General features: G+C 35.7%; 1 protein-coding gene across 4 annotated transcripts; it reads left to right on the forward strand.

The window, feature by feature from the left end:
* Positions 1-61184: 61184 nt before the first annotated feature.
* On the forward strand, positions 61185-434563 carry LOC150098931 (cytoplasmic aconitate hydratase-like). Of its 4 annotated transcripts, none has more exons than XM_090405009.1 (23): positions 61185-61299; positions 93021-93119; positions 96526-96700; positions 102243-102380; positions 155709-156134; positions 216035-216104; positions 239172-239355; positions 239470-239609; positions 271611-271782; positions 292266-292366; positions 303991-304107; positions 304210-304369; positions 320825-320960; positions 330947-331031; positions 348807-348963; positions 349081-349145; positions 358304-358363; positions 366511-366615; positions 386174-386316; positions 392189-392336; positions 408895-409017; positions 416754-416939; positions 433746-434563. In XM_090405009.1, the coding sequence occupies exons 1-23, from the start codon at positions 61287-61289 to the stop codon at positions 433857-433859; spliced, it is 3117 nt and encodes a 1038-aa protein (XP_090261135.1). In that variant the 5' UTR covers positions 61185-61286; the 3' UTR covers positions 433860-434563. The 4 variants fall into 4 exon arrangements, with proteins under 4 accessions (XP_090261135.1, XP_090261132.1, XP_090261136.1 ...); XM_090405006.1 differs by lacking the exon at positions 61185-61299 and adding an exon at positions 61418-61475; XM_090405007.1 differs by lacking the exon at positions 61185-61299 and adding an exon at positions 61681-61737.
* Positions 434564-509781: the final 75218 nt, after the last annotated feature.

Raw genomic sequence — 509781 nt, forward strand, 5'->3', positions numbered from 1 at the left:
ACCATATATTTTTTTTTATACCTATCATAATTGTTACAAAAAAGGTAATAAAAAGTAAGTGAATTTAATTTGAATGCGTGACATTGCATTGATTTGACAATTGTTTTGATACTTGGTTCGAGTTTTGTAGTAGCCAATCGCAAAATTGATTCTAAATTTTCATCAGTCAAGCGGTAACTTGTTCACAAATATATGTTGAGCCAAAGAGGCTTGCACATTTTAATGCGTTATCTAGCAACCATTTATAATTGTTTTTATCGACACAATGATAGAAGTTTAATAAATTGCCTTCCTTAAATTTATTTCGCAGGCTCTCATCGTTTTGAATGTCGAAATAAAAGATTAATAACTTGATATCAGCCTTCAAGCTGTGCTGATTCGGGTGCATTTTCGGGCAAAATGGCAAAAGGATTGCTAAATAAATCTAGCAACGGTTTCACTTTTTTAAAATCAGAAAACCGATCCTTGAAGTCTGATATCAAGTTATTAATCTTTTCAACATACACAGTTTTGAAGTTGACATTGAACTTTTCAGAAACTTTCTTATAATTAGGAAAATGGATGTAATTCCCTGACTTCAGTTGGTTTTGAAATAGATTTAACTTACAATGAAAAGACAAAATGTGGCCGTAAAGTTGATCAATCTAACCAATTGATCTTTTCCCTGAAGTCGCCTATTTAATATATTTAAATAATTAGTAATGTCAACCAGAAAGGCTAAGTCACATAACCAATCCGGATTTTTTTATGTCAGGGACGTTCTTGTTTTTTTCAGTCGTGATGATTTCAATTTCATCAATTAAATTTAGGAACCGCTCCAATGTTTGTCCACGACTTAGCCACCTCACTTCTGTGTAAAAAATTAAGTCACCATATTCACTTTCAATGTCTTCAAGAAACTTTTTAAATTGTCGGTGATTAAGGCCACGGGATTTTATAAAATTAATCGTTGAAACCACAACTTTCATGACATGTTCAAATCCAAGTTTCTTAGGGTACAAGCTCTCCTGGTGGATTATACAGTGGAATTGTATCAACTCATCATCGTGCCATCCCAAATGCTGTTTCAATAATGTAACCAATCCAGAATTAGCTCCTATCATGGAAGGAGCTCCGTCAGTCGTGATACCTGATAATTTTGTCAGATCTAAATCAATTTTGGAACACTGTTACAAAAGCCCAGTGAACATGTCATTACCTTTCGTTTGATCTGACAATGAACTCATTCCAATCAGCTCCTCACTTACCTCAAACTCTTGCGTTATTCCACGTGCAAATATTAACAACTGGGCTGTGGAAGTAATGTCAGTTGATTCATCAATAGCTAATGAAAAATAGGCAAATTTCTTTGAATAGGATGTTAATTGGTCCTTTACATTTTCCGACATTGCAGTAATTCTTCTTTGCACAGTCATCCTGTTTAACTGATTTTTTTCAACATTTTTGGCTGATTCAGGACAAATTTTTTTAGCAGCTATCTCAAGGCAATCTTTGACGAAATCTCCGTCTGTAAATGGTCGGCACCTTTTTTGCTATAAGGAGAGATATTTCAAAACTTATTTCTGTTGCGATTTCGGAATCTTAAATAGGTTTTATAAACATCACTTGCTGACCTGTCAATTCTCGTTTCAAAAATGAATCTTTTGTTTACGTAGTTCTTCGGGTGGATTTGAAAATGTAGAATGCAGACTTTCATAGTGTCTCCTTATATTGTATTCTTTTGGTATGGCTACAGCACTTTTGCAAACTAAGCACACGATATTATTAAACGACTGCACAAAAACATATTTTTCGGTCCAGCTATCCTGAAACTGCCGTTTTTCATCTTGTAGTTTGCGTTTCCTAGTTGGTCCTGCTTTATTCATCGTAGAATTTATTTTTTACCGTTTCATAGGAGTGATAATTAATTGTAGCAACCGCACCTACGAAAACAAAATACTCATATGACAAATAGACGAATTATAAAATTTGTTAACATTATTAGTAACCGATCATCGTAAGTAGACAGGCAATCGTGACGTCACAGCTACTTTTCTTTGCGCATGTACCATTTTTAAAAATTACCTTTCGTGTAACTTGTTAAAGTTAAAATAATACACGGTGAGGCGGGCCGCCAGCAGATCAACGGAGGGCCGCATGCGGCCCGTGAGCAGCGGTCTGTGCATCCCTACCCTATATCAACAGTAAGTACACGTGATATCGTTCTCTGCGAAACGTTCAGCTCTCGCAATATCACTTTCTGCGTTCTCACCGACGAAACGGTCCTCACAACCTGTAGCGTCCTAACGCATCGGGGTCGACCTGTTCTTTGACTCTCAGACACGTCTTCTCTTTTGTTATAAAGGTTAACAGTTCGATACACAAACATCCTTTGTCAGCTAATACACGTTAAAAAGAAAACTTTTTTTTTAAATAACAGGTTTCTGCATTCCAGCATTGTGAAGTGCTATTACAGCTACACGGTTCTCATAATCTCTTCACTTCATTCTAGTTAGACACCTCTCTCTCTCTCTCTCTCTCTCTCTCTCTCTCTCTCTCTCCCTCTACTGATAAACACGCAAATGTCGGCTGCACACAGCTACTAACGGAACTGGACTCACGTAATTCTGTGGGAAGCGCGGAGGTATGCATGAGTTGTAACAGTATTTATGGCAAGACTGTGTACACACGCATTATCCACAATCAAATACTATAAAATACTATAAAAATATTATTTTATAGTATTTTTGTCTGTAATTTATGTGTGCATTCTCTGCTGATTTGCCTATACACGGGATGACAACATACAACGGGCGTCTGGAAAGTTCTGATAACCACCTAGAAGAAAAATGATATTTTTGAAAATATCATTTTTGTTCAAGAAAAAAAAAAGGAACAAATTATTACAATTTCATGAAACATGGAGGTTAAAGGGTGTTGAGATATATTCTTTCTTGTGTTGTATCAGTTGCTTTAATATCATTTTTGTTCTAGGTGTTTATCAAACAACTTTCCCGATCTTCCCCCCCACTCGTAAGTAAAAACCCTACTATCTCCGTATGAGATTGATTAACTCATTTTCAAATGCAATGATTTCACTTGAAAAAAAAAGTAGAACAACCATAACACGTGCTAAAAAATAACTCCTATACCTTCTTTTCTACCTCAAAGGAAACAGAACACTCAAAACTATACATTTAACAAACGTTTGGTGGGAAATTAGTAGGTCTCCAAACTGCAACATTTGTCGAGTGTATTGCTACTGAACGATTTTAAGACTCACAAGTGATGGAAGTATTGGAGACAGTTAATGCTATCTCATATTCTAACCATAACTGGTATTGTTATCTCAAAGAGGAGGCTCTCTGGTCATTTATGCTGAGTTGCGTCGTCTAAAACACGAGAGAAAACTTCTACTTATCTTCTGCCAAACCTTGAAGACTGGCTATGAAGTATTGCCTACAAACGTTCATGTGTGTGCAGGCGAGAGCGCCCGTGCATGTACAGAGAGAAAGAGAGAGAGAGGGGGGATAAATAAATATATATATTAAATTTAAGGACTAGAAGCTGAGGGATAACAAAATAAAAAGAAAAAAAACATTTATAATTTGAACACACAACTATTTATTATTTGAAGACTTCATGGGGTGCATAACATGAAAAGAGAAATACGTATAAGACATATACGTGATATATACGTGACAAGAGAGGAATAACTACAAGTCAGGCATGTGAAACTCGTTTACCTCCAAGGGCCAAATTAAGAAATACACATCAAGCTGCGGTCAGCAACCGAAATCTTCAAAATTTGGTTGAATTTGTTGAGCTGTAGTTATTTTCAATATTGACTGCATCTTCTGGTCTGTTAATCTTGATCTTTCTGTAGTTGTATTATTCTTTAAAGTTGAAAATAGTTGTTCGCATAAATATGTGCTACCGAACATAGATAAAATACGCCTAACTGCACATAAAACATTGGGGTATCGATCGATTGATAAATAATTATAGGACTTTGGAATTCCAACATCCATATATTTTTGTTTCAATACGGAATCACACTGAATTTCGATTAATTCCAAATGTAAATTGTCATCAACAGTTTCAGCATCAATCGATAGAGGAGAAGCAAATAGGTGAAACTGAGTTTCATATTTCTTAAAATCTAAATATCTTCTGTCGAATTCATTTTCTAATAACTTCATCTGATTAGTGGATGTGGCGTTAGCATACCACAGCGCTTGACCGCACGAAGGAAGACTTTGTTTCCAATATAGTTGGCGACTAGAAGAAATTTTTCTAAGCCTTTTTCGACCGGTTCCCGAGTTAGTCGATCTCTGGCACGGGCAAGGGTTTTTTCCCTCCCGGAAACTTGGGTTTTTCGTCCCGTAAACTCAAGAAAATCGACCGTACAACCCACATTATTTCAGACATTAAATATATTGTGTTAGGGTTCAGGACAACGAGATGACGGTACTTGCGAAGCCGTCTCTCTCCAATGCGTGCCGTTTAATTAGCGATAGCCTTGGGCAAGCTATCTCTTATTGGCTACCAGCAGAGATTGAACTGCTTACTCAGTTTCCAGAAGTTAGATAGGGCTGAATTGGCCTCGCCTACTCCCTATACGGGAATAAAAAAACGTTCGCTGATTTTTTTTCTTTTTCATTTGATTGGCATATTCTGAAATTTTCAATTTTGGTGATTTTTGTAATAATGATTGACAGCATTCAAAATGGGTTAAATTTTCTTTTTGAATTTGTTTTTGCCAAAGTAATAATTTCTGTTTGAAAATGTTAATATTGTCAAATAAAACATGGTAACTACTTGATGTTTGCTTTGTAGCTTAAGATTAAGTTGACTAAGGTGTCTTGTAACGTCAACTGAAAAAGCCAGGTCCTTTATCCATCGATCATCTTTTAATATTTCACATTTATTATTTTTCAATTCTAAAAAAATGGTAATTTCGTCCAGCAGTTCGTAGAATCGCATTAAAACTTTATGACTAGAAAGCCATCTAATATCTGCATAACAAGGTAGATCGCTATATTCACTTTCTTCTGGAAAGTTACTAAATTGGCGATGATTAAGCCCACGTTCACGAATATAATTTACAATTTTACTGACATTGTTTAGGACATGTCCAATATTTAAAACTTTGGAGCATAGTGTTTGCTGATGAATAATGCAATGAAAATGTTGAAAATTATTATTACCTTTAATAAATTTAGTTTAATTCTTTATCCAAGTGTAAGCAAACGAAGTTTGCGCCTGAAGTATCTTCAGGACTGAGACAACGTGGACCAAGCTCTCATCACTCCTTGTCTCAGTATCTCCCATAATGCAAAGCACATCTCTTTGCGGACATGTATAATGTTATGCATTAAGGGAAGGAACCATTACCCAGACCGGTTTCGTACTTTATTGAGGTCTCATCAGTGGGAGCCAGACCCAGAAGTGGTGATACTAAGGTGGAAGAAGTCATATTTACCTATACGAGTTGCCAAAAGGTGTATCACCTTATTATTAAATTAACTCTGGATTTAGACAAAGATGTTGGAAGTTTTATTCCACTTTCTTTCTTTGACGAAAATTTCAAAATTTCTTTTCTTTCTCTAAATCCAGAGTAATTTAATAATAAGGTGATACACCTTTTGGCAACTCGTATAGGGTAAATATGACTACGACTTCTCATTGCTTCTGCCTTAGTATCACCACTTTTGGGTCTGGCTCCCACTGAAAACCTCGATAAAGGTCGAAACCGGTCTGGGTAGTGGCCCCCTTCCCTTAATGCATAGCATTATACATATCCACAAGGAGATGTGCTTTGCATTATGGGAGATACTGAGACAAGGAGTGATGAGAGCTTGGTCCACCACGAGTTGCCTCAGGTGCAAACTTTGTTTACTTACACTTGGATAAAGGATTCAACTAAATTTTTTATACTCTAACCAAGCGAAAAAAACTTCCAATATTATTATTAACTTGTTCTTTGCATTTTTCTTTTAAATTTGTAACAACTCCTTTAACAATACCAGTCATGGCAGGAGCACCATCAGTTGCAAGACAAAGTAGCTTTTTTAAAGGTAAATTGTATTCATTCAAAACTTCCATAAGGGTGTCAGAAATATCAATTCCAGTGGTTTCTAGAAGTTCTTCACTTACTTTTAAGTTCATATCACATCCACGAATAAAAACAGCCAGCTGAGCGATATCCCGTACATCTGTATTTTCGTCAATTGCAAGGGAATAGGTCTCAAATGTTGGAATTATTGATTTTAGTTGATTCCTTAAGTTCCCTACTATATCATCAATTCTGTTAGCAATGGTATTTCGAGATAAGCTTATATTTTTAAATATCTTTAATTGATCAGGACACAACACTTCAACTGCTGTAATAATAAATTCGCGAATAAATTCTCTTTCAGTGAATGGTTTCGACTTGCTTACAATTAAATGTGATAACAAATAACAGGCTTTTACCGTAGCTCTATTATCTTTAATAGGTTTGGTAAATACACTTTCTTGCTTTTTGAAGTGTCAACTTTAATTCTGACAATTTATCTTCACGAAGTTTCGCAACATATTTGTCATCGTTTTCTTTATGATTTGTATCGTAATGCCTTTTAATATTATATTCTTTGCAAACTGCAATAGAGTTTCTACATATCAGGAATAATTTTTTCCTATTGAATACAAAAATATTGTAACTGCCATTTTTCTCGAAAACTACGATGTTCTTCTTCAATTAATCGTTTTTGACTCATACTGGTTGAAGGTTTCGACAGTGTTTTTATAAATTCTTTATTAATTGTAAAGAAAACACTACACTTTCTTACGACTTGTAAATTGCTAACGGCTAGCCTCGGATTGCTGCGGTCAGCGAAAGTAGCCGCGTACGTAGACTTGCTCGTTAAAATTCGATATTTATGCAGTGATGTAACAAGATTTTTTGAAATGCCAAATAGAACATTATTTCCTTTAGAAATTGCAGAGTAGTTTGGAGTATAAAATAATCTTAAGTGGAAATGTTAGTTTTTTAAATATGTTTAATTAAATCGGTGTTGTCAAAAGTTAAATAACCATATTGGTTACAAAGTTTGGTGGGCCTCATGTTACTTGTCGGTGGGCCGCCTGTTTGACATGCCTACTATAAGTTAACTTACAATCAAATTGTTGAATTAGAAGGCGTTTTGGGTGCGATACTGTTGTTGAGCACGTTCATGCAAGCATGATCTTGTGTACACCAAAGTTGGATAACTGAGGAGTGACAATCAGAGAGGTTATAGTATGAGGAGAATATTAAGATGGAACAGACTGAGGACAGCCTCTGTTGATTCAATAATTCTTTACTGAAGGTCGTCATATCATATAACAATGTTTTCTGATTTATTCCAGATCACTTGATGAGTAACAGTATCCCCATTGTTAGAGAGAGAGAGAGGGGGGGGGCAAACTTAAGAACGTGATAGATAGTACTTTGGCACTAGTCTGCTATATGTGATGTCTCTCATATGTTCTTGCATGTACAACCCAATGGATTTCTCCGTCTGACTAAAATAGAGTACATTGCAGTTACACCAAAGTCGGTAAACTCGGGGATAGTTTAGGCTGTCATGCTTCGGTTTAGGTGTACCGAGTAAGGAATGGAGTTTGGGCAGATTAAAAGAAGTGCAAATTTTAAATTTCCTCAGCATTTTAGCTAACTTTGGTGAAACGAAGCTGATATGTAGTGAAGATATAAAAATTATTACATCATTACTGTTCAATACGATGAGCAGGTGAATAAAATAACATCTTATTAATAGCCTGTTTATCATAACCATTCTTCTGAAAGATTGTAAGAAAAAACTGTAGTTCTTTGGTGTAGCTCTTCTTCTTCATTAAGGAGGGGGAGAGTCGGTTTTCTTATGTAGAAATGATGCCAGTCTTTTAGGGCGGATAATGATGAGATCGAACATGAAAGTATGTGTAGGGTAAGTTTTCAGTGAATAGAGATCTTCAGTTTTTCCTGAAACACGAGTAAGTTTGACATCCAAGAACGGGAGAGAATCATAATCTTCCAACTCCGAGGTAAATAGTCGTTATAAGTTTTAATGGGAAGAAATTATTTTTTCCTGGAAAGCTTCTAAATATAAATTTGACAATACAGGAGATAATGGGTTGTCCATGACAAGCCGAAGTTCTGTTTGTAAATAGTATTTTTAAAAAAGAAAGTAACCAGAATTTACGCAATGGCTCAGGAAAGATATGACCTTTTTTTTGATAAATAATTTTTTACGTGAATTAAGGCATCTTCTGTAGGGATATTAGCAAAGTGGGAAATATATCGGAACTGGCCATAATTTCATCTTTTAGAAGTTGCATGGCTTTAACAAATCAATCGAAGTGTTCAGAATTGAGGAAGGAAGTGATCGAGCCTGTTAAACCTCAAAGTTCATTTATTTTCTGCCACTGAACAGACTTCAGATATTAATGCATATTAAAGATATGGTGAATTCACAAGCATCTAATGTCCAGAACACCAGAACAGCTAAACTAATCAGAAAATATATAATTAATAAATCCGCTAACCTATAAGTTATCTTATGGAGTAGGCAAGGCCGTTTAACCCTATGTAACTTTTGTACACTGAGAGGGCAATTCAAACCCTACCTGTAGCCAATTAGCGATAGCTAGGCCCGAGATTATCACTAATCATAAACAGAATCCAGTGAAGACACAACAGACAAGTGCAGTCATCTCTTAGTCCCTAATCCTAACTGTATATTCATTGCTTGAAATAGTGTGTGCTCTACAGTCGATTTTCTTGAGATTGCTGGAAAAAAAATACGCTTCCCCGTGCCAGGGAACAGGTCAAAGAAAGGCATGGAAAATGTTCCTCTAGTCAGCGACTAGAATCGAACCTGCATCTTTCTTCAGCGGAACGCCAATTCCACTGAAGTACACAGACTTCGTAATTCGAAAATTTGAAGCTTTAAATTTAAAGCTTCCACAGTTAAACATAAAAAACGTCCAAATCTAAATTTCAGTTTTCTCCTGATAAGATTATTAATAAAAGATTTAGTTGTCATCTTTCTAATGTTGAAAAGGATATCATTAATGTGATAAGTACTCTTTTTTCCCCTTGGGATTTCATCAGAATATATATTGGGACATGTCCTCTTTGAACAAGTGTGTAAGGATGCTCTTCACAGAGCATTTGCATCTATTTCGCGTAATATGCTGTAAATTATTTGGCATAGGACATAGCGGAGCACTGCACTCTGTCCTGATTATCAAAACATTGGTATATTGTGCTGGTATATAAAGCATCTGAGATACACAAACTTTATACAGCATGCCACAGGAGGAATGTGACAACATCAGGGACCGAGGAATTGGAATGATTTAATAGGAATATTAATATCAGCATGGATTCGGTTCTCGAAGAGGTAGATGGAGGGATACACTCATCATGCAGTGTGACTTCAAGTGTCTCAGAATTGTATATTTAAAGATCCAGTTGCAAGTCTAGTTATCGTTATTATTATCCGATGGTATTCAATGGCAACTAAGCACTCATCGTAGGAGGGCTTTCTATACAATCCATCCTCTACACTTTGTAATCTACCACTACGCCGTCTACCGCCCACTGATAGTATTTTTATCTGTTAACTGCGTGTGTTCTCTAAGCTTATACGAGATGAAAATCGTGTGTTTCCGGTGAATAAAAACTTAGTACGTCTGTATGAGATCGGCTAACTTATATTTAATTTAAAAAAAGTATATATATATATATATATATATATATATATATATATATATATATATATATATATATATATATATATATATATATATATATATATATATATATATATAAATATATTAATATATTTATATATATATATATAAGTATATATATATATATATAAATATTTATATATATATATATATAAAGTGAGGTTCTTTATGAACCTCACTTTAGTTATTCAAAATCACGAAATGAAAATAAAATACAATATAATCAGTCATGACATGCGCGTTATGCTAATTTCAGTAATGAATACTAACACCTACTGTTCTAATGGTCGACAATGAGTTTGATTGTTGTAATCCTGAAATGATAAAATATGTCCCACGAAGGCAAACACATTGTTGGACGTTTCAAAACAGTGAAGACGTGACATAAAAACGTGACAAATTTCGTTTTCAAATTTCGGCTTATCTTTAAGCCTTCGGCTTATCGGCTTAACAAATTGTTAATTATTAATAACAAATAAAAAATAATAACAAAAACTAATAACAATAAATAAAAAGGCACTAGCTTGCCGCCTTCTTCACTGCTTACCGATGAATCAGTGATAGCCCTGGGTTAGCTATCTCTCTCTGATTGGCTACCAGTGGAGATTGAACTGCCCACTCATTCTTGAGAAGTTAGATATGGTAAACGGCCCCGCCTACTCCCTATACGGGAACAACATAGGCGTTAGCTGATTTTTTTTAAAATTTACTCTGGAACCAGAAGAAAATAAAAAAAAACTTCCTTTCCTAGACATCCTTATAGAAATAAATGAAATAAAAAAAGATTATCGTTTTTTATTTATAGAAAGCCGACAAACACAGGAAGATTCCTTCATGCTACCTCACACCACCACCCCAAGCAAAAAATACGCTTCATAAAAACCTTAAGGGATAAAGCATACAGCATCCCCAGTACAGAAGAAAAGCGGAAAGAAAAAATACAATACTTAACACATCCTACAACTGAATGGTTTCAAAACTAAATTAATTAAGAAAATTCTCAATACAGCACTTACAAGAAACTTAAATAAACAAGACTTCAAGAATGCAGTCACCCTTTCCTACCACTTGAAAAGATATCAAAATCTCTTCATCCTCCGAAACCTCCACATCACTCAATGAAAAAACCAGGAGTTTACAATATTCACTGTTCCTGTGGCATCTGCTACGTAGGTCAGATGGGGAGATCGGGAGAAATCCGCATGAGCGAACATCAAAAGGACGTACAATAGAAGAGAGAACATAAGTCTGGTTTGGCATTTCACACAACTTCTACTGGTCATGATTTACTCTGGAATAGAACAAACATGTCCTAAATTGATAAAAACTGTTTCACAAGAAAATTCAAAGAAGCAGCAAACATGATCAAAATTCCTACGCAATGCAACAAAAATCAAGGTTTCATTTTAAATCAAGTTTGGTCAGCGTTTACCCAAAAATTTACCCAGTTCAGACCTCGGACAGAGTGAAAGTGAACCACAGAACGCGATATCAAATAGCATTGTTTCCAGCTAACACGTATTAACGTTGTATAGATCTGTTATTCGGTTTTTTAACGAACTTTTTTGATGTTCATAATACCAACAAATGAACTTGGTTTTTTTTTTTTCGTAATTTCTTATAGTTTGTGCTTTAAACTGTTAGTTATCTTTACCCCTGAAGATGTTAGTCTGATGACTAACGAAACTTGTCGGGTTTGTTTTTTAGTACTGGTTTAGTTTTAAAAAAAGTCTTTTTTAATAAAAATGTGGTCACAAAACCGAAATAATTCGATTTAACAAACTGTTGTCTCATGAAGGCAAACACATAGTTGGATGTTTCAAAACAACGAAAACAAAAAAACGTGACATAAAAACGTTTCAAATTTCGGCTATATATCTGTGTGGTTCCTATCGTTTGTGTGTGTGTGTGTGTGTGTGTGTGTGTGTGTGTGTGTGTGTGTGTGTGTGTGTGTGTGTGTGTGTGTGTGTGTGTGTGTGTGTGTGTGTGTGTGTGTGTGTGTGTGTGTGTGTGTGTGTGTGTGTGTGCGTGCGCGCGCGCGTGCGTGCGTGCGTACGTGCGCGCTGACGGTATTGTTTCTAATGAACAGGATTTTATTGGCGTACACCGATTTCTTCAGGCAAATGGATCATTACGAGAAATAGATGCAAGTACTCTGTTGAGAGCATCTTTACGCATTTGGTTGGTGTTCAAAGAAGATTTGTCACGATATATACTTTGATGAAATCCCAAGATGAAAATAAGAGTGCTTATCACATGCGCTAACTTCCACATTTCACCTCAGAAATCCGTAATTCAAGAAAAGATTAGCCATAACTATACACCATCTGATATACTCAGTTTTAAAATTAGCCACTAAACAGTTTGGTTACCAGATTTGTTTACTGCCAGCATAGAAGAAACATCATACCAGATGGCTTTTTTACTTCAGCACATATTATCATATTTCGTTGTTGTCAACATGGTGTGATTTTTATGAACTAAAGAGCAGTCCGTGGTCCGTGAAAATAACTGAAAAGCACTTTACACTGGGATGGTTTAAATTTGTTAAATATTTCCTGAACACATTGCCACCATTTTGTTTTATGACCATCTTCAAAACGGTGGACATCTCGTGGAATCCAGATTAGCAAATCTTTCTCTGGTAAATATCCCAGGTGATGGAAATATTTTTCTTTAATATCAAAGCAAATCAGTGTTATCTTCTGCGAAAACATGGCGCATAATGATAAAGCAACTGATGGAAAAACGTCCTTCCTATATTAACATTATAACTTTTATTCGTGATAAAACTGTTGAAATAATTAGGGTTTACTACAATTTCGCAAACAATAGGGAAATTCGTCTAGGAAGCTAAAGAACCTTTAAAAGCTCAGTTATCTATTTTCATACACAGTCTCGTGTTTTTTTTTTACAGGAAACTTAGATTTTTTCATTTGCAAAACAGACAATAACTACTCAGTTGAGGCGAATTGACCTCACAGTCGCTTTTGTCGTAAATCAAAACCAGCAATAAGGTTATGTTGTTCTGCTTTATTCCACATTGTCATTTGATGATCGCTTTTCGTGGCCAAGGATGAAATTGCTATTTTGCTTACTTGAGAAAAGTATTTCTTCAGTTTGTGGATGACTTACCAACCATTAACCCGCTCAGAATACCAATGTAAAACAAGACAACGGGAGTATAACAGATCCTATCAGAGAAGTTGCTGATATTAATCCACCTGTGAATCAGTGATATCAAGTGTCGCATCAATCCTGAAGACATTAAGGATGAATAAATGCTTGTGACTTGCGGGTTGTTCGAAGAATTAATCCCTCCCTGAAGAAAATAGTTGGATGAAATGATAATTTGATCAGGAATATCAGGAATGACAATAACAATATTATCTTTCAACAAACAATTACAATCTTGTTTTAACACTATTAAGTCCCACATAAACTATATACATATAATATAAAATTTAAGCAATAATAATACTACATTTTCTTTCATGTGACTACAGAAAAAAATTCTAATCAATATTATTATAATATGCGTGTGCAACTGATATAAGGTGATAATTCATATATTATTCGTAGTAATAATAATGATAATAATACCACAATAATCATTTACTATTGTAGTTAACACTTACACAAGGAAATATGAAAAAAAGTCAGCTAACACCTTTTATTCCCATATATGGAGTAGGCGAGGCCGTTTTAGCCCTATCTAACTTTTGGAGACTGAGGACACAGTTTAATCTCCACCAGTAGTCAATCAGAGATAGCTTGTCCTGCCTGATTGGTGGAGTGGATACCGTATCCGCTCTCCAGCCAAAAGACTGTGGATTCGAATCCCGCCATAGGCATGGATGTTTGTGATTGTCTGTGAAAACATTAGTGGTGGTGGTGGTCAGCGGTAGATGGCGTTGGTGTAGATGATGAAGGTTGTTGTGGTTGGTGGAGTGGTGGAGACGGAGAGTTGTAGAGTAGGTACCCTCCCTCGATGAGTCTTTAGGCTCCCTGGAGGTGTTATGTAATAATAATAATTATTATAACTAATTATACATGGCACCCGGTGAAGGGCGGTGACTAACAAGTGTCGCCATCTCGCAGTCCCTAATCCTAACACTATGTTTACTGTATGAAAAGAGTAGGGTTTTCTTTAGTGTATGGGACAAAACAACTCGAGTTTCCGAGAGAAAAAACTGGTTGCCCATGACAGAGATCGACTAAATCGGGAACAATCGAAAAAAGCTTAGTAAAAGTTCCTCTGTCGGCAACTAGAATTAAACTTACGATGGTCTCTTTTCGGGCGATCTAGCGCTGTGGAAGACACATGCCACTTCCACTAAGTGTCAAGGAAATATTATTACATGTTAAAGTTTACATTTTCCCCCCACAAAGTTAGACAAAATATGATCATACAGAGTATGTACAATAAGTACAATCAATACATCATATTCTCTGTTTAGTACAAACATATAGTAAATAATAATAATAACAAATTTTTACTTTTTGTCCCGTAAACTCAAGAAAATGCAGTAGAACCCCCACTGTTTTCAGACGGCAAACATAGTGTTAGAATTAGGGAGACCACAAGATAGCGGCACTTCTTGGCCGCCTATATCTCCTATACTTTTACTCCCTATACGGGAGTAAAAGGCCTTAGATGATTTTTTCATATATATTTTAAAATAAATTCTTGCACCAGTTTTGCTGAGTGGAAATGGCATTTGCACATCATGACCTTTGGTGGCCCAAAGAAAGACCTAGGATCAATCTTGTCGCCAACTACAGAAACATTTTCTAAGCCTTTCCTCGACTGATTCCCGAATAAGTTCTACTGCATTCCCGAAAAATGCAGTAGAACCCCCACTGTTTTCAGACGGCAAACATAGTGTTAGAATTAGGGAGACCACAAGATAGCGGCACTTCTTGGCCGCCTATATCTCCTATACTTTTATTCCCTATACGGGAGTAAAAGGCCTTAGATGATTTTTTCATATATATTTTAAAATAAATTCTTGCACCAGTTTTGCTGAGTGGAAATGGCATTTGCACATCATGGCCTTTGGTGGCCCAAAGAAAGACCTAGGATCAATCTTGTCGCCAACTACAGAAACATTTTCTAAGCCTTTCCTCGACTGATTCCCGAATAAGTCGATCGTCTGGCACGTGTAAGCGGTTTTTCCCCTCCGGGAAAGTCGAATTTTTCGACCCGTAAATTTAAAAAATTCGACCATAGAACTTAGACAATATACATAGTAAATAAATATAGAGTGTTAGGATTAGAGACCACGAGATGGCGGTACTAGTAAGACGTCGCTCAACGCTACTGACTGGATGGGCGAAGCAAATATGCTTTTATATTCCCCTTTGTCTGGGTTGGTGTACAGGTGAATGGGGTAGTTTTGAGCTTTATGCTCTCCCTTTGTGGGCAGTGTAGTTAGTTGATATCAGCTGGGAGTAGAATTGTTTTCGGTCTTTTGTGCTTATTGTAGACTGTCTCATCGTATTCTGAAGCTTGACTGATCAGTGGGTTAGGATGAGTGATTGCTCTGGTGAAATACTTCTCTGCTAGGTCGTGTAGTAGGGGGGCTATGTATGGTATTTTGGTCTCCCGATGGATCTGTGCGTTTCTGACGTACCACGGTGCGTCCAAGATCACAGATCACAGGTACTAGTAAGACGTCTCTACACTCGATGCTGTTTATAGTACCAGAGATTGAACCGCCCTCTCAGTATACAAAAGTTAGGTCTAAATGAATTCGCCTACTCCCGTATACGGGAATAAAAAGGCGTTAGCTGATTTTTTTTTTTTTTTTGAATAAATTTTAATAAATTCTACTAAATACATAGACTCGTTTCGCTTTCAGAATTCCGGGATTATTAAATTCCATAAATAGCTTTGTTTAATAACTCGATTGTTGTTAACTAAATATTGTTTTAATTAAGCTGGAATTATTGTGGCATAAATGATAACATCCAGTAAACCTAAGTGTTCATTTTAGAATATATTTACTTCAGGAACTGTTAACGACATTTAGTGCGTTCTGATTTGATTTCCATTTACCATTGTGTGGTAATTGTGCTTGTTTGTACCAGTACAATAAGCAGAAGAAAAGTCTATACAGTTATTTTAATTTATCGACAGAATAACCTTTAGGCATGCTATTTTTTTTTTTTCAATTCCTAGGTTTTTTTGTGTGGATGCATGCGTGCGTGCGTGCGTGTGTGTGTGTAACCCATGAAAGTTTCTTCTGCAATCCTTTATTATAGCAGTAACAGGGGTGAGTTAAGGATTTTTTATAATTAATTTTACATGTTTTTGTACTTTTATATAATACAAAAACATGCTATACACACCAAACATAGAACTTTTTTGAAGCCACTTTATCCATTCCAGAGACGGGATTCGTTGGTTCCAGTGGCGGCCGGTGAAAATTTTAAGTGTGGGTGCTGCATATACCAAAAAAAAAAAAAATCTTTTTTTTCCTGATCAGTAACGAATTTATTAATAAATAAATTTACATATTAAAAATTGCTTTATTTAAAATATTTCATCCTCACTGCGAACAAACACCAATAATAAAACTTTTGTATCAATAGCAATGTCAAAACATAAGCTGTAACCTTTAGCATGTTGTATTGCATTTATATAATGTTGTAAGCATTGTTATTATTTATAAACACAAACAAATTTTAATTTTTTTCATTTTTTCCTTGGGAGTGCTGAAGTGTCGCAGTGCTTATGTACGGGCCACCACTAGTTGGTTCTAACTAACAGGTCGCCAGAGCTGATACGATAACCACTAGGGCAACCACACCGGCTATCTTACTAACAGCTTTTGCCCGAATCTGGAATAATTCATGATCAGACCAATCCTTTAATTAAATGGCGGTGATGAACTTTTCTATTAAAAAAAAAAAAAAATTAGCTAACGCCTTTTTGTTCCCGTACAGGGAGCAGGCGTGGCCGCTTTAGCCCTGTCTAACTTTTGGAAACAAAATCACTGAAACAAAAAAGAAATTAAAAGGGACTATGAGAACCGAAAATTTTAATGTGATATATAGTGGAGTCGAGAGAGACCAAAGAGCACAAGCAGGAGTCATGATTTGGATTCATAACTCGCTTTCAAAACAGTTAAAACATTATAAATTATGGAATGAAAGAAGCTAGAATAAAAAATAGATAGAGGCTATTTAATAATAATTGGTTTATATGCCCCAGAAGAAGGAAGAAAACAGGATAATATTGATTTTTATGATCAGCTACAAAACATATATAATAAAATAAATAAAAATGATTACGTAATTTTAGCAGGAGACTTAAATGCAGGAATTGGAGTCTAGCTGCAATTCGCCTAATGTGATAATTCTGACACTGCGTTAGATCGCAGTGCATTTGTTTCATAATCTAAAGCGTTAATCGAACAATTCCAATTATTAACTATTCAATCAATGTCAAAACATAACCTGTAACCTTTAACATGTTGTACTGCATTTATATAATGTTTTAAGCATTGTTATTATTTATAAACACAAACAAAATTTAATTTTTTCATTTTTTCCTTGGGGATGCTATAGTGTCGCAGTGCTTAAGTACGAGCCACCAATGAGTAAGACAAATAATCAGCTCTCTCACGGGTCCAAGAGATAATACCATAATAATAATAATAATAATAATAATAATAATAATAATAATAATAATAACGTCGAAAAAGAGGCAGGCCTAAAATAAACTGAATAACAGACAAAAATTTGGACAGATACTTAACTTACAGAGCTGAAAGCTGAGTGTTAGCCAGTGAGCCAAAGATTTTTGTGAGGAATGTTTCCTCATATACTCAACGGTCCCATTGTTGAGTATGGGAAGTAGAAGAATGTTATCTGGCAACAACTCATACTGTCTGCTGTAAGCACCCCTTTCAACCAGTCTGAGGACTTTGTAGCTCCCTTACTTCATAAGCTAAGAAATAGACAATTACCGGATTTTAATGAAAAATTCACCAGATTACGGTGCTTTCGGTAGATTTCCACAGGCGTCCCTCCCGAATTCTCCCTCTCTGCAATACAGTGGCCAGAAAAATTTTATGGTGGCATAATAAACGATCTCAAATCAAGTTTGTTTGTGTCTAGCGCGATGGAATAGCAAGAACCAATTCTTCCCTAAGCAGCTCATACACTTCTTTGCCTCTGTTTATCACATGAGGTCCTTCACCCATCCCACAAAAGAAATGTACCAGTTTCAAATCCGTTTTCCTTCCTAACTTTCCTTCATGGATAGCATGGCATTACTTTTCCAGTTCGTTTTGGTGGGAAATTCTCATTCATGATGGTTTCTCAGAGACAGTACACATATTGACCACTGAATTATAATCTTTTATTTAATACCGTGTTGAACCTTTTTTGACCAGTCGGAGAACTTTGTGGCTCCCTTATTTCATAAATTAAGAAACAGACAATTACCGGCTTTAAATTCGGTCTAAAAATCCTCCTTTAGCCCGAATATCACCACAAGTTTTTGGATTGAAGCTACAACATACCAGGCGTTCACCAGACAGTTCATTAACTCACTCAGATTTCATGAAAGAGGAATATGCTCCTAAATCTGTTTTTTATAACATGTCCCATGCATTCTTAAATTGGTTTAGATCGCAGGTATGCTTGCTGGACCACTACTGAACAATTCTTGCGAAGATGGTTAGTAGCATTGTCGTCCACGAAACAACCGTCACTTGCTGGATAAAGCCATATCAAGGAACTTGTTCTGTACCAATAAACATGTTCCACATCATGACACCATCTCCAGAACCTTGAGTCGTGTAAACAAGGCAAGCTGTGTTCATTGCATCATGGGGCTCCCGTCAAACTCTCTGCCTACCGCTAGTGCAGAACAAGGTGTGCCGTGACTCGTCGGACTACATGACTTTTTTTTTTAGTCTTCCAGTGCCAGTCACGGAGTATCTGATAACAGTGTAGATGAACTTTCTGGTTCTTGGAAGAAATAGCAGTCTCTGTATAGGCATGAGATTGCCAATACCTATTCTCTTCAATTCCCTGCACATGTTGCATTGAGTTATGGGTCGGGAACTATCTTCATTAAGTGCTTCGGTCAACTGCTGCACAGAGGAAGTTTCATTTGTCCGTACTCTCTTTCTCAGACGACGGGGATCTCGTTCCTGACAAATGACTGGAACAGACAGTCTGTCAGGAACCTCTTAGATAAGCAAGTGTGTTACTTTCGCACTGATTAAACAACCGGATATTCTTACCTTTTGAGAATCCAGTCAGATTTGCTGTTTTCAAAACCGTGGCTCCAACCAAATGAGCATCCACAATAAGACCGTTCGTACTCAGGAGGAATCTTTGTTTTTCCATTGTGACCAACACTGTTGACGATTGCTGACCAGAAGCATTCTTAAATAGTTTCTTAGTCACGTGCATCACTACGTGACGCACTGACCAAGTATTTTGCATATACGCTGCGTGACGTTTATGTACATCTGCATAAAGATTTCTAATTCAGTGGCCGGTATGTGTATAATGTCCTAAGGTCCTAAGTACTGTCAGACTGGAAGAGGTATAATATCAGGATTGAATAATTTACAGGATGTTATGTAAGATAATCCTCTTACTATGAATTTAGCTAAGAAGAATGGTCTAGTCGTGGCTTGTGGAATTTTGATTATGAGCAAAGATTGAAAATTTGTGGACTGCAGAAACTTGAAAACAGGAGAAAGAGGTGTGATATGATAGCCCTTCAAACTCCTAAAAAGGTTATGTAGGTTACCTGTAGACACAATTTTTCATTTTATGGAGAGAGAAAAGGGAAGAGAGAGAGACAGAAAGTGAACATTCGTGGAAGATGAGAATGAATGCAGTCAGGAAAGGGAGGAGCTAGATTTTTTTCTCATAGAGCTGTGTGTGTGTGTGTGTGTGTGTGTGTGTGTGTGTGTGTGTGTGTGTGTGTGTGTGTGTGTGTGTGTGTGTGTGTGTGTGTGTGTGTGTGTGTGTGTGTGTGTGTGTGTGTGTGTGTGTGTGTGTGTGTGTGTGTGTGTGTGTGCAGTGCATACCAACTTATATCATTAACAATCAAAAATAAAAGAAGGCAGTCTGATCTGCCGAAATATCTAAAATCTGGGAGGATCGCTTCCTGCAAAATTTTGCCAATGCGATACTGAAAATTATGGGAAAAAATGACACAAATATGGAGATCCAAACAATATTAAGGATGTAAATAAATACTTCGGTTAGACAAATCAAAACATGAAATGTGAAAAAAAAAATAATGTAAATCATTATTGCTGCGCTGATTTATGAAGCATTTGACTCAATAAGTAGAAATAATTTGTTGGCATTTTAAAAAATAATAATAATAGAGGAAAAACTAGAGAGCGTGATATTCCAAAACTATGAAAATGTCAGTTTTTCAATCATTGAAGCAATCGAAACTCATAAAATGCTGTTGAGAGTGGAGTCATTCGGGGATATTTTCTCTTATTACATTTGTTTAACACATGAATGAAGGAAACAGGAACAGAGTTCATCTCAGAAAAATTGACAATATTTGTCAAGGCACAAAAATTACTCCATATAAAAATAAGCAGCTGATTCATACACAATAAGAAAAAAACATACATAAAACCAGCAAGGTACTGTGCAGTGCATTTTAACTCTTTTGGCCATAAAATAAAAATTGACGGAACTCCGACATAAATTTAAATACTGTACAATATTTTTCATAGACAATAAGGAAAATGTATATGAGGTGATAGAAAACATACAAAACAACAGCTATTGTTCGTTGGAATTTCTGTATAGAGACGACGTATTTAGTAACAAGAACTAGTTTTTATTAAAATAACAATAAACCAACTAGTTTCGTAAGTCGTCTGATTTATATCATCAGGAGGAAAGTAGTTTCGTAAGTCATCTGATTTAAATCATCAGGAGGAAAGGTCGTGTATTACATTGATAGAAAAACCATAAAAAATAGCTACGCGGAAAAATCAAGAACGTGGCGTTCAAAATCGCAGAGCGACTATGTAACTATAACTTCAATATGCCTTCTATACCTATGTACAATATTTCTAAGTTCTTGCATCCACCAAAACTTCCACCTCCATCCATAACAGACACCTGGAGTATACAAAATTCAATGCTTTTGCGGTGTTTACGGTAAATCGGAAGATGTAAAAGAACTCGAAATGAAAAAGACACAACAAACACAAGCCGCCAAATCCTATGACAAAAAGCATAAATCTTGTATATTCATCATTATTGTTATATACGAAAATCTAAGGAAGCTTCAAAAATGCTCCATAATCTCACATACGGCGTATCCAAAACCAGTGCATAATTCAACACCAAGTTTTATCTCCATTTATTAAATATCTAACATGAGCAGACCAAGGATATCTCATGCATTATGCCACAGAACGAGACAGAAATAACTAGTTGAACAATGTTTTTTTTAACGATACATTGCTTGAAAAGGAGTCAACGAATACCCCATGAACAAGGTGTATCGTGCCATGTAACAAGTCACGTGTTTGTAGCTAGTATATTGGAGGAATATGATGCACCCTACTCCCAAGATATGATGCACCCTCTGGCGGTCAACAGTCATTAACCACCCCCAGGTCAACAATCAGTGATACCATACTGAGATGGAGGCGCAGAGAGTCAACTGCAAATGATATCCGCAGTGGACGACCCACTACACTCACTGAACGTGATCTTAGGGTGCTACGAAGAATAATATGTAAAAATTGCCATTCCTCGGATGATATATTGAGCGCAGAGAGTTCCGGGCATCGACTGGAGCATGTATCTCCACAAAACATTTAGAACCGAGCATCGCAACATGGGTTTCCATTGTAGAACCATCATACCCAACCCCCACATTACCCGCACCAACATGCAGCATCATCTAAAGCAGTGCAAAGAGCGTGTATAGTGGGACGTGGAAATTCAGAAAGCTGTGCTATGAAGCGACCAATCACACTACATCCTGTACCGAGCAGATCGATAGACGTGGTGTGACGGAGTACGTAACCTCAAGTATGAAATTTGAAGGTGGCGGTGCGGTGTCCTGTTTTTCCTGGTTTGGCTTCGAACCTCTGTTTGTGGTGCTACAATCATTGAGCTCCGAGAGGTATCTGAACAATGGACAATGCAATAGTTCCTACTTTGTGATGTTTTTACGGAACTAACCATTGTCTCTTTCAGCAAGACAATGCACTGTCTTGCTGAATCATCATCACACTTGACTGGCCTCAACAGATCCCTGATCTCAACTCTATCGAACATCTGTGGGTTGAACTAGAGCTTCGGGCGCGGTCAAGTGACGTTCGCCCCACAGCAGTCCATAACCTCATCAAATACCTACAGTAAGAATGGTCCAAAATTCTCATTGATCGCTATCGTACTCTTGTGGATATTATTCCCCTCAAGATTGCTGCCGTCATCACAGCAAAAGGAGGTTCTACATCTTATTGAGGTGGACTGTAGCTGTTTGTTCCACACTATGGAGTCCGTTGACTGCTTTCCAAGAAGTGCAGATAGTAGACCTTTAAAGACTGTTGAATATATTTTTTATGAGTAATTATTATTATTATTATTGTAATTTTTTTCTCCATATCATACAAGACCTTTCCCTTGATGATGAAGTCGGACGAACGGTGAAAGTAGTAGAGTTTATCCATATTTTAACAAAACAGGGGGTTTTGTTGCTAAATGTGTAGTTTCTATATACCACAATTCCAATGAACAGTTGCTGAACCACAGAAATATCAGATTTCCATAAAAATAACAAGTACTATGCAATGCAAATTAATTCGCAGTAAGTAGAGAGAGAGAGAGAGGGAGAGAGGGAAAAAAAACTTAATTTGGAAGTGGCAAGAAAGAAATTAGAACATGTTAAAAATATAATTGCTATAAATCATGAAGAAATTATTAATTGTATAGTAAAACCTAAGTGGTCTGCTATAACGAAACTTACAAATATTTGGAAAAATACATATCTGTCGACAGAACTTAAAATTCAACATCTAATAGAATACAAACAGTTGTTTAGTGCAAATTTGGTTGGTCAAACAAAAGAGGAAAAAATGAGTAATAGTTTTCATAAACGTGTTTGAGAAGAGCAAATAGAACAAAATAGAATGAAATGAAAAACATTTAAGATAGCAGAATAGATATCAAGTATCATATTATAGTGATGACAATAATTAAATAAAATTAGCTACGACATACACTATGTTGACCAAATTATTGGGTCAACATACGGACCATGCATATTTCGGGATATGACCACACAGAAACATTCAGAGATTGGCTGCCTAAGTCTGGTGATAAAAGATGGGATGTGCTGCATGTTTTGCATTGTATTCGATGTAAGATACCACTTTCAGCTGAACTGACAGACTTCCAACGTGGGATGGTAGTTGGTTGTCACATCAGTGGTCTTTCTTGCTGTGACACTTCCTACAGGTCTCAATATAGCGAAATCCACTGTTGCTTACGTAATTCATATATAAAGTTGAGGGTGTTACCACAGCAGGAAAACTCCCTGAGAGGCCATCGACACTTAGTGACCAAGGTCGACGAGCTCTGTCTCGGAATTTTCGAGCACCCCGCAGGTTATCAGCAGTGAACCTCGCAGTTACCCTGAGATATGCAACTCCCTGTGGACAGTTCTAGTGTTGACTGATGTCTCTGCAGCATTTGCCAGACTACACATCACCCCAAGTCAACACCAAACGATGTTTGAACTGATTTCTTTTACACTGTTCCTGGACTAGATGATTCAAAAAGGCTTCTGGTGAACGACGAATTACGCCTCCAAATGTTCCACTCTGATGACCGTGTTTGGATCTGGAGATTAAGCGAGAAATGGTTCCAGCACGAATGCATCATCCCATCATTCCAACTGTCAAGCATGGTGGATGCTTGGTAATGGTATGGGGATGTGTCAATTGGATGGGACTTGGTCCATTACAGAATGTGCCCAAAATCCCATAACGTTTAGGGTTATCTGGATATCCTGGACAACGTCATGCTTTCGACGCTTGTCGAAGGACTTCAGCAGTGGCCATTGTATTTCTCAGCACAACGGTGCAATGCGCCATATTGCACTGCATGTGCGAGACTGATTTCCACAAAATAATGTTGAAGTGTTGGATTTGCTGGCTCAGATTCCAGACCTCAACTCCATTAAATGTTGTGGACGAATTAAACTCCGATTTCGCTCCTCATCACAGCGGCTCTCATCAGCATCCGCAGGGTATCTTTGCACGAAGAAGGAAAGAATATTCCTTTCGCGACGTAAAATAAATTGATTGAAAGCATGCCCCCGAATGGTACTTGCTGTCATTCAGGCCAAAGATGAATCCCATTCAGTACAGAAATGTAACTAAACCGCAGCTTTGACCACTACTAGGTGTCTAAATGCTTTTGTCAACGTAATGTGTATGTGTGCAGAATGCTGACAGTGATTTCCACAAATTCTCAAAGTGGAGAGCAGAAGAAACAAAACCTCCCGGAATAGGAAGGAAACTAAAAGGAGCATTGTGAACTTAACTAGACTGAATTCTTACAGAAATTTAAATAACTTTAATTTTACTGCAGATTGACAGGACTATAAAGCTATTGTTCATTGGAGCTTCGGCCAAACATGTTGTTGAATATCACATCGGTCTTAATCTGCAGAAACGAAAGTATTTTATTATATCTCTAGAAAAGTTCAGAGCCTGTGCAGCTCAGTGGATGTGGCGTTTGCACACCACGGCGCTTGACAGCACGAAGGAAAACTTTGTTTTGATTCTAGTCGGAGACCAGAGGAAATTTTTCCTAAGCATTTTATCGACCAGTTCCGGAGTTAGTTGATTTCTAGTATGGGCAAAGGGTTTTTTCTCCCGGAAACTCGGATTTTTCGTCCCGTAAACTCAAGAAAATCGACTGTAGAATCCACACTATTTCAAACATTTAATATATTGTGTTAGGGTTAGGGACCACTAGAAGGTGACACTTGTTGATCCATCTGTTCATTCACTGCTTGGCGTTTAATTAGTGATAGCCTTGGGCCAGATATCTCTGATTGGCTACAAGTGGAGATTATTATTATTATTATTATTATTATTATTATTATTATTATTATTATTATTATTATTTTGTGACACCTCCAGGGAGTCCCAAGACTCATCGAGGAAGAGTGTGCCAACAGCATGGAACGATTGATCCTTACCAACTACTAACCGCTCTCAAACTTGCTTAACTTTTCTTCCTCCTGCAGTCACTTCAATATCATAATTTTCCAGAGCTTCATTTAGAACATAATGGAGGAAGCAGCTAAATAACAATGATGATAATTTATAACCCAGTCTCAATCCACGCTCCACTGGATTGGAGCGTTAAAATTTTACTGAAATTCCATTCGCTTCATATTTGCTTCAAACGTTAAAATAACACGCACGGAATTGAAGTATGGTATACAAGCAATAAAAAATTGAGAAATGATTGTGAAATTGTATAATATTAAGCTAAATAAAATTTAAATCTAGAAATGCATCGATAAGAAAGGAAAAGTCATGTATATCATCGTCTTTTTCTAAATTCATTCTGTACTTCTAAAATAAAGTTTTCGGAATATTTCATTAGTTTGCTATTTAAGATTCTGCTATATATTTTGTAACAGGAATTATGCAAATTCCTGTTACAAATTAACGAAAATGAACAAATTTCATTTGTTCATTTTCGTTAATTGTTTGCCAATTGTCTTTTTTAAAATATTTGTCTGTCCACAATTCTGTGTAGTAATTTAGGAATTCTTCTAATTTCAATTCGGTGTTTAATTTTATGTTTTCTTTGGTATCTGCATTTAGGTGTTTCAAAATCTTATATACATTGGGTCTTATTTTATATAAATCATGTTCTAAATTAGAAACAAATTTGTTCCATGATTCTCTATGTCTTTTTCTGACTTTTCTTTTAGCTGTGGCTCTTATTCTTTTATATTCTATTTCATCTTCTAATCTTTTACTGGTTAACCATTTGTGATAGGCTTCTTTTTTTTTCTTTTTGATTATTTCTTTGATTGTATCATCCCAGATCTTCAGTTTTTTCCTTTTATTGAATTTTTTTGTCTTTCCTAAGCTTTCATTTGCTGCTGCATTTAGTAACGTTTTTATATTAAGCCATTCTATTTCTATTTCTTCATTTTGTTTTATTTTATCTAAATATTGGTTAATTCTTTGTTCATATAGCCATTGTACATTTGTGTCATGCAGTAGTCTAGTTTTATAAACAAACGTTTCAATTTTTCTTTCTGTTCTTGTTACTTGTAGCCATTTAGGTGGTAATCTTAATTTTATTTTAACAAGGAAGTGGTCACTGCTTATTTCATATCCTCTGTGAACTCTAACATCTAGTGAAAATTTTGATGTCTTTTCATTTAATATAAAGTGATCTAATATTGATTTCCATCCTCTTGCTGCCCCAGTATATTTATGTATATCTTTATGTTTCTAGAAGGAATTCATTATTTTTAGGTTATTATAAACTACAAAGTCAATCAATTTTTTACCATTCCTGTTTAGAGTATGTTCTCCATGTATTCCTATATTATTATTAATTTTTGTGTTTCCAATTCTTGCATTTAAGTCTCCTGCTAAAATTATGTAATTATTTTTATTTATTTTATTATATATGTTTTGTAGCTGATCATAAAAATCAATATTATCCTGTTCTCTTCCTTCTTCTGGGGCATATAAACCAATTATTGTTAAATAGCCCTCTATCTATTTTTTAATTCTAGCTTCTATTATTCTTTCATTCCATAATTTATAATGTTTTAGCTGTTTTGAAAGGGAGTTATGAATCTAAATCATGACTCCTGCTTGTGCTCTTTGGTCTCTGTCGACTCCACTGTATATTACATTAAAATTTTCGGTTCTCATAGGTCCTTTTAATTTCTTTTTTGTTTCAGTGATTACTGCTATTTTAAAATTTCTTTCATTTAATAATCGGTCCAATTCTATTTGTTTATATGCTATTCCTCTTACATTCCAGTTTGCTATGTGTATTATATTTTGTCGTTTCCATTTTTGTTTTACCTTTTCCATTCCAGGGTCGTTTCCCATAGATTCAATCCGATTATCTTTTTCTGTCAGCTTACAAATAGAATTATGTTCTCCATGTCTGGGGACTATCCTGACAATGGAATAGTTCAGTGGTCGTGCTGCTACCTTAAGGCTTTCTGAACTAGCCTTCTTCCGAATTTAATCCCATAGGAGGAATAGGGTATATTGTAGGGGGAAAGAGTAGATTATAGAAGAATTATAGTAAGGTTTATAGAGAGCATAGTTGTAAGGCCAGAAATGAAGAGACCCCATGGCCCTCGATTACTGTAAAAGCATAAGGGTCATAAAATAAGAAGAGTTAACTGATAAGGCATTATGGGAAAGATTAAAGTAAGTGGATCTTCCTCAAAGTAGAAGAAGGAGAGGATAGATCCAGCTAGGGGTCCATGGGAGTGCCGCTTCCCCTTACAATCAAGATGATTGCCCCTTATGGCCCTGTTGGTTCACGAGTCCTTATTCAGTATATTCGGAACACCCCACCAAGATAAACTTCATAAAATCGATTTGAAAATAATCGAAGTTTTCTGGCTTTGTACTTCAATGTACTTTATACTCGTGTGCGCATGCATAGCTGTATTTCTTAATATTACTGTATATAGTAGATCATTAATGTTTGAGAAAAAAAAAACATCAAAAGGTAAATTAGAAATAGAATTAACATTAGGACCAAAAGGAAAATCCCTTATTCTCATTAATGTTTCAGTGTCGCTTCATTACCGGTACTGTAACCATTATACTCCCCATAAACGTCCTCGACGGGAATGAAGAAAACGCTCAACGTAACCAAATGAGTGTTTTCTTCGTATGCTCTGAGGACGTTCATTAGACCTATCTCAATAAGTTCATTTCCCTTTTAGAAAAAACATATATGGAACTTGGTATAGTTGTATAGGGAGGTCGCTTGTTGTCGCACGGATTAGATCGTCGGCTTGTCGAGAGCTCCTGGAAAGATCAGTATTATTTTGTGTTAACATTAGATATTTTACCAGAATTTTAAGTAGTATTGTTTGCTTTTTGATTCTTGGTGTGTCTGTGCAATTTTTGCGTGTTTTCTGTTATTTTAATTATTATTTTTAAGAAAAGAGAGCGTACACATGGCACCGATAAAGAAAAAAATGGCGGCCAGGTCGCCATGCTTGCTTAAGAGTTTTGATGTAAAAGAATTTATGCAATGTGCTGTCTGTGAGATGTATGCCTTGCGAAGAGCGGTAGGAGTCTGGTTAGAAAGTGATAGTGGAGTTAATATGTGTAGAAAGTGTAAAGAGAATGAAGACTTCAAGCGTGTTTCGTGTATCGAGACTGATATCGTTAACGGTAGTCAGAATGTAGAAAATGGCGGTGTACTAGAGAATTGCGTGGTAGTGCCAGATATGTGTGAGAGCGTCGCTGAAAGTGTAAATGAAGGTAGAAACACCGAAGGAATGGATGATTTGATCGATAATGAAAATGGTGAGATAAATGCGAGTAGCGAAATTGCCCGTTTACATGGCGCGATACACAGAGCCAAACGACAACTGGAGCGTATGCAAAAATGTGTGTTGAACGTACCGACAAATAACCGGCGGAAGTCTGTGACGGCAAAAAATAGAATGTACGTAAACGTCAATAAAATGAAGGAGCGAGTGCTGTATGGGGATTCGCTATTAAGAGGCGTAATAATTGAGAGTTTAACGAAGTCGTACCAGCCGGGTGCGAACATAAAGGACGTCAGCGAATCTATTCGACTGCAAAAACAGAGGGTGAAAGAGATGATAATAGTGGCAGGAACGAATGATTTGAAAGAGGACAAAATGGAAATGATAGAGGATGTGAGGGAGTTGTTTGAGGTAGCAAAAGAGAAGAGTGAGAGAGTTAGGATGGTGAGTATCTTACCGCGGGATGACAGCGAAGTGTTTAGAAGGAGGGCCATAATTGCCAATGACTTTATGCGTGGGTTATGCATGGAGAGTGGTGTGGAATTTGTGGATGTGTGGAATGAGTTCGATGGGCGAAAGGACTTATATAAGATGGATGGGTTACATTTGAATGGAGTTGGTGTACGGAGACTTGAAAGAGTGTTGATGAATGATGTGGAAGTGGATGTACAGACTCAGGGAAACTAGATTTATTAAGAGGGGGGGGAGTAGATATGCAGACTTTAGGGGGGGCAGTTAAGTGTATGAATGAGTATATTACGCCCGGGCGAGTACGACGGACAACAAATCAGAATGGGATAATTAGTATAAGGAATCAAAGTAGGGATGGGACAAATGGGCTTCTGCGATTCATGTACACTAATGCCAGGAGTATTAGGAACAAGAAGGAAGAGTTTTTGGCCATGGTTGGCACTTCCAGGCCACAGGTTGTCGGTATTAGTGAAACATGGCTGACAGAAGATGATAAAGCTAGTGGGATTGAATGCGATGGGTATAGCGTGTTCAGGAGTGACAGGGTGAATAAAAAGGGGGGAGGAGTGTTATTGATGATAGCTGATGAGCTTCAGCCAAGGAGTATAGAAGTTGAACTGCAGGATGGGGAAAAAAGCACATTTGAGGCTGTTTGGTGTGAGATACAATCTATCAGAACAAAATATACAATTGGGTGCTGCTATAGACCGGGTGATGGAGTGGATGGTGGGAATAGTATGCATAAGCAAATAGAAGAAATGAATGGAAGGAGGGTAATTATTATGGGTGATTTCAATTATGGTAACATTGACTGGAAAGAGGAGAGGGCACATGGGAGGAAGGAATTGGATTTTATGCAGTTATTAAGGGACAACTATCTACGGCAACATGTATTGGAAAATACCAGGGGACAGAGAGTGCTGGACCTAGTAATTGCAACTGAGAATGTAGCTGTAACGAACATGACCATGTTGCCACCAATTGGTGAGAGTGACCATAAGGTCATGACTTGGGAGGTGGCTAAAGGAGTCGAATTTACAATTAAGACAGGGTATATGTGGAATTACCGGGCTGGTAAGTATGACAAGCTTAGGTGTGTGCTTGGCTCAATGCCATGGCATGTAAAACTGCAAGGGCTGGATGTTGATGGTGCATGGGAGGTGGTTAAGAACTGTTTGCAGGAGGCAATGGTTGACTGTATACCAAGAGTCCGAATAATAAATCAGGTAGGGGTTAAATGGATGAATAACACTATTAAGCTTGAGCTGCAAAAAAAGAAACAATTGTGGAGGGAATTTAAGGAGAAGGGTGACCATCAGGTGCATGAACAGTATAAAGCTCAGGCCAGGATGGTAACAAGGGTGGTAAGAAAAGCAAAAGCAGATTACGAAAGGAAATTGGCCATGCAGGCTAAAGAGAATCCCAAACAGTTTTTTCAATATGTTGCAAGTAAAAGGAAAAATGCTCATGGTAGAATGATCTTAAAAAATGCTGAGGGTAGGGAGGTAACTGAATCAGTCGATGTTGTGGAATTACTGAGCGAGCACTTTGCAAGAGTATATCATCCAGGTGGTGGCTTTGCGGAAATGGAGGAACCAACAGCTTATACTGGAATTGTGATGAATGAAGTAGAGGTAACTAGTCTATTACAGAACCTCAATGTCAATACATCTGTGGGATTGGATGGTATACCAGCTCGTGTCGTACGTGAAGCGGCCAAAGAATTGTCAGTGCCCTTGACCATTATGTTTAATTTGAGCCTCAGGACTGGGTCAGTCCCAAGGGGGTGGAAAGAGGGGAAAATAGTTCCACTGCACAAAGGTGGTTCCAAGGCTGCTGTTGAAAATTACCGGCCAATCAGCATAACAGGAATCATTATCAAGGTCTTAGAGAAAATAGTCAAGAGGAAAATACAAGATTGGATAGAAGAAAATGGGATACTGTATCGGGGACAGCATGGTTTTGTGAAGGGTAGGTCATGCCTCAGTAACTTGCTCACGTATTATAACACAGTGACGGCTGAACTGGATAAGGGTAATGGGTTTACAGTGATTCTGCTGGACCTTGCTAAGGCCTTTGACAGGATACCACATGGAATTCTAATCAGTAAATTGCAGCATATGGGAATGGACATAGGGTTGGTGAGATGGATAGGAGGGTGGTTGACGGAGAGATATCAGAGAGTGGTTTACTCAGGAGTAGAGTCCACTAGACGGCCTGTGACTAGTGGTGTACCACAAGGATCTGTTCTTGGACCACTGCTGTTTAATTTGTTCATAAATGATATAGGAAAGGATCTGAGAGGAACAGTTCATTTGTTTGCGGATGATGCGAAGTTGGGTAGGGCAATAGTGAATGCAGATGACGTCAAAATTTTGCAGGATGATTTGGATAGATTGGAGGTCTGGGCTAGGGAGAATGGATGTCAATTTAATGTGGCAAAATGTAAGGTTATGCATTTTGGGGTGAAAAGATGGGAGGCAGTTTACTGCATTGGTGGAACCGTGCTCCAGGAAATTGATGAGGCACGAGATTTAGGAGTGTTGGTGGATAAGGAATTGAAATTTAGGGGACACATTGCAAAAGTGGCCAAATCAGCTCATCAAATCACTTGGTTGCTGAAGAATAAGTTGACAAGCAGAGACAAGCAGGTTATTGTTCCTCTGTATCGAGCCTTGATAAGACCTCATCTCGACTACTGTGCTCAGATTTGGTCACCTAGGTTTCTTCTTGATGGGGAGGAGGTGGAGAGGATCCAGAGGCGAGTGACCAAGATGATAGCAGGTCTGTGGAATGAACCGTATGAGAACAGGTTGAGGATTTGTGGGTTGCAAAAATTGGTTGATAGGCGGAGGAGGGGAGATATGATTGAGACATTCAAATTACTGAAGGGTTTCTATAAAATTAATTCAGAAGATATTTTTGAGAACAGGGCTGGTTGTGGGAGGACTAGGGGACATCCATGGAAACTGGGCAAAAGTGTGGTTAGTAAAGGTGTTAGAGCTGGGTTCTTTACTTTTAGAGTAGTGAATGAGTGGAATGCGCTCCCTGAGTCTGTGGTGGATGCTGTGACAGTGAATGAGTTTAAGGCGAGGTATGATAGATACTGTATGAATGTCGAATAGTTGTGATGAAAATGATTTGGGGCCTCCCTCGATGAGTCTAATGACTCCCTGGAGTTGCCCGTAATAATAATAATAATAATAATAATAATAATAATAATAATAATAATAACTTATTCACTGTTTCATTTTTCGAAATTTTGATTACATAAAGTCTGCATTTTAAAAGAACGATCAGACATGCTCCTTTCGAACGGAAAAATAATTGAGTTCAGTTTTCGCCATGATGAGAGGAATCTTTATATGGACTTTGAAATTGAAAGTGGAGGTAGCCGATTTCATACGGCTGTAGCAAGATTTTTTCTCTCAGAAACTTGAGGTTTTCATCCCCAAAACCTGCAATTAATGGACAAAAATCCATTAGCGGGCGGTAGATGGCGTCGTGTGTACATGAAGGATTAAATAATGTTGACGGTGAATTGTGTAGTGCGTTACTGCGATTGGTTCTCGGATTCTATGGAAGTATCGCGTAATAATAACAGTAACAATGTCTACTACTTTGGTATTGCTTTTGAGCACACTATAGTTTCATAAATCTTATTTATAACTTCCAATTAATGTCACCGTGAAGAGTGAAGAAATAATGGAATCAATTAACTTTGTGTGTAATTTAATTCCTCTTCTCTTTGCTTTATTTCCATGAAATCTATAAACATATGATAGCTGACTTTTTTTCACGAAAAAAGCCGGCTATGATATATGTTTCTAGGGTTTTTCATGCTGCATTCAAACTGGCCACAGACCACTGCAGTACACACAAACACAGTTATCTTTTTTTAATAATGATCCCCAAATGAAATCTATAACATAACAGTGCCGCGTGTATGTAAGAATCTAATCATATGTTTCCTAAAGAGTTGAAGGTTGTACTAGGTGGGAAAAATAGTATTTAATCTTGGGGGGGGGGGATATTTTTATCCCGTCAACTAAAATTCGTTAAATTTCATTCATTCAATAAAATTCATTAGATAAACATTAGGTGATTATAAAAATTTATTGAAAGAATAAAATCCAGTTTTCTTTTCTTTTTACAAAGCTCTTGAATTATTTCAGTCGTGGTTACATTAATCTCTCTCTGTGTGTATACATAGCAAAGCAAGTCCGTTCAATCGTGATTGTGTCATGGTAGATCTTAAATAGGTTTTTAAAAGGCATAAGTTAGAAAATGACCTTTCACTGACGCGTGTTGTTACCGAAGCGTTGCAAATATTTTTAATAAGTTATAGATGTTAGGATATATCATTCTGTCACACTTTGAAACTGCATGGAGCTATTGCAAACGGTTTTTCAAATTTTGAATTTGGCGTTCAAAATTGCTGGCATAAATCACCGGCATAAAATTCACCCAACTGACGAAAATCTTCCATTGCACTTGCTGTCTTTTCCATTTGGTAGAAGAGAAAAACATTTTTTCAAAATGTTGCTGTGCCGAGAAACGTTCATGAAGTTGAGTCAATATTTGGTCAATAAATGGAATGAAATAATTCTCCTGAAATACTCTTCTACAGAAGCGGCTGGAAATTGGATCTTAATGTTTGTTTTGATGAGGTCTTTGGCTTTTTAATGTCAATATTAAAATTATTGGCTGTTATACATGCTTCATCGTAAATATCTTTAAATGAAGACTGTTGTTTCACGAACGGTATTTAATTGAGCCACAACATCATTAACAAAATTTAATGAAATTAAGAGGTGTCACTGTCAGATATTTGCATTATATTAGACAATGGTAAGGTGCACGCAAATATTTTTTGCAATCTAAATAAAGATATTATAAATCTTACAAGATATTAATATTATAATCCTGTCTTTTAGGGGTGTTGAAGAAATTGTGTACCTTTTCAATTATGCCAATACAATTTCTTATTTGTCACAGATATAGCATTTCCAAGTGCCAAATTCAAGCTATGTGATGCACAATGAACATATAAATCTTGTCGATATTATTATTACATAACACCTCCAGGTAGTCCAAAGACATGTTGAGGAAGGGCATCTACTCTACAACTCTCCTTCTTCACCAACCACAACTACACTCATCATCATCATCATCATCTACACCAACGTTGTCTACCGCCGACCACTACCACTAGTATTTTCACAGACAATCACAAACATCCATGCCCACGGCGGGATTCGAACTCGCACTCTTTTGGCTGGAGAGTCGGCCAACCAGGCCGGATATATAGATAAAAAATTAAATTTTGTGGATAAAAATTAAAAAGTTTTAATTTTTATTAAACAAATAAATAAAATGATATAATTATGTTACTATTTACTTTTAATGAGATGGATGAGCTTCTTGACCTTTTAGAGTTGCTGGATATCTGGCTCAATATTGGTCAACTTCAGTCGAAGATCGGCACACACACACACACACACACACACACACACACACACACACACACACACACACACACACACACACACACACACACACACACACACACACACACACACACACACACACACACACACACGAAGACGATATCTGTATTTTGTTTTTATTTGAAGGAGCGATGAAAATCCTTTCTCGGAAAGATAGATTGTAGAAAACTGCAAGACGATTTTCGACTTTTTCAAATAATTCGGGAAATTCACTTCTCACTGAAGGCGAGATCCACAATCGAGCCAAACCACAATCCCGGAATTGCATTTTAAACCCACTGTCACTTGAAAGCTCAATTAGCTGCTCTTTTTTTCGATAACGAAAGGTCGTTCTCGTGACTGCAAGCCTGAAATGGATCGTGAAATCACAGAAATTTCATATAAAAAGTTATTCGGAAAATATTTCCAAATTCTGTTTCAGAGTTTTAAGGTGGATACAAACCCTTTCCCAGTGGTTAAATTCTAAACTAATAAGTTTCGGGGCTCTATACAAAACAACCAATTGTATTTACTTTTTGAATACTATCCTGGAAAGCTCCAAACCTCCCCGTACCTTTCATCACGCGCTCGTAATCAGGCTACTGTTCATATTGATTTATATACACATTCAAAACTGTAAACAATTGTTGAATAATAACACAATAATGTAGGCATAATTACCGTCAAGGGAGAAAAGTCACAAAAATGTTCCTACAAATAACCAGTTGTATTTACCTTTGAATGCGATCAACTGGTCGAGTGTCCAGCAAGTCAGCAAATCTTTCCTTTCGTTAAGCGTATTAATATTATCGCATTGCAACTGATGGGAATTCTGTGTTTCTGTTGGATTCGTTACAGACCACTTTCTCTTCAGAAACTACACACGAACTGTCATTACAAACTCGTTTTGTATTATCACTGTCATCCGAGATATTTTTCCGTTTAAAAAAGATACCAATGTACTTATCCATAATTGAAATACCGTACTTACTCGCATATAACTCTCACCCCTGATTTTACTTTTCACAAAAAGAAATTAAAAGGTTTCGCATATACCTCGCAAATGAAAAAAAGTTCAAACAGGTTCAGATATATATACTGTATATGTTTGGATAATTAAAATATATAGATTTATTCGGTTAATTTAAGCCTGTGGACCACCTGTCCCATCGTCGTGGACTATAGGTTATATATATCACAGATGTAGGATAGATCTTATGTAATTGTAATTATGTAGCTTTAGTATGCTTAAGTAACATGATTACACTAAATTACTGAAGATGATTTGGTGAAAATTAATTATTTATTAGTAAAATTTTCGCCAATGTATCACAGATATTGTAGTACATAAAAAAAAAAAAAAAAAAAAAAAAAAATACGCCACGATAGGTTAAGTAAAGTAACAAATGATCAATAACTTTTTTTTTTAAATATAGAAAGATAATTGGAACAATAGACGTAAGCTAAGGATCCGTTTAAATTAAGACGATTTAATATTTAATAATTCTTCACATCTCTCGTTATAAAGTTCGATAAGAAATCTTCTCTTTTGTAATATTTCAGTGTGCTACTGGCCCTGTGTTTAGTGGGGGGTTTCATGCTCTGCAAAGCCTGACTGTTCGGGTTCTTGTAACTTGACATATGTTTTGTATTCTTCCAGATTCTCCAAAATATGATTGCCTACAAGAGCAAGGAATCTAGTTAACGTCTGGAAAGTTTTTCTGTGAGTGAAGAGAGAAAAGTAGAAATTTTTCAGAAACGGACGAATTGTTACATGAATATTGAAAGGACCAACAATTTTCACAATATATTCTGATTCTTCCTTGACGTATGGAATTGGAATGCGAGTAATTTCTTCTTGAGCAGAGAGTTCTGTAATACAGAACTAAACTACTGAACACAGAATCATTTGGAAGATCAGTGAAATATTGCACAAAAGTATATTTGGTGTGGAATGGCTTTATAAAGAAAGCTGTGAAGCATTATTAATTCACGTTATCTTGAACAGGTCTGATAGCCTACTTTTATCTTCTATATGGAAAATAGTGCTTTTCCAATCTGCTAATTATCCTTTTTTTTTTAATTTTCTTTTTTCGTGGCGTATAGCTGATTTATTATTATTATTATTATTATTATTATTATTATTATTATTATTTAACCAAATTATTATTATTATAAAACTAAAGGCCACTCGAGGAATAGATAAAATAAGACTCACAGACCTTATAACACACTTTGAACAAATTAATCCAATACTTTTGAAACTCGTGAACATAATATTCGACAAGGGCATTATTCCACAACAACTAAAAACTGCAGTAATTATGCCAATATACAAATACGGCAAAAGAAACGATACTCAGAACTACAGACCAATAGCTACACTACCAGTCATCTCAAAAATTCTAGAAAAAATAACACACACACACCAGACTACAGAACTATTTACAAAAGTACCACATCATCTCACAAAATCAATACGGCTTTCAGAAAACGAAAAGAACCATTACTTTATTAGAAGACATCGCCGACACAATATACAAAGCTCTCGACAAAAACAAGTATACCGTCCTTATACTGCTGGACCTAAACAAAGCATTTGACACACTTGAACATGACATACTACTTACCAAACTATACTCAATAGGTATAAGAGGAACACTGCATACATGGTTCAAGAACTACCTCTCAAACAGAACACAAGTAACAAAAATAGATACATGTCACAGTCGGGGTATACAAATAAAACACGGTGTACTCAAGGTGCCATATTATCACCCACCCTATTCAACATATACATTAACGATGTTCATAACATATTCATAAGAAGTCAAATATTTCAACACGTAGATGACACTGCACTACTAGCAATCCACACAGACATTAACACAGCTCTCTGCAAAGCACAACAAGACCTAAATGAAATCACAACATACTTCCACCAAAACGCAATTTTAATCAACGGCAGCAAAACACAGATGTTGATAATACACAACCCAAGAATCATACTCCCCGCATCACTATCGATACATTGTCACACATACTGCTGCATTAACAACAAAAATACCTGCCAATGTTCCGAAATCAAACCTGTAATACACGCAAAATACCTCGGTCTCGATATAGATTCCCACCTTAAATGGACAGAACATATAGAATACCTACACACCAGACTTCGGATCATCGCAGCAAAACTCTTCCAATTCAAAGACATTATTCCACCCAACATAAAAAAACTCCTATATCACGATATCTGCGAATCCCTACTCAGATACGGAATAAAAGTCTGTGCAAATACATCAAACAGCCACCTAACAAAATTAGAAACACTATATAGGAAAATCGTGTCAACAGTGATCTGGACACCTTACACGCAACAACCAATATCCGACAAGCACATGGCGATACACAGAATTCTGAGCATTAAAAACCTGAAACACTACATGACATTAACAAGGAAGTACTTCAACATCACCTATCGAAACAACAGAGACACATATCGTATAACACGACCTACAACAACTCTCTACATCCCCACACCCTTCAACAACTCATACGGTGCTTTTGTGAGATCACATCAGATACCCACGCGACTCAACAAGCTACCAAGAAAGTTAAAACACGTAGATAATTACAGAACATTAAAAAACGAACTCTGGAAAATATACCAACAAAGTTAAGAAACCATTAACACTAATATACACATCACAAATCACTAACATCCAATGCCTACATCCCATACATAAACAGTAGCAACAACACAAATAGTGAAGGTTAAATCCCACTCTCTTCATAAAAGCTAACCCAAGCTTCGAAGTAGGTGAGATTAACTTGCCTCATTCATCTACAAGTAATCCTTATAAAGAAATGCAGAAATTTGTTTGTATAATCACTCTTTCTCAAACTTTAAAAAAAAAAAAAAAATATATATATATATATATATATATATACAAAAAAATTCTGTATAATCTTCATTGTTAATATGTGTTGTAAATACATAATATAAAGGCAAAAAAGTATTATTAAAAATTTTAATTGAAATCCAATGTAGAAAATGCAGCAATTGGTGCTGAATTCTGTAAAATTATAAGGTGCAATATCACACAAAATGTTTATTGTATGTATAAATATTTTAGTAATCAATAAATAATAACTTATATTCTAAAAAAATATTATTATTATTATTATTATTATTATTATTATTATTATTATTATTATTATTATTATTATTATTATTATTATCATCATCATCATCATCATCATCATCCTCAGATAAGCTTCGAGGATGAAAGCAGAGAAATTAGTTCTCATCCAATATGTATCATATGTAACCAAGTGCATGTAATGTACGTATCACATGTAAACCAAAGTATGTATTATATCTAAACAAATGTATGTAATGTAAGTATCATATGTAAACAAATGTAAGTAATGTATCATATGTAATCAAATGTATGTAATAACTGTAACAAAAGTATGCAATATAGAGTGATTATATCCATTGAGATTGTATATATAGAGTGTAAAATTGCAAAGAAACATCTGTAATAATCATCATTATGAATATTTTAATAATATATGTTGTAAACAGTTATTGTTATTATTACTATTTTTAAAAAAAAACTTTATGTACGAGAAAGTATTTGTTATGCATAATTGTCTTCATGTAATGTATGTAATTTATCTGAGAAATAATTAAAAATAGAAAAAAATAAAAATAATAATAAAATCATCATCATCAGCAGCAGCAGCAAATCCCTGATAGCTAATTCAAGGGACATACGAGATTCTATAAGAGTACTTACATGAAAATTTTTGTGTTATTATTATTTCTACCAAACAAGTGACGGTACAACATTATGGAATATTTTTGTTATGTTTTATGTTATTTATTTATTTATTTTTATTTTATTTTATTTTTGTACCGACGATGCCCGTGATCCACGGAGAAAAATTTTACTTATAAATAATTCATTTCTTACGTGAGTTAGCTATCCTTATTTAGTGTAAATATATATGGCGTCTTCTTCAATGTTCCTTATTTATAAATTGACACTAAATTTTTCAGTAATTTCCTGAAAGTCCTTGCGAGCATTGCACTCACCTCTTTCGTTATAATCAATGTTGGTTATATCAATATCTCCTGACCTGGTTATAAATAAGCTTTTCTTGGCATTTTTACCTGAAATAAGTAGACCTAAATTTATAAATGAGCAAATAGGACACTTGCCCAGGGCGCATAGTTTTAAAAGCCGCACGTAAACGGTTTTGATTTTTGTACACTAGGAAGTATCTTCTCAAACTTTAGGATTTATCTAACGCTGTTAGTTAGAAAATGTACAGCTGAGAGAAGTTTTTCAGTTAGATCTCAAAGATCATTTCTTGTAGAGGATAACGCAAACTCTATCTAGTGCTAAACAGATAGATTAAAACGATGCTTACTGTCCAATCGATATAATTTCGTTGGAAAAATAGCCAATAGATTAACTGACCTGTAACTATTATTGTTGAGATATAAATTACATATAACTGCTCTTTTAGATGCCACTAATGAACAGCAAAGTTTAGTGAGAATAGAGGTGATTTCTGTGTTATCAGTCTACCGTTTTTACTTCAGATTTCATTTTTACTTTGTGTGCATATTTTTATTTGTATAAAAATAAATAAATCAGCTAACACCTTTTATTCCCTTATAGGGAGTAGGCGAGGCCTTTATACCCTATCTAGCTTTTGGAGACTGAGTGGGCAGTTCAATCTCCACCGGTAGCCAGAGATAGCTGGCCCATGTCTAATCACTAATTATAGCAGCCACAGGTGAAGAGGTTGGCAAACAAATGCTGCCATTTCTTGGTACCTAACCCTAACAAGATATGTTACTGTCTGAAATAAGGTGGATACTACGGTCGATTTTCTTGAGTTTACGGGAAAAAAACTCCAGTTTCCGGGAGGAAAAACCCGCTTGCCCGTGCCAGAGATCGACTAACTCGGGAATCGGTCGAAGAAAGGAGACTTGAAGTTAAGTCTGACTTCGAGCGACCAAGCGCAGAGGACGCAAGCGCCACTTCCACTGAGCTACACAGGCCTCTTATTTATTTGTATTTATTTCATAATTTAATACTCTATTGGATTATATATGCATTCTTGCTGTTCCATGTTTCTAATTTATAAATTTATTCCTCCATAAATTTTTCTGTTAATTGGAAGATTCTAAAAATTATTGTATTCCTGTCTTTCGAGTATATTCAAAAGTATACTTTTATGTCAAAATATTAGCTCTATCGAAGTATATTTTCTTGTCAATATTTTCCAAAAAAGATATATATTAATAAACTTTAATTTTCCATTTTATAATAATTAGAATTATTAGTCTTGCAGGTTGATAACATAGGGTATATCTCATTCCCACTAAACTTTCTAAACTTTGTTGTATAATGAAACCTGTGGAGCATTAATGACTAAACATACACACGTAATCACAATAATCGGATTTTTAATAAGTAAATATTTTGGAAGTTTATTTTCCACTTGGTTAGACTATAATAAATTTAGTTCAATTCTTTATCCAAGTGAGCAAACTAAGTTTGCACCTGAAGTGTCTTCAGGACTGGGGTAACTCGTGGTAAAGGTGGCCTAAGCTCTCATCCCTTGTCTTAGTATCTCCCATAATGCAAAGAACATCTCCTTGTGGACATTTATAATGCTATGCATTAAGAGAAGGGCCACTACCCACATCGGTTTCGACCTTTATTGAGGTGCTGTTTAAGTAAAGACCTCTCTAAAAATTAAGCGGTCCCCTAGACCAGTCCCCACGAGTGACTGAAGGACCGTCCAACTCAGCGTTATTCCAGTCAGCAACAGACTCACCCCGTCACCGAGAAGAACTTCTCAGCGTTGGCTCTACCCAGTGGCAGGATCACCTTCACCAGGCAGAACCATAATCTCAGCGGTGGCCCCACTCAGAGACAGGCAAAAACCTACCCCAAGCAGAGCCTGTCATACCTCAAGGAAAGGGACCATTCTGTGCAAAAGCACATCAGTGGGAGCCAGACCCAGAGGTGGTGATTCTAAGGTGGAAGTAATGGAGAAGTCATATTTACCTATACGAGTTGCCAAAAGGTGTCTCACGTTATTATTAAATTACTCTGGATTAGAGAAAGATGTTGGAAGTTTATTTTCCACTTGGTTAGACTATAATAAATTTAGTTTAACACTTTCATTGCCAAGATGAAAATTGGAATTTCGTGTGGTGGCCAAATTTTTTTTATTTTTTTATTTAGTTAGCGACGTCCACGCGATAACGCGTGATTGGCAATGAACGTGTTAATCTTTTATCCACGTATAAGCAAACAAAGTTTGCACCTGAAGTATCTTCAGGACTGAAGCAACTCGTGGTACAGTCGGACTAAGCTCTCATCACTTGTCTTAGTATTTCCCATAATGCAAAGTGTAGTGGCCCTTCCCTTAATGCATAGCATTATACATGTCCGCAAGGAGATGTGCTTTGCATTATGGGAGATACTAAGACAAGTGATGAGAGCTTAGTCCACTTTTACCACGAGTTGTCTCAGTCCTGAAGATACTTCAGGCGCAAACTTTGTTTGCTTACACTTAGATAAAGAATTAAACTAAATTTATTAAAGTAAATATTTCGTCCCAAGTATCACAGGACATCGTTATTGCAGTTGCTTGAATTAACTGTACTGACGATGTCCTATGATACCTAGGACGAAATATTTACTTATTAAAAAATCTTATTACTGTGTGTATTTAGTTTCTAAACTTTGCTGTTCAATAATATCCAGGGATGGCAGACTCAGATTATTCCCCATTTCCCCTCTATGTTGTGTTCTATACAGAACACATTACAGTTAACCTGTCAGGAGGTGCAGCATCTTCCTAGTGATGGCTTAAAAATTAATTTGGCCCAGTTTTATATTCAATTTTAGTAAACCAGCATGTTTATTGTAAATAGGTAGGCTTAGCTCTTAAAAAATGGGATTCTGATAACGATAAAACATTTAATCCCATCTTCACAGCCTGCTGTCTATTAATGTATGAGTGTTTTCCGTCCAGTTCTTCTGTTTGCTAAAGAATAAATCTGAGTGTCCAAGAGGGGCAATTTTCAGTAGGTTTCGTACAAGATCGATTAATTCAACTTCACTTGAAAATGCTTATAAATGTTACTCGTGTTCTAGATGGAATTCAATGAGCATCGAACCAAAGAGCGTCATCGCTACCAATTGCTGTAAGAGGGGACATCATTAGATATATACATAATGAATCATACTGTCACCTGGCATAGAAAACGAGTCATAATAACTTCTGCGGACTGAAATCAATGGGCCCTAGTTGTTATTATGGCAGTGCAGATTTACGCAAGTGAAGTATAGGCTGTTGGACAATATGCAGCGTCAGCAGATGGTGGTGAGTGCTCCTCTGTAAATCAGGAAGATGAACGACATGCAATAGCGCACCCAGAGAGGGGGAATGAGCCCCCCCCGAAGAAAAAGGAAAAAACATTAGACAATTTTCCAAAAATCCTTTCCTAATTAAAATTCGTTTTTTTTTATTTATGTTGTGTCGTGTCTTCTATTTCTATACTACTTATGAATTAGCGATCATTGCAGATGCTCATAGGTTTCATACTCATATCCTTCCCTGGTTTCCTCTCCTCCCATTGTCATCCTCTCAAAACAGACAAATATGCAAAAATTTTTAAATGCATTTTACAGAAATGATAAAATGCCTGCAAACTGCATGTTTTAAAACTGTTGTGATAAACCATGAAAGGTACGTGTTTTGTTTAGTGAGACTTTTTACAATAACAAAGCAACGTGCTTGTAGTAGGTTTTGTTTAGAATTGGAAAAACGACTAATGAAAGACATGCTTTATTAAAAATATCATACAGAGATGTGCTGCTATGGAACTTGGAAAGGTTCAGGCGACTTAAAGATGAAAGTAATCCCCGTTCTAGCCGATCAACATTGAAGAGTAAAAAATAAAATAAAAAAAAAAGTGCTAAGTTTAGTTTAGTTCGAAACTGACTGATTCAGTTTTAAATGAACACCTAAAAAATGAAACAATTCAACCTTGTCCGCTTTATGCGACATCGTTTTGTTCACCAGCATAAAATTAATTAATTCATTAATTAATTAAAACCACCGAGTTTAAGACATTAGTCATTAAGCGAAATTCGACGAACATATTTTAGACATTCTTAAAAAAAAAAGAAACGGATTTCGAAAAATGTTTCCAATGGTGATAGGAAAAAATGTACGGTGTGGTGCAGGAAAAAAAAAAGGAGGAGGGGCTGCTTTGAAGACTAAATTCCCAATCCTTTAAGTCTTTTATTATTTGTGTAATCACATAGATTTGGAATTCATTGAAATCATAGTTCAAACTCGATTGTGGTTTAGTCAGGCATATTCCTCTCATTGGAAATGGGTTCCATCAAAGATGAGGAGAATTTTCTAAACTTTTCACGCCAGGCCAAGTAAGCCAGTCTGTTATTTTCAGTGTGAAATAATACAGGCAAAAAAGATAAATCAGTCTGTAACGCGAATCCTACGGAAGCAGTTTACCTGCCAAGAGAGTGATAATGAGAAAAATCAACATCAGTGACTTTCGTCGGTTATTTGAGCCGTACACGGGAACCCAACTGTGAGAGAGAAGGAAGTAACTGACATCCCAGAATTTGGTGAATTCAGTATTGATCAAATTACAAAGTTTCGAAATCCTGAAAACCAGAATAACATCACATGTGTAATAGTATGCCTCATTAAATGCATCCTTTTTAAAATGCGCAGTTTTTTTTTTTTTCAACAATTCATTTTTGCGATCTTAGCAAACGGCCAAGGTCAACTAAAAATATGCTTAAACAATATCACTTTAGGGAGCAGGAACTGGAAATGGAGGCATTTTCCAGGTTCCGCCCAGCCCACGTGTGATATTGGAGGACAGGTATATAGAATATTACGTCACTGAGAGGTTAAAGCATTTTTAGGCAGACTTAGACAATTGCAAATGAGAAACGTAGAACCTTAAATGGAGGTCATTCTTAGAGGGGCCACACTGTATCTTAGGAACAAGGTTTAAGGAAAGTAGAATAATATAGCTGGTGGGGGTGGGGGTACGCTAAAGGAGTTTGAAAAGCGTTCCCCACAAAGGTGTTTTGACAATGGGAAAATTAAGGGATCTGCACTATGAATTGTTGGAACATCCACCCTATTCTCCAGATATGGCTCCCTCTGACTTCTATCTTTTCCCAAAACTAAAACTCTTCCTCGCTGGTCAGGTTTTTCTTCGAATCAAGAGGTGATCGCAGCTGTAGACGGATATTTTGCAGATCTTAGTGAGAATCACTAAAGGGACGGGATAATGGCGCTGGAGCATCGCTGGAATAAATGTATTAGTCTTAAGGGAGATTATGTTGAAAATTAAAAATAATTTTAAATTTATAAATTTGTTTTTTCATTGTTAGGCCGAGAATTTTCAGACCACCGACGTATATTGACAATAAGTAAATATTTCTACATGAGTGAAGAAAGAGTTTGTTTTATATGAATAACACTAAAAAGTGGATAATTTTCCTATACTTAAAAAAAAAAAAAAAAAAAAAAAACATTAAAAAGTAATTTTAATCATTCATCAAAAGTGAAAAAAAAATTAAATGGAGAAATTTACGAAGAAAGAAATGATGGTTAAAAACGCACTGTAAAATCAATAAACCGAACGTCCTCGCAAATTTCTAATATGCCCAATTCGAATACGCTGATATAGAGCAATGCTATATCGTGAAGTCAAAACATTTTCTCTGAAAATCTTATTTAGATTAAAAATACAGTGATTTACGGTATTTTAAAAATCTTAAAAAATCAGTTAAAATCATTATAATTGCTGAACACAAAATAAGATTACAGTTACATTAACTTCAGTAGTGAACAAAAATAAATTTGTCTGAAATATTTAAAACAGAACTTTGTTTCTGCATGAATTTTTATTTTTCACTTGTTTTATTTTTTACATTATTACGCATATGGTATATATAATAATGATCAAAATAAACATAATTCACTGATTTATTTTAGCAATTTCAAAATATGGTTGTATGAATATTATTATTTATAATTTATAACGGAAAAACAAATCAATTAATGTAGAATTCATGTTTTTTTTTTTATTTTATGTTTAAAAGTTTCTTTTCTTTTTTTTTTTATCCGGATTTGGATATTATCAAGTATTGGAAGTTCTCTTCGTATTAAACGTTCCATCTTCCTTCGTATTAAGCACCTTTTGCGTACAATCATAAAACAAAACGTAGCAATGTAAATCAAAATCATACAATAATTAAAACTCGGTAGTGCGCAAAATCTAAAAGCGCTAATCTTTTTAAAACTATAAGGGGATAAAATGTGTTAGTTAATTTTTCTTTTTCTTTTCTTCCCCCACCTCCCATTTTTATTTTAAAAAAAAATTTTATTTTTATTATGTTCCGCATTCTATTGTTTGTATTACATAAATACAAAGGCGTACGTAGAAAAGTTTTGGTATTTATATGTTGATCCATTCTGTAATTCGTTCTGTTATATTTTATTTATGTAGCGTATTGTACGGTTAATAATAAGTATCCTTCACTCCAATATCTGCTACAGTAGCGATAATAATGCACTACACACACACCGTGCATGGGAGCTTGACCTCTTTCATACCAGGTAGAGGTTTTAACGCGGTTATCTGCAGTTCATTTATACTCAGGCTCTAACTGGAGCCCACAATATTTGAGAAACGATGCAATCCACCACGAAAATCTTAATATTTACTGATATAATGAAGACTAAGGAAGAAGCTTTTCTAAAAGCATAAGACTCAATTACTATGAGGGTAACTGTTTATGCAAGTACATGTTTTTATTAAAAGTCCTTGAACGTATTTTGCAACAACAAAAAATACGGACTTAAACTACTTCTAGTGTCTAGTTGTTTACATTGCTATCGTGTAATTCATAGCCTCTCCACTGCAATCAAAGCTGATATGCCTTTGCTCTTGTGGCATGCTCTTTTCCTTGATAAAACTTTTTATGCGCTAATGTCATTTTTCTTTCTGAATTCCTTTTTAAGTATAGCTAACAAGTGACTGATGACAGCTGACATAGCGAGTGTTATCTACATAAACTCGCTCTTCAAAAGACTTTTACTCTGCATATATTTCGCAAATAACGTGATCATCGTCTGCCCGGTAATCGTCTAATGATCTAAAGTTTAGATTCTAAACTTTTGCTTTTGTTATCAAATCTAAAGCAGTGTCAGTTTTTGATTTCCTTTAACTAATCGCCTAGAACACTGCTGAAATATTTGATCACCAGCAAAATTAAGTTTTATTAGATCTGAAATTAAGTTTAATGCTTTTTTTTTTTTTTAATACGTAGTGCTGAAAAGAAACTGTCGATAACAAAATCTCTACTGGTGACTTCTATTGCCATTGTCATTTCGTACTACAATAAATATTCGAAATAGCCATTCTTTCTTTCTTTGAATAATCATTTCCCGATTGACTTTTCTATTCACACAGGGAGCCACAGAACTTCGTTTAATGCACTTGTAATATAAAAGCCGTGCAATTATTTTCAAGTTTCCACAGATATTCCAAAAACATTTATCGTATTGGAGGTGTTTTTCAAGAAGATGCCTAAATTGTTACTTTTCCTTCATACAAATGGAATGTTCTGTTGAAATCAAAGAATATTTATTTCCATTATAAAGCAACACAACTTTAGGTAAACTTCAAATAAGAGATCAATAAAAATCATTCGTTTGTATTTGCTATTGGTTCCGTAGCCACCGTGAATGAATCAACATTTCTGTAGCACTAAATTATTTCTTTCTTGAGATTAGGATGCGAACTTATGAGTGCTTTTCGGCTAAAGATGAGTCGGTCGGTCTCATAAGGAAAGGAAGAGTATTTCTCCCTCGCGGAAACTCGAGTATTATTTCATCCCACAAAACCGGAAAACTGGCCGAGAGCACGCACAATTGACATATAATAAACTAGCCTTAGTTGCTTTGGTACTAATTCCAAACAACAACAGCTTTCTTGAGAGGAGAAGAATGATTAAATAAATTTAAAAAAAATTGAAAAATTCATTAAACGTTTAAAAATAATGATTTTTAAACGTGATTTTAATTCATGATTTTTAAACGTTTAAGAATTGCTGGATTTTTTTTTTTTTTTTTTTTTTTCCAGCCTTATGATTATTGGCGTCTCTTTGGTCATAAGTAATTATTGTGTCTGATTTCTGTCTTGGTGTCCGTAAAATTTCTTCTTCTTGTCGAGAGGCGGGATCCTAAGTCGGTAATCTTACTTAATACTAAAAGAGAAAAATTAGTTTTGGAAACTTCGTTTTCTTTTTTCATGCTTTAAGAAACAAAACGAGAAATGAAGTGAAATTTAACTGATCCCTACTCCCACCCCCCAAAAAAATAAATTATGGATCCATTCCTACTGCAAAACTAAGCAGAAGACGGGCCATGAAGAAGACCTGATACAAAAACATCGTACATAAATTGCTATGATAAGTTTATTACATTACTATACTGTATTTTGATGTTTCATTTTCCATTTGTAACTAATAGTTACAAATAATGGTAAGCGAGGTAATCAGCGTGTTGCCCAGGTATGATAATAATGAGTTGAGAAGGCGAGTGGGATGATATTTTGAATGGTATGCTAGCAGAGTTGTGTGCGGAGAAAGGAGTAGATTTTGTGAATGTGTGGGATAAGTTTGAGGGGCGGATAGCGCTGAATAAAAGAGATGAGCTATATTTGAATCGATTTGGTGTGAATCAGTCGGAGAAACTGTTGCTGCAAGAGAGAGAATGATTGAAGTGAATGTGAGACCTAGGGAAGCAAGAGCTGTTGTGGAAGTGCAGGAGAGTAAGGTAGGCAAGTTTGTGAACGGAGAGGTGAGAGGCGCGAGTGGAGAGAATTAGAGAAAAGGAACACTGAGTGGATAAGGAAACGGGAGGGTCAGAGTTGACAGAGGGACAGAGGTATGCTAGCAGACAGAGGTATGCTGGATCAAGGATGTGGAGGTGATATTTAGACCTGATAGAACAGGAATAGATAGGGAAGAGTGTAAAGGAGTCATGTCCGTAAAAAACAGAAATCAGCTAGTGTGTATATTTATAAATGCTAGAGATATACGAAACAAGGGGAATGAAATCGTAGCGTTGATGGAGTTCATTTGTCCAAAAATTGTTGATATAAGTGACACATGGTTGAACGAGGATGATATTCTGATAGGAATAAAGATGAAGGCATGTGTAGTCTTTTGCAAAGACAGACAAAGCAGAAAGGGAGAAGTGTTATCGAAGATGGCAGAGGAATTGTGCTCATCTGGGGTGGAGATGCCAGGAGCAAATACTGACAGTAAATTCGAAGTAGAATGGTGTGAAGTGGAGGTTGACAGGATGAAACGTTTAGTATGGTGTTGCTATAGACCTGGTAATGTGGAAGGCAGTTAGAAGGAAATGTGTAGACAAAATTGGTCTGCTAATAAGAAAAGGGCGATCATTATGGGTGATTTCAATTATTGTGTTGGCCTGGTTGGCCGAGTGGTTAGGTATCTGCTCTCTCCAGCCAAGAGGCTACGGTTCGAATCCCACTTGGTCATGGACGTTTGTGATTGTCTTCCACCTTCATACATTCATTCATCCAAGTATATATACATTCTCTCAAGATGGACTGAGTCATCAGGGGAAAAGTAGACCCAACCCTCCAGCATAGGAGAGGCCTTCACCCTGTAGTGGGTTGAAAAGACTGACTGATCATCATCGTAATCATCATCAATTATGGTAATATAGACTGGACTAAAGAGACATTAGGCTGGAATGAAGAGAGAATCAGGAACCAAGGAGAATTAATTTCTTGAGTTTTTAAGGGATCACTACCATAAGCAGTATAACAGATGCCACACTTGGATCAAGATTGGTGGTTTGATTATCTCATCAGAAGATATTGTTGGTAATGAAACATCACAGAGGTAACCATTAAGTGATCACTTGGGTGTTGGCCAGCCATATCAGGCAGATGATTATGGTAAAAACTCAGGAGGCAGCTTGCAGCCATATCATGAAATGGGGAATTGCATGGGAAGAAAATCAGTACTGCTTGGTCTCTACTCAGGAATTATATGGCAGAGGCAATGGCAAAGTGTATTCCAAAGGTCAGGAGATTAAATAAGGTAGGTGTAAGAGGTGAAGCATGCAATCTGGAAGAAAAAGGCATTGTGGAGGCAGCACAAGATGAGTGGAGATAATCAGTTACATGAGGAGTACAAAGATCAAGGAAGGTGACTCACTTAGTAAGGGTAGCAAAAGTCCAGTATGAGCAGCAATTAGTAAATGATGCTAAAAGAAATCCTAGGGAGTTTTTTTCTGATATGTGACCAGTAGAAGGAAGAATGATTATGGGAGGATGATGTTGGTCAGCGATAATGCGAAAATGATAAACACCGAAGAAGATATAGTAAAGGTGTTAAATGAGAAATTCATTAAAGTATTCCATCCTTGTGGTTGTAACATAATGCAGAACTTGAGAGCAGTGTGAATGAGAGAGGAACCACTGATGATGAGTGAGCAGGACGTAAACTGGGACCAGATGGAGTTTGATACTAGATTAATGATTAATGCTTTGGATTGGAGATTGGCTATTTGATAGGTAGTGTATGGAGGAGTAGTATCCTAGAAGAGAAACGTCATTAGCATCATATCCCAGAAGTCTGTGTTGAGGCCATTGTTTAATTTGTATGTAAATGACATTGAAAAGTGCTTAAATGGTGTTATACAGTTGTTTGCAGATGATGCAAAGTTGGGGAGAATTATGAAAAGTCGAGCAGATGTAGCTTTGCAAGAAGATGTAAATAGACTCTCAGAATCTGTGAGCTTCGGGAATTAATGTTACAAACTGTAAGGTTTTAAAATTTGGAAAGCAAAGATGGGATACAGAGTACAGGATTGGTGGGAATATTTTGGAGGAGGTGAAGGATATAAATGATCTGGAGGTTGTGGTGGATAGAGACTTGAAATTTCGTGGACATTTTACTAAAACTGTGAGTAAACGACAGGCAGATTATGGAAATGATGCGAAGAACACTGACGTGTAGTGGTAAGAATGCTTTGATTCCATTGTACAAGACTGATCAGGCCACATAAGAATCACTGTGAACAGATTTGGTTGCGAAGCTTTCAAAATGATGAGGAGATGTTGGAGAGGGTCCAGACACAATTGACCAAGTTGGTTTCTGGTCTCTAGAATGGAATGTGGAATATGAAGACGGATTAGGAGAATGCAAAGTACAGAGCCTATTGGATAGAAGCAAGAGGGGGAGACAACATAGAGACGTACAAGTTAATAAGGATAATTACAGATTAACGTGAATGAGATTTTTCATAGAATTGGAGACTGGGGGAGAACGAGAGGCCATCCCTTGAAGTGGATGTGAGCAAGGGCGACGAGAAATATATTTTTTTAATGGAGAGTGGTGAGTGATTGGAATGCATTGCCTGAGAGTGTGGTGAATGCAGGGACAGTGAATGCATTTAAGTCGAGATACGATGAGTTGTGTATGTGAGAGTGGGACCATCCACGATGAGTCTCTTGGCTCCATGGAGGTCTGTTACTACTATTAATAATAATAATGAAATAACAAGAAGTATATAAGCGCCCTAAATACTTTAGGTATGAAAATGCTGTCATATTCTTTTAAGTTTAAAATTTATTTTTCATTTATTTTGAAATTTTCAGACTATTGAGCTCAGTGGAATTTTAATAAACGAATCCATTTTGAAATATATATTAAAGATTTGGGATTAAAGATTTTTTTTTCCATTACCCGCAACTCCACCAGTATATAGCGTAATTGTAGAATCTCGCCCAATATTATTTGTTCATGTGGAAATATAAGTATAATATATTCCAAATATACATTAAAAGTTCTCTGCTGAATTAGTTAATACGATAAAAAATCTTCCTCATAATGAGCCCACTAGGAAAGTTGATAGCCTCGAAAAAGTGCGCATGATGTTTTTGATAGGTCCAATGAACTCGAGAACGCCAGGAAAAACCCACTGATCGTAATCCTCCCCCCCCAGTATCTTAAAGAATTTTCTATAGGGGTGGAGAAGCCTTGGAATGAATTGAAATCTGGAATAAAAACTTATGTACCTTTTGAATATTTATTAATTTTCGAAGGCAAGTGGGATTACTGTGTTTTCATTATCGCAAGGAACAGTTGCTGTGGCGTATCATATACAACTGCCTGCCAATAAGTAAACGGGCCAACCTGAAGGTTAAAACAGATGGAGAGCTGCTACAAAAAAAAAAAAAAATAGAAAAAAAGAAAAAAAGTGTCAAGTCGTATTTTAATTATTAAAATTAAATTACGACTATATCATTAAATTAAATTAAATATATATATATATATATATATATATATATATATATATATATATATATATATATATATATATATATTTAATTAAAATTATATATATTTACATATATATATGTTAAGAACACCAAGCAATTTTAAAACCTGGTTTTACTCCATTTCCCAAGAGGTCTGTTGGCCTGGGTTGCTTGGTATTCTTAACATTTATTATACCCAAGGTAAAATACTTTCTATATATATATATATATATATATATATATATATATATATATATATATATATATATATATATATATATATATATATATATAAGGGAGGCTTCTCCCTGGCGCCTACGGCGCCCAACCTCCCGAGTTCCAGGCTGGTAAGACAAAAAACATGACATAAACGTTTCAATGTCACGTATTTTTTTTTGTCTCTTCATTGTTTTGAGCCGGGTTAAGCCGATAAAGCCGTTAAGCTGATAAGTCGATAAACCGTTAAGCTGATAAGCCAAAATTTGAAACGTTTTTATGTCACGTTTTTTGTCTCTTCATTGTTTTGAGTCGGGTTAAGCCGTTAAGCTGATAAGCCGAAATTTGAAACGTTTCATCCAACAGTGTGTTTGCCTTCATGAGACAACAATTTGTTGGAGGTTTCAAAACAATGGAGAACCGGCTAACCAGCCCGGAACTCGGGGGGGGGGGGATTGAGCACTGTAGGCGCCAGGGGGAAAGAGCCACCTAATATATATATATACGAAAGGTTATGAATTTATAGTGCATTAATACTGTGGGTGGGCTAACGATTCTTTCCACTATTTTGTTATTAACTTTATATTTTTTGGTATTTTTATTTATTTGTTACAGAATTCAGAAACCCTGCTCTAAAGACTACATGTGGAACTTATTTCCAAGCCATCAACAAGCTGGGAAGTTTTCTCACACCAGATGATGAAATTCATCTTCATTGCCTAAGGACATTCACAAACATTCTTGCCAATGGTGGGATTCGAACCGGCAGCCTATAGCTTAGAGAGCGATACGTAAACACTTGCGAGCTAGGCTATCATTTGATATAGGATCATTTTTAAATTATTTCTCACTTTATTCAAGATATTGCACGTTTTTAGGACAATATCTCTTCAGATACTCATATATGTCCCATTCAAATATTTTTTTTTAAAAAAAAAACAGTCCATGGGTAGCCAGTACAAGTCATACGACACGTTAGGTTTCAGGTCTCCGACATATAGCGAATCACTAGCACTTTTTCTCCTTAAATAATATGGATGCATGTAATGGTTTAAATAATATTTTCAGTAGTAATATATGTGCACAACTGACGTAAATAAAACATTAAATTTATATCAGTTAATTAAATATTTTCTATTATTTCAATAACGCTATAACTTACAGCGTTATTGAAATAATAGGAAAAAATTTAATTGACTGAATAAGTGGCGGCCCGTGAAGCTTTAAATGGGGGGTGCTGCCTATACAAAATAATTAAAAAAAATTCTTACTGCTTACAGACCAATTTATTAATAAATAAATCTGTAGATTTATTTATTAATAAATTGGTTACTAATTAGGAAAAAAAGAATTTTTTTAAAAATTATTTTTATAGGCAGCACCCCCATTTAAAGCTTCACGCGCCGCAACGTTTATGGATAACAGTAGTATTAACTGGAGTAGTACTTTTTATTTCACTAAGAACTCTTGGGAGATAAGTTTAGCATGCGCCCATCTCAGTGTTCGATACACCACCGATCAGTGAATTTAATATTTTTAATATTAATATAATGTTAATTAATATAATTAATTAATAATTTTAATATAATTTAAATCTGATGTAATAGCTTTACGAGTCTTCTTTTTACTGAAAGCGACAGTATATTTTATGTGACATTATTAACAACAATAAACTCTTTAGAATTTATAATTCACAACAAGACACCGAAACAGTCAGATGAAGCTAGCAAAGATTTCGTAAAAGTTCGCGAAAACTGCGTATAGGTTGATTCACCGCTTGTCACGTGGCTAAAACCGTCGTATGAGAATCAGGCGTGGTATAAATGGGCATTGGTCAGATTTGAAAAGCTTTGTGCTTCAAGAAAACCTAAAGCTGGAGGGTTGGTTCTCCAAATGGAGATTGGAAGTCAACCTCCAAAAAAAGCTCAGCCATTCTTTTCTCGAAAAGGCCAATATCTCCTGCAGGAGATGTGTTATTATTCAATACTAAAATTCCCTGGCAGACAGAAACAAAATACCTGGGTGTAATTCTCGACAAAAAGCTATCTTTCAGCCAACACATCAAGTCTATGTCCGTACAGGCATCTAAAGCAATTGCTCAGATCTATCCGCTAATTAATAGAAATAGCAAGCTCAGCAACAGAATCAAATTGCAACTATACCAGATGACGATTCGTCCTATAATCACCTATGCCTCTCCAGCCTGGAGCCACACCTCTAATACTAACGTTATCAAAATACAGCGAGTGCAGAACTAGTGCTTGAGAATGATTCTAAACGCCCCGTGGTATGTTAGAAACAATCAACATAGAGATACAAATATTCCCTATATTTTCTCTTTCCTACAATCCTTAGCATCTAAGTTTTTCCTAAAGACGTCCATACATCCCAACGATTTGGTTCAGCAAGCTGCAGCATACGAGGCAACGGACATATTCCAACATAGAAGACCAAAGGCTATATTAACCTCCTGTAGCGATGCATAATCTCCATACCCAATCAAAGCGAGCAAACTGCTCATAAATTTTACCCACACTGTAACCGCAACAGATAGCGGGGAATATGAAAAGTATCTTGTTTCACCCCTAAATTCATAAATGTCAATTGAAAAGCTTTGTATGAGAGGATCGTCATAAGGCCGAACCTTACTGTATAAAATTATACTGTTCGTTGAAAAAAAAAAACAAAAGCATTTCAATAAATGAATGAAAAATATGAGAGGAAAAATCCATATAGAGATAACGTTGGTAAAATGAAAGAGAAGAGATGTAAAGAGGTTTAGGAAATATAGAGATGAATACGATTCTACAAAAGAGTGTTATGACAATACTGGAAATTTTAATAAGTTCGTTTCACTTTTAGCTATACAGACTGGCCAAATTAAATCAGCCTATTAGAAATAAAGAAATATACGCGAGGATTTACTGCTACTCGCATCACCATAGCCAAGGTTATTAACTTTCGAATGTATCCTTTGGCTTGGCATTTTCTATAAGGAAAGCGCTAGCCTAAACGTATATGATATTAGAAGTCTTGATGTCACAATGAAACGCTACGGCCTTAATCTCACCCAGCACCATTAGGTTTTTAATGATACAGGAATGTAATAGATATTTTATTGAATAAACTAAATATTTACAACTTGACGTTTCGCAGCTCAAGCTAGCATTATCAAAGACATATTGAATATACTCAATCAACGAAGACTGAAAATTAAAATGAGCTATAGAGCAAAAACAGTCACTGTCCTTGCTCTGGAGTCACGTGTATGGTGGGTGAGATTGCCGCTTTCTGCAGCGATTTCCAGTGCTTAATGTTGGCAGGCAGTGCTCCAACATATGTATAGAATTAAACCAGTTCTGTTGCAGTTCACTGGGTTCTGTTGTAGCCAGTGGCGGCTTGTGGGGTGCTGCAACTTTCGAAATATACATACACACTGTAAGTACAGTGTATACGTGTTTGGATAAAATATCAAAATTATGGTAAAAATTAAACATCAAAAAATATTGTTTATTATCGATAAAATTATACAGTTTGGTATAATTCAAAATCACTTAAAAGTAAAATCCATTCCTTTAATTCTAATTAAAGGAATGGATTTACAATTTTTGGACATTACAATTAAATCCTTTAATTGTAATGTCCAAATATTTAAAGAGACGGAGTAAACACGATAAGCACTACGAACACTCTGCTACTGGCGCAAACTGCATATAAACAACAGTGGGACTGCGCGCCGGACAGTGCCGCGTTATGCTAATAGCTCGCATCTCACAATGACGCTCATATGCTTTCGCGCGCGTAGCAATATGACACTGTGGTAAACACAGTGCTGCTAGCGTCCTTCGCCCACCTAGTGCTACCAGATGGATTTTTATTATTTTTTATACAAAATAAGAGAATTGTATAGGATTGCTGATGATAAAATTAAATATTACAAGCAAATATCAATAAATTAATAAATATATTTATATATCGAGAAAAATTTGGGGTGCTGCAGTGCCTATGCACGTGTCGCCTCTGATTGTAGCACATGAGCCACTTCCAGGAACAGTGATCTAGAGCAGTGCTTCTCAAAGTGTGGTACCACACTTTGAGAGTACATGACAGGTCTTCGGAGGGTATGTGGCAATATTCGGCTATGCATCATTAACGCATGGAATCATTACTAAGAAAAAAAAATTAATTTAAATATATATATTTCTTAATAAATTATATATATATTGAGGAAAATATATATATATTAAATTATCGCTCTACAGTAACTCACAATATGAATTCTTTTACTCAAATTGCGAGTTACTATAGAGCGATAGTAGCACACTGCAGTAAACAACACGTCCTCCACAACAGCCACTATACTGCAGATGCACAAAAAACGATTAGTTTTATTATGTCCCTGAATAAGGTACAGAGACATTTGCAGGCTGTGTAATATATTTCTCAACAAAGTGCAATTAGAGACAACTGAGATAAAAACGGCACTAACTAATGAATCACATGTCCTGTCCCACAGAAACTACTGTATAGACTCAGTAAAACCATATATGTTGCCAGTGCAACATATGGTTTTGTTTGACACTACCCAGTTGTGAACGTGTTAAAACTAAGAAATATATAGTGAATGTGTTTTAGGTATTAGGCAATTCGGTTAAAGACAATTAGCATTTCAACGCAATCGTTGAAATGAGAATCAACTCAATTGTCGTCTTGCTTTTGTCTTTGGGTTGCACGATCTTTTGTTAATTCCACACCAATCAGTGGTGGACCCAGAGGGGAGGGTCAAAGGGCCCTAGTCCCCCAAAGAAAAAGAAAAAACAGTGGAAAATTTTCCAAAAATCTTTTTTTAATTAAAATTCATTTTTTATGATTTATGTTGTGTCGTGTCTTCTATTTCTATACTACTTATGAATTAGCGATCATTGCAGATGCTCAGTCATAGGTCATATGCGATGCATAGTGTGTATTCTCAAATCGTCTACTCAACATTCCCCCCTCCCAGATTAAATCCCGAGTGCTCGAATGGCACCAATCATATGCACGTCTTCATAGCTGCTCTGTCTCTACTGGCCTACCACTGCTGTCCGTTTCGCGCTCTGCTTTCAGTTCTCATTAATCATTTGCGAAGGATTATTCATTACGCATCTTAAGTCTTGTGAATTACTGGTAATTTTTGCTTGAAATAATGGGAAAGAAGATGACGTTATTTGAGTAGATGACTTTGACGATGCACACAAGGAAACCGCCCTCGAGGCCGGAAGTAGTGATGGCGAATAGGCGCTTCTTGGTAGGTCATACCCATTTTTAGTTTTTTTTCTGAAAACTTTAGTTTCCGAAAATGTCCGCATATATCTTCACCATGATTTTTTTGCTTTAAATTTGGGAAAAAATGCGAGTAATATTTGAGTAAATATGGTTTTTTTTAGCTTTCAAATCCTTAAGTATGGATCATTGGTTAAAAACTGAATTTATAAAATGCACAAAAGAGAGCAATATAGCAGATACAAGTAGCTGTAAGCAACAAGAAAATTCATTGATGATAAATTATTTAAAATAAGTAAAAATTTATAGTATCTTTATAAATTTTGTTCTATTAAAAATAAATCATATTTTTTGTTTACATGTACATCTAAATTCAAATAAAATAGACATTAAAAATGAAATATACTTATTTATTTATTAATAATAATAATAATAATAATAATAATAATTATTATTATTATTATTATTATTATTATTATTATTATTATTATTATTATTATTTTGATAAGGGGGTACTTGGAAATAATGAAAATGAATAGAGCCCCCTGTTCAGTGTTTTGAAACTAGAGGGCGGAGCCCCCCCCTAGTATATATAGCCTCAGTTAAAACTTCACAGGCTATGGCATTGCCATTCATCACCCAAGCTTCCAACCGGTTTCGAGCTTTATTGAGGTCTCGTCAGTGGGAGCCAGACCCTGTGGTGGAAGTAATGGAGAAGTCATGTTTACCTATATGAGTTATATATATATATATATATATATATATTATACACTACCCAGATATATATACTCTGGGTAGTGTATATATATATACACTACCCAGACCGGTCTCGTCAGTGTATATATACAGGTGTATATATACAGGTAACCCTCGTATAACGCGGATGTTAGGTTCCAGAGAAATGCCGCGTTATACGAGACTCAGATCATATAGAAAAAGTAGGGTTATTTTCCAAAATCGTTTTTTTTTTTGACTTATGTAAACAATAATGACATATCCAACAAAAAAATGTTTTAATTCAAGTAATTCATGTAAGTTAAGAAAACATATAACCAATGAAACAAATACATGGTATGAACTTGTAAAAATACAAAGTGTACGTAAACGTCATTGCACATAATGCATAAATGTTTTAGGCAAAATAAAATAAAGCGCATATTTTAATCGTCATCACTATCTTCAAAACGAACATTTTGTAGATGTTCTTTATTTACGAGTGGCCGGACTTCATCATCACTTCAAATCTCTTGGACATCATTTGTATAATTCTCTTTGCATACTTCGGCTGGTTTAGTTATCAAGAAGTCAGTAATAAGACTTTGCTTTTCACTATGATGGAATTTTTTTATTAAGTTCGTAATATGGAGATAAACAAATATCCTATTGTCTCGTGAATTTTCCGGAGCGCTCCATTGAGGGATCATTATCCGTAAAATAATTCCCTAAATTTCTTGCCAAGTTCAATCCGTCTGGTAATTTCTTTAAACTGAATTCTTTAACGGATTCATAATAATCAGAATCTTCGGCAAAACTTTCCCCATAATTTGGTTCGACGTCATCTATTAACTGTACAAGTTCCTCCTCATTTAAATCTATTTTCCCATCAATTAATTCACAATTTCATTTTCAACCATATCACTAAAGCCCTCTAAGTGGCCATTACTATAAACATAAAATTTTTACATAAAAAAAAAAGCATTACATATTGTATGTAATTCATCAGAAAATAAAGTGCTCAGCTTGAGATTAACACACTTATAGTTTTTAATGCGTTTTCCTGGCAGAAAACGAAGATAATTTTCAACAATAAACACTTTATACGGTAAACAATTGACATACATGCGTGCTAAAGGGTATTTCCCCTAATATAAATTCGCTATTTATAACTACATGAGCGATAGGAGCAGACGCAAATTTAACGAAGATAAAATTTGATTTTAAAGTCGCGCGGTGAAAAATATATGAAAAGATAAAGGGTTACCACAATTTGTAGACCGCGTTATATCGAAATCGATTTGTATAAGTACCGCGTTGAACAAGGGTAACTACAATTTGTAAACTGCGTTATATCAAAACCGCGTTATAGGAGGGTTACCTATATATATATATATATATATATATATATATATATATATATATATATATATATATATATATATATATATATATATATATATATATATATATATATATATATATATATATATATATATATATATATATATATGTGTGTGTGTGTGTGTGTGTGTGTGTGTGTGTAGAAGATAATATATATAGGAGAGTGAACACTTCTACTTTACCAATGATCTTGTGCTATAATTCATATCTATTTATTATTTATGTAATTTATTTAAGAATTATTTAAACATGGCATTCTTTTTGAAGACTATTTTAGCGGAATATTTAGTTGTAGTGATTACTCCTACCAGCTTAATTAAGATTCATTAGCTTCTGAAAGTTAGAAACTTTTAATGGTTGCAACTTATATCTAAAATAATTATGTATATTTATTATTATTAGTTTATTATTTCGATGCAGGGTCTTCATACTTAGTAATTTTTGGTACTTGCGAAAGTACCTGGTAACGTCATCGTTTTATGCACACTTGTCTAGTCACAAACGAAATTACAAATAAATGAAAAATACGGAATTGTTATTATTACTATCTAAATTTGAAACTTGAGCTCAATATCAGAGAAGGATAGAGACTAGCTGCTAATTGTTCGTTCATCAAAAAATTAGGACTAAAGGAGCTGCTCAACTTCCTTTGGAGGATAAAATAGGAGTTGGAGGATTTATTTGTATTTGATTATTTTGTTATCTAAATTGTTGCAATTTGATAATGACTGTTGCTGTCAAGAAAAGTGTATAGAGAATTAATACACACTACTAAACCTGTACACATGCTTAAGTTCTATCATTGCAAGCTGTTAATATTTATATATCGACATGAATCAATAAATATTCACAAATAAATTATAGCAATTTTCCTCTCAGTTTCTTTTGATCAGTGTCACTTATGGCTTATCAGCCGATCATCTTTCCATTACAAGCTGTAACTATATCATTTTTACAGTATTGAGAACTGTATAATGAATTATCTTATCCCATTTCTGGTAATAGGGTTTTCCCTCCTGGAAAACTCTCGTTTTTCATCCCATAAAAATAGGAGAATTTGCTAGATGAACGCATGTGGTTAAACAGACTAGCACAGAGCATTTGTTGTTTCAGCCATAGTTCCAAAGAATAACAACATTTTCATCTTTAATGGTAATCCCAATTGTCTCTTAGAGCCAAGTAACTTGGCTTCGTAGAAACCTAATTCAAATTGCGATAGGCGGTTAATTCTATTATACATTCTCCTTGTCTGTCAATTCATGTATTCTGTGGCCAAATTAACATTTCAAAGACACCAATAAATATATCATTATTTATTGGTGTCTTTCATTGAACTGAACTAGAATTCACGCTGAATTGTAGTTCAGTTCATTTAGGTATTCATTTTTACTTAATTATATACTCAAAACTTACCGTGGGCTCGGAAAATTTAGGACATTTCTTATGCAAAACATAATAAAAGCACAAGATTTACACACTTTATTTTAACAGGTGTGAGTGTAAAAGTGTTGACATTCAGGAATGAAATGCAGTTTTTTTTTTTTTCCTGTACAAGGCAAAGATGAACCATGAAATCTTTGCATACCATGCTAGCTAGAGAGAGAATACATGATAATAAGTTTATTCTTTCTCTGCCAATCCATAATCTGTCGTGTGTGGAATTACCATAGAAAAAAATATGAAGTGATTGCTCTGGCTATCCTTTTGCATAGTACTTAACTTTTTGTTAGTACGTGATCACTAGACAGCAGGTCGTACATTTAAGTATAAAGATAAATAATTATTCATCGGATGAATCACTGATGCGAGTTTTTCTTTTGGAGGCACAGTGAATCTTGATATTCTAGAAAATCGTTGTTTTGATCAAGATACTCACATGAGACCACGTAACCAATAGAAATCTATGTGCTCAATAAGAGGCGTCTAAGCGACCGAGAACGTGAGTGTTTGCTGACGCAGAATGGCGGCTGCAGGTGAGTTGCATTTTTGCATCGAAGTATGTAAATATTTGAAAAGTATCATTCTTGGACATTTTTAATATTATAAGGATTCTAGGCATGTAACTGTAGTTTATAACATCACATAGCAACTGGCTGACAATAGCTAATGTTTTCTTTTCCGCTTCTTACCAAGAATTATCGGAAGAAAAGTAAAAAATTATTTTACTTAAAATATTGCTTAAAATTTTAACTGTTTATGAAATGTGTTTTAAGTTCCCCGTGTAATTAGTGTACTGCCTGATTTTAGTTTATGCTTACTTATTGCTTTGGAATTACCTTCCCGCACACGTCACTTTTCCCCTCTCCTCTTCTAAAGTGTTTCTCTTCATATGTCTTGAACAGGACTCTGAACTTTAAAACTAGTTTTACATTCTATGGAATCTGATGCACTTTTGTTTCTGAAACCTGAAAGTAGGCCTTACTTTTTTTTATCCCTCTCGAGTTTTAGTTTTTTTGCGCGCTAATTAAACAGCATAGCTTAATGAAAAATTTTAATTACTTAATGTATTTGGTAAGAAGAAAAAAAACAATTTCAATTATTAATCCCTCCCCACCCACACACTTCTGCCTCTCGCATCCTCGTTTATTAAAAAAAATCGACACAAATGATCCATCAGTTTTGAATGTAATAATATACCTGTAGATGATAACAAATAACACTTCAAATATTCAAAAAAGGGAAAATATATTTCTCCCCCCATTACTATTTATTTTTTTATATACTATACAGATTTTTCTGCATAATATCCAAAGGAAATAATATATGTAAATAAAGAAGATTAATTAATATAAAATAGTTGCTTTGAGTTTGCATTTTATTTTTTGTAATTTAATTTTATTATTTAATTTAATTTAATTTAATTTAATTTTATTTTATTTTTTTGGAAAATTTTCTGTATATGTATTTTATATTTTCTTTGACATATATAATTTGTAGTTAATATGAAATTGCTCAGGATATATACACACACACACACCTAATTTAATCATTCTGATTGGCATGATATAGGTTTCATTATAGTTTGGGTTGCAGTGTGGTTCTAGACTAAAGAAGTTTTTTTTCTAGTTTGCTTGAGGTTTTTTTTTTTTTTCCCACCAGTTGCTGAGTTAGCTAGGCTCTGGTGCAAAGATTTTTTTTTCTCTCTCTCTCTTCCTTCCTGGGAACTTTAACACTTACTACATCCCCAAATAATTGACCATAGAACTTGCACTATTGTAGCTAACACTCTTATTGTTGTCTACAGTTGTTAGCTGTAGAATCAGAAGATGGTGAGAGTTGTCTGTCATATTCTCACTCCTAATGTACTGAAAATTATTGCTAGCACTGTGATTAGGTATAGGAGGTACTCTCAAATGAAAAGTTATTAATTGAAGTGCTGCTTCACTCCTTTGTAATTGATGATATTCTTTTTGCCTTTATTATTATTTTTCAGGAAATAAAATTTATACTCAATATTAATTATAATAACTTTTAATTAATACTTCCTATATTTTGGCAATGATATATTGCCATCATTAAGGATCACAAAACGTGTATGCAGGCGCTAACACTAGGTAAATGAAGCTGAAAAAGAAACTTTTTGCCTTTGTTTAACCTCCCCCCCCCCCCACTCTTCTCTTCTAATTCATTTCACTTACTTGCCACCTTCCAAGTTAACAAAAAAAAAAAAAAAATTCTCAGTCCTTTGCTCACTAAAAGTATCATGTAATAATAATAAAAATAAAAAAATAATAACAATAAAAATAGGGATGTTTGTTCTCCTTCTTCCTCTCTCATCATGCACTGTAATAAAAAAATCTTATTTCATGATATATATTTGAAACAAATTTACATTTCCACATATAGAGGAGACAAAACTGGTGAAATGATTGCAATCCAAATCAAGTGCACTATGTAGGGAACACTGTAAACCTGTACACAGTTTGCATATTTTTGTTCTTTCACAAAATTTATTCATTATTATTTTTTTAACTCTTGCTACTCACATTCTCTTATCTTGACCCTTCTCATTAACTTCTCTCTCTCTCTCAGCATTTTCCCCAGTGCTATTTTCATTAATAATCCATTTTATTAGTGATGTCTTTGAATTCTCTTTTCTGCATTTTTTATATAATACTTGCAATGTTGCTGCCTTTTTTTTTCCCCCTCCCCAAAAGTGATTCTTTGAATTATCTAAAGATAATTCAAAGCTAGATAACTATTTAATTCAGAAAACTAGGTCTTCTTGCCAAATGCTGAACTTCACCTGCCTCAAGGATGTTCAGTTAGGATGTATCTTCATTTTATCCATTAACTTAATGATTACCCAACTGCTTAGTTATTGGATAAAATTAAGATATCCATATCCTATAGCGATTTGTAATCCAGTGGTAAATGAATTGCACTATGTTGCTAATTGGAGACCTGAAGTGGCTTAAAGATGCATGTTTAGTTTCCATGGTTTGATGATATAAATCTTAGTCAAAGTAGCGCAATTGGAAGAACAACGGTACATTGTGCCCTTCGATTCCTATCGTAATGGGAGGAATCTTTATATGGACTTTTTCAATTGAAGGCGAGTTAGCCGATCTCATACGGAGGTAGCAGGGTTTTTCATCTTGCATACAGACAAATCGGCCCTTCAGAACACACGCAATTTACAGACAAAAAATACTTGTTGTGGTGGGAGGTAGATGGCGCTGATGTAGTTGATTTGTAGTTGAAGTTCGGTAGTAGTGGAGAAGGAGAGTTGTACAATAGGTGTCCTCCTGCGATGCGTCTTCGGACTCCTTGGAGGTGTCACGAATAATAATAATAATAATAAAAAATAATAATAATAACTATAGTCTTCATGTTCAATAGGTTTATGACATTTCCTGGGATGGAATTCACATTAAATAAATATATATATATATATATAACGTTCTGAGTTTTCAATATAATCAGAAAGCATACCATTTAAGCACTTTGTCCAAGTAAACATGATTTTCCCTTCCTGTTTTCTAAAGTATTTTGGTTCTTTGAGGAACCAAAATACCATAGTGAACATCCTCCACATACAAAGCAATAACAAGAAAGATGTAAAACTAGCAAAGGAAGTGCACAAATATTGTCTCAGTAACACTAATTATATGAAAAAGGAAGATCAAACTGGTGATTTTTAAATAATAATTGCATATATAAGCAGTATGAATGAAAAGAGTAACTGCAGTATTTAATGCTAAAATATATGAAGCTAAAGCATTGTTAAATGGAATGTAATTTTAATTTAGTGATTGGACAAATTTCAGAATAGATCTTAGATGAACTTACTATTCTGAAACTTTGTCAAAGACAATAAATCTTAATAAATAAACAGACAAGACGAGAAAGAAAAAAGTAGAGGAATTTTTTTGAATCATCAGAAATTGGCAGCTGGTAATAATGAGGAAGGGAAAACTGATTCTTTTTGAGATCTGAATAATCAAGTAGGAAGTGAATTTCAAATTTATGAAGTGTTTTTGTTAGATTTAGAGGAAAGGGAAGGAATGATTTGTAAAAATGTGTTAAATTTTTTCTCAGGACATAATATTTTTCATAACTAAGATGTTTCAGCAAAGATGGGCATAAATTCTTGTGGAGGATGAGATTAATGACTAATAATGCAAATTTATTCCCTTGCACCATTGAACATGAAGTTGAACTGGTCCAACATCATTGGCTCCTAAATATTGGATATCTTGATATTTGCTTTCAAATAATCTATCATTATAAATAATATATCATAATTAAAATTCTCGCATCATTTTTTTTCTCCTTTTTTTTAAATTTAATTTAATAATAATGAACAAATTTATGATGTTCTTATGAGTGTGGTAGACATTGAGATGTTAAAATTATTAACAGTATCTTTTCCAATTTTAATAAATAACTTCTAATTTTTAAAATTCATTGTTGTGCAGTAAAAATACTGGTAACTACTGCACATATAATAATAATCAGATTAAGCTTAGAATTCAACACAGTTCAACAAGAATAGAAATTGTCTGTTTCGGACTTTTAATTCTCATTGGGAGTAAGGACATCCTGAATTTCTTAATGGCTCCAGTTTCCTTTCTAAAGAAATGGGCCTCCATAGCTTAAATGTATATAAGAAACAGTGACATAATTGAGTATTGTTTCTGTGACAAAATACTTCTTAATTATATGCTTCCTCCACAGAGATGACCACAGAGTGTGTTCTACTATTGTGAATTGCTTTGTGGATTCAAATCTTCCTGAAGGGAAGATTTGAATAGACTTTTTACTTGAACAAAAGAGTGGGGTTGTAGTTTTAATATCAATAAGTGCATGGTGTTACATTTTGGAGTGCAGGGCTGTGTACTATATCGATGGTGCTGTACTGCAGGAAGTGGATGAGATTAGAGATTTGGGAGGGATGGTTGACAGTAGACTGAAGTTTAGAGGGCATATAGCTAGTGTTGCAAAGGTTGCACATCGTAGTGCTATGATAAGAAGTACTCTAACATGTAAGGATAAGGAAGTGGTTGTGCCACTGGTCAGATCACACTTGGACTATTGTGCTCAGATCTGGTCATCTGGTTTTCAATGTGATGTGGAGTCATTGGAGAGGTTCCAGAGGCAAGTGACTAAAGACAATATTAGGACTTTGGAATGCTGGCTTTGGAGAGAGGTTGAAGAAATGCAGATTGTAGCGTTTGGTGGTAGGAGGAAAAGAGGTGATATGATAGAGACGTTTAAGTTATTGAGAGGATTTTATCAGATTAATCCAGAAGGTATTATAAAAAGAGTAGAAGGTGAGAGGGAAAGAAACAGAGGTCATTCTTGGAAGTTATGTAAAAGTGTGGTGAAGAAGGGTGTGAGGAATAGATTTTTTACATGGAGAATTGTCAGTGTATGGAATGCATTGCCAGAATATGTTGTTAATGCTAGGAGTATTAAGGAGTATTCCTTAATATTAGGAATATTAAGGACAGTGCCTTATACAGTGGCACAACCACTTCCATATCCTTGCATGCTTGAGTACTTCTTATCATAGCAAAACTATGATGTGCAACACTAGCTATATGCCCTCAGTCTACTGTCAACCATATTTATCATATAGAATCTTAAAATATGTTGTCAGTTAAATGAACCTCTCACGATAAGTCTGTCAACTCTATGGAGAGTGTAATAATAATAATAATTATATTGGTTCAGTCTTTGGTGGGTGAGACAAAATAGGTGAATTACTTTATGGATTATGTATTCAGTCTTTGGTGGGTGAGACAGCCAATGACATCACATATTTACTCTAATAGACTCAATACAGACCTATATGGAAGAATTGCTATCAGCAAAGATTTGTGAAATCACACAAGTGAGTAAACTGAATAAATATCAGCCATATAAGTGCACTAGTATTTACATAGTTGTGTGTGTGTGTGTGTGTGTGTGTGTGTGTGTATATATATATATATATATATACACACACACACACACACACACACACACACACACACATCTGTTTACTTGAAAAACTCTTCTAGTATACCATGTTGTTGTTGCCTTGTCCTTTGAAGAGTCTTAGATGTTTCCATGTGCTCCCTGAACTGTTTTGTCTATGTTGATGAGTTTGTTTGTATAGAGCTGTTGTTTAGGATTAGGGTCTATTGTTTGCAAGGCTGCTGTAAAAAAGATAGGTAAAAATGTGAGTGGGTGTCAGCTCAGTATTAGGGCAGTTGTTGCAGTTTCTATATGTTCTCGTATCATCTGTATTGGCCTTCATTTCTCTATAATGTCCCGTTCATAGTCTTGCTATCGTGCTGGAGGTCTTTCTGTAGCATTGATTTTGGGAATTTGATGTTGCATCGCTGCTTTCAGTGGAATTAGTCTAGCTTTTGCTAGTGCGTTAGCATCAGCAAGAGTTATCATGTCATTTTCTTGGTTGAGTTCTCTCAACCAAGAAATAGAGGCCGTCAGGATCAGATTTTCATTTTACAACAGATAGTTGAGAAATCATGGGAATATAACAAAAATCTGTATTTAAATTTTGTAGATCTGAAAAAAGGCATATGACAAGGTGCCAAGAGAAAAGCTATTCAAAACGCTACAGTTGCATGGTGTCAGTTCGGCATTATATCAAGCAATACTTAGTCTTTATTTGAGTTGTAAGTCAGCAGTTAGAATTGAAGGACGTACAGGAAGATGGTTTTTCATCAGGTGATAAAATTCATCTTCCACCTTTAAATATTCACAAAACCATCCATGCTGGAATTCAGATCTATAACCTTTTGTTTGGGAAATATTTTATTTCCCTTCATTTATAGTAGATATGCTTCAGGACCTTTTTCTGTTCTGTCATGATCTCATTTTAGATTTTAAGTAGTATTATGTCCACCAAAGATATTAGAGGACACTATTAACAGTATAGTCAAATCTTAATAATTAAGAATCAGCTCTCTCTCTCTCTCTAGTTTGTAACTTTCCCATGTCTGTGTGTATTTATTTCTGACCCACAAATGAAGGATCACAAGACAGCATGTTGGTGACGAGTGGCCTTGGTAAGAAGAAACGTGTTGACACATTTTTAGAATAGGTGAAAGTTATATTTTTTGAGGAAGACAGAATGAGGGAATATTATTATTCAGACCTCCATGGAGTCAAAAGACTCATCGTGGGAGATCCTTCCTAAGAAACACAAAGTCTATCATACCACTCCTTAAACTCATTGACCGTTCTCGCTCTCACCACTCCATCAGGCAATGCATTCCACCCTCCATGCAAAGAAACCACTCTCACCCTCTTGCTCACAGTTTCCTTTCGTAACTTACAGGGATGGCCTCTTGTCATCACTCCTTCCCACTGTTCAACCAAGCGAAAGAACACCCCAGTGGCAACCCTGTAAGATGTTCCAGAGAATCGAGGTAAATGGGATGAATGAGGAGAAGAAGTTGACTGACAGTTGCTGTTCTTACAGTTTTGAAAGAAAGTGGAGGAATGATAGTGACTAATTCACTATCATTCCTCCACTTGGAAAGTACATGTAGAAGAGGCAAAAGGCAGAAACTCATCTCTGAGAGGAGATTAATGTGATTATGTTAGAGGTTTCTGATTGTCCTCTTTTGAAGAGCATTGAGTAATGCTAGAAGCATTGGATATATACCTTAAATGTGTGAATAGCATTCCATGTTTAGGCAGATTTAATATTTACAATGTTGTTAGTTGTATAGGTGAAAAGTGTTGCACTGTGTGGAAAGTATACAGTTTTCTGAGGCTGCAGAAGTTAAAGCTGAGTTGTGCTGGGGGCTGGAGGGTGCAGGTTAATCCAAGAAGTTTATGCTGGGAAAGGCTGGAGGGTGCAGGTTAATCCAAGAAGAGAAATCTGATCCAGTTTTGATATATGAGTGTTCTGAAAAACGAGAGGAAATTATACTGGATTTCATTTTAGTAACATTTTAAGTTCACAAGGTTATCCTTACCCATTGAATAGTAAGTAGAACAGAATTTAAGGCATTTATTATGGATCTATATCATGTCATATATTTGAGTGACTAAAGAGGAAGTTAGCATCCCACTTACAAAAGGTTGAAAGTACTTCTAGACCAATCAAATGCCTTTAGAACTGTCAAGAACAACCATGCAAGTTTTTCCAAACCTTTCCATGGTTGACTCCAAAGATAAGTGATGAATGCTAGAATATGCATCGTAACACACACAATCAATTGGGAAAGCCTCCCCTTATCTTGTGCAACAGATCCAATAGAAGGGTTTCCAGGGCAAATTATTATTATTTAGGCCTCCAAGGAGTCAAAAGACTCATCACGGTAGGTCTCTCCTAGGAAACACAAAGTATGTCATACCACTTCTTAAACTCATTGACCGTTTTTGCTCTCATCACTATCAGGCAATGCATTCCACGGTTCATCCACCCTCCATGCAAAGAAACCACTCCACTTCTTCCTGCTGTTTCACCAAGCGAAAGAACTCCCCAGTGTCAACCCTATAACTACCTCTCAACAGTTTAAAAGTCTCAATCATATCACCTATCCTTCTTCTATCTACCAAACTCTGCAGTCCACATTCTCTCAGCTGATCTTCATAACTAACATTGTACAGTCCTGAAACCATCTTTGTTATCCGCTTTTGTACCCTTTCCAGAGTTAATTTATCCCCTTCAAATCCTGGGGACCAAATCTGAGAACAATAGTCGAAGTGTGGTCTGATCAGAGACTTATACAACGGAATGATATCTCTTTTATCTCTGCAGGTCAGCATCCTTCTCATTATTGCAGCAATTCTCTGTGTTACCTTCACCACCTTTACAATATGTCCCCTGAATTTCAGGTTTCTATCAATCATCAACCCAGATTTCTTGTCTCCCCTACTTCCTCCAGTACAGCTCCTCCAATAGAGCATGCGGCGGCATCCCATTGATGTGTCCTAAACCTCAAAACCTTACATTTTGTTGCATTAAACCGACATCCCCATTCATCTGCCCATCTCTCTAGTTTATTCTGATCCTCTTGCAGGGCTACAACATCTGCAATATTACTAATAACCCTTCCCAGCTTCGCATCATCTGCAAACAACTGAATATTCACCTGCAATCCACTGACGATGTCATTGATATAAAGGTTAAACAATCTAGGTCCCAGTAGTACTGATCCTTGTGGGATCCCACTTGTAACCTTCTGCCTCCTTGAAACTGCCCCACCATACACAACTCTCTGATACCTATTGGACCACCAATCCTGAATTCATTTGACCAATCTGACATTTAAATCCATGTGCTACTTAAATATCAGCTTATCATGCGAACCCTGTCAAATGTCTTCGCTAAATCCAAGAAAATGGCAGTATATGCCTTTCCCCCTCATTAACTGCTCTTGTAACTTTATTATAAAGGCTAGCATATTACTAAAACAAGAGCACCCCTTCACAGATCCATGTTGACTCTCACAGATAACATTACCCTCATCTGCCCAATGCTGTATATAGTTCCTAACTAATTTCTCTAAGATCTTAACAACTAGATGACACCTGATGACACACAAACTAGCCTATAATCAGGCACTTCCAGTCTGCTACCACCCTTATGCAATGGCACTATCCTACCTTCCTTCCATTCCCTTGGGCACCTTTCGTGTAGCCAGACTTTCATTGAAAAGGCAGGTCAAAGGAGCTGTCAGTTCTTTAGCACATTCTCTCAAAACTTGTGATGAAATACCATCCAGTCCCACAGCTTTACTGCCATCCAGAGTACTCAGTATTTGGAACGCATTCTCCTTCTGCACCTCTAAACCTCAAACTTGCCCTATCCCTCTAATATTAAAATTTACTCCTCCAGGATGAAATACACCATTAAAGTGTTCATTGAACAGTTCCACCATATCCTCTGCATCACTCACTCTATTCCCATTTTTATCTCGCAATGGAGGTAGTCCGATAAAGGGCTACACGGTCTGTAGTGTTTTCAGAGAGCTCCCAAAAGCTAAGTATAATTTTGAGTGAAAATTAGAGTATAGGTTTAAATCATAATGTAATATTGTCTAATTTTGGTAGCATGTTGTGTCTGTGTGATTTTGGTGTGAATTCCGTTTTATTTGATTTAGTATTTTAACGATGCATTTCATAGATTAGCACATGGCACCAATGCGACATAAGATAATGGCTTCCAAAAATACGACGCCTTTGTTCAAAAACTGTAATGTGAGAGAGTTTGCCCAATGTGATGTGTGTGGGATGTATGCATTCCCGAATGAGGCTGGAGTTTGGATTGAAAGTGATAGTGGTGGGAGAATGTGCAGAAAGTGTAAGCAAAGTGAGGAGTTGAAGTATGTGTCAGGTTGTGAGACAGTTATGGTTGAAGAAAGCCAGAATGTGAGTGAAAATAGTGGCTTTGATAGGGAATTGCGATGTACAAGATGGCCATGAGAGCAGTGATCAAAGAAAGAGTGAAAGCAACCGTACAGAGAGAGAAAATGGTTTAAATGATAAAAAAAAATGGGGAATTATTTGTAGGAAATGAGATTGCTAGGTTGTGCACAGTTATACAAAATGCGCAGCAGCAATTAGAGCACCTGCAAAACTCTTTCCAGAGTGATTCGGCTAACATAAATACACAAGTGTTTGAAAGGAAAAATAAGCGTAAGAGTGGGAGAGTTTCTGAAATGAAGGAAAGAGTGTTGTATGGTGACTCTTATTAAGAGGAGAGATAGATGGGAGTTTAACTAAATCGTACTTACTGGGTGCGAAATTTAAGGATGTAAGTGAGAGTATTAGAGCGCAAAAACAGAGGGTGAAAGAATTGATAGTTGTGGCAGGTACGAATGAATTGAAAGGAGATAAATTTTTTATGAGAGAGGACTTGAAGGTATTGTTAAAAGTAGCAAAAAAAAAGAGTGACAGTTAGAATGGTGAGTCTGTTGATACGGTATGACAGAGAGGAGTTTAGATGGAGGGCCATAATCGCAAATGACATTATGCGCAGGTTATGCAGACAGCGTGGTGCGGAATTCGTGGATGTGTGGAATGAGTTTGATGGGCGTAAGGATTTATACAAGATGGATGGCCTGCATTTGAATGGACTTGGTGTGCGGAGACTGGAAAAATTGTTGCTGAATGAAGTGAAAATGGATGTGCAGAACCAGGGAAACTAGAACTACCAAGGAGGTGGGGGATAGTGGATATGCGGACATCAGTGAGACAGTTGAGTGTAAGAATGTATATAATATACCCGAGCCAGTACTAAGTACAAAAAATCGGAATGGGATAGTTAGAATATCGCATCAAGATAGGGGTTGGACAAAGGGATCACTGCATTTCATGTATACTAATGCCAGGAGTATTAGGAACAAGAAGGAAGAATTTTTGGCCTTGATTGGCTCTTCCTGGCCACAGGTTATTGGCATTAAGAAATTCCGTCAGCCAATAACCTGTGGTTATTGGCTGATATAGTTATTGGATAGAATGTGTAGCTTATAGTGTGATTAGGAGGGACAGAGAGAATAAAATGGGCGGGATTTGTTATTCATGATAGCTGATGAACTGCAGCCAAGGAGAATTGAAGCTGTATCGCAAGATAGTGAAAATTGCTCATTTGAGGCTATTTGAGGAGTGAGATTGAGACTGGCAGAATAAAATATACAGTTGGGTGCTGCTATAGACCAGGTGATGGAATAGATGGTGGAGATAGTATGCATTAACAAATTGATGAAATGAATGGAAGGAGGGTAATTATTATCGGGGATTTCAACTATGGTAACATTGATTGGAAGGAGAAAAGGACACATGTGAGGAAGGAAATGGATTTTATTCAGTTATTAAGGGATAACTATCTGAGACAGCATGTAATTGAAAATACTAGGGGTGTGAGAGTGCTTGACCTGGTAATAGCATCTCAGAATTTGACTGTAATGAATATGACCATGTTGCCACCTATTGGTGAGAGTGATCATAAGGTCTTGACCTAGGAGGTGGCTAAAGGTGTGAAATTTTCGATTAAGACAGGGTATATGTGGAATTACCATGCTGGCAAGTATGACAAGCTTAGGAGATTGCTTGGATCAGTGACATGGCATGTTCAATTGCAAGGGCTGGATGTCGATAGAGCATGGGAAGTGGTCAAGGAGCATTTACAGGAGGTTATGGCTGATTGTATACTTAGGGTCTGAATAGTAAAACAAGTAGGGGTTAAATGGATGAATAACACCATTAAGCTTGAGCTGCAAAAAAAGAAACAACTGTGGAGGAAATATAAAGAAAGAGGTGATCTGCAGGCACATGAACGGTATAAAGTGCAGGCCAGAAGGGTAACGAGTGTGGTAAAAAAAAAAGCAAAAGCAGATTATGAAAGGAAACTAGCTATGCAAGCTAAAGAGAATCCCAAACACTTCTTTCAGTATGCTGCAAGCAAGAAAAAAACTGTACACGGCAAAATGATTTTAAGGAATAACAGTGGTAAGGAGGTAACTGAATCAGTCGATATAGTGCAGTTACTGAGCGAGCACTTTGCAAAAGTATATCATCCAGGTGGTGACATTGAAAAAATGAAGGAACCATTAGTTTATAAGGCAATTATGTTGAATGAAATGGAGGTGAATAGTCTATTACAGAACCTTAATGTGAATACATCTGTGGTATTGGATGGTATATCGGCACGGGTCTTGCGTGAAGCGGCTAAAGAATTATCAGTGCCCTTGACCATGTTGTTTAATCTGAGTCTTGGGTCTGGTTTAGTCCCAAAGGTGTGGAAAGAGGGGAAAATAGTTCCACTGCATAAAGGAGAATTCAAGGCCACGGTTGCAAATTACCGACTGATCAGCATATCAAGAGTCGTTGTCAAGGTCTTGGAGAAAGTAGTCAAGGGAATAATACAGGAATGGATTTCATAAAATAAGATACTGTACGGGGGCAGCATGGCTTTGTGAAAGGTAGATCATGCCTCAGTAACTTGCTCCAGTTTTATAACACAGTGACGGCTGAACTGGATAAGCTTAATGGGTTTACAGTGATACTGCTGGACCTGGCAAAGCATTTGACAGGATACCACATGGAATTCTAATCCGTAAACTACAACATATGGGAATGGATATAGGGTTGGTGAGATGGATAGGTGGGTGGTTATTGGAGAGATATCAAAGAGTAGTTTATTCAGGAGTAGTCCAAAAGACAGCCTGTGACTAGTGGTGTCTGCAGGGTTCTGTTCTTGGACCACTGCTGTTTAATTTGTTCATTAATGATATAGGGAAGGATCTAAGAGGAACAGTTTATTTGTTCGCTGATGATGCAAAGTTGGATAGTGCAATAGTGAATGCAGAAGATATCAAAATCTTGCAGGACGACTTGGATAGATTGGAGTTCTGGACTAAGGAGAATGGATGTCAATTTAATGTGACAAAATATAAGGTTATGCATTTTGTGGTGAAAGGATTAGCAGCAGTATACCACATTGGTGGAACTGTACTCCAAGAGATCGATGAGGCCAGGGACTTTGGAGTGTTGGTGGATAGGGAGATGAAGTTTAGGGGGCACATTGCAAAAGTATTGAAATCATCTCATCAACTCACTTGGTTGTTGAAAAATACCTTGACGAGCAGAGACAAGTAAGTTATTGTACCTCTGTACCGAGCCTTGATAAGACCTCATCTCGACTACTCTGCCCAGATTTGGTCACCTAGGTTCCTTCTTGATGGGGAGTAAGTAGGTGGAGAGGATCCAGAGGCGTGTGACTAAGATGATAGCAGGTCTATGGAATGAACCATATGAGAACAGGTTGAAGATTTGTGGGTTGCAGAAATTAATTGATAGGCAGAAAAGGGGAGATATGATTGAGACATTCAAATAGCTAAAGGGTTTCTATAGGATTAATTCAGAGGATAATTTTGAGATCAGGACTGGTGGTGGGAGAACTAGGGAATACCTATGGAAGGTGGGCAAGAGTGTGGTTAGCAGGGGTGTTAGAGCTGGGTTCTTTACTTTTAGAGTGGTAAATGAGTGGAATAAGCTACCAGATTCTGTTGTGGGTGCTATGACAGTGAGTGAGTTCAAGGCAAGGTAGATACCATGAGAATGTCGTATAGTTGTGTGGACATGATGTTTAGGGCCTTCCTCGATGAGTCTAAGGACTCCCTGGAGTTGCCTGTAATAATAATAATGTCATTCTTTCGCAATCATTTCTCCTTCTACTGACCACATAGCTAAAAAATTCCCTAGGATTTTCTTTGGATCTTAGGGCCAATCTCTTCTTATATTCCAGTTTTGCCTTTCTTACCATACTAGGCACTCTCCTGGCCTGTGTCTTATATTCTTCATTCATCTGTTCTTCACCTGCCTCCTTAATATCTCTTCCATAGCTTCTTTTTCACCTGCATTTCTTGCAATTCCTCTCTCCATGGAACTTCCCCAAGTTGATATCTAAGACTATTATATTCACCTGCCTTATAATTCCACATATGTTCCTGTCTCTTTGATACTCCTGCATGTCTATTCATCTTCCAAGTCAAAACCACATGGTCACTCTCTCCAACTGGTGGGAGAGATGTCATCTCAGTTATTATCAACTCTTCTGATGCTATGACCAAATCCCAAACTCTTGAACCTCTTGTTCCTTCTGTTACATGTTGCATAAGACATTTTTCCCTCGAGAATTCTAGAAATACCATTCTCTTGTTGCTACATGCATCTTCCTCCTCCCAATTTATACTGTTGTAGTTAAAATATCCCATAACAATCATTCTTCTTGCACTTGCCAAGCTCAACTGCCTAAACATCTTTTGGTCCCCACCCTTTGTGCTCTTTGGTTTGTAGCAACACCCCACTAAATATCCTGTCTTGCCCACCTCTACCTCACACCATGTGCTTTTAAAATCATTATTGTCACTGCCTTCCAAAAAATCCACTCTTACAGAACATAAGTCGTCACTTATCATAAGATGTACTCCACCACCACGCTTTCCCTTCCTATCCTGCCAAAAATGCTGTACCCTGCTACTTCTATTCCTGTTATTATATCTTCTTCTGTCAACCACGTCTGAGTGATCCCAATAATCTTTGGTCAGGCTGATGCTATCAGTGCCACCAATTCCTCTCCCTTATTCTGGATTCTCCTGGCATTAGTATAAAGCATAAAAATGCCACTGTTTCTGTACCCAGCATTATCCACTCTAGACTCCACTGGGCTCAGTATTACCTGATGTCCCCCCCCCTCCCTTTCTCCCAAGTACCCATTCCCACAAGAGGCCACCCCTGCTACCATCCACCTTGGGCATTCTAGTTTCCCTGCATTGGCATACCGACTTGTTCAGAATAGCAATCTCTCTAGATGCCTATGTCCTTCCTCATTCAAATGCAAGCGATCTCTCGCATACAATTCATCTCTGTCCTCAAATACCCTCCAAGCATCCACATATTCCAATCCTCTCTTCTGACATATTCTAGCTATTATGTTATTCAATATTACTGCTCTTCTGCTCAACTCGTCACTATCATATCTAGATGACACTCACACTATCTTTTCTCTCTGCATCCTCTTTCGTACAACCTCAAGCAAGAATCTCATATCTCTCGCTGCCCAATTTACATTACCTCTCAAGTCATTTGTTCCTACCATCACAATCGTCTCATCCACCCTTTCGCCTCTCTTAATTGCCATAGCCACACTTTCTATCGTTCCTCCAGGCAAACACTCCTCACGCATCCTGTCTCGCACACCACGGATCATTGAGTCCCCATGCATCACACCTCTTTCCACCCTTCCTCGATTGCTCCCATGCATCTGCATCCCTCACTCTCTCTCTCTCCCCTCTAACACTTCCTCTCTGTGTTTCCCTACTTAATTGCCTTCCTGACATCACTCTATCCCTGGTTCCAGTGCTCCCTCACATTCTTCTCATTCCCTCTCTCCTACTGTTTCCATTCCCATAACTCTCTCTCATTCCCATAACTCTCTCTCATTCCCATAACTCTCTCTCATTCCCATAACTCTCTCTCATTCCCTCTCTCCCACTGTTCTTATTCTCACCTCTTCTATCATTTCCATCTCTCTCTCTCTCATTCCCTCTTCCATTGTTCCCATTCTCTCCTCTTCTATCATTCCCAAACATCTCTCTCTCCTACTGCTTCTATTCTCTCCTCTTCTATCATTCCCAAAACTTTCTCTCACTGCTTCTCTGATTCACCTTGCATTCATCTCTTCCATTCTCCTAATCTCATCCTTCAGAAAAGTTAGGCATTAAAAGCGCAGTTTTATTACTTAGAGAACCATGACTGTATATATAAACTTTGTTGAAGGAGCTCGTGCTACTGAGAGAGGGAGAAAGATAAATCTACTGGACGTGTTACTTAGTCTTCTGCCGATAATAAATAATACTGATGGCGCAGTCTTACAAATAAATTTTCAGTTCTTAGGCATACGACTAATAAAATACGAAAGGTGGATAAACATAACATGCAGTAGAGTAAGTGAGAAAGACTACGAGAGAGAAAGCACGCACCTAATTAGAATAACGGTATATAAAGTATAGAGAAAAGACATTTTAAATAATAGCAACAAACAGCATAATATTACAGTTTCTCAGAAAATTTCTTTTGGCTCTGACTACCAGCTTATTCCTTGAAAGAGATTGACTTGTTTCAGAAGTCAAAATTATTAATGAAGAAACCAGACATATGCTGCTCCAAAAATGCTGAAAGATTCATTTCGTATATCATAATTCTATAATTCTGTATCAGATATATCATATATATAGCTATGTCAGATATATTCTAATCCTATATCAGAGAGTCAGGGAAACTAAATTATAAAGGAAGGAATGGTGTGAATGTAAGCGCAGCAATGTTATATAACAATGCTAATGATGGGAATGGGGTTTGTCATGGAAATGTTCAAGAGGAGAGAAAACGATTTCGGCTTTGTGTTCATTTGGTTTGGACCCATCAAATGTGTGCAAAGATGTCTACATATATAAGGCATTAGAGAAGAATAGAGATTTCAAAGTTGTCCAACTGTGTCAGCCAGGCTGCAGACAAGACTGTACAAAAGAACAAACAGGTAGATTATTATGTCTGTACACAAATGCTAAGAGTATCAGAAACAAAGGGGTAGAGTTTGTTGCCTTAGTCAGTATATTGCAACCTCAGATTGTAGGTATTAGTGAATTATGACCTATCAGAATCAGACATACTAACTGATATTGAGTGTCAAGGGTACAGTATTTTAAGGAAGAATAGGAGAGCATTGGGCATGCTGCTAATGATATCGGATGACTTGAATCCAATTAGAGTTGAGACCTATGATTGAGACATTACTACTACGAAGAATATTTCATGTGGAAGTGAGTTTGAAGCCATCTGGTGTGAGATGGAATCTGACAAGATCAATCACATAGTGGGGTGTTGTTACAGACCTGATTAAGAAATGCATCAGCAAAAAAAAAGATAAGCGTGAAATAAATAATCACAATGGGAGACTTTAATTATCCAAATATTGATTGATAGCAGTAGAATCTCATGAGAAGAATGAAAATGCATTTATTGAGCTGTTGCGGGACAACTTCCTCAAGCAGCATGTGACAGAAGGAACTTGAGGTCAAAGAGGGTTAGATTTGATTATAGTGTCAGAGGGCGTTTCAGTTAGATTTTGCCTCCAGTTGGTGACAGTGATCATGTGGTACTCACTTGGGAAGTGACTAAGTTTATGGATGTTCCATTCAGAAAAAGTTACATGCTGAACTACAAAGCAGGAAATTATGACCAATTGAGGAGTATATTGAGTTCACTGGAATGGGATCAGTTGCTGGATGGAAAGAATATCGACAATGCATGGGAAGCATTTAAACAATACTAAAATAATGCAATATCAGAATGTGCCCCAAGATTTGAAAGAATAAATTGGGTGGGAGTAAAATGGATGTGTAATCTTATTAAGTAAGAGATTCATAGGAAAATGACGATGTGGAAGGAATATCGTGTACATAAGGATGACGTCCGTTATGAACATTATTAGCAGTAGGCTAGAATAGTTGCAACTGTTGTATGGAAAGCAAAGTCCGAGTATGAAAAGAAACTGGCTCTGTGTGTTAAAGACAATCCACAAGAATTCTATCGATATGTTGCAAGTAAAAGAAAGAATGAATATGAAAGAATAACTCTTCTAAATCTAGATGGTGTGAGGGTTGCAGATGCAGAAGAGGTTCTTCAGAGTTTGTTAAAAGCTATCAACCTAGTGTATGCAACATTGAGCTCACTGCTCTCTCTTCATTGGATGAAGAAACACAGTTTTATGAGGATGTGGTATTAGAGCTGTTGCACAATTGAATAAGAATTCAGCAATAAGGACTGATGTGATATCAGCACGTGTGCTAAAAGAGTGTTCAGCTGAACTGGCTATTCTTTTGACCAGGATGTTTAATATGAGTCTCAGAACAGGGAAGATTCCACAGGAATGGGAGAAATGTATGGTAATTCCATTGCACAAGGATGGTGCAAAGAGTGATGTATCCATCTATGCACCAATTACTATCTCAGGAGTGGTAGTGAAGATTTTGGAAAAATTGGTTAGGGGCTCGCATTCAGGAATGGGTTGACAGTGATTCTCTACTTTGCAATGAATGACATGGGTTTACTAAGGGAAGGTCATGTTTTAGCAACTTGCTCGCATTCTATAACAATGTTACCATTGAACTAGACAAGGGGAATGGATACACCATGATACTTTTGGATTTTGCTAAGGCTTTTGACAGAATACAGCATGCCAGACTGTTGCATAAATTGGAGAAAATGGGTGTATATTATAGAATATTAGCATGGATAAGAGGATGGCTGACTGACAGATATCAAAAAGTGGTATACAGGGGATGTGAGTCCGCAAGATTTAAGGTAACAATTGGTGTACCACAAGGATCAGTGCTTGGTCCACTGTTATTCAGTCTGTACATTACTGAAATTGGGAAGGATTTGACAAGCAACATACAGCTATTTGCTAGTGATGCAAAGATAGGTAGGGTAATCAGAAATGCTGCTGATAAACAGTACTTGCAGAATGATTTGAATAGGCTGGAATTATGGGCATTGGAAAGTGATGTCAGTAAATATACAGTCGTTCATTTCGGCGTGATTAGATATCCAGTGGTGTATTATATTGGCGGGATTATGATAGAAGAAACTGATGAGGGCAGGGATCTTGGAGTGTTAGTAGATAGGAAGTTGAAGTTCAGAGGCCATGTGGCAAAGATTGCAAATACAACTCAAAAGATAATTGCAATGTCGAAATGAACATTCACATGTAAAGATAAGGATATCAATTTACCTCTTTACAAGGCCTTGATAAGACCTCACTTGGACTATTGTGCACAGGTCTGGTCTCCTGGTTTCCATTGTAATTCTGATATATTGGAGAGAGTGCAAAGGAGAGTGTTAAAAATGATATCAGGATTGTGGAATACTGATTATGAAGAGAGGTTGAGAATTTGTAGACTGCAGACACTAGCAAACAGGAGAAAGAGGGATGATATGATTGAGACTTACAAACTTCTGAAAGGGTCATACAGGATTTCAATTGATGGAATTTTTCCATTTATGGAGAGTGGAGACAGGACAAGAGGGCATATTTGGAAGCCGAGATTTGAATGCTGCTAAGGAGGGAGCGAGGCTAGATTTTTCTCTCATAGGGTGGTGCGTGATTGGAATGGATTGCCATTGGATGTTGTGAGTGCAAGCAGTGTGAATGAATTTAAAAATAAGTATGATAGCTGGTGTGTGTAATATGTGCCCTCCCTCGATGAGTCTCTAACTCCCTGGAGGTCTTTCTTAATAATAATTTATCACAAATTCATTTTGATTATTAAATCTATAATTATTCTTTATTCACAGTTTAAAATAAGTTCTGTTAATATTTTTGTTATTTGGAGAAATAAGTGCAATATTTTGTTCTGTTTTTTTTTTTTTGCATTCTTTTTTAAATATGGTATTCTCTATGAAATGATAGTTTTATTAGTTTTATTATATTGTAAAGGAGGATATTACAGATCCATCTGTACTTTATAGTCAAATACAAAATATAGTGAAGTTTTGAAAATTTACTAGTGAACTTATGAGAATAAGTCTGGAATCGGAGGTTCCATGGTTGCTCTATTTAAACATGAATTCTATCCCACACCTGTATATTCGCCTTTTATTAATGCATTGAGTAAGTATCACCAATCTGAAACACCGGGTTTCGAATTCATCAAGTTTAAAAAAAAAAAAAAATAAATAAATACAAGCTCTGGAGAAGACAAAAGCTTATTCAACATTGTAGAAAGTTGAATTCATTATAAGTGATCTCTAGGTAGTGTGTAATCATTATTATTATTATTCAGGCCTCCATGGAGTCAAAAGACTCATCGTGGGAGGTCCTTCCTAAGAACATAAAGTTGTCAAGATTCATCAAGGGGAGGTCCCCCCCCTAAGAAACAAAGTCTATCATACCACTCCTTAAACTCATTGACTGTTCTCGCCCTCACCACTCTATCAGGCAATGCATTCCACGGCTCAACCACCCTCCATGCAAAGAAACTACTCCTCACCCTCTTGCTCACAGTTTCCTTTCGTAACTTCCAGGGAAGGCCTCTTGTCATCACTCCTTCCCGCTGTTCAACCAAGTGAAAGAACTCCCCAGTGTCAACCCTGTAACCACCTCTCAACAGTTTAAAAGTCTCAATCATATCACCTCTCCTTCTTCTATCTGCCAAACTCTGCAGTCCACATTCCCTCAGCCGATTCTCATAACTATCCTTGTACAGTCCTGAAACCATCTTTGTCATCCATCTTTGTATCCTTTCCACAGTTAATTTATCCCCTTCAAATCCTGGGGACCAAATCTGAGAACAATAATCCAAATGTGGTCTGATCAGAGCTTATACAACGGAATGATAACCCTCTTATCTCTGCAGGTCAGTGTCCTTCTCATAATTGCAGCAATCCTCTGTGTTACCTTCACCACCTTTGCAATATGTCCCCTAAACTTCGGGTTTCTATCAATCATCAACCCCAGATCTCTTGTCTCCCCAACTTCCTCCAGTATAACTCCTCCCATAGAGTATGCAGCATCCCATCGATGTTTCCCAAACCTCAAGACCTTGCATTTTGCTGCATTAAACTGATACCCCCATTCATTTGCCCATCTATCTAGCTTATTCAAATCCTCTTGCAGGGCTACCACATCAGCACTATTACTAATAATCCTCCCCTGCTTCGCATCATCCGCAAACAACTGAATATCCCCTTGCAATCCACTGGCAGTGTCATTGATATAAAGGTTAAACAATATAGGTCCTAGTACTGAGCCCTGTGGGACCCCACTTGTAACCCTCTCTCTCCTTGAGACTGCTCCACCATACACAACTCTCTGATACCTATCAGACAGCAAATCCTGATTTCAGTTGACCAATCTCACATCCAGACTTATGTGCTGCAACTTAAATATCAGCTTATCATAAATCATATCCACTGTTTAATATTTTATTAAACAGTGGAGCTCAGAAGCTAATATATGTCACTATAATAGAAACGTAGACACTAATAGAAAATATTCAGAATTATCTATAATTTATAGCAAAATATGGAAAAAGGGGAAAGTAAGAAATGTAGAAACATTTTTTCCTTTTGATAAATTACTATAAAGCATATGAGATGGTCATGTTCTTACAAACTCTGGTAAATTTTCAAAAGTTTTAAGTATCTTTTTTCTACATTTGGCTATAAAATAATAATGAATCTATAATATCCTCCATTATAATTCTTGTTGATGAGCTTATACATTGGTAACACATGACTATTAAATTATTTCAGGAAATTACAACGTATACTAAATATTAATTAAAAGAAAACTTTAATCAATACTTTCTATAAGTTTTAAAAGAGCTATACCTTCAGTAGCCTTATCGATACAAAATTAATAACGGAAAAAACTCGTGCACAAAGATTATTTAATAGCATAATTTTCGCCTGTGTGTCACAGGGATCTTCAGTACATTAAGCTCAAATTAAACAATAACTGGCAATTCCAAAAAGCACCACCTAAGTAGCTGGTGTGAAGATAACTAAAAAGGTCAATAAATTTCCTAAAATAAAAAAATAAAAAAATAAATACAATAAAAAGTTAGGAAAGATTAGCTGATTTGTAAAGTGCTATCTTCCATAAAGGGGATAGACGTAAGCCATCGGATCTGTTTAAGTTAGGAGAATGAAGTAGAGTTTCACATGTTTCTTTATAAAGGCGTTCCATGAGAAACTGACTTTTGTGAAGAACTCTTGTCTTTCTCCAATGAACTCTGTGTCTAATGAAGATGCATGTTCTGCAAGTCCAGACTTTTCGGGTTTAAAGTATTCAATATAAGATTGGTGTTCTTCTAGCCGAATAGAGGCAGATCTTCCCGTTTGTCCGAAATAAGATAATCCACAAGAGCACGGAATCTGGTAGACACCTGGATGATTAAGATGTGGAAGCTTGTCCTTAGGAGAAGTGAGAAAGGTGGAGATTTTTTTAAAGAGTCGAAAGGCAACAAAAATATTCAGTGGTTTTACAACTTTTGCTATACGGTTACTGGGATAGTAATGCGCATTATTTCTTCTGTGTTTGAAGAGAAAGACATATTAAAACTACTCAAAGTTCTTTTAATGAAGCAATTCTTATAACCATTAGATAGAAAGGACGAAGTTATGTATTGTAGTTCTTTCTGTAAAAGATCGTCTGAAGAACAAAAGGAGTGGGCCTGATGAACCAGTGTTTTAATAGTTACTGCCTTTTGACTGGGATGGTGATGAGATTCCACATGGATATCATGTATGAGTCTTCTTTCTATAAACTGAGAAATGTAGGTTACCATCTGGTTGACAAAGAATTAGAAGATCTAAAAAGGCTAACTGCTTATTTGATTCTACTTCTAGGGTAAACTTGATCCTAGGATGAAATGTGTTTAACTTAGTGAGAAATTGTTGAAGTTCATCCGAAGAACCATTTCATACAGCGAAAATGTCATCGACATATCTGAACCAATGAGTAGGTCTGGGAGAAATGTTGTCAAAGATACATTGTTCAAAATGTTCCATAAAGAAATTGGAGATAGCAGGAGAAAGAGGATTACCCATTGCTGTTCCTTCAATTTGTTGATACAACTTATTTTTAAAAGAAAAATAAGAATTTATTACAAAATCAAATACGTTTACAATGTCTGAAGGAAATTCCTGTTGTAATAATTCAATGCTTTCTGAAAGAGGCACATATGTAAATAAAGAAACAACATCTAAACTGATCATGATATCAGAAACATCCAAATGAAGATCTGAAATTTTATTTTTGAAATCCAAAGTAATTTTTATATAAGTATCAGTTCTTCTAGTTGAAGAAGAGAGTAAATTTGGTAAAAATTTTGAGATTTTGTAAGTGGGGCAACCTATACAATCTATGACTGGTCTTAACGGAATGCCTGGTTTATGAACTTTTGGAAGACCATACAATTTAGGTGGATTGTATTTTTGTTGCCTTTCGATTTAGAAAAATCTCCACCTTTTTTCACTTCTCCTAAGGACAAGCTTCCACATCTTAATCATCCAGGTGTCTACCAGATTCCGTGCTCTTGTGGATTATCTTATTATTATTATTATTATTATTTTGGGCGACTCCAGGAGTCCTTAGACTCATCGAGGGAGGCCCTAAACATCATGTCCACACAACTATGCAATTACATTCTCACAGTATCTATCATACCTTGTCTTGAACTCGTTCACCGTCATAGCACCCACAACAGACTCTGGCAGCTTATTCCACTCATTTACCACTCTAAAAGTAAAGAACCCAGCTCCAACACCCCTGCTAACCACACTCTTGCCCAGCTTCCATAGGTGTCCCCTAGTTCTCCCACCATCAGTCCTGATCTCAAAAATATCCTCTGAATTAATCCTATAGAATCCCTTTAGCAATTTGAATGTCTCAATCATATCTCCCCTCCTCTGCCTATCAACTAGTTTCTGCAACCCACAAATCTTCAACCTGTTCTCATATGGTTCATTCCATAGACCTGTTATCATCTTAGTCACTCGCCTCTGGATCCTCTCCACCTCCTCCCCATCAAGAAGGAACCGAGGTGACCAAATCTGGGCACAGTAATCGAGATGAGGTCTTATCAAGGCTCGGTACAGAGGTACAATAACTTGCTTGCCTCTGCTCGTCAAGGTATTTTTCAACAACCAAGTGAGTTGATGAGCTGATTTAGCTACTTTTGTAGCGTGTCCCCTAAACTTCATCTCCTTATCCAACAACACTCCCAAGTCCCTGGCCTCATCGATCTCTTGGAGTACAGTTCCACCAATGTGGTATACTGCTGCTAATCTTTTCACCCCAAAATGCATAACCTTACATTTTGTCACATTAAATTGACATCCATTCTCCTTAGCCCAGAACTCCAATCTATCTAAGTCATCCTGCAAGACTTTGACATCTTCTGCATTCACTATTGCCCTACCCAACTTTGCATCATCAGCGAACAAATGAATTGTTCCACTTAGATCCTTCCCTATATCATTAATGAACAGATTAAACAGCAGTGGTCCAAGAACAGAACGGTTTCATTTCGGACAAACGGGAAGACCTGCCTCTATTCGGCTAGAAGAACACCAATCTTATATTGAATACTTTAAACCCGAAAAGTCTGGACTTGCAGAACATGCCATCTTCACTAGACACAGAGTTCATTGGAGAAAGACAAGAGTTCTTCACAAAAGTCAGTTTCTCATGGAACGCCTTTATAAAGAAACATGTGAAACTCTACTTCATTCTTCTAACTTAAACAGATCCAATGGCTTATGTCTATCCCCTTTATGGGAGATAGCACTTTACAAACCAGCTAATCTTTCCTAACTTTTTATTGTATTGATTTTTTTATTTATTTATTTTAGGAAATTTATTGAACTTTTTAGTTATCTTTACACCAGCTTCTTAGGTGGCGCTTTTTGGAATTGTCAGTTATTGTTTAATTTGAGCTTAATGTACTGAAGATCCCTGTGACACACAGGCGAAAATTATGCTATTAAATAATCTTTGCGCGTGAGTTTTTTCCGTTATTAATTTTTATCAATACTTTCTATATTTTGGCAATGTTACATTGACATCTACATGGAAACATAAAACTATGATAAGTGCATGCAGGCACTAACAACTAGCAAAAATGTTTATATTTAAAAATGTTAATATTTATTATACTTGTTATTTCCTGAAATAATTTAATAGTCGTCCTCCATTATAATATCTTACTAATTTAAATTGAAGCATCTTCATTCGTGAAAGCAAAATTTTATTCCCTCTTTTTATCAATGAGGATTCTAATAATCTTCATTTTGGCAGTGGAAAATAAACAGAAATAGGAGACATTAAAGATAAATGCTTATTACATAGCTGAATATCTGTGATTATGATGATGCACAGTTGATGATAGGGAAGAAAGACTGAGTGTAAGTGAGCAAGAGGTGTATGGGAAGTTGAGCAAACTAGATGTAAATAAGTGGAATGCGTGGAATGCCTGAGTGGAATGCGCTCCCTGAGTCTGTGGTGGATGCTGTGACAGTGAATGAGTTTAAGGCAAGGTATGATAGATACTGTATGAATGTCAAATAGTTGTGATGAATATGATTTGGGGCCTCCCTCGATGAGTCTAATGACTCCCTGGAGTTGCCCGTAATAATAGTAATAGTAATAATAAGGCTGTGTAACTTGATAATATATCACCACATATTCTGAAGGAATGTGCAGGGAGTTGATGCCGGCCTTGACATATTTTTTTAATACAAGTCTTGCACTCGGTCAAGTTCCTAAGGAGTGGAAGGAGGGCAAGATTGTGCTGCTTCATAAAGGAGGTGATAGAACTCAAGTATCAAACTATAGTCCTATCTGTGTGTCAGGTGTTGTAGTTGGAGAAGCTTGTGAGAACTAGGTTCCAGAATTGGGTTGACAACAATGGTATTATCTTTGATGGACAGCATGGATTTGCTAGATGGAGTTCATGTTTTAGTAATCTACTTACTTATTACAATAAGGTGACTGCTTCCATGGACAGAGGAGAAGGATACACAGTAATATACTTCGATTTTGCAAAGGCTTTTGATAGATTACTGCATGATAAGTTGATAGTCAAACTAGAGTGGATGGGGTTGGATATTAAATTGGTGCATTGGATTGGAGACTGGCTATCTGACAGGTATCAACAAGTTGTGTATGGGGGAGCGATATCCAGGAAAAGGAAAGTTACTAGTGGTGTGCCTCGGGGGTCTGTTTTAGGGCCATTGCTGTTTAACTCATATATTAATGATATTTGTGAAGATTTGAATGGAGATATTCAGTTGTTTGCAGATGATGCAAAGTTGGGATGAACCATGAAGAGTAGAGAAGATGTTGTGGCCTTACAAGAAGACATGAATAAATTGAGTGATTGGGGATGTGATTTCAGTGTTGCAAAATTTGGAAAACAAAAATGGGATGCAAAATTTATGCATGGTGATGATATATTGTTGAAGGTGGAGGAAATAAGAGATCTGGGGGTGACAGTGGATAATGATATGAAATTTAGGGGATACATACAACACAAAGGCTTCTGGGAATGATATGGAGGACTCTGACGTGTAGAAGTAGGGATATTCTTGTTCCATTGTATAAGGCTTTGATTAGGCCACACATGGACTATTTTGCCCAGATTTGGTCACCGGGTTTTCAGAAGGATGAAGAGATGTTGGAAAGGGTCCAGAGGCAACTGACTAAGGTAGTTTCTAACCTCTGGAATGTCGAGTATGAGGAAGGATTGAGAAGATGCAACCTGCAGAGTCTTGTGGACAGGAGGAGGAGGGAGAGGTATGATACAGACCTAAAAGTTAGTAAGGGTTGTTATAGGATCAATGCTGGAGAGGTTCTACAGAAAATAGTGGGAGATCAGGGGAGAACCAGAGGTCATCCCTGGAAGCTGTATAAGGGTGGGATGTGAGAAGCAGGTTTTTTTCATGCAGAGTTGTGAATGATTGGAATGCCTTGCTTGAGAGTGTGGTGTCTGCAGAGAATTTGAGTGTGTTTAAAGCACAGTATGATGAGCTGTGTGTTTGATAAAAGGGCCTCCTAGATGAGTCTTTGACTACATGGGGGTCTTGGGTAATAATAATAATAATATAGAAACTTGAAGAGTTTGAATAGAGTTTGAGAATGCATTCCTCTTTATGGGAGTTGCCTTGACTTGCCCTACTTAAAAAAACTTTTCTTGAGTTAAGAAAAGGCTCTTTTGATAATTACTCTTAAGTACCGACTGCAGTTCATTTATGAAAAATGCAGTTTTCTGAAACAGAATTGCTTTGGTATGGAATGTGGACACTTGTTATTTTAGGATTTCTGCTTGATCTTTGATGACAACAGTTCAAAACAGCTGTCAGGCCAGTGAAACCTTAATCAAAAGGCGAATATACAGACATCTCAACAGCTTGCTTGTCTTTTTAGTAGTGCAAGCTAAGGCAATTCTGGTGATGAAGATTGTATTCTCATAAGCTCTCTGGCCAGCTTTCAAAACTTTCACAGTTTCTCTCTCTACACGCACTAATTTATTTTTGTGTAGACACATGATTAGGTGAATTATTATTACCCATCTTTTTTTTAATCTTTCTTCATTCTGCAATTTGGCTCAAGTGCTGAATATTCGGCTGAAACATAATTAAATTTTAAACATTGCAAATTAGATTTGTAAACAAATGCTTTTAGCAAAAAAATACACCCATTAAAATTTTTTATCAGTTTTAATGATGATTATTATTATTTTTTAGAAACATTTGTAAAATTTAATTCAGTATACCTTTGCCGAATGTTTAGTGCTTTGGATTTTAAATTGAATATTCAGTATTCAGTGCTTTGGCCAAATCATGCTTTGGCACATCCCTAATTATTATTCTTACCATTGTGTACCCAGAGGGGGGTGCCCAATGGGCCCGACCCCCCCAAAAAAGAAAAGGAAAAACCACTAGAATATTTTCCAAAAATCTTTTCCTAATTAAAATTCATTTTTTTATTTATGTTGTGTTGTGTCTTCTATTTCTATTACTACTTATGAATTAGCGATCACTGCAGATGCTCAGTCATAGGCCGTATGCGATGCGCAGTGTGTATTCGCAAATCGTCTACTCAACTCTCCCCCAAAGGTTAAATCCTGAGTGCGCCATTGACTCTTACTATTACATGACACTTACAAGGAGTTCAAGGACTCATTTTAAGAGGGTGCTCTACTCTGCTACATATCTCTCTGGCTCCCTTACTACTTAATTCTCCAACTACCATCTACTCTTGGTTACATTAAGCTGGCAGTCATTTACCTTTGCTGATACTGCTAGTCTGTTTAAGTCTTCCTGGAGGATCACTGCATTACCTTCATTTACCATTGCTCTTTCCAGTTCAGCATTATCAGTAAACAACTGAATATTTCCTATATCATTGATATACAAATTAAACAATAGAGGACCAAGTACCAAGCCTGTGGTACACCACTGGTCATTTGCCTTCTCTTGGATTCAACTATTCCATAAACCACTCTTTGATAGCTTCCCGCCATCTGTTCTCTAATCCAAATGCCAGGGTCATATCCATCCCAATTTGTTCCAATTTATGCAATAGAGTTCTATGTGGACACAGGAAGTTAAAGAGGCAGTGAAGGAAAAGAAGAAAGCATATCAAAAGTTCCTGGCAAATAAGTCAGCTTGTGCTCTTAGAGAATATAGAGACAAATGTAAGAAAGCTAAACACTGTGTAAAACTAGCTAAACAAAAGTCATGGGAAGACTTTGGTAAGAACATAGAAAATAAATATCAAGAAGGTGGCAAGATATTCTGGAAGTTGTTGAAGAAGCTCAGAAATGGAGGAAAGAGTGCTGTAAAAGGAATTGAGATGATAAAGGTGACACAAAAACAGGAGAAAAAGATATCCTTGAAGTATGGAGTAATTACTTCGAAAAATTGCTAAATGAAACTAGCAGTGATGACAGCACGGTGATAAAAAACACTGACCAGGCATGCAATCAGGAATACATATCCATACATGAAGTAGAAAAAGCCATCAAAAGTCTGAAATGTGAAAAGGCAGATGGAGTAGATGATATTAGACCAGAAATGCCCAAGTATGGAGGTATAAAAATTTTACAGAGTTTTTACAGAGATTTTAGAGAAATTTTACGAATTCCAGATGATTGGAGTAGAGCTCTCATAGTACCCATATATAAAAGGAGAAATAAAACTGATTGTGAGAATTACAGAGGTATTTCTCTAATGAGTGTTCCTGGTAAGATTTATGCCAGTATACTTGAGAAACGGTCGAGAAGGATTGTGGAAGAGAAGTTTGGTGAGGAACAAGCTAGATCCAAATAGAGGCTGTCAGGATCAGATATTCACTTTACAACAAATAGTTGAAAAGTCATGGGAATATAACAAAGATCTGTATTTAAGTTTTGTAGATCTGGAAAAAGCATATGACAAGATGCCAAGAGAGAAGCTATTCAAAACGCTACAGTTGCATGGTGTCAGTGGATCATTATATATATCAAGCAATAATTAGTCTTTATTTGAATTGTAAGTCAGCAGTTAGAATTGAAGGAAGTACAGGGAGATGGTTTAATGCAGGGGTTGTCAAACTTTTTTGACTGTCGACCCCTTGAAGAGTTTCTTGACTTTTTATCGACCCCCTTTATTTTACTATTACGTAATTTTAATATTATGTAATATGTATGTTGATGAATTTTAGAACATTAATGCTCACTTGTATGTCGATGCGATGCGCAAAAATGAGACTGGGATCAAATACGTGAGATTGCAACCACGTGCGTGTTGCAATCTCACTCCTGCCACGCCGGCCGGGCGGGAACTACTGACATCCGTTTATTGGTAAATATGTCATTTTGGCCTCTGTAATTATTTTCATGACCTTGCTCCATCTTATAGGTCCTATTCATGTCACTGTTCCCACGATTCACTCTTAATTACGTTGTCATTCAGGATGGAGATAATCCAATGCAAGTTAATCGAACTAAATATTACCCATACAATGATGTCTTATATTTTTTTGTCGACCCTGAGCCCAAATCGATCCCCTAACAATGTTATATCGACCCCTGGTGGTCGATATTGACCACTTTGGCGACCACTGGTTTAATGTAAAATCTGGTGTCAGACAAGGATGTATATTATCACCTCTGTTATTCATTATCTATATGGATTACACTATGAAGGAAAGAGGTATTAAACCTAATATCAAAATTGGAGATGTTAATGTCAGCTCCTTGCTTTATGCAGATGATGTTATACTTCTAAATAAATCCGCTAAAAGTCTGCAAGATTCCCTGACTAAATTGAATAACTGTTGTGATAGATATGGTATGAAGGTCAGTAATAACAAGACAAAGATAATGAAAATTAGCAGAAGCATTGAAAATATCAGCTGCATTGTGAATGGAGAACCTATAGAACATGTAAAACATTTCAGCTACTTAGTCACGATTTTTAGTGAAGATGGTAAATTGAATATGGAAATAGACAACAGAATCAACAAAGCTTGTATGGTAGGAAGTCAACTGAATAAATTTATATGGAAAAAGTGAGAAATTAGTCAAAACACTAAATTAGCTGTATGCATTCAAGCCAATTTTAACTTATGGATCTGAGAGCTGGATCAGAAGTAAAACACTTGACCAAACACCAAACCAAAGACTAGAGACTGCAGATATAAGAGTCCTGAGAAAGATTAGGCGTGAACAGATGGCATCAATGGCAATATCATATTAAAAACGAGGATATTAGGAAAGAACTTGATATTGTCAGCATTTAGGAATGCCTTAGCAGAGCTAATCTCAGGTGGTATGGTCACTTAAACAGAATGGGCAAGGAAAGATTAGCCAAACAAGTGTTCTCTGCCAGGTTGGCAGGAAAAAGATCCAGATTAAGACCAAGATATAGGTGGATTGATACAGTAAAAAGTGCCTTAGAAGATAGATATATAAATATAAGATCTGACAATGTTGTAGCTTTTACCACATGTTTAGCACCTCCATTTCTTCAGCCTCTATTCTTATATCAGTTAATGTCACATCTGTCTGGCATTGCAAATGTTATCACCTAGATGGTATACTCCTGCAAAATGCTGACCTCAGTAATTCAACTATTTGGTTTGGGTCTGTTATCTCCCCACCATCAGCATGTTTTAAAGTTATCCTTCCACAGTCATTCCTCCTTTTACTTTAAAGCAAAAAAGAAACTTTTTAGACTTTCTTTTGGCCTCATTAGTTAGCTTTCCCTCATAATTATCTTTATCCTTCTTACCATACTAGTCACCCTTCTTGCCTGTGCCTTATACTGCATCCTGATCACCTTTGCAGAGTGTATGAATGGTGCTTAGAAGAAGCTGCTAAAAATATATGTTCATAGATTCACAAGATTCATCCCCTGATGATGAGGCTAGACCTGCCACAAGTTATGGATCTCTATAACATGAATTAGAGAGTTAGAACAAAAGATACAGAAGAAGAAGAGAGAGAAAAAAAGCAGAATGAGAACAGGAAGCAGAGTCTCCGAAAAACGTTTGCAGTGAAAAAATTGACAGATGCATTTGCTTTTGTTAATAAGGCAGTTTGGTTGTTTAAGGAAATTGGATCTCGACATGGAGAGTTTAAGAATGATGCAAGCTGCAGTTGTTTGCTACAGAGAAATTTATGCAGAATGGAAAAGGGAGCCTGTGCAAACGTAAGCCTGTAATGTATAAATTTTTCAGTCATTCCCTGACGATGAGACCTGCTACAAGTTATGGATCTGTTGAACCATCAACAGCACACTTGATGGCAATTCCTGAATTTGTTGATTATCTATCCTCCCCTGCTTCTTTTGATGAATTCTCCAATTAATAAGCAACAGCTTTGAAGAATTGCTCTTGCTCCATGTTTTCCAGTTTAGTATTTTACTGTAAGCACAGAGTATTCTCATGTTTCATTACAGTACCATACAGTATACTGCATAGAAAAATAATTTTATATCATTTGCACATTGTAATCCCATTTTTTTTTTTTTTTTTTTTTGTGTGTGTGTGTGTATACACACTCTTACTTTTTGACTCAGAATACTTAAAGATTTTTTTTTTTTCCTTTTCATTTTACATGTTCATGTGTATTATAACTACTTATGGTTTTTTTTTTTTTACTTTCAGTGTCATCAAATCCATTCCATAAATTATTGAAGACCATTAATGTGAATGGAAATGACTACAAGTACTATGATTTATTATTGTTGAGAGACCCACGATATGGTAGTGATTTTTAATTTCATTCTCTATATAATAATTTATTTATATAAACTAAATACCAAGTTAGATGTTGGATATTTTTTGAAAATTTATAATGTAATAGAGGCTGTATGTATGTATGCCTTTGTCAAAGTTTTCTATGTATATACACATATACAAGTCTATGCGGTGTTGTAAAAAGTTGTGTGTGCGCGTGCGTGCGCATGCACACACACAACTGTTTCTCATGCTGGCAGCCAGGTAGGATATAGTGCTGAACCTGATGGTAACTCTTCAGGAAGCTACCTGCTCAACTGATGAGCAATCATACTGCTACTTACTTTGCCAAATTGTGTCTGGATAGAGCCTGAGAAAATAGCTCGTAATTGCATTACCTGAGGCCACACATGGATTGAAATCTGGTTACTCCCTGTGAGGGAAAAATAACATCTGAGTCCTTCATCACTGATGTATGTTTCCTATTTCTTAATTTTTCATTCAGTTTTTACTCATGACTATGATCAACAATACAAAAAAATCTCGGAGTCAGTATGGCTAAAAAAAAACTTCCTCAAAAAAATTCAGAACATCAAAATCACTTCAAAAAAACCTTAGAATTCCTCACAGTAACAAAATCTTTTATATTTGACTTCACTAACATCAGGGGCCTTAATTCCAGTATCAGTAATGTACATGCCACCTACTGTCATCCAAACCCAGTATACTATTTATCATTGAACCACAACAGCTTCTCACCTCAGCTTTCCTCATTACATCTTCCGTGATACCTTTTGCAAGAATAGTGGATCCTGTCTTTTGTCAGGCCTGATATCCCATGCCAAAGGTTATCGGACCTGGGATCCCCTTTACATTATCTGTTTTGACTCAAGATCTCCCTATTTCACTTTATTGCCTTCATTTGCTGTCTCTACTATTCTCCAATGATTTCATTGATTCCTTTGACTACCTTTCTCTGAAAGTCAGTTACATGCAATCGAACTACCCAACAGCAAGATAATCTTCCTCACTGATTTCAATGTTAACAATTCTGACTGGCTTCCCTTCTCCACAGACTAAGCAGGTAACGAAACCTACTATTAGTTGTGATTTGATACAAATTGTCCATGAACTCACCAGAATTCCAGATAATCCTTTTCATTTGTCTAACACCTGACCTTTTCTTAACGAGCTCCTCCTCCAAATACAGGTTGATATTCGATCTCCTCTTGGCAAGTCTGAGCATAATCTTGTACATGTTTCCTTTGTTACAGATTGGCCTTCTCCTAATCATTCACAGCCTTGTATCCTGTGGCACTACAACAGTGCCAACTGGGATGACCTTTGGATCTTTTATGCATTGTTTCCACGGTCTGATTATTACTTCCACTCCTAGCATTTGCTTCAGCCTAATAACAGAAATGATTCTCACCGGGATGAGTGATTTTATTTCTCACTCCACTCAAAATCCTCATCCTTCATCCAAACCCTAGTTCTCCAATAACTGTACCAAAGCAGTTCGAACTAAAAATTCAACATATATATACCCAATGGCTTCAGACAGCAACTCCAGCCTCTCACTCAGCCTATATTACAGCTTTTTTGGCTGCAATTCATCTGCTATCATCAATAGTACCCCTCCCCCATCCTATTTCTCTATCCTCCCTGAAAATACTAAACCCTTCACATCCTGTCCGTGTAACTACATCTGCTGTATCCAAGTCTCACTAATTCCTATAACTTTTGGCAAGGTTGCAGTAACCAATGCCAATAAATCCTCCCTCTTGTTCCTAATACTTCTGGCATTATTATACATAAATTACAGCATCCCTTTAGGCCCCCTATCTACTTTTACTTCCTCATTTGTCTACCCTATTCAATACTTATGCTAGAGAGAGACTAGATTCTGCACTAGGTCATTTGCATACTCACTCACCTCATGGGTGCCTTCACACCAACTTACCTGCTTCCATACTAATTGCTTAAGTTTTCCTGATTAAGAAGGAAGAATGTAATGTACTGTCATCGGTGAAGCTGTTTATTAGATTGCCAGTCAACTGGAGCAGATCATTGATGTATAGAAGAAACAGGGTAGGTGAGAAGACAGAACCTTGTGGGACCTAAGCATTTGTTGCATACTTAGAAAATGAGGAACCATCAACCATTGCACCTAATGTGCATCCAGTGAGAAAACTTGCAACCCAGTTGCAGACGTCACGGGACAGACCAAATGATGGAAGCTTAATTAATAGGCCCTTGTGGCAGACCACAAGGGCCTATTAATTAAGCCTTGGAGATTTTCTGACTGAAAGGAGATGTTTATCGATAATTTTCTAGATGTATTTATCCATTAGCAGTCCTGATTTTTATTTATTTTTTTCAACAGAAAGAAGTTGGGCCACTTGTAGTTAGCTGGATTCATTAGAATTTTGATAATATTTGTCTTTTATTATTATTATTATTATTACATGTGCATTTCCATAGAGTTCTTAGACTCATTGAGTGAAGTCCTAAACATCATGCTAAGTACTATCCAATATTCACGCAATGTCTCATGCTTTGCTTTGAGTTCCACATTCATGGCACTCAACCAACTCTGGCAGCCTGTTCCACTCATTCACAACTCTCCAAGCAAAAAATCTAGTCAGGACTAGATTTTTTGCTTGGAGAGTGGTGTTAGTTAGCACTCCATGCTAACTAACCTTTGCTCAGTTTCCAAGGATGGCCCCTTAGTTCTCCCACCACCACCATCAGACCTGTTCTGAAAAATTTCCTCTATATGAAATCCTGTAAAAACTTTAGTAATTTGTATGTCTCAATCATATTATCCTTTTACTGCCTGGCAGCCAATTTCTATAACCCACAAATCTTCAACCTGTCCTCATGAGGTTCATTCCATATTTTTAGTGAAACATTTACCACCTTTTAGTGATGAATACTACCTATTTGTCATAATAGGCAGTATCAAATTTCATTTGTTTCATTTGCAGAAAAAAAAATTGTTTTTCTCAGTAAATCGCTATCAACCAAATTTAAATGTCTTTTTTTTATTTAATACATTCCAAAAGAAGAATCATGCTGATTCAGAAATTATATTAAGAGGACACCTGCTGCACTGTTAAAGTAAAATTGCCATGTGTTGTGTTGGGTTGAAACCTAATCCATGCTTTAATTTAGCTATAAATCATATTTGTTGATTCTGGCTGCTAGGTAAAATCCACAAAAGTTTGAGACTTTCTCCAAATTGTGTAAAGGTCAGACTGAACCTTTACATTGCCTTAAATTATGAGAGGAAACTGTATACAGATTATTTTTGTTTGATTAATCATTTCATATTAATTATGAAATTTTATAAAATTATATTATTTCAGTTGCGATGCAAAGTGATATTTACTGATTTCATCATATAAGATGACTATTCTTATGTTTTCAGATCGACTTCCATTTTCTATTCGTGTTCTTCTGGAAGCTGCAGTACGATGTTGCGATAATTTTCAAGTAAAGGAGAAAGATGTTGCAAATATCCTGGACTGGGAAAACCAGCAGAAAAATCAAACAGGAGTTGAAGTATCTTTCAAACCTGCACGGGTTATTCTTCAAGATTTCACGTAAGGAACCGTGAAATTTGTTTCATTTCCAGAAAAAATTTAAAGCTAAATAAATAGATATACTCAGACTATGAAGCATGTTGTAATTATAGCTAAACTATTACATTATTTTCAGTGGAACTGAAAATTTAAATTTCAAATTTAACTCCACAACAATTCTCATTGAATTCTTGTGGAGTGACTATCTGCTGATGCAGTACACTGAGCAAAAATTTGCTGTTTTATTTATATTAGTAGTTAATATTTTTTATTTGCCGTCTGAATGCAATTAAGACATTAATTAGAACACTAAATGCAAGATGATGTTGCAGAAAATGCTCAAAGTCAGGTAACTGAAGGACGTGGATGAAATCTTCACATAGCATGCATATAGAGAATGTAGAGAACCCCTTGAAGCTTCTGACTCTGTCCTGTTGTAATCTTCTCGTGATGCACCATGTTGCAAGATAACCTCTTCGAAAGTTTCATCCTGCAAAACAGAAAAACTGGCAACAATAACAGACAATTTTTCAACATAATACACCCTCTGTCCAAAAAGAAACTGAACTTTTGATAGAAAATAAAACACACGACAATTATAATTATTCAAATTATTCATTTCAATTAATATACTCTCCCTCAGCTTCACTACAGCGTTTGGCATGGTCAATTATTTCGTTAAATGAGTTTTTTATATCTGTTTTTGGGATACTGTCGAGGATCATGGTTACTGCTGCTTGAACGTTTTCAATGGTGTCGTATCGCATTCCTTTCATCGGCAAATGAAATTGGGGGAAGAGAAAGAAGTCACAGGGTGCTAAATCAAGTGAATACAGTGAGTGATCCAACACACAAATTTAGTTTTTGCTCAAAAACTGTCTCACAATGTTCAAATGATGAGATTGTGCATTATCGTGCAAAACTGACCAGTTGTCTGCATCAAAATATTCATGCAGTATGCGACGAATTCTTGCTATCAATCACTTCAAAACTTTAAGATAAAACTCACCATTGAACGTTTGGCGAGGTGGAATGAATTCTTTGTGGATAATGCCCTTGGAATTGTAGAAACAAATCAGCATTGTCTTTACTTTTAGCTTCTCCAAGCGACTTTTTTTTCGGATGCCCATCTTCTGGTAGTCTCCACTCAGCACTCTGGCGCTTTATTTCGGGCTCATACTCACAATGTTTCGTCACCGGTAACGATCGTTTCAAGGAAGTTTGAGTCCTTATGAGCGGTTTTAATGAGGTCCTTACAGTGTTCAATTCGATACATTTTTTGGTCGTCGGTCAGCTTGTGGGGAACAAATCGCAAATTCAATTTATGAAACCCCAAACTCTCGGTCAGAATGTTGTGCACAGTTGATTTTGGAATCCCCAATTCATCGTCAATCACTCTCACAGATGATTTCATGTTTTCTTTGATGAAATCGTGCACTTTTTGGATATTAACTTCGCTCAGTCCAGTTTTTGGACTGCCTAGCTTTTTGGCGTCCTCAAGTGTCTCACGACCACTTTGAAATCGTTTAAACCACTTGTAAACTTGAGTGCGGGATAAGCATTCATCACCAAATGCTTTTTGAAGCATTTGATGCATTTTGGTAAAACTTTGCCCAAGTTTAATATAAAAGTCAATCGCAGCTCTCTGTTTGAAACTGAATTTCTGACCGTTCATCAAAACACACTGTCACTCTTGGCACTATAACTCGGCTTCTAATGAAACAAATGTCATAAACAGTTGATACAACACTACTGAAAGTTGCCGCTTTCGACAACAAAAAAAAACAAGTATACATGAGTGTACAGGAAATTTGAAATAGTGAATGATCGCACCTGATGTTGAGCAGAATGAGTAGCCCACTGAAAAAGAATTGTATATTAAAATCTACCTCTATGTGGTTTTATTCAACAAAGGGAGCAGGTGTAAGTCTTTTAGTCCTAACTAACTTTTTATTCACTAATTTGTGATCACAAGCTATTAATGAACTGAGGCTTTTTTTTTTTTTTTTTGGAAGGGGGGAGAGAGAGAGAGAGAGACAGACACTGAGATGCAAGGTAAAAAAAGCCAGTGCTTCTCGTGGGGAGGGAACTCTACTTGCTCATGTCAGAGATCATCTAACTTGGCAAAAGAAAGGCTTGGAAAAAGTTCCTCTTGTCAAGAGTCAAACTTATAATTGTCTTTTTTTTTCAGGTGAACTAGTGCTGTGCATGAGCTAGTTCATGAACAGTAGAATCATACATAGCAGAATAAATGCTATCACTGTGGCTGTGAATGCGAGAGGTAAGCGTGATAGCATTTATTACACTTACCTCTCGAGAGGTAAGTGTAATAAATGATATCACGCTTACCTCTCGCATTCACAGCCACACGGAGCGTGCACCGTACTGACACTGGTATGAGGCGTCTCACTTCTCACTGTCTCGAACGTAAACAACCCAGTCGGGTTCGTGGATCTCCCCTATGTGATGTGGTCAGCTCATTTCTTTGTCGCATTTTTTTCCACTGTAACCTGGATTCATCAGCATTGAACACTTGGTCTGCATTATAAATGTTTATAAACTTTGAAAGTTTTTTGTTTAATAAGATTTCCATCCAAAGGAATTTTCTTTTGCGTGCATCTTCTTTCCAAATTATTAGAGATTTCTTCATTTTTCTCTTAGAAAATTGCATACACGAGCAATGAGCTTTGCACTTTGACCCAGCAATAAACACTTTCTCAGATTTTATGTTCATTGTGTTTGATTGTTTGAATTGTTGATTCATTTAAATTCAAAGTCCTTACAACAACTGGTTTTTCTCCATTTTTCAACTGATCCATGATTTTAATTTTTTTCTTGGAGAGAATTTTCTTCAAGATGAATTTTCTTTTCAATATTCATTTTTTTCCCTTTCAATGCAATTTGTGGCCATTACTATAAAAATAATTTTTTTACATAAAAGAGCATTACATATTAATTATGTATGTAACTCACCAGAAAATAAAGTGCTCAGCTTGAAACACACTTATGATTTTGAATGCGCTTTCCTGGCAGAAAACGAAGACCATTTTCAACAATAAACACGGTAGTATACAATTGATGTACATGCTTGCTAAAGGGTGTTTCTTCTAATATAAATTCACTACTTATAACTACCTGCATGATACGGGCAGACACAAATTTAATGAAGATAAAATTCGATTTTTAAGTCGTGCGGTAAAAAATATATGAAAAGATAAAGGGTTACTACAGTTTCTAGACTGTGTTTTTGTCAAAACCGCATTGTATAAGTACCACGTTGAACAAGGGTTACTACAATTTGTAGACCACATGCAGTACCGTGTTATACGAGGGTTACCTGTACTGACCATTTAAAACTATATATTTAGAAATTTATGTACATTTAATCATACAAATACAACATTTATTTTACAAATGATATTCTGTATTTTTCAATTTAGATACTTGAATACAAATTCTACCCTACGGTTCTTCTTTATGAACTGGTCAATAACATTGTCATAAAAGGTTGGTTGTGACTTAATTTTTCCAAGCAACATGCACACTTGTAAAGACTGCTGTAGCTCACTGGTTAGAGCTATGTTGACTGCGTATGGCCTGTGGTTTAAGCAACAGAGTGAGATGACGTGAAGTGGCTATGCGGGCACATGAAATCACAGTGCTGCTGCGAGGACCTGTAAGCTCCTACAACTGAGCAAGCCAAGGTAGCTTTGACTAGATGAGCAAGCATCGGCTTCGATACACAATGCAAAGCTCGATTATTGCTGCGCAAGCTTAAGACGTCTTCTATCTACAAAAATAAAAGCCTAAATGGAATGCTTATAAATGCATGCATTTATTAACAAATAAATAGTACTTCTTTTCAATTAATGAGCTTGCGTAGCAAGCATGGAGAATTTGCCACTGCTTGTAACTGTTTTCAAAAGTCATTCTCTTCCTTTCTTTTCCTTTTTCAGGAGGCATACATTCCACCAGTTAAATTTGCTTTATTTTATTTCGATCACACACTTCATATTTTCCATCCCTGTATATATAATAGGTTATTTCGACTTTAACTGATTATCCGAATGATGTAATACTATGCTAGCTTTTGCACATACTTGTTTATGCACTCCACTATATATGATATAATAGTTTGTTTCTTTTTTTTGTTTCTGTAAGAACTGATTTTTGTGTTTTCTTAATTTTAAATTTTATCTGATTGCTCTTCTTTATGTGCTATGTTTTTAATGTTCTATATGGCATATTTCACCACATTTTTCCTTTTCCAAAGTTTCTTTTCCAACTTGAGGTATTTTCTCATGTTTTCCATCAGGTTTAGATTTCTTTGAGACTTAAAAGTAATCTTTATTTCCCTATGTCAGGTTACTTGCATGGCAGTAGTTATCCTAGTGTTGGGGCTGCCACTTTAGGGCTGCTTTTTAGTAGGTAGTGGAAACTACAGTTTGAAAGGAAAGAGTCCCCCCCCCCCCTTCCTCAAATTGCTCTAATAGCACTGGGGATGGAGAGGAGTAAGAGTAGAGGAAAGAAGAGTGGAAGAACAATCTGCAGATATAATATACCAAGTGTATATTGTAGGAAGTAAGATCTGGTATAGCTTGGACATCTTGGGTTTGCTATGCCTATACTCACCAATGTGAGTCCCCAAGAAATATTTGCATTTTGATTATTATAAACATTAGTAGTGTCATTTAATTATAATTCCCTAAAGGAATCTAAGTATGTATCATTCTGACATAATAAAAAAAGAAAAGAAAAAGGTAAGCATTTTAAAGGTGATTATGCAGTAGGGTCATCCCTTCCCCCTAAGTTAAACCAGCTTAGCTAGCTAAAAAGCATAATAAAAGTAATAGCAGTTCTCTCTTCTGCGGTTAAGGCCAAACAAACTTTGACTCAGTCAGGACATATTCATATAATATAAACTGCAGAATAGATATAACTAGTTTCAGAACTACATGAAAAATGGTTTATAGTAGTTTGCTCTTGTAGGTTATTGTTATAGAAACTTAGGGTGATTAGTGCATTATTTCTTTAATTTTAAAAAAATTAAATTAATGATTTAATTTATTGTATCATTCTTTTAGCAAGCTTGTTTCCTGATGAAATTATGTGGAACAAAGGAAAAATCTATTTTTTTTTTTTCCTATTTCCTGTTCTTTGTAGAATATTTTCATTTTAAAAGCATTTTCTGAGACCAGTGAGAATGGAAGTCAAGCTAAAATGGTGTATTGATTTTTGAAAGTGGGAGATTAAAGGACATGAACTATTTACTGTAATTCAGATTCTGATAGCTAACAATTATATTCATGTTTCAAATACTCTTCTGAATGATGTAATACTGTGCACATGAAAACGTATGCTTTGTATCTAAATTACAAGTTATTGCATTAATTTTGTATTATTGTATTAATTTTATTTTGAAATGAGAAATACATAAGGTCATCAGCATGAAGGAATTGTTTGATCGAAAATGTTTATTTATAACAAGATTTATGTTGATTATAAATTTAAAACTAGCCATTTTGGTATTTTAACTTCGAAATAACCTTATAATAACTTACAGTGGTGTACCAGCAGTCGTGGACTTTGCTGCTATGAGAGATGCCGTGAAGTCGTTAGGTGGTAATCCTGAAAAAATAAATCCATTGTGTCCAGCAGCTTTAGTTATTGATCATTCGGTCCAGGTGGATTTTTCTCGCACGTAAGTTTTGATAAGTGTTTTCGCTGTGGTTTTTTCCTGCATGTAAATAATTCAGTTAAAAAGTTTAAAAAGAGGTCATGAACTATTTCAGACATTCTGAAATAGTCATTGTATTTCTCCTTTACTAGTTCTAAGCCATTCTCATAAACCTAGGTTATTCATCCTACAGAGCAGACCAACCAGCCAGAAGAACACATGCAATTAACATACATAATGCACTAGCCTCTTAATTACTTTGGCTATAATTTCAGACAGCAGCAACAATAATAGACATTATAATAAACTATTCCTGCAGAACTTACAAGTTTGTTATAATGAGAGTTGACTCATAACTTATTTTAACAGTATTATAACACCAAACCAACTAAATTATAAAAAGATGTTCATTAACTATCTTATGTTTTGCTGGATTTCAAACCAGCATCTTCAGAGCATGTTATAATTATCATGTAACAATGAGTAAGTGAAACAGTTCAAATTGTGATGAACAAAAGAACTAAAGTTCTAATTTGGCTCCCTGTAATGTAAAAAAAGAAGCATTACTGCTATATAGGCGTTGATCTTAAGATAACAGTCTCCCAAATTTTTGGCAAATTAATGCAATCATACTTGTCCAGGTTAGGAGAATGCTTAATAGGCATAGCTGACACTAAAAATAATGTAAAATTCTTAAGATCAACTCCTATATAGCTGTAATACTTCTTTTTTTACAACATAGAGGGTTCCAAATTAGGACTTGCAATCTTTTGTCTGTCACAATTTGAATTGTTTATTGTTTCACTTACACGTTGTTTGTTTATGTGTTAACTGTAATGTGCTCTGAAGATGCTGGTGTGAAATCCAGTGAAATATAAGCCAGTTAATAAACATATTTTTTTTTATAATTTAGTTGGTTTGGTGTTGTAATACCATTAAAATAAGTTATGAATAATGTTCAACACCTAAGCTTGTCTATTAGAGTGAGAGTTGACTGTACCAGTTTGCTATTCTAGCAGATTCTTAACTCGCTCCATTAACCCACTAAGCTCAACAGCTGACTGTCAGCTAATGTAGAATAGAGCAACTATCTGCACTTTTTTTGGGGTTGGGGGGGTGGCCTGATGGTCATGCACATGTCATCTCATACTTGAAAATGCTGTCAACAGAGAAAGTGAGAATTAAAGGACAGGTTACATAGTTACTTACCTTGTTATTTTTGTTTTCACTTAAAGTCATAGAAGCATGATATACCATTATCAGACTTCCATGATAATCCTCATAAAGCATAGAAAGCCTAATTTGTTCATTATAGAATTATTATTATTCTTTCCCTTGGTGAGACATAGATTACACCTGTTGCTTGCCGTCCACTTACAAGATTATCGTGAAGTTCAGTGTAACCTCATATTTAATTTATGTGTTAATTAATGTGAAACAGTGGTGGCTTGTCCATAAGGACTGCAGAGCTGCACTGAATGCAGCTCCAGCATTGAGTATACTAGCAAGTAGTACTGGCTAGTATACTCACCGCTGGAGCTGCATTCAATGCAGCCCTGATGGAAATTTCAGGGTTATATGACTGATGGAAAAAAAGGAAGACAATGTATCTAAGACCTAGATTGCTTTCGTGTTTAAAGAAAAAAAAAAGTAGTTTATAAAAATCATGGAATTATGAAAAAAAGATCCATATTGAAGTTTTGTTGATCTGTAAAATGCATGACAAGGTTCAGAGAGCAGAGCTTTTCAAACCCCTAGAATTTTATTGTCACTTCTCTACTAGAGGGCAAAAGGTGCTACATGTGTTGAACCAAAAGATTAGTTCTTTTTGAAAGTATTTAGCGAATTAACCCATTCTTTTTTCATTATTATATTTATGAGTGTTTACATGTAAGGGTAGTGTGCTTAATTTTGTGGTTTTTGAAAGCTTTTATTTTTGTTTTATTATATTATATGCTGTATTGTACGTCATGCACCAATGCAGGACATTTCAACGTGCGTGAATTTTGTTTACTACACTGTGCATGAAATGTATGCACATTGTAGAAAAAGAGACTTATGGAAGGGAGAATGAAACTGGAGAGCAGTGTTTATTTTAAATATTTTGAGAGTGAATCCTAAGAAGTGTAAAGAGAGTAGGAATAATGATGAATTAAAAGGCAAAATGTGTGAAAATGCAATTGATGAGGTTGATGTTACAATTAGTATGAGTGACTGTAAGAATGTAATAGTGGAAAATGAGGAGAATGATAAGATGGTAATGGAAAATCTAATGTGCTTACGTGGAGTTCTCCACAGAACAAAATATGAGATTGATTGATTGGAGAAGTGCCTTGCAGATGGTATGACACAGAAGTGAAAGAAGGGGAGATGCAAGATGAGAGAAAGCAGAGTATGAAAGAGTGAACACATGCAAATAAGGATCAAACTTTGTGTGGTGATTCATTGATAAGTGGAGTGCTTGAAGAAAGCATGACGAAATCGTGTTTTCTTGGAGCCAGGATTGAGGATGTTGGTGATTCTGTAAGCATGCAGAAAGTGATGGTGAAAGAGATGTTTATTTTGGCTGGTATATAAATGATTTAGCAGGTGACAAGTGTGATATGCAAGAAGATATGAAGCAGTTGCTAGTACATGCAAAAAATGAGAGTAAGAAAGTAAAAGTTGTCTGTTGCCATGCTGTGATAGAAGTGAGCAGAGATGAAGAGCTGTGATCATGAATGAGTCAGTGCACAGATTGTACAGGAAGAATGGTGTGTAGTTTGTAGATGTGTGGGTGAGTTTAATGGAAGGAAGGATTTATATAAAGTGGATGGCTTGCATTTGGAGTCAGAAGTCTTGAGAAGGTGTTGTTCAGTGAGAGTTCAGAAGTGCAGAGTCAGGGAAACAGATGTTTAGGGGGATAACAGGCCAACACAGATCCAGGTAACCTAGAGGTTAACGAGTGGGAGAGTGATCACATGATGTAGTGCCAAATATAGTATCCCAGGTTGTTAACTTTAGTAGGCTACACAACACAAAGTGTAAAAGAGGTTGTGTAGCCTACTGTACTTTATCTGTATTGCATTTTATCTGTACTAATGCTAGAAATTTTTGAAATAAATGCAAGGAGTTTTTGGCATTGGTTAGCTCAACTTAGCCAAAAGTTATCATGAAAGAGTACAAAAGATAGAGGATAATAGCTCAACTTAGCCAAAAGTTATCATGAAAGAGTACAAAAGATAGAGGATAATAGTAGTAGTGTTACTTCCAAGCCTCCATGGTGCTTGAAGACTCATCGTGGAAGGTCAAACACTCAGACCACAATAACTATCTTGCCTTGCTTTGAACACATTCAGTGTTGGAGCACTCACTCTGGCAATGCATTCCACTTTTTCACCACCTTCCAAGCAAAAAATCTCTTTTTCACCTCTTTATTCACATGACCTTTGCACAGTTTCCAGGGATGACTGCGTGTTCATGTGTCACCCATTATCTCATGCAATAATTCCTCTGTATCTATTTGGTAGGCTCCTCTCACCAGCTTATATGTCTCACTCATATTGCCCCTCCTCCTGTCTACCAAGCTCTGAAGATTACATTCTCTCAGTCTGTCTTCTTACTCAATGTTTCCCTATCACCGACATAGCCAGGTGACCACATCTGTGCACAGAAATTCAAATGAAGCCTAATTAGCACCTTATAGAGCGGAACCATCATCTCCTTATCCAGCATTCTTCACATTTTAGCAGTTGTAACCCTTGTAGCTTTCATGATGTGTTCCTTATCCACCAAGATGCTCAGATCTCTTTCTTTCTCCACATCCTGTCAAGTTCTGATATCTTGTTTTTACAAGGATTTAAATTGGTTGATGTTTCAGGGTGAAGAATGGGGATGCCATTTCAATGTTGCTAAGTATCAAGTTATGCACTTTGGCTAGAGAAGATGGAATGAGGTTTGCTAGATTGGAGGAACTTCATGTGTTACCCCACTTGTCACCTTCCTTTTTTTTGGGATTCTGGACCTCCATATACAACTTGCTGGCTCCTGTTAGTCAATGAGCCTTGTAACTGAGCTACCAAATGATTATCCATCTACTTCAACAGTAGTTTATCACATGGTACTCAATCAAATGCATTAGCAAGATCCAAATAAATTACTGTATAAGCATCTCCTTCATCCATTGTGCTATTCACCCTATTATAAAATGTAACCAAGTTATTAAAGCATGACCTCCCATTCTTAATAAATCCATTCTGCTCTCTCAAAAGCTTTCCATTCTCATCCATCCAGGTTTGTATTTTGTCTCTAACTAGCCTCTCTAATAGCTTCACTTGATATACATACTGGCTAGTTCAACACTATTGAATCAGATTCTCCCTTATGCAGTGGCACTATTTTTCCTTCTTTCCACTTCTGGGACTATTTCTCTTGTCAAACTCCTGTTAAACAATCAAATCAAGGGCACTGCTGGCTTTTTTTTGCACATTCCCATAATATAGATGGCAATATCTCATCCAGTCTCACAGTATTATTAACATCAAGGTTACTTAATATGAAGTACTATCATATCCTGTACACCCCTTGAGGGTACATGTCAGGAATTTGATGATGATGATGAGGTTACTTAATATTCTAAACACTTCTTATTCTTGAATGCTCAGTTTTCTGCCCGCCTTCCTATTGCATTTCAACATTACTATTAGCCTCACTATATGAAATACACTAACGAAATGCTCATTGAACATTTCCTCTATTTCATTAGCACATGTGATGTGTCCCATCTCTAGCAATTAAAGTCAGTCTTCCATATTAACTCTTTCTCCTACTAGCAACATAACTATAGAATTCTCCAGAGTTTTGTTTTAGTGCTTCAGCCAATCTCTTTTCATGTGCCAATATTTCTTTCCTTACTACACTTGTCACCGTTCCTAGCTTACACTGTATACCCATTATGCTGTTGATGGGCATTCTCTTTTTATCTCTTCCATAATATTCTTTCTCAGATGTTCCTGCATAATTCCATGATTCATTCATTTCTCTTCTACTCTGAACTTTAGGAATGCAATCTAACATTGCCATAATTAGTTGATTCTGGACCAAATTCCAGGCACCACTGATTTCTCTCCTTTTCAACTGATCCAGTCACTACACATAACCAATCTGTTTCCTTAATTTATTATAGTCCTTTGCTTTGTAATTCCACATTATATCTCTTGCTGAATGAAGCTCGTACCTGGCTAGCCGCTCCCCATGTCAAAACCACATGATCACACTTCTCACTTGATGGTACTTTGGTGACGTCCTTTGTTATCACTGTATGAGATGATATTATTAAATCTAACGCTCGAGTTGCACCTTTAACTACAATGCTGTATAAGATGATTGTTCCTGAGTAGTTGAAAAAGTACGATATCCTTACTCACACATATTTCTTGCTTCCAGTCAATTCTTCCATAGTTAAAATCATCACATTCATCACCATTATTATCACCTTCCTGTCACTCACCAGTTTCATCTGTCTAAACATTTCAGAATTATCTTCCTCTGCATTTCCTGGCATGTAGCAACATCCACTAAATATCTATAATTTGCACTAACCTCAAACCAAATTGGTTTCTTCAGATTCCACATTGAGAGGACATAACTGTTTTGAAATAATCAATAATACTCCACCTCTTATCTTTTCTGTCTTTTCAAAAAATGCTATAATCATCACATTCTATTCCTGTGAGCACATCATCTTCTGTTAACGTCTTGCTGACATCAATGATTTGTGGGTAGACAAATCATTGATGACTGTATGAAGGCTGCAAACTCTGTACCCTTATTCCTAATACTCTTTGCATTAGTGTATAAGTACTGTAGCTTTCCACTGGGTCCCCTTTCTTTCCCACAATTTCCTGTCATTCAAGTAATTTGACTATTGGTTCTACTGAGGCCATCCATGCATTTCTATCATGTCCTCCTTTGTTCCTTTATCTCACAGTAGTTTTGGTATTTACACTTACAGTCCCACTATCTAGTTTCCTGATTGGCTACTTGCTCGCTTTTTCTCATCAACAATCTGCCCAGTTTCACACTACTGCGCTCACTTAGATGCAGGCCATCTGTTGCAAACAGCTCTCTTCTACCTTCAAATTTATCCACATCAGCAAACTCAGGTCCTCTCTTCCTACACATTTTAGTTATCATGCCAGTTGCAATTATTTTTCTCTTCTTTTTCTTGGCTCTACTATCATACCTTCACACTTCCTCTCATGTTCTGATTTGCTCAAAATTGAAAGCAGATAACAGAATTTCTTTTTAATACTGTTTCTGTAAACAGAGACCTTAGCCAAACTGATTCCTTTCTGAAGTTGAAGTAGCAACCAGCAATATTTAAAAGTCCTAAATTCAAATATATAAGGAGAAAAACAACAAAAATGATTCTGAAAAATTTTGATTAAAATATACAAAGGTAGCTTAAAAAAAGCATTTAGATTTACAGTTTAAGGAATGCCAAATGCATTGTAGACTAAATAGAGAAACAGAGTGCTAAATTTATATCTGATATGCATAAGCATGCATATCAAAACAGAACAATACAGAGAAGCAGTATATTGAACCAATTTTTAATGATGACACATGCGTGCATGCACGCATAAAGAGAGAGACAGAAATGTATCCAGAAATATTTAGATATAAAAGAAGTAATATATATGATTAAAATACATTCTGAAAGAATAAATTTTGTATGAGGAACATTTAGAAAATAGTGAGATTATCATTTCCTGTTAAATACCATTAAGGATACTATGGTAGTACTACGTAATTAAGTTTACAGTTATTATGTTATTACTATCAGCACTTTTTCTTCATGAAATAATTCTTTTATTTTTCAGGTCTCCAATATTGTTAAAATCTCATATCATTATTCTAAGGTGCTACTATTACTGACTTCTAAAGGGTTTCTCAAAATTCACGCAAGATTTAAATTTAGCGCCATTTGTGCGGTAAAGTGTTGCCAACGAGAAAAAAAAAGACAGCTTGACAGCTGACAGTTCATGGTTATTAAAAATGGAGCGCTACACGAAAGAACAACGCATTTTCATTATTGAGCAATATTTTAAAAATAATGAAGGTTTGGCAGCTACAGTTTGCAATTTTCGTACAAAATATGGTCGGAATAGTGATTTAACTTCATCAACTGTGAAAAGATTAATTAAAAAAATTCAAGGAAACTGGATCAATTAGTGATCTTATACACTCTGGCCGTCCTTCAACAAGTCGTTCAGCAGAAAACATCGAAGCAGTTTGTGAGAGTGTTGCTGAGAGTCCAGGAACATCAATTCGGCACTGTGGTCTTGAATTGGGCATTTTGAGACGCTCTCTACAGCGTATTCTCACGAAAGATTTGCATCTTTATGCTTACAAAGTTCAATTGACTCAAGAACTGAAGCCTACTGACCACGCATAGCGAGTGAAGAGAGTTCGTTGAATGGATTATGGAACAACAACAAGTGGATGCTTATTTTTTGAACAAAATCATCTTCAGCGATGAGGCTCATTTTCATCTTGATGGCTTCGTTAATCGACAAAATTGTCGCATTTGGGGTTCAGAAAATCCACGAGTGATTGTTGAGAAACAAATGCATCCACAACGTGTCACTGTTTGGTGCGGATTTTGGACTGGAGGCATCATTGGTCCATTCTTCTTTGAAAATGCGGCTGGTAAGGCAATAACAGTTAATGGTGTGCTTGCTATTGCAACATGATAATCCAGTTTTTTGTGCCTAAATTGCAAGATATGGATGTGGACGACATGTGGTTTCAACAAGACGGTGCCACATGCCACACAGCCCAAGAAACAATTCAATTACTGCATGAGTCGTTTCCTGGTCGTGTAATTTCCCGTTTTAGTGATCAGAATTGGCCTCCCAGATCATGTGACTTAACGCCGTTGGACTTTTTTCTTTGGGATTTTTTGAAGGCTAAGTTTTATGCCAACAAGCCCACGACCACCCACGCCTTGAAGGAGGAAATTGAGCGCTGTATCAACGAAATTCAGCCACATTTATGCAAAACAGTCATGGAAAATTTCGACAAAAGAGTGCATATGTGCCAGCAAAGCCGTGGAGGCCATTTACCCAATATGCTATTCCATGCATAACCCTATACTGTATACTTTATGAATCAATAAGAAATTACAATTTTTAATTAAAAACCTGTGTTTTCTATCAAAATTACTTCTTGCGTGAATTTTAGGACACCCTGTACAAGCTACACCAATCATACAGATCTAGGTATCCCTTTGGATCTTTTATTTTCCATTCTGACATCCTTTGAATAACTTTCTCCTCTCTCTTCTTTTGTTAAAGTGATCAATACTACCTTAGATTAGCTCTGTTTATATGTTATTGTAGGCTAATGACATCAAATTTTATAGTGGTGTTGGCCCCTATAGAGCTAATGGCCCTTTCCATAATGCATAGCATTATACATGCCCAAAAGGATGTATGCTTTGCATTATGGGATACTAAGGCAATTGATGTGAAGTCATCAGCCTTTAAATACAAGTAGCTTAGTCATTAAGATACTTCGTGTGCAAACCTTTTGCTTAAGTAAGTTTGGATAAAAGATTAAACAAGAATGTGATTTCTTGGCAAGTTTAATTTGATGCCAAATTCCTTTCTAATAACTTCCTTTTTAATGCATTGATGTCATCTCTTCACTCCCCTGATTTTACCTCAGAACTCTCAAATCTGTTATCTGTCTCTTGTTTTCAATCGGCTGTTTTATTTCTGATGGAAACACCTAAATTCTAACTGTCTAGGATGCAAAAAAGCTTTCTTTTTAATTTTTTTTTTTTTTCATATGGAGGCAGCACAGTTTACCCCTCCCGGAAACCAATTTTTTATTCACACCAGAATGAAAAGGCATACAGACCAGAAGAGCAAATGAAATTTATGATTGCATAGTATGTACAGTTGTGTTTACAGCGTGGCATTGTATTTACAAACGTAATACACTGGCTATAAGACCAGTGTGTTATGTCTGTAAATTGCATTTGTTGTTCTGGTCAGTTTGTATCTTTTTGCAGGATGAAAAACTAGTTTCTGAAAGGGAAAACTCTGCTACTTCCATATGAGGTTGACTAACTCACTCTCTGAAAAAATCCTTAAAAAGATGTTCTTATAGTCTTAGTTTCCCCAGCTGTAATTTCAAACAACAACCAGATTTCATTTCTGACCTATTCAGATCCAGAAATTATAATCGATTTAAACCTGTCTTGTATAATTCTTAGTTTTTTCTAATTCTAGATAATGTTTCCTGCCCTATCAGTTTTGCTTATTCTGTTATCTGTTTCCATATTTAACTTATAAACTTCAATAAAAATTGTGCTCAAATAGCTGAAATGTTTTCTTGTTTTATAAGCTAACTATTGACAAAGCTGTTGATGTTTTTTTTTTTTGTATCTCTACACTATATTCATGGTATTTTTTATTGTTGATTTTCATACCAAATTTGTTACAGCAGTTAAAGTAAAAGTTTAGTAGTTTAGTATGAAGACTTGTATTTGGTTTATTTAGAAGTGTGACATCTGCATGAATTAAAGAGCTGAGTTTAACATCTCCAGTTTTTATACAGGGTTTAATGCCACTTATCATAATGTGATCCGTATATACATAGATAGTATGTACCTTTGCCTTGCATTTCATTTGACGTTGCATTCTTCCTTCACATCTTTCAGTTTTAAATGCTGAATTATGACTTAAGTTCAAGCTATTTGCTCTGCATGATATTCCATTTTGTTATTTTATTACATGGGCTGCTCCATAACTGTGACTTATTTAGAAGACCCACACTAATCACAATGCCTATTATACCTCTCCTTTAGTTTGTCTACATTGCATACACAATACCCTCCAGCATTTCATTCTGCTCATTCATTTTACTTCACACCTCCAGGAGTGACTCCTTTTTTCCCCTCCTGTTCAGTTATGTATTGAAAAATTTCTTTAGCATCTATTCTATAAAATCCTTTTAGTAACTTATGTTTCTCTCTCTCTCTCTCTCTGGTTGCTCACCTCAAACTTTTCACCACTTACCAAATCTGTACAGAAATTCCAAATGTGGTCATATCAAATCCATATAAAGATGAATAGTAGCTTTCTAATACCTGTTAATGCATTTCTTAACATCTTAGTGATCTTTTGAATATTTTGATATCTACTTCAGTTACTTGTTCACCATCATTCCCATATCTCCAGCTCATCATTTCCTACAATGCAGTCTTATCTCACAGTACCCAGCTTGTGATATCGTTAGTCCAAAGTTCTTTACACTTTGCTACTCTAAACTGATAGCCATTATCATTTGTTGACACTGTCATTCTATTCAGATCATCCTGCAGGACCTCTATATCATATTTATTAACTTTACTGTTGCTCCCCTCAGTTTACCATCATCAGCAAACAAATTGGATATTCCCCTTCAAGTCATTCTCAGTATCATTATTGTACATACTAATTGAACAGCACCTGCCATCTGTTTGATTCATCTCCACCATATACTACTCTCTAATGTCTGTCAGCCACTCTCATTCATGTCACTACCTTCATGTTCATTCCATTTGCTCCATCTTATGTAATACGGTTCCATATGGTATCCTGTCAAATGTCCTTTCAAAGTCTAATGCAGCCATTTTTGCTTGTCCAGCTCAGTTGTCACTTTATTGAAAAAAAGAGTCAATTACTAAGACAAGATCTCACTTCATTAAGCTATGCTGTTTCCCTGTAGAGTATCATTGCTATCTATCCATTACTGATTTTGCACCTAACCAATTTTATCAATATCTTAACTGCCATTACTAAGATTCTAACTGGTGATAATTTTCTGTATCTGTCTTGATGCCTGTTTCTTTTTGTGACAAGATTATCTTGCCCTCATTCCATTTGCATGAATTCTGTCAGTACTGAGACTCAAACAGCCTGGTTAGTGTTACCATTTCTCCTTCATATTTTTCCTGTTACACACACGAGCTGCTATCCTATCCAGTCCCAGAGCCATATTCACATTGGATTAATTAATATTCTAAACATTTCCAGTTCATTTCACTGTATTCTCATATTTATCCCTGTCTCAGTCATATTGCTTTATCTCCACCTGTATGACACAACTTGCAAGGTGATCACTCAATAATGCAGCTATTTCTTTTGTTTCTGTCACTTCCACATTAATTTCACATGCACAGGTAACATTCTTCTCTTGCATTTTCTCATGTCATGGTATTGCTTCAAGCTGCCTATGAAGCTAAGCTGTCATAATCACCAGCTATGGAGTTTTATATTAATTGAAACATCTTTTTGTCCCCTTACCCTTTCCTGAACTTATTAACAACAACCTATAGCCTATTTTGTGTTGGCTTATTTCACACAAGTGAACCGCTTTCCTAAACTCTGCTTTCCTGATGAACCCTCATTTTGACTGGTCAGTTCTGATATGATTAGCATTACTCCTCCTTCCATCCTGTTCTCTGTATCCTTTCTGGAAATCATTCTCTGCTACATTTTCTCCTTGTTAAGTATCTTCCTCCATCAACCAAGTCTCATTAATATCCTACACACCTCCCATTTATCCTCTAATTTTTGGCCAATTCAGGTTAACCAGAATCCCCAACCTCCTAATTTTTATTCCTGATACTTCTGGCATTAGCATGCAGTGCAATATCCTTCTGGGCCCATAGCTGTCATTAAATCTTTTAATGAGTGTCTGAGTTTCTCATTCAGATATGAGATCTGAGAAACTGTATTCAGCTTTCTATGATCTAATCCCATTCTCACAGTCGCTTGCTTGAAAGGAGCTCGCACACGAGCACAACTGTCTTCTCCATTCCATAGATTTAATTTATCTGATTTTGCATTATTTTACTGAAAAATAATGCAAAATTATTTTTCAGTAAAATAATGGTTAGAATAATCCTTTCCTCATATATCTCCCTCAAGCTCCATTTAATCAATCCATCAGGCATATACAAGTCTTTTCACCCATCCATCAAATTTCACTCCAAACATCTAAAAAATTTCTCCTACACAGCCTGTGTATCGGCTCATTTGCGATCATGAGTCTCAAGTTTGCTCCTATTGTAACTTAGCGAAAGACTTTACACAATTTACTCTCTCCCTTTCTTTTTTTGCTTCTAGTGACACTCTCCTATTCTCTTTCATTCCATTCCATACTTTCTCCTTTAAAATAATTTGTTCTGGCCAAAATGATTAACTCTTTCACTTTTTCTCTTTGCATTCCAACTTCATTAATAATATCTTTGAACTTTGCACACTAGGAAAGCACAATCTCATTATGTACTCATCAAGCACCTCTCTAATCATGGAATTGCCATATAAAATTAGCTCTTTATTTCCTCTTTCTCATTGCATGAATACTCCATATTCTTGCCCCCCCCCCAGTCATTCTAATCCACACTTTGTCCCATGAAAGACTCCATGCATGTTTCATGCTGTTTTTTGTTAAAGCTGCTTTGCTATTCTCCTAATGTTTCACTACTTCCTCTGTGTTATATTTCTACTGACTGTCATCATTCATTTCATTAACCTTCACACATTTCTGTATTCCTCTCTTCATTCTCTATATACTCTCATTTTCATGCTGCTTTTTTTTTTCAAAAACATTTGTCACTGTTGTCTTGTTTTTTGTATGTACATGTCTCACTTTTTTAACATGCAGATGCTCTCTCTCTCTCTCTCTCCCTCCCCTATTCTTTTCACTTATCTGTAAACCACTGACTTTCAATAATATCATGAATACATCACACACACACACACACACACACACACACACACACACACACACACACACACACACACACACACAGCACTTTCCAAATTTTCTCATCCTGGCCTCCTTGTCCTGTAATACTTTGGCAGTGTTAGCTGCTTTAATAATATATAAAAATTAAGCTTGCAAAAAACATATGCAACTCATACAAACATTGAATACTGAATTAAAGCTGTATAAACTAAATCTAATATAAATTGCTTATTATTTCTAATTAAAAACCAAATTATATCTTATAGAGACATGTCACACTAATCTTCTTCCACATGCCACCTAGTAACAATTTCCATTATATCATGTAATTGCATTTTGAATAACTTTTCCCTTGACACCTTGCTATGTCTTTTCCATACATAACAAATTTTATATATACAAATACTGTTACATTCCTATGATTTCTCAACTGTTTTCCCTTAAAGTAAAAATCTGGTCCTGACAACCTCTATTTGACCTGAACGGAGCTTGTTCTTTCCCAAATTTTGCAATTTTTCTTAGCCTAATTTCAAGTATATGCTGTGCAAATTTTTCCTGAACTCTCTAGTAGGAAAATTGCTCTGTAAGTCTCACATTCAGTTGTATTTCTCTTTTTCAGGTGTGTTTGTGATTTTCATTGGAAATTTTTATTGATTTTCTACTTCAATCATCTAGAATTCAACACTCTGGCCTGACTTTCTGAATTTTGCAATGTAGCTATTGTAAAGTTTTTATACTTCCCATATTTAAGCATTACCTCTTCACTTCACTCAATAACAATGATGCCTTTTGGTTGTAAAGACATGGTTTGAATCCCAAATCATGTCTTTAACTAATTATTAATTAAAGTTATGTTCACCTAACTGACTTAAGTTGGCTAGGTGAAGATGAGTTATCTCTAATTTCACGTGGAAGTGGCACAGCCCCCCCCCCCCCAGTTGTTTGAGTTTTCATTCTACAAGACAGACATACAAACAGGATTCACTCCATCCAAAAACTTGTAGTATGAATTATACTTTTGTAAAAATTGTTTATTGGTCGAGAGAGGCAGTTGAGACTAATATATTCAAGGATGATGAGATATTTGAGAATTTCTGATTGATTGTTATTGACTCCAGCTGCCTTTCCACATTTCTGATAGTTTTTTTAGTAGTGAAATATATTTATGACTGCACTGCTTCTGGATATTTTCTGCTGTCATTTTGTCACTGCTTATGTCATCTGAAATTGAAGTTCATTTAAAATTCTGCAAATTGTGTATGCGTGTAACCAGTGGAATAATGTTATACCACCTTCATGCCATGCTCTTAGTAAAAATGTGTTGTGGTTGTTTTATTTTTCTGGTTTTCTTGTTCTGTGAAATAAGACTTCAAAATGGAAGATTAAACTGACCCATTCATGTATTGCAGCCAGTGCCCTCATTTTGCATGACAATATGTGAGGCAATATGTTTCACGTGTATCTGATCTTATGAAAAAGTATGGATGGTAGGTGCTTCCTCACTCCATATACGAGGTGTGGCTATTAAATAATGAGACTGGTTGCAAAAATGTGGTTTATTAATGCAATTGTACAACTTAATTGTTATCCCCTTCAACTTACTACCCTCCTCTATCTATACACCGTTGCATACAAATTTTTCATTATTGGAAGCAGTGCTGCAAGTCATCGGGTGTTATCTGCTTCAGTAGCACTGCTGTTTTATCCTTTACCTCATCCACAGACTATGGGTGCCCTTCAATACGGATTTCAACTTTGAAAAAAGATAAAAGTCGCATGGAGCTAAGGTGGATGGTCCAACACCGGGATCTTCTTAGCAGACAGATACTGCTTTACAAACAGTGCACTATGGGCTGGGACGTTGTCCTGATGGAGAATCCAAGTCTGGGACGTTGTCCTACCACAGATTAGGTCTCTTCTTCCTCACTCGTTCTCTCAGCTTGGCCAGAACCTCAAGGTAATATGAGTGAGGAAGAAGATACCTAATCTGTGGAAGAGCAACTCTTGGATTTTCCATCAGGACAACACTCCAGCCCACAGTGCACTGGCTGATAAGAAGATCCCAGTTTTGGACTATCCACTTTACTCTCCAGACTTAGCTCCATGTGACTTTTACCTTTTTTTCAAAGTTGAAATCTGCGTTGAAGGGCATCCATTTTCAGTCAGTGGATGAGTTAAAGGAGAAAACAGCAGCGCTGCTTCCAACAATGGAAAATTCATATGCACCGGTGTATAGATAGAGGAGGAGGGTATGCTGAAATTACAATTGTACAACAATTAAGTTGTACAATTGTAATAATAAACAACATTTTGCAACCAGTCTCGTTATTTAATAGCCACACCTCATACAGCCTTGTTGCAGGAGTACCCCAGGGTTCTGTTCTTTCATCAACTCTCTTCTTCTTGTATATAAATGATCTGCTCTCACAGACTTCCAATCCTATCCATAGCTTTACTGATGACAGTACATTCCATTCCTCCTTTTCATTCGACAAACCTTGTAGTGCTCAAATATTAAAATCCTCAAGATCTATCATGACTAGGTACCTAAATTCAAATCTCCTAGCTATATCTCAGTAGGGCAAAGATTTTTCCTCCCTTACCTACAGTCATACTAAGATATACAAACGCAGTCACATTTCTTTTCTTGAACTGACCTGCATCTCCGATCTTTCCTGGTGTCACATTTCAACTATGGCTTTTGCAGCTGCCAAAAAAAACTTGGTGTACTTTTCCACACAAGACACTACTTCACATCTGCTAACTCTATTCAAATCTGCCCAGCCATGGAATATTGCTGCCATATTTGGGGTGGTGCACCAAAATCCTAAGATTGCTTGATTCTATCCAGAAGAAGGCAATCTGGCTAATTAATGATCCCTCTCTCACACAGACCTACTTCAGTTCCTATCTCATTCAGTTTCTGCCTTGTTCTTCTTCTACCGATACTTTCATGGACAATGCTTTGCTGAAATGGCCACTATTATTCCTCCAAAATCATTAAAACAAGAGCCACTGCTAACCAACACCCTTTTACAGTCCATCTTGAAACTCACTGAACTAACTTCACTGCCTCCTCTTCCATTCCATCTACTTCTGTCCTTTGGAACAGTCTCCTGCACTCTGCTTTCCCCAAAGATTACAACCCTCAGCTGTTCAAGCAGAATGTGAACAGACTCCTCCTTTCTTTTATTCCTCTTGCCCACACACAATGCACTAATGTGCTGTAGGTCTTGTGGCCTTTCGTGTGTGGATCATATATATATATATGTGTGTGTGTGTGTGTGTGTGTGTGTGTGTGTGTGTATAAAGTGTCTTGACATGAGCTCTTCAAACTTCCACCTGTTCTTTAAATTGAAAGAACTACTTCCTGGTTAATGCTTCACTGCTGTTGATAAAATTTCTACTGAAGTGATGGCCTTATCAAACAAATCAACTACAGAAGTCTGCTGACAGGAATACAAGACCTAAACAACCTTCTGCCGTAAATGTATTTTTAAAAAAATATTATGATTAACACTAGGAGTACCATTTACAGAATTTTGAAATGACCCTAATACTTTTTCAAACTAATTTTTATAGTGACCCCACAGATGGAAGGTTGTTCAACCTTGCAGAATATTAGTACCTTGAATGGGCAGAAATTTGAGAAGAAGAAACTGGTTAACATTGGAGACAAAGATCTGTGGAAATTTATTATTTAGAAAATATGTAAAAATGTATGAAAAGGGGAGAATTTTTCCCTGAGAGTTGGCATTGAGCTTTAAAGGATGCAGTGAATAGTTGCCACAGGCACTTTAACAGATTAAGAAGTGGAGTCCATGCCAGTGCTGATGAACAAACTATAGAAATATTTGTTGAAAATGGCATCAGCAGAAACTGAATGTCTATATGAAAGAGAGCAGAGAAAGTTGATGAAAAGTGGATCATTAATCATTGAACTCTTCTGCAATGAGGCAAGTATTTTTAGGGATTCTTTAGGGGTATCATCCCAAGTATAAGAATAGTATTCAATGGATGATCATATTTGTAATTTGCATAGAGTTAATAGATGGTCAGAGATAATATATAATGTCTTGGATGGAAGAACTTAATTTCTTGGATAATGGTGTTGTGATATTTATTTATTTACATTTATGTCAGGAAAGACTGGAGAATATTCCAAGAAGAGCTCATCTTGTCCCAGAAATTTGCATTGTTAAACTGAAGGACCTTGTTAATGGTATCTCCACCTTGATGTGGTAAGGCGGCTTACACACACCAGTGATCTTAAATGCTATGTCGGCGATAGCTAAGCAACTGGTAGGTATTCACTAAATGGACAGGTCGAGAGGTAGGGGCCAGACTAAGAGAGATGCCCTGGTCCCTACAGGTTGGGGTTTTGCATAAGGCTGGTTACCTTGCCAAGTAAAAAAAAATTATATAACTCAGATGCTAGAACTGGAAAATTCATTGGCCCAAAACAACAGAAATGACCAAGAAAGAACAAAGGGAAACGATTAGGAATCTTGGACATTTTAATAGTAGTCATGTGGAATGTGCGAAGCATAACAACAAAGGAATTAGAATTGGTGATAACAGAAACAAAAAAAGAAATTAAAGGGAACAAAAGATATAGATAGTTTTCTATGCTATATAGTTGAGAGGATCAACATATCAGAGAGCTTTTAGTGGTGTGACCATTTTAATCGGTAATAAATGGAAAAATAGAATATGAAAGTACTATTTTGTAAATGATCGAATTATAACAGTTAAATTAAAAACAAATAGAAGCGACTTAAATATCATAGGAGTATATTTCCCTGATTATACTCCTGTGATAGGATAGAGGATTCCTAACAATTTTATGATTAACTACAAAAGTAGTTAATCTGAAAGCACATCCCCAACATAACATCACCAGAGTTAAAGATCGGAACTATCAACATAAGAAGCCTGAATGGCAAAAAAATGGAGCTAGCTGAGGAATTAGATAAGTACCAAATCGACATAATAGGGGTGACTGAAACAAAAAAGACAAAAACTGGTGAGATCTTTCTGAGCAATAAATACAAAATGTTATATTCAGGCAATGAAAATCAAGGAAAAGAAGGGGTAGCCATACTACTCAACACTAAATACGAGGCTAATCTTCTTGAATGGCAGGCAGTCTCAAGTAGAGTGATGTGGGCAAATATCAGAATGGGGAACTGGACAATAAGACCTATTGGCCCCACAGAAGGATCTACTAAGGAAGAAGTGGAGGAATTTTTTGAGCCTCTAGAGAAAGCTACTGACAAAATGAAAAGTTGGTCCTGGTTGGAGATCTAAATAGCAGAGTAGGAAGTGATTGTCAGACATACAAAAATATTTTGTGAAAATTTGAAGAAAACAGCAAAGCTAATAATAATGGCAAATATCTGTTGGATTTCTGTTCAGGACATGGACTGGTTATTACTAACACCATGTTCCAACATAAAAATGTGCACAAATTCACATGGAGAGAAGAGGCTAGGAATAAGAAAAGTCTCATTGACTATGTTATTGTGGATAGTGATGTTTTCTCCCTGGTGCAGGACACCAGAGTGTGCAGAGGATTTGAAATTGGAAGCTATCACTATTTAGTCTTGAGCAGGATAAAATTGAATTTCATATTGAAAAGAATGTTTAGTGATGTTTTCTCCCTGGTGCAGGACACCAGAGTGTGCAGAGGATTTGAAATTGGAAGCTATCACTATTTAGTCTTGAGCAGGATAAAATTGAATTTCATATTGAAAAGAATAACATGTAAGAAAGTTTTAAAGCGAATAAAAGTTGAGCAGCTCTCAGATGTGAACTGTAGACTAAAATACACAAAGATTATTGAAGAAAAAATGAAAGAGTTTGAGAAAAGGAACCAAACCTTGGAGATTCAATGGCAAACCTTGAAGACAACCCTGATTGATTCAGACAGAGAGGCATGTGGTGAGGTTGTCTGCAATAATAGAAAAATCAGAACTCCATGGTGGACACAGGAAGTTAAAGAGGCAGTGATGAAAAAGAAGAAAGCATATCAAAAGTTCCTGGCAAATAAGTCAGCTTGTGCTCTCTTAGAGAATACAGAGACAAATCTAAGAAAGCTAAACACTGTGTAAAACTAGCTAAACAAAAGTCATGGGAGGACTTTGGTAACAACATAGAAAATAAATATCAAGAAGGTGGCAAGATATTTTGGATGTTGTTGAAGAAGCTTAGAAATGAAGGAAAGTGTGCTGTAAAAGGAATTAGAGATGATAAAGGTGACATGAAAACTGGAGAAAAAGATATCCTTGAAGTTTGGAGTAATTTCTTTGAAAAATTGCTAAATGAAACAAGCAGTGATAGCACAGTGGGAAAAAACACTCAACAGGCATACAGTCAGGAATACATATCCATACTTGAAGTAGAAAAAGCCATCAAAGGCTTGAAAGGTGGAAAGGCAGCAGGAGTAGATGATATTCGACTAGAAATGCTTAAGTATGGTGGTATAAAAGTCTTACAATGGCAGCACTGCATAGTTCAGAAGGCCTGGACAGAGGGACGAATTCCTGATGATTGGAGTAGAGCTCTCATAGTACCCATATATAAAAAGGGAAATAAAACAGAATGTGAGAATTACAGAGGTATTTCCCTACTGAGTGTTCCGGGTAAGATTTATGCCAGTATACTTGAGAAACGGTTGAGAAGAATTGTGGAAGAAAAGCTTGGTGAAGAACAAGCTGGATTCAGGCCAAATAGAGGCTGTCAGTATCAGATCCTCACTTAACAACAAATAGTTGAGAAAGCATGGGAATATAACAAAGATCTGTATTTAAGTTTTCGATCTGGAAAAGGCATATGACAAGGTGCCAAGAGAGAAGCTATTCAATACGCTACAGTTATATGGTGTCAATAGGGCATTTATATCAAGCAATACTTAGTCTTTTTTTGAGAGTGCAAGTCAGCAGTTAGAATTCAAGGAACTACAGGAAGATGGTTTAATGTTAAACCTGGTGTGAGACAAAGATGTACATTATCCCCTCTCTTATTCATTATCTATATGTATCACATTATGAAGGAAAGTGGTATTAAACATGATATCAGAATTGGAGATGTTAATATCTGCTCTTTGCTTTATGTGGACGATGTCATACTTCTAAATAAATCTGCTACAAGTTTGTAAAATTCTCTGACTAAAGTGAATAACTGTTGTAATAGATATGGTATGAAAGTAAGCATTAAAAAGACAATGAAAATAGGTAGAATCGTTGAAAATGTCAACTGTGTTTTGAACGGAAAACGTGTGGAACAAGTAAAATATTTGGCTACTTAGGCACGGTTTTTAGTGAATATAATAAATTAAATATGGAAATAGACAACAGAATCAACAGAGCTGGTATGGTATGAAGTCAGTTGAAGAAATTCATATGGAATAAGAGAGAAATTAGTTGTATACAAGAGACTGTTCAAACCAGTTTTAACTTATGGATCTGAGAGCTGGGTCAGAAGTGAAACACTTGACCAAAGACTAGAGAACGCAGATATGAGAGTCCTGAGAAGGATTAGAGACGTGAACAGATGGCATCAATGGCAATATCATATTAAAAACGATGATATTATTAAACAACTTGACATTGTCAGCATCCAGGAATGTGTTAACAGAGCTAATCTCAGTGGTATGGCTTAAACAGAAAGGTTTAAACAGGAAAGGTTGGCAGGAAAACGACCCAGAGGAAGACCAAGATATAGGTGGATTGATACGGTACAAAGTGCCTTAGACAACAGAAATATAAGATCTGATAGTGTTGGAGTCTTGACAAGTAATAGACTGATCTGGAGGAAAATTGTAGATAGGAAGTTAGTAATGATGTAAATTTTTCATGTAGTACTATCATATCATGTACACCCCTTGAGGGTACATGTCATGAATTTGATGATGAATGATAAATGTAATAAAAATGACTGTATATTAATAGCAGGAGATCTCAGTGCTAGAGTTGGAAATAATCCAATCCCAAATGTCTTAGGAAAATATGGAAAAATTTGCATGAATAACAATGGTCAAGAACTATTAGACCTCTGTACTTTCAATAATTTTAAAATAACTGATACTTTTTTTTTTCAAAAAAATAATATAAATAAATATACTTAGAATGGCAGAGGAATGAGATCTGTAATTGATTATATCATCACTAATCAGAAACTGGCTCCACATGTGAGAGATGTACAAGTTTACAGAGGAAGTGCAATTTTATCAGATCATTATTTAATAGTCTCTAAAATAGAAATACTAGCAAAATGAAGAAAGGAAGCAAATAAGAAAAAACAAGAAATAGAACAAGTATACAAAGTATCTCTATTACATGAAGAAAGCATTGGAATGCTATATCAATCACGATTAACAGATTACCAAAAGACCCAAATCAGTGAAGATTATTATTATTATAATACAGGCACCTCCATTGAATTTGAAGATCAAGGGAGACCCAATCTATCCACACAATCTATCATATTTTTTCTTGAACCCATTTGCAGACAAAGCACTCACAACTCTACAAGCAAAAAATCTACTGCTCACATTTCTACTAACAACTCCTTTATTCAACTATCAGGGATGACCCCTTGTTCTGGTCCCTCTGGTCAAGTGCTGAAACATATCTCCAGCATGTTTTCTATGAAACCCTTTAAGTAATTTAAATGTTTCTATCATATTATTTCCCTCTTTTTCCCCTATCAGCCAACTTCTGCAATCCACACACCTTCAATCTGTCCTCATAGGAAACATTCCACAGGCCACTCACCATCTTGGTCACTCGCCTCTGAATCCTCTCCACCACTTCCTCATTCTCAAGAAACCCAACAGATCAGGGTTGAGTACAGTAATCCAGATGTGGGTGTATCAAGTCCTTTAAAGAGGAATAACAACTTCTTTATCTCTACATGTTAATGTGATCTTCAGTAGCCAAGTAATCTTATGGGCCATCTTAGCAATATTTCCTCTAAACTTTAACTCTCTGTCTACCACCACCCCTAAATCTCTAGCTTCATCTATTTCCTGGAGGTGTCATCAATGTGATACATGGCCTGTAATCTGTTTATTCCAAAATGCATAACTTTACATTTCTCCACATTAAACCGGCACCCGTTAATTTTTGCGGATACTGACAACTTATTTAAATTGACCTGCAAGCTCACCACATCACCTACATTAACTATTATCATCATCATCAAATTACTGCCATGTACCTACAAGGGGTGTACAGGATATTATAGTACTACATGAAAAAATTATATCATTACTAACTTCCTATCTACAATTTTCCTCCAAATCAGTCTGTTACTTGTCAAGACTCCAACATTATCAGATCTTATATTTCTATCGTCTAAGGCACTTTGTACCGTATCAATCAACCTATATCTTGGTCTTCCTCTAGGTCGTTTTGCTGCCAACCTGGCAGAGAACACATGTTTTGCTAATCTTTCCTCGGCCATTCTGTTTAGGTGACCATACCACCTGATATTAGCTCTGCTAACGCATTCCTGGATGCTAACAATATCAAGTTCTTTCCTAATATCCTTGTTTTTAATATGATATTGCCATTGATGCCATCTGTTCATGCCTTTAATCTTTCTCAGGACTCTCATATCGCCAGTCTTCTCTAGTCTTTGGTCAAGTGTTTTACTTCTGACCCAGCTCTCAGATCTATAAGTTAAAACTGGTTTGAACAGTCTCTTGTACACAGCTAATTTAGTGTTCCAACTAATTTCTCTCTTATTCCTTATGAATTTATTCATTTGAATTCCCACCATACCAGCTTTGCTAATTCTGTTGTCTATTTCTACATTTAATTTACCATCTTCAGTAAAAATCGTGCCTAAGTAGCTGAAATGTTTTACTTATTCCACAGGTTCTCCATTCACAACACAGTTGACATTTTCAATGATTCTGCCTATTTTCATTGTCTTTGTCTTTTTATTGCTGACTTTCATACCATATCTATTACAACAGCAATTCAATTTAGTCAGAGAATCTTGCAGACTTGTAGCGGATTGATTTAGAAGTATAACATCATCTGCATAAAGCAAAGAGCTGACATTAACATCTCCAATTTTGATATCATGTTTAATACCACTTTCCTTCATAATGTGATCCATATAGATAATGAATAACAGAGGAGGATAATGTACATCCTTGTCTCACACCAGATTTAACATTAAACCATCTTCCTGTACTTCCTTCACTTCTAACTGCTGACTTACAACTCAAATAAAGACTAAGTATTGCTCGATATAATGCCCCATTGACACCATATAACTGTAGCGTATTGAATAGCTTCTCTCTTGGCACCTTATCATATGCCTTTTCCAAATCGACAAAACTTAAATACATATCTTTGTTATATTCCCATGCATTTTCGACTATTTGTCGTAAAGTGAAGATCTGATCCTGACAGCCTCTATTTGTCCTGAATTCAGCTTGTTCTTCACCAAGCTTTTCTTCCACAATTCTTCTCAACCGTTTCTCAAGTATACTTGCATAGATTTTGCCAGGAACACTCAGTAGGGAAATACTTCTGTAATTCTCACGTTCAGTTTTATTTCCCTTTTTATGTATGGGTACTATGAGAGCTCTACTTCAATCATCGGGAATTCGTCCCTCTGTCCAGGCTTTCTGAACTATGCAGTGCAGCCACTGTAAGACTCTTACTTCACCATACTTCAGCATTTCTGGTCGAATATCATCTACTCCAGCTGCCTTTCCACATTTCAAGCCTTTGATGGCTTTTTCTACTTCAAGTATGGATATGTATTCCTGCCTGCATGCCTGGTCAGTGTTTTTTACCACTGTGCTGTCATCACTGCTTGTTTCATTTAACAGTTTTTCAAAGTAATTACTCCATACTTCAAGGATATCTCTTTCTCCTGTTTTCATGTCACCTTTATCATCTCTAACTCCTTTTACAGCACTCTTTCCTCCATTCCTAAGCTTCTTCAACAACCTCCAGAATATTTTGCCACCTTCTTGATATTTATTTTCTGTGTTCTTGCCAAAGTCCTCCCATGACTTTTGTTTAGCTAGTTTTACACAGTGTTTAGCATTCTTGCATTTGTCTCTATATTCTCTAAAGCACAAGCTGTCTTATTTGACAGGAACTTTTGATTTGCTTTCTTTTCCTTCACTGCCTCTTTAAATTCCTGTGTCCACCATGGAGTTCTGATTTTTCTATCATTGCAGACAACCTCACCGCATGCCTCTGGCTGAATCAATCGGGGTTTTCTTCAAGGTTTGCCATTGAATCTCCAAGGTTTGGTTCCTTTTCTCAAACTCTTTCATTTTTTCTTCAATAATCTTTGTGTATTTTAGTCTACAGTTCACATCTGAGAGCTGCTCACCTTTTATTCGCTTTAAAACTTTCTTACATTTTATTCTTTTCAATATGAAATTCAATTTTATTCTGCTCAAGACTAAATAGTGATCACTTCCAATTTCAAATCCTCTGTACACTCTGGTGTCCTGCACCAGGGAGAAAATATCACTATCAACAATAACATAATAAGACTTTTCTTATTCCTTGTCTCTTCTCTCCATGTGAATTTGTGCACATTTTTATGTTGGAACATGGTGTTAGTAATAGCCTGTCCATGTCCTGAGCAGAAATCCAACAGATATTTGCCATTATTATTAGCTTTGCTCTTTTCTCCAAATTTTCCCAAAATATTTTTGTACGTCCGACAATCATTTCCTACTCTGCTATTTAGATCCCCAATAAGGACCAACTTTTCCTTTTTCATTGTGTCAGTTGCTTTTTCTAAAGCCTCAAAAAAAAAAATTCCTCCACTTCTACCTTAGTAGAACCTTCTGTGGGACCATAGGCACAAATAAGTCTCATTGTCTAGTTCCCCATTCTCATATTTGCCCACATCACTCTACTTGAGACTGCCTTCCATTCAAGATGATTAGCCTTATATTTTGTGTTGAATACTATGGCTACTCTTTCTTTTCCTTGATTGTCATTGCCTGAATATAACATTTTGTATTTATTGTTCAGATAGATCTCACCAGTTTTTGTCTTTTTTGTCTTTGTTTCAGTCACCCCTATTATGTCAATCTGGTACTTATCTAATTCCTCAGCTAGCTCCATTTCTTTGCCATTGAGACTTCTTACGTTGATAGTTCCGATGTTTAACTCTGGTGATGTTGAGTTGGGATTTGTTTTCAGATTTGTTCCAGTAGCTGACTTTTCGTTGTTTGCCCTGGTTCCCTGGCGAAAACAACGGGGGCCTTGTTTAACCGGGCGACGCCCCTGCCGGCATGAAATTTTGTCATGTTGTGCCATCATTTTTTATTTTGGTTTAACCAATAAGAATACAATTTGGTCGGCTAAATCCCAAATTGCCAGCCCATCCTCGTTCGTTCAGTATCCAAGTAGATACCCAACAGGGTGCACCACGAGAAGGTGAGGATTGGACATTAGGTCAGAAGCTCTGGTCGGTTCTCCGCATTCCTTTAAAGGCTATGTGGAAGTCTCCTCTCAGTTATATAGCTTTGACCCTTAAGCACCCCACATTAACTATTACTGTACTTAATTTCGCATCATCGGCAAGCAACTAAATATTTCGTTTCAGGTTATTTCCTATATCATTTATGTATAAATTAAAAGCAATGGTTTCAGCACTGAACCTTGCGTCACACCACTAGTCACCTGTTTTTGCCTTGAATTTGCCTCTCCATACCATTTTTTGAATCCTCTCCACCACTTCCTCATTCTCAAGAAACCCAGCTTATCAGACTTGAGCATAATAATCCAGATGTGGGTGTATCAATCTGTCCAGCAGCCACTCTCTTATCCACCACTTAACTAGTGTTATATCTATCCCCATTTGTTCTAATTTTCATAAGAGAGTTTCATGTGGTATTCTGTCAAACACCTTTGCAAAATTATTGTGTAGCCATTTCCCTTATCCAACTCAGCTGTTACTCTGAGTTGGTTAAAAAGTTAGTAAATTTCTAAGGCATGACTGACCCTTCACAAAACCATGTTCACTCTCATATAGTATCAGATTTTTGTCTACCCATTCTTGAATTCTCTTTTTTAACAATTTTTCTAGTACTTTTGCCACCACGGCTGAGAATACTGATTGGTCTATAATTTGCCACTGCAGTCTTAGAACCTTTCGTATGCAAAGGAATTATTTTACCCAGTTTCCCCACTCCCTTGGAACTCTAACACAGCTGAGACTTAAATTAAAGAGCCTAGTCAAAGGCATTGCCAGTTCCATTGCACATGCTTGCACCAACTGATATTCAATCTAATCCCACAGTTGTATTTACACCGAGATTCTGCAATATCCTAAGAACCTCCAATTCATCCACCTCTGTTCCCACATTAGTGGCTTCACATAATTTAAAGCAGTGACCTCACTAGGATGATATACTGTTACAAAGTAATCACTCAGTAACTCAACTATTTTATCTGCTTCTGTCTCCTCATGTCATCACTCATTTAGGTTAATCTTCTATAGTCATTCTTCCTCTTACCTACCACATAACAAATGAACTCTTTGGGATTTCTTTTGGCCTGGTTAGCTCGAATCTTCTCATAATCTGATTTTGCTATTCCTTGCCATGCTTTTCATCTTTCTTGTCTGAGCCTTGTACTGTTCATGAGTTTGCTTGTTACCTTTCTCTTTATATACTGCAGCTAGTGCTTAATGATATTACTCATCAATCTAACTCCTGCCTGATTAACTCTCCTTACTTACCTTAGGGGTGCAGTTTAATATTGCTTCCTCTAGATGACCCTTAACAATCTCCCATGCACTACTAACATCCTTACCGTGTATTGTTTTATGCCATGACATAGATTTAAGCTTTTTTCCTATGCATGTCATAATTACCTGCCTTGTAGTTTCGCAAATACCCCTTTTTGATAGAATATTCCTCATGTTTTACAATCTCCCAAGTCAAGACTGCGTGGTCACTTTCACGAATTGGAGGCAATGTTGTCACCTTGGTTATAGATAGATCTTGTGATATAGAAGAAGAAGAATGGAAAATCTTAATAAAGATAAACCATAAAGCAGCCTCTGAAATACTTGGAAAGAAAAATAAAATATTAAAAAAAAAGATAAACATTAAAAATCTGGAACACAGATTTTGAAATGCAATAAAAGAAAAACGGCATACAAATCACTCCTTCAAAAACATACAAAGGAAACAAGAAATATACGAAAACAAAAGAAATATAGTACTGAAATATAGCTAAAACCATAGTACAGAAAGCTCACCAAGATTCTTGGGACAGATTTGTTAATAAAATGAATGACATAGTGCAATAAAAATGGGAATAGAGTGACTGATGCAGAGGACATAGTGCAGCTGTTTAATATGTTTAATAGCACTTTATGGAGTATTTCATCATGGAGAAGTAAGTTTTAATACTAGAGGGATAGGGCAGGTTTGAGGTTTAGAGGTGTAAGAGGGGAGCATGTTCTAAATACTGAATACCCTGGATGTCAGTAAAGTTGTGGAACTGGATGGTATTTCACCACGGGTTTTGAGAGAATGTGCTAAAGAACTAACAGCTCCATTGACCTGGCTTTTCAATGAAAGTGTGGCTATGGGAAAGGTACCCAAGGAATGGAAGGAAGGTAATGCTACCGCCCTCATGCCAATCAGACTGGAAGTGTCTAATTATAAGCCAGTTTGTGTGCCATCAGTAGTTGTTAAGATCTTGGAGAAATTAGTGAGGGACCGTATACAGCAGTGGGCAGATGAGGGTAATGTTATCTGTGAGAGTCAACATGGATTTGTTAAGCTCTCTTGTTTTAGTAATATGCTAGCCTTTTATAATAAAGTTACAAGAGCAGTTGATGAGAGCAAGGCATATACTGCCATTTTCTTGGATTTAGCGAAGGCATTTGACAGGGTACCACATGATAAGCTGATTTTTAAGTTGCAGCACATGGATTTAAATGTCAGGTTGGTCAAATGGATTCAGGATTGGCTGTCCGATAGGCATCAGAGTTGTGTATGGTGGGGTCCCACAGGGCTCAGTACTGGGACCTATATTGTTTAACCTTTATATCAATGGCATTGTCAGTGGATTGCAGGGGGATATTCAGTTGTTTGCAGATGGTATGAAGCTGGCGAAGGTTATTACTGAGAGCGCAGATGTGGTAGCCCTGCAAGAGGATTTGAATAAACTAGACACGGCAAATGAATGGGGTGTAAGTTTAATACAGCAAAATATAAAGTCTTGAAGTTTGGGATACGTTGATGGAGGCTGCATGCTCGATTGGAGGAGCTTTACTGGAGGAAGTAGGGGAGACGAGATCTGGGGATGATGACTGATAGAAAACTGAAATTCAGGGAACATATTGGTGAAGATAGCCTAGAGGATTGTTGCAATACTGAGAAGGATGCTAACCTGCAGAGAGATGAAAGAGTTATCGTTCCATTGTATAAGACCGTGGTCAGACCACACTTAGACTATTGTTCTCAAATTTGGTCCCCAGGATTTGAAAGGGATAAATTAACTGTGGAAAGGGTACAGAGACGGATAACAAAGATGGTTTCAGGACTGTACCATGTTAGTTATAAGGATCAGCTGAGGGAATGTAGACTGCAGAGTTTGGTAGATAGGAGAATGAGAGGTGATATGATTGAGACTTTTAAACTGTTGAGAGGTAGTTATAGGATTGACACTGGGGAGTTCTTTTGCTTGGTGGAACAGCAGGAAGGAGGGATGACGAGGGGCAATCAATTGCAAAAGGAAGCTGTGAGGAAGAGGGTGAGGAGTGGTATGGAGGGTGGTTGAACTGTGGAATGCATTGCTTGATAGAGTGGCGAGAGCAAGAACGGTCAGTGAGTTCAAGGAATGTTTTAATATACTTTGTGTTTCCTTGGAAGGGCCTCCCACGATGAGGCTTTTGATTTCATGGAGGCTTGAATAATAATAATAAATACACGACATAGCTTACAAAATATTAAGGAAATTAAACAATGAAGAAAGAGATACAGCACAAATCAATACAAGAGAAACAATGGATAGAACATTATAAGAATTGGTATGACCCAAATTTAATAACAGAAATTAATAATTAAGAAATCAGCACTTGTATAGAACCAATAAAATTGGAAGAACTAAAAGAAGCAATAAAAGTATCAAAAAACAGAAAATCAACCAGATTAGATGGCATAAATGCAGATTCTTAAAATTAATAAATAATTTTAGGAAGTGTGAGGTTCCATCAGATTGGTTATAAGTAAGCTAAGGTTATATCTGTATTTATGAATGGAGACAGAAATGATTGTGGAAATTACAGAGGAATAAGTTTATTAAATACTGATTACAAAATTTACAGTAAAATCCTGAATAAAAGACAGAAAATTGCAAACAATCTACTCTCAATGAACAGAATGGTTTCAGACATGTAAAATCATGTATAGACAATATTTCTGTGCTAAAACAAATTATTGAAAAAAAGACGAGAATTTATTATAGAGACTCATATGGCCTGTATAGATTACAAGAAAGATTTTGATAAAATACAGAGAAAAACTATGGAATATAATGAAAAAAACAATCATATCTATTATATTTGGTACAAGCTATAAAAATTTATATAAAGATACAAAAACGCACAGTTACAATTAGGCAATAAATTAACAGAAGAGATTGAAATAAATCAGGATGTCAGACAGCAATGTAACTTATCTTCAACTATACTTAATATATATATATATATATATATATATATATATTGATCAGATTATTAAAATATGGAAAACAACAATAAAACAATATATCCAGCTAACCAGAAGAACTGTTATCAATACAGCACTGTATTCAGATGATCAGATTATATTGCAAGACATTGAAGATCATTTTCAAAAATCACTTTATGGATTAAACAAAATAAGCCAACAGTACAATTTAAAAATTTCACAAAAGAAAACAAAAGTCTTTGGCATTTAAAGGTTGGGATCATGTTAGATCAAAAATAGTTATAGAAAATAGAACAGATGATACAGTTTAATTATTTAGGCTGCATAATGCCGTCCTAGTTGACAGAGTGGTTAGCATATCTGCTCTCCAGCCAAAAGGCTGCGGGTTCGAATCCTGCCATGGGCACGGATGTTTGTGATTGTCTGTGAAAATGCTAGTGGTGGTGGTTGGCAGTAGATGGCATTGTTATATTTGCGGTTTGTTGGCGAATTGAGTGGTGGAGACAGAATTGTAGAGTAGGTGCCCGCTCTCAATGAGTCTTTGGATTTCGTGGAGGTGTCATTTAATAATCTCATCTCATCTCGTCTTCCTTTTACCCTCTTTTACCTTGTGGTGTCAAGGGTTTATTAATCATCGGACCTCAGACCATTCACAGGATAAGGTGGTCAGCTCTACTTCCCGGTGTATCCTATGTCCTGTAGCGTTGAATTCTCAAGGCTGGTTTGGCAGCTTTGCAGGATGAAAAACACCAGGATAAACTGGGGAGAAAACCCTATTGTCCACTCCCAAGACCAGCTAACTAACTTGGCTATGGCTGAGGAAGATCCTTCACGTCACCGACGGGAATCGAACCTAGGACACTTCTTCCCCAGGCATATGGTTGCGAAACACACAGCCACTAGGTTAACTGCGTGGACATCACATAATAATATAATATAATAACGTATCTAAAAGATAAAGATGAAAAGATATAAATAAAAAAATAAAGAAATGTCAGAAAATCTGTGGAACAGTTAAAAGGACTGAATAATAATAAAAAAAAAAAAGATGAGAAACTCTGCTAATTCATAAGGTAATGACCACTCCCACTCTGTTATATGGTTCAGAAACATGAACAGTTAAAAAGATGAAAGTAAAATATAAGTGCAGAGATGAGAGTTTTAAGAATAATTAAAGGATGCACAAAATTGGAACATATAAAAAATGACACCAGAAAAGAACTAGATATTTATAACATAAATGAAAAGATCAAGGAATATAGACAGAAATGGAAAGATATCGGCTACCAAAAGAGGTGGATAGATATAGACCAAAGGGGAAAAAAAGAGAGAGGAAGACCAGCGACAAGATGGAAAGACCAGTAAAGCCTGAACAGGTAAATGTCTAATCTTTGAAGAGAAGAAAAAATTGAAGAAACAGTCTTTTTTGTGAGAAATAAGACCAAATTTAGTTTTATTAGCAACAAATTAACATAAGAAATTAACAACGTATAATTTGAAAAATTGTTTGGGGATCAGAATTTAGATGTGTCTAAGTTGATATTCTAAAAGCTTTGATTAGTGGTGCAGAGTTAGTTCAAATGAGAAAAAGGAATAGACTGTCATCAACAAAACTGTGGATTGGATTTGTAGTCTATTGGAAGAGGTTTTTGATATATAAAAGGATGATAATAAGTGAAATTAAAGAATTTTTAGCATTAGTTGCAAAAGTTTGAGGATAAAATCTCTAGTACTTCATAATATGTAATGTGTTACCAGAGAGAAAGTTAGTTACCCAGTTTCAGAAGTAAGAAGACAGATATATGATATGAGATTATTAGACCTTGATGCCAAACATGAACAGATGCCTCTGAGAAATCAAGTGCAACCAGTTGAGATTCCCCATAGTGTGGTTTTGTAAAGTAGAAATGAACAACGTTAAGTTTGGAACTAAGATATTTATATTTGTGAAATGAATCTGGAAGACGTTGAGTGGTGTCCCTTTATCTACTTGTAATCTATTTCTCTTTGCCTGCCTTTTCGGGATTGTTGTTTGAGTTGAAATTGGGAGAGACTTGGAATATACAATAATGGATTCTTTACTAAGCCATGTAATGTGGAAAATTCTACCCAGCTTTTCTGCAAATTGTGGCCTTGCCATTATGTATTGCCTTCCCACATACTACCACTAAGATAACTTCCAGACAAATCTGATAGAATAGTGGCAACATGATTATTTGCTAGCCGATCTGGAAACCAGCCTCCTAGATTGTTAAGTGTACTGTCTAGTGACTGTCTTCAGAATTCTTATTTTTAAGCTGTACCGTTGAAAAGAAGAAATGTTGGGTCTCTCCATGTTTTATGTATGTGATTCTGAAAATATTATTCATATAGCATGTTGGAAGAAATCAGGAGAATGTAAACCATCTTTATTCTTGAATCCAAACTTGGTTTTTTTAGTTACTGTAAGCTTCCAGTAAGTAAAATTATAATATTATTCTGGATGATGGGACTACCAGAGGTTTGGCCTTTTCTTTGAGGAATGTGGACATCACACTTCTGTTCTTGCCCATGTTGGTTCACTTTTAGATATATTTCTCTGCTGATGGTTTAAGCAGAGGAAACTTGGTTATTACAGACTGACCAGACCGCAGTGAAGCATAATACTCCACTGGTGGAACTGATGTTTCACCAACCACTCAGACATCCAAAATATCATTATCTTCAATTTTGACGATACATTTATTATCTCTGATTGTTTTTGTTGTTGTTTTTATGAACTTTTAGACAAAAGCTTCCTGAGCATTTTCGCACCTTCTTGATATTTACTTACACACTCTTCAAAATTTAGGGAAGAATATACAACTGACTTTTGTTTAGCTACTTTTACACATATCTTAGCTTTTTTATGCTTTACTTTCTATTTTCTAAGAGTACATGCTGACTTACCAGGAGTTTTTTTTGTATGATTTCTTCATTTTTAGGACTGCTTTTTAACTTTTTCACTCTACCATGAAGTTCTGATTTCAAATTTTGTCACTGATTTCTATATGGTTCCTGTTTTCAAACTCACTTTTTCTTGAATAGTATTTCTATGTTTGCATATTCTGCTCACCTCTGTAGACTCTTAAGTTACTCCATTTTTTTTTTAAAATACCTTTAGAAAATATTTTCTTTTTAATATGATATTCAGATTGACCTTCCTCAAAACTGGATGATCACTTCCTGTTTCAACCCCTGCATTGAAGATATAGTCTGACCACAGAAGCGAGAGCTGTCATTGGCAGAATGCCAAGAAGAGTCAGTTCATGTTGAAGGGGAGAAAGAAATAAGGTGATGTACGAATTGGTCACCAACACTTGAAATTGTGTGCTTTATACGTAAAATTTTCAAATTGTTCTATAAGCAAAATAGTTACCACTTTAAAAACGATCATGATTATAAAAGAGAAGTTAATTTTTCGATGTGTAATAATAAACACTCATTGCACAATACGGATTGATTACTCTATTATCACAATGGATTCTCCTTCTTTTGACATGTGCAGAAGTGTTGAAGGGTCTTGTATCTATGGGCGTATTATATCACTATCAACAACAACAGACTACTTATTTCTTGTGTGTTCTCTTCATTTGTATTTATGCATATCTTTTGTTAGAACATTGTATTAATAGTAATTGGTCTATGTCCTGAACAGAAATGCTGTGGGTGCTTACTGTTATTATTACTTTTGCTTTTTCCTTGAAATTTTTCCAAAACATATGTCTAGGATTCATTCTCTGCTCTGCTGTTCAAGTGCCTAACATGAACCAACTTTTCCTTGTCAGCTGTTTTCTTGCTGTCTGGACTACACAAATAAGTCTTACTGTCCAGTTTTCCCATTTTAAAATTTTCCCACATTACTCAATTTGAAATTTCCTGCCATTCAGAAAGTTTAGTGCTGAATGCTATATCTTTTCCTCTTGATTTCCCTGATCATTGTTACCGTGTTTATAACATCTTAGTATTTAGAAATATCTCACCTGTTTTAGTCTTCTTTGTCTTGGCAACACCAATCTTGTTGACATAGTATTTTTGTAATTCCTCTGCTAGCTTCATCTCTTTTCCATTGATGCTTCTTAGATTGATAGTTTTTGACAGAAATGAAAATAGTGATATCAGGAGGTGATATTTGTGACATGTTTTATATCAAAACATAGTGGAGGTTAGAGTTATCCTAAAAAGAGTATATCATGTTCTAAAGATATGGTGTTGTAAAGTAAGAATGAAGAAAGCAGGTTGTTCTCTGAGAAATAAGACAGGATTGAAGTCTACTAGCATCGAAATTAGCAAGGTTATCAGAATAATCAGATTCCCCCCCCCCCCATTGAAGAATGGGTTGGAGATCAGAATGTAGGGTTGGAGAAGTTATTTTAAAAGCTTTTAAATTGTAGGAAAAGTAAGAAGCAAGGAGATTAGCTTTTTCTATGAGTATAATGAATTAGATCTTCCCAAGTCCATAGGAGGTGGTAGCAGGGTTGGACAAAAGTTAAGGTCAGTAATTTTGGCAAGAGAGTATGGCTTTCATTTGATGTGGTCATAGTTTCTCCTTTGAACAACATGGAAGTTGCCTGCTTTTAGCTCTTTTAAAATTACTTGTTGATGATTTGCAGCCATTTCAAGATTTAGTAACATACCTAATTCTTCTTTTCTGGCGCTAACACTTGAAATTTATGGATGGAATTATTTAAATTCGATTGGGAAGTTAAGCATCTCAATACCAATAAGAATTGTTTCAGTAATGCATTCAAACTGAAAATCATAATTTGGGTGAAGAAATTTGAACATTGAAATCATGATCATCTTTCTCACCATTCTATAATGTGTAGAAACCTGCATTTGAGAGTGGCCTTGTGAGTGTTGCTGTATGGGAGAAGAAAGAACATAAACCAGCAGATAATTGGAATGGTTCTTAGTGAGGAGGAGATGACAGAAGCATTTGAGTGATTAAGGCTATCTGTTATTTTGGTAGGTGTGTAAACAGATTAATGTGATCACTGATGATATACCTTTGGTATCTCTACTACTTGCTGGATCATTGTAGTCAGAAAAGGATTGATTGGTTAGTTGGTTGTTTTGAATTTACAGACAAAGCAGCTGAAGGTATGAGGCCAATGTATTATGTCCTAAATTCCATGTGTTCTTCTGACCAGTTTCATTGTGTTATGAGGGGGAAAAAACCTTGTGACTGCTGTGTGAGACTGGCTAACTCACCTTCATTTGAAAAGCCTTTATAAAGGTTCATTGCATCCTAGATGGGATCCAAACCCAGGTCATTCCAGCCAGAATGCATTGTTAATATTAAATGAGCTACAGAGACCTTGTGGAAAAGGAAAGCCAGTTGGAATTGGGAACATTAAAATCTCCAAGGAAGATCACCTCACTGTTAGGAGGGTTAAACTGTAGAAAATCAGCATTTAAAGAAACAAAATCAAAGAGTCCAGAATGGTTGTCAGTTTTAGGTGAGCAATGGATAGTAGATAAATTTGATGCAACGAGACCAGTAATTTTAGCCAAAGTAGATCAGAAACATTGGATCCCAATTCAGAAGCTTTCTAACAAGGTATATCAATGAACGTATGCACAAATATTATCTTTTAAGACCAAAAAAAAAAAGCAGAGAGGAGTTTGTAATTTGGAAAACTGATATGAGTAACGCTTAAAGCAGCTGACAGTTGATTTTCTTTTAGCAACGTAGTAGTGATTTTGCGAATTGGAAATGAACGTTATTGAGCTTTGCAGAGTTTTTAGGAGGTTTGCTTTGGTGTGTAATCTGTTTCTCCTTGCTTGACTTATCATATACCATATGATACCTTCTATTTACCACTTCTTCCAACAACACTTGCCCAGAATAATGTCAGGATTATTCACTACATAACCTGAAAGTCTTCCAAGATGTTACCATATGGCTTAGTGCAATATACCATCTAGCAGCTGGTCTTCAGAATAACCATTTTAAAGCTGTACTCTCAAAAAAGAAATGTCATTTCATGATGTCTGTATATATCTTGAAAAAACTCATAATACTTATAATGAATGCTGGAAGAGATGGGGGAAAAAGAAAACTTGATCTTTGCTCTAGGAGTTTGGACTCTTTCAGCTTCCCTCAAGCAAAATAATGTATTCTACTGGCTAATGACAATTATTCATCACCTAGGGGTGTCTAGTACCATAGAGGCTTGCCATTTGTTCTTTAGTGTGTAGATACCTCACTTCTAGATAGTTGCCTGCAGTCTAATCATTTAACATTTGTTGGGGGATTGCTTACACACCCATCAATGTGATGGTATAGTCAGAGAATTTGGGTACTGCAGACCAGCCAAACATCACTGAAGTTCAGAGTACACCACATTGTGGTGGCTTGCTCTATCAGCATTTTAGATATCTAAGTATTAGCTTTTGACACTGCAATCATGCATTCTGCCCTAGCTGTCTTGAGGAGAATATCTTCAAACACCTGAAGGTCTTTCTATTAGTATAGTGTGGTTGTGATTTACATGTGGGTTCATTCCTGCCCATACAAAAATTTGCTCAAAAGTGATAAAGTTCAGAAGCATCATCCCTTGAATTTTAATGCACTTCTACGAAATAACTGGTCTTAATTTGAGCAAATTTTTGTACAGGCATGCAGTCTAAGAATACAGAATGACTGGGCATTGGGGATAACCATTTACTGTTTAAGGGATACTGTCATATATTGGGCAAAACATCTTTCACCGATTCACATCTACACTGTTTACATGTGTACAGAAGGGTCACTTATTAATAGACTTGGAGAAATTGCAGAGATCATCACATGTAGAGAATGACTGAAGAGGAAAGTGGCAATCCAACCACAAAGATCTTTGTAAGCAAACCTCTTTGCCAGTCCTGATTGAATGCTCTGTAAATGCTAAGAACAGCAACAGTGAGTTTCTTCAAACCTTTTCATAGCTTATATGAAAGGTGGGTAAGGTTAACTAAAAGATCTATTGTGGGCAGTAGAATCTATAGTGTTCATGAATTAATTGGTTGGCCCTCTATTTGGTGAAGAAGTTGGCTGTTGATAACCTTCCCCATTGTTTTTGAGTGGATTGAGGTAAGAGAAATGATAGCTTGATGGCAAACAGTTTTTTCCCCCTTTTTTTTGGAACAGGTATATAGGCTTACTTATTCACACAGATGCTATTAGGGATTTTGTACAGTCAGTATAGGGTGGGTGTTAATTCTGAGAAACAAAATTTGAGAACATTTTTGGGGGAGAGGGGGTGACAATACTACCACATCCACCATGAAACTTGATGATATGCAATCCTTTCTTTTAGAGTTACACAGTGATCAGCATTCATTTAAAAAATTTATGGAATTTACAACCGTGTTAAAAAAACTTTTTTATTATTCTGATGTTTCGATCTTCACATCAAGATCATCATCTGGAGCATACATCAATATACAAGACAATCTGAGTTACATTATTAACTGTAAGCTAAAGAAACAATGATTTGATCACGTGTTATTCTACTGATATGACCTCTAGCAAAAAAAAAATTTACTTGAAGCTAAATTCTATTATTTACGATGACCGGAATAAACATTCTTTCAGAAACAATGATGTCCTATTTTTAGTGTTACAATTCTTATTTTTGCTTTTAAGATACTGAATTTTCTACAGTCCTGTTTATAGTTGTTCTTAGTGAGGAACATTCAATGGGTCGAATATATACCTTCCATATGTTTGGGATTTTTAGACCATCATTATTGTTCAGATTGTGGTGGTTCACCAGATATCTATAGGACATCATTGTTTCTGAAAGAAAACCATCTGAAAGAACGTTTATTCCTGTCATCGTAAATAATAGAATTTAGCTTGATGTAATTTTTTTTTTTCACTAGAGGTCATGCAAGTAGAATAACATGTGATCAAATCATTGTTTCTTTAGCTTACTATAATAATGTAACTCAGCTTGTCTTGTATATTGATGTATGCTCCAGGTGACGATCTTGATGTGAAGATCGAAACGTTGGGATAATAAAAAAGTTTTTTAAACACGGTTGTAAATTCCATAAATTTTTAAAATGAATGATGATATGCAAGCTTTTAATGAGTTTTTGGATGTCTTTATGGAAGAGATAGTCATTAAGCTATTTTTTTGGTGCAGTGAGAGTCGATATGTCTTGATCATTTATATGGGAGGGCAGAGGCTGATGCCAGGAAGTCAGCCATATCTTTATGGTGGTGTTACCATGGATGTTAGAGGGGGGTGAAAGTGTAGAAGGGCATAAGCTGTGACAAGTGAATAAACAATAACTGTCATTTGAGTAGGACATTAGTTATCTGCCTGTGATTGTTTCAAAGTCTGATTTGGATTTGTTGATGGTTATATGCTGGCCTGGTTGGCCGAGTGGTTAGCGTGTCTGCTCTCCGGCCAAAAGGCTGCGGGTTCAAATCTCGTTGTGGACATGGGTGTTTGTGATTGTCTGTGGAAATACTAGTGGTGGTGGTTAGCAGCAGATGGCGTTGGTGTAGCCATGGTTAGTGGAAGTTGGTGGATTTGAGTGGTGAAGACAGAGAGTTGTGGAGTGGTTACCCTCCCTCAATAAGTCTTTGGACTCCCTGGAGGTGTCACATAATAATTATTTATGTATAGATGTTGTGAGCTGTGCTATAAGTCGATTGCAGAGTTGGGGTTTTTGACTTGAAGTGTGCTGAATTTTTGTCTTGCACATATATTAGAGATCACAGGTTCTCATTCCTGCAAGGATTATTTCAATTTTTCATTTTGAGCAGGTGCTTAGATCAGAAGAGTGGAATCCATAATTAAATCATGAAAAGAACTAGTAGAAATCATGGAAGTCATCTCATTTGACACCATTGTAGTGCCAGAGGATATGGGACTTAGAATGGCTGATTGAAGGGTGTGTGTGCTGCTGTAGAGGAAATGCAGACATGGTTATGATTTACATTACCATAGGAAGAGGTAACATCTACAGTATCTTTGAAAGAAGAGCTGGCTAAAAATGGCATAGGATGTTTAGTGAGCATTAGCCAGTATTCTGGTACATGCACAATTTGTATTAATTATGACTAAAGCAAAAACTCCATCTTTTTTTTTGGCTTAATCAGGAGTTAGAGAAGGAATGCCACTCTGAGTTGTGAAGTCCAATGAAAGATGACTTCACTGTTTGGATAATTAAATGAAGAGAATAAAGCTTCAGAAATAAATAATCAGAGATCAAAAATGGATTTTAGAATTTGGAGGATGATACAGCAAATAAAGCAACAAAGTGTGAAAGAAGAAAATTTTCCAGAGCAGGTGTCATATAGAGGGGATTCTAGGTTTATTGTTTTCTGACTTGGAATGTTATATCTTCCAAGTCAGAATCTTTCTGATATCTTTTTCTTTTTGATATCTGATTCTTTTATCTTTCTGATAAAAGTTCATGTGCTGTCTTCTGTAATGTAGTTGAGGTGCAGTAATAGTTGACTCTGCCAGTTGTGGTTCTGCATGAGAAGTAACAGGTCCAGTTTTAGGAAGTGGGTGTGCACATGATTTATGTTTTCAGTAAGTCCACAAATGTTAGTAAAGTGTATCTAAAAGTGCTTTTTTTTGTCTGATTTGTGTTTTTTAATTTTGTTTTTGAATTTTGGATGTAGTTTTAACAATTTTTTCATTACAAATATTCAAAATATATTTGTGTACAATTATTTGATCTCCAGTGTTGCCGCATTGGTTTATGGAGTTTTACATATCTTTCACTGGTTGGTTATATCAAATGTTAATTATAGAGTGAGTTAATTGTAGTGTGGGTGTGACACTCATTGTCATCTCTCACATAAGGAATATCCATTCTTCTACATAATGCTATATTTAAGCCCTCTCTCCAGGCATGATCTGTCAGAGAAAGTGGAAGTTATAAGCTAGCTAATAAGGAATCCTTATGAGGTTTAGTGTCTTGTACTGTCTAGCAACTAGCCTGTGAAACACTTTACTGCTAGTCTTTAATGGAGGAAATACTGGCTCCCTAGTTAATTATAGCATGACAGACATGTACAAGAAGGGTGTCATCTACTCTACATGTAAGAAGGCAGGGAACAGAAACTGGAGATCAATCATTGCAGCAGCTACTTCAGGCTTCCAGTATGTGAAGGTGATGGTATTTTGCTGAGTGCTGAAGATGATTTTTTACCTAGGTATCTGTGTAAAAAATGGTGATAGTAACTGATTCACAGGATTTTTTATTTTTATATTTTATTTATAATTATTTTTTATAGCAAATTTGTTCTGTTGGACTGGAAAACATGCCATAACTAGCAAGAAATTATCTTGTTAGTTATGACTGTTAGTTTCACTTATGCTTAGTATAAGCAAACAGAAACTTATGCATGAAGCAGCTTCACAGCTGAATATGAAGTCAGAAGTAGTCAGCTTCACTACATATAATACTTAGTTGTGAAGATATTTCACAAACCAACAAATAAACACACTTTTGTTTGCTCATTTTACAGTAAAATATAATACAGGTATCTCTCGTTTAACGCAGTTTATTAATCCCTCAATGTTACCTCAAATATATCAATGATAAAAAGTACAATTCGTCCATGATCGATTACTGTATTAATAGTTCGTTTTATACGGTATTCTTTTAGGAAAGATAAAAAATGAATGCAAAGTAAATGTTTAATAAATGTTTGCACCTACATTAGTTACTGCAATTTTTTTTATCAAAAGAAGTTATTAAGAGTTGTTTGAACAGTTTTAGTTTTTTTCTTATCGGCATAAATTCTACGATAACAAGCAAAATGACTCTCTAGACTTCAGCAAACAAGCATTCTTCGATTAACATCTAGATCCATATTCATTACTTGCTGCTTAAGCGATTCTAAACTACGAAATATTCCATCAGTTCTTTGACTGTTATCTCCTTTGGAACCTCATCTTCACATTCCATTTGTTCGTTGTCTTCATATGTACGTTATTGTTCAATTTCAAGAAGATTGTTGTCACTGAAATCTTTTGAATTTGAATCTAATAATTCTTTAACATCTGCATCAACACCATCAAAACCAAGGTCTTCACCAATTGCAACGATTTCTTCGACCACGTTGTTCACAGGATTTTGAAAACAACAATCTAAGTCATTAGCTCATTCTGGCAAAAGGTTTTTCCAAACAGCTTTCATGCAGCTAGAAGACACTTGCTCCCATGAGTCATGAATGTTTTCAATTGTGTGTTTAATGTTAAATTTTTTCCAAAATTCTTGGAGCGTAAGCGTATTTTCCCCCATTGTTGTTTCTAATGCCTTTGAGAAAGTCTTTTTAAGAAAATAGACCTTGAAAGTTGCAGTGATGCCCATGTCCATAAGTTGTGACAGTGATGTCGTATTTGGATTTAGATCATTAAGAGAATATGAATGACCAGGGATACTTCTATATATAATTTCCTCTCAAGTAGAATGATTTTTTAAAATTGTTTTTCTCTTGCTCCATTTCATACCAGTTGCAGACAATGATGATAAACTTCCAAATCTGTAATGTTATGAAAAAAATTTAACTTAATTTTCAATGAATAAAAAAAAAAAAAACTGCTAAGAATAGTATAATTATTTAAGCAACTTAAAGTTTGCTACTTTAAGATTTAGTAATTATGTTTAAAAGATATATCTCTTACTTGTGTCTTTTTGTAGAACTGCATTTCATTATATGACTTATTTCTTCTCAACTTCAAAGGATAGTTCTATCTGCACATGACAAATGATTTGTGAAACTGATTTTTGAATGATATTTATGTAGGTGTGTGTGTGTGTGTGTGTGTGTGTTTTCTGCAGTGCTCATTAATTAGATGATATTTTGATATATTCTTTAAAACAAAATTCAGACAGTTTGCTTAGCTAAGTAGCATGATTTCATATTTAATTACCATAAATAAAGTTAAGAACTTTGCCAATTTATTACAATGAAAGTATACTGATTCTCCATATCCTGGGCATCTTAAAATGAAAAATTGTTAGTCAACCCATGTTATGCATCTGTTTCATATTCTGTCTTCAACTGACACCACATTCACTTAATGCTCCACCTGTTGAAATAGTTGAGAAACTTCCTTTAGGAGAAAAACCTTCCCAGGTGGAAATTCTATTTCCTGTCCTATCCTTCGCATCTGTCCCTTAGGATGGGTTGAGTTCTCCCCCATACTGAGGGGCTTACAAATTAATGCAGCTGGTTCACCACTCCTCTACTGCATCTCCTAAGGGTGATTTTCATGACTGTAATCTGTGTGTGTGTTCATGGGACCTGTTTGCCTGTCTGAGGGAAAGAAAAACCCTAGTTGCCGGCTGAAAAAAAAACCTACCTCTGTATGAGACCGGCTAACTCGCCTTTCGTCGAAAGAGAGACCAGATAAAGGTTCCTCACATCGCTGATGGGAATCGAACCCAGGTCTTTCTGACCATAGGGCTTCATCTATGTCGACTGAGCTACAGAGGCTCTAATTATATTTATATAGTATAAAAACACAGACCAGTATGTATACTAAGGCAAGAATACCATTTGATATAGTATTGGTGATGACATTTAAGGAGACATCTACAAAAGCCACTATAGCTTTGCTTGAGAAGTAGTATAGAAAATTATAAGAAGCATTACAGAAAATTTTTCTTGTGAGCATGGAGGCCAAATTTAAATTAATGCAAGCCATCTCCATAAAGAACTATGATCCATTTTGCAAATGGCAAAAATAGTTAAATAAGTCATATTGCCAACTTGTCTTTAGTGTCAAAGTTGTTCTTCATATTTATAGCTTGTATAGTGCACAATACAGTGATAATTTATTTTATTTTTTATGACAATCCCACCCATCAAGTGTTAGGAACATATTAGTAGAGACCAAACATGGTCTTTTCATGTTCAGGTCTCTGATAAGCAGAACTGTAATATCACTACAGCTCTGAAATGAAAATCATCTACTTAGAAATTAATTGTTAAATTAAATTTTGACTTATTTAGATGTAAATCAGTTTGGCATTTCATTAAAGGAAGGGAAAAAAATTACCAAGAATCATGAGTCAGCCATCTCAATGAGAATATAATGTAAAATTTGTCTAATATCTCTATGAAATAATTTCCCACTTAAGTTAAATGTAATTTAGCAACCTATTATTTTATTGTATACTCTGACTGAGCTCCCAGTTACATAGCACCTCAGTTCATGGGACGCCAGGCATGCTACTGTGCCTAGTGTCCCATGAAATAGACACTGTTATCACCACAGGATATGAGGTCAACCCTCATATCCTGTGGTGATAACAATTTTTCTATCTTTTGTTTATTTTGAGAAGTATGGACATCCAGTGTCCATCTCTTCAGAAAAAATACTTTTTAAGGTTATCTGTTATATTTTTATTTCTGTAGATTCAGTGGTTCATTATTCTTACAGAGGAAGCTAGCAGCATTTCTTAATGTGATACCATTATTGTTATTTATTTACTTATTTGATTAGAGAGTTCAGGTTTAGTGTAATCGTTTTAGGAATTGTGATGCTGTAATGGGTTGATGATATAAATGAGCTTCAAAAAAGCAACAGATGTAATTATAACATTAATTCAGAACTGTTAATTTTAAGGAAAGAGCAACGTATATTATTATATTAACTAAATAACTTTAATTAATACTTCCAATATATCGGTAATGTTACATTACCATCTTCAGGGAACATAAAAATTAATGAAATGTGCACTAACACTGAGCAAAAAATGGCTGAAATCAGTCATAGAGTCCTAAAGGGTGCCACCTAGTGGGCCAAATTGGGTATTAATCTTGGCTGTTTGGGCTGATGTTCTAAGAATGCAAGCCTCTCATATTTGGGGTAGTCTCATGCATCCAAATTTATTGAGGTTTGGGGAGTTTTTTTAAGGCTGAGACTGATTCTAAGAATAATCTCTCATATTTAAATTTGCTGCGGTGTAGTAAGGAAGCTTTCTTCCAACGTATTTTATGGCAGTGTCCAAGGCATGGTCAGCAAGTCCCGAGTGGCTATAACGATTCTTATGTTCAGATATCCTGATATTAGCAGTCCTGCCTGTTTGGCCATAGTAAGACAGTTTGCAACTACAAGGGACCTGGTAAACTCCAGGTAGGTCTAGAGGAAGTGACTGGTCCTTGGGAGAGTGGATAAGAGATGCCAATTTTTGATATGGTTTGTAACAAGTTATCAAGTCATATTTTTTTAAGATTTTTGTTAATTTTTCAAAACTGCCACGAATATAAGGAATAGTGACAGATTTAGAGTAGTCCTTGTTGTGGAGGGGGTTAACTGGTTTTAATATTTTTTGGATTTTATGGGGGGGGTTGTATCCATTGGCAACAAAGGTGTTAAGAATATGAATAAGTTCAGTAGTAAGGCATTGTTATCTGAACTGATTAATTTTGCCCTGTTATATAGGGTTTTTATAATTCCATATTGTTGGGAGGGGGGAAGGTGTGAATGCTGGAGAATGTATATGTATGTGCAGGTTTTCTGTAAACTGAGAAAGCCAGGGATCCATTACGCTGGCGTGTAATCAGAGTATCTAGGAAAGGGAGTGTGTTATTGTTTTCTTTTTCTAAGGTAAACTGGATCCTGGGGTGTTGATTGTTTAGGTGTGAAAGGAAGTTTTCTAGTATGTCTAGGCCATGCGGCCAAATGGCGAACACATCATCTACATAGCGTAGCCAGTCCCATTGTGGACGGCATCAATTCCCCCACATACAAACTAGCCAAACATTTAGTCAAAGTGCTCACACAATATACTGGCTTCACACATTAAAAATTCAGCCCACTTTATAAAGCCAGTATAGAAAACCTCTCACTCCAACACACTGACATAATGGTCAGTTTTGATGTCTCCTCCTTATTCACCAATGTTCCACTCAAAGATACTTTTACCTCATCCAAGGCAAATTTCCTCCCGATATCTCAGCCCTATTTCAGTTCACCATGAACTCAGGCTATTTCATTTGGCAAGGAAAATTCTACAAATAAATAGAGGGGACTGCTCTCCACTCTCCCCATTTCTGGTCAGCTTCTTTATGGAGACCTTCGAAGAAAAAACCTTAAACTCGGCCCCACTTAAACCTATTGTTTGGCTACGCTATGTAGATGATGTGTTTGCTATTTGGCTGCATGGCCTAGACACACTAGAAAACTTTCTTTCACATCTAAACAATCAACACCCCAGGATCCAGTTTTCTCAGTTTACAGAAAACTTACACATACAGGTAGATACATTCACCAGCATTCACACCATCCCCCCCCCCAACAATATAGGATTATAAAAACCCTATATAACAGGGCAAAATTAATCAGTTCAGATAACAATGCCCTTACTGCTGAACTTATTCATATTCTTAACACCTTTGTTGCCAATGGATACAACCCCCCCATAAAATCCAAAAAATATTAAAACCAGTTAACCCCCTCCACAACAAGGACTACTCTAAATCTGTCACTATTCCTTATATTCGTGGCAGTTTTGAAAAATTAACAAAAATCTTAAAAAAATATGACTTGATAACTTGTTACAAACCATATCAAAAATTGGCATCTCTTATCCACTCTCCCAAGGACCAGCCACTTCCTCTAGCCCTACCTGGAGTTTACCAGGTCCCTTGTAGTTGTAAACTGTCTTACTATGGCCAAACAGGCAGGACTGCTAATATCAGAATATCTGAACATAAGAATTATATCTGTTTCCACTGTTATAGCCACTCAGGACTTGCTGACCATGCCTTGGACACCCGCCATAAAATAAGTTGGAAGAAAGCTTCCTTACTACACCGCAGCAAGTTTAAATATGAGAGATTATTCTTAGAATCAGTCTCAGCCTTAAAAAACTCCCCAAACCTCAATAAATTTGGGTGCATGAGACTACCCCAAATATGAGAGGCTTGCATTCTTAGAACATCAGCCCAAACAGCCAAGATTAATACCCAATTTGGCCCACTAGGTGGTAACTGAAATCAGTCCTTTAGGACTGATTTCAGTTGTTTTCTTCAGCCATTTTTGCTCAATGTTAGTGCCTGCATGCACATTTCATTAATTTTTATGTTCCCTGAAGATGGTAATGTAACATTACCGAAATATTGGAAGTATTATTGTTATTTGGTTAATATAATAATATACATTGCTCTTTCCTTAAAATTAACAGTTATGTATCACCAACGTATAAGCTTATCTACAAGAACATTAAATCAGGTATGTTGTGTATATGGTATTTTATAGATATTTTGGGATGGCAGGATAGCCATATGTGTTTATTTCTTTTGACATATTTTTATTGTCGTTTTTTCATTATATTTCCTCTTTGATTCATGATATGGGATGTTCTAATCTGTCTTCAGCTTTTGTATCTCTTTCATCCTTCCACCTTTCATATGCACTTGAGTAGGTACAGATAGTAAGTTAGTTTGAACATGATGTAATGTTTAAAGCATCTTCACTGACCTAGTTAAGTCAGTGGATCTCTATTCATTATAGCAGCTTTCAAGGGACACTATCTGAGGCCACACTTTAATTGGAGTCTGGGTACTCCCTTTGTGGGAGTGGTGATTTAGTCCTTCATTCCTGTTGTGCTGTACTTTATTAATTTTCTTGTTATTTTACCCACTATCATAATAAACAGCATAAAAAGTTCTAGATGTAATACTGCTATAAAAAAATGTAAAAAATCCCCAAACACCAAAAAATCTGCAATTCCAAAAATTTTCCAAAAAAAAAAAAACAACAAAAATCCACCAGAATTTCACTAATTCATGTAATCGAATAACTTCCCGATTGCCTCACCAATATCCAAGATCTCAAAGCTAATGTCAATGATGTGCACCACCAACATACAGACATGTATGTCTCTTCTGAAATTTCACCAGAAGGACATCAGAAAAATACTCAGTAGCCTTGATACTAATAAGTTTCCTGGTTATGATGGTATTCCTTCAGTTTTATTAAAAGTGGTCCTGATGGTATTCCTTCAGTTGTATTTAAAGTGGCCCTGATGGTATTCCTCTAGTTGTATTAAAAGTTTGCTCTCTGGAACTTGTGCCCATATTGTACAGTCTCTTCAATTGTCATATTCAGTCGGCATCTATCTACAAGCTTTTTTCGAGATTGTTTTTAGAAAAGGAGATGAAAGTCAACCATCAAACTGTCAGTGGTCACTCTTGATATTTCCAATGCATTTGATTGAGTCTGGCATTGAAGCCTTATTACTAAGCTTCCATTTTATGGTATTTCTCCTTCCTTTGTGAATGGATTGTCAGCTTCCTCACTGGCCATTCATTGTGGGTCATGGCAGATGATGTCCTTTTATCAGATTTTTTTTGCAGTCAGTGCTGGTGTACCCCAGTGCTCTGTGCTTTCAACTGTACTTCCTCTCTTTCTCCTATACTTTGATCTCTCTGACATTCAATCCTATTCATAGCTTTGCTGATGGCAGTATTCTCCAGTCCTCTTTTCAAAACCTTGTAGTGTTTCTAGAGACTTTTTCTTAATGCTTAGCATTAGACGCTTCCAAAAGGAGATGCACTTTGCATTATGAATTTTTAAGCAATTGATGTGAAATTAACAACCTTCATGTACAAGTATTCTAGTCATGAAGATACTTCACATGCAAACTTTGCTTGCACTTGGGAAAAGGATTAAACAAGATTATAATTTCTTGGCAAGTATAATATAAAGATATTATAATCATCACTGTCATTTTAGTAAATTTATTAATTTTTTGTTTTGGACCTGTTTCTTTGATGCAGCTTATATTGCAGCTACGTGAAAGATTAATAAAATTATTAATTTGGTCAGTTGATTTGTTATTCAGAACTGTTTTGCTTTTTATTGGCTCCCTTTCTTTATATGCCACAATTTTTTATCAGAAGACATTCTCATCCCATAATTGATAACAATCTTGTCAAGATTGTATAGAACTAACTATAGTGTGTCTTCTGTATTAGCAATTAAGATTTGATCATCTACATATAATGTATTTAGTGATTAATTTGGTTGTAATTGTATCCTGTATTATTTATGTACTGTGATTCCTTTTAATATTTCATTAATGTCTATTAAAAAGGACTCAAAACAAGCTATATCTCTGCATTATCCCTCTATTTATTTTTAGCCATTCACTAGATGTCACTGATTTTTACTGTTATGACGTGATTTTCGTATAAATTTGTCAACGATTATTCCATTCCATTTTTTCTTATGATATCTATATGAATTTGAATATCTATTTGAATGCCTCCGTAGTGCAATTGGAAGAACGACGGTACATTGCGCCCTTCGATTGGAATAGGCCTAAGTTCGATTCTCGTCGCGACAGGAGGAATCTTTATCTGGTCGATTTCAATCCATGGTGAGTTAGCCGATCTCATACGGAGGTAGCAGGGTTTTTTCTCCCGGAAACTCGGGTTTTTCATCCCGCATACATACAAATCGGCCCTTCAGAACACACGCAATTTACAGACAAAAATTACTAGTTGTGGTGGTGTTGGAGGTGGGCGGTAGATGGCGTTGATTCGTAGTAGAGGTAGGGTGTAGAGATAGTTGAAGATGTCCTCCCGCGATGAGTCTTCGGACTCCTTGGAGGTATCAGGAATAATAATAATAATAATAATAATAATCTACAGTATATTACTTTGTTCTTTAATTTGTTTGTTCAGATATTTCAAAATATTAATAATAATAATAATAATATTATATTATTATTATCCTAAGACCACATAGAGTTAAAGATTGATCAAGGAGGTCCCTTTGGCCTACACACAGCTCATGATACCTTGCCTTAAACACATTCAAATTCTCTGCAACACCACACTCTCAGGCAATGCATTCCAGTCACACATAACTCTCCATGCAAAAGATCTGCTTCTTACTCTCTTGTTCACATCCCCTTTATACAGCTTCCAGGGATGACCTCTTGTTCTTTCATGACCTCCTACCATTTTATGAAAAGCCTTTCAATGTTAATCATATAGCAACCTCCTATCCACTAGACTCTGCAAATTGCATCTTCTCAACCTTTCTTCATATTCAACATTCCAGAACAGAAACTACTTTAGTCAGTTGCCTCTGGGCCCTTTCCAGTATCTCCTCATCATTTTGAAAATCAGGTGATTATATGTGTGCACAGTATTCCATATGTGGCCTAATCAAGGCCCTTATACAATGGAACTAAAATTTCCTTACTTCTACAAGTAAGTGTCCTCTGCATCATTCCCAGAATTTGTTGTGTTGTCCTCACAATTTTGGCAGTGTATCCTATCAATTTTAGATCCTTACCCACCATCACCCCAGGATCTTATTTCCTCCACCTCCGGTAATATATCCCTACCAAGTCATAATTCTACATCTCGTCTTTATTTCACAAATTTTAAAACCTTATATTTTGCAACATTGAACTGGTATCCCCACTCCCATGCCCATTCACTCAATCTATTCAAGTCTTGTAAGGTCAGAACATCTGCTTTACTCCTTATAGTTTGTCCCAACTTTGCATCATCTGCAAACAACTGAATATCTCCCATCCAAATCATCCCCAATATTACATACAAGTTAAACAGCAATGTCCCTAAAACAGACCCCTAAGTCATACCAACAGTAACTTTCCTGTTTCAGGATATTGTTCTCCCATACACAACTTACTGATTGGAGATTGGCTATCTGGTAGCCAATCTCGAACCCTGCACTAATCTGATATCCAACCCCATCCTCTCTAGCTTGACTATCAACTTATTGTGCAGTAATCTATCAAAAGCCTTTGCAAAATCTAAGTATACTATGTATCCCTCTCCTCTGTCTAATGAAGCCGTCACCTTATTGTAATAAGTAAGTAGATTACCAAAGCATGATCTCCCTTTAGCAAATCTATGCTGTCGATCAAAGATAATACCATTTGTCAACCCAATTCTGGATCCTGGTTCTCACCAGCCTTTCCAACACTTTAACCACAACATCTGACACATAGATAAGCCTATAATTTGATGCTTGAGTTCTGTCACCTCCCTTATGAAGCAGCAAAATCTTGCCCTTCTTCTTCCACTCTTTTGCAACTCGACCCAGTGCACGATTCATATTAAACAAATATGTCAAGGCAGATGCCATCTTCCTGGCACATTCCTTCAAAATACTTGGTGATATACTATCAAGTTCCACAGCCTTATTAGCATCAAGTTTGCTCAATTCCCCATATACCTCTTACTCACTTACAGTTAGTCTCTCCTCCTCATCATCAACTGCTCTCAAATTCTCCGTGATGTCACATTCACAAGAATGAAAGACCTTTATGAATTGCTCATTAAGTATCTCAACTATATCCTCTGCAACAGTTGTTCTTATACCATTTTTTCCAGTCATAATCATTCCTTTATTTTGCTGGCTACATATTGAAAGAACTCTGTATTGCATGCTTAATCTCTTCATTCATCCATTTCATACCTACGTTATTTAACCTTCTTACCCACCCTGGAATACATTTAGACATTGCTTCTACTAGATAGTTCTTGAATATCACTCCAAGCAGCATTGATCCCCCTTTTGCTACAGCTGCAAGCTGTCCCCTGAGCTTTTCATAATCACCAGCCTTTTAGTTCCACATATACCCTTTCATCAGAGAAGTCCTCACATGGATGGCAACCAGCCAGGTAATCACATCATTGTCACTCTCACCAACTGGAGGGTGATTTGACACCTCTTTTATGATAACATCCTCTGATGAGATGATCAAATCTAAGACTCCAATCTTTGTGTGCCCTCTGTTACATACTCCCTTGAAAACTCAAGAAACTCATTTTCTTTACTTTCAGTTGCTATCTTATCATCCTAGTCTATATTGCCATGATTAAAATCACCCATAATGATCACTCTTTTCTTATTTGCTTGGCTAATTTGATTATGCATTTCAATGTCACTACTATCCACATTACCAGGTCTATGGCAACATCCGACTAAGTATTTCATTCTATTCATCCTTATCTCACACTGTACTGCCGTGAACACACTGCCACTATGTATCTCTACCTTGTGTGGACATAACTCTTTTTCTATCGTCAATAGCACTCCAACCTCCCTTTTTATCCTTTCTATCTTCATGAAATACATCATACTCTTCCATCTCTATTCCTGTCAGGATGTCATTCTCATCCAACCATGTCTCACTTATTCCAACAATTTTTGGGTGAACAAACTCAATCAGTGCAACCATTTCATTTGCTTTGTTTCTTCTAGCATTTGTATGCAAGCATAACAGCTTATTCCTGGATCTATAAAAAGTTTGACTGATACCACTTATTAGATGTGGTTTCTTCATACCTTCCTCGAGCCATTTCTTTTTCTTCTTACTTATCCCAGAACCTTCTTCAAATTGAACTGTTTTCCCCTACATCCCAGGTCATCCCCTTCCCTTTTTGTCTGCACATGCATTCACATCCTCTTAAAGCATCAACCTTTCTCACACTGTGTTTTCCCTGTCCGCCCTGAGTTTTCCTGTTTGCCTTGCACATGTGTTCTCTCATTCTCTACACTCATACTACTCACTTTTTCATTTATAAGCACCACTACATTCTCTCCTTATTTATCCTCCTACTCTTTCACATTGCTTTACATTCATTCTTTCACATTCATTTTACTCTCCCTTCCAGCAGCAGTCTCTCCAAATGACTCACACCAAAATCATTCAAATGCAGTCCATTATTCTTATACAGTTCAGTTCATCCTTCAAACTTATGTTACACATGAACAAACTGCACTCCTTTCTCTTCACACATTTCTACTAATATATCATTCATAATTCTTGCTCTCTGCCTCATCTCATCACTGTCATACCTGGGCAACATACTGACTACCTTTCCTATCACACTGTTATCTTTTATCCTTCTCAACAACCTCCTGATATCTGGTCGTACATTCACCTTGTTCCCAGTCAAGTCATTTGCCCTATTATCACTACCAACTCCTTTGCTTGCTTGCTCCTTATATCCAACGCCTCAATCACTGCATTCATTTTACCTCTCGGAAAAGAAACCTCGTGTCTCTTATCATTTACCACACCTCTAATAATCCATACAATGCCACTCATGGGTCTTTCATACCGACATTATTTGTTTTTGTTGTCTTCACTCTTCCATACATATCTACAGTTCTCTTCATTTCACTCCAAATCCATCTCATCTCTTGCCTTATCTTCATCAACTCATCTTTCAAATCTTGCATCATTATTTCACTATCATTCACTCTTTCTATTTTATCACCAGTCACACATAAGCTTATTTGTGCTTTTGTGAATACTGCTTGCCACCTTACTGTTAATTACACTCCGTTTTTCAACTTCCACTACATTCATATCACTTTTGTCATTCTTACTGCCATCAATTGTTTTGTTCAGTAGATAGCTCTTTCACTTTTTCAAAACTTTTTTACTACTATTTTGCCTCTTTTACAGTGTTTCTCTTTGTTATAAGATGAGCACTCATCCTTCTCATGGCATTCTCGTTACTATCACCTTTAGTTACCGATGTATTACTGCCCATTCAGATCCTGCTTCTTATACACCCTACTTCCATCCACCTTAAATATCCATAATTTATTGACATGATTGCCATGGCGTTGATAGAGATGATTCGTAGTAGAGGTTCGGTGTAGTGGATGAGACAGTTGTTGGTGTCCTCTCGCGATGAGTCTTCGGACTCCTTGGAGGTGTCACGAATAATAATAATTTTTTCATTATCCATTTGATCAGTGTACTTATTCCTCCTCTAGCTTATGTAATACCTAATTTTATGCAGCTCCTCACTGAAAAGCTTCTCACTTGGAAGTATTTAATTAATTTTTCAATTCATTGCTAAACTTCTCATTATCTTCATTCGATGCTAAAAAACTATAAAACTGATAGTCGATGAAAAAAAATGCTCAGAGTTCTTTTAGTGTAATGTGTGATCTATATGTGTGTGTATGCATTCATTGTAATAAATTTTCAAGGTTCTTAACATTATTTACTTATATAATATTATTTCACCGATTTTATCACAAAGTTCACAACAGTCTTTTCATAGACTCTTGAAAGTGAGTGGTGTGTGTATCTTGGCTGAAACTTCCATTTATTTTGAGGATTATATTTCATGTATTGTGTGTTTTTTATTCCACATAATGCATGTGATTTTTAAATTTTTACAAATATGCATATGGGAGTTGGACAGTTTGTTAGTATTTCTCACATACTGCTTATATTTATGCTATTTATTGAGTCATTATGCAGTATTGCACTTCATGAAGGTTCTGCACAGTCAAGAAATGCATGTTGCTTAAGCTTTGAGGCTGATCATGTATTTGAAGGATCTTTTGTTGCTTTTCTTACAGCTTATTTAAAGTGCAGCATTGTTGTTACAAAAAGTGTGTTTGCTTAGCATATGACATTCTGCATATGCTAAGCAAACACACTTTTTGCAACAACCAACGATGCTGCAATTTAAATAAGCTGTAAGAAAAGCAACAAAAGATCCTTCAAATACATGATCAGCCTCAAAGCTTAAGCAACATACGTGCATTCTTATACACTAAGATCACAATAAATATTACATAAGATAGTAATATTTGTGATCTACTGGATTTTTGAAATTCTTTCCAAGTCTTCTGTATATAAAGTGATTCATAAGAAACTTGAAGTATCTCAAAAAGAATGTCAAGTATTGTTTAATCATATCAGCTATATATTTGTTACTGTAGAACATAAAAAGACATTACTGCATAAAAGTTCTAATAGACTGTCCAACACCTTCATATGTAGTTAGTGGTTTCAACCAATCAGGCATCTTATAGAACCTCTTTCCAAATTTTCAGCCCCACAAGAGAAACCCCCAACCCAGGTGGAGGCCAGCTAGTTGGTAGGGGACAGAATCAGAATATATGCAATGATTGTTTGAGGAATGGTGGGAAATGTCGTATGGCAACAACTCTACAGAGGCATGAAAAAGTACTCCCATTACGCCATGTTAATCCCTCACCACAACCTTCATCTATAACATTATTTTCAGGATCTTCTAGAACCACTTTTAATACAATGAGAGTATGTGTTAGAAGTCAAGAAAGAAGGCATTCTAATAGTAATGTTCTTAGGCCAATAAGAAGTACTCTTAATGTCAGTTCAAATGTCTCTAGTCCTTATTTAAACTCTGAAAGCAGTCACCAAAATGTAGTTACAAATCCACATTCTCACTTGCCAATTCAGCATGAAAACTGCCCATTTCATCTTCTCAGGTCTGCAGGGTTAGTTCACTGTTTTTGGTGTTTCAGTGTTAAAATATAAGATTGTTATTTATAAACTCTTATTGTTGTCTTAATTTAAAAAAAAAAGCTGAATAAATGCAGATAGTAATATTTAAGTTTCTAAAATGCATTTCTTTTTGACTTGCAATTGTCAATTATTTTAGTAGTCATGATACCTAAGCAAAAAAAAAAAAAAAAAAAAAAAAAGATAAATATATATAAATAATTGCATTTTATATATAACTGGCTGCTGTTGTTTTCAAATACATTTTGCAATGGTATAGTACGATTTCTGCATAATGTAACCGATTATCTTCGTAATTGCATTCATTCATTCAACTATATTGTTGATGGCAATATATTTGTGTGTAACTGGGGTTTTATGTATATTAAACATTGTCCAATTCAAAATTTGAATACATCATTTAAATTTTACTAAGTATAATACAAAATATGCAGCTCTGTTATCATATGTTAGTTTGTGCATAGATGGACAAAGTAACACTAATAGAAAACCTTACCATGTTGCAAGATGTACATGAAATCTTTAAAATTTTCTGAACAGTGTACAGTTGATGGTTACTATAGCAAACATCCCTGTAACTACTGCAATTTCTCTTTCAAAGGATTGATAGATATACTATTCTAAAGAAAATTCACTGTAGCAAACGATTCATTTAGAACAAACTGTTTTCTGTGATCCATATAGGTTTGCTTTAGTGAGAGCATCAACTGTATTTATGTTGCTAGTTTTCTAATCTACAAATAAAAAGAGCTGTGCCTATACATTATAAAAATTATGGAAATGACTACTGTGTTAGAGTAAAACTTCAGTTTAATATAAACCAAAATAATCATTTGATATTTTGACCTTCACATTAAGATCTTCATCTGGAGTGTATACACACACACAGAAACAAGCTGCACTACAATCTACATGGTATGCTAAAGTTACATTGATTTGGTCAGCCGTTAAAACTACTGACCTGACCTCTGGTGAGACAACTTTACTACATCACATGCTGGAGGCCTGTTATTATTATCTATTTGGTTACAAAAATAATTAAGCTAGAGAGCAACATGTTCACACAAAATTACTCATACAAGTATACATATAAATGAAAACAGTATGGATGGTGACCAATAAAAGCTGAAATAATTGTTTAGAGTCCTAAAGTCAGAGTTTGCTGGAATACTTGAACTAAGTGGGCTGAATATGTGCCATCCAAATTCTTGAGATTTTTATGCACCGTTATTGTTAAGATTAGGATGGTTAATCAAAATTTCATAGGCTTCTTTAAATTTGCATTCATACCAGGTTTTTGTATGATGTAAAGAACAGGTACTTTTCCAATTAATTTAGTGTAGGGTGTTAAGAGTGATCTGAGAGGCCTGCTTCACAAAAATTGTTAAATTTAATGTGTCATTTGTATTCTTTTATTACGAACAGGGATTTTTTTTTCCCCACCGGAGTTCAGGCCAGTAGTATTAATGGTTGACCAAATTAATGTAACTTTAGCATACCATGTAGATTATAGTGCAGCTTGTTTCTTTATATATATGTGTATACTCCAGATGTGAAGGTCGAAATGTAGAGTGGTTGTTTTGGTTTTTATTAAACTGAAGTTTCACTCTAACATGGTAGTCTTTCCATAATTTATATAATGAATTTTTGTATGAATTCTGATCACCGTGTAACCATGAAGGAAAGGATTCTCTAATCCATGGAGATGTTACTCACAAGCGCTGCAATTATTACGGTAAGCTAAAGATACGTTTTTCACTTTTGATCAATTGGTTGGCTTTTTTGAAGAGGTGCAGAGACAGCAATCTTATTCTTAACTGCATCAAGCTGAAAAAGAAATTTACTTCATTCAAAACACTTTGTTTCTATGTACTTACAGAGAAAGTAATACTTAGGGAACAAATTCAAACAGCCTGCAAAAACCTAGCAGTGACTCAAAATCAAGTTTTAAATTCACAATCTGAACACTCTCTCTCTCTCTAGTTATATGAATGTAGATATTTTGAATGTATTTGAAAGAATCACTGATAATTCAACTAAACGTATTCTGGGAAGTAATAAAGAAAAACTTAAGGCTAAATTTCATATTTTAAAACAATGGCGAAATTTGAATGCCAATCATGCAAATCTAACTAATCAGGATATCTCTTCCTTGGCAAATAACTCTAACAGTGAACAACAAACAAGTGAGATGAGGAGTGACCAACCAAATGCAGGCAGTGTTCATGTAATCAACCTCTCTAGCCTACACCCTAAATAACGATGAACTTTCATTACTTAACAAAGGCTTAAACTGCAGTAGCACCTAGAACTGTTAATAAACTGGATGTTATATTCCACACAAAGAGCCATTAAGTCTCTTCCAAATAATATACCTTATAAAATTCATTTAGAAACCATCAGTGTTTTGAATAAAAAGAAAGCCATATGTAACAATCTTACAAAAACAGAACTCGCAGTAGTCAAGTCATTGAATGCTAATCAGATATAATTCTAACAAAATTAGACAAAGGTAATGCGACAGTTGTCTCCTTAACAGACATTAATCTCCTCCTCAACTTACATTAATCAGATGAATCAACTAGTCTCCAATAACAGCACTTATCAACTTGTGAATTATATTCTGACTAACAGGATTAAAAAAAAACTGAAATTACTTAAGTGTTACTTGTTGGCCATCGAACACTGATAAAAAACTATTATCCCATTATGTCCATTCTCCCAGAATATATGGCGTTCCCAAGGTACACAAACATAACATTCCACTTTGGCCAATAGTTGAGGGTATAGATAGCTCAAATTATCACCTAGCCAAGAAACTGGCATCAACACTCAAGGAGTTGGTAGGTCATTCCTCCTACTATGAACGTGCTTGAAAGGATCACTGATAATTCAGCTAAACATATTCTGGAAAGTAATAAAGAAAAACTTAAGGCTAAATTTCATATTTTAAAACAGTAGGAAATTTGAATGCCAATCAGAATATATAACCAATCAGGAACACACGCAGTACTTCATAAACAAAATTAAAAACATAGCACTCAGCAAAGGTGATTTATTAGTTAGTATTGATGTTTTTGCCCTTTTCACAAATGTCCCAATCAGTGACACAATTCTTCTCTTACAGAACAAATTTTGGCCTGACTTTATGTTTATGGCTCTCTTTGCCCATGTACTATGTTCCAGTTACTTCATGTGGCAAAATTTACATTTGTTTTTACCTACAAAAAGAAGGTACAGCTATGGGCTCATCCCCCCCCCCCCCCCAAATAGCCAACTTTTGTATGAAAGCTTTTGAGTGATGTGGTCTAGATTCCTTTATTTTAAAACCTGTGGTTTGGCTTAGATATGTCAACAATGTCTTCATGATCTGGCCACATGGCCACCAAACATTAAAACACCTTCCTCAGCCACCTGAACAAACAACATGAGCGCATACAATTTACTGTTGAAATTCAGAACTCGCTTCCTTTCTCGGATACGCTGTCTACTGCAAGCCTACACATACCGACCAATATATACATGCTGACTCATATCACCTCCCTTTGCATAAACTTGGAGTCATTAACACCCTCAAAAACAGATCTATAACAGTTTACTCTAATGAACAAACTCCTAAACAAGAATTACAAATTATTAGCAATACATTTATAAATAATGGCTATAGCAAAAAATACTATCAATAAAATTCTTCATAAAACTTCATCAAAAAATACCATATCTGTAATATAGGTTACTGTAAAACCATAGCTATCCCATACATCAAAGGGTTATCAGAAAAAAATCGAATTCTACACTATTATAATCTTAATGCCAATTTCAAACCACCTATAAAATTAAAAAAACATATTCAACCTCTCTAAGGATCCCCTCTCTCCCATTGGCTCACCCTGGAGTTCATATTTATTGCACTGGTAAGATACCTTATATTGGTGAAACTGGACATACAATCCCTGTCTATTTGAAAGAAAAAAAAAAAAAGAACACAAATGGCACATTAAATTTAACAATTTTAGTGGTTCAGGCCTCTCAGATCATGCTCTTAATACTCTACACCAAATTGATTGGAAAAGTACCTGTTCTTTACATCATACAAAAATCTGGTATATGAACAGAAATTTAAAGAAGCTTCTGAAATTTTGGCTAACCATCCTAATCTTAAATTAATGGTGGCATGAAAAATCCCAAAAATTTGGATGGCACACATTTATCCCACTTAGTTCTTCAGGTTTTCCAGCAAACCCCAGACTTTAGGACTCTAAACAATTATTTCAGCTTTTATTGCCCACCATCCATGCTGTTTTGTTTTAATTTATATGTATACTTATATGAGTAAATTTATGTGAACATGTTGCTCTCTTAATTTATTTTTGTAACCAAATAGATAATAATAACAGGACTCTAGCATTCGATGTAGTTTTTTTCCCCACCAGAGGTCAGGCCAGTAGTTTAACGGTTGATCAGATCAATGTAAATTTAGTATACCATGAAGATTGTAGTACAGCTTGTTTCTTTGTGTGTGTGCGTGTGTGTGTGTGTTCTCCAGATGATGACCTTAATGTGAATGTCAAAACGCTGAGTGATTGTTTTTGTTTATATTAAACTGAAGTTTTACTCTAACACAGTAGTTGTTTCCATAATTTTTTATAATGAATTCTGATCACCATGTAGCGATGAAGAAAAAGCTGTACCTATAATTTATTATTTTATTTTATTTATTTATTTTTTGAGCAGCCTTTGCTAAGCAAATCATTTAATTTTATTATTATTATTCAGGCCTCCATGGAGTGAAGAGAATTATTGTGGGAGGTCCTTCTTAGGAAAAAACACAAAGTCTATCATACCACTCCTTGAACTCATTGACCGTTCTTACTTTCACCACTCCCTCAAGCAATCATTCCACAGTTCAACCATCCTCCATGCAAAGAAACCACTCCTCACCCTCTTGCTCACAGCTTCCTTTTGCAACTGGATGACCCCTTGTCATCGCTCCTTCCTGCTGTTCCACCAAGCAAAAGAACTCCCCAGTGTCAACTCTGTAACTACCTCTCAACAGTTTAAAAGTCTCAATCATATCACCGCTCCTTCTATCTACCAAACTCTGCAGTCTACATTCCTCTAAGTGTGGTCCGACCAGAGTCTTATACAATGGAATGATAACTCTTTCATCTCTGTAGGTTAGCATCCTTCTCAGTATTGCAACAATCATCTAGGTTATCTTCACCAATATGTTCCCTGAATTTCAGTTTTCTATCAATCATCATCCCCAGATCTCTTGTCTCCCCTACTTCCTCCAATCGAGCATGCAGCCTCCATCAATGTATCCCAAACTTCAAGACTTTATATTTTGCTGTATTAAACTTACACCCCATTCATTTGCCGTCTGTCTAGTTTATTCAAATCCTCTTGCAGGACTACCACATCTGCACTATCACTAATAACCATTCCCAGCTTCACATCATCCACAAACAACTGAATATCCCCCTGCAATCCACTGACAATGTCATTGATATAAAGGTTAAACAATATAGGTCCCAGTACTGAGCACTGTGGGACCCCACTTGTAACCTTCTGCCTCCTTGAAACTGCCCCACCATACACAACTCTCTGATACCTATCAGACAGCCAATCCTGAATCCATTTGACCAACCTGACATTTAAATCCATGTGCTGCAACTTAAATATCAGCTTATCATGTGGTACCCTGTCAAATGCCTTCGCTAAATCCAAGAAAATGGCAGTATATGCCTTTCCCTCATTAACTGCTCTTGTAACTTTATTATAAAAAGGCAATAATATTACTAAAGCAAGAGCACCCATTAACAAATCCATGTTGATTCTCACAGATAACATTACCCTCATCTGCCCAACACTGTATATAGTCCTTCACTAATTTCTCCAAGACCTTAATGACCACCGATGACACGCAAACTGGCCTATGATTAGACACTTCCAGTCTGCTACCGCCCTTATGCAACGGTACTATCTTACCTTCCTTCCATTCCTTGGGTACCTTACCTGCGGCTGGACTTTTATTGAAGAGCCAGGTTTAAGTTTGAGTTTTGCTATCAGCCAGTTTTTAATAAGCAGTGGTAAATATATATATATATATATATATATATATATACACAGGGTGTTCGGGATAAATTTGACAGTTTCGTAAGGAAAAAGAAAATCTTCTTTGTATCTATTAAATTTAATGAATTGACAAAAAAACATTACAGGCAGAGTTAATTACAATACTATCAACAAGATTTACTCAAAATAACCACCATTAGCATCGATCACAGCTTCAATTCTGCTTCGGAACCTCGAACAAGCTGATGCTACAGTCTCCCTGGGAAGGGCCGCAAAAACTGTTTTAATTTTATCCATTAACTGGGCTTTTGTATTACTGGAAGTGCGATTGGTGTCTTTTTCAACTGCGCCCCATACAAAATAATCCATGGGGTTAAGGTCTGGGGAGTTTGGAGGCCAAACATTTGGACTGGTGAAGTCGTAGAAATTTTCAGACAACCATTTTTGACTTTTCCCAGAGGTGTGGCAAGGGGCCGAATCCTGCTGCCATACATACGGCCTACCATTGGCTACCCTTGTTATCCAGGGCTTGACTACAGTTAGCAACTCCACGAACAAAGCCCGAATTCCAATGCCAGGGTTCTTCAACACCTGTTCCTGCAGATTTGCGAGGAATTCTGCTGTACGAACGCAATCAGATCGTCTGCTAGGGATCTTTCTTCTTGCTACATCCTCGTAGTCACCATTGCAAGTCTCTAGTTCATGCCTGATTGTTTTTACTGTATTCAGGGAGCATTGGGCAGCAGTCGTAATATCCTTATTTTGATGGCGGGCACGAATCATCATGATACAAGTTATTCTCTTCCATGATTCAGGTGGGTTCCAGCTATCCATCCTTTCTGACATCTTGTATATGAATGAAGAAGGGTCCAAACTTTTAAATGAAGAGAAGTGTGTGTTAATACATGTAACTTACGGAAAAATATAATTAATTATAAATATGTCAAATTTATCCCGAACACCCTGTATATATATATATATATATATTTAAGTATGCAAACTTTGCCAGTTCATGAATATTTGATTAAAGTTTATAAGACAGAACACTGTAATAAGTTGATGACATTTATTTACTTAGTAAGACAATGTTTCTTCCCATTGCACAGGATTTCTTTAGACCAGGGGTGTGTAACCCCTCGCACGCGGGCGAAATTTCGCACGCAAATGTATTTCAATTCGCCCCTTTGCTGATGTACTCGTATGTACATCAACACACTCCATACACTATATATAAGAGTTAAAATTTCCCATTCGCCCCCTGAAGTTTTTAAATTAGCAATTTTCACCCTTGATACTAAAAAGGTTCCCCACCCCTGCATTAGACAAAACAGTAAGGACTAACAAAGGTTATAACTGTTATGCAGTTATACATAAAAGGCTGATGTTAATTTTAAAAATTATTTCTAATTGTTCTGAACGTTCTGTGTGTTTATGCATTCATGTGAACATCCTTGATTAATGAAGGCTAGGATATATTCAGACAACTTAATGCTTCGGTTAATATTTAAATGTCTAGGATCGGATGCTATTTTCAAAGATTCCAATTTTTTTCTTTTTGCTGTATCATAGCAATGGTGTAATAGTTTTGATTTATCCCATAAAACTTGATGTCTCATTTGCAAAGCATCTTGTAGGTCAGTGCTGAAGAGAGCACGTCTGATGACAAAACTGAGGCTTCATTTCTAAGGTATTCAATATCTTGAACATGTTCTTCAATGTGTTGTTCAGTTGATTTTTCTGTCTATCCATAGTAAGATGACTGGCAATCGCACCATAGCCAATAAATACCTGGATATTGAAGTGGGATATGTCAAGGTGTTGTGGATCTTAGTAGTGATCTCATCTTGATAAAGGGTGGGGGGGGTAAATACTACTTTGATTTTATATTCCTGAAGTATTTTTGCTAGTTTTATGGGCACATCTATCTTCATATAATTTTCTCTGGTGTAATTTTTCTCTCATAAATTTCTCTGGTGTCATGTCTGTTGATTAGTCTGAAGATGGTGTGCTCACTATAGCTATTTTGAAGGAAAGTGTTTCATAAATGTTGAAGTTCTTTAGCTAGTTCATCCTTGTCAGTGATGAGTCAGCAGGTTTTTGTTCCTAATGTGGAAATGATACCTAATTTTTGAGGTCTATAATGATGGGATGAGGCATATAGATATATGTCAGTGTGTGTGTAGACTTTCAAAATATAGAGACTTTTAATTTACCCGATTTCTTAGTTAATAGAGGTCTAGAAATGGGAGTGAACCATTAGATTCTAATTCATAGGTGCTAGGGTGTGATGATTCAGGTACTCATGAAAAAGCAGAAGTGAAGGTAGTCCATGGTTCCAGACTAAGAATATATCATCGATGTACCTTTTCCATAATTTTGATTTATGTTGGTATTCTCCTAGGGCCATGTTTTCAAATGCTTCCATATAAAGATTTGCTAAAACTGGCAAGAGGCCATGGCTAGACCAGAGTTCTGTTTGTATGTCATATTTTTATATTAAGTATCCAAATGAAATACAGTATTTGAGGAGTGCCATAATCTTCTTAGAAAATGTATCTTGAAGCAGTGCAAATAGGTCATCAGTAGGAACATTTATAAACAAATTGACTACATCAAAGCTGGCTAAAATGTTATGTTCATCAAGGATAATATTGTTGATGCCTGAAACAAAATGCCTGGAGTTTTTAACAAAGGATGGTGATTGTCCTTGTAGGCCCTTTAGTAGTTTGGCAAGAAGACATGTTGGAGAATCTATCCCTTCTACTATTAGATGTAGACGTGCGTCTACTTTATGAATTTTGGGTGTCCCATATAGATGTGAAGTAAGAGGATGAAGAGAATAGAGAGCTAGACTGGTTTCTCTGTAAAATTGATAAATTGTTTTTAAAAGGTTATTTATGTGATTTTGAAACCCTATATTAGGGTCATGATCCATAATGGAGAAAGTGTTAAGAAGCTGTCTAACTTTATAGTCAATCATCCGAGTCAAGGATAACTGTAGCATTTCTTTGTTTGCAGGTAAGATCACTATGTCAGAATTGTTTGTAAGCTTATTGAAAGCAGCTCGTTCTAAAGGTTAAAGATTATCAATGGGCAATTACATTGCATTTATGGCAAGTGCTGATTGGAATTTAGCCAGTGATGCCTATTATGAAGATAAGATAGATGTAGCTCGTTCAACCCTTTGCAAACAAAATTCCTTTAGGTACTTTCTGGGGGAAGACCGCAAATTTAAGGCCCTTTGCTGAGAACGACTTGTTAATAAATCCATGATTGGATTTATTAACAACTGTTTTTTAGTGAAATTGATTATGAGGTTTTATCTTCCATATTTTGTCTGACATTAAGATATCAAATTTTTTAATCAGTTTTATTATATTCATAAATTCTATCTGCTTGTCTGTTGAGAATGGACATTACATTTTTCCAGAGATTATGTCAAATTTATTTTGAAGTATATTATTTTCTATTCTCAAGAATGCCAAGAAAATATTTGGTGTCGGCAATGCTTTCATTAAGTATTGCTACTTTTGTTTTATTATAGATTCTCGATGCTGTAGGTGTGTGAAACTTTTTTTTCAAGTCAATAAATATGGGCATAATTCCAGGCATTTTACACTGGCGTAGAAATACTAATCTGTTGACACTTTTGGCAATCTTCTGTAACAATCTGTCCAGTTCTCTAATGTATCTGTAACAGTGTCACCATGTAGGCATACTATAGAAGTATGTAAACTTTGCTGGTTCATTTGAATCTTGAAGAACACAAGTTTGAACTGCACAGAACTATGTATATCCATTTTTTAAAAAAATAAACATACTAGAATTAGAGATTTCGACAATTTGAAAAAATTTACAGACCAACCGATAGCTTAGAAATATGAAAAAGTTAAGAAAACATTAATATGTCATGAATGCATGAAATATATGTAGATACTAGTCTATTTTATAATTTGCTGCCATAAAATATACACAAATCTATTATAAAAAAAGTTAAAATTTATCAAAACATATGCGCACAAACACTTGCAGACCATACATGGCCATTTGCACTCGAGAGAAATGTAAACAAACTTAAAGATGCAGTATTAAATCATAACTGCATAAAACAACTGTTAATTAGTTAAATTGATTATTTAGCAAAAAAAATTTTTTAAAAATTATAACAATTCATTCATTAGTGTATAGGCTAGGCTACCGCAAAGCAATCGTATTGATTGCACTAGGCTACCATAAAGCAATCATATTGCTGCTTCTTCATTATCAATGCATGAATCATTATACCTGTAAATAAATATTAATTTCTTGTTCACATTAGCATTTCATTTTTGATGTCTGGTATTAGTAATATGTATAGCATCTACAGTGTTTTGTATCATATATGACAACATTGATGTAGGTACTGAAAGACATACAATTCATCTTGTAAATAGACCACGTAAACTTACGGTATCGATGAATACAGTTTTTTCATTTCCTTATGATTTTCTTTAAATAACATTTTCTTTTCTCTAGCTTACTTTATTGTAAGAATATTGTATATAATACATACCATACCATACAAAATATGTGTTAATTGACTGTTCAGGTTATCAGTAGGGCTTCCAGTCAGCGGTAAGCTATTAGTAGTTAACTTTTTTTGGGGAGTCAAAAGTTATTGCAGATTTTCGAACAATGCAGGGATGGTTGGCACCCCTAACCCCCCCCACGTTGTTCAAGGGTCAACTGTATGTATATATATTTATGTATATAAAATACAGGAATAGTGATAAAAACACACTGATACCAAGATATGTAACTGGCTGATGGCATTCAGGAATTTATTGTATAATCTAGTCTTGAATTAGTTCTGGTCTTTTGTATGATTAAATAATACAGTGCACGGATAAAGTGAAGAGAAATGGAAGTAAGATTAGGAGCACAGTAAAAGCATGATATATTAGGAAAAGTTATGGAAAAAAAAAAAAAAAACATTAAGCATCAGCCACTGTTGGAAACACAGCCATTGTAACAACTTTTGAGCTCTAGCTAGGTCTCTTTCAACATATTTTGGCAGTTTTGTTATTTTAAGTGCATATGATATTTTGATATATTATGATATTGACTCAGTTCTTATATATCTAGAGCTTCAGAGCACATCTATCACTGTTTTTTTTTAAAATTGCATTTGGTATATTTTGGGAACTTCACTAAACTTATTGCATGGATTTGTTTTGATTATTATCTGATCTTGTTTTCCAGTTTTTCTCATTTTCTTAAGCTCCTCTGCTCTAAGCCATGAAAGAATTAGACAAGTTAAAAAAATGACCCCCCCCCCTTCACCCCACTGAAAGGGAATGTGAAGGATGATGCAGATAGTATGCATTGGAAAATAAGCTCAGTGAGTGGAGAGTGGGTAATTATTGAGGAACTTTGACCATGGGAACATAGATTGGAAGGAGAAAAGAGCACATGGGAGGAAGAAAGGAAATGAAATTTATACAGTTACAAAGGAATAGTTAGATGAGACAGCATGTGATGGAATTTACTAGGGATTTGAGAGTGCTAGATGTAGTAATTTCATGTGAGAGTTTGTCATATAGTCTTGACCTGGGAGGTGGCTAAATGTGTGGAATTTTCAGTTAAGAGGTGTTATATGTGGAATTGCAAGGTTGGTAAGTATGACAAACTTAGGTGATTGCTTGGAGCAATGCCATGGCATGAGAAACTGCAAGGGCTGGATGTTGAGATTGCATGGGAGATAGAAAAAGAGTGTTAGAAGGAAGTAATAGCAGACTGCATACCTAGCATCAGGAGGATATATCAAGTGGAAGTTAAATGGGTGAATAGCATCATTTAGCAGGAGTCACAAAAAAATGAAACATTCGTGGAGGAAATTCAAAATGAATGGCAACCAGCAGGTGCATGGCAGTGTAAAATACAGGCCAGAAGGGTGACCAGTATGGTAAGGTAGGCGAAATTAGAGTATGAAAAGAAGTTAGCAGCAGGCCAGAGTTAATCCCAAAGAATTTTTTCTGTATGTTGCAAGTCAAAGGAAGAATGATTTTAATGAATGCTGATGGTAGGGAGGTAACTGAATCAGACAAAATAGTAGAATTACCACATGAACATTTTGTAAGAATATATTATCCAGATGGAGATATTGTGGTAACAAGAGTAGTAGCAAGGGCTTATATGGAAGTAGATGAACTGGAGGTGCATAGGATATTATAGAACCTTGATGTGAACACAGCTATGGGATTAGATGGTATATCAGCTAGAGTAGTGCAAGGAAATTGACAGTGACTTTAACCATATTGTTTAATTTAAGTCTCAATTCTAGGTAGCTCCCAAGGGGATGGAAAGAGGGGATAATAGTTCCATTGCACAAAGGAGACTCCAAGATAGAGATAACCAATTACTGACTGATCAGCATCTCAGGAATCATGGGCAAGCTGTGGGAGAGGTTGGTTAAAAGAAAAATACAGGAATAGATAGATAGGAATGGGATACTGTATGGATAGGTCTTGCCTCAGTAACTTACTCACTTTTTATAATACAATGATATTGCTGGACTTTGCAAAGACATTTGCATGGAATTCTAATCAATTAATTGCAGCACATGAGGATGGATATAAAGTTGGAGAAGTAGATAAGGGGGTGGTGGTTAGAGATATTGAGACAGTACTTTATTCAGTAAAGTTCAGTAGAATCCCTATGACTAGTGATGTGCTGAAGGGCTTTGTTCTTGGGCCACTACTATTTAATTTGTACCTTACTGATTTAGGAAATGATCTAAGAGGAATCATTCAGTTTTTCGCTAGTGATGCAAAATTGGGTAGAATAATGATCGCTAAAACATGATGTTAAAATTTTGCAGGATGATGTAAATAGATTGGCCGTAAGGGCAAAGGAAAATGGATGTCAGTTTAATGTGGCAGAGTGTAAGGTTATGCATATTGGAGTGAAAAGTTTATCTACTGTGTATCATATTGATGGAACTGTGCTCTAGGAAATTGATGATGCTAGGGATTTGGGAATGTTAATGGATAGGGAGTTGAAGTTTAGAAGACATATTGTAGAAGTGTTAAAACAGCTCATTGGATTACTTCTGAGAACACCATTACGAGCAGAAATAAGCAGGTCATTATACCTCTGTATAGGCTTAATAAGCCCCATCTTGACTACTGTGCACAAGCCTGGACATCTATGTTTCTCAGAAAAGAGGAGGTGGAGAGGAATCCAGAAGTGAGTGATCAAGATGGGGGTATATCTATGAAATGCACCTTAGGTGAGGATATTTGAAGATACTGGGTTACAGAAATTGGTTAGCAGGTGGAAAAAGGGGTGATGTGATTGACACTTGCAAATTACTGAAGGGTTTTTACAGGACTAGTACAGAGGACATTTTTCAGAACAGGTCTGGTGGTAGGACAACTAGGGACAACCACCATCCTTAGATCGTGGTTAGCAAGGGTGTGAGGACTTTTTTGTAGAGTGGTGAATGAACAGAATAGGTTGCCAGAGTCTGTTGTGAGTGCCAGGACTTTTGAATGGGTTCAAAGCAAAGTACAATAGATATTGCACAAATATTGGACAGTGCTTGGCATAATGTTTAGGGCCTCTCCTCAATAAGTCTGTGGAGTGGAGTTCACAGAGCCTATAATAATGATAATATGCCTTTTATCCTTCATATTAATTTCTGTGAACTTGAATTTAGTACACTTTTATTTTATTTCTTATTTTGCTTATTTCATTCTCTCTCTCTCACACACGCAGATTGTTCTTTGTTTATTATTTTTTTAAAAAAATGTAAGCCTTTATATAAATTGTGCAAATCCAAGATAAGTAGTTACATACTTTCATCATTGTGATTTGATTTCTGTAATTTTTTTTTTTTTTTTTGCTTTCTTATTAAAAAATACAGTACTAGCACAGATGTAAACATTTGAAAAAGTGATTTGCCATTGGGTGATCATAAAACTATAAATATATGCATAAATACTTGAAAATTTCTTGGAGAAGAACTTTTGCTTTAAAATTGTATTTGCAGAATATTTGCACTTTAATAAGGAAGACCTTAACTGCTATTTATGCATACATATTTATAGCATATATATATATATATATATATATATATAATATTCATCAAAGCTTGATTTACTTCCTCAGTCTTACGAAAAGGCTGGTTATATTCCATTAATTCGAGCCCTACCCAAGGGCCTATGAGTTGTGGAAATACTTTCTGAAAATGAAAGCTGTGCTGAACAAAGCGGCCTTTTGCTGCTGCTCAATTTTTAATCCATCTAACTCGAGTGATTCTGGATGTTTTTTCAATGTTTTGGGGATGGCGCCTAAAGCACCTATTATTATGGGAACAACTTTCGTTTTCTTTTGCCAGATTCGTTCAACTTCGATTTGCAAATCGCGATATTCTGTAATTTTTTCATTTTCTTTGTTGTCAATCAGACTGTCTCCTGGTACTGATATTTCGATAAACGTAACACCCTTGTTTTCACTTTTTTCAACCATTGTGATATCGGGTGTATTACATTCCAAGCTTTTGTCAGTCTGGATTTTGAAATCCCAGAGTATTTTAGCTTTTTCATTCTCAGCCACTTTCTGGTGAACGTTATGCTTCCAATAGTCTTTAGATACTTCAAACCCATACTTTTTACATAAATGCCAGTGGATTATCTTAGCTACGTTATCATGCCTTTTACGGTACTCAATTTGTGCGATTTTGCTGCATCCACTTATAATGTGGTCTACCGTTTCTTCCTTTTCTTTGCACAATCTACATTTACTGTCCTCTTGAATTTTTTGTATTTTTGCCTTCATAACGTTGGTTTTAATGGCCTGTTCTTGTGCTGCAAAAATTACCGATTCTGTTTCTTTCTTTAGTGCTCCATTTCTCAACCATTGCCAGGTCAAGTTGCTGTCAGCACTTTCCTCTATGCTGTGAAGGTATTTTCCATGCAATGCCTTATTTTTCCATCTTTCGGTTCTCACTTTTACTTGGTTGGTTTTGTATTCCAATTTTGTCTCCATGGGTTTAAATAAACCCTCTTTCCTTACCTCAATTAGAAAATTTTCTGTTGTTTGCTGCAGATAATCATTTAAATTTCGTTTTTCTTCTTCAATAACTTGCTTCACTTGTAATAATCCTCTACCTCCTGTTTTGCATGATAGATATAGCCTATCAATGGCACTGCGAGGATTGAGGGCATGGTGCATTGTAATTAATTTTTGAGTTTTTCGATCTAAATCTTCCATCTCTAGCTGGGTCCATTCAACAATACCTGCTGAATATATCAGAACAGGTATGGCCCAGGTATTAATTGCTTTTATCAAATTTTCATCATTAAGCATTGACTTAAGGAGTTTTCTTAATCGTCTTATGTATTCTGCTCTAGTTCTTTCTTTGATCTTATTCTGCAGCATTTGTGATGCTTCTAAAATTCCCAAATATTTGTAGCTGTCTTCGAATTTATTGCTTTGATTATTTCACCATTGAGCAACTCGATTTCGTTCATATCTTCAAACTTTCCTCTTGTTATTCCAGCAATTGCACATTTGTCCAAGCCAAAATCCATTGATATATCTTGACTGAATATGTGCACAGTGTTAAGCAATGATTTGAATTCATTCTCTGATTTTGCATACAACTTCAGATCGTCCATGTATAAAAGGTGAGATATCTTTGCACTCTTTTGCGCAGTTTTATTTAAAATTCTAGTTAAGGGGATCAATGACAATATAAACAATAGAGGAGATAATGAGTCTTCTTGAAAGATGCCCCTTTTTATGTTTACCTCTCCAATTTCTTCTCTATTTATAACCAACGTTTTCCAGTTTTTCATGCTGGATTGCAAAAATTTTTGCACGTTTTCGCTAATACCAAATAGTTCTGTGCATTTTAAAATCCAGCTATGAGGCACCGAATCAAACGCTTTTTTATAATCTATCCAAGCCATATGAAGGTTGGTTTTTCTACGTTTGCAATTTTTAAGAATCATTTTATCAATCAGCAATTGGTCTTTTGTGCCTCTTGAATTTTTGCTGTTACCTTTTTGTTCAATTGGGAGAAGAGAATTTGCTTTAAGATAGCTGTATATTTTATCAGCTAGTATGCCTGTGAGTAGCTTAAAAGTTGTTGGCAGGCAAGTTATTGGTCGAAAGTTTTCTGGGTTTGGACCTTTTTCTTTATCCTTTATGATCAAAAACGTTTTCCCTGCTGTGAGCCACTCTTCTTTGCATTTTCCTTCTAAAACATTATAAAATTGGTTAGCAAGTCTTTCATGTAAGCCTGTTAGATATTTCAACCAGTAGCCATGTAATTCATCCTTCCCAGGTGTTGACCAATTTTTTATTTTTTTAGCATGCTTTTGAACCATTTCAGTTGTTATTTTCAGTTGGTCCATTTTTCGTTCTTGAGATTTGTTCGTAATTTGTTCAATCCATTTTGCCTTGTTATTGTGCCTCTTAGGGTTGTCCCATAGGTTTTTCCAAAACTTTGGTGTATTTTCTTTGTCTCTGGTATTTATATTTATATTTTCTTTAACGTTATCATTCCTGCAGCAATCAATTTTCTTGTAAAACTGGTGCTGATTTGCACGAAAAACATCGAATTTTGCTTGTACTGTTCATTACGTGCACTGTATCTTCTTATTTTAGCTGCAACTGCAACTATTTTTTGCTTCACTTCCTCTAACACTTCATCAATAGGTCGTGTTCCAGTATTATATCTCTTTATGAAGTTATTTCGGATTTTTGTGTTTTTCAGTTTCTTTTCCTTAAGGTTTTTCAAATTGCTCACGTCTGCTTTGAGTTTAAGAATTTTATTCTCCAGTCGATGCTTCCATTTTGATTCCTGAGCCTTACTGCTTTTGGGTTCACTAATCTTATATCCTAATTCAGATGTTACAACATAGGTTATTGAGTACATAAGTTGATTCGTTTGCCCAATAGTTCCAGTAGGAATATCCCTTCCAGCTTTATTGTCCTCTTGTAGGAGTTCCTTCAGTTTTTGTTGAGGTCCTTGTCTCAATACTGGAAGCCTAACTCGTTCCTGGTTGCTGTTCATTTGCTCGATAATTTTTCGTGCGAGTTCTTGTTCCTTATCTGATAGCTTCCTTTCAACTATTTGTATATTTTCAAAATTTTCAGCATTCTGCATGTTGGAATCTGGTTCTGCTTCATTCATATTCTTGGTCACTTCAGGGTCAGTACAGTCTCCTTTTACAGCTTGAGGTTTCAGTGCTTCCAGCTCAAGTTCACTAATCAAGTTCAACATCAGCCTTTCGAATGAAATTTCAGAATTTGGGTGTCGTTCAAGCCAAAGTTGGAACATTCGTTTCTGAAATCCCCTAACTGATGGGCTTGAACTGTAGAAGCACTGCATGACTTGTCTATTTTCAGCCATGCTCCACTTTTTCCTAGTAAATACTTTCGAGTTCTGTGGATCTTGCTCCTGTAGCCCATTTGTCACTGGCTGTCCAGGAAGCCTAACATCCAGTGTGGTCCTTGGTAACCCGCACAACGACCGATGCGGTATAGACTTCTGATTTGTCTTCACCATTTTTAACTGGGGGTGGGCAGGTGCATGAGATAAATAAATAGGTAAATAGGACAGAATCACCTCTAGCCATTGAATACTCTAATAGCATTGGGGGGGGGGGAAGGAGCAAGGTGAAAAGAAATACACAGAGGGAAAGAAGAGTGGGGACCAGTCTACAGATAATATATATTACATGAAGTAAGGTGTGGTCCAGCATCAGGTGCCTCGGGTTCCCCATGCCCGTACTCATTAGAGCGAGCCCTTGAAGATTATATATATATATATATATGTATATATATGTATGTATGTCTGCGTGGTTAGCCTAGTGGCTTAGCGCTTCGCAACCATATGCTTGGGGAAGGGGTGTCCTAGGTTCGATTCCCGTCAGAGATGTGAGGAGCTCAAGGATCTTCCTCAGCCATAGCCAAGTTAGCCGGTCTTGGGCGTGGACAGTAGGGTTTTTTCCGCCAGTTTATCTGGGGTTTTTCATCCCACAAGCAGGCAAACCGGCCCCGTGAACACACAGATTACAGTCAGAAAAATACTTACGGCAAGGAAGGCAACGGGAAACTACCTTGCTCATAATCATCTCCCTAGTATAGTAGTATATATAGCTACTCTCCCCTGGCCGTATGGCAGAAGGGAATATAGATAGATAGATAGATAGATAGATATAGATGACTACTATTATTAACTCGGGGTTGGGATATGTTCATTTTTAATATAAACTGACTATAAACCCGAGAATTATAACAAATCGAGATTTATTTGCAAACGCAGCATGTTTCATCAAGATTGACTTCATCAGGTGTTAAGAACATAGAAAGATATTAAAAGACACTGAAACAAACATTGAGACACTCTAAAGCTATACAATTATAAAGTTATGATATTTGATTGTAAATTACAGTTATTATGAACTTGTGCTATCGTCCGTCTTAAAGTTCTATTGTTGTACACTTGTGTGTGTGGAACCACGCGATCTCCAGTATCTGATAGTAGAGCTGAAAGAGTCAGGCAAATTATAGCTGAGATTATTGTTCATATGAAGAGGGTCCAAGGTGATTTCTTTTGACTCTACAATGCAGCGTTCTACCTCATCATGGCAAATGTGTAGGTTTGAAGTTGTCCGATTTACTTCATGTTGGCGACTTTCGTTGCCATTGCTTATAAGAGAACCAGAGCAACTGCCCTATCAGGCCATGTCCTGTTTTCAATAAACGTGAACAACGAAAGCCACCAACATGAAGTAAATTGGACAAAACTTCAAACCTACACATTTGCCATGATGAAGTAGAACACCGCATTGTAGAGTCAAAAGAAATCACCTTGGACCCTCTTCGTATGAACAATAATCTCAGCTATAATTTGCCTGACTCTTTCAGCTCTACTATCAGATACTGGAGATCGCGTGGTTCCACACACGCACAAGTTCATAATAACTGTAATTTACAGTCGAATATCATAACTTTATAATTATATAGCTTTAGAGTGTCTCAATGTTTGTTTCAGTGTCTTTTAATATCTTTCTATGTTCTTAATGCCTGATGAAGTCAATCTCGATGAAACATGTTGTGTTTGCAAATAAATCTCAATTTGTTATAATTCTCGGGTTTATAGTCAGTTTATATTAAAAATGAATATATATATATATATATATATTTTTTTTTTTTTTTTAAACTTAGCTTTCGAATGTGTTATCTGATCATTGCCAGTAGCATGTGCAAATGACATTAACATGTCAAGAAAGAAAAAGAAACATATTTAGGAATTAGAAAAATCAGAATATTAGATATGGCTAAAAATTAATCAACAGAAAACCAAAATATCGATTAATACCAGGCGGAATCAGTTACTTTGATCGAAGTGTGAAAATTGGACACCTTGAAACAGAAAAAAAGTGGAGATTCAAATGTTTAGGAGTTAATTGTCACAAGTTAAACAAATGAGATGGTAGAGGTACAGATTCAAATAAAGAGTGTAATCAGGCTTTTTATTCCCTCTCATAAGTATTTGGCTGAAAAGATATCCATTGGAAGACTAAAGTACAAATATATTAATTGATTATTCATTTCACTTGTTACTAAGGGCATGAAACCTGGATATTTATACTGAGGGTAGAAAATTTGATTTCAGTGTTGGAAAGGAAAATCCCTAGGAAAATATTTAGCACAGTGAATGATAGTGGTCTCTGGAGAATCAGATACAACCATGAGTAATGTCAGATATATAAAGAACCTACAGTATCTACTAAAATCAAGTTCAAACAGCACTGGGGGAGGTCATGTTTTCATATAGAAAATGACAGTATTCTTAAATATAAATAGTAAAATTCCTGTTAAAAGACCAAGAGATAAAAGAATCCTAAGGAGTTCTTTCGATATGTAGCCAGCTAAAGAAAGAATAATTATGGAAGGATGACATTGATTGGAGAAAATGGTATAAAGACAGCTGATGCAGAATGTGTGGTGGAGATACTTAATGAGCAGTTCATAAAGATCTTTTAATCTTGTGAATGTGACTTCATGGAGGGATTGAGAGCAGTTCATGATGGGGAGTAGAGACTGATTGTAGGTGAGCAAGAGGTGTATGGGGAGTTGAGTAAACTAGATGTTAATAAGGCAGTGGGACTTGATAATATATCACCATGTATTCTGAAAGAATGTGCCAGGGAGTTGACATCTGCCTTGACACATTTTTTTAATATGAATCTTGCACTCGGTCAAGTTCTTAAGGAGTGGAAGGAGGGCAAGATTGTGCCACTTCATAAAGGAGGTGATCAAACTCAAGCATCAAACTATAGGCCTATCTGTGTGTCAGGTGTTAAGTTGTAGTTAAGTTGTTGGAGAAGCTTGTGAGAACTAGAATCCAGAGTTGGGTTGATAACAATGGTATTATCTTTGATGGACAGCATGGATTTGCTAAAGGGAGGTTATGTTTTAGTAATCTACTTACTTATTACAATAAAATGACTGCTTCCTTGGACAGAGGAAAAGGATACACAGTTATATACTTGGATTTCGCAACGGCTTTTGATAAGAGTACCTCATGATAGGTTGACAGTCAAACTAGAGCAGATGCGGTTGGATATTAGATTGGTGCATTGGATTGGAGATTGGCTATCTGATAGGTATCAACAAGTTGTGTATGGGGGGAGCGATATCCAGGAAAAAGAAAGTCACTAGTGGAGTACCTCAGGGGTCTGTTTTAGATCCATTGCTGTTTAACTTGTATATTAATGATATAGGTGAAGATTTGGATGGAGATATTCAGTTGTTTGCAGATGATGCAAAGTTAGGATGAAACATGAAGTGTATTGAAGATGTTGTAGCCTTACAGGAAGACTTGAATAGATTGAGTGATTGGATATGTAAATGGGAATGTGAGTTCAATGTTGCAAAATGTAAAGTTTTAAAATTTGGAAAACAAAGATGGGATACAGAATTTCTGCTTGGTGAGAATATATTGTTGGAGGTAGAGGAAATAAGAGATCTGGGAGTGATAGTGGATAAGGATCTAAAATTTAGGGGACACATCGCCAAAATTGTGAAGACAACACAAAGGCTTCTGGGAATGATGCGGAAGACATTGACGTGTAGAAGTAGGGAGATTCTTGTTCCATTGTATAAGGCTTTGATTAGGCCACACATGGACTATTGTGCCCAGATTTGGTCACTGGGTTTTCAGAAGGAATGAAGAGATGTTGGAAGGGTCCAAAGGAGGCTGACTAAGATAGTTTCTGATCTCTGGAATGTCAAGTATGAGGAAAGATTGAGAAGATGTAATTTGCAGAGTCTGGTGGACAGTAGGAAGAGGGGAGATATGATAGAGAACTACAAGTTGGTAAGGGGTTGTTATAGAATCAATGCTGGAGAAGTTTTACAGAGAATAGTGGGAGATCAAGGGAGAACCAGAGGTCATCCCTGGAAACTGTATAAAGAGGGTGTGAGAGGCAGGTTTTTTTCGTGCAGAGTTGTGAATGATTGGAATGCTTTGCCTGAGAATGTGGTGTCTGCAAAGAGTTTGAATGTGTTTAAAACATGGTATGATGAGCTGTGTATGTGATAAAAGGACCTCCCAGATGAGTCTTTGACTACATGAGGTCTTGGGGTGGTAATAATAATAATAAACATCATGTTGCAATATCCAAACTGAAGTAGTAAGATCTTGGACAGGAGAGAGGTTAGATGCTACAAAATCCAAGAGGGTAAGGCTCGATTTGATCTGTAGAGCCATAAGAAGAAGAATATATTTTAATTTTTTTTTTTTTTTTTTGATCTAAATGTACTGTCATGTGATTAGATCATTTATTTACTTTCTCTACATTTATCATGCCTTGGATATCCATTCACACAGGATCAAATGGAAGAATGTCTACACATAAGTCAGAGAGATTGTTTTTGGAATCAATGCATCTTTAAAACATACTCCTCAAATATAACTGTATCAATTTACCAAAAATCTGGGAGACAGTTATTTTAAAATCAAATTGATACTTATTTTCTCTCTCTTTATCCAACAATTGATGGTACCAATTACGACTTGAGTTCCTTGTGCTGTCCATTACATTTTTTTTAAAACTAGTCCCACTGTTACACCAAATTGTTGTTGTTGTTTCGTGTACTATGACAAACTGTTGTGCTCTGAAGATGCTGGATATAATATCAGTGAAATATCAGCAAATAATTTAATAAATATTGACCAGTATATTTCCACAATTTCCACTTCCACCAGTATATTTCTATCAATTTTTGCACAAGGGTGGTGCAAAGACTGACGTGTCTTAACTATTGACATGTATATCTCTGGAGTGGTGGTGGTGGTGGAAGATTTTGGATAAGTTGTAATTGATTGCATACACAAATGGGTTGATAGAGAATGTGTACTTTGAACATCATTGGTTTACTAAGGGAGGGTCAGGTTTGAGTAACTTTCTCACATTCTGTAATAAGGTCATGGTACAGTTAGATGAGGAATGGATAACTGAGCAAGTTACTTTTGGATTTTGGATACTTTAGGTTTTGCTAAAACTTTTAATGGGATGCAGCATGTAAGGCTGTTACATAAGTTGGTGGATATTGTGTTGGATTATAAACGATTAGCTTGAATAAAAGGATGGCTGACTGACAGATACCAAACAGGTGATGTATGGAGATGTGTTTCTGCAAGATTTAAGGTGACAGTGATGTACCACAAAGAACAGTATTTGTTCCATTAGATCCAGGTCCATTTTTATGGACCTTGATCTAACTACCAACCTATTTCTGGAGTGGTGGTGATATTTAAGACAACAGACAAGCTATACTCAAAGAAAAGCATATATTTACTGAAGGCAGGTTATGTTTTAACAATTTGCTCATATTTTATAACAGTGCTATGCTGAATTTGATAAAAGGGATGGATACACTATGAAACTGTCACTTTGCTACAACATTTGATAGAATATCACATGAAAGGCTGTTGTATAAACTGGAGAATATGAGATTGTAACAAAAACTTTTGACTTAGATATTGGAAAGGATTTGGCAGGAGATGTTTGATTGTTTGCTGATAATGCAAAAACTGGCAGAGCAATCAGAAATGAAAATGTTCAGACCTTAGAGAATGGTTTGAGTAAGCTGTAATAGTTGGCAAATGATAATGGCTGCCTACAGAGTGTTAGCAAGTAAAGTTATCCACTTTGGCATGATGAGATTTCCAGTGGCATATTATATTGGCAGGATTGTGCTACAAGAAACTAATGAGTCTAGAGATCTTGGAGTTATGGTGGATAGGAATTTGAAGTTCAGAGGTCACATAACAAAAATTGCAAATACAACTCAGAGGATAATTGTGATGTTGAAAGAAAATCAGAGACAAATATTAATACTATGACAATTGTATGCAAGTAATGTTTTTTTGCATCTAATTTTTTTTTCATTTCTGTGTTACCAATGAAGTTTTCTAGCAAGATGAAACTGGTAATGGCTTTTTTAATAATAAATAATTTTTCCAGAAAGTTTTTTTTTTTTTTTTTTTTTTTTTTTTTTTTTTTTTTACCTTGGGTATATATTATGTTAAAGATACCAAGCAATTTTATAAGCTAGGTTTTTTTAATCCTTTTTCCCAAGTAAGCAAAGACAAGTAAGTCAAGTTTGTGGCTGCATGTAGTGCAACACTAAAAAAAAAACCTATCTTATAAAATTGCTTGGTATCTTTAAAATAATTTTTCTATTTTATAATCATATAAGTTTATTTAAAAAAAAAATATATATATATATATATATAGAGAGAGAGAGAGAGAGACTGGTTTGTATATTTGTGTGTGTGTGTGCAGGAATTTGGTTTATAGAACTCAAGTTGTTGGATCAAGATTTATGTGTACATGTGACAGGTCACGGGACCCATAACACAACAACAACTCTATATATTTGCATATGGGTTAAGGAGAAAGAAGGATTCTGTTCATGAGTTTCATGGAAAGCTGGAGATTGTATTCTTTGGGGAAGGCTGTTTCAAAGAACAGAGGTAAATGGAAAGAAGGGGGATGAGAGAAGTTGGTTTGATATGTTTTGGATTTGAACTGTGTACAACTGTTGACAAGTGGCTACTCATGTTCTTACATGATTAGAGGAAAGCAGAGGGATGGTGGTGGTCAGTTTGGTGGAGCAACGCTCATGAAAGTACCTATAAAAAAAGTATATGCAGAAACAGAGTGCCAATGAAAAAGTATCTGCAAAGCAGACTTGTTCCTCTTCTGTTAACAGTGAGGAATTCTTAGGGAGGTTTTGGATTCATCAAAGTTTAGGAGTTGAGCAAAAGGGAAGTAGTATTTTCACTGAAAATGAATACATAGTTTTTTGTAGGCTGAGGAGGATATGGATGTAATACATTTATGCCAGAATAAGCTAGATATGCATGTCAGCCTTAGAAGGGGAAACTGATTCTTGGCTGGAAATCAGAACATGATCAAAAGTAAGAGGGAATAAAATAAGATATTTTTCTGCATAACAGGACTGTGTTTTTGATAGCATCAAAATTCACTAGCATATTTTCACTCCCACTTGAGAATGGCAGAAGATTGGTGTTTTTGACATTGGCTATACAAGATCCTCAAACTTGAATCATTTGAGTACTACAGCATTTCTTTGAATGAACAAAAGGAAAACAGAGTACTGTCATCTGCAAAACTGAATAAGATTTTGAAGTTAGAAAAAGAGAGAAACAATGTGCGGATTCAGAAAGAAGGAAGAGTGAGTTGAGAGTATGAAACCCTGGGATACTCCAACATTGATAGAGAAATCTGATGAAAGAAAACCAATTACCACTTTCCTCTCTGTCATTCATTCATCATCACATTGCATGTGATGGTGAATGGTTTTCATTCACCGTGACATCATGAGTGTTGCTCAACGAAACTGACCGTTGCCATTAATATGGTTCTGCCAAGGGTAGAAGAGAAGGCCTCGATTCAGATATGATGAGATGCCTTGGAAATATACTGATGCCTGCAGGTAAGGTTAGCAAGGAGGTCGTAATGTAGAATGGGCATGGTAGAATCCATATTGGTATCTTGTCTCCAAAAAGAATGCATTTTGTTTAATATGATAAGGTCTAAGAACCTGTTGTAATTGTCAAGGCATATTTCCTTGCAATTGTGTTTTACAGGTTAAAGTATTGATCTACATATAGAGAGATACAAAGAGACAGTGCCATAGAAAGCAATGGAAAAGTCACGGCAGATGTAAAAATTTAGTTCCCTCGGGTGATACAAAGTTCTTCAAGGCATTAAGGAATTTTAAATACTGTGGGTAATGTTAAAATGATGAGAATGGCCATTGCATTAAGAGTTTGGCTGTGATCCAAGCTGTAAGTATATTTGCATATACAATGTACAGGCTCAGTCAGGCAAAGTAACTGGCTTCAGGAAAGCACCTGCCACTCCAAATGCTTTGGCAGAACTTCTATATTTTTGAGAGAACTATCACAAAGATCATATAATTTGGAGATAAAAGAGGATGTGTCCATACCTTATGTGGATAGAATTTAGTAGTTAGGAATGAAACATTACAGATGAGCATAAGGTATGGATAAGAAAATCCTTTATCAGGGCTTTTCAAACAAATGCAAGTTAGCTGGTCTAATATGGAGGAGGCGGCAGGAATTTTCCTCCTGAAAACTTTGGATTTTCATCTTGCAAAACAGAAAAACTGGCCAAAAGAACAGAAGTAATTTATAGATATAGCAGATAGGATTAACTACCCTATCATAAGCAGGTTGTAAAAATATCAAGTTACTTGATTATGATAAGCCATTTAGCTTAACAAGGAAAGGGATGATGGGTATGTTTTATTCCACTTTATGAATTTACTTAATGTTTTCTTCCCAAAGCAATAATGTTAGATTGCATTTGAATCCAGGTCTTTGCATCCAAAGGCCATCATCAATAATGCCTGAACTATGGAGGCTCTATAAACCATACCAAGAAGAGATATTTTTTTTGCAAAGACATGAATGATTGTGGGCTGCCTTAATACAGTAGATAGAAAAAGTAATTGAAATGTCCCGTAAGTTATATAACTCTGCGCCCCAGCCTGAATGTTTCCTTTACAGTTTTCAGATATATACTGGCTGTGTTGTTTGTAGAAGAGTTTCGATGGAGACCATAGGAAGAGGAAGACGAACTGGAACTTTTGTAAACTTCAGCACATGTTCAGAACACATTACTACAGCTTTATTATACTATAAATTAAAGATACCAAGAAATTATATACTTGATTTAATCCTTTATCGAAGTATATGATTTCTTGGTATCTTTAATTTATAGTACAACCAAGTGAAAAAACTTCCAACAACTTTTTCTAATCCAGAGTATTTTAATAATAAGGTGTGACACCTTTTGGCTATTCATATATGAAAATATGACTTTCGCACTACTTCAACCTTAGTATCATCTTGACGATTCGTCCTATAATCACCTATGCCTCTCTGGCCTGGAGCCACACCTGTAATGCTAACATTATCAAAATATAGCGAGTGCAGAACAAGTGCTTGAGAATGATTCTGAATGCCCCGTGGTATGTTAGAAACAATCAACTCCACAGAGACATAAATATTCCCTATATTTTCTCTTTTCTACAATCCTTAGCAACCAAGTTTTTCCTAAAGACATCCACACACCCGAACGATTTGGTTCAGCAAGCTGCAGCATACGATCCAACGGACATATTCAAACATAGACGACCAAAAGCTATATTAGCATCCCATAGCGATGCATAATCCCCATGCCCATTCAGGGTGAGCAAACTGCTCATAAATTTTACCCTCACTGTAACCACAACAGATAGCAGGGAATATGAAAAGCATCTTGCTTCACCCCTAAAGGCATAAATGTCAATTGTCAATTAGTATCATCTTTGGGTCTGGGTAGTGACCTTTCCCATAATGCATAACATGTTTGCAAGGAGATGTGCTTTGCGTTATGGAATACTAAGGCAAGTGATGTGAAGTCTTAGCTTCTTTATACGAGTTGCCCCAGTCCTGAAAATAGTTCGCAAACTTGTTTGCTTACACTTAGATAAAGGATTAAACCACGAATATAATTTCTTGGTATCTTTAATTTACATTACTACAGTATTTCTTGCTGATATGAAACTCATTTCAATTCACTTCAAATCCTTGTCATTTGTTTAAGCCTTGGTTTTCCAGTGTGTAAGCCAAGGTAATTCTCATTGAAATTAACACACACACACACCAGAACTTCCTCCAAAAACAAAATGTTCACCTTTTCTCTCTTTTAATGCTGAAGTCTGTAGTACATTACATGCACACAGATTATCAACAAATTCAAATGCAATTTCGCCAGTTCAGTATTAATACCAACAGCTGTGACTTCTGATTTTTCTTGCTTTGTGTATTGTATCTTCCTGGATATTCCTATCATCTCAGTCTTCTATATTAAACAGTTGTCATAATTTTCTGGTGTATACCCACTGATATTATAATAGACCAGTGCAATATTTCATGCCAGTATCCTATCAATAACTTTTCTTACAAATTGGTCTATATGTATTACCTTATTTGACCAGCTCTTACATTTAGATTTAAACCACTCTACTGCATCATTCATATCTATATCATGTTTTTTCTCTGGATCTGTTTTCTTGTCATTTTTGCTTCACTTTCTTCCTAACCTTTCATCTTCCATCCTGTTTGTCTATACCAACTTATACCGCTGCTTAAATGTTCTTGAATATATACAGCATCAGATTTTCATTTTTAATATGGTTCTGCCATTGATGCCATCAGTTTGTTCATCTGAGTTCCTTCAAAACTCTCATGCCTGCAGTCGCCAGTCTTTGATCAACTTTTATTTCTCATATCCATAAGTTAAAATTGGTTGGAATATTGCCTTTTATACATAGTGTATTGGCTGATTTCTCATTTGTGTTCCATATAAATTTATTCAGCTGCCTTTCACCCATACCAGCCTTATTTATTCTAACATGTATTTCCATATTTGTTATTTTTTTAATCTTAACTGAATTATGTAAATAATTAAATTATGTAACATGTTCTAGTTCCCTGCTCAGAATGCATCTGTTTTCCTGCATATTTTCATAGTTTTCCCTTTTATTAACCTATCAGTTATTTTATTTATTTATTTATTTATTTTTTTATGTTTAGCCCATACATGAGAGGTTGGTTAATCAACCTATAGTACATTAGTACTGTGTATTGGTAGTGGGGTGGGAAAGGAGAAACTTACTTGCATTTGATCTGAATGCCTATATAATATATTCCTTGGGAAACAAATGAGGGGAAGGAGAGCAGAGACTGTTCTGCAGTAGCAGGAATGAAGAGAAAAGGAAATTTGTTCTATGGATTTTGAGTTGTACTGTGAAGGGATGAAACTGTGAAAATTGTTCATGTTTCAGTGGATTTAAAATACATGGTGGAGGAATTATTGATGCTATTGCATATGAGCATTTTCCATGAAAATATTTATAGAACATATATTGCAGAAACCAAATGCCTGTGTGAAAGTGGGTGGTGCAAATTGGTAAGATGGATTATGAATGAATTTAGTTGTCCTCTTCCAATCGAGTGAAGTATTTTTAGAAAACTCTTAATGGGCCCTGCCCCAAATGTGAGAGCAGTATTCAGTAATTGGACGGATTTGTTATTTGTTTAAAGTTAACAGCTGTTTGGATTTGAAGTAACATCTTGAATGAAAGAAAAATCCTAGTTTTTCGGAAGCTGAGAAACTAATGGTTGTGATATTTATGCCAGGAGAGGCTTGATATTAGGGCGATTCCAATAAGAGAAATCTCATCTTGTCTAGGAATTTGAATGTTGCCAAGGATAATACTGTAAGAAAATTATTCCTTTTTATGAGAAATAAGGCAGAGCTGGGTTTTGCTAGCATTGAAACTGATGAAGTTATCTGATTTCCCATTGGAGAATGACTTGGAGATTATAATCAAGGGCAGTGGTGATTGATGTTCTGTAAGTTTGAGGTAATTTGTGTAAAGGTTTTGTTTTTCAAATGAAAGGGAGGAGTGCAATGTGCTATCATCAGCAAAATTGTGTCTATCAATGACCAACTGAAGTAGGTCGTTGATATACAGAAGGAAGATGATTGGTGAGAGAACAGAACAAGGTTCTGTTCTCTCACCAATTCATTCAACTAATGCTGGAACCCAGCATTAGTTGAATAGTGAGAGAATAAGGAATCATTGTCTATCATATACAGTGTGTGTGTGTCCAGTCAGAAAGCTGGCAATCCATTTGCATAATTCATGGGTTTGCTTAGTAGGCCTTTGTGCTAGAACCGGTAAAAAGCCTTGGAGATATCAACTGCAGCCACTTGAGATTCACCAAACTTCTCCATGGCATTTGAGTAATTTCTTGGCATCTTTAATTTATTGTCCAGAGATGGGGCACGTGTTTGAGTAGATCTCCTGTTAACCAGCAGTGACGGAATCCGTACTGTAGTCATATATCAATCAGGTGGGTGCCTTCAAGGTAGTATAGAAGTTGGGGATTGGTTTTTTCCTTTACTTAAGATAAGACTGAGGCGAGTGAGTTTTCATCCTTATTGGGAAGGATTGAACATGGCTAATTTCCAGGCTGTGGGGTAGATACCAGTGGACTGAGTATAAACAGGTGACAGGACAGGAATGACTTCCAGTGCACAAACCTTCAGAACAATTTGAGGAATGCCATCAGGGCCAGGAAATTTTTTTTGTGTCTAATTTGAACAATATTTTTCTGATCTCTTTTTAGCAAAAGGGCAGAGGGGGGGGGGGAGAGCATTGAGACTTGGGCATCTTTAATGGTTGGGGTGGGGGGGGAGGATTTACAGTGGTCAGTTATGAATACTTTGGAGGCAAAGCATGAAGCCTGGAGATTGGCTTTTTCTGTGAGTGATGATGCATTAGAGACATCTGGTTATGATAGAGGTTGGGAGTATTGTTGGGCAAATGTAACAACCAATTACTTTGGTGAGAAACCAAAACACATGACTGCTATTTGAACAAGCTGCATGTTTCCTGCTTTTTTTGCTTTTTCAAGCTGTTTTGGAAGCAGTAATAACTTTCTTGTAGCTATTTCGATCTTGATTATAAGCACTAAAGCGGGATGGAGTTCTTGATGTAAGCCAGTTGTGGTATGCTTGATTTTTTGATTGTGCGGCTTTGGCACATCTTTTGGAGAATGGAGTCTTAGTTAGGGGATGGCAGTTCAAGGTAGTGTGGGGAATGTATGTTTCCGTGAAAGTAAGGATTACTTAAGTGATATGTTTGGTGAATATGCTGGAAGGCCAAAAACAATAGTTCAACAATGGGAATAAGTCATGGAGGTTGTCCCACTTGACACTGTTATAATGCTAAACTACTCTTATATGGAAGTGACTGTGTGAACATTGTTCCATTGGGACGAAACAAACACTAGAATTTGGCTATAATGATTCTTGATGAGTTATAACAGATTTATTTAAAAAGATATTGGGACGAAACAAACACTAGAATTTGGCTATAATGATTCTTGATGAGTTATAACAGATTTATTTAAAAAGATATTGTCATCTGCAGAGCTAAGAACTAAATCATCTCCCATTTGAATGTAATCTTAAATTTCACTTAATGATGTGGTCCATTTAGATAACTTAAGATAGTACAAATTTCTCTTCTTGATTAACATCAAACTGTCTTATCTGTATGTCTGTCTTCAGTGTTAGCTACTTTGCAGCATAAGTGCAGTTCTCGTAGAAAGGCTTATACATTGATTATACATGATTATTATTAACTTAAGGAATTCACAACGTACACTAGAATATAAATTAAATTAAACTTCAATATATATTTCCAATATTTTGGCAATGTCACATTGCCATATTCAAAGGAACTCAAAATAAAGACACGTGCATGCAGGCACTACATAGCAGTAAATGAGGACGAAGCGAGGAAGCTATTGTTTTTCCTGAAAGGCCTGATGGTGCCCCCTAGCAGGCTATGTGGGTATTCTTGGCCGTTGGGCTGAAGGTCTCCTGATGTATGTCTCCCAAATTTGGGGCAGTCTCATGCAACCAAATTTGTTGAGGTTTGTCATGTTTCTTAGGGCTGAGGCTGATTCCATGAAAAGTCTTTCAAATTTGAACTTGCTATGGTGTATTATTATGGCTTTCTTCCACTGTATTCTGTGGCATGTATCCAGAACATGGTCTGCAAGACCAGAGTGGCTGTACTGGTGAAAACGGATGTAGTCCTTGTGTTCTGAAATTCTGATATTTGCTGTCCTGCCTGTTTGGCCAAAGTTGGACAGCTTACAGCTGCAAGGGACCTGGTATACACCAGGTAGGTCTAGGACAAGTGGTTGGTCCTTAGTGGAGCGGATAATGGATGCCAATTTTCTATATGGTGGTCTGTAACAAGAGGTTAAGTTGTGTTTTTTACGATTTTGGTAATTTTTTTCAGAGGTGCCTCGGATGTAGGGAATGGTGATGGATTTAGAGTACCATATATTATCGCTATAATGCGATCCTCGTATAATGCGAACTAGAAATTTTGTTTGAAAACTAACCCTAAAATGGCATGTCCACATATAATGCGATCTGTTAATTTTGTTCCATAACATTATAAATAATACAATACGAATTAACAAAAGAAATATTTATTTTACAAAACAAAATGTCAAAATCCTTTAAATTCTTCATCTTTTGAGTCATCAAACATTTCATTTATAAATTCATCTTTAGGGATTGCATCAGTGTAGCAGTTGTCGTCATCGTGTTCATGCTCTCCATTTTGTTGTGCGTCATTCTCACTTTTCCTATATGACGTTATCTTTGGATCCATCCATTGAATTACTTATTCCACATTTAAGAAATGAGCGTTTAATCATTTCAGATGGTATCGAATCCCATACTTCTTTAACTCAGCTGGTGACTAGGGTGATCTCAGGCTTCTGAAAATTCCCACCCTTTGTCATCTTCACTAAACCAGATGACATCCATTCTCTCCACTTTTCACGTAAGTGATCTTTAAACGGCTTATTCAAGCTGACATCAAGCAGCTGCAAAACGGAAGTTACACCACCTGGTATGACTGCTAGGTCTGTACGTAGCTCACGTGCTTTCTCTTTGCTTGCCTCCGTTAAATGCTCCCGGAACATATCCCAGACTAGCATACTTCGTTGACGTAACAAGCTATTCCATACTTGATCCAGCCACAATTGTACACCTTCATCCATGCAACCTTTCTGATTGGCACGAACAATTACACCTGGTGGAAATTTCATGTGCTTCGGAATTTTCTTCCTTTTAAATATCACTGTCGGCTTTAATTTGGTTCGTCTGCCATGCATGCTAGAACAACGGTAAAATGCGTTTTTTAATATCTTGTTGTTTTTATGAAGCATTCATGGGCATCTCATCCATATTGCCAATTTGGGAAAGTTCATATCCGTGACACTTATGTAATTTTATGATAAATTTATGGAAGGACTGCACTTTTTCTTCAAGCTGCTTTGGTAACTTCTGCACAATTTTTGTTTGGTGTCATAATGTTAATGATTTGCGTTCCATAAATCTGTTGCACCACCCAGGTGAAGAAATACCTGGTGAACTTGAATTTACCATTCTCGAGTTGTAGAGCTGAAAAACGAATTGCATATCTTGTTACTATAATGGCATCTTATCGTTGCATCAAAATCCCTTCATTTAGCTCTTCTTCGAGTTCTGGAAAGGATGCTACATCTCCACGATGGGCATGTTTCGTTTTGGGTTTTTTTCAAGACTGTCTTTTTGCTTATGCCCAAGCCTAATGTTACTCTCTGCTACACCAAATTCTCTCATAGCAACACTGTTATTGTGTTCTTCTGCAAACTGCACGACTCGCAATTTAAATCCTACTTCAAAAGATGAATGTTTACGTTACTTGGCTCATTTTCAGGCTAGGGTTTGTTTAACAAATAATATTTAAAATGAACTGTGGTTAAACCGATATACCTAATTGTGCTCTATCTATCTCACCGTGCTCAATTATTAGCATTCCTTACATTACTAGCTTTATGCGTAGATATGATGTGTGCTCGGTTGCCGAATGCGAGTGGTCAAGTAGATTTGATTGCATAGGCATTAGGTAGTATATATTGTGTGTGCAAGTCTAATAAGATGTTATATTTTTTAGGATCTGCATATAATGCGAACCCCTATTTTAACTAGTATTTTTTACCATAAATTTTTTGTATTATACGCGATAATATATGGTAATCCTTGTTGTGAAGGGGGGGAAGGGTTGTGGTTTACTGGTTTCAATATTTTTTTTGGGGGGGGGGGTAGCACATTGGCTGAGAACGTGTTGAGGATGTGATTTAGTTCAGTGGTTAGGGCATTGTCATTGGAACAGATTAGTTTACCCCCCTGTTGTATAGTGTCTTAATAACTCCATATTGTCGTGAGGGGGGGGGGGTTGTTGGTGAATGTATCTACCTGTATGGGTGGGTTTTCTGTAAACTGAAAAAACCAAGGTTCCATCAGGCTGGCGGGTGACTAGTGTGTCTAGGAAAGGGAGGCTGTTGTTTTCCTCTTTTTCCAGGGTGAACTTGATTCTAGGATGTTGGTTGTTTAAGTGTGTCAAGAAGGAGAGGAGTGTATCAAAGCCATATGGACAAACAGCGAACACATCATCAACATAACGAAGCCATATGGTTGGTTTTTGTGGGGCAAAGTTTAAGGCTTTCTCTTCAAAAGTCTCTATAAAGAAGTTGGCCAAGGGTGGGGAGAGTGGTGAACCCATGTCTGTTCCCTCTATTTGTTTGTAGAATTTTCCCTGCCAAACGAAATATCATGAGTTCATTGTGAACTGAAATAGGGCTGAGATATCAAACTCACCATTTTGCCAGTATGTTGGAGTGTAAGGTTTTCTATGCTGGCTTTGAAGTGGGCTGAGTTTTTTATGTGATGGTGTGTTGCCAGTATAGTGTGTGAGCACTTTGGCGAAATGTTTAGCTAATTTGTATGTGGGGGAATCAATGCCATCCACTATGGGACGTAATGGCACATTTTCTTTATGTATTTTTGGGAGTCCATATATATGGGAGGGAGTATAGAGTTAAACGGTTTTAATTTGTTAGTAACTTCTACAGGCCAAGAAGTGACCTTCTTAATGAGCCTATGGAGTTTTCTAATTTGTGAGTTAGTGGGATTGTATTCAATAGGGAGGTAAGTAGTCCAATCTAATAATAGAGCATTTAGCTTACCTGTGTAGTCTGTTTGGTTGAGTACTATGGTGGCGTTTCCCTTATCCGCTTTGGTGATTACTATTTCTTTGTTTATTTTCATTTCCTGCAGAGCTTTATATTCACTATTGGATACATTGGTTTTTGGTGGTCTTGCTTTGGTGAGAACACAAGTTACATCCAGTCTAATATTGTTGGCGATGTGGTTTGGAAGGTGGCAGATCCTGCGTTCAATCTGGATCATTATATCCTCAGCCGGTATTTTTCTGGGAGCAATGGCAAAGTTGTGGCCACGTGAAAGAATGATATGTGCTGCAGGTCACTGAAGAAAGGGTTGACTACGGTGTTGGTTGGAAGTTTTAGTTCGTAGGTCGAGTTCTTTTTTAATTTCTCAAATTTCTTGATATGTCGACCCCATATTTTCTCAAATTCTTTATCTGCTGCAGTTCACGAGACGTCATATAAAATCGACCAAAGCTCATGATTTAACGTGTTGGAAAGCTCTGCTTCAAGTGTCCGAATAGCTTTGTTTGCGCCAGCCAGGAGAACGTGCATGATGGCAATTTGTTCCTATAGCAGGTGTTGGCAATGTTCCCCTAGCTGACGCAAACAAAGCTATTCGGGCGCTTGAAGAAGAGCTTTCCAACACATTAAATCATGAGCTTTGGTCAATTTTATATGATGTCCCGTGCACTGCGGCAGATAAAAAATTTGAGACAATACGGCGTTGACAAATCAAGAAATTTGAGAAATTAAAAAAGAACTTCACCATCGAACCAAAACTTTCAACCAACACTGTAGTCAACCTTTCTTCAGTGACCTTGAAGCCTGCAGCACTCATCGCTCTTTCTCGTGGCCACAACTTCAGAATTGAACACAGGATCTGCCACCTTCCAAACCACATCGCCAACAATATTAGACTGGATGTAGTTTGTGTTCTCACCAAAGCAAGACCACCAAAAACCAATGTAACCAATAGTGAATATAAAGCTCTGCAAGAAATGAAAGTAAACAAAGAAATAGTAATCTCCAAAGCAGATAAGGGAAATACCACCATAGTACTCAACCAAACGGAGTACTACAGTGGTATTTCTCAATCAACTACACAGGTAAGCTTAATGCTCTATTATTAGATCAAGCTACTTAATTCCCTATTGAATACAATCCCACCAACTCACAAATTAGAAAACTCCATAGGCTCATTAAGAAAGTTACTTCTTGGCCTGTAGAAGTTACCAACAAATTAAAACCGTTTAACTCTATACATCCGTGCTCCCTCCCCCATATATATATATGGACTCCGAAAAATACATAAAGAAAATGTGCCATTACTTCCCCATAGTGAATGGCATTGATTCCCCTATATACAAATAAGCTAAACATTTGACCAAAGCGCTCACACACTGTACTGGAAACACACAATCACACATAAAGAAAATTCAGCCCACTTCAAAGTGCATAGAAAACCTTACACTCCAACATACTGACATAATGGTCAGTTTTGATGTCCTCTCCTTATTCATAAATGTCCCACTCAAGGAAACCTTAGAGCTAATCCAAGCTAAATTTCTTCCTGATATCCCAGCCCTATTTCAGTTCACAATGAACTCAGGCTATTTCATTTGCGAGGGAAAATTCTACAAACAAATAGAGGGGACAGCCATGGGTTCACCACTCTCCCCGCCCTTGGCCAACTTGTTTATGGAGACTTTTGAAGAGAAAGCCTTAAATTCTGCCCCACAAAAACCAACCATATGGCTTCGCTACGTTGATGACGTGTTTGCTGTTTGGCCATATGGCTCTGATACACTCCTCTCCTTCTTAACACACTTAAACAACCAACAGCCTCCCTTTCCTAGACACACTAGTCACCCGCCAGCCTGATGGAACCTTGGTTTTCTCAGTTTACAGAAAACCCACCCATACAGGCAGATACATTCACCAACAATCTCCCCCCCCTTCACAACAATATGCAGTTATTAAGACACTATACAATAGACTAATCTGTTCAAATGACAGTGCCCTCACCACACCACTGAACTAAATCACATCTTCAACACTTACTCAGCCAATGGCTACCCACCCCCCCCTCCAAAAAAAAAAAAAAAAAAATTGAAACCAGTAAACCACAACCCCTACCCTTCACAATGAGGATTACTCTAAATCCATCACCATTTCCTACATCCGAGGCACCTCGGAAAAAATTACCAAAATCTTAAAAAACATAACTTGACCTCTTGTTACAGACCATATAGAAAATTAGCTTCCCTTATCCGCTCCACTAAAGACCAACCACTTCCCCTAGACCTATCTGGTGTATACCAGGTCCCTTGCAGCTGTAAGCTGTCCTACTTTGGCCAAACAGGCAGGACAGCGAATATCAAAATTTCAGAACACAAGGACTACATCCGTTTTCACCAGTACAGCCACTCTGGTTTTGCAGACCATGTTCTGGATACGTGCCACAGAATATGGTGGAAGAAAGCCATAATAATACACCGTAGCAAGTTCAAATGTGAAAGACTTTTCATGGAATCAGCCTCAGCCCTAAGAAACATGTCAAACTCAACAAATTTGGTTGCATGAGACTGCCCCAAATTTGGGAGACATACATCAGGAGACCTTCTGCCCAACTGCCAAGAATACCTACATAGCCTGCTAGGGGGCACCATCACGCCTTTTAGGAGAAACAATAGCTTCGTCCTCATTTACTGTATGTAGTGCCTGCATGCACGTGTCTTTCTTTTGAGTTCCTTTGAATATGGCAACGTGACGTTGCTGAAATATTGGAAATATATATTAAAGTTTAATTTAATTTATATTCTAGTTTGTGTTGTGAATTCCTTAAGTTAATTAATAATCAAGCATAAGTGTAAGCTATGTATTTCTCTGTTATAAAATTTTATTTACACCACAAAGATGTAGTGTTTTAAATAGTTTCCCTCAAGGAAACTACAGTGAGTCCAAAAACTAGGGATGAACTGCATCTTTACTTGTATGTGAGAAAATTTTCATAACTACAGCCAAATATGGACATAATTTATTGCCAGCATACTACTAAATTCTGTTACACCTAAAAAGTGTTATGAATTTCATACAGATTAAATTGTAATGAGTTTTTGGCAAAAGTTAACAGATTGCCTGAGGATATAGTTAAGGAATTAATGTACAGTGCTTGCATAAAACTCTGTGGAGAGACTTTTCAGTATGGAATATCTCCACTATGATGTGCAGCTCCCACAACATCGTAGCATGCTTAGCACCAAGTGATTCAGGAGTTCTTGAGGAAAAATGATGTTGTGAAGGATAGAATATCAGAACTCCATGGTGGACACAGGAAGTTAAAGAGGCAGTGAAGGAAAAGAAGAAAACATATTGATGACAGTTCCTGGTGAATAAGTCAGATTGTGTTCTTAGAGAATAGAGAGGCAACTGTAACAAAGCTGAACACTGTAAAACTAGCTAAACGAAAGTCATGGGAAAACTTTGGCAAAAAAAAGGTGATAAAACATACTGGAGGCTGTTGAAAAAAAAAAAAAAAGCTGGGAAATGAAGGAAAGAGTGCCGTAAAAAGGAATTAGAGATGATAAAGGTGAAATGAAAACTGGAGAAAAAGATATCCTTGATGTATGGAGTATTTACTTAGAAAAATTGCTAAATGAAACAAGCAGTGACAAGACAGTAGTAAAAAACACTGACCAGGCATGCAATCAGGAATATACATATCCATACATGAAGTAGAAAAAGCCATGAAAAGTCTGGAATGTGAAAAGGCAGCAGGAGTAGATGATATTCGACCAGAAATGCTCTCGTATGGTGGTATAAAAATTTTGCAGTAGCTGCACTGCATAGTTCAGAAGGTCTGAACAGAGGGACAAATTTCAGATGATTGGAGTAGAGCTCTAATGGTACCCATATATAAAATGGGAAATAAAACTGAATGTGAGAGCATTCCTGGTAAAATTTGTGCAAGTATACTTGAGAAACATTTGAGAAGTATTGTGGAAGTGAAGCTTGGTGCAGAACAAGCTGGATTCAAGCCAAATAGAGGCTATCAGGATCAGATTTTCACTTTATGACAAATAGTTGAGAAATCATGGGAATATAACAAAGATCTGTATTTAAGTTTTGTAGACCTGCAGAAGGCATATCACAAGGTGCCAAGGGAAAAAGCAATTCAAAATGCTACATTCACAGGGTGTTAATGGGGCATTATATCAAGCAATACTTAGTCTTCATTTGAGTTGTAAGTCAGCAGTTAGAATTGAAGGAAGTGCAGGAAAATGTTAAATCTCTTGTCAGACAAGGATGCACATTATCTCCACTGTTATTCATTATCTCTATGGATGACATTACGAAGGAAAATGGTATTAAACCAGATATCAAAATTGTAGATGTTAGTCTCAGCTCTACTTTATGCAGATGATATTATATTATTAAATAAATCCAGTACAAGTCTGCAAAATTCCCCGAATAAATAGAATAACTGTTGTAATAAATTTGGTATGAAAACAATAACAAGACAATGAAAATAGGCAGAAGCAGAAGCATTGAAAATATCAACTGCATTGTGAATGGAGAACCTATAGAACAAGTAAAACATTTCAGCTACTTAGGGCACAAATTTTTGTGAAAATTATTATTATTACATAACACCTCCAGGGAGTCTAAAGACTCATCGAGGGAGGGTACCTGCTCTACAGCTCTCCATCTACACCAATGCCATCTGCCACCCACTATTAGTATTTTCACAGACAATCACAAGCATCCATGCCCACAGCGGGATTCGAACCTGCAACCTTTTGGCCGGAGAGCGGATATGCTAACCGCTTGGCCAACCATGCCGGCTAAAAACAAACAGTTTATTATTATTATTATTATTTTTATTATTATTCAGGCCTCCATGGAGTCAAATGACTCATCGTGGGAGGTCCTTCCTAAGAACATAACTCTGTCAAGACTCATCGAGGGGAGGCCTCCCCCCCAAGAAACACAAAGTCTATCATACCACTCCTTAAACTCGTTGACTGTTCTCGCTCTCACCACTCCATCAAGCAATGCATTCCACGGTTCAACCACCCTCCATGCAAAGAAACCACTCCTCGCCCTCTCGCTCACAGTTTCCTTTCGTAACTTCCAGGGATGGCCTCGTCATCACTCCTTCCCACTGTTCAACCAAGCGAAAGAACTCCCCAGTGTCAACCCTGTAACCACCTTTCAACAGTTTAAAAGTCTCAATCATATCACCTCTCCTTCTTCTATCCACCAAACTCTGCAGTCTGCATTCCCTCAGTCGATCCTCATAACCAAAATTGTACAGTCCTGAAACCATCTTTGTCATCCGTCTTTGTACCCTTTCCACAGTTAATTTATCCTCTTCAAATCATGAGGACCAAATCTGAGAACAATAGTCTAAGTGTGGTCTGATCAGAAACTTATACAATGGAATGATAACCCTTTTATCTCTGCAGGTCAGTGTCCTTTTCATAGTTGCAGCAATCCTCTGTGTTACCTTCACCACCTTTGCAATATGTCCCCTAAATTTCAGGTTTCTATCAATCATCAACCCCAGATCTCTTGTCTTCCCTACTTCCTCCAGTATAACTCCTCTCATAGAGTATGCAGCATCCCATCGATGTTTCCCAAACCTCGAGACCTTACATTTTGTTGCATTAAAATGACACCCCTATTCATTTGCCCATCTATCTAGCTTATTCAAATCCTCTTGCAGGGCTACCACATCTGCACTATTACTAATAATCCTTCCCAGCTTTGCATCATCTGCAAACAATTGAATATCACCTTGCAATCCACTGGCAATTTCATTGATATAAAGGTTAAACAATATAGGTCCTAGTACTGGTCCCTGTGGGACCCCACTTGTAACCCTCTGCTTCCTTGAAATTGCTCCACCATACACAACTCTGATACCTATTAGACAGCTAATCCTGAATCCAATTGACCAATCTGACATCCAGACTCATGTGCTACAACTTAAATATCAGCTTATCATATGGCACCCTGTCAAATGCCTTTTCTAAATCTAAGAAAATTGCAATATATGCCTTTCCCTCATCTAATGTTCTTGTAACTTTATTATAAAAGGCTAATATATTGCTAAAACAACAGTGCCCTTTCACAAATCCATGTTGACTCTCACAGATAACATTACCCTCATCTGCCGAATGCTATGGTCCCTCACTACTTTCTCCAAGATCTTAACAACTACTGATGACACACAAACTGGCCTATAATTAGACACTTCCAGTCTGTTACCACCCTTATGCAATGGCACTATCTTACCTTCCTTCCATTCCCTGGGCACCTTTCCCGCAGCCAGACTTTCATTGAAAAGCCAGGTTAAAGGCACTGTCAGTTCCCTAGCACATTCTCTCAAAACTCGTGGTGAAATACCATCCAGTCCCAAAACTTTACTGACATCCAGAATACTCAGTATCTGAAATATATGCCTCTCCTCCTGTACTTCTAAACCTCGAACCTGCCCTATTCCTCTAGCATTAAAACTGACTCCTCTAGGATGAAATACTCCAATAAAGTGTTCATTGAACAATTCCACTATGTCCTCTGCATTAGTCACTATATTCCCATTTTTATCCCACAATATCATTCTTGCACAGTCATTTCTCCTCTTACTGGCCACAGCTAAAAAATTCCCTAGGATTTTCTTTGGATCTTAGGGCCAATCTCCGCTCATATTCCAGTTTCGCTTTCCTTACCACACTAGTCACTCTTCTGGCCTGTGTCTTATATTCTTCATGCATCATCTCTTCACATGTCTCCTTATATCTCTTCCATAGCCTCTTTTTTGCATGTAATTCCTGTTTAATATTGTTTGTCATCCACTTTACTCCAAATTGTGTCCTCTTTTTCACTTGTGGTATACAACTTACCATTGCTGCTAACAAATATTCTTTCACAATTTCCCATGCACTAATGATATCTCAGCCTTCCAATTTCTCCCTCCATGAAACTTCCCGAAGTTGACCGAAGTTGAATGTTATATATTAACAGCTAGTCATCGTATGTTACGCTTTCGCACAGGCCCACACATTTTACCGTGTAAGCTTCCGTAACCAAATTAAATATGGAAATAGACAAACAGAAACACCAATGCTGGTATGGTAGGAAGTCAAATGAATAAATTTATATGGAATTAAGAGTGAAATTAGTCAAAACACTAAATTAGCTGTATGCAAGACAGTGTGCAAACCAAACCAATTTTAACTTATGGATCTGAGAGCTGGGTTAGAAATAAAACACTTGACCAAAGACTCGAAACCACATATATGAGAGTCCTGAAAGATTAGGGGGCGTGAACAGATGGCATCAGTGGCAATATCATATTAAAAATGAAGATATTAGGAAAGAACTTGGCATTGTTAGCATCCCAGAATATGTTATCAGAGGTAATCTGAGGTGGTATGGTCACTTAAACAGAATTGAATAGGAAAGATTAGTGAAACATCTGTTTCACTAATCTTTCCCTGCCAGGTTGGCAGAGAAAAGACCCACACAAAGACCAAGATGTAGGTGGATTGATACAGTAAAAAGTGCCTTAGAAGACAGAAATATAAGATCTGATAATGTTTGACTCAAAAAGACAGGTAACAGATTGATTTGGAGGAAAATTGTTGTTAGGAAGTTAGTAATGATGTAAGGTCTTCATGTAGTACTATCATAATATCCTGTACACCCCTTGAGGGTATCAGGAATTTGTTGATGATGATGTATTTAATATATTAAACTTTTATACTATCATATATTTCATAGTTTCCCTCTGGGCAATATTTAAAACAGTAAATCGCTTTAAATTACTAAATTTTGTCAAAAAAACTTTTTTTAACAGTCATGAAGTTAAACTTTGGTTGTAGCAGTTCTTATTTAGTGTTGCCACGACCAAATCCCTGAATTTGCTTGTTCTTAACCATAACTCTTAAAGAGTACAATCTTTCTTCATTATCATACTGTTTAATTCCCCCCCCTTTTTTTTTTTAATTTATTTATTTACTGGTTGATATAGTAAGTCAGTACTCAAGTCATCTAAGATTCAGCCCTGTGACTACTGGAATACTTTTATATGATATGATACAAAAAAAATGGTACTGAACTTCAGCATCTCCTTCAGTATATGCAATATGAGATATGCCATTCAAGTGCATGTGTAGAGTCTACAGCATTATATTTAGCTGTAGCAGTGACATTTACATTGGAAGAAATGATGTTTATTGTTGAGCATTTCATTCATATGGAGTTGGTAGAGAAAATGGTCCAAGCCTATGAAATATTTGTGAGCAGTTTGTTCATTTTTTTCTGTAAGAATACCACCGTGCCAATGTCTATGAAGATCCATCCTTTCTCAATGTCTGGTTCTTGGATGAAGCACATTTCTATTTAAGCAGTAATGTAAACAGATGAACCTACAAGTTTCTTGGTATCTGAATTTGTCCAAAAGAAACCTCTCCACACACACACCATGCAGTGAGACGGTCACTGCATGGCGTATAGTTTTCTGGCCATGGCATAATTGCACCCTGCTTCATTGAACAGGTGATGTAACTGTGACCTTGAATAGTGAATGCTACATCAATAATGTGTTGGTTCTGTTCACCGAGGATTTGCATAGGATGTGACATTCAAGAAACTTTCCAGTTTGTTCACAGGTTTTCCAACAGGATGGACCAACCCGTCACACATCACATGGTTCTAAAGCCTATTTATCAGAACTCTTCCCTGGGAAGTGCATTTCAAGGTTCACAGAATTCCTGTACCCTTCACATTCTCCTGATCTGACATCACTTGATGCAATCGTTTGGGGTATTCCACCATGACCTGCTTTTGAACCTTGGTGAACTAAGGGATAAAATTACATGATATGTCCAGCAGACAGCAGATGTCCCAACCCTTGTTCTCCAAGATAACAGAGAAAATTTGCATGCTCTATGAAACCTGTCTTGAAAGACGAGGTGCCCATTTTGAGCACGTAATCTACTGTTGTTAATGCTTTATTTGACCAAGATTCCACTGATAATTGTGAATATACTTGTATTTCTTTGTTAATAAACCTTTACTCCATGACATATATTGCTGTTGTTATTCAGGTGTTGATATGTACTTTTGATTGCTTTCTACCTAAATATTTTCTTTCATTGTTCTATCGTTTGTCATCTCATTTAATAATTTTGTCACGTATATTACTCTGAACATCTAGATACCTCTATCTTCAGTTTCTGTATCATCATTTTATTGATATCTTTCTTGGTATTCTTTTTTCTTTTGAAAGCTTTCTTAGTAGCTTTCAAAACATTTTATTTATTTACTTTTACAAATAATTAGCTTTCTTACATAAAATTTTCTCTACATTTTCAGAATATACAAATAATGACTTATCAGGCTCATTTTCTGCTGTCTCCTCTTTTGTAGATAACTGTGGATACTGATATGACTTATTTCACAATATCATATCACAACACCATATAAGAACAAATTCATATCACTGTCTTTTATAGTATTAACTTTGTGGTCTGTTATATTCTCACATGTTAAGAGTCTTCCTCTATTTTCTTTTCTCTTGTGGTTTATATGCCATTTTTTTGTTGCTTATTAGGTGACATTCTATATACTTGTTGAATTCATTTATTTCACTACTTATCTGTTCTTTGCAAGGGGGGTTCTTAGTGGAATTCTTGTAAAATTTTCATGTATAACATTTCTTGTCTAGGTTAGTATATCCCTGTTCTGCTTGGGGGGGGAGGATACTGCAGTTATGAATGCTAATGCTAGAAACTTCAGGAATAAGAAGAGTTTTTGCCATTGGTACTTTCAACCTCACCGAAAGATTCAGATGTTTGTGAGACTTCATTGACAGCAGATGATGTAGTTACAGGGATAAAAGATGAAGGGTACAGTGTTTCCAGAGAGAATAGGATGCAGTAGGAGTACTGCAAATGATAGCAGATGAATTGCAGCCAAAAAAGAGTAAGAGATTAGGAAGACGTGGATGGCAGTTTATTTGAAGTAATCTGAGGACAGAATATATGATTGGTTTCTGCTATAGGTTAAGGATGTAAGGTATCATGTGGAAGATGTGCATCAACAATTTGTACATGCACTGATTGTGCTAATTTGTTGATATGCATCAATTATTAGAAGGGAGGGGACATCAACTATGGAGACAGATTAGGAGGAAATATCACGTGTCAGAAAGGAAAAGGAATTTATTCACCTGCTAAGAGATAATTACTTGAAACAATGTAATGAAAGTGACTTTGGATTTGAAAGTGTTGGATTGTCTAAGATCAGAAGATCAGTCCATTATCGAGGTGGCTATATTGCCTCAGATTGGGGAGCATGAACAGACAGTCCTGATGGGAGATTGCAAAACAGGTGGAATTTTCAGTTAAGAAGGGTATATGTAGAAAAATACAGGGCAAGTGATTATGACAAGCTTAGGAGGCATCTGGATGTAGTGTAGGCTTAAGAATTTGATGAAAGACGTTAGCTGTGCATGGAAAATGATTAAGGGCTATGTGAAAGAAGCAATATTAGACTATATACCCAAGACCAGAAGGATAAATCATCTTGGAATTAGAAAGATAAGTAGTATTATTAAGGTGGGAGCTTTAAAAAAAAGAATTTTAAAAAGAAAAAAAAAATTGTAGAGGGATATATAAGGAGAAAGGTAAGTGGTAAGCTTGCAGGTAGTATAAGGCTCAGGCAAGAAAGATAACCAGCTTAGCAAGAAATGCAAAATTAGATTATGAAAAATCTTTCGAGGCAGGCTAAAGGAAATATCAAGGGGGGTCTTTTATTGTTTTACTATGTGGTAAGTAAAAGGAAGAATGACAGTGAACAAATAACTAATGAGTCTGATCATAGTAAGGTGACAGAAGCAAACAAAATAGTTGAGTTACTAAGTGACCAATTTTCAAAGGTCTATCATCAAAGTGAGGTAGGATAGGATCTGGTTCACTAAACAACACTGAGAAAGGATTGAATTATTATTTAATTCTTCCAATATTTCATCTCAGTCACTGAGTCATTATCAGAGAGTACAATGTGAGATTGACCTGACAATGTGTCAGTGACTGAGACAAAATATTGGACAAATTAAATAATAATTCAGTCCTTTTTCAGTGCTGTTTCTCCCAGCACTTATGCCTTAACATAAGGAACTGGTGTCATAGGAATTGATATGAGAATAAAGGATGAATTGCAAGTACTCAGAATATTGCAGAATCTCATTGCAAATGTATTACTAAATCACTTAAGGAATTGACAGCGTAGATACGAATATAAATTAAATTACACTTTAATAAATATTTCCGATATTTCGGCAACATCACGTTGCTATCTTCAAAAGGAACTTAATAAAAAAAAGGCACTTGCACGTAGGCACTACAACACAGTACCTGAGAATGAAGTGATGAAGCTATTGTTCTCCTGAAAGTCATGATGGTGCCCTCTAGTGGACTAAGTAGATGTTCTAGGCCATTGGGCTGATGTAAGCCTCCCAAATTTGGGGCAGTCTCATACAACCAAATTTGTTGAGATTTGGAGAGTTTCTTAGGGCTGAGGCTGATTCCATAAATAGTCTTTAGAATTTGTATTTGCTATGGTGTATTACTGTAGCTTTCTTCCACTGTATTCTATGGCGTGTATCCAGAGCATGGTCTGCAAGACCAGAATGGCTGTACTTATGAAAACGGATGTAGTCCTTGTGTTCCGAATTTCTGATATTCGCTGCCCTGCCTGTTTTGCCAAAGTAAGTAGTTTACAGCTGCAAGGGACCTGGTATACACCAGGTAGGTCTAAGGGAAGTGGTTGATCTTTAGTGGAGCAGATAAGGGATGCTAATTTTCTGTGTGGTTTGTAAAAGGAGGTCAAGTCGTGTTTTTTAAGATTCTAGTAATTTTTTCCGAGGTGCCTCGGATGTAGCGAATAATGACGGATTTAGAGTAATCCTTGTTGGGGAAGGGGGGGGGGTTGTGGTTTGTAGGTTTCAATATTTTTTGGAGGGAGTAGCCATTGGCTGAGAAAGTGTTGAGGATGTGATTTAGTTCAGTGTTTAGGGCCATGTCGTTAGAATAGATTAGTTTAGCCCTGTTGTATAGTGTTTTCACTACTCCATATTGTTGGTGAATGTACCTGCCTGTATGGGTGGGTTTTCTATAAATTGAGAAAACCAAGGTTCCATCAGGCTGGCAGGTGACTAGTGTGTCTAGAAAAGCGAGGCTGTTGATTTCCTCTTTTTCCAGGGTGAACTTGATTCTGGGGTTTTGGTTGTTTAAGTGTATTAAGAAAGAGAGGAGTGTATCAGAGCCATGTGGCCATCCTGTCGAACACATCATCAACGTAGCGAAGCCACATGGTTGGTTTTTGTGGGGCAGAGGCTAAGGCTTTTTCTTCAAAGGTCTCCATAAAGAAATTGGCCAACGGTGGAGAGAGTGGTGAACCCATGGCTGTCCCCTCTATTTGTTTGTAGAATTTTTCCTGCCAAACGAAATAGCCTGAGTTCATTGTGAACTGAAATAGGGCTGAGATATTGGGAGAAAATTTAGCTTGGATTAACTCTAAAGTTTCCTTGAGTGGGACATTTGTGAATAAGGAGGATAGCTGATCATTATGTCAATATGTTGGAGTGTAAGGTTTTCTATGCTGGCTTTAGAGTGGGCTGAGTTTTTTATGTGTGATGGTGTGTTGCCAGTATAGTGTGTGAGCTCTTTGGCCAAATGTTTAGCTAATTTGTATGTGGGGGAAGCAATGCCATCCAGTATGGGACGTAATGGCAAATTTTCTTTATGTATTTTTGGGAGTCTATAAATATGGGGGGGGGGGGTTATAGAGTTAAACGGCTTTAATCTGTTGGCAACTTCTACAGGCCAAGAAGTGACTTTCTTAAGGAGCCTGTGAAGTTTTCTGATTTGTGGGTTGGTGGGATTGTATTCGATAGGGAGGTAAGTACTATAGTCGCATTTCCCTTATCTGCTTTTGTGATAACTATTTCTTTATTATTCCTCATTTCCTACAGAGCTTTATATTCCTTGTTGGATATGTTGGTTTTTGGTGGTCTTGATTTGGAGAGGACAGAAGCTACATCCTGTCTTACACTGTTGGCGATTTGATTTGGAAGGTGGCGGATTCTGCCTTTGATCTTGATCATAATATCCTCACTAGGTATTTTTCTGGGAGAAATGGCGAAATTGTGTCCACGTGAAAGTGCGTCAGGCTTCAGGGTGACTGAAGAAAGGTTGATTATGGTGTTGGTTGGAAGTTTTTGATTGACAGTCGAATTCTTTTTTGAATTTTTTCATCTGTCGACCTCGTATTTTTTCAAATTCTTTGTCTGCAGCGGTACATGAAACATCATGTAAAATTGACCAAAGCTCGTGATTTAAAGTGCACGAAAGCTCTTCTTCAAAAGAACAAATTGCTTTGTTAATATCCGCTAAGAGAAACCGCATAGCGGCGATTTTTTCCTGCAGCAAAGCATAGCTGGCATGGTTATATATACGGACAGCTTTTTGTGAAACAAAACGGTGCTTGAATTTTACACAGTTCAGGATTATCTCGGCAGCGTTTTAGGAAAGTTAGACGATTTAATCGTCTAGACAATTTCATTTTACCGTATTGTCAGGCCTTCCGTGCAATCGCATCTTCGTGGATGATGGTAATTCTCGTAGACAGGCTTATACATTGGTTATGCATTACTAAATCACTTAAGGAATTGACAGCATAGATACGAATATAAATTAGATTGCACTTTAATAAATATTTCCGATATTTCGGCAACGTTTCTTAGGGCGAAGGCTGATTCCATAAATAGTCTTACGAATTTGTATTTGCTACAGGATGTGATCGCATGGGAGGCCCGACAATATGGTAAAATGAAGTTGAAGTTGTCTAGACAATTAAATCGTCTAACTTTCCTAAAACACTGCTGGGATAATCAGGTAATCCCGAATTGTGTAAAATTCAAGCCCCGTTTTGTTTCACAAAAAGCTGTCCGTATATATAACCACACCAGCTACGCTTTGCTGCGGGAACAAATCGCCGCTACCCAGTTTCTCTTAGCGGACATTAACAAAGCTATTTGTGCTTTTGAAGAAGAGCTTTTGTGCATATTTAAATCACAAGCTTTGGTTTTGATTTATTTTGATTCAAATTTGTTGGTAGGAAATCAAAAATTTCCTACCAACACCATAATCAACCTTTCTTCAGTCACCCTGAAGACTGAAGTACTCAATGCCCTTTCATGTGGCCACAACATTGCCATTGCTCCCAGAAAAATACCTAGTGAGGATATTATGATCCAGATCGAATGCAGAATCCACCACCTTCCAAATCAAATTGCCAACAGTGTAAGACTGTATATAGCTTGTGTCCTCTCCAAATCAAGACCACCAAAAACCAACATATCCAACAAGGAATATAAAGCTCTGCAAGAAATGAGGAATAATAAAGAAATAGTTATCACCAAAGTGGATAAGGGAAATGCGACTATAGCACTTAACCAGAAGGACTACACAGGTAAGCTTAATGCCCTTCTATTAGATTGGGCTACTTACCTCCCTATCGAATACAATCCCACCAACTCAAAAATCAGAAAACTTCACAGGCTCCTTAAGAAAGTCACTTCTTGGCCTGTAGAAGTTACCAACAGATTAAAGCCGTTTAACTTTATACCCCCATATTTATGGACTCCCAAAAATACATAAAGAAAATGTTCTGTTACATCCCATAGTGGATGGCATTGATTCCCCCCACATACAAATTAGCTAAACATTTGGCCAAAGAGTTCACACACTATACTGGCAACACACCATCGCACATAAAAAAAACTCAGCCCACTTCAAAGCCAGCACAGAAAACATTACACTCCAACATAATGGTTAGTTTTGATGTCTCCTCCTTATTCACAAATGTCCCACTCAAGGAAACCTTAGAGCTAATCCAAGCTAAATTTTCTCCCAATATCTCAGCCCTATTTCAGTTCACAATGAACTCAGGCTATTTCGTTTGGCAGGAAAAATACTACAAACAAATAGAGGGGACAGCCATGGGTTAACCACTCTCTCCACTGTTGGCCAATTTCTTTATGGAGACCTTTGAAAAAAAATCCTTAGCCTCTGTCCCACAAAAACCAACCATATGGCTTCGCTACATTGATGATGATGTGTTCGCTATTTGGCCACATTACTCTGATACACTCCTCTCCTTCTTGACACACTTAAACAACCAACATCCTAGAATCAAGTTCACCCTGGAAAAAGAGGAAAACAACAGCCTCCCTTTCCTAGATACACTAGTCACCCGCCAGCCTGATGGAACATTGGTTTTCTCAGTTTACAGAAAACCCACCCATAGTAGGTACATTCACCAACAATCTCCCCTCCCTCCCATCACAACAATATGGAGTAGTGAAAACACTATACAACAGGAGTAAACTAATATGTTCTAACGACATGGCCCTAAACACTGAACTAAATCGCATCCTCAACACTTTCTCAGCCAATGGCTATCCTCCCCCCCCCCAAAATAAATTCCAAAAAATATTGAAACCTACAACCCCCCCCTCCACAGCAGGGATTACTCTAAATCCACCATATCCTACATCCGAGGGGCACCTTGGAAAAAATTACCAGAATCTTACAAAAACATGACCTCCTGTTACAGACCATACAGAAAATTGGCATCCCTTATCCGCTCCACTAAAGACCAGCCACTTCCCATAGACCTACCTGGTGTATCCAGGTCCCTTGCAGCTGTAAACTGTCTTACTTTGGCAAAACAGGCAGGACAGCGAATATCAGAATTTCGGAACACAAGGACTACATCCGTTTTCACAAGTAAAGCCATTCTGGTCTTGCAGACCATGCTCTGGATACATGCCATAGAATACAGTGGAAGAAAGCTACAGTAATACACCATAGCAAATGCAAATTCGAAAGACTATTTACGAAATCATCCTCAACCCTCAGAAACTCTCCAAACTTGGTTGTATGAGACTGCCGCAAATTTGGGAGGCTTACATCAGCAGACCTTCAGCCCAATGGCCCAAGAACACCTACTTAGCCCGCTAGAGGGCACCATCAGGACTTTCAGGAGAACAATAGCTTCATCACTTCATTCTCAGTTACTGTGTTGTAGTGCCTACGTGCACGCGCCTTTCTTTATAAGTTCCTTTTGAAGATGGCAACGTGGCGTTGCTGAAATATCTGAAATATTTATTAAAGTGTAATTTAATTTATATACGTATCTACGCTGTCAATTCCTTAAGTGATTTTGTAATGCATAACCAACGTATAAACCTATTGCAAAAATAGTTGTGAGATTACATGTGTATTAACTTGTGTGTTATGGGAATGTGCAAAGGAGTTCATGTTACCTGTGACTAGACTGTTTAACTTAAATATCATCTGTGATAAGGCCTCAATGGCACTGAAAGAAGACAAAAATAGTCCCATTATATAAAGGAGGCTTCATGACTGCAGAAGGAAATTGTAGGCCAATTAATCTCAGAAGTGGTGGTGGTAAAAGAAAGTACTGGAAGAGTGGATCAAAGATAGAATTCAGGAATGTATGGATAAGAATATCCACCCATTCCAGAATTCTCTGTGTGAGGGAGAGAAGACTTTGTGAAGAGTAATTCATCCTAAGTAAATTACTTTTTATAATAGAAAAAAAACCTACATCTAGAGATAATAATTACAAACTAAATTTATTTTACTAATAAATGAAGCCAATATTTGATCTTTTTTTACCAAGGCATATATTCATAGGCACAAAGAAATACAGTTAAATATATGCACACAGTCACATGAAAGCATGAAAGCAAATCCATGTTGAGTATTAAAGATGGTATCAGTCTCCTGACTGGTGTACTCTCTGGGTACAGTAATGGAATCTTGTCAAAGGTCTCAAGTAAGTCTCCCAGATTTTTGGAAAAGGGAGGCAGCTGAATTTCAGGTTTGGCATGATGTGGTGGATCTCTAGAAATAGTCTTTCTGATTTTTATGTGCCGGCCTTGACTGAGTGGTTTGCATACCTACTCTTTAACCAATAGGCTGTGGGTTTGAATCCCACTGTGGATATGGATGTTTGTGATTGTCTTAGATTGGAGATGAATTTCATTGCCCTGTGTGTGTGTGTGTGTGTGTGTGTGTGTGTGTGTGTGTGTGTGTGTGTGTGTGTGTGTGTGTGTGTGTGTGTGTGTGTGTGTGTGTGACCATTGTCCCTCTTATTGGAGTCCAAAAGTAACTTGTAAAAGTATCATATTTGGTGTTTAGAATAGGGTTTCTGGACTATGTAAAAAAAAAAAAAAACTTACAAATACAAAAAAAAAAAAAAATATATATATATATATATAATTGATGGAAATAGAAAAAATTTAGCTCATCCATGGTACAAAATGCAGTGTAGGTTTGCAAACCACTTTTTATGAGTGGGAGCAAAATAAGTGTGTGGGGGGGGGCAAGAGGATAAAAAGAAAGATGGAATCTGTTTACATTTTGTTTAAACAGCAGAAGGTCGTATTCTTTGGGGAAGGCAGAGTGGGGGCAGCTGTTCCAAAGAACAGAAGTGGATGGAATGAAAGAGGATGCAGAATAAAGTTGGTTCATTGAGTTTCAAGATGGACTGTAAAAGAGTGTTGGTTAGCAGTGGCTCTTGTTCTAATGATCTTGGAGGAGACTGGAGGAATAATAGTGGCCAATTCAGCTGAGCACTGTCCATGAAAGTATCTGTAGAAGAGGCACAAATAAGAAACTGAATGTTTGTGAGAGAGGGATTGAAGTGGGTTTGTGAAAGAGGGATCATTAATTAACTGGATTGCCATTTTCTGGATAGAATCAGGCAATCATAGAGAGGATTTTGGTGCACCATCCCAAATATGGGAGCAATATTTCATGATTGGGCAGATTTGGAATTTGTATAGAGTTAGCAGCTGTGAAGATGTGAAGTAGTGTCTTGTGGAAAAAGTACACAAAGTTTTTTGGCAGCTGTGGAAGCTATAGTTGAAATGTGTTTGTGCTAGGAAAGATCAGAGGTGTAGGTCAGTCCAAGAATGGAAATCTGATCATGTTTGAATATCTGGGTATTGTTGGTGGTAAGGGGGAGGGGATGCAAGCTCCTGTGAAATATCTAACAGGACTGAGTTTTGGGGGCATTGAAGTCTATAAGGTTGTCCTTGATCCATTGGGATTTAGGGCAAAGCTATGAATAGGATTGGAAGTCTGCTCTCATCCAAGAGAGAGAGCAGTCAAAAGAAGACAAAATTTAGTGAACAATAGTTTTTTTTTTGGGGGGGGGGGGATAGGAATCCACCTATAAAAGCTATAAGTATGCAAGTAACCTGCTTATGGTTTGTATTGCAAAAAAACATTTGCTGTGAAAATAGTTTTATCTTTGTCATTTTCATTCATTGTTATTTTGTGATCAACAAAAGATAGTAGCTCAAAAAATTGTCATGTGTCTGTATCTTTTGTAATTTTTCAGTCTTATTGAAAAGTAAGAAAAAAAATTTTTAATTATTTAATGAAATTTGAGAATTCATAGAAAAAAATACTCTGAATTTGTTTAAAAATTAGGCTGAAGGAGTTGCTGTTGATTTAGATGTATTATTGGATGAATTGAATTTAGATGTATTCTAAATACATCTAAATTATATACATTATATTATTATATAATCTAATTTTATACATGGAGAGATCCAGTGTAATGTGTGCTCTCTACTGTTTCTTTATTCAAATTCCTTATTGTTTTCTGCTTACACTGTCTTATTATTATTATTTCGGGCAACTCCAAGGAGTCTATGGACTCATCGAGGGGGGGCCCTAACATCATGTCAAGAACAACTATTCGACATTCACACAGTATCTATCATACCTCGCCTTGAACTCATTCACAGTCATGGCACCCACAACAGCCTCTGGCATCTTATTCCACTCGATCACCACTCTCCAAGTAAAAAACCTACCTCTAACACCCTTGCTAACCACATTATTGCCCAGCTTCCATGTATGGCCCCTAGTCCTCCCACCACTGGTGGTGGGAGGACTAAGGGCCAGTCCTATTCTCAAAAATATCTTCTGACTTAATCTTATAGAAGCCCTTCAGTAATTTAAATGTCTCAATCATATCACCCCTTTTCTGCCTATCAACCAATTTCTGCAAGCCAAAAATCTTCAACCTGTTCTCATAAGGTTCATTCCATAGACCTGCTATCATCTTGGTCACGCATCTCTGGATCCTCTCCACCTCTTCCCCATCAAGAAGAAACCCCTGGCATCCATATCTGGGCACAGTAGTCTAGTGGGATCTTATCAAGACTCGATGCAGAGGAACAATAACATGTTTGTCATTGCTTATTAAAGTATTTTTCAGCAACCAAGTGATTTGATGAGCTGATTTAGCGACTTTTGCAATGTGCCCCCTAAACTTCAACTCCCTATCCACCAACTCCCAAATCCCTGGCCTCTTCAATCTCCTGGAATACAGTTCCACTAATGTGATATACTGCTGCTAATCTTTTCACCCCAAAATGCATAACCTTACATTTTGCCACATGAAATTAACATCCATTCTCCTTAGCCCAGTCCTCCAAACTATCCAAATCATCCTGCAAAATTTTGACATCCTGTGCACTGACTATTGCTCTACCCAACTTTGCATCATCAGCAAACAAATGAACACTTCCTCTCAAATCCTTTTCTGTATCGTTAATGAACAAATTGAACAGTAGTGGTCCAAGAACAGATCCCTGCAGCACACCACTAGTCACGGGCTGTCTTTTGGACTCTACTCCTGAATAAACCACTCTCTGATATCTCTCCATCAACCACCCTCTTATCCATCCCCCATATGCTGCAGTTTATTGATTAGAATTCCATGTGGTATCCTGTCAAAGGACTTAGCAAATTCGTAGAATCACTGTAAACCCATTACCCTTATCCAGTTCAGCCGTCACTGTGTTATAAAACTTGAGCAAGTTACTGAGGCATGACCTACCCTTCACAAAACCATGCTGCCTCCCATACAGTATCCCATTTTCATCTATCCAATCCTGTATTTTCCTCTTGGCTATTTTCTCCAAGACCTTGACAACGATTCCTGATTATGCTGATCGGTCGGTAATTTACAACAGCAATCTTGAAACGTCCTTTATGCAGTGGAACTATTTCCCCCTCTTTCCACCCCCTCGGGACTAACCCAGACCCTAGACTCAAATTAAACAAAATGGTCAAGGGCACTGTCAATTCTTTAGCTGCTTCATGTACGACAAGAGCTGGTATACCATCCAATCCCACAGATGTATTGGCATTGAGGTTTTGTAATAGACTATTCACCTCCACTTCATTCACCACAGTTCCCATATAAGCTGTTGGTTCATTCATTCCTGCAAGTCACCACCCGGATGATATACTCTTGCAAAGTGCTCGCTCAGTAATTCCACTATATCAACTGATTCGGTTACCTCCCTACCATCGGCATTCTTTAAAATCATTCTGCCATATACATTTTTTCTTTTACTTACAACATATCAAAAAAACTGTTTGGAATTCTCTTTAGCCTGCATGGCTAATGTTCTTTCATAATCCGCTTTTACTTTTCTTATCACACTCTTTACCCTTCTGGCCTGTGCGTTATACCTTCCATGTGTCTGCTGGTCACCTTTCTCCTTAAATTCCCTCCATAGTTGTTTCTTTTATTGCAGCTCAAGCTTAATGCTGTTATTCATCCATTTAACCCCTACTTGATTTATTATTCGGACTCTAGGTATACAATCAGCCATTACCTCCTGCAAACACTTCTTAACCACCTCCCATGCACTATCAACATCCAGCCCTTGCAGTTTTAAATGCCATGGCACTGAACCAATCAAACTCCTAAGCTTGTCATACTTACCAGCCCGATAATTCCACATGTACCCTGTCTTAATTGTAAATTCCACACCTTTAGCCATCTCCCAAGTCAAGAACCTATGATCACTCTCATCAATTGGTGGCAATGTGGTCATGTTCGTTACAGCCAAATTCTCAGATGCAATTACTAGGTCATCTGATCCCTAGTATTTTCCATTACATGCTGTCGCAGATAGTTATCACTTAATAACCGCATAAAATCCAATTATGATATGTAAGACAAAATATCTGTATAATAAAAGGGAAAAAGTTAAGAGTGTGGGAGCAAGGGATAGAGCAGTGAGAGAATGGAGGGAAAGTGGGGGGGGGGGGGGGGGGTTGTGGTATGTATATGATTCCGCAGTTTTCAGAATGTATGAATAGAGCTGATCGCTAAGTACCCCTTGTGAAAATGATATTTGCATCCATGATGTTAGACTTTGCTAAGAAAGACTGTTATAATGACTAAATTATTCTAGTTGCTGACTGCTGAAACTTAACTTTCTCTAAGCCTTTCTTCAACCACTTATCAAGTCAGTTGATCTCTGGCATGGACAAACAAGTTTTTTTTGTTTGTTTGTTTGTTTGTTTTTTTCTCGACATTGCAAAAAATCAGTAATAGAACTTGCACTATAACAATGTTAAAGATACCAAGTAATTTTATAAGCTAGGTTTTAATCCTTTTTTCCCAAGTAAGTTAAGTTTGCACTTGCACGTAGTGCAAGTCTGAGCAACTCGTGGTAAAGGTGGAGTATGCTCCGATCACTTTCCTTAATATTTTCCCCTAATGCAAAGCATATCCCCTTGCGGAGATGTATGATGCTATGCATTAAAGGCAAGGACCACTACCCAGACCGGTTTCGACCTTTATTGAGGTCTCATCAGTGGGAGCCAGACCATAAAAATGCCAAGGGTGAAGTAATGCAGAGCTTATAAATTTTACCTAAACAAGTTGCTACAAGGTGCTTTGACCTTATTAAATAAAAATCTCTGGATGAGAGTAAGATGTAGAAAGTTTTTTAACTTGGGTATACTATGTTAAAGATACCAAGCAATTTTATAAGCTAGGTTCCTTTTACCCAAGTAAGCAAACAGACAAGTAAGTCAAGTTTGCACCTGCACATAGTGCAAGTCTGAGGCAACTCGTCGTAAAGGCGGAGTAAGCTCCAATCACTTTCCTTAATATTTTCCCCTAATGCAAAGCACATCCCCTTGCGGAGATGTATTGCATTATTAGAGAGATAAGTAATAGGATTTAAGGTCATGAGATGGCACAGTTGTTTGCCTGAGAGCATACTCATTTTACACATAAAGAATATATATTTAGGTATAAGACTAACTGCCATTCGCCATTAACACATTATGCCATCTACTACCCAGTAATTTCATTTATTTATCTGTTAATTGTTGTATCTGGTGATTTGCCTGAATGTGAGATGAAAAACCCAAGTCTCCAGGAAAAAAAGACATCTATGTATGAGATTGGCTAACTTTACTTCATTTGAAAAAGTCGATATGAAGATACCTCTCATCATAATGAACATTAAATTCAGTCTTTTCCACTAAGGATGTATTTTCTCTTTGTTCTTCTCTATGCTACAGAGACTACATAAAATTATTTTTTTATGTAGTCTCTGTAGCATAGAGACTAGTTGTTTATTACATTTATATATAACTAAGCTAGTTGCTTGCTCTTCTGTGTTGTGAAGTAACCAACTTGCAGGGGGGGAAATATATATATATATATATATAAAGAAAATTCTACCTAAGCAAGCAATTAATGGAAACAAAAAAAAAATGCTTCAATATAGTAGCATTAGATAAAGAGATAAAAAAATACATTTATTAAACTTGCTAACATTTTTTTTTTTGTTAGATTTAATATTCACTTAATTTTTGTAATTTTGCATCGTCAAAATGAAGCCGACTGAGAGTTCACTTACGAAAAATACACCTCTCTGACACTTCGAGTTCCTTAGTACTTAATGAGAGTTTTCCCTCTCTTAAGGTTTCTGCCTGGTCTATGAGGAGAACCAACCAGTTTGAAACACTTGTCAGGCCAGTGAAACCCTTATCAAAATTGACCAATAGAAGGTGAATATATGGACTCTTGGGCAAGCGATCATGTCTTCTATAAGATCAGTGCTAGAGCAACTCGTAAATGCCAGCAAGTGGATTCCCATTGCCTCCGTAGTGCAATTGGAAGAACGACGGTACATTGCGCCTTTGATTGGAAAAGGCTTGTTCGATTCCCGTCGTCACGGGAGAAATCTTTATATGGATTTTTTCAGTTGAAGGTGAGTTAGCTGATCTCATACGGAGGTAGCAGGGTTTTTCTCCCTGAAACTTGGGTTTTTCATCCCGCATACAGACAAATCGGCCCTTCAGAACACACGCAATTTTCAGACAAAAAATCCTTATGGTGGTTGTGGGCGGTAGATGGTGCTGATGTAGTTGATTGGTAGTGGTGGAGACTGAGAGTTGTTCAGTGGGTGGGTCCCGTGATGAATCTTTGGACTCTTTGGAGGTGTCACGAATAATAATAATAAGCTCTCTATTCAAATTTCATATTAAACTTTTATAGTTTCTACATTCAGCTTTGAAATGATGTTGGATTTAAAATATCCACTTGATTTGTATAATTACTGACATTTTGTTGATTTTCTATCCAGCATCTTCAGGGCACAATTATAACTGTGACAAACATCTGGCACTGAATTAAATAATTGGGGAAAATAAAGCAGAACTAATGCCCTTATGTGGCACCCCTCTGTGGGAAGGATAACCATAAAGTTAATTTAGATAAGTCATGCTATGAGTTCTTAAAATGATAGTCTCTGAGATCTTTGGCATATTAATACTACCCATACTTGTTGAGGTTAGGAGAGTGCTCCATAGCTGATGATTTTAAAAATAGCCTATCAGACTGACCTCATGTATTATTGATCTTTTCCTCCATCTAATCCTATGTGAAGGAGCATTCAGAGCATGTCTGCCAATCCCAGCTTGTCATAGATAATCGAATGTAATTTTTGTGTTCTTGAAGGCAGATGTTAACAGATCTACCAGTCTGTCCAAAGTAGGCTAATCTGCAGGCACAAAGAATTTTATAAACTCAAAGATATGCATGAGGATGACATTGATCTTTAGAAAAACGGATGAAGGTAGCTAGCTGAATTAAAGGTTTGAAAGTAATTTGCAGAGAACTTGGGCCATTTTTTCTGATGAACCCTTAATATATGGAATGATTTTGCTGTGATCTTGAGTATTGGCTACATGAGGGATGGTACATGCAGTATTTTATCTATTTTATATGGTCTGTAGCTATTGACTAAAAAGGTATTGCCAAGGTCCCAAATTCATGCAGCTATACTTGTTGAGGTTGAGAGAGTGCTTGATAGCTGATGCTAATTCCAAAAATAGTTTCAGACTTACAAATGATTTCTATAACAACACAAATGTGAAAAACATTAATTAGAGATATGTGGAACAAGTAAAACATTTGTGCTATTTAAGCACAGTATTTAGTGAAGATGGCATATTAAATATAGAAATAAATAACAGGTATAATAGATAACATGTTGATTACAGGTATAATAGAATACATCTTTCAGACCTATAACAACTTCTGTTCAATTATTTAGTCCACAGTTATTTTGTTCAGTGATGTGTGCTTGTCATAGTTATAATTGTGCTCTGAATATGCTGTTAGAAAATCAGCGAAATATTAGTAAGTTTAATAATGGTATTTTTTTATCTCTTCTGGTGTTGTTTATACCATGAGGTGCTAGTATGAATGAAAGTTGGTTTTTATAATCATTTTAGGTGTGTTTTACAACAAGTTATTTTCACCTTACATATCTTATTTTGTTTATAACAGTTTCTCTTTTCCTTGACAGATTTAAAAAAAGTTGTGATTTTTTACTAAGATTTATTGTCTTCTCAAATTGTGGTTTAAATTGGACCATGCTTAGCAGAATTAGACAAAACAGTTCAGAAATACATACTTATATGAATCCAACCCATAAAAGGTTATAAATCTGTTATATTTTTCGGCACCATGGGTGGGCACTGAGGTGAGATAATTTGGGAACTCTGCACTACTCACCAAACATATTTTTCAACCACTTAATTTCTGCTTGGGAGGGTTGTAATCTCGTGTTGGATAACAAAAAATAGTCTATCAGCTAAAGAAAGACTTTAACAAGCACTCATGTCACAGTAGAATTCAAGCCCATGCCTACTGATTGGAGAGTAGAGACAAGAGCCATGCAGCCAACAAAACCAGCACTATGTTACAAATTGCAATAAATAAACAATCTAAACTGAACTGAAAATGGCTCAAAGTTCAAAAACTGATAATTGTACAAGAATGCTGTTGTGAGATGCTTTTTTTTGGGGATCATTTTCACTTCTTTCCTTTGACTTAATTTCCATTTGCATGCAGTCTTGAATTGTCACATAGCTGGTTCGAATCAGTTGGAAGTTTTAAGCTCTATTCACTCTCTCAGATTTGTTTTTTTGCAGCTTATGTAATAAGCTAATTTCATTATTTCAAGTTGAAATCATGTTACAAAAAAATGTGCATATTAAATGCAGCATTTCTTTTATTTATTTTCAGTGCTGATGCTTTAAAAAATAATCTCGATGCAGAATTTGAAAGGAATAAAGAACGTTTTTATTTCTTAAAGGTAATTTTTTCATATAGGCTCACTGAATTATTTGATTGCAGTTAGTTTTCATTTTACTTGAAAGCCATTTAAAAAAAATTTTTAACTGAAGAATAAAGATAATAATAACTGTAAATAAATCTTAAAGATAAATTCTAGATCAGATAAATACTTTTCTAATAATATCGAATTAAATTTTTTTATAGCAAGATGCCCGTCTTTTCTTTTAGGTATTATAATACTAAGGTGAAGATTCCATAACAAAAAGAATATGAAGAAAGTCTCAAATGCTTAATCTGTAGGCATAAAAAACTTGAAAGAAGAATGATAAATATCCATTGTTTTATAATATTATTTGCCTTTAGAGACAAAATATTTTTGAAAGTGACATATGAGAATACAACTTCAGAAGTTTCCTTGGTTTCTAATCTTAAAAGATAACAAACTCTGACCAAGTTCCCCTTTTATACACTTTCTTTTATTATTGCTCTTGAGTCTTGATCTGTTGTCTCATCAGAGATCAGTAGAAACCTTCTTTGGTCAAAACCTCAGTACTGTGCAGTTTCATGTCAGAAAACTGCATGGTATTAAGTGAAGTCTTTAGCACTCTCTAAATCATGAATATGAAGAAAAATACCTAAAATAACTCGATGTCAATAAATTATTAAAAGAAATCATATTTATATCAGGGAAGTGCCAAATATTTTAACAGTAACACAATTAAGATATAACTAATTTTCGTTCAGCAACATTCTTCCAGATTGCTTTGTCATTCATGAAGTGTTTAATTTGATTAGCTGCTGCATTTTGATCTTCTAAAATAACCTGCTGCATCAACCACCTATATATTGGTCCTCTTCGGTTTTCTTTTCCATTTGTGCTTCAGAACATTGAAGGAAAAAGTCTTAATAATCGCTTTGATGTTTTGTTAATCTCATTTTTATTATGTCTAAGTGACATACCATTACAAAATAGCTTAGCTTACACATTCTTGAATATTAAGGTCATATTTTAACCTGGTATGGATACGTAGTTGCTGATTGTGGTTCATGTTTTTGTTCACAGGAAGAAATAGATATCTGTTATAATAATTTACTTTTATGTAGAACCAATATTTCATAGGTACAAGGATATGAAACTATGTACATGCTGATAGAACAGCAGGGAGTCAAACACAGATGGACTTCGGAATGGTGTGACCGTACAGTAATAACAGACACCCACATGAGAAGATCTTGATTGTTCAGAGGATGGTTTCATTATGGCTATCACATTTGTTAGTGGGGAAGTAATATTTATTATGGTTATAAGAATGCGATAGAGCCATTGCAGATTCCTAAAACACTTACATCTGTATGATAAAGAGGTAATTTTTCCACACAGAATCTGATCATCTGTAATTGGCATGGTCTGCAATTCCCAGAGTAGTTATAGCATAGATATTGGATATAATTTGTTTCATCAAGTTAAATATTAGTTAATTGTTGGCATTTCTGCTCTCCAACCAACAGGTCACTGTAAATTAAAGATGCCAAGAAATTATAATTCTTGGTTTAATCCTTTATCCAAGTGTAAGCAAACAAAGTTTGCACCTGAAGTATTTTCAGGACAGGGCAACTTGTATATAGAGGCTAATGACTTCACGTCACTTGCCTTAGTATCCCATAATGCAAAGCACATATTCCTTACAGACATGTATAAAGCTATGCATTATGGGAAGGGTCAATACCCTGACCGATTTCGACCTTTATTGAGGTGAAAAAGTAAAGGGTTGCTCATCATAGGCCTTGAGTAGTTAGTATGGGGGTGCAAGAGAGTCTGATTGTATTAGGAGAAAAAAAGAAAGATAGACAGCATGAGAGAGCGAGAGAAAAGGCCTCAGCTCTTTTATATCATCATCGTATAGCCAAAGGCTATCAGTTTTTCTTTTTCACCGATCTCATAGATGAACAACCAAAAAACCAATTGAAACTAAAGCACAAAGATTACTGTTACCCAGGTGGTTAGCCACCATCTGGATTAACCTCCTTGAGTTGGCCTTCTCTGCCTGTCATATTGCTCTCCAGTCATCCCTGCAATTGACTATAAGACTACATTGAATTAAGAGGATGGAACTATTTGAAAAACCTCTCATAGCAAGAATAGACAGAATCCCCCCCCCCAGTGAATATTGCATAATGTGGGTGGTCTACACCATCTAGTGATAAATTTGATATTTCCTAGAATGCTTTCTTCTAAATATAAAAAACATCTGACTGAACAATAAAATTTCTACAGTACAATATTATATCGCATTTGGATGTCATATTGCTGGTTTTCAAATCCAAGTTTTTTTCTAGCCTTCCATAAATGGTATTTTAATTCATTAATTATAAAAATCAAAATTCTCTTCCCATTGCTGACAGGTGGTGGGTATTGTAAAAAAAAATAACCTGTTCAGTTGTAAATAGTGGCATGCCCACACATTACATAATCTGTTCCAAATACACAGAGCAAGCGGGCAGCTGTAGAATGCATGTTCTACTGTTTCCAAATTGGTAACAGAGGTCACAGATTGGATCTCCGATTAAAGTACCTCCATTTGATGGCATTGACTGGAAGGCAACCATATGCAATTCTCCAAGCAAGATCCTTCCTGTTAAGGTACCCTTGGAACTTCATCAAGTTATGAAACAAAATATTGTTGTCAGTACCCAACTGTGGAACTTCGCAGCGAAAGAGATTAAAGATTTCTTTATACCAAATTTTACTTTTTTTTTAATGGAAAGAATGTCAATGTCAGAGTGTTTTAGCAGTCTTAGAGTTAAGCACAATGTGTTGTAGTATTCAGGAACAGTCTTAGCTTTTGGACCTTTATAATCATCAACTCCAAACAGGGGAAGATGAAAACCCAAGTAGTACCGGAGAAGGTCTACACATGTGTGATTACTTTGCAATATTTTATGGATTATTTAAGCTGTATTGCTTAAATAGCAGAATTTTAAGACTGGAAGTCCATATCCTCCATGCTTCGTTGATAGTTGAAGAAATTCTTTTTTAACTTCTTGGTATCGGCTAGACCAAAAAAATTGCACAGGTTTACTATATAATTGCTTTTCTTCAGCTTCTGTGATGTCTGTAATATTTATTATGTACAACTGAGCAGGAAAGATTATGGTTTTGAGTACTATGGCTTTAGAAGAAAAGGAGGGCGGCACTATTTTTAGTCTTCTAACATTTTCAAGTTCTTGTATATCAGTTGTTGGACTGGTAATATTGGGTAAGTGGAGAAGGGAATTCCAAGTATAATGAGGGGTTCTTTCTCTTTGGGGTTAGTCCAAAAGGAATGCCTCCTAGATCCCATTTTCCATAAACTTTTAAGTTTGTCTTGTCTGCATTAATGATTAATCTGCTGCTTTTGCTGAATCTTTCCAAAATACCAAAATATATATACAATCATACCCCGACTTATGCGAATCCGGAGTTACGTGGTTTCTTATATGTACGACCCACTTTACGCCTCGTCACTAGTCTTATCTTTCCGGGGATGGCTGCATTCGCCAGTGTCGCACATGCTGCGAACAAGCACTGATGTGTTTCGTGCGGTCTCCTTTCGTACACGATTTTTATAGTCTACTAATCTTGCGATTGTTTAATGTTATGTTCTTGATAAAAATTTTATCACATAAAAAATAATGTCGTCGTCCAAAACAAGCAAGTACGATTCTTCTACAGCTAGCAAGAAAAGAAAAACATTGACTTTGGAAGCAAAACTCAACATCATTAAGAATTTTGAAGGCGTAATGAAAATTTGTAAGCTAGCAAAGAAGTTCGATCTGCAGGAATCCACAGTAAGAACAAGCATTAGAGAAAAGTTTACAGATTTTGGAGGACATAGATTCTAATGAAGAATGAATTGTAGCCGCAAGGAATAAAAAAATCATTGACTTGCTATGAAGAAATTTTGCATGACAAGAAAAAGACATTATGCTGTCAGACGAATCTATTAGATGTTATGAAACCATCGACATCGAAATAACTTTTTTTTTTGTGTATGAAAAACTACAATTATGATTATATTTCTTAAAAAATATAGGTGTTTTTTTAATCTGTATGTTTATATATATAAATTGCATGCAAAATTATATCCCGAGTTATGCGAATTCAACTTGCGCACTTTTTGTTGGTCCCATCTACCGCGTAACTTCAGGGTATGACTGTATATGGAATCATTATCCTTCAAAGTTCCAACTACATCATCGGCATATGCTAATACCTTATTTTCCTTTTTAGTTGAAGGAACTGTTATTCCTCGCACAGCATGTGTATTGTTGACTTGTTGTAAGAAAGGTTCAAGAACGAATGCAAAGAGCAATGGACTGAGAGGGCAACCTTGCTTGACTGCTTTTTGAATTTTTACTGGGCCTGACAGGAACCCATTAATTAGGAGACAGGTGGTTGAATTGGCATAGGCTCCTTTAATAACAGATAGCAGTTTTTTCCTACACCAATTTGCTGGAGGATGTGGAATAGAAAGGGATGCCAGACATTATCGAATGCTTGAGTAAGGTCTACTGATAGCACTGCCATCAACTGCTTTTTTGTGTTAATTAAGCGGATTAGATCACATAGCAAAAATAGATTAAATTCTCCTACTCGACCTGGTACCCCATACACCTGTGTGTGCTTTTAATTATATATTTCATTCCCACTTTGAGACTGTTATTAATAATGCAGAAAAATCTCTTGTAGTCAGTATTAGATAGAGAAATAGGTCTCCAGCTGCTGATTAAGGTGTCATCTCTATTAGGTTTAGGAATGAGGATAGTATGGCTTGCTGCAAATTCACTTGGTATGTGTCCTGATGAGAGAAAGGAATTAAATAGTGTAACAGAATGGGAAGAATAAAATCCCAGGCCTCACGATAAAGTTCTATCCCCAGACCATCAAGCCTAGGGATTTTCTAGTCTGGCATTCTTTATAGGCTGTGGTAACTTCAGATGCTGTAATGGGGCTGTCAAGCCCATCTTGGACATGAACAGGAAAGCCATTAATGTTCCAAGAGTTATAATTTCCAACAGTACTATTGTCTTCAAACAGATTTTTGTAGTGTTTTTGAAAGGAGTCAAGGATGTCTTTAGTGGTGGACATGTTTTCTCCATCAACACAGATTTCAGTGATAGTTCTTTCTTTGCAAAATTTTGTTAATTATCTATTGAAGAATGCAGCAGAAGAGCTATCTGATAAGTGCTGTTGTATTCTTATCTTAAAATTTCTTTCTTCTACTTGTTCCTACCCTTTCCAGTTCTATCTCTATGTTAATGTTTCTAATTTTATACCATTGCATTGGTTTGTTACAAATTAGCTTCTCTCTATATACAGGTCTTTCAACTTTTTCCTTTTGAGGAAAGCCTGTTCTTTTCCCCATTCCATCATATTCTGCTTTACTGCTTGTTTGAATTTTAACCACATATCCCAATTCCAGGTAACATTATTCCATCAAACAGAGGGTCTGGAATTTAGTTGAAAATATCAATGGAAAATTTGGTGGAAGTCTCCACCAAAAGAGCGCAGAAGAGATCTCTACTTTTTCCATGCAGTGGAACTTAAGTATAACTGGATTATGATCTGACATGTTCATGTCAAGATATTTTATCTGAATTATCTTATTTATAAGGGAATAAGAGATATAAATTCAATCAGTATGAGTACCAATACCTTGATTCATGTATGTGTATGCCTGGAGATTGGGATTGCGAATCCTCCATGTCTACTAGTTGAGCATTGTCAAGATATGTTTTTAACTGTGCGCATCCCACTTTTCTACTCCTGGGATGTCCTCCTATTTTGTGTAATGTAGGGTTTTTCAATACAATTCCAGTCTCCAGCTGCTATGATGTAGTGGGCACCATATAAAGGGTGTCCCAAAATTCACGCAAGATTTAAATTTAGCGCCATTTGTGCGGTAAAGTGTTGCCAACGAGAAAAAAAAAAGACAGCACGACAGCTAACAGTTCAGGGTTATTAAAAATGGAGCGCTACACGAAAGAACAACACATTTTCATTGTTGAGCAATATTTTAAAAATAATGAAGGTTTGGCAGCTACAGTTGTATCAATGAAATTCAGCCACATTTATGCAAAACGGTCATAGAAAATTTCGACAAAAGAGTGCGTATGTGCCAGCAAAGCCGTGGAGGCCATTTACCCGATATGCTATTCTATGCATAACCCTATACTGTATACTTTATGAATCAATAAGAAATTACAATTTTTAATTAAAAACCTGTGTTTTCCATCAAAATTACTTCTTATGTGAATTTTGGGACGCTTTGTAAATGACTCCAATTCTTGGAAGAATTTTCATCTAACTGTTTCATTAGATGGAGCATAAACATTTCTAAACTTTATTACACATCCACAATATTTCCAGTCAATTCTCAAGATTCTCCCTTCTGCATCCCTTTGGATATTACAAAATGACCAAAGGAGGGGAAGAATAAGAACTCCTGCTCCAGCCCTGTTAAATCTTCCAAAGCTCCAATAAGAAAGGAAGTCTCATCAGCAGGAGCCAGACTCAGAGGCTGTACCAAGGTTGAACTAATGGAGAAGTCATATTTCTATATACGAGTAGCCAAAAGGTGTCACACCTTATTGTTAAAATACTCTGGATTAGCGATAGGTGTCGGAAGTTTTTCATTTGATTATACTATAAATTAAAGATGCCAAGAAATTATATTCTTGGTTTAATCCTTTATCCAAGTGTAAGCAAACAAAGTTTCACACATGACTTCTGCATTACTTCAACCTTGGTATCACCTCTGGGTCTGGCTTCCACTGATGAGACCTCAATAAAGGTCGAAACCGGTCAGGATAGTGACCCTTCCCATAATGCATAGCATTATACATGTCCATAAGGATATGTGCTTTGCATTATGGGATACTAAGGCAAGTGATGTGAAGTCATTAGCCTCTATATACAATTCTTTCTTTTACGGTTACACGGTGATCAGCACTCATATTTGTAGATTTAGGGACTCAAAAACACACGTGTTGAACAGATTATTTTATTAATTACAAATAAAATAAAACTTGACGTTTCGACCTCTATATCGAGGTCATCATCAGAAGAATACAACTGTATACACCAAGCTACATGCTCATGCTTTCTATATCAGTAAACTAAATCTATGTAGTTAATAAATCTTTTTTCTAGCCTGACCTCTAGTGATAGAAAGGAAAAACAAAAATAAATAAAGAAATAAAATTATATAAAAAAAAAAAAAAAAAAAAATTATTACTATTATTACTGTTACTATTACTATTATTACGGGCAACTCCAGGGAGTCATTAGACTCATCGAGGGAGGCCCCAAATCATATTCATCACAACTATTTGACATTCATACAGTATCTATCATACCTCGCCTTAAACTCATTCACTGTCACAGCATCCACCACAGACTCAGGGAGCGCATTCCACTCATTCACTACTCTAAAAGTAAAGAACCCAGCTCTAACACCTTTATTAACCACACTTTTGCCCAGTTTCCATGGATGTCCCCTAGTCCTCCCACAACCAGCCCTGTTCTCAAAAATATCTTCTGAATTAATTTTATAGAAACCCTTCAGTAATTTGAATGTCTCAATCATATCTCCCCTCCTCCGCCTATCAACCAATTTTTGCAACCCACAAATCCTCAACCTGTTCTCATACGGTTCATTCCACAGACCTGCTATCATCTTGGTCACTCGCCTCTGGATCCTCTCCACCTCCTCCCCATCAAGAAGAAACCTAGGTGACCAAATCTGAGCACAGTAGTCTAGATGGGGTCTTATCAAGGCTCGATACAGAGGAACAATAACCTGCAACTACAATAAACTGTTAGAGTCCTCATGTATTAATATTCTGGATAGTTACAAAATGATTTCTTTCAGTTGCTATTGAATGTTCTAAACACTTCACCAGGTCACCAGGTTGTCTTCTTGTAGTGGGAATTTTTCTAATGCTAATTTAGGATGTTATACAGGTTGTAGATGGGTCCTCCACATTCTTGAAATGGTGAAGCCATCATTTTTGTTGAGATTTGGGTTGTGTTTGAGCATTTCACAAGACTCTTTAAATTTTCTCTCAAACCAGGTTTTGGTGCGGTGTAGGGACTTAGTATTTTTCCAGTCAATTCTGTGGTACGTACGCCATTGCTCCGAGGTCAGTAAACAAGCTTGATATCGTGTATCATATCGAGAGAGGTTTACGATCCCTCCCCACCATTCTGGCTGATAAAATACGAATGGAAACATCGTGTATACTAAATTCTAACAAAAAACTAAACACCAACTTAAACAAAACCGAAAATCTAGCCCTTAAATCCTTCAAATATAACCAGGATATTATAATAACGAAAGCCGATAAAGGCAATTCCACCGTCCTGTTAGACCGTACGACATACATTGAAAAAATGAACCAGTTAATATCGGACCATAACACCTACCAAAAGGTTAACTACAACCCCACAAAACGTAACAAAAAGAAAACAACTGAATTAATCAAATCCGTCCACACATTGCCCGAAGAAACGACAAAAAAAAATTAATACCTCAGTATGCCCGTGCGCCCAGAATTTATGGCCTGCCAAAAATACACAAACCTGGCACACCACTTCGCCCGATCATGGAAGGAATTGACAGCCCAAATTATCTCTTAGCAAAAAAATTAGCTGCCACACTCAAGGAATTGGTAGGTCAGTCCCCTTCCTACATAAAAAATACACAACATTTCATCAGTAAAATCAAAAACATTACACTCACCGACCAAGATTTATTAGTCAGCTTTGACATAACTTCCCTTTTCACCAATGTCCCAATCAATGACACGATCTTGCTACTACAGAACATTTTTCCACATGACATCACGGCCCTTTTTGCCCACGTACTCCGCTCCGGATATTTCGTATGGCAAAACAATTTTTACTCTCAAAAAGAAGGTACAGCCATGGGCTCACCACTTTCTCCCCCAATAGCTAAATTGGGGGAGAAATTTTTTTTTTTTTAATATAATTTTATTTCTTTCTTTATTTATTTTTGTTTTTCCTTTCTATCACTAGAGGTCAGGCTAGAAAAAAGATTTATTAACTACTTAGATTTAGTTTACTGATATAGAAAGCATGAGCATATAGCTTGGTTCTGTATACAGTTGTATTCTTCCAATGATGACCTCGATATAGAGGTCGAAACGTCGTTTTATTTTATTTGTAATTAATAAAATAATCTGTTCAACACGTGTTTTTGAGTCCCTAAATCTACAAATATGACTCTATATACAAGTCGCCCTGTCCTGAAAATACTTCAGGTGCAAACTTTGTTTGCTTACACTTGGATAAAGGATTAAACTAAGAATATAATTTCTTGGCATCTTTAATTTATAATATAATCAAGTGAAAAAACTTCCAGCAATAGGTCACTGGTTCAAATTTTGCTGTAGGCATGGATGTTTGCGATTGCCTTTTGGAGTAGTTTTAAAAAGCTCCATATTTGGTCTCCAGAGTAGGGTTTCTGGAATATGTACAGAAATAATAATAAATATATATATAAAATTAATAAAAATAGGGAGAAAATAATCATTAGCCCACCCACTATACAAATGTACTGTAGGTTTCCAAAATATGTCTGTCTGTTTGTAGAAGCAAAGAATATTCTAGATGCCAGGATGATCAGGATCAGCATTTCCCAATCTGTATGTACCTCTGGACCACTTTTTTAATTAATTTGCAGCCCATCATCTCTATATACATGTATGCATGTGTTTGCTGAAATAGATTTAGAATACCAGCATAATACTTCAACATTCTCTATTTTTTATGATATCTGTTCAATCAGTTAAGTAGTAAACCTGGACTATATTTATGTGTATATATATATATATATATATATATATTTATACATGTTATTAAACTTGAATAAATAATGATGACATGCTTCTGTTATGCAGTTTTATTTTTTTATCATAAACTTGATTTTTCTTATATTGACAATACATGCCATATTTGAATTTTTATATTTTCTGAGAACTAGTAACAGGCACACTTTGGGAAAATGCTGATCTAGGTGATGGAGAGGATCTTTTGGTGAATGGATTGAACATATGTGAAATTTTTTCTGAGATGCTCTCTAATGTAAGAAATGGCAATGATTATTTTTGTGATCTGAGTTTTGAGGAGGAGTAAGTTTTGGAGAAAAATGTAGTTTGCTGATTGTTTAGGGAGGGGGGGGTGAATCCATTGGCTAAAAGTGTAACTCATGATTGATTTCAGTGGAGCGATTTGTTTATTTTTTATCATGCTAGCTTTTCCAATGAACAATGGCACAGCTGCCAGATTTTGTAAAAAAAAATCTGGCAGCTGTGCCATTTATGTTATATCTCTGTGAAGTGATTGTTTTTACACCAAGTGTTTAAATAAACATACCCAAGTGTTCAATCTGATTGGTGCATTTACTTTTAACTCTATTTTAGAATCCAAGAAATTATTGGCTCAAAACCATTAAATAAAATTAAATAAGTACAAAATTAATTGGATCAAAGGCCATCTAAAATAAGTCTACACTTTAGAGATTTCCTTATCTTATAAGAATAACATCATTCACTCATTCTATTGCTGGTGTTTAACATATACTTAATCACGTCTCTCAGACTGAACATTTGGTTTTCACAACAAATTTCTACAAATAACAAGTATTCGTTAAAGTCAGTTTCTTTGTTAGGCCTTTTCTGAAAATATAGAACTACCTCTTCACTTCCATCGAATCATTTTTTTTTTTTTTATATTTGTTATTTGGCATACATTATTTTTTCAGTCAACCTCTTGTTTTACTGGAGTATAATTAATCTTACCTCATGCAGTTCAATATGATGCACAAATAGCCATTTTTTTTTTTTTTTCTCTTTAACCAGACAAAGAAGTAGTTTCTTTAACTATTTCATAAATAAAAGTATCAAGGTAGAACTCTTTGTGTTGCCACTTTATAGTTTTTGATTTCACTAATTCCCTTGCTTTTTTTTTTCCAATAGAATAATGAATAGATCTGGCATCCTTAAGACAGAAAACAAAACTTTTCATTCAGTGTTTCATCAAACGTTGAATTAGAACATCTACTCAAATATCTTCTTTTATTTACTAATCACTTGTTAACAGTCTCAACTCTTCCAGTTCAAAGATTCACTTTGCTACGATTCCTTTTCTTCTATTTATATATTCCACACTGTCATGTTTTGTTAAAAACTTTCTAAAACAAAATTCTCTGGTCATTGTTCTCAAATTTCCAATCTCTTTCTTCTTGTTTTCTTCTGTTAACCCAATACCAAACTCTCTCTTTGTCAGCTGTCAATCACCCATCAGTCTCCTCGGTGAGCATGTGTACTTCATGTAAATGGCACGTGAGAAGATAAGTAGTAATGGCTGACACATTGTTGTCATTAATGAAAAGAGAATGTCTTTATAAAGAATGACAGATATCACAACACTTAACAATTGTGAATTACAATAAAAAAAAAAAAAGATTGAAACCATTACGACTATCAGAATCTAATAAGTACATCAATTTTAAATGCTTCACATTTCATTTTAACATATAAATATTGGGCATTGTAAGTGCTGATCATACATGTTACGAAAGCAAAATCAACAATATACTAACATAGAGGAACAATTGTAAGAAGATTCATAATTTTAAATTATGATTTTTTTTTATAGGTTCATATTATCTGAATCTAAGCTTTAAGGTGTTCTTAAAACCACACTTTTAGGAGAAGAAGTGATGATGTGAAAGATGAGAGATGTACCTGTTTTTGTAGGTATGTTTCCTGTGGACAGAAAAATACTTCAAATCTTCTTACTTCTCAGGCATAATCCTTGAAAGTATTTAACTGCCTCATGTTACCAAAAATCTGAGAGACCATCCATCTTGAGACCTTCGGCCAGATTTCATCACCATACCTATAGAAGGCACCAATTAGGATTGTAAGGATCTTGCCAAAATACTCAATTCTGTATTTGCTTTCCTATTGGTTGGGCCTGCATGAATCCTACTTGGTGTATTTAGTTGTGCCCATGAATATGCCTTGGCGACCAAGGTGAAACATTGGCACCACAATTTAATACTAAATAAATTTAGTTAATTATTATTTCCAGATGCTAGTTTTCCTCCTTTAAACATCAATATAAGAAACAAGTCTTATTGCCTGTGTTATTCTTCACAATGATATTTTTGAACTGGTTCAGGATACAAGAGTATACAGGTGATATAAAATAGGAATAATCCCCTTGAGTTTTGAGTGGAATAAAAAATTAGTGTCATCTATGAAAGTTTTCAAAACAAATCAGTTGAGCAGATTTCAGGTGTGAAGTACAAGTTCAAATATACAAATGTTATTGGTGAAAGTTAAAAAATAAGCATCAGACCTTAGAGAACTAGCAGCAGAATCTGAAGTAAACATTGACTGACTCAACCAGAGTAGTATCTATCATGGAAAAATGAGAACTTTATGGTGGATTTGAGAAGTCAACGACAGTCCTTGAAAAGAAGAATTGGATCAAATTCTTGGATAGTCAACATTTGACCTTGAAGTTGCTGCCAACACCATCTCTCTCTCTCTCTCTCTCTCTCTGTACCTGTCTAATGCATATAAAGTATTGTGTTGATTCCTATGTATTAAGGCTTTCATTACTATGTATGTCCATCTTTCTCCGTGTATTCTCGCGGATCTTCAGTGTTACCAATTTTGTTTGTGAGTACTGAAGTCATTTGCTTTCCATACATGGCCAGGCCATTCAGATTATCTTTTTTTTTTATGTCCATGAAAGGCAGTAACCTATAAATATGAGTATTGTTGGTGGGCTAAGGATCTTTCTTGTATTTTTTCAAAAATTATTTTTTACATTGTCTGGAAATTTTAGAAACCAGATATGGAAACTTTCTCAAGCCATTTCAGGCCTCCAATAAGTGGGGAGGTGGTCCCACACTGAGCAGTGAAATTCATTTCCCACCTAAAGATATTGACTAAAGATAAAGACTTGAATATTTCCAGCTGTAGGTTGGAGAGTATGTATGATAGCCACTTGGTCAGTCTACAAATGCTGACCTATACTTATAAATGACAGAATGTTGGATCTATGAAAGAAGTTTCATAGCTCTTCATTATGTTTACATAGTTCACTATTTTTATTATAAAGTGGTTCGCAGATCTTTCCTAAATTCTTTCAAATGTAATGTTTTCATTATATCATTCTAAACCCTTTTCACAGGATGACTAATGTTAGAGAGAAATTTTAGTCAAACATCCTTTGTCTGTGATCCTCTTGTATCTCAATACTTCTGTATTATTGTATTAATTTTGATTCCTAGATTTATGAAATAATGCTTCTACTGCAGATTAGTATACATTGTGTGATTGAAGTGGTATTGCATAGTGCAGTAATTGAATTTTTAACTCACAAAAATGTGATTACTGAACATTGCTGAGCACGAAGAATGAGAAAAGTGTTTGCAGAATTGATAAACTGCATCTGATGTTTTTCATGTGCAGTTAATCAAATAAAATCAGCAAATAAGTCAAAAATTGCTGAAGTTGAAAACTGGATCCACCGAATCATTACACAGTTGGGTTACAATAAGGTATGTGCACAGTGGATAGCATGTTTGACTAGCAAAATATGAGATTGGAAATTTGTCACCAAAGGAAAAGCACAGTGTTTCTCTTCAAAAAAATCCATTTTAGCTGGAAAAAAAAGTTAGATCATAATTAAGACTCCAAAATAAACAATACTCTCTGGGAATAAGCCACCCAACCTGGCACCAAGTACCAAAAAAGTTCAAACTGAAACATCTGACAGAATGCACACACTTGAATATCTTTTTGGGATTTCAAAGGTGTCCTTCATATTTATGCCAAGGAATTGGCAGTGCTTTCATAACATGACACTGTAAAACCAAACACAAGTACATTTGCTTCAGTTGCTATAAAAGAGATCAGATTTGAATGGACAGAACATCCTTCCTACATCTCAGACTTGGCTCCATTGGATTTCTGATTATTTCCTAAATTAAAAACAAATCTTAAGAGTATCCATTTTGAAATGACCAACCTTCCCACTTATTGGAAGCCTGAAGTGGCTTGAGAAATTTCCATATTGAAGAATTTTACTATGATGGCTTTGAAAAAATGTTTATGCATCGGAGAAAATGTGTTTAAACGGTGGGAGTAATGCTGAGAAATAGTGATGAAAATAAAGTGTGTGAATAATGTAGACATCAAACTATCCTTTGTTTTTTTGTTTCACTGCATCTCAAGTATCTTTTGGGTACAGAGCAATGGAGATGTTACTTTCAGAATTTCCATTGTGTTTAAAATTATCCACTTTGCTGAAAAATATAATTATCAATGACCTAGATGGATCGGTTATGATGGATTATGAAAATGCACGTATATTTTGCATTTTCCTGGTTTATAACAAGATCCATAATTGCCTTCATTAAATTAGATGACGTTTTAAATTAAAGATGCCAAGAAATTATATTCTTGGTTTAATCCATTATCCAAGTGCAAGCAAACAAAGTTTGAACCTCAAGTATCTTTCAGGACTGGGGCAACTCGTGGCAAAGGTGGTATGACTTCACATCACTTGCCTTAGTATCCCATAATGCAAAGCACATCTCCTTGCAGACATGTATAATGCTATGCATTATGGGACAGGTCACTACCCAGACCAGATTTGACCTTTATTGAGGTCTCATCAGTGGGAGCCAGACCCAGAAGTGAGATACCAAGGTTGAAGTAATGCAGAAGTCGTATTTTCCTATATGAGTAGGCAAAAGGTGTCATACCTTATTATTAAAATACTCTGGATTAGAGATAGATAGTTGTTGAAAGTTTTTCACTTGGTTTAATGTATTATCCAAGTGTTTGTTTACACTTGAATATCCCAGTTTACCCCAGTCCTGAAGTATTTTTCAGGACTGGGGCAACTCGTGGCAAAGGTGGTATGACTTCACATCACTTGCCTTAGTATCTCATAATGCAAAGCACATCTCCTTGTGGACATGTATAATGCTATGCATTATGGGAAGGGTCACTACCCAGCAATTAGACATCATCTGCTTAGTCTAGACCACCCAAAGTTTTATTTACCTATTTTGCATGATATTCCTTTGGCATATTTCATTGCTGTCTGTTCTAGAACTTGATCTAGCACCAATATAAATAACAAGGGAGATAGCAGACATCCATGTCGCACTCCAGATACAGTTTGAAAGGGTTGTGACAGATATCCATCATGCAGCACCTGGCATTGGAATTTGTTATATCCTTCCTGTGTGAGGTTTATTATCTTCTGTGGCATTCCTTTGTTTTGAAGTACATTCCACACACAATCTCTGGCAATGGAATCAAATGCTTTTTCATAATCCACAAACAGCAAATATAGAGGAGAGTTAAATTCACCCAACTGTTTGATTATTATTCTTAAAGTGTTAATGTACATGATCTATTTGGCCTAAAACTAGACTGCTCTTTTCTCATGCCCTCATCTAAAATATTAAAGATTCTTATAAGAATAATTTTGTTAATGACACATAGCAGGTTTATGCCCCCCCAATTATTACAGTTTCCTAAATCTCCTTTCTTTGGTATTTTTACTATTATTCCTGTATTCCAATCCTTAGGGAATCTCTCTTTTTTTTTTTCCAGATATCTTGGAACAGTGGATAGAGCATAATCTGTAATTGTTGTCATGTCAGATTTTAGAGCCTCTGCCAGGATACCATCATGCTTTCCCATTTTTCATTTCTTTAATAGCTTTTTATTTATCTCCAATTTAGATGGTGGGCTGGTATCAATTTTTAATTCATCTACTCCTTTTTTTATTTCTGTTTGTATTCTATCACTGCTATTGTTCAAGATTTGACTAAAATGTTGTCTCCACCTTTCCAATTGTTCTTCTGTTACTAGAATTATTCCATTGAGATCCTTCACTTTTGCATGTCTTTTCCAGAAAGTCTTCTTATAATACTGTAACTCTCTACTGTTAAGCTTGTCTGCAGCATGTTTTGAACTTGATACCAGTTCTTCATACCATTGCCATTTATCTTTCCTAGGCAGTTCTCTTAATTTTTTTTTTTATTTTATTAAAATGTTATATTTGTCTTTAAGTTCATTTTCCTTTTGGGGAATATTTCTTTGCACATATAATTTCAGCTTTATTTTTTTCCTTTCATCCACTAGTCTCCAAATTGCATTCAATAACCATTCTTCTTTCTTTCTTTTAGCATATCTTAAAACATGTTCTGCTGTATCATTGAGGACTTTTTTTTACCTTTTTTCCATTTAGCCTCTATATCACCATTCTTTATATCCTCTCTTCCTTCAAAATTACTGTCCATATTTTTCCTTAACTTTATTTTAAACTCATTGCAGACTTCAGCGTTTTGTAATTTAGAAATATCATATTTCCATCTATTAAATGTTTTCCCCTGATAATTTTTTTGGATATTTAACTGCATAGATCCTATTATTAGGTGATGATCTGAGCCAATATCAGCACTTCTTTTATTTCTGACATCTAATAACATTTTCCTGCACCTTTGGCTGATGGCAATATGATCTCTTTGATTCTGTGTTTTGCCATCTGGTGACATTCAGGTTACTTTATGTATTCTCTTATGCTGGAAGATTGTGTCATATTACTGATTTATATTTGCCACACAGTTCCACCAACAGTTCACCATTTATATTTTCTCTCCCAAACCATGCCTGTGTTATATATTTACTCTTCCTTAAATAATTTACTTCCTTTATGAATTTTCCTCTCTACAATAACTATAAGACTTACAAAATTTCCCTGACTCTAATATCTGTATCACTTCTTATGTGTTCATTCTATAAGGAAAGTAAATTCTATATCTCTAGCTGATTCCTAATTTTACTCACATGCTTACCCTGACTGTTAAAGGTCATTCCTTCCTAAAAGAAAGGAATCCTCTAATTTCTTTCTGGGGCTGTCTCCTCTTCAGATATTGACAGATTTATTTTTTAAAGCTGCGCCAGCCAATATCTTAGAATAGAGGGGACTCTTATTCAGGGTGACTTTTCCAGACTCTTGGTGCACATAGGTGAATAAAATTAGTGCTTATACTCATAAATTAAACATTTTACTGTGGCTAAGTAAATTCGGGTTTGCAGTCGTAACCTCTATAACAACAACATGTTATACCTTTCTTTCAATTCCCCCCCCCCTGCTATGGTTCAGATTAATGGGTGGTAGTTTTGGTTCATATCACAGGCAAAACTCAGGTATAGAAGAAAAAACACATTTATTGGAATCTAAAGACATAATATACACTTCTCACTTTCAATTAGTTCAATGACATGCTAAATCAAACTGATTAATACTCTAATGCATGAGTAATAAATCCTTCTTTTAAGTTAGAAATTAAACACACATAATATACACATTATACACTTCTAATCAATATTCTACTTGCTATGTTAGTCTTGCATATTAAACTAGTCACAATCATCTATAATCATTCCAGACAATTTGTCTTATGGACATTAGCCACTGCTAAATAATCACTTAAAGTTCTTAAATACTGTCCATACTCGATTATTACACTACAATGATCTTTCCCTTTTACCAACTGGGTAATTATACAACAAAATCTGTACTTTACCATTTTTTGGGGCAGGATCTCCAGGTCCCTCTGAACTGGCCTTCTTTGTTTGAATTACCTCTCGATACTTCCATAAACCTGCGTCCACATGGTGGGTCACTATGGTCATCAGATTAAACTATGCTCTACACCTGGCGTTTTTCCCTCGTTCTATTCTCGATCTGTTTCGGGCCATTCTCATTTCTAGCTGCCGGTTCATAATATATGTCCGCGATATTATTCTGTCGGAACTTTCAGCGAAGGCAGCATATAACGACATCTCACTCGGCAGAAATTCAGACATTGAAGGGAAAGGCGCACCTTCCGATATCGAACTATCGCCAAGAAACACCATCAGGAACTACCGGTCCACGAGAGAAGTTGAATCATCATCCAGCAAAATAGGTGAAAAAGGCCTTGAGAAAGGTGCAAACCTTTTTTATTCTCCCTTCACTTCCCCCCTTTTTAGCACCCTCACTAGCCGCGATCTTTTTCCCGCCCGCTACTCACTTCGTCCGCGGGAACTTCGACATATCGCGGGATCGCTACCAGTGTCTTCCAGGAAACGAATGTGCATCGCTTTCTGAGATTGCCAATGCCTCAGGCCTGCCCGTAACCTTTGGACTAATGTTCACATCCAATTTACCCATTCATTGTATACATGATGCATTTCATATAACACTAATTTATACACGAAGTTCTTTAAATGGTATTACAATTCTATTAAAAGGAGGTAATTCTATTTCTATTTACAGTTGGTACTTTATTTCTTCTGCTCAAGTACAAGTTTTTTCTCTTAGCTGATTTTTCTGACTTGTTGAATCCTGAATGAATTGTTTCTGTAATAAAGTGCTTCGTTTAGGATGTAACACCTGCCCATTATATTTTCCAGTCTCTCATTATTTCTATCAACTTTGGCGTTGAAGTCACCTACGAGAAGTATGGTCTTGTTACCATGTATCATCATCAAGGTTTTATCAAGCAGACTGTACAACTTTTCTTTTTCTTCAAAAGATGCATTCTCATTTGGGGCATAGCACACTGAACAACTCTTAGTCTTCCGATTTTAGTTTTAAGATTAACTGTTATTATTCATTCTGAAATTGGTTCCACCAATCATTGCTTGATGAAATCTTTTGTTCATGAGGATTCCAGCTCCATATTGATGTATATCAGTTATATTAGGCATCCCTGAATAAAGAAACACATTCTCACTGGGAAAATTTATTTTACCAGTACCATTCCATCTTATTTCGCTAACTCCCAATAATTCAGTTTTATATTTTTCCATTGGCCAGTTTGTCCTAATTTTTCAAACTTTAGTCAATACCAAGGAGTCTGTCCGATTTCTGCAGTTATCCGACCTGAAAACAGCATTTAAATTTTCAGAGACTTGTGGGTTGTTAGCCCACAGAGTTCCAATTCTGGTGGTAGGGCTGCTACCTCAGCATCCAGACATGCATTTTATACTTTTTTAGATGTTTTGGTTATACTGCTGATACCTGGTCACCAGAGTCTTGTTTGTGATAACAAGTTCTACACAAGAAGGTGAGGCTATATGTTATATATCATGAAGTCTAGGACTTCATAATATTACGTAATTACCACACCTTAGAACCCATGTGTGGGTTTGCTTATCAAGACTTATTACCCAAATTCTGCAATTGTGCATATTCACAGCACTGTCCAGATGGAAATGAACTTCATCATTCCAGAAGATGTTCCATGACAAGTTGCCTTCTGGTTCAGTCTGAGCAAGAAACTGCAGAGCAAATGTTTCTCGTGCATCTCGGTCAGGATTAAGCAATTGCCGAACGTAGGAAATCTTAAGGATAACAGCACAGAATTTGCCTTACAACTTTGTGAACTGTGCTTATGGCTTTGTCTAAAGACTATGCAATACATCTTGCATTGCTGCTTCCTACAACATTTGCTATCCTTTCTCCCTCAGTCTGTGGCTACTTCTTCCCTCCACTGGCTGCCATTCTCTACCTGGTTGGACATCTAAGGAACCAGTCTCTTTAATTTTCCGGATCATTTTGCATAAACCATTTGCATTCATAGGACCCTTTTTAATTCCTTTAATGTTCTGAACCTTTGCATTGCTGTCAAAGCACAGCTATTATTTTTGTAAAACAACTTCACAAGATGTGTGCACGATCCTTTTGTAAATGGCAACATTATGCTTTTAATGTATTCTTTGCTCACAGGCAATGAACTGACACATTCCCCAACTCATCATCATCATCATGCGTATCAAGGATTTAGGCCTAGCATGGCCTGTTCCGGCCTTATAAGTTATCGTTTAAGAGGATGTCCTGGTTTTCTTTTTCCTAATGGCTTGTACTTTAAGGCTTGTTTTGGTAATCTTTCTGTTTTCATTCTTTGAACATGTTCTATCCATTTATGTTTATATTTTTTAATTTTTTCTTTTTCTGGTTCTTGGTTTAATTCTTTCATAATTTCTTCATTTCTTTTGTGATCAAATAGGGTATACATTGCAGTTTTTCTCTTAAACTTCATTTCTGCTGTTGTTAATCTTTGTTTGTCTTTTTGTTTTATTGTCCAGATTTCGCTTCCATACATTAAGACTGGTAGGGCTAATGTATTGTATACTTTTAGTCTGGTTTGTTTTTAAACTAGGTTTGGTTTAAATATAGAGTTAATTACACCTGTTATTTTTAAATATTTTGCAATTTTTACATTTATATCTTTTTCATTTTCATATGTGATCATACATCCTAGGTAGTTAAATGAATTCACCTGTTCTAAGATCTTGTTATCTATTACTATTTTAGTTCTTGCTGGATCTTGTCCTTTAAAGGCCATAGTTTTTGATTTTTCTGCCCAACTACCCCCTTTTATAGGCAAAGGACAAATGTATCAGCAAGAACACATTTGTCATTTGCATAAGTAATATGGTTGCAGCATTTCACTGCATTCCAGGAGTATTATATGTAATTTACATGTATCACCTACTGGCAACTTTCAGAACTAACGTTGGTTTTTGCACAAAATAAAATTCCATTGCTGCACACATCATGCTGAATATTAAATTGTTCCAAGTATTTACCCACCTACAGCCTTTCAAAATGTGAACATTAATTATAATCACCCTGTATATTCAGTCTAATTTCGTTATATAGCACTGTTTTTTGACTATTACCCATGAAAGGTTGTCAATGTATATAGTACGTGAGTACTGTGATTGAGCCAATTTTTTTTTCTTTTTTTTTCCCTAATTTTATCAATCTGGAAACTGTACTTTAGACATGTGGAACTTTTTCAGCAATGCCTTGCACAGTAATGAAAGAATCATTCTTCAGGTGTCAGATGGCTTGTTGACTGATCCATATTTTTAGGTGTTTTCCTCCTGACAGAGCTGTTAGTTATTTACAGTTAAACATGTAGAGGTTTTGTTTCATACCATAATAAACCTACAAGTAAAATCACACAAATATACTTTGTTTATCAAGCTGCTTCAGAAGGCCTACAATAAGTGGGAGTGGCAGTCTCAGTCTGAGTGATGAAATTCATCTTTCACCTAAAGACAATTACAAACATTTCATGCCCATGATGGAATTCAAATCCACAGTGGAGGATTTGAATGTTGGTGGTTGGAGAGCAGATAGGATAACCAATCAGACCATTAAGGTTTGGGATCACAGTAACATTTCCATTAAATACCTTGCTTATTATTATGTTTGATTTTGATTTTTAAATTTTTTAGAATTTAAAAAAATAATTTTTTTAATTTAAAAAATTTAAAGCATGGGCCTTCTGGGTTTTCCTCCTGACTGGGCTTTCCTTCTTTTCCTCCTGACAGAGCTGTTAGTTATTTACAGTTAAACATGTAGAGGTTTTGTTTCATGCCATAATAAACCTACAAGTAAAATCCCACAAATATACTTTGTTTATCAAGCTGCTTCAGAAGGCCTACAATAAGTGGGAGTGGCATTCTCAGACTGAGTGATGAAATTCATCTTTCACCTAAAGACAATTACAAACATTTCATGCTCATGGTGGAATTCAAATCCACAGTGGTGGATTTGAATGTTGGTGGTTTAAAAAGATTACTATGGCATAAACAAAGAATAAAATATATAGATTGCAGACAACGCAAAAGTGGTAGGCCCAGCTGAACTTTCTTCCATCTAATGAAGATAATTTCATTAGATGGAAGAAAACCAGTTTATTGCACAAATCTTACTTCAAATTGCAGTGACTGTTCTTATAAGTTGCCCAAGTCCTATAGAAACTGAAAATTTGCAGCAGAACTGAAAGTTTATCGTAAACAAATTTTTCTATAATGTTTTATTTTCTGGTCAGCCCAAAGGCACCATTTTTAAAAGATCACTACAGGAAGTGACTTGTTCTGTAGGTCATTTTAGTGTCTTTCAGGATGTATTTGTTTCATAGCTAGATAATGTAAATTAAAGATGCCAAGAAATTTTATTCTTGGTTTCATGGTTTTCATATTCTTAGTATACCATAATGTATTATGCATTATGGGATACTAAGGCAAGTGATGTGAACTCATTAGCCTCTATATGTGAATTGTCCAGTCTTGAAGTTACTTCACATGCAAACTTTGTTTGTTTACACTTGGATAAAGGATTAAACCAAGAATATAATTTCTTGTCATCTTTTAATTTATAGTATAACCAAGCAGAAAAGCTTTCAATAACTAGGTAATGCTAATTTGAAGTAGTAAAACATTGAAGTGCAAATATTAAACTTATGAAATTGTTTATTTCATTCCTTGTTCCATGTAGTTATTTCAACAACTACAAAAATTTGAATACAAAGTTTGACAATATTCTGAAAGCACATTTGCACTGTTTACTGTTTTTACATTCTTCTCCCCCACCCCTCACTCCAATATATCAAAATTAATTTTGTATTATCTTACAAGAGAGGGTAGGACCTAATATAAAGATGGAATCCAATAAATAAATGAAATTTTGAACATGCAAAATGATAGTAAAAAATTTTAGATATACTTGCAGGTGCAACAGACACATGTTGGCCAGTACTGAACTTTCCAGAGTAATATTTCCAAATTTATTTTCTCTCCTTACTGTTATTTGAAGAAATCTTTCTTTATAAATTTATCCTAGAAATTAAAGATGGTCGAAATCCATTATTGAAGCTCCAGTCATTCACCTTATTTCATAAGTATAGATTCATCAATTTTGTTTTTAGGCTGGATGTTAGAGAGAGAGAGAAAGGTAAATCATTAACTATTTTTAAGTCTACTGTAAGTCTACTTTTTCATTTCTGTGATATTAATAATAATAATAATTAATTAATAACACATAATACCAGAAACGAGAAAAAAATTTAAATAATTTTAATTATTTTGTATAATATTATGCACTTATAACTTTAATTTTTCTGGTTTATTACAGTGGGGAGCAAATGCCTTCAAAAATATGATGATAGTGCCTCCTGGCTCAGGAATTTGCCATCAGGTCAATTTAGAGTTCCTAGCACAAGTTATTTTTAATGAAGATAGTCTTCTCTATCCAGACAGTGTTGTAGGTGCAGACTCTCACACAACAATGATTAATGGAGTTGGCATTGTTGGATGGGGTTGGTATGAATAAACGATTTAAAATTCAGAGATGAAATTTAAGAGAATTTTATTATTATTATTATGATTTTGAAAAGAGAATGCCATAAATGTATATTTTTTTGCCAATTTAGGTGTTGGTGGAATTGAAGCAGAAGCTGTAATGTTAGGACAGGCAATTAGTATGGTACTTCCAAAAGTTGTAGGATATAAACTTTTAGGTAGACTAAATTCCTTAGCAACCTCTACAGATGTTGTCCTTACTGTTACAAAGGTAAGAAAACAACATTTCCTTATGTAACTAATTCATTACATCATAAATTGCTTTATGTTATGAAATGCTCTGATTTTCAGAAATATCTCTTAAATATATGTAAATTTACTCGGGGACTCTGTCCCTCCTACAATCAGTTTGATTGCAGTACCAGACTCTTGCTCATTTTTCAGTCATATGTTCATCTGTTTGTGCTTGGTGTTATTGACTGAATTGATTCTTACAAAAATTACATTGATGTTTTCATTTTAATTTCTTGTAACCCACTGGTCATTTCACTGGTATTACCATTAGTAGCCATAAACATGTATGTCTTTTTTCTTTTGATGATAATTATGATGAGTCCTTTGACTCCATAGGGGTTAGATATTAATTAATAATAATCTCATTGCCACACTCTTTTACTGGTTTAAGGCTGTTGACTTCGTATCAGTATCCCATACTGCACAGCAGCACACTTCCTTTCTGATGTGTACGTTGCTATTCATTATGGGAAAGGATCACAACCTAGACCAGTTTCAACTTTTATTAAGGTCTCAGCTAGATCTGAGGAGAAGCTGAAAGCCAAATCAATGCATAAATAATATAAATAATGAATAGTCTATACACAAGCAGCAAAATGATGTATCACCATATTGTTAAATACAGAGATATTTGTGGAAAGCATTTTCCAGAGAAAATGCATTATACTAGATAAACAAGTTTTAAGGGTTCTTTTGTCATGCCATGAATATAGATTATATGAACACATAAACCCAAAGTTTGTTATTAATCTAAACTAGATATTTCAATATGAAACTTACAGATCATTTTTGTTGTAGCTGACAATTCAAAAAGGTAGAAAAACCATATTGGATTTTAAAAGTGAGAAATGAACCATGTACTATGGTGTCAGTACAGTATTAAACATGTATTGAAATCAACACATATACAAAAAGGGGGGGGGATAACACTTGCAAAAATTTTAGTTAGGAGAAATAGTCATTACAGTTCAAGTTGGGACAATGTAGAAGGGTAAAAGGCAGGTCTTAACCTAGAAGATTCTGTGGTCAGTGTTGACCATACTAAGAATGACCAGACTAACATCATTAGTCTGGTCTAGCTTAGTACAGTCAACTTGGTTCCTGTTAAGGTTTTGTATACAGCGAGCAACTGTTGTGGCCTCCTTAAAAATTCGGGAGCGGAAGTCCTCCTCCATGTAAGGAATTGTGCTTCTATCCCACTCTATGGTATGGTTCGTTCTTGAGAAATGAAAAGCTAACCCCAATATTTCTTCTCTGTTATTATTGACGTCACCTATGTGTTTCCATCGATTTCCTTATTTAAGATGTCTAAAGATTTTTTTTAGCTTCATAAAGTTGATAATTTAAAAGTGAATAACCTGTAATATCTTACTTTGTAAGATGACTTGTAGGAATAAAAGAAATTTACAGGTTGCCTAAAGTCCATTGGATTTACTTCAGAGCTAGTAGGTCACTTTTAAATTATCAGCTATGAAGCTAAAAAAAATTTAGCCCTCTTAAATAGGAAAATTGATTCTATCACGATTTTTATAGAATCTGTATTAGCGACTGAATTTTTAACATTATTCTTCATATTTCATTAATGTTTTACCAAAGTGTTTTTAATTTGACTTGTGATAATTTAAAGTGCAAGTTTGATTTACTCGGAAGCCACTTTAGAACCAGTACTTATAATTGGCCATCCACTAATACATGATGAAATCTTTGTTTTTATCAAAAGGACATGCCTTCATTATTTCTCCTAAAAAAAAGGTATTTACAAATTTTTTTCATAGCATGGAACTCCTTTATGCAAATTAAAAAAATGGGGATGATACAACATTGGTTAAGTGGAGAAGAGAGTGGCTGCTGGGCAGATATCAAACGTGGTTTATGGAGGGGCAGAATCGAGGCAAAAACAGGTGACCAGTGGTGTATCACAAGGTTCAGTGCTGGGACCATTGCTGTTTAATATGTAAAATGATATAGGAAATAACCTGAAAGGAAATATTCAGTTGTTTGCTGATGATGCAGAATTAGGTAGAGTAGTCTTCATTTTAATTTTTCAGTTTAATAGTTAATCAAGGTAATGTGAAGAGCTTGCAGGATGATTTAAATAGGCTGTCAGTGTGGGCAAAAGATAATTAGATATCAGTTTAATGTGGAGAAATATAAAGTTGTGCATTTCAGGATAAATACATTACAAGCTGCATATCACATCGATGGCATTGTACTCCAGGAAATAGATGAAGCTAGAGATTTAGGGATGGTAGTAGACAGAGAGTTAAAGTTTAGAGGATATATTGCTATGGTTGCTAAGGTAGCCCATAAGATTACTTGGCTATTGAAGAACACATTAACAAGTAGAGATAAAGAAGTTGTTATTCCTCTTAATAAGAATTTGATATTCCCACATCTGGATTACTGTGCTCAAGTCTGGTCCCCTGGATTTCTTGGGAATGAGAAAACAATGGAGAGGATTCAGAGGCAAGTGACCAAGATGGTGAGTGGCCTTTGGAATGTTCCCTATGAGGATAGATTGAGGGGATATGGATTGCAGAAGTTGGTTGATAGGAGAAAAAGAAGGGATATGATAGAAACATTGAAGTTGCTTAAAGGGTTTTATAAGGTACATACAGGGGAAATGTTTCAGCACTTGGCTAGAGGGATCAGAATAAAGGTATGGTTAGTAGAGGTGTGAGGACTAGATTTTTTGTTTAGAGAGTTGTGAAAGAGTGGAATGGGTTGTAAGAGTCAGTTGTTGAGTGCTTTGTCTGTTAATGAGTTGACGGAGAGGTATGATAGATTGGGTCTCTTGCAATGAGTCTTCAGACTCCACGGAGATACCTGCATAATAATAGATAGAGACCTTTGATCCTTATCACTTAAAACAGCTAACAGGATTCATTTTGAATGTGAAAAAAGTTCTTTTTTAATTCTAAACCAACCCTCTTTGCAGAATAATAACAATTTAATTATTACTAAAGCTGACAAGTGCAAGGAAAAAATATTACTTCAAGATTAATCTACTTATAGACCCCTCACTTCTGATCATACTTATAGTTTGATAAATAGACTTAATTCTCTTGTTGATAATGTTTCTAATTGGGATGAAGAACAAAAGGAAAAGCTTAAAACTTGCATGGTCATCCACCCAGATTATATGGTCTACTCATAAAGCACATATTCCTTTAAGACCAGTTGTTGACTGTATAGAATGTCCACTTTTTTTCAATTTCCGCATAACATAATAATGTTTTTTTTTTTTTTTTTTTTTTTTTACTATCTTTTTTGAAGGTAACAAAGTCTACTCTCACTATAGCAAACATAAAGCTCCTGTTTGGGCAGCATCTTTTGCCATCCTGATTGGCCCGAGTGGTTAGTGTATCTGCTCTCCAGCCAAAAGGTTGCGGGTTCGAATCCCACCATGGGCATGGAAGTTTGTGATTGTCTGTGAAAATAGTAGTTGTGGTGGTGAACAGTAGATGGCGATGGTGTAGATGATATGCTTCACTGGAGTTGGTGGATTCAGTGGTGAGACAGAGAGCTGTAGAGCAGGTACCCTCCCTCGATGAGTTTTGGACTCCTTGGTGGTGTTATGTAATAATACTAATAATAATAAATAAATAAAATTCAATTACTGGAACAAACTAGCAAAGAAGTCCTGATGAAACAACCCTATATGCCCAATACTTTTCTGAAGTTAATTCATTATATCAAACTACTCACTATAACAAACTATTCCTGTTGTCCCTATGAGTTTGTTCCATTTTTCTTAGGAGTGTCATTCTGTGGTCATATAAAGATCATGAAAGTATTTTACATCATAAATTTTCAGTATAATTTGTTTTCTTCAAAGTTGTTATTCATCTTAAATTTATGAATTATACTCCTCATTTTATCAAACTACTATCTTGAATGAGGTAAATATATTCAAAACTCAAGTTCATAACTTAGTTTAATAATAAATGTACTAACTCTTAGTACATTTATTATTACATTTCCTTGATCTCTCTGTGGCATTATTAAATTATCTTATACTTATTTTCTTAGGATTCTGCTCTTTCAGTTTTCTCAGGAACACCAGTTATATCAGTATCATATTTCTATAATTATTCTGTTGTTAGTGCTGTGTTGAAAACATGGAGTGCCTTATATTTTGAATCCCTTTATAATAATCAAGTTTATATAATCAGGTGATTCTTCAGCTGGCATGATATCTGATTTTGTTGTATTATTATGATGTGCATTTGCTTTCAACCTATTTAGAATACAGCTTGATCTCATAATTCCCTAAGCCATTCCATCCTCATTTGTTAAACATCCAGTTGATACTTAATAACAAGTGTCTACTTGGAATAAAAAAGTAGGGATTATACGTTGGATCAGAAACTAGTAGATTCACCACATTCCTTATATGTTAGCTTCAGTACTCAAGTTATTGTTGTTATTATTATTATTATTGTGCATGTACCTCCATGGAGTCAGAAAACTCATCACTGGGAGTCCAAACCAAGCAAAAAAAATTAGCCCTCATGCCGCTATTAACCACACCTTTATTCAACTTCCAGTGATGACCTCTTGTTTCAGCACTTGGCCCCTCTAGCTAAGTGCTGAAACATTTTGCTTGCACGAATCCTATAAAGCCCTTTAATTAACTTACATCTTTCTATCATATCCCCTCTTTTTCTCCTATCTACCAACTTCTGCAATCCACACACCCTCAATCTATCCTCATAGGGAATATTCCACAGACTACTCATCTCTCAATCTGAGCACAGTAATCCAGATGTGGACGTATCGAGGCTTTATAAAGAGGAATAACAATTTCCTTATCTCCACTCATTGTTCTTCAATAGCCAAGTAATCTTATGAGCTACCTTAGCAATATGTCTACTGAACTTTAAACCAGCCCTGTGAACACACTTCTACAGTCATCAAAACTGTTCTCCCCCCTCCCCCTCAACATTGGGCTACAACAGGCCGCTTGCCATTTCCCACACTTGAATAATCGTAGCGGACCTCTGTCTTCCACCACCTCTAAATCTCAAGCTTCTTCTTCCTCTTTATAGCTCTTTTATCCCTCTTGGTTCAAGGGTCCGTTACGAATATTCAACTGTGTGGGAAATGGCAAGTGGCCTGTTGTAGCCCAATGTTGGGGGGGGGCAGTTATGATGACTGTAGAAGTGTGTTCACAGGGCTGGTTTGCCTGTTTTGGAGGACAAAAAACCCGAGTTTCTGGGTGTAAAAAAAAAAAAACCTACCTCCATATGAGACCGGCAAACTCACCTTTAGTCGAAAGAGACCAGATAAAGGTTCCCCACTTCTTGGATGGGAATCGAGCCCTTTGGTCATAAAAACCCCTGGGTTTGATTCCCATCCAAGAAGTGAGGAACTTATATCTGGTCTCTTTTGACTAAGGTGAGTTTTCCAGTCTCATATGGAGGTAGGGGTTTTTCAACCGGAAACTCCGGTTTTTACTTATTTAAATCATCCTACAGGCTCTTGACATTGTGTTTTTTTTTAACTAGTATTCTACCTAATTTCGCATCATCAGCAAATAACTGAATATTTCCTATATTACTTATCTACAAAAATAAACATTAGTGGTCCGAGCACTGAACCGTGAGGCACACCACTAGTCACCTGGATTCTACTCCTCCATATACCACTTTTTGATATCTGTCCAGCAGCCACTCTCTTACCCACATAACCAGTATCAGATCCATTTCCATTTGTTCTAATTTGAATAACAGAGTTTCATGTGGTATTTTGTCAAATTCCTTAGCAGAATCATCATCTAGCCATTTCCTTTGTCCAACTCAGCTATCACTCTATTATAAAAAGTTAATAAATTACTAAGGCATAACTGACCTTTAACAAAGCTATGTTGCCCCCACATACAGTATCATATTTTTATCCACCCATTCTTGAATTCTCTTTTTCACCAATTTGCTACTCCAGTCTTAGAATGCAAGGGAGCTATTTTGTCCTCTTTCCACTCCCTTCGAACTCTACTAGAGCTGAGACTTAAATTAAAGAGCCTAGTCAGGGGCATTGCCAGTTCCCTTGCACATTCTTGCAAAATTGAAGCTGTTATCCCATCTAATCCCACAGCTCTATTTACATTGAGATTCTGCAATATCCTAAGAACCTCCAATTCATCCATCTCTGTTTCCACATCGGTCTCTGTTACACATATCACAGCTGTAATCTCACCTGGATGATAATATACCCTTGCAAAGTCATCATTCAGTAACTCAACTATTTTATCTTCTTATGTCACCTCATCACCATCAGCACTCATTATGATGGCTAATCTTCCATAGTTATTCTTCCTCTTATTTGCTATATAACAAAAAAATTCTTGGCTAGATTCTTCTTGTAATCTAATTTTGCCTTCTTTCCCATGCTGGTCACCTTTCTTGCTTGATCCTGCAACAACTGTTCATGAGTTTGCTAGTCACCTTTCCCCTTGATCTAGAGGATGCAATATTAAATTTTATTTTGCAAATAAAATTTAATATTGCATCCACTAGATCAGGATTTCCCAAATTGTGTTCTGCAGAACACTGATGCTCTGCGGAAACCAATGTCCATAACTCCCCTCTCTTGTTCTTGATACTTCTGTCATTAGTACATAGAAACTGCAGCATTCTTTTAGGATCCCAATCATCCTTACTTCCTGAATCAAGTACTCTATTCACTATTTTTGCTTGAGTCACTTGACTCTACACCTGGTCATTTGCATACTCACTCACCTCATGGGTGCTTTTACACACACACACACACACACACACACACACACACACACACACACACACACACACACACACACTGCTTCCACTGTGCATGCTTGGTGAACAAAGCCAGCTCTCTAGACACCTAACACAAAAACCATTTAGATACAGTCCTTCAGCATTATACATATCCTTCTTTCTGTCAAGCACAGACTATAGATCCACAACCTATGTATTAATTCATTTGCTATCAGCACTCTCATCCTCAGTTCACCTCTATCATAGTGTGGCAGGAGTTGCAATCTTCACCTTCTCATTCCTTTCAGTATTCAGTTGGTATAGATTAGTGTAATAACAAACTTCATGATTTGCATATTATATATATTATATAGCAGATTTATAATGCACTGGGTTGAAACTTAAATTTTAATGTTATGTCTTGAAATAATGAACAAAAGAGAAATTGCTTAGTAAATACAGCCATATAAAAACTTTAAAGAGAGAAATGTGTAGCAAATCATTATCCTCATAATACATGAAGCATTGCTAATCCATTCATATGCAAGTTAATGGAAGCAGTATTACCTAAAAATTAAGAACATTCAGAATATCAGTGTTTTTTTTTTTCTGGGCCCTTGAAATTAGCATATTCCCTTTTGATCAGTCCAAGTTGTTAACTATAAATGTCTTGCAAATAAAACAGAAGCATCTAGTGTAGTATGTTTTCAGTAGGAATGCATCAAATGTTTGGTTATGTTTTGATATTTAGCCAATTTACCATGTTTTTCAAATATTCAGATAAATCAGTGTAAGGATTTAGTATTTGCCCAGCCAAAACAGAACAAATACAATGAATCAGAAAAAGCTTCCTCTTATCTTACACAACTGCCTATAAAGGCTTTTTATGTTTGCTATAGTCATATTCTTTGGTGTTTTTTATTTTAGTTTATATTATGAAGAATTAAAATTTGTCTTAAAATATTGAAAGAGTAGTACAGTTTTGGTCATAAATAATTAAAAAAAAAAAAAAAAAGCAGCAGCAGCAATATTTGGAAGATTTTCTGTTTATGTGAAGATTCAGAATTTGTGAAATATGCAAACAAAATATCTTGGTAATACATGAAAAAGGAAGTACACATTCATGATTAATTGTGTAAAAATATAAGCATAGCAATGAATTTGTAAAACAAACTGAAACTTGAAATATCAAATCTCAGTGCAAGAACAAGTGACCAGTAAAATCTGAAATAAATCAACCAAAACAACAATCATTATTTCACTTTAACGAATAATCTCAAAAAAAAAAAAAAAAAAAAGATGCAGATGACAATGCAAAATCTTTGCATTATGCTGTGGCTGAAATGATTGCATTGGCTAATGCTTGCAGTGCCAAGGCTAATGAATAAACTTATTCCATAGTACCATTTCTTTTAGCACCAGCTACCAGCATATTCATCAAAAGAGTTTATTTTTTTCAGAAGTTGGAAATGATTATGAAAAAATCAGAGTGCTTAAGGGTCAAAGCTGTCTAACTGGGAGGAGACCTTCACATAGCCTTTTTAAGGAATGCAGAGAACCAAACTGGGCTTCTGACCTAATGTCCAGTCCTCACCTTCTCGTGGTGCACCCTGTTAAGTATCTATCCTGATACTAAACAAATGAGGATGGGCTGGCAATTTGGGATTTAGTCGACCAAATTGTATGCTCATTGGTTTAAACCATAATGTAAAATGAAGGTACAATATGACAGAATTTCATGCCAGCTGGAGTGTTGCCTGGTTAAACTAGTCCCCCGTTGCTTTTGTCAGGAAACCAAGGCAAACAGCGCAAAGTCAGCTACTGGAACAAATCGTGAAACAAATCTCAACTCAACGTCAGCAAAGCTCAAGATTCATACTGTCAAAATGAGAAGCATTAGTGGAAAAGAAATGGAACTAGCAGAAGAACTGGATAAGTACCAGATTGACATAATAGGAGTGACTGAAACAAAGAAGACTAAAACAGGTGACATCTTTCTAAGCAACAAAATACAAAATGTTATATTTAGGCAATAACAATAAAGAAGAAGAGGAAGTAGCTATAGTATTCAATACTGAATATGAGGATCATTTTCTTGAATGGCATGCAATATCAAGTAAAGTGATGTGGTCAGATATCAGAATGGGGGGAACTGGACAATGAGACTTACTTGTGCTTATGGTCAGACGGTTCTACCAGGGAAGAAATGGAGGAATTTTTTTGAGGCATTAGTGAAGGCAGCTAGCACAATGAAAAAGAAAAAGTTGGTCCTTGGAGATCTAAACGGCAAATTAGTAAATGCTTACCAGACATACAGAAATGTTTGGGGAAAATTTGGAGAAAAGCGCAAAGCTAATAAAAATGGTAAATGCCTTCTGGATTTCTGTTCAGGACATGAATTTGTTGTGATAAATATCATGTGTCCAACATAAAAATATGCACAAATTCGCATGGCGAGAAGATGCAAGAAATAACTTCACTATGTTATAGTTGATAGCGATCTTTTTCCCTCTGGTTCAGCACACAAAAGAGTAGTATACAGAGGATTTGAAATAGGAAGTTATTTCAAACCCTTTCCCATGCATATGGTTGTGAAGCGCATAGCCATTTGACTAACCATGCAGATTCACTCTTCTTTTCAATATGAAATTCGGTTTTATCCCCCTCAGAACTACATGATGATAACTAGGGCTAAGCACCTTATCCTTGTGTATGGTTGAGACACCATTAGGTAAAAGGGGGAAGAATAAGAAAAAAAAAAGAAGAGTGTATAAGAAAGTTTTAAAATGAAACAGAGTTGAGTAGCTTTCAGAAATGAACTCTAGACTCAAATTCATAAACATTATTGAGTAAAAAAATGAAAGAATTAAAAAAAAAAAAAAATGGCATTTCAGTAGCAAACTGAAGAAAACAGTAATTGATTCAGCCAGAGAGGCATGTGGCGAGGTAATCTGCAAGATTATAAAAATCAGAACTCCATAGTGGACTCAGGAAGTTAAAGAGGCAGCCAAGGAAAAGAAAAAAGCATTTGGAAAGTTCCTGCCAAGCAAGTCAACTTGTGCTTTTAGAGAATACAGAGAAAAATGTAAGAAAGCAAAGCACTGTGTAAAACTAGCTAAACAGAAGTCATGGGAAGACTTTGGTAAGACAGCATAGAAAATAAGTGTTAGGAAGGTGGCAAAATATTCCAGAGGCTATTAAAAATGCATAAAATTGAGGAAAATGTAGTACTGTAAAAAGAATCGGAGATGATAAAGGCAACATGAAATCTGAAGATAAAGATATTCTAGATGTTTGGAGTAATTTCTTTGAAAGACTGCTAAGTGAAAAAAGCAGTATTGGGACAGTGGTAGAAAATTCTCAACAGGAATGCAGTCAGATGAAATTGAACCAAAAATGGTCACTTATGAAGGTATAAAAGTTTTACAGTGGCTGCATTGCATAATTCAATGGTTGAAATCCAGATGATTGGAGCAGATCTCTCATAGTACCCATCTATAAAAAGGGAAATAAAACTCTTGATCAAAGACTGGAGACATCTGATATAAGAATTTTAAGAAAAATTAGTGGAGTGAATAGATGACATCAATGGCAGTATCACATTAAAAATGAGGATATTAGGGAAGACATTTTCATTATTAACATTCAAGAATGTGTTAGTAGAGCTAATCTCAAGTGGTATGGTCACTTAAATAGAATAGGAGAGGAAAGATTAGCAAAACAAGTGTTCTTTGCTGGGTTTGTAGGAAAAATACCCAGAGGAAGACTAAGATGTAGATAGACTGATATGGTAAAAAGTGCCTTAAAAGACAGAAATATAAGAGCTGATGATGTTGCAGCCTTGACTGATAACAGATTAATTTGGAATTAAATTGTTGATTGGAAGTTAGTAAACATGTAACTTTTTTCATGTAGTACTATCATAATTTTTCTGTACATCCTTTGAGGGTACATATCAGGAATTTGTGATGACAATGAGAAACAATTTTTTTTTTTTTTTTTAAATAATGAGAAACAAGGTGTAAGCTACTACCAAGGCTACAAGGTGTAAGCTACTACTACTACTACTACTACCAAAAATGCTGAAAAATTCCTTTTTCTTACACCATAATTATCCTCTGTATTTTTCAAATGAAATAAAATTATTATGTTGGAGGTTTAATGGACTTTTTACAGCACTCACAAAGAATTAAAATAGAATTTAATACTTCCTATATTTCGTCCTAGTCACTAGGACATCTACGGGGATTACAAAGACAATTAATGTAACATGCACACAAAAACTTACAATACTAAGCCCAACCACGTGGGTGACAATAAAGTCCTATCTAGGTGGAGCGCCCTCTAAGGGCAGTTGTAGGTGGCCTGGAATGTAAGGTGGGACCTCTGGCGATGACTGTTTCCCAAATCTTCGGAAGCTTAATGCAACCGTATTTGTTAAGATTTGGTTGGTTTTTGAGAGCTGCTGCTGCTTCTAAGAAAAGTCTCTCTTTCTTGAATTTGCTGTGGTGGAGCATGGTGGTTTTTTTCCATGATACTCTGTGGGTGGTGTCCAAAACATGGTCAGCCAAGCCTGAATGGCCATAGTTGTGTTTAACGATGTACGACTTGTGTTCCTCTAGGCGGATGGATGCTGATCTGCCTGTCTGTCCAAAGTACGCAAGCTTACAGGAACAGGGTACTTTGTAAACTCCAGGCAGAGAGAGAGGAGGGAGCTGATCTTTCGTAGAACGGATAAGGGTAGCCAGTTTGCGGTAGGGCTTATATGCTGTGTGTAGGTTATACTTTTTTAGTATCTTAGCTATTTTTTCCGAAGTGCCACGGATGTAGGGTATGGTGATGGCATTTTTAAATTCTTGTTGATGAGAGGGACGGGGAATGGGGGTGGAATTGATTATTTTTTTGATACTGTGTTCGCTGTAGCCATTGGAGAGGAAAGTTCTGTGTATGTGGTTAAGCTCAGTAGTGAGGGCAGTTCCACTGGAACACAGATTGTGGGCTCTCTTGGTAAGGGTTTTAATGATGCCATATTGTTGTGAGGGGTGGTGGTGGGAGAGTTTGTGAATGTATCTGCCTGTGTGTGTGGGTTTTCTGTATACAGTGAAGGCAAGTGTATCATTAGGCAGGCGCGTGACTAAGGTGTCTAGGAAGGGTAAACAATTGTTCTTTTCCTTTTCCATAGTAAACTGGATTCTTGGATGTAGGCTATTGAGATGACCAAGGAAGGAATCTAACGTGTCTGGGCTATGAGGCCAAATAGAGAACACATCATCTACATATCTTAGCCAGATAGAAGGTTTGAGTGGGGCTGAGTCTATGGCTCGTTTTTCGAAATCTTCCATATAGAAATTGGCAAGGGGGGGTGAGAGGGGGGAGCCCTCTACAAGCAGATAGAGGGAACTGCCATGGGCTCCCCCCTCTCACCCCCCCTTGCCAATTTCTATATGGAAGATTTCGAAAAACGAGCCATAGACTCAGCCCCACTCAAACCTTCTATCTGGCTAAGATATGTAGATGATGTGTTCTCTATTTGGCCTCATGGCCCAGACACGTTAGATTCCTTCCTTGGTCATCTCAATAGCCTACATCCAAGAATCCAGTTTACTATGGAAAAGGAAAAGAACAATTGTTTACCCTTCCTAGACACCTTAGTCACGTGCCTGCCTAATGATACACTTGCCTTCACTGTATACAGAAAACCCCACACACACAGGCAGATACATTCACAAACTCTCCCACCACCACCCCTCACAACAATATGGCATCATTAAAACCCTTACCAAGAGAGCCCACAATCTTTGTTCCAGTGGAACTGCCCTCACTACTGAGCTTAACCACATACACAGAACTTTCCTCTCCAATGGCTACAGCGAACACAGTATCAAAAAAATAATCAATTCCACCCCCATTCCCCGTCCCTCTCATCAACAAGAATTTAAAAATGCCATCACCATACCCTACATCCGTGGCACTTCGGAAAAAATAGCTAAGATACTAAAAAAGTATAACCTACACACAGCATATAAGCCCTACCGCAAACTGGCTACCCTTATCCGTTCTACGAAAGATCAGCTCCCTCCTCTCTCTCTGCCTGGAGTTTACAAAGTACCCTGTTCCTGTAAGCTTGCGTACTTTGGACAGACAGGCAGATCAGCATCCATCCGCCTAGAGGAACACAAGTCGTACATCGTTAAACACAACTATGGCCATTCAGGCTTGGCTGACCATGTTTTGGACACCACCCACAGAGTATCATGGAAAAAAACCACCATGCTCCACCACAGCAAATTCAAGAAAGAGAGACTTTTCTTAGAAGCAGCAGCAGCTCTCAAAAACTAACCAAATCTTAACAAATACGGTTGCATTAAGCTTCCGAAGATTTGGGAAACAGTCATCGCCAGAGGTCCCACCTTACATTCCAGGCCACCTACAACTGCCCTTAGAGGGCGCTCCACCTAGATAGGACTTTATTGTCACCCACGTGGTTGGGCTTAGTATTGTAAGTTTTTGTGTGCTTGTTACATTAATTGTCTTTGTAATCCCCGTAGATGTCCTAGTGACTAGGACGAAATATAGGAAGTATTAAATTCTATTTTAATTCTTTGTGAGTGCTGTAAAAAGTCCATTAAACCTCCAACATAATGTCCTCACAGCACTTAAGCCTCTACACAAGAAAAATGAAATAAAAGTTCTGCTAATATTTTTATTTTGTGGAAATGAGTGCAGTATTTTTATTGATTTTTGTACTGTGTTGTTTTTTAAAAAAATGTTTCCAAAAAAATACAATGACAGTTTTAGTGTTTTGAAATGGAGAATATTATGGATCCAACCATATTTTATAACTAAATGTAGAAAGACATTTAGTTCTGAAAATTTTCCAGAGAGCTTAAGACAGCGTAACATTTGCCACTGGAGTTACCTTGGCTTGCGCTATTTAAAGGACATGAACTGTGCATAGGAGCCCATATATTCACCTTTTGTTAGTTCACTGATTAGGTTTTCATCTGCCAGATAGGTGTTTCGAACTGTTCATTCTCATCATAGACCATGCAGTACGTTTGTTCAAATTGCCAAAGTTCCAAAAACTTGAGAAAGGTCAATTCAAAACTGGATCTCTTAAGAATCTTTGTGCTTTTCCTATAATAACCAAGCCAAACTTGTCTGGCACCATCAAAATCTGCCAACTCACCAAGCATCAGCAAGTAGCAATTCACCACATGCTGAATAGTTTTAGCCAGTGGACTGACAATCCTCATGAACTGTTCATTCTCGTCATAGAACATGCATGAACATTAAAAGAGCCACAACCCTTTGTTAAATATATAGCATAGTTACCTCTTCTGATGCAATGAATTTGCAAAGTATAGCAAATTTGCAAGGTAAGTGAACTGTTCGTAGGTGCATAATAAAATATTCAAGTAAAGAGTACAGATACTTTAATTTGGAATAAATAAGAAATTGCAGTGAAGGATATTATAAATCCATTTGTATTTTATAGAAAAATAAACTCTGAAGTTTTAAAATTTTACCAGGAGCTTATGAGAAAATTATGTTCTCATAATCTCTTGATAAATTTTCTATATTTGGCTATAAAATATGGATGATCCCATAATATCCTCCTTTTTTATCCTCGAATCAGAATTGCTAATGCGCTGATAAAAAGCAAATATGCAGGTGCCTGGGCATTGCTCATGTCTTTTAAGTAGTGTAAACTAAGGAAACAACTCTGATGCCACAGATTGTATTCTCATAAGTTTTCTTATTGTATTCTCATATTGTATTCTCATAAGGAAATAAAACTCATAAGTTTTATTCCCACAAACCACATTTACATTAATATACATAAATTCGCAATCCAAAAACCCTCAGTGTACCTTCATAGGAAGCATTTCACAGACACCACTCATCACTTGCCTCTGGATCCTCTCCACCACTTCCTCATTCTCAAGAAACCCAGGTGACCACACCTGAGCATAGTAATCCAGATGGTCATATCAAGGCTTTAAAAGAGGAATGATAACTCCCTTATCTCCACTTGTTAGTGTGTTCTTCAATAACCAAGTAATTCTGTGAGCTACTGTGGCTACTTTAGCAATATGCTTTCTAAACTTCAATTCTCTATCTGTTACTACTGCTTCCAAATTCCTGGCTTTGTCACTTTCATGGAGTACAGTTCCCTCAATGTGATACATAACTTTACACTTTCCCACATTAAATTGACCCCCTTGAACCTATTTAAATCATCCTGCAATCTCTCTCTACATTACCTTCATTAACTATTACCCTACCCAGCTTTGTATTATCAGCAAACAACTGAATATTCTCCCTTCAAATTATTTCCTATATCATTTATGTAGAAATGAAACGGCATTCCAAGCACATAGCCCTATGGTACACACCACTGCACTCAGTGGACAAAACATTAGAGATAGGGACGATGTGAAGTTGACACTGGCATCCCTTGTGCAGAGTGAAATGTACGAAAACCAAATACAGATGGTAAATAGGCAGATATTGGGCTTCCCTACAGTATGTGATATCACAATTGATGAATGGGGGTAAATGTGGCAATCTTAGAAACTTGGATCATGCATGTATTATCAGCACTAGACAGATGGGTCATTTTATTGTCCAAGTGGTAAGAACTCTAGAGTTTCCGAGAGCAATGCATGTTGTTAATAAAGTTGAGTTCTTTTCTAAAGTTTTTGATTCTAATATTCTTTCATTGATGCCACTCATTCATTCCTCAGAATTTTCCTGTAATTTCCCTCAGAACTTTCATCTGTGGTGTCCATTTGACATGCAGTCTCATTTCTATCCCAGTTCTCTGATCCATATGTTAAAATTGGTTTCAACACATATACTGCCATCTTGATCTTTTGGCTGTTTTCTGTTATGTTTCAAATGAATTTATTCATTTGACTTCATGCCACCACAGCCTTTCTTTATTATCTGTTTCCGTGTTAATTTTGACTTCTTCTCTTTAGTGAATTGCATATATAATTAAATTGGATAACCCACTGCATAGTTCAGAAAGCCTGGACAGAGTGACAAATTCCTGATGATTGGAGTAGAGCTCTCATAGGACCCATATATAAAAACGGAAATAAAACTGAATGTGAAAATTTCAGAGGTATTTCATTTTCCTGCTGAGTGTTTCTGGTAAGATTTATGCAAGTATACTTGAGAAACGGTTGAGAAGAATTGTGGTAGAAAAGTTTGGTGAAGAACAAGCTGGATTCAGGCCAAATAGAGGCTGTCAGGATCAGATCTTCACTTTATGACAAATAGTCGAGAAATCATGGGAATATAACAAAGATTTGTATTTAAGTTTGTCGATCTGGAAAATGCATATGACAAGGTGCCAAGAGAGAAGCTATTCAATAAGCTACAGTTATATGGTGTCAATGGGGCATTATATCAAGCAATACTTAGTCTTTATTTGTGTTCTAAGTCAGCAGTTAGAATTGAAGGCAGTACAGGAAGATAGTTTAATGTTAAATCTGGTGTGAAACAAGGATGTACATTATCCCCTCTGTTATTCGTTATCTAAATGGATCATATTATGAAGGAAAGTGGTATTAAACATGATATCAAAATAGGAGATGTTAATGTCAGCTCTTTGCTTTATGCGGATGATATTATACTTCTAAATAAATCTGCTATAAGTCTGCAAGATTCACTGACTAAAGTGAATAATTGTTGTAATAGATATGGTATGAAGGTCAGCAATAAAAAGACAAAGGCAATGAAAATAGGCAGAATCATTGTAAATATCAACCGTGTTGTGAACGGAGAACCTGTGGAACAAGTAAAACATTTCAGCTACTTGGGCATGATTTTTAGTGAAGATGGTAAATTAAATATGGAAATAGACAACAGAATCAACAAAGCTGGTATGGTAGGAAGTCAATTGAATAAATTCATATGGAATAAAAGATAAATTAGTTGGAACACTAAATTAGCTGTATGCAAGACAGTGTTCAAACCAGTTTTAACTTATGGATCTGAAATCAGAAATAAAACACTTGACTAAAGACTAGAGACCGTAGATATGAGAGTCCTGAGAAAGATTAGAGGCAGAGGGCATCAATGGCAGTATCATATAAAAAAATTAGGATATTAGGAAAGAACTTGATGCTGTGAGCATCCTGGAATGTGTTAGCAGAGCTAATCTCAGGTGGTATCGTCATTTAAACAGAATGGGTGAGGAACAGTGGTGCACCCAGAGGGGGGAAGGGGGAAAGGGGCCCGGGCATCTCCCCAAAAAAAGGAAAAAACACTAGAAAAAATTTCCAAAAATCTTTTCCTAATCAAAATTCGTTTTTTTATTTATGTTGTGTGCTACTTATGAATTAGTGATCACTGTAGATGCTCAGTTATAGGTCGTGTGCTATGTGCAGTCTGTATTCGCAAAACATCTACTCAACTCGCCCCCCCCCCCCCCCCCCAAAAGGTTAAATCCTGAGCGCTCTGCCCCCTCCAAGATTAAATCCTGAGTGTGCCACTGGTGAGGAAAGATTAGCAAAGCAAGTGTTCTCTGCCAGGTTGGCAGAAAAACGACCCAGTGGAAGACCAAGATATAGGTGGATTGATAAGGTACAAAGTGCCTTAGATGATAGAAATATAAGATCTGATAATGTTGGAGTCTTGACAAGTAACAGACTGATTTGGAGGAAAATTGTAGATAGGAAGTTAGTAATGATGTAAATTTTTCATGTAGCACTATTATATCCTGTACACCCCTTGAGGGTACATGACAGGAATTTGATGCTGATGGATAACCCATTTTTCAAACAAATCTGCAAGTTTCAAAATCTTTACACAAATAACTGATATGACAAACTTGTTATGAAAAACCAACGTGGAGAAAGACAAGACAATAGAAAACATCAACTGCATTCATGCTTGCATTGAGGTCCACTGGTAATGTTTTTTGTTTTCCAGCCAATTTTCACACTGTTTTTTTCATGGCATGTTTATCATATCAGTTGTATAATTTATGTAATGATCTTGAAAATGTGCAGCAGATTTATTTAAGGAGATGAAACTACATGATGAAGTTATCTTCTTCACAGCATACAGAACTAAGCTTAGAACTCAACATTAATAATCTGTTTGAATGTCAAGTTTAATACTACTTTTCTTAATGATGAAGATAGTCTTACACCTGATTTAGCATAAACCCTCCTTCTATATATCCTTCAGTTCTAACTGCTGATTTGCAATTTACATATAAACTATATCAGTCTGTATAAGGCTTGCATATTTGGAATTAGTGTTATACCAGATATTTTTTGTTTTTTGAATAAATTTTCCCTTGTTCCTTATCATATCCTTTTAAAGTCAAAAGTTGCATGGTGAATGTTTATGGGAGGAAAAAAAAAAGCATAAAAACATGAGTATTGTAGAGTAAAAAGAGAGGAGTATTGGAATGAGTGAATGTGAACAAAGTGTGAAAGATGAAATTGTGAGTTGGAAGAAAGGTAACATGTAAGAGGTGAAAGAGGAGGAGAATAACTAGTATGACATGAGAAGCATCTGAGAAGAAAGGAGAGAGGAGAGTATTAATGATCAACCAGAAAAGGAAAAGGATAATAAAACACAATATTGTATTGCAATTCCATGATTACAAATGTGCTTGATGAGTGCATGATAAAATCATGCTTTCCTGATGTGAAGATTAAAGATGTTAGTGGCAATATAGAATGCAAAGAGGTAAAGTGAGATTTTTTGTTTGGAATGAGTGATTTAAAAGGTGAAACTATGGAATGTGAGAGAATATGAAAGAATTACAGAAAAAAAAAATGAAAAAGAAAACTCACCTTCAATTTTCAATTGAAGGTGAGTTAGACAATTTCATATGGTGGTAGCAGGGTTTTTTCGCCTTGAAACTTAGGTTTTTCATCCTGCGTACAGACAAATCAGCCTTCAGAACACATGCAATTTACAGACAAAAAATACTGTTAATATAATTAACAGGCTATTTTAGCCTGTGAGTCATTCCCACAAAGTTCCGACAATGGTCAGACGATGACCGAAACGGTCCACACCCCGTAAACCCTTGCCCCAGTTTCCACATAAGGATACCCTTCCCCTTCTTCCCTCCCCCTCTCCCCACAACAAAATAATATATATATATATTTATATATATATTATTAATAGTAACCCGGGTTCCCAAACTTATTTCCCGTGTCTCAAGTACATCCCCATGTTTTTTTTCCTCTCTTCCCCCCCCCCCCCCTCCTTTCAACAAGAGCTTGGATTTAGAAGGCATCTTTAAACCAAAATCAAGGTATGTACATAATTTTTCCACATTTTTTATTCTGCCATAATTGCCTTCTACACTCGCCCATAATGCCCTAAAATATATATATATACCCCTTTTGAGTTATGTTAGCCAATGTATTAAATATAAGGGACACTCCTAAACAAAAACAGGCTAAAATAGCCGTTAATTATATTAATAGTGTTTAAGAGGAGTAGCATGGGAATTTCCCAGAAATTATACTTAAAAAATACTGATGTTGGTGATGATAGGTGGTAGATGCATTGATGGTAGTAGTGTCATGGTAGGAGAATTAAGAGTGGAGTGGGTAAGACATATTTAGCGAAGTAGAATATAGTGCCCTTCCACAATGAGTCCTTGGACTCCCTGGAGGTGTCATGTAATAATAATAATAGTACTATTGCCAAGGTATGATTTGAGTGAACTGAGAAAGGCTGTGATTGCAAATTGTTGCACAACCTCAAACATGAGTCATTGTGTAGGCTATGTAGGAGGAATGATGTGTAGTTTTGATGGACAAATGCAGATTCAGTGCTTTTGCATTTGAACAGTAAAGGGATGTTAGTCATTTGCTGATCATGTTTTAACATGCCCATTGGGAAAGTGGAGAAATAATTAAAAGGAAAAAGAGGGTAGATGCAATAGAGCAGAGTTCTGAGGCATTCCTGCATTAGTAGAGAAGCTCTAAAAGAGAGAGAGAGAGAGGAAGCCATCCATCATAATATGACTGCATAGCTACAGTTACAGTGATGGAAGCTAGACCAAAGGATAGCAATTCACAAAATAAGCCTTAATGCCAGACATGATCAAATGCTATTAAAATGTCAAGAGCAGCAGCATGATTTCACCAAATCTTTCCTTGGCAGAACAATTCTCTTCAAAGTAATGGAGTAATGATTACCATGCTGGTGATCATTTGATTACTGGTGGACCTCTAAGTAGTGAAGAAGTTGACTGTTGATGATCTACTTCATTAATCTGGAGAGAACTGACATGAGGATGATGGCAGACTCATTTCTTTTTTTTTTTTTTTTTAGAATAGATTGGATTTATGGTTGCTTCCATGTATTGGAAGAAGGCAGTTTTAGAGCATTAGTTCTAGAGCACGTTTTTTGACCACAATTGAGGAGATATCATAATGACCAGAAGCACTTTTGTTATCACATTTCATCTGGTTTTTTGATATTAAAAAAAAAAAAAACTGACATCAGAAGAATCAGAAATAACCTAGATACCAAAAGGGCTTCTGGTATCCAGGTCATCTGTGCTGGAGTTGAAAAAGAAGAGTGATTCCAATAGGTCAGCTTTATCTCAAGGTTGTCTAACAGTGGTGCCATCTGGTTGAGAGAGAGAGAGAGAGAGAGAGATGGATGCATGAGTAAGGTACATCTGAAGGCCTTTACATTGTATACTAGAAAGCACAACTTTAATTTTGACAAGGATCAAAATGACCAAGTTAAAATCAGTTCAAAGTCAGATTTGAATTTGTAGGTTGAATATTAAACTGGAAATGCTGTCATAAGTCACACCTGATATTTTGAATTTTTCTCTTGAACTGCCTTGGTATCCCGGCTGTTAAACCATAGCTCGGAAAGTTATGGAATTTTGGACTGACTGGTGGAATGAAGGACTTCATGCTGGTGAGAATAATTTCTGTAAACCACTCAGCACAGGTGTTTAGAATTGAAGAGTGGAAATGGTAACCCTGCTATGGAAAGGAAGAGTAAAAGTTTTGGTAAGTAAGCAAGTTCTGGAGTATAGAATTCAGCACAGGTAAATAGAGGATTCTTCATCTGTCAATCAAGGTATCTTACAAAGGCAGAGGTTACACTCTTGTAGTGAAAGGAATTGTACAGAGTATAATTTATGCTGTTAAGATGGACTGTGATAGTTGTGTCTGCAGTTTGAGTTTCTGTCAAGAAATATGAGGCACTGTTTAGATGTCTGTAAGTGATGACGTTTCATTTATGTTTGTGTTTATGCCACAGATATTGGGAATAGTGAAATAGTGGAGACATGCAGTGAGAGAAGATGGACCCCTGGATATTTCCTATACAGTGAGTAACCAGTCTACTTGTTACAAAGTGGCCTTGACAGTGCATCCCTCACATCACTATTTGGACTTCTCCTCTTGGTGTGATCTGGCAAATGTATGTTGCAGCAGGGGTATTATGTTCTAGCTGATTTAAGCCTCTTGACCTGTTACCATCAGGTAGCTGGCATGGAACCATTTTACTGCTGTACCATCAAAGTGGAGGAGTTTTGGGTCTGTATGTTGGACATGCCCTTGAAGGACATCACTCACACTACATGGAAAAGCGAGAACAGGATAGAAACAGGAATTATATAGAGCTATTTTGTAGCTTACACTTATGTTGCAAATCAGTAGAAAGATATACAGTACTGTATATAAAAAATGTCTAATATTAAATCAGGTGCAAGGCAAAATTATACACCCTCTCCACTGATATCTGTAATCTATGTGGACAACATTAAGAAAGTGATGTTAAACATGATATTTAAATAGGAGATATTAAACTTAGTTCTTTGCACAGATAACATTATTCTCCTAATAAACCTGCTAAAACAGTCTTTCTTCAAGAGTCTTTAGCCATTTTGAAGAAAGTCCATGTTTGATCTTGGAGCTGGGTTTCCGGATTATTTCTTAGCATGCTCTCATGTTTGTGGTTGATAGATAAGTCTACAACCTTCTGTGGGGAGGAATTATGTTAAAATGAAATGAAATAATTACTATAATAAATTTGGTATCCAAATCAACTGTATATAAAAAATGATCTATGGCCTCTCTTAACAACAGAAAACAAAGTTCATTCTCAATAGTGTGCTTATGGAATATGTTATACATTTTAACTATTTAGGTATAATTTAGGCTGGTGAAGTCAGTTCAATGAAACAAAAAAGAAATTGTCAAAACACCAGATTAGTAATGTGCAACACAGACATTGTAAAGCAGTTTTAATTTATGGATGAGAGTTTGATTACAAAGAAATCTGTTGATCAAAGAGTGGTGACAATAGGTATGAGAGTTCTGAGAAAAATGGAAGGAGTAAACAGATGGCATCATTGGCAGAAGAACTATATTGAAAACAAAGATGTATCAGAAAAGAATTAAGTTATTGATATTGAAGAATGTGTAAGCAGGAATAAACTAAGATGATTACTTCACGTATTCACACTGGGATACATCTCATGCTTTCTATTGTGAAATATTATACAGGTATATCCATGAAGTCAGAAGACTCATTGCAGGAAAACTATACTAACCTTTATGCATACAAAATGGCTGCTTAAACGCATTCACTGTCAGAGCAATCACAACTAATTCTGGCAATTCATTCCACTCATTCACCACTCTCCAAGCAAAAAATCCAGTATTCACACTCTTACATAACTTCCAGGGATGACCCTTTGTTTTCTCATTCTGTTCATCATGTATTGAAGAATTTCGTTTGTGTCAATCTTATAGAACTCCTTTAATAACTCATAACTGTCACATCCTCCTTTTTTTCTGCTTATTAACTAAACCTTGCAAACAACTTTACTCTTTCCTCATAGGGAGCATTTCATAGAGTCACTAGCTTTATCACTTATTTCTAGATCATTTCAACCACTTCCTGTTCCCCCAAGAAACCCAGGTGACCAAATCCATGCATAGTAGTCAAGATGGAGCTGAATTATAGTTTTATAAATAAACATAATAACCTTCCTATCTTTATTTGTTAGTGTGTTTTTCAACATCCAAGTAATCTTTGAGCTATTTTGCCAACTTTTGCAATAAATGTCAGAATGTTGAAGTTCTAACTTCAACATTCTGACAGCCACCATTATTCCCAAGTCCTTAGCCTCATCAGTTTCCTGCAGTCCAGTACTGTCATTAGGAAAGACCTGAATATACCCTCATAAATCTTTTCCTATATTATTAACATACAACTTACAGAGTATTGGCCTTAGTATAGAACGCTGAGGTACTTCACTAGTTGCTCTCATTCTCCTAGAATTCCACTCAATTTCACTCTCCTAGAATTCTACTCTCTGCTCCTCTCAATGCTACCAGCTTCACATCCATTCCCATTTGCTTCAGCTTCTGTAATAGTTTTCCATATGTTATTCTGTCAAATGCTATTGCAAATCCAGCAGTATCATGGTGTAGCCATTTCCCCTCATCTAATTTTGCTGTCATTCTGTTATAAAATATAAGTAAATTACTAAAGCAGGATCTGCCTTTTACAAAGCCATGGTGCTTATCATAGTGTATATTGTATTTCTATCCACTCGCTGCTAGATTTTATCCCTGCCCAACTTTTCAAATGTTTAACCACCATTTCTGATATATTAATTAGTCTAATTTGCTGCTATTGTCTTGGAGCCACCTTTATGTAAAGGAATTGTTTTAACCTCTTTCCACTCCCTTGGAACCTTGCAAGAGCTAAGATTTATATCGAACAACTTCATCGGAGGCACTGCTATTTCCCAGTTCATGGAAAATTCATCACTGACAATTCATTGTGAGAAAAAATCATCTTGGGTAAAATTCATCGCAGAAATAATTCGCTGAAAATGTTATTCGCTAAAAAATTGAAACAGTATTGCATTGATACCGATATATGAAAAGTAAATGCAATGCAAGATAAATATATGTATACACACATACACATTTTAAAATAAATTTGGTTTAATCCTTTATCCAAGTGTAAGCAAACAGATTTTGCGCCTGAAAATATCTTCAAGACTGAGATAAGGTGCAACTCGTAGCAAAGGTGGATCAGTATCTCATCACTCCTTGTCTCAGTATCTCAGTGGGGGATACTGAGACAAGGAATGATGAGAGCTTGATCCACCTTTGCTACAAGTTGCCAAGTGATGTTATCACCTTACTGCAGTCTTGAAGATATTTTCAGGCTCAAACTTTGTTTGCTTACACTTGGATAAAGGATTAAACTAAATTTAGTATAGTCTAACCAAGTGCAAAATAAACTTCCAACATCTTTTTCTAAATCCAGAGTAATTTAATAATAAGGTGGTACACTGGTTGTTAACTCGCATAGGTAAATATGACCTCTCCATTACTTCTGGCTTAGTATCACCACTCTGGGTCTGCCTCCCACTGACAAGACCTCAATAAAGGTCGAAACCGGTCTGGGTAGTGGGAGATACTGAGACAAGGAGTGATGAGAGCTTGATCCATCTTTGCTACAAATTGCCAAGTGATGTACCACCTTACCTCAGTCTTGAAGATATTTTCAAGTGCAAACTTTGTTTGCACTTATTTGTGCAAACAAAGACTTATTTGTGCCTATGGTCCCACAGAAGGTTCTACTAAGGTAGAAGTGGAGGAATTTTTTTTTTTGAGGCTTTAGAAAAAGCAACTGACACAATGAAAAAGGAAAAGTTGGTCCTTATTGGGGATCTAAATAGCAGAGTAGGAAATGATTGTGAGACATACAAAAATATTTTGGGAAAATTTGGAGAAAAGAGCAAAGCTAATAATAATGGCAAATATCTGTTGGATTTCTGCTCAGGACATGGACTGGTTATTACTAACACCACGTTCCAACATAAAAATGTACACAAATTCACATGGAGAGAAGAGGCTAGGAATAAGAAAAGTCTCATTGACTATGTTATTGTTGATAGTGATGTTTTCTCCCTGGTGCAGGACACTAGAGTGTACAGAGGATTTGAAATTGGAAGTGATCACTATCTAGTCTTGAGCGGAATAAAATTGAATTTCATATTGAAAAGAATAACATGTAAGAAAGTTTTAAAGCGATTAAAAGTTGAGCAGCTCTCAGATGTGAACTGTAGACTAAAATACACAAAGATTATGTGGACCACTGCTGTTTAATCTGTTCATTAACGATATAGAGAAGGATCTAAGTGGAACAATTCATTTGTTCGCTGATGATGCAAAGTTGGGTAGGGCAATAGTGAATGCAGAAGATGTCAAAGTCTTGCAGGATAACTAAGATAGATTGCAGTTCTGGGCTAAGGAGAATGGATGTCAGTTTAATGTGACAAAATGTAAGGTTATGCATTTTGGGGTGAAAAGATTAGCAGCAGTATACCACATTGGTGGAACTGTACTCTAAGAGATTGATGAGGCCAGGGACTTAGGAGTGTTGGTGGATAGGGAGATGAAGTTTAGGGGGCACATTGCAAAAGTTGCTAAATCAGCTCATCAACTCACTTGGTTGTTGAAAAATACCTTGACGAGCAGAGACAAGCAAGTTATTGTACCTCTGTACCGAGCCTTGATAAGACCTCATCTCGACTACTGTGCCCAGATTTGGTCACCTCGGTTCCTTCTTGATGGGGAGGAGGTGGAGAGAACAGGTCTATGGAATGAACCATATGAGAACAGGTTGAAGATTTGTGGGTTGCAGAAACTAGTTGATAGGTGGAAAAGGGGAGATATGATTGAGACATTCAAATTGCTAAAGGGATTCTATAGGATTAATTCAGAGGATATTTTTGAGATCAGGACTGGTGGTGGGAAAACTAGGGGCACTCAGCACTTTCACGTGGTCACAATTTCGCCCTAGCTCCTAAAAGGATACCTGGTGAAGAAATCATGATCCAAATAGAGCGTGGAATTCGCAACCTGCCTAACCATATCGCCAACAATGTAAGACTGGATGTAGTCGGTGTTCTCACTAAAGCCAAACCTCCAAAATCCAACTTATCCAAAAACGAATATACAGCCCTACAAAAATTGAAAAACAACAAAAAAACAGTAATCACCAAAGCTGATAAGGGAAGTGCCACTGTGGTACTCAATCAAAAAGACTACAAAGGTAAGCTAAATTCTTTAGTACTAGACCATACTACTTACCTCCCCATTGAATATAATCCGACCAGCTCTCAGATTAGAACTATCCACAGACTCCTTAAGAAAGTCACTTCTTGGCCTGTGGAAGTCACCAACAAACTTAAACCTTATAACTCTAGATCCCCCCGATTATATGGACTCCCAAAAATACATAAACAAAATGTGCCATTGCGTCCCATAGTGGATGGCATTGATTCCCCCACATATAAATTAGCCAAACATTTAGCCAAAACGCTCACACACTACACTGGCAACACACCATCACACATAAAAAAACTCAGCCCGCTTTAAAGCCAGTATAGAAAACCTCACACTCCAACACACTGACATAATGGTCAGTTTTGACATCTCCTCCCTATTTACTAATGTCCCACTCAAAGAAACCCTTGAGCTCATCCAAGCCAAGTTTCCTCCCGATATCTCAGCCCTATTTCAGTTCACAATGAACTCAGGCTATTTCGTTTGGCAAGGAAAGTTCTACAAACAGATAGAGGGGTACAGCCATGGGTTCACCACTTTCCCCACCCTTGGCCAATTTCTTTATGGTGACATTTGAAGAGAAAGCCTTAAACTCTGCCCCACAAAAACCCACTATTTGGCTTCGTTATGTGGATGATGTGTTTGCTATTTGGCCACATGGCTCAGACACACTCCGCTCCTTCCTAGCACACTTAAACAACCAACACCCCAGAGTCCAGTTCACCTTAGAAAAAGAGGAAAACAACACCCGCCAGCTTGATGGATCTTTGGTTTTCTCTGTTTACAGAAAACCCACCCACACTGGCAGATACATTCACCAGCAATTCCCCCCCCCCTCACAACAATATGGGGTGATAAAAACACTATATAACAGGGCAAAATTAATCTGCTCAGATGACATGGCCCTGACTATTGAACTAAACCACATCCTCAACACTTTTTAGCCAATGGCTATAACTCCAAAAAAATCCAAGAAATACTAAATCCTGTAAACCACAACCCCCCCCTCCACAATAAAGATTACACCAAGTCCATCACCATCCCCTACATCCAGGGCACCTCTGAGAAAGTAACCAATATCCTCAAAAAATATAACCTTATTTCCTGTTACAGACCATATAAAAAGTTGGCATCCCTTATCTGCTCTTCCAAAGACAACCACTTCCCCTAGACCTACCTGGTGTATACCAGGTCCCTTGCAGCTGCAAATTGTCCTACTTTGGCCAAACAGGCAGAACAACAAATATCAGGATTTCAGAACACCAAGACTACATCCGGTTTCACCAGTACAGCCGCTCTGGGCTGGCAGACCATTCCTTAGATACCCACCATAAAATTCGTTGGAAGAAAACAAAAATAATTCATCGCAGCAAGTTTAAATACGAAAGATTATTCAAAAAATCTTCAGCAGCTCTAAAAAACGTTCCTAACCTCAACAAATTTGGGTGCGTGAAACTGCCCCAAATTTGGGAGACTTTCATTATGAGAACTTCAGCCCAACTGCCAAGACTACCAAATTAGCCCGCAAGAGGGCACCATTAGGACTTTAGGAACAATATTAGTTTCTTGCTTTCTTCCTCATTTGCTTTGTGTTAGTTCCTGAGTGCACATACCATATCTTTATGTTCCTGAAGATGACAATGTGACATTGCCGAAATATAGAAGTTATTCATTAAAGTTACCTTTAATTAATATACTTTATATGCGTTGTTAATTCCTTAAACTAATTACCAGTTTTGCAGGAAAAGTGCAATGATTTTCAAAATACATGTGTATTCAATAACTGAAACACCTCATCTTCTGAATTAGTTCAGATAAAAAAAAAATATATCATACCTGGATGGGTTTCTGAATGCACAGAACAGAAAAATAATGAATGGTTCGAAGAATAAATATTCTTAAATATTTTATTCTCCCTAATAACTATTCTAACTATAAATTGAATAGTTAATAAGAATACTAGGAATATGTAAATAGTTAACTATAAATATTAGTCAGAAATAACTCTTATCCCTAAATATTCTTAAATATGGTGCCCTTTCTCCCTCATCACCCTGTCCCAATTTTGTAAAAATTAATATTCCATCTACAGAGGCTGACATGCAGTCCATTCCCACTGCTCTATTCATGTTTATAGTTTTCTAGTAAGAAAGAATATTAATAACTTTATACAGACTAAAAATTTTTTTTTCGTATATGGGAAATATTTATATATATATATATATATATACAGTATATATACCTGCGAAGAATTTTCTCGTGATTAACTTTCCTGCGATTAATTGATTTTACACATGATGAATTGAGCAGACATGCATTTCCCTTGTATATTAGCATAGCACACAGGCTGACATGCAGTCCATTCCCACTGCTCTATTCATGTTGATATTTTTCTATATGCTGAGCACCTCCTGTTCACACCAACAACTGCAAATCCTCCATCTGGGTGATACAGCTTGGCAATGTGATCACTTGGCATCCCAACTATTTCACTTGTTTCTGTCACTTTCTATCATCATGCAACTATGGATCCTTCCATAGTTATGTCCTCTTACTCACAACATAATGAAAAACTATTTTTGGATTTACTTTGGCCTGCTTAGCTAATTTTCTCTCATAATGTGTTTTGGGCTTTCTTACCATACTTGTCACCCTTGCTGTTTCGGCACTCTCACTTTGTACTGCACTCGTGGCTATACTGCTCTTTTTTTTTTTTTTTTGTTAAATATTGTCTCTGAAGTGTTTTTTGTAGCTTTTGCATTATATCTCTACTTATTCACTTTATGCCCACTTGGTTTATCTTTCTAATCATGGGTATATTAACCTAATACTGCTTCTCTCACATCTCTGACCCTTTCCCATGCAGTACTGACAGTCTTTCTTTGTAGCCATGACACTGTTTTGAGATGCTTCCTAAGTCTGTCATAATTACCATCTTTATAGTTAAATATAAACAGTTTCTTGACAGAGAATTCCATATGATTAGTAATCTCCCAGAACAAGACTGCTTGATCATTCTCTTCGATTAGATGCAGAATGTCTACCTTCATTATTGCTATGTTCTGATGCTGTTACTAGCACCAGCAGTCTCAAACCCCTGGTTCCTCCATGACATACGGTAATTATCCCTTAGTAACTGTATAAATTCCACTTTCATTTTGCCATACCCAATTTCCTCCCTCCAGTCTATGTCCTCATAGTTGAAATCCTCCATAATAATTATCCAGCCTGCACTTGTGTTAATCTGCCAATGCATGGCAACCACATCCTTCTGTGGAATAATCCCTGGTCTATAGCAGCAACCAACAGTATATTTTGTCTTATTGGCCTCTATTTTGCACCAGATAGTTTCAAATAAGCCATCCTCCCCCAGACTTAAAATCCTCTTTCACTTGTAATTTTGTTGGTTGTAGTTCTTCAGCAATACCTCAGTTCCTGTCCCATTTCCTCTATCCTCCCTGAAAATACAATACCTTTTACATTCTATCCCTGTAACTATATTATTTTCTGTCAACTAGTTATCACTGATGCCTATAATTTTTGGGGAAGTCTAGCTGACTAATGCCAAAAATTCCTATTCTTTATTTCTGATACTTCTGGCATTCATGTACATGCATTTCAACATAGTCTTGGACTCAGTTACCCTCATGTAATGTCCTTACCAATCCATTTGGATTTTCTATCAACTAGTTATCACTGATGCCTATAATTTTTGGGTAAGTCTAGCTGACTGATGCCAAAAATTCCTCTTCTTTATTTCTGATACTTCTGGCATTCATGTATAAGCATTTCAACATGGCCTTGGACTCACAGTTACCCTCATGTAATGTCATTTGTCATTACCAATCCATTTGGATTTGAAACTTGTGAAACTGCCTTCAGCATTGTATAATCATTTCTGCACACATTCATTTGTGTCGGAGTGGCTGAATCCACACTTGACCCCCCTCCCCATCTAGTTTTCCTGATTTTGCTCTTCCAACCTTTCACTGAAAAACACTCTTTCTAAACATCCGAATCCATTCAAATGCAACTCATCAAGCATATACAAGCCTTTTGTCCATCAAATTCACTCCATACATCTACAAACTGCATACCATTCCTCCTGCACACTCTTCTCATTGACTAATTAGCAATCATGTCCCTTCCCAATTTAGTCTGGTCACACTGAGACAATAGACTCTTGATTTTTACTTTTTCACTCTTCTTTTTTTCTTTTTTTTTGCTTCTGTCAGCAACTGTTTTATATCTTAGGAGAAATCTGAGATCTCTAGGGAGTCAGGAACTCATCAAGGAAGGCCACATATCACTCACAACACATCATACCTTCTCTTGAATTCATTCAAACTGTACACTTCACCTCCAAATTGAAGCCATTCCAGTCATGCACCACTCCTGCCTGCTTTCATTTGTACTCCACAAATGCTTAATCTCTCCTCATAATATAAATTCCACAGTCCCAATATCATCTTTATAATCTTCTTTGCACCTTCTCCACTGATGTGTATAACTTTAGAAACCATGTGACTAGATCTGTCCACAGTCGTCCAGATAAGGTCATATCAAAACCTTAAGAGGCAAAATGACTTCTTTATTATTACTTATCAGCATTCATTTCTACATTGCAATTATCCTCTGAGTAGTAATTCACAATTTTTGCTTCATGACCCTTGAATTTAACTTTGTTCTACTTAAACTCCAAGATCCCTAGTCTGGTCAGTTTCTTCTACCATTTTCACATGCCCACAATTCCAGCTTATTTGAATCATTTTGCAATTTCTCCATCAGTTTTTTTTCCTGGTTACCCTGCCTATTTTGTATCATCAGCAAATGTCACCTTTTAAATCCTTTCCAATATCGTTACTGTAACGTTTGAATAACAGTGGACCAAGAACTTATCCCTGGAGTATACCACTAGTCACCTTAAATTGTATGAACTCACATACCCCATACATCACTTTTTGATATGTCACGTGGCCATCCTGTTATCCAAACTAGTAATTTATAATCCAATCCCATATCCTCCAACTTATGCAACAGTCTTCCATGCTGAATCATGTCAAATGCTTTAATATAGTTGAAAAGCATCAGCGTGTATCCATTCTCCTTGTTTAACTCAACTGTGCCAAAAAAAAAAAAAAAAAAAAAGTTCACATTTTGATGTGTCTACATAGAATCTTTGTATTATCCCAACTAGTCCTATGGCTTGTGTTATTTATTTTATTGTTCTGCAATGCTGAACTTGTAATGTTTATTTAGTTTATTGTAGTAGTGGCTTGTTTTGAATCCTAAAAGTGAAATAATTTTTTTTACCTGGTACTTTCATGACTGCACATGAAAAGATAATTTTCTATGCACTTATTTGTTTTTTTGAAATTTTCATTATTCATTTATTAACTCTGATGGTGGTTTATGACATAAACCAAAATAACTGTATCTAGTTTATACCTTTAATTAAACTTCTTCACTGTGGGCTCATGTCTTTTATTATCTCATTTTATCTTTTTGTTTTTTCTTGAAAAATAGTTCTTGTAAGACAAATATAGCAGGTCTTCAAAATGGCTGGTTGGTTCATGCCAGTTCATTGAAGGAGCAGCTGCTCGATCTGGTTTACCTACCAAGTTATACAGAAGACATACAGTACCCAAATTGTATCTCAATCTCCAGAATACAGATAATAAGCTTATTTTACTATGTTTGCTATAGATGAATAGATTATGTGATTTTGCTCTAACTATCCACATTCATAACAACATCTAGTAGTTCTTGATGATGCTCTTTCTCCATCTCACAATTTTTCTCTCTCTCTCTCTCTCACACACACACACACTCTTACTTGCATTTGAAACACAGAAATAACCACATCCCAGCATAATTATGCGAATAATGTATCAAATCCTTGTATTTATGATATTGCACTCCTCTTCCCCATTCCATCTCCTCCTCTTTTGGTGTTGCTAACTGGTGCATTCCATCCAATAATTCTACCACCATTAAGTAAGCAGTAATTATTTTCACAAGAATTTCTGAAAAATTATCATTACAAAGCCTTTAAATAACTGCTTACTTGTAAATAACAACTCCTGGTTGTTAATTGCATACCTCCTTGTTACTCAATTTTAGCATTTACGTCAAGTTGGTGTAGTTGGAAAATTCGTTGAATTCTTTGGACCTGGTGTCAGTGAGCTTTCAATAGCTGACAGAGCAACAATTGCAAATATGTGTCCAGAATATGGAGCAACAATTGGTTTCTTTCCTGTGGATGAAAAGAGTATTTTTTATCTCCATCAAACAGGTAATGTGTTGATATGATATTGATTATTTTACATAAAAAATAACTTATTTGATTTAAGAAATATGTTGTGAAACTGTACAGTGGCATGCAGCTGATGTAACATTAATCTAGTAATTAACAATAGTGACAACAAAGCAGCTAACAATAACATAATACCTAGAAGTAAAAACATGTTTTTTTAATAAGATAATTTCACACATAAAAAATTGTAATACTTTAGTGTCATGTGTGGGATTAAAGATTATCTAGGATTTTGAAGAAGAACTTTCAACCAAAAATGCTTAATAACAAGATATCGGGTTTATTTGGTTGGTAGAATGAAGAACACATGACTAATTTCACTAGATTACTTGTGGCTTCCTAGGGTGTAAAAAAATATAAATGCACAGTTGACAAATACAAAAGATAAATGACTAATATAAGCTCATCTGTTCTATAGTATGAATAATTGAAAAACATGTGAAGGCAGTGAAGTGTGGTACTACTCATCCATTTTTATATACTCATCCAGTGTATAAAAATATACTGAACAAAAATTTTGTTCAGTATAAAAAGAATCCCCCAGTCATTTTTTTCACCATGTGAAAAAAATGACTGGTGGATTCTTTTTATCTGATGAGAAAGTTTTCTTCTAAGGCATAGTGATCTTGTTCCATTCAATGTCATGATATGTGGGTGGGGGAAGAGTGATTAAGCTAAATTTGATCTTTCTTCCATATCATTAGCCACATTGATGAGATTTTTTTTCTTATCTCAGAACTTATAGAAGTCTGACTTATATAAGAAAGGCTACAGATACAGAGAATTCTGTAAACCCATTAGATGTTTTAAAGGGATTATACTTTTGGGGAGAACGAAGGAGGCCCTGTATAGTTGAGAATAGGTTTGAAAGCCACTCTCGGGGGGGGGGGGGGGTATGAAATATGAGGTGATTGTTGATTTTGATTGAAAGAACAGTAAAGGATAGAAACAGAGTCTCTGTAGTGCATATCAAAATTTGGCTGAGAGAGAGATTAGAAAACATTTTAAAATCAGTGATATTGCTGATTTAAAGAGTTTTCTAATCTCTTTTGCATTAGCAAAGCTGAAACCTGCCATCTGGTGGAGATACATGGATCATTTCAGGTTGGCAGGTGCAAGACACTTTTCTTCCCCCAATGTTTTTCATAAAGAGAATTGCACGTGGGGGAGATTTGGGACTGCCAGTGACTATGCCAAAAAATTGTTTCTCGAGATGATCAATTCCATTTAAAGTAATTAGAGTGAAGGCAATGCTTGAAAAGTCTTGGGAAAGTTCAAGGGAAACTTTGTGATCATCAACTGGGCATCATTTATAGAGAGATGGTGTCAAGACTAGCAAGGATTTCCAATGACGGGCTTGAAATTTTGATAGTTTTTGGACAGAGTGTGAGGAGTTCTTGATGTAGGAATCCAAATGCTAGATGTGGTTGTTTAATAAATTTGAGAGGTGTTTAGACAAAAGTTAAATGGGTACCAGCCTTGTGGACCTTTGGGAACACCCTCAATCTTGAAGTTAATGGGTGCATTAACTTGAGTTTTTGCTTTAAATCTGTTGGCCAGGCTAATATATTTGATAGTTTATTGACTTCTTTGTGATTTGCCCATGTGCAGGGTCACTGTTTAAGAGTTTGTTAGTAAAGAATCTAAAAGTGGCAAAACCTTTGACTTGCAATCTGCCATGTTCATTATGACAGTGGCATTGCCTCCATCTGCCTTGAGAATAATGGTGTCTTTTCTTTCTGAAATTAGAAAGAGCCTTCCTTTCTGAGTTGGTAATGTTGTTTTTTGTAGGAAGAGACAAAAAGAGAAGAACTGCAGCCTGAAATCTAATATCATTTTCAATATTTTATGGCAAATCATGAAGGGCTTTTTAAACAATGCACAGAAAATCAATTTTTGGACAATGCTCTAATTCATCCCACATATATTCAATAGGGTTTAGATCATTGCTCTCTGGAGGCCAGTCAAGTGTGATGATGTTCATGTTGATTGGCCTCCACAGAGCACAGTTACAGCAGCAGCAGCCATATGACATGGTACATTGTTCAAAATGTTCAGATACCTTTCGGAGTTCAGTGTTTTGCACCACAAACAGAGGTCTGAGGCCACACAAGGAAAAACAAGACCATGCCATCATGCTGCTACCTTCAAATTTGATAGTTGGAGTTACGTACTCTTGTAAGAGGTGTTTAGTGGGTATCTCCCACACCCATCCATCTGCTCAGCAGAGAGTATAGTGTGATTTGTGATTTGTCGCTCCATAACACAGCTTGGAACACTGTATTATGGACCTACTATACACACTCTTTGCACCACTGGAGACGACACCGCATTGGTTCAGGTAATGTGGGGATTGTATATATTGCAGCCCTATCATAGAAAGCCTTGTTGTGAGCCTCGGTTCTGAATTTTTTTTTGCAAATTTGTGTTCCAGCAATGCCCAGAACTCCGCATTCAATATGTCCACATTGTGTGTGTGTGTGTGTGTGTGTGTGTGTGTGTGTGTGTGTGTGTGTGTGTGTGTGTGTGTGTGTGTGTGTGTGTGTGTGTGTGTACATATATATATATATACACACACACACACACACACACACACACACACACACACACACACACACACACACTTTTGTTTTTCCATTTTAGTTTGTAGATTTTCAGATACAGTTTATAATACAATATATTAAAAATCCCATTAATTAAAGAAAAAAGTTCTTTTACATAATTTGATTATTTTCAATATAATATGCATACTTTTTGCAACATTTTATGTTTATTCCCCATACAAGAGTTACAAGAATCTATAGCATGTTAATTACATGTTAAAGGTGCAGATAAGAATTGGGAAAGAAGAAATCTGTTAACATTTTTTGTAAAGATCTGGGGATTGAAGTTGTTGAGAAACACATTATGAGGAAGGTTGTTTCAGAGGACAGCAATAAATGGAATAAATAAGGAAGAGGAGAAGTAAGTTCACTGAGTTTGCATGTGGAATGAAAAGAGAGATCTGGCAGCTGCTGCTCTTGTTTTAACAGGCCCAGTGGAGGAATGAAGTTAGCCATTTCACTGGATCAGTGACTATGGAAGTTCCTTTAGAAGAGCCCCCCCCACCCCCCCCCCCCCCCACCCCCCCCCCCCCCCACCCCCCCCCCCCCCCACCCCCCCCCCCCCCCACCCCCCCCCCCCCCCACCCCCCCCCCCCCCCACCCCCCCCCCCCCCCACCCCCCCCCCCCCCCACCCCCCCCCCCCCCCACCCCCCCCCCCCCCCACCCCCCCCCCCCCCCACCCCCCCCCCCCCCCACCCCCCCCCCCCCCCACCCCCCCCCCCCCCCACCCCCCCCCCCCCCCACCCCCCCCCCCCCCCACCCCCCCCCCCCCCCACCCCCCCCCCCCCCCACCCCCCCCCCCCCCCACCCCCCCCCCCCCCCACCCCCCCCCCCCCCCACCCCCCCCCCCCCCCACCCCCCCCCCCCCCCACCCCCCCCCCCCCCCACCCCCCCCCCCCCCCACCCCCCCCCCCCCCCACCCCCCCCCCCCCCCACCCCCCCCCCCCCCCACCCCCCCCCCCCCCCACCCCCCCCCCCCCCCACCCCCCCCCCCAAGGATTGATGCAGGGGAAATGTTTCAGCTGTGTGATAGTGATGGAAGAACAAGAGGTCATCTCTGGAAATTAAAGAAGAGTATGGTTAACAAAGGTGTCAGAACAAGGTTTTTTGCCTGGAGGGTGGTGAATGAGTGGAATTCATTGCCTGACTTAGTTGTGAGCTCTTCATCTGTAAATGAATTCAAGAAGAGATATGACAGATATTGTTTTGCTAGTTTGGGTCTCCCGCGATGAGTCTACTGACTCCATGGAGATACCCGTAATAATAATAATAAAAATGAGTTTTCTTGCATAACATAATTGATTTATACATATTAATTTAGTTTCTTTTGTTCCAGAAATTATCATAGAATTAACAACTGTTCCTTTACTTCAATTGAGCAATTCCTGTCAAAGGTACCTCCAAAATATCAGCATGTATCAAATGACATCAACAGACTGTGTCCATGGAAATAATTATTTGATAACTTTGAATTTTCCTCTCTTTCTCTATGCTACCCTATATTTTTCAGTTTCCCAGCTGTTATTTTTCAATTGTTCTCTATTGCTAACCAAGAAAATGCTGCATGACATGTAGATTGAGTCTGTCATATCTGGGTTCTTTGCTCTATATTTGGCAATATTACTGTTAACATATGCCTTTGTCCAGAGGTAAATATCTGTATTAAAATATAGTGATATAAATTTCACACGTTCTTCTCTTTTTCTTTTTCTGTATTTTCTTGTGAAAAGCATCTAAAATTCTTCAGCACACAAAGGAAATTAATTTCAGTTTCATAACTGCTCTGTCATGATGTCAACAATGTAAACTAGCCTAGCGTAATTACATAATGCTGCAACACTATATTTACCAATATATACATTCTTGGCCATTTTTCCATTATAAGTATTTTATGATATATATATATATAACAATCAAAATAAAATAGTTATAAATAATTAATGCAGTGCATTTTACTTGCATCTTACTATTATAATTATTCAAGAAACACACACTATAATGTTGAGCATTATAAAATAAAATCAATAAGAAATTGTTGCTCATGACTTCAATAGGCTAGCATAAGTTACATAACACTCCAAATTATATATTTCCTTATATACTTAATTCTTGGCTACTTTTCCATTATCAATATTTTACAACACATACACACATCAAAATAAAATAGTTATAAATAATTAACACAATGTTTATTTTACCTATATTTTACTATTATAATTATTTGACAAATACATGTTATAGTGTTGAATGATGTTATAAAAAAAAATAATCAAATCCTTCAATGTTTCCATATGGAATTGGCTAGAACTGAAGAATGAAGGCGACTCATGGCTACCACTGAGTTCTGTATAAATGCAGTATTGTCATCATTCATATCGTACTGATATTAGTGGAGTAAGGCAGGATAGTAAAAGTGTAGATAAAGCAATGGAAGGAGTGGGCGATAGTAGATGAAATATGAATGAGAGTATGAAAGAAATGGCTGAAGGTAATGTGTATGAGCATGTGCTTATGTGGAGTCCCTCACAGGACAAAATCTGATCTTGAGCAACTGGAGAAATGACTGGCATATGGCACAGCAAGAGGAAGAATTAATGAAAAAATTCTTCATTACCTGGAACAGTGTTACCTTGGAACACTTAGTAGAAGAATTCTTCTGTAATTCTCACATTCAGCTTTATTCTCTTTTATATATATATATATATATATATATATGGGAACATTTTTTATTTCTTTTATATATATATATGGGAACTGGCGGTGCTTAAGGGTCAAAGCTGTATAACTGAGAGGAGACCTCCACATAGCCTTTAAAGGAATGCGGAGAACCGACCAGGACTTCTGACCTAATGTCCAATCCTAACCTTCTCGTAGTGCACTATGTTGGGTATCTACCTGGATACGGAACGAACAAGGATGGGCTGACAATTTGGGATTTAGCTGACCAAATTGTATTCTTATTGGTTAAACCAAAATACAAAATGATGGTACAACATGACAAAATTTCATGCTGGCTGGGGCATCGCCCAGTTAAACAAGGCCCCCGTTGTTTTCACCAGGGAACCAGGGCAAACAGCAAAAAGTCAGCTACTGGAACAAATCTGCAAACACACCCCAACTCAACATCCCCAGAGTTAAAGATTGGTACTATCAATATAAGAAGCCTGAATGGCAAAGAAATGGAACTAGCTGAGAAATTAGATAAGTACCAGATCGACATAATAGGGGTGACTGAAACAAAAAAGACAAAAACTGGTGAGATCTTCTGAGCAATAAATACAAAATGTTATATTCAGGCAATCACAATGAAGGGAAAGAAGGAGTAGCCATAGTATTCAACACAAAATACAAGGCTAATCTTCTTGAATGGCAGGCAGTCTCAAGTAGAGTAATGTGGGCAAATATGAGAATGGGGAACTGGGCAATGAGACTTGTTTTTGCCTATGGTCTCACAGAAGGTTCTACTAAGGTAGTGGAGGAATTTTTTGATGCTTTAGAAAAAGCAACTGACACAATGAAAAAGGAAAAGTTGGTCCTTGTTGGGGATCTAAATAGCAGAGTAGGAAATGATTGTCAGACGTACAAAAATATTTTGGGAAAATTTGGAGAAAAGAGCAAAGCTAATAATAATGGCAAATATCTGTTGGATTTCTGCTCAGGACATGGACAGGCTATTACTAACACGATGTTCCAACATAAAAATGTGCATAAATTCACATGGAGAGAAGAGACAAGGAATAAGAAAAGTCTTATTGATTATGTTATTGTTGATAGTGATATTTTCTCCCTGGTGCAGGACACCAGAGTGTACAGAGGATTTGAAATTGGAAGTGATCACTATTTAGTCTTGAGCAGAATAAAATTGAATTTCATATTGAAAAGAATAAAATGTAAGAAAGTTTTAAAGCGAATAAAAGGTGAGCAGCTCTCAGATGTGAACTGTAGACTAAAATACACAAAGATTATTGAAGAAAAAATGAAAGAGTTTGAGAACCGGAATCAAACCTTGGAGATTCAATGGCAAGCCTTGAAAAAAGCCCTGATTGATTCAGCTAGAGAGGCATGTGGTGAAGTTGTCTGCAAGGATAGAAAAATTAGAACTGCATGGTGGACACAGGAAGTTAAAGAGGCAGTGAAGGAAAAGAAGAAATCATATCAAAAGTTCCTGGCAAATAAGTAAGCTAAACACTGCGTAAAACTAGCTAAACAAAAGTCATGTGAGGACTTTGGCAAGAATATAGAAAATAAATATCAAGAAGGTGGCAAAATATTCTGGAGGTTGTTCAAGAAGCTTAAGAATGGAGAAAAGAGTGCTGTCAAAGGAGTCAGAGATGATAAAGGTGAAAAACTGGAGAAAAATATATCCTTGAGGTATGGAGTAATTACTTTGAAAAACTGCTAAATGAAACAAGCAGTGATGACAGCACAGTGGTAAAAAACACTGACCAGGCATGCAGTCAGGAATACATATTCATACTTGAAGTAGAAAAAGCCATCCAATTCTTGAAATGTGGAACGGCAGCAGGAGTAGATGATATTCAACCAGAAATGCTGAAGTATAGTGGTATAAGAGTCTTACAGTGGCTGCACTGCATAGTTCAAAAACTCTGGACAGAGGGACGAATTCCCGATGATTGGAATAGATCTCTCATAGTACCCATATATAAAAAAGGGAAATAAAACTGAATGTGAGAATTACGGAGGTATTTCCCTGCTGAGTGTTCCTGGCCAGATCTCTGCAAGTATACTTGAGAAACGGTTGAGAAGACTTGTGGAAGAAAAGCTTGCTGAAGAACAAGCTGGATTCAGGCCAAATAGAGGCTGTCAGGATCAGATCTTCACTTTACGACAAATAGTCGAGAAATCATGGGAATATAACAAAGATTTGTATTTAAGTTTGTCGATCTGGAAAATGCATATGGCAAGGTGCCAAGAGAGAAGCTATTCAATAAGCTACAGTTATATGGTGTCAATGGGGCATTATATCAAGCAATACTTAGTCTTTATTTGAGTTGTAAATCAGCAGTTAGAATTGAAGGAAGTACAGGAAGATGGTTTAATGTTAAATCTGGTGTGAGACAAGGATGTACATTATCCCCTCTGTTATTCATTATCTATATGGATCACATTATGAAGGAAAGTGGTATTAAACATGATATCAAAATTGGAGATGTTAATGTCAGTTCTTTGCTTTATGCAGATGATGTTATACCTCTAAACAAATCTGCCACAAGTCTGCAAGATTCTCTCACTAAATTGAATAGCTGTTGTAATAGATATGGTATGAAGGTCAGCAATAAAAAGACAAAGACAATGAAAATAGGCAGAATCATTGAAAATGTCAAGTGTGTTGTGAATGGAGAACCTGTGGAACAAGTAAAATATTTCAGCTACTTAGGTATGATTTTTAGTGAAGATGGTAAATTAAATATAGAAATAGACAACAATCAGCAAACTGGTATGGTGGGAAGTCAATTGAATAAATTTATATGGAATAAGAGAGAAATTAGTCGCAACACTAAATTAGCTGTATACAAGACAGTGTTCAAACCAGTTTTAACTTGTGGATCTGAGAGTTGGGTCAGAAGTAAAACACTTGACCAAAGACTAGAGACCACAGATATGAGAGTCCTGAGAAAGATTATAGGTGTGAACAGATGGCATCAATGGCAATATCATATTAAAAACGAGGATATTAGGAAAGAACTTGACATTGTCAGCATCCAAAAATGTTCTAGCAGAGCTAATCTCAGGTGGTATGGTCACTTAAACAGAATGGGCAAAGAAAGATTTGCAAAACAGGTGTTCTCTGCTAGGTTGGTGTAGCAAAACGACCCAGAGGAAGACCAAGATATAGGTGGATTGATACGGTACAAAGTGCCTTAGACAATAGAAATATAAGATCTGATAATGTTGGAGTCTTGACAAGTGATAGACTGATTTGGAGGAAAATTGTAGATAGGAAGTTAGAAATGATGTAAACTTTTCATGTAGTACTATCATATCCTGTACACTCCTTGAGGCTACATGACAGGAATTTGATGATGATGTATTTATGGATTACAAAAAATCCACAAAACTAATATTCCCCTACGCCCCATAGTCGATATCATAGATAGTCCGACATATAAACTGGCCCGGCATTTAGCCAAGCCACTTGCCCCCCTTATTGGGCAACACCTCTACTTTTGTAAAAAATTCAGTCCATTTCAAAACACTGGTTAAAAATCTAATTCTAAAAGATTCAGACATAATGGTTAGTTTCAATATCATCTTCTTATTTACCAATGTACCACTTATAGACATTCTTGATTTAATCAAGTCTAAATTTCCCCCTGATATTTTTTAATTATTTCAATTTACCATGAATGCAGGTTACTTTACATGGGGAGGAAAATTCTACAAACAGATTAATGGTACTGCTATGGGTTCCCCCCCCCTCCTCTCTCCCCATTAGCAAATTTTTACATGGAACACTTTGAAAACAAAGTACTTACCACAGCTACATACAAGCCACAAGTGTGGTTACACTATTTAGATGATGTGTTTGCCACCTGGCCCCATGAACAAGACACTTTGGATGCTTTTGTCACCTACCTAAACAGCCAACACCCCAAAATTCACTTCACAGTAGAAAAATAATCAAATAACTGTTTACCATTTCTTGACACATTAGTCACCCGCCTTTCAGATGGATCACTATCGTTTTCTATTTACAGAAAGCCTACATAAACAATCACATCATCATCCAGTCCAACAGTACGGCATTTTAAAAACACTTACACACAGAGCCAGAGGCATTTGTTCTAACGATACAGCTCTGGCCACTGAACTCCAATATCTGCGCCATACGTTCTTAACCAACGGCTACAATCCCTACAAAATAGATAAAATACTACATAGGCCCATTACTCTGCCCTCCCCTAATACACAAGAATACAACATGACCATTTCTATTCCCTATATCAGAGGTACATTGGAAAAGATAGCCAAAGTATTGTTGAAACATGGCCTTCCCACCACTTTGCTGGCAACTCTGATCCGCCTGCCTAAGGATAAACTTCACCCTTTAGCACACCCAGGAGTGTATGAAGTTCCTTGTGACTGTGACTTGGCCTATTATGGACAAACAGGAAGATCAGCGAACATCTGCCTGGAAGAACACGAAAGATACATTCGCTACTATTACTATGGCAAGTCAGGACTGGCAGACCACGCTTTGGACACTCCTTCACACAGGATTAGATGGAGGAAAACGAATGTGCTATTTAGGAGTCATTATAGATCTGAAAGATTATTTTTTGAGTCAGCAATGGCTTTGAAGAATTCTCCCAACCGTAAGAAATATGGTTGCATTAATTTCTCAAAAATTTGGGAGATGGTTATCCTAAGAAAAACTCCAGGATAGCTGCTTTTTTTTTTCCCCGTTTGGGGAGGCGCCAAAATAGGACTTTAGATCTTTTGTCTTTTGCAATTATATTGTTTCACTCACTCACTCACTGTCGCGTATACAAGTGTGTTGTGCTCTGATGATGTTGAGTTGAAAATCAGCGAAATATAAGCGTTAATAAAACATCTTTGTTATAAAAGTGTGTGTGGTGTTGTTAATACCATGAAAAATAAGTCATGACTATATGTTTAAGTTTATATGCTAAGATTTTTGCATATACTTCATAACATGTACTAAGTAAGCTGATACCATGATAATTGTTACAATCAGATTTGTGTCCCTTTTTGTAGATGGAGATAACTATTGCTTTCGTGCAATCTTGTGGGCATTTTCTTTCTTTCCAAATCATATTATAAAAGTTTAGTAACCTGAGCGAGAATTCAAGTCCTGCATATTTAATAAGTTCCAAGTTTATATTGTCTTCTCCTGGAGCTTTTCCTGTTTGCTTTGAGTTAATGCTTCTCTTAATTCTTCTAGAGTGATGTTTTCCAAGTTTTCTGAGTTGTTTACAAAGGGTGATTTTCTGTTTTGAATGTTTTCATCATACCATAGATCTTGGTAGTAATTTTGCCATGTTCCCATTTTAATGGTATTAATATCTGCTTTTTCTCTAGTTTCATTGATTAGATCTTTGAGGATTTTATATGCATTAGGTCTTTTGATCGTACAGTCTCTCTCTAATTTGTTACAAAATTGTCCCATCTGTTTCTGTTTATTCTCCTGCATGCTTCTTTTGCTATTGCTCTTTTTCTGCTGTATTTGATTTTTGATTCTATTGTCTTCAGGTTGAGCAAGTTTTTATATGCTTTTTTCTTTTCTTCAATATTTCATTTAATTTCATCATCCCAGTCTCTAAGGCCTCTTTTTCTTTTCCACCTTTTCTTTGTTCCTAAACTTTCTTTTGCAGCTTTTGTCATTATGATTTTTAGGGAACATTCTTCTTCTATGTTCTGATTTTCTTTTATAGTTATCATGCAGTTCTTTATTCTTTTTTGGTACAGGTCTTTAATGCTATTGTCGTCTAGAGGTCTAACTTTGAAGGATTCAAAATTTCTATTTTCCTTATACCTTTTTATTGTTTTCCATCTTGGTTCCCATTTTATTTTTCCAATTAAGAGGTAATGATCTGATTCTGTTTCACATTCTCGGTATACTCTTGTATCTATTATCATTTCTGACATTTTGATATTGCTGATTATGTGATCAATAATGCTTCTTGTGTCTCTTGCTTTCCAGGTGTGTCTGTAGATCAGTGGCACACTCAGGATTTAATCTTGGAGGGGGCCGGGCACTCAGGATTAACCTTGGGGGGGGGGAGTTGAGTAAACGATTTGTGAATACACCCTACGCATCGCATACAACCTATGACTGAGCATCTGCAGTGATTGCTAATTCATAAGTAGCATAGAAATAGAAGATACGACACAACATAAATAAATGATTTTTGGAAAATTTTCTAGTGTTTTTTCCTTTTCTTTGGGGGGTGCCCAGGCCCCATTGCCCCCCCTCCCCTCTGGGTGCGCCACTGCTGTAGATGTCTTTATGTTTGAAGAAGGTGTTCATTATTTTAAGGTTATTGCCTATAGTAAAATCTCTTAATCTATTTTCATTCCTATTACGGTTAAGTTCCTATAGTTCTTCAATAAACCATATATTGGTTTATATGGTTTATTGCCAATTCTTGCATTAAGATTGCCTATTACCAAGATGTGATCCTTAGGATTGATCTTATTTAAAATGTTCTGCAGTTGTGTGTAAAGATTTTCTGAGTCCTCCTCTTTTTCTTCTTCAGGTGCGTAAGTTCCACTTACTGTCATATAATCTCTGTCTATTTTAATTCTCATTTCTATTATTCTGTCACTCCAAAAGTTGTAATGGATTATATTGTTTCTGAGAGATTTATGTAAAAAGATCATTATACCAGATTTAGCTCTCTTCTGGTTTTACCCCACTGTACATATAGATGAAATTTTCAGTTTTGTCTGTTCCCCTTTGCTTTTTTTTTTTTCTGATTCTGTAATTACTACTATTTTTACATTTCTTTCTTCTAATGCTTGGTCCAGTTGTATGATTTTGTGATGGATGCTTCTCACATTCCAGGTAGCTCTATTCCAATAGGTGCATTTCTGCTTTTTTGCTTTGTTTTTTGTCTATGTAAAATAACTTCCTATAGACATCTGCTAGTTAGAATCTGGTTATTTATTAAGTTATTGTTCATTGGTGGGGAGAGAAAGTGGCATTTATGTGAGTTTCAGAAGGGGGGACTGCAGATATTTTTCTCGAAATAGCTCATGAAGAATACACAACTTGTACCTTACTGACATGAATCTCGAAAGTCTAAAATGCTGAAGAAACTGAAGTCCATTTGGTTTGTTGCATACAAATTTTCTGTGCCTTTGTAATCAGAGTGAATACAGTGAGAGAGATGTTTTCCACTATACAGGGTAATTTTCATTCCATTACTAAGGTATACACAGTTGCTTTTTTATTATTGAGAGAGCAGTGTCAGTTGTTTACATATTGTGTCAAATAGTGAAAAGTCAAAGGTTAGAATTAGAGTATTTCACATGACTTGATGTTTGGGAAAAAGAAGTATTGAAAAGGGAATTTCTTTGTAGTCATGATAAAAGTTCACTGTGGTGTTATTTTAATGAAGCTGAAGATGGAGACTTGTTGAATATACTGAAGTGGGAGATGCAGGTGTGTAAACAATTCCAAAAAAAAAAAAAAAAAAAAACAGATGATGGAAGTACTATTGGCTTATATAACCATCTTAAAAGCCATCATAAAATTAACTTATTGAAGATAGGGAAAGAAAAAGATGATGATACAGCACTTTCAACTGAAATTATCACTGTTGAAACACTAAATTAAAAGAAAAAACAGTTTGAGTTGTCTGTTTAGGTTTTGAAAGTTTCTATTTATATTTTGAAATAAAGTTTTATTTCTTTATAAATTAGTAGTGGAGTAGAGCAGAGTGACCTCCCATGATGACTCCTTGGTGTCATATAATAATAATGATATTAATATATTTTTTCTTTAGAATAATTTTTTTTATGTTAAAGAAATTTTTGTTTATTAGTTACATCTTTCAGTGTGACTTTTTTGAAAATATAACAAATTACTGATACGGTATGTATGAAAAATTTTACTGAATTACTGGTAATAGATAAAGTCATTAAATTTTCAATTCCGATGGGAAGTTCCCCACCTTTGGCAAATTGTTATTTCACATCTGTCTCAAATTATTATCATATCCCTCTCTGGCTAGTGTTTACCAGATTCCTTGTGAATTTAATCTAACATACTTTGGAAAGATAGGCCATTCTGTGGGAAGAAAATAAAATAAAGAATGAATTAGTAAACATCATTACTACATTTAATGTCTTAATTCTCAAAGGTATGGTCTTGAACAATATAGTCAGAAAAAAAAAAAATCAGCTTACACCTTTTTATTCAAATATAGGGAGTAGACAAAATGGGCAGTTCAATCTCCACTGGCAGCCAACCAGAGATAGCTGGCCCAAAGCTATTACTAATTAAGCAGCACGCAGTGAAGAGAGACGGCTCAACAAGTGGCGTCATCTCATGGTCCCTAACACAATATATTTAATATCTGAAATAATGTGGGTTCTACGGTCGATTTTCTTGAGTTTACAGGATGAAAAACCCGAGTTTCCTGGAGAAAAACCTGCTTGCCCGTGCCAGAGATTGACTAACTCAGGAACCGATCGAAAAAAGGCTTAGAAAAATTTCCTCTAGCCAACAACTAGATTCGAAACAAAGTCTTCCTTCGTGCGGTAATGATACAAAACACAGTATCCTTTGGAACGAGACTTGCCTTATCCATAGAAGCAGTTATAAATATGAATGTCTCTTCAAAAAAAGTTGTAAAGCCATTTTAAACAACAGTGTAAGTTGAATTAAAATTATTGCCTTCCTCTCCTGAAAGTTTGGGAGAGTCTTATCCTATTTAAATATCAGAAATATATAGATATTTTTAATATGATCCTTCTAGCACATGGCAACTGTTTCATTGGTTAAACTGTTATTGTATTTATCTTATATTCCAGCTTTGTGAATTGCTTGTTTGTTCCACATACTGCTGTATTGTTGATTTCAGTATGAAATATTTTTGCTATTTTCATTATAGTTATTTACCGTGTTTAGCATGTATTGATCTCTCGATGTCTGATCATGAGATCTTTGATCTGTTGGTGCCTGTTTTCACTTTCTCTGATGTTTGTTTGTTCTAGTTGTTGAGCTTTACACGTTCTCCATGATTACTTGACAAAAAAGTTTTTTCCGGGAGATGGAAAAAACGTTTTTGGGAGATGCTTGTTTGATCAGGCATTGCCCCCAGCTGTCAGAAAATTTCATTTCTTAATGTTTGTTCTGGTTTAAGCAAATACAGAATACAATTTGGTCGACTAAGTCCCATTTGCCATGTTCATTCAGTAGGCAGTGGATATGTGTTACAGGATGTGCTGTGTTGACAACAAGGATTGGACATAAGTTCAGAAGCCCCAGTCATTTCTTCAGATTGCTTAAAGGTTATGTGATGGTGTCTTTTCCCAGTTATCTAGCTTTCATCTGCGAGCGAAAGTTAGATAACTCCACTCAACATAAAATCTGATAGAACTAATAACAGAAAATTGTGTCTGTATACCTACAACTGTAGGACATAATTAGAAAAAACAAGATTAGAATTAGTATTGGAAGCAGAAAAAATAAAATGGGACATCATGGGATTGAATAAAACTCAGAGATATGTGAAAATCCATGATTCCAGGAAGGAATTGACTTCCTAATTAACTGCTCCATAAAATATCAAATACAAGAAATAAAATGTATCACAAACAGAATTGCAAAATTCTACCTTAAAATATATAGATTTTATAAATTAAGAATTATACAACTTTATGCACCAACCTCAGACCACACAGAGGAAGAAATAGATACATTTTATGAAACACTACACCAACAAGTGAATAGAAATGATACATTCTTTACAATATTGATAGAAGACTTCAGTGGTAAAGTAGGTGTAAGAGATGCACATCTAAAAGCAATTGGAAAATATGAACTGTGCCAGAGGAATAAATTGGGGGAAAATTGATAGAATTTTCTGAAAGCTGAGGTCTTTACATAAAGAATACCAAAAAGGAAGAATTGGAAATGGACATGACAAAGTCCAAATGGGGATGTGTTTAATGAAATAGATTATATTTTAATCAACAGAAAATATATTGTCCAAGATAGAGGTAATAACTAGTTTCTATACATATAGTGACCTCAGATTAGTTGAGATCAAAATTTGTTAACAAAAGGGTGGGAAAGACAAACTGATTAAAAGCAAAAGACTCTCTATTAATTTTCAAATTAAAATTAAATTAAATTAAATTAAATTGTTTTAAATAATAAAACAAAGAGCTCTTCCAGAGAGAGAGAGAGAGAGAGAAAAAAAAAGAGTTTTATAATACTGATATGCATGCAGACCTGGATTAAAACTATCAAATAATAACGGAGACCATACAAAAAATTCCAAAGAGATTGGTGGAATTAACCAAAACAAGAATTAAAGAAAATTGTCTGAAGTAACCCTGAATCTTCTCAGAAAGAGAAGAGAAATGAAAAGAGATCTAGACATGATGAGTAGAATAAAGAAATCAGAGCTATGTAAAACAATAAGGAAAAGGATGACACAAGATATTAGAAACTTCAGAACAAGGAAAATCAGAGTTACAATAGATCTTCTCTTATGGTTCTAAAAGGAATGAGCAGAGAGTTTGCCATAGAAACAGAATAATTAATAACCCTTAAAGATGAAATTGGAGCACTAATTGAAGAACAATTCATAAGAAGAGTAGAATCCTATGCCAAATTATATGATGATTCCCAAGACTTAAACCAATATGAAAACAAAAATGTATTATCTCAAATGGAAGAGGAATTAATATTCCCTGATGTTTGAAAAGAAATAGTTCAATATGCAATGGGTAGTAATGGAAAGGCACCTCAGTGAAGATGAGTTATCAATAAAAGTTCTGAAAGCAAGTGGTGTACCAATCATGACCATGTTAAGTAAAATTTATACATCATGCCTAAGACAGAAGAGAATACCAAAGAGTTAGAATAATGCTATCTTTGTCGTTTTTAAAAAGAGAGCCAGGGAAGATATTAAAATTTACTGCCTATCGGTCTTCTTTCAGAAATATATACAAAATTTTTACAAAAATTATTAGCAACAGAATACAAAATACACTAGATTTTTGCCAACCTCCAGAACAAACAGGATTCCGAAAAAAAATTACCACACTATTCATCATATATATGTAATAAGACAAATAATTGAAAAGACAAATGAATACCAAAAATCCTTAGGCCTGGCATTTATTGATTTTGAAAAGATATTTGATTCAATCTCATCATTATCTATTTTAGAAGCCCTAAAAATTAAAGAATTGAAAACATTACATTGATATACATGGGTATATAATAAATAAATACACACACACACACACACACACACACACAGTAAAACCCCATTTTTACGTTCCCACAATTTATGTTTTCCTGCTATTTACATCATTTTCCGTTGGTCCTGTCTTAAGGCCTATTCTTACGATATATTGTTTTCCCACCATTAACAACTTGATGTGGACGTTATTTCCTGTGATTTGTGGTTTTTTCTCTGGTGGCAATGCTGATTTTCGAATCTATTTCCTCTCATTCAAATCGATTTCTGCAGAAATCTGTGCATGTCTGTTCCCAGATGGCGTTGCTTTCGGCTGTGGTTTCGTTTCCGCCAACATGGTGACTTGCACGCTTGCAGCAGTGATGAGTGATACCGTGCAGTTGTCATATCAGTAATTTTAAACTGTCAGTAGCTCGTGGCACCCATAACGTGTTGTGATGTGATTTCACATTCACAGTGCTGTATTGAAATCATGAACAAGGATTGTACACAAATTGTGAAATCACATTCACATTTCTATCAAGTAACAGTTGTTACTTGTGAATATTAGATATCAGTGAATAAACCACAGTTCATGAAATATCGCTTCACTAGCTTGCAGTGTTGTGTTCGTAGTTGTAATTCAGAAGCACGTGGTATATTGCAGAATTTCTGCTACGTAATTTAGCATGTGATAGTTGCTTTCAAGTTGCAGTGGTGGATGATCCATGTTAGTAACGTGGAGAAAAAAGACAGAAAATGTATTTTGGTAGAAGAAAAGATTGCAATTCTGCTATGTGTAGATTGGTATGCCGGAACACGTGTGAAATTAACAAAATGTTTGTTTCTACGAGACTACGAACTGAAAAATATTTTAGTGTTGACCAAACAGCTCTTTTATGACATTGTATTTTAAAGGAGAGAAGTGTCACGATGGAAAACTCAACAAGCAGAGGGTAACTGTTTTGCTCATAGTCAATGCTGATGGATCAGAAAAATTACCTCCACTGGTAATTGGTAAATTTAAAAACCAAGGTGTTTTAAGAACGTGAAAAATCTGTCTACTAAGTATGATGCCAACAGCACAGCATGGATGACCAGCAGCATCTTCACATCCACTATGCTAAAATGGTGACAAATCACTTCAAAATACTACTACTGCTAGACAAATGTCCTCCTGTACATCCTGAAGAACTGCAGCTCAGAAACATTAGTGTTCTTTCCCCCTAATTGTACAAGTGAGCTTCAGCCATTAGATCTGGGCATCATCCATGCATTTAAATGGAAATATAGAAAAATGCTTGTTGAAAAAGCTGTGTTTATGCATGATAATGTTATGGACCCAAAACAAATGACAATATCAATCCTTGATGCCATGTATTATGTGGCCAAAGCATGGTTGCATGTTACTCCTGAAATCATATGTTTCCAGAAGGCAGGAGAGTTTGTGGAAGAGGAGGAAACTACAGGAGGAAGAAGAATATATGTCAGAGCCCAACAACTGGTATGTGATGGATGAGTCTTCCTCATTTCAAGGCTATGTTGATGTGATCACATTACCATTGATGTCTTCTACCAAGTGTAGAAGACATCCTTTCCAACCACCTTGGTTGGAAAGGATAGGAAGAAATGGTTGAAGAAGACTGTGATCAAGAATCAAAAGAAGCTATCTCTGTTTTGAGGAGGAAACTGATGCAAGTGCATCAGAAGACAGTGGAACATTTAATGCCTTATACACTTTGGAGAGGCAGGTGGAACTTATAAGAGTGCAGAAAAAGCAAAAACAATCAACAATTAAAGATTTTTTTAAAATAGATAAATGTAAGTAATTGTAAATTTATTTATTTTCACTTATTAAATTTTGTCATCTAGTATGTAGAGTCACATACTAGCAGTAAGTCATATTTTAGCCTTTTTTTAATGTTTTTTACATTTCCTGCTATTTACACTTTTTTCCATCAGTCCCCTGGAAAGTGTAAAAAAGGGGGTTTTACTGTGTGTGTGTGTGTGTGTGTGTGTGTGTGTGTGTGTGTGTGTGTGTGTGTGTGTGTGTGTAAAATCAGGAACAGATATGAAATTTCCTATAAAGAAGGAAGTTAGACAGGGAGATGCTATTTCACCTAAATTATTTACAGCAGCTCTAGAAGAAATTTTTAAAAATCTGGATTGGATAATTAGCAGAATTATGGTAAATGGGAAAGAATGAAATCACCTGTGATTTGCTGATGATATTGCTCTTTTAGGAAACTCTACAAGAGAACATCAACAAATGATCAATGAACTGAATGCAGAAAGTAAAAAGAAAGGATTAAAGATAAACAAAGACGAAACAAAAATAATGTATAATAAATACATCACCAAAAAGCCATTCATTACTAATACACTCATGAGCAGTTGAATTAGAGATACCTACCATGTTGCTGAAATGGTGCTGTGGTCGCTCCGACGAATGGAATAGAGGCGCATGACGGGGATGTCGTCAGACCTTGTACTGACCGTCTGAGTAATAGTCAAGCACAGAATGGGTAAGACTCTAGATCTCAGCGAATTCGATCGCTGCCAGATAATCAGAGCCAGACGTATTGGGTACTCCATCTCCGTGGTCATGCATGTACTGGGCTTTTCACGGGCCATTGTATCAAGAGTGTACTGTGAGTACATGGAATCAGGTAAAACCACAGCTGCCAGGGAAAACTGCTGTGGTGTACATTGTGTCGATGACAGGAGACACTGTCGGATAGATGGGCCACAGTGCCGCAGATCACGCGCCAATTCAGTGCTGGACAACAAGGACATGTGAGCAGCCACATCATCCAGGACCATCTCCTCACTATGGTGTACAGAAGCCATTGCCTGACTAGGGTACCTCTGTTCACCGCATGTCACAAGGCACAACGATTAGCATGGGTGCAGAAACACCGCCATTGGACCCCCGACACATGGAAAAAGGTTGCCTGGACTGATGAGTCGAGGTACATGTTGGTACACGCCGATGGCAGGGTACGAGTGTGTCGCCAAGCACATGAAACAATGAATCCCTCATGCCAGCAGGGTACAGTTCAGTCTGGTGGTATCCTTGTATGGGGACTGTTTACGTGGGATGAAATGGGTCCCCTGGTACATCTACCATTGTCCCTCACCAGCGACCGATACAGGGACCTGCTGTCAGATCATGTGCCCCCATTTCTGTGCCTAGCACCTTGCAGGCGACCTGTACCTACAGCAAGACAATGCACTGGCCCACCACTCCCAAATTGTGGCCAAGTGGGTGGATGAACACTCCACGGACATAAGGATACTTGGCTGGCCCCCAAAGTCCCCTGACCTCAATCCTATTGAACACATCTGGAATGCTGTCGAGAGAGATATACGTACCCTGGACCCTGCTCCGACCAATCTCCGTGCATTGTGGAGGCTGTGCAGCGGTGGTGGATCAGTTTGGCTCCCCCCAACGCTTCCAGTGCCTTGTGGAGTCCATGCCATGCCGCATTGCCGCCGTCATCAAGGCGAAAGGGGTGCTACCTGCTACTAGGCAGGTATCTCTAATTCAACTGCTCACAAGTGTGTATATATGTATAGTTTCATTACTTTCTTAATAATGATACTGAGATAAATATGATCTTTAGGCTGCCAAGGATTGAGGGTTGCATAAATTTATTATACTTAACTAATAATAGATTTTAATAACTGCATCTTATTTTATAACGGTCGTAAATATTACTGTATGTCATGTGATATCATGACATTAAGGCGTATTGGTTATGAATATTGGCTAAAAAATGTGATATTGATATGTGCATCATTACTAGTCACGATAACACTGTTGTTGGATGGGTGGGGAATCTTTGTAGTGTATCAACATTTTATATAGATGAATTAATATGTTAATCTGCATAAAATGCAAATTAAATTGGAATTTATTTTATTTATTATTTATTTATTTTTTTATAGGGAGGAGTGAAAAGGCTGTGGAATATGTAGAAGCTTATCTTAAAGCTGTTAAGATGTTCAGAAATTATAATAATCCTCTAGAAGATCCTGTATTTTCTGAAGTAAATGCTAAATATTGTGCATATTTTACAACTCATCTTAAATAGTGATTTTGATTTAAATTATATTATTATTATTATTATTATTTGAGGCACATGAACCATCACTTTCATCTAATGGACTTTATCTCCATGAGTTTTTGTTATGTAACTGCTTCTGTATATATTTCCATATTCATATATGGATAAATGGTGATATTAATTTGAAATGCAATAGATTTACAATATTCAAAAATAGATATACAGTTGAACCTCTTACAAATATGGAGGCAAATGGTATGGACATTTCTGTGACTGTCACTCACTGTTTTATGGTGTAAGTTATATTATTCATCCATAGCGTATTTGGAAGAATAATGAGTCTATTGTTGGCAAGATGTGGTTGCTAATTCTGTCTAGAATATGAGGATCATTTACTCTTGAAAATCTGGAAATTTTTTATTTGCAATATATATAAACCTGAGGGATTACATGCAGTTATCATCATATAGGACAGGGGTGTTCAACCCCTTCAATCGCAGAGCGATTTTTGGTCGATCTCTTGTGTATTCCTCCTTACTTACAAATTTAATTAAAACGGAAAACATAATATTTTATTTATCATTATTTTGTATTATTTTTAATTCGCTTTAAGTGTATTGCTATTGTTTATTTATTTTTCGTTAAAATTGTCAAATCAGTAATTTTCTTATAAGTCCGGGTAAATGAATTAATTTGCATCTGTGAAGTCAAACAGCGAGCCGAGTGAATACGATTATAAGCAAATTGTAAAAACTTGATTGTAGCTTAGATATTAAATATTCCAAAGCATATTACATCGATTTTTTACTTAGGTTAAGTCTCATGTGAATATTGTAAAAATATAAACTTTGTTTGTCTCGGTATAGTTTGTATTAGATGTTTTTGTAAATAACTCTTTTGAAGCTAACTGTATATACTGCTTTAATAAGAATATGTTAGAGTGTTAAAAACAAAGGCAATGATTTTGTCGCCAAAGCTGTAAATGGCGACATTAGAGAGATTGTTATTGAAACTTGTATGTATGAGAAAGCTTGCAGGCTCTAAGTCTAAACATCTCCAAAATCGGTCAGAAAGAGTTCAAACAACTTTCCGATGGCAACTCACAATCAAAAGAAAGCGGAGGAGAACAAAAGGCATGCCGAACTTGAAACTTAAGATGAAAGACTCATACTAATTCTTTGAGGGTTGCCAAACTTCATGTGAAGTCTCAGAGGAGGCCTAATAAAAAGGGACTGAAGCAAGCAGAAGAGGTCCTGGTTCCAGAATTGCTGTCAGAGAGGAGACCACCTGAACCAGAGTCGCCATCATAGAGACTGCCCAGATCCACGTTGCTTGAGAGAGGAGTTTCCCGCTTCCAGAAAGGAGCCTCTTGGTTCAAGACATCGCTAGAAAGAGAGACTACTTCTATGCTGCAGATATGGTTTCAAATTGTCAAAAGGAAGAGTTCCAATTGCTGGAAAAAGTTTCCAGGCCAGGTTAATGTCAGATATTCACCAGTGTGTTGCGTTTTTATTACAATTTGATGAATCAAACGACTTCACTGATATTGCTCAGTTAATGGTATTTATTCGCATGGTATTTCAAGATTATTCAAGTAAAGAACTTTTGAAAATTATACCATTATTGAGAAGGACTAGGACTATTACTACTGATGGTGCTCCTGCAGTGATAGGTAATAAATCAGGCTTCATTTCATTATGTAAAAGATTTTTTAATGTACCACTGTATTATTCACCGAAAAGTACCGTGTAGTAAAAGATTAAACATAAAAGATGTTTTGGATGTAAATTCTGTTCGAGGAAAAGCCCTGCAATGGCGATTATTTAAATTACAGGCAGATGGTGATAAAGAACTTCTGTTGTATAATAATGTTCGCTGGCTCAGCAGAAGTCAATTTTTAGAAAGATTTCTTGTATTAATTAACAATATAAAAATTTTTCTTGATGAAAAAGGAGATATTTATCCACAATTGAGTGATAAAAGATGGTTGTTACACTTATCATTTTTAGTAGATTTCTGTATGAAATTAAGCAATTTAAATTTAGAGTTACAAGGTAGAGATAAAAATTTAATTGACATGTTAAGTTCAATAAAAACTTTCCAACAATACTTACTTTTAATAAAGAAAAATATAAATGACCGCGAATTTAGACATCTCCCATATTTATTAAAATTTTTTGAACAAAATCAAGAAATGCTTCACTATGATTTAAAAGAATTTATTTGTGAAATAGAATTAGTTGAGGAAGAAATAAATTCAAGATTTAAAGATTTTAATAAAACTGAAATGATTGTATCTTTTATCAATAATCCATTTCAAGAAAACTTTAACATCATAGAAATTTCAAATAAAATTAGTGGGCTGTTTGATATAAACCAAGCTGAAGTAGAACTTGAGATAATAAACATTCAGAATGGTTTACATTTAAAATCAATAAACAATGAAGTCATTTGGAAGTATGCACATGAAAAATTCCCAATGTTAACTGATATTGCGCGAAAAATTCTGTCGTGTTTCGGATCGACACACTTGTCAGAATCCGCTTTTTCAAATATGACTGTCATAAAGAATCAATTAAGAAACCAAATTACAAATGATCATTTGGATGATTGTCTGCGATTGGCCATTTCTTCATATCAACTTGACTATGAAAATATTGTGAGGTCCAAACAATGCCAAATTTCACATTAACTTTTTTTTTTTTTTTTTTTAAATCAAAAAGCATTTCCTGTGACTTGTGAGCTTGTAATCAATCTGTTGTTTTTTCTAACTTTGGTTTTCCAAAATAGAGAAATAAATATTTTATTCCAATATATTTGTTTTTTTTTGTTATATTAAAATAATTTGTGTATTTAAAAATAAATTTTTAAATACACAAATAAAGTTTTTAGTGTATTTTTTTTTAGTTGTTTATTTGTGCGTAATCAGATATCAGGTTGGGGGAACATGATCTATATAAGAGAGTAGATTGCCGAATAACTTTTTATAGAAAAGTAGCTCGCATAGTAAAAAAGGTTGAACACCACTGATATAGGATATACTCACCACATAGATCGTGCTAAAGCAGGGGTCTCAAACTCAGCAAAGGGTCAGTCAATTAGATGTATATCGGATGCTGGTCGTATTCAATATTATTCTGTGAACCAAAATATAAACTAAAATTAAATTTTAAATTTATAACCGTTTTTATTTTTAAATTTTAAAAATATAACAAGTTTAGAAAATATAAGTTCAATTGCAGTTTATTCATACTTGAAGAAAATTATTTATATACATAATTTTGACTTACAAAAATAAAGATTTTTATCCTGAAACCTGACATCTTTTCCTCTGTACTCACATGTCAATATCTGCTTTTTTTTTCATTTCATGTTGCAATATGAAGTATTGCATTTATAGGCGAGATCCTTGAGTTTATCTGTAGGCGGAATTTTTTCAATTTCAGTTATATTCATAATTGAAAATAATTGCTCACATACATAGGTGCTTCCAAAGATTGACAACATTTTTGCACGATAAATTTTATATTTGGGATATTTACTGCCCAGTTATTTAGTAAAATTTGGTATGCACGTTATATTCATTTTTTAGTTCAGTATTGCACTGGAGTTCAGTTACTTCCATTTGTAATTCTTCATCAACATTTTCAATATTAATTAAAAAAGGTGAACTGAATAATAATAATTCATTTTCAAACTGGTTGAAATCAGAAAATCTTTTTTCAAATTCAATTTTCAATCTCAATTTGAGGAATGTACTTTTCAGCATCATTATTATTTCGAGAAATCGATTTAAGTGTAGGAAAATGGGCTAAATTATTCTTTGCCAACTGGGTTTGCCAAAGATAGTTTTGCCAGAAATGACTTAATTGAATCATACATATGACATGTCAACTGTTCATGTCCTTGCAGAACAGTATTCAAAGTGTATAAATAGCTTGTTTGTCAAAAAAAGGCCAAGTCTTTGCACCAATTTTTATTTATTAATATTTATTAATTACCTACTCTCCTATACATATCACAAGTTTATTTTGCATATCCATTCACCTTTGAGTTTAACACCACTGTATGTAGATGATTCCCAAAATCCAGAAGAATTGTGGTAAGTCCATTCTTCTTATTCAACTTTTCTGTCGCACTGTAATAGAATGGGAGCAGACTGCTAAAGTAAAGTTACCTTTTAACGAAACTATGATGTATAACCTGCATTTAGATGCAATTCCTAACTAGCCTTTCCGCTTCCCTGATGACCACATGTGAAACTGGTTGGTCTGTAATTAATTACTTCTGCACCAACCTCTACCTTTGTAAAGCAGAATTATCTTGCTCTCCTTCCACTCACTAGGAATCATGCACATTCTGATATTTAAATTAAAGAACCCCCCCCCCCCCCCACTATCTTGCAGGCAGCTTTAACACATTCATGTTGCATGTGTGCATAATGCTCATCAGGTGGGAACTTGTAATATTTTTGTAATTTATTTATTTTGTGATGTCGACTTGCACCATTGTAGATATTATTAATTGCTTGAGTTTATATTAACTTCCTTTGGAGACAGTAACCTCTATCTTTGCCAAAAAGTTCTAATCTTAAAACTCACGTCTGATACTTATACTTGACCGACCTTAGTACACTTGTAATCCTCTTAACTTGCTCCCCTCCCCCTCAGTATCGTAAGGTATACCCTTATGCGTGCTAGTGTCGAATTTAGATTGCTAATGCTGATGTTTAGCAGTCTTCTTATATTAGTTAACGACTGCACCATCAGTGATTATGTAAATTTTATATTCTTTACAAATATGAGAATTTATCTACTAAGCACATATAAGAGTCCTTTGATCATTCATCTCAAGCAACTCTGAATTGTACAGTCGTGGTGCCTTTAACTTGGTCACACAGGTTCGATTAGTTTTTTTGTGAGAGAGTGCATTAGTTAACAAAGATCAGGCAAGCCATTTATAAAACTAAACATGTTTATTTTAACTAAGACAATTTTACAAACAGCAATGGGCATATCACATGCTCGAATCACAATTCATGAAGTAAAACTAATCACTTGAGACATTAAAGAAAGAAATCTCACACTCATCTTATTTATCACATGAAAGGTCCTTAGCCTGCAAAGCCTTGCATTCAATTTTATACAAATTAAAGCAAATTATATGTAACACTTTCTATGCGTTAGTTAACACAAGCAATGTACAAACTTATGCCATTCATTTATGCACATACAGACTATCACTCAGCTCTCCAACTTCTCTGCTACGTACTACAATTGATTAAACAGGACTAGCATCGATTATCTACACAAACAATTTTGGACATTAATATAGAGCAGTCTTAGGGTTTTCGAGGGGTATGGGTGAGTTCTGCTGGCTCCTTCCTTATTCTTGCGAAACGGCTGTGATCTGGCACTGTTTGACAGTTGTTGTCTTGCAAGTTTCTCCTTTGAAAAAATAATATAGTTCTTCAGCGATGTTAGGAACTGCTCCGGTTGCAGCATATCAGCATTCACGTAGATCAGTACTTTCGTCAAAGAACATCTCGGAAGGTTCCTTTGAATATGGCCTCTCATGACTTCCCCCTTGCACTGGGAGTTAACCTACCAGCGAAATTCCCAAGATCTCCCTGGCGACTCCTCAAGGGACTCCCTACTCTTCACCTCCCAAGACTCCAGAAAATTTAAAAAAAAAAAAAAAAAAAAAAAGCCTCTTTCGCCTGCAAATCATGGCCTTTTATATCATTCGACGTCCCTTGTCTTACCATCCAAACTTCCCGGATTTTCTGGAAGCTCCCTGATGTCACCTATGTTTGCTTTAGGTCTTGGCGACAAAACTCCTATATTTCAGTGACCTTAGAGATTATTGTTCACCTCCAGCTCACTAGCATAATCCGGTCTAATCCTTTTAGTTACATATACTTGTAGTTCTACATTTATCTATTTTCACAATATAATACGAAGTTTCATACATTAAAGCAGGTTATATACACTTCTAATTTTATATATTTTATGACCTGTGTAAAATCAATGTAGGTGAAAAAAAATTTTTCTTTATTTCACCATAAGAGATTTTACAAACTTACTTGACAGTATGTCATGTCTCCATTCTACATTGTATGGTCACATTTTTACAAAATGGCTGATATATATGGCATTCCAATTTCAATTTTTTAGTGAAATCTTCATGTAAATCTAGTATTTGTAAACTGTCTTAATGATATTGAAAATATTAAAAAAATACATATTTGGTTGATGGTTTATATCTATCTATCTGTATTTGCTAAATTAGTGCACCCAGTAATATGGCACTGGATCACTTTTTTTTCTTTTATATTGATCCCACATACAATAAATCAGTGGCATGTGTAATGGGAATATTTCATGAGAAAGGCTGTTCCAGAGGATAGATATAGATAGAATAAGAGGAGAAGATTTGCAGTTGCACTGAAGAGGAATTGTTATTCAGCTGCTACTCTTGTTTTAACATTCCCAACAGAAAGTGAAGGAATTATGATTGCCAGTTTAGTAGAGCAGTGACTGGAAATACCTATAGAACAGACATAGTGCTGAAATATTGTGTCTTTAGAAGTTGAAGTGAGTCTTTTAATGAGTTATCATCTATGAGCCAAATTGCTTTCCTATAGACAGCACAAGAATTTTTAGGGAAGTTTTAGGTGCACAACCCCAGACATGTGCAGTACTCTTAAAACCAAATGGATTTGGAATTGGTATATAATTAGTAGCTGAGTAGATGAAAAATAGCATCTCAACCAGAAACGAATGCCTAGTTTTTTAGATGCTGAGGAAGTGATTTGATGGGAAGCATTTGTGCCAGGAGAGAATGGAGTAAATGTTTATTCAGGCAGAGAGCGATCTGATCCTGTCTTATTATTTGTGAATCACTGTGGGTAAGGAAAGGTGAGCTGTCGAGATCCTTTTTCTGAGAGAAAAGGCAAGACTGCATTCTGATGGCATTGAAGATGACCAGATTGCCATCACCCCACTAAAGGATGGTATGGAATCAGTGGTAAAGGTTTAAGATGAAAATAGAGCACTGTTATCAGCAAAATGGTGAATAGGATGAATAGTGATTAGGAGTCAGTATCTGAAGTGTATCAAAAGGGAGTCAAGCCATCCACCATGACAGGCAGTCAACAGCTAGAGAGAAAGCTGGTTACTCAGTTACAGAGGATTTCAGGTAGACCAAAGGATGGTAATTTATTTAGCAGCCCTCAATGCTAGATGCACTCAGAAGCTCTGGAAATATCAAGAGCAACAGCATGTTTCTCTAAACCTTCCCATGGCATCCAATGGTGAGAAATGCAAACTAAGAGTTCAATTATGGACCTTGAATGACAGAATCCATACTAGTGCTTACTGATTGATATTGGTGGTCCCTGATTTCTTCTGATTTCTTTGTGCCAAAAAACCACAGGAGTCATACGGTGCTTAGATTCTGGTATGGTAGGAGGTCATGTATGAGGAGAGTGATGCCACCAGATCAGCTTTATCTTTGGATGCAGTGATAGTGGTATGGTTAGAGAGAGAAGTGCAGATGAGCAGAAGTTGCATCTGAGCCTTAGAAAGGGATCAAAAGGTACAACTTTCATTTGAATAGGATGCAAGTTTTCTGCTATGCACCTTTATGTAGTTAAATTAAATCTGCTATACTACTACAGAAGTTTCAGATTTCTGTAGTAGTGGTATGAAATTCCAAAGCATCAAATAAAATTAAATGGCAGTTAGTGATATGCAAAAAGGCATGCCAGTATGATAGAAGTATTAGAGTACATGATAGTGATAGCAGTGTGAAAGAGTTGAGAGAAAACGTGGAAGATAGGTGATGTAAAAGTAGTGGGGGGGAGGAAGTGTAATACGGTGTTCGCAGTTACAAGATTGAGTTCTTAACAATTCTAAGTCATTAAGGTATTGAAGTGATTAATAAGGACTCACTTCCAGAGGTTGAGTAGATCACATTTTAATCTTGTATAAAAAGCAGTGTGGCTTTGTTAAAGGTAGGTCTTTGATAACAAATCTGCTTACTTTTGATAGTAGAATTGAACGAGGAGAATAGACATACCCTGATTCTATTGCATTTAACAGAATTCCATGGCAGGTTATTACGCAAACTCAGAGAAGGATATGTAAAATAGACGTGATATGGATATATCACTTTTCTGGAGTTGAGTCACTGCTCTTTAATTGTATATTAATGATATTGTGTATAGTCTGGAGTATAATGTCCAGTTATTTGTTGATGATGTAAAATTGAGAAGAGCAATCAGACATAATTGATACAGAACTGCAGGCTGATTTGAGAAAAGACTGATTCTATAGACAAATGATGATAAATCTCATTTTTGAATGTGGTTAGGCGGAAGGTTCTGCATTATGGACCAAGGACTTTTTTATGTCAGTACCATGCATTAAAGGATGTAAACTTATGGTGTACATTAATATTAGTACTATAGACAGATTAAGGGTTAGATAATCCTTAGTCTGCCTATGGTAATCCTGTTCTAGAGACCCACATGTAACCCATGTGTAGAGGCTTAAGTGCTGTGAGGACATCATGTTGGAGGCTTAATGGATTGTATACAGCACTCAGAAAGGATTAAAACAGAATTATAATACTTCCTATATTTCGTCTCAGTCACTGAGACATCTTCAGGGATTACAAAAAAACTAATGTAACATATATACAAATAACACACAATACTAAGCCCAACCACGTGGGTGACACTAAAGTCCTATCTAGGTGGAGCACCCTCTAAGAGCGGTTATAGGTGGCCTGGAATGTAAAGTGGGACCTCTGGTGATAAACATTTCCCAAATCTTAGGAAGCTTAATGCAACCATATTTGTTAAAATTTGGTTGATTCCTGAGAGTTGCTGCTGATTCTAAGAATAGTCTCTCTTTTTTGAATTTGCTGTTGTGGAGTATGGTGGTTTTTTTCCATGAGATCCTGTGGGTTGTATACAAGACATGGTCAGCCAGGCCTGACTGACCATAGTCGTGGTTGCAGATGTATGACTTATGTTCCTCGAAGCAGAGAGTAGCTGATCTGCCTGTCTGCCCAAAGTATGCCAGTTTACAGGAACAGGGTACTTTATAGACTCCAGGCACTGAGAGAGGAGTGAGCTGATCTTTTGTAGAGCGGATAAGGATAGCTAGTTTGCGGTGGGGCTTAAATGCTGTGTGTAAGTTGTATTTTTTTAAAATCTTGGCTATTTTTTTGGATGTACCACGGATGTAGGGTATGGTGACGGCATTTTTAAACTCTTTCTGAAGAGAAGACCGGGGAATGGGGCAGACTCCATTACCCACATGTAACTTTTTCATATTTCAAGCTTTCACCAAGTAAGATATGGTGGTATGATTTTATACCCAGTCAACAAAAAGATGCCTGTCTCTTACAAACAGTGATGGCCTTTGGTACACACAAATATCCATGCCCGTGGTGGGATTCAAACCAATAGCCTGTTGGTTAGAGAGCAGACTATTCACTTGGCAAACCAGAAAACATTGTGGACTTATTATTATATTAATGAGAATTTGCTGCAAGTGGTCAATGAACTGGAGACCATTGTGATGGTATGGTCATCATATCAAATAACTGCAATATTGAAGAAGACATTAACATATTAGAAGAAGGTAAATAATTCTCCCATTTTACAAGGATGCTATTTTGTATACTATGGAGATAAACACTTTTGAAAGGATTCGGTAACTGATAAGCAGGTGATGTCTAACTCTGATCCTTCCTCTGCAACTGTACATGTCAGAAACAGGAAATGTGGTGTTCAGAGTTTGGGAAATTCATTAGAAATATAATAGTTAGAAGATCTTAAAATATGAATACAATTGAGGTTTTGCAGCTTATGATAGGCTGCTGAGTTGTAGGTGCAGGTTTGATGAATGTGTTCACACACACAGATATATATATATATATATATCTTATCGTGTGATATAGAAGGGCCTTTCCTTACTGCATCATTGGACTCCATGAGGAAACCTGTATAATAATAATGAATCTTCCTGGAACACTCAGTAGGAAAATTCTTTTATAATTCCCATATAGTTTTACTTCCATTTTTATAGATGCGCACTGTGAGTGCCATACTCCATCAACTGGAATTCAACCATTTGACCAGGTCTTATGAAATGTACAATGCAGTTGCTACAAATTGTATTTTACATCCATATTTGATATCCCTCTGAATATCACTTCCAAATGTGAAATCCATATTTTTCTACATATTTCTGATAGTTTTTTAACCTACTCCCAGTACCAAAATGTACTCATGACTGCTTTGCTGCTGGATATCTTCTGCCACTGTTCATCTCATTTACTAATTTTTCAAAGTAATTGGGTGGTAGATGTCCATCTGAGATCACCACCACCACCTTGTTATTGGCCTGAAGTTACTTTACACAGTATTATCATGTCTGGTCTCTAGAGACAGGTACTCAGATTATCTATCCTTTAGCCCTACCCTCAATATTGATTTACAATAGAGTATTTTATTTCTGATTTATGAGAGATCTCTACTTAATAAATAAAGTAAAAAAATACTTTGTTGAAAGTTTTTTCATTTGGTTATACTATAAATTAAGGATGCCAAGAAATTATATTCTTGGTATATCCTTTATCCAAGTGCAAGAAATCAATGTTTGTGTGTGAATTATCTTCACGACTGGACTATATGTATATAGAGGTTAATGACTTCACATCAGATTGCCATTTCAGATGTGCATAATGTTATGCATTATGGGAAGGGCCACTACCCAGACTAGTTTTGACCTTTATTGAGGTCTCATCACTGGGAGCCAAACCCAGAAGAAATACCAAGGTTAAAGTAATGCAGAAATCATATATTTGTGTACAAGTAGTGAAATGGGTATTACTTTATTATTAAAATACTCTGGATTAGAGATAGGTGTTGCAAGTTTTTTCACTTGGTTATACTACAAATTAAACATGCCAAGAAAGTATATTCTTGGTTTAATCCTTTATTGAAGTGTAAACAATGTTTGTATGTGAAGTATCTTCACAACTGGACTATTTGTATATATAGAGGCTAATGACTTCACCTCAGTTGCTTTAGTACTGGTATGGGTGATGGCTGAAACAGCCAGTATGCCTGAGAATAGTGAATTAATAACAGTGTGAATGCCCCCCCCCCCAAGTGCTTTTCTGAATAAATATATATATATAAATGAGATGATTAACAGTTGCCAGCAAGAACAATACAAGTATAAGCATTTCAAATATCGACACAGAACTTTAGTTCCAGTTCTAATCCTGAGTATTTTGTCAAAACAATAGCCTTTTAATGGAAATTAATAATTAAGCTTCATTCGAGCAATCTCAATACTGTAGAAAAATTATATTAAAAAGATATTGTTCGTAGTTGCAACTACCATGACCTAGTGTCTTTTATTATGTTTGCTACAGAAATATTCAGAAAAGTACAGTAAATTAAATTTTTTTGCATCTGTTTATTTCAATTAAATGTTATGTGCAAATATATCATTTTCATTCCTGGGCTCTATTTAAGCTCATATTAGACAATAAAGAAAACTTTCTTACTATATTTCTAGGTTGTAGAATTAGACTTAAGTACTGTGGTTCCATCTCTTAGTGGTCCTAAAAGACCCCATGATAGAGTTCCAGTCAGTGACATGAAATGTGATTTTTTGAGCTGCTTAGAAAACAAAGTAAGTCACCCTGTATTTATATCTTGTCCAGAATTTTCTTGTTATTTTTGTAACTATATTTTTTATTATTAGTTCAAAATGTGTTTGTCATTTTTAATATAGGTTGGTTTTAAAGGGTATGGAATTAGTGCTGAGAATTTGCATACTTCTGTTCCATTTGTGTTTGAGGGCAATGAATATATGCTTCATCATGGATCTGTTGTTATAGCAGCCATTACTAGTTGCACTAATACCAGCAATCCGTCTGTTATGTTAGGAGCAGGTAAGAATAAAGTTCTGTTTATCTTCTATAAAATTTAAATATAAAATATCAGTTATTTCAAAAATACTTACCTGACTTCATATTTGCAGTTTCAAATAAAATTTAATTCAATGTTTTATTATCACTATACAGTTTGATCAATGATTTCTTTTTTATCTACAATTTCTTTTTAAAATAATTTATTGTGCCTTTCTTTAGGGATATTAGATATCATATTTATATAAATAGCATATAAAATATGGCTGGATCTATATTATCCTCCATTTCAATATCTTACTATGCCAAATTGATGCCTTATGGCCCTATCGTCATCATATTCCTGAAATATACCCTCATGGGGTGTACAGGATATTATGATAATACTACATGAAAAAGTTACATCATCATTAACTTCTTGTCAACAGTTTTCCTCCAAATTAATCTGTTATCTGTCAAGACTCCAATATCATTCCTTTCTTTTAGTGTTGCACGGTGATCAGCATTCATTTTAGAAATTATGGACTTCTCGACCGTGTTATAAATAACTCTTTTAATTTCCCGACATTTCGATCTTCATATTAGGATCATCATCTGGGGTATATACAAATATACAAGGACAAGCTGAGTTACATTACACACAGTAAGCTAAAGAAACAATGATTTGATCACCGGTTATTCTACTGGCATGACCTTTAGTGGGGGAAAAAATACAAATTAATTAATTATTTAGAAACTACTTGAAAGCTAAATTCTATTTAAGATAACTTGAGAAAAACATTCTTTCAGTAACAATGATGTCCTATTTTTAACATTACAATTGTTATTTTAGATTTAGGATTCTGGATTACCTATAGTCCTGTTTATAGTTAACTCTTAGAGAGAGAGGTTCCGTGGGTAGAATATGTGCCTTCCATATGCTTGGGATTTTTAGACCATCATGATTGTTCAGATTGGGGTGGGTGATAAGAATCTCACAGGCTTCCTTAAATTTGCCTTCATACCATGTTTTGGTGTGATGTAAACAACTCCAATATCATCAGATCTTACTGGTAATTGACTTAAGGAATTTTCAATGCATAAAATGGATGTATTAATTAAAGGAAACTTTAATGAATACCTTCAATATTTCGGCCACGTCACAGAATTATAGAGCAATTTCCATTAGTAAGGTTTATGGCTTATGTAAGTATACTTGAAAAGAGAATTGGAAAACTATGGAAGAAAAATTTAGAGATGAACAAGTTGGGTTTAAGCCAAATAAGACCAGAGTTTTTCTGTAGAACAAACAATTGAGAAATCATCAGAATATAACAAAGATTTGTATTTAAGTTCTGTAGATTTGGAAAAGGCATATGATTACATGCTGAAAAAGATATGTCAGAATGTTTCAATTATATGGTGTAATTGAGACATAATGCCCAATTTACAGATGATGTATTTAAGAGCATAACAGAATTTATTTAAGGCTAACATCTTCAGGATTCATTAAATTGAGTAACTTCTGTTAAAAACTTTGCACAGAAATAGGCAGGGCTGTGGTAAATGAATGTTGAAAATATCCAGTTTGGTGAATGTAGAAAACAAGTAAAATATATCAAAATATTTTCCAAGGACACAATTTTTATTGAAGATATAAAATTAAGTCCAAAAAAGATTAAAAAAAAAAAAAAAAGATATTGTGGTGGGGAGCTAATTGAATAAATTTATATAGAATTAAAGAAATCAGTCAAAAATATCAGTATACAAGATGGTGTTCAAACTGTTTTTAACTTGCATGTATATATGAAAGGTGAGCTGGAAATGAAATGGTTAATTAAAGAGAAGAAAGAGACTACAGATTTGAGAGTTCTTAGGAAAATTAGGTGAGCAGACAGGTTGCATGAATTTCAGAATCATATTTAAAATGAAAACATTAGACAGAAACTTGACAATATTAGCATTCAAAGGTGTGTGACTATAAGTAATCTAAAGTGGCCTGATTACTTATATAGAATCTAGCTACATTACTGCTGTTAATGTTATCTCAGAAGACCAAATCTGAGAATATTAGAGACCTGACAAATAACAGATTAATTTGGCAGAGTTGTTAATAGGAAACTACCAACCATGTAGATATCAAAAAATGATATTGTACTTTATCATGAGGGTATGTAGAAAATGATATTATAGTTTATCATAGTTCCATCTTAGATTAACTTCTATTAATCTAACATAGTCATTAACAATGTAGAGTAACATTCTTTGCCATCAGGATGAGTGGATGAAAAGAGTTGAGTCCATTTGGACATGGTATGATAGTCGGAATTCACAAGTTCGGTCATTCAGTCCAAGAGATTTCTGCCACATTGTATGCTTCCAGGTGTACTGTCATCAAGGTTATCATGAAGTGGAAACATGATGGAACCACCAAACCAGTAGGCCCAAGAAACTGACAAATTGGGACTGGCAAACTTTCAAGCGTGTTGTCAGTCAACCTTAGCATCCATTGCACATGACTTTGACATGCGCTCTGGAACGGATGCCAGTGACAGAACTATTTGCCAATAGGTGTTTGCCCTTGGGTTTAATGGTCATGCTGCAGCTCATAAGCCATTGATTACACCTGCCAATGCCTGGCGTCATCTGGAATGGTGCAAACAACACCAGCATTGGACAGTGGATCAATGTCCACTGCCCAATGGAATTTTGGAGGCAGTAGCATAATTGCCTGGGTCTGTTTTTACTGGTTTTGACTGGGCCCATTGCTTTTTGAGTGTGGATCTATAAATGCTGATGCCTGCAATGACATTTTGGACAATTCCATTCTTCTTACACTGTGGCAACAGTTTGAAATATGCCCTTTCCTTAATCAGCACAATAATGCACCTGCTCACAAAGCAAGAACCCTAGCTTGAAGTTTTGGAGGTGGAAGAACTGAACTTGCAATCCCAAAGCCTCGACCTCAATCCTGTTGAACATCTTTGGGATGAGCTGTAGTGAAGGTTGTGTGCCAGACTTACTCGCCCAACTAACACTTGTCAACTGTTCGGGCATTCTGTTGGAGGAATGGAAATGAATTCCAGCAGTAATTTACCAGAACTTAGTGGAGAACATACCCCCAAAGGGTAAATGGCTATAACAGCAGCAAAAGGAGGCCTGACCTCATATTGACAGCACTGTTGTAGTGATGGGAAATCCAAACAGTTAGTGTCCAGACACTTTTGACAAAATAGTGTATACCATTTCACATGATGGCTTTAATGTGCAATGTTAAAATGTTGTTGAGTTTAAAGTTATTTTTACTCTGAATGGTAACTCAACAAGTCTCTCTTGTCATTACATGAGTATCTTATGGAAAGTATACTGTATTTACTTGAATATAACTAGCACTTTTTTACATCAAATTCAAGTTAAATGGTGTGAGATATATACGGGATTTTTGTAAACTAAAGTTTTTCAGAAAAAAACGAAATTGACATTTATAATTAAATTAAGTTAAAATGAATGCATTTAAATTTTAATTATCGACGTTATTTATGTGATCAGCCACTCTGGCAAAATCATGTTCCAAGCTCTCAAAATCCAGTTGCACAACAGTTCTAATGATGGTCTCTTAATCTTAATCCATCCCCACACAATCTAAGATCGAGTAGGAATCAGTGCTCTCACTCCCACATTTCCTCTACTTGTTCCTTCCATCTCTATGCATATGATTGGTGTGATATTAACAAAAGATTGCATGACTTAACAAAAAAGGCAAACCAATGACGATTGTTCAGTTGAAATGTTGGTTCGCTTCAACTGAATTCCAAAATATCTGAAACTGCCATAACAACATTCATTATCTATTTCTTAAAGTTTTAAACTCTTTTTTTTTTTTTTTTAGTATGCAAATTATATGCAAAACTTTTTTATTTATTTTTTGTAAATCAGGGGTATGAGATATACATGAGGGCTAGTTATATTCGAGAAAATACGGTAATAACATCTTCTGATGCAAGATGCAGTCTACATGATAGCCCTAGAACTACAGCTAATTGAGCATTCATGCAGTTTCTTGATTGATGTCATAATTTTGAAGTACTATTCAAAAAAAGTCGGTCATAGTGAGATAAAACATTCTGATGGTGGTGGTGGTGTGCAAACGAATTTACTATATATCATTAATTCTGGCTAATTGGTCCACAGGTTAATCAGGGCAGCTGTTTTATTAGGACAAGTTTGGAAGAACAAAAACAAAATGAGAATTAATAAGAATTGATTTAGCTTATTTATTATAAGAATTTAACTAAGAATTTGCTTCATTTAATTGGGCCAGCCAGTAACCTCTACCTTATGAGGTGTTAGAAAAATTGTTATCTTACTTCAAAAATTTAGTGCTGCAATGCTCATAAAACAGGGCTTATTTTATCACACTATACTGTTTGATTTAGTGAAAGCAGTGGATCATGTAACAAATTTATTATTCAGTTATACAAAAATGTGGTGTAATCACCAAAATATATCTTTTGAACCAATTAGCCACAGAAGTCTACGCCTGCAAATGTTATGTTGTTCAAATGTGTTAGCAACTGATAAATGAAAGCTGTTAATTATTGGAAAAAGGGCCAGGCTTCGATGATGCTTCAAAGGGACTAGAAATGGAGAGTTTACCAGTTCAGTACAATGTGAACAAAAATGTGTAGATGACATCTGAATTTTTTAAGAATTGGTTTATGAGTTAGGACAGGCAATTAATAATAACAGAAATAAAAAAAAAATTTACTGGTTCTTTTTATAGTTTCTAAGAAAGTCAGCACAAAAGTTAATCTCGTAAAGAGATTAACTTTTGTGCCAATTAATTAATTGCTTTGCCAATTAATTTTTGCCAATTAATTAACTTTTGTGCCAATGGTGTTGCATGTTCCATTCCAACTATTGGAATGGAACATGCAACACCAATTATCTTTCTTCAAAAATTTAGTGCTGATGATCTGCAATGCTGATAAAACCGGGCTTATTTTATCACACTATACTGTTTGATTCAGTGAAAGCAGTGGATCATTTAACAATGTTATGCTGTTATGCTGGATGTGAGTGATAGTGAAAATGATGTCCCAGAAATATATGCACGTTTACACAAGAATAATGTTTAATTTGCCAAATATTTCGGTCTGAATAGTACAGATCATCTTCAGTGGCTACATAGGAATAGTTTTAAAAAACAAGGTGGAATACGAAGAATTGATCATATTAGTCTAATGTTATTTAAGATTATTATATGGATTTCTGAATTAATATCTTTAATTATGACTTTAAAAATGTTTACTCTCTCTTCTAATACTTAGCGATATGACATCATGCGGCTCGTTCTATGTGTGAATGATCAATTGTTCGTATTCCACCTTGTTTTTTAAAACTATTCCTATGTAGCCACTGAAGATGGTCTGTAATATTCAGACCGAAATATTTGGCAAATTAAACATTATTCTTGTGTAAACATGTATGTATTTCTAATCATTATGTCACAAGTATCTTTAAAAAAATCAGATGTCCCATTAGATGTGAAGTGCATCAGAAACTATTAAGAGTGTGCATCTGTTGATGGTAGTCCCAATACTATTATGAAAATGAAGATTTTGAGGAGGAAATTACAGCAAAACATCGGAGGACATTAGAAGAATAAGAAAATGATGAGGATGCCACTCCTGAGCTTGAATGAGTGATTACCCAAGATGCTAGAAAATTTATTACTGGGTTAAGACTATTTCATGCAGGAAGGCAATGACGCTATATCTGCATTAATTTGATTTAATTGCAGTCGATCAAAAAAAGGGGTGCAGGGCTATGATTAATTCCTTCTTTTTCTTCAACCCATCTGTCCCTTGGGATCAGTAGAATCCTCTGATTAGGGGTCATGATGAATTAATGCAGCTGCATGTCACTCCTCTGCTTCATCCCATAAGTATTTTTGGCTGTAGATCTGTGTGTTCACGGGGCCAATTTGCCTGTTCTGTGGGACAAAAAAACCAGAGTGTCTGGGAGAAAAAAACCTGCACCTCCATATAAGACTGGCTAACTCACCATTTGATTGATGATGTGATAAAGGTTCCTCACATCATAGATGGGATTCAAATCCAGGTTTTTCCAACCAAAGGGCTCATTTATGTGAACTGAGCTACAGAGGCTCTGTGATAATTTCCTACAACATCATTAACTGCATGCATGTTTACTATGTACATCATATAAATGAAATTATTTTCATGGCAAATATTTTACTTTAATTAAAGTTAATTTTATAAGTCAGTAATTTTGATACACAATAAACAAAAACCTTGTCTAAACTCATAGTTTAGTCCTATGTACATAAACCTAAATCTTGATGGGCAGCTTTATTTAATTGGGGCAGCTGCCTTAATCCAGTTAATTGTGCCACATTACTGTTCCCAATGTGGCCCAGTTAACCGAAATTCACTGTATATTTTGTGCGATTCCCACGCATAAAAGTAATTTAACATATAGTTTACTAGTATTAGTACCAGGGATGAGCTAAAAGTTAGATATTATAGAAACCATGCTGTGCTGAACAAAGACTGGATTTTTTCCCAAGCTGCTTCAGGCTCGACTAAGTAGGGGTGGTGTTTTTACACTGGGTGGTAAAATTGATTATGTACCTAAAGCATAGAGACAAAACCCAGAATTTATAAAGCAGTAATCAGGCCTATTATGACATATAATGTAGAAACAAGACCAGACACTAGAAAAACAAGACAAATGTTAAACACAGGTGAAATGAATATATTAAGTAAAATAGTAAATAAAACTAGATTAGATAAAATAAAAAATACAGATATAAGAAAACAATGTGAAATACAAGTAATAAACAATTGGGTAGCAACCTGAAGAATAAAATGGATTGAACATGTGGAGAGAAGAAGTGAAGATAGAATAATAAAAAAAGTCTGTAGTTGGAAACCAAAGAATAAGAGAAGAATAGTAAGACCTAGAAAAAGATTAAAAGATACTATTAAAGAAGATGAAGTCTTGGTCACAACAGATATTACATCTAATGCATGAAGAAGACCTAACTCATACACATTTGGCCAAGCCTGTATTTAATTTTTTTTTTCCTGCTTTTCTCTTTTATTATTATTAACATCAGACCTCTGTGGAGTCAATGTGGAAAGTACACAGTATCACACACAAAACTTATACAATGCTTTAAATTCATTCAACTTGCTCACATTCACCACACTCTCAGGCAGTGCTTTTCACTCATCAGCCAGTCTCCATGCAAAGAACCTGCTCTTTATTTCCTTGCCTACACCCTCTTCATACAGTGTCCTGAGATGACCTGTTGTTCTACTCCTCCCTCTCCCATTCTATGAAAAATTTCTTTCTGAAAACAGCCCAACATATGTGTCTCAGTCATATCCCCTCTCCTATTGATGATGCTTTGCAAATTGCATTCCCCCAATCTGTTTTCATACTCCACATTCCAGAGACCAGTTACCACCTTTTCGAATTTTCTCTAAACCATTTCTAATAGACCTTCATAACCATTAAAACTAGGTTACCAAATCTGTGCACAATGATCCATATGAGGGCTTATACAGTGGAACCATAACATCTTTATTATTACATGTCAAGGTCCTTTGCATCATTATCACAATCTGTTGTGATAAATTCACAATTTATGCGTTTTAAAAATTATTAAAAGTGTAACTTTTTAATATTTTTTTTATAATGCTGATGAATTTTTAGAAGTGAAGAAACAGTGCACAATTGTTTTTGGAAATTAAATTTTATTTATTTGATCTAAAAAAAAATTGCAGGATTTTCCTGATTTAAGATTATTATTACAATATATTGAAAGTTTATTTTTCACTTGGTTAGACTGTAATAAATTTAGTTTAATCCTTTATCCAAATGTGAGCAAACAAAGTTTGCACTTGAAAGTATCTTCAGGATTTGGGTAAGGTAGTACAATACCGGGCAGCTCGTTGCAAAGGTGGAGCAAGCTAACATCACTCCTATCTCAGTATCTCCCATTATAATGCACACACATACTTATCCACATTGTGCATTATTATGGGAGATACTGAGATAGGAGTGATGTTAGCTTGCTCCACCTTTGCAACTAGTTGCCCGGTGTTGTGCTACCTTACCCCAATCCTGAAGATACTTTCAGGTGCAAACTTTGTTTGCTCACACTTTGATAAAGGATTAAACTAAATTTATTATATTACAATATAGAGCCTCCGTAGTTCAGTCAATATAGACGAAGCCCTTTGGTAGGAAGGACGTGGGCTCGATTCCCGTCTGTGATGTGAGGAACCTTTATCTGGTCTCTTTCGACAAAAGGTGAGTTAGCTGGTCTCATACAGAGGTAGAGGTTTTTTTCACCTGGAAACTCGAGTTTTTCATGTGCCCCAAAACAGGCAAACTGGCCCTGTGAACACACATGGATTACAGTCAGGAATACTTAAGACCCAGCCATAGGCCTGATTCGTCAGCTATGCTGGTCCTGTGCCCAGATTAAATTAGGGGGAATTGAGATGGTGCCGTACCTCCAAGTAAAAGGGACTCACGGCTGTTGCATCATCATACAAAATAAGATAAAAATTACAATATTATTATTATTATTATTATTATCTTAAGACACCACGGAGTCAATGCCTCATCTAGGGCCCCTTTTTAACACATTTAAATTCTCTGCACACATCATGCTCTCATGCAATGCATTCCAATCATTTACAACTCCATGCAAAAAAAACCTGCTTCTCACTTCCTTGCTCACACCATACTTATACAGCTTCCAGGGATGACCACTTGTTCTCCTCAATCTCCCACCATTTTATGAAAAGCCTCTTCAACGTTAACTCTATAACAATCCCTTACCAACTTGTACATCTCTGTAATATCATCCTTTTTCCTCCTATCCACTAGACTCTGCAAATTGCATCGTTTCAACACCTTTCTTCATATTCAACATTCCAGAGATTAGAAACTATTTTAGTCAATCATCTCCTTACCCTCTACAACATCTCTACATCCTTTTGAAAACCAGGTGACCAACTCTGTCCATATGTGGCCTGATCAGAGCCTTATATAATGAAATCTGAATCTCCTAACTTCTACAAGTTAATGTCCGCATAATTGTCAGAATTCGTTGTGTTATCCTCACAATTTTGGCAATATGTCCTGTAAATTTTAGATCCTTATCCACCATCACCCCCAAGATATCTTATTTCCTACACCTCCAACAATATATCCCCACCAAGTATAAATTATGCATCCCATCTTTGTTTCTCAAATGTTAAAACCTTACATTTTGCAACTGGCATCCCCCATTCCTGTGCCCATGCACTGTATCTATTCAAGTCTTCTTGTAAGGCTTGAACATTTGCTCTTTTCCTCATAGTTTGTCCCAATTTTGCATCATCTACAAACAACTGGATATCCCCATCCAAATCTTTCCCAATATTATTAACATGCAGGTTAAACAGGAATCATCCTAAAACAGACCCCTGAGGCACACCACTAGTGGCTATCCTCTTCTGGGATATTGCTCTCCCCCCATACACAATTTGTTGATACCTATCAGACAGCCAATCTCCAATCCAGTCACTAATCTAATATCCAATCATATCTGCTCTGGTTTGACTATGAACTTATCAGGTGGTAATTTATCAAAAGCCTTTGCAAAATCTAAGTATATTAATGTGTATGCATCTCCCATGTCCAGTGCTGCTGTCCTTATTGTAATAAGTAAGTTGAATACTAAAATATGACCTCCCTTTAGCAAATCAATGCTGTTCATCAAAGATAATACGATCACGTCAACTAAATTCTGGATTCTGATTCTCATCAACCTCTCCAACACTATGACCACAACAGCTGACACACAGATTGTCCTATGATTTGATGCTCGACTTATGTGATCTCCTTTATGAAGCAGTACAATCTAGCCTTCCTCCCACCCCTTTGGAACTTAATCCAATATAAGATGCATATTAAGCAAACATGTCAGAGCAGATGTGAAATCCCTTGCAGATTTTTCAAAATATGCAGTGATATGGTTGGCTACATGGTTAGCATATCCGCTCTCCAGCCAAAAGGCTGCGAGTTCAAATCCCACCGTGAGCATGGATGCTTGTGATTGTCTGTGAAAATACTAGTGGTGGTGGCTACTAGATGGCATTGGTGTAGATGATGTGATTTGCTATAGTTGGTGGATTGAGTGGTGGAGACAGAGAGCCGTAGAGTAGGTGCCCTCTGTTGATGAGTCTTTGGACTCTCTAGAGGTGTCACATAATAATAATATATCAAGTCCAAGTCTTATTAACATCAAGTTTGCTCAATTTCCCATATATCTCTTGCTCATTTACAGTCAGTCTCTCATCCTCATCATCATCAACTTCTCTTAAACTCTCCATGATGTCACATTCACAAGAACGAAAGATCTTTATGAACTGCTGAATAAATATCTCAACTATATCCTTTGCAGCAGTTGTTCTTATATTATTTTCTCTAATCAACAATCACAAGCATCCATGCTCGCGGTGGGATTCGAACTCACAGCCTTTTGACTGGAGAGCGGATACGCTAACCATGTAGCCAACCATATCACTGCATATTTTGAAAAATCTGCCAGGGATTTTACATCTGCTCTGACATGTTTGCTTAATATGTATCTTATATTGGATTAAGTTTCAAAGGGAATGGAGGAAGGCTAGATTGTACTGCTTTCATAATCATTCCTTTATTTTGCTGGCTACATATCGAAGTAACTCATTAGGTTTTTTTTACTTGATTAGCTGACTGCTGCTCATACTTCGCTTTTGCTACCCTTACCAACCGAGTCATCTGCCTTACCTGTTCTTTGTAATCCTCACAGAATCAATTATTAACTCATCTTATGTTGCCTACATAATTCCTTTTTTCTCTGTCTCTCACATGCTTAATCTCTTCATTCATCCATTTCACACCTATTTTATTTAAACTTCTGACCCTTGGAATATATTTAGACATTGATTCTACTAGATAGTTCTTGAATATCACCCAAGTAGCATTGATCACCTTTCCACCCAACTCCTCATTTCATGCTACAGCTGCAATCTGTCTCCTGAGTGTCTCATGATCACCAGTCTTGTAGTAAATCTGACCTCTCCCAGCACTATTCGTCTCAACCTTCCAAACTACACATTCTTTAACTCCTTTTGATTTAAGGGTGGCACCTGTGCATACATCTGCTCTGAGATACCTTGTCAGAGAGCACCCAACTTAAAATCGCCCAACTTTCACTTTCTTTGGTTGAAAATATTTTTTTCCCACTCAGTCATATTCATTTGCTTTCTCTGTTGCTCCCTAATGCCACCAACCGCTCTGAGCTCTTTAATTTCCTCTTCTTAAAAAATTGATTTTCTCCAGTCCCACTTTCCCAACAGCAAAATCCTCCTCCTAGGAGATTTTAATGCCCACAACACCAATTGGCTTTCCTCCTCCAGTTGTACAGATCTTGCAGGTAGAGATGCTGAAATATTTGCAATCACTGACAACCTTAGACAGCTTGTTCACAAGCCAACCAGAATACCAAATAATCTCAACCACTCCCCAAACACATTAGATCTCTTCCTCACCAGTGACCCTGCCAAATACCAATCATTATACTGAGCCCCTGGGGAATTTTGACCACAATCTAGTGCTCATCTCGTTCCTCATGCTACAACACTTACACAGCCACTCCCAATACAAAAGTAGTTTGGCATTATAACAGTACAAAGTGGGACAGCCTCTGTGACTTCTATGCCTCATTCCCATGATTGGATTATTGTTCCAGCCTTCCAACCCAAACATATGCACTGAAAATGTGTCACCAAAGCAATCCTCACTGGCATAGAAACATACATTCCCCCATGCTACTCTGAACTGTCGTTCCTGAACTAAACCATGCGTCTCCAAAAGACAATTAACTAAGTCTGTTTATGTTCTCTGGAATGTGAAATATGAGGACAGATTGAGAAATGCAAATCGCAGAGCCCACTGGATAGAAACAGGGGGAGGGACATGTTCAAGACATATAAGTTGCTAATGGATAATTACCAGATTAATGTGGGCGAGATTTTTCATAGAATATCTGGAGACAGAGGGGAGAAGTCATCCCTAGGAGCCGTATAAGGCAGGTGTGAGCAAAGGTGTTAGGAGTAGATTTTTTGCATGGAGAGTGGTGGGTAATTGGAGTGCATTGCCTGAAAGTGGAGTGAATGCAGAGACAGTGAATGCATTTAATTTAAGGTATGATATGCTGTGTTTGAGAGAGAGTGAGATCTCCCACAATAATGAATCTCTTGACTCCTTAGAGGTCTGATGATGATAATATTTCTAACCTTTTATGAGTGGGATTTTCATAAAAAAAATAATGAGCTTGTGAATTGATTTTTAAAACAATTAAAATAATTTTTTGTCATTACCATAGTTTTGTTTTCTCTTTTTTTCCTGTTGTAATTCTGCTAGTGGGTCATTGATGTTAGAGAGACTAAAAATTGAAAGTGCAAATGCATTATATTGCCACTAATTAAATGCGAAAATAAAATCAAAAATAATTCAAAATGTACAAAAAAAAGTTAACTCTCCCATTAAAATACTAGAAAAAAATATATATCACCACCATCCAAGCAAAAGGAACTGGAATTATTAATACATGTTACTGAAAATAAACATACTCAAAATTGGACAGGTAAAAAGATTCAGAATTTCCAAACAGATCTGCTTTTCCCAATGACTTTGACTTTAATTAACCATGCTGCTTTCATACAGTTTGTGGTTCCATAGCTGTCCTCCAAGGTGTCAGGCTCATCAGTCTTATTTCAAATATCAATCTGTTTTTGTAAACATTCACTGACCACCTTAATCTAACATTCCACCTAATCATTCAGATATACTACCAAGTTCTACCCCTTATCATAAGCTATAAAATCATGTGCTCATATTTGTAAGATCACTTTATCAACTTGTTTGTTTCTATCATTTCTCCTCTCTTCCATTCATTATTAAAACTTATTAGTTTTAATGAATGAATGAAATTACCTCACTCTGTCTCATACACAATTCCACAGACTGCTTAGTTGCCTGTTGCTTGAACTTTTCATCTCCTCTGAATGCAAATGATGTGGTCTTACAAAATTTCAGGTGTTAATGTTGTCTTATTAAAACTTTGCAAAGCAGGAGAATAACTTCTTATTTCTGCAAGTTGGAACTTAGTTTCAAATTCTATGGAAACTGTTGTTAAAGCAGGCCAAGGAAGGGAGGAAAGGAATAAAATATTATGCATTTAATGATGCCAAAGTTTGGAAGTATTACATCATGTTTCTCCTATTTTGTCACTAAACATTATGAATCACTTATTTTATTGATGCAGTTTTTTTCATTCGTGTATTTAGGTTATTGAAACACCAACTGCTGTGCGCAGACTTTAAAATAAGATCGAAGATAAGGACTTCTGGATGCCGTGGGATGAAGACAATTAAGTGGTTTCGCTTAAAAGAGGAGAGTGTGAGGAATCATTTTAGGGAGAGGGTGCTAGAGAGGATTTCGGATGGACTGCAAAGTGTACAGGATTGGTGGAAACATAATTCAAAAGTAATCCTGAGCTGTGCAATCGAGGTGCTTGGTGAGACATCTGGAAAGGAGCAGAAGGAGGGTTGATGGTGGAATAATGATGTACAAGTGGCAGTGACAGCTAAGAGGAAGGCAAAGCAGAAGTGGGATGAGTCAAGAGTGGAAGAGGACAGAGAGGTGTACAAAGAGAGAAAGCAAGAAGCCAAGAGAGTTGTGGCACAGGCGAAGGCCATGGCATATCAAGATCTGTATGATCAATTAGAAAGAAAGGAAGGACAGAGAAAAATTTACCAACTAGCGAAATGTAGAAATAAAGCAGCAAAGGACATCTTACATGTGAGGCAGATCAAAGATGCTGAAGGAAGAGTATTATGGAGGGATGTGGACATAAGAAACAGATGGAAAATATACTTTGAGGGACTTTTGAATGAGGAAAATGCAAGGACTCTCAGAGGAGATGGGCAGCCTTCTGAGGGGATGGTGCAGAACATCAGTAGAGTGGAAGTGACGGAGGCCATGAAGGGGATGAGGAATGGAAAATCGGTGGGCCCCGACAGAATTCCAGTGGAGGCATGGAAGGCACTGGGGGAAGAGGGAATTGACCTGCTGTGGGACCTGTTCATGAAAGTTCGCCAACAGGAAAATATACCTGAGGAATAGAGGGAGAGTACTCTTGTCCCCATCTACAAGGGTAAAGGGGATGCACAAGACTGTAAAAATTACAGAGGAATAAAGTTGATGTCCCACACAATGAAGATCCTAGAAAGGGTTCTTGATGGTAGATTGAGGAAGGAGGTGGAGATTGCAAAGGAACAATTTGGCTTCATGCCTGGTAGATCAACAACAGATGCTATCTTTGGGTTACGGCAGATGATGGAAAAATATCGAGAGAAACAAAGGGAGCTACATCTGGTATTTATTGATCTAGAGAAAGCATACGATAGAGTGCCAAGGCAAGAAGTCTGGAGGTGTCTGAGAGAGAAGAAGGTGCCGGAGAAATATGTCAGGTTGGTGCGGGAAATGTACAGAAATGTGAAGACAAGTGTTCGGACCTGTTTGGGACAGACAGAAAGTTTTCAAGTAACAGTTGGCTTGCATCAAGAGTCAGCATTAAGTCCGTTTCTGTTTAATATTGTGATGGAGGTAGTAACAGAGGAGGTGAGAGAAGATGCGCCTTGGACAATGTTGTATGCAGATGACATCTTGTTGTGTGTAGATTCAAGAGAAGAAGTGGGAACTAAACTGGAAAGATAGAGAAAAGTACTGGAAGAGAGAGAGGTATGAGACTGAGCAGAAGTAAGACAGAGTATATGTGTTGCGCAGTGGGCGGTGGCCAGGAGACAGATCTGGAGCTGGAAGGAAATGTCATCAGGAAGGTGAGAGACTTTAGATACTTAGGTTCAACAGTGGAAGAAGATGGAGGAACTGAGAAGGAAGTGGGATGCAGGATACAAGCGGGTTGGAGGAACTGGAGGGAGATGGCTGGAGTGTTATGCGATAAGAGGGTGCCTATCAATCTGAAAGGAAAAATTTATAGGACAGTAGTGAGGCCAGCTATGACATATGCTATAGAAACTGTGGCCCTGAGGAAAAATAATATCAGCAGGATGGAAGTAGCAGAGATGAGAATGCTTAGGTGGATGTGCGGTGTGACCAGAAAGGATCGTCTGAGAAATGACTATGTCAGGGGAACAGTGAAAGTTACGAACTTAGGAGCGAAAATACAGGAGGCAAGATTGAGATGGTTTGGTCATGTGATGAGGAAGGAGGACGAATATGTGGGAAGAAGGGTCATGCAGATGGATGTGCAAGGAAGGTGGAAGCGCGGGCGGCCAAAGAAGAGATGGAGGGAGCTGGTAGAAGAGGACTTGAAGATGAAGAACTTGGATGTGGTGACAGCCCAAGACAGGAAGGTGTGGAGGAGACTCATTACAAACAGTGACCCCACTTAAGTGGGAGAAGCTGCAGAAGAAGAAGAAGATTTAGGTTATTGAATTAAATTTCACAAAATCATTAGTCATTTTTTCATTAAAAACAAAAAGTATTAAGGACATAGGTTAAATGCACTGATTTTGTCATCTGTAGAGGAAACATTTCTTCATAGCTTATGTTGATGTCTAGTGGAGAAAAAGACACATCTAGAGGTCATCATAACCTTTTTTAGAACACTTGAATTTTTCTCTGAGGTATCTTCAGTCTAGGGAATGGTAATGGATTTTTTTAAGTTCTAGACTAAAGAGAGGGGTCTCAAAACCATACATAGTTGAATTCATGTTTTTTGTGTATTTCATTTTTGTACTAAATTTATCATACAGACAAATACAGGTGCAATCGGAAATTGCTATCTTTCAATATGGAAGGCTAATAATTATTATACTAACAAAATACAGGTATAATTGTGGAATTGCTATTGCTGCAGTATACAAAATACTTATATTTATTTTGCTGACAAATGTAGATATAATGGGAAATTACTGTTTCTTCAGTAGAGAGGCTAATAATATTTATGGAAACCTACTGAATCCTTGTACCATACTGCTACCTCTCTCTGTGTGGTACAAAGCTCTCCTAGCACACATATGCTATGAGAGAACTCATATGTTTGCTTCTTTGTGCCACAAATACACACATATTTTCCTTTAACTCAGATGATATCATTATTGCAAAATATAACATTTCTGTTCAGTTTGTCATAATAGGAAATGCAAATATAATAGGAAATTACTGTCATTTCAATACAAAAAATGACTTTTGCTGGGTGTTTTATTCTGAATGACATCGTAGCATCATTACGTGTAGTTTATTATAATATAGATGTGTTTAGCATTTTTTATTTTTATTTGGCAGTCGTGCAGAAAATAATTTTATAATAAAAAGTGTTTTTGCTCTTTTAATCAGGATTGCTTGCTAAGAAAGCAGTAGAGAAAGGTTTAAAAGTTGCTCCATTCATTAAAACAAGCATGTCACCAGGAAGTGGGGTGGTAACGTACTACTTGCAGGAGTCAGGTGTTATGCCTTACCTTCAAAAACTTGGGTAAGCTTTTCTATTAGTAGTAGTATTACATGGTTGAATCTTTGGACTAGTTTTATGTTTGAGACTTCAGTGCTTCATGCTGAAGATCATAAGTGGGTCATTCCAAGTTAAATCATCAGAGGGCTGAAGCTGTATAATTTTTTATTTTGATGAAAATGAGTTATTTTGCCACTCTATCCTATAGATGGAAAATTTTTTTTTTTTTCTTAGATATCATCTAGGCATTCTATTAATTATGACATCCAATTTTAATTTTATTTATTTATTTTCAGGTTGTCCAATTTCAGATATTTTACTGCCATTTTAATTTCAAGGTGTACTTTTGAGCCCCAAAAAAACTATGCAGGACATCAAATAAAAATTTGAAATTTTTATGAGATAGGTGTCTGTAAAGCAAAATTGGTCTCCTTCTGTAATTTTAATCTCTTCAGCCTTTTTCAAATAACAATTTATTGTTGCAGTTGAAGATAGCTGAGATGAGAAACAATTAAATTGTTTCGAGCAGCCATTTAATAGTTTTTTAAAAGCTTTTAAAAACCATTTAAAAGTTTTTTTTATACTAGTAATTTAGCTGTGTCATTTATTTATTTAATATGATACAATACATTACTTTATATAGGTGCGATTTAACAATGACAAATGTGTATAACCCAAGAGCATATGCTCATTCTGGTTACAATTAAGGCAACAAGAACATGAAGTATTGTAAACTCCAGGATGTTCGTTGAAAGGGTTGTGGTCCTTGAGCAGTCATAACAGATTTCGTACCATTATAATGAGTTTATCTACATTTCTCCTCATTGCACTGTATTTTGCAAAAATTAGGTATTCTACATATGCTGAAAAAGAGGGCGATCTCTATTATAAGAGATGAAGGAACACTAACAGCAAAATTACACTCTATTCTTCAACTGTTGAGCAATGGATATCCTAAAAAATGGCACAAAGAATACTATTCTCTAATCCCTGTCCACAACAGATCCATGACATTCATTACAGAGCCTCGGTTTCCATCCCTTTTATTGCTGAACTTTCACTAAAAATTGCAAATCTCATGACAGGGTACAAAATCTGTTACGCTTACCCAAGGACTGCAACCCTTTCAATAAACATCCTGGAGTTTACAATATCCCATGTTCGTGTGGCCTGAATTACATAGGGCAACACTGAGAAGTTTAGAAATAAGACAAGTGAAGCATGTTAGAGACATCAACAACAGAGAAGATAGCTCAGGTCTAGCATTCCATTTCTCCCACACTCACCACAACATTGATTGGGACAAGAACTTCATGCCATACATAGAAGACAACTTCAGTGCCTGCAACATCAAAGAGGCTACAATGGTAATCCACTCACAAGGCACAATGAACAGAAACCAAGGATGATTTTGTGTGACATTTGGAAGTCACTAATTAGATCTTTTAACACATCGGACTTTAATTTTTTTGCAAACTATGAGACTCACCTGCTGAACAGTGACTGACCATGTGCCAGCTTCCGCATGTTTCTGTCTTACTTGTATTTTTGTGTAATGGTTCCTACACATTCGGTGTTTAGTTATATAATGATTCATATTTAATGCTTATTGTATATTTGTGTGTTCATCCTTAACACAGATGAAGCCACTAGCTTAAGTGGCAAAACTATTAGGTTTATTAAATAATTATTATGACCTATAAACCAAGGGTTAGTTATTTTTTATTACATTAGTTTTTTGGTCAAAAAAATCAACATATTCAACAACTTCAAATATTGATTTGGTTCCCACAAAACCTTTTTTTTTGCGGGGGTGGACTTCAAAATTGATCATTTTTAATTATTTTTTTGCAGCAATTTTTTTCAGATAAAATAGGCTGCAATCAACATTATTTTGGGTATACATATTCCACTACATGTATAAATGAAACATAAAAAATCAAACTTGCAGGGTTGAGTAGAAATGGGAAAAATGAGAACTCAGAACACATTGAGCAGGTGGCTTTTAAAATTAATATGAGATTAATTTTAAAATGTACAGAATTTCGAAAAATTCTGTGGATCCACCAAATACAAATGGGGGCCCCCATAATTAATAGGATGCCAGGAAAAATCTGAAAAGTATTTTTGCCCTTTGAAAGGATAGATTAGCTAAATAACTTTTGATGTGGTTTTCATCAAAATACAAAATTATGCAGCTTCAGTTTTATTCTTAATTAGATAATTTAACATGGAATGATCCAACTGATTTTGCAAATTGGTCATTTTTGCTACTGTTATTTTATTGTACTGTTTTGCATTTTGAATAAAAACTGAATTTGTTGATAAAAGATGAGTGCATCCTGTACAGGTATTATGCTTAAATTCAATTTTGATCCTTTTACCTTTTAAGCAAATAAAAATGTACAGGTAACCTTCATATAACACGTTAGTTATACAATGCGGTTTCGATATAACACAATCTACAAATTGTAGTAACCCTTTATCTTTTCATACATTTTTCGCCCCGCGACTTAAAAATCAAATTTTATAGTTGTTAAATTTGCGTCTGCCTGTATCGCACATGTAGTTATAAGTAGCGATTAGAGAAAATGCCCTTTAGCACACATGTACGTTGAGTGTTTACCGTATAAAGTGTTTATTATTGAAAGTTGTCTTCATTTTCTGCCAGGAAAGCGCATTAAAAATCATAAGTGTGTTAATCTCAAGCTGAGCACTTTATTTTCTGATGAGTTACATACAATATGTAATGCTTTTTTATATAAAAATTTTATTTTTATAGTAACAGCCACTTAGAGGGCTTTTGCTATATGGTTGAAAACGAAATTAGTGAATTAATTGATGGGGAAATATATTTAAATTAGGAGGAACTGGTACAGTTAAGAGATGATGTCGAACCAAAAGGTGGGAAAAGTTCTGCCGAAGATTCTGATTGTAATGAATCTGTTAAAGAACTCAGTTTAAAGAAATTAGCAGAAGGATTGGACTTGGCAAGAAAGTTAGGATGTTATTTTACAGATAATGATCCCTCAATGGAACGCTCCGAAAAATTCACGAGACAGTTGGATATTTGTTTAGCTCCTTATTATGAACTTAATAAAAAATTGCAGCATAGTGCTAAGCAAGGTATCATTACTGACTTCTTGATAACTAAACCAGCCGAAGTATGCAATGTGAATTATACAAATGATATCCAAGAAATTTCAAGTGATGACGACGTCTGGCCACTCATAAATAAAGAACATCTATGAAATGTTCGTTTTGAAGACAGTGATGACGATTAAATTATGCACTTTATTTTATTTTGCCTAAAACATTTATGCATTATGTGCAATGAAGTTTACGTACAATTTGTATTTTTATAAGTTTATACTATGTATTTTGTTTCATAGTTTATTTTTTTCTTGACTTACATGAATTACTTGAATTAAATGAAAATATTTTTTGTTGGATATGTCATTGTTGTTTATATAATTTAAAAAAAAAAACATTTCGGAACATAACCCTACTTTTTCTATGTGATCCGAGTCTGTCTTGCATAACGCGATTTATATAATGCAGCATTTCTGTGGAACCTAACATCCGCGTTATACGAGGGTTACCTGTATATGCACATATATATGTATATAAATAACTTGAAAACTGTTCGAATTGCTTTTAAGATTTTTGATATAATTACAACAGTTCACAAATACCAATTTTACACATAAAGTTCTGTCCAAAAGTTGCAACTAATATGCCATATAAACTATGAAAATGTGTCTGCTCTACATGGAAGTGACATATATACATATAAGGTGCTACCCAAAAGTGTGGGGAATTTGAATAGCGCATGTGAACAGGTTGTTGTATGGCCTTTCACTGTTATCAGGAGTGGTCAGTATCCTTTGTTGATCAGTATGCCAACAGCTGAGAGGCTGTGTTCTAGGGTTATATGCATTTTTGCAACATCAGGTTTTAGTGGTTTGGTGATTTTCTTCTCCAATTGAAATGCCGAATTTTAAGGAGCAAATATTTTTTACATCAAATTTTGTTTTAGCCTCAGTCTACAGATTCACTGCCACCAAAAAAAAAGTACATCAGTGTCAAGTCAATGTTGATAGTTTTTTTTTTTTTTTTTTTTTTTCACCCAAATTCTTCCCCCTAGTCAAACTATCAACAGTGAGTTTTACTGTGTGGTTTTGAACCAGCTAAGGGAGAGCATTTTGTGCAAACATCCAGACAAGTGGAAGAACAATAACTGAGTTCTCCATGAGAACAGTGCTTCCAAGTTAGATGATGACTTCCAAAAACACGACAGTCATTCATCCTCCCTATGACCTCTGACCTTACCTCTGTGACTTTTTCCTGTTCCCCAATATGAAATTGAAATTCTGACAAAAGGGTGTCATTTTGACAAGATTTACAAGATAGTCTCAGAATCGTAGAAGGTGCTCAACACAGAGACACTTGAGGACATCCTGGGACTGTATACGTGCTCAAGAGGACTACTTTGAAGGATATGGTGGAAACTAGGAGTTAGGGTAAGTAATGTTTTTATTGTCAAATTCCCTGACCTTTTTTAAAGCGAGTTCCCACAGGCAGTGTGGATGTGCTAAGGTTATCTTCAGGAATATTTATATATACATCTACATACAACTGCTACATTACAACAACTAGCAGCATAGTAAACTACACCACATCTATGTAGGCTGTTCAATAAGTAATAAGACTATATTTATACAGAAAACAGATTACCTTTAATCGTCAGCATTTATGCTGTGAGACGCAATGCATTTGTCCCAACGTTGCGTCCACTTCTTAAACACATGTGAAAGTCAGTTTTTTTGAGAGTTCTTTCAAAACCGCTTTACACATGCTTTGTTGCTTTCGAAATGGCAGCCTCTTATTGGTTTCTTGAGCTGAGGAAACAGCCAGAAATTGCACGGTGCGAGATCAAGACTGTATGGAGGGTGTGGTATCTGTGTTGTTCTTCTGCAAAACATCCAATACACAACCAGCAATATGTGGGCTTGCATTATCGTGGTGCAGTAAGAAGCCATTCTTCAGCAATGGAAGCTTCCTTTTGACGTGCTTGATGATAATCGTTGCTGTGTTGATCATTGTCTCTGTGATAGATGTTGAAGGTCTTCCCTCACGTTCAAGATCTTCCACATTTTGCCTTCCTTCCTTAAAAGTTTTATGCCAACAAAAAACACTTGCCCTCGACATTGCTTCATCGTGGAAAGCTTCGCGTATCATGTTAAAAATGTCCGATGCCGATTTTTGCAAATGCACACAAAATTTAATCGCATAACGCTGTTATGCGATAAAATTTCAAAGACTGGTCGTGCCTCGTAGGCACGGCGAAACAAGCTTGCGTTTAGTCACGTGACACTCTGGCACATCAGCCCGTATATGCCATCTATCACCCTCTTTTGTTAACAGACAGCAACATTTCTTTATTCCACAAAAATTCATATTGTGATGAGTGGTTTCGCCACAGTAAAATTAGTCTTATTACTTATTGAACAGCCCACGTAAAATTGCTAAACTCACCTAGCATGACCTCCTGTGGGAAAAAAAAAATAATGATTAATTAGTAAATAAATAATAAAATTAAAGAAGGAAGAAGTGGAGGAATTTTTCAAGGAATTAGAGAACGTAGCTGACACAATGAAAAAGGAAAAGTTGGTCCTTGTTGGAGATATAAACAGCAGAGCAGGAGATGATTACCAGACATAAGAATGTTTTGGGAAAATTTGGAGAAAGAGCAAAGCTAATAATAATGTTAAGTACCTCCTAGATTTCTGCTCAGGACATTGAGTAGTTATTACTAACACCATGCTCCAACATAAAAATATGCACAAATTCACATGAAGAGAAGTTGCAAAGAATAAGAAAAGTCTCAGTGATTACGTTGTTGACAGTGATGTTTTCTCACTGTCACAAGAGTATACACAGGATTTGAAATAGGAAGTGCCATTTAGTGTTGAGCAAGATAAAATTGAACTTCATTCATTCATCATTCATCATCTTCATTATACCCTCTTTTACCTTGCGGTGTCGAGGGTCCATTGATCATCGGACCTCACTCCGTTTACAGGATAAGGTGGTCAGCCTTATGCCTCGGTGTATCCTATGGCCTGTAGTGTTGAGTTCTCAAGGCCAGTTTGGCTGCTTTGTGGGATGAAAAACCCCAGAATAAACTGGGGAAAAAACCCTGCTGTCCACGCCCAAGACTGGCTAACTTGGCTATGGCTGAGGAAGATCCTTCAGCTCCTCACGTCACCGACGGGAATCGAACCTAGGACACTCCTTCCCCAGGCATATGGTTGCGAAGCGCACAGCCACTAGGCTAACCACGCAGACATTGAACTTCATATTGAAAACAAGGGTGTGTAAGAAAATTTTGAAACAAATCAAAGTTGAACAGCTATTAGATGTGAACTGTAGACTCAAATACAACAACCATTATTTAAGAAAAAAAAAATGAAAGAGAATGACAAGAACCAATCCTTGGAGTTCACTGGCAAACTCTGAAGAAAACAGTAAATATATCACAATTTCCAGATCGAAATATTTGGTTAATTAAATATCTTTCTTGTGTTTACGTGCTTATATTATTCAAAGATAAACAAACCTGACAAGTTTCGTATGTCATTTGACTTGCATCTTCAAGGGTTAAATGTAACTAAAAGTTTAAACACAAGAAATGAGAAATTACTCAGAATAGTCCATTAGATGTTGTTATGGCAGTCTAACTGTTCATCATAATAAAAAATCTAAATGCAGAATCGATATATGCGTTAATGCATGCTATGTTTGAACAATGCTGGATGTTGTCACTTTCATTCTGTCCGAGGTCTGACTTAGGTATATTTTTTATAAATGCTGACCAAACTTGGTGTAGAATTAGGCCCTGGTTTTTGTTGCATTGTGTTGGGATTCTAAGCATATTTGCAGCTTCCTTAAATTTCCTTGTGAAACAGTTTTTTTCCCAATATAAGACATGTTTGTTTTATGCCAAAGTACATTATAGTCAGTGGAAATTTGTGGGATGCTAGGCCTGATTTGTGTTCACTCCTTTTTTGCACGTCTTTTTTATGTTCGTTCATACGAATTTCCCCTGATCTTCCTGTCTGGCCTACGTAACAGATGCTACAGGAACAGTAAATTTTATAGACACCTGGTTTTTTTAAAGGGTGATGTGGATTTTGGGGGCTGCAGAAATCTTGATTTTTTTTTAGTGGTAGAAAAGCTACTTTTGATGTTATGCTTGTATAGTAATTTGGCCATAACATTCTTGATGTATGGTAGCATAATTGTGTTCTTGAAATCTTGCTTTTGTGAGATACTTGTAGGAGGTGTGTTGAGGATTTTCTTGATTGTCTTAGGTTCAAAACCATTTTTTGTGAGGGTCTGTTTTGAATAATGTAATTCTTCCTTCCACTTTTCTTGGGCTGGAAATATTGAAAGCTCTTATCCCTCAAAGTTTTTATTAAACCTATTTTTTAGGTGTGTTGAGGATTTTCTTGATTGTGTTAGGTTCAAAACCATTTTTGTGAGGGTCTGTGTTGAATAATGTAATTCTTCCTTCCACTTTTCTTCTGTGCTGGAAGTATTGAAAGCTTTATCCCTCAAGGTTTTTATTAAACCTATTTTTTGCATGTGGTAGTGGTGTGAGGCAGCATTGAGAAATCTTCCTGTGTTGGTGAGAAAAATATGTATCAAGACAAATTTTGGGAACAAAAAGGACTGGCAATGGGCTCCTCTCTATCACCAGCTTTAACAAAACTATATGGATAATTTTGAAAATAATGCACTAAACAACTATCATAAAAATCTGAAAATTTGGCTTCATTATGTAGGCGATATTTTCATTATATGGACAACAGAGGAACTCACTTCTTTTAAAGATTATCTTAATCTGCACAACAACAACATAAAATTCACTTTGGAACAGGAAGAACATAAAAAAACTACCTTTCCTTGATATCCTAATAGAAATCAATGAAAAAGAAAACAGATTATCTTTCTCCATTTACAGAAAACTCACCAACACAGGAAGATTTCTTAATGCTGCCTCACACCACCACCCCATGCAAAAAATAAATTTAATAAAAACCTTGAGGGATAGAGCTTACAATATTTCCAGCACAGAAGAAAAGCGGAAGGAAGAATTACATTATTTAACACAGATTCTCACAAAAAATGGTTTTGAACCTAAGACAATCAAGAAAATCCTCAACATACCTCCTACAATCATCTCACAAAAGCAAGATTTCAAGAATACAATTACACTACCATACATCAAGAATGTTACGGACAAATTGGCAAATTAAGACCCTGTGTTGAAGAACCCTATACAACAGGGGTCTTCAACACATGGCCCACAGGCCATTTTGAAAAAATAACTACTTAACATTAACTCCACCAACTACGATGAACATTGAAAATCTTGTCCTTGGCATTTCAGATTATTATAAAATGCCATGTCGTTAGCTGAATATATTTTCTTATCTTTAAGTACTTAGCACATGTGAATGATTTAAGGTCTACACCTTTCAACAGTTTTGTGTGTAATTTGTCCAAGAAAAATGTTCGATTTTTCTCTTAGTCACCAGTATTATTAAGTCTTTAAAATAGCCTATTTATTATTGAATTTTTCACGACTCTTGTAATAACAGTTATAGCTTTTGCCAGTTTTTCATTCTGCTTTAAGTACCTTTTTTTCCCTTCATCCTTACATAACATTTACAGTCAGTGCTTTTTCCTTTTGCAATATTTTGCTTCCACTCAGTCTTCTTTTTTTCATCCATTTCTTGCTATTCATTTTTTTTTCTTTACAGCCTCTGTATCGCTTCCAGACTCCCTCTCAATTAATTCAGATATATCAGCAGTAGTACTGAAAACAGAAATTGTATTAGATACTAAGCAAAAAACAGGATCATTATCAGAATCATCAAAAGTTTCATTTGAGCCAGTGTCATTCATGTTTATACTTTTGATGATAATTCACACTTAAATAAGAAAATTAAAAACTTGAAGAAAACAATTTTCGTTTATAAGAATATACTCTTGTATAACAGTGGTATAACCTCTTTTTCTGGGTTCTGTCTCCCACTATTTTTACTGATTTAAAAAAAAAAAAAAAAAAAAAAAACTCTACAACTCTGGAGCTTTTTTTGCAAATTAAAATTGGTATTTAGAGTATTTGCCTCACAACAATATAAATGATAGGATCTGTCTCATTTTTGCACCAACTAATAGTTTGCATTGCTTTTAACCAGAACATCTTCCTCAATACCTTAACAAAAGGTGGAGCTGCCTCCTTTGTTGTCCTGATGTCTTCAGCTGGCTTTACTGTTATATTTAATTTACTCAAAAATAATTATGATAATAAATTTTATTATTTCAGAATGATATCAACAATTTTTTCCTGCTTAGCTGGATAGTTGATACTTCTCATAAAAAATTATAAGCATGTTTTTTGATAAATCTTAATTATCATTATTATTTTAATAGAATTTATTTTAAAATTGTAATTCTAGGAACACATCTCTTTTTAATGTAATTTTCTTATCATTGGAACGTTCTTCCTGTTATCTCATCTTTTTCCAGTTTTTAATATTGACATTTGCATTATTATTTAAAATAATTCACTCTTCATAATTTGAAATATCAGTTGCAATTATTGTAAAAAAAAAGCTAATTCCTTTTTCAGCATGCTAATAAAAAAAAGGTAATTTTTTAAAATTTAAATATATCTATTAAGTTTGGTGTTTTTTGAGAGTAGGCCATTCTCTACATTTTGTATCCAGATTTTTGACAGTTTAAAATTCTTCAAAATTCTTCTGTTTTTTGTCTTATTGGGAATCCCAGATTAATATAAATTAAGAATAACAAGCATTATATTTTTAACTTTTCATGCTAATTAGTTAGTGAGAGATGCCCCTGTTTTTAATTTAATTAAAGTGCAAGTTGAAAATTGCTAAATGGTCCTCTCAAAATTTATTTCCTTTTTTTAGCTTCGATGTTGTTGGTTATGGTTGCATGACATGTATTGGAAATAGTGGACCACTACCTGATAGTATTGTTGAAGTAATTGAAAAGGTAATTTATTTATTTTCATATATTTTTGTGTAGTGTTATTATGTTTTCTAAATAAAGTGTTTTCACTTCATACGTGAATTTATTTTCTTCTCCTACATGATTTTTGTGCTGTTTAACCTTCCTGCCTGTTTAGATTCATATATATGTTCAGCAAAACCTGGATATAATGCATACTATCTGTTGAAAGAACATGGATAAGAAGTACAAGTCAGCTGTCATATCCATTACAAGATGTGATAATCCTTCAAACCGAGGAGAACACTTAACCAGATTACTTCACACTCATAGCTACATTTAGCTACCTATAGCAAGAAATGCAGTTCCTTGCTGTATGCTTGGTAACTGGAATCATATTTTATTTCAGTGACATTTCAATAAATCAGAATAGTGCAAAAAAAATAAAATAATGTTCAAACCATATTTATTTCAATAAATGTTGCTTGATAGCATTTATTTTCTTCAGAACATTTTAAAATGATTGTTTAACTTAAGCTTTTTCCACAAGCAAGTAAACATTTTGTATGTTCACTTGCTTGTGGAAAATAATTTCCACAAGCAAGTAAACATACAAAATGTTTACTTGAAATTTCCTAATAGAGGAAATTCCAGATAACACAGTTCACTCTTATAAGTCAAGAGGTCATGAAGGTTGCAACTCTGCTATAGTTAAGTTAATTCTTATTATTATTTCAGATGTTCAACTGGTAAAAGTAGCAAGAAAATAATCATGTTCACTTTCTTTTCAAAAAAAGTAAACATACAAAATGTTTACTTGAAATTTCCTAATAGAGGAAATTCCAGGTAACACAGTTCACTCTTATAAGTCAAGAGGTCATGAAGATTGCAACTCTGCTATAGTTAAGTTAATTCTTATTATTATTTCAGATGTTCAACTGGTAAAAGTAGCAAGAAAATAATCATGTTCACTTTCTTTTCAAAAAAATTCCCTCAATGAAAAAAAAAAAAATTTTTTTTTCCACTTGATTTGCATTTGTTAAATTTGTCTTGTGAATGGTTTCAAAAATAAAATATCTGAAATATCTGCAGATTAAATCGGTGGATACCTCCCCCCCCCCAAAAAAAAAGTTGAACAATTATGTAACATACATGCACTTCTTTTTAAATAAAAAAAAAATTCAAATTCATCTTGCTGAGGTATGGCAATGGTGAGTTGAGACAGAGAGCCAGAATAGAATATTACAGCCATGATAGGTTGCATATGAATGGTTTTGTTGTGAGTGCACTGGAGAAACTCTTGCTAGAAGGAAGTGCAGTGTGTGATGCAAGCAAGATGAAGTGAAAGATCAGGAGAGCAGTATTGAAGACACAGAAGTGCTTGGCAGTGTAAAATGTAATAGTGGGAGTGATGAAGAGAGCAGGAATGCAAGAGGACATGGAAATGGAAGGAGCCCAGTTGGACAGGGACACTTGGCATAGGGAGAGTGGATGTTGAAAGTTGTAGTGAATGTGTGTATGAAGATGGAGTATATTGTGATGTGGGTGGGAAAGTTTAGACTGAACATATTTATGTAGTAAGCAGTGATAAAGATGATTGGGAAAGGATAGTGTGGTGGGGAAATCACAACCAACAAATGACTTGGATAGGACTGGTTATTAGACCTAAAAATGAACTGCTGTGTTTGTTTACAACTTCCAGAAGTATCAGAAATAAGGCAGATGAAATGGTTTCGCTGATTGAGTTTATTCATCCCAAAATTGTTAGAATAAGTTAAACAGGATTGAATGAAGATGATATCTTAACGAGAATAGAAATGGGAGGATATAGTACTTTTTGAGAATAGAAAGGACAAGAAGGGAGGGGAGTGCTGCTGATGACAGCAGGGGAATTATGTTCACATAAGGTAGACATGAAAGAGGGAAATAGTGGCATTGGGGGGGGGGGATTGACAGGAAACCATATTTAGTTGGATGTTGCTCTAGGCTAGGGAATGTAGAGTGTGGTGATGAAGATATGATAAACAACTTGGATTAGTGAACAAAGAAAGGATGATTGTTACGGGTAATTTTAATTATGATGATATAGATTGGAATGAAGAGGTGACATTTGGGAATAAGGAAAATGAATTTCTTGAGTTCTTGAGAGACAACTATCTCAGGCAGCATGTAAAAGAGGGCACGTGAGGATCAAGAGTTTTGGATCTGATCATTTCATCAGCGGATGTAATCGGTAGTCGGGTTTTGCAGTTTCCTCCAGTTTGTGAGAGTGATCATGAAGAAATCACTTGGGTTAAGATGATATTCTGACTATGCGGACTTCTGTGAGGAAAGGATATATGCAGAAGTACAAGGCTGATGATTATCACAAGCTTGAGGAGTTGAGGAAATAAAGGAACTGACAAAGAAATACATAACAGCATCAATGCATGAATGTGTTCCACAGGCCAAACGGCTGAATAAGATTGGTGTAAAATGGATGAATGAATGAAGGGCTTAAGCATGAAATCTGGAAGAAAAAGGCACTTTGGAGATAGTACAAGATGAATAATGATAAAAATCAATTACATGAAGAGTATAAAGAAAAGTTTAGTGAAACAAAAGTGTGGTATAAGAAGAAATTGGCAAATCAGACAAAAAAGAACCATGGATGAAAATGATAGAATGGTAACTGCTGTAGAAGACTTTGTTGAGGTATTCAGTGATCGCTTTATTATTATTATCTGAGACCTCCAGGGAATCAAGGACTCATCGAGGGAGGGAGGCTACAGATCACCCAAACCAGCTATCATACCTTCCCTTAAATCCATTCATATTTGCACTCACTACCCCTAAGGGCAAATTATTCCACTCGCTCGCTGCTCTCTGGGAGAGAAACCTAGCTCTTATCCCTTTCTTGACTATGAACAAACTTAACTTCCATGGATGCCTATGTGTTCTCTCCCCACCTTCCATACAATGAAAAATTTCATCAGTTGATATCCTATAACACCCGTTCAAAATCTTATAGACCTCTATCATATCACCCCTCTTTCTCCTGTTAACCCAAGTCTGCAATCCACATACTCGCAATCTGTCCTCATAATCTAAATCCCATAATCCAGATATAATCTTTGTAACTCTTCTTTGCATCCTTTCAACAGCTTCTTAATCCCCTTGAAAAATGGGAGACCAAATCTGCACACAGTAATCTAGGTGTGGTCTTATCAAAGCCTTATAAAGAGGCAAAATGACTTCCTTATCCTTACATGTCAAGGTTCGCTTCAACATCACAGTTATCCTCTGAGTTGTATTTGCAACTTTTGCTATGTGACCTTTGAACTTTAAATTCCTATTTACCGATACTCCAAGATTCCTTGCCTCTTCAGTTTCTTGTAGCAACCCCCCCCCCCCCCAAATATAATATATCACTGGAACTCTAATCATGCCAAAGTGCATAACTTTACACCAGTGGCGAATTCTCACCCTGTTGCTTAAACATGGGTCATATGCAGTCAAAGTAGCTCTAGCCAGTGAGCTTCAGCCAGCTTTTACAGGTGTCCGTGTTGCTTGGGAAAATTAAGTTGCAATCAACTTTTTATGGTGATGTTATTGACCAATTCATAAAGAAGAACTGTAGGGTAGAATTTGTATTCAAGTAGCTAAATTAAAAAAGATAGAATATCATTTGTAAAATAAATGTTGTATTTGTATGATTAAATGTACATAAATTTCTAAATACAGGTAACCCTCGTAAAACACGGTACTTATACAATGCAGTTTAGATATAACATGGTCTAAAATTGTAGTAATCCTTTTCATATGTTTTTTACCGCACGACTTAAAAATCAAATTTTATCTTCGTTAAATTTGTGTCTGCCTATATCCCGCATGTAATTATAAGTAGCGAATTTATATTAGGGGAAATACCCTTTAGCACGCATGTATGTACCTCAATTGTTTACCGTATAAAACATTTATTGTTGAAAATTGTCCTCGTTTCTGCCAGGAAGGTGCATTAAAAATCATAAGTGTGTTCATCTCAAGCTGAGACAATTTGAACAATCAAACAAAATGAACATAAAAGTGTTTATTGCTGGGTCAATGATAAGTGCAAAGGGCGTTGCTCCATGTACGCGATGTTCTAATGGAAAAATGGAGAAATCTCTAATGAATTCGATAGAAGATTGCACCTCGAAAGAAAATTCCTATGAATGAAAATCTTATTAAACAAAAACAAAAAAAACTCTTTGTTTAAGTTTATAAACATTTATAGTGCAGACCTGGTGTTCAATGCAGATGAATCCAGGTTATATTGGAAAAAAGTGCAAAAATGCACCTATATTTTGAAAAATGAAAGATCAGCTCCTGGATTCAAAGTTTCCAAAGATAGAATCACTCTACTGTTTTGTAGTAATGCATCCGGTGATTACATGCTTTTTATTACAGTGTTTATTAACCAATCCTCATACTATGAAAGATTAAAATATGCAATGAAGTTTAAGTACAATTTGTAATTTTTATACTATGTATTTGTTTCATAGTTTATATGTTTTCTTAACTTACATGAATTACTTGAATTAAATAAAAATATATTTTTTGTTGGATATGTCATTGTTGTTTATGTAATTTAAAGAAAAAAACGATTTCGGAACATAAATCTACTTTTTCTATGTGATCTGAGACTCACATAACGCGATTTATATAACGCAGCATTTCTGCAGAACCTAACATCCGCGTTATACGATTGTTACCTGTACATAGTTTTAAATGGTCAGTAATTCTTTATTCCGCTAATCAGACTTCAGTCACATCTCTCATTCCCTGAATGATAACAAGAGTGAGCATGAATTTCAAGACCAGCATTTGCCCCTACTTTACACTTACTAACATTAAACTGACAGCCATTTTTGTTTGCCCAAATTTCCAGTTTAATCAAATCATCTTGTAATTGATGAATATCAATAGCATCCCTGATTGCCCTGCCTATCTTTGCATCATTGGCAAACAATTGTGCATCTGATGTTAGATGGATTGAATAATAATGGCCAAAGGACTGAATCCTGAGGTACACCACTGGTCACCTTAAATCTGGCAGATTCACACCCACCGTATACCACTTTTTGATATCTGTCTGTCAACCATTCACTGATCGAAGTCAAGAGTTTATATTCCAATTCCATTTTCTCCAGTTTATGCAACAGGCCTTTCGTGTGGTATCCTATCAAATGCCTTAGAAAAAATCCAACATTATCATAGTGTATCCATTCCCTTTATCCAACTCAGCCGTAACATTGTTATAAAATATGAGCAAATTGCTAAAACTTTCCTTTAGTAAACCCATGCTGTTCCTTGCACAGTATAGCATGTTTGTGTACTCATTTCTGTATGCAAGTTCTTACCAACTTCTCTAAAATCTTCACTACCACACCAGAGATACTGATAGGTCAGTAGTTAGACACATCAGTTTTTGCACCACCCTTCTACAATGGAACTTTCATACATTCCTTCCATTCCTGTAGTATCATTCCTGAGCTGTGACTCAAGTTAACTAACATAGCCAATTCGGCTGAACATTCCTTTAGCAAATAGACTGATATTCCATCTGTCCCTATAGATAAATTCTTATCCAGGTTATGCAACAGCTCTTCAATCTCATTTTCATGAACCTCTAACTCTTCATTCAATGTAGTAGTATCACTGTACACCATGTTACATACTACTGGTCGATATATCTTAGCAAACTAAGCTAAGATATATCACTCATTAACTGAACAATCTGATTAACTTCCGACACTCGAGTACCATCTGCATTTAATGAAGTTTTTCTTCCACATTCATTCATTCTTTTGCTTTCAGCATAATGATAAAATTCTTTTGGATTGCCTTTAGCTTGTTAGGCCAGTTTCTTTTCATACTCCGATTTAACTTTCCTCACAATACTGGTTACTTTTCTGGCCTGAACTTTATATATTTCATAACTCCTCTTACGATATTCTTTCTACATCATCTTCTTGGAGATCTCTTGCTTAATAAGTTTGCACATCCATTTCACTCTCAACCTATTTATTCTAACACTAGGGATACATTCAGATACTGCCTCATTTAAGCACTTTTTAAGAGTCCCATGCATTGCTGACATTTTTCCCATTCAGTAACTGATACTATGGGAACAAAGATAGTATTCTTCTAAGTTGATCATAATTTCCAGCTTTGTAGTTCAGCATGTAACCTGTTTTAATTAGATACTTCCCAAGAAAGTACAGCATGATCACTATCAAGAATTCATGGTAAAATAGCCATATTCTTGATAGAGAACCCTTCTGATGCTCTGAGTAAATCCAACACTCTTTGACCTCGAGTTCCTTCTTTCACATGATGCTTCAGAAAGTTGTCTCGCAAGAATTCAATAAATTCCTCTTCTTGCTTATCATGAGATTTCTCTTCTACCCAATTGGTGTTTGGAAAATTAAAGTCACCCATAATGACATTCATTTGGTACCCATAAGGCTAAATTAGTGATGCATTTCTTCGTCCTCTGCAACTGAGCCACCAGGTCTGTAACACTCCACCATATATTTCATTCTGTTAACTTCCACTTCACATCAGATAGACTCAAACTCACCGCTACATGGGACATTGTTACCATCATTGTTTTCTTGTGTTTCTACCCTAACTGCACTTAGGTCATCTGATATCATTAGTAGTACTCCTCCTCCTCTCCTATCTTTTCTGTCATTCATAAAAATAGTATACCCATTACACTCGATTCAACTTACCATATTTGATTCTGATAACCAGGTTTCACTAATGCCAACAATCTTAGACCACATCATATTCAATAAAGCAACAAACTCAACCCCTTTGTTTCTGATGCTCCAGGCATTTGTGTATAGACATAATAAATTACCGTCTAGCCTATTCTTATAATTAGATATGCAATCTATTTGGTCTTGTTCTAGAATTTTTCTCTCTTCCCCTCCCCAGACTTACTTAAATGGTCCAAACCCAAAGCATATTTTTCCACTCCTTTGCCACATACATAACCATGTTCGAAGACATTCATATCTTTATCACGTTTGCATACCATAGCTGAACTTTCACACACATTTTCTCATTCCTCCCTTGATGATCTAGTTTCCCTGACTCTCTCTGCATTAGGTCTCATACCAAGAAGTAATTTCTCCAGGCTTCTGATGCCAAATGAATTCAAGTGCAGGCCATCCTTCTTATACAAGTCTTTTCTGCCATCAAACATATAACCCACACATCTAAAAACTCACATCCATATCTTCTATACAGCCTGTGCACGAAATCATTTGCTATCATCGTCCTCCTCCTCAACTCAGTACTGTCGTATCTGGGTAGTAATCCTACAGTTTTTACTCTCTCACATTTCTTTCTCACTTCTTCCAACAGACCTTTCATATCTTCTCTCATACTATATTTGTCACTACTTAAATTATTAGTACCTACCAGAACTACCATCTCTTTTACTTTTTTTTTTTTTTTTTTCAATTACGTTTGTCATATTTTTAATTTTCGTTCCCGAGAAACTAGAAGTGGTGACTCCCTCAGCAAGTGCATTTTTTAAAATTGAGTCATTATACCATATCACCTCTTTTTTCTTAGATTTTAACTGATTATACCTTGTTGTTATTAATAGGAGTTCAGTACTTTCCTGCCTGTTCTTATTCTGATCCTTTTTCTTATCCTGTCTAAGTTTAGTCAAACGTTTTTTCCAATTCCCTGGTAAATTTTCTAATAATTGCTTTTAATTGGGATATTTCTAATGTCAAGTTATCCTCGGATAAATTATCGTCATCACTGCAGCAGTACTACTTTTGTTCATCAGGACCAATGCTTTCCTCAGTAGCAACAACTTGAGCTTTAGACACTGTCTTGTTACAATAAGTTTTCGGTGCCATTTTTAAGAGTAGTAAAAACTAGTAATATTTCTGCAATTATGTTATAAAATGCTGTTGTAGTGCAATAATTACACTAAAAACTACAATAAAATACTAAAAATACACAATTAAAAAAATTATAAGGTTGTTTCAGTCTCATCAGGGTGGAATCATGAGGAACTTAACTGTAGAGAACTGGAGAGGATGGCTTAATTGTGAGTGGACAGGAAGTATTTGAGGAAATAAATAATATTGATGTCAATAAGGCAATAGGATTTGATGATATATCACCATGCATCCCAATGGAATATTCCAGTTAATTGGCAGTAGAATTGGCATGCATGCTTAATGAGATTCTTACAATAGTACAGGTTCCAAGAAGGTGGAAAGAAGGTAAAATTATTCATTGCATAAGGCTGTGGCTACAAATTATAGACCAATTTGGAGTTGTGGTGAAGATACTGGAGAAATTGATTAGAAATGGATTGATAACAGCAGTATTCTCTGTGATTGTCAACATGGATTTGTTAAAGGAGATCATGTTTTACTAACTTACTTATGTACTATAACAAGTAGACAAATGTCTTGGAAAAGAGAGATGCACATACAGTAGTGTACTTGGATTTTGCAAAAGCTTTTTATAGACTGCCATACGACAAGCTGTTAAATAAATTTAAACAGATGGGATTGGATTACAGACTTCTGAGTTGGATCAGTGATTGGCTGTCAGATAGGTATCAGAAAGTTGTATATGGTGATACAGTATCCGGAAAGAGGAAGGTCACTAGTGTTGTGCTGCACAGGTCAGTTTTAGGACCATTGTTGTTCAGTTTGTATATTAATGATATCGGGATGAGTTTAACTAGTGATATGCAGCTGTTTGCAGATGATGCAACATTGGGGAGAGCAATGCAGAGTCAAACAGATGTCATGGCCTTACAAGGAGGACTTGAATAGATTGCATGAATGGGCAGGTAAATGGAACTTAAAATTTGGTAAGCAGTGATGGAAGTATACACTTAATGGGGAAAGTTTAAAAGAGGTAGAGGAGATGAAAGATCTGGAAGTGGTGGCAGACAAGGACCTTAAATTCAGAGGCCACATTGCTCAAATTGTGAAGATGTCACATTTGATAATGGCAATGATGCAGAGGATCCTGATGTTCAGAAATAAAGAGGTTATGACATCATTATATAAGGCCTTGATCAGGCTTCATATGGATTATTGTGCACTGATTTGGTTGGTGGGTTTTCATGGCGATAAGGATATTTTAGAAAGCATCCAGAGAAGATTCACAAAGGTGGTCAGTGGTCTTTGGTATGTGGAGTATGAGGACAGATTGGGAGAATGTAAATTGCAAAGCCTCATAATTAGGAGGCGGAGGTGATATGATTGAGGCATATAAGCTAGTTAGGTGTTGATATCAGGTTGACATGGAAGAGATTTTTATATAATGGACGAGGGGGAGGATAGAGCAAGAGATCATCGCTGGAGCTGTATAAGGAGGGTGTGAGCAGATGGGTGAGGAGAAGGTTCTTTGCATGAAGAGTGGTTATTGAATGGAATGCGTTGCCTGAGTGTGTTGTGAATGTAGACACAATGAATCAGTTTAAGGCACAGTTGGATGAGCATTTCTCGATATTAAACTAACATCCATTAATTTTTGCACATACTGACTGCCTATTTAAATCATCCTGCAAGCTCTCCACATCTCCTTGATTAACTATTACTTTACCTAATTTTACATCATCAACAAACAACTGAATATTTCCTTTCAGGTTATTTCTCTGGTATTTTCTTGTAGAACAAAGAAGAAATCACTGCACGTTTGAAAAATACATTTCTTCTAGTTTACATAGGCAGTTTTGAAGTACATTTACATTAAATAAATGTACATAAATGATATGGGAAATAACCTGAAATGAAATATTCAATTAAGACTATTACACTTTTTTTATATAATCTTTGTCAAGTAGCTTTATTTTATCCTCCTACATGTTTCGCCAATTTTTCTATTGGCATCCTCAGGGAATACAAACTAGTAAGCTAAAATGAAGGTTACAGACTAGGTTATAACTGATGGTTTTTTCCAACGAATATTTCCAATGAAATATTCAATTGTTTGCTGATGATTAAAGTTAGGTAGAGTAATAGTTAATCATGGCAATATGTAGAGAATGATTTAAACAAGCAAAAGATGATTTAGTGGGCAAAAGATAATGGTATCAGTTTTTGTAGAGAAATGCAAAGTTATGCATTTTGGAATAAATAGATTACAAGCCATGTATCACATTGAAGTCACTGTACTTCAGGAAATAGACGAAGCTGGAGATTTAGCAGTGATGGTAGACAGAGTTAAATGTAAATTTAACTCTGTCTACCATCAAAATTTGTCTACATGGAAAAATTTACATCAGTAATGATGTAAATTTTTCATGTAGTACTATCATATCCTATACACCCCTTGAGGGTATATATCAGGAATTTGATGATGATGAAACTACATGAAAAATTTACATCATTACTAACTTCCTATCTACAATTTTCCTCCAATCAGTCTGTTAAATGTCAAGACTCCAATATTATCAGATCTTATATTCCTGCTTGTAAGGCACTTTTTACTGTATCAATCCACCTATATCTTGGTCTTCCTCTGGGTCTTTTTCCTGCCAGCCTGGCAGAGAACACTTGTTTTGCTAATCTTTCCTCTCCCATTCAGTTTAAGTGAACATACCACCTGAGATTAGCTCTGCTAACGCATTCCTGAATATTGACAATGTCAAGTTCTTTCCTAATATCCTCATTTTTAATATGATATTGCCATTGATGCAATCTGTTCATGCCCCTAATCTTTCTCAGGACTCTCATATCTGCAGTTAAAATTGGTTTAAACACTGTCTTGTATACAGCTAAATTAGTGTTTTGGCTAATTTCTCACTTATTCCATATAAATTTATTCAGTTGACTTCCTACCATACCAGCTTTGTTAATTCTGTTGTATAAAATAAATAACTTTTATTATTAAAAGACCAGAAGATAAATGATAAAATATACAAAGAGCCAACAAGTTTCACTAGCCACTGTCTAGCATTTTCAAGGCTGAACTAGTGTGAAAACAAATGCATTGAGTTACATTTCAAACATACACTTTAGTAACTGTTAGGCCGTTACATTTTGTTCCTTCTGTTGGAAGGCGTGCATGTGTTCGAAAGCTTCAGTCAGATTCCGGTACATGACCACGTGTTTTGTAGTTATTTGCATATTGTAATTCTATCGAACTGAGAGAGATGATGAGATTTTTCCATTTACTGTAACCAACAATGCGTTACAGTACCCCAATATGTGTCCACAGCTGTCATTCCATATATTAATTCAGTTTCCACAAAATTGGCGAGAATGTTAAAAGCTCATAACATCAGAGCGGTTTTTAAACCAACTACCATGATCAGACATATCTTAGAATCACCAAAAGATGAGGTATCTTTCTTCAAATGTCCTGGAGTGTATGAAATTCCATGCACGTGTTGCCTTTCTTACATTGGTCAGACTTCCAGAAGTTTTGAAATAAGACAGAAGGAACATGTGGGGGATGTCAATCATAATAGAATCATCACATCTGGTTTAGCACATCATTTCTCAACATCAAATCACGTTATAGATTGGAAAAACAGTTCTATGCCTTACATCGAGAATGACTACAGATACAGAACTTTAAAAGAAGCAGCTGTGGTATTACGCACAGGCAGTAATTTAAATAGAAATCAGGGCATTGTTCTTAAAGACATATGGAAAAATCTCATCATCTCTCTCAGTTCGACAGAATTACAATATGCAAATAACTACAAAACACGTGGTCATGTACCGGAATCTGACTGAAGCTTTTGAACACATGCACGCCTTCCAAGGAACAAAATGTAACGGCCTAACAGTTACTAAAGTGTATGTTTGAAACGTAACTCAATGCATTTGTTTTCACACCAGTTCAGCCTTGAAAATGCTAGACAGTGGCTAGTGAAACTTGTTGGCTCTTTGTATATTTTATCATTTATCTTCTGGTCTTTTAATAATAAAAGTTATTTATTTTAATACATCAGACCAAATATGTACAATTTAAGTTCACAATTCTGTTGTATATTTCCATATTTAACTCCATCTTCACTAAAAATCATGTCTAAGTAGCTGAAATGTTTTACTTGTTCTATAAGTTCTCCATTCACAATACAGTTGATATTTTCAATGTTTCTGCCTATTTTCATTGTCTTTGTCTTTTTAATGCTGACCTTCATACCATATCTATTACAACAGTTATTCAATTTAGTCAGGGAATCTTGCAGATTTGTAGCATATTTATTTAGAAGTATAACATCATCTGTAAAGCTGAGATTAACATCTCCAATTTTGATATCATGTTTAATACCACTTTCCTTCATAATGTGATCCATATAAATACATAATGAATAAGAGAGGGGGATAATGTGCATCCTTCTCTGACACCAGATTGAACATTAAACGATCTTTTTTTAAAATTCACACGTGCCACAGTAAAAAATAATATTTATTTTACAAATATTTTGTCTTACATATTGTAAGACATCATCAATGAGAGCAAAGAAACAATAGTAAGGAATTTGAACATTAAAACAGTACAGTGATGTACTATATTTGAATTCCTCTGTACAAGTAGTTGTGCGTTTAAGTTAAAACTATTGGGCTGAAATGATAAATTAATTATTATGATACAGAGAGAAATTGTTACAATTAAGGTTTAGTCTATGAAGTAGAGCTTGAATTTTTCAAGCTCTACTTCATAGGCTATTCAAAGAAAGTAGAAGCTTTCTTTAAATAGCCTTTCATACCTGTACATAGAACTCTGTAAAAGCTTTGTGTTTTCCAATTGGATCCTATGGTTTGTGTTTTCATTTCCATGCTGTGCCAAGTCTGATGAGTGGTTTTATGAACCAAATATGGTCTTGATGTTCAGAAATATGTTTGTAGACTGATCTTTCTGTTTGCCTGTAGTATGACAGATTGCATGAACACAGAACTTGGTCTACTCCTTGTAGCATCATTGTTGAGAGTTTGTGTTATAGAGTGGGTGGCAGATCATGCATTTGGTTAATGGGTTTGAAGATTGCAATAAATTGGTATTTTTTTATTATCTTTACTACTCATTCAGAGATGTCTTTGATTTAAGATATGAGAGCCTTGTGTAGTTCTGCTTCTTCTCTTGGATGTTGTCTTGGAGTGGTGTTAACTATTTTTTGTGTTGCTCTTAAGTTGAATCCATTTAATAGTTTCTAATTTCTGTTTGAGCAGCCTTCAGAAGAAAAAATCCAGTGTGCTCTGGTCACTAAGAATTTTGTGATGCCATATTTTTGAGATGGATGGTGGTGTGCTGATATATTGTGAATATAGCATCCTGTACTCATGTGAATGTCATGTGAAACTTATGTGTTTAATTGTGAAAACTCCATAGGTCTCACTATACAAGAAAGAAAGAACCCTACGGGTTAAAAATAAATAAATAAGAAGAAATACGCCCAAAAGAAACCTAAAGACCAACAAATTCCCATTAAAACATACTTCTGTATCGACTTCACCAATATCTGGCACCACAGTATAAATATTAATAATGTTTACCACCACTTCAATACATCAAAACTTGATCTTTCATTCCTTACTAAACCTCAGCTAGCATCTTCTACACTTACATTTCACCTTAACTGTTGTTATTACTCAGAGTCCACAGACTCAACAAGGGAAGTCCTAACATTTACCTATTATTAACCAACATTCAAACAATATCTGATATAATTTGCTTTCAACTTATTCACCAACAAAGCACTATGAACAGACTTTGGCAACCCATTCCACTCCTCTTATTTGCAACTCTACAAACAAAAAAAATCCAGTCCTTGCATCCTTGCTCAATTTTCAGGAATGACCCTTATTTCCATTATTCATGTACTGAAAAAATTTCCTCTGTATCAGTCCTATAAAAACTTAAATGATGCATATGTCTTTATCATACTCCCATTTTCTCACCCCTGGATCCTTTTCACCTTTTCCTCATCCTCAAGAAATCCAGCCTTATCAAGATTCTTATAAAGAACTTCAGTAAGGACCTACTCTAACTTCCATAGAGAGGTATAATAACCTTCTTATCTCTCTTGTCAGGGTGTTCTTTAATAACCAACTAACCCTGAGCTACCTAATCACATTTGCAATATGCCCTCTGAACTTTAGCTCACAGTTTAATAGCACTCCCAAATCCCTACCCTCATCAATTTTCTGATGAGGGTAGATTCCATCAGAGTAGTACACAGCTGGTAATCCTTTCAACTTTAAATACTGTCAATCTATTTAAATCATCCTGCAAGATCTCTACATTATCTTTATTAACTATGACTATTCAGTTTTGCATTAGCAACAAACAACTGAATATTTCTTCTCAGATCATTTCCTATATCATTAATGTACAAATTAAATAGTAGTAGAACAAGTAGAGTCCTATAGCACACTGCTAATTATAGGCCTTATCCTGGACTCTACTCCTGAATAAACTCTTCTCTGATCATCCACCCTTCTATCCACAATTAACTTCATATCCATTCTCATTTGTTCCAATTTTTGTGATTCTTCCATCTGATATCCTGTCAAATTCCTTTGCAAATCCAGCAATAGCTATTCTTAGTTTCAACCGGTTTTGACGTTAATTGAGGTCTCGTCAGTGAGAGCCAAGTGAAAAATAAACTTCCAACATCTTTCTCTAAATCTAGAGTAATTTAATAATAAGGTGGTACACCTTTTGGCAACTTGTATAGGTAAATATGACCTCCCCATTGCTTCTGCCTTAGTATCACCACTTCTGGGTCTGGCTCTCACTGACGAGACCTCAATAAAGTTCGAAACCAGTCTGGATAGTGGCCCCTTCCCTTAATGCATAGCATTTTACATGTCTGCAAGGAGATGTGCTTTGCATTATGGGAGATACTGAGACAAGGAGTGATAAGAGCTTGGTCCACCTTTACCACGGCCTCAGTCCTGAAGATACTTCAGGTGCAAACTTTGTTTGCTTACACTTGAATAAAGGATTAAACTAAATTTATTATAGTTCGTTGGATTAGTCCCTCCCTATGATTATTTGTACTTTGCAAACAAATAATATAGATCTGCTATTTGCTCCACCCAGAAACTTACAGGACACACATATGATATCACAAATGTTAATTATTAATAATATGTTTGCCAGTAATGAAAGTATTTCTATTCACACTTATTCTTTCCTTTACATTTTTATATTTTTAAAATATTTTTATATTTTCCATTACATTATACTCCCAGCATCAGATAAGAGATTGCATATTTCCTCCTCAACTCCATTGACCATACTAAATCCATTCCTTTGCTCTCATAAATTCTTCATCTTTAGGAGCTCAGTTGTACAGGTTGGCCAAAAGGTCACAGCAGTTAAATTTAATAACTTTATTTCAGACATCGGTAAATCTTGACATTGACTAGCCTTCAGAAGATGTTTAAAATGTAAGCCTCCTGCCTCAACGCATGTTTTCATTGTTTTTACTACTGAGTAGGATATGCTGCTATACAGTTCTTTGTTTGCATTGATTTTGTGAAATTCAAACTAGTATTCATAATGAGGCAATGCCTCATCCTTCATAAATACTGATGAGTTCTAGTCTTGTCGCATTTTCAGTATTGGGGAAAAAGTGAGTATCCAGAATGAAATAGTAATTTCTTCCATTACTGTGCACTCAAAACAGTATGATTCAAACAACCCTTCAATGGATATTTCATCCCAGACAGTTACCAGTTGATTTAGTTGTATTTCTTTGTAATACTGCAGTTGTCTGAGGAGTAATACAAACATTTCAGCCATTTTGGTTGACTGAGTGGTTATCTGCTTTCTAACAAGCAGGCTGTGAGATTGAATCCTGCCATGTGCATGGGAGTTTACGAATGTCTTTAGGTGGGAGATGAATTTCATCATCTACAGATTACTGCCCTGCTTATTGGAGGCCTGAAGTGGCTTGAAAAAGTTCAATACTTTGTCTCTAGAGTAAGGTTTCTGAATGCAAAAAAGTATGAAATTAATAATAATTTTAAAAAAAATTTTATTAGCCTACTCATAATATTATTAATATACTCTAGGTTTACATCCATTCATGGATGGGGGTTACATTAAAAAAAAAATTAATTGTACAATTGACTTTGCCATTTAATTTAACAGTGGCTTCTTCAAATAAGCTACTTTGATATGATATTGTTCATTAGCTCTGAATTTTCCTTATACTGATTAATGATGATTTCATACATTTGAAGTTTTATGTGCATAATTTTCTAGAAGACCTGGGCCAAATGAGGCTAATAAGGTTTAAATCAGTAATCATCTATTATTCTCAGAAAGAGTTCCTAGAAATTGTTCAGTTCAGCACCCATGCATTTTACACTCCTCTTAGACTTGGTGTCAGAGCAGCAAACACTGATACCAAGTTACAGTCAACATCAGCATTTGTAGTGGATCTAAAAGAACATGGGTTTTCTGAGCACTGTTATGAGTCAGCAACAGTTCCATATTCGTGGAACTCTCTTAATTTATAAATCCCCATGCTTTTCATACTCTTTTATTTTCTAGTAATTCTCAATGATGAAAACTCTTGAGCTGTTGTAAGCTTATACATTATTTGATATTTATTGATTTTTATATCTGAAATTCTAAAGAAATATAATCCTAACTGCAAACTGCAAAATAAACATAGCATGACCTGAATTAATTGATACAACTATTAGATTACTTTTAGCCAAACTCATACATAGAAAACTTTGCCTACTCTGGATATAACAAGGCTGGTGACTTTTGGCAGCTTTATATGTAGTATACTTTCCACCTACCATTTCACCTATTCTGGATATGGCAAGTTTGGCCTTAGAGCCATGCTGTGAACACTGTACAGAATTACATGGAAAAAAAATACTACAACTACCACCTCCGCAGAAATAGATATAAATATGAGATTTTTTTTTAATTGCTTCTTCTGGAACATTCAACACCTCTGTAGCACAGTTGATTATAGCAACAGTGCTCAGTAGTTGAAATAAACTTAATTTAAATATAATGTAGAGTGCAAGAAACATTTTATGAGCTTTTTACGTCAAGCCGAGTTAGTTGATCTTATATGTGGTGGTTGGGTTCCCTCCTGGAAATTTTTTTGCATAACAAATTGGTCTAAACACTGGTCCTATGGCCTAAGCATCATATGATTCAGGTTCACAGACTGCATGTTTGGACTTTAATTTTTGCCTTTAGCTATAATTTTAATTGCTTTTTGCATCAATTTTTTAATATGGTGCTCTAAAATGCTGGTTTGAAATCTAACAAAATGTCAGCAAATCTAATAAATATATGTTTATTTTTCTACTTACAGCAGTATATTTATATCTTTAAAAACTTAAAGAATGAATGACAGTGAGCATCTAAATATTTCTGCAAGCAGTTTCTTAAAGTACATTTTGTTTAACTCACTGAGTTTGGTGATACTGATCTTAGAAGACCTGCAGGTAGGATATGTGATGTAAGGGTTTAACATATTCAGGACTTATATTGTTATATGCAACATTTATTATTTTTATATACAAAAAAAAACTCATTTCTTTCAGCCTGCTTTTTTTGTTAAATGATGCGATCATGATATTTAGGCTATGAAAAATGGCCTCTGATTTCATTATTGAGTGGACGAGAAAACTAAAATTGTACACAAGATGTATTAAGTAAATCATTCTCAATGTGAAAGTTTATATTCATTTTGTCATTTAGTAAAGTTTATTGTCTTTCTGGAATGCATTTTTTAACTTCATCAGATATATTTTGGGTCATTATTACATTCTCATGTTATCATAATTTTTTTTTAATTTACAGAGGGATCTCATTGCTGTCAGTGTACTATCAGGAAATCGCAACTTCGAGGGACGAGTTCATCCAAATACTCGAGCAAATTATCTGGCATCTCCACTTTTGGTAGTTGCTTATGCTATTGCTGGAAGTGTAGCATTTGATTTTGAAACTGAACCACTTGGTATGTGTTATGTATATTTCAAAAAAATGACACTTGACAATCAATGTCTAGTTGTGATATATTTGTCTTGTTTTGGTTTAATTTATGCACCTTATATTTGATATTGTTTCTTTTCAGGGAAAGATTTGAATGGAGAGGATGTTTATCTTCGTGATATTTGGCCTTCAAGGGATGAAATTCAGGTAACACAACAAGTTAATCTAAGAGATCTTTTAAGCTACGGTATCTATTTTTATAGGTCAATTTTTCATATAGGCATCCATTTAGTGTAATATTTGAAACTTATCAGAAGTAAATGCTCTTTCTTCATGTTATCTCTTTTGTGCTGAGTTTTTAAAAAAACAAAACAACATCATTGCTAAAGTTATCTCATTGCACACATTTTTCTGTCTTGACTATACTATACAAAAACAAGACTGTGGTCTGATTCCCAAGATCTCATACTTAAATAAATTATGATGATTTCCAGTGGGGGACTGAGGAATAATCAGACACAGCATTTATGCCATTTGCATGCAGTCCTTGAGTGACTTACAGAAATGCATCAGTGTTGAAATTCTGACCACGTCTCCCTGTTAACGGCATAAATTGTGGATATTGGATATTTCATTTTTAACAGAAGTATACTAAAATCTTTGATTCATAACAGCTCTTCACAGTATAAACAACAACAAAAGAGGAAACAATAATCAATTAATTTATTCAACTTGCTAATATTTTGCTGGTTTCCAATCAGCATCATCAGAGCAACAATTACAACTGTGGTGACACAAGCACTCATTTAGAATGTTATGGAAAAATTCAGATTATAACTAAAATAGAAAGGCACTCTAAGAGAAGTTCATGCTAATATGATGACATTGTTATTAATCTCCTATCACCAATTTTCTCTGAATTAGTCTATTATTTCTCATTGCTCTTATATTGTTGTGTCTAACATTTCGTTCTTCCAAGACACCTCTGACTGAATCAATTCACCTAGCCCTTGGTGTTCCTGTGGGTCAAGGCTAATATACCAGCTTATATTAACCTTGTTCACATACTTGAATGCTAACAATGTCAAATATCTTCCTAATGTCTTCATTTTTAATATTATTTTGCTATATTATGATGCCATCTTTCAGGTTGCTAATTTTTTTCAGAACTCTCGTATCTGTAGTCTTTAATCTTTTATCAACTGGTTTATTTCTAACCAAACTCAGATCATACCATGAAACTTGTTTGAATGCTGTCTTGTATACTGCTAGTGTAGTGTGTCGGCTAATTTCTATCTTCTCCCATATAAATTTATTCAGCGCTCCCCACCAAGCCAGGTTTGTTATTCTGTTGTCTTTTGAAAGTTTATTTTTCACTTGGTTAGACTATAATAAATTTAGTTTAATCCTTTATCCAAGTGTGAGCAAACAAAGTTTGCGGCAAAATCGCAAACTTTGTTTGCTCACACTTGGATAAATTTATTATAGTCTAACCAAGTGAAAAATAAAGTTTCCTTTCTCTAAATCCAGAGTAATTTAATAAAAAAAGGTGGCACACCTTTTAGTAACTCCTATAGGTAGAGATGACCTTGCTGTTGCTTCTGTCTGGTATCTCCACATCTGGGCCTGGCTCCCACTGAAGAGACCTCAATAAAAGTCAAAACTAGTCTGGGTAGTGGCCCTTCCCTTAATGCCTAACATTATATATATCCGCAAGGAGATGTGTTTTGCATTATGGGAGATACTGAGATAGGAGTGATGTAAGCTTGCTCCACCTTTGCAACGAGTTTCCCAGTGTTGTACTACCTTACCCCAGTCCTGAAGATACTTTCAGGTGCAAACTTTGTTTGCTCACACTTGGATAAAGGATTAAACTAAATTTATTATATTCTGTTGTCTATTTTCAAATTTTATTTGCCATGTTCACTAAAAACAGTGCTTAAATACCTTAAATATTTCACCTGTTCTATATGTAACTGAAGTTTTCTATGTTCTGCCTATTTTCATAGTTTTAGTCTTTTTTATTGCTGATTTTCATGCCACATTTATTACAGCTGTTATGAAAATCCTGGATACTTGCACTGGATATGCTTAGGGATACATCATCATCATCATCTGTATAAAGCAAAGATCTAAGTTTAATATCTCCAATTCTAATATCAGGTTTAATGTCCCTTTCTTTCATAATGCAATCCATACAGATGAGGGATTGCATTATGAAAGAAAGTGAGATAATTTGCATCCTTGTCTTACTCATGATTTTACATCAAACTATCATCTTATGTTTCCTTCAGTTCTAACTGCTGACTTACAACTTAAATATAGACTATTTATTGCTCTGTATAATGTTCCATTTACTCCATGTCATTGTAGTATTTTAAAAAGATTTTCTCTGGGCACTTTATCATATGCCTTTTGCAGATCTACGAAACTTAAGTACAAATCCTTGTCATATTCCCATAATTTCTTAACTATGTGTCGTAAAGTGGAAATCTGATCTTGATAATCTTTATTTGGCCTGAATGAATGCAGCTTGTTCTTTTTCAAGTTCTACAGTTTTTTCCTAAGCATCTTCCATTTTTTACAGATGGGAACTATGCGAGCTCTACTCCAGTCTTCTGGAGTTTGACTTTCTGACATGGCCCTCAGAATTATTCAGTGTAGCCATTTGCAAAACTTTTAAATCACCATATATGAGCATTTCCATTTGCTCCATAGTTGGAGCAAATGGGAATGGATATGAAACTGGTGGCATGGATTAGGGATAACTGACAGACAGACACTAGAGAGTAATATATGGTGTAGCAGAATCTAGGAGAATGAGGGTTACTGATATGGAGCTCATGATTCTGTACTAGGGTACCATTACTGTTTAATTAATATATTCATGATTTAAGAGCGTTATATTCAGACGTTTGCTGGTGATGCAAAATTGGGGAGGGTAGTGATTGGTAATGGTGATGTAGATATCTTACAGGATGATTTAAATAAATTAACATTATGGAGGAAGGATAATGGTTGTCAATTTAATATTTCAAAATATGAGATTATGAACTTTGGGATGAAATTATTGCGTACCGTGTATCGCATTGGTGGTACTGGATTGTAGGAAATTGATGAGGCCAGGGATTTGGAGGTAATGGCAGATAGAGGGTTGAAGTTCACAGGGCATATTGCAACAGTTGGTAAAATAGCTGAAAAGATTATTTTGACTGTTAACATATCGAGAAGTAGAGATAAGGAGACAACAAATTTACATGATAACCACAGTAATAAACTTTTAATGAAAGTACAAATATTTTGCACTGAAAAGAACTACATCATGAGTGTGTGGAAAGAATAAGCAAATCAATACAAAGTATTTACAGCAATCAGTTTACCTATTGTTGTAAATACCTTGTTGTTGACTACATACTTGCCAAGAAGAGATATAGAAATTAACTCGAGTCATGCTACCTAGTTACCCATCAGCTGAAATAGACAGTGGTCACTCACTTCTTATTGTAAAATGTAACATAAAACAGGAAAATACATGGAATAAAGAGAAAATGAAGTATTGAACTGCTGATGACCTCAGATATAAAAAATTAATTTAAAAGAAACATTGCATGCTTGAGATGAATAGCTACAAAGACTAGATGGTCATCAAAGAAATAACTAAAAATTCAGCAAAGTGTTAGGATTTACAAAATTACAAATAAGGTACTTAATTTATTTGATGATGATGATGTACTTAATTTAATAGAAGAATGAAATAAAGCAGAGAAAAAGAAGACTATAGAAGGCAAGGAACAAGATTAAGGAAGATTCCAAAAAAGAAAAGAACTAGTTAGAAGAAATATATAAAAAATGTAAACATAAATTAAAAACGGGAGCTGACAAGGCATATCAAATAATTGCTGCACACACCTGCAATCCCAAAACAATAAAAGGAAAATTTCTTTTTGGTAACAAAGAGATAGCAGAGAAATGGAAATAATATCTTGAAGACATATATAGTGGAGAAAGTATGAATAATGAAATTATCAAACCAGAATATTAAGTTGAAAGTCTTGGACCAGAAATACCGGTGAAGAAATTATGAGTGATTAATGAATTACCTAACTGGAAAACTGAAGGAACAGATTAAATATCTGCTGGAATTTTAACAAATATGGGAGATGCAACACAAGAAGCCTTATTTAAAGAGATTTGATTAATCTATCAAGAAGAAGTATATGATTTCTATGAAAGTTTGATAGTAACAATACTCAAGAAAGGGAATGCAACAGACTGTAAAAATTATTGAACTATTAAGTTTATTCAGTCTGCTATATATAGTGAAGCATAGAATAAAGTCAAAAATTTAATTATTTAAATAAAGTTTAGTTTGGATTCCAGAACAGTAAAAGAACTAGAGAAGCAATATTAGCAATAAGAACAATAATAGACCAAAAGAGTGAAGTAAATAAAGCTACATACATTACTCTTATATATTTAGAAAAGGCATTTGTGGGTCCACTGGTTAGTGTAGTGGCTGTGCGCTTCGCAACCATATGCCTGGGGAAGAAGTGTCCTGGGTTCGATTCGCATCGGTGACGTGAGGAGTTGAAGGATCTTTCTCAGCCATAGCCAAGTTAGCCGGTCTTGGGCATGGACAGTAGGGCTTTTTCCCTCAGTTTATCCTTGGGTTTTTCATCCCGCAAAAACAGGCAAACCAGCCTTGAGAACTCAATACGGACATAGGACACTGGGGCATAGGGCTTGACCACCTTATCCTGTGAATGATTTGAGGTCCGATGATTAATAAACCTTCAACACCGCAAGGTAAAAGGGGGTAAAAGGAAGATGAGATGAGATTCAATAATGTACTATGGAACAAGCTTTTTCAAATGATAAAGGAAATTGGAATAAAACTGGAGAGATAGAACACTAATTAAGAAATTGCATACCAGCCAGAAAACGAATACAGTGGTACCTTGGTTTGCGAGCATAATTCGTTCTGGAAACGTGCTCGTAATCCAAAGCACTCATATATCAAAGTGAATTTCCCCATAAGAAATAATAGAAACTCAGATGATTCGTTCCAAAACTCAAAAATATTCATATAAAAATGATTAATACAAAATACATAAAGTAATCAAATTTATTAATTACATTACAATTACATATTACAGTAAATACAATTGATTGTATTGAGTATGACGACTTTCATTATCACTAACAAAATCACTGCTATCTGTCTCATCACAATTAAAAACTTGCTGTGGCAAGTTTTTAATTGCGATGAGGGGCCACGGTCGCTACATTTGGACACAAAATAAAAAAATGCTTTATGTACACACACACACACGTGGTCACAACGCTAGCACAAATGTTGACTATACGAATGAGGTATGCTGAATGAGACCGCGCATGCAAGACGATTACCCACAATCCTGAGCGGCTTGTGATTACGTGATGCTCGGCAGACAAAGCATATAGTTAATACAGTACTCGTATTGCAAGACGTCGCTCGTTTATCAAGTTAAAATTTATTTTAAATTTTTGCTCGTCTTGCGAAACACTCGCAGACCAAGTTACTCGCAATCCAAGGTACCACTGTATAGGAAAATGAACAAACTGCTGAAGTAAAGAAATGTGTAAGACAGGTTGTGCATTGTCACCCGTCCTTTTCATATATAGCGAATGTAAAGAAAGTAATAAAAGAAGGGGTAACTGTAGGTGGAGTGCAGATACATCTGATATGCTTTGCTGAAGATATAGCAGATATCTAGGATGGAGGATGTTTATCTGATTATGGACTTAAGAAGCAAAAATAAAATAATGGTGGCAGCTTCAAAAGAACAATATAAGATATATAAAAGAGTGACTGAGAAATAAGAATATTGAACAAGTAAAATCATTCAATTCCCAGGAACCAAGGACTAATCTTGCCCATGATCTGGAAGACCCTTATTAGATCTCTTAACTCACCAGAATTGAATTACAGTGCCAACTATAGAACGTTCCTAAATAACAACAAGTGAGATCATGCACGCTCTATGCATGTATTGTATGTGCTCTGTTCTTTGTCTAATATAATTGGAGTCGGTTGATTATAGTTTGTAACAGTTTTTTACTTTTTAGTGCTTTATATCAGTTATGTACCCTGAAGATGCTAACAGCCTTAATTGGTGAAACTAGTTGGTATAACATAGTTGTTTATTATATGTACTTGATCAATATAGTCCCATTAGAAGTCATTCCAAGTAAAATCATTGATATATCTAAAAGGAATTACTAAAGAAGATTGAAGATGTAAGTTGGATATGTGAACAAGAATTGAAGCAATAGAAAAAAAATTAAAAAGCATTAAAAAAAAGCAATAATTTATTATAAGTATGATAAGTAAAGACATAAGAAAAATATTTATGAAGCATTTCTTTGGAACATATTCTTATAAGATTGGGAGACTGAATATAACAGCAGAAGACTGGAAAGGAAATGAAGCATTTAAGATGTATTGCTGGAGAGTATTATTAGGAGTAAACTGATGAAAAAGAAAAACCAGTGATGAAGTTGTGTGTCAAATAAAAGAGAACCGAGTATTAAGAAGTATTATCTTCCATCATAGAAAGAAAGATGAAATTCCAGAGACGTGTATGCAGACATAATGAATAGATTTTAAACATAGTGAAGGGAAGATACCAGAGAGATGAAGAGGATGGCCCAAAATATATATCTCATCTCATCTTCCTTTTACCCTCTTTTTATCTTGCGGTGTCGAGGGTTTATTAATCATTGTACCTCAAACTGTTTACAGGATAAGGTGGTCAGCCCTACGCCCCGGTGTATCCTATGTCCTGTAGTGTTGAGTTCTCAAGGCCGGTTTGCCTGTTTTGTGGGATGAAAACCCCCAGGATAAACTGGGGGAAAAACCCTACTGTCTACGCCCATGACCGACTAACTTGACTATGGTTGAGGAAGATCCTTCAGCTCCTCACGTCACCGATGGGAATCGAACCTAGGACACTCCTTCCCCAGGCATATGGCTGCGAAGCGCAAAGCCACTAAGCTAACTGTGGGGACAAAATATACATATATGTAGCAGAGTTGATTTTTTAGATTAATCGAAAGAGGTTGTATGCTATTAAAGAGGAAAGCCAGAAATAGGATGACTTGGAAGAGGGAACTCTCTGTAGCAACAGGGACTATCCTTTAGAATGATAATGAAAACAATGTAAATTACTAGTACTGTATAGTAGTAATTTACACAGTGTAAATTACTAGTATACATCACTGTACTATAATAAATAATAAAACATCAATGTACAGTGCTGCTTTTCTTTTCTGCATCTTGCATCATTCTATCCACTTTGCTGTATCTCTCCATTTTAGGATACATTTCCTCAGACAACCTGCTTGCCTTATTAACAGTGCAAATCCTTCTACCAATTTTTTTTCACTGTAAACTTTTTTTGTAGACCGAACTTCTTGTTTTTCTGCATTTCTCTCTCCGTCTTCTTGTGCTTATAACTCTATAAAGTTTTCATTTGAGAGCACTTTTTCCACAGCTTCCGCCACTTGCTTTACATGTTCATTTTCAACCTCCAAACTCATTAGTTAGCAGTTCAGCAGCTTATTCCAAAACCACTCATAACACCATTGTCATCACCTCATGCTATGCTTCATCTACATTTTTTGTATAATGCAATATATTATATTCATTCCAAAAGACTTGCCAAGAAATTATATTCTTGTTTAATAATTGTTTCTTACACTTTATCCGAGTGTAAGAAAACATGAGTTTAACTTCATATAAGTAACATAAAATATTCAAGAAAAATGGAAATAGAAGTACATATCAATACTTGAAGTAGAAAAAAAAAATCAAAACTGAAATGTGAAAAGAATGTTGGAATAAATAACTGACCAGAAATGCTCAAATATGGAGATATGAGTTCTACAGTGGCAAATTACCTTGGTATCCCATAATGCAAAACACAATTCTTTTGGGATATGCATTATGTAAGGGTCACTACCCAGACCAGTTTTAACCTTTGATGATGATATCTCAATGAAAGTCAGAACTAGTCTGGGTTGTGACATTTCCATAAAGCATAGTCTTACGCACATTGAACAGGAAGTGTTTGTTGCCTTATGGGATACTAAAGCATTGATGTGCCTTAATATCCCATAATGTGCCATCAGTCTCTATACGCAAGTAGCCTAGTCATGAAGTTACTTTACGCACAAAATTTATTTGCTTACACTTGGATAAAGGATTAAACAAGAATATAATTTCTTGGCAAGTATAATTTATCTCTGAGGGTTTTCTCACCCTAATTAGCAGAAGTAGTTTGATCAAAAGTATTTCTTAAATAATATGCCTTGATGACAGCAATAATATTTTAGTCCTTGGATATACCAGGAGTAAGGTTTTATGTGGTGAACATGTTAATGGGATGACCCTAGTAAGTATGAGCAGTTGTAAATTTGCATATGTCATAAATCAAGAACTAACTGTAAAGGTATTATGTGGATAATGGTCATTGTGGATCTTCTAAGATGCCTTCAGTCTTAATGGAAATGCTTGGATAATAAGAATAAGAAAATAATGAAAATGTTGAAACTTAATTGTCATTGAATGGAGATTTTACAGAATCTAAAAGGTGAAAACAATTTTTTTTTTTTTTTTTTCATATGAAGATAAAGAAATCAGTGTACCTATTCTGTAAAATAATATTGATTCATGATAGGCCACTGAAGATATTTCAATTATACCAGTAAAATTCCTTTTAAAGCTGCTTCTCTTAGCTTTTCAAATACATAGCTTCTCTTAGCATATTTTATATTAATATAAGGCTTTGGTTGAGTCCTCGGAACCTTGTATTACTATTATGGATTATATTACTCAGTTTGTTTACTCATCTTCATTTCTCAGTATAATGACTTGCTTTTTCATTCACATGAACAAAAATGGTCAGAGTTAGTCTATTGAAAAATTTTACTGGATTTTCAGAACTGATTGTTTTGTATCCAAGCACAGTGAATCAAATTTGTCTTCAGTGATTTTTCTTCCCCTTTAAGAGGGGGAAGAAAACTCTGGATGAGCACTCATTCAGATCATCCAAATCTGTAGTAGGCTGGCCCTCTTATGTTGACCTCATTGAGGCCGCAACAGAAGAATGATATTAAATTTGTGTTTTCAAAAGGTGTAGTTTTTGTCTTATCACTAAAACTGCACTTTCTAAAAATATACAACTTTAGATATGTATTTTCACTATATAAGTTGTGTAAAAAAAAAAAAAATTAATAGTTTAGAAAGCATTAATATGTAATAAGTTCAAAAATTGAAATACTGTTTTACTATTTTTTCCTTTATTTTATTTTTTTCTTTAAAGGAAGTTGAGAGCAAATATGTTATTCCTGTAATGTTTAAAGAAGTGTATTCCAAAATACAGGTAATCCGAAATTTTTGTTTAACTTCATAATTCAATATTTATTATAGATTGCAACTGTTTTTAATTTAAAAGTAACTAAGAATTTGTTTGCTCTTTGAGTTAAGACTGCTACTAAATTTGAATATGAGACTATGACCACCACTCAGCTGTAATGGACTTAGTTGATAAGGTCATCCACTTTGTAACTTGACATTCATGCAAGCACATTGAGCCATATCGTATTCCATTGTGTGTGTGTGTGTGTGTGTGTGTGTGTGTCTTTAGCTGTTAATAGAATCTTCTTTCATCCAGCTACTAAAAACAGTGGCAGGAATAAAAAATATTTCATGCATTTTAAGATACAAATTTATTAAAATGCATGAAATATTTTTTATTCCTGCATTTTTACACTAATCTAATGGTGAAGAGATGTTACAGCAGAATTCCTGCTGAACAGGAGATATCTGAGGTATTCTAAAGGCATAAAAAAGTAGCTATCAATGCTCGAAATACATTATAAGCTAATCAAGCACTGCCATTACAGATTTATTGAGAAAACCAGTTGGTCATCAAAGTACAAGAGATCATCATAATGAGATGGTGATCTTTAAAATGGCCTCTTTTTTGAATCCTACCCATGAAAGGCAAATTTATCTTATTGCACATGTTAGGTACCATAGGTAGGCTAAGGATTAGATGATCTTGTTCCACTTCTATGATTTGCAAGCTACTTAGTCTCTAGCAAGAGGGTGGTGGTTATTCACCAAATGAAGAAAATAGTCTATATCATAAATACAGTAGCAAAAAAATTAATCCAAACACTCGTATTTTAAATAAAATAATTAATTTCCAATAAAATAAGTACAAAAATTAAACTCCAAAGTCACCTAATAATTTATATGTGCTCTTTTGTTCCTAATAAGTTCATTAATTCACTTAGGCATGAACTTTACCAATGTAGAACACATATTTCTTATTTCTGCATCTCAAAACCATACTTTTATAATGTATTGTATTTAGTTATCCTTTGTATCACAATTAATTTTCCAAGTCTTTGGAAGTGTCATGAAATAATAATGATAATAATAAGTCTCTTTTTTCACTATGGCCAACAAATGTTCTTTGGGTTAGTGTTTGGAGAGTTACCTTGCCACTGAAGCAAGCAATTGGATGTTGTGATTTTTGAGAACTTTCACTTTTTTTGAAGTGTTGCATAGAGCAAAATCCTATTGGAAGATGAGTTCTTTGTTTTTCTAGATCTGTGGGGCCATTCTTTTCTCCAATATTTTTGTGTATTAGTCACTTTTCATCATTCTGTCAACAGGTACAAGTGATCCTAGACTGTCATGTGTAAAACAACTCCATAATATGGACAATCCCCATACGCAAGAAAGAACACATTAGACACATTAAATATAACCATTATGGTGAAGCAGGCCTCTCAGACCACGCGCTCAACACCTTACACCAAATCAACTGGAAAAGCACCCACTCTTTACACCACACAAAAACCTGGTGTGAAAGGAAATTTAAGGAAGCCTGCGAAATCCTAATAAACCACCCAAATATCAACAACAAAGATGGCATGAAAATTCAAGGGATCTGGATGGCACACATTCAGCCTACCTAATATATAAGATCCAGCATAAGTCAGGACTCTAACCAATCTTCAGCTAGTATTAGAAACCATTCCATACCAACTGGCTGGAATGTACAAGTATAATCATGATGTTAATATATGTATATAGATAGATACTTGTTGTTGCACCCAATGTATTTCTACAACCAACAGATAACACTAACAATAGGACTCTAGCGTTGATGTATAATTTTTTTTTTTTTTTTTTTTTTTTTTTTTCACCAGAGGTCAGGCCAACAATTGTTGTAGCAGTTGGTCAGTATCTTTAACAAACCAGTTTGATTGTAGTGTAGCTTGTTTTCTGTGTATAGTTGTATGTTCCAGAAGATGACCTTAACATAAAGGTCAAAACGTTGAATGTAGATTTTAGTTATATTAAACTAAAGTTTTTATTCAAACACGGTAGTTGTCTCCATAATTTTCAAAAATGAACTCCATAATATATTTTTAGTTGGGTGTTTAGGAGCATGTTGAAGGTGGGTGGAAGAAATCTTCTCAGTCATGATTTGCATGGGTCCCCCCATGATTGCAGTCATGAAGGAAAATAAATGTGTCCAGTGGTCTCCTAGTAATATGTATAAAACAACAGAAACTCTCGTCCACTGAAAAAATTTTGCATGCCACTTTTGTCAATATTATTTTTTGACTGACTACAGAAATATTAGTTTTTTAGCACTGGCTACCTCAAAAGAATGTGACTGGTGAATATTACAGAAAGAAATTTAAGACTTCTTGGCAATGAAACTGTGTTGTTTACTTCAAGATAATTCATATGTCCATACAGCATATGTGGTGATGGATGCATTTGTGATGACCAATGGTGAAAGATCTGCTAAACAGTCCAACAGATGCAATTTTGGACAATTAAGAATCTTAGGTAAGCTGCATGGAAGCATATTTTGCTCTAGCACAGAAGTTAAACAAACTTGTACTGCTTCCTTATGGCATGTAAAGATGTCACTTTGAAAATAAAACTATGTTCAAGATATAGTATACAGTAATCTTCTTTACATCCTAAACTTTTTTTTGAAAAGAACAAAATTTTTGAAGGTTGCCTTTAAAGTCCCCAATTTCATCATCATCATCATCATCATCAAATTCCTGCCATGTACCCTCAAGGGGTGTACAGGATATGATAGTACTACATGAAAAAAAAAAATTACATCATTATTAATTTCCTATCTACAATTTTCCTCCAAATCAGCCTGTTACTTGCCATCACTCCAACATTATCAGATCTTATATTTCTATCGTCTAAGGCACTTTGTACCGTATCAATCCACCTATATCTTGGTCTTCCTCTGGGTCGTTTTGCTGCCAACCTGGCAGAGAACACTTGTTTTGCTATTTCATATATGCCCAATTTCATATATCAGTAATTATTTCATTTAAATCCTAAAAGTGAAAGTGCAGATAGCATAGATATGAAATTTTTTTCATTAATGATATTATGTGAAACCACATACATGGTAAGTAATATCCCTTACAAAATGTAATGCTCCTAATAAAATGTGAAATGTTCTACATAAGAGATTACTTAAATGTCAAAGCTGAGAGGAGACTGCCACATAATCTCTTCTGACTCTCTGTCCAGTACTCACTTTCCTATGGTACAAGTAAGTACCCACCTGACTGACTGAACAAATGAGAATGGTCTGGCAATTTGGAATTTCAACCAAACTGTATTCTGTATTAGCCTAAACCAAAAAATGGTGATGATACAACAAAATAAAATGTCATACAAGCTGAGACATCACCTGGTTAAAGAAGTCTCCCATGTTTTCACTTGCAGGCATCAGGCAAACAGTGGAAAGTCAGCTACTGGAACAATCCCAGACTTAAATAGGCACCATCAATATAAAAAATATCATTAGTGTTATCAAAACAGAACAAAAACACGTGAAATTCTTATAAACAAATAGATGTTATATTCAGGCAATGATCATCAGAACATGAAAATAATCTTCTTCAAATGCATAGCTGACAATTTCAAATAGACTGATGTGTGCAACATCCAAATTAGGAATTGAACAATGAGACTTTTATGTGCTATGGTTCTGCACAAAGTTATACTAATAAAGAAGTGGAGTAATTTTTAGAGTTATTAAAGAAAGCAGCTGGCATAAAGAAAAAGGTAAAGTTAGTCCTTCTTGAAGATCTAAACAGTAAAGTAGAAATTAATACCAGACATATAAAAATGTTTCGAGAAAATACCAAATCTAATGATAATGGTATCTGCTGAATTTATGTGCAGAACATGAACCATATTGAAAAGAAAAATATGTACATAATATGTTAAAATGAATCAAAGTTGAACAGCTTTCAGAGATGAACTGCAGACTCAAATATTATTCAAGAAAAGATGAAAGAGTTTGAAAACAAGAACAAAACTTTGAAGATTTAGTGGCAGACTCTGGAGAAAACATTGATTCAGCCAGAATAGTACATGATGAGGTTGTCTGCAAGGATAGAAAAATAAGAATGATGAATTCAGGAAATTAAAGAGGCAATTATTGAAAGGAAGAAAGTGTATTGAAAGTCCCTAGCAAGCTTGTGCTCGGAGAGAATACAGAAAAAAAAAAATGCAATATTTCAGAGCTGTGTGTAAAAGTAGCTACATAAAAGTCATGAGATAACTTTTGCAAAAATATAGCAGATAAATATCAGAAAGGTGGCAAAATGTTCTGAAGGCTGTTGAAAAATATTAGAAATGGAGAAAGATTACTGTAAAAGAAATCAGAGATGATATTCGAGATATTTGAAATACAGTCAGATGTATGAATCAGCACTTAAAAAAAAAAAAAAGCCTCAAAAGTCTGAAATGCGTAAAATATAGCTGGAGTAGATACTTGATCAGAAATGCTCAAATATGGAAATATAAAACTTTTTTTTGACTTCAGCATTCTGAAGTCAAAAAACTTAATTCCAGATTATTAGAGTTTAGCTCTCATAGTACTCCTCTATAAAAAGGGAAATAAAACTGAATGTGAGAATTATAGATTACCTTCTTCATTCCAGGTAAAATCTAGGTAGAGTACAAGCTGAGTTGGTGAAATAGGGATTATTAGGATCAGATTTTCACTTTAAGATAATTAGTTGATAAATCATGGAAATATCATAAGGATCTGTACTTGAGTTTTGTAGATCTGGAAAAAGTATATGAAAAGATGCTATGAGAAAAGCTTTTCTGTATTTTCCAACTATATGGTATAACCAGAAAGTTATATTGGATAATATATAGTTTATGCTGAAGTTTTAAGTCAGTGATTAGAATCAAAGAAGGTGCATGAAGATGGTTTGGCGTAAAATCAGTTATAAGACAAGGGTGCATGCTGTTTATCGTGTTACATGTGGATTAACTCTTTGCTATATGCAGATGATGTTATCCTTTTACCTAAATTGAAATACTATTATAACAAATTTGGCATGAAAATTAACAAAAAAAAAAAAAAATGAAAATAGGAATATTGAAAATATCAGCTCTGTCATTGATGGAGAACCCATAGAACAAGTAAAATACTAAATATGTCAGCCATGTAGGCATTATTTTTAGTAAAGATAGGACATTAAATATGGCTATGGGCAACAGAATAAGCAAAGCTGGTATGGATGGGGGAGGGGGTTACTGAATAAATTTACATGAACTAAACTGGCCATATACAAGACTGTTCAAACCAAAAAGTAATTTTAACTTATGGTTTGAAAGATGAATTTGATATAAAAGATTTGATCAAAGACTATATGTACGAGAGTTTTCAGAAAAATGAGCAGAGTGAACAGATGGTATTAATGGCAGAATAATATTAAAAGTGAAGATATTAGGAAAGAACTTTACACTGTTAACATTCAGGAACGTGAAAGCAGAGCTAAAATCGGGTGGTATGCTCACTTAAACAGAATTAGTGAAGAGAGGTTACTAAATAGGTGTTTGATGCTAGAATGGCAGGAGAAAGACTCAAAGGGAAACCAAGATCTAAGTGAATTGATGCTGTTAGAAGTGCCTTAAAAGACCGAAATTTAAGATCTGATAATACTGGAATCTTGATATATAATGGTTAGAGCATTTCAAAATGAGAACCAGTGTTGTCGGTAGTCAACCAAAATCACATGGAAGTGTTAGTCATGATAATAAAGGGACTATAGCAGAAGAGCTTAGGCAAGAGTTAATGAAAAGTGAAATGAAGCACTGTCTTTTCTAACATTTTCTCTGTACCACAGTAGAAAGAAAAGTATGAGAATATCCTTGAAGTAGGAAGACTGGGTGAATCTTATTGAGGACACAAGTAACCTGTATACTATCTCACATGGTTTTATTCTCTAGAAACATTTTTCTTTCTGCAGCAAGTAGCAGTATATTTTCTATTAAAAAAAAAGAATAAACTAATGCTATTACAAATTTAAATTTGTAATTTAAAATTAATTTTTTTAAATAATTTAATTATTAAAAAAATAAATTAATGCCATTACAAATTTTGGCCACATAAAAAATAACTCCTAAACCGTGAATGTGTTGTTGTAAAATCTTCGCAAGATACTTGGACAGTTGGTAAGTGGGAGAATAGATTCCATCAACTATTGGACGTAACGGTATACCTTCTTTATGAATTTTTGGAAGGCCATACAATCTAGGAGTTAGTGGGTGCATTGATTTTAGTTTTTTTATAATTTCTATAGGCCAGTTATTCATTCCACATAATAATTCATTGGTGTCATTGTGGTTTTTTGTGGTAGTATCTCTACTGAGAACTTCATATACAGACCTGTCAGATAATAGATTTTTAATTTTTTCTTCATAATCCATAATGACACCAATGAATTATTACGTGGAATGAATAACTGGTCTATAGAAATTATAAAAAAACTAAAATCAATGCACCCACTAACTCCTAGATTGGTATGGCCTTCCAAAAATTCATAAAGAAGGTATACCGTTACTTCCAATAGTTGATGGAATCTATTCTCCCACTTACCAACTGTTCAAGTATCTTGCGAAGATTTTACAACAACACGTTCGCGTCTCGGATACTTATATTAAAAGCTCAAAACATTTTATAGATAAAATAAAAAATATCCCTACTCCTAAACCTATTTCGTACAGAAATTACAAATTTTATTACTTCAATTTTTTTAAAATTTATTTCTTAGATAACCCAGAAATTGTTCTAGACCAATATATCATGTTTCCCCACTTCAAGTTTCCAGTAAGCAGGACAGTAGTCCCATGCTGGCTGATGAAATTCATCTCACCTAAAAACATTCACAAACAGCCATGCTTGCAGTGAGATTTGAACTTACAGCCTATTGATTGGAGAGTAAGTATGCTAACCACTTCATTGACCAGGCCAGCAATTTAAAAATTACAGAAATTGCTGAATGAAATGAACTTTGACACCTGGCTTGCTTGCAGTACACATCTTTGTTTATGGGTTAATTTGGCCAAGGTCTAAGAAAAGGCATGATTTCCTTCCTATTTTTCTTCTTGGTTCATTGGAGTGTATGTAAAAACTTATAGAAGTGGTAATTCTGGGAAAATCAAAGAAAGTAACATTGGGATTACATCCTCTTTGTGCCTGCTAAAAGGATTAGGGAATCACATGGACAGTCATGTTTTATTATGGAGCATTACAAATGAGATTTATAATGAGGTTTTTTTTTTTTTTCCATAGCATTATACCATTTCAAATGATGAAGAATCTCACAGTCAGAGTTGGCACTCTATCTTTATAAAAATATGCATTATAACATTATAACAGTAGGTATAACAATTATAGTGTAACTGAATCTCTCTCTCTCTCTCTCTCTCTGTCTGTCTGTCTGTTTGGTTCAGCAGAAGTCAGCAATGTCTGAGATGTTTTCTTCTCCTAGTATGGACTTAAGTGACTTTTACACAGCAAAAATTTTCATTTTGTAGTGTCTGTTGATAATATATTTATAATTTATTATATGCTTGATAACTTATTCATAAATTATAATAGAAAATTTAATCTAAAGAAAATCAAATTCTTCTTCCTCCAGAAAAATTTAAAGTCATGAAGAATATGAAACCTTCAATTAATTGGTGCTAGTGGCGTTCTCAGTTTGCTGGGGGGGGGGAGCTGTTTTATAAGAGTAATTTTTTTGAAGACACTCAAATTTAAATATCTATAATGAAACATAGAAAGAGAAAACATTTCTCTGACTCATCTAAAGGTTCTTGCTATTTGCTGAATGCTTATTACAGAGGAGCAGGTGGGAGGATGGGGTAGGGAGTACATAATTATGTTACTGAAATGTCACCATTCCAAAGACCTAGTCCAGGTTCTTTGGAATGGCAATTAGAATGGACTACTTCCAACTTATATTTAACAATATAAGTTGGAACTAGTCTTTCCAACTTATATTGTTAAAGTAACATTAAATTTATAATGAACATTTTTAGTCTATTCAGTGTTTATAAGTTGAATGATTTTTTTTTATATGCCCATGATTAAACTGCTGTGTTATTACATCATTATTAAGAGATGCATTATATATCTCATTTTCTTTTTAGGTTGGAAATGATCGGTGGAACTCCCTGAGTGCGCCAGAAAACCTTTTGTATCCTTGGGACTCAAAGTCAACTTACATTAAATCACCTCCATTTTTTGAAAATATGGTTAGTATTTTCTGACTATTTCATATCATACATCAGTGAAGAATACATAAATAAATTAAAGATACAAAGAAATTATATACTTGGTTTAATCCTTTATCCAAGTGTAAACAAACAAATTTGCACCTAACTATTTTCAGGACTGGAGCTACTCATATAAAGAAGCTAATGACTTCACATCACTTGCCTTAGTATCCCATAATGCAAAGCACATCTCCTTGCAGACATGCATTATGTGAAGGGTCACTACCCAGACCAGTTTCAACCTTTATTGAGGTCTCATCAGTGGGAGCCAGACCCAGAGGTGATACTACGCTTGAAGTAAAGAAGTCATATTTTCATATATGAGTAGCCAAAATGTGTCACACTCTATTATTAAAATACTCTGGATTAGAGAAAGCTGTTGGAAGTTTTTCCACTTGGTTATACTATAAATTAAAGATACCAAGAAATTATATATTTGGTTTCATCTTTTATCCAAGTGTAAGTAAACAAGTTTGTGCCTGAACTATTTTCAGGACTTCTTTATACTTGGATAAAGGATTAAACAAGTATATAATTTCTTGGTATCTTTAATTTATAGTATAACCAAGTGAAAAAACTTCCAAGAATACATATACGTTTTTTATTATTTTATTTATATATTTTTTATATATTATTATTTATTTAGTGTATGGCTCACACATGAAAAGTTACATTACATTAATCCTTAATATATATGGACATAGTAATAGACTTATTTATAATAAGAAGACATAGTACAGTCATAAAAGAGACACTCAAGAATCAAGAATAGGCTACAACTGAATGTCCAGGTGATTATCCACTCGACTGCACTTGGTGTAGCATGGATGAAGTCTGACAGGTTTCGACTGTATGCACATAGGACACATTCTGCTATAATATGATTAATTGTCTGGCGGGGTGATCCACAGTCGCACCTCGGTGAGGCAATCATGCTCCATCTGAAAAGGTGGTCTGCACATCTGCCATGGTTGGTGCGGATTCGGTTAAGGGCAGACCAAGTTTTCTGAGGTAGGTCAAAACCCGAAGTTATCTGTGTTAGGTCCACTAATTCATGGAAGATCCCTGTTGAAGTGTTACACTAGGACTCTTTCCACTTCTCCTTCATGTTGAAGCTTGTCTCTGCAAGATTTTTTGCTGTTAAGATTGGAGGGTGCCTTGACTTTAGCTTGTTTATTTCTAGGGGTGGGATGTCTTCATGGATTGGAAGATTTTGGATTTCCATGATTTTGCAGTATTCATGTAGAAGAATTTATATATATATATTTTTTATATATATTAATCCCATACATCAGTGGTCAAGAGACCTATAAGCACATCAGTGCTGTGTGTGGAGTGCAGATGAGAGCTGCAAATTGTAGTTGATTGGGAATACTTCCAATAAATTCCAATTATTGGAAGTATTCCCAAGAGGAAGAGGAGAAGCAGATTTGGTGTGTTTGCAGTTGCACTGTAAAGGGATGTTGGGAAGCTGCTGCTCTTGTATTAATAGGTGCAACAGAGAGTGGAGGAATGATAGTAGTTGCCAATTCACTGAAGAAGTGACCATGGAAGTACTTGCAGAATAGACACAGTACTGAAACAGTCTGGATGCTATTCAGAAGCAAGCAATGTGTACATTGCTTGCTTCTGGATAGCATCAAGGATTTTAAGGTAAGTTTTAGCTTGCACCACCCCAAACATGTGACCAATATTCCAGGCATGGGTGGATTTAGGATTTGTATATAGTTAGGAGTTGGTTGGGTGTAAAATAGCCTCTTGAATGAAAGAAAATGCCTGCTTTTGTGGATGCTGAGGAGGCTATTGATGTGATTATACCAGGAAAGACTAGAAGTAAACATTAGGCATGTCATGTTCAATGCCACCAAAACTGTGTTTTGGTGGTATTGAAACACCAAAAAGCCACCAAAACACATGATCAGATATCATGATCTAATATTTCTTTTGCAGGAGAAATGGCAGGATTGTGTTTTGTTGGCATTGAACATAACATTTAACAGGGTTTCAGCCACTGGTTGTAGATGATCTTGTAGCCTAGGGCATAGATGGCGAACCTATGGCACGCGTGCCAGAGGAGGCACGTCCGAGAATTTTACTGGCACGTCAACGATTTACAGGTGATATCCTTTTGAAACACCAAAAATACCACCAAAACACATGATCAGATATCATGATCTAATATTTCTTTTGCAAGAGAAATGGCAGGACTGTTTTGTTGGCATTGAACATAACAGGGTTTCGGCCACTGGTTGTAGATGATCTTGTAGCCTAGGGCATAGATGGCGAACCTATTCTCGGACGTGCCTCCTATGGCACGCGTGCCAGAGGAGGCACGTCCGAGAATTTTACTGGCACGTCAACGATTTACAGGTGATATCCTTTTGAAACACCAAAAATACCACCAAAACACATGATCAGATATCATGATCTAATATTTCTTTTGCAAGAGAAATGGCAGGACTGTTTTGTTGGCATTGAACATAAGGAGGCATGTCCGAGAATTTTACTGGCACATCAACGATTTACAGGTGATATCCTTTTATATGCTTGTAAATTATTAAACTTTTTTTAATTATTACAAAATTTTATTTTACACGAGAGCAGCAGCTATGAAGATGTGCATGATTGGTACGTTATTAACAAAAGATCACGCGATCCAAAGATAAAGGCAACCGACAATTGTTGGGTTGAAATACTAATTCTCTTCAACCGAATTCTATAACATCTGAAACTGTTATAGCAATATTCACTATATATTTCTTAGTTTTAACGCATTCACGACGGGGTATCGTTTATCGTTCCGATGGAACTTCTCATTCCCGGTGGACTCAACTCACAAAAAGTTTCAACCCTTGGTTGAATTTTATGGCTGCTTGTTTGCGTTTGAGGTGGCAAGCGAACTCTCACATTCGTTATATGGCATATTTCAATTCCTAGTAGAATTTTATTTGAAGTTAGCCTTTGTGATCTGTCATAATAACATCGACAATTTCAAATGCAATAAAACAAACACTTATTTCATGTAATTGAAAATTGGACAACAGTTTTTAGTTAGATACTGTGTTTCCAGTGCAAAGTATGGTTTTGCTTGAGTCTATACAGAATAGTTTCTGTTGGAGGGGGACATGTGATTCATTAGTTTGCGCCGTTTTTATTTCAGGTGTCTCTGCTTGCACTATTTGTTGAGAAATATATTACACAGACTGCAAAAGCCTCTGCGTTATTCAATGATACAATAAAACTACTTGTTTTTCTTGCATCTGCAGTATAATGTTGGGGAGGGTGTGTTGTTACTACGGAGAGCGAGTTGCTATCAACTCGATGTGAACATGTTTAAACATTTTTCATGTGCAAGGTAATATGCAAAACTTTTTAATGTATTTTTTCATAAAGTAAGATCAGAGGTGCGAGTTATACGCGAGGGCAAGTTATATTCGAGTAAATACGATAAACATTTTGCCAACAAGTTGACATCCTTCTGTTACTTCCCCTGCTCAGTTGACTTGTATGGTGAGTTACAATGCATAAATATTTTTCTCGCTACTTTTTTTTTTTAAACCAACATCATTAAAATCAATTTAATGATACAATAATCAATTTTACACTGAATAATATTATAAATTTATATATAAATAAATATTATAAATAAAATATTATTTATAAAATTATAAATAATTAGATACCAAGGTATTTTAAACCTGGTTTTAATCCATTTCCCAAGTAAGCAAACAGACAAGAAAGTCAAGTTTTCAGCTACAAGTAGTGCAAATCTGGGTGACCCGCACATAGTGCAACTCATGGTAAAGGTGGAATAAGCTCTGATCACTATTCTTAATATTTACCCTTAATGCAAAGCACATCTCCTTGAGGAGATGTATGATGCTATACATTAAAAGCAAGGGGCCACTACCCAGACCAGTTTCGACCTTTATTGAGGTCTCATCAGTGGGAGCCAGGTTTAGAAATACCAAGGTTTTTAGTAATACAGAGCTTATAAATATTTTACCAAAACAAGTTACCATAAGGTGCTTTGACCTTATTAAATAAAAATCTCAGGATGAGAGATAGATGTAGAAAGTTTTTTACCTTGGGTATAATTTATGTTAAAGATACCAAGCTATTTTAAACCTGGTTTTAATCCATTTCCCAAGTAAGCAAACAGACAAGAAAGTCAAGTTTGCACCTGCAAGTAGTGCAAGTCTTAGGCAACTCGTGGTAAAGGTGGAATAAGCGCTGATCACTATTCTTAATATTTATCCTTAATGCAAAGCACATCTTCTCAAGGATAGTGATCAGAGCTTATTCCACCTTTACCACGAGTTGCCTAAGACTTGCAGGCGTAAACTTGACTTTCTTGTCTGTTTGCTTATTTGGGAAATGGATTAAAACCAGGTTTAAAATAGCTTGGTATCTTTAACGTATATTATATCCAAGGTAAAAAACTTTCTACATATATATAATAAATAAATAATTTTTTTTTCTATTACTTTTTCTCCTATTAAAAACTGCCTGGCATGTCAGCAACTCGATTTGTAAACTTTTGGCATGCACACATAAAAAGGTTCGCCACCACTGGCCTAGCGTACCAAAAAACTGCGTGGTTTGTCAAATGAGTGGAGAGTGCTATCATCTGCAAAACTGTGGGTGTGATTAATGGTGATTGTGAGTAGGTCATGTGAATAAGAGAAAGAGAGTAGGTGATAGGACAGAGCCTTGAGGCACTTCAGCATTCAGGGCGAAGTTCAGAGAGAGGGAGCCATCCACCACAACACAGAGATTGACCATAGATAAAGCTGACTACCCAATTACAGAAGATGGTAAGGAGACCAAAGGATGGCAATTTGTTGACCAGTCCACAGTTGAAAGCTTCGGAAATGTCAAGGGTGACAGCACAAGTTTTCCAAACTTTTCCATGGCACATGTCCAGTGGTGGTTGATGTAAGCTACAATGTCAGCTGTTGATCTTTAATGCTGTAATCCACACTGGTGGTTACTGATTAAATGGTGGGCTTCTAACTAGTGGAGGAATTCGCTATTGATGACTTCCTCCATTATTTTGGAGAGGACTGAGATGATGGCAATTGGTCAGTAGTTTGATGGTTGACTTCTATCACCCTTTTTTGGAAAATAGGACAGATCTAAGGTTATATACTAAGATTGATACATTATACATATGTGGTACTTATCCCAGTGCTGTCCTGCATTCGAATAAGTACCAGACAGGTATAATAGATTGTAGAGACAATGTAGGATTGGTGTTAACTCTGGAGCACAATGTTTAAGGACAATTGGAAAGATGCCATCAGGACCAGAAGCCTTTTAGTATCCAAGTTATTTAGTAGTTTTCTGATTTCTTTTTGTAAAAAAAAGTAAAGGAGGCATACAGTGCTTTGGATTCTGGTATGGTAGGAGGTGATTTCCCTTGGTTGTCTCTGCAGAAGTTTGAGAGAAAGAATGATGCCAGGAGGTCAGTTTTATCTTTGGGTGAAGTAACAGTGGTGCCATCAGGTGAGGGAGAGGTGGTAGTGCAGGAGAGAAATTGTGTTCAATGGTCAGATCTGACCGGGCTTGTACACATGATGTGGGACTGGTGCCTTCTGACTTTCTGTTCATGACCAATATGAACACCTATTTGCTTGTCAGGATACCATAGGTCACTTTTATTAAATGTTGGAAATTTATTCCATCTCTGTGAGATCGTGGGAAAGTGATGACAACTGATAGTTTTCTTGGGATCAAAGCTGCATTGTTCGGTGAGCCTACAAATGTTGTCATTTAGCATTGCATCGGATGATATTGTTGTACTTTTTATTTTCTACCTCAATCGTGTCTTGAACTGATGAAGCAGTGATATTGCAAAACTTGCTGGCATTGTCTGGTAGACATGTTAGCTTCGAGATTTGATATGTGGATTACTTTGAGCCTTTTTTTTTCAGTTGTGTCCACTGAAATGAATGTTTCATCGGACACAATAAGGTGCTGTTCCAAGCTATCCATGTGCCTGCTGAGGTAGAATGATGGATAGATACAGGGGACAGAAGAATGACTGGCTGAGGTTACTTAGAAGTTTGAGCACAGTTCATCGATTTTGGCACAATTGGGAGTCCACTGGCAAAAAAAATTGCAAAGTAAACTCTTCCATAATGTCTAGTTTGCAGCTTCGGCATTTTAAAGCTTCAAGAGATCTATTTGCGGTAGTAAGAATCGAAGTTCTTTGTCGTTACTCTGTTTTGTTGCTGCAGGCATGGCTACATGCTTTAATTAAGAAGAATGCATTTAAGAGGAATGCATTCATAAGTAAATATACAATACTTGAAGTAGAAAATACTATCAGAAACCAAAAGGAGGTCTGGCTAGAAAGTTGACTCTAGGATAATTGGAGTTTTCATGATATCCATCTGTAAAAAGGTAATAAAAGTGAATGTATAAATTACAGCGGAATTTCATTACTGAGCATTCCAGGTAAAATTTATACAAGCATATATATATGAAAGGGCTAAAAAATCACAGAAGAGAAACTGACATGCTTATAAGTGGCTAGATATATATATATATATATATATATATATTATTGAAATTAGGATTTACTCGGGATGTATACATTTATAAAAATAAATTTAACTGACTAGAACCCGAGAAAGTATAACAAAAACTAGTCGTGATGTATTAAAGGTTTTTGTTATATTTTCTCGGGTTCTAGTCAGTTAAATTTATTTTTATAAATATATATATATATATATGTAGAAAGTATTTTACCTTGGGTATAATAAATGTTAAGAATACCAAGCAATTTTTAAACCTGGTTTTACTCCATTTCCCAAGTAAGCAAACAGACAAATAAGTCAAGTTTGCGCCTGCAAGTGATGCAAGTCTAGCTGATCCTACAGGTAGTGCAAGACCAAGGCAACTCGTGGCAAAGGTGGCATGAGCTCTGATCACTAATCTTTATATTTACCCTTAATGCCAAAACACATCTCCAAGAAGGAGATGCATGATGTTTTGTATTAAAGGCAAGAGGCCACTACCCAGACCGGTTTCGACCTTTATTGAGGCCTCATCAGTGGGAGCTAGGCTAGCCTTTAATACAAAACATCATGCATCTCCTTCTTGGAGATGTGTTTTGGCATTAAGGGTAAATATAAAGATTAGTGATCAGAGCTCATGCCACCTTTACCACGAGTTGCCTTGGTCTTGCACTACCTGTAGGATCAGCTAGACTTGCATCACTTGCAGGCGCAAACTTGACTTATTTGTCTGTTTGCTTACTTGGGAAATGGAGTTAAACCAGGTTTAAAAATTGCTTGGTATTCTTAACATATATATATATATATATATATATGACCACTTTATTAGGAAAACGCCTCCCCATTTAGGAAAATAGATTGTTCCTGAAGACATTAAGCCATGTGACTGCAATTTACTATATAAATCAGGCAGACAGGCATTTGATAGTTCTGTTTTTTTTTTATGCTTGATGCATCGGAATGTGTAAAAGGTGTGGCAAGTGACTTTGAGCATGGTAGGATTGTTGGTGTCAGCATCTCACAAATGTCCACTCTTCTGAACTTCTAATGAATTGCAGTGTTTAGGATGTACTAACCAGACAACTTCAAGCCAATAGCAGTCCTGTGGACAGAAACAGCTCTCATTGAGGCATGAGAGAGAAGCAGTAAAAAAAGAATACAATAGATGAAAATTAAAATAAACAATGAATACATGAAGACTGGCAAGGATTGTGAAACATGACAGGAGGGCCACAACCAGTCAAATCACAGCTCACTGAAACAGTGGTGGTCAGAAGAACATCATCATGGAGTGCACAGTTCGTTTCATGCTGTTATGGATTGGGTACAGGACCAGATGCTATCCCAGATCCCAATGCTGTCAACTAAGAACAGGAAGTTGCACCTTCATTGGGCACGTGATCACCAACATTGGATAGCTGACAGCTAGAAAAATGTCGCCTGTTCTGATGAGTCTCAGGTTGTACTATATCATGTGATGGCAGAACCCAATATTGGGAATGTTTTCTTGGCACATGTCAGATCTCTTGATACCCATTGAACACCACCTGAATGATACACACTATCACTGATCACATTCATGGCTGCAGTTTACCCATTATCAGATGGGTACTTCCAGAAAGACAATACACTATGATAAAAAGTACATAGCTTGTTGAATTGGTTTGAGGAACATGACAAGAGTTTCCTTTACTTCAGTAGCCAACTCAGTCCTCAGACCTTAACCTAGTGGAGCAGCATTTCTGGGATGAGATTGAATAAGCAGTTCACAGCAGCATGCCACCATTCAATTTGCAGTGACTGAATGATGCCATTGTGAAAGCATTGACAAACATCCCAGAGGAACATTTTAGACAGTTGAATCAATGCCACGTGAAATATAGGTCATTCTTAAAGCAAAAGTCTCGCTCATTAAATGCTATTCCTAATAAAGTGGCCACTCAGTGTATAACTTATTACAGAAAGCAGTAAAAAAAAGAATACAATAGATGAAAATTAAAATAAACAATGAATGCATGAAAGTAGATGTGCTGGCTGATACTATTGCATACTACAGTGTGTGCAGTGATCTACCTTGATTCATATTGTAGGAGTGCGTAGCATTTTGGAAGCTTCTTTAAAATTTTTGACAAAGCTTTTATGTTCAATATGTGGCTTTTATTTTCTTTCTTCCTAACATGGATTTTAGGCCTGGTGACCTGTTCTGGTCTCATGCCATACTCTTTCTTGGTCTTCTGATTTTTCTTTTTCTACTTATTTTTAGTCTGCTGTTGTCGTCCATTCGATTTAAATGTTCTATCCATTTTTGTTTATACTGTCTGATGTATTAATTAATTGATTTTATATTCAGGGATTGTAAAATTTCTTCATTTGTTTTATGGTCTCACTTGATTTATCGAGCTGTTGTTCTGAGAAATTTCATTTGAATTAGTTTTTCATCTTTTCTTTTTATAGTTCTATTTCATATTTCTTTTATAGTCCATGTTTCACTTCCGTATAGTAAAGTTGGTTTTGACAAGATATTATATAGTCTGATTCCAGTGTGTTTTTGCATTAGGGATGGCTATATAATATTATGTAATGTAATGTTGTTCTAATATTTTATAGCTATATAATGGCTATAAAATATTAGAACAAGTAAATACTTTCAAATACTTGGGATGCGATTTATCATACGAAGAAGAAAACGACAGACAATAAAATATAAATGTAAATGGCATAATAAATCGCATCCAAGTATTTGAAAGTATTTACTTGTTCTAATATTTTAATATCTATCACTATTTTATTTCTTATTAGGTTTTATCCTTTAAATGCCATTTTTTTTGTTTTTTCTTTAGATATTGTCATATTGTATTATTTTGAGATATCATTTAATGATTTTAATGATCTTTTTAAATCATCTTCTGATGTACCTAATACTATTTGATCATCTGCAAATAGTAGTGTATCTATCTTCATTTTTGGGGTTATTTGTGTACCAAATGGGTTATACTCTTTCCAGATTGTTATAATTTTATATATATCAAAAAGCAGAGGCGAGAGGGTACATCCTTGTTGTACTCCTCTTGAAATATCTTTCCATTCTGAGATGTGTTCTAATTTAACTGTCATTTTATTTCATGTATATATATCTTGAATGGATTGTAAAAGTTGGTTTGGTATATTTAAATTGGTTAATATTTTAAACAATTTTTGCCTACTAATTTTGTCAAAGGCTTTTTCATAATCAATAAAGGCCACGTGTGTTTTTTTTTTTTGAAATTCTTTTCTCTTTTCTATTAATAATTTTAAAGTAAAAATTGGATCTGTGCAGGATCAGCCTTTGTGGAAACTGTTTTTGTCTAGTAGTTTGTCCTCTACAATACTGTTTAGCTTCTCTTTTAATATTCCTGTGCATATATTTTATACCCTGTATTTAGCAGATGACTTCCCCTGTAGTTATTACAATTGTCTTTATTTCCTTTTTTATAGATTGGGATAATCAGTGTGCTTTTTTCCAAGAGTTAGGAATTTTTCTAGAAATCCAAACCATATTAAAAAATTCCAGAAGTCTTTCAGTAAAATTTTCACCAGCATTTTTGTATAGTTCTGTATTTAAATTGTCTTCTTCTGCTGTTTTCCTATTTTTCATCTTCTTAATTATTTTTTTCAGTTCTAACATTGTGATATTTTCTGTTAGGTCATTCTTTGTTTTATAAAATTTTATTTCATTGTTCTCATCTGTTCAGAGATTTTGGAAATTTTTGCTTCTATTGTTTTGGAATTTAGCCATTTCTGCTAACTGTCCCTTTTTGTTTTTCATATAATTTCTATTTCTTTGTTCTAGTCTCATAGTCCTCTTTTTCTAATCCATTTGTGCTTTATTCCTAAGCTTTCTGTTGCTGCTTTTGTGAGAATTTGTTCAAATTTTCCCATTCCTCTTCTGTGTCACTTGATTCATATGTAGTTTGTTTTTAAGTTGTGCATTTTTGATATTGTTGTCTAACATGGGGATTCTGTAATGAAGAAATTTTGTAACTCGGTTGATAAGAATTTTTGATTTTATGTAATTTTAGCACTTTGGTTTAAATCAAATTTTTGCTGATGTCATATAATGATCAGAGTTTAATTCAAAGCCTTGATATGCTCTTATGTCTAAAATTAATTCCACTAATTTAAGATTTGCAATAATGTAGTCAATTACTGATTTGCATCCTCTGGCTGACTGAGTATATTTATGTATTTTCTTGTGTTTAAACACCAAATTCATTATTTTCATATTATTATAAATGATAAAATCTTGCAGTCTGTGACTATTTTAATTACATGTATCTTCGTCAAATTTACCTATGTTTGTTTTATATTTTTTATTTGCTGTCCTGGTATTTAAATCTCCTGTGAGTAGTAAATAGTCAATTTTGTTTGTTTTATCTATGGCATTCTGTAATTCTTTATAAAATATATTATTACTGTCTTCTTCTTTTTCCTCTTCTGTTTTCTGGTGCATATGCACCAATTATTGTTATGTGGCCTCTTAATGTCTTGAGTCTAAATTTTTTTTTTTTTTTTTTCTCCCAAAGTACCAAACGACCTTCATTAGTTGTGTAAGCTAAACTAGGTGTCTGTTTTTTTGTTTTTTTCCCCCATCATCTTTTTAAAAATGTTTTGGCATGCTGATTTCTCTGGAATAATTTGTTTGACCAACATAATAAACACAGACAGTGAATCTTAGTACCTGCATCTTTTGGGGAAGATGGGATTTCAGAGGCTGTAAAGAATAGGGAGATCTTGTATAGTGGATTGAAGGCTACTTTTATGTGAGGACTTCAGAGAATTCAAGAAATTTGGTCCATAGCATTGCAGATGTCAGGATGTCCATAACTTTGAAGTCTTGCTTATGTATTGCAGTGTCTTAGGTGATGTTTACAGAATCCTGGTCTTGCCATCCATATCTATTAAGGGTATGGATGAGGTAATGAAGTTGTTCTCTTCTTTGTCTTGCTGGAGATGTTGTGTGCTCTGTTTAGAGTTTTGGTTATCCTACCTTTCTGCATGCAGTGGTAGCAAGAAGCATGGAGGACTCTGCTAGTGTGATTGGGGGGGGGGGGTTGAGTTTTCTGTGTACTGAATAACAGAGACTTCTAGTGGAATCTCAAGGAAAGATTATGTTCAATAAATAAACTTTATACTTTGGGATATGCTATTAAGATAATTCTTGAATTCTTCCAGTTCTCTATTTGAAGCTGGACAAATTTTAGACTTTTTGATCCTTCTATGGCTTTCTTGTCTAAGGATTCCATGAATAGGTTAGCTATAGTGGGAGCAGACACAAAATGCTTGTTCCCAGTACCTATCCTTGAACTGAAATAAAGCATTTATCTGGTAAGAAACAATCTCAGCATAGCTTCAGTTTCTTCCTGGGTACATTTGTGAAGGGGTTAGTAACATCTAAGCTAGCTAGGGGGTCTGGTGGTTCTATTACTATTTTCTTCATTCTTTCAATAAGGTGTAAACTGTTCTTGATTAATCATTCTGTTTTTCCTACATGCAGTGCTACCAGAAAAGATAAATGGATGTTCTAAAGGACAGGACATCATCTCCAGCAGCATAGAGAAGAGAAATAAAGAACTTTGTTACTGCACTCATACTCTTTTCCTTAATGGATATGGACAAAATGATCCCCAGGAATTTGCAGATATCCTTCAAGATATGGATAAATAAGCAAGACTTCAAAGGTGCAGTCACCCTTCCTTATTTCTGTAATGTTCCATACAAAATATTTTGGATTTGCCAAAATTATGGCATAAAAGTAGCTTTTGTTCTGCTATACAAGATCTCCACATTCTTACAGCCTCCAAAAATCTCCTTAAGAAGCTACATGTTTACAAAATTCACTGTTTGTGCAGCATTTGTTATATTTTGTTCATGTGGGATATTCCGGGCAAATCTGCATGTCAGAACATTTTAAAGATGTCAAAAGGAAGCATGATCTCTTCAGTTTTTCACACAACCGATAAAGGCCACCCAATACTCTTGCAAAAAAATAGAAATGCTTCATGTTGAACATAACTGTTTTGTAAGACAATTTAAAGAAGCTTCTGAAATGCTTACACTCTCTCTCACTTATTGCAATATTAACCAAGGCATGAACTTACATTAAGTTTGATCGTCAAATACTTCACATTTATATACCTTGGTTATGATATGCATCATAACCAAATATGTTGTATGTGACAGTACCAGCTAGTACACTTGCTTTCACTTATTTGTTTAATTTATTATTATGCTTATTCAAGACCTCCATGGCAGTCAAAAGACACATTGTGGGAGGCCCATCTTAGACAATACAAAGTCTATTATAACTTTCCTTTAAAGCAATTCACCATCCACACATTCATCAGACAATGAATAATGAATTCCATAGCCACCCTCCATGCATAAAAGCCACTTCTCACCCTCTTACTCACCACTTCCTTTTGCAATTTCCAGAGTTTTCATTGCCGTATTATTTTTTTATTGCTTATTGTGTTACACTATACATTTCTGGCTGTTTTCTTTTTATTTTATAAGCACACTTCTAATGAAGTTTACTTTTTTGCACACAATACTAGTTAAGTTATTTTGTGTTTAATAAATTTTTTTATAAATTCAACTTTCCAAGAAATTATATTCTTGTTTAATCCTTTATCTGTGCATAAGCAGTGCATGAAATATCTTCGCCACTTGTATATAGAGGCTGATGACTTCACATCAGTTACCTTAATGAATATGTATAATATTATGAACTTTCAAGCTGTATGTAAGTTGTAATTCAGCAGTTTATATATATACAGGGTGTTTCAAAAAGAATGTCCCGATTTGAAAATTGTATATCTCTATAACCACGAACCACAAATAAATGCGACTTGTACCATGTGAACGGCCTTGGCCCAGAGTTTGATACAAAAAAAAAAAAAAAAAAAAAAAAAAAAAAAGATTTTTGTGCTAATCTGTTAGAGGACATGGAGGACGACACCTTCCTACAAAGGTTGATTTTTAGTAATGTAGCAACCTTTCACCTAAGCAGTAAAGTTTCGCGCCACAATGTTTGCATATGGGGACTTGAGAATCCACATGAAATTGTACAACATGAACATGATTCACCAAAACTTAATGTTTTTTGCGCGGTTTCTGTTAGAAAGGTTTATGGCCCTGTCTTTTTTGAGGAAAACACTGTTACAGGAAACTCCTGTCTTGAAATGCTGCAGGACTGGCTATTTCCACAGCTGAATGAAGAATCTGAAGATTACATTTTTCAGCAAGAGGAGCACCGCCACATTGGAACCTCCAAGTTTGTCGGTTTCTAAACAAAACATTGCCTCAGCATTGGATTGGATGCATGGGACCCCACGACTTGGCATTACACTCTTGGCCTCCAAAATCTCCAGACATCACACCTTGTGACTTCTTTTTATGGGGATATGTAAAAGACTGTGTTTATGTTCCTCCATTACCCGCTGACTTGGATGAGCTGAGAACCAGAATCACAGCTGCAGTAAATTCTGTGACAGAAGACACTCTCAGGAGCGTTTGGGATGAATTCAACTATCTGCTTGATGTTGTCCGTGCAACAGGTGGAGGGCACATTGAGCATTTGTAATTGTGGTGAGTGAAACTTTAAGCCTTGCTTCATACTTGGTAATTTATTTTGTAACTGTACCACATTTTCATTATTAAATATAATTATTTGAAATCGGGTCATTCTTTTTGAAATGCCCTGTATATATATATATATATATATATATATATATATATATATATCATCTATGAGTCCAATAGCTTGCCTCTGGACAGTGTCAAGGATTATAAGGTAAGTTTTAGGTTCACCACCCAAGACGTGTGAGGAGTATTCTAAACATGGGTGGATTTGAGATTTAGTTTGGTTTGTGTAAAATAGGTTCTTGAATGTCAAGTGTCATGGATGCTGAGGAGGCTCTTCATGTAATGTATTTATTCCATGAAAGACTGGAGGTAAACATTAGACCAAGCAGAGAGATCTCATCTTGTCTAGTGATCGTCTTTGGCACTACAGCCCCATGTAGGGCCTTGGCCTCCCATTTTTGGGTTTCATAACTCCTTATGAGGTGGGGTTGTTACCCCCACTCTCAACTATGTGTAATTGTCTGTGAAGCGTTGTGTTCTTAAGACCAGTTTGCCTGCTTTGCGGGAGGAAAAACCCCAGATAAACTGGGGAGGAAAACCCTGCTGTCCATACCCACGACTAGCTAACTTAGCTATGTCTGAGAAAGATCCTTAGCTCCTCATGTCAGTGACAAGAATCAAACGCAGGACACTCCTTTCCCAGGCATATGGTTGCAGAGCATGTAACCACTTGGCTTACTGCATGGACTAGTGATTTGTGGGTTACTGAGGGTAAAAGTGAGTGACCCGAGATCTCTTTTGAAAGAAAATGCAGACTGTTTTGGTGGCATTGTACATGACAGGGTTGTCCTCGCCTCCATTGAGGATAGCATGAAGAACAATGTTTAAGGCACTAGTTGTAGATGATCTTATAGTCTGGGATGTCAGAGTACTACATGGTTTGTCGAATGAGTAGGATGAGTGAAAAGTACTCTCATCAACAAATGTGGGTAAGATTAGTAGTGATTGCAAGTAGAATAGAGCCTTAAGGCACTCAAGCATTGAAGGTGAAGCTTGAAGAGAGGAAGCCATCTACCATGGCTTGCAGAAAACAATCATAGAGAAGTCTGGCTGCCCAATTACAGAGGATGGCAAATTGTTAAGCAGGCCACGTTTCCACACAGGGTCAAGGGCGACAGCACAAGTTTCTTCTATGGCACGTGCCTAGTGGTGGGTGATTGAGCTACAAGATCAGCTGTCGATCTTCAATGGCAGAATCCATACTGCTTGTTACTGCTTAATTTTTGGGCCTCTAACTAGTGGAGGAATTGGCTATTGATGACTTTCTCCATTATTTTTGGAGAGAATTAAGCTTATGGCAATTGGTTTGTTTTGTTAGTTTGATGATTGACTTCCATCACCCTTTTTTTAAGACTAGGATGGATATGAGATTGCTTCTATGCATTGGGATTACTACCAGATATGTATAGTAGATTGTAGAGAAGCAGGATGGGTATTCTGAAGCACAGTGTTAGAGAACAGTTGGAGAGGTGCTTTCAGGACGACTTTTTTTTAGTATCCAAGTTTTTTAGTAGTTTCCTGATTTCTTTTTGTTGAAAAACTAAAGGAGGTATGGGACTTGGAATCCAATGTGGTGGGTGATTACTTTCATGCACTCCACTTCAATCCTTCCTTACCTATCTACTTACTCTTCTGCTCTTCCACATCATATATTTATGTAGACTAGTTGTCACTAGTTAGTCTAGTTAACACCTAATTCCAAAGATGGGTTCTTTACTTTTCATCTGGTTAAATGACACCTAAACCACTATGTATCAACACAAATGAATTCTTCATCTGTACTTATTAGCAATGATTCAGTTTTTTTCTACATGGAACACAATAATATTAACTTTGTTTGAATGAATGCAAATGCACACCAAGGTAATAGTTTTCTCAAGCTGAAAATAAGAAAGACTTGGGCATTGATATGTAGCATTTACTGAGAAGCATATGTAGCCCAATACTCATTGCCTCATTTCACAGATAAGTATCCAAAAAAATAATAATAATAAAATCCTTTCCAAAAATGTTCAGTGTACCCTCCTGTCAGCAAAATAACTTCTTGTCTGCAGGTGAGATGCTGTTTCCCCCCCCCCCCCCCCCCAACACACACACACACACACACACACTTAGGATTAGCAGGTTCTTCTGCGTGATAGCATGTAATGTTATTGCTTTGTATTTTAACAAGCATTTCTCTATAATTACAATACTAGTTGTAAATTAAGTTGCAAATGGATTGCTAGCATTTTAAGGTGTTCTGGATATCATAGTATTTGTTGAGCATGTTCACACAGGCATCATCTTGCATATGCTAAAATTGGATAGCCAAGGAGTAACAATCAGAGAGGTTATAGCTTAGGTGGAGTAGATTGTGGACAGTTTCTGTCAATTCAGTAATTCTTCTCTCAAGTTCACCATAACATCTAAAAATGTTTTCTTATTTGTTCCAGATTACTGGGTGAGTGATAGAATCCATTGTCAGGGTTAGCAGAATTAAGAACGTGATTAGATAGAGCAGTGGTTCTAGTCCTGCCATATGTGATGTCTGGAAAAAATCAGAAAACATTTTTAGATACTTTCTCTCAGAAATTTCTCTCAATCTGGTCCACCTTAATGCTAACCTAAGCTATAACGACTCTGATTGTTACTCCTCAGCTATAAAAATTTGACGTATACAAGATAATGCCTGCATGAATGTGCTGAACAGTACTGTGGTATCCAAAATGCCTTCAAATGTCAGCAGTGTTCAAATTAATTTATAGTTGTTGTTCTCTTGTAATAGAATTTTGTATTTCTCTTGTCATGTTATGAACCTGATGAAGTCTTCTAAGAAGACAAAACTAGTTGTGTGGTCATATAATAGTTTTGTCATTTCTCAACTTTTAGTCATTTAAGTTTATATATATATATATTTACACATACACACACTATATACCAATGATTGTCCAGGCACTTTAGCAATTTACAATTGATATCAGCAGGTGAACCCTAATACCGGGTATGTCCACCTTTGGCTTTGATCACCTCATGCACCTTTTGAGGGAGGCTTTCTACCAATGTACAGCACACATCAGGTGGAATTTGTCACCATTCCTCCATCAAAGCAGCACTGAGTTCAGCGACAGATCGAGGATGTGCTGCTCTGGACCTCAATCACCACTCCAGGACTCTGCATAGGCCAAGGCAGTTGTTTAACACCATCTCTTCATACCATTCCATAAAAGCTGCAGCTTTGTGGCATGGGGCATTGTCGTCTTGATAGTAACACAGGTCTGTTCCATGAAAATTCCAGTGTAGGCAGCACCTGATTATCCGGAATATCAAAGTACTGAGCTGCCTTCATGGAACCATGGACAACAACTAGTGGTCCCACTTCAAACCAGCTGAATGCACCTCGCACTATTACTCCTCCACGACCAAACTTTACAGTGGATAAAACACACTGTGGTAACAAGCATTCACTAGGCTGCTTCCACACCCTACCATCAGACTGGAAACAAGTGAATCTTGATTCATCGCTCCAGAGTACCATTTTTCCACTGATCAATTGTCCAATTCACACGCTCGTTTCCCCATGCCAGACAAGCCACCATGTTCGTTGTTGTGCTGTTTGGCTTGTGCACTGCTTGTCTTCCGTGGAAACCCAGTAAATGGAGTTCTTTTCGTACAGTATTAGTGCTCACCATGGTTTTACTGGTGCTCTGAAACTCATCACAGATGGTCTGTGCTGATTGTAACCGGATTTTGTGTGCCACCCCTTTTAACACCCTCTTGTCTATGTCAGGCATTTTCGTCGGCCACCTCGGGTGTTTTCCTGCACTAGTGATGCCAGAACGTCTCCATTTGTTGATAACATCACCAACCATTGATTTTGGATGCTCCAGTTGAGTGGCAATGTCACAAATGTGACAACCCAGTTGTTAATGTGTTATTAACAAACCTGGAATGTTCCATAACTTCAAATAACAGGGGTGTCAGGACAATTATTGGTAAATACTATGTGTGTGTGTGTGTGTGTGTGTGTGTGTGTGTGTGTGTGTGTGTGTGTGTATGTATATATATATATATATAGGTAACTCTCATTATATGCGCTTAGGTTATCTGCATTTTTGCATATACATGGTTTTATTTCAGTATATAAGGACTGTCACTATTTCCTGTCCAAGGTGTGAAAGCTTATTGGTTCAGATAAAAACAATTCCAAACAAACCAATAAGCTGCACATGCAGCTTATTGGTTTGTTTGGAATTGTTTTTATCTGAATAACTTCTGCATCCTTTGAGCAAAATCTCTGGCAAGAGAAAAAAAAGGAAACTAAGACTGAAAAGAAGAATTTGAGTAAAGACCATGTGAAGAAAAGGCCAAGTAAATCCCATTCTTTAGAGGTGAAGTTGGAAGTTCTGAATCACTTTGATAGATGTGAACGTAGCATTGATATTTTCAAAGGACCACAAGACTGTGTGATTCTAAGTTGAGAACCATTTGTTATCCACGCATTTGTTATAATGCTGATACAGTTCTTAAGAGCACTCACTTGTCCATGAATCTCACATAACCAGAGTATCTTCGTCTTGATCTTATACCAGTGTGAAAATGAAAAGATGGTGGATCAAGCATCAGAACAAACAGAACATGCCTTTGTCTGGAGTGATCATACAAGAGAGTGATAAAAGTTCGTATGAAGATCTGATGAAAGATGAAAAGCAACTGATGCCCCTTTGCTGCAAGTTATGGGTGATTCAACTACTATAAAATTCTCTAGGTATTATACGACAATCTCAGCATGACTGAAGAAGTTACAGCTGCAGATCATGTTGCCACTGAAGGATTTCATGATCTCTTCAAAACAAACGCAAACATAGGAGGAGGTTACAATCAGAAGTTTAAAACTGCAAGTCAGGTTTCCTTTGAGAAATTCTTGTGAAAGCAGCCTTCAACCTCCTATGAGACTTCAGCTTCCCTTCAACATCAGCATGACAAAGAAGATATGATTACGATGTATTAATTGTGAAATCAAATGGTTGTTTGTTTTATACACACTGAATATTTTATTTACTGCTCTTATGCTTTAATATTTATGACAAATAGGTACATTTTTCAATTAAATTAATCTTGAAAGATTAGAATTTCACTCATTTGGGAACACTACTTCTTTTATCCCATGTTATAAGCCTCTTGTTTTATACATTTTTGATATACATGACAATTCTTGAGAACTCAACCCCTACATATAATGAGAGTTACCTGTACACACACACATTATCTGTTATAATATTTAATACAAAATTTACTGTTTTTTAAATATGTCTGCATTTTAAACTAATTCTTAATGTTTTGATACATAGACAAAAGAACTTCCTCCCTCATTAGAGATTAAAGATGCTAGAGTACTTGTGTTCTTAGGCGATTCTGTAACAACAGATCATATCTCCCCTGCTGGAAGCATTTCTCGTAATAGCCCTGCTGCACGTTATCTAGCTAGTTATGGGTAAGATATTATCTTGAGAAAAATACTTATAAGTGATGAAATAAATTATTCAAGACTGTAACAAATTCACTCACTATAATTAGCTACTGTAGAGTCCCAACCAAAGCTCTATAGGTATAATGCTTTTCTAAAGAAAATTTGCTAACAAATAATTCCTGTTTTTCTTAAGAATTTGCTTATGGTGAGTTACCTGTATTTATATAATCAGATGGTACAGCAAAGGATTATAATGTTGAAAGAAATAAAATTCATATGTCCAGTGAGACAGGTATGCAAATTATAAATGCAGGAGTTATAAATGTTATAATCAATGAACTGCATAACCCATCACTTTGTGTAAGTATTCAACATTTAATCCATATGAAAACAGCACAAAAAAAGCCCAATCATGTACATTGAAGGAGATTTCCTGTGAACTTCACTAACAGTTTAGTCTTTGGCCATGTTTCTGCTTACAGAGAATGAATGCAACTGCTACAGGAGGCCATAATAGATGATTATAGACCATAACTTTCTAGGTAGTTTGAAGCTAGTTTTTGAAAAACTTGAATAAATATTTAGAGAGAAGGTATGAGGGAGGTCTTATGTCATATACTACTAAATATATTTAAAGTATCCGCATTGGTAATGTAATCCTTAGGAAGACATATAGAAATGTTAAATATTATTGTTATTAAGAGAGACCTCCATGGAGTGAGGAACTCATCAAGGGAGGCCATATTATTTGTACCAGCTGTCATACCTATTCTTGAATTCATTCACACTACTTGCACACACAACATCCAAAGGTAATCCATTCCAATCGTGCACTACCTATGAGAAAAAAAAATCCAACTCTAACCCCCTTCTTGACAGCATTCATTCTCAACTTCCATGAATGCCCTCATGTCCTTTCCCTGCCCTCCATAAAATGAAAAATTCCATCTACTTAAATTTTGTATAGCCCGTTCAGAAGTTTGTAAGCCTCAATCATTTCACCTCTCTTTCTCCAGTTTGCTAGTGTCTGCAGCTTACAAATTTTCAATATCTTCATAATCTGCATTCCACAATCCTGATATATTTTTGACACTCTCCTTTGCAAGCTCTCCACTATATCAGAATCATCATGGAAACCAGGAGACCAGATCTGCACACAATAGTCCAAGTTGTTTCAGCATTGCCATTATTCTCTGAGTTGTATTTACAATTTTTGCTGTATGACCCTTGAACTTCAACTTCCTGTCTACTAAAACTCCAAGATCCCTAGCCTCATCAGTTTCTTCAGGCATAATCCCACAATATTAATATGACATTGGATATCTAGCCACACCAAAGTGCATGACTTGACATTTATTAACATTGAAATGACAGCCATTTTCACATGCCCATAGTTCCAGTTTATTCAAATCATTCTGCAAGTCTGCATATCAGTAGCACTCCTGATTATCCTACATATCTTTGCATCATCAAATAGCTGTCTGTCACATGTCAAATCCTTCCCAATGTCATTAATATACAGATTGAATAACAATGGACCAAGGACTAATCCTTGAGGCACACTACTGGATTACCTTGAATCTTGCAGATTCACCCCCCCCACCACCATACCACTTTTTGATATCTGTCAGTTAGCCATCCTCTTATTCATGCCAATAGTTTATAATCCAATCCCATATTCTCCAATTTATGCAACAGTCTTCCATGTCAAAAGCCTTAGCAAAATCCCAATGTATCATGGTGTATCCATTCCCCCCCCCCTTGTCTAACTCAGAAGTAACATTATTATAGAACGTGAGCAAGTTGCTAAAACTTGACCTTCCTTTAGTAAACCCATTCTGTTCATTGCAAAGTAGAAATTCTCTGTCAACCCATTTCTGAATGCAAGCCCTAACCAACCTTTCCAAAATCTTCACCACCACCACCACTCCTGAGATACCAATTGGTCAATATTTGGATACATTGATCTTTGCACCACCCTTGTGCAATGGGATTATCATACATTCTTTCCACTCCTGTGGAATCTTCTCTGTTCGGAGAGTCAAATTATATAGCCTGGTCAAGGGAATAACCAGATCAGCTGAACACTGTTTTAGCATCTGTGCTGATATCCCATTAGTTCCTATTGCAGAATTCTTATTCAGATTGTGCAACAGCTCTAGGACTTCCTCCTCATCCACATGCATTTTCTCATACAGTGAAGAGGTAGCAGTGAGTACAGTGTTGCATGTACCAGATTGATAGCTTTTAGCAAAATGGCTATTCATTAGTTGAACAATCACTTCTGCATCAGGTACCTGCATACTATCTGCATTCAGTAGAGTTATTCTTTCAAATTCATTCTTACTTTTACTTGCAGAGGTAGTTTGTTTTCATACTCGGACTTAGCTTTCTGTACAAATTCTTGTTATTCTTCTGGCCTGCTGCTTATAATTATCATAACTGACATCATCCTTATGCATATGAAGTATTTTTTAAGCACTTCCCATGCACTGTCGATATCCTTTCCATCCAGTAACTGATACCATGGCACAGAACCCAGCATACTCCTCAGGTGGTCATAATTTCCTGTTTTGTAGTTCAGCATGTGTAACCTCTTTGGAATGGAACATTCATGAACTCACTTCCCAAGTGAGTACCACATGATCACTGTCACCACCCAGAGGGAAAATAGTTATATCTTTAACTGAAATCCTTCTTCATATGCTGCTTGAAGAAGTTGTCTTTCAACAGCTCACTAAATTCAGTTTCATTCTTTTCATGCAATTTTATAGCTACCTAATCAATGTTTGGATAATTAAAGTCCCCAATTATGATTACTCTATTTGCACCATATCATATTTATTTGGTGATGTGTTTCTTCGTCACTAACAACCAATCCACCAGGTCTGTAACAACACCTCACTGTATACCTTAATCTTGTTGGACTCCACCTCACACCAGATGGCTTCAAATTCACTGCCGCATGAAAAATTGTTACTAGTATTGCAGTCATAGGTCTCAACTCTAACTGGATTCAAGATATTTGATATCATTAGCAGCACACACACCCCTCCTCTCCTATCTTGTCTATCCTTCATAAAAACACTATACTCTTTGCACTCAATAACAGTTAGTACATCTGCTTCTGATTGCCAAGTCTCACGAATGCCTATAACATGAGGTCTCAGTATATTAACCAACACAACAAACTCTAGTGCTTTGTTTCTGATACTCCTAGCATTCGTGTACAGACATAATTAATTACCTTTTTATGTTGAGCCCATACACAAGGGGTTGGTTGATCAACCTATAGTACATTAGTACCATATATGGGTAGTAGGTTGGGAAAGGAAAAACTTGTTTATATCTGATTTAAAAGGCTGTATATTGTACTCCTTTGGAAATACATCAGGGTGGAAAAATGTTCCACAGTATAGCAGTAGCAGGATGGAGGAGGAAAAGAAACTTGTTCTGTGGGTTTCAAGGTGTACTGTGAAAGGATGTTGGGCAGCAGCTCTACATGTTTCAATGGACTGATTACTGAGTGGGGGGATTATTGATGCTATTTCAAATGAACATTTGCTGTGGAAATATTTATAGAATACACACAAGTTGGGCAGATTTGTATAAGGTTAACTGCTGTTCATTGGTGAAGTACTGCAGTTAATGCAGAAACCAAATGAGTGAAGTTAATGCACAGACCAAATGTCTGTGTGATAGTGGGGGGGAAGTAAGTTGGTAAGAGATGGGTCATTCATCATTCTAACTGCTTTCCTCTGTATATTGAGTCAAGCATTTTGAGGGAACTTTTAGTAGCCCACTCCAAATATGAGAGCAATTTGATAGTTGGGCAGATTTGTATAAGGTTAACTGCTGTTCACTGGTGAAGTAATGTGTTGAGCAAAAGAGAAATTCTAGTTTTTTGGAAGCTTAAGATGCAATGGTTGTAATGTGTTTATGCCAAGGAGAAGTTTGATGTCAAAATAATTCCAAGAAGAGAAATCTCATTTTGATTGGAAATTTTAGTGTTATCAAAAATAATACTGTTTTTTTTTTTTTTTTTTTGTAAGAAATAAGACAGAACTGGATTTTACTAGTATGGAAATTGACAAGGTTATCTGAGCCCATTGGAGGGATGGCTTGAAGATTAGAATTGAGGGCAGTGGTGGTTGATGTTCTGTAGGTTGAGGTGATTTGTGTAGAGAAAAATTTATCAAAATAAGGGATTAGTGCAATGTGCTCTCATTTGCAAAACTGTGTATTGGGTCGGGGGGGGTCAACTAAAGTAGGTCATTGATTTACAGAAGGAAGAGGGTTGGTGAGAGAACAGAATCTTGTGGAACACTGGCATTAGTTTGGTGGTGAGAGGATAAGAAACTGTCTACCATCACACATAGTGTGCATCCAGACAGAAAGCTGGCAGTCTAAATGATGGAAGTTTGCTTAGCTAGCCTTTGTGCCAGGCCTGGTCAAAAGCTTTGGAAATATCAAGTGCAACCACTTGGGATTTACCAAATTTCTCCATGGCATTTGTTCAGAGATGGGTGATATATAAAAGAGTAGGTCTCCTGTTGGTTGGCAGTGATGGAATCCATACTAGTGGTCGCTTAATAGCTGGGTGCCTTCAAGGTAGTGTAGGAATTGGGAATTGATGGTTTTCTCCATCACTTGAGATAGGAGTGAGGTGAGATAGGGCATAATTTGTTGCCCTTATTGGGAATTGGTTGAATATAGGCCAATTTCCAGGCTGTGGGATAGATACCAGTGGAGTAAGAGAGTATGTTCAGGCAGCATAGGATATGAATCAATTCTGGTGCGCCAACCTTCAGGACAATTGGAGGAATGCTATTGAGGCCAGGAGACTTTTTTGTGTCTAATTTAGACGATAGGTTTCTGATCTCTTTATAGCAAAAGGATGTAGGGGACATTGTATGTTGGGCAGCTTTAATGGTTGTGGGGCATTTATCATTGTCAGTTATGCATGCATTTGAGGCAGTGTGAAGCCAGGATATTGGCTTCACACTTGAGTGATGATGATGCAATAGAGCCATCTGGATATGATAGGGGTGGGAATAGTGTTGGACAAAAGTTAACAAAAAAGTTACAACTTGCATCCTTAGAACATCAGCCCAACAGCCAAGACAACCCAATTTAGCCCACTAAGGGGAATCTTTAGGACTCTATGACCAATGCCAGTTGCCTGCTTTGGCCTCATTTGCTTGTTGTTAGTGCCTGCGTGCACATATCATAGGTTTATGTTCCCAGAAGATGGCAATGTAACATTGCCTAAATATTGGACAGTCTTGAACTTTGATGTTTAGTTGAGATGTGTTCCAGAATGTTTCGATAGCTGACTTTGCACTGTTTGCTCTGTTTCCCGTGAAAACAACAGGAACCTTGTGTAACCAGGAAACACTCCACCCAGCATGAAATTCTGTGATGTTGTGCCATCATTTTACATCATGGTTTAAGTCAATAAGAATACAATTTGGTTGGCTAAATCGCAAACTGCCATCCCAACCTCGTTTGTTCAGTGTCCAGGTAGATACCTAACAGGGTGCACTAGGAGAAGGTGAGGTTGGACATTAGTCCAACTCACCTTCTCCTAGTGCTGAAGATTTCTTCAGCACTAGGAGAAGTGCAAGAAACATCGATTTTATTAATTACAACAAAATGAACAAAAGCATCAGGTAAAATAATATTTATCAGAAAAATTGCACTTTAAAACCTACTTGTACAGTTTTTAAAAAGTTATAAATGTTCGAATTTAATTTTTGTTAAAAACATACTTAACTTTATCAGAAATTGCAATGATGATGATAATAATAACAATATTACTATATATTTATGAATCAATTAGTTAAAAAATAATAATAAAATATCTCTTCAGTTAAAAAAAAAATGTTTCTTTCAGTCTTACACCACGAGAATTCAATTCTTATGGTGCTCGACGAGGAAATGATGCTATTATGGCACGAGGTACTTTTGCTAATATTCGTCTTGTAAATAAATTTTTGGATAAAGCTGGCCCTAGGACAGTGCACATTCCTTCAGGTGATGAGGTAAGATTTTATAATTATTATACTATCATTATTAAAAAAAACTGCATTTGTTGTTTGAGCATGTTTTTTTTTTTAATAAATAGTAAATATGCTCTATTTTGATTAAAGCATTTAGTTTTTATCAGTCATTTGTATGTTGTTGAGAAAAGAGACACCATTGTAGTATATCTTGAGTAGTTGAACAGCTGTATTCTACAAAATTTACTTTGTATTTAATTGTGCAGTTGTTCTCTCATAGGACAACGGAAAACTTTGGAACTCGGTTAATAAACATCATTTATTTATAAAATAGTTCATTTAGTGTTGTTAATACCATTAAAATAAGTTATAATGTCCAACACCTAAGCTTGTCTATTAGATTGAAGACTGGAACATTTTGGATTCATTCGATATATGAGTTTTGCAGACTCTGTGGTCTGATTCTTCAGGATTATAACAAAAAAAATAGGCTTAAAAAAGATGTTATATATAAACTTTTTTTGAGTGGTGATTTGTATGACACTCAAAAGACAATCCATTGCATAAGCTTTTTTTTTTTAATATCCACAATTTTTTTTAATATCTGGTTTAGTCCCCTGGGTTTCTTGGGGATGTAGAGAGGATTCAAAGGCGAGTGGCCTGTGGAATGTTCCCTATGAGCATAGATGGAAGGTGTGTGGATTGCAGAAGTTAATTGATAGGAGAAAAAGTGGAGATACGATAAAAACATTTAAGTTGCTTAAAGGATTTTATAGGATAGATGTAGGGGGAAATGTTTCAGCACTTGGCTAGAGGGACCAGGTGTGGTTAGTAGGGGTGTGAGGACTAGATTTTTTGCTTTGAGAGTGGTGAATGAGTGGAATAGGTAGTCACAGTCAGTTGTGAGTGCTTTGTTAATGGGTTCAAGGAGAGGTATGATGGATTGTGTGGATAGATTGGGTCCCCCCCCCCCCCCGATGAGTCTTCAGACACCATGGAAGAGTGCCCGTATAATATAATAATAACAATAATAATAATAATCTATTGATCTTCAGTATCTCTGGAGTGGTTGTGAAGATTTTATTATTATTATTACGGGTATCTCCATGGAGTCAGCAGACTCATCGCAGGAGATCCAAACTAGCAAAACGATATCTATCATATCTCTTCTTGAATTCATTTACAGACGAAGAGCTCACAACTGAGTCAGGCAATGAATTCCACTCATTCACCACCCTCCAGGCAAAAAACCTCGTTCTCACACCCTTGTTAACCACACTTTTCTTTGATTTCCAGGGATGACCTCTTGTTCTTCCATCACTATCACACAGCTGAAATATTTCCCCTGCATCAATCTTATAAAAACCTTTTAGTAATTTAAATGTTTCTATCATATCCCCTCTTCTCTGCCTATCAGCCAACCTCTGCAATCCACAAGCTCTCAATCTATCAGTGTAGGGAGCATTTTTTTACATCACTCACCAACTTAGTCACTCTCTTCTGAACCCTCTCCACAGCCTCCTCATCTCCAAGGAATACAGGTGACCAAACCTGAGCACAGTAATCCAAATGTGGAATTATCAACGCTTTATAAAGGGGAATAATAACCTCTTTATCTCTGGATGTTAGTGTGTTCCTCAATAACCACGTAATCCTATGTGTAATCTTGGACACCTTAGTAATGTGTCCCCTGAACTTCATCTCCCTATCCACCAACACCCCTAAGTCCCTAGTCTCATCAATCTCTTGGAGTACTGTTCCATCAATGTAGTACACAGCCGGTAATCTTTTAATCCCAAAATGCATAACCTTACACTTTTCCATGTTGAACTGACATCCATTACTCTTTGCCCATTTTACCAGCTTATTTAAATCATCCTGCAAACCCTCAACATCAACTTGATTTTTTATTGTGCTACCCAACTTTGCATCATCAGTAAACAACTGAATATTTCCCTATATCATTTATGTACAAATTAAACAACAATGGCCCAAGCACAGAGCCCTGAGGCACACCACTGGTCACCTGCCTCATCCTGGACTCCGCTCCTCCATACATCACCCTCTGGTATCTCTCCCTGAGCCATTCTCCTATCCATATCACCAGTTTAGTATCCATTCCCATCTGCTCCAATTTGTGTAACAGTGTTCCATGGGAGTATCCTATCAAAAGCCTTAGCAAAATCCAGAAGTACCACTGTGTAGCCATTTCCTTTGTCCAACTCAGATGGCATTCCATTATAAAAAGTTAATAGATTGCTAAGGCAAGATCTACCTTTAACAAAACCATGTTGACCCCCTATAGAGTATCATATCCTGATCCACCCATTCTTGAATTTCATCTTTTACCAACTTTTCCAATACTTTTACTACCACTCCCGAGATGGTGATTGGTCTGTAATTAACTATAGTTTTAGAGCCACCTTTATGCAAAGGAACTACTTTGCCTTCCTTCCACTCCCTAGGGACCATACCAGAGTTCAAAAGCATCAATACACTATTGATACTTTTAGAAAAGATAACTCACATACATAAATGCAGTGACAGACAAGCTGTGCTTTTCAAGGAATAGCATAGGTTTAATAAAGAGAGGTCATATTTGAGCAATTTGTTCATATTTTATAATAATGTTACAGTTGAGTTGGATAAAGGAAATGGATACACTGTTGATACTTCTGTACTTCGTCAAGGCATTTGATGGGATAGGATACCACATGAAAAGATGTTACATAAAGTGGAGAATAATATGGAATTGGAATATAAACTATTGACTTGAATAAGTGGGTGGTAGATATTAGAAAGTCATACATGGGGGAGGGTTCTGCCAGATTCAAGGTGACTAGTGGTATACCCAGAGATCAGCATTGGACCATCGTTGTTCAGTCTGTATATTAATCATATTGGTAAGAACCTTCCAGGAAATACTCTGTTGTTTGCTGATGATGTAAAAATAGGTAGGAGAATTAGTGATGCTGCTTATATCCATTTGAATAGACTGGAAGTGTGGACAAATGATAATTGTCATCAGTTCAGTGTTAGTAAGTGTAAAGTTATGCATTTTGGCATGATGAAATTCCCAGTGGCATATTATTTTGATGGGAGCATTCTTGGAGAAACTGATTAGACTGGGGATCTTGATATTATGATGGATAGGAATTTGAAGTTCAAAGGACCCATAGCAAAATATTGTCAATACACCTCAAAGGATAATTGTGATGCTTAAATGAACATTATGGATAAGGAATTAATTTTTCTTCTTTATATGGTCTTGATATGATCATACTTGGGCTATTGTGCACATATTTGTTCTCTGAGTTCCAAAGGGATAAAGCGGCTATGAATAAGGTGAAAAGATAATATCAGGAGAATATAGATTACAAAGACAGATTGACAGCATGTGAACTGCAGACACTGGTAGACAGGAGAAAGCAAAATGTGCATGTAATAGAATATTGGTTGATGAAATTTTTCATTATGGAAGGTGGGGAAATGACAGAGGGCATCCATGAAAGTTTGTGTGTGGTTAAGAAGGGGGGGGGGGGTGAGAACTAGATTTTTCTGTCACAGAACAGTGAGAGGTACAGTTTGCCTGTTGAAAGTGGGGAGTGCATATACCCGTGATAAGTTCTTGACTCCCTGGAGATCTCTGATAATAATATGTATAATACATAGTGCCAGAGATGGAATTTCAGCAAGACTGCAAAAGTGATTAGTGACGAATGTGTTACATTTGTGTAATATGCTCTAAGATTCTGTATTTAAGGTAATCAAAAAAGTTCTTGTAGTTTTCAATATTGTTTGCTGCAATGACTTGTTTTATTTTGTAGTGGTTTGCAGAGTGCAATTGTTTGTGTGTGTGTTATAAGGCACAGATATGCATCAGTTAATCAGTGTGCTTTAACTTAGTGTGTACGCTTTTTTTTCCCTGAGACTTTGAACCCTTTTAAAATGTCAGTTGAACCTGGTGTAATTGGAGCTTGTTTGCTTTACGAATTTAAACTCAGTTCAAAGGCTTCAGAAGCATCTTGTAAGATATGTGTGACATTTGGAAAAGATGTGCTAACAGAATGTACTGTGCAGAAATGGTTTAAAAAATTTGTTTCTGGTGATGAATCGCTTGAAGATATACCACATTCAGAAAGACCCTCCATACATGCTGCTGTTGAAAATAATTCAAGATAACATGTCAAGAACTTTCGCAAAGGTTTAACGTGAGCGGTGAAACAATTCGTTCACACTTTCACAACTGTGCAAATCATGGAAGCTAAGCAAATGGGTCCCACTTGTATTATCAGATGACACTAAACTTCAAAGGTTATCAATTTGTTCTTCGCTTCGTTCATGTCATAAAATTGAGCCATTTTTGGTCATTGGTTGTCACCAAATGATCCAGTACTGCACACTTCAAAGGCACTGCTTCATCCCCAGAAGACTATGCTTTGTGTGTGTGTGGTGGACTGGAACTGTCCACTACAGGCTTCTTGCTGCAGGCCAAACAATTACAGCTGAGATCTACTCGATGCATCTTGAGCATGTGCAGGATGTGTCACTTCAGAAACAGTCAGGACTAGTTAATCTGAAGAAGGTGCTGTTCTCACAGGACAACACAAAACCTCAATACTCTCCTGACATTTCTCCAAGGCGATTATCACCTTTTTTTTTTTTTTTTTGGCACAAATCTGAAAACAAACCCCAACTCAACATCACCAGAGTTAAAGATCGGTACTATCAACGTAAGAAGCCTGAATGGCAAAGAAATGGAGCTAGCTGAGGAATTAGATAAGTACCAGATTGACATAATAGGGGTGACTGAAACAAAAAAGACCAAAACTGGTGAGATCTTTCTAAGCAATAAATACAAAATATTATATTCAGGCAATGACAATCAAGGAAAAGAAGAAGTAGCCATAGTATTCAACACAAAATACGAGGCTAATCTTCTTGAATGGCAGTCAGTCTCAAGTAGAGTAATGTGGGCAAATATGAGAATGGGAAACTGGACAATGAGACTTATTTGTGCCTATGGTCCCACAGAAGGTTCTACTAAGGTAGAAGTGAAGGAATTTTTTGACGCACTAGAAAAAGCAACTGACACAATGAAAAAGGAAAAGTTGGTCCTTGTTGGGGATCTAAATAGCAGAGTAGGAAATGATTGCGAGACATACAAAAATATTTTGGGAAAATTTGGAGAAAAGAGCAAAGCTAATAATAATGGCAAATATCTGTTGGATTTCTGCTCAGGACATGGACTGGTTATTACTAACACCATGTTCCAACATAAAAATGTGCACAAATTCACATGGAGAGAAGAGGCTAGGAATAAGAAAAGTCTCATTGACTATGTTATTGTTGATAGTGATGTTTTCTCCCTGGTGCAGGACACCAGAGTGTACAGAGGATTTGAAATTGGAAGTGATCACTATTTAGTCTTGAGCAGGATAAAATTGAATTTCATATTGAAAAGAATAACATGTAAGAAAGTTTTAAAGCGAATAAAAGTTGAGCAGCTCTCAGATGTGAACTGTAGACTAAAATACAGAAATATTATTGAAAAGAAAATGAAAGAGTTTGAGAACAGGAATCAAACCTTGGAGATTCAGTGGCAAACTCTGAAGGAAACATTGATTGATTCTGCCAGAGAGGCATGTGGTGAGGTTGTGTGCAAGGATAAAAAAATCAGAACTCCCTGGTGGACACAGGAAGTTCAAGAGGCAGTGAAGGAAAAGAAGAAAGCATATCAAAAGTTCCTGGCAAATAAGTCAGCTTTTACTCTTACAGAATACAGAGACAAATGTAAGAAAGCTAAACAGTGTGTAAAACTAGCTAAACAAAAGTTATGGGAGGACTTTGGCAAGAATATAGAAAATAAATATCAAGAAGGTGGCAAAATATTCTGGAGGTTGTTGAAGAAGCTAAGGAATGGAGGAAAGAGTGCTGTAAAAGGAGTTAGAGATGATAAAGGTGACATGAAAACAGGAGAAACAGATATCTTTGAAGTATGGAGTAATTACTTTGAAAAACTGCTAAATGAAACAAGCGGTGATGACAGCACAGTGATAAAAAACACTGACCAGGCATGCAGTCAGGAATACATATCCATACTTGAAGTAGAAAAAGCCATCAAAGGCTTGAAATGTGGAAAGGCAGCAGGAGTAGATGATATTCGACCAGAAATGCTGAAGTATGGTGGTATAAAAGTCTTACAGTGGCTGCACTGCATAGTTCAGAAAGCCTGGACAGAGGGACGAATTCCCGATGATTGGAGTAGAGTTCTAGTAGTACCCATATATAAAAAGGGAAATAAAACTGAATGTGAGAATTACAGAGGTATTTCCCTACTGAGTGTTCCTGGCAAGATCTATGCCAGTATACTTGAGAAACGGTTGAGAAGAATTGTGGAAGAGAAGCTTGGTGAAGAACAAGCTGGATTCAGGCCAAATAGAGGCTGTCAGGATCAGATCTTCACTTTACGACAAATAATCGAGAAAGCATGGGAATATAACAAAGATCTGTATTTAAGTTTTGTCGATTTGGAAAAGGCATATGACAAGGTGCCAAGAGAGAAGCTATTCAATACGCTGCAGTTATATGGTGTCAATGGGGCATTATATCAAGCAATACTTTGAGTTGTAAGTCAGCAGTTTGAATTGAAGGAAGTACTGGAAGATGTTTTAATGTCAAATCTGGTGTGAGACAAGGATGTACATTATCCCCTCTGTTATTCATTATCTATATGGATCACATTATGAAGGAAAGTGGTATTAAACCTGATATCAAAATTGGAGATGTTAATGTCAGCTCTTTGCTTTATGCGGATGATGTTATACTTCTAAATAAATCTGCTACAAGTCTGCAAGATTCTCTGACTAAATTGAATAGCTGTTGTAATAGATATGGTATGAAGGTCAGCAATAAAAAGACAAAGACAATGAAAATAGGCAGAATCATTGAAAATGTCAACTGTGTTGTGAATGGAGAACCTGTGGAACAAGTAAAACATTTCAGCTACTTAGGCACGATTTTTACTGAAGATGGTAAATTAAATACAGAAATAGACAACAGAATCAGCAAAGCTGGTATGGTGGGAAGTCAATTGAATAAATTCATATGGAATAAGAAAGAAATTAGTCGGAACACTAAATTAACTGTATACAAGACAGTGTTCAAACCAGTTTTAACTTATGGATCTGAGAGCTGGGTCAGAAGTAAAACACTTGACCAAAGACTAGAGACCGCAGATATGAGAGTCCTGAGAAAGATTAGAGGCATGAACAGATGGCATCAATGGCAATATCATATTAAAAATGAGGAGTATATTAGGAAAGAACTTGACATTGTCAGCATCCAGGAATGCATTAGCAGAGCTAATCTCAGGTGGTATAGTCACTTAAATAGAACGGGAGAGGAAAGATTAGCAAAACAAGTGTTCTCTGCCAGGTTAGGAGGAAAACGACCCAGAGGAAGACCAAGATAATATAGGTGGATTGATACGGTACAAAGTGCCTTAGACGATAGAAATATAAGATCTGATAATGTTGGAGTCTTGACAAGTAACAGACTGATTTGGAGGAAAATTGTAGATAGGTAGTTAGTAATGATGTAATTTTTTCATGTAGTACTGTCATATCCTGTACACCCCTTGAGGGTACATAGCAGGAATATGATGATGATGATGATTTTTTTTGGCACTAGACAATCATGTGAAATAGACAGTTCTGCAATAAAACAGAGATTGAGGCGGAAGTTGCTAGGTTTATTTTTTCTAAAAACAAAACGTTTTATGAAAGCAGAATTTACAAACTTGTATCTCTTTGCGAAAGAGTTTTATAGCACAGTAGTAGTTTTATTTTCATCTCTTCTATTGATATTTAATGGCCTCGATTTTTTCATCAAGTTGCTTCATGGCTGGTCAGTCGGTTATGGGAAGAAGAAGTGCTTATGGTAGGGAGTTGGTGAAAAAGTGGTTTGAATGTAAAGTGGTGGTGGGCAATAGATGGTGTTGGTGTAGTTGCAGTTCATTGTAGTTGGTGCATTGACTGATGGAGACAGAGAGTCGTAGAGTAGATGCTCCCCTTCGATGAGTCTTTGGACTCCCTGGAAGTGTCACGTAATAATAATAATAATGTCTACGGGGGGTTTGAATGGGTATCTACATCAGCACTTGCAGGTCTGTGCTGTACTATAGTACGCAGTACTGCATGAAAGGAAAAATTTTAAATAAAAACAACAGCAGAAAAGCTGCTGTGATTTTATTAGGCAGGAATATTTTGTGTTACTAATCAGCAAGATTTGTGTTTCAAAGATCACCTACTGTGTTCCTTAAAACACAATTATAACTCACTCTCACATGTTACCTGTGAAGAAATACTCAGCCAAATTAACCTTGAAAATCCAACTTAGAATAATTTTTAATCAGAAAATTATATCAGAATAGTCCAAAGGATCACTTGGATATTAAGAAACATGTGCTGACCAGTAGGGATAAAGAGGCTATTACTCCTCATGATAAGGTTTTGTAATACACATCTGGATTACTATGCACAAATTGGGTCACCTAAGTTTCTTAGGGCCAGGAAGTACTGGGGAGGTCCTAGGGATATTATAAAGACATTTTAGATCAAGAAATTTTTCTTTACAGGATAGAAAACAAGGAGTCATCCTGAAAGTCCAGTAAGAATGTGGTTAGTAAGAGAATGAAGACTAGATATTTTTCTTGGGGAATGATGAATTAGTGGAATGGGTTGCTAGAGATAGTTATGAGTACTCTGTCAATGAGTTTAAGGAGAGGCATTATAGGTGTTGTGAATATAATGGGTAGGGTGGACATATCCTACAATGCCTTCACCATGGAGATGTGCATATAGTGATAATACCAGTAATAGTAATATAAAATAAAATGATAAAGTATTTAAAACTGTTACTTAAGAAGATTATGTACTCCAGTTCATTTTCTGTAATAATCATTCCATTTTCATGATGTGATCAGATTAATAATAAACAATATTATCATAATTATTATTATTTGACACCTCCAGGGAGTCCAAAGACTCATCATCGAGAGAGTGTGCCAACAGCATCGAATGATTGGGCCCCCTTCCAACTACTAACCGCGCTCAAACTTACTTTTGAGTACCCAGCCTTTGCTGGTATATGTCATATGATATCTAGCACTTTTGAAACTTATATTACACTGAGCCTCCATAGCTCAGTCGGTTTTGACAATGCCCTTTGGTTGGAAAGAACTTGGGTTCAAATCCCGTCTAGGGCGCAAATGACCTTTATCAGGTGTTTTCAACTGAAGGTGAGTTAGCTGGTCTCTCAAACGGAGATTTTTTTTTTTTTTCCCCAGGAAACTTGGGTTTTGCATCCCTCAGAGCAGGCAAACCAGCCATTAGAATACATGCAATTAACATACATAATATATTCCCTTGTAGTCCTTGAGTTGTTGAAAGTTTTTTCACTCGGTTATACTATAAATTAAAGTTGCCAAGAAATTATATTTTTGGTTTCATCCTTTATCCAAGCATAAACAAACAAAGTTTGTTTATGCATGCGAAGTAATTTCAACAACTGGGCTACTTGTATATAGAGGCTGATGACTTCACACCAGTTACCTTAGTATATAAAGGTGTGACACCTTTTTGACTACTTCTATATGGAAATGTGACTTCTTCATTACTTCAACCTTGGTATCATTTCTGGGTCTGGTTCCCACTTGTGAGACCTCAATAAAGACCATAATCAGTCTGGATAGTGACCCTTCCCATAATGCACAGCATTATACATGTCCATAAGGATATGTTCATTGCATTATGGGATACTAAGATAATTGATGTGAAGTTATCAGCCTCTATATATGTTAAATTCCATACAAAGAAAGTTCTGAAACCTTGCTTCACCATCCAAATCTGAACAGAAATTATGGGCTGAAGTTTTTCTGTCCTATGGGAAATGGCTCTTCTTCACACATTCTGTAGTCTGTCATTTTTTTTTAGAATTAATAATTCACTTGTTGTTTCAGTTTATGCAGATACGACCTTAGCGTATTTTAGACTATGCCACTTGTTGGACGTTTATTTTCCACTTGGTTAGATATAATAAATTTAGTTTAATCCGTTATCCAAGTGTAAGCAAACAAGGTTTGTACCTGAAGTATCTTCAGGACTGAGGCAACTCATAGTAAAGGTGGACCAAGCTCTCATCACTCCTTGTCTCAGTATCTCCCATAATGCAAAAGCACATCTCCTTGCAGACATGTATAATGCTATTCATTAAGAGAACCTTTACTACGAGAACCTTCATTAAGAGAACCTTTACTGCCTCAGTCCTGAAGATACTTCAGGTGCAAACTTTGTTTGCTTACACTTGGATAAAGGATTAAACTAAATTTATTATAGCCTAACCAAGTGGAAAATAAACTTCCAACATCTTTCTCTAAATCCAGAGTAATTTAATAATAAGGTGGTACACCTTTTGGCGACTCGTATCAGTAAATATGATCTCTCCGTTGCTTCTGTCTTAGTATCACCACTTCTGGGTCTGGCTCCCACTAACGAGACCTCAATAAAGGTCAAAACCGGTCTGGGTAGTGGTCCTTCCCTTAATGCATACCATTATACAGGTCCGTAAGGAGATGCTGAGACAAGGAGTAATGAGAGCTTGGTTCCCTCTTACTACGAGTTGCCTCAGTCCTGAAGATACTTCAGGCGCAAACTTTGTTTGCTTACACTTGGATAAAGAATTAAACTAAATTTATTATAGACTATGCCACTCTTTGTAATGTCATTGCTGAGTCTTCTGGTTATCTCTGCTACTTGTCTAATTTGAAAGTCATACTGAAGATACTCTAGATACTAATGTAGTAAAAAAATTTTGCTAAAGTTATTCCATAGTTAGTAATTATTGATTTCATTATGCTGGTTAATGTTCCTATTTTTTGCTATATTTTCTGGGAAATTGGGATCCAAACATGAGATTTCGCCCAGTTACATGAGCAACCTAAAACTCAGCAGAACTGAAGTTGGAAAGAGGGCAGTGCAGAACTGCCATGTTGACATGATTGGTGTTACCAAGACAAAGACTAAACAAGAGAGAGAGAGAGAGAGAGAGAGAGATGTTTAAATAACAGATGTTATATAAATGGCAGATAATTTTAAATAGAGAGTAAATGGGAAGCACAATTTAAACAGGGAGTTATAGATGCTACTATATATATATATATATATATATATATATATATATATATATATACAGGGTGTTCGGGATAAATTTGACATATTTATATTTAATTATATTTTTCCGTAAGTTACATGTATTAACACACACTTCTCTTCATTTAAAAGTTTGGACCCTTCTTCATTCATATACAAGATGTCAGAAAGGATGGATAGCTGGAACCCACCTGAATCATGGAAGAGAATAACTTGTATCATGATGATTCGTGCCCGCCATCAAAATAAGGATATTACGACTGCTGCCCAATTCTCCCTGAATACAGTAAAAACAATCAGGCATGAACTAGAGACTTGCAATGGTGACTACGAGGATGTAGCAAGAAGAAAGATCCCTAGCAGACGATCTGATTGCGTTCGTACAGCAGAATTCCTCGCAAATCTGCAGGAACAGGTGTTGAAGAACCCTGGCATTGGAATTCGGGCTTTGTTCGTGGAGTTGCTAACTGTAGTCAAGCCCTGGATAACAAGAGTAGCCAATGGTAGGCCGTATGTATGGCAGCAGGATTCGGCCCCTTGCCACACCTCTGGGAAAAGTCAAAAATGGTTGTCTGAAAATTTCTACGACTTCACCAGTCCAAATGTTTGGCCTCCAAACTCCCCAGACCTTAACCCCATGGATTATTTTGTATGGGGCGCAGATGAAAAAGACACCAATCGCACTTCCAGTAATACAAAAGCCCAGTTAATGGATAAAATTAAAACAGTTTTTGCGGCCCTTCCCAGGGAGACTGTAGCATCAGCTTGTTCGAGGTTCCGAAGCAGAATTGAAGCTGTGATTGATGCTAATGGTGGTTATTTTGAGTAAATCTTGTTGATAGTATTGTAATTAACTCTGCCTGTAATGTTTTTTTGTCAATTCATTAAATTTAATAGATACAAAGAAGATTTTCTTTTTCCTTACGAAACTGTCAAATTTATCCCGAACACCCTGTATATATATATATATATATATATTTAACATATTTATACCCAAGGTAAAAATACTTTCTACATTTATATCTCCTCCAGAGATTTTTATTTAATAAGGTTAAAACACCTTATGGTAACTTGTTTTGGCGAAATACTTACAAGCTCTGTATTACTAAATCTTGGTATTTCTAAGCCTAGCTCCCACTGACGAGACCTCAATAAAGGTCGAAACCGGTCTGGGTAGTGGCCCCTTGCCTTTAATACAAAACATCATACATCCCCTTCTTGGAGATGTGTTTTGGCATTAAGGGTAAATATTAAGATTAGTGATCGGAGCTTGTTCCACCTTTGCCACGAGTTGCCCTGGTCCTGCACTACCTGTGGGATCAGTTAGACTTGCATCAATTGCAGGCGCAAACTTGACTTTTAGTCTGTTTGCTTACTTGGGAAATGGAGTAAAACCAGGTTTAAAATTGCTTGGTATCTTTAACATATTTATACCCAAGGTAAAAATACTTTCTACATATATATATATATATATATATATATATATATATATATATATATATATATATATATATATATATATATATATATATATCATATTCTAAATTAAATATTTTCCATTATTGCTTTTTCTGACTTCTCTCTAAAATATATCTCTTTTGCATTCTGTTTCATCTTCTGATCTTTTACTCCTTAACCATTAATGGCACGTTGCTATAAAAAAAAAAAATAATAATCAATAATTAATCAAATACCAGCAGCTTTTAGATGTGAAATATAGACTCAACTATAGAAACATTTGGAAAAAACTAAACCTCAGATCACCCGTTGCAAATTTTGAAGAAAGCTTTAAGTCAGACAGGGAAGAGTATGGTAAAATTGGTTGCAAGAATAGAAAAACTAGAACATTATAGCAGACTCAAGAAGTTAGAGGCAGTCCCATGAAATAAAAATGATACTACAAATTCCTATCAAATAAGTTGGCATGCATCCTTAGTGAACATACAGGAAAATGGGGGAGAAATTGATTTTTAAAGGTGGCTAAACAATAGTCAAAAGAAGAGTTAAGGAAAATAGAAGATAAATATCAGCAAGGTGCAAAATGGCATAAGAGGCTATAGTAAAAGTTTCAAAATGGAGGAGAGAACTGTAAAAAAAAAAAAAAAAAAAAAAAAATAGAAGTGGTAAAATCTAATACGAATATTTTAGACATCTGGAGTAGTTGCATTCAAAAGGACAAAAGAAACAGGATGAAGGAGGAGTTTTGCTAAATGATAGCAGAAGAATGGTTTTGAAGTTAGATGTCTGGAGAGAATGTTATTCACTGAGAGTTGGACAGTGAAAATCAAGGAAACCTGAAGTATTAGAGAGGATGCGGTCAAGTGGGGATTCACCCATCCTTGAGACAAATGAGAATGTTTACAGAAATGATTATGCAATGCTGAATGCAGTTTCACAGGTTTCAAATCCAAAATTCGGAATGATATACACAAAGGTAACTGTGGGTAGAATGCAATATTGAAATTATCATTATTATTATTATTGGCAACTCTAAGGTGTCCTTAGACTCATCAAGTTAGGCCCTAAACATCATGTCTAGAACTATCCAACATTTGTACAGTATCTATCATACTTTGTTTTGAATTCATTCACAGTCATCGCACCCACAACAGACTCTGGCAACCTATTCCACTCATTCACTACTCTCCAAGCAAAAAACCTAGTTTTAACACCCTTGTTAACTACACTTACTTAGTTTCCATGGATGGCCCCTAGTTCTTCCACCACCAAACTTGTTCTGAAAATTTTCCTCTGAATTAATCATGTAAAAACCCTTCAGTAATTTGTCTCAATCATATCACCCCCTTTTCCACACCCACAAATCTTCGATTGGTTCTCGTAAGGTTCATTCTATAGACCTGCTATCATCTTGATCACTTGCCTCTGGATCCTCTCCACATCACCAAGAAACCCTGGTACTCAGATCTGCTCACAGTAGTCAAGATGGGGTCTTATCAAGGCTGAGTAAAGAGCAACAATAGCCTGCTTATTTTTGCATGTCAAAGTATTCTTCAGCTTTAGCCACTTTTGCTATGTGCCCCTTAAACTTTAAATTCCTATCCACTAACATTCCCACGTCTGTTGCTTTGTCAGTTTCCTGGAATATAGTTCCACCAATGTGGTATCTTTTCACCCCAAAATGCATAACCTTACACTTTGCTACATTAAACTGATATCCATTCCTCTTTGCCCAGTCTTCCAATCTATCCAAATCATCTTGCAAAATTTTGACATCATCTGTAATAACTATTGCTCTACCCAACTTTGCATAATGAGCAAATAATTGAACAGTTCCTCTCAGATCCTTTCTGATATCGTTAATGAACAAATTAAACAGTAGCATCCAAGAACAGAACCCTGCAGCATGCCACTGTTCACAGGCCTAAATGCATGCACATGAATGCCAGAGGTATCAAAAATAAAGGAGAGACATTTATAGCATTGGCCAGCTTGACTTGGGCAAAAAATTGTCATCAGTGAGAACTGGTTGACAAAAAATGATATAGTTACAGGGATAAATGTAAAGGACAGGAGGTGGGATATTGTTGATGATACTTAAAGAACTTCAACCAAAAATTAGAAGTTAAAGAAGATTATAGGTTTGGGGGAGATGGGTCATTTGAGACTATCTGGTGCCAGTAGAACAAAATACATTATTGGTTGCTGCTATAGATGAGAGGGGTGCACAGGGAGATGTCGAGTCCATGCATCGGAAGATTAGCATGAATGCAGGCCAAGTACCATGGTAAGATGGAAGTGGAATTTATAGTTGCTAATGGATAATTACCTGAAAGAATAAGTCATGGAGGGGACCAGGGTTTGAGAGTGCTGGATCTCATGATAACCAAGGTACTTTCTTACTCCAGCTGGGGGAAAGTGACCATGCACTCTTGTTCTTGGAGGTTGCTAAGCATCGGTCAGAATGGGTTGATGTTGAACTATGAAGCTGGTAGCACTCATGTTGGAAAAAACAGATTAAAAAAATGTCTAAAGCTATTAATTAACTAACTGAATTTATTTAGCTAATTAGATTAATAAGCCAAGGCATTTTCATAAGTACAAAGAGACATTGAGCATGTGAATGTGGGCAACTAGCAGGAAGGCAAACACTGAGTGATTGTAAAAGACAGGCACCTAACAGCTCTAACTGGTGCTCTCTATGGATGTGGTGATGGAATGTTGTAATCTCCTACAGCACTACAGCATTCCTGCGATGCTGAAATTTTAATGTGTGCAGTTTATATACATATAAACTCCATGCATGAGAAGTTAGAAAATGTATAGCACATCATCATCATCTGTGAGAAAATGCACAAAAAACTTAGAGGTAAAAATATGGATTATTGTTGTCTTAACTGTTTGCATCAACAATTTTTTTTAGTGTGTCAGATTTTTTTTTTTAATTCACATCAAGAGAAGTTCTCAAAAATAAAGATTATTTTAGAAGATTAATGAATTATTTTGAAATGAACTGAAAGCATGTTTGGAAAATACTGGTCTGTATAAACAGTTAATTTTGCAAGTTTAATATCTCTGTAGCATATTTAATAACATCATCATCTATTATTACTATGCTTTACCGGCTATGTAAGTTAATTGAAAGGGAGATGGTAATTTTTTCGGCATGAAACTCTAGGACTTTGATGGATTTCGATCCGAGTTTTGTACCTGGCTATAAAATAAAATGGATTTACCATCTCCCTTTCAATTAACATCATCATCTGCTAGGTAGAGGAGTTGTATATTCAGATCGCATCAATTTTTATAATTTTTATCAGAATAATTTAATTGAGGTGGGGGGGGGCTATGCTATTTATGCCACAAAAGTTCTTTATTACAGTGGTGAGTACAACTAGGTTGAAAAAATATATGCATTTCTTGTCATAATACAAGAGAACCCTATTATGCCCTTTTCAACTAAAGGTGAGTTAGCCAGTCTCATGAGAAGCTGCAGGGCTTTTTATCTTGCAAAACCTGCATATTACACATAATACACTTTCCCCATAGCTTTAGTTGCTTTAGCATAAGCTAAAACAACCATTCAATTGTTTCCACGAAATGAAGGAACTTGTTTCCAGATCTCAAGTGATTTACAGATATAACACATGAATGTATCCTGGTCTGTTTTGATATAATGCACTGAAAGGATGATTTTACTTTTGAAGAGATGTAGACCTCATTTGATTTCATTTCATGGGCTCTCGAAGTTCTACACTAATATTAGTAGTTATTTTCCTGATGTAGTGCTGATATTAATTAATTTTAATTCCATAATTAGATTCTTTGTTGATCTGTAATTACTGATCAATAGGTTCTATGAATTCTAATTTTATCACATTTCATACTCAGTTATGTTGAGTAAATTAAATTAAAAATTCATTCCTTTCCAGATGGATATATTTGATGCAGCTGAAAGATATAGTAAAGAAGGGACATCATTAATTATTTTAGCTGGTAAAGATTATGGCTGTGGATCATCTCGTGATTGGGCTGCTAAGGGTCCTTATCTCTTGGTATGTTTTTTTAACAATATAAAACATTAAATGCTTAATTTAATTTGAAGGTTAGTAGTGTATTATCTCAAAGAAGTAAGCATAAGTACGAAATTAAACCATTATTGATGAAGATGAGATATTGGATTAGGGGTATTCATCGTGCAGATTGTCAAAATTGGATGCTTATCCACATGATGTGGTATTGAATAAACTGCAAAGAAATTTCAGAAAGAGGCTTAGCAGAGGGACAAGTGAAGAATGTGTGTGTATACTTAAAGGGAGGGGATTTATGGTTAGAATACAGGTAGGTGGTAAGGGAAACTGCATCTTTTTTTTTTTCAAGAGTCAGCAGGTTTGTTGGAGCAAAAGGATGTAGTCCTCCTTCTCTCCCTACATTTTAGCTTTACCTCTTACCATAACCCCCTCTTTCTGAAATTTCTTTCCACTTCATTTTATGTTCTTGTATAGACAGTTATGAGACTTCCGTATTTAAGCAAAACATGTATGTCACAGTAAAAAAAAAAAAAAAATACTAATCATATATTTCATTACAATATCTTCAGAAATAATGGAAATTTTGATACAAACAAAAGAACAGAAAAATGTTTGTGTTACAATAGAATCCTTATAAACATGCAGTCACATAGTAGCTAGAGTTATTAAAAAAATTTAATAAAATCAAAATTTCTCTAACTTTGGAATAGAAAGTCATTATGATTTAAGTTATGCTGATGTAGTAAGGCTTCAGCACTTTGTTTGAATAAATGTTCAAGTTATTTATAAGTAGAGTTATGAAAAAATTTGGTCTTATCCCATTAGATCCTTTGGCTAGTGTTGTCGATTAAATATTTAACCAGGCCAGATTTAGGAAATTTGATAAGCTGGATATGGCTGTGTTCCGAAATACATTTTTTGGTTGATCTTCCTGTTTGACCAAAATAAGTTTCAAGAGCATGAAATTTGGTAAACACCAGGCAGCAGGATAGGTGACAGTCTGTCTTTTTAGTGAAGATAAGAGATTGCAGATTTGGTTGATGGGTTTGTGGCAGTGGCAGTGAGTTAGAATTTCCTTAAAAATTTTGACATATGTTCAGAAATGCCTTTAATATAAGAAATAGGAGTTCGGCCTTCCTTTAGATGATGTTGGCAGAAATTGTCAATGATTTTATGTGAATTCTTGGATTATAACCATATAATAGGATCATTTGCTTTATAATTTCCAATTCCTTGTGAAGAAATATTTCACAGGAGAAAATTTGATGTTCTTTAGATGCTAAAGATTTTATAATTCTATATATTTTATATAGAATTTATATTTTTGAGATGGATGGAGTGCAGATGAAATAAGATTGCAGTGATCCATAAAAGTTGGTTTACAGTAGACAAAAGTTGAAAGTCATCCATCATATTCGTTTATGATGAATAAGTCCAAAAAAGATACTTCTTCTGATATTCTTTCTTTAGAGAAAATGTGATTCAAGGATGTAGAAGGAAATTTTAAGTAGCTCCAGTTCACTACCACTCTAAATAGGAAAAATGCCATCTGCATAACATAGTAGCCAGAGAGAAGGTGTAGGATCAAGAGTTAAGATTCTTTCTTCATGGCATTCCAAATTGGGCTGTAACTTCTGTCCACTGCTCTCATGACTGTTACACGCAGATGATACTGTTGCATCATCACCCACAGAAACAAACAACCTTCTGTCTCCTCTAATTCCTGCATGGTTGACCCTGGCAAATGTTCCTAACCATTCCAGACACTTGCCACACAATACCCTCCTTGACTTTGTGACAGAAAGAAATAAGAAAAATTCCATCCAAATTATATACAAAGAAGTCTCTTGGAAATGGTGACATTTCTCCAATCATAAGGCATGTGCTTTAGAGTTAACTCCCATTCTGTGTTGTCTTTTTATTCTTTCATATTCCACTAGTGTCTATCCCACAGCATGGAAATTAGTTCCCATACAATTAAGTGAAGAGAACCATCAACATTCAACTCCTATGCTACCTTGAAAGTGCTCAACTAATAAATGATGGGTTCTACCACTATCAATTAACATGGAATCTACTTACATATGTTACTCATCTCTGGACAAACACCATGGAAAAATTTGGTCAATCTCAAGTGGTCACTGTTGATATCACCAAGACTTTGAGATATTTCACATTTTCTTCTTTTCATTTGACAAATTATACTGCACAAACCACTTCATCGTAGCAAAACACAATTCTCCCGTATCTTCCATAAAGAGAACCATCTTCTTGCAGTCTTAGTCTTCAAAAATCTCTATACAAGATGAGATCTTTCTTCTTAGAATTACTCTATCCTCCAACCTCTTCTGGCATCAAAAAATTAGGATTTCTCTTTCACTTTGCTGAAAGAGAAATCCTAATTTTTTTATCTTGTATAGAGATTTTTGAAGACTAAGACTGCAAGAAGATGTGGTTCTCTTTATGGAAGATATGGGAAAACTGTGCTTAATAAGGCACTTTACCTCTGAACAGTTATTTACTTTATACATATCTGCCTAACCATTGAATACTATTCTCGCATTTCAGACAGTGCCCCTAAGAACTAAAATACTTGACTCGATAGAAAAGAGAGCAATTAAGTTGATTAATGATCCACCTCTCACAAATTTATTCCACCCACTCATACAAAGGCATAGAGTTTCTGCTGCTTCCATCTTCTGTATATGCCACAATCAATTGTTGAAGTGGCATAAATTCAACACCCCTTTCAACTCCAAACTCACAGAACAAATTTCTCCTTCTCATTTATCCCCTCTACTGCTGCCCTCTGGAACAGTCTCTCGTCTTATGTGTTTCCAACAGAATCCAATCTACAGCTCTTCAAACTAAATGTAAAAAACTTCCTTCTCACCCCTCCATGGTACTAACTTACTATATAACCTCTAATGTATAGGATTATCATAAAAATAAATAAAAATTAGCCAAACTTAGTAATATAGGTAATTAAGCTTATCACAGTTCCTTCAACCTGTTTGTAGGGTTCATCTTTCTATGAAATATCCAGAAGTGATTTAGGACAAATCTATAATGTTAGATGGAAAGTCTTTGGATAAAAATTCTAATTTTTCAGTATGAGGAATATTTATGAAAGGGTTACAGTGTTGTAACTCACAGTTACAACTGAAGATTCAAATTTTGTCTTTATTTGTGAGAGAAATTCTATAGAATGTTTTTTTATTGAGAAATAATGACCAGGTAGAAGAGAGAAGGGTAGACAAAAATTTAGAAATTTTACAGGTATTTTATTGTCTGTGGAATCAATAATGGGTCTAAGAGGATAATTATTTTTGTGTAGTTTAGGTGTACCATCGATTCTAGAAAACTCTGCATGATATGTTCAGAGTTTTTGATAGTTGCTTAATATGCAAACATGGTCTTATCTAATAACTTGTTTAGTTTATGTAGTTCACTTTTGATAGGATCTCTACTAATCACAGAATGCATATTTTGGTTTTCGTATTTCTAAGGACTGGGGCAACTCGTGGCAAAGGTGGACTAAGTGCAAGGTGATGTGCTTTGCATTATGGGATACTAAGGAAAGTGATTAGAACTTAGTGATGATGACACCTTTGTCACGAGTTGCCCCAGTCCTGAAGATACTTCACGCACAAACTTTGTTTGATTACACTTGGATAAAGAATTAAACTAATATATAATTTTTAGGTCCTATAATTAATGAGAATAACATTCACAAGAAATCTAACTTCTTTACATTCCTTTACTATTACATGGTGATCAGAATTCATTATGGCAAAATTTTGGAGGAATTCTACCATGTTAGTGTAAAATGTTTGATTGAAGATAAACTAATTGCTCAACATTTTGGTCATGTTATTCCCAAAATATGATATGACCATTTCATGGGATAGGTCTTAATTAGTGCAGATAATGAATCCCACGAAGTGGTTGCATTATTTAAATTTGCACATATATGTAAAATATGGTAATTTAGTCCAGCTCAATGAAAATAGGAAATGAAAAATTTTAAACGTAGGTATTATATGTTTATTAAAGAAATATTATAGTAAAGGATAAAAAGAATATACTTATAATTTAAATTTATTGTTAACAAAGTTATAGAGAGCAAAATATAAACAAAAAAATTCTAAATATCATTCCATTTATTTTTGTCTTTTGAATATTTTAGCATCATTTTAACAGTATGTTTAGCAGAGCGTTTTAAAAAAATCTGTACTGTTGTTCAGGCATTCTGACATCATGTTCTATTTTAGAAGTTCGAAGAACACATTCATATTGTTCAATCACATCAAATTTTTGCTTGAATATAATAACAAGCCTCTTCTTTATTGCACTTAGTGTTCTTTTTTTATCTGAAGGAATCTTAAAACAGTTAAAACAAATCAGAAAAATGAACATTATTACTTCAGGCAGTAGCATTTAAAATCTCTCTCAAATTTTTCATTTTTTTCATGTGTTACTATAAAAATATATGTTGTAATAGAATTTGAATATAGCTGAAGTAGTGTAAACTGTAAAATACTATAAATTTACAGTTAATTACACAAGACTCCAGCACCTTGATGGATGTACCTTGAAAGAAATTTGCGGTCAAGTGCCACGGTCTGAGAAAGTTTGGGAACCACTGCTCTAGAGCAGAGGTCGCCAATCTCTGGTCTGCAGAAAACTTTTGGTGGTCCATGGAGAAATTTGGACACCGACACAGGATCGCTGACAATTTTCATGGGGGGGGGATGCTTTTGTTGTCGTGGCAAATGAAATTCGGCACAAAGCGCTCAATACTTGAATATTTGAGGCATTTTTATCTCCTTCTTCACGCTGAGGTGAGATGGCTGTTGAGAGGCAAAATACTAACCCAATTGTTCGACTTGCGCCAAGAAGTCAAGTTATTTTTCCAGCAACAAAATAAATCGAAATTCCTAGATTTGTCTGATGATGATTGATTAGCCAAGCTTGCATACCTGGCAGATATTTTTTCATTGTTAAACAAGCTAAACACGCCCTTGCAAGGACAGCTTATGGACGTGTTCACACTGCGACATAAAATGGATGCATTTCAACAAAAGAAAATATTGCTGTGGCAAATGCAGTTGGCTGAAGAAGATCTGCAAATGTTCCCAAATCTTGATGAGTATATGAAAGAACAGGATGTCAACCGACAAGTAATAACCATTGTTCGATAGCACTTAAGGTCGCTCATAGAATCTTTTGGCCGTTATTACCCAAAGGAAGAGGACCCCAGACATGGCAATATGTGGATAATGGATCCATTTTCAGCAAAAACTGAACATAGCAATTTGAGCATGAAAGAAAAAGAAAGCCTAATCGAGCTATCATCTGACGTCAGTCTCAAAGTTAAATTCCACTCGTCCTCATCAAGATATCATTTTTGGCTCTCCGTAAAAAGTGGGTATTCGCTTTTTATGGAGAAAAAGCCATCAAAATTTTGATTCCATTTGCAACAACCTATTTGTGTGAAAAGACATTCTCATCTGTTACACAATTAAAAACAAGTACCGCTATCGACTTGAAATAGAAACGGCTCTCCGTGTTGCAGCGACGTCATTGGAGCCAAGAATTCATAAACTTATTTCAAACGAGCAGCAACATATATCACACTAATAATTTTGTTATAAATAAACGAGTGCATTTCATATTAACAAAATGCAACTTTTATGATCATTATTTTGTACATGTTTCTACCTTTTTTAAAAAAATTCATGTTAGTGGTCTGCGGATTCAGAATTGTGAGTTTAGTGGTCCGTGAGGTCCAAAAGATTGGCAACTGCTGTTCTAGAGTAAGTGTTTCCAGATTATCTAATTCTTAGCTCACCCATGGTACTAATACTAAAGTACTCTAGGTTTACAGCCTTTTGTAGGTGGGTTTCACATTAAAAAAAAAAGTGAAATGTGTCCTTATTGTATCATGCAGTATTCTCTTACAATTCAGTAGTGTAATATTTTTCTTACTCTGGTTTGTTATAATTTTCTGCTTGTTTATTTTATCATTAGTTATCGTACGCAGTTGCACTTTCAATTCTAGGCCGCCAATTAATCTAATGAAGAGTGTGCAAAGTTTGGAAGACAAAGGGATTGCCTTTGGGTAGCACCAATTCCTTTGTTTCGTTTCTGGTGCTAATCTCTTTTCGGATTTAGGAAAAATTTATATTATGATGCTGCGCCATCCTAAATTCTAGACAAGAGAATAACTCAGTATCAGAGAATTAATACTCAGAATTGTACACTATTAACTAATTTCTTGATAAGTTCGTTAAGTACTTAAATTTTGCAAAACCTATATTTCATTGCAGTCATAGCTATTCTTATGTCTTAACTCCCACATTGGTTCTGACTTTTATGAGCGGTGCAAAGAGATCAAAATCTGGCAACTTGTTAGATTAATAAAATGAAAGACATTTATTCATCAAATCAGACATATTACAGATAACAACAATTACTAGCTTAGAAACACAACTATCCTTCAGATTGAGTTCAATTAATTAAGTGGTACAAACTCACCCTTAACATTTCATAACATGCCTCAAAATCTCAATTGAAACTAGATTAGAGCTTCAACTAGTAGCTAAACATTCCAATCAGCAATTTCCATTTCCAGAGGCTAATGAATTAACAGACTAAGTACACCATATAGCATTAACATATTCTTATACAACTTTCTTTTCTAGAACATACGGTTCCCCTTTTTTCTCCTTATTTAAGCTCTAGAGTCCTTTCAATTAATGAAACTTGAATAACTAGAAAGTTCCTTGCACGAACACGAATTATCCCTCTTATTACAAAAGCATAATAGAACAAAATTTAACATTACCATGGATTGTAGAAACACTTGGCCTTCTCCTTATTTGTCTCTGGAGTGCTTTCGTCTCGTTGACCATGCGTCTGCTTGATTTCATCTGAAAGAATCAACTGGTGGGCTTGGACACGACTCGCCTCCTTTGAAGTAAGCTACTCTAGCTTGCTGCTATCGGATCAAGTGGTTTGGCATAACTTGTCGCTCTGCGTTGTATCTTCCGCAAGGCTAAGGTCCATACTCGCTGAACTACTGCTTGACTGGTGGGCTGCCTAACGACATGTCCATACGCTCCTGCAACCTTCCTCGGGAATTCTGGAACTCCAATCCATAGAACAAAGAAAAAAGTTCTTGAGCTGGCACTGCCAAGCTCTCTATATCCGAGGCATGCTGTTCACCTTCCTACATCACGATCTCCCCACTTTTTTTGCACTCGGCACCTAACTTCTCCTAGCGTCCTTCGCCAGAAACTTCCGCACGCAACTCGACTCTGGTGCACGTGTTTGCCTCAGGTCTTCAATGCTTAATCTGATTATCTTGCTTGCAATATGACTCAGATACTCACACATTAACACAAGGTTCACATATTTTTAACTTCTGGTAAATTTAACAATGACTAACAACAGTATAAAGGATAGAGAAAAATACATAAGTTATGAACGTTGTCAGCAATTTACAATTGGTTCTCTGTTCTCTGATGCACTACTATTAGCTCTGGGAATGTTGTTACTTGTTAAATCTGAATGAAATAATTATGGAATAATTTCTCTTTCATTCAGAATTTAACAGTAGTATTTTTCTGATACAGCTATAATATGAAAAATGAATAAATTTCTGATTTAAAAATAAAATTGTGCATATAATCATTATAGAATAGCTAGCAAAATGGATATTGATAAGAGATCAAACTAATTTAATCTTTTTTTAGGGCGTCAGAGCTGTCATAGCAGAAAGTTTTGAACGCATCCATCGCAGTAATTTGGTAGGAGTGGGAATCATTCCTCTTCAGTATCTTCATGGCGAGAATGCTCAAACCCTTGGACTAACTGGAAAGGAAAAATATACCATTGTTATTCCAGAAAAAATTGTCCCTCATCAGAGGACTTCAGTTAAGGTGAAAATAATGAATTATCTCTTTGATAATGTAAAGTTATGCATTTAATTCTATTTTATTAATGAGAACTGAGATTCAAATTTGCAGAACAATCATTAAAAGAATAGTTAATTATTTAGAATAGCATAGACATGGCAGGTTAAATTTTATAAGTGTGACCAAAAATGTTCAGAATTTATGCTGAATTTAACATTTTTCCTCTTTATTTGGAAAAATAATATATTAATCATTAGGGCTCAATAAATTATGCTCAACCCTAATCACAACACAAAAAAATGTACTCACCCAAGACCCTGTTTTTAATTATATGACCCAGTAAATTAATAGGAGTTCCATCAAGTTATAAGTGGTGCTTTATCTCTAGTTTCTTAAAAATATTTTGTTTACAAAGTTTTGTTTTTTATTTATTAAATTAAAAAAAAAAATTATTTTTGCAGCCTGCTGCTACTCAAGCAGCTGGCAAAATATGCTTGCCATATGCGAGTGAATTTGCCGAGCTCTGTGAATCATTATGTTTTAGATTATTGTTTTGAACGAGTGACCAGAATACCTGATGAGACTTGAAGAAAGCTCAAATTTGTGCATACTATAAATTCAAGGTCTAACAGCATCACTCTTGAAGATTAACTTTATTCTGGATAAATCATTCCTAAAGTAATGCCACAACTAGTTGAATTTAGTATCATATCATCGACAGAATTATATAAAGAATTCAAAGCTGATCTGGCCATAAATACTCAGAGATTGTTGATATTTCAAGTGGACACTGTGACATTCATTGTCAGCTTGTAAGGGATTCCCATTCAATTGCCATCTCCTATCTAGGAGGTTGACTACCATGATGTGACTCATGGTTAACTAGGGGTGTTGCAAAATGTGGTGAGGACCCTATCTCTTCCACATATTGACATGAGTATTCATGGCTGTAAGTCCATGTGTGTTTACGGGGACCAGTTTGTCTGTTCTGTAGGATGAAAAACCTGAGTTTCCAGGTGAAAAAAAAAACCATAGCTCCGTATGAGACCAGCTAACTCACCTTTAGTTGAAAGAGACCAGATAAAGGTTCCTCACATCATGGACAGGAATCGAACCCTGGCCTTTCCAACCAAAGGGATTCGTTTATACCAACTGAGCTACAGAGGCTCTCTTTCATGGGATAGTAGAAGCTATTGAAAATCTGCATAAATTGACACAAATGAACCAACCATGCATTACGCTAGTATCTGTAAAGAATTTCTTGCCAACCCTTGAGATGAACATGCAACAATCTTGAACACAGAATCAGTAAGACATCCTAATCAAAGCCAGACTTCTGGTCATTTTGAACTTCCCAGAGAACACAGTAACCTTTGTTCTTAATAAGCAGAGCAAGGTGTATTCTGTTCCCCACCATTGCTACCCAGCTCTCATTAACTGAAATGATTCCAGTTGATGGCTCACTTTTTGTGCATATGGTGCCTCAGTGCAACTGAGAAAGCTTATGTGCTGAACAGTTTGGCCCTTTCAAAAGTCACATTTGGATGGCTTATATTTTTGTTTACTGAAGTTGCAGGCAGTGGTCTGTATGGTGTAAAGCTTGGATTTTTTACTTGAACCACTTGAAATATGCTAAATTTTTAATCTGGATAGTTCTGGCATACTTTGTCTAAGAATCAAGGTGTGTGCAGTGGTCACTATAGAATGATCAGGCTAATGAGTCACGTTCTCAAAATGTTTCTGAAAATAATGCAAAAAAGAATATACAGAAAATGTGAAGACACCATCAGTGATACTCAATTCGGCTTTAGAAACGACTTGGTAACAAGAGAGGGTCTTTTCTGTTCTCAGATCTTATTTCAAAAATGTATTGACCAAAACAAGGAAATATTCATTTGCTTCATCGACTTCGAAAAAGCATTTGACAAAGTCCAATATGCTAAAATGATTGTACTATTAAAAAGAATTGGATTAGATGGTAAGACATCAGGATCATTGAAAATTTATATTGGAACCAAAAGGCATCTGTTCAAGTTGATGACATTATTACAGACTCCATTAACATCAAACGAGGAGTAAGGCAAGGATGTGTACTGTCACCTCTTCTTTTTAACATATACTCAAAAGCCATGTTTCAAGAAGTCTTGGAAGGAAGAAAGGAAGAGATTAGTGTAAACGGTGAAATCATCCGATATATGCTGATGATACAGCTCTTCTGGCTGACAATATTCAGGATCTTCAAAAATCTTTTGGAACTAATAAATGAAGAGAGTGAAAAACAATGGGATTAAAAATAAATATCACCAAAACTAAATTCATGGTCATAAGCAAGAAACCACTTCTTAATTCAGCACTTTCTTTAAATGGGAAACAAATAGAAAGAGTGGCAAAGTTTAAATATCTCGGATGCCGGTTAAATGAAGATTGCAATCCAGAAATGGAAATAAAAGTTAGAATTGAAATGGCAAGAAAAAATTTTCTCTTGATGAAATCAACACTGTGTAACCACAGTTTAAATTTAGAGCTCAGAGTACGCATGGTTAAATGCTATGTATAGTCTGTACTGCTGTATGGTGCAGAAACTTGGAAACAACATCGATAAAAAGACTTGAAGCCTTTGAGATGTGGTTATACAGGCGAATGTTAAAAATTCCATGGACAGCGAAAACGCCCAATCAGGAAGTACTGGAACAAATGGTGAAATCACGTGAACTTTTAGATACCATAAAAAGAAGGAAAACTGCATATCTTGGTCACCTACTTCGTAATGAAAAATATAAGATACTTCAATTGATTATAAAAGGGAAGATAAATGGAAGAAAAGGACAATGAAGACAAAGAAAATCTTGGCTGGCAGACATCAGACAGTGGACTGGTATGAACTCTGAGAGACTGCTCATAGAGTAGCTGAAAATCGCTCAAAATTTGCCAAGGTGGTCGCCGACCTCCGATAGGAGATGATACTCAAAGAAGAAGAAGGTATACAATAATGGAAACAAAATCCATGGAAAGGAGGAATAGAAAAGATCGAGAGGGGTAAGAGAGAAAGAGGGAGAGTAAAGGAGAGCTAGTTAAGAAAGAATCCAGATTGTTTTAAAAATGTTGAGAATTCTCTGGTATTCTAGTGTGTGTAGATGAACAATTTGCATTGGATCATTAATAACCACAATTATTTTGGCATCTCTTTCAGCTTGATCAGTGGAAGTGCTGAAGGGAAGTAGGTTTGAGTTATGAACATCAAAGTTCCCAAGAAAGATGACTTTTTGTTAATTAGACTGCATTAAATCAGCTTTTAGAGATAATCATAAAGATCAGAGTGGTTATTAGAATTTGATAAAGACAGCAAATAAATACAGCTAAGTGTGACATGAAATTTTGAGCTAGATTAGATCATAAAGAGAGGATTCTAGATTTTGCATTTAGTATTAAAGCCACCAGTGCTGATGAAATGCATGTAAATATACTTCCCTGCCCCTGTATTGTTTGTTTCTGATGATATACAGGATGATTAGAATTAAAGTATCCCTGTAAGGCCTTGTGGAGTGCCACCCAATGATCCAAATGCTGCAAAACTTTGCAAGAATATGTTATGCATCATTGCAGAAGTGATATCTGAGAGAGAGAGAGAGAAAGTAGTTCCAAAATTCACCACCACAGGGCACTGTATGATGAACCAAATGTAGATGTAGTAATTTTTCTGTGTGTGTAAGGAGAAAAGTGACATGAGCATGAATAACTAATTTTTATTCACTTCCATTATGCATTCACATGCTGTACTGTTCAGTGTGCTACCCTTCCCAGTATGCCACAGACTGCATTCTTTGCACAGCGTGTTCAATGGCAGAATACAGCTAGTCGTCGCTGATGTTGCACACATGCTGTGTTATGCTGTCTTTCATCTCTGGCAAGTTATTGGGATGTCCCAATAAACCCTCTCTTTGAGAAATCCCCAGAGCCAGAAGTCACAGGGAATCAGATCAGGTGAAGGAGGCAGCCATGCAGTGGGAAACACTTGAGCAATCACTCTATCTTCCATGAAGTGTTCTCAAAGACCCTCATGTAGAGAGCGACCGATGTACGCAGTGGGGAGGGGGCATCTTGCATGAAAATGATGGAATCAATCTGTGTACAGATGTGCTGCTGTAGCTGTGCCACAACAAAATTGTTTATCATATCATGATATCTCTCAGGACCTACCTGGTGAATGTCCAATATATACAGCAGAAACAAAAATTATGAAATTTAGCAGAGATTTCAGACCACATGGTTCAAAGTATTTGAATTTAAACTTCTAATGTAAACAACCTGAATCACAATTGTAATGTGATTGAAGTGCTAAGATGCACTACTAACAGAGGTCAATTGATACATGCCAAGGGACATGTTGCTTAAAAATTCCTTGATATTTTTTAGTTATCCATCCATCTGTTCATTGCACATCAACAGATGCCATACGATCATGCAGATGTTAGGTGATGTGCCACACAGGTCCTCACTATATGACGCTGTTGTATGCTTTTCTAGAGGCTTGAACTCTGAAGATTAGTTGTTGAAAAGTTAATTATAGAATAAACCTGTACTTATCTGCAACCATATGGCAACAAAAATATAAGTTAAAAAAAAAAAAACTTCCTAAAGACTTTTTACTTGCCTCTGGGGGGGGGGGGGGGAGCACATATCACACTTTGAGAAACACTGCTCTACATCAATCCTATAAAGCCCTTTTAGTAACTTAAATGTTTCTATCATATGTCTTCTTTTCAACCCACAGATGCCCAGATGATAACCTGAGAGTAATCCAGATATGGCCATATTAAGGCCTTATAAAGAGGAATGATAACTTCTTTATCTCTGCTTTAATTTAGTGTGTTCTTAAATAAATAGAACACACTAAATTAAAGCAGAGATTTTAGCAACATCTGCTCTGAACTTCAACTATGTGTACCACCACCCACAAATCTCTAGCTTAATCCATTTCATGGAGTAAAATTCCATCACTGTGGTACACGGTTCCCTCCGTTAACTATTATCCTGCTCTAATATAGGTATGTAAACTGACATATCTACTTTAAAAGTAGATTCCTTATGCAGTGGTTATATAAGAAGAGCTGTGAACCCTTTTTACGCTGACTGAAGGTAAACAGATATGGTGGCCTTCATTTATCCCCTTTATGGGAAACATTATAACATCTTTATGCAAATTCCTGATTATTATCTTATTGTGTGTATATATATATATATATATATATACACAGTAGCTAGCAAATTAATCCAAACGCTCACGTTTTAAAGAAAAATTTTAGTTTTACAAGAAAATAAATACAAAAGTTAAACTCCAACTTTACCTAATAATTTTTGATGTGCTCCTCTGTTCTGAATAAGTTCATTAATTCGCTTAGGTATGAACTCTACCAACTTAGAACACGGTTTTCTTTTTTCTGCATCTCGAAACCATACTCTTATAATGGATTGTATTAAGTTATCCTTTGTATCACAATTTAATTTTCTAAGTCTCTTTTTTACTATGGCTTACAAATTTTCTGTTGGGTTAATGTCAGGAGAGTTACCTGGCCGCTGAAGCAATTGGATTTTGTGATTTTTAAGAACTCTTTCAGTTTTTTTTTTTTTTTTTTTAAGTGTGTCATGGAGCAAGATCCTGTTGAAAGATGAGCTCTTTGTCTTTTTGAATCTGTGACCACAGTTTTCTCCAATATTTTTATGTATTGGTCACTTTTTGTTATACCATCACCAGGTACAAGTGATCCTGAACTGTCATCTGTAAAACAACCAGAGAACATTTTTTTAGCTGGGTATTTTAGGAGCTTGTTGAATGAGAGCAGGAGAAGTCTTCTCAGTCACTGATTTGTGAACATAGAGTACTCGCTCTCCTTAAAAAAAGAAATGACTCTATCTGAAAATATGACCTTCCACTTCTCAACAGTCGAATCTTTGTACACTTTTGCCCACTGGAGCTACTTTTTATGCATAGCCTTTGCCAACAGTTGTTTCTTTTTTGACCTGTGGGTAGTCCTCCCTGCTTCCAACAATCTGCAATGGACTATCTCGTAAAAACATTAATCCCATTAGCTACCAAGTCTGTTTAAGTCTACTGCAGACAATCTTTGATTCATTTTACTTTTCCTTACTGGTAAATGAAATGACTCTATCTGAAAATATGACCTTCCACTTCTCAACAGTCGAATCTTTGTACACTTTTGCCCACTGGAGCTACTTTTTATGCATAGCCTTTGTCAACAGTTGTTTCTTTTTTGACCTGTGGGTAGTCCTCCCTGCTTCCAACAATCTGCAATGGACTATCTCGTAAAAACATTAATCCCATTAGCTACCAAGTCTGTTTAAGTCTACTGCAGACAATCTTTGATTCGTTTTACTTTTCCTTACTGGTAAATGATCTTGAGTAAGTGTAGTTTTCCTTTTTTGCATACATTTTGCTCTTCTGTCAGGAGAAAAGTTACCTGTCTCCCTAAACTTCTTTAAAATCGCATTCACAGTACCCAAACCAACTCCACCCTCATTGGCAATTTGTTTTTCGGTTATAGATGAGTGCTGAGAAAGAGTACATATTTCCAAACGCTTTCTTGGAGATGTATCCATTTTATAGCTACACAAAATGAATAAAGAAAGGAATATCACCCAGATTTGCATTGATGGTGAAGACATGTCTGCCACTCAAAACATCCTTGAGTCCTTTCAAAAACACTACAAAAATTTATTTGAAGGTAATAATACTGTCAGAAATTATAACTCTTGGAACATATCCAAGATGAGCTTGACAGACCCATTACAACATCTGAAGTTACCACAGCCCATAAAGAATGCCAGACAAATAAATCCCTAGGACCATTCTAGTTATACTGTTTAATTCTTTTCTCTTGTCAGGACACATACCAAGTGAATTTGTAGCAAGCCATACCGTCCTCCTCATTCCAAAACCTAATAGAGATCATACCTTAATCAGCAGCGAGACCTATTTCTCTATCTAATACCAACTATAAGATATTTTTCCACATTGTCGATAACAGGCGCAAAGTAGGAATGGGATACGTAATTAAAATCGCACAGGTGTATGAAGTTCCAGGCCGAGCAGTAGAATTTAACATGTTTCTACTACGTGATCTATTCTGCTTATTTACGAAAAAAGTAGTCAATGGCAGTGCTATTGGTAGACTTTACTCAAGCATTTGATAATGTCTGGCGTCCCTTTCTGTTCCATATCCTCCAGCACATTGGTGTGGGTAAAAGAGCTGCTATCCATTATTAAAGGAGTCTATGATAATTCAATTACCTGCCTCCTAGTTAATGGGTTCCTATCAGACCCAGTCAAAATTCAAAAAGGAGTCGAGCAAGGTTGACCTCTTAGTCCATTGCTCTTCAAATTCATTCTTGACCTTTACTTAGAAGAAGTCTACAATACATGTGCTATGCAAGGAATAACATAAACTAGGAAACCAACGTAAACTAGGATATACATTAAAATAAATTTTAATATACTTCAATATTTCAGCAACATCACGTTCCATTTTCAAGGAACTTAAGAACAAGACGTGCATGCAGGCACAACAAACAGTAACTAGCCACCCGCCAGCCTGATGGAACCTCGGTTTTCTCAGTCTATAGAAAACCACCCATACAGGCAGATACATTCACCAACAATCCCACCACCCCTCCTCACAACAATATGGAGTCATTAAGGCACTCACAACAGAGTATCTGTTCAAATGACAATGCCCTAACCACAGAACTAAACCACATTCTCAACACTTTCTCAGCCAATGGCTACCCCCCCCCAAAAAAAAAATCAAAAAAATATTGAAACCAGTAAACCACAACCCCTCCCCCCTCCCACTCACAACAAGGATTACTCTAAATCCATCACCATACCCTATATCCGAGGCACCTCGGAAAAAATTACAAAAATCCTTAAAAAAAATGACTTAACTTCTTGTTACAGACCATATAAAAAATTGGCATCCCTTATCCGCTCTACTAAAGACCAACCTCCCCCCCCCCCAGACCTACCTGGTGTATACCAGGTCCCTTGCAGCTGTAAGCTGTCCTACTTTGGCCAAACAGACAAGACAGCAAATATCAGGATTTCAGAACACAAGGACTACATCCGGTTTCACCAATACAGCCACTCTGGTCTTGCTGACCATGCGCTGGATACCTGCCATAGAATACGGTGGAAGAAAGTCACGATAATACACTGTAGTAAATACAAATATGAAAGGCTTTTCATGGAATCAGCTTCAGCCCTAAGAAACAATCCAAACTTCAACAAATTTGGCTGCATGAGACTGCCTCAAATTTGGGAAACCTACATCAGAAGACCTTCAGCCCAATTGCCCAAGAATATCAACATTGCCCGCTAGGGGGCACCATCAGGACTTTAGGGGAAATAATAGCTTCCTGCTTCTTCCTCACTTACTGTTTGTTGTGCCTGCGTGCATGTGTCTTGTTCTTAAGTTCTTTGAAAATGGCAGCGTGACGGTGCTGAAATATTGAAGTATATTAAAATTTATTTTAATGTATATCCTAGTTTACGTTGTAATTTCCTTAAATTATTTAGTAAAAAAGAAATAACAGTTCCTTCAACTATGTAAGAAAATAAGGTATTATCATATGCCGATGATGTAGTGGGCACTTGGAAGGATAATGATTCCATATACATATTTTTGGTATTTTGGAAAACTTCAGCAAGATGAGTGGATTAACTGCTAATGCAGATAAGACGAGATTAAAATATTTGGAAAGTGGGATCTTGGAGGCATTCCTTTTTGACTAACCCCTAAGAGAGAACTCCTCATTATACTTGGAATTCCCTTCTCCACTTACCCAGTGTTACCAGTTCAAGAACCTATATACAAGAACATTGAAACCTTAGAAGACTGAAAAATTGGGCCACTTTCCTTTTCTTCTAAAGCCATAGTACTCAAAACCATAATCATCCCTGCTCAGGTGTACATAATAAATATTACAGACATCACAGAAGCTGGAGAAAAGCAGTTATATAGTAAGCCTGTGCAATTTTGTTGGTCCAGCTGATACCAAGAAGTTAAAAAGGAATTTCTTCAACTGTCAAAGAAGCATGGAGGATGTGGGCTTCCAGTCTTAAAATTCTACTATTTAAGGAATACAGTTTCAAAAATCCATAAAATGTTGCAGACCAATCACACATGTGCAGACCTTCTCTGGTATTACCATTTTCATCTTCCTCTGTTGGGAATAATTAATAATTATTAATGTCCAAAAGCTGAGACTGGTCCTGAATACTACAACATTCTCACATTGACATTCTTTCCATTAAAAAAAAAAAGTAAAATTTGGTATAAAGAAATCTTTAATCTCTTTTGCTGCAAACTTCCTCAGTTGGGTACTGACAACAACACTTTGTTTCACAACTTATTGAAGTTCCAAGGATACTCTAACAGGAGGGATCTTGCTTGGAGAATTGCATATGGCTGCCTTCCAGTCAATACCATCAAATGGAGGTACTTTAACATTGGAGATCCAATCTGTGACATCTGTCTGATTGGAAACAATAGAACATGCATTCTACAGCTGCCCTCTTGCCTTACGTATTTGGAACAGCCTGGTGAAGTGTTTGTAACATTCAACAGCAACTGAAAGAAATCATATTATAACAATCAGAACTGTACAAATCCAGAAGAATATTAATACATGAGGACTTTAGCAATTTATTGTAGTTGTATTTCTTTATTTATAATTTATTTATTTATTTATTTATTTTTATCACTAGCGGTCAGGCTAGGGAAAAGGATTAATTAACTACATAGATTTAGTTTACCGATATACAGAGCTAGAGCTTGGTTCCTTATACACTTGTGTCCTTCCGATGATGACCTCGATACAGGGGTTGAAACACCAAGTTTTATTTTATTAGTAATTAATAAAATAATCTGTTCAACACATGTGTTTTTGTGTCCCTAAATTTATAAATATGAATGCTGATCACTGTGTAATCCTAAAAGAAAGATTATGTAATGTGTTAGGCATCCCATTACTTACAACGGAACAGAACAAGTTTTTTTTCCAGTACCCACCACCTGTCAGCAATGGGAAGAGAATTTTGATTTTTATAATTAATGGAAGGTTAAAAAGAAAAAAGGATTTGAAAACCAGCAATATGACATCAAAATACTTTATAAAATTGTATTGTGGAATTTTTATTGTTCAGACTATTTTTGTATTTAGAAAGAAGCATTTTAGGATATTTTAGGATATATATCAAATTTTTGGCTAGGTGGTGTAGACCACCCACATTATGCAATAGTCACTAGGAGGAGATAAATTTTGCCTATTTTTACTATGAGAGGTTTTTTAAATGGTTATGGTTAATTGCAATGTGGTTATATGATCAATTGCAGGAATGACTGTAAAGCAATCCCAGGCAGAGAAGGCCAACTCGAGGTAGTTAACTGAGATAAGGCTAACCACCTGGGTATCAGTCATCTTTGCACTTGAGTTTCAATTGGTCTTTTGGTTGTTCATCTGCATGAGACTGGTGAAAAGGGAAAAAACTGATAGCCTTTGGCTATATGATTTATAAAAGATCTGAGGCCTTCTCTCTCATACTATCTATCTAGTTGTCTTTTTTTCTCTTAATACTATCAGGCTCTCTTGCACCCCTTTCTAACTACTCTAAGCCTATGTTGAGCACCCTTTACTTTTTCACATCAATAAAGGTCAAAACTGGTCTGGGTAGTGTCCTTTTCCATAATTCATTATGCAATATGCATATCCTTATGGACATTATACATGTCCATAAGGATATGCGTGTTGCATAATGAGATACTAAGGCAATTTGTGTGAAGTCACTAGCCTCTATATACAGGTAGCCCAGTCGTGAAGGTACTTTATGTACAAATTTTGTTTGCTTACATTTGGATAAAGAATGGAACCAAGAATATAATGTCTTGGTATCTTTGATTTATAGCTATAATAAATTTAGTTTAATCCTTTATCCAAGTGTAAGCAAACGAAGTTTGCACCTGTAGTATCTTCAGGACTGCAGCAACTCGTGGTAAAGGTGGACCAAGCTCTCATCACTACTTGTCTTAGTATCTCCCTTAATGCAAAGCACATCTCCTTGCAGACATTATAATACTATGCATTAAGGGAAGGACCACTACCCAGACTGGTTTTGACCTTTATTGAATGTTCAAGTACAGGTCAAACTCCAAAAACTCAGCGTTGTTCCCCTCAGTAACAGGCTCACCCCACCACTGAGAAGAGCCGCTCATATGTCATCTGAGGGGTAACAGCAACAGCCATGCCTCAGTTAATTTCATGGGCTACAGCATTGCTATTCATTACCCCCCCCCCCAGGACCTGGGTGACAGCAACAGCTGAGCCCCAGTTAAAACTTAATGGACTACAGCATTGCCATTCATCACCCAAGCTTCCAACCTGTTTTGACCTTAATTGAGGTCTCATCAGTGGGATGAGACTACTTCCTTCTACTACTTTGAGAAAGATCCACTTACTTTAATCTTTCCTATAAGGCCTTATCAGCCAACTCTTCTTATTTTATGACCCTTATGTTATTAGAGTACTTGAGGGATATGGGTTCTTTTCATTTCTGACCTTCAACTATGCCCTCTCTATAAATCCTACTATAATTCCTCTATAATCTACTCTTTCCCCCTTCAATATACCCTATTCCTCCTATGGGTTTAAATTCAGAAGAAGGCTAGTTCAGAAGCTTTAAGGTAGCAGCCCTACCACTGAACTATTCCATCGTCAGGCTAGTCCCCTGACATGGAGAACATAATTCTACTAGTAAGCTGAGAGAAAAAGATAATCGGATTGAATCTATAGGAAACAACCCTGAAATGGAAAAGGTAAAACAAAAATGGAAACAACGAAATATAATACACATAGCAAACTGGAATGTAAGAGGAATAGCATATAAAGAAATAAAATTAGACCAATTATTAAATGAAAGAAATTTTAAAATAGCAGTAATCACTGAAACAAAAAAAAATTAAAAGGAACCATGAGAACTGAAAATTTTAATGTGATATACAGTGGAGTTGACAGAGACCAAAGAGCACAAGCAGGAGTCATGATTTGGATTCATAACTCCCTTTCAAAACAGTTAAAACATTATAAATTATGGAATGAAAGAATAATAGAAGCTAGGATAAAAATAGAGGCTATTTAACAATAATTGGTTTATATGCCCCAGAAGAGGGAAGAGAACAAGATAATATTGATTTTTATAATCAGCTACAAAACATAATAAAATATAATAAAATAAATAAAAATTATTACATAATTTTAGCAGGAGACTTAAATGCAAGAATTGGAAACAAGAAAATTAATAATAATATAGGAATACATGGAGAACATACATTAAACAGGAATGGTAAAAAATTGATTGACTTTGTAGTTTATAATAACCTAAAAATAATGAATTCTTTCTATAAACATAAAGACATACATAAATATGCTGGGGCAGCAAGAGGATGGAAATCAATATTAGATTACTTTATACTAAATGAAAAGACATCAAAATTTTCACTAGATATTAGAGTTCACAGAGGATATGAAATAAGCAGTGACCACTTCCTTGCATAAATAAACATTTATATTACCACCTAAATGGCTACAAGTAACAAGAACAGAAAGAAAAATTAAAACATTTGTTTATATATCTAGACTATTGAATGACACAAATGTACAATGGCAATATGAACAAAGAATTAACCAATATCTAGATAAAATAAAACAAAATGAAGAAATAGAAATAGAATGGCTTAATATAAAAACGATACTAAATGCAGCAGCAAATGAAAGCTTAGGAAAGACCAAAAAATTCAATAAAAGAAAAAAAACTGAATATCTGGGATAATACAATCAAAGAAATAATCAAAAAGAAAAAAGAAGTCTATCACAATTGGTTAAGCAGTAAAAGATTAGAAGATGAAATAGAATATAAAAGAATAAGAGCCATAGCTAAAAGAGAAGTCAGAAAAAGACATAGAGAGTCATGGAACAAATTTGTTTCTAATTTAGAACATGATTTATATAAAATAAGACCCAATGTATATAAAATTTTGAAACACTTAAATGCAGATACCAAAGAAAACATAAAATTAAACGCTGAATTGAAATTAGAAGAATTTCTAAATTACTACACAGAATTGTGGACAGACAAATATTTTAAAAAAGACAATTGGCAAACAATTAACGAAAATGAAAAGGAAATAACTAAAGAAGAATTAGAAATCAGCCTGAAAGAAACAAGAAATGGAAAATCACTTGGAGAAGATAAACTAGGTTCAGAACTATATAAATATGCAGGAACTAGATTCAAAGAAAGACTCATATTATTTTTTAATAAAATTTATTCAACTGGTATCCCCCCAATAGAATGGAAAAAAGCAATTCTGATTCCTATCTTTAAAAAAAGGTAATAGAGATAACCCTAAAAACTCTAGAGGTATCAGTATACTAAATTCCTGTTACAAAATATATAGCAGAATCTTAAATAGCAAACTAATGAAATATTCCAAAAACTTTATTTTAGAAGTACAGAATGGATTTAGAAAAGGACGATCATGTATAGACCTGGCCTTTTACCTAAAATTAATAATAGAGAAAAGAAGAGAATATAATTTAGAAACACATATTGCATTTATTGACTTTGAAAAAGCATTTGACAAAGTTAAAAGAAACATATTATTTAACATATTAAAAGAAAGACAAATACCAAACATCATATACGAGAGAGATAAACCAAGGGGTCCGACAGGGATGTCCCCTCTCAGCAACTCTTTTTAATATCTACTTAAATGAAATAATAATAAAATGGAATAAAAATTTACATCAAGGAATTAAACTTTCTTCTACAGTAAACTTAAACACTCTCCTCTTTGCCGACGACCAAATAATAATTACAAATTCTGAAGATCAACTACAGAAAGCTATTTTAGATCTCAATGAGATATCCAAAGATTATGGTATGATAATATCAACAGAAAAATCAAAAACTAATAGATAAAATAGTAATAGATAACAAGCTCTTAGAACAGGTGAATTCATTTAATTACCTAGGATGTATGATCACATATGAAAATGAAAAAGTCCTAAACGTAAAAATTGCAAAATATTTAAAAATAACAGGCATAATTAACTCTATATTTAAACCAAACCTAGTTCATAAAGAAACCAGACTAAAAGTATACAATACATTAGCCCTACCAGTCTTAATGTATGGAAGCGAAATCTGGACAATAAAACAAAAAGACAAAGATTAACAACAGCAGAAACGAAGTTTATGAGAAAAACTGCAAAGTATACCCTGTTTGATCATAAAAGAAACGAAGAAATGATGAAAGAATTAAACCAAGAACCAGTAATAGAAAAAATTAAAAAATATAAACATAAATGGATGGAACACATTCAAAGAATGAAAACAGAAAGATTACTAAAAGAAGCCATTAGGAAAAAGAAAACCAGGACGTCCTCTTAAACGATTCAACGATGACTTCTAAGGCCAGAACAGGTCATGCTAGGCCTAAATCCTTGATATGCATGATGATGATGATCAGTGGGAGCCAGACCCAGAGGTGGTGATACTAAAGTGGAAGCAATGGAGAAGTCATATTTACCTATACGAGTTGCCAAAAGGGGTCTCACCTTATTATTAAATTACTCTGGATTTAGAGAAAGATATTCGAAGTTTTTTGCCACTTGGTTAGACTATATTAAATTTAGTTTAATCCTTTATCCAAGTGTAAGCAAACAAAGTTTGTACCTGAAGTATCTTCAGGACTGAAGCAACTTGTGGTAAAGGTGGACCAAGCTCTCATTACTACTTGTCTTAGTATCTCCCATAATGCAAAGCACATCTCCTTGTGGGCATGTGTAATGCTATGTATTAAGGGAAGGGCCACTACCCAGACCAATTTTGACCTTTATTGAGGTCTTGTCAGTGGGAGCCAGACTCAGAGGTGGTGATACTAAGGTGGAAGCAATGGAGAAGTCATTCCATTAAATGAATACGATGGCCCTTAATCGCTTGTCTCTTAGGTACCGCATTTATACTGTAGCGACAGTTTAGAATTAGTCATTTCAATTTGGGACTGGTTCTACTTTATATTCTAAGTTTTCAGTTTATAAAGAATAACAATAATAATGTAATTAAAATTTTAAAAAAAAAAAGGTTAATTTTTGAAATAAACTTCAAAAATTAATTTATAGCTAGTTTAGGGTTTTGACTAATTCCTCTTTTTTCATATAAATGTATTCATTTGACTCCTATCATACTAGCTTTGCTAATTCTGTTATCTATTTCCATATTTAACATGCCATCTTAACTAAAAATTCTCCCCAAATAGTTGAAAACCTTTATTTGGCCTGACCTCACCTTGTATTCTCTAGATTTTCTTTATTTATTTTTTTTTTAATTTTACATAGCATTAATATTTCCCATCTCACATAAATTATATGTATATTAGTTTTTATTGTTTTAATTTATTATATATATGCTTTTAAAAACCTGTTTTTTATGAATAATTTATGAAATTTACTACACTTTGTTTTATACTTCATTTTATATCTGTTTTAATCTTGCATATCTATTTTTCTGCACTCATTTTTATCTGCTTATGCTATTTTTCTTATTTATTACATGTGTACTGGAATAGCATGAGCATACTTGTCCTTGCACTATTAAACCAAAAAACAAATAAACAATTCTCCCATGTGTCCTTGCCTCCTTCCAATCTACGTAAGTTCCCATAGTTGAAGTCTTCTATAATAATTACTTGCCATCCACTCATTGAGCTTATTTGTTGATGCATGCTATCCATTTCACATCCTCTGGTCAATACTGGTTACTGCTGTAACCAACTGTCTATTTTGTCTTGTTGACCTCTATCTCACACCAGATGGCCTTGAATGCACTTATTTTCATTCACACTCAGTTGAATTCTTACTCTCTTTGAGGAAGAATTCACTTCGAATCCCACTTCATTGAGCAGTACTTTTTCAACGATCTGAACACCAAATCCATATAAGTCCTTTCATGTCAAACTCACTCCAACATCTATAAATCCACATCATTCCTCCTGCATAACCTACATATTGACTCATTCACTATCATGACCTTCCTACTTGACTAAACTGTCATCACATGGCAACAAACTCACTATCTTCTCTTTTGCTACTTTCAGTTACTCTTTCTTGTCCTCTCTCATACAGTACTTGTCTCCTTTCAAGTCATTCATTCCAGCCAAAACAAGCAACTCCTTTACTTTGCCCTTCTTCAATCTAATCAGCTTGCTAACATTGTTAACAAGGTGGATCTTTGTACCCAGGAAGCATGATTTTGTTACTGTCTTTGTCAAGCATACCTCCTATAAGGAATCACCATACAAGACTCTCTCCTTACTTTTCCTTTCTCACTTAGTTGTACATTCCTTACTCTTTTCTTGCACCTCTTTTTTTTTGTTCTCTAAAACTAAGACAGTTGATTTTGAAGTCAACAGCATCTATATACAAGTAGACTAGTTGTGAAATTAATTCACATTTATACAAGAATATAATTTCTAGTCAAGTATGATATACATGGATATGGAATAATAGTTGATTTTTTTATGTGACTTAATATTCCATTGCATTTTGAACTAATTGATGTCTCTTATGCTGAAGATTAGTACAAGAAAAATATATGGAATTCATTTCATTGTATTAGTTTGCAAACTAATTCTTTTGAATGTAGTCATTATATGTACTTATTTAAGGTAAGCTGTTTTTTTTTTTGTTTGTATGTTCCAGCTGGATGATGGTCGTAGTTTCGAAGTTGTGATGCAGTTTGATACTGAAGTAGAATTAATGTACTTTGAACATGGGGGTATCCTTCATTATATGGTTCGTCGAATGCTGGAGTGAATCTAATTACATTTCCATAGTTGGTGCTTCCAGTTTTCCCAAACTTTAAAAGTCCACCTAAAGAACTACCACATACTGCTCAACTGCAGCTATTAATGCAACATTCGTCTATGTTATATATATGTAAATGTATACAGACATATATAATTTGTGGAAACATTAGGATTGGTAATTTTTATATTGGGAAGGGAAGAATGCATAATATACACTAGTTTAATTCTGCCATGAGCTGTTACAGGGGCAGGTATTTGAATTTTGTAAAGGGGTATCTGCAGACAGATCTTCCAAAAATTGACAATAATTATGGCAATAATAATAATAACTAGAATTAAATAAAATTTATTTTACTTTCAGAATCCTTTTTGTAGATATAAAAAAACGTTTACAAGTTGTATAGAAATTTTAGTCTACATCTTGTCTTTTTTTTTTTTTTTTTGGCGGGGGTGGGGGATATATAATCCCTGAAATGAATCATACTCTTTTTTTTGTAGCTTTTTTAAATATTATTTTTGTAGATTTACTGACGAGATAATAATGATAAATTCCATTACACATTTGAATACAAATACCTCAATATTATGCTTGTATTATGCATTGAAAAATGCTGACCAGGATTTTGTCAACAATGGGACGTAAATATTAATGTGGATCGAATAATATGTAAAATATGTGATGAATAAAGATGTATACAGTTTAGTTCAGAAGTATTGGGTACTCTCAGTAATATCTGACATTTGTTATTTAATAACAGCTTGATAAATATCCAGCTAAATCAACAGATAATAAGGTTATTTTCTTTTCTTTTATCTCATGGAGGTCTGAAGTGATGACACTCATCACTTGTTCAATGTCATATTTCTTAGTACATATTTTTGATGGTTTGGGTTTACCCAGGGATTGTCATGAATGATATAATAATACATGTTCAATGGCTTTGTTGTCACAAAATGTTCTTTAATGCAAAATATTATTGGCAACTGTAGTTTTTCTAATTGTTTAGTGATTGTTGATTTGTCATTGCTTTCATTGTCATCTTGTTTGTAGTGCTTTTCATCTAATTCAGGGGGTCTCCAAACTATGGTCCGCGGGTCAGACGCAGCCCACGACATGATTTTATCCAGCCCGAAAACTGGACTAATTTTTCAATAAGAATCCGCAAAAAAAAAAAAAAAAAACACGGGATGTTGATAGAGTTCAAATGCATTAATTAAAATTGTGTTCGAAATATATTCCCGAATAGCAAAAAAGTAACCGTAATCCAAGTTAAGGTCTTTCTGACTGTAAAAGGTCGGTTAAAATGAACTAACGAAGAAAAAAAATTTAAAAGAATTCAAAACGAAATAAAAAAGTTGCATCCGAATAAACTTTTTTTATCACCAAAAAAATTTATGTTGCACGAAATAAGAACACTTAAAAAAGTCGGTAAAAACACGGTTAAAATGAACAAGCAAAATACGAAATAAAAACAATTTCCCGATCTCTATTCGTTGACAAAAAACTTGAAGTTATACGAAATTAAAAAAAAAGTTACATGTAAATTGTCGGCGTATATTCAGTTGAAAAACTAACGACTAGCAAAAATTTGCTGATAGTGTTCGTTGTCATTAATATGCGATAATTTAATCTAGCATACTCTGTAATCAGTTTTTATCTGCTTTCAATAAAACTCATATATCTAGTTCTAGAGTTTTTTGTTACTACAGCCACTGAACAGTGCTGAAGTACCCAATGTGGCCTTCACAGCGAAAAGTTTGGAGACCACTGATCTAATTCATAGATGTATGTTTGTCTTATCAGCACAATAATAGTATTCCATCCCATATGTGCTGCAAAATGGCTAAGTGATTGGCAGTTTAAAATATTTATCTACTTTCTATGGGACCAGGAAGCTGTAATTTTGCAAGAAATGTTTTTTGGGCTACAACCAACAAGTAAAATCGTCAGAGCCAAAAATTTTAGGTATCTTCACCTTAGGAAAAAAGTTTGAAATACAATAAGCAGTCAGTGGCTGTTATCATTGAAAATTGTGTAGAATGGACCTGCATATGCAGAGAGATACATTACAGGCAATCAGTAAGGAGAAAAAGTAGAGGATGAATAGTTTTTTGGGAATATATCCATATACTACTCCACAAGTTTCTCCAAATTAACAAGCATTTCACCAAAAAATTTCCAAATTTCAACATAAGTACAGAGATAAGTTATATATACACTGAGTGGCTGGCCACTTCATTAGGAATAGTATTTAATAATGAGTAAGATCCCTTTTTTGCCTAAAGAACAGCCTGAATTTCTCTATTAATTAGACATTTATTTGATTTAATTAAGTGTCTAAAACATTCCTCAGGGGTGTGGCACATTGCTGCTGTAAACTGTTCGTTCCACCTCATCCCAGAGATTACCTACTGGGTTGAGGTCTGGAAACTGAGCTGGCAAAAGCACAGGAATCCTGCTGTGATGGTCCTTGCCACCTAAACATGCTACATGCTGTGTTGTCTTGCTAGATAATGGATAAATTACAGCCATAAATGGGCAGCAACATTAAGATAGGCCATGGCATTCAGACAGTGTTCAACTGATATCAGAGGACTTAGCTGACGTGTCAAGAAAAAAAAATATTCTCCACACCATTACACCCCTGCCACCAGCCTGAGCTATTGCTACTTGGCAAGAAGGGTCCATGACCTTATGTTGTTGTTGCCACCATATTCTGGTCTGTCATGGTACAGTACAAACCAGACAACACTTTTCCAGTCATCAGCTGTCCAGTGTTGGTGATTCAATGTGCCCACTGAAGTCGCATCTTCCTATTAGCTGACAGAATTGGAACCAGGCATGGTCGTCAACTCCTGTATCCCATCTGTGACAATGTGCAGTGTACTGTGCTATCTGAGATGATGTTCTGACCACCCCCTGTTGTAATGAGCTATCATTTTACTGGTTATGGCCCTCCTGTAATGTCTCACAATCCTTGCCGATTTTCTCTGACCTCACACAATTCCTGGTACACCCTAAACATGATTGTGAGTGAAAAACCCAGACGAGTAAACATTTGTGAAAACACTAGCACTGGCATGTCTGGCACCAACAGTCATACCATGCTCAAAGTCACATCGTGCCTTTTACCCATTCTGATGCATCAAACACAAAAAATTGAAATTTTTTAGGCCTGTTTGCCTGATCTTATTTATATAGCAAACTGCTATTTCGCAGTCTCTTTGAAAGATGAAGAGCATCTATCAACATTATTACTGTGCTCAAAGAAATGACAGTTTTTCTTTACCTTTTCTGATTTGCTTACAGAGGTTAAGTTTTTCTATTTTCAGAGTCCACTTTACTAGACAATAAATTCAGTAGATTTACATCAACTATCTAGCCCAAATTTGGTCTTATTAAAACCATTGCCTGTTGAGTCCATATTAATTGAACAAATAACACCTTTCATGCATCAGTATGATTACATAAGTACTGAACTTCTACTGAATAGTTGTAATGTGTCAAATGTTATCAAAATAGTAATTAGTTGTGTTCTTAATAAACTTGTACAGAGAAAGTGGATGACCATTGCATACATAAATAATAAAAAAATGTGTTAATACCTTTTATTCCCCAAATGGAATAGGCAAGGCTATTTAACTTTAGCTAACTTGATAACAAATAGGTCCAGGGTTTCAGTGATTTTAATTGGCATCTAAGGAGGAGGAGAATGCAGCAGACAACTTCCACCACCTATGGTCCTGAACACTATATATTATTGTCTGCAGTAATGTGAGCTCTGTAGTCCAGTTTCATATGTAATTAAAAACCACAGCAGTTTCTGGGAGAAAAAAAACTTACTTTATCATGCCAGAGTTGACTAACTTGGGAACCGGTCAAAGAAAGACTTAGAAATAAGTTCCTATAGTCAGCAACTAGAATTAATATTTAAAGTATTTTAGAAAAAAAAATTGTTCTTATCATATCCTAAGTGAATCTAGCCCTTTCATTTCTAATTTCTTCTTGGTATATACAGAACTCCTTTTTATGTGATCTTGGTTGATGTGGTCAAATTGGTCAGTTTGCTGAAGTGCAAACTGACCAAATCCATATGTAAAATGCATATGGATTACATCTGTTCTGAAAACATGGAATGTCAGAATTAACTAACCATTGTTCAGAGTGTCAACCAATTCTGACATCTAAAAAATTTAAAGAACTATGAGGAAGTGTCTTCATAGCCCTTTAAATTTTTAAGCTTATTCACAGAATCTTATGAAGACTATCTCAATCAAACCGAAACAAGTAAAATTCTATATAATTTTCTAGCATTGGAAAATAGATATCTGAAAGTTAATTATACCATTTATTTTTCTTTCTGAGAGATGGGGTGGGGGAAATCACTTTTCATTTTCAGTATAAATGTTTGCTTTGGTTAGATTTTCAATCATTAACAGTTTCTGTGTTTATTATTTTAGCTCTGATAATGCTATTGTTATAATATAAAAATTACTAAATATCATCATCATCTTCCTTATACCCTCTATTACCTTGCGGTGTCGAGGGTTAATAAGTTAAAAGTTTTTTAAAAAAAACTAATTCTTGTTTCAGTTCTTTTCATTTTGCTGCAGTAAAGGATGTCCTCGTTAACATATTATATTGTAATATTTTTTATTCCTAAATGTGTGTTTTTCATTTTACTTAATTGATATAGACAGTGTATGCATTGTGATTCTTATTACAGATCTTGTTTTCCATGTTCAGCTGAACTTAATCTAGTTTGCAAAATTCTCACCCACCAGTCTGTGCGCCACAGTTAGCTTTCATAACTAAATGCTGTTTTCAGTAACTATTCTTCCTTAGAAATTTAGAGAAGATTACCAGAATTTTGAATCTGTAACACAGAGAGAGAGAGAGAAATTTTATTATTTTTATGCACTGATATGAGGAAACTTCTTCTGGAGGAAAAATTGTGTGGAAGAGTTGTATGTTGTGATAAGTGAAAAGGAAGCTAGTTTGATTTGGATGCATGCAGCAGTGGAAGTCATTTGTGAATTAGGAATAATATTCATATATCTAAGAAAGTTCAGCATCCTTTTGTTGCTGTTAAAGAAGCATGAAGTTGATTGATTTACAGCATTGAAATATTGCTTGATATCTACAGTTTGGTTTATTTTAGGTTATTATTATTAAGAGAGACATCCAGGGACTCATCGAAGGAGGCCATATACTACATGCACCAACTATCATACTTATTCTTGAATTCATTCACACTGCTTGAACTTACAACATCCAATGGCAATCCATTCCAATCATGCACCACCATAGAGAGAAAATTCTATCTCTCACCCCTTTCTTAGCAGCATTCATTCTCAGCTTCATGCATGCAGCAGTGGAAGTCATTTGTGAATTAGGATTAATATTCATATATCTAAGAAAGTTCAGCATCCTTTTGTTGCTGTTAAAGAAGCATGAAGTTGATTGATTTACAGCATTGAAATATTGCTTGATATCTACAGTTTGGTTTATTTTAGGTTATTATTATTAAGAGAGACATCCAGGGACTCATCGAAGGAGGCCATATACTACATGCACCAACTATCATACTTATTCTTGAATTCATTCACACTGCTTGAACTCACAACATCCAATGGCAATCCATTCCAATCATGCACCACCATAGAGAGAAAATTCTATCTCTCACCCCTTTCTTAGCAGCATTCATTCTCAGCTTCCAAGGATTCCCCCTTGTCCTTTCCCCACCCTCCATAAATTGAAAAATTCTATCAATTGAAATCTTGTATGACCCTTTGAAAAGTTTGTAAGACTCAATCATATCATCCCTCTCCTCCCCTATTTGCTACTGTCTGCAGTCTACAAATTCTCAATCTGTCTTCATAATCAATATTCCATAATCCTGATATCATTTTTAACACTCCTTTGCACTCTCTCCAATATATCAGAATCACAATGGAAACCAGGAGACCAGACCTGTGCACAATAGTCAAAGTGAGGTCTTATCCAAGCCGTGTAAAGAGACAAAATGACATCCTTATCTTTACATGTGACATTTGTTTCAGCATTGCAATTGTCATTTGAATTATATTTGCAATCTTTGCTACATGGCCCCTGAACTTCAGCTTCCTATCTACTAACACTCCAAGATCCCTAGCCTCATCAGTTTCTTCTAGCATAATCCCAACAGTATAATATGACATTGGATCGCCAAAGTGGATGACTTTACATTTACTGACATTAAACTGAACGGCCATTTTCCCATGCCCACAATTAAACAAAGCTCAGAATTATATGAATGTATGTATGTATGAATGATTTGTCATGTATTTAGTGAAATCATTTCTTCAATTTAAAGAAAGTGACTGATGAAGGTAGAAAAAATGCTAGACAACCAAATAAACTATAGGTATATTTTTTCTTTTTACATGTATGTGGAAATAAAGAAATCACATTACTTTGTTTTTATTATTTTTCTTTTCAGCTCAAAAACTTCTATAACTGTTTTGTAACTTAATTTTGAACTTGACAATCTCAAGAAATTTTATTATGCTTTAGAACTGATGTTGAAAAGGAAAGCCAATATGTTGTGTTCCTGGTAATTCCTTAGAATTGAATTTGTTAGATTTTCTAAACCTATAGTGTAGTATAGTACTGTGAGCAGACTAAAGGTTAGGTAATCTGGAAATCCTGCTTTAGAGACCAAGCATATGACATTTTCAAGCCACTTCTGTCCCTCAGTAAGCAGCTAGTTTCACATACTACCTCTTTTTTATATATCTGGCCCACACTACATCAATGATGTATGCAAGTAAAAAAGGGGATAAAAGAGACCTGTTGACAGACAGGTTTCTTGAATTAGATGGTTTAGTTTTGGGAAAAACAGAAGGAGGGCTGTTCCAGCGAATAGAAGAGCTAGAATTATGAATTCACAAGAACATTATCAATAATGTTTTTGTGAATATTACCTGTAATAGAGGCTTAGAAGAAAAGTACCTGTAATAGAGGCTTAAGAAGAAAACAAACTATGAGAGAGAGAGCAGTCAGAGTAAATGTGTAAGGAGTGGGGGTATTTAAGAGAGCATCATGCAATCTTGGAGGAGTTTGGGGTGTCCTATCTCAAATATGTAAGCAGTATTCCATTGTTGAACAGCAAAATGGCCATGTCCATAATGGCATTCCAATCCATAGTCCATTTGATAAGAGTGGGTATGCTACACATTCAGCCAAAGAGCTATTCTCTTAAATATGCTATAAATCTCCATTTCTTTTAATTCAAATAAATAAGATTTTTTTTTTTTTTTTAAATTAAATGTACTGGATGTCTTACAGCCTAGTTGAGTGATAGCATTTCCAGGCAAACCAACAGTCTGTGAGTTTGTTCTAATCCCACTGTGGCACACATTTTTGAATGGTGATGAAAATCATATGATGTGAGACCACTATGATTATTTGGATTTGGATCAAGCTACTTCAAGCCTGAAGTAGCTTGAAAACAACCCAATGATTTATTCCATCTGTTTTGCTAGATTATCTAACCCTTAACTTACATTATTGATGTACAGTAGATATATCCTTTCTAGGTAGGACTATAAAATTTTCAGTGATATATAAAACAGCAGATATGATTTTCAGTGAAGAAGGATCATTAACTTTGGGAATAAATAGCAGAATAAACAAGTACACCAGTATGTAAAATAGGTGGGAGATTCAAGAAATGTGTCTGTCAACAGGTCCCTTTTTTTCTCTTTTTACTTGCATACATCATTGATCTAGTGCAAGTGTTGCAACCATCTGTGTGTGGGCCAGATATACTTCGCTAAAGACCCATGACCAAAGGGTTGTTCAGAAAAGTTTTATTTTTTTTCTTTACTCATTTCAGACCACCAACATGTTTGGTGTTTATGGTCTGAAATGGTTTATGAAATCACCTGGCAAAAATCATTCATTATCTAATTCTTACCTCATCATCATCAAATTCCTGACATGTACCCTCAAGGGGTGTACAGGATATGATAGTACTACATGAAAAATTTACATCATTACTAACTTCCTATCTACAATTTTCCTCCAAATCAGTCTATCACTTGTCAAGACTCCAATATTATCATTATCAGATCTTATATTTCTATCGTCTAAGGCATATTGTACCATATCAATCCACCTATATCTTGGTCTTCCTCTGGGTCGTTTTCCTGCCAACCTGGCAGAGAACACTTGTTTTGCTAATCTTTCCTCGCCCATTCTGTTTAAGTGAACATACCACCTGAGATTAGTTCTGCTAATGCATTCCTGGATGCCAACAATGTCAAGTTTTTTCCTAATATCCTCATTTTTAATATTATATTATCATTGATGCCATCTGTTCATGCCTCTAATCTTTCTCAGGACTCTCATTTCTGCGGTCTCTAGTCTTTGGTCAAGTTTTTACTTCTGACCCATAAGTTAAAACTGGTTTGAACACTGTCTTGTATACAGCTAATTTAGTGTTCCGACTAATTTCTCTCTTATTCCATATGAATTTATTCAGTTGACTTCCTACCATACCAGCTTTGTTGATTTTGTTGTCTATTTCCACATTTAATTTACCATCTTTACTAAAAATCGTGCCTAAGTAGCTGAAATGTTTTACTTGTTACATAGGTTCCCCGTTCACAACACAGTTGACATTTTCAACAATTCTATCTATTTTCGTTGTCTTTGTCTTTTTAATGCTCACCTTCATACCATATCTATTACAACAGTTATTCAATTTAGTCAGGGAATCTTGCAAACTTGTAGTGGATTTATTTAGAAGTATAACATCATCCGCATAAAGCAAAGAGCTGACATTAACATCTCCAATTCTGATATCATGTTTAATACCACTTTCCTTCATAATGTGATCCATATAGATAATGAATAACAGAGGGAATAATGTACATCCTTGTCTCACACATCAGATTTAACATTAAACCATCTTTCTGTACTTCCTTCAATTCTAACTGCCGATTTACAACTCAAAGTTGATATAATGCTCCATTGACACCATATAACTGTAGCATATTGAATAGCTTCCTCTCTTGGCGCCTTGTTATATGCCTTTTCCAGATCGACAAAACTTAAATACAGATCTTTGTTATATTCCCATGCTTTCTCAACTGTTTGTCGTAAAGTGAAGATCTGATCCTGACAGCCTCTATTTGGCCTGAATCCAGCTTGTTCTTCACCAACCTTTTCTTCCACAATTCTTCTCAACCGTTTCTCAAGTATGCTTGCATAGATCTTGCCAGGAACACTCAGTAGGGAAATACCTCTGTAATTCTCACATTCAGTTTTATTTCCCTTTTTATATATGGGTACTATTAGAGCTCGACTCCAATCATCGGGAATTTGTCCCTCTGTCCAGGCTTTCTGAACTATGCAGTGCAGCCACTGTAAGACTTATACCATCATATTTCAGCATTTCTGGTCGAATATCATCTACTCCAGCTGCCTTTCCACATTTCAAGCCTTTGATGGCTTTTTGTACTTCAAGTATGGATATGTATTCTTGACTGTATGCCTGTTGTGTTTTTTGCCACTGAGCTATCACTGCTTGTTTCGTTTATCAATTTTTCGAAGTAATTACTCCGTACTTCAAAGATATCTGTTTCTCCTGTTTTCATGTAACCTTTATCATCTCTAACTCATTTTACAGCACTCTTTCCTCCATTTCTAAGCTTTTTCAACAACCTCCACAATATCTTACCACCTTCGTGATATTTATTTTCTATGTTCTTGCCAAAGTCCTCCCATGACTTTTGTTTAGCTAGTTTAGCATTCTTACATTTGTCTCTGTATTCTCTAAGAGCACAAGCTGACTTATTTGCCAGGAACTTTTGATATGCTTTCTTCTTTTCCTTCACTGCCTTTTTAATTTCCTGTGTCCACCATGGAGTTCTAATTTTTCTATCCTTGCAGACCACATTCCTCTCTGGCTGAATCAATCAGGGTTTTCTTCAAGGCTTGCCACTGAATCTCCAAGGTGTATTTTAGTCTACAGTTCACATTTGAGCTGCTCAACGTTTATTTGCTTTAATGTTATTAAAATAATAACACTGCTTTATATGTTATTCTTTTCAATACAAAATTCAATTTTATCCTGCTCAAGACTAAATAGTGATCGCTTCCAATTTCAAATCCTCTGTACACTCTGGTGTCCTGCACCAAGGAGAAAACATCACTATGAACAATAACATAGTCAATGAGACTTTTCTTATTCCTTGCCTCTTCTCTCCATGTGAATTTGTGCACATTTTTATGTTGGAACATGGTGTTATTAATAACCAGTCCATGATCTGAGCAGAAATCCAACAGGTGTTTGCCATTATTATTGGCTTTGCTCTTTTCTCCAAATTTTCCCAAAATATTTTTGTATGTGTGACTATCATTTCCTACTCTGCTATTTAGATCCCCAACAAGGACCAACTTTTCCTTTTTCATTGTGTCAGTTGCTTTTTCTAAAGCATCAAAAAATTCCTCCACTTTTACCTTAGTAGAACCTTCTGTGGGACCATAGGCACAAATAAGTCTCATTGTCCAATTCCCCATTCTGATATTTGCCCACATCACTCTACTTGAGACTGCCTGCCATTGAAGAAGATTAGCCTCGTATTTTGTGTTGAATGCTATGGTTACTCCTTCTTTTCCTTGATTGTCATTTCCTGAATATAACATTTTGTATTTATTGTTTAGAAAGGTCTCACCAGTTTTGTCTTTTTTGTTTCAGTCACCCCTATTATGTCGATCTGGTACTTATCTAATTCCTCAGCTAGCTCCATTTCTTTGCCATTCAGGCTTCTTATGTTGATAGTCCCGATCTTTAACTCTGGTGATGTTGAGTTGGGTGTGCTTTCAGATTTGTTCCAGTAGCTGATTTTTCGTTGTTTGCCCTGGTTCCCTGGCATAAACAACGGGGGCCTTGTTTAACCGGGCGACGCCCCAGCCGGAATGAAATTTTCTCATGTTGTACCATCATTTTCTATATTGGTTTAAGCCAATAAGAATACAATTTGGTCGGCTAAATTCCAAATTGCCAGCACATCCTCGTTCGTTCAGTATCCAGGTAGATACCCAACAGGGTGCACCACGAGAAGGTGAGGATTGGACATTCTTTAGAAGCTCTGGTCAGTTCTCCGCATTCCTTTAAAGGCTATGTGGAGGTCTCCTCTCAGTTAGACTTTAATTACATAGAATTAAAATATGGAGTGTTAGCAGGGCCGGCTCTACCAACAGTGCAAGCCGTGCATTTGCACGGGAAGGCAAAATTGGCATAAATTATACAAAAGATAAGGGGAAAGGGACTGCCCTGAGTGTTAGCCTTCCACTAGGTTGCCCTTACAAGTTGTTAATTATCTGTAGAATGAGTTGAATGCATATGGTAATAAACCTTATGATGTGGCAATTACCATTCGTTGTGTTTAAGCTCAAAGAAGGGAAAAAAGGTTCTTACAGTATTGCCAAAGGGAACCAACCTTACTTCCTTATTTAAAAAAGCTAGGGTTTTTTTAATTATTATTTTTTACTTACTATAATGTCATACAGTTATCATTTCTCTTTCTTCAACAGGCTGTGGGCTTGAATGGCACTGTGGAACACATATGTGAAAGTTGATGGAAGATGTTTTTTGTTAGCTATTGTGAGACTATCACACTGTTTATTGGATGTAGATTTTTGAGCCATTTTTGAAAAATGGCTTGAAAAAGCACCATCTTATTTGTCTAGAGCAGAGGTGCCTAGAATGATCCTTAACCATTCCAGTTTAACTAAAATGTAATTTCTACTACCTGTTAAAGAATATGTTCCTGCTACCACAACAACCAGATTACACTCCTGCAAAAACATTATTCAATAAAATTAAACCACATCACACCTAACCACCAAAGGAATTGCACACTGCCAAAAACTGATAAGCCAGATGTGGTGGCTCTAAACTATTCTCAGTTCTATTTACCCCAAGGAGAAATATGGGATGAAACATTAATCTGACGTTTCTCCTTGAATTCTTTACAAGCAGTACCCATGAATACACTTCACAATTTAGAAATGAAAACTAAAATCAGAATTTATTATTTTTTATGAACTGAATTTTATATAAATTATTAGAAATACTCCAGAAAATTGGAGTTCTCAGCAGAGGTGCCTACAAGTTTTAAAGAGAAACATTTGCAAGAAAGAAATGCAATTAAAGGTTATTATTTTTATCCTTAGTGTCACTTTTTTTTTTCATTCATAATGCATTTAAAATTTCAGGACATGTTTGAAACACATACAGCTCAGTTTATAATAATGCATCTAGATTAGAAAGACCTTCATTACACATTTTTCTAATATATCAGTGCTGGGATGTGACAAGAATAAGAAGAAAATCTGTTGATGTGTTTCATAAACAACTGAAGGTGAGATGAAATAAAACAGGAGAAAGAAAACTTGGTTTGGTGAACTTGAAGCTGGATAGTAATTGGATGTTGACCAGTTCAGCAGAACATGTTTATGGAAATACCTAGAAGAGAAATCAGGCAGTAACAGAATATGTATGAGAGAGACACTGGATAATCATTTAACTGGATTGCCCTTTTCTAGATAGCATTAAACATTCTTGAGCAGAGTTTAGGCAAATCATCTGAAATTATGTGAGCAGTATTCCAGAGTTGGGTGAATTTGGGATTTATACAGTATTATCAGTTGTGGGAAAAGAAAAGTTTTGTGGAGGTGGAAGAAGCTATGACCAACGTGTTTATGCTAGGCGAAGCCAAAATTCTAAGCCAACCCTAGAAGAGACATCTGAGTGCTATTAAGAGTAGGGGAAAAAGAAATGATATATTTCTTGCAGCAAATAGAACTGTTTTGGCAGCACTGAACTTCACAACATTATCCTGAGATCCACTGGAGGATAGCATAGAGATTAGCACTTTAATGCATAACCAACTTGAAGATTTCTAGTGATTGTTCTACAAGGTTTGTCAGCTGACAAAGAGGAATGGTGTGCACTCAATTCTCATGGCATGTACTCATCAGTATATCTGAGGATAGATTTTTGGTTACTCAGGGAAGGTTACTGATATACAGGAGGAAAAGAAAGTGAAAATAAAGGGCCCTGAGTTTCCTAGCATTGATGGGGAAATCTGAAGAGTGAAAGCCATCAGTCATGACACAGTGAATGACCAGAAAGAAAGCTGCTGACCCAGATGCAAAAGATAGAAGGCAGACCATAAAATAGTGGTTTTCTGCACATGTCCAATGCCAAGAGTGACAATGTTAGTTTTTCCTAAATCTTTCCATGGCCAAACTTGGTCATCAGTGCAGAAGTTGGAAGAGAAGAAAGATCATATCGGAATGTGTCCCTAGAGTTCTGAAGAATAAATAGAGTAAGAATGAATTGGTGTGTAATCTTATTAAGCAAGGGATTTGTAAGAAAAAGATGTGGAAGGAATACTGTGTGCATCAGGATGTCAGTTGTAGAAATTATAAGGAGCAAGCCAGAAGCTTGTTCCTTATAATTTCAGCTGATGTATGGAAAGTTGAGTTTGAAGAAAAATGGGCTTTGCAAGATACCAACTCAAAAGAATTGCCATATTTTTCCATGTATAAGACGATACTTTTTTCTAAAATTTTTAGACAAAAAATTGGGGATATTTTATACAATCAGGGGTAACCGGTTGAAAGAACTGCCGGTACCTTGTCGCCACAAACAGGCTTCCGCCAATCACTAGCCTTTGTTAACTCTGTTGATTGGCGTCATTAACATCTGATTCTGAATAAACCAATCAGAACTCTGAAAGCATGTCTGCAACTCGTTGGCGGGGTAAGTTAAAGCATCAACAATATTTTGAGCACTAGCCCGTAAAAATGACCAAGAAAAAAAAGAAGGGCTCGATGTAGACTTTTGATGTGAACGGACGTATTATTTTAGACTGAGCCTGATTAGTTTGTTTACAAGATTTTTCACGAAACACACATTGCACTGGCGCAGACACAGTTTGTTTATTACTGTCTCGCCCTCTGCATGAAACATGCAAGAGGTCTAATGGCCGGCAGGCCCCACCTGCAACGAGGACCAGTGGTGGATTTATGGTTTTATTTAGGGAGGTAGGATTTCAATCCGTGGCCAAGTGATTTCGTGAAATTCCTTTTCGCTACTGTAGGACAGCTAGTTGTATTTTATTGCTGGTAGACACCTGAGAGTGTACAGGATTTGCTAGTGGACCCTTAAGTCCACAGGATTACTTGAAAGTTGCTCGGGACACCTGAGCAACCTCTGCTCTCTTCTAATCACAAATTAAGCCAAATCATGGATACTCCATATGATGAGCTAGACTTCAAACAGCTATTGGCACTCTTCGAGCATGTAGGTGGCGTGTTGCAAAGAAAATGGCCAGGAAAGGTAGCAATACACCAAATAACAGGATGAATTAGAAGACTACCAATCCACTGACCCTCTCCCCCTGCACTTCTCAAGATAATACCAGGGAGATTATGTTGCCAGTTATCGACCAGCCCCTAGTGGATTCAGATGACTACAGCCTATTAGGTTGTCAGCAGAAAGGCGGAAGGAGTCGCCAGCTGCAGAACCTGAAATACCTCAAACCTTGGAAAGAACAGCTCCAATGGACTTAACAGCACAACCTGATGAAAGAATAGAGACTTACTCCGGGATACAACCCGAAGAGAGGCTTCTACCGGCAATTTTAAGAACAAAAGAAAAATGGTCCTTAATTGTTGAGATGATGAAGAATACAAACATCAAATTTACATCAGCCAAGAATACAGATGAAGGAATCCGGATTCAACCAGAAGGAACTTCGGACTACCGCTGCCTCACCAGACTTATGGACGAACTGAAAGTCCCATATCTCACGTTTCAGCTTAAAAGTGAAAAAAAAAATCTAAAATTAGTTATCAGAGGTCTGGCTGAAACCATACCAGCTGAAGAAATAGCTACTGACCTCAGATCACAAGGCCTAGAGCCAATTAAGATTTCAAGCATGTACCGAGCAGACAGGCACCCCATGCCTCTGGTCTTAGTCGAGATCAGTAAAGGCCATAGAGAAATTTATAACCTAAGATAGTCTGCAACTTGATCATCAAGACCGAACCTCTCAGAAGAAAAGCTTCGGCTGGTCAATGCCATCACTGCCAAAAATATGGGCATTCACAAAAACTATGTAAAGCAGATGTCAAGTGCGGTGGCAACCATCCCTCACGCACTTACATCAAGCTACGCACCACACCCGCAAACTGTGGCGGCCCACACCCAGCCAACTACAAGGGATGTTCACTCTGCCCATCTAACCTGCAGAAGACTAGAGAGGCACTACCCCCCGCCCACTCAGAAGCGAGCCACACCAGAAATCAGAATGCAGGCTGTTACTCCTGAGAAATCATACGCATCTGCGGTCTCTACAAGTAACAAAATTGCATCGTGCAACCAAAATCCCATAGCAATTCTAGCTGCCACTCTAGGAGAGATGTTAACGGCCTTTAGCAAAACAAATCCCAATCAGGCCGACACCAACAAATTCCTCAAGAACACACAAGTCATCTCCATGATTAATGGATAACACGATTACAACAGCTAACTCAATACAAATCGCATTTTGGAATGCTAACGGACTAAACAACAATCTCCTAAGCTAAAAGAATTTACTGAACAATATAAGATAGACATCCTTTTAATCAACGAGACGCACCTTCAGACTTCCGACAACCCCAAAATAAGGTACTACACACTACTTAGGACAAACAGGCTCAACGCCAGAGGGGGCGGAACAGCTATGTTCGTCAAAAAAAAAGCATAAGATACAATGAGATCAAGAAAACAACTACAAACCTGGAAGAAACTGGAATTGAGATACACAGCAACAACACAGGTAGCATAAAACTATATTCAGTCTACAACCCTCCAGGCAAACCACTCCTAGCCTCGGACCTCTGCCAGCTCGACACAAACGAAGCAACAATAGTGACAGGAGACCTAAATGCAAAACATCCTATGTGGAACAGTAGAAACACCAATAATAATGGGAAGAGCCTACACAAATTCTCTGACAAGAAGCATCACCATAGCAGGTCCTGTTGAGCCAACACACTATGGACCACTGGGCAAACCTGACGTGCTGGATATAGCCATTTTCAGGAACACCCTGCACCAGTTACAGGTTGTTAATGAGCTTAGCTCCGATCACAATTTTGTTCTGCTTAGCCTAGGTGGGGAAGCAGAAAGCATCCCTGGACAATCCTACACAAATCTCAAGAAGCTCAATGCAACTGCAACATCACAGGCCCTGTCCCAACCATCTCACCCAAAGAAGTAGACGTAGCGATCAAAAATAGCTAAACAGGGCAACAAACCTAGTCCGATATACGATCAAAGGCCATAATAATTATGGGAGAGGAAACTAAGCTCCTTAAACACTGAACATAACTTATGGAAAATGGTAAAGCTCTTCACAGCGATCACCCCAATATACAACCAATCCATGGAGAAAGAGGCATAGTTTACTGAGACGATGAAAAAGCAGAAGCCTTTGCAGATGCCCTGGAGCTGCAATTTCAACCAAACTACATTCATGTGGACTTGTGCTTCATCGAAAAAATCCACAGGCAAGTACGCTGTGTACTTCATCATCCCTCCAGCCGTGACAACACAAACTATACTACGCTAAAGGAAATATACCAAATCATCAAGAACCTCAACAATAGAAAAGCACCAGGTTCTGATCAGATTTCAAGCAAAATTATAAAGGCACTCCCTCACTAAACAATAATGCATCTGGTAGCTATCATTAATGCGATGCTAAGATGCATTTAAGTTAAAGTTAAAAAAGTTAAGTTACTTTACATGATAAAACAAAAAAAAATCAGCTAATGCCTTTTTGGTTCCGCATAGGAAGTAGGCGAGGCCGTTTTATCCCTGTCCAACTTTTGGAGACTGAGTGGGCAGTTAAATCTCCACTGGTAGCCAAACAAGAATAGCTGGCCCAAGGCTATCACTAATTAATCGGTACGCAGTGAAGAAGACGGCTAACAAGTGCCGCCGTCTCGTGGTCCCTAACAATATTTTTAATGTCTGAAATAGTGTGGGATCGACGCTTTCCCGTGCCAGAGCTCGACAAACTCTGGAACTCGTCGAGAAAAGGCTTAGAAAATGTTTCTCTAGTCGGCGACTAGATTTGAACCCAATTCTTTCGTCGTGCGGTCAAACGCCACCTCTACTGAGCTACATAGGCTCAAATGATGACATATTGCAGAAATATGAGTTTTCAAAGTTGAAACAACACATTGAAATGAGTAAGTTGCAAAACGAATAGAAACGATTCTAGAGCCTTCGTAGTTCAGATGGTATAGACGAGCCCTTTGATTAAAAATACCCGGGTTTGAATTTCATTTACGACGTGAGGAAATTTTCTCATGCCGTTTTCAAAGAAATGGCGAGTTAACCTGTCTCGATAGTAGAAGGTATCCGCGAGTTTCCGGGAAACTCATTTTTCGTCATTCAGAACAGGCAAAATACCAAAATACTAACTAGAACTAATAGTAAGTTCTAGAGACAAAATACTAATCCCCCCCCCCAGAATGATGCCGTAGACTAATGGAAAATCGATTGCATTAAACTGCCTAAAGCTCCTAATCAAAGAACTTAACCCCCTCTTGAGATGTTTACGAAAAACTATTTGAGAAATTGATTATTTCCATTTTTTTTAAGTACGGAAAATATGAAGACACTGTCTAGAGAGAGCTTTGTTCACCGATCATGCTGAAGTGCAGAGTAAGTAGGGTTAATCAGGTAGGAGTTAGATGGATGAGTAATATCATTAAGCAGGAGCTGCTGAAGAAGAAATGCTGTGGAGGGTATATAAAGAGAAAGGTGACCATCAAGCTCATGAACAGTACAAGGCTCAGGCAAGAAGGGTGACCAGCATGGCAAAGAGGGCAAAATCAGACTATGAGAAGAATCTAGCCAAGCAGGCCAGAGGAAATTCCAAAGAGTTCTTTCGTTATGTGGCAAGTAAAAGGAAGAATGACTATGGAAGATTAACTATAATGAGTGAGGATGGTCACGAGGAGACAGAAGCAGATAAAATAGTTGAGTTACTAAATGACCACTTTGCAAGGGTATATCATCCTAGTAAGGTTACTGCTTTTAATCTATGTTACAGACACTAATGTGGAAACTGAGCTGGATGAATGGAGGTTCTTAGGATGTAGAATCTCAATGTAAATACAGCTGTGTGATTAGATGGGATATCAGCTAGAGTTTTGCGAGAATCTGCAAGGGAACTGGCAATGCCTTTGACTAGGCTCTTTAAGTCTTAGCTCTGGTAAAGTTCCAAGTGAGTGGAAAGAGGGCGAAACAATTCCTTTGCATAATGGAGGTTCTAGGACTGCAGTAGCAAATTATAGACCAATAAGTGTGGTGGTAAAAATACTAGAAAATTTGGTCAAAAAGAATTCAAAGAATGGGTCGATAAAAATATGATATTGTATGAGGGTTAACATGGCTTTGTGAAGATCATGCCTTAGTAATTGACTAACTTTTTATAATAGCTGAGTTGGATAGAGGAAATGGCTACACAATGATTTTGCAAAGACATTTCACAGAATATCACATGGAACTATGTTACTAAATTAGAACAAATGGGGATGGATGTGACACTGGTTAAGTGTATTAGACGGTGGCTGCTGAACAGATATCAAAAAGTAGTCTGGAGGGGCAGAATCGAAGCAAAAACGGGTAACTAGTGTGCAGCAAGCTGGGGTCATTGCTGTTTAATTTGTACATAAATGATATAGGAAATAACCTGAATGGAAATATCCAGTTTGCTGATGATGTGAAATTAGGTAAAGTAATAGTTAATCAAAGCGATGTGGAGAGCTTGCAGGACGATTTAAATAGGCTGTCATTATGGGCAAAAGATAATGGATGTCAGTTTAATGTGGAGAAATGTAAAGTTATGCATTTTGGGATAAATAGATTTCAAGCTGTGTATCACATTGATGGCACTGTACTCCAGGAAATAGATAAAGCTAGAGATTTAGAGGTGATGGTAGACAAAGAGTTAAAGTTTAGAGGACATATTGCTAAGGTTGCTAAGGTAGCCCATAAGGTTTGTTGGGTATTGAAGAACACAGAACACTTCCTCGGTATCCGGAGAGTTCATCGAAAAACACTGGTTAAGTGTATTAGACGGTGGCTGCTGAACAGATATCAAAAAGTAGTCTGGAGGGGCAGAATCGAAGCAAAAACGGGTAACTAGTGTGCAGCAAGCTGGGGTCATTGCTGTTTAATTTGTACATAAATGATATAGGAAATAACCTGAATGGAAATATCCAGTTTGCTGATGATGTGAAATTAGGTAAAGTAATAGTTAATCAAAGCGATGTGGAGAGCTTGCAGGACGATTTAAATAGGCTGTCATTATGGGCAAAAGATAATGGATGTCAGTTTAATGTGGAGAAATGTAAAGTTATGCATTTTGGGATAAATAGATTTCAAGCTGTGTATCACATTGATGGCACTGTACTCCAGGAAATAGATAAAGCTAGAGATTTAGAGGTGATGGTAGACAAAGAGTTAAAGTTTAGAGGACATATTGCTAAGGTTGCTAAGGTAGCCCATAAGGTTTGTTGGGTATTGAAGAACACAGAACACTTCCTCATCCCCAAGACACTGGTCCCCTGAGTGTCTTGGGGATGAGGAAGCGGTGGAGAGGATGCATAAGCGCGTGACCAAGATGGTGAGTGGCCTGTGGAATGTTTCCTATGAATATAGATTGAGGGTGTGTGGATTGCAGAAGTTGGTTGATAGGAGAAAAAGAGGGGATGTGATAAAAACATTTAAGTTGATTAAAGGGTTTTATAGGATAGAGGCAGGGGAAGTGTTTCAGCACTTGGCTAAAGTGACCAGAACAAGGGGATCATCCCTGGAAGTTGAATAAAGGTGTGGTGACTACATTTTTTGCTTGAAGAGTTGTGAATGAGTGGAATGGGTTACCAGAGTCACTTGTGAGTGCTTTGCTTGGGCACCTCCATGAGTCTTCGGACTCCATGAAGGTTCCCTTATAATAATAATAATAATAATACCAAAAATCACCACACAGAGAACGCACAGTATACCTATAGCTTTTGAGCTTATGGGATAAAATACTGTTAATAATTATTTTTCATTATTTTCCACTTTTGTAGGCGGTCCAAAGAAGATCATCACTCTATCGTATCTGGTAAAGGGGGGGGGGGGGGTTAATGCACAATGTCTCTGTATTCATGCTGTACAAGATTTGTTTCGATGAGTACACGAAAATGTTCCTGAAGTATTATACTTGAATTGAGTGATATTATATTTCAGTGTGCTGATGCTCTTATCTGTTTTCTCTTAAAAATCTAATAATCCACAAGAAATGAAAGTGTACGTTGTAGTATGTCAGCATGACTGATATTTTATTAAATATCTTGATAGCAAGATATTTTCTAATATTTTTGAATATATTCGAAATGTATTCCTGATGTACTCGTATGTTGCTGTTCCGACAACACGACAAGTTATGAAATTGCAGTGTAATGGAAAATTACAGGCACTTTCCAGATATGTCACTTTTTTAACAAATTTTATTTGTTAGGCAAATCATAAGATTAGTATGAAGAAAGATGAGTAGTTCACAGAGAGCAAATGACATCTCTGTAGAGATTTCGCTGTTTGCATGTTATCTTTTTTTCCAGGTTGTTTAGTCGAATCGCAATGTGCGATTTAAAATCGGATATAAATTCATCTGTTGTGCAGTCGTTCGTTGCCGGCAAGTTGAAAGCGTACGTTGAATGGATTTTACAGTAATCTACCGACAATGATGAAAAGTGATTACTAACAATATTTTTATCCATAAACTCATAAGCTCTGGATATGCTGAGCATGCCCTAGACTCTTGCATCTCCATATTTTTCGAATTTAAACTTCATGAATCCTTGTAATCGTTTTTTTTTTTAATTATCCATATACTCGTGATATATTACCATATACTCACTAAGGTAAAACAGATTATTGCCATAATGAGTTTTTGAAATGTAAAAATAATGCTAAGGTAAAAAAAAACATGAATTTTTTTAAATATGTACGTAGTAAGTTATCCGAGAACCAACAGTACTATGACTGATATTTTTAGTAAAATTATACTGTTTGGTTGCGAAATATTTTAAAATATAGTGTTTGAAATAATCAGTTTTACCAAAATGAGTGTATGGTAACACATAACGGGTATACGGATAAATAAAAAATCTATGGCAGAAGCTTAACCTATGCCACAATGATGAAAATATCATCCAGTAGCGAACAATTAATCCGAAGCCGAATTTTCGTCAAGTTTTTGGTTTGATTGTTTGTTTCACGTCACAATAATTTTGGTTTTGACTTCGGTTTTGGATTTAGTTCACTATTTTGTTGAGTACCATTTTTTAACTGTATCTACGATGTTTATTAATAGTGTTGTGCGTTTTTAATAGTATGAACAAGTTGACATTCGTAGTGTTTTATTCTTTATTCATTTTCTGTATTTATAAAATTAATACATCTCCAAGAAAGCGTTCGAAAATATGTAGTTTTTTCAGCACAGTTCCGTGACTCAAAGACAAATTGCCAATGAATGTGGTGGTGTTGGTTTTGGTCATATTGATGCGATTTTAAAGAGGTTTAAGGAGACAGGTAACTTTTCTCCTGACAGAAAAGCAAAATGTATGCAAAAAAAAGGAAAACTACACTTACTCAAGATCGTTTACTAGTTAGGAAAAGCAAAATGAATCCAAGATTGTCCGCTGTACACTTAAATGGAGACTTGGCAGCTAGTGGGATTAATTTTAATGACATGACAGTCCGTCTAAAACTGCTGGAAGCTGGGCGGACTGTCCACAGACCGAGAAGAAAAAAAAAACTATTAGACGAAGCTATGCAGAAATACAGGCTCCAGTGGGCAAAAGTGCACAAAGATTGAAGTGAGAAATTGTCATATTCTCAGATGAGAGCTATTTCTTTGTTGAAGGAGAGAGAGAGAGAGAGAGACCACCCTATGTTCGCAAATCAGCGGCTAAGAGGACTTCTTCCACCAACCTTCAATAAAAAGATGTGGGTTATATTACACATGGCGGTCCAGAATCACTTGTGCCTGTTGACGGTATGATGAAAAGTGACCAATACATAAAAAATATTGGAGAAAAGAATAAAGAAAAAAGAACTCATCTTCTAACTGGATCTCGCTCCATATCCACACTTCAAAAAAACTGAGAGTTCCTCAAATATCACAAAATCCAATTGCTTCAGTGGTCAGGTATTAATCCAACAGAAAATTTGTGAGCCATTGTGAAAAGAGACTTAGAAAATTAAACTGTGATACAAAGGATAACTTAATTCAATCCATTATAAAAATATGGTTTCGGGATGCAGAAAAAAGAAAAATGTGTTCTACGTTGGTAGAGTCCATGCCGAAGCGAATTAACGAACTTATTGGGAACAGAGGAAGAGCGCATATTAAGTGTTAGGTTGGAGTTTAATTTTTGTACTTATTTTCTTGCGAAATTCAAAATGTTTTCTTTAAAATGTGAGTGTTCGGATTAATTTGTTCGCTACTGTACTTAAAGTAGACAGAGGAAATTCACTGTAATTTTAAATAGTGCGAATATTAGAAATGGACCATGATCCCGCTTGGTCGTCACACATAAAAACCGATGATATAATCTCTACTACATCTGAATTCACAGAAGATCTTAAAAACTTAAAAAAACTTAAGCCAAGATACCCAATCACTCTAAGATTATATGGGGTGCTTAAAGTACTTATATAAAGCAGATATTCCTTTCCGTCCGATAGTGGATGGGAGGAGCTTTCCTACGCATCTGCCTTCTACCTATCAAAACTTCTTAAGAGTCATATCGGAAATTCAAAGTCATTAAAAAACAGCGTATTTTGGAGAAACTTTCAGACACACAAATTACTCGATCAGATATATTAACTAGTTTAGACGTAATTTCGTTGTTTGCAAACGTCTCAATGGATAGATATCCTTGACATCACACGTATCTTCCATCCTTATCTTCTAATTCCCATTCTTTACTTGGAAAGGGAGATTTTACTATCAAAAATATAGTATGGTAATGGGCTCACCTCTATTCTCTACCACCGCATGGTAGAGAATATAGTATATAGTAAATAGTATATAGAGAATATAGTATACAAAAATTCTAAGGAAAAAGCTATAGCTAAAGACGAATGTAAAGCCACATTTTGGTGGAGATATGTTGATATTTTTATAATATGGAAACACACGCAGAAATCCGAAGATTTTGTATATCCTGAATTCCTACATATCCTTTTCAATAAAAACAACGATGGAGGATTAAAATTGTAGGTTTACAGGAAACAGACCCATATGAACAGGTATTTACATGCAAGTTCTTTCCGTCACCCTCAAAAAAAAAAAAAAAAAGTATTATCAGAACTTAAAAAAATAGAACTTTAAATATAATCAAGAATGATGAAATAAAAAAAAAACTCGTTTCCTATGTGATCAGTTCCTTCAAAATGGAACAGTTATTTTCCAATGGATCATTCCTTGTTAACCCGGAAATTAATTACAAAGGCACGGTCTTCTTACTATATGTTGACAACGCATCAAGAATAGCCCAATTATTAAAGTCAGTCAACATCAGAAAGAACCTTCAACCATTTATCAGATTACAAAGTTTTCTACGTTCCCCTAAAGACAACATTTTCAGGTTTACAAACTTCCTGGAATATACAAGATTCCTTGTTCTTACGGAAAGGTGTACGTAGGTCCAACTGGAAGAAGTTTCGAAATCTGTAAAAAAGAACATGTAAAAGGTGTTGGAAACAAGAGGCAGGCATGCAGCATACACACACCATTGCAGAACATCGCAAGATTGGAAAGCTTCCTCTATGTCTTACTTAGAAGAGAATACTTTCGTCAGATTGTTCAATGAGTCTTCTGAGGTATTTCATTCGCTCACCCGGCACACTAAATAAAAACTAAGGACTTATACTTCACATCTGGAAGTCATCAAGATTGTGTGTGTGTGTGTGTGTGTGTGTGTGTGTGTGTGTGTGTGTGTGTGTGTGTGTGTGTGTGTGTGTGTGTGTGTGTGTGTGTGTGTGTGTGTGTGTGTGTGTGTGTGTGTGAGAGAGAGAGAGAGAGAGAGACATTGCATTCTGTCTTACTGTTTTCCTTACTCATCTTCTGTGTCTTTTTCCATCTATTTTTCCTCCTTCGATGGCATCTCTGATGACTCCATTTCCTCTCAGAATATGTCCGATCCAGTTTCCCTTTCTTCTTTTTATCCTCTTTAACAGACTTCTTTCTTCTTCTACTCTTTTTAAGACCTCTTCACCAGTTATTTTATTTGTCCATTTGATTTTTTCCACCCTTCTCCAAATCCACATCTCAAAGCTTTCCAAAATCTTAATTTCTTCTTTCTTCAATGTCCAAGTTTCAGCTGCATAGAGGGCAACGCTCCACGCATGACATTTTATTAGTATTTTCTTTAGGTTTCTATCCATTTTACTTCTGAATAAATTCCATTTTCTATTAAAGGTATCTCTTCCCATCGCTATTCTTGCTTTTATGTCACTTTTACATCTTCCATCACTGTTAATCACGCTTCCTAGATATTTAAATTTCTTCACTTGATTCAATTTTTCCCCATTTATTCTGATATCCATATTTGCCTCTTTTCTTGCTACTTTCATTACCTTTGTTTGGTTTTTCTTGTGTTAATTTTCATTCCATAATTGATACAGGACTCCAGTAATCTGTTCAACAGATGTTGTAGTCCTGTTTCAGAATTTGATAATAATGCTTTGTCATCTGCATAGCAAATCCCGCAAGAGCAATGGATTTTGTAGACTTCTGGTTTTTTAAGAGGATGATGAGGTGGTTTGGGTGGATGTAGGAATCTTGAGATTTTTTCCATAGGAAGGAAGGCTACTTTTATGTCGTGTTTGTTCATTAATTTGGCTAGCTTGTCTGTAACATTTTTGATATAAGGAAGCGAGATTGCGTTTTTGTAATCCTGTTTTATTGTGTTGTTAGCTGGAGGCATTTTAAGGATTCTCTTGATGGTTTTTGTTTCATATCCATTCTGTTGGAGGATTTGTTTTAAGTATTTTAGTTCTTCATTACATCTTTCTTGTGTGCTGGAGATATTGTATGCGCTGTCTCGAAGAGTTTTAATTAAGCTTATTTTTTGTGAAGGATGGTGGTGTGAGGTTGCATTTAGAAATCTTCCAGTGTTTGTCGGCTTCCTATATACTGAGAAGGAGAGTTTACTTTCTTCATTAACTTCTAATAGGATATCCAGAAAAGGAAGTTTTTTTATTTTTTTTCTTGTTCTAAAGTGAATTTTATGGTGTTGTGCAAATTGTTGAGATAATCTTTGAAATTGATAAGTTCATCTGCTGTTCCACTGAATATGATGAAAATATCGTCCACATAGCGTAGCCATATTTTTGGTTTTTTATGGTAATTCTTAAAACATTGTTTTCAAATTTTTCCATAAATAGGTTTGCTAATACCGGTGATAATGATGAACCCATGGCCAGTCCTTCTTTTTGTTCCCAGATTCTATCTTTATAGGTGAAAAAAAGTATTGTTTATACAATGTTTAAAAAGATTCAAGATGTCCGGAAGGTAGGAGATTCAAAATTTCTTGTCTCGAGACGTTTGTAAACAAGCTGATAATGTCGAGACTTGCTAAGATGTCTGTTGGACCAATATGTATATCTTTCACTTTTTCTATGAAATGTTTACTATTTTTTTTTTTTTTTTATGAAGGAAGATGTTTTTCCTATATGTTGTGAGATCATGTTGGTGAGGTATTTCGCCAAGTTGGAAGTCGGTGAATCTCTTCCATCTACTATTGGTCTTAAAGGTATATCTGTCTTTGGAACACCATATATTCTTGGTATCAAAGGATGTTTTGATTGAAAGTATTTTTTAAGTTCTTCCGTCCAGAGAGGCACTTTTTTATTAGATCATTTGTTTTTTTGTGTAGGCCAAGTCGGGTCTCTGTCTATGGGTTTGTAGGTGTTGGTATCTTCCAGGAGACTTTTCATTTTGTAATCATATTCTGTAGCGTTTAAAACGACAGTTGCGTTGCCTTTATCTGCTTTTATTATGACAAGTAGGACAGACAGAAAGATCTGGAGAAATACGCATGGCTGAACACCAAAAAGACGTACAATACAAAAGAGAACAAAAAACGGGTCTTGCTTTCCATAACCCTTCCACTGGACACGATGTACTCTGGCAAAAAACGACGATGTCATACATAGAAAACAACAGTTATATAAGAAAATTTAAAGAAGCTGCTAATATGCTAAAAAACCCAACCCAATGCAATAAAAATCAAGGTTTAATTCTCCATCAAGTGTAGTCAGCTCTAATAAAAAATCTACCTCAATCTGAGCTCGGACTGTATGAACGAGAACAAGAAAACGTGACATCGTCCAGTATTGTTCGTCAATAACGTTATATATCTGCATTCTGTTATTTGAGTTTTATGAATAGCCAGACGGTTATGATTTGTATTTATTGATTCTCTTGTTTAAACTTTAAGTTATACTATTTATCCCCTGAAGATGTAAATCCTACGATTTACGAAACTTGTCGGGAACTATTATTTCAGTGTTTTATATAACTGAATAATAAAAAAAATGTGGTGTAATCACAGAAATATATCTTTTGAACCAATTAGCCACAGAAGTCTACGCCTGCAAGAACGGTTCATTGTTATAATTCCTTTTTTTTTTTTTTAATTTCATACATTCATTGAGGGCATACATCAGGAATTGATGATAATGATTATGATTTCTCAAGAACCGCGCGGTTAGCCTAGTGGCTTTGCGCTTCGCAACCATACTCCTGGGGAAGGAGTATCCCAGGTTCGATTCCCGTTGTAGACGTGAGGAATTTGAAGATCTTCCTCAGGCATAGCCAAGTTAGCGGGTCTTGGGCGCGGTCAGTAGGGTTTTTTCCGCCAGTTTATCTGGCGTTTTTCATCCCGCAAATAGGCAAACCGGCCCCGTGAACATACGCCTCTACAGTCAAAAATATATCCCCCCCCCCCCCCAGTGGCAGACCAGGCGACGGGTCGGTTGGGAGTAGTACTAACAAGAAGTCGCATCTAAGTAATACGCGGACCGTGCATAGGAAGCGGGAATAATGCGTAGAAGAAGAAGATTATGATTTCTCAAGAAAGCACAATGGTTAGGAATGGTTGGAATGGATATTTTTAGCAAGTTATACAATTATTCTAACCGTAAATCACAACAGGAACAAATCACCAGTGAAATCACATGATACGCATCCCATACTAGCATACATTAGTTAATTGAGAAAGTGTATCCTTATAATGAAGCATTTATGACTGCAGTTTATAAAAGTAATTCCACTGCCTTGGAGGATGAAAAAAAGAATAAGTTTTAGCGAGAAGGACCAAAAATTAAAGTTCAATTTCATGGAAATATCGAGCTGAAGAAATGTAACATCGGTTAAAATTTGATCTTTCCCTTAAGACCATTTCCTCAGGACATATAAAACAAGAATAACGTCTAAGAAAATGAAAATCACAAGAAGTAAACTCGAAGTCATGCGGTGTCATGAAGATGGCTAAATATTCCACAGGCAATTGGAAGGCATCCAGAATCCTCCCGAATTGGAACGTGGCTGGAAGGTCACTTCCAGCCACGTTCCAATGTGATCATTAGACTTTTTTTTATAGAAAAGGAAATCAACGTAAATGTCAGAATTAAAGAGAAATTGTTCTACCGAACCAGGAAATATTTACATTACCGTAAATGTAAATGTAAAGAAAGCAATTAAAGAGAGAGAAAATGTAAATGTAAAGAAAGCAATTAGAGAGAGAGGGAGAGAGAGAGAGAGAGGAGAGAGAGAGAGAGACACGTCTGAAAAGAAATAGTCGGCGTTGTTGAGTAAGTGTAAAAGCCTATTTTATTTCCTGAGATTCGAGATGCTGTCAACACACACACACACACACACACACACACACACACACACACACACACACACACACACACACACACACACACACACACACACACACACACACACAGAGGTTGCAAAATATATAACACAACAGTGCCGTGTGTGGGAGGTAATTAGAAAAAAATAAAGAAACCCTTAGTGTACTTCTTGAACAGTTGGTGATGTACTCATTCGGAAAACGGCATGGTGAAGACTGGTCTAAAAAATTTGAAGTGTAAATGGATGTTGACACCATTACTTTCATATTTACAGGAAAGTAATGGTGTTGGTCAGTTTTGGGGTACATGGCCCATGTAAATACTCGTGGGCAGATTTTTAGTTAAATATTGCTAAGAGTTGTGGACATGAAAAGTATGTCTTGAATGGAAGCTGACACCCAATGTTATGGGGATTGAGGAGCTACAGATGTGATGTGTTTGTATCAAGATAGGCGACAGGTTTAACTTTATCTAAGAAGAGAAATCTAACTCGAGTGAAAATATGAATATTATAAATAAGACCGGAGTGTTTAGTAAGATTCGCTGGATTATCGTTGTCTTCACCCCGCTGGAGAATGAGAAGAAAATTAGCGTTATGGAAGATCTTGAAGCCGGGATAATTAGAGCATTTTTTGTGAGATGAATGTGAAAAACAGAGCGCAACAAAATAATGGATAAGATCTGAAGTTAGTGAGGGAAGGTGTCGTTAATATACAGGAAGAAGAGTGGTTTAAAGTAGAGATCCATGGCTCTGGCATCGGTAGAGAAATCTCAGAGGAAACTGATAATTCGCTGAAAAAAAAAAGGTAGAAGGCAGACCATAAGACGAAAGTATGGTAAGTGTCAAATCCGATCAAATGTCCTGGAAAAACTCAAGAAAGAGATGCTCTCCAAAATATTGGTAGTCAGTAATTAACTGGCGAATCTCCAGGTAGTTCAATTAATGGTCGGCTGATGACCTTTTCCATTATTCTCGAGAAAACTACGATAATGACAAAGGAGACGATAGTCTGAGATGGCGTCTGTCTGTCATATTATTAAGGATTTTTCTGTCTTTCTGCCAGCACCGGAAGTATGCAGTAAACAGGTCTTCGTAATACCGACAGATGGTTTGCCTTGATACCCTCTATATCAAGATATAGAGGGTATCAAGAAAGGTTATATACCATTGAGGAAGAAAAATGATGCCGAGAAATAAGTTTGACCTTTATGTGTGTGTGTGTGTGTGTGAGAGAGAGAGAGAGAGAGAGGTAGGTAGTAGCATGGAACGGCAGAAATGCTCCTGATAGCCTTGTCGAAGAACAAGAAGGCTGTGCTGCTGATTGAGGAGTTGCAATTTGGCCCTTTCGCAGTAGGATTTGAATATGTTGGGTTTATTTATTTATTTTTAATGTGCAGTCATGAGTTTCGGGATAGGCTGAGTGCACGCAGGAGTTATCTCGATCGTCTTCTGATAAGTCACATTTCTCACTCAAAAAGGATTTTAGGTGAAATGCGGCTAAAGGCGTTCAATTTTTTTTTTTCTGTTTTACATATTCAGAACACTCTTGTATTACTATGAGGTCCTACACTATAGGTAACTCAAAATCCGACATAGAAAAAAAAAATCAATGAAGTGTGTTATAATTGATGGCTGTATTAAAAAGAAATACATGACAAAATAGTGTTTAAGGTATTTTATATACTTATTTAACAGGAATCTTCGATTCATTATTCACCTGAGACCAAATATATCAATTAGTCCGACTTCATTCAAATAAATTGACGAATGGAACTTAAGAAGCAAATGCGTATTAAGGGAAATAAAACGCGAGTTCTTTGTCTGGAATGAAAAACATTCCTGCAATGCCATGATTTGGTAAAAAAATAATAATAATTATGAACTAACGTAACTACCACTGATACCACTGGTATAGGGAGAGCTCTAAATATTTGAACTTTAATTGCTCTGTGTGTGTGTGTGTGTGTGTGTGTGTGTGTGTGTGTGTGTGTGTGTGTGTGTGTGTGTGTGTGTGTGTGTGTGTGTGTGTGTGTGTGTGTCATTTTGGATGATTAACTCATGGGAGCAGTGAAATTTTGATCGTGCAATATCAGTAAAAGGGAAACTCATTAAAAATATAGGGAAAATGTCCTATCACATCCACTTTCTTCCTCCTACTTCCAAAATACATTCAAGCCTACATCCAGTACATTCAGTGCTAATAGCATCACGACTTAATCAGGCGTGAGAACTTGATGCGACAAACCATTACGTAATTAAGTTTGCACCCACTTCGGAAGCCTCTTAGAGTTCGTCATATCTATAGCGAAACTCTCTCTCTCTCTCTCTCTCAGGCATAGTTCACTCATCTCGTTCTATCACCCCCCCCCTTTCCTCAATACAAGCATACGCACTTTCCTCCCCTCTAAGCCTTGTTCTCTTTCCAATGTCCGACACTCCGTAACCGGGGCCTTCAGCATCAGAACAAAATGGATGTTCCCCAGTTTTCTGACTAGAGATGCATTCCATTAAGGCAAGGGAAGTCATGCCGCTCGAGTAAACACGAACTGAAGCGTCCGACTGCAGACATGCTGAGCGTGGATAGCCCGCACGAGATGACACAGTTTTACTTGATTTATTTGTCTGCACAGATTACCTTCAGGACAAACTTATTTGGCTGAAAGGGACCACCTCCTTTCGACATCCTGTCATTCATTAGTTAGCTTTACTTTAATTTCAGCTGCCTCGAAGTTATGAACCGCCTCATGAACTTGAGAGAAAGGCACGAAATTCAGATTTCAACGTAACTTTTGTAAATTATCAATTTTTTGTGGGGGAGGAGGGCAAAGCACTGAAATGTGATTGATACGCTGCATTGATTATAACTTGGTTTTGATTTTTCGGCATGTGTCATATCATGAAAAACGACAGATTTTATTGTTTTTTGTTTATGATTTTTTGTGTGTGTGTGAAAACATACAGTAGAAATATTCTTATTTGGTTTTTTTGTGATAGGAAAGTTCAAAAAAGTTTTTAATGTTACCTATTACAACAGAGCAAGGATTTCAGAATTTATCATTTTAAATGTGCGCTTCGCAAAATTATTTAAATATAGTAACATTCGTTATTGAAATAAATCAACTTAGAACCGTTTTGGGCTGTATACTGTAGATAAATTAACTGTTTTAATTTGTAGTTCTTAATTTTGAATCATTCTGCCTGTTGTTACCATTAAGAGCAAGTGAAACAGAAACTGAAACAAGTGGGCAAATGTTAGTGATCCTAAATTCCCTTAAAATCTTAATTAAATTCTATTAAAATATAGAGAGAAATTATTATTATTATTATCATCATTGTTTTGAATCGTTTTACCAAAGTTTGTCGATAAAACGACTGAATGGAATCAAAAACTGAGATTGGCGCAAACGAAGGTTAATACAGATCCTAAAATTGCAGTAAAATTCACACACCAGAGCAGAAGGAAAAATAGAGTTTGGCGAACAAAACGATTCTAATATAGTAAAATCTTGCGTATAATACATATAATTTATACTGCAAAGATCGAATTTCTTGCAAAAAAATTATTAAAAGTATATATCAATATCTGGAATTCTCAAATAGAACTGTGCTGTTAGGTGCGTATTATTTACATTCAACTTTGGGCCTAGACCTGAGATTTTACATTTCAAAAAATGTTCCACATATTTTGTGAAATGTACCTTAAAGGAGTACCAGTTTGTGTGTGTGTGTGTGTGTGTGTGTGTGTGTGTGTGTGTGTGTGTGTGTGTGTGTGTGTGTGTGTGTGTGTGTGTGTGTGTGTGTGTGTGTGTGTGTGTGTGTGTGTCAGTTGCTATACTGCGAAACCCAACCATGTGGGGAAAAGGGTCTCAGGGAAGAACTCGACAAAAAGTCTCGATGGATAGCTATAACATATGCTTGTTAAAGGAACAACATAAAAACCGTGATTACGCTAACAACAGCTTCGCTTTTTTCAGTGTTTTTAACCAGCAGCCGTTGTTAATGTCCATCTCGGTACCATTCTTAGATGAATCCGAATAAATCAGATCTAAGAGTACCCAGAATGGGTCTTAGGATGAGGAAATTAGGAATAGAGAGGACTGAAATTGAAACTTTATTTTCATTTTACAGTTTGGTGAGAATTACTGTTCGCTGACGTGGTCTCAGCTTTAATCCAATTAACCACAAGAAGCTATTGATGTGGATGGCTTAATAGTAATGGTGACAGTGATTTAAAATCCATTCATTTAATTATCCATAAACACTGACTTTTTAGATTATAATACACATAGTGTTTTTTAGACTTTCTACCAGTGAAGCTGAGGGAAGCAAAGACTGTTTTATTAACACAAAACTGTCTGTCAATTTATGCCATGATCTATTCCCAAACCACTCTGATAAAAAATTTAGTATGGTGGATCCTTACTGAAATATAACCTCCAAATACAGTATCTGTCTGAATGGAATAAAATTAAAACTAATAAATAATAAACCATTTATAAAAGGAATTCACTATTCATATATATGTACATTTTCTCAGCGTTTGAATCTATTTCGACCTAAAGGTCGATAGTTGGTTTTATTCTGCTTTTATTTTTGCAGATGCTCTGGAATTTATATAATTTATTAATGCAAGCGTGATTTCAGTACATAAAATTTAAATTGAGACGAAGGACACTGTGAATTCAGTAGTTATAATGGTAATAGAAATCATGAAAATTCACTTTATTCGCAATAATGAAAATTTGTTTCATTTATAAAGTGAATGTTCATTATTGTTTTAATTAATAGCCGATATTTTTCACCTTAGCTTACAATACAAATATTTCGGAAATATGAAACGTTTTTTCAGAATCTCTTCAATATTATTCAGCGTCCAAAAATATTTGAACATTAAGGCTGCAGCAGATGCAAATTACTCATCATAACATTATAAATAGTTTGTTCAGATTAAGTGTATGTAAATGTGAGCTAGCTATGTGATGAAAATATAGCGGCGACTAATGTTTATATTATCATTCGTTCTTAAGCGTGGTATTATAAATAACTGAGCCAGCTGTGTTGATTAATTAGGTAATAAGATGATAAGTTGTTTATGATTAAATTATTCAGTTGGTAAACGATTTTCATCATCCGGTGTGATATCACTATCGTTCTTACGGGAAATATGAATTAGCATGAAAAATATTATGTTTGGTCTCTGCAGAAGTAAATTACTTAACCCCCTTATCCGCTCAGGATACTAAATGCACTAGGTTCATTAAAAAATAATAATTATGTTATTTACTGATTATGAAAAGGCTTTTGACACTAACAATGCCGTTTATTCTAAGAAAATTCCCTTTGGATAATCAAAATTAAAAATCAAGTGTAACCAAATAAATGAAATTATGAGACATACTTCTTGTTTGGAAGAAATATACGAGGATCTTTTCAAAACTTCTCCATACTGTACTCCTGTTGTTAAAAACCAAACATTTAATAACTAAACGCATTTACAGGCCTTCAATATAACCTTCATTCTGCCTTATCACTGCTGCCAAAGATTTGGATAAGTGTTGCATTCCTGTCAGCAAATCTTTTTTTTTTTCTATTACTTTTGCAAATGTACTTGTAGTTGTCACCAGAAATCTCATCAAGTATAGTAAAGCGTTTCCCACGGAATGGTCCTATAAACATTAGGAATACATCGAAGCGTGGGGAGCTGTACGGAAGAGGGGAAGGGAAGGCAAAGAAACACCTGCCTCCATACTTTTCCCATAAGATAAAATGCTTCACGAGAAACATATGGCTGTGTGCATGCCAGGTCTTTTGCGACACATGACCGGAATCTGACTCTTCTTCCATTTTGAAATCTTATTTCGAGGAACAAGAACGTCAGAAATAGAAAACCAACTCACAATGTGATGCTCATGTTCTCTTTTTACTCAAGAGTCTGGGTACGAAATCTTTGAGTACGTCTAGCAAACTAAAAGAGAAGTATGAAGACAAATAAAAGTAGAAGGCACTCCAAACAAAATATAAATGATTTAAGTAAGACCAATAAGTAAAGTCGCCATGTGACTACGTGGAAAGGTAGAGAAATTAAATTAGTAACAGAATTAGATTAAGAAGAACGACGAAAAGATTAAGCGAAAAAAAAAGTTATCGAAACGTGACAATTTTAATAAACGTACCCAAGTACCAATGACAGTTTTAACAATCAGAGCACACAGTAGAAAAAACAGTTGAGACGACTCTGGAGGGTAGAAATGTGATCAAATCAAAACACAATGTTGAGATTTATGAACATGTAAGCGATAACTGGAAGGAAACTTTAATGAAATGCTTTAATGTTTTATGAAACTAAGAACAAAGAACAGAAATAAAACTAGTTTGCAACATAAAAGTTTTTGTTGTGAGGTGACAAGAAACTGAAAGAAATTTTATGGATAGCTATAATGTAAGATAAAAGGCCTTGTTCTATATTTATAATTCAGAAGAAAATAAATTTAGAAAAAAAAAAAAGTCCCATAGGCAAAAAAATTCACGACTATGTTTAAGAGGGAAATAATTCTTGAATGGCCGCTAATTTGGAAACATTCCAAAAGAGAGTTTTTATGACAATGATATAACAACAAAAAGCGTAGCGCTAAAACTTTCTTCAGACATCTTTGAATCGAAGAAATAGAAATAAAAAAAAGAAGATGTTTTTCCTTTGAAGTAGAACTAGGCTATTTTTTTTATTACACAAGAATCCACTAAAGCTATGAAGCTACTGTATTTTGTCTGCTAATTACGTGTGTTCCTCTGGCTCCGTTTGCTTGTTTTACAGTATGAAAAAACTCTTCTACCTCTGGATGAGATCAGATAACTCTTCTTCAGTTGAATAGCCATTATAAACGTTCTTCGCAGTAAACGAGATTCAGTCTCAGGTGTTTCTAACCGAAGGACATCAGCTACAAAGGCTGATAGAACTAGGCAATATCACAATAAGTCTTTTCATATTTAGATCTCTTAGGTATCTTTAGATTCGTTTCAGAAAATATGTAATTGCTTTAATCACACAAAAAAACTCTGCTCTTGCTGGACGGATTTTTATTGAAGTTTGGTATTAGTTTTAATCAGACCATTATAGTGGCAAATTTTTTAAAAAAAAGTATACAAAAAATTATGTTACACATGACAACAAATAAACTACCTATAAAGCAAAAATGGATCTAGGCTAAGTTGTGAGAATATGTGAGTAAAAGATGTACTACTTATTTGAGATTCTTAGATACGTGTCCCGTAGGTATTCTTCCATTTCACAGCATACAAATGAAGACCAGAGAAACACTTTTTTTATTTTCAATAGTTCAAACAATTTTCGTTTTTATTCAAACTCAATGGAAGCACCTAAAGAAGTCTCGAATACGATTAGATTTAATTAAATATGATTTACATGAACCTCAGAGCCTGTGTAGATCGGGGTAAGAAGGCTTTTACGCTGCGGTAAATGCAGGAGGAATTTGCCGATAGGCTTCTAAACTTAAGTTTTCTTTCCGGTTACAAAATGTAGAAACCGACTCTTAACAAGCGTTTCTTTTTCTATACAAACTTTAATTTGATTTAATATTTTAAATATATTAGTTAGAGTTATCCAAAAGGAACGGATGGAACACGTGGGCTAGCCATAATCCAAGCTTTACAAATAGTGATGCAAATAATAATGCAAAATATTTTGATAATTACTAACATCGGCAGCTTCTTGATAGAATTTCTTGTATCAATCCATGCATACTTCCCAATACCTTCATGTGTTTTATTGTATTCTAACATACTTGAATTCCACCACTGCTAGATTAGACAGGACTTATCTAAATATACAGAGCGTGGAAGAAATGAAAGTAACCAGCAGTCTTCTTGTGATTTCTAATCATTCTTACCATCCTAAAACTTCTAACTAATGCATAAAAATATCTAAATTTATTATTCGTCATTTTTAGTGGCGACCTCTGTCCGACAAGTGCAGTTTCAGATTTATTAGGCAACATAGCTGACAAACAGGAAAACTGCAATTTGTCTTGACTGCGGGAACAACCAAAACTCCGCCATTCCCTTCTGAATTAAGCAGAGGCTGTGTGCGACGCTGGATACTCACAGGGCGCCAGAAAGACGCCTCCTTCTGCAGCTGATTTCGTTTTAATTTGAACAAGACGGATGCTCGGCGCAGCGCCCGCCAGAAGCTGAAAGCCAGTGGTCGCCAGCGACTGCTTTGCGCGTCGCTCGCCTCATTGTCGTCGCTGCTCGACCTCTGACCGTGGGCGCCATGGCGCGTGGGCGAGTGCATCGCTTGATGCTGGCAGTCTACGCATCAGGATGCAGGAGAACAAGTTCGAATAAAAGAAGCTGGAGGCAAATGGAGGAAATCAGACGGTGTGAAAAACTCCTTCGTCAGTGGATTTGTTGTCGTTGTGTGACTCGTTGACAAAACAGACGCTCGGGCGATATGACATTCCCGTGAAAATGAGATTAAAAATAGTGACTGTCATGAATCATGGTTTCCCCAGCTTTCTGTCCCCCTCTTTCCGTTTGCCTCTAAGTGACGTGCTTTGTTTCCTCTAGCGAACACTAACGTTCAAAGTTTTCCTAGCTTGCATGTCTGCACACAGACTCGATGTCAATCCCCCCCACTCCCTCCACCATACAGAATCACTTCATCCGTACTAAAGCAGAAACAATGCACTCTAAGAATCCAATCTCTCCCCCCCCCCTGCAGGCGAGTTAGAAAGAGGTAGATGACAGCGAAGATTAATATATCTAGATATAAGTTAAGACAGCGTTGGTTATGCGTACTCGACTCATAGCAGATTTGAAAACTCAGGCTTTGTCAAGTGAGAAATAATAAAACCCACTTTAGATGTCGTACAGTCCAACTGGAGTGCTTTGTTATTGCCAAATATTTCTTTCCCTGGGACTGTGGCTTCACAGGATACGTTGGTGTGCTGCAGTCCGGTATCACTTTTAGACGGTAGACTCTAATCAAAAGTGAAATATAAAATCAAAAGAATAGGATTTTTTTATTTCACTTTGAAGGATGCAATAAACAGTGGAGCAACAAAACAATAAATCTGGTATTAACAGTGAGTCACTTGGATTCCCTATAAGGTAATCTAAGTGTCTTACTGCCTCCTATCCCGATCCAGTCCATTCATGTTACTGTAATTACACAATTTTGCATCACTTCCTGGAATTACTTTCAGAATTTCCTCGAGTGTTTCGATTCCCCCCCCCCCCCATCTAGAACGTGCCTTTTAAATAAAAACACAGCCACAGAGCTTTTCGTAGATTAGACTTTTATGGCGAATTTTCATGAAATAAAACACTTCATCGGAATTGCTGTCTTCAGTGATTGAATAGCTAAAGTTTTCACTTTGCTTACAATAGGAAGTGGTTTCAAATATCATTCTCGTATGAATGTTTGTATAATTATTTCCCGATTTGGAAACTTATTTGAAATAAAAAAAACTAACAAGGCCGTATATGATTACATACAATTATCATCGTTAGAAATGCGGCTTGAAGTAGCATAAAATGTTTTCTATTTGAGATCTATAGAGCGGTTACTGATCATATTGATCAAATTTCCATTCACGGTATTATTATTTATTAATTTTATTTTTATTAATTAAGTTTCAAATCTCTTGTTGGTGGGAGATGATATTAAATGTATTCATGATAAAACAACTCAATGCAAACATTTAGAGTTAATGCATTTGATGCAGTGTGGTACTTCACTAAATTGTGTGCGCTTTTGTTATTCTATTATTTTTATTTTTTAGAATACAACCTAAATTCTATTATGTAAAACATATAATCGCCTATAGGTGTATTTCTATATTGTTTGCATTTAATACTAATTAATAAATATATAATATTTGAATGCGCTAAAAAAATAATGTACTAGGTAATTTCGCGAGGTCTGCACGCAGAGGGAAAAATAATAATTTTTTCCATCTTTCTCTTAAACTTGCTTGCCCCAACATAATATCGACTATTTACATTTTCTCCACATAATTGTGCATTCTAAGAAATAGCCCTGCTTCCGTCTTCTAGACGAATAAATGACCTATGCTGTTCGTAATCAGTCTTTCGGACTTCTTCAGCGAGTAAAACAACATGTAAACAAAACTATTTACAACAAAAACGTTTAATAAAACGGAGAAGCTTCCAGTTCTGATTACTGATGACAACATTTACGCGTAGACGATTTGACATTTTTATGAAAGTATCGCAACCTTTATGCTGTTCATGCATTTTAACTCTCAGCATTTCAAAGAAGTAAAATCTTGTAAGATATTCTCTACACTTCAGATTACATTCTTCATTTGCTAATGAAATAGATACACGTTCTATTTCATTAGCAAATGAAGAGTAACTGCTTCTTTGCTGTACGCTTCAATCTTAAAAAAGCACCAAGTATTTTTAAATGTATATTCACTGACAAACAGGTACACAAAAATAGCAGCTAGGATGTGTGATTTGTACTGGGTCAGACGATGTGAGATAAGTATTACAGTGTGTCGTGAAATATCAAACTGAGTTTCCCAATTTGTTAGTGAAATACATCTGCTGAAAGATGGGTGAGAAGGTGATGTTTCTAGCAGATAGCAACTTGATAATAAATACTGCTAACAAACTATAAAAATGACTGAATAATTGATTGGATTTTTTCCCCTGAATAAGACGGATTCGAAACCAACTTAGCATTTTTTATCTGCTGCGCAATATATTGTCATTCTACAGCATTTTTGCTGCATACAAGCTAGTTCAATTTTAATATAGATTCCTTCCCACAAGTAAGTCGATATTAGTGATGTCTATTCCCGTCTAAAACACGTTTATACAGAATCAACATGTTAGTAGAAGAATGGTGACTTAACCTAGTTTGAGTAACTGCAGTATCAAAATTGTGTTAATAGGCTTACTGTATGGAAATAGCATTTAGAAAGTTTTTTTCATTACTTCTCGACTAGGTACGTTTTATTGCAAATACTACGTAAAAAAAACAAATTTATCACTGCTCGTATAGTATATGAACTATAATTTTAAGAGAAATTTTAATCCTCGAATCCATTGTATTTTTGGTTCTTTTTTTTTATAATTATGCCAAAATAAGAAATAACAGAGGCGATTTTCTGCGAACTGTATGCGTTATCAAACTGGTTTATGTTTTCAAGGAGGAAAACATCCTTCCATCCCATCTCCTTATAATAAGGCTAATATTCCCCTTCAGTTGAAAATCCTTTCGTTTTCTCGACTGCATTCAAATTCAAGTCCTTTCCAACCGAAGACACGATTGTTCTTCCACCGCTATTGAGGTGTTGCATCTTGTGTCCCCACCCTTGGAGCGAATTATAAGTGTCTTGTAGATTTCTTACGACATCTTTCTAGTTGAATTTCTTATCACTGTCGATGCACTAATTAAAAACAATGTCCGCAACGCAGTCGCGAGGATGACGCAACAAATATTTATAATGGCTTTTTAATAAAAGACGAATTAGTCAGTCTTATACGGAGGTGGCATGGTTGTTTTTTTCTCTCTGAAAGTAGTTTTCTTTTTTTTTTATTCCGCAAAAACGGGCAACCGGCAAAACAACGATATTAGTATTATTTTCCAGGCCCTCCATGGAGAATAGAGGCCTCCATGGAGAGCCTGGAAATTATATATAAAATTATTATTCTCCATGGAGGGCCTGGAAATTATATAGAAAGTTTGTCTTCCTGCGACGAGTCATAAGACTCGTCGCAGGAAGACAAACTTTCTATATACCACAATGCATATCATACCTTTCAATACATTTATCATTCATTCAAAATACCCTCCACACAAAAATTCTTCTCGCTTATTCAGATGAATCTTACTGTGCTTAAAGGAATGACTCTTGTTCTCCCACTATCACTAAACATGCAGTTGGCTCAATCATATCACTTCTCCTAACCCCCCTAACTAGTAAGGCTCTACTCCACATGGCTTTAGCCACTGCGACGACATGCTGACTACGAAGACATTCCCTGTTCTCCTCCAAGAATCCAGAGACATTCTCAGTCTTCGGACTTAAATGTTTCCTTATCAGATATCTAGGCGACCAGATCTGAGCACCTAAATCCAAATGTAGCCTAATCAATGTCCTAAATGACATTGTCATTTAGGACATTGATTTGTTAATGTCCTTCGCACGCTATTTTTGTTAATGTCCTTCGCACGCTACAGCAGCAATTTTCTATTTTTGCATTGAACTTCTACCAACATTCAGAAGTGAGCTCTACCAATACAATACAAATATAAAATTATTATATGTCAAGTGTGTCTACGCGGTTAGCCTAGTGGATATGAACTTCGCAACCATATATCTACGGAAGGAGTGTCCTAGGTTCGATTCCCATCGACGACGTGAGGAGCTCAAGGATCTTCCATAGCCAAATTAGCTGGTCTTGGGCGTGGACAGCAGGTTTTTTTTTTCCCCTGCAGTTTATCTGGGGTTTTTCATTGAACACACACGGATACAGTCATAAATATCGCCCTTAGGATATGCAGAAGAGTGGTGAACCGGCTGAATTAATACGCCAGTAACCCCTCATTAAGAGGGGACTCGGCCCGTCCTAGACGGATGAGAAGGATAGGTCAAGTAAAAAATCATAAAACAATCGAACTTCAGTTGGAACCATGACTGAAGCCTTCCAAATCGCGACGTTGTGGGACCTATCATTATAACTACTGGCTGTGTTCCGAGGTTGGTCAGCAGTGTACAAGTCAAGAAGAAAGGAATGCCATTCAGAATTCCAACAAATTAAAGTAAATAAAACGATCCCACCACTAACTACTACTTTTTTTGTCAATTTGTCTAAAGGTATAGGAAAATAAGCAGAGAGAGAAACAACTGAGTATCCCACCTTCCCATCTGTTATACTATTATGCATCATAGGGATGAACGTTGTAGACCCTGAAACTTAGAAAATTGGTTTAAAGGACAAAATAAAAATGGAAAAGAGTAAAAGACGAATCAAATTCATATTTTGGACTCTCTAATTTATATATATATATAAATAATTTATATAAATTATTCTAAAAAATTAGAAAATAATTTAAAGTGATAGCGAAAGACAAAAATACTTGTATTTTCTTCTTTTTCCTTCACAAATAAATCTCAACCTTATAGTTCATATTTTATAAATATTGCCTGCGTTTTGAACAAATCTAAATTTCGAATAAGATCATGCAGTTCAGTTTGAATGTTTAGCGAAGAATAATCTTATTCGAAATTTAGATTTGTTCAAAACGCAGGCAATATTTATAAAATATGAACTATAAGGTTGAGATTTATTTGTGAAGGAAAAAGACGAAAATACAAGTATTTTTGTCTTTCGCTATCACTTTAAATTATTTTCTAATTTTTTATGAGCATGTGAAAAAAGACGAATGCATGGAGATTTTAAAGTCATAGAACTCTTGAAACTTGGATACATAAAAAAATAGTGCTTACTAACTCTTTGGGGGCTAACAATGCCAAACAACTAAAGGAGAGAGAAAAAGCAGACCCAATCCGTTAGTTGAGTAAATTAATATTATTTTTTGTCTCCTTTTCATATTTAGATCCTTACGCGTAAAGGAAATGTATATCCTTAGAATTAATGAAAATCAAAACAATGGAAAAGCCGAAATATTTTGCAAAAATATGCTGAGTTTAAATTTCTTATTTTCTCGTATCTGTGATGCAAAAATCAAACAGGACATTTTATTAACTGGTTAAATGTAGTTCAGCCTTTCATCCTGACTGCAAAATTTATGCCGTGTTATCCGACTCTCAGTTACGAACTACATGGAACTGAAAATACATGTCCTTCGTTCGCATCTAGATTTCTTTCCGTACTGCTTCGACATGGGAGTAATTACAAGTTCCTATAGTTTCTCGAGGATATTTCTACAACAGAAAAATTTTAACAAAGGAAAAGAAATTACGATATGTCAATAGCCTATTTCTTGACTTTGCTTAGAGACATACCGTACTACTAGAGGTAAAAAAGTAAAATCAAAGGATAAAATTTTTAACAGTTAATGCAATATGCATTATCATGCTTTATTAGCAACTTAATAATGATAAAGTGTATTGAATTATGTATTTTACTAAAACCTCTGGGTTTAGGATATACATAAAAACAGGAAACGAAAAAATAAAGACAGATTTTCTTCCAATTCGGCATTTAGAAATATAATAATTTGTAAATCTATTTCCTTGTGTAATTATCGTAAAGCTCGTGAAGAACGAAGTAAGTGAATCTTTTTACAGATTGGTTCATATCTTCTAAAGATGAATCCTCTTTTAAACAAGGAATGCATTACTAATATATCATCTTTGTTTTCTGGTTGATTCAATCTACTGATGAGTTAAACTCTTTGAACCAGTTTGTTTCCGTTTTCATACATGTAATCCCATAACTGACAGAATGTCACCACAGACACTGCTCTGTCTGCTGATGAAACAAGTTTTCTTTTGTAGCTGACAGTTTCTGTAAAAGGCTCATGTCATTTCCTTGATTGGCTTTGCCCGTTCCTCTGAGTTGTCAGTCAGTTGCACTATTTGACGATTAGCTTTTCTCTATCTGTTATCTTTATAGCTGACAAGTTCTAACTCGAGGTTCTATAAAATACTCCGAAGGACTGAATTCATATCTCTAAGACGCCGTCTTAAAGAAATTATTATCCGATTCTCGTACGTGAGACTATTTCTTTATATATATATATATATATGTATAAACTGCTGGATAATGATGTGAGATCAAATATTTGAAATATATTAATCAATTTAAAGTTTGTACCGAAATTTTTGATAACATTTTGATAAATTTTGGTCACTAATCTAATCTGGCAGCTTGTTAGGGAGAGAAAACAGCGTATTCTACTCTGGCATAAATCTTGAAGAAAGTCTTCTATGGGTAAACGAATTTTCGTTAGAAGACTGCTAACCTGCTTACTGGAAGTTTGAAGTGGTTTGAAAAAAGATGGATCTATAGAAAAAGATTCATCCCTTAGTTAATCTACAATATTAAATGTACATTTATAATCTTTCGTAGTGAGACTCGTATTAAAAAAAAAAACTTTGAGTAGCAAGGTCTATTTATTGAGTAACCCGAATGTTAGCAGTTTAAAAACGAGAATCGCAGTTTAAATTCAGTTTTAAGTTTAAGTTTTAAATGTTTTTAAATTTAATTGTACTTTAAAAAAATCCTTGCATTATTGTTTCAAAAACTCCGAGAAGATGAAATGTGGTTTCAAAGTTGCTCTCATTATAAACAAGCAGGTATCCATTCCTCCAACAAAACACAATCATCTAAAATCAATCATAAAACACATTCCTACAACAAAACACGATCAAAAACACTATCATCTTCTTTGCGAAACTGATTAATACTTCAATTTTTTTTTTTTTTTTTTTTTTTTTGTAGCTTGGGATATTTTCTAACGAAAATGCGTTCTTTAATGTTTCATTGTGTTATAATTCCAAGCTTCCATCTGTAGTTGGTTTGGTACGTCATCAATGTCGACATTAAAAGAGTTCAAACATAATCGCATTTCGATGCTATTTTTATGAAAATCAACAAACCTTGTTGAAATTTCATTGGTAAATCTTCAATAATACCAACAAAAGTTTCGTTTTGTTGGTATTTCCAAGTTGCACAGTGATATCACGAAGTACAGGTATAAAATTATTTTTAATTTATTATTCATATTATAAAATGTATTATTTAAATAATTCAACATACGGGCCACATGCCATTTAGGTATGGTCAACCTGTTATGGGCCGCCAAAAATGTACGTTTGGACCGCATGGGGCCCGCGGGCCGCCGACCCCTGAACTAGCGTAACATCTAAGCTGAGTTCGTTCTTTTCATATTTTGTTTGCATAAAATAAACCCAGCTCAGTAGACAGAAAATAAAATTTAAAATACTGAAAAACTGACAACCGTCGTTCTCTTACAGAATACCGTTACAATTTACACGTTTCTAACCAATAAAGTCGTTATTCTACAAATTTAGAATATGTTGTTGTTGTGGTGATGAATATCTATTAATTAGAAAAACTGGTCATAGAGATTAAAAACTCCTTCAAAAATAAATACAAAACTAATATAGTTAGCTGCCAACATTATTAAAATTCACTCATCCTTAATTAAACGGTGGGAAGCTGTGGAATAACAAACATTCCGCGTTATTTATTCACTGTAACGATTTTCATTCACATAAGTAGTTATTAGATAAATTCCCAAAGCCAATATATAATGGGAGTAAATTCATATAAAAGCTTACCTGATGGATTCTGATTAGAACAGCAAAAGACTAAGTGAGGGGACCAGCCACAGTGCTCTGTGTATATTTGTTATCTGAAATGAACAAAATACAACCACAATGGGAAATCGTTTTCTTTTTTATATTGTAATTTTTGCTATTATTTGTAAACTTCAATCTGTGTAAAATGATAATCAACGTGTTTAGTTCAGACCCAAATTCAATTGGTTTAGATTTTAAGGATCTCTTTATTAAAATACATAAAATAGGAGGTAGTTAAGTGTATTACAGAATGCTGCATTGGTATCTTTGGGAGCCACAAAGTGTTCTATGAAACTCTGTAACTTAAGTAATTCAGATAGGAGAAATATAAGTATTCCATTTAATTTAAATCATATTCAACAAGGGCACCTCTGTTTAGCATCTGTAGTATTATGAATAAAACAGATATAATAAGTAAAGTGCAAAAATTGAATTATCATAGGAAAATAATAACTAGGCTGTATAGGAAAGAGAAAATGTAATGCTTTTGTACACAGTGTTGTGAAATAACACAATACCATGTTGTCTCAGACGCACGGAATGCAGTGTAATACAGTACATGTAATTGTTGTTCCCAATGTCCTTAGCAGATGATCATCAACTGAAGAGAAGTTTTTCTAGGCATTTGTATGTAGCATTAAGTCGCCTCTCAAGTAAAAGTGTACATTAAAAGTGTACACCAGAAGAAGGGTCACACTTTTTTTTTGTGTCAAGAAACTTTACACACACACACACACACACACACACACACACATACACAAAGTTTTGTCCTTACATTTTTCAGATAAATTTGGCTTTTTTTTGTAAAAGCCAAAATTTATCTGGCTTCATTCACTGAAATTAACGTAATTTAATTATGTTTTAATGTAATGTAATGTTATTTGATTTTGTATTCACTAGCTTCTGAATATTTTTAATAATTTTTAATAACTTTAAAAATATGTATTTCCAATTGAAAAATTCCAAAGTTGTATAATAAATTCTTTGAGACATAACGACGCGATATCCCTCCATGCGTATTCCAAACCCTTATAGTAATATTCACTCCGTCGGATAAAAGGACACAAAAAGAGAAAGGAAGTGTTCACACTCAGAGATACTATGCTAATAAAAGCACAGTATCTCTGAGTGTGATACTGTGCTTTTCTATCAAAAATGCCATGAATGAACATTTTTGCTTCATTCTGAATAGCAAAAATCTAAATAAATAAATCAATTATATTAATGTCTGCGAATTAATCAAAAAATCATAATTTTATCTGGATGTTTTATTCCTGGAAAAAACGGAAAAAAATTAACAAATAAAGAATTCATGTATTCAAGATACCAAGTAATTTTATGTAAACTTAATTTTAATTTTAATCCTATTTCCCAAATGAGCAAACAGACAAGTAAGTCAAGTTTGCGCCTGTACGTAGTGCAAGTCTGAGGCAACTCATGATAGTGGCACTCCAGGCAACTCGTGGTAAAGGTGGATTAAGCTCTGATCACTTTCCTTGGTATTTTTCCCTTAATGTAAAGCACATCCCCTTACAAAGATGCATGATGCTATGCATTAAAGGCAATGGTCACTACCTTTGTATAGGTAAAGCGGGCTCTAAAAATAAGACGATCCCAAAAGATCGCCAAACTCAGCGTTGTTTCACTCAGTGATAGGCTCACCCCATCACCAAGAAGAACTTCTCAGCATTGGCTCAACCCCGTGGCAGGCTCACCCCACCAACAAGCAGAGCCATAATCTCGGCGGTCGCCCCACTCATTTACCAAGATTTACCAATCTTGCAAATGCAGATTTCTATCCTAATTGGACTGAAATTATCTGATATCATTATCAGCATACCCTAGCGCTCTTCTATCTTGTCTATACTCCCTAAGAATACTATATCCTTTATACTCAACACTAGTTATACCAAATGGTATCGCGTGTACATTTATGCGGGATGAGAAATAAACATCAGATATTACAGAAATAAGACTGTGATGGGAGTGTAATTATATCTGCAAACTGCATTTACTTTTTGGTCGGTTTGCGTGTTTTGCCAGATAGAAACCCTGCCCCTTCACATAAATGAAATCAACTATGGACATCTAGTATTTCATTCTGGGTCTATATTCTAGTACTTATGTTTTATGACTGCCTTTAGTTTCATTTAAGAGAGTTTCTCAGCTTCTTTCCATTGGCGGGATGCTAAATAACTGCATTCTGGTTTGTTAAGTCCACTTTTTCCCATAGCAAATAAGATAGACTCTTCGCTGTTCTAGAAATGAGAGTAATAGGATTGAAATAGACCTGTTCAAAAGTTACCCATCCGTCAAAGTGGCGGATGGGTAACTTTTGAACTGAAGACTAAGGTGGTGTTGGAAGGAATTAATGAATTGCCTGGATAAACATGCAAAGTTACTGTTTGCTTTTACCTCCTCCATAAGGGCAGTGCCGGATTTACGTATAAGCTAAAAAAGCTACAGCTTAGGGCCTCTCAATCTGCGGGGCCTTAAATAAAAAAACAAAAAGACCAGCTGATGTAATTTAAAACATTAGGGGACCTCTGGGTTTTGTATAGCTTAGGGCCTCAGCAATTCTAAATCCGGCCCTGCATAAGGGTATTGATGTCTTTTGGCTGAGATGAGATCGATTCCGTCGCAGCATGAAACGAACGTTTATGAAGATTTTCAACTTAAGACGGAAAAAACTACCTCCACCTGTTTGTAAATTGCTAGTTTAAATTGAGTGTGTTTGTTCTTCTGACCGGTTTATCTACTTTGCGTGATGAAAATCCTGAGTTTCACAAAAGGAAAAAAAATCCTACCAGGTCCGTATAAGATCTGTTAACTAGTGAAGATATGAAGAAGTGATAATAACTAAACAAATTTAATTGATAGAATCAGTTTGTTATGGATGGATGGCAGGTTAATTAAAAACATAAGCATAATCATTATCATATTTGAAAATATCGGTATTGTTATGTAGATGAGTCTAAATATGTATTTAAATAATAATAATAATAATAATAATGTTAGAGAAAGAAGGAGTCCGCGCGGTTAGCATAGTGGCTGTGCGCTTCGCAACCATATGCCTGGGAAAAGAGTGATTTTTAGGGTTTTTTCCCCAAGTTCGATTCCCGTCAGTGACGTGAGGAGCTGAAGGATTTCCTCTGTTAGAGCCAAGTTGGCCGGTCTTGGGCGTGGACAGCAGGGTTTTTCCCCCAGTTTATCCTGGAGTTATTCATCCCGCAAAGCAGGCAAACCGGCCTTGAGAACGCGACACTACGGACATAGGATACACCGGGGCGTAAGGCTAACCACCTCATCCTGTGAACGGTTTGAGGTCCGCTGATTAATAAACCCTCGACATCGCAAGGTAAAAGAGGATAAAAAAAAAAAAAGATGAGATGAGAACGAAGGAAACAAAGATGATAAGCTATGAATGAATATACATAAACCAACCAACACGAGGAGAAAGTGATTATTTTCGCATTACGTGTATCGCTTTAATCAGTGGTGATTCTCAGTATATGGTCGCTTGCTGCTCATTTTTATGGGGGGGGGGGGGTTCAGCATTGACATATCAGTCTATAGCTGTGGGAGCTGCTCCGATTTGACTCTCATAAACATAAAACAGACTCGAACAAATTTGCTAGTATTACGTGTGCCATCTAACTACGTATAAATATGAAATTGCATTAATTAAAGAGTGGGGTTTTCATGCCGTTGCTAGGCAAAACTGACTCAAGACTGTGGTGGAAAGTGAATAATAATAATAATAAACCACTTAATTCGTCTTAAGTTGAAAATTTACATAAACGTTCGTTTCATGCTGCGACGGAATCGATCTCATCTCAGCCAAAAGACATCAATACCCTTATGGAGGAGGTAAAAGCAAGCAGTAACTTTGCATATTTATCCAGGCAAATTCATTAATTCCTTCCAACACCACTTTAGTATATATACTATTCCAGGTCTTACGCCACTTTGACGGATGGGTCTATTTTAATCCTATTACTCTCATTTCCAGAACAGCGAAGAGTCTATCTTATTTGCTATGGGGAAAAGTGCACTTAACAAACCAGAATGCAGTTATTTAACGTCCCGCCAATGGAAAGAAGCTGAGAAACTCTTTTAAATGAAACTAAAGGCAGTCATAAAACATAAGTACTAGAACATAGACCTAGAATGAAATATTAGATGTCCATAATTGATTTCATTTATGTGAAGGGGCAGGGTTTCTATCGGGCAAAACACGCAATCCGACCAAAAAGTAAATGCAGTTTGCAGATATAATTACACTCCCATCACAGTCTTATTTCTTTACTGTAATTTAAACAAGTAACTACCTAATAGTATGTAAATATTTCATTTTATTTACGGACTACTAATAACTGCGGCAGCGGAAGTTGAGTGGAAAAGGGAAGTGGTCGGCCGAGCGTCCAGTGCAAGTGGAACCAAATTTGTCCAAATAAAGATATCATCTTATAAATTCTAGTACTGTAATCTGTAGACATTTGATTGTTGGCCTCGTCTCCGTCTGTCAATATACATTTCAATGTCCATTTTTTTCTGATATTTTGACATAATATAATAATGTTTTTGCTTCCCATCTACTAGAAAAGTATATTGAGAAGGTCAATTGGTTACGTTGGGGACAAAGGAAGCTCAAGTAAGCAGAAAAGCTTATTATAGTTACCACCTCTCCTTCCTTCCCCTGTATTCCATAAATTATTTACTTAACTTGTTTTGCCCAAATTCCTTCAAGAAAGTAAAACCCCACAAGTCAGGAAGGGGCTAATCATAAAATATGTCCGCTATAGTCGATATCAAAATACGGAAAAGGCCATATACAGTCACCAGGAGAACATATTGTGAGAGTGCACTCCAGTTTTTCTGTTTCGACACCGATTTCCGTATGAGAGTCTTTCGCCTTAGCTGAAAAGTCCTTATATTGTCAGTCTGATTGACTAATCGGAGTGAATCCGCTTTCCAAGCATTCGGGTTTGGGTTCGAAATCACCGTAGAAATGCATGTTTGTGAATGTCTTTTAAAATAGATAAAATTCATCATCTAGCATGAACCCTGCCAATTGGAAGCTGGAAGGTTTGAAAAGGTTTGAAAAGGAAGGTTTGAAATAATATAACCGTTTGATGAATTCCACCTAAAGGTTTACAACCTTTAGTCGGTGGAATTCATATAAAAATTTTATTACTGAAACCTTAAAGAGTCATAGAATGCAGAGAGTCAAATAAAAAATCTTCAAGAAGAGTGAAAAGGAAATGAAAATTTATAATATTTATAAGAGGCTCATGGGTGAAAATTCTCTGTTTGAACTTAAACTCGTACTTGAAGACCAAGCAATTTCATTGATTGTCAAGTCGACCTTCATAATAAAACTTAAATCCTTATTTTACTCCTAAATGAGCATATATTGATTAAATGGCAGAACGCTGAAGTCCCTCCTCATTACTACATTGTTCAATTATGTCATTCATTAGAGCAGCCTTTCTCACTCTTTTTACCCTGGAGGAACCCTTGAAATAATTTTCAGGTCTCAGGGAACCGTTGTATAAAATTGTCTTTACGTTTAATTATTTATATATAATACGATATTAGAAACCCTGCTTTAGAGTAATAGTGAGCCTGAGTGATTAAACAATGACTGTTTGAATCCACTTCAATAGATTAGTTTCACATTAAACAGTTTTAAGTGTGGGTGGATCTCAGTTCAATAAATGTTCTATCCCTATTAAGTTTGGCGCAGTTAGATTATCTGAAACTTGCTACTATGGGTGAATTTACCTTATTGATTTGCTAATTAAATATTTATTCGATGGGTTTCTTTGCTACTAATGGTTCCGTTTTCATGTCATTTCAGGATTGAAATTCAGTTAATTTCACCTCATTTTCATTTAATAAATCAGTAAATTTCTAGGATAATTTATACTATCATGTAACATTCTAATAATGTATCAAAACAAAACAAAAATGCCTGGAATCTCTTTTCTGTAAGGAATACTTTCCAGTATGAAACACTCCCAGTATAGTATACTTTCATTGCTGGAAAGTTACCAAAACTTAGTGAGATAACTTCAAGCACAATCAACAAACGTATGCTAATATGTTCTGAGGATAGCATTAAGTTTATTTCAGAGATATTCAGAGAAGCAAATCTTCGATTTGTACCGGCTGATCACAGACAGAAACGTGAGCGAATGAATGGTTTCCTCAGAAATGTCAGCTCATCATTCATTCGCTATTTCACTCCACCTAAACCATTTAGCAGTTCCTTTCTTATGTGCAATCCGTGTCCAAATTAATCAGCAGATCGCTCGCACCCCTTACTGTGATCAATCTCCAGTCTACGAATAAGCTTCTTCCAATCCATCGCGTATATTGCCGAGCCACTTACTTTTCAGTTCCAATATTTAGTCACTCGGCACGATTCTTGGCATTGATTAGTTGGTCCCTCCCCTTGGCCGAGAAGTTCAATCACTTTTAACTTAAAGAAAATGTGTTCTTAGATAGACTCCCAGACTCTATAACAAAGCTTGCTGTGTGTCTTAATTTTCTTTTCACGTCATCTTTCTTGTGAGGTGGTAAATTACTACAATAGATGAACAGTAACAAACGTCTCTCCTCTTATCTAGTAGAGTTGAGCAGACTAACACGGTACAGATTAGATCATGTGTCCCAATAAAAATGTTGAGACTTCTGATGACTTCCTGTAAGGAAAAAAAAAAAATTATGCCATGTGCTCATAACACTAACACCGTTAGAGAAAACACGTACCTACCCAAGACTATGCAGCAAGAATGAAGTATACTACAACCCTGATTTCTGTGCTAATCAGATCTAATAAAGGCAATCACACACTGTTTTGTAATTTGTATATTTTTACAAAGCATTTCACAAAGTTTACTGACTTCTGATATCATAAAAATATATATATATATTTTTTTTTTTTTAAAAAGTAATGTTGTGATATAACATTTATACATAAATTAAGCTGCCGAAAGCTTTGCCGAGTAGAAGTAAAAACTTCTAAAAAAACTTAAAAAAATTTGAAACAACATTAAACTAGGCTAATGCTGATCAATAAAACAAAATTTAAAAAAATTCCGTCAGTTATATAATAATATTAACCAGCAAAATTCTGTGTGGAAGTGAAAGATGGCTGCTATTCTTTAAATTGCTGATTTATGAGATATCGAGATTCTTTTTGGTATCTTGCCATCACCACGTGCCATGCCTAGTGCCTCTTGAAATTACTTAGCATCAATCACATCCAAGGAATGTATAGTAACCATACGCACGCAGTGACAGACTAAATGTTTAGTTGTCGCAAACAGCGCGCTTTGTATGAGTATTCTTGTAATGCTATTCATTATCACATTTCTACTTTAGACATAATTTTATCTAATTTTGCTATTGAAATGGTTCGATTAAAACCAAAATAGAAATTATTCCAGTTTTAGTGAATATCCTGATATCAAATTACATTAAATTCAATTCAGTAAAGAAAAAAGTTTTTATTACCATTTGGAACAGTTCGATTACGATAAAGAAAAGAAAAAAAAAAGAAAAAAAACATTCATCAACCAAAGAACGAAAATGGAGCAGGAAAAAAAAAAAATAATAATAAATATATATATATATATATAATTTTATTTTTTATTTATTTACTGACTTCTGATTTACATTTTTTTTTCCATTGGCAAGCTAAATTGGTAGGCTCTTATAATTGATTACATGCAAGAAAATTTGAAACGGTTCAAAGCTGAATGATGATGATGATATTCAACCGGTTTTCTACCCACTACAAGGTGAAGGTCTCTCCCATTGCGGAAGGGTTGGGTCTACTACCTCCCATGGTGACCCAGTCCAGCTTGGGAGGAGTGTTTATTCACTTGAGTGTATGAAGGTGAAAGACAATCACAAACATTCATGTCTCGGCGGGATTCGAACCCGCAGCCTCTTGGCTGGAAAGCAAAATTTAGGAAAAAACAAGATTACTTGTCGAGAGTACCTTAACCAAAGGGGTCAGCGCGTCATAAACGCTATAAATTTGACATTAAAAAATAATTATTTTAAATATGAAATAATAATTTCTGAAATATAAAATAACTTATTCAATCATGTGAAATAGTGATTAAAAAATAATCTGACACTAAAATCATTTGTCACACTAAAAAATAAAGTGCAACCAGTCAATATAGTTATTAATAACGTAAATGGCTTGAAAAGCTTCCAGGTTTGTCTCTAGAGCAGGATTTCTGGACTAGGTGAGAAATGAATAAAATGTACAAAAATATAGAAATTAATAAAAATAGAAGCAATTCTTAGCCCACTCACGGTACTAATGTACTATAGTTTACAATCTTTGGTGGGTGAGAGTCGTAAAAAAGTCTTTTTTTTTTATGATTCCACCCATAGGTTGTAAATTTATAACATTGTCATATATCACAGGTGGGATAGACGTTTTATGTAAATTACTTTATTTATTTATTTTTTTTGCGTAATCCGGAAAGACTTCTCTAGAGACGGGACTTTTTTCCAGTGACTCCAGACCTTCAATAAGCAAGAGGGTTCACACCCGGCAATGAAACTTCTCTCCTACTTAAATACAATCACAAACATCCATTCCCCAGGATTCGAACCCGCAACGTGTTGGTTGCATACCGCCATATTAAGAAATTTTACTTTATAATGTATCATTAAAATGACATAACACAAATATGCTGTTTCATATAGTGATCATCCGTGTGAAAATATATATTAAAACTGTACATTATTTTAGTAAACTGTAATTAGATGCCTAAAATTTCGATACCATATTACTATTTTCAGAAATATTTTGATTATCCGAAGCACAATTCGCTTAACTTTAACAATTTACATTATCCTGATACAACCTGTGCATTATCGCACTTGTAGGGCTTACATTTGCATTTTGTCGGTATCATGTTTAAAAATATAGACCAACTTCTGTTACGTTAGATTCATCAGATATCTAATGATACTTTACTACAGAAAACTATAAAAACCTAAACCAGTAGGGAATATACTGTTTAGTACTTCCCTATGCTTTTTGGATGTTTCTCTCTTTTAATATCTCTTTCTCTCTCTAAATGATACTTGGACTAGATTGGCGTGCGAAAGGTTTGATCCGATTATCAAACTGTCTCACTATAATCATTTCTTCGAGCCTTTTAGCTGGTCATTACAGCTAGTAACTGGCTCTCAAAAACGTGATTTCGTGATAAGAATGTGGTTAACCATATTCTTAAATATATTATACGTGAGAGATTCATATTTGCCTCATTTGAAAAAATATCATTTACACTTTAACACTTTTTTTTTCTAAGCCTAAAATGCTACATTTCATTTCCATTATCTTCGACAGGTTTACTTATAGATGTGATAATCAAGAAATTGCTAATTAGTAAAGTTCTGTTAAGTGCGTATTTTTATGTTCAAATTTCACACGAAAGGTCATAAACCCATAGACCTATGTGGTGGTGGTGGTGGTGGTCAGACTGCTTCTGTTTGCTTTTTAGCCTTTAGTTAACTACAATTCTTTATCCCTTAAGTTTTAAATTTCTTTCACCTTGAACAGACAATTCTTTTTTTTTCCTTTTTTTAATTAAGGCGCTGCTTTTAACTACCACTATTCTTTATTTTTCGCTTCCTTAACCTTTATGTTCACCCGTCTCCATAACGCAATTCTTCCGTGTGATTACGTATTCTCCTACTACACTCACTATCTATTTTGAGACTAAGTTGGACATTTATTTCCCAGTTTTATTGCTTGTCTTGTTATACACCCTCTAGAGATCTTCCTTGTCAACTAAATGTTTATGAGTCGTGTTTATTGCTAAGGCTTGGTGAACCGTTAGCCTCATAAAGGAGTTTATTATCGTTGCTAGAAACAAATATTGACTGCTCACCAAATTTTACTCATGAAAGAAAGTGAAAGTCTGTCAAAGTTGCATGATAATGCTGAAAGAGTCCACTGCAGAAATGCCAACTGACTGGATGGCAGAAGTATTCCTCGTCTAAACAATTATTCAATTGTTTATTACTCATTCTGTATCCATCAGAAGTTGTTAGCTTAGAGTTGCTGTCAAACCTGCAATAACAGTTTAGGGCTTTAACTCTAAACTGTTATTATTTATCCTAAACTGAAATTCTTATGAATGAACTTATTTAATGATTATATATATGTTATAATGTGATTTTTGAAATTCGGTAAGATGCTTGTCAATAAATCTTATATGACTTATGCATATGATTTTATTCGAACGATCCCTATAATATACCATTTCGGAGAGTCGTTACACGTCAGAAATCGAAAGATTCATTCCGACTATACAGTAAAATGAGTAGACTCTCACTAATGGTGTAGGTACAATGCCTAGCCTAATCTAGTAAAGTTTTGTGTTATATTTAAAATATAATATTATTTTTTCCTTAAAGTGACTGTTACAGTTTATTCTGGCACAGTTTTTTACAAGACGATGGCACCTCATCTGTTTGAGTGCTACATTTTACATCATACAATATTAATAATAAGAATAATACTTAAATTAAATATCGTAAGGCCCAACGCCAGCCATACCGTCTATGGTGAAACACCATATGTACCACTTCGCACCAACAGTTTTGATAAAAGTTGGAAAATATTACTGCCGCTAAATCAAATAACTTAAAGAACATCTGGACAGCGTTGAAATTTTTTGGGAAAAATCTGCCAGATGGTCTTCAATTCATATAAGTAATTTGTAGGGGTTTATATCTTGGCGCTCTTTTTTTAGGCGAAGTATTTTTTTTTGGCAGTGAGAAGTACAAATGAAAATAAACATTTTGTTTGTACAGATGATAAAGACATAGAAATAAAATGAAATTCAATCTTTCCTTTTCATATCTTCAACGGGTTTATTAATAAACATAATCATCAGAAAACTGCTAATTTAATATTTTACATCATTGGATCTCTCATAGATCTATAGGCTTAAGACCTTTCGCAAACCTGTAGACCTATTGTAATGGTCAAATGTGACATGGATGGTCCGGTCTGATATTTGCTTGTTCTATTTTTTAACTGCTTAAAGAAACTAACAAACAATCCGACAACACTACTTGATAAGAGGAACAATTTTAGGTTAAACTGAATTTTAGGTTAATCTTAGTGTGGAGTCACAGTATTTTGTATAATTTATCTGTATGTAATGATGATAATTAGAAGAAGAAATGTTATATATTCCTATGACATTCGGACTATTGAAAGAAAATGATGATCAAGCAATGAGATCGTATATAGAAATAGTTAACTACTGCACGCAGATAGCAGCTTTCCTATCATATTTCCAAATACTGGTTTCTCGTTTCTTTTTCCACTTCAGGTCAAACGCCCTAAGCATTGTTCTATAATACAAACAACTTAAATTTTGGAATGATACTTTCCTATATTGCCTGATGTTCTTCTGAAAAATTCCCTCCCCCGTTTTAGATAACTATTTTTAGAGTAGTTTACAGTTAATCCGATGAGCAGTTAGAACCATCTCCTTTTCATACAAATAAACGCTTTGAATCACAGTTTCTGAGTGCTACAAACAGGGGCGCTCCGGCCATATGTGCAATGTGTGCGACGCACACAGGCGCCAGGATAGGAAAGGCGCCAAAGAGGAGGAAATACTTTTAAAAAAACGTTTTTTTAAAGTGATTTTTTTATTGGAGGGGGGGGGTGCCAACTAAAGTTTTGCACACAGGCGCCGGACACTACTGGCACGCCCCTAGCTACAAATATGACATCGAACAAACGGTAACCTTTCACTAAAGAAGAGTGATAATTATGAGGGGGTTGGGGTTAAGGCAGTTAATTAGAATTCTAGAAAGAAAATATGCACAGTACACGTGTGTGTGTGGGGGGGGAACAAACAGTAACAAAATTTTAAGTATGAGTAAAAAAAAAAAAAAAACGTCAAGTTCAGAACAAAAATTACTGATATGTAAAAATCAAAAACCAATGAAAAATCAGATCCTTTTTGCACTTTTAGCAATCAAGTTATGCTATCTGGTAGTGAGACAAATGTAGTAAGGCCCTGCGTGGAAAAAAAAATGCTACTAATATTACAAAAATCGGCACACTGCTGAAATTTATTGAAGTTGTAACTAACGCTTTAGCGTTATCTCTCTCTCTCTCTCTCTCTCTCTCTGTGTGTGTGTGTGTGTGTGTGTGTGTGTGTGTGTGTGTGTGTGTGTGTGTGTGTGTGTGTGTGTGTGTGTGTGTGTGTGTGTGTGTGTGTGTGTGTGTGTGTGTGTGTGTGTGTGTGTGTGTGTGTGTGTGTGTGTGTGTGTGTGTGTGTGTGTGTGTGTGTTAAACAAAATCTGTTCAAACTGTTTATAACATAACTCATGCGACTACTAAATCCTCCGAATAACATTTATTTGTTTTTATGGAATGATATGATGAATTAAACAGAAACTTCTACTGTCAGGAACTTTGATCTCTCGTGTTTTACTCATGTGAAATGTGTACACCTAGTAATTAACTCTTCTGAGTGCCACACCAAGACTGAATTTGCTTTATCCACATTACAACACTAATTTACTGCCACCGGATGATCATTAAGCAACATAAATTAAACGGCGCACAGAGAAGTTGCGTAGAAAGCTCTGCGCAAATGGAGCTAGATAGCTGTCTAAAGTCGAAAATTGATAGCTTGCTAAAGTGACGCTAATGAGGTGCACTGGTTTAAACTTTACCAAGCAATGTAAAGTTCCATTACTTGGGCTTCTTCATCTCTTTTACATAGCTACCACGTAGTTGATAACGGAAATGCTCAGTTCTCGCACGGCAAAGTTTCCATTTCGATTGGCGCCTCCTAGTCAAATAGGATGGTTGTTTATCATGCACTTTAAAGTTCCGCGATTACATGAATACACCAAGTTTAATAGTCTAATGCTCGCTTCATGACATATTTGGTGCTAGTAGAGCAGACGGAACTCATTTCCATAATTAAATATATGCATCCGTGTAAAAATGTTTTCTTTTTTTTAAAAAAATTATGATGCACTTTGAAACTTTATTTTGTATGCGCAATAGAAAAAAAAAAAAAAAAACCTGTAAATCGATTCCATGCACAGCGAGGAATTCTTCATATCGAATTCTTCTTACTAACCGATAGCATTTTTTCTACTAAATAAATACAAATTTAATTCAGAAAAAGTTACACACACACACACACACACACACACACACACACACACACACACACACACACATCGAATAAATATCAGTACTAACTGATAGCAATTTTTTACTAAATACATAAAAATTTAATTCAAAAAAGTTACACACACACATAGGCAATTTCTTGCATACGCCACCCTAAATAGCATAATGAAGCAAATTTAATCCAATTTTGTAGCAGTTCTTTGAAATGGCGAGATCATGATCATGACTGGAAGAAATTACGTGTAGAAGAAAATTTGTGAAAGAAGTGTTTGTAGTTCATTGCAAGAGACTTACGCATAAGCATTTCATTTTCGTATTGTTAAAGGAGTTTTAATCTGATGTGTTTACAATGAAATGGGACATTTACTAATTAGAAATACGGTTTGGCAAGCCACGATCCGGAAGATTGAACCCACTGAACACTTGTCTGCAATAGTCTGCGAATGCTGAATGAAGAATGGCAATTGTGTTGAATGATAGCGATAGAGACAGTTAACTGTTCCAAAATTTTATAAAATTTGTTTTAATATGTCACTTGCAGACTAATTCCGTCATATGTAACATATACAGAAAGGCATTAAGCTTAAAACTGCGTACATGCAATTTATAAACAACTGTAAGCCTCAGCAATCAGGAAATAGGCGATGGATCAAAGGGGCAGGCCACTGAGAACCCGTATCCGAGTGAACAGTATACGCTTTGCATTCATCATGAAAATATCAGTCAGCTTCATATAACATGCGAATAAAATAACTAAATGACTCATAAAATCATCAACATCATCATCATGCTTGTCAAGGATTTAGGCCTAGAGTGGCCAGTTCCGGCCTTAGAAATCATCGTTGAATCTCTCAAGAGGACGGCCTGGTTTTCTTTTTCCTAATGGTTTGTAATTTAAGGCTTGTTTTGGTAATCTTTCTGTTTTCATTCTTTGAACGTGTTCCATCCATTTATGTTTATATTTTTTAATTTTTTTCTATTATTATTCCTAGTTTAATTTTCATAATTTCATTTCTTTTGTGATCGAATAGAGTATACTTTGCAGTTTTTCTCATAAACTTAATTTCAGCTGTTATTAATCTTTGTTTGTCTTTTTGTTTTATTGTCCAGATTTCGTTTCCATACATTAAGACTAGTAGGGCTAATGTATTGTATACTTTAGGTTTAAATATAGAGTTAAGTACACCTGTTATTTTTAAATATTTCGCAAATTTTAGGTTTATATCTTTTTCATTTTCATATGTAATCATACATCCTAGGTAGTTAAATGAATTCACCTGTTCTAAAATCTTGTTATCTATTACTATTTGAGTTCTTAGTGGATCTTATCCTTTAAGGGTCTTTGTTTTAGATTTTTCTGTTGGTATTATCATTCCATAATCTTCGGCTATCTTATTTAAATTTAAAATATCTTTTTGTAAGTTATCTTCAGAATTTGTAATTATTATTTGGTCATCATCAAAAAGGAGAGTGTTTAAGTTCACAGTAGGAGAAAGTTGATGGAAATTTTTATTCCATTTTATATTAATTCATTTAGATAAATATAAAAAAGAGTTGCTGAAAGGGGACATCCATGTCGGACTCCTTGGTTTATCTCCCTCGTACATGACAGTTCATAATATAATCTTATTTGTATTTGATTATTTTCATATATACTTAGGATATCTTTTGGAATATTATTTGATATTTGTCTTTCTTTTAATATGTTAAATAATATGCTTCTTTTAACTTTGTCAAATGCTTTTTCAAATTCAATAAATGTAATATGTGTTTCTAAATTGTATTCTCTTCTTTTCTCTATTATTAATTTTAGCAAAAGGCCAGGTCTATACACAATCGTCCTTTTTAATTCTATTCTGTACTTCTAAAATAAACTTTTCAGAATATTTTATTAGTTTGTTATTTAAAATTCTGCTATATATATTGTAATAGGAATTTAGAATACTTATACCTCTATAATTTTTAGGGTCATCTTTACTAATATTGAAGATATTATGAAAATGGATGTGGCATTTATCTTTATTATTTATATCTTCGAAGGAAAGAAATAATATATCACTCTAATATAAAGAAATATTAATGCGCAATTTAATTAAAATAACTTCTTGATATCAATAAATTCAGTTTACCACACGCACAAGATACTGAGGTTTATTTTACAATCTACATTCTGGATGTGGCATTTATCTTTATTATTTATATCTTCGAAGGAAAGAAATAATATATCACTCTAATATAAACGAAATATTAATGCGCAATTTAATTAAAATAACTTCTTGATATCAATAAATTCAGTTTACGACATGCACAAGATACTGAGGTTTATTTTACAATCTACATTCTTATCCACAAAGAAGTACTACGTCAAGATAAAAAAGGAAATGAAGGCGATTATTAATCTAATGAACAGTATAATCTGACTCGTCACTGCTTCTCTCTTCAACTTTTATACACAACATTTTAAGATAAACAAAGAGTCCATAAATATTGTAACTGTTACTTGACATATACGAAGCAGTTCAAAGAGAATGCTATAAATATTTAATTATACATAAATACTCACATGATTGTGAACTTCAAAATATTCCAATATACGTATCATACATATAGAAATGTTTTTCAATAAAAAATGCTGTACTATTAGAATAACAGTAAGAATGTGCTAAGCGACTAGATAATTTGATCTATTAACACAATACTTACATAATCATTTAATAAACAAACGCCATGGTTTTACTTATGCTTCACCTAGCGGTCATTTTCTTGCTTAGAAGAAAATAAACAAACATTTTCACAAGGCAAACTGTATTAGTATAGTCGCAAAATAACAACATCTGAATTACTTAAATGCAGTTTCACTAGCTGCATTAAACACTTAATAGTATTAGTAAAATACATTTATTCAATAAGAGAATTTGCGGAATACTAGCTGAATATTATTGTTGATGACCATTACAAATACTAGACAAAAATTACATATTACAGTTACCAGGTGTGAAAGCAGATTGCTTGAAAGAAAACTAAAGCTCGAATATGCACCAAAGAATGTCTCTGTTTTCATAAAATAAATTTTCCAGTATATGTATTGTTTATATCGTGTATCTAAAACGATTATATGGTGAATTACGTATTTAAACTGTGATTGAATGTGTTTTTCTGTCTTTTTTAGTTAAGAAGGTTTAATTGCAATTACGACTTGTGATTAAGTAGGCTTGGTCACATCTGCTGGCATGCCGTTTAACTGAAAAAAAGGGATCAGAAATTGTTTAAATGTATTTGAATGACAGTAAAATTAAAACCGATTTTCAAAATCTCAGCTAATAATTACAAAAGGGTAAGAAAGAAAATTAACTTGACCTAACCTCAGGTTACACTTTACAATGATTTAATTTTGGAAAAGTTTTCTTCAAACATTTTTCAGATTCAAAAAATTATCGGAAAATTACACGATGACATTAAGATCATTAGAAAGTAATTACCATGCCATTATTTTCATATAAAGCTAGAATGCTTTAAAAAAAAAAAATGACAACCGTTGTTCATTAGTGTGTGTGCAAAGTGTCTTTTTTCTGCCAAAGGAAACCCATTCGCGAAACTAAGTGCGGGCCAGGAAACAGTATAACGAAATTCTTTATAGCTCATCCTGCAACAGATCCCGCCCACGGCGCCTCGCGACTGTGTATTGATTTCTAGAAAAGCCACGCCTCTTTCAGTTGCCATTGGACAGAATGCATTCCCTTCTATAATCTCATCTTCGATTCTATTTCTCTGCAGAGGAAAAAGATATGGATTTTATTTTATTTTTCTCTTCTTTTGTATCTGCAACGAAGATTGATATATGCGTTTCCAAGCTTTGTGCTAACGCCCTACTAGATCTTACAAAATTCCGGGAAAGCAAATACGGGCATTCAAACCAAGAAGCATTTTAGCACACCACAACTGCATTTCAGATTATTTCATGTCACCTAAAATAGAACAGCAGTTAAACATATTTAATCATTTAATTTCCAAAATAGCAGGATGTTTGGCCATTATTCAAGTTCGTGAGACATTCACTATTTTATAGGACTAAGAAAAAAAAAAAATCTGAAGACTGGATATTCTCTTCCTATTGGCAGCGGAAGAAGGAAATCAAGGATCATTTATATACTTAATTTTAAATATATACACTTTACGATAATAAAAGAGTTTACTCATGTGCTGATGATTTCTAGAAGATTATTGAAGATAGGTTAATTTCGTATTTTATTATGGGGATTCTGAATCTTTCTAACAAAACTAATTTTAAAAATCCTGAAAAAGCATAACATCCTTTAAGTTGTAATCAGTTCCAATTAACTGCATTTCCCTTAGATATGCATAGCATTTTCCATTTCTTCCTCATTTCTACAAAGCCAGATGCCATCACGTACTTTATATGACTAATAAATAAATAATACTTTTTACTAAATCCTATAACTTATGCTTTATGAATAATTCTGGTAAATTTACGAGTATGAGATCTTCACAAGTTGATCCTTTACTCTGAAATTTAGATTTTTAAATGTATTTGCTAAACACAAAGATCTTTATTCTGGTGAGGCAGACTAAAAATGTTATTATTATTATTATTTTATTTTTTAAGCCACCTTCCCTTTTAGAAGAATTTCAAACTGTCTCACTTTATTGTAAAATAAGAGGGGGGGGGAAGGATGATTTATAATCATCCCACTGAATTAAATTTATTTCGATTCTACATTTACAGTTAAATTCGAATTTCAAAAAATGTAAATTGAACGTACATGTGTGTGTGTGTGTGTGTGTGTGTGTGTGTGTGTGTGTGTGTGTGTTAGCAAGCAGATTGACTCTCTCTCTACACACACACACACACACACACACACACACACACACACACACACACACACACACACACACACACACACACACACACACACACACACACACACACACACACACACACATTAGCAAGCAGATTGACTCGGTTTCTAGACATGTTAACTATTATTTAATGACTGAACTCCGAGATTTTAAGGAGACAATTAAATTTAATATATCGACACAACTAGTTTCGTCGGGATGCCTACTTCGTCAGGTGTGATAACATAAAAGCAAATAAAAGACCGTAAAAACATTGCACTTCTACACCACAGAGCATTAAAAAACTGTAGTTATGTTTGAACTGGAGTCCGAGCTACAGTTCTAGTGTTATGCACATGCGAGCATATGACTTCTCGCGTTCGCCAATGCTGAATAGCAGAGCTGAGAGAGTCTGGCAAACTGTAACCGAGATTGCTGTTCATGTCTGGAGGAGTCGAGGATTATTTCTTTTAATTCAAGAATACGACGTCTAGTTCACCGTAACATTTGTGTATGTTGGATGTTAAATTCCAGTCTATTTGATGTTGGAGGCCTTCATATGAGATGTCTCTCTGGTGTTCTTCGAGACGGAGAAAAATAGACTTTTCAGTTTGGCCGTAATATGACTTCCCACAATCGCACATTATTCTGTAGACACTGGAAACTTAAGATGGTGATGCTTTTCTTTAGGGTGGCTAGGATTTTCAGCTGACTTTGTTTCAAAGATAAAAAACCTCAAAACTCAACAATTCAGATATCATGGCAAGTTTCCACGTAGTATTGATCTTTACTAATGTACCCACCCAAGATGTTCTCACTCTTCTTAGAAACAAGATTTCAAAAAAGATGTACTCTTTACTTTCACATTGTATTAATTCAGGCTACTTCAGATTTGAGGACCAAATAGCGGATTAGCCATGGGTAAGCCAATGTCTCCGGTACTAGCAAACATTCTTCTCGAAGATTTCGAAGAAAAAGCTATTTCTTCTGCTACGCTGAAACCTAAAATTTGGCTCCGGTATATAGACGATGTTTTCCTGATATGGGAGCACGGCACAGATAACCTTCAAGTTTTTCTAAATCAGTTAAATAACTTTCAGCCCGAAATCAAGTTTACCCCCGAACTTGAAGTAAACGGTTCTCTGGCTTTTCTAGATATCAACTTACCAAGATGACTGATACTTTAAAAATCTCAATCTTCAGAAAACCTACACATACAGATAGATTATTATTAAATTTGGCATCATATCCACTCTCGCTCATCGTGCCAGTTCCGTATTATTAGATGAAGAAGGGCTCCAAAATGAATTGAAACATCTTAAAAGGACCTTCATAAATAATGGTTACTCCTTGAAAAGTATTAACAAACTATTATACCACCGTCATCAACATACTAATGAGGTTTCTACTAACCCCAGAGCCTACATCTCCTTACCTCACTGATATCAGTTCCCTCTCCCTTAAACTGGCAAGAATTTTAAAGATTTCAATATCAAAACCTGTTTCTCCACTTTACCAAAACTCCGGTCAATCCTAAGCCACCCCAAAGAAAAGCATCACCATCTTCAGTTTTCAGGTGTCTACAGAATAGTGTGCGATTGTGAGAAGCCATATTTTGGCCAAACTGAAAAGTCTATCTTTTTCCATCTCGAAGAACACCAGAGAGATATCTCATAATAGAACCCGAGCCAGCGCCTTCTCCAGCCACGTCTTGTTCTCAGTTAACTCCAACGATGAAGGCCTCCAACATCAAATAGACTGGAATTTAACATCAAACATACATAAATGTTACGGTGAACTAGAACGTCGTATTTTTGAATCAAAAGAAATAATCCTCAACTCCTCCCACATGAACAGCAATCTCAGTTACAGTTTGCCAGACTCTCTTAGCTCTGCTATTCAGTATTGGCGAACACGAGAAGTCACACGCTCGCATGTGCATAACACTAGAACTGTAGCTCGAACTCCAGTTCAAACATAACTAGAGTTTTTTTAATGCTCTGTGTTGTAGAAGTGCAAAGCTTTTACGGTCTTTTATTTGCTTTTGTGTTATGACACCTGACGAAGTAGGCATGCCGACGAAACTAGTTGTGTGGATATCCACACACATTTTTAACAGGTATTGTGGTAATTATGATTAGGTTGGTGAAATGTTTGTGTGCTTCCCACGATGAGTTTACAGACTCAGTCGAGGTGCTCATATAATAATAATAATAATAATAATAATAATAATAATAATAATAATAATAATAATAATAATAATAATAATAATAATAAACTCGTGTTTCAAAACGACTGGATTATGTCATATCACAATGCAATATAAAGATTTGTTTACTTATTTATTTTTACAGCACGTATTTAAAAGATTTTATCTTTGTTTTTAACTATAACAGATTTATCACTGTTGTTTTGAAACGTTTTATTAATAGAAATGATCCGATTAATTCCAAAATTGAAATGACTCCATTGATTTGACGAGTTCGTAAATATTTATCTCTCTCACCCTTTTAAATGCATTTCACAACCTAAAAAAAAAAAAGTAAAATTTCACTTTCAGTATGTTCGTTCCTTTGTCTTTTCCTATTTTTCTATTTCCGTTGTATGTTTCACTGTTAACCATTAGTTGCATCAAGCTGTCTTATAGTTTTCAATGCAACTAATTAATAAATTTGGTAAGACTTTTCGAATACTCTTGTTTTTCTTATTTTGAGGACAACAAATCTGCGAAACTTCACAAATCCTGAAAAGATTCAAATAGATCTTTGCAGTAAAGATCCCCTTGATCACGAATCGAGTGTAATGTATTGTGAAAAGAGAAGAGAAAATAAAAGATGGAGGGGAAAATCTCAAAAAGATGGGATTAATAGAAAACGGAAGAAATAAATGCATAATTAACTGAAAGTGTAAATAAAAATACAATCTATAGTTTTATAAAAATAAAATAAACAAAATAATGAAGTATAGAGCAAAAATAAAACAAAAATCATAGCACAGCACATCGTTCTTCGACCGCTGCGCAACGTACAACCATAGTGTCAAGATTCCATGGTCATACCTTAATTCTTTATTTCGTGGTTCTATGGCTCTCCTTTCGTAATTTTTATTATTTTTGTAATAATATTGCTAATAATAATATGGTACAGATCTAACACTTAAGCTCTAAGTATGGTGAAGATCTAATACTTAGAGTCTTCATACGGTATCATCATACTGCAATCCACTCCATTCAGGAAGAAAAAACAAATAATGAAGGCATGCACCATGATAGATACCTTCTTAATTTTGTTCATTTGATTTGTATTTGCGTTATATATATTTCTGTTTTTATATTTTCTCTCAGTTATGTGTAATTATTTTAATTTTATTTATAATCAATCTCCTATTGCTTTATATGTTTTTATCTCTATTATATTTATCCTTTTCTTGATATATTAAACTGTCACTCACTCATCGATTGGATCCTTATTGGAAACTTAAGATCCTGCCTTTACGTTCTGCACCTAATATTACCTTTCCAGTATTACTTTTTTTTTTTTTTTTTTGTTTATTTCGCAATTAAATCATTCTGATAATGACGTAATGTAAGTGACCAATCATGCTGAGACTACGTAATTGGATGGTTTGGCCATATGATTTATAATTAAAAAAATACGGTATCTGTGATTCCATTTTTATTATGTGCATCGTTTTACTGTTTAATTGTAATCCTTTTTAATGCGTCCTCCCAATACAGTGTTCAATTTATCATCGATCGTCTGTTCGTATTAAAAAAAAAAAGCTATTTATAAAAAAACGCGACTAAGTTAAAAATCATCAAATACATGTAAAATTACAAAGAACAAAAATTACAAATACAAAATATTTTGAAAAGAAACATGCAAACATTAAACATGGATAAATTACTTTTTTCATTATGTTTCCTGTTATTAAATACTGATGTGACAACTGCGTAATTCTCCTATAACTAAAATGTATTCTTAATTTATGCCTTCGGGGTAATTATTACTTTTTCCGGTAGAGGTAATTACAGGCCTGATCAATGATTGATGAGTTTGGAAGAAAGTTGGTGATCGGAAATTGTGTTAGATTGTCATAATATTAGGAACATATACCAGAAAACGATGATGATGAGATAGTTTTATCCCCGATGATTAGATGTTAGAGCAAGCCTTCGCCTGTGAGAGTTTGGCCTCCACTTCTTTCTAATGCTGTTTATCAGACACAGCTATCTACTCGTACCTTGTACTCGTGCTTCTACAAAGACTGTTTGTAATCTTGTACACAGCAATACGAGTAGTCTGTGCGAAGAAAAAGTTAGCAAATAAACAGATTTTATGACCATTGAATTTTCTCCGGTAGCTATGCGTTAAACATTTTTTTTTTTTTTTAATTACAATAATAATCGTATTATATTAAAGCCGTCCGTATATGGCAGCCCACGGCAGGTCAGCCAGCATATGATTTTATTGGGCACTGGACCAAGTTATAGCTCAAAGTTGGTCAATTTAATTTTCACTATTCACCACTGCAAATTTCAGCCTACGGTTACTGCTAGGTACGATGTCGAAAAGTAGTAGAATCTCAGACGAAAATACTGCTTGTGGAGAATTACAGATACATTTGGAACTATTCTTAACATTGGCGATAAATTTTAGAAGAATAAAAGCACGCTTAGAAAAAGAAGAAAAAAAAAGGAAGAAAACAACTTGCTACGAAAAATATTAGGAAATTTCTCAAACACTCGCTTATATCCTAAAAAAATTAAATAAATAAAAAAACTAGCTTGAAACAAAACACCATATTGAAAAACCCAACAATCTCGGGTCACACATTAACAAGCGCGTCAATACGTAATATGCATATATACTAACGATATCTCACTGCAGAAGCAGTAGCAAAAATGAGACCTGTGACCTGTCATTTGTATTGTTATTGGTTATGTCCTCGGCATCTTTTGTATTGGAAACTTCCAATGGATTTCATTTTATATATTTTAGTTCCTTCTGTATTCTGAACAATTTGTAATGTTCCATGAATATTTAGTATCCGCTAAAGCATTCCTTGCATATTGTCGTGTTTTCTTACCCCCTCCTCTCCATTCAGGATTGATTTTGATACCATTTAGTTATCCAATTTAAGATCTCATGATTTTAACAATTAGTCTGTCACTAAATTCAGCTACAGAATGAGTGAAATTTTCTCTAGTTACGTGATTTTTTTTTTTTTTTTTGTAAGCGTTTGCATATCTTAATGAAGTGGTGGTTTTATCAGCTTATAGAGTTTTGCTTTCTTTCTTGGCCAAAATATCAAACTAATCGTTTCCATCTAAGTTCCAAGTATTCCACTAACATCCCTTGATTTGCACACTCCATGTTCGTATTGTCGGTCCAGTCTAAGATATGGGTGCGTTTTGTGCACGAAGTTTTTGCTGCATTTCCACCCCCCCCCCTCCTTTAAGTCACAGAATATTACGACTTCGTCAGTCTCTCTGAGATTTGGTGCCGCAATGGCTGATTACCAGTATTCTGAAATGATTGTCGCACAAATACAGCTTAGGACAGTTTTCTATAACGTTATGTAGAAACTGTCTCAAGAACATTTTAAACACAAAACGTCGCAAAATATGAAATCATGGTTATTCATTTAATGGGACTTTCTTTGAGAATAACCTTAATTAATGAAATTTAACGAAGCTTTCATGAGAGTTGGTTGATTGGTAGAGCCTCTGTTACTAATGGCTCGCAGAAAGTTAAGTAAGTTTGAGCGCGGTTAGTAGTTGGAAGGAAGTCAATCGTTCGATGCTGTTGGCACACTCTCCCTCGACGAGTCTTTGGACTTTCTGGAGGTGTCACATAATAATAATAATAATGATTATTATTATTTCTCAAAGAAGTAATACTTTGAGCAATAAACTCGTACAGTTTTCATTTATAAAGAAATGAAATGAATTAACTAATTAAGTTGGGAACTACATATTTTCACTGCTCTTTTCGTCGCAATTTCTTTTAGATGAGGGAATGTTCGTTGTGAACATTCAGATAAAGAAGTAAGATTAAATAATTTTTTTTAATGCAAAATATCTTTCCACCCAAAGAGCATCGTCGAATCCGACTGAGGCTCAAAATATACCTAGTACAGATTTTTTTTAATTTTTTTTATTTTTTCGTATACTTACAACATTCCTTCTACATTCTTAGTAACTGGGAAATTCACATCTACAGTATGATAGTTTTAATATTCTCAAGAGACCCGCCAATGGACAGCAATGTATTCTTTTTATGAGTGGAGATAGCTGCTCCATCTGTGTGTGGTTTCATTCAGTGAAGAGAACAAAATCATAACGATTCATATGATGCGAGCAGTTGCTCGTATCACATATGAATCGTTATGATTTTGTTCTCTTCATTGAATGAAACCACATGGAGTAGCTATCTCCACATATTTTTCATGCTCATGTGATACGAGCAGGGAAGTTGCTATTGTTGTTTTGGATGATGCCGAGAAGACCGTGGCGATGAAGTGAGGGGTAGATGGTTTGGGAGTCACTTGATAAGGTTTTTCGCATGGTTATTTTGACAAAATGGGTGTAGTTTCCAACAAATATCTCTGCCTTAATAATACATTGTAGAGGTGCTGTGGGAATGAGCAATATACCTGCGATTCATTATATATTAATAGGGAAGTGAGAAGTTACAATTTTCGTTCTTTAATGGTGGAACGACCACTACGAAACCCATCAAACACACTATTGCAACTGCTGGAAAGGCTTTCACACTTCGATCAATATTCATATTTTTCACCGGTTTCACTTAAATTATGGATGTCCAGCATCGTTATGATCCGGCGTACGCGTTGTTTCTCTAGTTTTGTAAACATATAATGGGTCAGTGAATAGTCACTTCACACTTCAGTAAAACGCTGCACTAATCACTTAAAATTATATTTAGTTCTTTTTTAAATTTAGTTTCTTTTTGTTGTTGTTGTTGTTGTTGTTTTTAAATTTAAATCTCAGTGCTTTTGATAAATTTGATCCACTGTGCTTGGCTTGATTGATTAAACAAAAACAACAACAACAACAACAACAAAATTAACATTGTAGGAAGTCCTGGATTGTTCAGTTATATCTTATTATAGAGTTGCCAGACATTCTGTATATATAGGAATGTCTTATATATTTCGCAATTTTTTTTTGCAAGTCCCTTAAAAGCTTTTGTCTGACCCAGAAATATTCTGTATTCGACAAGTGTTTACAAGCATAAAATATCATTTATAACAAAATTAATAACATTCTATCCAACAATGCAGAATCACCCAATTGAGTGATGAGCCGATATCCATCATTCTTTTACATTTATCAGCAAAACAAGCGGGTAAGTTTGAAAGTGGTTAAGACTTGAGGAAAATACAAACCTTTGACTGAGGTGACCTGCAGTTGCACTATTTAGAAGAAAAGAACTGAGTCTGAAAGCTTCTGAATACCGTCAGTATATATATAGTTGAAAGTATACAATTTAAACATTTACTTTTAAAATTTGTGTGTGTGTGTGGGTGGGTGGGTGGCTTATAGCAAAGTTTATGGTTCTGTAATGCTACACCGCCATAAGAAAAAATTAAGACGATCGAATAACTTTTTTCCATCAAATTATCAAGTCAGTCGATCTTTGAGGCAGGCAAGAAGGGCGTTTTTTTTTCGGTCTCAAGAAGGCTCGGTTTTGTAATCCGTATCTTAGAAGAGTTGATTTTAGAAACTCACTGCCGGATTTAGGATGACACTCCGATACCTCTGAAATCAATAGGTGTGAACTTAGTTATTGATAATGGCTTAAGGAACTCCCTGCCCACCGATTTTCAAAATTTCTCCTGGAAAAAAAATAATTTTCGCCTACTTCCTTTGGGAAATAAAAGGTGTTAAGAGAATATTTTACTTCGAAATACATCACTTTGTAGTATGAACTATCTCGATATTCTGAATTTCTGCCTGGTTCCTGATGAGACAACTATATTAAATGTCTGTCAGGGCATTGATCTCCTTAATCACTCGCACGAATAATAAACGAATAGATGAACTTCTGAGCAGAGTTCATGTCTTTTAAGAACTACATTACCAGGGAAACTCATTCCTTCGATTTGTATTTTAGTAAGCTCTCGATCTCTTTTAATACTTCTAAAGTTTTAAACTGCAAATGTCTACTTATAAAATAATTATGAATATTTATTATCCTTTCTTTTAAGAAAAAAATGATTCCATTTCTGATATTTCTACATATTTTACTCGGAAAAAAAATCTTTTTACTCCTGTCTAGCATTATTTCAGGTTGTTGTTGTTGTGTCTAGGCATCTCGAAATTGTTCTGCATTTTAGTGAAGTCAGAAAAAAAAGCACATCCGGCGCGAAAAATTACTTTTAATTAGGAAAACATAAAAACTAATAATAATTAACTAAAACTAAAGAAAATACTAATTCTGTTAATGGTATCATGAAGCACTTCATTTTCTCTCTCCAGTTTGCTGAGTAGTTTTTCCATTTACCATCACTGATCAACGGAAGATTCCCATTTTCCCATTTCAAATCTGATTTGTGATGAGAAGAATTTTGAGAAAGGCTAACTGTAGGAGTCTTAAATGCACTTAAAGTTCTTTAAAAACTTTCTTAAAAACAGTCGAACACAGGAAAATGCAAGAATCTGGTGAAAACCAGCGACATGTCTGTGAAACTACTATTATAAAATCCACCTTTTCAAGGAATTCATCAATTATTTTTTAAACCTGCTTTGGGCGAAAAAAAATGAAATGAAACTATTTCTAATATCATTTATTCTACGAATATTTTACTATCTGGGCTAATAAACAAACTCGTAAAAACCTCGGATTGTAAAGCTGAACGTTCGAATCCTGTCTGTGACAGATGTATCTTTTTAAATGCGAGACAAATTTATACAGTTCTTTAGTATACAAAAGGGAAAAAAATCTCTCAACACATTTGCGAAAATCTGTATACGAGTTAACAAGAGTTATACACTAAAAGCCAGCCAATTTGAACGTTGCTGTAACTGATAGAGTTGCGCTTATTGCAAAGCAAAAAAGTTAAAACCTGATTAAAATACTCATGGAAGCAAGATGTTACTGTTCGTGGTGTAAGCAAGAAATGCTATAAATTTAAGATACACAAACTTTAATTTTGTTATTTTGTTATACCCTAATATTTTTGTAAAATTAGTTCATGACCTCATCAGCTAATCATTCTTTCGCCGTGTTATATTTTTATGATGTAAAATACTAAACAGTGGGAGGAAGAAATATTTTTAGTTCCACGTAGGATGTGTTGCTGAAAAGGTTGAGAAACACCAGTCTGGAACGCAGGATGAAGATAAACACATTTTTTATGTTTAAGCTACATAGTCTCCATAGTCTCCATTTTTGATTTTTATAGTTGAAAGTCACACACACACACACACACACAATTTTATCAAAACGAAATATGCGGTAAATTTAAATGAGATCAAGGTAACATTTTGTTGTTACATTACGAGTTATGAGAGTATACACAGAATATCTGCATAAAAATGAAAGTCTGAAAAATAGTGGATTTTGTATTGCAATATGTATTTAAATTTTATTTTTTAATTATAATATTTAGTTTGTAAAGAAATGAACCTCAGCGCTGTTTTTAAACTACCTACATTTTCAAAATAGCAATTAAATAAATCTTATAATGACTTTTGTACTCTAAAAGAAGCAGTTTAATCCTTAAATTGTGCAAAAGGTCTACCTTTTACAGTCGTGGCAGTTCGGTGCCCTCTCGCAATAAGTGAGACGGAAAGGTGATGAGAACACAATTATCACCTGCCACAATATCGATTTCTGAACTAATCGTGTAATTTCTGTGGCTGTTGTTTCTGAGTTGCGGGGTTAAAAACTAAGTTTTTAACTTTCTATTTTTTTGCTCTCCCAAGTAAACATTTTAGAACTTTCCGTTTTTTTCACTTTTACATTTTTACGTTAAACTTTTTAAAAAATGGAAATTCAAAAAAAATTGTATTTCATAACATAAAATCCTTTCCTATTAATGTAGGCATTTTTATTATATACATATATATTTGTAGACTGATATAAGGCCGCCCTTGTTAATGCTTGGCCCAAGCATGTGCTTTGCTGGTGCCCAGAGCCAACACTGATGCTATGTATAGTACTTTTCCAATGTGTGTGTGTGGGTGGGTGGGGAGGTTCGCCAGGGAAATTGTGCAAATGGGAGAACTAAGTACTCTCCGAATAACAAATTTCCATATATGCATAATATAAGTCCTTCCTACGAAAACTTTGTAGACTTATGGATAACAAATATCCAAAGTATATAAATTTCATGCTATAAATTGAAACAGTGTATTCTTCACCTGTAGTTCTCGAAGATGAATAATTATTGTTCTTTGTCAACAGTTAAAAAAAGTTATGATTCAGTATTACAATACAGATCTATATTATTATTATTATTATTATAAAAGGCACCTCCATGGAGTCCGTAAACTCATCGCGGGAGGTCCATTTAATAATAATAAAAAAAAATCCATCAACAATTATCAACACCTATACGATATCTGTTATAATTTACCTTGAAATCATTCAAGGTAAATTATAAGTATTTCGTCCACATCAATCCTATATTGATGTGGACGAAATAAGTGACCCCAATAAAGCAGCTTATTATTATTATTACTATTGTTATTACTGTTATAATATCCATATTATAATCTGTATATTACAACCGCTATATATAATCTCCAAATTACTGTTATTTAATTTTCATTACTTTCTTGATAACTGTAAAATAGGGGGATTTCATTCGTATATTCAGTTTTTTTTTTTTTGTTATTATTACATATTTACTTCGTAATTTTACTCCAGATTTATTATATACTAATCAACTGTTAATATATCGCTAATAAACTGTTAATATTCTATTTAGAAAAGATGGCAGTAACGTTACAATAATGTAATTTTAATTTCCCTTATTAGTTGATTTTGGGCTATAATAATGTTTATTTATTTTATAATTATATTAGAGATTAGTAAACAAATGTTTTCTAGAGGACGCTTCGCAGAATAGCGCAGCCATGTAAAAAATATTGGGTATTATTATTATTATTATTACTATTATTATTATAAAAACTTCCATGGAGTCAAAGACTCATCGTGTGAGGTTCACTGTTATACACACAGTTTATCATACTGTGCCTTAAATATATTCACTGTCTCTGCACACACCACACTCTCGGGCAAAGCATTCCAGTCACTCACCACTCTCCATGCAAAAAACCTGCTCCTCACTCTCTTGCTCACACCCTCCTTATACAGCTTCCAGGAATAACCTCTTGTTCTCCTGCTATCCTCACCAATTCTGTGCAAAACCTCCCCGATATTAATCTGGTAATAACCTCTTAACAGCTTATATGTCTCAATCATATCCCCTTCCTCCTCCTTCTATCCATCAATTTCTGCAAATTGCATTTTGTCAATCTGTCTTCATACTCTACATTCCAGAGACCAGAAACCACCTTAGTCAATCGCCTCTGAACGTTTTCCAACGCAATTTCATCTTTTTGAAAACCAGGTGACCAGATCTGTGCACAGTAATCCATATGTGGCATGATCAAAGCCTTATACAAAGGAACCATAATATCCTTACTTCGACAAGTCAATGTCCTCCGCATCATTCCCATTATCCGCTGTGTTGTCTTAACTATTTTAGTAACATGTCCCCGAAATTTTAGGTCCTTGTCTACAATCACTCCCAGATCTTTCATCTCCTCTACCTCTTCCAAGATATTAGAATATCTTGCAACTACCGTATTTATGAAGTTTATTTTTGTTGTATAGCAAGACTTTTACATTTATAGTAATGACTGTGTCAGCAGGAGCTAAGGAATCGATTGTAAGCTTTCTGTGATCGTTGGATTTATATGTTTTGCTTGATTTATGTACATTTTGCAATATTACTAGATATAAGTATGATCGTTTAATGTTCTTTTAATGTTTAATTATTTTAAAGCATTTTTTTAAACTTTTTTATTTTATTTCTAGTGATTATTATTTATTTATGTCCTGGAAAGTAACAGTACTCTAAAACACCTTATTATTATTATTTCGTGACACCTCCAAGGAGTCCAAAGACTCATCGAGGGAGGGCACCTACTCTACAACACTTCGTCTCTACCACTACCATCTGCCACCACCGTCATCATCTACACCACCGCCATCTACTTCCCACCACCACTAGTATTTTTTTTCTGTAAATGACGTGTGTCCTGAAGGCCGATTTGTCTGTATGCGGGATGAAAAACCCGAGTTTCCGGGAGAAAAAACCCCGCTACCTCATTATGAGATCGGCTAACTCACCTTCAATTGAATCATAAGATTTTACATCGGATATTATTATTATTATTATTATTATTTCATCACATCACAAATTAGCATAGTAACATGCGATACCATTTTAAATATTGATAGGTTTTATTTTGGCTGGAAATGCCATTAGTTTTTTTTTTTTTTTTTTTTCAAATCGATAAAATTGTGCTGATAAAATTAAATATGTAACGTCTCATTTTAAAAAACCACTTTAAGCTTTCAGTACTAGTTATAAATTGCTGTGTATTAGCTATGCCGTATAATAATGTGAGGTAAGGACCATTTCTGATATGGTGACTTCCATTTTCCTTACATTCTGAAATAACCTTCAAAGGCCATGAATTGTTACAAATGCGATTTTATTAGTGAACAGCTTCTGCAAATAAAATGACATTAAAGAAGGAAATAAGTAGAACATAACCTTGTGGCAGAAAATATTCTCTTTCATTTTTGGAACAGCTTAAATACAGTTACAAAAATAGTTATATTCGTATTATATAGCATTTATTTCATTTACATTATACAGGTGTGACTAAACTACTAGCGCCATTTGTTTCATTATTTGGAATATATTTTTTCAAATATGCAATTATAAATAAAATTGTACTATCATTGAAAGAAATTATTATTGTTATTATACAAACTCTTTCTGTAGTCAAGAGACTCATGGAGGGATGAGTTTTGATGATATTTATTCATAAACTCCAAAATGTTTCTAATAATGTCAACTGGTGACTTCCAACCACGAAGATTAGGCACTCGCGGATTATTTTTCTTTTTATTTCTGTGTGTTTCTTTTTCACTTTATTGTTTACTAAAATGTAGTTCTCAAATGTTGTTCACCAACGTGCAATGGCAAATGCTATTTGAATTCAGTTTTACTTAAAAAGTCTTTAATTAAAGCTCAGAAGGCCATATATACCCTATCTATTAAATTATATACCGTATATACCCTATCCATTAAAAGTGTATTATATATTTTACATATTAAAATAATCGTTTGTGCATTATTTCATTTGGTACTTTTTATTCACTAAACTTGCCTTT

The sequence above is a fragment of the Typopeltis vanoorti genome, chromosome 15, assembly GCF_054136105.1.
Source record: "Typopeltis vanoorti isolate ZY-2024b chromosome 15, IOZ_Tvanoo_1.0, whole genome shotgun sequence".
In the NCBI taxonomy this organism is placed as follows: Eukaryota; Metazoa; Arthropoda; class Arachnida; order Uropygi; family Thelyphonidae; genus Typopeltis; species Typopeltis vanoorti.

Coding starts and splice junctions, on each gene's coding strand:
- LOC150098931 (XM_090405006.1), top strand. CDS start 61,433: ATGTTTTCTTTTCCGCTTCTTACCAAGAATTATCGGAAGAAAA. Junction 61,476..93,020: donor CAAGAATTATCGGAAGAAAA/GTAAAAAATTAT, acceptor TTTTACTTTCAG/TGTCATCAAATCCATTCCAT. Junction 96,701..102,242: donor GTTATTCTTCAAGATTTCAC/GTAAGGAACCGT, acceptor AATAACTTACAG/TGGTGTACCAGCAGTCGTGG.